The 561689-nt window shown below is 34.1% G+C and overlaps 1 protein-coding gene across 4 annotated transcripts; it reads left to right on the top strand.

Moving 5' to 3' along the window:
• The first annotated feature begins 94214 nt into the window (after positions 1 to 94214).
• Positions 94215 to 436314, top strand: PRIM2 (DNA primase subunit 2). 4 transcript variants are annotated; one of them, XM_031964687.1, is made up of 14 exons: positions 94215 to 94393; positions 99123 to 99285; positions 101022 to 101125; positions 105669 to 105748; positions 109052 to 109172; positions 151519 to 151614; positions 159045 to 159182; positions 299295 to 299362; positions 327420 to 327492; positions 329795 to 329980; positions 394934 to 395060; positions 400953 to 401035; positions 417284 to 417352; positions 435768 to 436314. In XM_031964687.1, the coding sequence occupies exons 2-14, from the start codon at positions 99132 to 99134 to the stop codon at positions 435993 to 435995; spliced, it is 1527 nt and encodes a 508-aa protein (XP_031820547.1). In that variant the 5' UTR covers positions 94215 to 94393; positions 99123 to 99131; the 3' UTR covers positions 435996 to 436314. The 4 variants fall into 4 exon arrangements, with proteins under 4 accessions (XP_031820547.1, XP_031820548.1, XP_031820549.1 ...); XM_031964688.1 differs by lacking the exon at positions 94215 to 94393 and adding an exon at positions 99534 to 99701 and having other exon boundaries at positions 99211 to 99285; XM_031964689.1 differs by lacking the exon at positions 94215 to 94393 and adding an exon at positions 99510 to 99701 and having other exon boundaries at positions 99218 to 99285.
• Positions 436315 to 561689: the final 125375 nt, after the last annotated feature.

The raw sequence follows: 561689 nt of genomic DNA, 5'->3' as shown, positions 1-561689 counted from the left end.
ACAGAGCGGAGCTCTGACCAGCAACATCCAAGGAAGAAAAGAAGAAAGTGGAAACTATGGCTGTGTCTACGTGCAATGGGGTGGGAGATAGGAGAAGCCATAACAAAACAAACTAGACATACAGCTTTGTTGCCAGGATACTTGGGGCTAAAGTGTGGTTTTGTTGTAATACAATATTTCACCTCTGTTCTTTCTTAGTTGCTATTACATTCTACTTGTATACAGGTCTTATTCCCTAGGTAAGAAAGTAAAATATTTGAAGGAAGAAATTGTTTTTATATCTGCATCCCTCACATTAATAGCATGCGTTTCAAATAGTGTTTTTTTTAGTTTTATATCTATTTTTTAGTTTTTACTGGTTAGAGTTCCTTTTGTGGGGATATATACAAAAGATAAATTGCGTCCAGTGCAAAGTTAAGATAAAGGGTAGATCTATCCCTAGAGGATGCTACATTAATGGATGGTTTTTGAGTAGGTTTTACTAGAAGGTTAGCAATGTTTAACCCCGTTTATGTTGGTTCCTGGACACAAAGGATATTTGCTTTAAGGAGAAAAAACCCTCCCTTTTCGCCCTCCCTCCATTTTTTTTCCTTTTTCTCTATGGTGACGTTAATCGTTTTACTCTTAATTAAGACCGGCTCTTTGTTTGCCTCACTTCGGTTTCCCTGCTGAAAAGCTTTTGGTGTACTCTGTTAAAACCAAGCATCTACAAAGAAAATGGGTTATCTGAATCCTATTTACACTGCAACTAAAATCTCCAAAAGAATTTCAATCAGCTCTCTTGGAAGAATGTTGTGTCTAATCATGAAATATTAAAAAATACTTGTGGAAAAATGTATGGGGAAAGGCTAATTTGAGATAATTATTCAACGCTGCTACACTGCTCTCTAGGCTAGCCCGGCAGAGATTTCTGTTTGACTTTTTTAAATTTAATTTTAATTGTATATTTTTCTGATTATACGAAAAGATGATTTTCAACATTCATTTTTGTAAAGTTTGGGGTTCTAAATTTTTTTCTCTCTTATCTCTCCCCTCCCCAAGAGAGCACGCAATGGTGTATAGGTTATACACAATCATTTTTAATATATTTCCATATAAGTCATGTTGGGAAAGAAAAATCAGAACTAAAGGGGAAAATCACAAGAAAAAAAAAACAACAGAAAACAAAAATGTATGCTTCCATCTGGATTCAGTCTTCATAATTCTCTCTGGATATGGATGACATTTTCCTTCCCAAGTCTAATGTAATTGTTTTGGATCATTGTATTGCTGAGAACTAAGTTTATTTATCATAGTTGATCTACATTAGAATCTAAGTGAAAGACAATTCACTCTGTCAATGTAGTTTTGGAGAACCCAAGGTTCCCTATGCTCAAATGAAGGTTTCAAGTAGGATTTTAATGGTGGAAGAATCAGCCTTGAGGAAATACAAATCATATTTTTTTAAATGAATTTTTTATTCATTTCTTTCATATGTCAACAGAATCTTTCCTAATTTATTGACCCCTTTTCTTTCCCAAAGTCATGCCATATAACAATATTTTTTAAAAAGAAAAGAAGATGGAGCACTACTTCATTGTTGGTGGAATCCTGTCATTTTGTAGAACAATGTTGTCTACTTGGTTTATTTCCAAAGATAATTAGGGGAAAAGGAGAAAAACACATATTTTCTAAGATATTTATAGTGGTTTCCTTTGTGGTGGTAAATTGGAAATTTCAGAACTAGCTAGAAATGGCTGAACCAGTTATGGGATACCATTGTGATGGAATACTATTGATGAGATTGAGGGTCAACACTCCAAATGATGAGATTGGTGTTGGCAGCAAATGATGAAATTTGGGAGAGCAATTGACTCCAAATGTTGGGGTTTGGTCATGTGATAAATTCATAATGACATTCTCTTTGGCAAAAGGAGTTTATTTATGAGAAAAGGTTACGGACAAAATGAAGAGGTAAAAGAAACACCTGGAGTGCCAAATATGAAATAAAGCATATAGTGAACAAGAAAGAGGTTTTAATAATTAACAATGGAAAATATAAGTTCCCCAGTCGAACTTACAGTTAACCAGAAGAAAAGGAATAAATCATGAGGCATGGGAGAAGGGAGGGAAAGACATACACCAGAAGATAGAATCTGGTGGTGAATTAACCCAAAAGGGATTCAGCAAAGATGTCATAGGTCATGGACAGATTTACAGGGGAAATTTAACCTCTGGGATTTGATATAACTTAAATTTCTGATTAGATCCAAGACCTCCATAGGGGGTGGAGCTATAAGGCTGAGCTGTTCCCCATCTGTGCCTTCCCTGCTTGCCTCAGCAGTAATATTATCAGTTCTTCAGGCTTCCTCTGCCAAGCCTACCTAGTTACTCAGACCTCATCACTACTGAGCTAGAGAAATGATGAGCTTAATGATCTTAGAAAATCATGGGAAGACTTGCATGGAATAATAAAAGAATGAAAATAAAAGAGCAGAACTAGGATAATATTGTATATAGTAACAGCAACTTTATTTTAAGAACGACATTGAGTAATCAAATCATTTTGACTATTATAAATATCCAGATTAACTATTAAGAGTATATGAAGAAAGATGCTATCTGAATCCAGAGAAAGAACTGATGAATAGAAAAAAGTATGTGTGTCTTCATATATCTGTATATCTATTTGCATCTAATGGTATCCATCTCTAAAGTGGGGAGGAAAAAATATATATATATTCAAAAAGAATAGCAAATTGTACATGATAAAATTTGCAGTTTCATGAGTAATCATACATTTTAAAAATTATACTGTTAAATGCCTTTTATTTCATAAATTATTTCAAGATGTGACACCTTCTAATCATGTACAAGGGACTCAATTTCGCTGCCTCATCTTCCTCATGGGTAAAATAAAAATAAGTTTTGTCTTTACTTTTGGATTGAAAGAAGAGGCTGAACCATTTTGGAGAGTAGTTTGGAACTATGCTCAAAAAGTTATCAAACTGTGCATACCCTTTGATCCAGCAGTGTTACTACTGGGATTATATCCCAAAAAGATTATAAAGAAGGGAAAGGGACCTGTATGTGCACGAATGTTTGTGGCAGCCCTTTTTGTAGTGGCTAAAAACTGGAAACTGAATGGATGTCCATCAGTTGGAGAATGGTTGAATAAATTGTGGTATATGAAAATTATGGAATATTACTGTTCTGTAAGAAATGACCAACAGGATAATTTCAGAAAGGCCTGGAGAGACTTACATGAACTGATGCTGAGTGAAATGAGCAGGACCAGGAGATCATTATATACTTCAACAACAATACTATATGATGACCAGTTCTGATGGATCAGGCCATCCTCAGCAATGAGATCAACCAAATCATTTCTAATGGAGCAGTAATGAACTGAACTAGCTATACCCAGAAAAAGAACTCTGGGAGATGACTAAAAACCATTACATTGAATTCCCAATCCCTATATTTATGCACACCTGCATTTCTGATTTCCTTCACAAGCTAATTGTACAATATTTCAGAGTCTGATTCTTTTTCTACAGCAAAATAACGTTTTGGTCGGGTATACTTATTGTGTATCTAATTTATATTTTAATATATTTAACATCTACTGGTCATCCTGCCATCTAGGGGAGGGGGTGGGGGGGGGGGTAAGAGGTGAAAAATTGGAACAAGAGGTTTGGCAATTGTTAATGCTGTAAAGTTACCCATGTTTATATCCTGTAAATAAAAGGCTATTAAATAAAAAAAAAGAAATAAAAAAATAAAAAGAAAGAAGAGGCTGATATAACTCAGAGATCGTTTCCTATCATCCTAAAGGGTTGTAGAAAAAGAGAGAAGTCCTCTAGAACTCAGAAGGAGAAACTGAAGGGACATATGTAGCTGCTATGAAAGTTGCAAAAGGGTTGCAGAAAGTGTCAGATTCCAAATCTAAAATACTAATGAGATTGTCAAAGTAGATACTGTCTCACTAGATCTCACTACCCTTCACCCCTTTGCATACAGAACGTTGACCCAACAGAATTGTTGGGGAAACTCTTGGGGATTTCTCATTTTTTTTTCCTCCCCTTTTTCTCCCTCTCCCCCTTTCTAAAGAGTGTGAGAGCCTGAGATCTTTCCCCTAAACTTACAGAAAATCTGCTTTTTAAAAGCATTGCTCAGCAGTGTGTCATTGTTCGAGATTAGCAAAGAGAAGCAATTGGAGAACAGTGGAGAAGAAAGAGAAATTTAAAATTGTAGCATTTTGCCCAAACCTTATCTCTAGCTAGGGGCTTAGAACTTTGAAAGTGAATTATTTATTCATTTTTACAATCTCTTAGGGCAGAGAGAATATTTCAAATGAATCAAAAAAATAAATTTTATGTGATTCAAAAATGAGAGCTTCTAAAAACAAAAGTTTTTAAGTGAAAATATTTTGTCTAAATGAGAGAAACCAGTCACCAGAGAGAGAAAGTTTATGCTCACATATTTGTCATTTTTAAAAGATGCAATAAGCAGACTGGGGGACCAAATAGCTTATATTATCCGGTTTTTACAACAAAGCCTTTTACTTAAGTTGCTTTTAGGATAAGATTTAACTAGAAGTAATATTTTAATATTTTGAACTAGGGTTTTGGGGACAACATCATAGCAAAATAATTTTAACTCAAACATACCTTCAGGTGAATGAAACTATAGAATAATCAACTGTTCTTCCAAATTAAAAATTTCTAAATATATGCTTTAAAGATAGGATAAGCATAATTTCAAAATGCTTAAAAATTATCTTGTTAAGACTTGTTAAATCTAAACTGGTAGTTTGAATTATTATGAATACTTCATATTTTTATGTGCATGAAATACTTTCTCGTCTTATACATAGATATATGATATATTGCTATTAAAAATATTCAATTGCTTTTAGTTTTCTGTGTATTTTCTACTTTGCAGCATAACCTTCAATATGATTTCCCCTTTTTAAAATTATGAACATTATTACTGGAAAAGAATATTTTTAAAGTTCTTTGGAAATGAATTGTCACTAAAAATAAAATTTCACCTAATTAATTCATAGAAAAACATTGATGGCCATGTGGTATAGCTATAAGGAATTGGATTTCAAGTCAGGAAGTCCTTAATTTGGATCCTACTTCAAACACTTAAAAATTATGATGATGTACCTATCACTTAACCTGATTGGACCCCAATTTCCTCATCTATAAAATATGGGAGGTAGTCTTAATAATCTCTAAGGTCCCTTTCAGCTCTGAATTTATGATTCTATGTTCTAAATTAGGCTGAGATTATTTTTTAACTTTCAAACTGAAACATGTGTAACCTAAATCCCAAAGTCCATTGGTGTGAGATTCTTTTTTTCATTGGCAGAGATCAGTGTCCTGTGACTGCTTGAGGGGAGGAGCAGAATTAGAGCAAGAGAGAGGAGAGCTCTAGGCTCTTATTCTCTACAAGTCTTCCTTATGTTCCAGGGTCTCATCCAGGGTTTATGACTTTAAGAAAGAAAATGCCAACCCCATTTAAGGATGCTAAAGGAAAAGAGAGGCGTTAGCAGTCTTCATAACGTCTCTGTCCCTAACTTGCTACACTAGAGACTTGTGGAACTTTCCCTTGACCTAGTTACCTTGTTTTCAGGGGAAGAATAACTAAGTCATTCACAATTCTTCATCTAACAATTGATGTTGTTGCGTGCAAAGTTCTCCTGGTTCTGTTCACTCCACTTTGCATCAGTTCATGTAACTCTTTCCAGGTTTTTCTGAAATCATCTTGCTTGCCATTTCTTGTAGCATAATAGTATTTCATTATAATCACATTGTACATGTCCATTAGACTGTGTGCTCCCTGAAATCAAAGACTTCTTTTGATCTTCTTTATATCCTCAATGTTTAGAACAATACCTGGCATGTAGTAAGTGGTTAATAAATGCTAGTTGACTTTGGTAAGTGCTGTATGTTGTAGGCATAGTCACAGAATCAAGAACATCCTTCCTAAAAATGTGGAATCCAGATCTGGATACAATACTACATATGTGGTCTGAGAGTACAGCAGAACTAGACTTTCCCTATAAATCCAGAAAGCTACCTTACTTCTAATACAACTTAAATCTGCTTTCATTTTTTTGGGAGCTATATATCAATCTCACTGTTGACTTCTAACAAGTTTGTGGTCCACTGAAAATTTGAGATATTTTTCAAACAAAAGGTTGCTATCTATTGCTAAACAAGATATATTTTCTTGGATTTCTGGATAATATCCTAATATCAGCTTGTATAATGGGCTTCCAGTCAGCCCCAAAGTATAATTTCATTGAGCACATAAAAATTTTTAAAGCAATTATCTCTACACCCTCCATTTTACATATTTTGTCTAATTGCAGAAATCTAATCTCAAGAATCTAATGATTTATTATTTTATAGCTATTTGGTTGTTCATCCTAATAAGTCTTTTTTCAATCAATGGTGTAATTTTGTTCTAATGAACCAATCTATAAAACATTTTATAAACAGACTAATTTATTTTTCTAACTCCCCCCCCCCCATATTTTTTCAGTTCAGGCCATAAATCTCCATTTTTGAAAAGGGAAGAATTAGATACTGAAATGCAAAAAACTCCCATTAAGTTTTGTTTCCTTTTAAAAACTATTTTCTGTTAATAGTCATTAGCCAATTTTCTTTTGATAATGAACTATTATACAATGTATTTGGTAATATCATGAATTACTAGCAGCTTTGAACAATTTGGAAAATGGAGGACTGATTTTCTGTCCTTTAGTTTCTTGTTTCTTCATTTAATTTGTATTTGTACATGGAATCACAAACGTTTATTTCCCACTAAAACTAGCCCTATCCATGTTTCATTTCATTTCAGTTCATTATTGCCTTTTGGAGCTTTTGAGTCCTTCAGTTTCTTTCACTACAGTTTCTATTATTATTTCTAGGAATTTGCCTTATTATACACTTCATTCTTAATCTTTGAAATGCATGAGGAATCCTGAGATTTGTAACTAATTTGTAACTAAAAGAGCAAGGTATAAATTTCTTTCTCTTGACTTTTAACCTATAAGGTTCAACCAGAAAGCAAGAAACATTTTTCTTTAATGCTATTGAAGTCTGTAATTCCCTATTCAAAATGTTACCCAGTTTATTTCGGATTGGCTTCAGGCTCACAGATCCCACATATGGTGGCCAGTTGAATCGCTTATTGGCTATATAGTAAAGTGACCTTTGTTACTTTTTAGGTGACTAAGATGGGAAATCAATTATACTTGCTCCTATAAAGATAAATTCTCTGTTTTAATACACTTTCTGATGAAAAGCTAGAAAGGAAGGTATGGCATTTCTAAAGGAAATATGTTGCTTAATAAATTGGAAATATATGCTTCTTTTATTTTCATTCCCTGTGACTGGCCTGCCTTGGGAGTAATTAGATCCAGACTTCTAAGTAGAGCCTCACCTGAATGGCTTCAAACTTTAGCCGTGTGTCTCCCCTGTTATACAACCCCCATTATGGATGTGGGATGATTACCTGGAAAAATTTTAGGACCTTGGGACAGCTGTGGCTTAGGCACATCCTGATCTAAATAAAAATTGATACATTGGGAATGGAGGGATGAGGCATAGAGTTTGCTGCTATGGATGGACAGAGGGTGATGAACACTTTTCTGGAAAGAGCTTTGGATGTCTCTTTTGTAACATGAGGTTGATATGAAAGCAATTGCTAGATTAAGGGAGAGCTAGTTAAATTGTAGGACGACAAAGGGTGGGAAAGCAATCTATGAAAATCTAGAGTCCATCCAGCAAAATTGGTCAAATTTTGGTGATTTCATTAGGTAGGGCAAATCCAAAGGATTCTAGGAACAGTATGGAATAAATCATTGTCACTCATTTTTTCATGATCTAAGGGAGAAACCCAGACACTTATTGGACTTTTCAAGTTTTAGAGAACCCACATTCCCCATCTAGATATCCTGGTGACCTCCATTTTATGAGTCCCTTGCACATAGGTATCTTTCATGTGAGATTCAGAACAGGCTACAACCTTGGAAGATCTAAAGCAGAAGTCCTTTCTCCTCAGGTCCTATATTTGCTTAGAGCCCCTTTTAGGGAGATTTCTGTCCATAAAGATCAGATTCAGTGCCTTTGGCAGGCACCAAGGGCTGACCAGAAAGAATAAGTAATTGTTAAGCTTCTCAAACTGCATATTCCTCATAGAGACCATTTGCTTTATCATTTTTGAAAAGCTTACCTATTACTGGTATGAAGTTGGTATTGGAGAGAAGTAAAAGAGTTATTCAATTACCTTTTCTCAAGAGTTGTCTTTTATGATTTAGGTGATACAGGATGGTCTTTCTAACAAGTTAGGAAGGTCTGAGAAGATACAGAGTTCATCAGAAATTTCTAGGTTCTCCAGTTCACCTTCCCAAATAGAAAATCACTGAATAAACATACAGCAGCAAAAATAAAGGAGTAAAACAGTTGTCCTCTTAGGATGACTTGAAAGGAATCTAGGGGGAAAAAACAAAAAAAACAGGATCTCTAGGGACTAAAGTTTGACCTGAGTGAGGTTGACTCCTTCAGATTGACTCTATTGAATTAACAAACAGTAGGCTGGGAGGATAGCTCTGTTGGAAAGCAACCAGACCTTAAGAAACTTCATCTCAACTTTAACCTCACTCATAACCTCAAGAAATTAAATCTTACAGTCTCAGGCATGTTATCTTCACAAACTTTTACCTCAAATTTTCAAACCAACAGCAAATGACTGAGTGGAGGAAGATTGAAGGTCACAGGAGGCTTTTTAAATGGATATGGTACATTCATAAGTAAGCATAACTAGTTCTTTTGATGTTAATGCCATTCATAATTTAAGGCTTATAATTAAAGCCCTTAAAACCCTGCCTTTTCTGCTAGTCCAATAGGCCTCCACTTTGAAGAATATCATTTATTCTAGTTTACGAATAGCTCCATCTGCTATGAGAGAGACCTAGGCAGCTGAGTTTCATTGGTTAATCTAGTTATAAGAGAGAGCATAGGCAATAGGAATTCTGGCAAGTTCTCTCATAAATTGTGCTCCAGACTGTATGACCTGTATGACTTAACATGTAAAAATCTTCAGAGAAAGGATAGAGAAGATCTTAATCGTTATTTATTCTTGGGCCATGGCCACAGGGGTCAAGAGTATCTAGGAACACACTTGTGTGAGAGCATACCAGGTTATGCAAGCAGAACAGACCTGGACAATCAAAGACTCTGTTCTGAGATTTAATTAAACAAGATTGGAACCATAAGAACAGTAGACTGGGGAGTGGATCCTTTGACATTCACTATATTTGGGGTTGGTAATACCATTTTGTTTTGAGTGGGACCCTATTATATAACTTTAAGTATGATACAGCTATTCCTACCCAGTTCGGTTTCTTGGGCCTGATGGAACTCCAGGTGACATGTGCCATCAATCTGGTCCTAACGAGAAAACTTATCCATCTCTGTGTTGTGGTTAAGCAGTTCTGTTTGTGGGAAGGAAATAAATACTTGTTTCATACCTGATCCGTATTTTAACCTTTCTACTCTCCTCTATAAGGAGTCTATAGAGAAGAGCCATTACTTAAGCCTTAGGTAATATTTTTCTTGAGGTGATGGATAGAGGAAAGTAAGAAGCCAGAAAGTGAGGACAAAGGAGTTTGACCTAAGTGGCTAGGTTCTCTGAGGTCTGGTCTAAGATGATGTATGTGGCTGAGAGGGGCTCCATAGTAGAGAAGAGAGTAAATACAGTACCTGGGATTCCTAGGTTCATTCATTGTTATAAATAAAATTATATTTCATGTTTTTGAGCACATAATGAAAACTCAATTAAATACTTATTAAACACCTATTATGTGTAAGGCATTAAGCTCACCACTGGACATATTAAAACAAAAACAAAGCAATCTCAGACCTTAAGGAGCTTAAATCATATGAAGGGAAAATAACATGCACATAGACAAGTAATTGCAAAATAACTTCAAAGTAATACAAAATAATTTTAGGAGGGAGAGAGTGCCAGAAACTGGGTGTGAAGAGGAGAGTTCAAGAAAGGTCTCATGTAAGTAGATTTTGAGCTGCGCTTTGAAAGAAGCTAGGCATCCTGGGAGGGAGAGGCAAGAAGGGAGTGCATTCCAGATATGGGACAGTCACTTATGCAAAGGCGTGGAGCAAGAAATGGAATGCTTAATTCATTAAGGAATAGTTATCAGGCCAAAGTGTGTGAAAAGGAAAAATATGAAATGAGATAGGAAAGGGAAAGGGAGGACTGGATTGTTAAGGGCTTCAAAATAATAGGCTGAAGATTTAGAATTTTATGTTATAAGTAAAAGTAAAACATAAAAGACTTTTGTCTTTTTGACAAATAAGGTAACATGGTCAGATCCATAGTTCAGGAATGTCAGTTTAGCTTTGCTGTGGAAGGGGAATTGAAGAAGAGTGAGAGTGGAGGCAGGCACCTGAATTAGAAGGCTATTGTGATGATGACAGCTTGAACTAAGACTGTGTTAGTGGAAAGAAAGTAATCAAGTATTTTATTTGCCTTTTTGGAGAGAACATGTGAGTCATTCTTCCATAGCTGCAATTTCTTTATTCTAGTTTCATTTTTAGGTAGAAAGTTAATATTGATATAGTTATATTCCTCAGGTATCAGTTCAGTAGTGATTGCTGGACCAATTTCATTTTTTCTCTGTTTAGTGAGTTGCTATAAAAATCATCAAATCCAGTGGTTTTCAATTATTGTAAAGAACCCTGAAGAAGATTATTTTTCAAATGAACCTTGTATTACTAGATATTCAAAATAATTTTAGAGAATTTTATTGTGAGCATTCTGCCAAAGTTTTATTTAAATTGAATGTTGTACCACTGTGGTAAAGAAGAGAACTATTGGTCTAGTCTACCCACCTATTTTAAGAATGAGAAAATTGAACCACAGAAAAGTTAACATTGGTTTATTGACACTATACTTAACAGTGTAATTAATACCATGACTATATGCCAGTTTTCCCTTTCAATCCTTGAGAATTTATAATGACCATTTTGGTGATCATATCTTTAATGTCTGTAGGAACCAGTTTCATTTTTTAGATGAGATTCACCTGCAGGAGAGGATTCACTATAACAGAGTAGAAGAAACACTCAACTGAGCTCTCCTCATCTTTCCTCTCCAAAAATCTTTTAAAAAATGCCTCAAATTGTGAATTTTGGAATGGCAGAGCCAACTAAAGGTCAGAAAGAACTATTCTTCTAGCCCAAGACAACTTGGCAGGTCCAAAGAGGACTTTGTGACATGGGGTGAAGGCTGGCCCAAAGACCATGGTAGATGTAGCAGTAGCAGCAGTAGCAGCAGCAGCAGTGGCAGCTTTGGAGCTCTCAAAATAGAGATGGTAAGAAATTCTTGTAACTGGTTAGGAAGAGATTACAGGGGACATCGTGACAGCAGTGGACAACATCAGATGATGTTTGGCAACTCCATAGTCCAAGGGTGGAAAAGAGCACATTCCTTCAAGAGGGTGCAGGAGCCCTGGGGAGCAATATTAATTTCAATCCCAAGGGGTCAGAAACATTTCTTGGGTAAGGGCCACATTGCAAAGCAAGAGAGCAGTGACCCTCCTTACCCCAGATCATACCACTTTGGAAGCACCCAAAACTTCCAAACCCCAGAACTAGTTTTGAAAGCAGCAGTGTAAAAAAGTCTGAAACTTGAGTCTACCTCTCTCTCCTCCCGACCCTCAACCCCTGCAATGCTAGGAACTGAATCCCATTTTAAAGTTCAAAATCAAGCAATAGGTTGGGGAAATCAGCAAACAATAAAAAGAACCTGACCATATAGACTTACCATTTTGAAAGGGAAGATCAAAACACAAACTCAAAGATAAAAAAAGCCTCAAAAAAAGTGAACTGGACACAAGCACAATAAAAATTCCTGAAAGGGCTAAAAATGATTTTCAAAATCAGAGTGGTAGAGGTAAAAAATTAAAGAGTTTAAAGGAAAATGTGAAAAGACAACAGCTTGGTAAAAGAGGCACAGTAAAATACTGAAGACAATAACTTTTTTTTCCCATTTTACCAATTCTGCTTTCAAAAGAGTTAGTGAAGAAAATCATTTCTTAAAAATTAGGATTAAGCAAGTGAAAGTTAAGGGCTCCTTGAGATACCAAGAAACAGTCAAAATCAAAAGAATGGGGAAATGGAGGAAAATATGTAATATCTCATTGGGGAAAAACTACTGGAAAATAGATTGAGAAAAGATAATTTAAGAATTATTATTGAGGGGCAGCAAGGTGGTACAGTGGATAAGAGCACCAGCCCTAAAGTCTGAAGGACCTGAGTTCAAATTGGTCTCAGACACTTAACATACTTCCTAGCTGTGTAACCCTAGGCAAGTCACTTAACCTTAATTGCCTCAGGAGAAAAAAGAATTATTGGGCTACCTAAAATACATGGTAAATAAAAAAGCCTAGATATTATAGTTCAAGAAATTACAGAAGAAAACTGCTCTAATATCCTAGAACTAGAAGGGAAAATTGAAATTGAAAGAATCCACCATCCACAACCTGAAAGAGATCTCGAAATGAAAAGTCTCAAGAATATCATTGCCTAATTCTAGGGCTCTCAAGTCGAAGATAAAATATTTTAAGTAGCCAGAAAGAAACCATTCACATATTGTGAAGCTTCAATTAGGATCACTTAAGATTTATTAGCTACCACTTTAAAGAAGCAACAAGTTTGGAATATGATATTCTGGAAGGTAAAGGAGGTAGGATTACAACCAAAAATTACAAGAGAATATAGTCAATAAAATCACACTAGTGGAGGACCTCATTTTTTCCCTTTTAGAGTTAGATAAATCTAATCATAAAATAAGATGCAGCCAAAGGAGTACTTTGGGAGAATTTTCATATCTGTAAATATTTACATCAATAAAAAAGAGAAAGAAGAAATCAGAGTTGGGCATGCTACTAAAAAAAAAAAAAAAAAAACTAGAAAAAGAACAAATTTTAAATCCCAATTAAATGCCAAAATGAAAATCCTGAAAATCAAAGGAGATATTAATAAAATTAAAAGTTAAGAAAACCAATAATAAAACTAAAAGCTGGGTTTTTTGAAAAAAATAATTAAGATATATTCATTAGCTAATGTGATTTTTTTTTTTTTAAAGAAGAAAACCAAATTACCAGACTCAAAAATGAAAAAGGTGAATGAACCATCAAAGGAGATGACATTAAAGCAATTATAGGGATGATTTTTGCCAAATTATATGCCAGTAAAACCAACAATCTAAATGAAATTGAATATTTACGAAAATATAAATTACCTCAATTAACAGAAGAGGAAATGGAATACTTAAATAACCCTATCTTAGAGAAAGAAATTGTATAGGCCATAAATGAACTTCCCAAGGAAAAATATCCTCAGGACCTAATATTTACAAGTGAATTTCACCAAACATTTAAGGAAAAATTAATCCCCAAACTATATAAACTATTTGGGAAAAAAAAAAAGTCTTACCAAATTCCTTTCATGACACAAATATTGTGATATATAAGCCAGAAAAAGAAAATGAATATCCTTAACGAATTTCCTTAATGAATTTAATTTCCTTAACGAATATCGATACAAAAATTTTAAATACTTAAAAAAAGGTTATCACCAAGATTAAATTTTATATATATATATATTATGATCAATGGGATTTAGACCAGAAATTCAGGGCCAGATCAGTATGAGGAAAACTACAAGCATAACTGACCTATCAATAACAAAAAAAAAAAAAAAAAAAAAAAAACCAAAAATCATGTGATCATATCAACTATGGACTACATAAAACTGGGGCCCTAATTAACACTGAGGAGATCATATTAGAATAGACTTAAGTTTAAAGCCTTAGAAAAAAACCACCTCAATCCTTCAAACATATCATTAGAACTTAGACAAGGAGATGTAGTCTAGATCAGGGATTCATCTGTGAAAATGGGTTTTGGGATAAGAGCTATAAGCTACTCAGCATTTGCATAGTTGTCCTCTAATTCTTCTTCATGATTATGAAAAGAGCCCTCAATTTTGGTAAGGGAGCACAGATTCTGGAAGGTTCTGCCATGCTAGAAAGGATTTATTTATGCTTCTGGTATAGATTGTCTGCCTTTTTTTTTTTTTTTTTTTTAACTATAGCTTTTTATTTACAAGATATATGCATGGGTAATTTTTCAGCATTGACAATTGCAAAACCATTTGTTTCACTTTTCTCCCTCCTTCCCCCCACCTTCTCCCCCAGATGGCAGGTTGACCAATACATGTTAAAAATGTTAAAGTATATGTTAAAATCTATATATGTATACATGTCTAAACAATTATTTTGCTGCACAAGAAGAATCAGATTTTGAAATAGTGAACAATTAACCTGTGAAGGAAACAAAAAATGCAGGCGGACAAAAATGAAGGGATGGGGAATTCTATGTAGTGTGGTTCATAGTCATCTCCCAGAGTTCTTTCCCTAGGTGTAGCTGGTTCAGTTCATTACTTTGGTTTATCTCATTGTTGAAGAGAGCCATGTCCATCAGAATTGATTATCATATAGTGTTGTTGTTGAAGTATATAATGATCTCCTGGTCCTGCTCATCTCATTCAGCATCAGTTCATATAGACTATCTGCTTTTTGAGGACAAGGTCTGTTAAGTATGAAAAGGATCAAGATCAATGATGTGGCAACCTAGAAAAAAAAAAGGAAAAATATAAAATTCCCTTCATTCTGTGCAATCCCTTTCTACTTCTGCAATACAAAAACAGAGCAAGAGAAAATGTTCACACAAAGCTAGTTTTTATACTATCAACTTTAACTATTAATTCCATAAATGTAAGATTAAAATCCAAAGTTCATGAATATTACTGAAGGAATTGAATTGTATAAATCCTGACTTTTTCAGTGGAAAACAAAAGCAGACAGGAAGGCAGTTGAATTAAATGAAAGAGTGGCTCCATGGTGAAATAACTCAAGTAATTGACCTTTTTTATCATTCACCCACGGACCAACAGTAAAAGTCATTTTATGGAACATTTGGTTATTGAATATTGCAATACTTGAGATAGGTATTAAAAAAACTATGAAACTGTTGACATAGATATCCCATTGTTAGTTATATATTCTAGGGAGGTAAAAATAGAAAGTACTATATACTTAAAATACTCCTGTCAACACTTTTTGTAGAAGCAAAGACTCATCCGTTCAATGAAGATTGGCTAAAAAAATGGAATAATATTTCTTATCCTAAGAGATGACATTTAGAGACAGCTAAATGGTATAATGGATACAGCCTTGAAGTCAGGAGAACTTGAATTCAAAACCAACCTCAAACACAACATTTACTGTGTTACCCTGGGCAAGTCACTTATCCCAGTTTCATTGCTTCACCAAAAAAGAAATGACAAATATAATTCAGAGGTATATAGAAAAACATATGAATTGATAGAATAAGAAGAACCATAAAATATTATATACAATGAATACAGCAATATAAATGGGGGAAAATTTTTATTTTATTTTATTTTATTTTTTAAATAACTTTTTATTGACAGAACCCATGCCAGGGTAATTTTTTACAACATTATCCCTTGCACTCACTTCTGTTCCGATTTTTCTCCTCCCTCCCTCCACCCTCTCCCCCAGATGGCAAGCAGTCCTATACATGTTAAATAGGTTACAGTAGATCTTGGATACAATATATATGTACAGAACCGAACAGTTCTCTTGTTGCTCAGAGAGAATTGGATTTAGAAGACATAAATAACCTGGGAAGAACAAAAAGCAAGCAGTCTACATTCATTTCCTAGTGTTCTTTCTTTGGGTGTAGCTGTTTCTGTCCATCCTTGATCAATTGAAACTAAGTTAGATCTTCTCTTTGTTGAAGAAATCCACTTCCATCAGAATACATCCTCATACAGTATCGTTATTGAGGTATATAATGATCTCCTGGTTCTGCTCATTTCACTCAGCATCAGTTCATGTAGGTCTCGCCAGTCCTCTCTGTATGCATCCTGCTGGTCATTTCTTACAGAACAATAATATTCTATAACATTCATATACCACAATTTACCCAACCATCCTCCAATTGATGGGCATCCATTCATTTTCCAGCTTCTGGCCACTACAAACAGGGCTGCCACAAACATTTTGGCACATACAGGTCCCTTTCCCTTCTTTAGTATCTCTTTGGGGTATAAGTCCAGTAGAAACACTGCTGGATCAAAGGGTATGCACAGTTTGATAACTATTTGGGCATAGTTCCAAATTGCTCTCCAGAATGGCTGGATGTGTTCACAATTCCACCAACAATGTATCAGTGTCCCTGTTTTCCCACATCCCCTCCAACATTCTGCATTATCTTTCCCTGTCATCCTAGCCAATCTGACAGGTGTGTAGTGGTATCTCAGAGTTGTCTTAATTTGCATTTCTCTGATCAATAGTGATTTGGAACACTCTTTCATATGAGTGGTAATAGTTTCAATTTCATCATCTGAAAATTGTCTGTTCATATCCTTTGACCATTTATCAATTGGAGAATGGCTTGATTTCTTATAAATTAGAGTCAATTCTCTATATATTTTGGAAATGAGTCCTTTATCAGAACCTTTGACTGTAAAAATGTTTTCCCAGTTTATTGTTTCCCTTCTAATCTTGCCTGCATTAGTTTTGTTTGTACAAAAACTTTTCAATTTGATATAATCAAAATTTTCTATTTTCTAATCTCTAGTTCTTCTTTGGTCATAAATTCCTTCCTCTTCCACAGGTCCGAGAGGTAAACTATCCTATGCTCTTCCAATTTATTTATAATCTCATTCTTTATGCCTAGACCATGAACTCATTTTGACCTTCTCTTGGTGTACAGTGTTAAGTGTCGGTCAATGCCTAGTTTCTGCCATACTAATCTCCAATTTTCCCAGTAATTTTTGTCAAATAATGCATTCTTATCCCAAAAACTGGGGTTTTTGGGTTTGTCAAATACTAGATAATTAAAGTTATTGGCTGTTTTGTCCTTTGAACCTAACCTATTCCATTGATCAACTAGTCTATTTCTTAGCCAATACCAGATGGTTTTAGTAACCGTTGCTTTATAATATAATTTTAGAACTGGTACAGCGAGGTCACCTTCATTTGATTTTTTTTTTTCATTAATTCCCTTGAAATTCTTGACCTTTTGTTTTTCCATATGAACTTTGTTGTTATTTTTTCTAGGTCATCAAAATAGTTTTTGGGAAATGGGGGAAAATTTTTTAAACAAAAACACTATTACTGAACATTAATTATAACATATATAAAATATAATTCTCTGGCCCCAGAGAAGCACTGAGAAAATTCACTTCTCACCCTTTGTTGCCCTTTCATTGCAGAAATGAGAGACTACAAGAGTACCATACAGGCTTTGATTCATTCTACTGATTTTTCTCCTTTTTTTCCCTTTGATACATGGGTTAGCTCATTAGATAAGAAATGGGGAGGGAAAGGTTCAGAAATTAAGTGATAAAAATGATTCAAAAACTTTTAGAAGAAAAATGTTTATGAAGCAACATCTGCTGCAAGGGAATGAAAAAAACAAGTTTTTTTTTGTAACATTGTGTTCTGGTAAGATTTCAGAAAAGCTGAATGGTCAAGAGGGATAAAAATGACAGAGAGATTGAAATGTAAATGCCTCAGAGGCAGAGGTACTGAGGTATGAATTTCAGGACTGAAGTGATTTTGCAGCATGAAGAGGTTCCCTGGCCACGATGGAGAAAGGCAGAGGAGTACAATTGGATGGAAATTTTAAAATAAGAATAAAAAAAGGAACCAGAGTAAAAAATATGATCAAAGAAATGCTTAATTAAAAAAAAAAAAGATAGGTAGATCACATGGTGAGATTAAGGGATAACAGATAGATAGTTGATATTCTCTAGTAGTAATCTCACAATGTCAAGAGAAAACAAGGAAGACTATATATATGGTATATACCAGTATATAGAATGGACCTTCTATGGGGAATTGATGAGAAGATATGAACAAAAGTTACAAAGAATGAGCAAACACCAATAATTTGTTAATCTGATTCACTGGAGGAAGTATTCATGCTAAAGAGAAAGATCATGGATTTGTTAGAATATTTGTATTGTCTTCAAGCTATTTGAACTAGAATATCAGAAGTTTGTAGAGTAGGGAGCGCCTGGCCAGAGAAGACAGAAGAATTTGAGAATCACTGGCATAGTGCTTTCTTTTGAAAGTTGGTATAAAAAAAAGTAAGATAAAATAAATGTTATATTAATTCTAATCTCTTAAAATCTTGGAGAGATCAGATCTGATAGAGGATAACTAGTGATAAAAGAAAACATTAAAACAATTGAAGAGAATGTTATATCTATTTAAAAATAGACAGTACAAAAATCTCAGTAAACTATGTTAAAAATAAACAGTCTAAAACCCAAGGGAAAAGAAATTATGGCTTTTTGTTCTTTTTATTTTATAATGTGAAATATTATCTGCTAATTAACACTATTATAAATAGTTGTATCATTATTCAAGCTTCTATTTTCAGATGGAGACATTTAAATAACTGTATTCTCTGATTCAGAACTGATTAGATTAGGATTCCTCTCAAAGAAAAAAAAAAAAAAGGATACTTGACAGCCTTATCCTAATAATAGGAGGATTATATTTACAAGGAAACTTTTCTGACATTCCCTACTACATAACCCAACTGCTACTTTCAAAAATTAGCTATTCTTCTTTGGGCCTTGTCCTACCCTGTGTTAATACTTCTTATGTATTTATGTTTAATTTTGTGTCAGAGTTATCTATGCATATATTTAATTTGGTACTACTTGGTGTTAAGCATTGTAAAGACAAGATTTCTCTCTCTCTGTCTCTCTCTGTCTCTGTCTCTCTCTGTCTCTCTCTCTCTTTCTCTCTCTCTCTCTCTCACACACACACACACACACACACACACACACACACACACACACTCTTTCTTCCCTCCTGTGTTCTATCCACTTGGTGTTGAAGAAAAGCTGAGTTCGTGTCCCACCTTTGCTGGTTGCCCATGATTGCATGATCTTTTTGTTTATCAATTCTCTTTTATAAAATGGATATACTAACACTTGTAGTATCAACTTCAAAAGGATGTTCTGAGACTTAGATTATATATCATTTGTTAAACATTAAAGTATTATACTGGATGTCCTAGTTCTTAGTACTTTTAGTTCTTAGTAGTTTAAATAGCTTAAACTTTAATGATTTAAAACAGCACTAATACTTTGGGGACATATTTGTATAACACAACTTTATTATGATGATAATGACATTCTCCTCCTCATTATTATTGTTATGTGCCCAAGAGTTCAGAACAGGTTATACACAGAATAGATACCTTATAAATATGTCTTGAATTTTTAAAATTATATTTTCAGTTGCTCCTATTTTAGAATTCAATTTTATAGGGAATTGATTAGTAAAAATCGTTTATGTGTCACATTATGTTAAGAATTATTATTGCTCTGATTGAGTCATTAAATCAGTTTCTAAGTTTTTAATAATGACATTTAAAATTCAGGTGTGAAGAAAATGATCATATTTTTCAAGATAACTTTCCATTGTTTCTTAAAAAAAAAAACCTACCACCTGTTAATTTTGTAGGACTTTAATTTCACCTGTGGTAGAGTATTGTTTTCAGTGAAAATATGTAAATTCTTCCAAGGCTAGAAAAATTCCAGCTTGAAAAATGCTTTTTAACTTTACAAGTACAGTGAAAAATTGAGAATATTCTGCTTTCTTTATTCAACACATAATATCTTTCTGGATTGTTGCATGAAAATACATTTGATGCATAGGTTGGGCTTCATGAATAGGAGCAATTTATTGCTAGAAGGGGAAGATGGATTAATGGGAACAGGAAGAGGAATTTGTTGTAATGACTTTCCATACTAATAGAATCATAAATGTTAGGATAGGAAGAAACTTTGGTGATTGTCAAGCCTAACTCCTTACAGATCCAGAAAGAGGAAATGATTTGCCAAATCAATCAATCAACAAATATTTATTAATTCCCTACTAAGTGTCAGGCATTATGCTAGATGGTACTTGGGATACAGAGACAAACAAAACAATGCTTCCCTGCTTTTGAAGATCTCGCATTCTACTTTGCATGTGATAGAACCAGACCTTGAATGTCATCATGCTCTAAGTTATTTGTTAGTCACATAAATACTGATAAATTATAGCTCAAATTATTTTGTTTTATCCATCATAATAAATTACTTAATTTTAAAAACTGAACCTAGTAGTAGGCTCTCATTCTTGCTTCCCTTTATTTTGGTACCCTGTTTTTTTTTCTTACAGGACTATAGCCATGAAATACTCCCTCCATCCCCGAGAATGGATCCCTGTTACTGAATCATAATCAACAGCACTGATTGTCTTTCTGTCTCTTCTTTTGCCTCCTAGGATGCAAAGCTAATTAATTGGATCTCTGCTTGTTGCCCTGTTCTTTGACACCACTCACTTGTCCATACTTCATTTCTATCTCCTATTTCTGGGTGCTACCTCTATTATCTACCTCATATCTGCAAAAAGGAAGAGGAAGGAAAAGGGAAATAGCTATTCTCTGGTAAATTTCCTGGTACTAATAGAAGAGAGAGAAGACAGCAAACAGCAAAAAATAAAGGTATGGAGCGGATATGAAAAGGAATGTTTGTGTACATATTTACACATTGATTATACTATGAGCTCACATTGAATTTGTATGGTATATGTTACATATGCCTGCCCTTTCTGCCTTTTTGATTTACCTATAGAATGTATTATGTTTTTAACTTCCTTTTCTTTCTCCATGGTATCAGGTAGACTCCATTGCACTTGGTGGGTACTCAGAAAATGATGTCAACTAATGATGTCATTATTAATAATGATACCAAAATTAACAATTTTTTAGAAGCCCAAAGAACAATTACCAATTTTTAAGACAAGGAATAATTTTTAGAAAAGGATGGCTTATAACATTTAAGCATATTGTAGCCATATATTAGCCTTATTACACTCATTTAAATGATGTACATGGTTTTAAAAATGCATAATAAATGATATAATTAAGGTTTTTAAAAAATCCAATAATTTGCCATCTCATTAATATAATTGTTCCTTCCACAATTTAAATTACAGACCTTTCCATTTTAAATGATTTTGTTTTTCAATGCCCCTCCACAAATCCTCTATATAGTGTTTATACTAATGCTCTGGTAATTTAACTAGGCATATTAATATTTCATAGAATCTATCTGTCCCTCTCTTATCCTCAATGTCAGTTTATTGTTGGACTGCTTCCTTTTTTGGTCATACATATTCTTTGCTTTCATTCATATTTCTTTTAAGTCATAAGTAATATTTTATTTAAATAACAGCATGGTATTTTATACACCATTATAGTACATATGTAGTACTCCCTTTGAGCTAATCCTTGACCTAAACTTGCACTTGTGGTTTGGGTGTATATAATGGAGACTGCTACTTTAAACTCTAGAGGTAATCTTGTAGTTGCCAATTCCTTTTACTGTAACCCATGAGTATATTTTTCTTTAACAACTGACTAGTACATTTAATTAGCTTTTATTAAAGCATTTATTAAAATGCTATAATAACAAAGTTGGAACAAAACATATCTCCCCATTGTGGAATATACTCTCACAAATGTGCATAGTATCCATTGGAAGAGTGCATTCAAAGTACTTTGAACTGAAACATACATGTAGCATGCTCAGTTGGCAAACAGTAACTCACCATTCCTGGTACAGCATTGCCCAGAAGTCCTTTATCTTTTATAGAATTCTCCTCACATTATCTCTATGAGATGTTCTCAGCTGGAGTCCCAGCTTTCTTAAGTATGTATTTGATAAATTATTCACTATGGAGGAATCAATCTCCTTGAAGCTGCCTCCTTTTTTGGGTGACTGTATTTTTATAACCATTCTGAATGCAACTGTATATCTGTGCTCCTAGATGTCTATATTGTATTCTACTAGTCCTATAGCATTAGTGATAAGGTGCATAGTGAGGGAGTGGAAGGAAAGATATCTCTTTTGTCACTTGTCTCCAAGGAGGGGGAGGTCCTTTTTCAGAGTCTGGTTCTTCCTTTACTTTTGGCTTCTTATTTCAACCTACAATTGATGAAATTCATCCCATTATTTAAAGCTTTCAAAGGTATGGTTAACTTGTTTGCTCAATCATACTACTTTCTTGTTGACCTAAAGAGGTTTTGCCCCTCATAAGGAGGCACAGAGACTAGACATATCTTGTTTTCAGTTAAAACTTTATCAAATGGGATTATGTTGAATCCCTTAATACTAATTTTATACTGTAATTACATTCTGGGCTTTCTGAAATGGAAATTAATTGAATTGGAATGGGAAACACATAGATAATAAAAAGACAATAAAACTGAAACTCTAAAAATTCATTTCTCAAAATATTTTAAGCACCTGCATATCAGTAGGTTATTTTTAGATTCCCCTACTTTAGATAAATAAGCTTAAAAAATTCCTAAGTTAATTTTCTCATCTTCATTATTTATTCCTTTGTCATTTCCTATTTCATCTTATTTACATATATTATCATAAACAAAGTCAGAACAAGAAACCGGTCTCCATTCAGTTTGTGAATTCTATCTGTCATTCTTTCTTATTCTAATCAACAGATTAAAAATGATTATATGGCAGTAGTTATGCTTTAGCCACCATTTGTTGCTCCAGGGTAAACGAGACATTATTCAGCAGCAAATTTCAGGTAGATTTATTTTGAGTGAAGGGAAGAGTTCTATTTTATATAGAACTAGTTATAGATAAAGCTACAAAAAATCCTCAAAACAACTAGAAAATATTTTATCTTTCTGCAGTCATAAGGGTTATCATGGGTTTATCCATCTTAATTGAATTTAATAATCCTTGTGAGAACTGGACTTATATACAGTTCTGTGAGGCAAGACAATATAAAACATAATGAAAACATAAAATATTTTCATACTGTCAGTTACCGTAAAATTGAAAGAATTAGATACTATCATTTCTAAACCTGAGTTTTCTACAACTAATACTTCTTTTAACATTTCCCTTAATAACAAATCATTTACTTAATTTGCAGATGGAAAAAACTATCGTTTCTATGGCTTAACTCATTTAAAGATACATAAAATAAGCTTTAATTTAACTATCTTATACTTTCGTTTTAACCACACCTATATGTCAATTTCATAATATTGATATTTTTGTAGCTATATAATTCTTTCCCTCTTTCCCCTCTCTATTAGTTAAGCAGAGAGTTCCCTCTTTTCTCTCTCCTTTTCAGTTAGTACTATTCAATTTTAAAATTTCAATTCTGAACTCCCTTTCAGAGGAGATTCATTCCTTTCCTTTGCTATTGATCCTCCTTTTCCATTTACTCTAAGCAGTCATTCTTTGATTCGCTTATTTTGAACCTCTATTCTCTGCATTCCTCACAGAATCAAAACTTCAAAGATGTCCTTTCTGTATCCTCCCCTCTAAACAGTTTCTATCACTGCATTGTACCCCTTGTCTTCCCCCCACCCCCCTTTTCCATTTTATCTCTCTCCTAGAAATTTGCTAAGTGATAAGAAGGACTGCCTAGTTGTGTGATCCTGGGCAAGTCACTTGACCCCAACTGCCTCAAGCCCCCCCCCCCCAAATATATATAAAGTATCTTAATAAACATATAAATACTCAAATATATAGAGAACTGAATTGAATTTATAAAAACAAGTGTCCTTCCCCATTTGGTCTGACCAATAGCCAGAAGATATAAGCAGAAAATTTTCAGACAAGTAATCAAAGCTTTCTGCAGCCATATGAAAAAATACTTTAAATCATTTGTTGATTAGAGAAATGCAAATTAAAACAACTGTAAGGAACACCTCCCTCCCCATCTATGAGATTAGCTAATGTGACTGAAAGAGAAAATATCAAATCTTAGAGGGGATGTGGAAAAAATAAGATAATAATGCATTGTTGATGGAGTTGTGAACTAACTAAAGCATTCTGAAGAGCAATTTGGAACTATGCCCAAAGGGCACTACAACCATACATACCTTTTAATCCAACATTGCCAGTACTAAGTCTGTAATTCAATAGATTAAAAAAACCCCAAAAGGAAGAGGTACCTATATGTACAAAAATATTTATAGCAGCTCTTTTAGTAGTGGCAAAGAATTGGAAATAAAGGGGATGACCATCAGTTGAGAAATGGCTTGTGAAATTATGGCTTATGATTGTGGTAGAATACTATTATGCTATAAAAAATGATGAGCAGGGTATTCTCAGAAAAATCTGAAAAGACATATTATATGAACTGATGCAAGGTAAAGTGAACAGACCCGGAACATTGTACACCATAATAGCAATATTGTATAATAATCAGTTGTGAATGACTTAGCTATTCTTAGCAACAAAATGATATAAAATAATTCTGAAGTACTTATAATGAATAATTCCATCTTCAGTGAAAAAACTATGGAGTCTGATTGCAGATCAAAGCATAACTTTTTTTTAAACTTTATTTTTCTTGTTTTGTTTTGATTTTGGTCTGTTTTGTATTTTTCTATGTACATAGATGTGTTTTGTGCCTTGTGAAAAATAGTTGCCATATGCTGAAATTATAAGTATATTTTTTATATGTTAAATTAAAAAAAAAACATCAAATGAAATGGGGATTCTTCTTTACATAGTAGAATAGAATAAGAGTATTGTACATGAATCTACACACTTCTGTTATATATAGCACATTTTCTTTTTAAGTATATAATAAATTCAAACTGTAACTTTCAAAGTTGACAAGCTTGTCTGTATTTTGTGGTTTTTTCCCTTCTCTTTCTTGTATTAAAAAAGATGCCTCAACACTTAAACATTTCCTGGACAAGTCACTTAACCTCAATTGCTTCAGCCAAAAAAAAAAAAAAAAAAAAAAAGATGCCTCAATGATCCACAGGGATAAGTTGCCAAAATAAAATTTTATAAATTTTATTTTGGCAACTTATCCTTGTCTCCCATTTCATCTTGAAAGGGGGAAAAAAAGAAAAAAAAAATGAAGCCCTTGTAACCAATATATATAGTGACAAAACAAATTCCCCCTAGTGGCTGAATTATTGTAAATATTAATAATGCCCTGCTGAAGAAGAACATATATTTTAATATAATATTATTTTATTTCCTACTGTTTTGATTCCTTCTATTAAGAAAATGGACATAAAATAACAAATTAAAAATATTATTGGTACAGAATTCATATAAAAGGCTAATTTTCCCTTTTGAATCATGTATAAGATTTTTATATGGAATGGTTAAATTTATGAAACTAGTATATTTATATTTTACAATGATTTCAGTCAAAAGGTAAAAGATTGGGAAAGGAACTATGAAGAACAGCTTTTTGAATTGACAGTTATTGCTATGTGAAGTTGGGCAAATTACTGAATCTTTCTGAGCCTCATTTTTTTAATCTATAAAATGATAATAGCTGTAGTGTTTATCTCAGAGAATTGAATGAGATAATAAATTAGCATCTATTATATCAATTGAGATAGCATATGTACAATGCTTTGCAAATCATAAAGCACTATATAAATGCTAGTTATTATTATTATTATTATTATTCGGTTATTATTATCTCAATTATTTTTTACAAAGAAAGTAAACATTAAAAGATTAAGTGATTTACATAAATTCACATAGTTCATACAGACTGAGTTTAATTTCCAAAACAGGAGGCTGGAGGATTACAGTGAATGGAAGAAACCCATAAGAATAGAGTCAGGAGCATAAAAGTTTATTATGAGAAGGAGACAAAGGCAACCAAAATGTAAAGGCTTCTTACTATATTTATTTTTTGCTATGTTGGGGAAGATATTTTAAGAGAATATTAGAGGAGGGACACAATCGCCATTAAAGGACAATAGAACAATGATTATTGGCAAGAAAGACAGAAATATTTAACTTTTTTACTACTGATTTCTCATATCCAGGAGGATGAAATTACCCTAAATGGCAACTAAAACAATGGTGAGGAGTTTTGACCACCTTAAACAATTACGACTGGTCATAAGAACTGCTCAAAAGCTTTTTTATGAAGGTTTAGAAGGGGAATTGAACAAGAAGAATAATTTTGTTATTATCATATTAAATTTAATCTATACCTTAATTTATAACCCCCAAGTTCTTTTCTCTTTTTTCATATTTATTTATTTAGACCTAAATACAAAATAAGAAAAAAACAAAATAGAAAAAGAAAAGGAAAATAAAAAAACAAAACAAAACATTCTCATGTGGCAGCAGAACATTAGGGAGGATTCAAAATATGTAATAATAAATTTCCATTTCAAGAAAGCCACATATAATAATAGAAGAGATTATATATTCATGACTATCTTTTCTTTGCTTCCTTTTAGATTATTCTTTTGTTCTCTGCTACGCACTTTTTACTTTATTGTTTTTCCCTCCTTTTACTCTCTTCCACTTCTCCCAAGCAGGCTACAGTTAAGTACAGATACACACACACACATATACACACATATATACACACACTTACATGTATATATATTATACACATATATATGATATTCACACCCATATACATACATATATCTATACATACATATATACATATATCTATATACTTACATGCATATATGCATACATATACACATACACACAATATATAGATATACTTTTACACATATGTAGACATACATCTAAAACAATATTAATTTTTTTTTTGGCAAGTCAGTTGGGGTTAAGTGACTTGCCCAGGGTCACACAGCTTGTAAATGTTAACTCAGGTCCTCTTGACTACAGAACCATCTAGCTGCCCACAAGTTCTTATGTGTATAGTGAACTATTGGCATTTAGCTTACCAAGTTCTTAATTTTAAATTTGTTTAATGCAGACAGACCAGAACAGCAGATGATGGATCCATCATGGTCTAGTCTGGGAGAAAGTTAAATATTTGTGGTGATAGGATTTCCTGAGGGCAATGTTCATTGTTTCCATTAGATTTCTTATAAAACACAAGATTAGTCAAAGAAAAAGAAAGAAAGTTTAGCTATAATTAAGTCAAGTTATCAGGTTTTAGTGTTGTGCCAGGAAATACAAAGACAGAAATAGTATCCAGTGTCAAGGAGTTCATTCTAATGATGTAGACAATACAAACAAGGTATATTTAAGATTAATTTAAGATAATCATAAAGAGGATGCATGATTATTAAAAGACTTCTTGCAGAATGTGAGCTTTTAGATAAAATTTGAAGCCAATAAGGCCAGGAGATGAGGATGGAGATAATTCCAGGCATGAAGGACAGTCAATGAAAATGCAGTCAGGACATAGAATGTCTCTCAATAAAGGAAAAGCAAGAAGACAGTGTCACTGGATTTCAGCATGTGAAAGGGAATAAAGTGTAAGAAGACTGGAAGGATAGAAAAAATTTGCATTATAAAGGGCTTTAAAAGCCAAAGAGAGGATTGTATATTTGATCCAGGAGGTAATAGCTCCCTATTCAACTAGTGGAGGTTTTTAAATAGGAGAGTGACACAGATCAGACCAATGCTTTAGAGAGATCAATTTGATAGTTGGGTGGAGAATGGATTAGAGTGGGCTTTAGTCTGCAGGCAAGGAGCCAGAAGACTGTTTTAATAGTCTGGGCTTGAGGTGATAATGACTTACATAGTGATAGGCAGATGAGAATGGTGGTGGCTGTGGTGTAAGAGTAGAGAAGGGGACAAGAGATACTAAGACATCTGATAGGACTTGGCAACTGATTAGATGGGAAAGGGTAGTGAGAGTGAGGAGGTAAGAATGACCCTTGGGATATGAGTCTGGGTGACTAGATGGTAGAGCTCTCAGAATTCTTTATAATTTCCTCTCATAACCTTTATCTCCAAGGCAATGTTCATGAGGGAAAAATCTATATATGTTGAATATGTCATAGTATATCCTAGATACAATAAATGTGTGCAGAACCAACCAGTTTTCTTGTTGCACAGGGAGAATTGGATTCAGAAGGTAAAAATAATCCGGGAAGAAAAACAAAAATGCAAACAGTTTACATTCACTTCCCAGTGTTCTTTCTTTGGGTGTAGCTGCTTCTGTCCATCATTGATCAATTGAAACTGAATTAGGTCTCTTTGTCAAAGAAATCCACTTCCATCATATTACATCCTCATACAGTATCGTTGTTGAAGTATATAATGATCTCCTGGTCCTGCTCATTTCACTCAGCATCAGTTCGTGTAAGTCTCTCCAGGCCTTTCTGAAATCATCCTGCTGGTCATTTCTTACAGAACAATAATATTCCATAACATTCATATACCACAATTTACCCAACCATTCTCCAATTGATGGGCATCCATTCATTTTCCAGTTTCTAGCCACTACAAACAGGGCCGCCACAAACATTTTGGCACATACAGGTCCCTTTCCCTTCTTTAGTATCTCCTTGGGGTATAAGCCAAGTAGTAGCATTGCTGGGTCAAAGGGTATGCACAGTTTGATAACTTTTGGGGTATAATTCCAGATTGCTCTCCAGAATGGTTGGATTCGTTCACAACTCCACCAACAATGCATCAGTGTCCTAGTTTTCCCGCATCCCCTCCAACAATCATCATTATTTTTTCCTGTCATCTTAGCCAATCTGACAGGTATGTAGTGGTATCTCAGAATTGTCTTAATTTGCATTTCTCTGATCAATAGTGATTTGGAACACTCTTTCATATGTGGTAATAGTTTCAATTTCATCATCTGAGAATTGTCTGTTCATATCCTTTGACCATTTGTCAATTGGAGAATGGCTTGGTTTCTTATAAATTAGAGTCAGTTCTCTATATATTTTGGAAATGAGGCCTTTATCAGAACCTTTAACTGTGAAGATGTTTTCCCAGTTTGTTGCTTCCCTTCTAATCTTGTTTGTATTAGTTTTGTTTGTACAAAAGCTTTTTAATTTGATGTAATAAAAATTTTCTATTTTGTGATCAATAATGATTTCTAGTTCATCTTTGGTCACAAATTTCTTCCTCCTCCACAAGTCTGAGACATAAACTATCCTATGTTCCTCTAATTTATTTATAATCTCATTCTTTATGCCTAAAATCATAGACCCATTTTGATCTTATCTTGGTATACGGTGTTAAGTGTGGGTCCATCTAGCTGTCCTTTATAGAAGATATAGAAAGTTTTAACTTTCTTTTTTTCAGATTTTGGTTGCTAATCCTTAGGTTTCCTGGTGGTTTCCTGCTCTGAGGATTCATCATGTTCATACTCTTCTCAGTGTTTTTACCTGATGGGCTTTCATTCAGTCAATCCAATTATTCCTGAGCTCAAGCAATCCAACCAACCAACCCACCTCAGTTTCCCAAATATGAGGGATATGGACATGTATCATTATATCCTTTTAGATTCACAGTTTTATAAAGAACCTTCTTTTTGTGTTCTGCTGTACATGAGCAATAGTCTTTTTTTTTTTTTTTTTTTTTTTTTTGATATTTAAGTTCAGAATTGGAAAAACATAGGCATTTACCCAATGGACAAAGTGAAAATAATTATATAGCATTCCACTCAAGAATCTGAGGCATATTCTCCCTCCAATATCCATATTACTCTTGGGTGAGAATGGACACAAACATAAATTACCATGGTAGTGAGTAACATAGAGTGAAAACACACTGCCAGGGCAACTCACAGATCTGGAACTGCACATTTTGATGTCCTTTCTCTTTTGTAGTGACGGTTGTTAAAAAATTGTCTGAGGAACATGGCATCTGTGCTAATTATGGTTCTATGCTCAGGATGCTTTAAGCTCTTTTTTCAAAGTTCCTCCTCTGCTCCTCTGCTGTTGGGTCAGATAGTTTCTCTTGCATCCTCATCTCTTCACTTTCAGGGCTCTTTAATAAAGGTCTATAGTTCTCAGTTGGGTTTTGTATTCTCCTTTCTTGGTTGGGCATTGAGTGATTTCCATTTTCCCAGGCAGCATATGTTGATGCAGATAAATATGAACTCTCTTCCACATAGAGCTGAAGGCTTTTCTTAGACCAACCCTTCCTGATTACTGAAATATACTGAGGGTATATAACAAATCCTTCTCTTTTCCACCTAAGATATAACCAGGTTAAATTGATAATTTGTGAAATTATAAAAGGGGAGCAGGTACATTTTATTCTTTAGATACTGGCTGGGAAAGCCCTCCAATTGCAGTGAACAATGGAGCTTTCATCACACTTTAATAGCCATAGAGACTGTGAGGGACAAACAGAACAGCAAGTACAGAGACAAAACACAATGTGGGGGCTGAGGATAAGATGGTAAAGGAAAGTAAGCAGCATGATGAAGAGAATGGGGAGGGAGAGAGGCAGAGAATATCACTGACATAACCATGGATTAGAGTTGGGACGACTAGGTAGCATAGACCTGATGAAGAATACTGGAAGGGCAGAATTTTGAGGGTCTCATTTTTATAGGGTTTGGGAGAGAGACAGACTAACTCTTATCTGTGCTATCTTGCAGTTAGTATATTCAAATCATTTCCAACTTGTCAGTAAAAATGTAACGTCCATATCATCTTAAAATTATTAGCATCATGGTTTTTACTATGGAGGTCTAGAATTTGTCTAGAAGCCCAGATGGGTTCTGCTCATTCAGCATAAATGAGGACAATAATAGTATTTACCTCACAGGGTTGTTCCAAGTATCAAATAAAATATACTGGCTTCTGGCTACTTGTAAACTTATTTTACTATACTGACTAGAAATGGGGGTTAGGATGATCAGAGGGACCAGAACAAGACAGAACTTTAACACATAGGTAATGGACATTTGTCTCATAATCACAAAACATTTTGTGTGTTCAGAGTTCACCAGTTATTAACTTCAAAGTTCTCTAGTTAGTCATTTGTAGATGAGCATCTGGGAAATAAGGCACTAAGGCAGACTTTGCCTTGTGGACAGCCTTCTTCGTGTTTTTCCTTCACAAGTTTCATATTTATTTTTGTCTTTACCCCTCTGCAATCATTAAAACTGTCAATGTCAAAAAGAGTCACACTCTTATGTAAAGTCCAAAGAGGTGATTCATGTCTTTTTTCCATTCCCTAATATCTAACTGTAAATGATCTCTAAATGGATAGTTGTGCTGTAAACTTTACTACAATTCCTCAAAATAAAATTTTATAGAAAAAAAGATGGATAAGATGGTCTTAAGAATTAATTTAACTAAGCAAAAAAATTATTTCAATAAGAAAGAAAAGTTGTGCATGTCAGGCAACTTTGATCTAATTGTTTCCATAGGTTCACTTATAGGCTATATGTCAATGATTCTCAAAATTATACTGTAATTAGTGGATAAGGTGGAGAGAGTGCTACATTTGTGGTCAGAAAGACTTGAGTTTATATCTTATCTCAATCATTTATTAGTAGTACCACTCTGGAAAAGTCACTTGACACCTCTCAGCCTTAATTTTCTCATCTGTAATAGGAGATGAAAGCACCTACCATAAAGTTATAAGGATCAAATAAAGTAACATGGGTAAAAGATTTTGTAAATTTTAATGCATAATACAAATGCTATTATTATTATTATTTTTATCAGGTCTCTCATGATCCTGACCTATAATAAAAACAAAATGATCTTAATACATAGAAGCAATGGAAGAGCTATACTTGGTTTTGGTCAGACCATTGTTTTCTGTTAATGGTCTCAACTAATTTTGAGAAGAACATTGATAAGCTGGAGTATATCTAAGAGGGCAGTGATGATAGTGAGGGAATTGGATGCAATTGCCATATGAAAACAGGTAGACAGCACAGAGTAAGTTAGTAAGAAGGGGAGACATGATGACAAGACTGTCCTGTGGAAGAAGGATTTTTTTTTTAAAAAGAGCTACTGTTTTAGTTCAGTCCCAAAGTTCAAGAAAAGGAACAAAGAGTAAAAGTGAGAGTTAGATTTTGGCTCAATATAAAAAATAACATCTTAATAACAAACTGTCTAAAAGTTGACTAAATGGCCTTATGTAACTGGAAATCTTCAAGCAGAGTCTGGATGTCTGCTTTTTGTGATATAATAAAGGAGATTTCCTGTTCAGGACTGTATTGTATCAGTAGATCATCTCTAATTTTACTTTTAATTTCAGGATAATTGTGTGTTTCGTGGGATTCCTGACTTGATATTGTTATTTATTATTCAGTCGTGAATGACTCTTTGTGACCATATTTGAGGTTTTCTTGGCAAAGATACTGAAGTGATTTGCCACTTCCTTCTCCATTTCCTAGCACATTTTACAGATGAAGGAAATAAAGCAAACAGGGTTAATGACTTGTCCATGATTATACACCTAGCAAGTACCTGAGGCTGAATTGGAACTCAGATCTTTCTGACTCCAGGTTCAGTACTCTGTACACTGCACCACTTAGAAATCCCTTGATTGGATGATGCCTTTGTAATATTCTATTTGCATTGTAATCTCCCCTTTATCCCACTAATCTAGATCCTATGAATTGTTAACCATTTCTCTAGTGGTATCTTTATTGTACTCCAACTCATTAATAAATTATTTTCTTTTATGTTCCAGCTGGATTAAGGCTAGGGCCATTTCATTTACTCATGGTGACAAGTTTTTTTTTTTTTTTTTTGTTTTTTTCCCTAAATAAAAGAGTTGCAGATTCTGAAAAACCTTTTTTTAAAAAATTTCATTAATATTCTCATGTTGTACAGATGACCTGATCAACATCAAGAAGAACTTGCCAATGGATTGCAAAATCTGGAAGGTTCTACAAAAACCAGAAAAAAACATCAGAAAGAGAGGTAATGTGGTACAGAAAGACCCCTGCATTTGTCATTAGAGCACCTAGATTTACATTCTGGCTTTACTTACCACAAGTAAAATCCCAAGTGTATAATTTTTTTAAGTCTTAGTTTCCTTAACTAAAAAAACAAAACAAAAAACAAAAACAAAGCAATTGGACCAGATGCCTTCCACTATTGCTTTTTTGTTCTAAATTGCGAATCTGAGAGCATGGGCTTGCAATTATCTTCTGAGGATAACGAAATTGTTGATTATTTGTACACATAGTTCATTTAAAAACATCATACATTAAAGTAAATGAATAGTTAGAAAAAGATTCCATGTCTTGTTTAGAATATTTAGAATATTGATAGAAGATATCAGAATTTCCTACTTTTGATGTTTTATTTAATTTACACAACATAGAATACCAGTATTTTCTACAGGAACTCATTCTTCAGAATATCAGATACTGTAGCTAACTCAGACTAGGAATGATTATTTGTGGTTCCACAATACTAACAAAATAATGATTGATTCCTCTTTTATGATCCAGACCTGGGAACAGCTGAATTTGCCTCATGTTTCCCCAAGAATTTTGTTCTCTATTCCACTATTACCTCTGTAAGTATTAATCTTTTAAATCAACTGAACAAGCACCCACATTTCCAAGAATACAGGTTGGTTTAGTATTAGAGAAACTACAAATTTAATTAATTATATTCATAACAAATATAACAAAAAATCATATTACTAGGTACCTAAAAAGCTTTCAACAAAATGTAATACCCATTTTTATTAAAATATAACAAAGAGCATATATAGAAAACGAAGACCATTATCCATGTATAATACTTTTAAATTAGACTCCTTTCCAATAAGATCAGTGGTAAAACAAGAATGCTCATTATTACCACTTTTATTTGATGTACTAGAATGATGATGGCTCCAAGAATAGGACATGAAAAAGAAATCAAGTGGAAAAAAACATAAGTAAATAAAAAACAAAATTAGTTTTTTAAGATGATGTAATAGTACATTTAAAGAAACAAGAAGTGTCAATTCAAAATTAATTAAAACAATAACTTCAGCAAAGGTGCAGAATCTTAGATAAATCTATACAAATTATCCACATTTCTGTATTAATACTAATAAAACCCAAAAAGAAAAATTAGAAAGAGAAATTTTATTTAAAATAACTAGAGACTTGAGCTTCTACCTATCAAGATAATTCATAAGAACTATATAATTATCACTAATTATATTATAATTATTATATTATGGTTGATTATATTAATTGTAATTATTACTATTTTATTATAGTTATTTATTATTAATTATGACCATAAAACTCTGTTATAGACAGTAAAGATATATCTAAATAATTGAAGAAATATTAATTACTCATGGGTAGACCGAATCAATATAATAAAAATGACAATGCTACCTAAATTGATTTACTTATTCAGTGCTATTCCAAAGAAACTACCAAAAAATTACAGAAATATAAAAAATAATAATGAAATTCACATGGAGACATAAAAGATCAATAATCTCAAGAGGAATAATGAAAAAAAAGTGGGAAAGTTGGAGAGTTAGCAATACCATCTTAAACTATATTTACAAAGTAGTAATTCTCCTAAAAAAAATTGGTACCAACTAAAAATAGATCTGAACAGATTAGGTATATAACCTACAGATATAAACTAATCTAGTAGTCTAGTATTCAGTAAACAAAGATAACTACTGTTGGAATAAGGACTCACTATTTGATAAAAACTGCTGGAAATAGCATAAAGCAATATGGAAGAAATTAGAATTGGATCAATGTCTCATAGCTTGTACCAAGATGAACACCAAATAGATATTTGGCCTAGTTATATAAAATTATATCATAAACAATTACAGAAGTGAGAAATTACCTCTCAGACTTACTGAAAAAGGAAGATTTCATGACCAAAGGGATAAAGAGAATAACAAAATATAAAATGCATAGTTTTTTTATTACATAATATTAAAAAATTTTTGCACAATCATGTACTATTGCCAAGATTAAGAGGAAATATTGGGGAATATATTTTCAGCAAATTTCTCTAATAAAGATCTTATTTTATATTGTTGAATATGTGTAGAACCATTTCAAAATTATAATAGCCATTCCCCAATTGATAAATTGTTTAAGAATGTTAATAAGCATTTCTCAAAGAAAGAAATCTAAGTTATATAGAGCTATCTGAAAAGATCACTACTAATTAGAGAAATATAAATTAAAGAAATTCTAAGGTTCCACTTCATTCACATCCATCATATTGTCAAAGATGACCAGAAACAATGGCAAATATTGGAGGTGCTTTAGGGAAACAGACATATTAATGCAATGTTGGTAGAGTTGTGAATGGATTGAATTATCCTATAAAGCAATTCAAAATTATTCATCAAAATAATGTAAATATTTCCTTCTTTTTTTTTTTGTTCTTTTCTTCCTGCCCCCTCCCCCTTTACTTCCTTTCTTTCTCTTTTCTTTTTCTCCCTTTCTTTTTTAATGGGTGGGGCAGATAATTGGGACAAAAAAAAATGCTACAGAACTGAAAAATGTGAAAAAGGATAAGTTCATCAATGATAAAAATAAAACTGAAAAAAAAAAGTAGAAGCTCTTTTTTTTTCCAAGAACTCTTTTCTAAGATTTGTCACTATTTGCTCAAGGATTCATACTCCAATATTTAGGAAATGGACTCAATAAAAGAATAACATTTCCTTTAAATTAATTTTTGGTTTGGTCTGACATATACTTGCTTTCTTCCTTCTGCTCTAAGTTCTCTTGCTTTTGTGTAAATGAATGCCTACATTGTGAAAGCAGGGGTTACCTCCTCCCCTCACATGGTGAATATTCTTTTTTTTTTTAATTTAATTTTTTTTTTATTTTAAACATACTTTTAAAATTGTGAGTTCCAAATCCTTTCCCTCTCTCTCTCTCTTCCCTTACCCACTGAGAAGGCAAGCAATATGATATTAATTATACATGTGAAATCATGCAAAACATTTCCATATTAGGCATTCATTTTAAAAGCAAGAAAAATAAAGAAAGTGAGATATTTATACTTTTCTCAGAGATCATCAGTTCTCTCTCTGGAGGTGGAGAGCATTTTTTCATCATGAGTTCTCTTCAGAATTGTCTTGGATTGTTGTATTGATCAAAGTAGCCAAGTCTTTCACAGATGATCATCATTACAACATTGTTACTGTGCACAATTATTTTCTGGTTCTTCTCAGTTCAATTAAAATCAGTTGATTTAAGTCTCACCATGTTTTTCTTAAACTATCATCCTTGTCATTTCTTATAAGACAGTAGTATTCTATCATAGGCATATTATAGAAGTTGTTTAGTCATGCTCCAATTGAGCATTCCCTCAATTTCCAATTCCAAAAAAAGCTGCTATAAATATTTTTTGGTACATACAGATCCGTTTTCTTTTTCTTTGATCTCTTTGAGATACAGATCTAGTAATGATATTGCTGAATCAAAGGATATGTTTGCATAGTTTTATAGTTCTGTGGGTGTAGTTTCAAATTGCTTTCCAGAAGGGTTGGACTTGTTCACTAATCTACTAGTAGTTCATTCATTAGTATATCTATTTTCCCCTCATTCCCTCCAGCATTTGTCATTTCTGATAATTGTATAGTAGTACCTCAGAGTTATTTTAATTTGAATTTCTCTAATCAGTACTAAGTAGTTTAGAGCATTTTTTTTATATCATTTGATTTCTTCTGAAAACTGTCTATATACTTTGATCATTTAACAATTGTGGAAGGGCTCTTATTTTTATAATTTGATTCAGTTCTATGATCAATATATCTTTGAGAAATGAAGGCTTTATCTTTTTTTTTTTTAATAGCCTTTTATTTACAGGTTATATGTATGGGTAACTTTACAGCATTAACGATTGCCAAACCTCTTGTTTCAATTTTTCACCTCTTCATTCCCCCCCCTTCACCTTTCACCCCCCCACCCCTCCCCCAGATGGCAGGATGACCAGTAGATGTTAAATTATATTTAAATATAAATTAGATACACAATAAGTATACATGACCAAACCGTTATTTTGCTGTACAAAAAGACTCAGACTCTGAAATATTGTACAATTAGCTTGTGAAGGAAATCAAAAATGCAGGTGGGCATAAATATGGGGACTGGGAATTCAGTGTAATGGTTTTTAGTCATCTCCCAGAGTTCTTTCTCTGGGCGTAGCTGGTTCAGTTCATTACTGCTCCATTGGAAATGATTTGGTTGATCTCATTGCTGAGGATGGCCAGGTCCATCAGAACTAGTCATCATATAGTATTGTTGTTGAAGTATATAATGATCTCCTGGTCCTGCTCGAAATGAAGCCTTTATCAAAGAAACTTATTTAAAAATTTTTTTATATCACTTAACTGTTTATGCTGTTGTTGTTTAGTTGTGTTCCACTCTTCACAACCCCACAGACCATAGAATGCCAGGCTCTGTCCTCCATTATCAACCAAAGTCTGTTTAAGTTCATGTTCATTGTTTCAATTTATTTATTTATTTATCTATCTCTGCCATCCCCTTTTCTTTTTGCCTTCAATATTTCTCATCAGGATCTTTTCCCACTGAATACCGTCTTCTCATTATATGGCCAAAGTATTTAAATTTTGGCTTCAGTATTTGACCTTCTAATGAATCACATTTATTTTATTTAATTAATGAATTAATTTTTTTAAGTATTGGATTGATTTATTTCTTTCCTGTTCTTTACACTCTCAAAAGTCTAATTCAATAAACAATTAGAAAGTATCAATTCTGTGCACAATTATTTTCTGGTTCTTCTCAGTTCAATTAAAATCAATTGATTTAAGTCTCATTAGTCCAACTCTCACAGCCATACATTGCTATGGAAAAACCATACCTTTGACTACATGGACCTTTGTTGGCAAAATGATGTTTCTGTTTTTTTGGTATATTGTCTAGATTTTCCATGATTTTCCTTTCAAGGAGTAAGCATCTTTTAATCTTCTGGTTGCAGTGATCTCTGAGTCCAAGAATATAAAATCTGACACGGTTTCCATTTTTCTCTCGTTGTTTTCTGGAAAGTAATAGGATCAGTTTCCAAGATCTTAGTTTTTTTGATGTTAAGCTTCTTGCCAGCTTTTGCAGTCTCCTCTTTCACTCTCATCAAGAAGCTTCTTAATTCCTCTTTTTGCCATCAGAATGTGTATCATCTATATATCTGAGATTGTTGATATTTCTCCATGCAACCTTAATTCTGACTTTTGGTTCATTCAGCCAACTATTTCACATGATGTACTCCACATAGAAGAAATAATTAGGGAAACTAGATTGTCTTTAGTACCTTTTAGCAAAATATAGTTTCCATGATTATTTCTTTTAATTAGGCCTATTTTTGCTTTGTTTAAAATCATGGTTACTACCTACCCTTTTTTAAATTTTTATTTTTTTACTTCAGCTAAGCCTGTTAAATTCTGCCCCAGACCTTTTTAAAAATTCATTTTAAGCCCTAATTTTAACTCACTATATATCTTTTTGTTTTAAGTGTGTTTCTTATAAAAAGCTTGTTAGAGTTTGGTTTCTAATCCACTTAGCTATCTGCTTTCATTTTATATGTGAACTCATCCCATCCACATTCACAGTTACGTGAATACTGTGAAATACTGTATATTTTCCTACATCCCAATATTTTCTCTTTCTTCCTTTCTCTCCCTTTTTCTCCTATCCCTCCTCAAAAATCTATCTTTATTATTACCCCTATCTCTTAATCTTCCCTTTCCTTTTTCATACTTCCCCCTTTTCTCTTGTCCCCATTTCCTCCTATTTCCCTATTGGCAAAGTTATATTTCCATATACAAATGAGTATGTAAATATATTCTTCTCTCTTTAAATCAATTTAGATGAGAGTTAAGTTCTAGCATTGTTCCCCTACCATTTTCCCTTTTATCCTGAAAAGCTCTTCCTTAGATGCCTCTTTTGTATGAGAAAATTTTCCCATTCTGCCTCTCCCTTGACCCTTCTTCCCATCCTTCTTTCTCACCCCTTCATTTATTTTGAGAATTATTCAAAAATAATCATCTCTGACCTATGTTCTCTTTCTATATAAACTCCTTTTAGCTGCTCCAATAATAATAAAGTTTTTAGAAGTTACATATCTCATTTCTCATATAGAAATATAAAGTTTAACTGAGTCCCTTGTTTACTTTTTTATGCTTCTCTTGAGTCTTACATTTGAATATAAAATTTTCTACCTAGTTCTGATTTTTTTTCATCAGAAATGTTTGAAAGTCTTCTATTTCATTAAATATACATTTCTCCCCATGAAGGATTACACTGTTTTGTTGAGTTGGTGATTTTTGGTAGTGACCCTAATAATCCTTCTGGAATATCACATTCCAAGTTCCTCACACCTGCAAGCCTTCGGAAGATGCTAAATCTTGGGTAATCCTGACTATGGTTCCGTAATATTTGAAATGTTGTTTTCTGGCTGCTTGAAATATTTTCTCTTTGACCAAAGCTGTCAAGCTTTGGTATTTGACTATAATATTCGTGGGAGTTTTAATTTGGGGATCTTTTTCAGGAGGTGATTGGTAGATTTCATTTCTATTTTAACCTCGGGATCTAAAATATAGGGGAAAATTTCCTTATTAAAAAAATGATGTCTATGCTCTTTTTGCATCATAACTTTCAGGTAGTAAGATAATTCTTAAATTATTCCTCCCCAATCTATTTTCAGGTTAGTTGTTTTCCTAATGAGATTTTTCTTCTAATTTTTTCATTCTTTTGACTTTGTTTTATTGTTTCTAGACTTAGGGAGTCATTAGTTTCACTTGCCCAATGCTAATTTTTAAGGAATTATTTTCTTCAGTGAATTTGTATACCTACTTTCCTATTTAACCTATTCTGTCTTTTATTCTGTCACAATTCTTCTGTGAATTTTTGTAACTCTTTTTCCATTTAACTTATATTACTTTTTCATTCTTTCTTTTTATTTATTTCTTTATTTTAAGCTTAAATACAAAATAGGAAAATAAAATAAAAATATTGCCATGTGCAAGTTTATATTACTTTTTAATTAATACATTACTTATATTATATTACTTTAAAAGAACTTATATGTTCTTTTCTTCAGTGAATTTTTGAGTCTCTTTTTTAGTTCATATTCTTTACCAAAGCTTTTTGCAATCTCTCCCAAACTCCCTCTCAATCCCATCTTCTCCTCAAAGAAAAAAAATTACATAGTTTGGAAAAAAACGATATTTGTTAGTCATGAAAGTAACACTTTAGGTGAAGAGCCATCACTAGCATAATCTTCCAGTTATATGGCAAAAATGTAGACACCCTTCAATAGGGCCCAGAACTCAACCTGCTGGACAGATAAAGAGGATGCTATTTTAATTTCTCTGTAGTATAGGTTTTCAACTAATACTAGCACCAAGCTAATGTCCTATCACAAAAGCTAAAAAATTCATGACATACTGCTCTGCCACTTATGCATGTGATTTTTTTACAAGAAAATTTGGAAGTAATGAATATTGCCTAGACTTGATTGAGCTAATCATGAGTCATCAGGTATGGGCCCTTTACTTTTGGGCCCAGCTATCCACAACATATAGGCAGGAATGATTCCTCTATTAGGGAGTGAAGCAGTGTTTGAGAGATTGTACCATCTGTGCTCATAAATTCATATCCCTTTCCCCTCCCCTGGTGAGATATAGATACATAGGAGTATTTGAACCCTTCTGCACTGTGATGGAAATTTAATGGCTTCATCTCAAGTGTGATATTAGCCTGCAAGTTTGTGTAATACTGCACCTGAGTGAAGGATCCAGTGGGAAACCATCAGGATTATCCCAACCACTTCTAATCCCTTAGTACTAATGGGCAATCGAAGGGAAGGGCTTTATGACTGAGCTCCTGGCTTCACAAGGATATGAATAGGTATACAGTGATGGTTTACAACCCTCAAAAAAATGACTCATTTCATCTTCTGCACTTGCTCTCCTATGGTACCTGAGGCTGCTTAGTTACCCTCAGTGAAATCTGCTTGCATTGCTACCTTACATAGGGGGATACACCCCAATTTGTATGATAGTTTTTGTCTACTTTGTTTATTGTACAAGAGGTGAAGATTCATCTCTTCACTGTTTATCACTTTCAAATTCTTATACTGCAAAAGCCAAATAACACAACAGTATCTCTGCTATTGTACCTCCTATCACTAGAATGACCAACTGGCCCTTCTGTTCCTTACAGAATTTTCCCATAACAATGCAATCCACTCTTCTATATTAAACACTCTCATCTATGAGACAATGAATTTCATTTTTTTTTCTGTGCTCATTTCTTTTTTTTTTTTCCAAGCACACATTTTAATGTTCATTTTGAAACACAGAAATTTCCATCACAACAAAGGTAGGAAATAGGGTGAAATAAATGTAGAAATTGCTTTCTGTGCTCATTTCTTTTCACAACAGTATCAGTGATATGGATGATTGCCTGAAGAAAGTGGATGTAGATCAGGACTTATGAGATACATTTCATGCAGCCAAAAAGCCCTATAGGAAATGGATATTTAATTATTAAACTCTAGAGAAAGTTTTGAAAGTGGAAGATAAAGATAAGCTGAGGATAAGTATGCTTAGGGTTGATCAAATTTTCAAGAAACTAACAGATTGAGCAATAAAGCCCTTTCTCTTTGTTTTGGTTGTTTGTCAAGAACCTACTGACAACTGATTGTTTATCCCTTTATTCCCCTCTACAATCTGTGTACATTTGCCTGTGTTCTACTAGTCTCTACTATGCTTTACACATCCTGATCCTTTTTTTCACTGTCCGAATCCATTCCTTTCATCAGTACTGCTTTAAAGGTAGAGGGAACTCCTAAAAAAAAGAAACTCTCAGTTCCCATAGGATCGTCTCCTAGCATTCTACCAGTCACAGGTCTTGGAAAATATCTCTGAGTGAAACACTGCTGCCCTGTGAACTCCATAGAGATTGATAAGGACAAGAATCAGCATAGAAACTCAATGCAATTGAGAATATGGGCAGATTTGAGCCCTATAATTTCTCTGAAAGCTAAGGAAGCCCCAAAGATGTGACAGTGATGGGAGTTTGTGTAATTTAAGGAACAAGACAACCCAATATATAGCAAACTTTATGACTTACATGCACCATTCTAGTCACTGAGCAAATCAAATTATCTTTATATACTTTTTTGCTTAGCTTGGTCTCTGTCTCTCAGTATTTAACTTTATAATTTAAATATCTGGACATCAACTCTTATCAGCTTTCTCTTAAACTTTGTGGTTCTAAACTTGACTCTGAACTTGTTATACCTACTGTTTTCTGCTTCTGATCCTTTTTAATTAATTGCCAGATTTATTAGGACTCTGGCCAATCATGCTTTGTGTCTTACCCTAACTTTTTCCAGATGTAATGAAACCATGTATATTTTTCATGTATCTTGTTTTTTCCAAAGTGGATGATTAGGCCAATCCTTTTAAAATGACTATGTATTTCATTAACAAGTGTTCTGGGGCTTGAGGCAATTAGTTTGATGTTTCTCTGAAGAGGAACATTTAGAGAAATGTGCTATCATTAAAGACTCTTCTTATGCTTTGATTCTTCTGTTTGGAGGATCACCCACTAAAAGAACAAGGGTCCTTGTTTCATTTTTGTCTTTGTATTCTCAGTGCCCAGTAGACAATCTAACCAGATTATCCTCTATCATATTGATCATTTCCTGTGATGTTTATGATTCCCTCTTTTATTTTGTGCTTGATAATGTTATTCCATGGATTATTCAACAAAATTTTCTCTTGACCTATAATCTTTTATAATTTTAATGTTTGCATGAGGATAGCCTTTGAAGCTGTATTTTTGTTATGCTAAATAAACATTTTCTTGAAATCAATCAACTATAAGAAAAATGGACTCATTTGCTGAAATTATTTGCTATTTATCCGGATAGCTTGTTTTGTAAGTATTTGTATGTTTTCTCTCTCATTAGATGGTAAGTTCCTTGAAGGCAGGGACTGTATTTTGCCTCTTTTTGTATTCTCATTGCTTAGTATCATGTCTGGCACATAGTAGATATTTAATAAATTAATTGATTGAAGTCACATCCCTGCTCTGCTTCTCAGTTTCCTACTCTGTAAAATGAAGAGAGATGAAGAAAGGGAAAGTTTAGATTAGATAATTTTTGAGGAGCTTTCTAGTCCTCTTGTTCTATAATTCTGATCCTATGAATTTACTCATTCAATTACCTGTTTATTTTTACATTTATTCTGTTTATACTTTTATATATGTGCGTGTAATTTTCCTGATAATATGTAAACTTCCTGAGAGCAAAGATTGTCTCATTTTCAGTCTTTATAATCATAATGCATTTCAGTGTTTGGCACATAGTAGAAACTTAATAAAATGCTTGTTATTTGATTATTATTCAGATGCTTAATTATGCTTAGAAAACATTGCAAACTTAGAGGAAACATTAGCAAGAATCCATTTATCCATATTTTTTAGCTAGGCCCACATCATATACCACATTCAGATTCATACTACAAAGTCGCCTAACTCAATGTTTATTTTTCATTGTCATAGTGAAAAAAAAAACCAACCCAATTGATATCATCCCCCAATTCTTCTTTCTATACCAAATTGGCTGATCAGAAATATGGTCAGTTTTTTTTCTCCTTTATTGCTATTCCATTAAAATTTGATACAGTATTTATACTGTTAGAAATATATGGAGATATTTTTACTACTGAGGATTGTATTGTTGTTGCTGCTGCTGTTACTGTTCATTTTTTGCTCTTGAAAAGGACTGTTGACATCATGAGGATGATATCTTGACTTGCATGTGAATTAGATCTGGATGGGGCAGTCTCCCTCTCTCCTCCTCCGGTGATAAGACAAAGGTCAAGATGACTGGCAATAGATCAGGATACATAGATCTGAATCTATACACTTGACATTAAAATATTTTTGCTAGTGAATTCTAATGTGGAATAACAAACAAAAATGGGTTAGATGATTTAAAACTAAAGCCATTATATTATGAGGTACAATAAAAAGATGTATTTTAAGGTTCTAATATCAATATTTTAATTGCTTTGTTAAAACCCAAGTTGTTATATCCTTAAAAACATAGCATTATAACTCATTTAATGCATATAACAATTTGGGATCCATTTGGAACAAAACCTTTGTGCTAGCTACTGTGGAATATTGAATGATAAAATATGGCCCTCTGTTTTATAGGACTTATGGTTTGGTAGTTGAGATATGGCATCTAATTCAATCTTTTTTAAAGGGCCTATGCTATAAGTACAATGCTAGGTATTATGAGCAAAAGGCAATGAAAGTTACAGATAGAACCTATATAGCAGTCAAAGATATAATTGATCAGAGGAAGATTTTGGAGTTTCTATAACCATAGAGACTATAGAAATTTTGTGAACAACTGAAAACATAATTTGTTTTTGTGATCAAAGATAGACCAAATATCAGGTAGTTAGGATTTATATCACAACATATAAGTAATTTTAAGTTCTCATGTAAATTTTACAATTCTTTATTTTCTTGTTCATATCCAGTATTGATTAGAAATTAACCTGTTATGTGTAGTTATTTTGTGAATTATTTTCAAGCACTAGAGATTCTCTTTGTCTTTAAAAAATAAAATAATATTGATTTTCTTTGGGAAATATAATTAGTGTCTTCTATAGACAATGTGATACAAGCTAATTGTACAATAATTCAGAGTCTGATTCTTTTTGTACAGCAAAATAATGTTTTGGTCATGTATACTTATTGTGTACCCTAAGTTATATTTTAATATATTTAATATCTACTGGTCATCCTGCCATCTAGGGGAGGGGGTGGGGGTGGGGTAAGAGGTGAAAAATTGGAACAAGAGGTTTGGCAATTGTTAATGCTGTAAAGTTACCCATGTATATATCCTGTAAATAAAAGGCTATTAAATTAAAAAAAAAAAATAGAAAAAAAAAAAAGACAATGTGATAGTCACTACATCAGAAGAAAAAAAATCTATTAATCATAGTTGAAACTTTTCTCCTAATTTAGTATAAACAATTCAAAAGTTCTTTTTGTATGACATCTTCGGGTGTTTTTTTTTTTTTTTTTTTTAATTCTCAAAGGAAGATTAGTAATATGTCATGTGCCTGTTTATTCAGTGAGTCGTAATCCAATCTTGAGGTAGAAACAATTCAGTATAAAATCCTCTAAATGATAATTAAGCAACAGTATAAATTTGCCTATTATTGTGTGTAACAATGTATCTTATATAACTGTAAGAAAACATTTCAGATTTTCTTATTTTTTTTTATATAGGGTGAATTATCATGGAAAAGAATAATTTATTAGAAACCTGTTTGGAACTCTTGTACCATCTTCACAGAAGGGAAATATTTCCTCAATATTGGATGGTTTATTTGAATGTGAGTGTGTGTTTGTGTGTGTGTATGTGTTTCTTTTTCTTTTCTTGCTACAAGGGAGGTAAAGAAATAGGGAGAGAGTTACTTGGAAATTGCGCTATAACAAAGATATTAATAAACATTTTAAAAAGGAAAAGATGATTACTTTTCTTAGATTCTCACTTAGTACAATGTCTTCCATATAGTAGATATTTAAGGAATACTTCTTGAGTTGCATTAGATTATCTATAGAGCCTGCTAGGACAGGACTTGTCACTTATAGTAAGTTGAAATGAGTGGGGTAAAGGTCCCATTCCTAAATTGCCTCCTACATTTTGTCTGAAATTCTTCATGTTTTTCAGGGATATCACCAACAGAATGAATACCAGATCAAGCCTCTGAACAGATTTTGGAGTGACAAAACCCACCAATATTTGAAGTGTAACATTTCCAGCAAAAGATATTTTTGGAAGGACTTCAGGAAAGGTCTATCTCACTTGGGCAGGGCGGTACATGGCCCAGCACAGGTGTAGGGCCAAAGTGGAGAGACCCCATGTGGGAAGTCTAATGGGAGTCTCTTAACCAAAATACAGCAGCATTTACTACTCTGTCCTAGTTCAGAAGCCAGTGGAACAGCAAACCACCCATGAGACCTCCAAAAAAACTACCGAAGGCAAATAATAAACTCTTGAAACCCAGTGTAACAAGTGGGACTTGGCCACATACACCCAGTATAAGAAGGAAGCCAGTAGCACTGGCCTCCGTGCAGCGTAAAATCTCTGTCTGTCTTCTTGTAGAAGAGGCTCTGCCCTAGGAGCTTTGCCCTAGAAGCAAACCTCAACCTTTAAAAATGACCAAAAAAGCAAAAATAACTCTGACCATAGCTAGCTATTAGCCAGAAGAACAGCCCTCAAATCCTGAAGACACTAAAGGCAAAATGCCTCCAGATGAAGCCTCAAAAGTATAATATGAGTTGGTCTCAACTCAAAAGATTCTCTTGGAAAAAATTCAAAAAGGATCTTAAAAGAAAGTTAGAAGAAAAATGGGGAAAGAAGAGCTTTGGAAAAGGAAAGAGAAATTATCTGAAGAAAACAAATTCTTAAAAAATACAATTGATAAAATGGGAAAAAATATGCTGAAAAAAACTACTTCTTAAAAAAATAGATTTGGCAAAATGGAAAAACAAAACAGCTCCTTGAAAAACAGAATTGGTGAAAGAGAAAAAGAGAACAACTCCCTACAAAACAGAATTGTTGAAATGGAAAAAAAAAATCCAGTAAACAGAATTTGATTCCAAACTTCTTTTAAAGTGTGCAAGTACCTCCAAAGAGAGATAACTGCATCATCATTTAGCAATCATATCTTAATGTAAATTAATTTCATCAGATTTTCTCCTCTCCCAATACTCCCAATAGATTGAAAGTATTATTTAAGGTAAGAGAAAACAAGAGAAGCTTTAGGGAGCACAGGTGTGGTGAGGATCTGGATGCAATTTTCTTAATTTTTTTTAATAGCTTTTCATTTATAAATATATGCATAGGTAATTTTTCAGCACTGACAGTTGCTAATCCTTTTGTTCCAACTTTTTCCCTCCTTCCCTGTACCCCTTCCCCCAGATGGCAGGTTGACCAATACATGTTAAATATGTTAAAAGTATAAGTTAAATACAATATATGTATACATGTCCAAACAGCTATTTTGCCGTATAAAAAGTCGGACTTTGAAGTACTGTACAATTAGCCTGTGAAGGAAATAAAAAATGCAGGTAGACAAAAATAGAGGGATTGGGAATTCTATATAGTGGTTCACACTTATTTCCCAGAGTTCTTTTGCTGGGTGTAGCTGGTTCTATTCATTATTGAACAAATGGAACTGATTTGGTTCATCTCATTGTTGAAAAGAGCCACGTCCATCAGAATTGATCATCATATAGTATTGTTGAAGTATATAATGATCTCTTGGTCCTGCTCATTTCACTCAGCATCAGTTCATGTAAGTTTCTCCAGGCCTCTCTAAAATCCCTCTGCTGGTCATTTCTTAAAGAACAATAATACTCCATAACATTCATATACCATAACTTATTCAGACATTCTCCAATTGATGAGATCCACTCAGTTTCCAGTTTCTGGCCATCACAAAGAGGGCTGCCTCAAACATTCTTGCACATACAAGTCCCTTTCCCTTCTTTAAGATCTCTTTGGGATATAAGCCCAGTAGTAACACTGTTGGATCAAAGGATTTTCTCCTGCAAAGGAACACTAAAAATTTTGTGATTTCATTATTTGGAAATCAATTTGGAGTTTCTGGTTACTGTAGAAATTAATTTTCTCATCTTTCATTGAGTTGTTGCTAATTTTTTTCTAGTACCACATGAAAGGATTTCATGTACAAACTTGAGGCTGTAATATAATCTTGTGTGGGAGGATTGTAGGACCTTGAAATGAACCCTTCTTCAGAGGGCGAAATGGAAGAGTCAACTGAGATAACTAGAAGATGTAAACTATCTAGTTTAAAAAATAATATTCAGAAAGAGGATACAAGGCTATTTGTGAATGAAGATTGCTTGATCAATGTATTTTCCACAGATTGAAATATTTTATGGCTTATACAGGGGTGAATAGATCATACTGTGATAATGAGGAGAAATAGAATGTGTACAAAAATGAGCAAATATTGTCCCAGATGTTTAACATCATATAAATAGCATATAAATGAACAAAGCCAGTGAGCCATATATGCTTATGCAAAGTGGAATAAAATGCATTAGCTCTGATTTCTTATTTTCACTTGATCATAAAAGAATGAAACAAGAAGACAAATAATGTATTATGATGCACAGATAGAAAATGGAGGTATTACAATAATATATTTCAATATCTTTTTTCCCCTCAACCCATGATTTGAGGGGCTAACATTAATACCTCTTATTTAAAAAAAATTAGTTGTCAAAGAAGAAAGGACCCCACCATAAAACTTACTATGGAAACTGGGAAGACCAGGGTTCATCTTCAGAGGAAGACAATGAAGTAAAAAAAAGCTTCTACCCCAAAGAGTAACGTGCATTGACTCCCTGTCCAGAAAGAATTTATAAAAGAACTAAAAAAAAAGAACTTAAAAATTAAATAGGAAACATTGAGGAAAAACTTGGAAAAAAATCCAAGAAAACCAAAAAGATTATGAAAAAAAAAGTTAACCAATTTAAAAAGAAGATAAAGTCTCAAAGATGAAAATAATTCTTTGAAATTAGAATTGGGCAAAGGGAAGCCAGTGACTATGAGAGACCAAAAAATAACAAAATAGAAAATATAAGAATAATTGGACTTCCTGAAAATTGTGACCAAAAAAAAAAAAAAAAAAAGAATCTTTACACAATAATGCAAGAAATAGTAATAAAAAAAAAAATTGTCCTGAAGTGATAGAACACAAGGGGAAGTAGAAATAGAAAAAAAAAAAAATCCACCGATCACTACTTCCGTGAGAAAGTTTGTGGAAAATACATAGGAATAGTATTGCCAAATTTTGAAACCCTCAGATCAAAGAGAAAATTTTGCAAGAAACAGGAATAAATAATTCAAATATGCTAGAATTATAATATCATACCCAGCAAAATTATCTATAATATTGAATGAGAAAAAATGGACTTTTAATGAACTTGTAGATTTTCTGGACTTTCTATCAACCAAATTCAAAATTAACAGAAAATTTAACATATTAAGAGCCAATATCAAAGATTGTTTTCAAGGAACTCAACATGGACAAATTGTTATTTGTTTGTTTTTTTAACATGGGAAAGGTATACCATATATTTAAGATTAACATCAATAATAGGGTAGCTGTTAGGATTTCTAGTAAAGAATCTCAGTGAGTCTTGGGGATGTCTTTATGTAAATTTGTTTGCTGAGAATGAATGTAATTGCAATTACCTGATAGAATCCCAGGAAACACATAAGAAGGGTTGGCCATCCTTCTGGTATCTTAATTAGTAAGTATTCATTATTGCAGACCTGTTTTTATCCCAGAAACTTGGCCAGTAAACATAAGCAAAATGAACAAATATTCTCCTTGGTGGACCTTTTGTGATGGAGCATCCTGTACCTTAAGGGGACTGCTCTGTTTCAAGAGTCACATATCAAATGAAGATACTTAATATACTTTCTTATTTGTTTTTAGCCTTTAAAAACTCCTTAGTGGAAAGGGATTTAGAACCTCTTCTCAGAAAAGGACACTTTGACACAAAAATCCCACCCATGTTCCCTGATCTGTAATTGGGGTTCTCCATTTAGGAAAATTCGGGTGTTGGTGCTTCCTCAGAGTTGTGATGATGTATATTATATGTTGTTTGTTTGTTTGTTCTTTATATTTTCTTCATTGTAATAGTGATGACATGTTTGTTAATTGTACATTACTTTTATGCCATAAATTTCCTTTTTATATCTTGTTTGAATCAAGGTTCTGAGCAGTAATAAACTTTTATATTTTCTCTTTTTAAGCTTATGTCTTGAATGTGAAATTCTCCAAACCTAGATTAATTCTACAGTAGCTCAAAAGAAAGATTGGGGCAAACTGTTTGCATTTTTATTTTTCTTCCTGGGTTATTTCTACCTTCTGAATCCAATTCTCCCTGCGCAACAAGAGAACTGTTCAGTTCTGCACACATATATTGTATCTAGGATATACTGCGACATAGTTAACATATATAGGACAGCTTGCCATCTAGGGGTGGGGGTGGAGGGAGAGAGGGGAAAAATTGGAACAGAAGTGAGTGCATGGGATAATGTAAAAAATTACCCTGGCATGGGTTCTGTCAATAAAAAGTTATTATAATAATAATAAAAAAGAAAGATTGGGGCAGATTTAAGGTAAAAATAGTAATTATACTATATAAATGAAGTGCAGGGGAAGAATAGTTACAGAGGCATTAGAGGGGGAATGAGAGGTTATTATTCTGAAAATTTACATTGGGAATGGGTTAAATAGGCAACACTATATATGTACCATGAAACAAAGGGTGAGGGAAGAAGACAAGAGAGAGATCCATGGGTGGTGGGAGGTGAAGTAATAGCAAGGCAAGTTAAGGAACAGAGTTAAAGATTCTGTGTGTGTGTATGTGGGAGAATGTGTATGTATATATGTGTATTTCTATATCTATATATCTACATTAAACATATCTTTTCTTAACTATAGCCTGCTTGGGAGTGGAGGTATCTTGTATTTCTTTTCTGTTTTTTTAAAATAAAACATTTAAAATTTTTTAAAAAATTAAAAAATAGAAAAGCTCGCAAATGGTAGCCTTTTTAGTGTTGGGTTGGGAGGGAAGGAAGGAGACAGTTTGGAACTTAAAATGTAACCAAAGGGGCAGCTAGGAAGAAAAAAAAAGAATAAGTACACTAGTTATACTATTAGTAAAAATAAAAAATGACAGAGTGATTAAGTATATTATTCTCCAAAAATAAAACACTAGATGTGTTGTAGAAACATCAAAATTTACAACTTGGAGCTATATCATTTCTATTACATTTGTATTTCAATATATTTCTATTATAATTCTTCTGTAATCTGTAATGTTAGGGGGTTTCTTGAAGCATTGAGTGGTTTAAGTGACAATGCATCAGTGAAATAACTTGAACCTAGATTTTTTCTTCTTCCCATGCTGACCTTTTATCTAACTCACCAGGCTTTCCCTCAGACTACACAGTAAAGAAACTTAAACCAATCAACTGGTCAGCTCTCTCACTGGTTACATACATAATACATTCTAAATAATGAGTATTGTGCTCTATCAAAAGGCTACTCTTTCAAGCCTAGATGTTAACACTCTCTTGATGAGGGCAATTTAATTCTGCTTCCCTGTAACCAGATGTATACCATTTCTCCACAAAAATCATTTACTCTTTCCTCTTGAGCCTCTCTAAGAGCCCAGCCTTGGCACAGGGAAAAACAGCAGATTGGGAAGCAGTGGAATAAGACTGGGCCAGGAGAGAACTGGTCTTGTTCCGTTTGCTGGGCTCCAGCTGTATCTCATTAACAACCTAGGAAACTCAGAATACAAAGTCTAGAGTAGACTAACATTTTCTTCCAGCAAGTGGAGAAACTTTCTCTTGGTTTCTTGGAAAAAAGGAAATAATTTTATTTCCTTTGTCTTTGTATGTGTCTTGAAGGTATATTTCTGGTAATAAGAATAAAAAGTTAATTCCTTCAAGCACTACATAACAAGATATTTTCTCCGAGAGCTAGTAAACTTTTAATATATATGTATGCAGAACAGATGTCTCCTAAAGAATATTTAATTAGCAGGTAAGTAAGCCAATAAAAGGAATCTTAGGAAGAAAGCAGTTAAAATTTATTTGCAAGAAAATAGTGTTAAAGTGAATGACTTGGGTATGGTAGCTAAGCAACCACCAAGAATTGTAGAAATATTTTGAAGCACTGCAGGAAAAGAATCTTGCAGGAATTGAGCAACACATTAAAAAAAATTCTCTTTGATTTTAATTACAGAATTCAATTTTTAGTTACATTCTAGAAAATATGAATTGCATTTCTCATTTAACTAGATAAGTAAGTACAAGTGCTTGCTTTAAGTTAAAAGTTCTATTACTATTTTGCAAGGGTCAATTTATTGTAGTTTCATCTATACAAATCAAAACATACATTTAAATCAAGAAAGAAAAAGTAAGCAAAATTATGAGAGCATTTGATTGGCACCTGTGGTGAATTGATTAAGTACTCACATTAGGAATATGAAATATGTTGATATGTAGGCATTGCAATATCAACAATGCATATCAAAAAATAATGCTCATTGGGTATTTAAAGCTGTTCATGTTTGGAAAGCTCACCTTTCCAGACTTATTTCACATTACTCCTCTCATGCACTCTAATTCTTAACAAAATGGCCTATTGGCTGTTTTCTAAACTTATTATTGCATTTCCCACCTCAGTACTTTTGTACAGACTGCTCATCATACCTATAATGCAGTCCTTTTTCATCTCTTCCTCTTACAATCTTTAACTTCTTTGAAAACTTCAACTCAGAAAGTACTATCTCCTACATGAAGCTTTCTCTGTTTTGGTTACTTGTTGTTTCTGACAGGTGAAATTATCTTTAACTTATTGATTTGTATAAATATTGCATTGCTATTAGAATGTAAACTCCTTGAGGGCAGGAAATGCTTTTAATTTTATCTAGTTCAGTGTGGATTATATTTGGTAGATGTTTAATAAATGTGTTTTGGACTAAGGAAGTAATGAATCTCCCAGGAAGGTTTGTTTGAATTATTTTAAGCAAACAAACAAATATAATTTATCAACCCTTTGTTTGGGAGGATCCTCATCAGGAACCTTGACTATGGTGAATTAGGCATGTAATTTTAGGTAGCAACTGAGAGCCAGGAAAGACATTAAGTGTAACACTTGCTCTAGGGTAGGTTTTCTTAACCTGGGAGCAGTAAACTTTCTTTTAAAAATGTATTGATAACTGTATTTCATTATAATATATTTCTTTTGTAATTCTAAGTATTTTATGCATTTCAAAACATTATTGGGAGGAGCTCATAGGCTTCACCAGACTGAAAAGGATCTGCAACCCAAAAAAAGATTAAGAATCCCTGTCTTAGACTTTTTTGGTCAGTGAATGAATTAGGGAGAGATTTCTAGAGAATAGAGAATAAGGAAGATTGAATGGGAAGTTAGTTTCTCAAATTAATGATTTGATTATGGAAATCTATTAGGAAATGTCCAATATTAATGTGGAGAGTGGATTTGAAAGAAAACTGATGTATAGGTTTAAATATAAGGGCCTTTGAAACTTGCACATTTACCTCGTTTTGTCTGTCATTGTACTTTTTAATGTTTTATTTTTAGTTCTTTGTAGTAGCCCTTCATAAATTACCAAGAATATACTATCAGGGATAAAGAGAAAGAGGAAATCTCACAGAAGGAAATCTGTGTTTTAGGAAATAAAGGGGCAGTGGTGACAACATGAATCCATTAGAAAACTTGTGCTTGATGATACAAAAGAGTTATAGCTCCATGATGAAGGGAAATAATTTTGGCTCTTCTCTTCCTTTGGCCTTGAATTGTAAAATTATAATTTCATAGATAAAATATCCAGATAAATGAATGGATTTTTCACTTTTGATTTTGATGTTTTAGTACCTTTAAGACATAAATTCGATGACTTTGAAGGTCACTGAACTATTTTTTGTCTTTAATTTCACCACCTTTTCAATCCAGATTTCAGCATCTTTGACCTTCTTTTGGGTCATACTATTACAACTCTCATCTCTTTATGTACTCAGTGCCCTTCTGTTCTCTTTACTTAGCTATAAAATATTTTCCTCTAATCTGAAGCATATTCTTTCACAAATAAACATACCTTTCATTAGAAAAATAGACATATGAAAAGAACATAAAAAGAAGATTTTTACCCATTTATGAAGAGAGTATGGGCAAGGAGAACATGAAAATAAGGTACATATGGGGCCAATGCACACATGTGGAAGAGTAGCTCATGGTTTTAACAATGTGGGACCATTAATGGCTTCTGATACTATGATCATGCTGCTTCTGTTGGGTCTGCTCTCTTTTAGTCTTTTATAGTGTATAATCTCTGCCCCAATGTGATGTCCTTGGTATATAGGCAAAGCAAGTAATCTCTGGCAGATGCTATTTTCTTTTAGCCTCAGTCCATAAATATTTATTATAGGGAAAAAGAAAAGAACAAGTACTTATTAAGAGACTACTTTGTGCCAGGCATTGTGTTAAGTGCTTTACAAATATTATTTCATTTCATTCTTATAACAGCTCTGGGAATAGATGCTTTTATTACCTTCACTTTATAGTTAAAGAAACTGAGGCAGACAGTCATTAAATGAATTTCCCAAGGTCACAAGTAATAACAAATTACTGGATTGAATTCAGTTCTTTCTGATCCAATGCTCTATCCATTGTGTCACTTAGTCACTTGTGTAAAGGCTTACATAATAAATTTGGAATCTCTCAAGAATTCTATAAAGCATATTGAGGAATTAAAATGTTTGAAAGTAGGTAGATTTTTTTTTGTATCCCCAGTTCTTAGCATAATGCCCCGTTCATTGTAAGTGCCTAATAAATATTTATTGATTAATTGACCAAAAACAAAAAAGCAGTTCTGTGACTTTGTTGGTGTTGAGTGTAAGATCCATATTATGTATCACTTGTGTGAATTGCTCAGGTTGTAATGAACTTGAAGGTGGGGTGGGAAGGGTTAATTTTCATGACTGCTTTATACCACCCAAATTATTGGAGTTCTAAAACTATAAGTTTTAGGGTAATCTTTTGAGGAAGATTGAAATTATTATGAAATCAATGACTAAGTTATGATTGAGACTCCTCTAGACAAAAAATTTTAGACTATTTTGAATACTAGCTATCTCTGAAAAGGCACAAATTAGAAATGAGTACTTCTGAGAAAGCATAAATGGAAATGTATAATTATTGTAGGCCAGATGGAACATTCCCTAAGAGCCTGATGGGTGGGAGGAAGTATCTCACAGGCTAGGATGAGTGTATGGAAACTGAGGTTCAGATAAATGAAATGATTTGTCTAAGACCACACAACCAGTAAGTGGCAGAGCCAGAATTTAAAATGAGGTACTGACAATAAGTGTATGCTCATTATATCACACCGTAATTCTCACCTTTGGAAAATATGGAGGCTGGGGGTGGGTGGATGGGGGCTTGCCATCAAATAGAAGTCCTGGTTGTGTTTACTTGGTAGGGGAGCCTAATGGAAAACATGTTATAGCAAGATAATCAGAGCTGTAATTATTCAGGAAGAAGGCTGGAGTTTGAAAAGTACCCATCAATTTAGAAAAGTGGAGCTCTAGGATGAACCAGGAAAACAAGGTCAAAATGAGAAGTTAGATGGACCATAGAATTTTAGAGAAGATTGGGATAAAGTAAGGAGGGGGTTTTATACATCTCCCCTTTGTTTAGGTCAGTTTTTTATCTTCAATTCTGTCTCTCTGTGTCTTTCTGTCTCTCTTCTCTCTCCTTCCCTCTTCCCTTTCCCTGTTTGTTTTAAATTTCTCCTAAATTTGAATACTGTATCTATTTAGCAACTAAAATCTTATATGTAAGAAACATAGCATTTGTTTCTTTATGTGTTCTCTCCCCTTACCTTTAACTTACTCATTTCCCTTCCTTATTTAGGTCAAATCCATTGTACATATTGATTCTGGCATGTGATGTTTGATGTTAAAAAATTATCTAGTCATATCTGTGTTAAATCCTGATCAAAGATCTCTCTTTTATTGTTGTTGTTTGTTTTTGCTGAGGCAATTCGGGTTAATTGACTTTCCCAAAATCACACAGCTAGGAAGTATTAAGTGTCTAAGCCCAGATCAGGTCCTTCTGATTTCAGGACTGGTGCTCTATTCACTGCACCAACTAGCTGCTCCCAAAAATCTCTTGACAAAAATCTGCCCTGCCAGATAGAGTAAGTAATAATATCATGTTTTAATGTCTTGTGTTTTTGGCAAAACTTTGCCCAAACTGTTTTTCAGATGCTTTAAAATCTGCCTGCCAAATGATTATACCCACTTGATAACTCTAACTTTAGCTCACTGAACTTGTTATGGTTATATTTTTTATTTGTATTATGCCAGAAATGCTTTTAAATTCAATAACAACAGGAAAAGTTGTTTTCATCTACGTGGTGGAATATAGATTTTCTATGGCCCTCTGTTTCATGTATGCTTAAAATCCTGCAGTCCTACTGCAGAACCATAAGCACTATATTATAGTTAAGATTTTAGTGAAGCTTAAATTCTAAGCCACATGTCCCTAGAGAACAGTAGTTTAGATTCACTGGACTTGCAACATGTAATCTGTGGCTGGAAATTTCCTGCTGTAAGATTCCAGCGTATGTGCAGTGTCATCAAGTAGTAGTATCTCATCTGGGAATTATGAGTGAATTTTCTGATGCAAATGTGGGAAAGATCTTAACTAGTAGTTTTGGCATTTTGTTTTTTGTCAGTTTTTGAAAGGGAGAAAAAAATAGGCAAAACTTACTGCCAAAATGATGTTGATAAAATTTCAAATGAGTGAAAATTAGCTGCATATCCCGTGGAATCAAGTGAGTATGAGTGGGGATAATAAAGGCTGTATTTAGGCACTGAGTAACATCTTTCGGGGTTTTATTAAAGACTATGGAAAAAAGTAAGAAGGAAAGAAAAATTATGGGACATAGTTGCATTTGCATTTGTATACTGCTTCCTTTGTTTCCTCTTTCATTTCATGCCCCTGAATGTTCAGGGAATGTTTTGTTCTTGTTTTTGTTTAAAGACGATACTTAACAAAATGAGATAATAGATGGTTTATATCCATGGACCATTTGGGTGATTAAGGTTATTTTACTGTCATAAGGTTATACATAACCTTATCATAAGTACATGAGGTTACACTTTTCACCACTAGGACTTCCATGATGATAATGTTCTGTTAGGGAATTAGCCAGTACTTTGGAACCTATACCTCTGGCATCACTGTCACCAGCTTTTTAATCAGGTTGCCTCACTGGATTTTTATATCCATGAATATTCATAAACATACCTGTGTTTGCTGGATGTATGGTTACCATAACCACCAGTTCCAAAACTGGCATCCTCCTTCTCAGTAGGACCTGCACTTAGGTTAAGCTCTTCCTAGGACTGAAAATATCACCTAATGCTAGCATCCACTGTATCACAGGGTACAGTGATTCTCCACAAGTCCTTGATTATGGGATAACATTTTACCATCATTCTCTGTTAGAAGACACCCTCATACCCATTATAGATTCTTAAAATAGGTAAAACAGGCATGCGACAACTCATCATAGTGTCCTTAGTATGGATTGTTCCCTATATGTTACTACATTTTCCCAATCCCAAGAGTATATTCTTTGTGGCACATGCCATGAAAAATCATAGTGCTCAAATAAAGTGTGCATTTTCACATTAAGACTAGTAAGTCCAGATCTGGCAGCCTGACTATGTAAAATTCTTTTTTTTTTTTTTATTTAATAGCCTTTTATTTACAGGATATATACATGGGTAACTTTACAGCATTAACAATTGCCAAACCTCTTGTTCCAATTTTTCACCTCTTTACCCCCCCCACCCCCTCCCCTAAATGGCAGGATGACCAGTAGATGTTAAATATATTAAAATATAACTTAGATACACAATAAGTATACATGACCAAAACATTATTTTGCTGTACAAAAAGAATCAGACTCTGAATTATTGTACAATTAGCTTGTGAAGGAAATCAAAGATGCAGGTGTGCATAAATATAGGGATTGGGAATTCAATGTAATGGTTTTTAGTCATCTCCCAGAGTTCTTTTTCTGGGTATAGCTAGTTCAGTTCATTACTGCTCCATTAGAAATGATTTGGTTGATCTCGTTGCTGAGAATGGCCTGATCCATCAGAACTGGTCATCATCTAGTATTGTTGTTGAAGTATATAATGATCTCTTGGTCCTGCTCATTTCACTCAGCATCAGTTCGTGTAAGTCTCTCCAGGCCTTTCTGAAATCATCCTGTTGGTCATTTCTTACAGAACAGTAATATTCTGACTATGTAAAATTCTTAACCATATTGCTAGTGCTCATATATGTTCAATCAATGATGAGTCACAGAGGTGATATTCCTATTATCGTGACCAAAAGTGCCCTATGTGAGGATAATATTTGTATGAAGTCGTTGCTCAACAACATTTGGTATTAGGTCTTGCTGAATACACAATAACTTAGTTTGACATATCTTTTCTCTGAAAGAAAATGCTAGCAGACACAAAAGAACATGAGATATTGCTTGCACCTGTGTATGATCAGACAGATTACACATAGGTCTAAAACCTCTAATTTCTGAATTCAGGTAGCATTAACTGTTTAAGATTGATCCTGATTTCACAGATTAAAGATATGAATATATCAGCTTGATTTATTGCCTTTAATGTAGCCAGTGTTTTGGAGAACTATAGTTGATTGTCTATTTGATTGATATCATTAAGAATTTTTTTCAAGTGTTTCCCAAGCTTATAGTTTTGTGGTTTTTCCAAAAAGAAAGCCACCTGCATTTTTGTGATTAGTTGCCATTACTGGGACTCTTGTGACCCCACACACTGCAAATACATGAAACTAAGAGGAGCATTATTTGTTATGCCCTCCATAGTAAATAGATCTATATTAACAGTTCTTAATATCACTGAAAATACACTTCTTCAAGTGTCAGCAAGACTTTTAAACACTAAATGGTTGTCTATAGGGCATATACTATAATATCTTGGCAAAGTGTGGAAACTGATGCTTGCTCAACATAGACTTTTTTACTGAGGGGAATACACATTTCTCATTTTAGATTGATTCCATACTACCAGCGGCTTGTTATGTAATTCCCAAATATATTCAGAGACTGTCAGCTCTCCAGGCACAGAGCCTTCTTTACTATTATCCCCTCTAAGCCCAGAGGAGTTGTTTAGTTGCACAAGAGTAGAAATAGAACAAAGAATAAGTGAATGAAAAAAAGGAATAAATGAATGCTGATTCATTCATTCCTGTTGTTCCACATACCCTTTGGGCAGATAGCACAAAGATTATACCTTGTTCAGATCAATTGTTAGAGTTATACAGAACTAGTTTAAAGCACTGAGAGTAGTCCCTCAGTTCAGGAAGATTTAAAAGAACTGTTGCAAAGTGAAGTGAGTAGAACCAGGAGAATACTTTATACAATGACAACTACATTAAAAAGGAAAAAAAAAACAATAAAAATTTGAAAGACTTAAAAACTAATCAATCCAATGATTAATCATGATTCCAGAATATCAGTGATGAAGAAAGTTGCCCCTTGTCTTTATAAAGAAGTGGTAGACTTATAAAGAATGAGACATGCATTTTTCAACATGACCAAATGTGGGTATTTGCTTTGCTTTATTATGTATATTTGTTACAATTTGCAAAACAGATATGTTTTTGGAGTTTGTGAGTTAATTAAAATTTTATAAATTGAATGTTTTAAATGTATTATATGGCAGACAAGCTCTTTCACTGCTCTTAGGTCCATTGTTTTTCCCAAACTTGTAAGATTAATCTAGTTTTGAAATTTGCATTTCAACAGATATAGTTTTAAAGAGGATGGCTACAAGTTTATTATTTCTTAGAATCTTGTTTTAAATAAGACATAAAGAAAAAAGAAACTCATAGTACAAAATTAACAATTAACAAACACAGTGGCCACTATAACAAAAAACATACATGTGTCATCACCACTCCAAGGAAGCACCAATATCTGAATTCCTTGGCTGGGAGGACTCATGGTCACAGATATTCAGAATCTTGACTGGGAGCCATTGGGAGGCAAGCTACAAAATTTCCTAGCCCAAATCATCTAAATCCCTTTTCACTAAGGAGTTATTATAGCCTGAGAATAAAAGGCGACACTATGTTAAGTATTCTCATTTGATATATGATTCTTGAGATGTAGCAGCCTTCCAGGTAAAGGATGATTTATTACAAGAGGCCCACCAAGGAGAATATTTGTTCATTCCTTTAGGGGGATTATGTTTACTCAAGAAACTAGCCAGGTTTCCAGGGTAAACATAGGCCTGCAATAAAGGAAACTCATTGATTAATGAACAAGAAAAGGCACAATGGCCTTCCTTTCTTTATGCTTTCCTGGCTTTCCATCATATAACTATAAGCACATTTTCATATTCTTAGCAAAAAAATAGTTACCCAAAAGACATGGGTGGGACTTATGTAAGATTCCTTACTCACTATAATTCCTTATAAAGCTGAATGATGCCCAGACGGATAGATCCTAGCTACAAAGAGTAGGTGGCACAGTGGATAGAGTGCCAGACTTTTCTTCCTAAATTCAAATCTGGCTTGAGATCCTTACTGAACTGTGAGACCCTGGGCATAATACCTGGGTATTATATATTAAATATTTTATAGGAACTTGCAAATCCTGTAGAAATACAATTTTTAGATTAGGAAGAGACCACCAAGTTATTCCTTTCATAAAGAAAGATAATTTTGCAATATGGATGTCACCTATTAATCCTTGTTTTCTATGCTTTGGCTATACATATTGAATTGTTTTGTTTAAACCTCTATATTGAACACTTACTATGTACTAAACATCAGGCTTTACTTTGGTTATGAAATTATTCCATTATATTTAGTCATCTATAAAATTTTTCTTATATACTTTTTTGTGCATATATGTGTTCTTGTAGATTTCCCTTATATCATTTCAACATTTATATGAATTATAGCAGACTTAGTCATTTTATAGACAAGATTTGTGAAGAAGATTTGGTTAAGTGACTTTTGGAGATGTGATATATGCTTAAAACATTTTATGTTGTTCACCTTTTTAATATCAACTTCATGTGCAATCTGTACAAAACATACCAAAATAACTTTATGTTTGTCCTAATCACAATTTGTACACTTAAAGCTATTTTGCAAGTTGTACAATATTACAGGTAGAGATCTCTGTTGCCAATAAATTTCATCTTCTATTTTTTAAAAAAGCCTTTATATCACTAGTAGGAGCATGGTAGAAAATTGTTTTATTTCATAGTCATTTGATTAATCATTTTTATTGTCCATCATTTTATAGATGGTACACTAATGAACTCGGAGATTAAATGACTTTTAAGTCACATAATGAGTGAGAGGAAGAACTAAATTTGAAACATTTTCCTCCCACTCCCATTTTTTGTTCAATACATCAAACCATATTGTCTGCTCATTTGTTATTTCCATCTGTTTTCAGTTCTTTGCTTGTTTTTTTTCTTTGGTAGAATATGGATTAAGTGGCTCGGTTGGACAAACAACTCAAATTATTAGTTATTGCCTGCCTCAGATGGTTAAATACTTATTTTTGGGGATCCTTAGCACTGGATCCCCCTCTTACAAGAACAACAATCTTGTCTCCATTTTTATGATTTCTTTTCTCATCTTCACATTTTTCAGCATCCTGATTATGTCCTTAGTGATAGTTGCTATGAAGGTATTTTAGTATTTTCAGAAGTGCTGGGGTGGTATGATGCCTGGAGTCCTCCTTAGCACAAATTTATAGTGTTGGCTCTGCTAATCAGGCTGCACTACCTCAGCAGCCTCTGTAGATTTCTTTTTTGTGTTTGTCTTCTTGCCTAGTAACCAAGTGTCATTTGGAGAGTGATATGCCTTTATTTTGATTCACCAATTTATCATACTGACTGCCTTTTAATTAGTTTTTATGGATTTTCTATTCAGCAGTAAACTGTTGCCTCTTAAGCACTCAATTCATATTTTATAGAGAAAATTAGCAAAGCTATATTTTTGACACCAAGTAAACAAATTCACTGGCTTAAAAAAAAAGATGAGATCTTTACCTGCAGTAATGTACAACTTGTAAATAGATTAAAAAAAATGGTCATGGCTATACAATTTGCTTCCAGATACTCACAAATTATTTTTATAATTTTTGTGCAGGTTTATAGTTCATTTCGCTTCTGATCTTACATGGAAAATTTGGACTCTGTAAAGCATGAAAAGCATATTGAGGAATTAAGATGTAAGAATTAATTTCTCTCATTGTTTAGCTCCATAACATAAATGCCATATTTTCTTAAGCTTTATTCATTGGTAAATGTTTATTTGGTTTTTTTGGTTGGTCTAAAGCAAGGATATTTTGAAGCATGTTGTCGCAGAGATAATAAAATCATAAGATTTAGTGCTGGGAAGGATCTTAGAAATAATCTAGTCTATATTCTATTTTACAGATGAGGAAACTGAAGGCATGAGAAGATGATAAGTAACAGAGCTAAAATTTGAACCCAGGTTTTCAGATTGCCAATCCAGTGGGAAGAAAGGGGCTTCTATGATATTGTTCGGGTCAAATTCAGACACCAAAGTTGGAGGCAAATTAGAATTATTATGAGATTCCATAAATGGAATCTTTTAGTGTGCGCATGCACAGAAGTCTACATGGGACTACAATTATGGGATCAAGGAGATGAACTTTTATACACAGGGGTAAAAAAAAGTGAGGGCCTTTTTATGTGACTCCAGGCCATCTCACAGTTATCAGGCACACAATGAAAACATTCTACAATTTGGGAAGAATTTGTGACATATTTTAATAAGAACTTTGGCTGTTGCAACATCTGTGGGACCATAAGAAGGAGCAAGACCCTGGGGTAGATAAGGATTAGGGACAAGATAGAGGAACTTTACAAAAATGGAGTCACTTTGGTTACTTTGCTAAATACAATTATTTTCCCTTTTGAAATTTAAACAAAAATTCTCACTAATCTATGTGGGAAGGTTTCAACTTAAGCAATCAGCTACACAAGGGGCAAGATGTATACAACAAACAAAAAGTCCCAAAAGAACAAAAGTGATATAGAGAGCAAGAAGATGTTTTGCCCATCCTAACTTCCCAAATCAAAAAGGTCAAACATCTCCAACTGGTTCTTTTCAAGAAGGTCTGCTGGTTGGAAGAGACGTGTTGATTAATAATCTTTGAATTGTCTGGGATTTATGTGTGGCTGTTTTCGGCCTATGACAATGCAACAATCCTCCCCCTATCCCTTTTTCCAATCTGGAAGGTAGTCTGTTGATTCTAGAGGATGACCTGTTAAAGCTGCAAAAACTCCATATTGGTGGCATTGAGTCTTGCATCTACAGACAAATCTTGAATCTACAGAACAAATGTTCCAAATTGTCTGTGTAATTTGAGAAGTTTTATAGTCCCTTACATGGGAACCCAAATTGTCCAGAAACACTATGTTCAGAAACATCTACCATTTGGGTCTCCCATAAGGGACTTGCAGGTCAATTGTGGGAGGACCTGGAATGGGGGAACTAGGAGACCCACTAATAAGAGCCCTACCATCCTGTTGGTAACCATTTATAGGCTGATAAATCACAGGTTCACCAGGAGTCAAATATGGGCTATCTCCTTGTTCTGTCTGGGCCCTAGACAAAAAAAATAATAGACCCCATATATGGGGTAGTTGACAAAGCTCCTGGGAAAGGGAATGGTAGTTTGAATCAAGAATAAGATAATATGAACAGATGCTCTTCCTTGTGAACTGAGTAAACTTAACATTTCTTTTTGTATAATTTGTGAAGTAGACCCTATAAGACTATCTACCTGCCTAAGAAGTTGGGATTGCTTTTTGCTGAGATGTCCCTTGATAGAATCATTAGTGAGGAATGTATAATTGACCTCAAGCAGTTGGCTTACAGCAGGGTTTGGGAATGACCTACCTCCATTTAGGAAGAAGAAGCAATAGTGTGACAAAGTCCAAGGCATGGGCTTCTTTGGCACTTCATGTTGGGCACCAAAATATAATGTTCTGGCTAGTTTTCTGGAGGGCCTTGGGATGAGCAGAATTATCACCATGAGAATAGTCAGGAATAATGCCCAAAATCTTTATTATCTCCTTCAGTCTCCCAGTCTGTGCCAGAAATCTCAGTCAGCCAGTCAGCCAGTCAGCAATCTGCACATCTCAGTCTCTCATATCATCCAGTCATCCAGTCATCCAGTCATCCAGTCATCCAGTCATCCAGTCATCCAGTCATCCAGTCATCCAGTCAGCCAGTCAGCCAGTCTGCACATCTCAGTCTCTGACTTGGGTCTAACTCTGATCTCTTAAATACTCTTACAATTACATCAATTCATCATACTGAGTATAAGCCAATCATTATATCACTAGGGAACCATTATCTCATCAATTCCACTGAGTTAATATCTTGTTGTAAGATTACATCAATCATACTGAATCTTAAGTATACCTTTTCAGAGTCCTGCCCTCTATAGGCTTCCAAGGTAAACCTGTTGAATAGGATCTAGGCACCTTTATTTCTCTGGACAAATTACATTTGAAAGACTCATAGGGTTAAGCAGGTAGAGAGGCTCCTAACTCCTTGGCCCCTATTTTCTAAAGAAGAAACTATGGCTGGTAAGATTTAGAGCAGTAAGAGGAAGTAAAAACAAAATGTGAAGACATGTTACCCTTTAGACAAAGAATAAAAAGGGGAGGGGAAGAAGTGTTAGTTATGTCCCCCTGTGGATATTTCTGGCAGCTTGGAGATGTTCACATTTCCAGTCGGGTTTGGGGCTCCTTTTGAATGCATAACATGGATCCAGGAAAATTTCTCTGTGACCAGAAGGGAAGTGTTGGTAATCAGTAACATATGAAATGGCCCTTCTCAGCTTGGGGACGGATTATCTTTTCTCCTGAAAATCTTGACATATACTTAATCACCAAGAGACAAAGGATAGACATTGGATTTAGAGAAGTCTCTTTTTTTTACTTTCAAGGCACCCTTCTGATTCTCTAGTGGACTCTAGAAGACCCCAGATGAACTTCTCATGCACTAAGGAGACCTCTTCTGTGTCTGGGAGTGTGAGAGAAGTGACAGTGGCATTTTTCTATCCAGCATTAGCCCAAAACATGTGTAAGTAGTTTTGCTGTGGGGAGTGCTTGTAAGTTTTGTCACTACCAGTGGCAGGGTCTTAATCTAGTTGAAAGAAGTTGAACTAACAATCTCCAAGATTTTCTTAAGGGTGGGATTCATTCTTTGTATCTCATCAGAAAATTGAGGATGTTAAGATGTACATTAATGGATCTGGAACTCTAAAGCATCTGTCAGTTGTTTCACTACTTGAACAGTGAGGGTGCACCTTTGGTTAGATTCCAAATGGTTAGAAATTCCAAAGTGATACCAAGTGGTTTAGGAGTATCTTGACTACTATGGAGGTAACTGCTTGGGCAGAGGGGAAGAACTCTGGTCATGACCTCATGCAAACACAAGGCAGTATTGCTTACTTCAATTGTTAATAGATCTGCCAACCCAGGGAGCAAGGGTTGGAATGTTTCCCCGGTACTTACCTTTGGGGGCTTTTCATATTGTTTGCAGTTTAGTTGATATGACTTTATCAATTTCAATAGCCTATTAATTTGGGTATAAACAGTTTGCTTTTGCTATCTCTCCATAGGCCTTCTGTGTCTGCTGTGTTTTCCCCTCCCCTCTTTGTTTCCAAGTTCCCTCCTCCAGAGGAACAATAGGATAGAGATCAATGAGGGAGCCTGGAAATAATTGTACCATTTTGGTCGAAGAACATGCTGTTTAAAGCTGAGGAGAGTGGTGGAGACAGTACTTCGTTCACCTTAGCATTCCCCTGGGAGACCCTTTTGGACAAACTGGTATGGGTCTTGCAATAAATGATGGAGATCTTAGCTGGACGGTGTATTGCCTCTGATAGGGTGGATACGAGTTCCACATGGGCCATAAGAGAGCAGGAAAAATAGAGCTCTGTTTTTCCAAATGTGGCTTATAGCATGGCAAATACCAACAATATACTTGCTATCAGCACAGATATTTACAGTGAAGTCTGCTGCCATTTCAGCAGCTTGAGTGAGGATGACAAGTTCAGCCTCTTGAGATGATGAGGGGTAAACTGTTCCAATGTCAATAACTTCCAAATCATTAACTACAGCTTAGGGAGCAACAAGATCAGTATCTTTCCTTTGACATGAACCACATGGATTGCCATTTCAGGGTTCTTTAGAGGGATGTCTTATTGGTCAGGCCTGTGTCTAGTGTCTTAAATCAATAACTTCATTCTGTTCCTGTGGGGAAAGGGTATTGTTCATTCACATCCAACTCTGAATAACGTTTTCTTGGCAAAGATATTGGTGATTTGTCATTTCCTTCTCCAATGAGTTAAGTGACTTGTGGGGGGCCGGGGGAGGAGGGGAAGGGAGGGGTGTTACATAATTAGTGAGTATTTGAGGTCAGATTTGAACTAAAGTCTTTGAAATCCAGGCCCAGCATGCTATATTCCCTGAGTCATCACTGCCTCAGGAGAAGGGTAGCAGGGTTCAAAACAGTACAATTCTTAATTTTCAGGATTAATCTAGTGAGGCCAGATTGCTCATAAATAGTTTGTTTTCTCACAGACATATGTGGGTATTGTGAATTTATAATATTCTATCCACTGCATAGGGAACCTTTTTGACAGTCTCATGTCCCCTTGTGAAGTCTTAAGCCTTTTCAGTCAATAGAGCAATGGCTGCAACTGCTCTTAAACCGCCAAGCAACACAGAGACTACAAAATTCAACTAAAAGGGATAATAAGCTACTGATCGGTAGTCTTCTCCCAATTTTTGAATAAGGATCCCATTAACTGTGCTAGTGATTTCTTAGCAGAATAGATAGAAAGATTTGCCATAATTGGGTCTGGTGAACACAGGGGAAGAAACAATTATTTTAGGTACTTAAAGTTGTTCATACTTTTCTGAGTCCACTGGAGCTTCATTATGAAACATAAAAGTTGAGCTCCTTGGCCAGATCAGAAAAAGAGTGTACCCATTGCCTATAGTACTCAAAAAGTCCTAGTGCCTGTCATAAAGCTTTCTTGGATTTGGGCCTGGAGAGTTTCCTTATAGTTTCAATGCTTTGGAGAATTAGTTGTTTGTTTTTTTCCTGTGGTAGAAAACACATGACAGGACTTCTTGTTGACATAATGGAATTTTTGTTCTTGAAGTATTATGACATTCTTTTGCAAAGAAGATCATAAAGCAAGTGAATCCTGGAGGTTGTATTCTTTAGTTTCTGAAGTGACAGGTAATGTCATCAATGTGTTGCACAACAGTGGAACCATAGACTAGGGTAAATAGATCTAGGTTTTAACAATCTGAGAAAAAATTGTCAGGGAATCTTGGAATCCTTGTGGAATTCTGGTTGATGAGTATTAAGTAAATAATATTCCACCATAAGTAAAGACAAAAATAAACAAAGATTTCTTAGCTAAGGGGATGGAAAAGAATGTTGAACATAAATCAACAACAGTAAACTAATGAAAATTATCAGAATAGCTACTATAGTGAAAGGGTTGGAGACAATGGCTGTTAAGGGAATAACAAAGTTATTAATTGCACATAGGTTTTGCAAATTCTGTACAGAACTAAAAGGCTGACTCTTTTTTTGTCATTCTTTTTTCTTTAATAGCAGGATAGGACTATTGCTGGGTGAGAGCTCTTTCTTAATAATGCCTTGGTTTTCTAGATCTTGAATAACCACCTTCATTTGATCTTTGGAGAGGGTGTATTGTTTTACATTTGGTCAATTGTCATATCCTTATACTTAATTATTATGGGTCCAACTGCCAATCCACCTTTATCATTTGCATTAAGAACTCATAATTCCTGAGAGACTGCCGGTAGCTCGAGGGGGGGAAGAGGGGGGCATTAAAGGATCCTACTTCCCAATCATCAATCAAGGCAAAAAAGCCACTCATTTGGTCTGTCTATACCCATCTTTCTTACAGAATATAGTAACCCTTAGTTTGCACAGCTAGTCATGTCCTAACATGTTTATTGATCCTGGTTCCAAGACTCTTGATTCCCATCAATTAGAGTTATACTAATTTGAGAATTGAGCTGCTCCTCCTCACCAGCCAAGTTACTATAATCTGGCTAGACTCTCTTTTGCATTCATTTTTTTCAGCAATCTGTCCTTTTACAGTAATGGCACAGTTCTGGTTTACTTCCTCCTCCACTAAAGATGAGCTTTAGGTTGGATGCCTAGATTAGGGCTTGATAGGCTTATAATTGGGCTACCTTTAAGGAATTCTTAGTCTTCTTTTTGTTTTCCTTGTCCTTTTTCATGTTCTCCAAAATTACCTGGCTGCAGCTGTAGTCTGGCTTAAACCTAAATCCTGCCACCCTTACCCTGGATCTTGTCTAACAAAACTGAAGAGACAAGGCTAGTCATGAGTAGCAATGATGTGCATTGGGTACAAGCCACTGTATTGCTTTATTGTTGTTGGCTCTTTGTTTTCAAAGATTGACTCAAATAGTAGGGTCAATTCAGTAGGATTCTTACCCTAGGGTGCACATTTTCATTTTCTCAATACATTCTTGGGGAGGGCTTCTAGAATGGTATTCAATTGTCCTTAAAGGTAGATTGTAAGAACCACTGTTGCCTGGGATGTCATAGGTGATGGTGAATAGCATCTTTCCTTGGGCCAAGAGGCTCCATGATATACAGGGTCCAAGAAATCATTTCCTTTTGCTTGGTCCAGTAATATTTCTAGTCAGTTGGTGAGAGGATACTTTAGAGGAGTCAGTGCACATCAGCATGTATTGAATTTTACAGTGGTTAAAGCTTCCTCAAAATTCCCCCTTATTGAGGGGGAAAGAGATTTGAGATTGATCAAATCATCAGATGAGAAAGGGATGTGGATGTGCACTACTCTTTCAGAGGAGGGAGGATATACGTGTACAGGAAAATTTCTCCCTGGCTTACCCAAACCCTGAAGGTACAGGGGTAAGATGGCCAGGTAGTTGGGAAGGAAGAAGCAAGTATATATATAAAGAATAGTAACTTCTTATTTGTTACTATTCTTAAGTAATACCTTAGTTCATGTATTAGTCAAAGACAGTCTCAGTTACCTTCCAAACATTTTTCTTCTTTTTTGTGGTCTCAGATACTCATCTAGTTGATGTAGGTTATTTTTGGCCTTCCTTGCTCTATCTGACCATTCAGAATTCTGAGAACTAAGATCTGCTGAATCTTCAAAGAACCCTGGGAGATTTTCCTTTTCCCAGCAGTTTTACCCACACTTATTTACTCTTGGGGGAAGGATATCAATCATCTGTGGGGTCACAGTCATGTAAAAAGTCAGATTCTCCTTGATTCCTGAGATTCCTATTTTAGGTTAAAGGAATAAGAGGGGATTGAGAAAAAGAGAGGAAGAGGAACAAAAGGGTATGCAGGAAGAAGGTATATAGGGTAAAGTGGCTCTAAATCTTTTACTTTGTCTTTCAGCTTCCTAATTTTCTCTAAATGATTAACCATGGAATTCTCAACTGCATGGAACTAATTGATTTTCTCCTGTTTCTATGTCTGATCCACAGCAGTATTTCGTCTACCCCAACTGGAGGCCATTTTACAAGAAACCCGGCAAGTAAGCTAATTTGGATGCAGGAATAAACCATGCTCATTTTATTGCATATTTGGGGAGGCATAAGTAAAGCCATTCCAAACATAACAGGGGCTTATGAAGCTTTTAAATGACACACCAGCTGGAAACATATTAAGTTTAGCTATTGACTAGTGACATTTTCTTGTTTGCCTCCTCATTAATGCCTATAGTCATTCAAAAGAAATCAGCCTAGCAATCCACATAAATAATGAAGACTGCATTTTACACAGTTTTAATATGTTTTGGGGGCAACTAGGTGACTCAAAGAATAGAACATTTGGCCTGGAGTCAGAAAAACTTGAGTTCAAATATGGCCTCAGACTACCTATATGATCTGGGGCAAATCACTTAACCCTAATTGCCTTAGTTTTCTCATCAGTGAAGTGAGCTGGAGAAGAAAATGACAAATCTCTCCAGTATCTTTGCTAAGGATCCCCTTCCCCCCCTCAAAAAAAAAGAGGTTATGAGAATCAGACAGGATTGAAATGACTAAATAACAGCAATATGTTATCAGGGAAATAGTTCATTGAATTAATATATCAGCATACATCTCTTGGAAAATCACATCGTATGGCAAATGAATTGGAAGTACACTACATCACTTTGAGAAACTGTTGTTTTTCAATGATCCCAAGATGATCCAAGGATCATCACAGAAAACTATCTTTGTAACATCAGTATTCTTTCCTTCATGTTATATGGCTATAAGTAGTGTAACATTGTACTTACAAATGAATCAAAATTGCAGTTATATCTCTGATCTATCCCAGAATCAAAGAATCAGTTTGAATTAATGTCTGTGCAAAACAGGCTGGGAAAAAATGACTCAATAGAATCTTCAGGATTAACATGCTACTACTGCTTCTTTTCTACCCAATTTAAGACATAAGGCTATCCCACGTATCTAATTGCTCTCTTGGGCAATCTGATCCTACTAATAATGAGAAGTCAGAATGCCTTGAATCTTTTTTCAAGATAATTAATTAATGTGATGCTCATTCAAAGCAGCTACCACCTATTTGCCATAGAATAAATATTGTTTGGTTTATACAATATATTACTTTCTAGCTTTAATTTAATTTAACATTTAATATTAATGTTAATTTAACATTTCTTATTTTAATTAAGAACAGAAATTCAACCATGGAAATTCAACTGGCTCCAGCTCAAGAATACATGTTTTATCACAACCTAGGGGAATTCTTTGAAGAGGATTAGTAAGATTAGATATATATTTTAGGATAAATACTATCAATTCATTATTCATATTAGAGCTGCTAAAAGAATCAGTGACATTGCATAAACAATGAAATTAAAAATGAATAAATCTTAATTTAGAAACTACTTTTATGATAACAATATATATGTCTGTTGTTGATTTTTTAAATTTTCAAACATATTCAGTTTGCTCAGTTGGAATGAACTTTGTGTGTTGTACACAATTAAATCCCAGACACTGACTCATTCTCCAATTACCACTACATGTTTTTTTTTCCCCAATAGATTTTCTTTTGCCAGTAAATTTAGTTATCCTTTTATATGTTGTCATGCTATGGTCAACTTATAAGTAGCATGGAAACCAACTTCTTGCCCATACCCACAAAGAGAGGCAGGAAATTTGATTTTTTTTTAAAAGAAATTGTAACAACGATTTTAACTTTGACTTAGGGCTACTCTTACTAAATGAGGTCAAATGAAAAACACAGAAACAAAATTAGTCTGCAATTTTTATGTGTTTGTATAGAATACTGCAATATCTAGGTATTATTATAAATTTCAAATTGTTATATTGTAATTATATAGATGAATTCAGACAACAGGCCTTAATTTAATTTATCAATTTTATAATATAACCAGCATCTTAGAAAGTTTATTATTAATGTAAGAAATGTTTTCCTTTGTTCAGATCTTTGGGATAAATTTTATCCTGGTAATTAGCAAAGAAGCTCTGTAGGCTTATGAAGCTAAGAAAGATCATAATTTTTAAAACTGCTTAGCCATTAAGTTTGGCTATAAGAAGACAATACTCTTAAGACACTTTCCTTCATCATCTCAGCAGCTGACATACAGTTTTCTTTTCCCTCCTAACTTCTGCTATCACCTTAAGTGACTCCAGTCTTCACTTTGGCCTCTCCGGTCATCCTCAAGTCATTTGACTTCCATCTTTACTTTACCCATTCTTACCTTAGATGTCACTATTAAAACAAGCTTGTCTCAGGCAAAGTATAATTAATCATGGGCCTCAGGAGGACCTGAGATCAAATTTGGCCTCAGATACTTGTCACTTAATGCCTGTGTAACCCTTGGCAATTCACTTAACTCTGATTGCCTTGCAAAAACAAACAGAAACCAAATCTAATCTCCAAGATCATGAACTCTAAAATTCTAACCACAAAATTCTGCTCTTCCAACTTTCCTATTCACTATTCTTGAACATGTTTGACCTCATTATAATCTCCTGTCCCTTGATCGCCACCAATTTTCCTAGTCTATCACTATGTAACCTGTTCCTCAGAAGTATATCTTTGGTTTTTGCAGGACAGGTTCAATCTTGAAGGCTTATCATTAGCTAAGGCTTTCATCTCAGGAAATGATAAGACAGGTGAATGTAGCTTGTTTCTATGCTATTTGGACTTCAGTCTATTGAAAGCACTCTAAGAAAAAGGCATTTAAATGTGGGATAAATTTATTAAAAAGCATGTTATGTAGAAAAACATTATTTATTAATATTGTTTTAATCTAGATTAATATGGCTAGAAAGTTGCTTAACTTCAAAATCACGGACCCTATCAATCTTATAGATCCTCCAGGAAAGCCAAAGTGGTAGTTTTGGATTCTTCCAGGTTTTGGGTTCACTCTCAAAAACTTGTGTTCTGGGTTCCCCAATAGCTTGTGTTTTGACTTTGCCTCAGTTTTATTGAATGTTTATACTTATTTGCTTATACACACACATATAAAATGCTTGTATATGTGCATACATATATACATGTATGTATGTGTATTTATACATACATATATATGAAGCAAACTGCCTGTGTATAGCAGTTCATATGTTACCACTCTTGTTTGAACTCTATAATAAAAATTCCACAGGAACTCAGAAAGGGAGCCACACCCTTTTCTGGCTTTCTTCTGCTGAACTAACTTAATAAAATTCTTACTAAAATCCTTTTTAGGTTTTGAGATTTATTTCCAGCTGACAATTTTAGTATCAGAAGTAGGATCCCTGTTGACTGAAAGTTTCCAAAGAAAAGCTGAGTAAATCTTCATGGTCTCTGCACCAATGGAATCAAATCAGGCATGGCAAGAAACTTGTAAGTCTCCTGAAGTGCAGTTCAAATACAGTAAGTCTTGAATTAGGACTGAGAACTTCGAGTATCCACAAAGTAAAGGGGCTATGTTTAGCCTGAGTCCAGGGAAGGACTCAGATGAGGTTAAAAGTAGTCAGGCTATCCTGATCCTCCAAGAAGTAGCTCTCTGTTTGATCACCCAAGGACTCTGGGACAAGATTACAATTAGCTATAATTTGGTTAAAATTTTGCCAAGCCTTTGGCAGAAGTTTCTCTTCCTTCTTTATGTCATTTCCCCCCCTCTTTGAAGAAATACATTTCTTCATCTCTTGATTCTTTCATCTCTTGAGTGACACTTTGTGTGAGACTGGCTGGTAGCTGTCCTGATAGCCTGGTGAACATGATACTGTAATTCAGAACTTGAAAGCAAAGGACACCAGTTAAATCTTGTGATCTGCCAAGGTAGAGCCACTTAATCAAATATTTGTGGGGAAATCACTTTAACCTCTGTTTTCCTCAGTTTCTGCACCTGTAATATGGGGATAATAAAAGAACATACCTTCCAGAGTTGTAGTAAGAATCAAATGATATTAAAATTATAAAATATTAAGCATAGTGCTTGGCACATAGTAAGTACTTTGAAAATTTTAGGTGTTATAATAATAATTATGATCATACAATATATTCTATATTGAGTTTTGAACCAAATTGATAGATGAATGAGGTGATTTTCTATGTAAGAGGACTTGGAAATTTCAACTTAATTGCTATTATTTGGCTGGCAAACAATTTTCTTATATTTTTTATTAAAGCTTTTTAATTCATGCTTGGATAATTTTTCAACATCAACTCTTGCAAACCTTGTGTTCCAATCCCCCTCCCCCCTTTTTTCCTCTCTCTCCTTAGATAGCAAGTAATTCAATATATGTTAAACATGATAAAAAAAGTTAAATCCAATATATGCATACATATTTACACAATTATCTTGCTGTACAAAAAAAAATCAAAAAGGAAAAAAAAATGAGAAAGATAATTAAATGCAAGTAAAGAACAACAAAAAGAGAATGCTATGTTGTGATCCATACTTAGTTTCCACAGTCCTCTCTTTGAATGTAAATGGCTCTCTTCATCACAAGATCATTGGAAATGGTCTGAATCATCTCATTGTTGAGAAGTACATCCATCAGAATTGATGATCATATAATGTTGCTGTTGTCACGTACAATCTCCTGGTTCTGCTCATTTCACTTAGCATTAGTTCATGTAAATCTCTCCAGGCCTCTCTCTAATCATCCTGCTGATAATTTCTTATAGAAGAATACTATTCCATAACATTCATATACCATAACTTATTCAGTTATTCTCCAACTGATGGGCATCTACTCAGTTTCCAGTTTCTTGCTACTAGAAAAAGGGCTGCCACAAACATTTTTGCACATGTGGATCCCTTTCCCTCCTTTAGTATCTCTTTGGGATATGAGCCCAGTAGAAACACTGCTGGATTAAAGGGTATGCACAGTTCGATAAGCCCTTTGGGCATAGTTCCAAATTGCTCTTCAGAATGGTTGGATCAGTTCACAACTCCACCAACAATGTATTGGTGTCCCAGTTTTCTCACATCCCCTCCAACATTTGTCATTGTCTTTTCTTGTCATTTTAGCCAATCTGAGAGGTGTGTAGTGGTATCTCAGAGTTGTCTTTTGTTATAGTTTAAAAATCCATAACACTTTTTATTATTGTTAGGCTTTTAATTTTTTTTATATTGTGACTTTTGAGAATTTATTGTATAAGATATGCTATTAATTTGAAAAATGATATCCAGAGGTAACACAACTATATTATTATAAGATCAGAATTGTTGTTATTATATTATTAGGTTTTTAAAAATCTGAATAGTTAGATTATGAATTGAGTTGTTAATGTGGTCAAATGTTTAAAAACTATTAAGTATTCAGTTGAATATATTTTTCTTTAAGATGGATAATAATAATAATTTACTATTTGGGAAAATAATATCACAGATCTCAAATTGGTTTTGTGAGATTCTTTGGGACTTTCTATTTGGTAAGATCATAAGATCTTATCAACTTTGTGAGGGAAACTGCTGACAATGACATTATAAAGCAACGAAGTAGTTTTGTGAGAAACTAGGGTCACTCACAGATGAAGCAAGAGGGTGTGCAGGGTTATTTTATAGTGATTGTTATCTGGTAAATTGTTTGGTAATTGCTTATGATATTTATAAAATTGTACCTAGCATAATATGTTTTGAACTTTGAGCCAAATAGTAAATAGACTTTACTTTTAAAGATCTCATTTTTTCCTTAAGAGATTAATAGACAATATGGATATCTTTTAGTCTAGAAGGTTTACCTCAATAATCCAAAATTTTTCTCTGTTGTTACATGAACTATCATGTATTCACTTCATATATAAAATTCCAGAATATGATTATTCTTAATTCTTACTGATTGATCTCTGTTCCAGGAAGGATTTAAATGAGAAAAGATGAATGATATAAAACCTTATATGTACTTATTGTGAATTGTTGAACAACATTGAAACAACATGAGAAAAAAATAACTTAGTCGTATATGGTATAGAGAATAGACTACCAGACTTGGCGTCAGGAAGACCTGAGTCTATCTACTCTTAGATACTTACTAGCAATGTGATCCTGGGCAAGTCACTTAACCTTGTTTTCTTCAAGATTCTCACCTGTAAAATGAGCTAAAGAGGGAAATGGCAAATCAGTTCAGTATATTTGCCAAGAAAATCCCAAAATAGGGTCATGAAGAATTATGCATGATTAAAACTACTGAATAATAACAAAAAACTCCCTAAGTATTGAAGAACAAAATTTGTTATTTGAGGTAAACTCTCTTGTGAATGCAATTTGATTTCATTCTGAATTTTGATTTCAGATATGGTTATCCAAATTTCTTTAGAGTCAATAATCTACCATTCAAGGGAAATGTATATTTAAAAGGAATGTGGTCTGAGAATTGCTACAGGTATGTTTGTGCCTAGGAAATTTCAAGGAACAACTTTGTTTAGGTGAAGGTAAAATTCTCTTGATTCAGTTTTCACATTGTGCTTTTTTCCTTTTTAAACAGGAAATTTCCCACTTGGGAGAAAATTTCTAAGCCTGTGAATAATGTAGAACTTTGCCGAATGATTGGCTGTTCCAGAATAAAGGTTAATTAAGACTCTTATTTGGAATTAAACAGAACTAAGGAAGCCTTACGCTGTTCAGATTAATCTGTACTCTTGAAGGGACAATATTACTCTAACCATATTCTTCCTTTTTTCTTTCATAGCAAATTTTTATAACCAACCAGGACTGGTGAATTGTAAAAGGTTTTTTGTTTTGTTTTGTTTTGATGAAACTTGTTGAAATATGCAAACATCTCTGAGTGGCTGTAATAGATTGCAAATTTGAAAAATCTTGCTGTTTTTAATCTGAATGTGTGCTCTCCTTATCCTGTGCAACTAGGTAAATAAGTTCTTAGGCTTGCCATTCATTACCTTGTTAACGGTCATACACTTATATGTTGCATCTAATCTGGAAAATATGACCTCTTTTCAAGATGCTAAGATCAACATGAATGTGTGCATGGTATGTGCATAATATATGCATGCATATACACAGGTACACATACACACATACCTACACATACATATATACACATATGCACACACATTTACATATACATACAATACACAAACACACATATACATGTGTATACATATATTTGAATATATACACACATGTACATACATATTTACACAAGCCCATATATACACATGTACACACATATATATTTACATGTGTGTGTGTGTGTGTGGGTGTGTACACACTGGGGATAGAGTACTGAGTCTGGAGTCAGAAAAACCTGAGTTCAAATCTAGATTTGGACAATTATTAACTGTGTAATGCTGGGCAAGTCACTTAATTTCTATTTCCTCAGTCTACTGGAGAAGGAAGTGGCAAACTACTCAGTATCTTTGTCAAGAAAATCTCATAGACATTATGATCCATGGGGTCAAAGAATCAGACATGACTGAATGACTGAACCATAATATATGGTGTGTATGTATATGTTCTCAAAAATGGGACTAGCAATATTGACATAAAAAATGTATATAAAAATAAAATTTTAAATCCTTTTTAAAGTTTTTGTTGGATAATATTAAGAGACAAAAGAGCTTATTTTACGAGTGAGGACCTCATGGACCGTTTTTAAGATTCCTCCTTCATCCTGTAGATTATATTGTCCATACCAGGTACACAATTCAAATAAATATAAAAAGAGCAATGAGCATGTAAAAACTGAAATCTTCTTTATTTTCAGGGGGATTATATCTATATCTATATTTATACATCTATAACATGTATGTATTATATACATTTGATATAGATGCACATACATATATCTATATCTGTATACATATATATACACACATTATATGTATCTATCTATATATACATATATATGAGGTTTGAGCTGCTTTTCACTACATAAATTAGTTTATTGGAAAATCAAATTTAAGAGACTGTGTTAGGCCATACTAAACTGAGTTAAGTCCTTATTCCTAGCATATTTTTAGCAGCATTGACTAGAGAAACTCAACAAGTAACTTGGGTCCCAGGAAGTAGATCTACTAGAAAGAACACCACTCTAGAGCTGCTCTGAGAATAATGTTTTTTCCAAGAATTCCACGGGAAAATGTTACCAGACATCAGAGGGCTATATGGGACAGCTAAGGTTTGAGATGAAATATGCAGATTGAATGGATATTTGGGGTGGGTTACCAGAAACAAAAACACATTATATTATTTAATGTTGATGATCATTGTTATATTAGTCTTATTTTTGTGTTTTTTGGTGTTTATGTTTGCCTGTCAGAGGGACCCAAATTTTATTTATTATTTGGAGATCAAGGCCATTACTCCATTAACTTTTGGTTGACTAAACCCTATTCAGATTTTGGGGTTTGTTCTTCACTAACAAGAGCACAAAGGATTGGGGGGGATGGTAATACTCTTGACAGTAATAAAGAAATTTGAAAGTCTTTCAGTTCATTAAATATCCATTTTTTTTTCATTAAGAATTATTCTCTGTAAACTGTTTGCATTTCTGTTTTTCTTCCCAGGTTATGTTTTACCTTCTGAATCCAATTCTTCCTGTGCAACAAGAGAACTGTTCAGTTCTGCACACATATATTGTATCTAGGCTATTCAGTGACATATTCAACATGTATAGGACTGCTTGTCATCTGGCGGAGGGGGTGAAGGGAGGGAGGGGAAAAGTCGGAACAGAAGTAAGTGCAAGGGATAATGTTGTAAAAAACATTTGGTATTGGTTAAGAAATAGAAAAGTTGATCAGGGGAATAGGTTAGATTCACAGAACAAAATAGCCAATGACTATAACAATCTAGTATTTGACAAACCCAAAGGCCCCAGCTTTTGGGATAAGAATTCACTATTTGACAAAAGCTGCTGGGAAAATTGGAAACTAGTATGGCAGAAAGGTTTAACCCACACCTAATACCATATACCAAGATAAGCTTGAAGATAAGGTTGAAATGGATTGATAATCTAGACATAAAGAGTGACATTATAAGCAAATTAGAAGAATATAAGATTTCAGATTTGTGGAGAAGGAGGAAATTTGTGCCCAAAGAAGAACTGGACAGTATTATTGAACACGAAATAGATAATTTTGATTATATTAAGTTAAAAAGTTTTCATACAAACAAAACTAATGCAGACAAGATTAGAAGGGAAACAATAAACTAGGAAAACATTTTTACATCCAAAATCTGATAAAGGCCTCATTTCTAAAATATATAGAGAATTGACTCAAATTTATAATAGTTCAAGCCATTCTCCAAATGATAAATGGTCAAAGCATATGAACAGACAATTTTCAGATGATGAAATTATTTCTACTCATATGAAAAAGGTGTTCCAAATCACTATTGATCAGAGAAATGCAAATTAAGGCAACTCTGAGATACCACTACACACCTGTCAGATTGGCTAAATGACAGGAAAAGATAATGACAAATGTTGGAGGGGATGTGGGAAAACTGGAACACTGATACCTTGTTGATGGAACTGCGAATGGATCCAACTATTCTGGAGAGCAGTTTGGAATTATCTCAAAATGTTATCAAACCGTGCATACCCTTTGATACAGCAGTGTTACTATTGGGTCTATATCCCAAAGAGATCTTAAAGGAGAGAAAGGGGCCCACATGTACAAAAATGTTTATAGCCCTCTTTGTAGTGTCAAGAAACTGGGAACTGAGTGGATGCCCATCAATTGGAGAATGGTTGAATAAATTGTGGTATATGAATGTTACAGAATATTATTGTTCTGTAAGAAACACCCAGCATGATGATTTCAGAGGCCTGGAGAGACTTACATGAATTGATGCTATAGTGATACAAGGAGATCACTATACATGGCAACAGCAAGACTACATGAAGATCAATTCTGATGGACGTGGCTCTCTTCAACATTGAGATGATCCAGGCCAGTTCCAATGATCTTGGGAGGAAGAAAGCCATCTACATGCAGAAAGAAGGCCATGGGAACTGTATGAACATAGCATTCTCACTTTCTGTTATTATTTGCTTGCATTTTGTTTTCTTTTTCAGGTTTTCCTTTTCTTCTTTCTTGATCTGATTTTTCTTGTACAACAAGATAACTGTATAAATATGTATACATATTTAACATGTATTAGACTACCTGCCAGCTAGGGGAGGGGTTGGGGGGAAGGAGGGGAAAATTTGGAACAAAAGGTTATGCAAGGGTCAATGCTGGAAAAATTACCCATGCATATGCATTGTAAATAAAAAGCTTTAATAATAAATAAAAAAGAATTATTCTCATCTTTGCTGAATAAATTATTCTTGGTCACAACCCCACAAACCCATAAGATCTTTTGCTCTTTGAAATACAATATTCTAAGCCATGATCTTTTAGTGTAGAAACTGTTAGGTTTTGTGAAATCCTGATTGTATCTCAGCAATATTTAAATTGTTTTTTTCTTCTTGTTGTTTGCAATATTTTCTTCTTAATCTGGGATCTTTGAAATTTGGTTATGACATATTCTTCTGAAATACCTTTCACATGATGAACAGTAGGTTTTTTTTTTCTATTTTCATTTTATCCTCTTGTTCTAGAACTTCAAGGCAATTTTCTTTTCTTTCTTTCTTTTTTTTCTTTTTTTTCTTTTTGCTGTGGCAATTGGAGTCAAGTGACTTGCCTAGGGTCACGTAGCTAGGAAGTATTAAGTGTCTAAGGCCACATTTGAATTCCTGACTTCAGGGTTGGTGCTCTATCCACAAGGCAATTTTCCTTCATAATTTCTTGTAATATTGTATCCAGATTCTTTTTCTGATTATAACTTTCAAGTAGTCCAACAATTCTTATATTGTCTCTCCTTGCTCTGTTTCCAAGAAATTTGCTTTTCTAATGAGATCTTTTAGCTTCTCTTATTTTTTTTCTAGTTTTATTATTTCTTGGTATCTAATGACATCATTCAATTCCTCTTGCCCAATTATAGTTTTTCAAGGAATAGTTTTCTTCCTTAAGATCTTGTACTTCCAGGCAGCTAGGTGGCATGGGGGATATCACTGGCAGGATACAGTGCCAGGCCCAGAATTAGGAAAACCTGACTTCAAATTTGGCCTCAGATACTCACCTCTGTTTCTACCTGCTAAGAACAGGAGGACTAGAAACTCTCCCAAATAAGAACAGGTTGATAATTCTTTTAATCCATAGTTAAATATTATGAACTACCAGGCCTAGCTAAGGGTAGCTGACAAAAATCAGTGAAAATGCCCCAGGATAGAATTATTCTTTTAATTGCCTTGGTCTGGTGTCTTTTCAAAGTCTGTGGTCTCCGGCAATTTTTTGGCAGAATTAAAAAATTCTTTGTAACTTAAAGTTGGAGAATAGAGTTTTGATGCTCAGCACTTTGACAAAAAAAAAAAAAAAACCCACAGTAATAACAGTAACAAACACCTCACTGGAACTATGTGTTGGCAGGGGATATAGTCCATCTTGTTTCCAAGTTTCTATCCAATTGGCCTGCAACTGAAGTTGATGAAAAACAATTAGAGAATAATTTCAGATTATTACTCCCAACTCTCTTTATTCACATTGCTGGTTAATTATGTATATTTTACCTAGGACAAATAACTAACTCCTTGCTTTGGTGTGTTCTGGCCAATACAAAATACTTACCTTACTATTATTATTGGGAAAATCTAAAACATGAAAATAGTAATTTGTAAGAGGTAAATTAAGAGGTGAATAAGTGTTTACTAAGTACCTAATGTGCTGGCCACATTAGGAAGCTGCTTCCTACATATTTAGGGAGATCAATATTGAATGACTCAATTTTTCTTGCATTCCAGACTATTAGTTGAGTGGTCAAGAGGGCAAAGACAGTTGGAGAGAATAATTGTATCAGGAGAAAGTTCTAGGACCATGTATTTAAATTTCTAAGATTACTGTGATTGCAGTAAGGGATTTCGGTGAGAAACCTTTCTTTGTTTTCTTAAGTCCTCTTATAACCCAAAATGCTGATGGCTTATTGACCTGGCTGAAGAGAGAGAAGCACTTATGATACAGGCATACTTTGTTTTATTACACTTTACAGATATTATAGTGTTTTTGTTTTTGAATTTTTTAAAAGGTAAGTGACAACTCTACATCGCGACAATCTATCGATATTAATTTTCCAACAGGATGAGCTCACATTGTATGTTTGTGTCACATCTTGGTAATTCTCACAATATTGCAAACTTTTTCATTATTGTTTTATGTGATGATGATCTTTGAGTCTAGAGTGTCTATTAGGTTTCCTACTAAGCCACTGATGTTCTTTGGCTTATTAAAAAATGCTCTGAACCCTGGGGGTTAATGGCTATCCCAGGATTAATGTTGAGGCCTCCAATTAAAAGACCTTTTTAATTAAAAGCAGCCACTGCTCCAAGGTAGGACAGCTAACCTAGCAAAGTGCACAGGTGCTGTGAGGCAGGATCTGGAGGATGGACGTGGTCCTGCCTGTCAGGGCTGCAGCGCAAGATAAGAACGCAGTTAAGCTTTTCCAATCTCTTAATTGTCTGTCTAAAAGTTTGTGCTCTTAAAAAAAAATACTTTGGAAGTCTGAGAAAGAGAGTTGGATCTCACCATAAAATCACTAAGCTGGTTTAGGTAGAGGAGAAATCTCAACACAGGTCCTGAGCACCACACCCCATCCCCATTCTATGGGGGAGGGGTAGGAAAGACCAGAGTGCCAGATCGAGAGTTTAGGAGAAGCCCCACCCTTCTTACCTGCACCCAGGTGTTTGGCTGGTGGAGCAAGGGGGAGCTTGACCAAGCCCCAAATTCCTGCCGGAGGGCAGAACATTGGGGAAGGGGGAGCAGCTCGACCCTGTACCAAGCAGCCACCAGATATTGGGCTGTTGTGCTGGAAAGGCAGTCCCTCCAGTATTTCTCCTGCTCGAACTCAGGACAGGGACTGGGGAGTCTCCTTGGACAGTTTCCATGACACCTAGAGCATGAACCTCTAGGGTTCCCGGCCTAAGTCTGGGAGGGATTTGCATTAAAAGAGGCAGCTACGCTCTGAGCGTTTTTTTCCCAGGAGGCAGAAGTTGCCCTGAGGAGAAGAAAAAGAGCTGGGAGTCCCAGGTTTTAGTTCAGGTGAGAGAGAGTTAAAGAGATAAAGTCCTGTCATTAAGGACTCCAATAGCTATTTGTTACAGTGGAATGGGAGAAACATGAGGGCTCAAAATTGGTTCTTCCAGTTTCCCCGGATTATTGGCCTTGGGCGATCCCCAGAGTAGCCAGGTTTCTCCTTAGACTGTGAGGGGTTCGGCTTTGAATAAGGCCTGAAAGCAGAGGATTTAATTCAGGTGAGAGAAAAAGGGACTTTAGGAGTGCTTTTAGATGGAAAGGTCTCTAGAGGGGATGGGTGGAGGGTGTCTGATTCCCTTTCAGCAAATCTATTCAGCATCTTAAGCTTTCAAGTTTTGGGGTTTTTCTTAAGCTGAATTTCTCTGCTCAAGGAAGGATTTTTTTTTTTTTTTTTTTTTTTTTAGAAGCAGGGGTGTTCTGTCTCATTTTTTTCTAGGAAAAAGCTTTAGTATCCTCCAATTCTTCGCAACTCATCTGTCTCTAGATATCTCTAGACATAGAAACAAAAGGAGGCCTTTTGTCAAAGAATGCAGGAATTCCAATTGGAGCATCCCCTGAGAATTCTGCTGGAGCCTGAGGCTCCAACGACCCAAACCTAACTCGGGGTGCTTCAGTGTCCACTATGGAGAATAAGCAACAACAAGAAAGGCTTTTTTTTTTTTTTTTTTTTTTTTTTTACATTGACCAGATTTCGGGGTTCTCGGAGGTCAGGAAACCAAAAATGATGATGTTTGAATCCCCTCGATTCCCAGTGATAATGAAGTTAGTGGCACCAAGAGAGTTATTAAAATCCTCTTTAATCAACCGCTGGCTTAAAAGTGAAAGAATTCACTTATTCCCAAATTATTAGTTGCAAAATAAAGTTTATTGTTGGATACAAATTAGTTTGCTAAGAGACTGACTTCTATAGTGGCAGAGATGTATTAGGAAATGGGAATTTACACTGAGAATGCTCAGTGGGCAAAAAGAGTCCTAGCAAGTTGCTTGGGACTTTTGCAAGTTGAATTTAAGGAAACTTACTATATATGGTATCTTAGTGGGAGCTAGGAAAGTCTGAGTGATCAGATCAGGATTTCTCAATTGAATGAGAATTCAGAATTTCTATGGGTATTGATTTGCCCCTGAATAATGTTACTTTTCTCACCTGGGAGGATGGGCCCTGTCTTTAGATTCCTTGGAGCCTGGGAGATCCTGATCTCTGACATCAGAAAAGGGGACACAATCTGAGTGATAATCTTAAAGGGAACACAGCTTCAGTAAAGGGAACAGTTTCCCTCCTGCTTCACTGGGAAATAAAAAAATTCATGTGATTCCCTTCCTTACAATATTTTCTTTATTACAGTGGTATGGAGCCAAAACCACACTATCTCTAATGAGGTGTAAGAATGAGCTCGGAGAGAGAGAGACCCAGGTCCAGGGTTTCCGGAATCCAGGTTGTCAGGGAACCAAATGATGAGGTTTGGCTCAGGGCAGAGTTGTGGGAACACTTTCTGGTCTGTGCACGTCCTTCGTAAAAGAATTTATGAACCCAAATAGTTAGACTGGCAAAAAGAAACTTATTGGCACTAAGAAGTCAGCTTTTGCTAAGAGGCTGACTTCCTCAATGGCAAGGTCCTTACAGAAAAGTAAAGGTCTGGCAGAGGAGTCCTGGCAGAAAGATAAACAAGGAGTGTAGAGAAATCCTGTCAGAGAGATAAACAGGGGTGTGTTAACACTGAGAAGAGGGGGGTCTCTTCTCAGAGGGCAGGGTCCTGGAAGATAGTTATGCCAAGGAGAGAAAGGAGTTCCTTGGGCCTCTGCAAAGTCCTATTAGGGAAATGGAGGCTGACATTGAGAGAATACCTTCTCAGCGAGTAGGGTCCTAGAAACAGAGCAAGCTGCTTTGGACCTTCTACAAAGAAATGAGTTTAAAATTGCCGTTTTTATAAGGAAATCTTGAAACTGAAAGTTTCAACTGAATGAGATTCCCTCAATGCTATCACATCATTGATGAAAAATCAGGCCTAGATGAGACTACTACTGGGAATGGTCTTGAGCCAATTTTCAGCTCAGTAGGGATCTACAGAAATCTAGATTTCTAGCTAAATGAGACTACTTAAGTTTGAGCTAAGTAGAGATTGGTCCTGGACTCAACTAGTCCCACCAAGATAACAAAATGGAATGAAAACCACTTTATCTTGATTCCCTGGGGCAGGTTTCTCCCAGAGGAGAATTTCAAGGAGAGTTTCTCAAGCATTCCCCCCAAAGTCAGAGGACAGCTTCAGGGTTCCTCTCATCATCTCCACAATATCTGTAGGATGGCTTTACTTTAGGAAAAGAAAAAGAAAACTTTCGAAAGGAAAAAAAGGAAACACCAGAAATGAAGAATACTTGGCACCTGAAAATTTTTAAATTAAATTTTATTTTTTCCAATTACATATAAAGACAGTTTTTAAACATTCATTTTTAAATAAGATTTTACATACCAGATTTTTCTTTCTCCTTCTCTCTCAAGTTCTTTCCAAGTTGGCAACCAATGTGATATAGGTTATAACATGTCAGCACCTAAAATTTTAAAAATCTTTCATTAAGGTTCTAGTCTAATGCCATATATATTGTGGTATAACAATGACTTTGGATTCCTTTTCTAGTAGGTTCTTTTCTGCTTTCCCACTCTAGGTCAACATTCACTTGTAGACTCTCAAGAGAAAGATGTTAATTCTTTTGTGTAAAGATCATTCTGTTCTATCTTAGAATAGTTCACCACTCCATCTAGGCTAGTCACTACTCTAGAATTCCTGAGAACTAAAAAAAAAAAAAAAAATCAGTGATGAGACCCTTTCTGGAATATTTGGAGATCTCTCTTTGGTGCTACTTCCCCATCTGGGGTATTATGATCCCCCCATTAGCCATTTGGGATCTGTCATACTTTCTACTTTCCCCACTAGCTTGAGGCTATAGGATCTTGCAGTATACAGATAATTCGATAAAGAACCAACTAGAGAAACCTGACAAACTCTGACAGACCTGAGAAATGTCAGCTCATCTCCAATATTCTAGAGACCTCTGCTGGCCACAAAGAGTATTCTTCCATAAAACTTAGTTTACATACATTCTGTACCTGCAGCTTGTTACTTTTCTCCTCAGATATGGAGGTTAAGTTTACCAAAAAACACTCACTTATAGAAATCAATTACCAGAAATGAATTAATTAACCCATATTCATTAAATATCTGCTGTATCCCAATCACTATCCTAGGCACTAGACGTATATATAAAAGGAGTGAAACACACAGAAATAATATGGATAGGAGAATTTTACTAAATTCCTTTTTGATAATGTCCTGTGGATCCCCTAAATAATTCCAATTCATTTTTATAAAAGGCATATACACTAAATTATATTACATATGTCCTCTAGATCAAAACTTCTTGGTCTAACATTTAAACAATTTGAATCCAAACTGATTTATTACTCCTTTTCAAGAACCAAAATAACACTAATAATTGTGCCCAGAAGTGGAAACTCAATTTCTTTTAAAAAATATATTTTTAAATACATTGCTTTATGAATCATGCTGGAAGAGAAAAATCAGATTAAAAGAGAAAACCATGTAAGAGATTAAAAAAAAAACAGAAAAAAGAAATGAACATAGCATGTGTTGATTTACATTCATTCTTTTTCTGATTGCAAATGGCATTTTCTGATCAAAGTCTATTGGGATTGTTTTGGGTCACTGTACCACTGAGAAGAACCAATTATTTTGTAGTTGCTTATCACACATTCTTGCTGTTATTGTGTCAAATGTATTCCTGATTCTGCTTGTTTGCTCACTATCATGGAAATCTTTCCAGGTCTTTAAAAAATCATCTTCTTCATAACTTTTTATAGAACAATAATATTCTATTACCTTCATGTACCACAACTTATTCAGCCATTCCCCAGTTGATGAGCATCTACCCATTTTCCAGTTCTTTGCTACCACAGAAAGCTGCTACAAACATTTTTTTTTCCCTTTTTTCCTCCTTTATAATTTCCTTGGGATACAGACCCAATAGTGGCATTGCTGGGTCAAAAGGTATACAGTTTTATAGCCCTTTGGGCATAATTTCAAATTGCTCTTTAGAATGGTTGGATCATTTCACAAATCCACCAATAAAGCATTAGTGTTCCAGTCGAAACTCCATTTCTTGCATTGATTTCCATGCTTTTATGTAGACTGTCCTTCATGCCTGGAATTCAATGTCTCTTTAGTTCGATTTCTTCAAAATTTAGCCCAATTAGTACCTCTTATGAAGCCTTTTTGATTCATGATTTTGATTCTATTTTTAGAACCCTTTTTCTTTACATGATCATATATTTACTTGTCTGCTTGTGTTCATGTTCTATTCCACCTCCTTCAGGTTATGAACTATTAATTTTTGCCATTTTATATTTTCAATACTTGTCACAGAGTCTTGAACTAGTTATTACAATATTTTTGTTGTTTTGTTGAATTGTCTGACTCGTGGCCGCATTTGATGTTTTCTTGGATAAAATGCTGCAGTGATTTGCCATTCCTAGCATTTATTAAACATGTGTACTTGGCACTGTAATAAATACTGAAGAATACAAACACTTTAAAACAAGATAATCACTCTCCAGGAGCTTACTTTGTAACATGTGAAGAAAATACATATTGAGAATGGTGATTAGGAAAGAGCATTTTGGTCTGGGAAATCACAGCGGATTGTAAATGGAACCACTAGATAGATGATTGACAGTTGACTGTCCTGGCAGGGTAATGTTGATTTGATTATTATTCTCATAGCTAGACATAGAGATAGATAAGAGAAGTGGAGAGTGGGGAAAAGGCATGTACTCTATTGTTCAGTATGAAGATGGTTGGAAGGGTTTGGATTTTTTTGATATGGAGAAAACTCACCAGAACTGTTTACAAAGCTAGTATTTTTAGTAAATGATCAGCAGAACTAATTTCAGAAAGGCCTGGAGAGACTTACAAGAACTGGTACTAAGTGAAGTGAATAGAAGTAAGAGAGTATTGTACACAGCAACAAAAAGATTATGTGATGATCAATTCTGATGGATTTAGCTCTTTTCAACAATGAGGTGATTCAGGGAAATTCCAATAGTCTTGTGATGGAGAAAACCATCTGCATCCAGAAAGAGGACTATGGGGACTGAATGTAGATTATAGCATGGTATTTTTTACCTTTGTTTTTGTTGTTTGTTTGCTTGTTTTTTTTCTTTCTCACTTTTTCCCTTTTTCATCTGATTTTTCTTGTGCAGCATTATAAATGTGGAAATATGTTTAGAAGAATTGCACATTTAACCTAAAAAAAGTGTCTTTGGTAAGATTTGAACCTCAGTCCTTGATCCATGCTCGACACTTTACACGTTCTATATTTTCTCTATGGTAGTGTGATTAATTTTCTATAGTAAGTGATTAATAAATGCTTGTTAAATTAAATTGGGTTCCTGCTAAAAATCTGTACAAATTAGATAGTAAGTAAATGTTGACATCAAACATCTCTATAGCCCCATCTGCTTTCTAAAAGCTTTTATGATTTCTGTCCAGTGTAGTCAGATCTTCAATTATCTAGCACAAATGGGCAGAAGAGGCTGGTCTGACAAGCAATACTGTGCAGTTTTTGAGGACTCTAGCTATTAGGCTTGCAGAATGAAAAGCAGTGAAACCATGATCTAAAAGCAGGTTGTTTTTGTTTGGTTGTGTGGAGTTCCTATCCCCTAGAGAGTGATTTGTGTCATTGGTCATAGGGCAATTAACAGAGCTCAAGGGGAAGGAACCTCCTGGGGTTGGAGGAAGGGCCAGGTAAAAGCTATAATCTAAATGGGTAAATAAGTGCTGTTGAGGATTCACAGGGGATTATGTACAAGAGGTAGGAAAAAAGATCAGATGATTTAGAGCTGAAAGAGACCTTAGAGGCTATCTAGGTACAATACTTTAATTTTTTATATATAAAGAACTGAGTTTCCCAGTAGTTAAGTCATTTGTCCAAGATTATACAAATAGGAGGTGACAGGGCTGGGATTCAAACCTAAGTCTTCTGAATCTAGACCCAGAATTCTTTTAGCTATATATAATTTGAAAGCCGAAGAAATAAGAGCAGAGTTAAGGAGAACAAATTATAAAGGGAAATAGCAGACTTTTGGGGGATAGTGACTCATTTCAAGCAAGTTCTCCCCCCAGTACATCAATTTTTAGTGCAGGAGGCATAACTCTTAGAATAGCCAGTCTTATTTGTCTCCTGTCAAAATTAGTTTATTTGCTTTAATTTAATATTAGAGGAAAGATAGTGGCCTTTAATCAAGGCTTTGAGCCTGTCCTGTTTTCTGAGTCAACCAGCAGCCAACTCACAACCTAATGTGAGAATCTATTTCTTGTTAATCCACCTGATCTATTCACACTTTGCAAATGTTATCTTATTAAATGCTCACAACATTAGGATAGGTGCTGATAATATTGTTGTTTTACAGTTGAAGAAACCAAAGAGTCTTAAATGTCAAGCTGTTGGGTTTATTAAATTTTTCCTACCCTACTCCTATCTTTCTTTTTTTTTTTATATAGGTTTTTATTGATAAAACATATACATGGATGATTTTTCAACATTGACCCTTGCAAAAACTTCTGTTCCAACTTTTCCCCTCCTTCCCTCCATCCCCTCCCCTAGATAGCAGGTAGTGCCATATATATTAAGTATGTTAAAGTATATATTAAATAGAATATACGTATACATATTTATACAGTTGTCTTGCTACACAAGAAAAATCGGATTTAGAAAGAAGGTAACAATACCCTGGGAAGAAAAACAAAAATGCAAGCAAACAATAACAGAAAGAATGTAAATGCTATGTTGTGATCCACACTTATTTCCCAATGTTCTTTTGCTGGGTGTAGCTGTTCTTAGCTATTATTTTAAAAAAAGAAATAAATAAGAAATAAGAAAATGAAAACAGGCTAGAGCCAGAGTGTAAAAAAGAAAAAAAAGAAATTAGAAGTAGAATGAATTAAAAAAAAAAAAACTCTCAAAAGACTTACATGAATTGATACATAATGAAACAAACATATCCAGGAGAATGTTGTACATAATAACAGCGACATTGTTCAATGACTTAGCTGTTCTTAGCAATACAATGGTCCAAAACAATCTCAAAATACTAATGATGAGGGGTACTAATCAGTTCCAGAGAAAGAACTGATATTGATTGAATACAGACCAAAATATTTATTTTCCATTTTTTTCATTTCCTCCCCACCTTTTATTCTAGGATTTTTGTACTAAATGACTAATACAGAAATGTTTTACATGATTAGACGTGTATAACCTATATCTGATTCTTTATCATCTCAGGTAGGGAAGAGGGGAATGGAATGAGGGAGGAATAGAATTTGGAATTCAAAACTTTAAATATAAATGTTAAAAAAAAATGTTCCCTATATAAATGGGAACCTAAGGGTAAAACTCTTTTTCTTGGACATCTCATTATATATTAATTTTCATCTCTATGCTAGTGATTCTCAAATCTATTTATTTATATCTAATCTTAGTCCTGAACTCCTTAGTCCAGTAGGCAGTTGCACTGCCTACTAGACATCTCAAACTAGATGTCCCATAGACATCTTAAATTCAATATGTCCTAAAGTGAACTCATCTTTCAAACTCTAAACCTACCCCTTATCCTCCCTCTTACTATCTAGGGCACCACCATCCTCCAAATTACTTAGGCTCGAAACCTAGGTGTCTCCTCATTTTCTCTCTTGGCTCTCCATTTCCATTTTGTTGTCAGGTTTTATCAATTCTATTTTTGTAATACCTCTTTTATATGCCCCAATCTTTCCACTGACATTACCATTGCCCTGGCAGAGGACCTCATCACCTCTTAGCTGGACTATTGCAATAGCTTTCTGATTAGTCTCCTTTCTTTAAGTTTCTCTTTACTCTATTCTATTCTTTATTCAGCTACCAAAGTGATTTTTTTAAAGCACAAATCTAATCATGTTATCCTTCATTCAATAAATCCCAATAGTTTATCATCTCCTGGATTAAATATAAAATTCTCTATTTGACTTTTAATGATCTTCATAATCCAGTCCTTCTTACCTTTCTAGTTTTATATTCTACTCTCCTCCACATTACATAGTCTATTGGTCTTGCTATTTCTCTCATGAGACACTATCTCTTGAGTCACTGAATTTTCATTGACTATCCTCCATGTCTAAAATGTTCTCTCTCCTCACTTCTGCTTCTAAACTTCCCTAACTTTTTTCAAATCTCTGCTAAAATACCATGGTCCTTTCCTGGTCTACCTTTAATGGTCATGCCTTTCCTCTCAAATTGCTTCCTGTTTACACTGTATACACTTTGTGTGTGTATATATATATAGTCTTTCACATGTCTCCTCCTCTTTCCCCTGGAGGAAGGATCATATTTTTTGGCCTATCTTTGAATATTTAGTGCTTAACTTGGTGTCTGACTTAAAGTAAGTCCTTAATAAATGCTAGTTGACAGACTAGTAAGGACTTGAGGAAGGGCAGCTAGGTGGTGCAATAGATAGAGCACTAGACTTGGGATCAGGAAGACATCTTCATGAATTCAATCTAGCCTCAGACACAGTGTAATGCCAGAGAAACTGAGGCAGGAGAGAAATTAGAGAGTTTTCAATATTTTATTAATTGGAGAGTATAATTGACTGGACAGGACTCTCGTCTCAAATTATCCAGTCAGACAGAGATAAAAATATAGTGGGACCAAGGAATCCATGTTGGTCCCAGGGCTGGAGGAGACTGTCATCTCAAAGAATCCAGCGTCCAGCATCTAGCATCCAGCCTCCAGCAGTGAATGGGGGAACCCCAACTTCTTAAATACCTTTTTTCTAAACAAAGGAAGGGGTAAGAAGTGCAGGAAAACTTCTGTCAGGATGGAGGGAGGCCATAAATCCTAAAAACCCAGAGACAGGATGTCTGAATACACAGGAATAAAGATATCAGTGAGGTATCTTGGAATGTTTTAGAGGGATAGTGTAAATTCTTAAGGACAAAAAGAGTCAGGATGTCTACTCTCTTGTTTATCTTGCTTGCGTTAACAATTTACAACCCTAGAGCAAATAGTCCTCAGTCTTAATGGACCAGAGGGGGAGTTTTACAGCTTAGGGGATTGAGACAGAACAGTTAAGAAAACTGAGACAAGGGAACCTATTGCAGGGAAACTGAGTCAGGACAGTTAAAGAGAACTGTGGCTTAACAACAGTAACTGTGTGATCCTGGACAAGTGTCTCTCTCTTTGCATATCTATGATCAAAAGTGATTTAGAGAACCTTTTCATATGACTAGAAATGGTTTCAATATTGAAGATGAAGTTTTTTTAATGAAAATCTTTGCAGATTATTTTCTACTCAGCATCATGTAGGGATATTCATATTTTATCCCTTACACTTTTTCTTGGTGATCCCTTAAGCTTCCATAGTTTTATAATCACAATTTCTATGAAAATGACTCATAGATCAATAACATATCTGTTCCCTTCTCTGAGCTTTAGTTCCACAATATCAGATCGTAAATTCCTTCCCTGATTCCTCTTAGGTACTTTATACAATGAATTCAATCCTCTTATTTTACACACAAGGAAACTGAGGTACAGAAAGATTAAAATGATTTACCCAGTATTACATAGTAAGTGTCTGAGACAGGATTTGAACCCAGATCTTCCTGACACCTTTGCCTTGCTAGCTCCCCAATTCCTTGTTTGCTAAAACCTTCTATTGATCACTTAATTGTTCTGTGGAATCTGTTCCTTAACCTCTCACATTCTGAAAACCTCTTGGTTAGTGGTACCCCCTATCCGACACTACTTCAAAGTTCTGTAGAAACCCAGTTTTTCATTATTTAAGAAAGACAGAGGAGGGAGAGAGGAAAGGAGGAGAAGAAGTGGGGGGGGGGAGAGAGGGAGACAGGAAGAGAGAGAGAGAAAGAGAGAGAAAGAGACAGAGACAGAGAGACAGAAGGAGGGGAGGGGAGGGAGGGAAAGAGGGGGAAGGAGGGAAGGAGGGGGAGAGAAAGAGAGAAAGAGAGGGGGGAAGGAGGGAGGGAGAGAGAGAGAGAGAAGAAGAAGAAGAAGAAGAAGAAGAAGAAGAAGAAGAAGAAGAAGAAGAAGAAGAAGAAGAAAAGAAGAGGAAAAGAAGAAGAAAAGAAGAAAAGAAGGAGAAAAGAAGGAGAAAAGAAGAAAAGAAGAAAAGAAGAAAAGAAGAAGAAAAGAAGAGAAGAAGAAGAAGAAAAGAAGAGAAGAAGAAGAGAAGAAGAAGAGAAGAGAAGAAGAAGAAGAGAAGAAGAGAAGAAGAAAAGAAGAAGAGAAGAGAAGAAGAGAAGAAGAAGAGAAGAGAAGAAGAGAAGAAGAAGAAAAGAAGAAGAGAAGAAGAAGAAAAGAAGAAGAGAAGAAGAAGAGAAGAAGAAGAAGAGAAGAGAAGAAGAGAAGAAGAAGGAGGAGGAGGAGGAGAGGAAGAGGAAGAGGAAGAGGAAGAAGAGGAAGAGGAAGAGGAAGGAGAAGGAGAAGGAGAAGGAGAAGGAGAAGGAGAAGGAGAAGGAGAAGAAGGAGAAGGAGAAGGAGAAGGAGAAGGAGAAGAAGGAGAAGGAGAAGGAGAAGGAGGAGACAAAGAATCTTCTTTTGGGTTGGACATATTCATGCCCACCTTGTGTGAATTTCTGGCCAGGTCCCCAACTCTTACCCCTGCAGGGCTCCATTAATGCTGGGATTGCAATCAACACTGAACACCGCGCTATTTCTTAGCCCTAGTTGCACATCCCAGTTTCCATTACAAAGAACTCCCAATTCCCGATTAACCAGTGTTTATTAAGTCCCTACTACCAGCCAGGCACTGTGCTAAGCACTTAGTAAGACAACAGCTGTCTCTGCTCTCAGAGAGTTCACAGTCTAAAGGGAAAGATAGCATGCAAACAACCGTGTGCAAATAAGATTTATTTAGGATAAACTACGGATAATATTAGAGGGTAGGGACTAGCATGAGGGCGGACCACCCTCTTTAATGCTATCACTTTCTGCCTAAGCATATTCCCAGCTTATTCTGTGACATGTCTTATTTATAAAAAGCTTCTTGCTAAAAATAGGATTTTAGAGGAGACCTGAACCGGCACAAAATAGAAACAAAACCCCCAACCAACAACAACGTGTTCCTCCTTGCCAAGAGCTTACATTATGACAGGGAGATATGCCATAATAAATCAAAACACGTTAGATAGAAGCAGAATAAATCAATTGGAGTAGTTGAGCCCGGCTTTTCTGGAGGAAAAATTGGAGTAGTTGAGCCCGGCTTTTCTGGAGCTGGGTCTGAGCGACCTTGAACTTCAGGGGCGGGACGGGGCCAGCGCGCGGAGGAGCGCCGGGGGGCGGGGTCTCAGCCGGCGCGGAGGAGCGCGGGGGGCGGGGTCTCAGCCGGCGGGGAGGAGCGCCGGGGGGCGGGGTCTCAGCCGGCGCGGAGGAGCGCGGGGGGGCAGGGTCTCAGCCGGCGGGGAGGAGCGCGGGGGGGCGGGGTCTCAGTCGGTGGGGAGGAGCGCAGGGGGGGCGGGGTCTCAGCCGGCGCGGAGGAGCGCCGGGGGGCGGGGTCTCAGCCGGCGCGGAGGAGCGCGGGGCGGGTCCCAGCCGGCGGGGAGGGAGCGCCTGGGGGCGGGTCCATCCGGGCGGAGGAGCGCGGGGCGGGTCTCAGCCGGCGCGGAGGAGCGCGGGGGGGCAGGGTCTCAGCCGGCGGGGAGGAGCGCGGGGGGGCGGGGTCTCAGTCGGTGGGGAGGAGCGCAGGGGGGGCGGGGTCTCAGCCGGCGCGGAGGAGCGCCGGGGGGCGGGGTCTCAGCCGGCGCGGAGGAACCCCGGGGGCGGGGTTACGTCCGGCGCGAGTTATGACGACTTCCGCTTCCATCCGAAATCTCCCGCCTTACAGCAGGACTGACTCCTAGCCGTAGAGGGAAGAGATCCCGGCACTTTTAGGAGACTTGTGCGGGCGACAACTTCTGGTGCGGATCTGCGGACCCGTCTCCGCTTTCCAGCCTGTAAGTAGGACTTGTAGAGTCCCGGAGTTTGTGCCGGGTCCCTTTTTTCTCCTTGCGGTGACTTGAGCCGAAAAGCCGGGCTGGTACGGGGTGGTGGGGGGGAGACGTATCCGGGGGTGAGGTGTGGGGGAGGAGAGAGCGCTTGTTGTGCCCAGGGGTCTGGTGCGCGGTGAGGGGCATAATTAGTTTCCCAAAGGGAAGTTTGGGAAGATCGACGCCTGAAAGTTAGGCACTTGCCTTCCTCCGCCCCCTCTCCCTCCCGCTTCCCCTTTGGGGATGATTGGGAATAGGAGGGCTTCTGTCCGAGTAGGGGAAGGGCCTGAAAACGGATGAATTCGCGCCTAAAGCCGCGACATGCACAGTATTGCAGTGTTGGATCACAGGCTGAAAGTGCTTAATATGGCTTGAGACCATGCTCTCTCTGAAGGCCCCTTTTCTACACTTAGGCGCTGTGCGACTCTAAGCAAGGCACCACCTTTCCTAAATCACAATTTCCTTACGGAGCTAACAACAGCGGTATTATGACTATAATAAGAAATGATTGTATTTCTTTCTTGTTCGTTTCAGTCATGTCCGATTTTCTTGGCAGAGATAATGTAATGGCTTGCCATTTCCTCCCTCAGATCATTTTACAGATGAGGAAACTGAGGCAAACAGGGTTAAGTGACTTGCCTGGAGTCCCACAGCTACTAAGTGTCTAAGGCCACATTTGAACTCGAAAAGATTGGCCCGACACTCGCTATTCACTGGGCCGTTGCAGTGCGGACGTAGTGAGAAGTGATAGTGAGTGTTTATCACTTTATATACTGTTGTAGTATGAACATAGAAATAATTGTGTCTATCGATTTGTATTCTGTGTTTCATAATGTGAGAAATACTGAAAAATCGGGTTTCCCCAGAGTATTGCAAGCTTTGAGGTCATGTGGGATAATGGGTACCACTGACCAAGAGGTTTTCAAAATGTGAGAGGTTAAGGAAGGCTCCACATAAAAATTATATATATATATATATATATGGCTTCTTAATAGAAGCCTTGAGCAAACAAGGAATTGGGCAGCTAGGAAAAGTACAATCAAAAAGAGTTTTATGGTTTTGAGAAAACCACCGATTTAAGGTAATAGCTATTCAACCCAAACTAGTTGGGATTAATGACATGATTTAACCAAATCACTATTGCCCCTGCTTAATAGGCATATTGAATATTAAACAACACACCCTGTAGGAGGAGTTTCTGCCATTTTTGAACATGGGATGTATGATGAGGAAGGGGGAACATGTTTATACATATTTAGGGGGAAACATATAGTTGGCATATCAGAAAGATTGTAACCCTGAAGGGAATGGGCCAATGCAACTCTGATGGGAGGGACTGTGCCAAATAAGCAACTATAAAACTTCTCTCAATTCTCTGTTTGGCTGTTCCCTCTGTTTTTGACCAGAAATGGTAAGATTCTTCTTAATAAAATTTCCTGGATGTCTGATTTTCAGTGTCAAAAGTATATTTCTAACAATAATGTTCTTCTGCGATCTGTTTTATCATTGAATTTTACATATGTCATGTTTAATTGTTTAGAGTTTGCATTGCCCTTTTAAACATCCCCAGGTAACTGATTGCTTATCCCTATAAAATGTAAAATATAAAATGATTAAAACAACCTGTGTCTGTCCACTTAAACATTAGCAGAATAAATTAAAAATATCTATGACCGTGACCAAGCCATTTAACTTTTCAGTGGCCAGCCAGTCAGTGTAGGTGGACCATGATTTCCACTCCCATAGTTCTCCACATTAAGGAAAGCACAGGTCTGGATAAAAAGAAGAAAAAGAAGGAAAAAAATCACCTGTTTCATAAGTTATTGTAAGGTTATATGTAAAGCAATTTGTAAGACCTAAACGATGGTATAAATATTAAATATTAATACTTGGCACAGATTTTTTTTATATAAAATTGACTGGCCACTGCCGTCATCTTTTTTTCTCCTATCCCTGATAATTAACCCATTTTTATGTAGTTCAAGCTTATAGGACATTTTCCTTTCAACAACCTGTTAGGTAGCTACTATTACTACTACAAATAATAGCCAGCATTTATATAGGGCCCATTATATGCTAGGTGCTATACTAAGTAACTTACAGTTATTATTTCATTTAATCCCCATAACTACTCAGGGAAGTAGGTACAATTATTATCATTTTATATTTGAGGAAACTGAGGCAGAAAGATATTAAATGACTTGTCCAGGGTCACATAGTATCTGAAACTAGATTGGAATTCATTCCACGTGAGATGAAGAGGGCCTGAACTAAGATGGCAGATTCTGTGAGTAGTCAGAAGGGGATGGATAAGAAATATGATGTAGATTGATAAATGGCCAAAGGATATGAACAGACAATTTTCAGATGATGAAATTGAAGCTATTTCCACTCATATGAAAGAGTGTTCCCAATCACTATTGATCAGAAAAATGCAAATTAAGACAACTCTGAGATGCCACTACACACCTATCAGATTGGCTAAGATGATAGGAAAAAATAATGATTGTTGGCGGGGATGTGGGAAAACTGGGACACTGATGCATTGTTGGTGGAATTGTGAACAAATCCAACCATTCTGGAGAGCAATCTGGAATTATGTTCAAAAAGTTGTCAAACTGTGCATACTCTTTGATCCAGCAGCGTTACTACTGGGCTTATATCCCAAAGAAATACTAAAGAAGGGAAAGGGACCAGTATGTGCCAAAATGTTTGTGGCAACCCTTTTTGTAATGGCTAGAAACTGGAAAATGAATGGATGTCCATCAATTGGAGAATGGTTAGGTAAATTGTGGTATATGAATGTTGTGGAATATTATTATTCTGTAAGAAATGATCAGCAGGATGAATGCAGAGAGGCTTGGAGAGACTTACATGAACTGATGCTGAGTGAAATGAGAAGAACCAGGAGATCATTATATACTTCAACAATAATACTGTATGAGGATGTATTCTGATGGAAGTGGATTTCTTTGACAAAGAGAAGATCTAACTCAGTTCCAATTGATCAATGATGGACAGAAGCAGCTACACCCAGGGAAGGAACACTGGGAAATGAATTTATTACTTGCATTTTTGTTTTTCTTCCCAGGTTATTTTTACCTTCTGAATCCAATTCTTCCTGTGCAACAAGAGAATTGTTCGGTTCTGCACACATGTATTGTATCTAGGATATACGATAACATATTTAACATATATAAGACTGCTTGGCATCTAGGGGAGGGGGTGGAGGGAGGGAGGGGAAAAGTCGGAACAGAAGTGAGTGCAAGGGATAATGTTGTAAAAAATTACCCAGGCATATCTTCTGTCAATAAAAAGTTATAATAAAAAAAAAGTTTTCAAAAAAATATGGTATAGAGATGGCAACTGTCAATCATAGTATCATGAAACTTATGTGAAAACTGGGTTTAGCTGCACAAGCATTGTGTACCACAAGTAAGTTCAAGTAACTTTATCACTTAAGGCCTCAGTTTACTCTACAGTGATAGTAATTACTGGGGCAGGTAGGTGACACAATGGATAAAGTACTGGACTGGGAGTCAGGAAAACCCAAATTCAAATTTGCTCTTGACACTTTCTAGCTTTGTAACCCTGAACAAGTCACTTAATTTCTATATCCTTAATCCATTGGAGAGAAAATGGCAAACCACTCTAGTATCTTTGCCTAAAAAACCCCAAGTGGGGGATATGACTAAAAAGACTGAACAATAACATTGTAGACTCTGGCCCTAGAGTCAGCAAGAGCCGAGTTTAGACACTTAACTAGCTGTATGATGCTATTGGGTCACTTAACCCATCTGCCTCATTTTCCTCAACTCTGAAAGCTCTGTTAACCTTAACTGTTGGAGGAAAAAAATGGCAAAATACTCCAGTATCTTTGCCAAGAAAATCCCATGGACGTCACAAAGAGTAGATGAGACTGAGCAACAACAATATTTCAAAAAATATATATATACATCAAGATTCTTAGGATTTATGAATTTATTTTAAAAATACTTTGATAATTGAATTTCAATGTAATTGGTTTTCTTTGTAATCCAATTTTATTTTAAGAAAGAGGTCATTAGACTTCACTAGATTGCCAAAGAGGTTTATGTCACCAAAAGGGTTAAAAGTCTCTGATAAAATATCCTTGATAATTTAGAACATTCTCAATCTCTTCCTCACTATAAAGAATCAAAATTTGTGAGTTCTGGCTTTTGGGATCATATGTTTTACTTAGCTAGCAACTCCTATATATACTATTGATTTTAGTGTTATAGTTATTAGAGCCTCACCTTGAATCTGGAGGCTCTATAGATTGTCAGATGTTAGCTGTATTTAGAGCTATGTATTAGCAAGAAGCTTTGCATGATTTTTTTTTTTTTTTAAAAGACTGGATCTGTGTTTTTAATAGCAAAAGGAACTCCCAGTGAGGTGATTCCCTCTAGTTGTGCAGGTCAGCACCTGCCCTGCAATTTATCATCTTTGAAACTTGCTGCTACTCTGAGATATGAACTTACTTGCTTGAAGTCACACCACCAGAATATGTCTGAGGTAGAATTTGAAAATCTACCCCCAGTTTGAGACTAGTATTGTATTGCCTCTTAATATATATGTTAGTAAAATTTAGGAACTCCTTCAAGTGGACAAAGTTAAAAGCTATCTCTCTGTTTTCAACTAATCTTTTTTTTTTGTTGTTTGTTTGTTTCTTAAGGAAACAAAAATGCAGTTTTCTGGACTAAAGAGAAAGAAACTGAGTCTGATAGGAGATCACAGGGGTGCTTCCTATCCCCATAGTCTTCAGTTCTACTTGCAGCCTCCTTCTGAAAACATATCTTTGGCAGAGTTTGAAAATCTGGCTGTTGAAAGGCTTAAATGTGAGTGATATTTTACATTTGAACTGTTAGACTTGGAATGTTTAAGATAATTTTGGATCATTCATTTCTTTGCAATATAATTATATGATAATCCTGAATTGTAATTTAGCACAGGTATTGACTTGAAATAGGCTTTGAAATGGTTAGTACTGTTGAGAAGGATAAATGTCTTTCTTTCTTTTTGAATTTTAAGTAATATTTTCTTTTTTTTAATCACTTTGGAGACACAGTGCCAAATTGTATTCTAGAATGGGCAGATGAACTACTTCATTTTCCTGGCATAAACTAGACAAATCAGAAGAAAACAGAATTTCCCATAGTTACATGAAGTGATATCATTGGGATGAAGAAACACAGATACCAAGTCATCAAAATGATCATCATGAGGAGACTGCAACATCAGTGGCTGTTTGAAAGTAACTTATCCTGGAAAGACTTACATGAATTGATAAGAACAACATTATACACAGTAACAGCAATATCATAGTGATCAGTTGTGAATTACTAAGCTATCTGCAGCAATAGAATGATCCAAGTTACTGTGTATAATTCCCCCCCCCCCCCAATTGCATATAAAAGCAAATATTTCGTGTTTGTTTTTTTATTTTTGAATTACAAATTCTGTTTCTTCTCTCTCTCCTCCTGAAACTATAAGCACTTTGATATAGCTTATTCATGTGCAAGCACACAACACAAATTCCAATATTAATCATATTGTGAAAAACAAACATAATTCAACTATCTGTCCTGCCCTCCAACAAACCACTAAAAAATAAAATTAAAAAAAAAATTGCTTCGATCTGCATTTAGACTGTCAGTTCTCTGGAGGTGGATAGCATCTGTGTTGTATGCTCTCTGATCTAGAGTAATATTACTAGGTCTATACCTCCAAACAAATCAAAGAAAGAAAGAACAACATGTATATAATATGTACAAAGATTATTTTTATATGTGCAAAATATAGGTACAAATATATGTACAGATTAATTAGATAAGTACAAAAATTATTTATAATAGCTCTTTCTGGTGTGACAAAGAACTGGAAACTTAGGGGAATAGCTAAACAATTAGATGATAGCTGAATAAATTATGGTTTGTGAATATGATGATGAAGAGTATAGTTTCAGAGAAACTTATATGACGAGTGAAGTGAACAGAACCAGAAGAACAATTTATACAATAACAATATACAATGTTATTGTATAACTTTAGTTTGTAAGTTTAGTTAGTTTCTAACACCAGACTACTTTGATCAATTCAATAACCAATCAAAATTGTAGAGGATTCATGTTTTCTACCTCCTGACTGAGAAATGATGGACTCAAGGTGCAGGTTAAGAAATTTTTTGGATCTTGCCAATACAGAAAATTATTTTTGCTTGACTGTGCATATTTGTTAAAAGAGTTTTATTTGTCTTTTTTTTTTTCAATGTGGAGGTGAAAGGAAAGAAGGTGGATTTCCTTAATTGGAGAAAAAATATTGTACTGTCATGTCTGAACTCTAAACACTAAATATAGGACATGAAATGGATAGAGAGGTAAAGTGAATTTAACAGAATTTGAGGAGGCAGATGACCTGAAATCTGATCTGCTGCTTTTCCTATTAAATATATGTTATTAGGTCTAATGGGGCAAAGTAAAACAATTAAAGGATTTTTTTCTCCTCTTAATGTAGATTTTGAAAGCCCAAATTACTTGGTTAATTTCTCTTTAAATTTTTTTCTGTGATTTTTATAGTGCTCAAAATAGTTGAAAATCTTGGTGTGAGCTATGTGAAAGGTTCTGAACAATACCAGAGTAAGCTGGAGAATGAGATTCGAAAACTCAAATTTTCCTACAGAGTAAGTTCAAACAAAAATCTTTTCATTTGTGTAAGTTATGTAACAGAATTTTTCCCCATCCTAAAAACCTTCAGTAGAACTTACCATTTCCTTAAACTGATGTCTTATGTGTCTTTTATCTTTGTCTGCCAAACTCTGAGGGGAGGAAAACTAGTTATACTCATAACCTTCTCTTTCTCTCCTTTTGTTCACTTCTCAATCCTTTGCAGACTGACTTCCTATTCAACTTGTCACTCATGAACCTGATCTTCCCAACTCATCTGAATTATGAATTCTAGTGGTTTTTTCTCAGTTTGCATCCTTTTTTGGCTTAAGTATTTGACGCTATTGATCATTTTTCCTTCTTAGATACTTTTTGGGTTTTCCTTTTGTTACTCTAACCTAATAGACCTTCTGTCTGTTTGTCCTCCTGTTCATCATCATCTTTGCAATCTCATCATCTCTATCATGTCCCTTATGTGTACATGTTCCTCAAGGCTCTGTTCTAGTCTCTCTTGCTTCTATAGATACAGCCTATCTTGGTGACTTCCTCAGCTCCCATGGTTTAAACATCAACTCTTCAAGGATGACTCCCCTGATTCTCCACTGAACTTCAGTCCAGTATCACCAAAAGTCTAGTGAACATTTCATATTGAATGCTCTGGAAATAGCTTAAATTCAGCATATCAACTAGTTGGCAGATGTTACTATTTATACTTAAACACTATTTCTTGAATCTGACCCCTTCTTTTTATTTATACAACTTCTATAATTTTAGCACTTAATATTCCCACCAAAATTATTGCAGCAACTTCCTAATTGTTTTTTGTGCTTCAGTTCTCTCCTTGCAAACTAGGACTTAGTGATTTTCCTTAAGTGTAGATCTGATCATGTTACTTTCTTACTCGATAAAGTCCACTGGTTTCCTGCTACTTCAAGGATAAAATAAAAATTCTGTTTAGATTTTTAAGCCCCTTTCAGTTTGGTCTCATCTTTTTTTTTTTTTTTTTTTTTTTTTTTTTTTTTTTTACAACTTCATTGGATCCTATTCTTCCACCCATAGTCTTGTGATTCACAAGTGTTCTTTTTTCTGGTTTTCACATACAACATTTTTTTCTCTTCTATAATCTTAGTTCTGGTCCTCTCATTGTAAAATGGACTTCCTTACTACTTCTGCTTCATAGAATCCCTCTTTTTCTTTGAGATGCATCTTAAAGACTTTTACTATATGAACTTTTCTCTGTCCCTCCATAGCGGCTAGTGTTACTTGCAAACTACCCTTTTATTTTTTTATATTTCTATCCTTACTGGTACCTAGTGAAAAGCTTGGCACTATAAATGCAAGCTGACTGATACTGTATATACATGATAAACATAAAGAAAAATACAAAATAATTAAGTAAAAGGTAGTTTATAAATAAGCATATAGTGTGGGTATAGAATATATTAGCATAAAAATATATATAAACTTAGATATGTATTTTTCTCCTCCATTAGAACATAGAATTTTTTTTTTTTAAATATCCCTCTCCCATCTAATGCTTAATGAAAAGTTTGGTACTTATAAATGCATGTGGATTGATATGGCAGATTGATAAAAATGTATACTTGTATATATTTGTCACAAGAATTTTGTCTTTCTTTTTCAATGGGGAGGTGAAAGGACAGAAGATTTTCCTAAATTAGAAAAAAAATGGTAGTGTCATGTCTGAACTCTACATACTATAAATATAGGACATGAAATGAATAGAGAAGTAAAGTGAATTTAACTATTAATTTGAGGAGCAGATGAATTCAAATCTGGATCACTGAATAGCCATTTGTAACAAACATCATTAATTGTTTATATTGGCTGTTAAGGTTATTATGATATAATTATTTTAGCACAACTTTTTTTTTTTTTTTCCAGTTTTCTTCTTAACTTCTTTTCTTGAGGATTCCTTTTGGAAAATTTTATATTTTTCTTTTGGCTAAGATTATGAGAAAGACTGGATTGGATGCATTTGCTAAACTCTTCCATTCATGTCCATAAACCTGGGTATTAATTTTAATCCTATCCTCCCATATCCAATTAGTAGTCAAATCCTATTAATTCTCCCTCTTTGCTGTCTTTTGCTTCTGTTTCTTTCTCCTCATCTTAATACCCTTATTCATTATCTGGTCTTGTAATAACCTCCTAATGTTTTTTCTGCATCTGCTTTCTTCTTTCCCAACTCTCACAAGTAATTTTTTACTTAGACCAGCTAAATCTTCCATAAGCACAGATCTGTTTATCTCTTTTTTGAAAATTTTTCAGTAACTCCCCATTTGCCCTTAAATAATACTTCTCAGCCTTGCATTCAAAACCTTCCACCATCTGACAACACTATTCTTCTACCCTCCATGTGTTCTTTGCTCTTGCCAACTGCCTCGTTCATCATCTTGTACATTTTATGCCTTTCAATTGCTCCTTTTCCCTAGACCTGAGGTACAGTTTTTCCCAACCAAAAAATCAGTGTTGATCTCTTTATTCACACCCTTACATGTTTTTCATGTTACAATTTTTTTTTTAATGGATCAGAAGTCCATGAGTGCAGAGACTTTATCTTATGCAGTTTTTGTATTTATCTTATGCAGTCTTTGTATCTCTCTTAGCAACCAGCTTATGTCTCTGTAGGTTGTGGTTATTGCTGTTTTTGTTTTTGAGTTGTTTCAGTCATGTCTAATTCTTTGTGACCCCTTTAAGGGCTTTCTTGGCAAAGATGCTAGAATGCTTCATCATTTCTTTCTCTAGATCATTTTATATATTAAGAACCAGAGCACTTGACCAGGGTCACACAGCTAGTAAGTGTCCGAGTCCAGATTTGAACTCGGGAAGACTCATCTTCCTGACTCCAGGCCTAGAACTCTATCCAATGTGCCATCTCAATGCCCCATGTAGGTTGTAGGTACTTAATAAATATATAAAGTTGTTAAAATTTAACTTTTCCCTTACAATAATAATACAATACAATACAATACAACAATAATACAATAATACAACAATAATAAAATAATTTTTTACAGTGATATTTTATGCTCAGTTTAATTCCAATCATTTGTTTAATTTTATCTTTGTAAGGAGATGTAACGGGGAAGGAATCACATCCTGTAATTCCATTGCTATAGATAACTTCCAGTGAGGAAATATGCTTTTCCAAATTCGTTTGCCAATTTTCTATAACTTAAAAAGCTTTAGAGAACTTCTTGAGGGCACTATGGGGTTAAATTACAGTATTATCCAGCTGATATATTCCAGAGATGGCAATTGGTAGTAGATTGAAGAAACTAAGACCCAGAGAGGTTTTGATTTTCTCAAGATTAGTAAGCATCAGAGTTGAGATTTTAATCCAAGTTCTTTAACTGAAGAGAGTTATTTGTCCCACACTGGCCTTGGCTTGCTTTATTTATTGGTAAAGACAACATTCCTTGGCCCTCTGGCAAACTGATAGACTTTTCTGTTTTAGTTATATTTCCTTGGAATGCTTCCATGTTTCTATGTTTTTCATGTAATAGCAAGTTTCTTTAACTCAGATTAGGTTTTTCCAGGTTACTCCGGCTCACTCCAGGTATGTGATAGGAACATAGATTTAGACTTGGAAAGATTCCTCTAATTTAGCTCCTTTGTTTTATATATGAAAAAACTGAGAACCAGGAAAACTGTCACACAAGTAATAAGTAGCAGAGCCTACATTCAGATCTGGGTCCTCAGACTCCATGCTTTAGAAACAGTTACCAGTGTTGTAGTAGTAGAGCATGGGACCCAGAGTCAGAAATAGATAAATGTTAACTCTGTGACTGTGGGGCATCACTCAGTATCTATCCAATTTAGTTTCCTTAATTGCAAAATGGGGTTAATAATTGTTTATAACTGAGGATTTCTGTGAGGATAAAATGAGATAATATTTGTAAATCACTTAGCACAGTGCCTGACACATAGTAGGTATAGAAGTAAAGTGGAATAAAGGAGGTGATATTTCTAAAGAGCTTAGGATAGTGTTAAGAACTTTTGGGTGGCTAAGAGTTGCAGTGGATAAAGTTTTGGAACTGATGTGAGGAAGTCTTGGTTACAAATCCAACCTCAGGCATTTACTAGCTATGTGATCCTGGCCAAATCACTTAACCCTATTTGCCTCAGTTTCCTTATCTGTAAAGTAAACTGGAGAAGGAAATAGCAAACCACTCCAGTATCTTTGCCAAGAAAAAACCCCAGATGCAGTCACGAAGAGTGACTGAAAAACAACACAAATAATACTTGTTTCCTTTCCTCCCTTCCTTCTTAAACCTAGCATCCTTTCCACTTTACTGCCTTTCTTCTTCTTTCATCTTATGTCTTTGAGGAGGGGAGGAGCAATTAAGTTGCTCTGTGGTTTGCTGTCATGTGAGAATAAATATAATTTCTAATTAACATTCATTAAATATTTTTTCAGTTGGAATGTGTGAATTTTGTGGACTTTAAAGTTTGAATATCTTCTCTTGCCTCAGTATTTTCTTATTCTTTTAATTTTTTTCCTGTTTAATTTAAATCTTTGTTATTACTTTCTAGGAAAGTTCAGAAGACGAATTTGAAGCACGAAGGAAGGATCACATATCTCATTTCATCTTGCGTCTTGCTTATTGCCAGTCGTAAGTATGCACTGATTATATTTCTGGTTTATGGATTTCTGTGTAGTTCATATTGAAATCTTGGGGTATGGATTGCTGTATTGAAAGTTGAAATGTTACACTGTGCGTGGCATTTCCTAGAACAGGGTAAAACAGTATATAGGGCTATTATATGACACAAACTAAACATGGGTCAACTTCAGTAGTCCCTGCTGTCTGTCAGGACCATTGCTGGCTATGAGAATCCATTGCCAACTTGTGCTTCCCTCTCTACAAGAGAGAGTTGGCAGCCAATATGTGATTAGCTCCTTTCTTCCACCTCTGTTCCATGGTTTTCACTCTACATTCCAGTATTCTTAAAGGAAAAGGGTTGGAATGATGGCATATTGCTTTTGAAAGGTGCTGTTCTTTTTAAGATATAGTTTTGCATTATAGCAATTTTCTAAGTAACATACAATTAATGGTTCAGAATTTTTCATTCTTGGCTTGGATTCTTAGCCTTAATTTTTGAGTTTATTCTCTTTGAGTTCTGGAATATCAAAAGCATAGAATTTGAGTAGAAAGGGACCTGAGAACATCTTTTATTTATTTATTTATTTATTTTTTTAAATAGCTAAGGAAATTGAGATCCATAAAAATTAAATGGTTAGTCCAAGGTTACAGAACTATAGATTTAGAGTTGGAAAGGACCTCGATGATAATTTTGGTCAAATCTTTCTTTTTACAAATAAAGAAACCCACCCGAGGTCTAGGAAAATTATGTGATTTGCTTAAAGTGATAAAAATAATAAGCATCAAGGTGAAATTTTAACATAGATCCTCTGATTACAAAGCTACTGTTCTTTCCACTATAGGTACAGGAACAGTGCTCCTGTTCTTTGAGTAGCCTCTCCTGGTGATTTGCTTACCCATTTTTTTAAACAACAAAATCATCCTAATGTCATGGATTCATAATTGTTTATTATTAATGAATTTCTGAAACAGAATTTTTTTTGGTATCTTCCTGAAACAAGAAGTATGGCATATTTGAGGGATTTAATTTAAGGTAGTACCAGAATAGAGGAAAAATGAATGTGGGTCATAGACAGTTTGAAGTAGGTGAGATTCAGATGAGAATTAGGAAGGCGGGAAAAGGAGGGTGAAATATAATGCTAGCACAGACATTTACTAAACACTTGCTGGTTGAGAATTTAGCTCACTGAATTGTGATGTAATAAAGTGGATGACACTGATTTTATTTGACTAATTGAATTTATATTTTCATTTTCTGTGGAGTCTGTTCTTGGATTATGTTGTTTATGGGTAGAATAAAATTAAAAACTGGAAAGGGAAATTAAAATGCAGGACAGTTTTGAGAATGTTTTTCTCCAGAAAAAAACCTGGCATACTTAAGAAAAATACCAAGGAACACCTTATCACTCAAATGTGGTGTAAATCTTTTCTTAATTTTAAGGGAGATGTGTCAGTGTTTAATCTTTTTTTATGATAGTGTTCAGACAGGCCCAAGTATGTCTATAATAAAGTAAAAAAAGTAAAACTCTTACTTTTTTATTAGTTCAATAGTGACACCTAGAGGAGGAAAAAATTAGCATTGTCTTTTATATATTTTTTTCAGTATTAATGTTGTTCCCTTACATGTTTATGCTACTTTTGATTTGTAGATTGGTTTGATTCGTAGATTGGATTTGAAAGATACTCTATAACACCTTTTCATAAACTGAATCATATTTTTTTTAGGTAGCTAAATATTTAAAGTAACTAATGAATTATTTTAATAAACAGAGCAATTCTTTTGTTGTACAAATAATTACACAATTTATCTGCTTTGTGAATTAATTTTTTAAAATAAGTACATTAGCTTTTTTTTAAAGTGAGGCACACCTTACATAATATTATAACTTTATAAGTTAATAGTATAGGCTAAACTTTTTATTTACAAGTATCTGAAGAAAACATAACATTTTCATGTTAATTATAATATGCCTTATACTAAATATTTGGGAATGAAGTCCAGTTGTTTAATTATAACATAATTTAGTTCACCAATCTTATCTTTTATTTAGTAATTAACAAAACCAAAATAAAAGAGAATTCTTATAGTGTTAGAAATTTTTGTCATATTAAAAACAACAAATCTGTGGAAATATTAAAATTTTTTTTTTTTTGTAACTAAGTTTAAAATAGTTTTTTCTAGGAATTTCTTATCTTTCCCATTGTGCCTCATTTTAGTTAAGTCAAATCAACTAGCATTATTTATTGCCTGTTATGTGTCAGGCACTATCATAAGTGCTTTTTAAGAATGGCAAAAAATAGAGGGGCAGCTAGATGTCACAATGGATAAACCAGCCCTGAAGTCATGAAAACCAGAGTTCAAATCTGGCTTCAGATACTTAATACTTCCTAGCTATGTGACCTTGGGCAAGTCACTTAACCCCAAATGTCTTGGGGGTGGTGGTAAGAATGGCAAAAAATAGTCCCTTTTTTCTAGGAATTTATAGTCTAAAGAGTGAGACAACATGCAAACGACTATGTACAAATATGGTATCTATAGGGTAAATTGGTCATAGTCTCAGAAGGAATGGACTCAGATTAAGAATAAGCTTCTTGCTCTGACTTTAGCTGAAACTTGAGGGAAGCCAAAGGGTTGGTGAGTATTTCTCATGGAGTGGGGATTAGGGACAACTAAAGAATTCAATTGGAATTAAGAGATAAATGTCTTGTTTGAGGAACAGCAAAGAGATTAATATCACAGGATAGCAGAATATGTGGAAGAGAGTAAAGGTAGGTAGGAATCAGGTTATGATAGACTTTAAAAGCCATTATTCTAGAAATAACTGGAAGTTACTGGTATTTATTAAAGGGTGGGGGAAGGCAGGGATGATATGGTTAGACCTGAATTTTAGGAAGATCAGTTTGACAGCTGATTGGAGGATGTAAGAAATAGGGGAAAATTCCAAGATACTTTATTAGGCAAGGAAACCATCCATCAGGCTATTTCAGTAGTCCAGATGATGAGAGCAGGCTCAGAATTAGGGTTTAAAGTAGTTTTGTTTTTTTCCAGGAATGCTTTATTTTCTTAATTTAGAAAAATCAGTTATTTATACTTAGAAGAATCTCAGAATCTTCTTTTTTGAAAAATTTTAATTTTAATATTTGGTAAGGTTATTGTCATTATTTTTAAAAGAATCCATCTAATTTTTACTGGCTGTTTCCTGTGTTGTATCCTGTGTTGTATTTGGTTAATCTTCTTAAATATTTTTTCATGAAAATCATCGAGAATTGTGGTCTTTGGCTATGTAACATACTTCTCCTTCTCTGTCTCAGGGAGGATCTCAGGCGCTGGCTCATTCAACAAGAAATGGACCTGTTTCGATTTCGATTCAGCATTCTGCCTCCTGACAAGGTCCAGGGTTTCTTAAAGGATAGCCATCTGCAATTTGAAACTGTAAGAGTATTTTAATAGTTTTATTTTCTTAGTATCTACATTTGGTTGCTTTTTAAATTTATGCTATTTGCTTCATCTTTCAGTACATCAGGGAGCTTCTATTTTCTCAGTGTGGACATATTTTCTAAAGACTCAAATCATAACACCCCATTAAGTCAGTCATCATGAATTCTTGAGCTGAAAAAAAAAAATTAATTACTTGGTTACTATTCTCCATTCAGGTTATTTCTAGGCTCACCCTCAAAAATCTATCTAGCTATGACCTAGTGGCACAATACAAAGAGTGTTGTTGAGCCCATAGACAGGAAGACTCATCTTTCTGAATTAAAATCTGTCCTCAGACACTAACTGTGTCACCTTGAGTGAGTCACTTAACTATATTTGCCTCAGTTTCCTGATCTATAAAAGCTGGACAAGAAAATGGTAAACCAATTCATTATCTTTGCTAAGAAAATCCCAAATGGTGTCACGAAGAATCAGACATGTTTGAAATGATCAAACAATAACAAATGACCTAAGAGATCTAAGATGGCTTTGAGACCTCAAGATACTGAGTCTTGGAATTGAGGTCTTTAATGAAGAGGATTTTGTAATTCAGAGAGGCATCAGCAAGGGTATCTTACTCAGCAAAATTAAGTGTAATTCTGAATGGAAAAAAAAAAGGATACTTAACAAATTGAAATACTTTTAAGTATTTGTGACAAAAACAGCAGAATTTAAGGGAGAATTTGAGAAAGAAATATGAGGAAAACATTAAAGGTGAAATAAAGATTCAGTAAGGTCAAATTGTTTGCTTATATTTTGAAAATGTTATCAGAAATCTTTATGACTGTCACCATTACTTGAGTAATTTGAAAGAAAGTTTGGGCTGAACTCTGTATAATGGGGGATTCTAAAAAAAAACTATGGAGAGATAAAAAGGAGAAAGTAATTTGTTATAATGAGAATATAAAAGGAAGAGGAAGCAGTTCATCAAAATTAAATAACTTATGAACTTATTCTGACAGTACATATAATGTTTTGTGTGTGTGTGTGTGTGTGTGTGTGTGTATGTGTGTGATCCAGGAGCACACAGATAGTGGCATGTGTTGAGGGGAGATTTGAAAGATTTGAAATCAGTTTCTCCTGACTTCAGGGCTGGTGCTCTATCCACTGTGTCATCTAGCTGTCCCTTGTACACATAATGTTTCACTTCCATCGTTGGCTACCTTGGAAGGGAGGAAGTGTATTTTTTTCCCTCCTTTTTGGGGGCCAGTTTTTAAGCTTTTGACCTAATTCCCCTAGTTCTAAGTTTTAACTGTGTTTCTCACTATACTGTTCCTCTCATTTTTTTTACTTAGCTTTTCAAAAATTGTTTTTGTTTAAATTCTCCAATCTGTGGCAGAATTTCATTTGGTAGTTCTCCCTGTGACCCAATTATTAGAACTAATGTTCTGTTGAGTCTTATTCTTGATCCTAACTGCTTTAGTATAATTATCATTTGTCAAAATTTCATCTCCTGACATGATTGATTGTATCTGTATACAGCATTAGTTGAATCTGAACTTGATAAATCTTAATCTGAAACATAAAGCAATTGCATTTTTTGTGAGTTGGTTACAACTGCCTAGATTTTAATTTCTGAAATTGCCAAGAAAGATTAGAAATGGAATAGAGACCATCTTATTTGTATTCATTCCCAGTAAGGGCCATTTTGAATCTTTGTGTTTATTTTGTTGACTTACTTTTGTTACTATACAGGGTATATGACCAGGGCTATAGATGGTAATAATGCTTATTTATTTAGATTAGGAAAAGGTCAAGATGTTGATGCTTGTCAGCTTGAAGTTCAAAGAACTTCCAAGCTCTTCTAATTCAACATCATAGACAATTGCCTTGAGGCCTTGTAGAATTTCGTTCCAAGAACAGTAGGGAAAAATACTGTAGTCCTTAAAATTTTTTTTCTTAGGGTATTCATTGTTTTTGTACAAAATAATTTTTATTTCAATTTAGAAATACCTATATTTCAAATCTTATTAGAGATACATGTACTATTTCTCAAAATGTTCTTACATGTGAGCAAATAACAAAAAAAAAAAGGTAGCTAATGTTAATTGTGTAAGGGCTTTATTTAAAGATATGCTGCTTTCTCATTTTTGCAATTTGGCCTACACTTTAACATATGCATATCAATCTGTTTATCTATCTATCTATATATGTATTTATTTGTCCAGATCTGTGATTTTTATTAATGTGGAAAACTTATGCAGAGGAAATTTCTTACATTAATTTGGATGAGAAATTATTTAAAAATTTTTCATTTACTCTTGTTTTCGTTAATTGCTAATTAAAATATAGCAGTTCTTTCAAGTGTTTAAAAATGTGATTCTCAGAAGGAATTGATAACACTTTGCTAAAATGCCAAAGAGGTTCAATGATACAAAAAAGGGTAGGAATCTGTAATCTAAGGAATCACTTGATCACTTAATCAACAAATATTTATTAGATTTTTACTACATAACATGCACTCTGCTAAGGGATTGAGAATTAAAAAAAAAAATCCCAACAAACACAATCTCTGCCCCAAGGAATTCATATTCTAATAGACAACCTGAAGACAATTATGTTTCAAAGCAAGAAGTGAACATGGTAGCAACGTTGAAATGTAGGTTGGGGAAATATTTTAGAAGTATCATGTATTTCAGTATACTTCAAAATTGTATTGTGTAGGTGATCTATATTCCCTGTGAGCTATAGCCTCATGTAAGGTGGGACCCATGTTGTGTCCTTTGCATCTCCTGTGATATACATTTTATCAATATATATTGAATCAATGACTGAATCAGATTTCTTCTGTAAAGGAAAAAGATAAAGGAGGAGGTCAAAAAGATAGTAGTTGGTTTGACAATATGCCTGCTTTATAAATTGAGTCTTATTTTGAGAAAGAATTTTGTGATTTACCATGACTAGCAAATGTAAATGTGTAAAGAGAATAGAGCTCTGGACCTAGAGTCAGGATGACCTGAGTTCACATTTGGCTTCAGGCACTTATAAGTTGTGGCACTTAATCTCTGCTTCAGTTTCCTCAAATGTAAAATGGGAGTAGTCATAGCACCTATCTCCCAGGTTGTAGAGGATCAAATAAAATAATAATTGTAAAGAACTTAGTATAGTGCCTGGCACTATGTAAGTGCCATCTAAATATTAGCTGTTATTATTAAATATAGTAAAAATGAAGAATTAATTTTTAGAGATATCAGAGGAATGGATTGCCTTGGAAAGTTGTGGATTCTCTCTTATTAGAGGCCTTTTAATATTTAATCTAATTTTAACTGGATATCTTCAAGCAAAGGAGGTACTTGTCAGAAGATCTGTAGAAATCATTCTTGTTTAGGTGTGCTTCAGACTAAGTGGTCTTCCAGATCCTTTCCAACTTTGTGATTTTGTAGTACCTCAGACTTAAATTGTTCTTGAATATTACAAAGAATTTTCACAGGGCATTGTGTCATCCATGATGACAATAGTGATGATTCTTTTATTTTACAAATGAGGACACTGAGACTCAGGTGAACTAACAGGTCACGTAGTGATGAAATGTCTGATTCAGGATTTGGACACAGGTCTTTTGTTTCATTTTAGCATTCTTTCTATGCTACCGCATCACCTTGTAGGGAATCTTATGTGCATTTGTGGGAAATTTCATGGTAGAGGAACACACTTTATTGCTCATTATCAAGAGGCAGTGGTTTGAACTCTTGAGGGAAACAATATCTTTAAAAACAGGGGAAGAGGAATGCATGAGCTGAAATGGAGGTTTTAGTGTACTTACCCAGGTGTGGGATCTGAGGTCTGGAAGATGAGTTCAAATCTAGTCTCAGACATTTCCTAACTGATTCTGTGTAAGGTGTTTAACCTCTATTTGTGTCGTTTTCCTTAACTATGAAGTGAATATCATAAAAGCACCTGTCTCACTAAGATTGTTGTGAGCATCAAATGAGATAATACTTTTAAAACGTTCAACACAGTGCCTGGCACATGGTAGATACTATATAAATATTTAATTCCTTTCCTTTATTCCTTGTTAGCATTGGTCCCATTTTAAATTTGAAGTGGTAGGGATTAACCTTGGTCTTCCTTTTTGGAATAAGCTCTTTATAGTAATGCCTCTGTATTTGTTTGATACTAAACGATATTAAAGGATGCATTACTTCCACTCAATAAATAATTAATGAGTATTTATAAAGCAGTTGTGCTGAACAAATATGTTTCAGTAAAAGCTTGACCAGTGGCCCTGTTTGAGGAAATGGAAAAATAGATTAATTTGGGGCTATTCCTTTATGACTATAGTTGCAAAAATACAACATGATAAATGGTTTTCAGTGGCAATATTTTAAAAATCCTCAGGGTGGGACTGTTTAATATGAGAGGAGACTTTGCAAAGCCATTTCTTTACAGATATATACTCTGAGTTTATCTGATTTGTGAAGTTTTAAGCTTTATGGCCTGTGAAGATTCTGATTGTCGTATAAAATCTTTCTGAATGACTTTTGAAGTTTATCACATTTCACTGAGCATTTTGTTGTGATTATGTAACAGAATTAGTTATTAATGTCTAGTGACCTGGATTTGAATCCTACCTGTGATATCTAGAGCTTTTATAATCTTGAGCAAATCATTTAATGCCTCTGGGTCTTAATTTCCTTATCTACAAATAATGGTAATAATAATAATAATACACTTACATTCATGTGACATTTTAAAGTTTGCAAAGTGCTTTACAAATACCTCATTTTATCCTAACAAGTCAGGGAGTTAGGTGCTATTATTAGCTTCATTTAACATTTAAACACAGAGTTATATATGACTTGTCCAGGGTCACAGAGCAAGTAAGTGTCTGAGACCTTATATTTGGATTCAGGTCTTATTGACTATAGGTCTAAAACTTTATCCCATGTCACCTAACTACCTTTGCACAGAAGGAGTTGGATTAAATGAACTGAGATAATTTTCAGCTCTAAATCAATGAAGCTAATGTCTACGATTGGCAATGCTGTGGTCTGTATCTTAAGTCTGAGAGAATATGCATAGTTTAGAGGTAAAAAAGGAGGTATGAGAGAAGGAAGAGAGCTAACGAAAAGGGAGAAAAAGAAGAAAAAGAAGGTGTGTATATAAGAATAAGATCTCTGAGATTTCAAGCAGGAATTCAGTTGATGGAAGTCTACTTTAGAAGAGAAAGACTTGACTGTAACTCTTTATCCCCCTTTGGGCTCAGTTTCCTCCTTTATAGAAATTTATGATCTCTCACATGCCTTCCAGTTTTGAAATTTGTGACATCTAAGGCTTTGATATGGCTTCAAAAAAGTGGTAATCAGCTCTTTCATGCATAGTCTGATTATTTGGCTGGTAATAATTTAGAGATTTCTTCCCTCCACAGCAGAATATCTTGGCTTAATGGAATCAGAATGATGACCAGAGACTGTGAGACATAATGACTTTGCAAGAATGTACCAGTTTGGGTACAGTCAGTAAGTGAGCTGAATCCATCATTCACTTAACTCAATTGAAGTAATTGTTGGAAAGATAATAGCAATAGTTATCACTTACATTGCACTTTACAGTTAGTGAAATGTGTTAGAAATATTAGCTCATTTGGTCCTCATTGCTATTCTGGGAGGGAGGTACTCTCTTATCCTTAATTTGCAGATGAGGAAACTGAGGAGGTCAGAGATTAAATGACTTGTCCAGGATCACACAGCTAGGAACTGTCTGAATTCAGGCCCAATCTGATTCTTAAGTCCATTACCCCATTGACCTGCTATTTAGAATCAGGCTATTATAGCTGTCCTTTAGAGAATAGCATCTCTAGACATGTGTTAAGGTAAAATTAGGCTGATTAAAGATTTTTCATACTTGCTTATGATTTGAGGAAGCAGGATGAAGAAAAATCCTGATAGAAGACATAACCTGATAAAGAGTTGAAATCTCTTCTTCTGAAAGAAACAAATACTAAAATTGATTTTAAGAACTATAAGCCACAAAGTATGTTACTAAATCCACATGTAAAATTTCCCCAACATGAATGTAATTAGGCCTTAAATAGCACTTAAGCAAAATGAAATAAATGCTGACATTTAGGATGACAGGGCCTATCAAAAAAGACTGTGTAAACACAGGTGTGTATTATTGAGTTTTACATTGATTTAGAAGATTAAGCATTAACAATAAACTTACCAAGATGATTTGCTACAGGTGAATGAATTGCTTGACAGTTCTTGACAGAAAGGGAAATTAAAATGCTTTTAGAGACTTTTCCTGAAAGTACTATTCTAAATTGTTTTGGGGATCTTTTAACATAGGGATTCTGTGAATGAAACTTAGAATTATAAGGGACCTTATAGATACTTTGAGGGGCTTAGAGTGCATAAAGTGATGAATATGGAGTCAGGAAGACCTGCATAGAAATCTTATCTCAAACATGTATTAGCTGAAGTCATTGGACTTCTGAGTTTCAGTTTCCTCATTGGTAAAATTAGAGGCTTGCACTAGATAATCTCTGAGGTATCCTGCAATTTGAAATTCATTATCTTATGATTAAGATGATCAAGTTTTTCATGTCCTTGTGTGATACAAATGGCCACATGGTGACTGGATCACTTTTCGTGTTCAGTTGCCTTCTCTGAGGCTCTTTTCCAGTCTAAATATCCACTTGGTCTTTGAACTGCTTCTCATATATTTGTTTTCCATGATCCCATCACCATACTGATGTTCTTTTAAAATGTATTTCCCCAAAATGAATGCTATCAGGATGATATCATAACCTAGTACAATCTTCCCTTTTATCACTAATATTTTCTTCTGAATTGGAATTGAGAAGAGCTCAGAAACTCATGTCATTTAAACTGTAAAAGGCTCAGAATTTGGTCTGACTTGTCATCACAGCTTGTTCCCCTTTATAGGAGATGCCAGGTCACATCTACTCTCTTGAACATCGTCATTCTTACTCCCAGGCCCAGGGTATATAGCTCAAATTCTTCCACTCACACACCTTGAAACTCTCACATTAAGTTGTGGTCTATAATACTCTTTATTCTTCAAACTGATTGCAATTGACCACTAGTGCACATCTCTCCAAAATCAGTAGTTTTTGTATTCCATGCATCTAGTGATATATTGAAGGATCAGAGTTCCTTGGATAACTTCTGGGTTAGGGCTTCTTAAACTTTCCATTCATGACCTTTTTTTTGCCCAAGAAACTTTTGTATGATCCCATTTTAAATTTGAGTAGAGATGTTTTTTGGGGAGTGGGATAGGGAGGATTTAAAAAAAATATTTTCAGTAGCATTTTTTTCCATAATATATGTTAAGAAAGATAGTTTTCAAAATTCATTTTTGTAAGATAGTGTTCCAATTTTTTCTCCCTCCCCCAAACAGCAAGCAATCTGATGTGGGTTAAATATATGCAATTCTTTTAAACATATTTCTATATTTGTCATGTCATGAAAGAAATATCAGATTAAAGGGGAAAAAATCATGAGAAAGAAAAAAAAATACACAAAAAAAGGTGAAAATATTATGCTTTGATCCATTTTCAGTCTCCATAGTTCTCTCTTTGGATGCGGATGATATTCCCCCCCTCTCCCGCCCAGGTATATTGGAATTGCCTTGGATCACCACATTGCTGAGAAGAGCCAAGTCCATCACAGTTTATCATCACACAGTCTTTTTGTTACCGTATACAATGTTCTCTTGGTCCTATTCACTTCACTCAGCATCAGTTCATGTATGTCTTTCCAGGTTTTACTTGCTCATCATTTCTTATAGAACAGTACTATTCTGTTACGTTCATGTACCATAACTTATTCAACCATTCCCCAAATGATGGACATCCACTAAATTTTTATTTTCTTGCCACTACAAAATGGATTGCTACAAAAATTTTTGCACATGTGGGTCCTTTTCCCTCTTTTATGATCTCTCTGGGATACATACCTAAGGTGTTTCTTTCAGCATTCGGATATGCCCAATGCAAAGCATTTTGTTTGTTTAGGATCAAGGCTGCATTGACATTGTGCGATATATTCCTTACTGCTAAATGCTGCCAGAAACACCAGATTCATTATACACTTGATTTTTAAATCAATTTTTATTTATTGTGTTGTAAAACCTTTTACTGTTGTTATTTTTTTTGTTCAGTTATATGATGATCCTATATGGAATCATGACTCACAATTTAAGAAGCTTTGTTCTAGGTTACTTCTTTGTGGTCAAATTGACCAGGTTCAGATCTAAAGTGACTTTCTAAAGCTCTTAAATAGCTTGGGGGGATAGTTGGCACCTCCTTCCTCTTGTAGAGTCTAATGTGCTATTACTTATTTTTTTTCCTTATGGTAGGAGAGAGAAGCAAATCTGATTCATGGTTTTTGGAGGCAGAGCTGTCTAGTTCTTCCTGGATTGCTTTGGAGTCCTGATAATTTTCTTGATTGTGTTACTGCCCACCACTTTGCTGAATATTTTTCCTTTTGCTTTTTTTCCTTTGCCTTTTTTTCCTCCTTGGCTAGATCAAGGGAAGGGACAATGGTCAAATCTCTGAACCTTATGGAGGTGGTATTATTACTTGCATTGATGAGGCAAATACCCTGGAGTCTCTTGTTGAAAACATGACCCTAGTCAGACTCAATTCCTTCACCTTAATGCTTTTGTGTGATCCCTAGTGACTTGTTCCCTCTTCCTTATCATCTATCCAGAGTTTCCCTTTTCCTTCCTGAGAACTAGGCCAGATTATTTGATATTTCCTACTGATAACAACCCTTGCTAGCATAGGTAATCCTGTATATGATCATATTATGTACATGTTCTCTCCCTCCCACAGAATGAAAATTCTTTCAGAACAGGGACTGTTGTGTTTAGTCATGTTAAATTTATTTTCCACTATTGCTGATTTAAAATACTATTGGTTGTTTAGATAATTACTAGATTTTTCAGGATAAGGTAAAAGCAATTAAAAGTGAATTCATCTACTATTGGCATTAGACAAATGTTTTTTCTGAAATAGTTAATAATATAATAATAAAAAATATCATGTAATGCTTTAAGAGTTGTAAAGTACTTTAAAAACATTATATTATTTGATCTTTACAACATCCTGAGAGGATGGGTGTTGTTATTATCTCCATATTAAAAATGAGGTGAGATAGAAGTTAAATGACTTATCCAGGGTATCTGACACAGAATTTGAATTTAGGTCTTTCTGACTCCAGGTATAACTCTTTATTCCATTTGTCACTTTTTTGGTAAGCAGGCAAATCCTGTGTTTCAGGACATATCTCTTCTCTGGTTTTTAAAGATATTGTTTATACCACCACTGCTCATATTAACTCAATCCAAGCTCATTGTTTTCATAAAACATGATATCCTAATAATATCTTCCTTTCCTTGAAAAATATAATCCTCTTAAATTAGGTCACATACTCCCAGAACACACAAGAGCTTTGAGGAAAGCAGATGAAGGAAACAACTTAAGCAGCATAATAAAGATGTTATTGTGTAGTTCTTTTCTTAAAGGAGTTCATAGAACTTCTTATACTCCCATATCAATGCAGAATCTGAGACAGTGGAAAGAGCCCCAGCTCTGGAGTCAGAGGATCTGTGTTCATATTCTGCTTCTGACAATTACCAAGTTGTTACATTAAACCTCTGTTTGCTCTTCTGTAAAATGAGGAAATTGAATTAGATAACTTTTGATGTCTCTTCTAGCTCTAGGGCTATCATCCTATGATCCATGAAAAATAGGGCAAAACCGTTTTCTCAGATGGGGAGATTTGAGACAACCTTTCTGGTTGAGTAAATTGAATCCTTTGAAAGAGAATGTATGGGTTCTCATTATAATACAATGGAGATCTTTTGACGAGATTTTGTCAACATGGCAGCCAAACCTGATTGGTAAGCTACTTTGGTGGGTCAGGACCCCTTGGGGATCCTGCTACTGATTTTCTAATAGTAATTATCTTATGAATTATTGCCTGTTAATGTACATACATTAAAAAAATTAACTATGTATATCAGAAATTAATTGTATGTATATCTGCATATACACATGCATATATGCGTACACAAATATATGTATGTGTATGCATGTGCAAATACACACACACACACACACACACACCACCCCTTCCCCATCACTACATTGGACCATCTTGTGGATCAGGGCCCTGAACTGAATTGAAGAGCTGGAAGTGACTGTAGAGATCACCTGAGTTCATCTATACATTCCTAGACAATATCTGTACAAGTCCAGACCCTGTTAAAAAACTCCTTTCTGTAGTTACATTCCTAAGCCCATCCCTATTCTACTTTTCCTCTGTTCTTGTTTTGCCTAAATCCAGATTGGGTCTGTTTTTCTAAGCCACCAAACTTAAATCAACCCCTATTTTCATTTTTTTTCTTCCCCAGAACATTATTGCACATTTTTATGTTTTGGAGAGGATATATTTAATGTCATTTTGATGATCTATGATCTCATTAATGCAGGTATATTGCACTAGTGATGTGGATTGTAATCCATTTCTTCAATTCTTATCCATATCTTATCCATGAATCCTCTCTAATGTCCAGTCAGTAGATTTGAAAGCTTCCTAATCCAAGAAGCTGTGTTGTCAAAGACTGCTGGAGACTTATAAGCTCTTGAAAGTTCTGTTAGGTATAATATGGTTTGTATAGCATATACATATTCTGATATATATATATATATATATATATATCAGAATATGTCTACTTCTTCCAGAAGAGGAGAAAAAGGAAGAGAACATACATTTATTAGCAACTATTATGTGCCAGGCATCTGCTAAACTCTCTACAAATAGTACTGTCTCATATGATCTATACAACAACCCTTGAAGATAGATGCTGTTATTGTCATCATCCCTGTTTTACAGATGAGGAAATTGAGGTTGACAGGGATAGGGTCACACATCAAATAAGTGTTTGAGTTTGGGTTTGAACTTTGGTCTTCTAGACTCAAGGCCTGCTGTTTATCAACTGAAATCACCAATTATATTAGACTAGCCACAGTGAGTGCTAGGAGGCTTATGAACTATAAAGAGGCTGTTTGGTGTTGTCTCTCTGCTTATAGCAACTCTTGGAATACAGAAAGAAATGAATTTGATGTTTTTAATCATTTAATATTTAATATCATTAATCCATCTTATTGGAAACTACAGTTTATTTCTGTGCCTCCTATGTTGTTATTATTGCTTGTCAATAGAATTCTGGAAAAGTGTGTCATTGAAACATATCTTATTTATTAATAGTGATTTAAAATATTTAATTTTGAAAATGCACCTGGTGTGGGGTTATTAGATGCATGGAAACTGAAATAAACATATACTTAAGTGTTTTTGTTTGTTTTTTTTAACATTTAAAATAAATTGCTATTGGTAATTTTAGGTATGTTAATTTTTTTTTTTAAATGAAGCTGTAACTTCCCTTTTCTCTTTGCTAATTTTCCATGCACAGAACTGTGATCCTTTCACCTTTTTTAGGCAGAAGAGAGACTATTTATTTGTAAATTTGGATTGTACAAGGTCACATAGTTTATATGTAAATAGCAGAATTCTTACTAAAACTCGGGTCTCTTTCACTTGGCATATAAATATTACATTTTTCCATCTTTACAATGAACTTGAACTTCTTAGCTAATATGTGTTCTTGACATAGATTTTCAAATTCGGTATATTGTTTTGTTGTACTGTGTTTTTATTTGGGGATACATAAAGGTCCATGATTCTCTCCCTTTCAGTTTCCTCTTACAATAAAGGAGGATAGAGAGAAACAAAGGAAGGGAACAAGAATTTACTAAGCTTTCTTTGTTTTATTAGAACCGTGCTAAAATCATTATCTCATTTGATCAGGGAAGCCTTGTACTTCTTAGCTGGAATTGCTGTGATAGGATCATCGTATTCTGGAAGTATACAGTAGGAGGCGCTAAAGCTCTATAATATAATGTCTTTATGTTGTATAGAAAAATGTGGAATAAATTGGTATTCATGCTTTTCAGGATGTGTGTGTGTCTGTCTCTATGTGTGTATTTTGTTCGCTTCTGTTTTAAAAGCAGAATGATGTTTTAGAGGGGTTTTTTAAGCCACATGAATAAGTCCAAATGTTGATCACACACACTTTGTATTTTTGTTTATCATGGAATAAATATAGTTGTTTCAAATAGGGCCGCAAATTCCTTGTGTATTTAATAGACACTCTGTAAAGTCAAAAACACTTGGGGAAAATGTTGAATTTTTTGCAGTCAACCAACTAGTATTTGCTGAACGCTTGCTATATACAACACTACAAGTAATCTTAAAACCAATGAATGCTATTTGACTCAATATTAAGAGCACTTTTAGATTTTTGTTCCTTGATTGCTAAGGCATGAGAGAAGTTGTTTTGATGATTTGAACTTGCTGTCAAATTTGTATGAAAATGACAATTGGAAACTTTGGTTTGGGGTTGGTTCCCATAATTATGAGGAAAATGTACTGCTTGCCATTTTCTTCATTTGTTTGCAAAAGTTACCAGGATGTCCAGGTGAGTCAGGTACTGTTTAAGAATACATTTGGATTCTTGTTAGTAATCTCTTTTAAAAAGAGGTTGTTCATTCAATATCATACAAACACAATAATATTTCACACCACAGGATAAATTTATTCATTTGACTTTCAGTTTTCAAGAGGGTACTTATAATCATGAGAAAAGTGTAATCTAGAATTTCATTGCCTTTTTTCTTTATATGATCATTGATTTTGGGAGAGAAGAGGACTAAGTATACCCTCCTTCTTTCTTTCCAGAAGTTGGCTTGGCATGCTTTGTGTAATGAAATATTATATATATACACCATTAGCCACAATTCATGAGTTGGTTAGTTTTCACTGCTTCTTTTTCTGATTGTTGCAAGAGATAGTTCTCTGAGTTAGATAGGATATTAGAAATGAAGGTGACATAATAAAAAAATTATAAAGAAAAAGAATGCTCATAATTTTGAAAAGGGCCTTGAAGAGCTCAGAAACTATGGTCATTTGTATTACCAATCATGTGATTTTCCCAGTTTCTCAACTTCCTAACACTGATTAGTTGATCTTTTATGATCAAATCTAAAGTATGCTCATGTTACTTTTGTAATAGGACCTTTTTATTTTTATTTTTTTAAAAATAGGGATTTTGAATAGATTACAAATAAAAAAGCAGCAAATATGTCTCTTAACCATTGTGTTATGGAATATCTAGCCCCTCCCTATAAATTAAAAACTAAGTAAACATCTTAGAGAACCTGCAACCCATGCCATAGGTGCATTAAATTTCCAAAGGAGCAGTTTTAGCAGGGGATTATGCCAGTTTGCAGCATAAATTCATAAAGGAGGCATGTTACAGATTATTGTATGAGTTGGTCTTTTAAAGGAAAATTATAATCTCGGGGATTAACATCATAACTTGGTTTTCTGATTGGATATAGTAACTATGGAGTTATGATAGTTTTGTTAATTGGATATAGTAACTATGGAGTTATGATGGTTTTGTTAATACTAGGAATTTGGCTAAGAATTCAACCAGAGGTGAGATTGTAATAATAAATAAATAGCTAATCATATCTGTGCTCCCCTCTCATTGCTTCAGAGAGTAGCTTGGACATTAAAATTCAGATTTTTTCCTGATGATACTCCCTGCTACCAAAGACCTGGGGTCTTATTCAGCTTCTGTCAGTAGATGCTATATAAATACTTATTCCTTTCTCTTCCCCTCTTTTCTGCAATGCAGCTGAAAGGATACTGGCTCTGGAGCCAAAAGACTTAGCTTGAATCTTGCCTCTGATAGTTACTATCATTGTGATCTTGGGGCAAGTTACTCAACCTTCTTGAGCCTTAGTTAACCTATTTGTAAAATGAGGAGTTTGGACAAGATACTCTTCCTGGCTCTTCCAGTTTTAGACTTATGAATTATGTGTAATCAAAATGTTTCTAGTAGTGATAACTATAAGGAACGTATATATTTTGGGGTTTACCTGTTAGATTTTTTTCTTAATGATCACTCTAACTCTCATTGATTGGCCAATAATAGGTTCCAGGTCAACCCCTAATCAGTCATTGTTTGGACCCTGATTGACTCAGAATGAATGTAAATAGGAGTTCCTTCTTTTGGCCAGAAATCCTGAGGATCTTCACCTCCCAAATTGGATTTTTTTTTTTTTTTTTGATTAGGTAAATGAGACCATTCTTTATCTCTTCTTACCTACCCTTAATCAGTGAATAGGTATTGCCTCAGTCCTGAGACTTGTTTAATACCCTAGCTTAAAACCTTTTAGAACTTCTTGTCACTGGACCCAGATGACTCTGGAAGAGAAGGTGAGGTTGGTGATGAGTGTGTGTGTTTGTGTGTGTGTATGAGAGAGAGAAGTCTCATTTATTTTCTGGGATCAATAATAAATCTTCATAGTTTGGTTTCTTTTTAGTGACCTTTTCATTTTTTTGAGATAAAATGTTCTCTTTTATAAAATTAGGAGACAGGATTAATGGCCTCTAAGGTCCCTTCCAGTTCTAGCTCTAAAATCTTTTAATATTGCTGAAATCATGTATCTTAATTCTGTTTATTTTACTCAGCATCAATTCATATACATTTTTCTATGGTTTTTTCTGAATTCCTCATATTTGTCATTTCTTGCTACATAAGAATATTCCATTTTATTTATACAATATAATTTGTATCGTCATTCCCCCATCAATGGGCATCCATTTTGTTCTAAGTTGTTTGTTGCTATTTTTTAGTTGTTTGTCCTTCATTTTCTAAAAGGACCATGACATCAAAGAGGTAATTATTATATACAAGTGAGTTGGATTTAGTGAGGACGGGTTGTGCAAAGAGAAAAATATTAACTACTTTATCAGATATAGTCACTATTTGTTTTTTTTTTTTTTCCCTGAACTGTCTTTCTTTGTTACAAGGGAAGTTCAGTTTGTAGTTGAAATTGTGGAGATACAACCAGTAATAAATGATTTTAAAAAAACAAAAGATGTCAATGAAAATGATATATTATTGCAACTCACTGTATTCCTCCCTTCAAATATAAGCACAATTTGCCTAAATTATGCAGAATTTTAATTAAATATTTTAATTTTCTAACAATCTCAGTTTGATTAGAAGCAAATGTTGATTAGCTACAGAAGTCTAAATGTAACTTTTAAAGATGACTTTTATTTTTAAAAACTCAACCTGTCAGGCTAATTAAGAGATAAATTTAACACATACATATCAGGAGTTGTTTGTATGTCACATCTGATACAATAAAAAATTGTATAATTTATAAATACTACTCACCAAGGAAACCAATTTTGTACATAGGATGGGATGACTCATTTCATTGTTAAGGAGACTTTAAGGTGAATGAACCGTGTCAAAATCATTAATTAACATAGCTGTAGCTTTCAGGTTCTTTTGGATTTTTATTTTCCTTTCCCTGTTCTTCTGCTTGCCAGAAAGGGACCTACATAATTTTATACATATGTACTAATACCAAAACATACAAGCAGATGGATGTTTTAGTCCTGGCTTGATACAGTTGAACTATGACTGCTCACCAACTCTTGGGGAAACCAATGTATATATAACAGGAAATGGCTGTTCTGTCAGGTTCAAGGTCAGTGACAAGAGAGCCAGATAATGGAGGGATAATTGGAATTAGAATAGAAGATTAGAGATCTGAATGAGAAGAACCAAACAGATCAATCTAATTGGCTTCTCTGTTTCTTTGATTCTCTCCTGCTTTTTGTCTATTTTCTAGATATTATGGGTAAAATTAAAGCAAGAGACCAGCATTAGCTCAAAAAGAGCTTGAAATCTATATGAAGGACGGACTGAACAAACTTACATACATTTGGTATGTAAGATTGGGTAAGCTTGGGGAAGATATCAGATACTAAAACCAAAGTGAGTTTGATTTTAAGAATATGTATTCCCCTTTTTGCTTTTAGCCCAAGTTCTGGCACACAGCAATTTTTAATAAATGCTTACACATTAGAGTAATGTTATCACAATAATGTGCCATGCCTGGAGTCAGGAAGACTCATCTTCAGGAATTCAAATCTGGTCTCAGACATTTAGTAAATATGTGACCCTGGGCATGTTACTTGATCCTGTTTGTCTTAGTTTCCTCATTTGTAAAATGGGGTGGAGAAGGAAATGGTTAACTCTTCCAATATCTTTGCCAAGAAAACCCCAAATGGAATTACGAAGAGTTGAGCATGGGTTGAAAACAACTGAACAACAATGATAAAAGCTTATTGGATGAATAATTCATAGAGTCAGTCCAGAGTTTGTGAGAACAAATTATCCAAATGAAACCAATCTAGTTTTTTACCTTCTGAATGAGGTTGAGAAAGATAATAAGCCTAGAGAGAAAAATTTTTGTTGATAAAATTTTGAAAACCCTAATTTTCATTAACAGAATCCCAACCTTGGATAACCAAAACTTTTTCAAGTTTATTACTGAAAAGACAAAAATAAATGCTTGCTAACTAGAAAACATCTCTTTTTCTTAAAAATCTTCTTGTAATTATTAGATGGTTACTTCCTATATATAGTTACTTTATATTTCTAAAAAAATCTTACTTTAATTCTTCATTGTGACTTAGAGGTGACATTGAGATCTTGAAGGCTATGCTGATGGGATTTATACTTTAGCAGGTTCTACTATGCTAGAATGCTCCTGGAGTATGCTCCTGGAAAAAAAACAAACAAACCTAGCTTGCTTTTTGGGAACCACATATAATTGAATGTGGATAAGGAAGAAAGAGTAGGAAGAAAAGAGAATAAGCATTTATTAAGCACCTATGATGTGTCAGGCAGTGTGCTAAGTACAAATATTATCTCATCATCAGAAGTCTGGTTTTTTGGGTAATGAATTCTTTGGCCATGACAACCCATGAAACAAGAAAAGAATCAGGTAGGTATCTGACATGATTAACCCTGAATAACATTATATAAATTGATTATTTTGGGCAGGAAAAAGACTAGTTACTGATGTGGGAGTACTGAGTCACATGTTTCTGTATAGTCAGACAAAGATCAAATTTGTATAAAGCTAGAAATGATAAAGAGAGAAATATGTCATATATTTGAAATGAATCAATCCTGATATGTTCAAACAAATTACTCTTAATAGGTAATAGAAAGAAAAATAGAATACCAATAGCAATTATAATTTCAAATCTAAGTTTAATAATATCTATTAAAATCAGTTTCTATAAAAGCAGAATAAAAGAATCTTAAAAACCAACTCACTCAGTAATCCAACACTTGACTTTTGACTTGCTTGCCAAATGGGGACAAATGGTAGCAAAAGGCAAAAAAAAAACATTTTGGAATATGAGCTTGTTGGTAAAATCTTGTCAGTAGAGATGATGGAAGTTTGTGAGTATCATTCCTTAATAAAACATAGAAAAGCAGTGAAGGGTAAAACCAGTTTAAGGGAAGCTCAATAAGACATCTAAATAAGCAAGCATCCTATAAACATTTAAGGATGAAAATGAAGACAACAAACAGAAGATCTGCAAAGATTGTTATAGTTAACTTTTTAGACTTGAATATCAGTTTTGAATATACCTATAGAGGAGGCACAAATGCTTATAATAAGAGAAAGACAGGAAAAACAGCTAGATAAGACCAAGCATATATTAGAGATTCATATTATTGGCAGTAAAATTGAGAGAGCAGTGAGGGATGAACAACATCTTTTTTTTTTTTTTTTTTTTTTTTTTTTTTTTTTTTGTTAGAAGAGAGTGGAAAAAGGCCTACGTGTGGTAGATGGGCTTTCTCTGACAAACTTGTGGTAGTAATATGAAAAAGAAGTTCAAGTGGGATCATCTGAATTGATGATGTCACTGATCCATTTAAGTATAGTAATGTCAGCCAGACAAGATATTTTAGAAAGATTTCAGTAACTAACAATATTCTTTTATTATTAGATTGATAAGCATGGATCATAGTCCCCATCATCCTTTTTTTACTTGAATAAGAATAATAGTTAATAATAATAGGTAATATTTGCACTTACTCTGTGCCAGATACTGTGCTAAGTAATTTATAATGTTTATCTCATCTGATTTTCCTAACAATCTTGGAAGGTAGGTACTATTATTAGCTCTATTTTACCCATGAGGAAACTGAGACAAAGTACAGTTAAGTGACTTGTCGTAGTGTTTGAGACTTTATTCAACTTTCCTTGACAATCCTAGACTCCTTTTTTGTTGTTGTTGAGGCAATTGGGGTTAAGTGCCTTGCCCAAAGTCACACAGCTAGGACTTGTTAAGTATCTGAAATAGGATTTGAATTCAGATTCTCTGACGACAGGGCTGGTACTTAATCCACTGTGCCACCTAACTACTCTTATCCTTGACTCTTTACTCAGTCCATGTGCCACCTTGCTTCCCATTTGGAGTAGAGAGAGGGGAGTAAAAATGTGTGAAAGTATTAGACTTTGGGAAGACAAATTCAAGATGAAGAGAAAGACTATAAAACCTTTAAAATCAGTGTTGCAAAATGCATTCAAATTCTAGTTCCCAGGAAAAAATAGGAGAAAATTCTAGCAAGCTGCAAAGTATGAGTGTAATTCCTTGCTTTGTTTATTGTGACATCATCAAGATGGAGTTAATTCTGGGGAATGCCTCAGAAAATAATTTTCTATTCTGCTAGCAGTCATATAGGGATATAGACTGTATCTGTGATTTCATTGAGTTAGGGAACTCCTGAATAAGAAAATTCCTCTCAATAATGGTCACTATTTTATTTGCAACTTCCAGTCTTAGAGATTTGCCTAGAACAAATAGATTGAATGATTTACTTGGCATATGGCCAGTGGTGGAATTTGAACTCAGACTTCTTGACTTCTAGACTAGATCACTATCTTCTGTGACAGCCCATCTTTGTAACAGTCATCTGTATGTTCTCTAGAAACTACTGGTTGTCTTGAAATTTGTTTCAAGGATATGAGGTAACAGCAGTATCTAGCAATTTGTTACTGGGTTTCTGCTAGCAGCCAGATCATCATCCCTGACAAGATGAATATCTCAAACAGTATTAGGAGTTGTATTACTAGCAAACAGGTCCCAGAAACACAGGTTTTAAGGCAATATTCCTAATTGTGCTCACTATGAAGCTAACGTTATTTTGCTTCATAAAATCTATTGGATAGCCTTTGTTCATTTCTACCCCAGTCCCACATTCTCAGTGTCACTTTAGCAACTATTGAAATATTGTTAAAAACATAGAATTCTCTAGATTAGCACGATTTAGTGCACTTTTCAGGTAGTATTCCTTATAAAGCTAGGACACATTTATAAAATCATTAAATTCTTTAATAACTGGCATCTCTGAAAGACATCTTGGAATGAGAAATATTTTTCTTCATCACTTAAACACAGCTGTCATCTGAACCCTCTGGAATTTGCATAACGGTATTTTTTGTCAGCTTTATCTAATCTTGAGGCTTTGATATGGATTTAACAGTTTTACAGTGATCGGTGTAGTTGTAACTGTAATTGGACATTCCTTGAAGAGAGAATATAAAAAAATCATGTTTTATTTAGGAATAGAGAATAATCAAAAATAATTCCATGTCTTTGTTGGCAATGTAGTGAAAATCCAGTTGCAATCTAGTAACCAAAATAGTATATGTAAAATGAAGATTTCCAGAACTGAGAATAGATGCTTTTGTAGTCAGAAAGCATTTTTTTGCCTTTTTAGAGTTTAGTTTGAAGAAGTATATTTGACTTTATTTTGTTCTTTTTAATTTAGAGTTGTTTTTATAAAACAATTTTATCAGCATGTTCTGTATTGTGGCATAAGATTGTTATTGGTATTATGGTTTATATATATGTATTATAATTATATATTATCACATAATATATAATTCCTATATTCTGAGAGGAAAGAAGACAAAATAAGAAAGGATCTAGATAACTAAATAGAGATAAGAAAGCTATGGCTAAGTATATGTTAGCTGTTAAAAACTAGATTGGTGAAGCTGCAAAAAATAAATTAGGTCAGAATATTTAAGGCTTTTTCTTGTCTTAGAGAAATGCTTTCCAGATTTCCCAGATTTGATCTTGACATCTAAACAATGCTCTTTTTTCTTCTAGACTCTGGGGAGTTAGTTGGAAAGTCAGGCAGGTGGTTCTGTGATGCTGGGGGATAGAACAAGCTGCCATCACACTTTTCAGAATCTTCAGGGATTTGAATAGACCTAATTGAAGAGTCTACTTAGAAATCTTGTTGCTATCTCTTGGTTCTTTTTAGGTGTTAAAGATAGATTGTTGTTGTTGTTGTTTATCCTTCCTTCTGGAAGAGGACTGTGATGTCAGGAAGGTGATGCCATGACATGCAAGAGAATTGGATTAAAGTGAGGGAGGGCTGTGCAAGGTTACCTCCCTCACTTTTCCCTTCAGAGGTCCAGTGGCCAGATAGAGATCTTGAACTTATTCTGGCCGATCTTACTATTCCTTATAGAATGATGGCAGATTTTGTTTTTATTTTTTATATCAAGTACATGTTGCTTTTTCTACTTTTCTCCACCTTATGGCAGTTGGGTAATGACAGAAAGAAAAGTTGTTTGTATTCATTTGAATGGTACTAAGGAATAAGAAAATCTTTTTTAAGTACTAGAAAAAAGGATAGTTAGGGTTTGTTAAAAGCTTGTTGTTTATCTAGGTAACTAATTTTTATGGGAGCTGCTGTTAGAACATTTTGTTTACCATATTGAAAAAGAGTTAGCTATTTGTTAACATGTATATTACCATTTGATTTGCTACTCAGCCTTCTGATTGCCTGAAGCTGTGTTAGACTTATATGCTAATAGCCTTAATCGTGACAAAATAAAAACAAAAAACAAAGCAGTAAACATAGTTTGTTGAATAAATTTGTATCTGTGGACTAGTTTCTAAAAAGAGATAGTGGTTAAATACTCATTTCCCGAGGGAGGCCAAGAAGGAATATTGCTGGCCTATAAAATTGAGAAAATGTTTGTTATCTAATCCCATGGATGGACATATATGAGAAGGGAGTGATTCAGAGAGAACAGATGTTAAGAGCAAGAATGAGATTATTGGAGTTGGGATGTTTAGGATTTTAAGCTAAAAGTCACTGTAAAGATTTTCATGGAGAATAATGGGGCTAATCTAGAATCATTGAATAAGTACTTCCCAGTCTTGCATTTTGTGGTACTCTAGTGCCTGTCCGAATTTAACATGAGGATGGGGGGAGTGATGTCATCATGAATAATTGACACATTAAAGGGCTAGAGAGAATGAATTATATATACATTGAACTCTTCAGCAACTTTAGGTGTATGTGGCAAACTTCTGAGGTTGCTTATACCTTAGAATTCTCTGTATCTAGGCTCGGATTTGAAAAAATGAGAGAGCATTCAATAAATGAGGCAAGAAAGTTAGAGCTATAGTTCCCAAGAAGGCCTGGCTTTCTATCAATAATAGAATTTTTTTAATGTTCCAAATATTTCTTGAATATATATTAACTGATAGACTTTCCATAGATATGTGCTCTCTCTCTGTCTCTGCTTCTGTCTCTCTGTACGTGTGTTTATAGTTATACATTGGGTAGTTGATAGATTAGATTTTAATAACAGTCCTTCCTTACTCTAAAGCTGATACTTTTTCTATTGATAGTATCCTAGGTAGAAATGTTAAAAATTGATGGTGGTGGTGATGGGAGAGCTGTAGAAAAGGGGAAAGCTGGCCTTTAAAAATCATTTTCTAAAGCAGATCATATAAAAAACACAGCTGACTAAGAAGTGTAGATAATACAACATGCTACTGTGAGGAATGTAGAAGACCCTTACCCAAAATGACTACTCAGAGATCATTCAGTAAAAAGCAAAAAAGTTGTTTATTGAAAACCTCTGGAGGATGAGTCGTCCCATCATGAGATAAGAAAGAGAAAGCTCCTGGTAGGAGGGCTAAAGAAGTAGTAGATAACATAGCTTTTATACAAGAGATTACATCACAAGTAAGAGAGCATTGAGAAGGGGGGAGGGAGGCATCTAATTGGTTGTTGCTATTCGGAGAGATTGGAATGGAAGGTTTCTGTTACAAAGGATTACATCATAAATTGGGGAGCATTGAGAAAGGTGCCCTCTCCCCTAATTGAATGTTAAACAATTGGTGCCAAAGGCAGATTACAACAGAATGTTTTGTTTCCTGATTCCGAGGGGAATCATCAATCAGACCTTCAAACTTCAGATTACTGAGCTGACATCATTTAAACTAATAGTCTAAATATTGAGAACATTGAACAAGGATAAATGTCATTATTTCTGGTTAAGTAAATATATCTAAAGTTTTAAGTAAATATTGGCTTGCACACACTGTACTTATGTAGGTCACAGAGAATAGAAATAATAAAAAATACAGAAAAAGAATTTAAACATCCCTGTAAGTTCTTCACCTTATCTCCCCATTCCCCACACTACTGCACTGTTGAAGTCATTTTCCTTTGATTACAAGGCTAGCACTAAGTATTTGTGAACCTTAGGCAAGGGATGGAGATAAAAGGTGGCCCTGTGATTTTATTGATACAGGAATTCCTCTAGATGAAGAAATTTAAACTACTGGTCAGCATTGAAGTATTTTTTTTTTTTTTTTGGCCCCTTTTCAAAAATTAAAAAAAATAAATAGTATTTTTTTCCAATTACATGCAAAAATAATTTTCAGCATTCACTTTTATAAGATTTTGAATTCCATATTTTTTCCTTCTTTCCCTTCCTCCCCTCCTTTCTCAAGATGGCAAGCATTTTGATATAGCTTATATATGTATAATTATATTAAACATATTTTCATGTTATGTTGTGAAAGAAAATCAGAACAAAAAGGAAAACCCACACAAGAAAGAAAAAACAAGACAAAAATTGAAAATAGTCTGCTTAAATCTGTATTCAGACTCTATAGTTCTTTCTCTGGATTTAGGTAGCATTTTCCATCATGGATCTTTTGGAATTGGCTTTTATCATTGCATTGTCTGAGGAGAGCTAAGTCTATTAAAGTTGATCAGCATTAAAGTCTTAAATAGTTTCCTGGAGCATTGAGCTGGTAAGTGAATTGCCTAGTGTCACTTAGCCAGTAGGTATCAGAGATGGAACTTGAATTATAGCCAAGGTATGTGAAAATCTTCCCCCAAATCCCTAGTGGATTCAGTTCTTTGTTATATATAGTTATCAACCAGAGGCTCAAAGTTTTCACTGTAATTAATGTTTGCTTTCAATTTAGTCAATCAATCAGTAAACATTTATTAAGCACCTATTATGGGCCAGACGTTATTAGGTGCTAGAGAAACCAAAAGTGACAAAAGACAGTCCCTGCCCTTGAGGAGTTCATACTTTAGCTGGGGAAATAAGATTTAACGTCCATAAAACTATGAGAGAACAGTATAACACAATACTAAGATGTGCGATACAGATTAGAACTTCTCTTGGAAGTAAGAGATAAAGGGTAACAACTATAGTTAGGATTTTAATACAAGAAATTCCTAGCTGAAGGAACTTCCTCTGCTGCCTGATACCTCTTCAACATATACTTTTCAGACAGACAGTTGCGCAGAGCCTTGAGGTAAAATGACTTGCCTCATGTAGCCATTTAAAGGGCACAGATGGAACTCGAACCTGACTTTGAAGTTGGTTTTCTAGCCACTATGCACACTGTCTATACTGGAAGGAAGGAAGGGAATGAGTACTGATTAGTGCCTACTATGGACCAGGTGCTTTGCTAAGCACTTCACAGATATCTTACTTGTTCCTCCGTATATCTCTAGGATGTACGTGCTATTATTATTGGTAAGGAAACTGAGGCAAATACAGGTTAAGTAATTTGCCTGGGGTGGATTTGAATTTAGGATTTTGTGACTTCAACCCAGGGCTCCATCCACTCTGCCATTTAGCTCCCTTTATTGGAGGTAAGGAAAGAAAAATTGAGATAAATCAGAGTAGTTGAAAGAGCTTTATTGAGGTCATGGTACTTGAGCTCCTCCTTGAAGGATGGGTGAGATTTCTAAGCATTTAGAACAGATCATGGGCATTCCAGTTGGGGAATACAACTCCTATCACAGATGATCACTTAGTGAAATTTCCTGAGAAAACAGTAAATTTGGGCACATCTATGACAATATAATTATATCAGGCAAATGATTGATGCTTCCTGGTAATAAATACATTATGAGAGGAGGTAAAATGTATTTGGTGTGTGTGTGTGTGTGAGGGAGAGGGAGAGGGAGAGGGAGAGGGAAAGGGAGAAGGAAAGGGAGAGGGAGAGGGAGAGGGAGAGAGAGAGCGCTAGCGCGCGAGCACGCGTACATTTCCCTAGACAGGACCATTGCCAATAGAGTCTTATATGCAACTGACTTTTGTTGCCCCAAATTGATTTCAAAGTACATGAAGCAAGTAGACAGTAGATAGCTCCAGGCTGATTTGTGGGTTCATAGAATTTAAATCTGGAAGATTCCTTAAATAACAGATAAACCAATTCATTCATTTATATATGGAAGAGGAAACTGAGACTTGCCCAAGTTCCTCCAGATCCAAAACTAGTCCATTTTGCATCTATTTCAAAACCTCTTTAGGGATGAAAATTTACTCTATCTTCCTTTTATAGTCTGTGAGAAAGGATTTTTAGCAAATTAATTTTCTTTCTCTGGCATATTTCTTTCCCCTCCCTTGATTTCATTCTCAATGTGTTATAATGAGCATGACAACACCATTGATCCCTGTAGGTTCCTCAGTGGCCTTTGGACTTCTCTGAGAGCTAAGTCAAGACAGTTTTTGATTATATATTTTAAATGCTCTTGGTAACTGTCCTGGGCTGGAACCTGTAAAATCACCATGAGATTGGGTTTGGCTGTTTGTTTCAAAGGTATGAAAATGGTCAGTGTGCTATGTAGTTGAGAACTCAGAAAAAAAAAATAAAGCAGGACAATTTTCTGCTGTGCTATTATTGTAAAAATGGGGGAGGGAAATTGCCTGCTTTTGTTTTTTCAGAACAACATTTGCCAGTTGGAGCCTTGCAGATGATTGTATTTTGGAGGCCTTTAATTGAGCACCAAAAGGTTATTGCAGAAGATAACATAAGGGAGAGACCATAAAGAAGAAAATTTGAAACTCAGTAATAGAAAGCCATGTGAAGACATAGGCATCGTGCCAATTAACTGGGTGCTTAAAATAAATAGTTTGGAATTAAAGAAGCAGTTGTCATTTTCTTAGTCTTATCTACTCCATTTCTTAAGGAGACTAGGGAGAAAAAAAGTAATAAACCCTAAGTTATTTTAGGTTTGGCCATAAGGTATAGTTCTCATTCCTTTCAATTGTGCATTGAAATGTTTGTTGAGTATTTTCATTTAATTTCTTATAACAAGGGCAGAAGAATTATTAAACTTTATATTCTATTTTAGTGACTAAAGTAATGCAATATATTTGGAGGAAAATTGATTACCAGTGTGAAAACATGGAAAGAACAAACATTTCTTTTCATTAATTCAATATAAATTTGAAAACCCCTTGTATGGTAGATTTTGGAAGGAGGACATAAACAGGCAATAGAATAATATGATTCAAAACTTTAACATTCTTTGTAGTTGGGAAGACAAGATGAATAGATGTGAAATTTAAGATATAACACAAGTAGAATATGTGATAAAATGCCAAATTAGGATAAAGATAGTAAGTGCTGATAAGCATTTACCTTTTCCTTAATTGTCCAAACATTTTGGGAATTGTGAAATTGAAGCTCTTTTGAGCAAGTGAAAGTTCATTCATTGCATGATTTTCATACCATCATATATTTCTTTAGTGAGAATGACTTGGTTAACAAAGATAGGGAAAAAATAATGAGGCCTTGTGTTTTGGGGATGGGTTCAATGTAAGGATGCAAACCAGGAAGCCATCTTTGGGAGACAATTCTTTTGGCTTACGGACTTAGACTTAATATGACCTCACTTTACAGTTTCTTCCCTTGGTTGATGAAAGTGCCTTAAATCAATATGGAAATTAATGTTTGAAAGGCTTCCATCATTAGAAATCTATCAGAGTTGACTAACACAGATATGAGACAGAAGAAATACTTTTCATAATTGGTAAATAGTCTATTATCAAGTCATAGCTGCATTTTCATATGTTAGGTCTATGTTCAACAATGAGGCAGATTTTAAATCGGCTCAAAAAGCCTGGAAAATTTGTTTGATTTCTCATGCAGCTCCAAGACATCTGATCCTGAATTAGGAGGTCTGGTATGGCTAATTTTTAGGTTATTCCTGAAATAGGGCTGTCTTAGAAGGTTTATTATAATTTGGGATTTGAGATGTGACTCAGCTTGGGACTCTCTTCTAGTATCTATGGAGAGACTTTTTTTTAAGAGTACTTTTTTTTGTTAATGACATTATAACTTTTGTATAAACAGATTTCCATTTTGGTGAAGGTTAGTACAGTAGGTATTTATTTTTACTTGTAAATAGGCTGAGACATGTGAGAGTACTTTGGTACATAGCCACTAATTTATCATTTATGTCTTTATGATCATGTCAGTGTCTCATGTTTCCCTTATAATTTTTTGTATGAAAATTTGCTTTCATCTTTAATAAATGGTAAAATTATATTTATACCAAATTATGTTTTATTAAAGCTTTTTATTTTCAAAACATATGAATAGATAATTTTCAATATTCACCCTTGCAAAACCTTGTGTTTCAAATTTTTTTACCCTCTCTCCTAGACAACAAACAATCCAATATATGTTGAAAATGTGCAGTTCTAAGTTGGGGTATATAAATGTTATGGAATATTATTGTTTTGTAAGAAATGACCAGCAGGATGATTTCAGAAAGGCCTGGAGATACTGACATGCACTGGTGCTGAATAAAATGAACAAGACTTGGAGATCATTATATACTTCAACAACAAAATTCTGATGGACGTGGCTCTCTTCAACAATGAGATGAACCAAATCAGTTCCATTTGTTCAGTAATGAAGAGAACCAGCTACATCCAGCAAAAGAACTCTGGGAAATGAGTATGAACCACAACATAGCACTCTATTTAGCTCCATATAATGCCCTTTTAGCTCTATATCTATAATCCTGTGAATGGTGATTTTCCCCATATTTGGTCCTTGGCTTTATTGTCAGATTGGCTCATACTGACATAAATTTTTCATAAACTCTAAATTTATTTTATAATTTTTGAAAAAGCTGAGTAGGTCAGTTCCCAGAATGCCATACATTATCATTTCTATATCCTTTTGACAATGAAAAGAGACATATAAGACTAAAGGAAATACTGCTTTACACAGTGTATGTAATTTAATAAGTATATGAAGCTTTTTTTGCAATGGCATAAACTATAGGGAACCTTTCCTAATCCCACTGCCCAACAGAGAGCATCTGTTGTAAAAAAAAAAAAATCTTAAATTATTTTGTAATTATTTATATATCTCTGAACATATCATATTCTTGGCCATAGAATATACTAAACTTGAAGGCAGAGATCATTTCTTGTCTTTAAAAAATAGCAAACATTTAATAAGGGCCTAGTATGCACTGTGTTAAATGCTTTACAAATATCTCATTTGATCCTCAAAATAATCGTGAGAGATTATTAGAATCCTAGTGTTAACTCAATGGAATTGATACAATGCTTATTGATTCACACCTTAGAGCAAATCCTTAAAAAGTGATGTCAGTTGCCTAATTTAGCATGGTACTTAGCAAATTCTCTAACTCACTAATGTATTTAAGTACTCATTGAAGTTCACAAATATGGGAGATTCACAAAGTTAACTGTGTAACTTTATGAATTCACATCTCCCTTAATCCCTTACTTGGAGGAAGAGGAGTCAACCTTTGGGAGATCATATATAAAGAAGCTCTTAGCTTCAGGTTAGTTGGGAACATTGCCAAGAGTTGGAGAGGAGTACTCTGGGAGAAGCCCACAAACCCTCTCTTGGAGGCAAGTCAGATTCATTCCATCTTCCACCTTGGTGCTGGCTGGAGATATCTGGAAGAAGAGAAGCTGAAGCTGGCAGAGGCAAAAGATTAGCAGCAAGAGCTCTTGGAACCAAGCAGAGAGATAGGTTTCTAAGAAAACTAACTGGGCTATTTTGGAGGAAGCAATAAAAGATCTGAACTTTTAACACCTGGCTGCATATGGGTGATTATTACTTTTAACTGAAACTAAGGCTGCCTCCAGAAAACCTCCCCAAGAAACCTGCTCTCAGAGAGAACCATTATATTTTAAAGAAGAGAACACCACATTTGGAGATAGGTGCTGTTATTGTTTCCATTTTACAGATGAGGAAACTGCAACAGAATTTAAGCATTTCATCTAGCTACGTAGCTTGTAACTATCTGAAATCACATTTGAACCCAGATCTTTCTGACTCTAAATCTGAGGCTTTGTCTACCCCAAAACTTAGCTGCTCCAAGTCTTCCCAGTGACATTTTTTAAAAATAGCTTTTCATTTACAAGATATATGCATGGGTAATTTTTCAGCATTGACAATTGCAAAACCTTTTGTTCCAATTTTTCCCCTCCCTCAATCCCTTCCCCCAGATGGCAAGTAGACCAATACTTGTTAAATATGTTAAAGTATATGTTAAATACAATATATGTATATATGTCTATACCCTTATTTTGCTGCACAAAAGAATCGAACTTTGAAATAGTATATAATTAACCTGTGAAATAAAAAATGCAGGCAGACAAAGATAGATAATCGGGAATTATATGTTGTGGTTCATACTCGTTTCCCAGAGTTCTTTCGCTGGGTGTAGCTGGTTCAATTCATTACTGCTCTATTGGAACTGATTTGGTTCATCTCATTGTTGAAGATGGCCAGGTCCATCAGAATTGATCATCATATAGTGTTGTTGTTGAAGTATATAATGATCTCCTGGTCCTGCTCATTTCACTCAGCATCAGTTCATGTAAGTCTCTTCAGGCCTTTCTGAAATCATCCTGTTGGTCATTTCTTACAGAACAATAATATTCCATAATGTTCATATACCACAATTTATTCAGCCATTCTCCAATTGATGGGCATCCACTCAGTTTCCAGTTTCTGGCCACTACAAAGAGGGCTGCCCCAGTGACATTTTTGTTAAACTGAATATACTTGCCCTGCTTTATTCCTGTATATGAGACACATCATATGGTGCAATGGATAGAGAGCATTTCTGACAGTCAGGAAGTCCTGCCTCTAATACATAACTGGCTTTGTAAGCCACTTAACCACCTAGTTGCCCCAGGTAACTCTTATGCTGTAAGTTGCAGAGTAGATAAAGAACTTGTATTTGTAGTAGTTTCTTCCTTCATAGAGTCCTATTCATTGACATCAAAAAACCAAATTCCATCATCTTCTCTCCATAAACCCTCCATTTTGGTCACTTTTGTTTATTTTTATCCAAGAAAATATCTCCATCTTAGCCTGATGTTAGGAATAAACTCCTAGAATACTATTCTCTGCCTATAAAAATGCCATTTACTTTTTACACTTCAGTTTTAAGTCTCAACAAATAGCAAATTTTCAGAGAATGTGAAACTGGCTGATATAGTGAACATGTGTCATGGAAGATTTAGGAACTAAAAAGTTTTCAATAGGCTTGCAATATGGGCTGAATCAAGTAAGATAGAATTTAAATTAAGAATGTTGAATTCTGTATTTAGGTTCAGGTGTTCAACTATTCAAGTACAGGTTGGGAGAATCACACTAATCAGTAGCTTATTTTTGGAGGGGGGGGAGATCTTGAAATTTTAGTAGCTCTCAAGCTCATTTGAGTCAAAGGTATGATTGGCTAATTGCCTCCTCTTCTCCCCAACAAATTGTGTCCTTCGGCATTCATAGAGGACTAATTTTTGTGTCCTATGGCTTGCTCAGACTACATCTAACATTTGGGTTCCATGATTTTAAAATAATGTTAACAAATTAGATTGTCTTTAGAGGAGGCCGAGTAGAATGATAAAAGCACTCAGATTATACCTTTCCATGTGTATATCTGCTGAAGGAATCAGGGATGTTTATTGTGGAGAAGTGAAGACTTTGGGAGAGCAGGCTATGTTAAGAGATGTCTTCAAGGATTTGAAAGAAATATTAGATTTTCTTAAGCTAGTCCCAGCAATGGATGGGAATTGGAATAGATGGAGTACAGTAGATGCTTAATAAACGTTCATTGCTTTGAATCATTTTGAAATTATAAGAATGGATAGACCACTTAATTTTTGAAGAAGATGTTTGCTCTTCTTTGGGAAGGCAGGACTCAAAGATGGGAAATGTGCAAACTTATTGGTGTACAGAGTATCTATCTGTGCTGGTTTTATAGAAACAATAAAAAGAATGGCAGTAAAATAACCAGACTATTGCTTTTTTTACATTGATTAGTCTTGTATAATTACTGAGGCATTAACCTGCTAATGAGACTGTCAGGAAATCAGATTAGTTTTCATTTTCCATCTTTTCTTTTAAATTTTGGGTGATTATAAATAGCTAAGAATTCGTAAGAGAAATTGCATACAATATTGCTGGTTTAGTTAACACTCATCTACACAGTGGCAATTACACCTTCCTTTTCTACTTTTTTGTTCATTTATTCCTAGGGATTTATAAATTATGGGCAATTTGAAGGTGATTTTCTTTGGTTTCTTTCCTCCCCTCCTTTCCTGTTGTGTGGCTATCTTCTTGTCTTGTTCATATTTAATAGAAAAACATGCTATAATAATGCAGAATGGAAATAGTAAAAATGCTTATAGCTTATATTCTCAACCATAATGAGAATGTATTTTTTTTTTAAATTGAATTTGTGAACATTGTGCATTCAGGAAACATCATTATTACTTTTTTGTATAACACAAGTCTAGTTGAAGTGATTTTCCAAATAAATGACTGAAGTTTGCAAAATATGTATTTTTATTATAGAAAATGATACTGCCAGATGTTTTCTTCATCTCACTTGTGATTTGATACCTTACAAAGAATATTTGATTATCTCTCTCTACAAATTTCCATTTCCCTGAATTTGAAAAATCAGTTCAAATTTAATAATATATTTTAACTCCTGGTTTGAACTTTTGCTGGTACAAACTATTTTACTTTTCTTTACACTTTTCTCTACTAGTATAGCTTGGTTTTTGTAATGGGCTGAGGCTTGAGTTGATGCACTGAGGTCCCAAGCACTTGAGGCTAAATACTAATTGGGCTATACTCTTAATATACATGATTGGATAAAGAATGGCCCCCGCCCACTCTGTGCAAGTCCTGATGTGTTGTATAGGAAGTGACGATATTGGTGGGTGGAGGCAGAGAGACAGGAAGAGAAGCTGGGAGAGATTGGGCCTGGGTTCTATACTCCTAGCTGCTGGTCGTGTGGCTGCTAGACAGCTAGCTTCTTGACTCAGCTACACACATTGCTATTGCCCATTCTCTTCCACCTCCGATCTTTCTTCACTGAGAATAAAGACTGACGATTTTCCCCTAACCTGAATTCCTGACTCCGGCTGATTTTAAAATACGCGGTCTTCACAGGTTTTATCTCAGCAAAAATTGCTGCCTAAACATGTCTATATTTTCCCAACCATTCTGGAGAGCAATTTGGAACTATGCCCAAAGGGCTATCAAACTGTGCATACCCTTTGATCCAGCATTGTCTACTGGGCCTGTATCTCACAGAGGTCATAAAAAAGGGTAAAGAACCCACATGTGCAAAAATGTAGCAACTCTTTTTGTAGTGGCAAGGGAACTGGAAAGAACATTATACACAACAACAATAAATTATGTGATGATCAACAGTGATGGACTTTGCTCTTTTCAACAATAAGGTGATTCAGGACAATTACAATAGTCTTGTGATGGAGAAAGTCATCACATTCAAAGAAAGGACTATGGAAACTGAATGTGAATCACAACACAGAATTTTAACCTTTGTTGTTGTTTTCTTGCTTGCCTTTTTCTTTCTAATTTTTTCTCTTTTGATCTGATTTTTCTTGTGCAGCATGATAAATGTGGAAATATGTTTAGAAGAATTGCAAAATAAAAACAATAAATCTATATTTTGTCAAACAGATAAATCAGAGGATGATTCCTTATATGACATAGAACTACACCCTGACCAGAGCAATTCCTTTAAATGCTCTTCCCAATCTTTTTGTTAAGGGGAGTTGTGAGGTGAAATGAATATTTATGAGATATTAAGGTGATTGAGTTTAGAAGCCAGAATAACTTTAATCATAAGTTTATTGATTTAGTATTGTAAGGGAATGTTAGAGAACATCTTTTCCAACTTATTCATTTTAGAGATAATGGAACTGAGTCCCAGAGAGATTAAATGATTTCACCCAAGGTGTCAAGATCAAGATTTGAATCCTTATCTTTTGACTTGAAATACATTCCTAGATGGTAGATGCCACTGCCAGTTAAAAATCAGTTTAGAGATGAAAAGGTTATCTTTGAAACTTTACTGCTTCAATAAGAATAATAAGATTCATTGTACAAGCGTTGCCTTGTGATTGTAGAGGAAGGACACTAGGCTTAGGTTTGGTTGGGATCTGGATTTGAATTATGTATCTTATGCAAATTCAATTCAACATTTTTATTTTTTTAAAGCAAGGCAGTTTTGGTTAAGTGATTTGCCCAGGTCATATAGCTAGCAAGTGTTAAGTGTCTGAAGTCAGATTTGGACTCCAGGGCCATGCACTTTTCTTTTCATGCACTATATAGTTGTTTCTCCTCCCCTCCAAAAAATTCTTATATACCTATTATGTGTGAGATAATATTCAAGGCCTAGGGCATACAAAGATAGTATTTTACTGATTGTTTGACTATGGGAAAGTCACTTAACTTTTTTGTCTTATTTTTCTCATTTCCTCATTTTCCTGTAGGTTTTGGTAGATTGAAGCTATACCAAGATTTTTGGGATGCCTTGTATACTACAATGTGTGATCTACCTGTGTTTTTTTTTTTTTTTTTTTAAATAAATATGCTTATAATATATATATCTATATTTATGAATAGATAAAACTATCTATACATATATATATATATTTCTGTCTACACATAAAGAAGTTACATTGCTATTTTGAATGTTGTTTTTTTATGCACATGAATAATCTCTAAGAATCAAGTGTATTTTATCTTTCCTGGAATAAGTAAAACTTTGTACAAACCTGCAAACTAACAAAAATTGGTTTAGTTTGTGGGAGGTATTTCACATAATTGCTCGGGAAAAAAATCTGAGCAACAGCAGATACTTGAAAAGGATACCAGGTGCTGGAATAATTCTGGTACATCTGCCCCTGCTTACCTGAATGAAATTGACTTCTAGAAGAGCAAGAAACCTTTTTGTCTTGTCTGTGTCTTTAGTGATGAGTTTTTATCAGGAATGCTAGGAGGCAGACTCATTTGGGGAATCTTGGAAAATGAAATGTGCTCCTGTTTTCCCCAGGCTCTTTGAGAGCAAAAAGGGCAGAATACAGTGTCTGAGAATCTTATGTTTTAGAGATTTAAAAATAGTAAGAAAATAATAATAGAAAATCATAAATGTTCTTTAATTCAAAAAACATTAGGAGACATTTGTATGCAGAGCACTATGTTAGGCCTTTCAAAATTAAAGATGGATCCCAGAATTTATAGTGTGAAAGGATCTCAGAGGCCATTTTGTCTAATTGGTAGTTGGCTGAGACACTGTACTACATTTCCCAACAAGTGGCCTCTGATCAAAGACTTTCAGTGGGAGAGAACTCATTACTTAACAGTCAGCCCAATCTACTTTTAAACAACTCTAATTGGGAAGTTTCTTTTTATATTACACCTACACCTGCAACTTGGCAACTTCCACACATTACTTCTAGTTCTTCTCTCTAAGACAAAAATGTCTATGAGCAAGTCTATGGTGGAAGGAGGGTGCTCTTATGGCAGCTCTTTATTTTCAGGAAAGTTTTGTTTTTCTGGCTATACCATTACTTTCCTATCCCATTGGCCGTCTATTTACCTTTCTGTTATTCACTTTGTAATTTGACAGAGTACAAGCTCACAAATTATTAGGAGCAGCTTAGCACAGGGTCTGATATGTAGCAATCACTTAATAAATATTTAAGAACTGGCTGGCTGACAAGAACATGCACCCAATTAAGTGGGATAAGATAGTATGAGACAAGTTCAAAGGAAAGTTTCAATAGTCAACAATCAATAATCAGCAAAGGTTTATTAAGAACCTACTGTTTTCCAGGCACAATGCTAAGCACTGTGGATACTGGGGCTACTGTCTTCAAGGAACCATAATCTCTTTTGGGAGAAAACAGTACATAAAAAGAAGCTGAAAAGTAGGGAAGAGAGTTGCAGGGAGAGGGAGGAAAGAGAGACTGTGCAAGGCCATGAAGTCCTGCAACCAGTAGGAAATGAAGAAGTGTCTGTCCTGGGCCTACTCCTCAAATAGAGCATCTTGGAGGAGCTTTTCAATATCTCCCTTCCTCCTTCTCTAATAAGAGGGGGAGAAGAGCCCAAGGGATAAAGCTTACTGAAGAGGTATCGAGAAGAAATTCCCTGAAAAATTTGAGGAAGTAAAGATCATTTTACAGGGATCATAAGTTGTTCCTTGAAAAAATTTTGAGTGGATTATTTGGGGGGTGGGATAAGGAGAGGAGGGCAGTTGAAGCATAGAAAAAGGCAGGATGAAAACAGTTTAGATTTTTTTAGAACATAGTATTTGTGAAGGGGAAGAGTATGACATAGAATTAGAAAGGATTGTGATGGCCTTAAATAATAAAATTATGAGTTTATACTTTTGTATAAACTTCTTGAGTGTTGAAAAGAAGGAATAGATTTGAGAAGTATAGTAATAATAGAATTAATTTACGACTGAGCCAGTGAGTTGAATGTTGGGGAGAAAGGAGAAGTCAAATATGACCTTGAGGTTATGCATAACAACATGACTGTGAGGATACTGAGATTTTCCACAGAAATAAAGATGTTAGAAGGGGCTTTAATACCTTGAATTAAAAGAGTTGGGAAAATATCCAAATGGAAATAACTAGCAGGCAACTGGAAAAATAGGATTGGAACTCTGGGGAGAGGATTAAAAGTATAGATAAAGATTTTATAGTTCATTGCATTGAAGGTGATGATTGAAGTCCTGACAGTTACCAAGGGAGAGAACGTATAGAAGACCAAGGTTAGAGGGAAACTCCTATTCAAGGAGGAGGAGAATGTGAAGCCTGCAAAAAGATAGAGAAGGAACCATAATAAAGATATGGGAGGCAAATACTAGTTTCTATTTACATAGTATTTCACTTAATTTTATTTTTTGAAGTAATTTTTCATTGATGCTTTGTGTTTCTTGTATCATTATAATATTTCATCTATTCGTTCCCTTCCTCTAGAGCCATCCCATATAACAAATAGTGAATTTAAAAAAAAATATTCTAATAGTATATTATTTTTTCAATTATATGTAAAGATGATTTTAAACATTATTTCTGTAAGATTTTGAGTTCCTTTTTTTTATTTTTGCTCCTCTTCTTTTCCTTCTCCCCTCTCTAAGCTAGCAAACAATTTGATATAGGTTATACATATAAATTCACTTTAACATATATCTTGGGAAAGAAAAATCAGAACAAAAGGGTTGTTGAGAAAGAAAAAAAAACAAATTGGAAATAGTTTATTTCAATCTGCATTTAGTCTCCATTGCTTACATCTTCTCATACTGGGGGAGGGGTTAAGGCGTTAAGGGGAAAGATGGGAGGGGAAGAAATAGCATGATTGGGGTAGACATCTACTTAAGTCACTGATAGGTTTTAAGGCTCATTGCTTATCCTCCACCTGGTTTAGCCTGTCTGCCAAAACAGTTTTACTGGATTATGGATGCTTTGCATGCTTCAGCTTCTCGGAGCCACAGGTGAGAGTTGGGTGACAAATGGACATTAAAGGTGAATGAATAGCCTAGAAAAGAGCTTGGAAAGCTTTCACACCTGAAGTGCTTGTTTTCTCTGAACATCAATCTCATACTATCTAGACATGGAATGGCTGGTTACAGCAAATGGAGAAATTTTGAATGCTGTGGAAAAATTCCTTTACCTTGCCATTATAATTTTCAGGGATGTCCATATAGATAATGAGGTTGACTCACATTTTACTAGAGCTAGTTCAGCGTTTGGGAGGTTTCAACTGAAAGTGTAGTACAGAATAGCTATTAGGTTGCATACAAGATTGAAGGTCCAGTGTACCAGTGTAATATCAGAAAATGGAACTGCTTCTATCAGAATTGTATTAAGACCTGAGTTCAAAGGCCTCAGACACTTAACACTTCCTGTGTGATCCTGGGCAAGTCACTTAACCCCAATTGCCTCAGCAAAAAACAAACAAACAAACAAAAAGAATTGTCTTAGGAAGAGTCTGAAGTTCACCTGAATCATTCTGAAGATAAGATACTAAGATCCTTGCTTGAGCTAAACTGCCAATCATTTCAAATTCTGCTGCCTAGAGCACAACTCTGATGGGAGGGCTACATTGTCTGAATGCCAAACATAATGTTTACCTAAAAAACTATTCTATGGAGAACTCACACAAGACAATCACTACCAATGAGGTCAGAACAAGTAGAATAAAGACACTTTCTAGGTTTCTCTGAAGAACTTTAGTATTGATTGTGAGACAGGGGAGACACTGGCACAGAACTGCCCAGCATGCCATACCCACATGAAAGAAGGTTCTGAGTTCTATGAGCAAAGAAGAATGTCAGCAGCTCAAAGGAAATGTGAGATGTGCATATCTAGAGACATCTTGATACCAAATGTTTAAATGAACTGTTTGTGCCCAACCTGTAGTAAAAAAATCCTAAGTCTTCAGGATACTGGTGAAATAGATTCTTGCTGAAAGTACCATTTATTTGCACATTTCCTGTGCAGATGAGCTGTATATAACATAGTTGCCTTGGATAAATAAATACTTATTAGTTGGAAAAAAAAAAAAAAAACTTTACTCACTACTCAATTCTTAATCCTTTGCAATTTCACTTCTATTATCTCTACTATACCAAAAACACCTCTCTCTCCAAGGTCACTTAATACTCACAGTTATTATCATTAAATCCAGTGCTTTCTTCTTTCTGCATCCTCCTTGCCCTATCTACAAAATTTAACACTGACTGCCTCCTTTTCAACACCCTCCCTTAATATCTCTGATATTATTCTTTCATATTCTATTCCTACCTTCTCTATCTCCTCTGCAGACTCCTAATTCGTCTCCTAGATCTAAAACAAGTATATCCATAAGAGATGTAATTCTCTGTAATTCCTGTTGGTGAAGAATACATTTTTGTGGTTTTGATAATTACTTTTAGCCAATAGCAGTGTGGCCAATTTTCCTCCCCACTTCCTTCTTGACCTTCTTCTCTCTTGGCATCTAGGTCATCACACAGAATAGCATAGGAGATAGAGTAAAACCCAAATTCAAATTCTGTCTTAGACATTTTGCATGCCTATACAAATCACTTAGCCTTTCTCAGCCTTGGTTTCCTCATCTGTATAATGGGGAACAACTATCTTCAAGATTGCTGTGAGATGAAATGAAGTAACATGTAGATCACTTTGCAAACCTTAAAAGTGTTATATAATTCCCAATAGAGACATGATCAAAGGTATAAACAGTTCTCAAAAGAAGAATTGAAAAGTATTCACAACTACATTTAAAAAAATGCTCTAAATCTCTAAGAGAAATACAAATTAAAACAACGCTGAGATTTCATTTAACACCTAGCAAATTGGTAAAAAATTACCCCCCAGATGGCAATAATATTGAAAGAGTTGTGGGAAGACTGGCACACTAATGCTTTGCTGGTGAAGTTGTAAAAGGGTACAAACATTTTAGAAAGCAATTTAAAATTATGCAAATTTAATGACTAAAATGTCCATATTTTTTTAAGCAGAGATTCTACAACTGAACATATACTCCAAGGAAGCCATCAATAAGAAAAGGATTCTCACATATTCCAAAATATTTATGGCAGCTATTTTTGTCACAATTAAGAATTGGAAACAAAATAGTTTTATAATAGTTATTTCTGGATGTCTCACTTAGTTAGTCCTCTTCTCTCCACCTAGTAAGCCCTCCATTGTAGCAAAGAAAGTTAAGTCAAACCAACTAAAGATGGTGTCTGACGTATTTGCAATGTTATGCATTCATTAGTTTATTGCCTTTTCAAGGAAAGGAGGGAAGTCAGTTAGTCCTTAAGCATTTATTTAGCAACTACCATTTGCCCAGCCTTGTATTAAGTGCTAGAGATAGAAGAAAAGCTAAAATCAGAGTGTACTCTCAAAAAGAGTAGTGTAAAAATGTTCAACCAAGATATATATACAGGTTAAATTGAGGGTAACTTAGATAGAAGAGGATTGGAAAGATTTCCTAAAGGTCTTACTTTAAAGGTGAAAGTGAAGGGAGCCAAGGAATATATTTCCTCATCTTCCATTTTAGTTTTGTTTTAATATTTTTCTGTTTACATAATTGGTAATCATTGTGTATATCATTTTCCTGGTTTTGTATACTTCATTTTGTATCAATTCATACAAATTCAAGGAAAGGATTTTTGTGGAATACTTTGGGATCTGAGCCCCTTTGTATACTGGGAGTATAGGTAAAGAGCAAAAGACACTGGATTATAGCCTGAGAGAATATTCCACTTGAATCAGTTTTGAGAAATGGATAGATAAACTTTTTACTCACAGAAAATCCCAGAACACTTTCTGTTAAGTTCTAAGAGTAAAAATTGATGTGAACTTTAGAAATGATATACATGGCTTTGATTATGCTCAATTACTTTGGGCATTTGAGCATAGAAGCACCCTGTGCTGAGACTTTCATCCACCTATTTTTCTCCTCTAGGCAAGATTTGAACCAAATAGATGGTTTTACATTGTCCTGGTTTTCAAGATACACTTTTAAGTAAATTTCACTGTATTCCTTGTTATCCTATTCTAGTTTTATGTAAGATTTATGAGAGCTGTCTTATTGCATTCTGACATTTTGTAAGAGATGCAGACAAAAAAACATATTTGGAAAATAGTGTTTCTTGCAAGTTAACAGTATTTGAGAGTATAACAATTTACTTTAGGCTGCAGATTCACCTTCCAAAAGTTTATCTGGTAAAGCTTTTATTGCTTACAAACACCTATGATTTTGTAGTGTAATCATAAGATGAAGTTTAATAGTTTTGAGCCTGTGAGATACAGGAAAATCTGGGTTCAAATTCAGCCCTAACTCATCTTGGTTCTACTATTCTGGGCAAGTTACTTTATCTGTCAGTGCCTTTAGACTAATCTTTATATATTCAAGTTGCAGAATATTTGCTGAAATTATTGTTACTTATTTTCTCTTGCTGGCCTTTTTCTTTCCAGGTAAGAATTGACTCCCTTTTTGTAAATAAACAAGTCTTGAGATAATAACAATTTTACCAGACCAATATACTATGGAATGTTGCAGCTCCTTATGCTTTCCTTCTTGTCCTTCCTTAAAATACACAGCTAGATCCAATAAGATCCTACCATAAGAATTTCTCATGCCTGTATATGTTATTGTGCGGAGCAAAAGTTAGTTTTTCATTGACTTTATGTTTCTAAGCACTAGAATCACAAAGAAAAAAAGAAACAATGTTTTTCCTCAAAAGCTAACATTCCTTCTAGAGGAGGAATGACATCATGTATGTGTATAAATAAATAGAACATATATACACAATAGATATAAATTTTTTTTTTTTGGAGGGAATGAAAGGCACTCACTAGTGGAGAGATTGGAAGTGGCTTTCTATAGAAGGTGACAATTGAGTTATGCTTCTCTATAAAATAAGTGGAGTGTTTTCTAGGCATGAGGGATAGTCTATGCAAAGTCACAGATAGGTGAAATAATAACAATAGTAGTTAGCATTTATATAATGTTTTGAGTTTTGCAAAATGCTTAACAAATATGTTATCCTTACAAAACCAAGAAAAGTAGGTGCATTAATTCCCCACATTTTATAGATAAGGAAACTGAGGTTTGATTTGCTCAGGATCACATAGCTAGTAAGTATCAGAAGCTGAATTTGAATAAAGTTTTCTTGACTCCTGGTCTGTTGCCCTGTTGTATATGAGTAACAACAAGCGGACCCAGTTTGGGACTCAAAGCTATGTGAATAGAAGTAATATATAATTAGCCTTGAAACTAGGTATAATGATAACTTGGTACCTAAATTTTTTGCTTGTATTATTTTAAGATTTCCTTTCATATAATGGTTAAGTATCTGATAAAAGAAAAAAAATGAATATAGCAATATTATATGTGAATTTATAACTTGGGTATAAGAGATGATCAAAAATATTAAATCTTTAGAGGTATTCATGTCACATAAGACTTATCAACATAGATATAGGATGTCATTTGGAACAGTTTACTGTTTTATGTGTTCATAGCATTTTCACATTTGGAAGCTCTTCCACTCCTTATTCCTTTTAAAATTTATTTGGTTCTTTCTTCTTTTAGCTTTTCCTGGAATTGCTATTTTCATACCTGCATTAGAATGTTCATGTTTTGAAATTTTCTGTGGAATCCATTTTTGTTGTTCTCTCCCTTGCCCCTGCCCCATTTTGCATATATTGTACACTGCATTATCTAGGTGGATAGTATATTAATCTGCTTGTTGGAATCTTTATATTTGAGCAGATTTGGGCCCGAACTATGGAGATAACAAAAGCTCCAGAATTATAGCAGTAGAATTTTTTCCTCTTTGGAGGAAAGGTGTGTGTGTGTGTGTGTGTGTGTGTGTGTGTGTGTGTGTGTGTGTGTGTATTACAAGTAGAATCATTTTTTAAAGCTGGAAGGGATGTGGAGAAGAAAAATCTTAGGGGGAGCATGAGGGCTGTTCTCAAAGCTTTGAAGGACTGTCACATGGAAGAGAGATTAAACTTGTTTTGTTTGGTCTCAGAAGACAAGACCAACATTGGGTCAGCATTGCAGAAAGGTAAATTTACGCTTGATGAAAGGTGAAAAATCTTAGCCTAAAGTGGAATGTTGTGATTGCTTTCTCTTTGAGAGGAAGAATTCAAACAAAGGCAAGCTGACCATTTGCCAGATACATTGTCAAAGGCAATCTTGTTGAGATATTGGCTTGAATGATATTTGGAGGACTTCGTAGCTTAGAAGTTCTATTACTTTGGTGATCTCCTAGTTCGTACTCTACAGCTTATAGATTAGATAGCTGAGGTAAAAAGAATGGAAATGATTTGCTTATATCACTTTAGCCAGAGTTAATGGCCGAGTTAGAACCTGAATCTGCTCTCTAGACTCTCAGTTTGAAAATATGTAAGCCAGCAAAGTTCTAAGATAGCAGATTTATTGTTCTGAGAAAAAAGAATATATTTTAAGAGTGCAAAGCTTTTAAAAAAATGTGAATACGAAATTTAGCAATATTTACAATGTTTGGTATTAATAATACATAGATATATATAGATGTATGCATCTTTAGATGGAGAAAATAACAATTGTATGAATATAATAACACATAGATGTAATAGGTAATAACTTATATTGTTATTGTATTTTTTCTGTCTTTTCTTCTCTATCTCCCTATTCCTTTGCTAGTCCTTATCTCTGCCTCTGTCTCTGGCCTTCTTTCTTTCCCTGTTTTCTGTTTCCCTTTCTGCCTCTCCTTTCCTCCCTCTGTTTCTCTATTTTTGCTATCTGTTTCTCCCCACCCTTCCACCCCCAATCTCTGTTTCTCTGTCTCTGTCTGTCTTTCTGTCTGTCTGTCTCCTCTCTCCCCCCATCTCTGTTTCTCTGTCTCTGGCTATCTGTCTGTTTCTTCCTCCCTCTCTCTATTTTTCTGTGTTTGTGTCTTCCTTGTTCCTTCTCTGTTTCTCTGTCTCTTTCCCTCCCTTCCTCTTTCTTTTTTTTCCTCTTTCTCTCATTTGCTACTTTTCTTACTCTTTTTACCTTTTTTTCATTTATCCTTACAGTATTCTTGTGGGGGTATGCAAAGCATTTTGTACTATTTTCATCTTTCTGATGGGTAAATGAGGACTGGAAGAAGTTGTAGAGTGGGCATTTGATGACATTGATGATGTTATGATGTAACTAGATGTTTAGTATGAACATCTTTTGAAAAATAGTTTTAGTAATACTATGTAGTGGACAAGTTTGGGGAATTTTTTAGCTCTACAGCATAAATACAGCTCACCAAAAAATAATGAGCTTTTTAAAAATTAATTTTATTAATTAATTAAATACAAAAAGTCTTTTGTATTTTTAAACATTGCACTATGTATGTTTTCTTTCAGATTAGTAAAGAAGAAAAGGAACTCCATTTTCAGAATATTATTGATTCCTCAATACCTTTAAGTGGAAACAAATATGAATTAGAGGCAGTTTATAAGGTGAGAAAATTGTTGCATTGTTTTCCTAGGATTTTTGTGACTCTGTTATAATGACTTATAGATATAGGTTAGAATAGTTGTGAAATTTATGATTTTTCCTTTAGTGTTTTTGGATGTCTCACACCTTAATTGGAACAACATTCTAATTTGATTGTGGCTTTAATATTTGCTACTGTATCTCATTTTGTTTTTCTGCATATTTGGTTTTGTGTAATTCTTTAATAATTGGGGGGGGGGGGACAGAGACAGAGCTTATTCAAAGGAGAAAGTATGAATTTTAGAATCTAGGAAATAAGTACTTTTTTACTACTTATATGCATGTACAAAACCCAGAATCCAGCTAACTGAATGTTGCTGGGAGAATTAACCAAGAGCACTTGAGGAATACAGAAGAGTGATGTGTAACTAGTATGTCTATTGTTGGAAGTTTGTTTTTTCTCTTAAGTTATTGAAGCATAGTCTTCCTAGTCTTTTTAAAAATAATATTACTTTATTTAGCAAATTCATTTTTCATAGCAACAATAAAGATATCTTAAAAAAAAAACTAAATAAAAATATAGGAGGATCAAGGCAACTTGGTAGTAAAGTAAAGATAAAAGATAAAGAACTGGAGTCAGGAAGACCTGAGTTTAAATCTGGTCTCAGACATTTGCCAGCTGTTTGACTTAAGACACTTAACCTCTGTCTGCTTTGTTTTTCTTATGTGTAAAATGAGGATAATTATAGTGCCTACCTCTTTGGATTGTTGTGAAGATCAAATAAAGTAATATATATAAAGCACTTTGCAAACCTTAAAGTGCTGTATAAATGTTTGCTGTGGTTTTTTTCTCTGTTGTCCCTTAGGGAACCTTAGAAACACAGGCTCAGATATAAATCATATTAGCCTATTCTTGTTGCAGTTCTCAAAATAGCCTGGCACCCATAGCAGTTTGACCAGTTCAGGTCAGTTCTCCACTTCTTTTTTCTGTTATCCAGAGAGATACAGCCAAGTCAGGCCAATAAACATTTATGAAGTGTTTCTCGTGTCCAGGTACTATATCTCATAGACGAGTAAAACTCTTAGTCCAGGTCCCCACTTTTCCTTCACTTTCCTTTTTTCCTTTCCTCTTTCCCTTTTCCCTTTTCTCCCTTCTCCTTTCCCTTCTCCCCTCTTCCCTCCCTTCTATTTCTTTTCCTTCCCCATTTTTCCCCTTCCTTCCTCTCCTTTCATGTGGCCTTTCCTGAGAATCATCAGAGGAAACCGAAATTAAGGACACATCATACAAAATTGGATCCTGTAACAGTTGGGAGCAGTGGACAGATTTTTAGGGTCTTTCTCTGTCCCTCACAGGGATGTTTATCCCAGATCCAAATGAAAGCATACCATGTAAAGCAGGGGTGGAGAAAAGAATAAGGCCCTCTAACTCATTTGCTAAGGCAACTGCAGGTGATCAGTAGCTGAATACTAGATATAAGAACTTCCAATTATTTGAGTTTACTGTAAGGTTACAATTTTGTACAAATGATTTTATAAATATCCAAGTGGCCCTTGGGCAGAAAAAATGTTCCCTACCCTTGATGTAAATGAGGAATAATAATCATTCCATGCACCTCCAGATTATTTTTATCCTCAAAAACTAGATGTTGTATCAGTCTAAAGGGTGCTCAGCAATAGTCAAAAGTGTATATGAATTAGAAAGGCCTCTAGGTGATGCAGTGGATTGAAAACTGGGTCTGGAATCAGGAAGACTTATCTTCCTGAGTTCAAATCTGACCTCAAATATCCACCAGGTATGTGACCTTGGTAAGTCACCCAATGCTGTTTGCCTTAGTTTCCTCATCTGTAAAATGAGCTGGCAAATCACTTTACCATTTTTGCCATAAAAACCCTAAATGGGGTCACGAAGAGTTGGACACACAACTAAAATGATTGGGAAAAAAATGAATTAGGAAGAGTCTTTGAATTTATTTCTCTTTCCTATTTAATGATTTTTCTTCCCTAGAACTTAATGATTTAGCATATTTTCATGTTCACACTTAGTTCAATTTTTATTATGTCTATTGTCCTTGATGCACTTCTTCACTTGACATTTATATTTAAAAAATGAGTTCTTATAGGAGGCTTTGGCTAAAATCCACTGAACAGACCTTTGAATACTTGAAGATACTTTTCATGAATGCTCATATGATTTCCTTAAGCTTTTCTCTTTTCTTTTCTTTTTTTTTTACTTTGTATTTAAATATATCTAGTTTTACCATTCAATTCTGGGATATTCTGTTTTTTAACTTAATATTTTATATTTTACCCCATTATATGTAAAAACGATTTTTAACATTCATTTAAAACTTTTTTTTTAGTTTCAAATTGTCTTTACTTTCTACCCTTTGCCCCTCATTGAGAAGGCAAGTAACTGATATAGGTTATATATTTGCAGTTATAGCATGTTGATCATGTGGTAAAAGAAGACAGACAAAAAAACTGACAAGAAAAATAAAGAAAGAGTATGCTTCAATCTGAAGTTAGATTCCATCAGTTCTTTCTTTGATAGCATTTTTATTATAAATCCTTTAGAATTGTCTTGTACCATTGTATTACTGAGAATAACTAATTTATTCACAATTGATCATCATAAAATATTACTGCCACTATATACAATGTTCTCCTGGTTCTATTCATTTCACTTTGTATCAGTTCATATAAGTCTTTCCAGGTTTTTCAGAGACCATGTGTTCTTCATTTCTTATAGCACAATAGTATTCTATCATAATCATATCCAATAACTTGTCGAGATATTTCCCAATTGATGGATGTCTCCTCAGTTTCTAATTCTTTGCCACTGCTAAAAGAGCTGCTATAAATATTTTTGTATATATAGGATTCTCTTTTTTCTTTCTTTCTTTTTTTTTTAAATCTGTTTTGGATACAGGATCTAATAATAATATTGTTGGGTCAAAGAGTATGCATGGTTTTATAGGTCTTTGAACATAGTTCCAAATTGATTTCCAGAATGTTTGAAACAATTCACAAATTTCACCACCAATGCATTAATGTCTTATTTGCTCACAGTCTTCCAACATTTGTCATTTTCTTTTTTTTGGTCATATTAGCCAATCTTATAGATGTGGTGACATCGCTCAGAGTTGCTTTAATTTGCATTTCTCCAATCAGTAGTGATTTAGAGCATTTTTTCCCATGTGATTGTAGATAATTTTGATTATCTCACAGAAAAAACTTTTTGTATCATTTACCATTTATTTCGAGGAATGGCTCTAATTTCTATAAATTCAGTTCAGTTTTTTATATATTTGAGAACTGAAATTTTTATGAGAGAAACTTGTAAATTTTTTTCAGTTATGAATACTATGTCTCTTTCTCTATTCTATTTTCATCCTCTTTATTCTACTTTTTCTCCTTTCATTCTAAAAAGTATTTTGCTTCTCTTCCAGTTCATCTTTTTTATCCCACCTCTTATCTCATTTTCCTCCTACTTTCCTGTATGGTAAAATAGATTTCTATGCTCAACTGGGTGTATGTATATATTATTTCTTTTTTGAGCCAATTCTGATGAGAATTAAGTTTCATGCACTTTCCTCATTTTCCCCTGAACTATAAAAACTTTTATGTTAGACAGTTTATCCCAATCTACTTTTCCCATTCCTCTTTTCCTAATACATTTCTTTTTCTCACCCTGTAATTTAAAAAAATATATAATCCTCCTCATATTCAACTCTGTTCTCTCTCTATAGTACTTCTTTTTGCCCTAATAATGAGAAAGTTTTTTGGAATTACAAATATCATTTTCCCATGTAAGAATGTAAATAGCCTAACTTTAATATCTTATGATTTCTCTTTCCTTTTTACTTTTTTATACTTCTCTTGTCTTGTATTTGAAAGCCAAGTTTTCTATTGAGTTCTGTTTTCTTCATCCAGAATGCTCCTCTATTTTATTAGATGTCTATTTCCCTCCCTGGAGGATTATCTGTTTTGCTGCATAGGTGATTTTTGGTCCTAGATCTTTTGCCCTTTGAAATATCATATTCTAAGTTCTTTTATCTTTTAATGTAGAAACTATTAAGTCTTGTCTTCCCTTGACTGGCTCCATGATATTTGAATTATTTTGTTTGCAGTATTTTCTCCTTTAGTTGAAAGTTGGAATTTAGATATAGTATTCTTAGGAGATAGCATTTTGTCATCTCTTTCAGAGGGTGATTGATGATTCTTTTAATTTCTATTTTACCTTTTGGTTCTAGAATGTTAGGAAAGTTTTCCTTGATAATTTCTTGAAGGATGATGTCTTTTGTGAATTTTTTTTGTTTTTTTGCCTTTTCTCTGACATCTTGGCTCTACCTCATTCAATGTGAGTAGTGGGGTGGGGAGGGTACCTGCTTTTACTTAAAACACAAATAATATATCTTTTCATTATGATCAGGTTTACCCTGGCTCCTACCCACAATCAGAAACTCAATTGAAGTGGTGAAAGGTTCACAGCATCATCCACCCAATTTCTAGGTATCTGAACTGGGACTTGGAATTTATGTCTTTATCTAGTATTTTTTCCATTCTACATTACTGGAGAAAAAATAAGGTGTTTTTTTTTGTTTGTTTGTTTTTTTGTTTTTGTTTTTGTTTTTGTTTTTGGATGACTATAAGGATGTTGTTGTTAAGTCATTTTTTATATTCATATCTGACTCTCTGTGATCCCATTTTGGGTTTTTTCTTGACAGAGATACTGGAGTATTTTGCCATTTTCTTCTCCAGCTCATTTTACAGATGTACTCTGTATATATATATAGATACAGTCACTCAGCTAGTAAGTATCTGAGGCTAGATTTGAACTCTTTAAGATTAGTCTTTCTGGTTCCAAGCCCAAGACTCTGTCCACTGTATTACCTTGCTGCCCTACTATTAGGTGTAAATCTAGTTAAATTATGTTAGAGAATTCTCTGGTTTTATAGTACTATTCCATTTTTGGAAGGTCATTTTTGAACGTATAAGCAAACAGCTTATACTTTGAACAAAAAATATTCTTCCCTACAGCCTTCAGGAGACTTAAGTAAATAATTAAACTTAGCTTAGACAAAGCAGACTTCTGCATTTTTCATACTTTTTTTTGGATTAAAATGTCAGTTCACATATATTGACTTTTAATTCAAGTCTTTGTATTATATATGCATCTGTAAAAATCATTGATGTGATTTAGCTCTGTATTTTTTGAAATACCTTTTTACAGGGTACTCCAGACAAACTAAGAAATGAAATATGGCCCCAATGTGCCAACTATTTTAAGTAAAGCAATTTTTTTTTTGATGGGAGAGGGGAAAAGAAGAGAAAGAAGTTAGGTCTCCAGAGCAGAAATCAAAGCACTTTGCTAATATTATTCTTATTTGAAAGATTTTAAAACCTCTAAGTTAGAAAGTAGTTCTCAGATCTTTTAAGTGAAGTTTGTCAGAGTTTGTCATTTATAAATGTTTTAACTTATCTAAATCTTAGAAAGTCTGATATTTGTATCATTTTAGGGTTCAGTAGAGAAAGAAGGTGGGGTCCTCTTTCTATTTAATTTTTTGAAGGAGAAAAATTCCTTTACTCTGGAAAATCTTACATCTTGTTTTATTCACCTGGGTCATTTTGTGTTGTACTTTCTCTGATGATAGTCACATCTGCTTATCCAAAAAGGTTTAGAATCAGTCGCTGTAATAGTAATAACATAATAAATAAGTCTCAAAGTATCTCTCTTCCTAATGTTATGTTTTTGCAGTCTACCATATCAAGAAAACCCTAGATGGGGTTACAAAGAGTCAGACATGACTGAGCAGCAACAAAACTTTTATGGGCAGCTAGATGGCAGTGGGCCTGGAGACAGCAAGACTTGAGTTCACATGTGGTTTCAGATACTAGTTGTGTGACCTTAGGCAAATCGTTTATCTTGTTTGCCTCGGTTTACTCATCTGTAAAATAACTGGAGAAGGAAATGGCAAGCCATTCAAGAAATACTGACCAGTATCACAAAAGAATTGGATAAGACTGAAGCAATCAGATGAAAACAGTTACATAATAATAAAAAGAGGTTAAAAAATATTTAATAGTAAAAATGAACACTAAAATTATTGTTTCATTATTGACATTTTCTAGCACTGGGATAAACTATTTAAATTTTTACAGTGAACAAAGATACAGAGAGATGTGGAGGCTACTTATATATTATTTCAATAGTTTTTAGTAGTACATATTTGTATTCTTTAGTAGATCATATTTTATTTACTTGATGCTATATAAAATACAAAGTAGCTGGTAGTGATAATTTGGAAATCTAAAGAATTGTGGGTTGGTAGAAATTTAAATTTTTAGCTTGGTAAAGTAATGTGATAGAAAAAGCTTAGGCATAAAGTCAAGTCCTGACTCTACCACTTAGTTGTGTGATGTTCAGCAAGCTGCTTCAACTCACTCTAAGCTTATCTTCATCATCTGTAAAATGGGAATTTGTGATATCTTTGAAAAGAGGTTGTAGGAAGAGGAGGTGAAATAAATGTCTGTGAAAGTGATGAAAAAGTCAAGTTTTATAAATATAAAGCATTATGGTGATAATTAGAATTAGAATTATTTTTGTTAGTGAGAAGCCAGGTTGCTAGTATGGCATAGGTATAGAGTCGTTCATGATGTAGAAAGTATTATTACCTCCAATACAGAGAGAGTGTATAATTAAAGGCAAGTAAGTCACTTTACCTTTAAGTATCCAGGTAATTCTATGATTATCAGTTGGAAATGAGTGGAGATTCTGAATCTATAGAGGGAGAATCCTGATCATTAATGAAATTACAAGTCATTGATAAAATCACAGGTTGAGGACTTTTTCTTTATCTCTTCCAATAAATAATTACCATAGTTATATGGAACAAAAGTAAGGTCTTTGCTATATTCCTCCTATCTCCACATATGTATGATTACTTGTGAACCTGGAGCAGCTAGATGATATAGTAGGTAGAATTTTGGGACTGGAATGACAAAAACTGGTGTTAAAATCTGGTCTTACACATTTACTTAGCTGTGCCATTCTGGGCAAATCATACTTTGTGTGCCTCAGTTTACTCATTTATAAAAAAGGTATTATAATAATGCTTACCTCCCAAAGTTGTAAAGATCAAATGAGATGATAAGTGTAAGAACTTAGGATAGTGCCTGGAACATAGTAAGCACTATATAAATGTTAGCTATTTTATTTAATGTAGTCAAGTGATTTCATATGATTTATTTGTATTACTTCTCCCCCATACAATCCATTTTTCCCATTTTATGCAGTATGCATTTATCCTTTTTCTATTCTTTTGGGTTTGTTGTGATGGATGTTATTTCTTAAAGGAAGCACTGTCTAAATGTGAGTTTTATTTAGATTTAGCACATATGAAAACCGAATTTGTTACACAATAACTTATTTTCCTTGGCTTTCTACTTCCAGGTTCCTTTTGCTGATGCTCTGGATTTGTTCCGAGGAAGGAAAGTTTATTTGGAGCATGGCTTTGCGTTTGTGCCACATCAGGATATTGTGTCAATCATCTTGAATGACTTTAGAGCCAAACTGTCCAAGGCTTTGGCAGTAAGTACATCACTTGATTTTTTTTTTTTTCAGAGCTAACCTTATCTCATCCGTTTTTTGACTCCTGACTCTTTTTTATTCTTTAATTTAACAACACAGACCATATTGCAGTTTTATCATTTAAGAAAACTTAGCTGATGATGACTAACCTATGTTGATGATGCTTAAAAAGAATGAACAAATAAGTTGAGCAACCTCATACTAAGGTGTGAGGTAAATGCAAAAAGCTCAGCAGCATATTTTATCCTCTGCAGGAAAATTAAAGGCTGCTATTTATTTTAAAGATTTTTATAGTTTTTCTAGTAAGAAATGAAGTTCATTGAATTTGTAGCCTGGTGGGTTCCTAATGCCTAATTTTTTTTTTTTTAAAGCTGTGAATATGAACAGGGAAAAAACACCAAACATTGAAAGAAGTCCTTTTTTATATCAGTTGAAATTTCATTAATTTCAAAATCCTTTTGTTTTTTTCAAACTGATTTTGTAAATTAATTCACAGAATTAAAAGATATGTATGTATCTTTCTGTACTTTGGGTAGTATAGCATTAAAAAAAATCTCAGATTTCAAACTAAATCTAATGGTGAGCGGGACAGATTAACTTAATGAGGGAGAAAAGAGAAAATGCCCTGTAGTAAATGAATCCACTAAGGGCTTGCAATTCTGGCAATACCTGTATGCTCAGGTATATCTTAATAATTTTTTTAAATGGTTTTTTTGGTCTCATTTTAAAAGACAAATTTAGTTAAATTTTAATTTCTGTAGTTTGATAAATGAAAATAATGTCCTTCATTATTGAAAATTCAATAAATGTTTTCCTTAAACTAAAGAAAATTCCCTATGCATAAGTTAAATGAAACAATTAGGGTCTGGCTGTTTTGTTAGTTCTAACTAATAGGAAATTGTCTGTGTGTGTGTGTGTGTGTGTATGGAGGGGTGGGGCTCTTACCCCTGATTTGTGGAACTCAGTGATTCAAATTTTTTTATTACTGATATTTTGAGAACAAGGCATATATTCTCAGTTGCTTCTGGCTGAAATATGACTGATATATTGTCATTCTTCTTCACATATAAAGAAGCAAAACCAGAAACAAGTGTAAAGTTCAGATAACCTGGTTCTCCTGCCTGGTCTTGAGTATTTCAGTTATTAAAGCTTTCATCCCAAGCAGAGATCTCTGTTCTTCTGTGTTTAAACCACTTTACTACCCAGAGATGTTAACCAGTCAGTGAATGTAGATGTGCTCATTGGGTACTTAGGTGTACAGAACAAAACTTAGACTTGATCCTTTTTCTCAAGTAGTTTTCATTCCAAACTGAAGAAGCATTTGAAAGTACAAAGGGCTAATGAGTGATGGAGCTTGTAAGAATTACTTCTGTGACTTGATTTTGCTTTGAATCTCAACTATTTAGCCATAGTACTTGGTACATTGTAAGTGCTTAATAAATGCTTCCTCCCTTCTCTTTCTTACTTTTTCCTTCCTCTGTATTTTTTTTTAATATTTTCTTCTTATTAACCTGAAGAAGTTCTATATACATTTTGATGTATCTTAAAATCTTTTACACTGAGTGTTTTACCTTAATGTTTGGTAGGACACTGTTAGGATCTTGTTCTCCCAGTTTGGAGCTGAAATCAGAGAGAGAGTTCCATCTGTTTAAAAGTAAAAAGGAATATATTTTGGTGCCATTGCAAATACCAGAAAGAAAATTGGAAGTAGCTACATTAAGAAAATATGATGAGTAAGATTTTGAAAGTTTCAAAATAAAATAATTACTGAAGGCATAGTTCTTTAAGTGGTGGTTATTTAAAAATATATACAGTTGCATGATGACCTTGTCTTTTATTATGTAGGTTAATTGCAGGTACTATATCCAGGTAGTTGCAGGTACTTATTATAGAGAACATTAGAGTGGTCCTATTTTTAAAAAATCAAATTCTTATTTATTTTGGAAGAGGTATGTACTATTTTATTTTATTTTTCTTTTTTATCCCAAACGAAACATTTTTAAGTTATCCCCCCCCCAAAAAAAAAAAACTGAAACATTAAAAAGCATTTGTTTCTTGACTGTTCAGTATTATACAGATTTCTGATTAAGTTGCAACATAGTTTGTAGTACTCAGAACATTGAGTGTTTTTTTTTTTTCCATTTTCATTCGAATTTTAAGTTGCTTTATTAGCACTTGCTGATTACATTTACACAGGTTTCACTTTGCAGTTTTCATTTCAACCCAAATCCTGGCAAAAGTAATCAGAATTGGCTGTGAAAAATGATTCAGTCCTCCTGAGTATTTTTTGAGCTAACTACTTTTGATTTTGTAACTTCTCATCTAGTCCATATCACAAATAAATTAAGAATAAATTAACTCCTTTTTTTTATAAAACTTGTGTTGTACAGATTAACTTGGAAATAATTTTATCTAGTTCTTTCTTTAAAAATGAAGCTTTTTTTTCCCATATGCATAGTATTTTATTATATTATCTTAAAGTAGAAGTTATGTTTTATTTTTTTCATGTGAAAACTTGAGAAACTAAATGTGCGTGTAGATAAATGTCAGAACATTTGATTTTCAATTGGAAATGGTCTCAGCCTTTGAAAAGAGTATGTCTAGATTTTCAAGTTGATAATATTAAATCATTGAAAATTTGACAGTGATCTTAAAATTCACCTTAGGGTCAAATTTCTAACTTCTTTTTTCTTCCTACAAAATTATAACTTTGTTCTCGGTACTTCACTAAAGAGCAATTTAAAGGTTTTCAGAGATTGCCCATTGGATCTTGATTGCTATGAACAGAAAATTTTGTTGTCATAGTATTTATAAGATAGTAATAGAGGATGTAGGCAGGACAAAATGATGCTGAAGATTCAGATCCAAAAAGTTAATTAGATAATGCCAAAAATATATATAGCTATCCTTAGTGTGCTTGATGATTTTTAGACTATTTAAGCTATATTCCTAACCTTATTAGAACAATTGCTATTATTTTTCACTGCGTGTCTTTTCACCACATGTTTTTTGGAGTTATTATTAGAGAGTAGAATAATGGACCAGGTCGAACATTGGGCCAACTCTAGTATGGATTTTTTTCTTTTTACATATTGAGCAAATTAATTTGGATAAATTTATTACTAAGCCCTAGAAGATCTTAAATTTAATGAGACAACTTTGAACCATTTAGAATGACTCTTGATTAATAGACTCATATTTATTGTTTGTAGAGGAAATTTCCTTGGCATGGTTGCTGCATTGTAACGTAAACTGTAGGATTATATAATTTTGTTAAACAAAGTACTGTTTGTAAATGATATAAAATGCTATTGGGATATAGAATTGGATTATTTTTGTATCTCAAAGTTTTTTGCGTGATGAGGTAGGAAGAGGCAGGAATTGAAAGGGGAAAAAAACCTTCTCATTGGCATATATTTGCATAGACGTAATACTTTTATGATTGATATTTTGACAGTTTGTTATATTTGTTTTTATATTTGATAGTAACTGGTGGAGGGGGAATCAAATTCCCACAAAAAAAAAAAATCCAGCTATTTTATTTTATCACTATTAGTATGTTTTCTTATGGTCATCTTTTTTTATTTAGTAAAATTTGTAAAAATTGTAAAATCTGTAAAATATATAGAATGATCATATACTAAGTATAAGAAAAGTTACTCTTTGGAAATTCAGGATGAACTTGGAAAAATGAAATATTCGAAAAACCTTAAGGTGTTTTTGTAAAAACTTTAATTAGATTGAAAATGGAAGAAAATTAAATAGAATATTTGCTTGCAAGCACGACACTCGACCTGTTTTAGTACTTGGATGATCTGTGATTTCATATTTATTTTTGTATATTTTGTGATAAAATATTTGTGTACTTGTTTCATCCTTAGATACAAAATAAGTTTTCACAGGGCAGGCATGACTTTATTTTCCCTTTTATATCCCCACCATAATTTTTGACACATATTTGAGTCTAAATAAATGTTATTTAATTGCCTTAATATGGGTGTTCATTTAAATCAATCCATGCTTTCTCATACTGTGAGATTTCTTGCCATTGTTCCTCTATCAGTTTCTCCAGAGAACCACTTACTCAACCCATTTGAAAACTTTCTCTAGCTCTTTTGTAGTTTTATGGATACCAGTGTAACACTTTTTATTGGCTATCTACCCATTTTCATTCACTCTTAACATATAATTACCACCTTGCCCTGACGTTTTTTTCAGTTCAATTTTTTTCTTAATAATTTTTCTCCCTGTAAGAGACAAACATCTTTTTTTTAAATTAAAGCTGTTTCTTTTCTTTCTTTCTTTTTTTTTTTTTAAGATTATTTGGCAGCTTTATTTATTTATTTTTTAATTTAATAGCCTTTTATTTACAGGATATATACATGGGTAACTTTACAGCATTAACAATTGCCAAACCTCTTGTTCCAATTTTTCACCTCTTACCCCCCCCCTCCCTAGATGGCAGGATGACCAGTAGATGTTAAATATATTAAAATATAAATTAGATACACAATAAGTATACATGACAAAACATTATTTTGCTGTACAAAAGAATCAGACTCTGAAATATTGTACAATTAGCTTGTGAAGGAAATCAAAAATGCAGGTGTGCATAAATATAGGGATTGGGAATTCAATGTAATGGTTTTTAGTCATCTCCCAGAGTTCTTTTTCTGGGCATAGCTAGTTCAGTTCATTACTGCTCCATTAGAAATGATTTGGTTGATCTCGTTGCTGAGGATGGCCTGGTCATCATCAGAACTGGTCATCATATAGTATTGTTGTTGAAGTATATAATGATCTCCTGGTCCTGCTCATTTCACTCAGCATCAGTTCGTGTAAGTCTCTCCAGGCCTTTCTGAAATTATCCTGTTGGTCATTTCTTACAGAACAGTAATATTCCATAATATTCATATACCACAATTTATTCAGCCATTCTCCAACTGATGGACATCCATTCAGTTTCAGTTTTAGCCACTACAAAAGGGTTGCCACAAACATTCGTGCACATACAGGTCCCTTTCCCTTCTTTATAATCTCTTTGGGATATAATCCCAGTAGTAACACTGCTGGATCAAAGGGTATGCACAGTTTGATAACTTTTTGAGCATAGTTCCAAACTACTCTCCAAAATGGTTGGATTCGTTCACAACTCCACCAACAATGCATCAATGTCCCAGTTTTCCGCATCCCTCCAACAATCATCATTATTTTTCCTGTCATCTTAGCCAATCTGACAGGTCTGTAGTGGTATCTTAGAGTTGTCTTAATTTGCATTTCTCTGATTAATAATGACTTGGAGCATCTTTTCATATGACTAGAAATAGTTTCAATTTCTTCATCTAAGAATTGTCTGTTCATATCCTTTGACCATTTTTCAATTGGAGAATGGCTAAAGCTGTTTATTTTCAAAACATATGCATAATTTTTAACATTCATCTTGAAAAACTATGTGTTCCAGATTTTCTTCTTCTTCCCCTCCAGATGGCAAGTAATCCATATATATTAACCATGTGCATTTATTTTGTACATATTTCCACAATTATTCTAGTACACAAGAAAAATCAGATCAAAAATCAAAAAATGAGAAAGCAAATAAAATGCAAGCAAACAGCAATAAAAAAAGGTGGAAATACTATATTTTGATCCACACTCAGTTCCCACAACTTCTCTCTCAGTGCAGATGGCTCTCTTCGTCACCAGACCTGCTGAATCATGTCATTGCTAAAAAGAGTCATGTACATCAGAATTGATCATCTTATAATCTTGTTATTGCTCTGTACAATGATCTCCTGGTTCTGCTCATTTCACTTGGTATGAGTTCATGTAAGTCTCTCCAGGCCTTTCTGAAATCATCCTGCTGATCATTTCTTATAGAACAATAATATTCCATAACATTCATATACTATAATTTATTTATCCATTCTCCTATTGAGGGACACCTGCTCAGTTTCCAGTTTCTTGCCATTACGTAAAAGGGCTGCCACAACCGTTTTTTGCACACATTGATCATTTCTCCTTTTTTATGATCTCTTTGGGATACAGGTCTAATAGAGATACTGCTGGGTCAAAGGGTATGCAGTTTTACAGCCCTTTAGACATAGTTCCAAATTGCTCTCCAGAATGGTTGGCTCAGTTCACAATTCTATCAACATTGTATTAATGAAGAGACAGACATCTTACCAAAAGCTCTGCAGACTTGCCAATGAAGCCAGGAAAAGATTTTCATTCATGATCTTGCAAGAACAGGTGTCCAAAAAAAATAGGCACACCCTTAAGGCACCAAAGCCTAAATTTTTGTACCCTTTCTCAAAGCAAGTCCCTTCCCTGATACCCCATTGGCTGGGTGTTATGGAGGTTACAGCCTATCTGGAGTGCCTGATTCCCCCAAAGGAGGCCCCATCCCTAAGTACTTAACCTGTTGGCTGTCACCTTCTTTGGTCACAGTTCCTTGTAAGTGACTGTATTGGCATCCCTCTCCTGATTCCCCATGGCTGGGTACTACAGAGCTAACTGGAGCATCTGATTCCCTTATGTGAGTCCCTACCCCTAATCATGGCTCCCATTGGCATTCACTTTATTTGGTCATGTTCATGCAAAACCAGTTGCATGTTCTTTATCATACAGGTGTTCACAAGTGTGTTGTTACTTAGGTACGCCCCACTGTGATGCAGAAACAAGATCTTTAACCCATTTTCTAGACCCCTCATCTTATTTTTGCCATTTACAAACTTGCAGCCTCTGATCGCAGGGGTACGTCATCTTACTTCTTAAGCCTTTAATATGTTCATATGTAAAATGAGGTTATATTAGATCATAAGAGGAAGCACAGATTTTAAAGCAGAAAGAACCCTCAGACCTTCTAATCCAACCCTCTCATTTTACAAAACCATTTAAGTACTAAGTGCCAAAATAGGATCTGACACTAGCTCCTCAGACTCCAGAGCCTTTTCCATTTATTATGTTTCCATTATGTTATGTATAAATGTAGATGTATTATATAACATAATACACTGTAAAATGTTATGTAGGTAGCATAGCCAGTATTCAAACAGAGGTGTTTCGACTCTTTGGGTCTGTTTTCTTCTTATCCTAGCACACTGCCCCCTCTTTGCTTTTAGTTGTAGTGGTAAGAGAGAGGCGGGGTTAAGTGGCCTGCCCAAAATCACATAGCTAGGAAGTGTTAAGTGTCTGAGACTGGATTTGAATTCAGGTCTTCCTTACTCCAGTACTGGTTCTCTATACAGTGCACCATGTAGCTGCTCCATAAGAATTGTTTTTTTTTTTTTTTTTTTTAATTTTTAATTTTTTGTATTGTTTTTATTTTCTATCTGTTTAAAAAAAAAAAAAAGAAAAACAGAAAAGTGAAAAAAAAAATAGAACAAAGCATCATAATGTGCCCAGTAGAACATCAGGGAAGATTCAAAAAATATAACAAGTTTTCAATTCAAGAAAGGATACATAATTATAGAAGAAATTATATTCATAAGAGTCTATCTTTACTTTCTTGTAGGTTATTCTTTTGTTCTCTGCTGTGTACTTTTAAATTTTTTTTTTTTTCTCCCTTTCATTTTCTCCTTTCCCCACGCAGGCTATAATTAAGCACAGATATATCTAATACACATACACCCACATACCTATCCACAGACGCACATATGTGTATATGTACACATATATAAGGAGACCAGTATGCATAGATATCTACATATACTTAGGTACACACACACACACACACACACACACACACAATCTCTGCTAACTTTTCTATTTTAATTCTGCTCCTTAACTTGACTTTTTATTACTTAACTTTCCCCTACTCTTGAATCCCTCTTTTGTCGTCTTCCACCTTTTGCTTCCCCTTTTACTTATCCTTCCCCACTCATAACCTTCATGGTATGTATGTTGTGTTGCCTATTTAAACCTATTTTTGATGTAAGTATATTTTCAGAACTAAGAACTTTTGTGGGAGCAAAGAATTGGAAAATGAGTAGTACCCGTCAATTGAGGAATGGCTGAAAAGGTTATGGTATATGAAGATAATGGAATATTATTGTTCTATAAAAAATAATTTTAGAAAGGTTTGGAAAGATTTATATGAACTGATGTGGAGTGAAACAAGCAGAACAAGGAATATATTGTATAAAATAATAGCAAGAATGTGCTAGAATATTTTCCAAGGTGTTGTCCCAAGGTTTCTGTGATTACTAAAATAATTTTTCAGAATTAGATTTTTTATATGAAATTAAAAGTAATGATAGCTGGAGATATTTTTTTCTTTTTGGTTAGAATAAAGCATTGAAGATGTACTTTGGACAAATAGGCAGCCTGAATAAGTACATAGATGATCATTGTCATTATTAATTTAAAAAATGTTTTTATTTAACAAAAATCTACCTTGTCTTTATCCCACTTTTTTCCTCTTCCCTGCTATTGCAAGAAGAAAGACAATACCCTTATAACAAATATGCATGGTCAAGTGAAACTAATTTTTACATTCTCTTTGTCCATCAATTGTGTCTTAGTCTGTATTCTTCTATGTCAAAAGATAAGCAACATGTTTTGTAAAGGGCTGAAATTCTTAAAAGGTGTGCTTGAATCAGACAACTGAGCACTTAAGGCTAATTACTTATTGGACAATGATTCTATTAGCATATGTTTGGAAAAATGGCTCTTCTCACTGTTCCACTCTGGTTCAATCTTTGATAATCCTAGGAAGGATTAGAGAGTGAAAGCCAGACTCACTTTTCAGTAGGATGCAGAGAAGAAAGGTTGGTGGTGAGCCTATGGTATTTTGTCTGTCTCCTTCACTTCTCCCCCTAAAGACGAAGGACTTTTACTTATCCTGACTCCTGCTGTTCTTGAGCCCTCCAGGGAGTTAGCCTGGACTTTACAATGTTTCATCATGGGACCCTCTGGAATTGTGATTGGTTTTTGAATTAACCATGATTATTAAGTCTTTCAGTTATTTTTAAAAAATTATCTTTGTTCTGCATCAGTTCTTGCATATGTTCCCAGTTTCTCCAAAAGTGCCCCTTTCATAATTTCTTATGATACAATAATATGCCATTAATTTATATAATTTTTTCATCTAGTTTCCAATTGATGGACCCTCCTTTGATTCCACTTTTTTGACATGCCAAAAAACTGTGGTAAATATTTTTGTACATAGATCATTGGGAATTTAAACCTAGTTTGAAAAAAATATTGAAAAATAACAAAAAGCATAAGAGAAGGAAATTGATTTTTAAAATAGTTAAATGGTTTGATTGACCAGTTCCCAAAACACTACCTGTTTTTTTGAGGGAGACTAATTTACTTTTTACCAAATTTAAGGTTTTGAAAAGTCCCCATCAAGTCATTTTGAAGGCAATTGAAATATAACTTAATCAGTAGAAGGTGTATTAAGTATCTTATAATGTGACTCTATCCCAAGTCTTTTCAGCCTTTTGAGAACTCTGATTTTGTCATCTCACGAGTAGATTAGTTTTGCATTCTATCTATGAGGTCTTTCATGAGAAGAGACTGAAGTAAAAAACCATGTTCAAAGAGAGCCTTTTAAGATGTTTGTAGATTTCCCATTTAGATAAAAAGAAGAGGATGAGAAGTTTCCAAGGAGATAATTGACAGATGAATAAGCTACTGTTTTTCAAAATCATAGTAGAAAGAAAGGATTTTTCTTTTCACAAAGGATTTCCTTTTTCTCTTTTTAAGAATAGCAGTCAAGTCTGTGGTTGAACAAGTGTTTGTTGCTTTGGATAAAAATATGCCATGTAGGCACTTGATCAAGTTATCTCATTTCCAAAGAGCACTGAATCCCCTTTTTAAAAAATCCCTTATCCTCTTCAGAAGCTGTGTATAGTGTAGTTTTATAAGCCATGGTAAAAGAAAAATGGATGCTTTTGAATTGTTACTAAGAATTATGTATAAATGTTTTGTCTGGTCTCACTAGTCACTTTCTTGGGGCTGAAATGGATTTTCTCAGGAGTGTAGCTCTACAAAAGATTAATTTATTCAGGGTTATTGGAAAATGGGTTGATATGGGTAAGGCAGTGCAACCTATGCCAATAGGCAATAAAATTGGTAAATTATTATGAATTTTTCAAGTGTCATATGAACTAATCCAATAACACCTTACAAATGTTTAACAAACCAAACTGTTAAATTGCTTACATATACTTGGTAACTATTTGAACTAATTCTTTTTTTTTTCATATTGTTATGTTCTAGGAAGACAAAATATTATAACTGAAAGGCTAGAACATGAATAAAGACTGTATTTACTTTTTGAAAACATTGTAAGAGAATATTAATTTAGTTAGAATTAATTTAGAATTTATGATACTTCAAATGAGGATGGATCAAGATTGATCTTTGCATTCCTTATTAGAGAAATTTTTTTTTTTTTCTGAGACAATTGAGGTTAAGTGATTTGCCCAGGGTCACACAGATAGGAACTATTAAGTGTCTGAGGCCAGATTTAAACTTAGGCCCTCCTGACGTCAGGGCTGGTGTAGAAAAAAAATATTTATTTTTATATATATATATACACACACACTCCATCCCCATCCACACACATCATATAAATTATGTTATTTAACATTGTGATTTATATAGTGCTGTAAGATTTGCATAGAACTCTATATATTATCCTATTTGCTCTTACTTGCAACTTTCACTAACATGTGCTATTATAACAAACTAAACAGAAGCTTAAGAGAGGTTAAGTGACTTGCCAAAGGTCACACAGTTAGTAAATGTCTGAGGTAGAATTTGAATTCATGTTTTCTTGACTTCCAGAGCTATTTCCATTGTAGCACTATATAAAGTGAATAGAATGAAATGATTACTTGCTCAAGGAAGCCTACTCTTTTGAAAACCCTAGGAAGAATTCATTTATAATAGATTCAGAAAATTAATGCACTAATTGTTACCTGTTCATTAAAAATTTTTTTACTAGGCATTACTTTTGTTTTTATTGGCCATGAACCATTATTTCATCAGTCTAAGGAACTCCTAGAAGTCCAAAATCCCTCTACTAATGCAGATTTCTAGTCTTTGTAATTTGTATTCTTGGAGGGATGATTGATATCCTGAAAGGGCTCATTGACATATAGCTAATAAGTATCAGAGATTTTCCTGACTTTTTTGTGTGTGTTTTTTCATTATGCTAAAACTTTTGTATTTTTCATTATACTAATATATATTTTTTTCATTATACTATATATATAGTATATATATATATATATATATACTATATATATAGCATAATACCATGCTAATGTGAAATAGCCCTTGTGTAAAAGATATCCATTTGATTTCTGATGTCATATTTTTGGATCAGATAAGCCCTACTTCAAATAGCTGGGAAAATTTTGCTATTCATGGACCTCTGTTTCCCATTGGGAAAGAGTTTACTCCCCTTTTGTACACACACAGGTTTTGAGGTGATGACATATTTTATTAACCTTATAATCATAACATATATTACCTCAAACCTTCTTTCTTGTCTCTCCTTAAAATATATAGCTAACTCTAACAAAATCCTTATTAGTAAAGTTCCATAGTCTGATTGTATCATTCTCTTCTTCAAGAAGTTTCTGTGGTTCTCCATTGCCTTTAGGATAAAATGGCTCTTCATTTTGTCATTTAAACTTTTCAAAGTCTCATTCCAGCCTATCTTTCCAGGATAATCATGCATTTATCATTTCAGCAAAGTAGCATACTTATAGTTTCCCCGTATACAAAACTATATCTCTTACTTCTTTACCTTTGTACAGACTGTCCCCTATGCCTAAGATGCTTTCTTTTCTGACCTCTTCTTTTTGGAATTTTTTAGCTTCTTTTGAAGATTAGCGCAAGTGCTGCCTTCTTCAAAAGATCTTCCTCATACCTCCAGTCATTATTATCTCCCCCTCTCAAAAATCACTGTGTGATTCTTTTCTATCTTAAAATTGAATTTTTCTATTTATATTGTAATTGCATATACTTCCAGGAGAATAGAAGGCCCTTAAGGAAAAGGACTATCTCATTTTTGTATCTGTATTTCTAACTCCTAGAAGATTGATTGGTGAATAGTTTCTTGCACATAGCAGACACTTAAAAATGTGTGTCGATTGATTGACTGAAATAGGGGAATGAGAGAAAAAGTAAAATGAAGCCCTTATGAATTACTGGGTTTGAAGCACAAACTACTAGAATGACCCAAGCTTCTAAGGATCCTTCTTGCTTACTTTCCTACACAACTTCCCTTCCTGAAGAAGGGTGGAAGAACCACTAAATCACATGAAATTATGATAGACGTCATATTCTATCTTTTCCATCATGTTTTTTTCTTCCATTTTGTTGCCTACTGGAAGTTGGAGTGCCTTCACTGGTATCTCTAAAGTTATTCCTGCCATTGCTCTTCATTTCTTTGATTCTTCCTAAAGTGTCTTGTTATCTTCCCTCTGCTGTGCCTCTTTGCTTTGCTGCAATCAGTATTGATTAATTGTGGCAGAATGATAAATTGAGGCATGGTATCCACCTGAGCAGAGGGAACACAGCCATAGTTCTAGAACAAAATCTGGAGATATTTATTGAGCAAGTATGGCACACATGCAGGGGAGCAGTTGACCTAGGTCCTACTTCTCTCCTGGAGTTCTCTGTGACCATCCTTCTACTAATGTCAACTACCTGTCAACTACCACCTTATTGCTGGAAAATCCATTGCCCTGAGTTATCATCTGTGGTTGTTGTCATGGCAGCCAAGACTCTGCCACTGAAGGAATTGCTTCAGGTTTTTTCCTGATTTTTTTTTTTTTTTTTGGATGGATGCTGGATGTTGGGAGATGTTATTGACTTGAAGTTTTAGGGGCATATCTCTTGTCTTGTAGACTGGGGATACAAAGCCAAAAATTAAACAATTCTTGACCTACAGTAAACTTATGGGTATGCATAATATTTATGAAATAGATCCAAGTTGTTTTTTTGTTTGTTTGTTTTGTTTTTTTGAGAGGGACAGCTAAGTGGTGCAGTGCTGGGCCTGGATTTCGAAAGTCTCATTTTCCTGAGTTTAAATTTGGCCTTAGAAACTTACTAACTGACCCTTGGCAAGTCACTTCACTCTGTTTGCCTGTTTCTTTATCTGTAAAATGAGGTGGAGAAAGAAATAGGCAAATCATACCAGTATGTTTGCCAAGAGAACTTTTATATGGGTTTATGACGAGCCAGACATGACTTAAAAATGCCTGAGAAATAGTAACAATTTATAAATGGAGTGTTGTATTTGAGGAAGACCAAAACAGGCTAGTTCTATTAAATTGTAGACTATGAGAAGAGGAGTAATAGGTAATCAAGCAGAAAAGGCTTGTTTGTTCTTTCATTTTACAGATGAGGTTGCAAGAGGTTAAATCATTTGCTTAAAATCACAAAGAGGCAATAAATGATAGAGCTAGGATTTGAATCTAGGCACTTTGATTCCAAATCCAGGACTCTTTGCAGTGCCAGTAAGTGTAGGAATATTTGCAGACATTATTGGCGTCATGAGCATTTATATACTATTTTAAAGTTTGCAAAGTGTTTTGCAAATATCTCTTTTGATTCTCACAATAATCTTGGAAGGTAGGTGCTACTATTAGTCCCATTTTATAGAAAAGAAAACTGAAACATTTGCCTCGTATGTTCTAGAATTATTTTTGAATTTTTGGATCAGTCTCTTATTTTGAGTTTTCTACTTTTTCTGTGTTCTATTGCATCTCTTTCTGATTTCCAAGTGCTAGTACCTCTCCCTCCATAACTGCCTTGTGTTTATTCTGTATATATATATTTATATTTATTATTTATATAATTTTATATAATATATATTTTATACAATAAAATAAATAAATGTAAATTTATTATTTATATAATATTTATAATATATTTATATTGTTTCCTCCATTCATTTCAGTGTTTATTTCATTTTTTTCTGTTTTTCTTTTTGCATATTTAGTGCCTAGCACAGTATTTAACATGGAATACATGCATAACAAAAGCTTGTTTTTTGATCCTTCTATATTGCATTTGAGTATTTGTTTTCCTAAACAATTCCATCATTACTAAGCGATTTAAGAAGATATCTTCTCTTTCTTGCTTTCATTCATTTTATATGGATAATCTAGATTCTACTTAACAATAGCTTTTGTATTTCGAAATTTGTAAGCCAGGTAAATATAAATTTAATCAAATCATTTATCATCTATTTCTTATCTTTGAAAGCCTCACCATTATTTGTAGTTTGATGGTGATACTCTTAAAATACTTTCTGAGACACATTCCTCATTAAAAGAATTTTGCTTCATAATTGACTTTGCTGAATTTTTCATTCAGTAAAGGCATCCACAATTGTAGGTTTCAGGGTGATTTCAGATCTCTTGCTTCTATATCACATGATTTTGTAATTAACTTCTTTATGTGGTTTATTATTTTTTGGTCTTTTCTTTGATTAATCAAGTTGTTGGCTGTAATTTCCTGGTTGAGTGAAGGTTGTGGCTACTTTTCAAAGCCATTGCATTATTGGAAAGCAAAAGCTAGTGAGCCTAGCCAGTTATCAACATGGGGGGGAAGTCTATGCATTTTTTAAAATTTTTTTTAACTATTTCAGTTTAATTGATTTCCTTTGTGATTCTGTGCATTTTATTTTATGCATTTTAAAGCATTATTCTGAGGGGACCATAGGTTTCACCAGACAACAAAGGGGTCCATGATATGTCCATGCATACAAATATCACACACATACATGTATGTGAGACGATATGGTAGGATTCTATTTTTTAAGGATCTCTAATTTTTATTGGTGTAGTTGTGTATTTCACTGTGGTAGGTAGACAGAATTAGTTGCTATGGCCAAAAAAGTGATTACTTTGCAAACACCCAGGTGCAAAGTAATCACTTTTTTGGACCAAAGAAATAAAAATCCCTTAGTGGGAATGTGTTGGAACTCTTTCCAGCTAGGTAGAATGTGTCTCTTTGAGGTCTTTGAGAATCTAGAGTCTAGAGAATCTAAAGTCTACTTTAATAAGGCATTTAAAAAAGATGCTATTTTCCCAAGAGAATGGCAGTCAGATAAAATATGGTAGCCCCTACATCTATACTTAATTTCAGCCATGCTTCATTCATCTTCCTCTCTATATTTATTTTTTTCACTGTTTTGGATATAAGGTCCTTGAGGGCAGGTACTATCTTTGCTTTTTTGTTTGAATTTCCAGTGCTTTATGTGGTTCTTGGCATATGGTAAAATGCTTAATACTTATTCATTCATTCATTCATTCATTCATCTCTTTCTCTGTATTTAGTGCACCACAGAAAAACTTTATGGTTTTACACTGTGGGAAGAGTTATTTTTTGCATCAACTACTAGGCACTAATATGTCTCATTTTTATACTTAGCAGATAGTACTTATGTAATTGTCAGGTTGTTTGTACTAATATTTTGGTGGTCTGTTGACTGAGTAAAATTATAAAGTGCTTCAAAACAGGATCTTGATTTTCTTCTTCAAAGTATTTGGTACAGCTTTGTTTATAACTTGTTTAATGTTGACTGGCTATATGTGAATGCAGTTGATTTTTCTTTTTTGTCAGTATAAGCAGGAACTATGTACTCACCATTTTTCACACATAGCAGCAAGATTTTTTTTACTGATTCATCTTTTTGAAGCTTTTCTATGTTTTCTAGGTTCTCAGCAATTGTTAGCTGAGAATTTGTCATTAAATTTCAGAGCTGATATATACAAATGACCATAGTGCCAACTAATAATGTACAGCAAATACATACAGTCAGTGCAAGCTGTAAGCTGAGTGTTTGACTAAGGTAGGAAAGGTCACAACTACCTGGAGAGTTCATGTTAGAAAGTCTTGTTGGAAGAGGTAGCATTTGGGTTGGCTCTAAGATAGGAATTCATCAGAGGACAGTTGGCATTCCAAGTATGGGGAGATGTGAGCACTACTGCATGGTATTGGGAAAGTGGGAAGTATGTGTGGGGACAAGCATGGATGGAGATCTATGAAGGATTCAGTTTGGTCATGTGGAGAGAAGTTATTTGAGATCAAGTTGGAAAAGCAGTACAAATAGGGGAGGGCTGCAAATTTAAACACGAAATTTCAATTTGAGAATACTGATCTGGTCCTGTCTTCTTATGTGGAAAATTGGGAGACTGAGGCATATAGAGGTTACTTGTGATAAAGGCAGATTTTGAAATTTAGTCTCCTAAATCTCATTTCACCTCTTCAAGAAAAACATATACTGAAAGAGGCCTACTTGCCTTTTCTTTCTAGTATACTGAGGAAATGAAATGAAGTTTTAAATTCTTTAGTCTAGTCTGATGCTTTTAGAATAAGGTGGTATTGGGCAGGGTAGAGGGCATGAAGTATGGTAGTATATTTGGGACTTTTGCCCATATATTGAAACCTAACTAATATTCTAAAACGTTGCAAATGACAGTAGCCTTGGAATTTTTCTAAAGAATCTGTTTGCCAGATAATTGGCATTAGTGGAAAAAGTATCATGGGGAGGGAAATTGGGAGACTAAATCTAGTTTTGGTTGTGTCTCTAATGGGCTATGTGACTTAAGGAGAGGGATTCAATTTCTCTCAGCCTCAATTTCCTCAGCTATAAAGGGAGGAAGTTGAATCCGATGACATCTGAGGTTCTTTGACACTTTTGATTTCCAGACTGCTCAAAATTAAATGGAAGTTGCTTGTACTGGTCTAATTTTTCTTCTCATGACAGTTCTTTTTAAAAATATCTGGGTAAGAAGGTAGTTTTAGAACCTGTCCCCAAACTAATGAAGCAGTATTCTTGAAACTGATTCTAAATTCCATTGTTCTTGAGAATGGCAACTTCATCCTTCATAAAGTGAAATCTCCAGAGTAATCTTCAGGTTAACCTCTTCTGTGACCATCAGTCCTAGGTAGCAATATTTATGTTCACCCTTCCTAGGGAAATTAAGTAATTCCCCCCCTCAGAGGAGAAATGATCTCTATGTCATCTGGACTATTTAGCAATTATAATTACACTTTTATAATCATAAATCTAGATTGAATGAACAAGAGTTGTTTATTATTATTTAACCAAATTACTTAGCAAAGTTGCTTTTTCCCCCACTGAAGAGCATTGCTTTCATAGACACATGATTGCACTGAAACACAGATTTTATCCATATTACCTACTTGTGATGAGAAAATATCAGTAGATTCTAGTTGCTAGGAAACAGCAGAGTACTGAAATAGCTTTTTTTGTACTTGTAAATTCAGTTCTATGACAGTTCCACTCTCATAGAGCAAAAATTTATTCAGTCACTACAAAGAAAGATGCATCACCTTTTCAGTTTCCAATTTAAAAATTTTATGCAGGGGTCCTGAGAATACAAGAAATGTTACAGGATGATTAAGTGTTGAAAGTGTAATTTTTAACAGTGACTGGACATTTGTAAGAGATTGTATGGTTTTTGTATGTGTAGATGAGAATTTCAGACTTCTTAAAGTCAGCTCTTTCACAGTTTAATGAGAAAGAGAAAAGCAGAGTTGAATCAAAATTAAATACAGTAAAACTTGGTCTCATTGCCATTGTGTTAGTTGTGTCTCATATGAAATCAAGCAGTTCCAGTTTAGGAACATAATAATTATCAAGAAAAACATAAACATTACAAAAATATATCATAATGAATTACCCTGTCTAGACATTGGAGAATAGAATTAGAGGATGATTTTTGGGTGAATATGCATTTTGTAGGTGAGTTAAATTGGTCCTGTTCGTGTTAAGACAATTTTTCAAAAATCACATGAGAAAGAAGGGAAACTGGCTTCAAACAAGTTCTTGGTTTAAATGTCTCATTTGCTATGTGGCTGAGAATTGAATATATTAAGATTTGCATACAGTTTACTTTAGAAGTTCTTTGAATGCATAGGTATGTTACCACAGTCTTTGAAGTTTAGAAATAAGTTACCAGAATTGACTTTCTTGTCTTGACTTTCATGTCTTTATGAGAAACTTCACTGCTCATTGTAGCAAATGTGGTGATGTGATTTTGTAGACAAGTAACATGATGAGTACTAGTATAAGAAAGTGAATTAAGGGTACAATAAATTGACAAGCTTGAGAGCATTTTATTGTGATTTCATGGAGGGTGAAGGAAAAGTCATGACTTGTAGTTCCCCAAGGTATTTTAAATTGTTGAAGGTATAAATGACTTTTTCCAAACACTGCTGTCTTATAAATGGAGGAAATTGTACTTAGTATTAACTCTCTTAGAAGGTGAATCTCTTGTGAGGAAAAGCCTCTGATATATGGAACTATATTTATTTCACCAGCCACGTGGTGGGGCCCTTTTTTCATGACTCCTGATAATGAGCCACAGGTATGATTTTTATTGTTCTGTCACAACCTTGGTATTTTATTGGTGTTTTTGTGAGAGATTGCATTTCATGCCTCCCCAAGATAAAGTGTTTGACTTGGTATGAAGTTATAATTCATACAACAGCCATTGTTAAAAGAGGATAATTCATGAGTAATGTGTTCTCTATGAGTGATGTCTCTTATAGGACTGGTCAACCATTTGAGGTTCTTGCTAACCCTGATTTTTTATTTCCCAACACTGCTTTTCATGTGACTAATCTTATATTTTGGGGTCCATTATCTTATTTAGGAAGAAAATTATGATTGAATGCCAACATTGTAAATGTTTGTTTATTTTGGAATAGAACATTCTTAATTTTTAAAAGTAGTTTGAATGATAGGATCAGATTTTCTATTATAAGCTACTCATTTGGTTCCCTGGATCTCAGCTTCCTTATCTCCTAAATGAAGACACTGATCCATTGTTCCTCCCTCTCTCCCTCCCTTCCTGCCTCTCTTTTTCCCTCCCTCTTTCCTTCCTTCCCTCCCTCCCTCTCTTCTTCTCTCCCTTCTTCCTTCTCTCCTTCCCTCCTTTCCTCCTTTCTTCCTCCCCTCCCCCCCATTACTAAGTTGAGCGCAGAATGATAAAGTCCTATGGAAGGAGTCTTCCCACCTCTGTTCTAATTTCAAGAGAGCAATCCGATAAAATGACACATTTCTGTCTTAGCAAAGTATAGAATGCTACCTGTCTATAGAATCTACTATAGTCCTTAGATAAGCCAGTAGTCAACAAGCTTTTTAAAAGTGGCCTTTGGTATTGTTATCAGTTGCACAATTTAAGACCTGATATCTTTCAAGGAGAAAGAGAAAATAGGAAAGAATAAGCATTTTATATGTTACCTACTATATGCTATGCACTTTCCAAATGCCTTGCAAATATTATTTCATCTGCTTCTCAGATAATCTTGTGAGGTATGAATTGTTCTTATCTTCCTTTTATATTTGAGGAAACTGTGACAGAGAGTTAAGTGACTTTCCCATGGTCACACAGCACATGTCTGAGGATGGATTTGAACTCAGGTTTTTTGACTCAAGGCCCAGCACTCTATCTATTGTGCCACCATTATGAATGTATTTATGAAGAATGAGAAACATGATTTTATTGGAATGTGCCACTAAGAGACAAGGATATACTTTGTTAGAGCAAGTACAATGTTAAAAGAAATGAAATATTTAAAATGAATGTTTTTACACTGAAGGTTAGCTGCAATGTGGTAAGAATAAGAGCTGGTGGCTCTTTAAAGGTTCTGAGAAAGATTCCATGACAATTTGGCGATATTGATTCTATTTCTATTAATGGGATCAAGTTGCTTTGGTTTACTCTTGATTTGTAAATGAAGAGAGAACAATATAGGAAGTATTTTGTTAACTGAAGAAGTGTACCCAGTTTATACCTTGTTCCCATATCTCTGATTTTGATAGCCAGATGACATTTTTTTTTTTCTTTGATAGGATTGGGCTTTTTATTTGACAAAGTCTTCTTAGGATCAGAAAAGAATCATAAAGTTTATCCTTAACATTTGATTGAATTGTTATTGATGAGAATGTTCCTTTAAATGATAGAGATCACAACCCATTCACACCTTTTCATTCTGTATTTTTTTTTGTTTGTGTGTTCCCATAACTCCTCCAAGGAGGAATGATGGACTGCAGATCTTCTGTACTTCTTTTAATGTTGCATTGTAACACTGGGGCAGTGATAGACCTGCTCCTACATTTCCTGAATCTTTGATGCCATTTCTTACATGCATTTCATCATTGGTTAAATGTTTATAACCTATTTACACCCACCATGTTTTTCCATTGCTGTTTGCGATCCTTGCGATTTTGGAAATTATGATATATTATGATGTATAGACATATGGCATCCTTGGAAGAATAGGGGTACTAAAAAAGATGGAGTTCTGTGTTAGGGAGCTGCTTGAAATCATTGAAAATGTTGTAATGTTTTCAATGCAATTCATCCCTTTATTTTTTATTCCCGTTGCTCATCTAAAATATCTGTCCAAGATAGAAATATTAGTCAACCTATATTTAGCTTCATTTTGATAAAGTGCTTTGTAAACCTGAAAAGAATATATAATTGTGATTTTTAAATTATTAGAGAGGTGAAGGATAATAGTATTTACTAAAAGTCAGTTGCCTTATTTACAAAATAAAATTAATTTAAAAATTTGATTTGTGTCAAATTATTTGAACTTTATGTAAATCATTCATTTATATTAGAGGAAAGATTATCTTTCTCTTCCTTTTACTCTTTATCCAATCCTTAAATTCCCTCCTTTCTCCCGCCTTAAAAAAAACAAAAAACCAACTCGCTATAATAATACTTTTGATAAGTTTTAAAAAAAATTTAGTTGCTATAAATTTTTCCTTTTCCTCTTTCAGTTCTTTCCTTACATGATTCACTCTCACATGTATCTGCATAGGTCTTTCTCTCTGTTAAATTTTACTGTCATCATATTTGGCATCTTAGATTATTTTTCTTGGAAACTCTGTCAGTACCTCATATTTTTCCATGTTTTGTGAAGCACTTTTTAACATTTATTGCACACAGTAATTTTCTTCAGAGCTGCCAGGTAACAACCTTCCGGCTATAAATATTTACATATTTGTGATGAGGTTAAATTCCTGTTAGAAGAATGATTTAAATTCATTGTGTTCTAATAGATTAGCTAAGCTCTACATGGCTGCACACATCCTAGATTTCTTTTACTCCCCCCCTTAAAGCCCAATGTGCTGTCAGGTTGAAAGGAAAGAGTTTACTGATATGGAATAGCTTTTGTTTCTAGTTTAGTGGATTTATCAGTGTTACTCATTAGTGTTTAGTTGGTTAATCTGAAAATTAGCATTCCTTCTGAACTTCCTGTTGTCCCCACTAGCTGTTTGGCAATACTATCCCCTTGTTTTGTTCTTTTCTTTTCTTTTTTGGCCTAGGTGTTTTTTCTTCCCAACTTATATGATGGGGTTTTTTTTTTTTTTTTTAAGTCTTGAACCTATCCTAAATCTTTTATATATTCTCCATGGTTTCTTATGCAATACATTAGGTATCCAGTGGTGCAATAGATGGAGAACTGGGCTAGAACTGAGTTCAGATCTGTTCTAATATACTGTGTGACACTGGGCAAATCATTTAATCTGGTTTGCCTCAATTTCTTCATCTGACCTTTTGTGCTGGAGGAGGAAATAGAAAACCACTCTAGTATCTTTGCTAAGAGAACTCCAAATGAAGTCATGAAGAGTTGGATGTGACTGAAATGACTGAACACCACATGTGACATTTCTTCTTTATAATCTTCCCTAAGCCTTTGCCTCCAGCTCTATACTTTTGCCTCTTATGCCTCACCCCTCTCCCTTAGCACCTTCCTCAATCCCCATACCAGTTTAAGGGATATCTCCTTCCTTAGATTTTCTTATATTACTTTAGTAGACCTACCTCTTTTGTTCTTTTTTCATTCTACCTCTAATCATCCTTACTTTTATTATTTTTAGTTTGTAATCTTTGGGAAGGTAAGATTTGGGCCATTTTTAATTTTTTTTTTTAGATGTGATTTGCACATAGGAGAGGGCATATGATTTAGGTATTAGTAGATGGATTACTGAATTAGGAATCATAAAAACCTGGATCCAAGGTCCTGTCTCTGATAGCTTACAAACTGTAAGATCTTGGATAAATCATTTAACTTCTCTTTATTTCCCTGTGATAGCAATGGTAGAAATGCTAATGGACATTTATATGATAAAACATTTGCCAAGTACTTTACATATATTCCTTTAAGCCTTCTCATTACCTTAACTACACTTTTGAATTGGCCTGTATAAAGTGGGGATAATAATGGCACTCAACATCAAAAGTTTATTGCTAGAATTCCTCTTCTTCCTCCCTTCTACTACCTAGTCGACTGGGCATCTTTCAAGATTTAGCTCAAATCCTCCCTTTTGCAGGAGCCCCTGTTCTATATTTTTTGGGCAGTATGTTCTATTCACACTATCTTGCATGTACATAGTTATTAGCATATTGTCTTTCCCATTAGAATATAAATTTCTTGAGGGCTGGGAACATTATTTTCCCCTTTGTTTGTATCCTCACCTCACAGCATAGTACCTGTCATAAAATAAGCACTTAATAATACTTGTTGATTAGCTGACTGGCTGAATAATTGCTGATACATAATTGCTCATTAATTTGTTAAAAAGTTACAAAATTATTTTCTGAACTTGAACCTTTTGAGATCAGTCTCTAATATTTTTGTGTGGTGATTGTACATATTGAAAAACTTGAACAATGTTGTGTTTAGTTCTCAGACTTACACTGTGCTCAACAGATATAGATGTATAACTTTTTTTTTAATTTACCATGAAATATATTTTAAACTTGATGTTTCTGTTTTGATAACCTCTTCTCTTTCTCAATGTCCTTTTCTCCTTTTTTTCTATTTAGATACTCACGGTTGGTGGGTATTACCTCCAGACTTTGTGAAAATTGAGAATGCTGCTAATGATGGGCTATTAAGTTTAATATGCAGGCTCACTGCCATAAGTTGCTCAAGCATTGTTTTTCCAGATTCCCCTGGTTATTTCAAAGTCCAAATTGCTGCCACGTGTCATACTTTTGTATTTGACATGACTGTGCATTAAAGTCCTAAATTTGTCACTGCCATAGTATGTGAGCCTTTTGAGAGCAGAAACTATATTCTGTATGGTGTTCAGAACAAGCATGATAAATACTAAAGACAAAATAAAGAGCTAACCTTCCTTGACTATCTTGGCAAACCGGTTGTTAACTATTTCCTTTACTTTTTGTAATTTGTAGCAATTCACTAATGCTTTGTAATATTAAATTAATAATGATTTCTTTAAGATTTTCTTACTGGTAAGTTTATTGTTAATTGCTAACTAGATAAAGGAGCCAGAAGTTTTTTAGAAGGAAGTACCTGTATCTCAAAGATCTTTTTATGCTTCTGTGAAATTAAATGAGTTTGATTATGCATTTTGCATTCTTATAGAAGTAAGCAGCTTCAGCAACAATAAAAATGGACATTTATATAATGATTTAAAATTTGCCCAGTATATCCTTTGAGCCTTCCAACATGATTTGTTCCTTTGTGTTTTCCTGAGGATGTCACTGTCAAGTGAAAGGCAGAGGAAAAGAAGATGGGAGGGTAAGGTTATAGAGGTGACAAGAGAAGAGTAGTAGGAAGAATGAAGAGGGGAAAAATAACAAGAGATCTATAGTGGGAATTTGTAGACCATACCCTGATTCACTGATATTGTTGTGGTAGGTTTCCTTTCTTCAGTCAATCAAAAGTGTCATTAAGAATCTAGCTAATGTTTTTAAGTTGGTGATTTCCATTGAGGAAGAGGAGTGGGAAGAGGCATTATGTATTTTATTTAATATATCATTTAATACACTGTGGGTCCTGACTCATTCAGATATTTGAAACTTAAGAGATATAGGAGTTTATAACTTTGTGTCAAGAGAAAAGGAAATAAAATAAAGACTATCTGCTTCCTTTGCCTCTGTACACCCAGCACCCAGAGTACACACTCTGCCCTCCATCAGCAAAACCATTATAAATGAGAACAGAGAATGAAAGTAAAATCTGGATCAGGAGAGATAAATTGGGAGTTCCGCTCCCATTTTCCAAACCTGATCTAATAGCTAAATAATAATTTTTAAAATCTACATTTTTGAACCAATCCACATCCATTCCCCTCAGATGTTTTTTCTCAGACAAATAAGTTTGTCTGTTTGAATAACTGCCTGGCTGTCAAATTCTTTTGTTTTAATGAGACAGCACATCTTCTCTATGGAAAACTTGGGAAAATATTTTGCCTTACAGTCTTAGTGCTCATTAAGCATTATTGTGTAAGGCATAAGCAAGTGTTAGGAAATTTAAATATGTTTGCAACATCTGGGCTTTTATTGTGTATTTAAAGGAGTTTTCTTTTTGCCAGTCTTACAATGATTATTGTTGACAGTTTGACCCTACTTTACATTTTTTGCAAGCTCTTCAGTGATAGCTGTTTGGGTTATACATTTCTTTTTCTGTGTTATAGCATTTCTTTCCATTCCTTTAGAAACAATATTTTACTCTGTTAGCACCTGAGAAATTGGTCCATGGAGGGAGTTAGAATTTCTAGCATCCAAGGGTTTTGGTTTTTTTTTCCTCTGGTTGAAGTCTGTCTCCTCACATTTGATGTTCTGATGAACTCAAAATGGAATCAGATGTTTTCCCCAAGTGTTAAGCTCAAATGATAGTATAGATTGAATAAATTAAAAGATGCCAGTTTTAATTCATGAAAAGTATGGTGTTTGTAAGAAAGGGTCCAGGCTTGTGGTGATCATAGAATAGATCTGGCATTGAATTGTGAGCTCAGGCATTTAGTGTCATTTAAACAGACTCTCTTGTTTTTTTCACCTTTTAATCAAATGGAAGAGACTTTTATTTCTCTGTACAGTTTTTAAAAAATGAATTGCTCTGAGTTTTTGGTTTGTGCTTTGTACTTTGCCAGGCTGTGCTTATATGTGTAATTGGGCAAATCATTTTCCTTCTCTTAGGTTCAGTTTTCTCATTTAGAGGAGAGGGGATGGGGAGAAAAGAGGAAGGATGGAATTTAGATTAAATTGATCATAAAGTTATCTGTAAAGCTGGATGTTATCTTTGAGGGTTATTTTGCCTCTCTCATTTTAGTGATGAGGAAACCTAGAGAAGGTAAATAATTTACCCAGTCATAGTTTAAGTGTCCTTATCATCTCAATTTATGGTCAGTGTTTTTTTCCACTTCTTTGCTGTCTCTTAGGTCTTTTCCAGTTTGATATCCTATTATTCTAGTTATAAACATTATAGAATTTTGACATGGGAGAGTTCTTCAAGTTAGCCTTTTAAAAACTTAAAGGTTTTCTTTCCTTCTTTAAAAAACATACACACCACATACATACACACACACACACATACAGATTGTAAGAAAAGAAATTTCCTTGGTATAATGTTGATCATTGCTGTGGGCAATTGTTAGCCAAAATTGTGGTGTTTGAAATCATTGCTGCTATACCTTCAGTTCTTAATAGAAATTCCTGGAAGTTTCTGTATAGTACATGAATTGAAAGAGAAAATGATATTTCATTTTCTGGGAAAGTCACTCACCATTCCTTTCAAATTTATTTATCTATTTAATATTTTTGTTTTTCCTCCATTACATTTGGAACAATTTTTTTTACAATTGTTTTTAAAATTTTGAGTCCCAGATTCTCTTCCTTATCTCCACCCTCACCCCTAAAACAACGAATTATTATGTGAACTTATTACATTTCCATAAAAGTTGGAAGTCGCCATTGTCAAAACATAATCTTACATTATTAATTGACACATCAAGTTATAATGGAAGTCTTTGACTGTGAGGTAGGAACATCTAGGTCCTCAAACTGGTTGAACTGTTAACTTCTTTTGTGATTTCATCTATGTGAGCTTCAGCTTTTTAAGTACAGTTCTACCTGAACTTAGGACTTAAAAGGGACTTTCCACTTCTAACATTAGCACAAGCTCTTGGCTCAGTCTCAGCTAGCAGATTGGATCTCCAGAAATTAACTACTTTTCCCCATAAGATTTTAGGGGTAGCTTTTTAACTCTGGGCAAGACTGTAAGAAAGGACTCTGGCTTGTGGTCATGGGAATAGATCTTGCATTGCATTCTCAGACACTTAAGGTTATTTAAACATAAAGAGTCTTATTTAAAAGTAGGAATGTTTTCTACACCACAGCTTATGAGGCCCCACGGTACACTCCCTTATTGATTTTCAGCAATAACAATTAGCTAGTCAGTTGATTATCAGTTGACTTGAGTTTTTAGAAAATTATATTTACAAAGATGATATAGTAAAGATGATATAGTAAGAACAGTTTGTACAAAATTCTCTGCTCCCCCTCCCCAATTGAGGATATATTACTCTCCAAGTACATATATAGTTCCAGGGGAAGCAGACTCGGTTTTTAGGTGTCATGTAGCAAGAGGTAACTCACAACTTCTGGTTCCTGGAAGTCTTTTATATCTCCTCTGTGAGATCCTTGTGAAAGCATGGTTATGGATTTATTCTAGATTTTTTATACTCCTGAAGCTTCCCCTCTTTAAGGTATCTAGTTTGGCCTCAATATTTCTGTTTCTGATGTAGATACTGTTGTGTGATGCTACTGTTCCAAGAATACTCTTATAACTCTAGATGGGAAATTAAAAATCTTCTCATTTTCAAAGTTCATAACTTGTTCCTCTGGTTAATGGAATGGGTATGAGAAAGGTTCATTTGTCTTCTCGTTTTTCCTTTCCTACTCACCCCTACTTCCCCCTAAATTAGTTTTCTTTCAGGGATTTGGCTGGCACTGAGCTGCCTGGCTAACAAGAAGACACTTCATCTCTGAGCTCCAGGCATTTTCTCTGGCTCTTTTCTAGCTATACTAAGAATTTTCTCCCTATTCATCTCTACCTCCTGGTTTTCTTCAAGTCCCAACTAAAATTTTTTCTACAGGAAACCTTTTCTAGCCCCTCTTAAATCTAGTGCTTTCCCTCCATTAATTATTTCTTGTTCATTCTGTATATAGTTTGTTTGATCATATTTATTTGCTGATTGTTTATCCCATTGGATCGTGAGCAGGAACTGTCTTTTGCCTCTTTTTGTATTCCCATTGCTTAGCACAGTTCCTGGCACATAGTAGATGCTTAAAAAGTTGCTTATTGACTGACTTATTGGCTTACCACTAGAATGCTCGATTCTGAATTAGTTTACTGTTTTTATTCAGGTTCTATGGGCAGAACAGGACCATCTTTTTTTTTTTTTTTGAACCAATCTCAATACATTTCCTATGTCCTAGTTAGCTTTGCTTGATTGATTCAATGGATGTTTGAACCATGTTCACACAAATTCTTTCCTATTAAAGGTATCCAAGTACAGAGAGGTAGATCACTATCTGGGTTGTCTACCAGAGCATGATCTTCACTTGCACTCTGTCATCTCTGAGTAAAAGGTATTCATTCTGGGAACATGTAGATCAGGAATTCTTACTTTATATGTGTCATGGCCCTCTTTAACAGTCTGATAAAGCCAATAGACCCCTTTGATCAAAAATGTTTAAGAAATAAACAATTGAAGGAGAGAGCAAAAAATAAATAATATTGTTTCCCTGTTCATTTTAAATCATTTCTTATGAATCCTCTAAAATCTATCCATGGGCTTCTAGGGTCCGTGGATTCCAGTCTTAGGACTCCAAGAGTAGATTTCATTATTTGAAACTTTTATTCATGTAGCTAAGTATTCCTTTTACCTTTTAAATCAAGACTTGAATATATGATTTATTGGATTAAGATAAGATCTCATAATTTTTGCTCTTGTTTTCATTTTTTGATGTTTGTTTTTTAATATTCTGTATTTGCAGATTTTAAAAAAATGCCTTCCACTTCAAATTCTGTTTGTTTACTGAAAAATGCACTTAAGCAATATCTTTGACCCATCATACATAGATTGATTTGGTGGGTCCTAGTTATTCCTTTACATTTTCTATATTTGCTGAATTTCTCAGTCTGATTCAGATGAGACCTTTGCATAAGTCTAGTATAGTTTAGTTGAACCCAGAAAGGGACCTGACAGATAAATTAGGCTAATTTCTTCACTTTAAGGCCAGGTGGTGCATTAAATAGAGCTCTGTACTTGAGGTCAGGAAGACTTGGGTTTGATTTGATTTCAGACACTTACATAAGTGATTATGACCCTGGGGAAATCACTTAATCTGTGTACCTCAGTAGACATCTGTAAAATGGGAATAATGATTGCCTCTACTTTCTAGTATTATTGTAAAAATCAAATGAAATAATATGTGTAAAGAGCTTTGCAAACCTTAAATCACTATACACATGCTAGGTATTATTATTGTTATTAATTATTGTTGTGATTTTACTAGTGAGGAAATTGAGTCTATAAAGATGAAATTAATTATTCAGTGTTACTGGGCTGAGCTATAGCATACCTCAAGTTAACCAGTTCAACTTGTCCTGACTCCCAGTCCGATCTTTCTGTTGTGGTGCACTTTTAGCCTGTTACTCAGGGGTCTCTAGATTTGATTTGGTCACATTTCAGAAAGGGAGACTTAGTCTGCAGTGCTGAAATCCTGACCCTAAAGCCTTTTTGATGCCTAAATAGCATAGAAAGTTTTTAATGGTTACTTCTTCCTAATATCTAAGTTTAAAATTGTAATGCATTAAATTTTTATCCTTCTATATTTGTCTCTGATATTGACACATATATGTGTGTATTTATATCATGTGTGTGTATGTATGGACACATAAATTTATATATGTATATGTACATATATATAACAGAGGTAGCTAGAAAGCTCAGTGGATAGAATGCTGGACTTAGAGTTAGGAAGACTTGAATTCAAATATGGCCTTAGACACTGTGTGACTCTGGGCAAGTCACTTAATATCTGTTTGTTTTGATCCACTGGAGAAGGAAATGGTAAGCCATTCCAGTATCTTGCCAGGAAAATCCTATGGACATCATGGTCATGGGGTCAGAAAGAGCAAAACATCAATAACAGCAATATATACACACACACACTACATATATACACTTTTAGGCAATGAAGAGAAGGAGATGGGCTGGTCATGAAATAAGTGTGAAGAATGATAGATATAAAGTAAAAATGTCACTCAGGGCTCCATGGAATGTTAAAAAGACTCTTAAATGATCATTGACTTAGAGGCCTTCTAGAACAATATCTTTGTTTTTACAAATGAAGAACTGGGGCCAATAAGAATGAAATGACTTGTCCAAGGAGGAAGCTCTCTAACATATTTAGTGAATAGATCCTTTATGGAGGATTATGGTAAGACAGACAAAAATTACATCAGATGTGAATACAGGGCTAAATTAATATTTATATAAAGTCCAGATACTCATTGTTCTGTTGAAGATAAGGTTATAGATCAAATGAAAACCATTGTGAAATTTAAAGGCATTTAAAGAAATAGTGAGAGGAAAATGTCCTCATTATTTGAGTTGATTTGATATTTGATTTGAATATTCCTGGCTCTAGAAAGGTTATTTTTGTGTGTTCTAGGCTCTGACATTAGAATAAATTGATTACCTGCTTTGAATAAGTTATCTTAAGGTTTAATTATTTTCCTTTAGCTGCTAACATGTATAATGTATATATTTGTTATACATATGTTAGATGTGTGTGTGTGTGAGATTCTTTCATACCTATAGCCCACATATAAAGTATAAAAGAAATTTATCAAAATTTGTATGTCTATTTTTTCTCTTCTGTGAAAAAAATGAGGGTACCAGATCACTGTTTTCTTTTAAAATTTCTTTTAATTTTTATTCATCATTTTTGCATATGAAATAGTTTTGAGGCCTTTAGGTTTTTTTTCTTACATAGATCCTGTTTTTAGATTCCTTCATTCAGATTAGTTACTCATACCAGAATTATTTCCAAGATCTCTATGTCTTACCTTCTGAATTATACATATTGTTATATGACCAAAATTTTAGTCAGTGTATTTGGAAATATATTTGAAAAAAATAATTTGTTTGGCCACTTCATAGTTTGTCAGCCTCTTCAACTTCAATGACTTAGTTACACATATGAATAGTCATACTTCAAACTTCACTATTACCACAGAAGCTGTCTTCTTCTAAGATCTTGGACTTTATTCTCCAGTTCTATTTTTTTCTTACTTCATCCTTCCCATTCTCTTGCTCACATTGAATGTGCTTTTGATTTTCATTGTGATGGAATTCTTGAATAGCTCTTTTATTATTCCCATCTTTGTGCTGTTAGATTTTTATTGGCCTTCACTATCCTGGAAAACCCAATTCTCTTTACTTTTATCCCTTCTCTATCTGTTCATCCTTTCCTATAGATAATACACCTCTCTGTTTTTCCATTTAAGCTCCTTCACTGCTGTTCCTGATTAACAATTATGTGAAAGTAATTTCTTCCCTGTAAGATTATCTTCAGTTTATCCTGTATATATCTTGTACTTAGTTAATTGAATTTTTTTCATTTTTATTTCATTTTTTCATTAGGCTTCAATTAGACTTTGAAATTCTTGAAAGAAAAAGAAAATTTTATGCCTTTCTTTGTTCCCTAGCACTTAGCACAGTGCTTGGCACATAATAGGTATTTTTTAAAAAAAGCTTTTTATTTTCAAAATACATGCATAGATAGTTTTCAGCATTCACGCTTGGAAAACCTTGTATTCCAATTTTTTTCCTCCCTTCCCCTCACTCTCTCCCCTAGAAGGCAAGCGATATGTTAAACACGTGCAATTCTCCTATATATATTTCCATACTTAAGCTATCCAAGAAAAATCAGATCAGAAAAGAAAAAATGAGAAAGAAAACAAAAAGCAAAACAAGAAGAAAAAAGTGAAAATACTATGTTGTGATCCACACTTAGTCCCCACAATCCTCCTCTGTGTGTAGATGGCTCTTTCCATCACAAGACTATGGGAACTGACTTCAATCACCTCGCTGTTGAAAAAAGTCAAGTCCATCAGAGTTGATCATCATATAATTTTGTTGCTGCTGTGTACAATGTTCTTTTGGTTCTACTCGCTTTACTTAGTATCAGTTCATGTAAGTTTCTCAGTTCTCTCTGAAATCATCCTGCTGATCATTTCTAATGATCAATAATAATATTCCGTTACAGTTATATACCGTAACTTATTCAGCCATCCTCTAACTGAGACAGCCATTCAATTTCCAGTTCTTTGCCACTATAAAAAGGGCTGCTAAACATTTGGCATATGTGGATCCTTTTTTCTTTTTTATGATCTCTTTGGGATTCAAGCCCTGTAGAGACACTATTGATCAAAGGGTATGCACAGTTTGATAGCCCTTTGGGCATAGTTCTGTATTGCTTTTTGGAATGGTTGAATCAGTTTACAACTCCAACAATTTATTAGTGTCCTAGTTTTCCTATGTCCCCTAAAACATTTGTCTTTATCTTCTCCTGTTATCTTGGCCAATCTGAGGGGTGTATAATGGTAACTCAGAGTTGTCTTAATTTGCATTTCTTTGATCAGTAATGATCATAATAGGGTTTAATAAAGAATTGTTGACTTGATTTAGAAATTATAGTCTGTTACTCTAGTTTGGGCCAACATGCTTCTTTCTGATTTCCCCTTTTCCCCCAGTGATGTTTCAAAGATTTGTTCTCTCTTCAAATCCGCAATCCAGGCCTCCTGGAGTCAAAATGACCAAAGATGTCATTTTGTGACATTTGTGACAAGAAGATGTTGCTTCTTCACAAAGATGAAAGCTATATCCATCTTGTTTTGCCTCATATTCCTTCTTGAATATGAATTCTGGAATTCTTCAGTACTTTTACTTGACCTCTGCTCTTTCCCTTCTTTCTCACTTTGCCCTCCTCTTTGTTGTAATATTCTCCTTTTTTCAAGAATCATATCAAATGCTGTCTCCTCCCTGACATAGTTATTGTCAATGATAATTTTTTCCTACATTGGAATTGAAAAGGCACTTAATTTTGACTTTTATTATGCCATTCATTTGTAAACTTATCATGTCTTATATTTTATTATCTTTTTTTAGGGGGAGGGGAGGTTATGCTGTCTGTGTATTGGTTTGTATTCATTATGAGAGGGTACTGTGTCTCATTTAACCTTTCTATCTCCTTTAGTGCCTCCACAGTACTCTGCACATAATAGCTTTTTAAAGTACTTTTGCTGAAGTTGATTTATCTGTGGGAGTAATTCGTGAAGGTCTTAGGAAATCTGGCAAGAAGACCTATTCAGAGAGAGTCAGAATGACGGGGTAGACATAGGATTTGTGATTTGTCAAGTTTGCAAGAGCATGGTATGGAGGAGAAAATGTAGGGACTCTTTAAGTAAGAAAATATAAGGGAATCTTTAAGATTCTCCCAAAGGGAATTCCAAGAGCTAGGACCAGGAAGGAAGTCAGTAAAAGCATAGTTTTGGCTTTTTCCGACTTTGAGACAGAATTCCCATGTAAAGCTGGGGCAGGGGTGGGGGAGAGGGGGGAGGAGGAGAGAAGCAGGCTTAATAGCTTGTTCCCCCTTTGCCAAAGTTGATTCTTGCTTATATTGACATTGGCTGTCATTCATGATGTCTGATGACATTAATCATGTTGGAGTACTAATTGCTTAGTTATCAGCTGGTGAGAGGTGAGAAGAAACAGGCTCCAGAAATAGAGTTTGGCACTTAATAATTGGCATTCTGAGCCTGGTTATGCTATATTAAGCTGTGGAAGATTCTTTTTGCAGCATTTCTTTATTTTGTAGTGTTTCTTTGTATTTTGAAGGATGTGTGTAATGATAATCATAATAGTATATATTTGTGTAGTATTTTACAGTTAACAAACCTCTTTTATACCCATTGTTTCATTTATTTCCTTCATTCAATATATGTTGATTTAATGCCTTCCTTGTGTAAGGATTATAAATTATTCTCTTTATAATCTTTGTGAGTTAGAGGAAGAAAAGGAGAGGTTAGGGAATAAGCATTTATTAAGTGTTTACTGTGTGCCTTGGCACTATGCTAAGCACTTTATAAATATTATCTCATTCGATCCCCCCAAAACTCTGTGAGGTAGGTTCTATTTTTGTTCCTGTTTTATAGATGAGGAAACTGAAGTACACAGCATTTAAATGACTTGCCCAGTGTCACACAAGTAATAAGTGTCTGAAGGTGGATTTAAACTCAGATCTTTCTGACTTCGAGCCCTGTGCCTTAGCTACAGATAAGGAAAACAAGTCTCAGAGGAACTGATTTGTTCAAGGTCATATGACTAGTAAATATGTAGGTCAGGTCTTATATTTAGAAACTGAATCCTAATCTGGTGCTCTTTGTATTATCTCATCCTGATAAACATCCTCCCCTCTGTTTTTATAATATGACTTATTTGATAATGAAATAATTTAGAATAATTTCTCCCAGGTATCTTCCAGTAGCCAAGGTCAGTGTATTGACTACCAAAATAGATAACTTTGTTTAAAGTGAAGAATAAATAGTGAGACAGAGGAGTAAAACTGTTTTTAAAAAGTAACTAAATTAATTTATAGGTTTTCCTATTTAATTGAGAGGGAGTGTGTTACAAAGGAAAGAAGGGTACTGAGTTTGGAGTCAGAGAGCCTGGATTCAGATCTTGCCTCTGTCACTTCCTGTCTGTATGACCTTTGGCAAATCATCAAACAAATATGGGCCTCTATTATCTTGTAAAATGAAGATTTGGACTGAATGACTTCTAAGGTCTCTTAGCTCCAGATCTATGATCCTATGAACCTTTAAATATTTCAGTAGTTGTGATTCTACTTCTTTTAATTTTCTTTAGGGAATTTTGTTTTTTGAATTCATTTACAATAAACATTTACTATAAACAAATGAAGCTGCTCCGTACTGGCTGCGGGGAATATTGATGCTGAGCCAGCTCTCAGCTCCTAGATATAGGAGAACTCTATTTACATTGTGACCTCTTATAGTAAATTTAAACTGCAGGTGCTGAAGCCAAATAAAGGATGGAAAAAAAAGTGTTATAGTTTTCAGGTGGTTATTAAGGATGCTCCTATTTCCATTCAGTTTCAGGCAGTGAGGCAAAAGACTTTATGCTGTGGCATTAATGTCCCAAAATGATGATTAATGAAGGACTTGTCACTTGAAATTCATTTCAGGTTTTACATTCTCACTGTTATCCTAGAATAATTCAGTGTAACATAAATGGATGATTTTTATAATATGCATATACAAGGTTAGTAAGACAATAACTTGGCAGTACAGTCTACAGTGTGTTAAAAATTACTTTGTCCTTTGCTCATTTCATGTTGAAATTTTTGTGAATGTATCAGAAAACTTATTCTCATTCTTTCACTTAAAATGCCTATGCATTTTTCTTTATAATTGGTTATATTTATTTTATGTGGGGGAATTACATATTTAGTGACATATTTTGCTCTTTATGACTTTTGAAGAATTATTTTTCCATCACAATTCAACTAAGTTTTATCTAAATTGCATTTTAATGCAGGGAACTGAGAGGAGATATGGTACATACCACTCCCTGTAAGATTGCTTGTTTTAGATCAAACCGAAAAATGCTGAATGTTATGTGTAATGATTTAAGCTGAGACAGTGATTGTCAACAGTTTAGGACTTCCACAACTGAGAAAAGAATCCCAATAGAGACACCCCAGGACTTAAGGCAGGGGCAGTTCTTAAACAGGATGTGAAATGAATGATATCTCCTCAGAGAAAGCCCCAACCACCAATCAGCAACTGTCAACAAAATCTTGCTATCACTGATCTGAGAGCAGATAGACTGATTGAGAGGAGATAGGGTTCTTAAATTAATAGTTGTCCCTGCAGGGAACAGTTAGTATATAGAGAAGTCTGTAATTCCTACCTCAGAGATTTCTGTGATGCTGGTGATCTGATTGTTGCTTCTAATACCACCCTAATTTCAGCTTTTGTTGTTTTGTCATTTTTTAGTTGTGTCTGACTCTTTGTGACCTCATTTTTTTTTTTTTTTTTTTTTTTTTTTTGCAGAGATAATTTTCTTACATTTGTGGAACTGGTCAACTAGGGTTAAGTGACCTATTCAGTCACTTAGTAAGAGTCTGAATTCAGATCTGAACGCAGGAAGATGAGTTTTCTGACTCCAGGTCAGATATTTAAGCCACTGGGCCACCTTGCTGCTCTAAGGAAAATAGAATTGTAGATCTAATGCTGAGAAGCTATCTAAGCTAATCTTCTAATTTTATAAATAAAGAAGCTGGAACCTAGGTTACATTTATGTGGACAAGGTTACTTAGATAGTAAACATCATAGGTGGGATTGGAACCCAGGTCCTCTGATTTTAGTGTGCAGTGTTCTTTATACTATACCAAAAGGATTTGTAGAGATTCTGTATGATTTAATAGCTAGGCTACTGATAAAAGGAACTTGGGTCTTGTGTAGTCTTCCTGGGATCTCTTTTTATCCTTGTTTAGGTTTGTGTGTCTCCCTCTGTATCAAGTCTTCTTGTTGCTAGGACATTTGGATCTTCAGAATTTGTTGATATTAGAAGTATTTGGGAGACATCTTTAAGTTGCTTAGGTTTTGAGATTAGGTACTAGTGATGAAAAGTTTACAGTAGACTAGAGTATTTGGCACTAGTCTATTATCAAGGAAAAACACTTGGGGAAGAGAACAATACACATCTGCTTACTGTGGAATAGGAGTCCCAGCAAAATCAAGTAAGACAGATTTATTGGATTAAATAGTAGTAAGGACAGACAGTTCTGGGGGACATATGGCTAAAAGCAAGAACAAAGGACTTGATAAGAATCATAGATAGGTAATCTGAAGTTAGCTTTGTTAAATCTTCAAGATGAATTTTGAGATAAGGAGAAGAACTTTCTGTGAATTTTTATGTAACTGAAATTCTATGAATGCTTGATTGACTTTATAATGAGCAACATTTTCTTTACTTCAAGGATATGTGATTTTGGTAAGGACTCTTCCTTCTTTATTTTCCTCCCTCTTCTCTCCTCCTCCCTGTCTCCCCCCAATCACTAGATTTCCTTAAACTAGGCCTCAGGTGATAGAAATATAGACCACTGCTTGAAACTTGAGATTGTACTAAAAATCTTTCCAAGTTATTAGGATCATCTAGAGCTTTCATTTTGTTGAGATTCTCCTTTTTCCCCCATCCTTCTCTTACCCATTTCTTTCTCAAAAATTATCATTGATATCTTGTTTTTACTTTGCCTAAATTTTCTGTTCCTTCTCTTTCACTCATTCCTTGTAACAAATACTTTTTTGGGGAAAAAAAAAGGTTAAACCAATCAATATATGCAAAAATCTATTGTTGCATGCAGTGTTTCATACCTGTAGATCATGAATCAAGCATTCGTGGTTATTACTTAGTTTTCTTTGACTAGACTTTCAACTTTGCTTAACTTCCTATTATAGTAATTTTTTTTTTTTTTTTTTGTTTTTTGCTGTTTACACTGGTTTTTTTTTCTAGGTATACTGTTAAGGGTAAAAGATTGGGGATAAAACAAAGTTCTTTAAGCAGTGAGGTAATCTTTTTATTTCATAACATTGTATATTTCCTGTTGTAGTTTTAATTCATTTCAGTATTATTTATAAGTACCTACCATGTGCAAAGACAGGAAAAAACAGTCCCTGCTCTTAAGGAACTTACATTCTGTTTTTAGAAATAAATTTTATTGATTTCTTTTGCTTTTATGCCTTAGGTAGTCCTTCCTTTCCACTCCTTGAATCTTCCTTTACAACAAAGAAAAATATTTAAGCAAAAACAATATGAATAATAAGTAATAACCATCTTTCACAGTATTATCATATTGTACATGCATATCCTCTTTAGTGAAAGGGGAAAACTCTTATAAATTTTTCTGAGAATAAGGTTTGTTATTACATTTAATCAGAGTTTGCTTTTTCTTTTACTTTTTCAGTTTATATTATTAAAGTTACTATGCATATTCTCACTTCCCATTATATCAGTTTATAAAATGTTCTTAAATTTCTCGGAAACTGTATTTTCATCATTTCATATGTGTTCCATTGCATTCATATGTCTTTATTTGTTCTGCCATTCACCAAATCATAAGTATCGCTTTGGTCTTCCCCTCACCCATTTTTGCTTGTAACTAGAAGTGCTGCTGTGAAGATTTTGGTATATATATTTTCAGTATGTCTCTTGTCTCTGTTTCTTTCTCTCTTTTCTCTCTGTCTCTGTCTCTCTCTCTTTCCCTTCTCTCTCCCTCCTTTTCTTTTCTTTCCTTCTACCCAACCATTTCTACCTCCCTTTGTCTCTAATTCCCTTTCATTTTCTTTGGGTCTATGGCTCTTTATAGGATTGCTGAGTCAAAGGGGTAATGTAATGTGTGTACAGAAACACATATAAGTAAATATAAGATAATTTGAGAAATTAGATAATTAGCAACAATAGATATTGTCTCTTGTGTAAAAAATACCAAATAGGCCTGTATAGCTGGATATAGAATACATTGAAGGAATCAAGTATAAGGATTCCAAGAGGCAGAAATGAGGAGGGAGGGAGGAAGTGGGGAAAGTCTGTGAAAAAGACACAGTAAGTGAGATGAAATGCTGTTTAGGAAATAGTAAGTAATTGGAATGTAAGGGAAATAATAGGAGCATAATCAATTTGGAGGAAACCAAAAAAAAAAAATTACTGTAAGTAATGTGAGCTCAAGCAAAGTTGAAAATCTAGTCAAAGAAAATTAATCAGATTTTAATATCCTAGTGATAATGTAAAATTGACTTTAAAGATGTACAGGTGCTTACATCCAAATAATAGATTAACACATTCATCAGACATTTATTGTTTATTGTGTGTAATTGAAATAAATGCAATTTAAGTGATTACAAAATTATTAGGAAATAAAAAACCAAGAAAAGAATTTTGTGAAATATCTTCATTACATAAGTAGTCTAAAATTTTACAAAACTCTCATGTGGAGAAGTTTAAATTACCATTAAATGTAAGAAATGCTATTTTTATTCAAGTCTGCAATTTAAGAGAAAATTTAGATTTGTAGAATAAATACATTAAAGTGAAATTGAGTTGATTAATTCAAATACCATAAATAAAATACAAAAGTAGGGAAGGGATGCATTCCAGACTTAAATTTGAATGGCTATAGATAGAAATGCTTATCATTATCACCTATGTTGGTGTTTTAGCACTTTTTACTGCTATATCTTGGTTAAAGTTAGTCTGGTAACCTAATTTGATATAACTCAAGTTTGAATTTAAAATAAATCCATGAAAGGAGCTTTGAGACTTCATTTATCTAAAGCAAGTTAATTGTGAATTTTTAAAAGTAGACTGCCATTAAAGTAAAATAAAATTTAAAAAAAAAGTATTGGAAAACATTGATTTAGATTGTAAAACCAAATACATGCAGCATATGAGCAGTTTTCCATATATTTTACAAATAGCCATACTTAGCAATAATATTAAGCTTCTTTTTTTATGATAAGCAAGGTTTACAATACATACTTTAAAATATATTTTATAGTTAGGGGACTGCTCTGTAATCCTTTATTTGTATTTTAATTTCTTTTTCTCAAAAAGACTTAAGTTTTGTCTGTTTACTATCAATAGTATAATCTATATATAGTTTTTCCTTTTTTTTTTTTTTAAGCTCACATTAAATCAGTCACTTAAATATAGATAAGACATTTTCTGTATTAATCAAAGATGGAAGCTTTCTTGGAACATGAGAAACATTTGGTCAACAGAAGCTTAACAACCCCTTTAAAGACTAGATAAATCATTTTCAGAAGCCAGCAAATGTTATTAATCTGAGTAATGATGAGTGTCATTTCAAGAAGACATCCTGAAGTACTTGAGCTGGCCAGAATTCTCAGAGATACACTAGTCAGCAGGAGTACATCATTTTGCCAGTTGATCTCTTTTTTTTAGAAAAGTCAGTGTCCTGCAAAGTTTTGCAAAATGGAATGGAAATTCAGAATGGCATGCCTTTTGAGTAAAATATAAATCTGGTTTGTGCCAGAAAAGTATCTCCAAGTTGTCTTCACTGTCATATACAAGGAAGTATAAAGTGAGCTCTAAAGCTTTACAGCATAGCTATCTAGATTGCTGAATTTCATTTTCATATAAGAAATGTAATTTAAAGATGGATGAAGGATCCACACATTTCTAAAATAAAATTCATCTTAAAATCCAAGGTCAAACCTCATATTGAGGATCCTTATTACAGATGTACAATTTCCCCATATTTTGGAAATGGTGATTTTTTTTCAAGTTTTTTTCTCTTATTGCTCGAAATAATAAATAAACTGAAGAATTGTATCTTCATGTTCCTTTAATGTATTCCTAATGTCATTTTGTTGATTTAAGAACTTAAGGATATAGCATCATTTCAGGTGATAATGGCTAATAATGTGATTGTATTTGGTATGTTAATTCTAAAAAGTTAACCCATTTGGAAAATATGTTAATTTTTTTAAAGCTGAATTTATGTTTAAATTCTTCCTTGCTTCCTTCCTCCTTTGCTTTCTTCCTCCCTCCCTCCTTCTTTCCTTCTGATATAAGTTTAGCTTTTCTTCCCCCTTCCCCCCATCTGAAAATTAGACAAAATTCTAAGACCTCAGCAAGTCAGGATTATTATGAAACAAATAGCATCATATTTTTCATACTTACTGTGTTCTTCAAAGTGAGATCGATAAGGAAAAATTTTCATTTTAACAAAGGTATTTAAAAACATGAAAAAGTTGCATATTAGATTGAGACTTAAGGAACCATAGAGGACACCTTAATGAATAATAATTACTAACATTTGTATGACTCTTTAAGGTTTACAAAGCCCTTGGTGCATTTGACTTTACCTAGTCTGCCTAATTTTTCCGAATTATTACTCTCATTGCTATCATTTTTGTGGATTTCTGAAAACTTTAGGTTTGTATAGATTGAGACATGTTTGCTAAGTTTTATGGTATTACTTTATTAATTGATTGATTATGGTTTTATTTGGATCAGATTCTTTCATATGTTTTAGAAAATGAAAAATCTGAAACAGAGGAGAAACAAAGGACAGAACTTTATTGTTTTTGTCCTACCCATCCTCTATGTTATCAAAATCATATTAGTATTTTTATAATTATTTTAATACATTATTTGAATTGCAATCTTTTTGGAGGATTGGGTGATAGCCTGAGCCCTTTTCTCTTTTCTCCCTTTTGGACAAGGAGAGCTATAAGTTCTTTTTTGTCTAATCTTAATTGCAATGAATGGATGCTACTGCTGGAGTCCATTCCCCTCCCTGTCTGCTTATTAGCAATTTTTGATAGCTTAGAAGCATCTGTCTCAAAGATCCCTTCCTTTTCTCTTTCCTGCTCATTTTCCTCAAAGAAAATATCTCTCATTGTTTCCCAACTCATCCAGGTTGTTGTTGTAATTTAATCATTTTGCAGTTGTGCATTGCTCTTCGTGACTCCATGTGGAGTTTTCTTGAAAATCATTTCCTTCTCTAGCTCATTTTGCAGAACAGAAAACTGAGGCAATCATAATTAAATAACTTACCAAGGGTCACATAGCTAGTGTCTGAGGCTGGATTTTAACTCTGAAAGATGATTTTTCCTGACTCTAAGCTTGGCATTCTATCCACTCTGCCACCTAGCTGCCTGTATTCATCCAGGTATTCTTCTTTAATTTTCATAGCCATAGGAAAAATGAGTCCATATTACTTTGTGCTCTAAGTACCCTGAAAAGTGGCTATACTTCTATAGGATTATAGAATTAAATTTTAAAGAGAGCATAGAGAAGATCTAATCTGATTCCCTCATTTTGCAGATCAGAAAAATGAAGTTCAGGAATATGAGAGATTTGGGTTTAATTTATGACTTCCCATAGGAAGTGACACATGTGCTGAAATGTTGAAGGATGCTGAATATTCCAAGAGGCAGTGGTAGGGAAGAAACCCTTCCCCAGTGTGAAAGTAAAGCCACAGAGGCATAAGATGAAATGACTAGTTAAGACAATAGCAAATAGGCTGATTGGCTGGAATCTACAATATATGAAGGGGAATAATGTGAAATGTCTGGAAAGGTAAGTGTCAGATTATATAGGATTTTAAGTAAAAATTTCTCTCCACAAAACTTTTATTGGTATCTATAAAATAATCACTTTCATTTCCCAGTATATTCCTTCCCCTTCCTTCCCTTTCTTGACCCTCCATATATCTTTTATAGTGAAGACTAAAAAAGAAAGAAAGAATTAAAAAAAAAACAAACAACCTAATTAACACTTTGGAAAAATCTAGTCTTCCACATCTATAGATAATCAGGAGGATGTGCAGCCTCATATCTCTAGGCCCATTTTTGGTTATTATAAACTCTGAAGGATTTTAAATGCCAAGTCCAAGAGTTTGCATTTTCTCCTACAGGCAATTTCTTGGGCAGGAGAGTTACATTTCTTAGATGAGATTCTTTATGTGGTTTCTCCTGAATCATTCCTCTTTTGTTATGTGTTGGAGTCTGCTTTGGGTAGTTTGCAACTTTACTTCTTCAGAGATGAATATTCCATCACTTGCAGCTATCTAGCATCACTGGATGAATATGGTTGTTATAAAGTTGGGCCTTGGTTTCAGTAAAAATTGTGAAGACATTAAAAGAACTTTGCAATTTTGCAAAATCAGGTCTGCTTTCTTCTTTATGTTTAATATGGACTTAGCTTATTTTCTCTTTTCCCCTGGGCCTTTACCTTTCTTGTTTTGAGTAAGAACCTGGAAAAAAATCAGAGCTTTTAGTTAATAGTCTTACTATCTGAGCACTTTGTTTTTCATACCATGTTTCCAAATGTTCATTTTTTAAAGTAAAAATAGCGAACTAATGAAAAGTAAGGTTTCTATTATACATATATATATGTGTGTGTGTACATATGTATATATACATATATGTGATATGATCAGTGTCACAACCTAAGATATTTTAATATATCATTTTTATACAATTTGTAAATCATATTATACTGTTACATTACATTGTTATATTCTTGTATATTGAATTATGTTATGGTGGTATATTACATATATATATATATTAGTTAGATAATATGTCATATTTTGTATTTAATATTACATATTAAGCTACTTCCAGCATGACTTCCTAATGTATATTCTTGGATTTCCTGTTTTTATTTTCTTGAATGCTGTTTCTATTCCTTTATAAGCACATTTAGAACTGACCAAAAAAAGAGTGTCCACATTGGGTTTTTTTTTTTTTTTTTTTTGGTGAAAAAAAGTTTTGTCATAAAAATGTTTGTTTTTCTGATAATTTGTTTTATAATTTCATAACAATCTACTTTTAAAAAATTATTAATGAATTTGCATTTCAAATCAGTGCTCCTTTCAGCCTCATATCTTTCTTTGGCATTAGAGATTAAACATTTTCTGATTGAGGTAGTTTCTAGGTTTTTTTCCCCCCTCCCTAGGGAAATTGATTTATGTTTTAAGAAATGTTTAAAATATGTCCTGATTTCTGTTTGCCTATCCATTTCCTTTTTTTTTTTTTTTTTTTGATGGGAAGAACAGCAGCTGTTCAAATATGTAAGATTATAATTTTTAAAATTGTGTATCACTGGACAGTTTGCAAGTAATATAAATTAAAATACAAGGGTTGGGTGGCAAGAATGTACACGGTGTCATGTGAGGTCAGATGGAGGAGAAACTTCATCAGGTAACCATACTCTTGGGGGCAGTAGTCTAATCTTTAAAGTAGTTTAAAGGTTCATCTTAAAGTAGGATTTAGATATTGATAGTAGGCATAAGTTAAAAGCGTAGGTATAGTCATAGGTAAAAAAAGAAAATTTATATTTTGTCCTGGCTCTTGAACCAAAGTAGTTAATTAGATTTTTTTTTTTTTAAATTTCCCTCTTATGGGAGAAACATCCAAACTAAAGAATAGAACTTAATTAAAAAACAAACAAGCAAACTTAAATAGGGTAAATTTCTCAGTTCTGAGAACTTCAAGAACATCCCAATTCTGGTTCTGCATTTCTACCATCTTGTCCTTTTGCCTTGGTGACTTTCTGTCTAAGGAAAACTTCTCAGACATTTTAAAAAAGTGGAATTTTAAATATGCTTTCTTAACCACAAATCTCCTGTTTACCCCTTTTGTTACCTTGTAACAGTCAAGTTTCCTTGTTTGTAAAATGAGGGGGGTTGAATTGAATTTTCCTTCTAGCTCTAGATCCTCTGATCCCTTGAAGTTTTTCCAGGGGTAGATCATTTATCCCAATGTTTGTGTTTTACTGCAAGTCTTAAATTTTTAAAAATCTGCCCTCAAGTCTGTTCCATGTCTGACTAGAAAGAAGCTCAATGATGAACAGTTAAAAAAGGATAATTTAGGAAAGAGTAATATTAGGTCTGAAGCATTTTTTTTTAAATGGGGAACAAAATAGTCCCTGAGATGTTCAGCTATGGAATTTTGGAACCTGTCTTCTGTAAATGGGGAGAATTCAGAAGAGGGAAATGGAAAGGAATAAGCATTTATTAAGAACCTAATATGTTCTAAGTTCTGTGCCAATTACTTTGTAAATTATTATCTCATTTGATTCTCACAGCAACCCTGCAAGGTGGGCACTACTATTATCCCCATTTTACAGTTGAGAAAACTGAGGTGGAAAAGATTAAATTACTTGCTCAGGGTAGTGTCTGAGACACAATTTGAACTCGGGTCTCTTGACTCCAAGTCTAGGATTCCATCTACTTTGCCACCTACTTTCTTTTAGTTCAGTTCAGTTTAGCAGACATTTATTAAGTGCCTGCTATATATAAAGTACTGTGTAAAGTTCTGGGTAAGATACAAATTTAAATTAAGATTAGGGAGTTTGTAGTCAGGTAATGGGAAAAAGAGAATAAGCTAAATATGAGACAATACTGTTAAATGATAGATTTAGAAAGTGAATTGATTCTCCAATGTTTCTTCATTTAGCAGTACAATAATAATTGATATCCAGTGGTCATAAGGTTAGAGTTGAAAGGGATTTTAGACATTATCATCTCCAGTTCTGCAGTGCTAAACATAAAGTAAGTGCTTAATAATGTTTGTTGACTGACTAGCTGATTATGTTTACAGATTTAGAAACTGAGACATAGGTTAAATGGATTTTCCAATGTCAACCAGGTATTTAGAATTAGAGTTAACATTTGAACCCAGGTTCTAATGACTACAGTCTGTAGTGACCAAAGAATAACATAAGAGAAGTATTGAATTATATTCAATTTAGTTTTAATGCTTATTGCATCCTGTCCTTGAAAACTCTCTATGAATGACATTTACTACAAACCTTTCTCAGAACTATATTTTATCAACTACGTCATCTCATTTACCATAAGATTGGATAATGGGGTATTTATATATGTGTTGTCTATGCTGTGATTGTTAAATATTTTCATTCATGCTATATAGTATCTGTATTAGAAGGATGATAACTCATGGGGGCTTAACCAAGATCACATACTGAGTTAATGGAATAATGAGATTGAGGAGGTAAAACTCCTAATTTCTTGGCAATTTGTATACAAAATCATGCTGCTTTTCTTGAAACAAGTACAATTTAAGTTTGAGACTTATTCTTAGGAATGAAACTTCTAAGATTAACTCTAAATTTCAAGCTGTTTCAAATTAATTTAAATTTGTTTGGGTAAACTCAGATACTTATTGCTTCCTAAGGAATCTTTAAAAATCGTATGGCTATATCTAGACAGGAGAAAAAATAAATTAAAACCCAATTTTAAAAAGTATTGGGAATATAGCTTAATTTAAGACTTTATATTTTAATCCCTAAGAAATTCATTTATGTGCCTATTTTTTAAATTGATCTTTTCATATCCTCTAAGAGAATGTTAATCATCTCTATTATATATTTAATTTGATCTGACAGACTTTTTTAAGAGTCTAGATACAACGCCAGAAATGAAATAATTGGCTTCCCTCAGGGACTTTACATTCTTGTGGTTTGGGGGTAGGAAGGAGATATAACAAATATACAGAGTGAAAATAAAGTCATTTCACAAGTGAAGGAATTGCCAGTAACTGGGAAGGTCAGGAAAAGCCTTGTATAGAAGCTAGTATGTAAGCAGTGATTTGAAGGAAGTTAGTAATTTCTAAGAGATAGAAGTGAGGAGAGAGGACATTTCAGAGATTGGGAAGCCACTCGTGCAAAACCCTGGTGACTAAAGATAGACTGTGTCCAATTTAGCTGGAATGCAGAGTGTGAGAAAGAGGAGCATTGTAAAATGAAACTGAAAATATAGTTGGGATCCAGATTGTTCTGGATCTTAATTGATAGGCTAAAGATTCTGTATTTTCCTCCAAACACTATAGAAAACCTTTGAAAATTTTTTGGGACAGGCAAGGGATATGTGTGATGTGACCAGATTTGTGTTTTAGAAACTTTAATTTAGCAGGTGTAAGGATAGTTGATTGGGGAAGGGAGAGACCTGAAACAGGGAAACCAATCAGAAAGTAATTGAAACAGTCTAGGTCAGATGTCATAAGGGGATGTATATGTGGCATCCATTCTTTCATATAAGATATTTGATGTCTATACAGCATTGTAAACTTTTTTATATACGTTCTCATAAAAGAGATATTATGGGTGTTGAGTAAGAGGAAAGGACAAGACTTAAAAATGGATAGGGAGAGTAAGGAATAGTCAAGATTGTGAACCTAAGTGACTAGAAGGATGATGATATTATCAATAGAAAAAAAGGAATATACAGAAGAGGGCTAGGTTTGAGGGAAAATATAATGGTTTTTACCATGAAGTTTTAAGATGCATATGGGGCATTCAGGTAGAGGTTTAAAAGAGATTGGGACTTGATATATGCATACAAAAAAATGAAACAGTCATTACTCTTAAGAAAAGTTACATTCTACTGAGCAACTACAAAGCACATGTGTGTGTGTGTTTGTGTGTGTAAAATAAGTAGAAAATAAATTTCAAGGTAGTTAATAATAATAACTAACATTTATATAGTGCTTTATGATTTGCAAAGTCCTTTATTCATATTTTTTTTCCTGAAAACTTTATCACTTTTTTTTTTTTTTTTTGCAAACAATCTTGGGAGGTAGATGTTATTATTATTATTCCCATTTTTCAGGTCAGAAAATTTAAGCAGACAGAGGATAAGAGATTAGATTGTGATCGTTGAGCTGGTAAATTCACATTAGAGTTGATGAACTTAGGTTTTCTTCATTTCAAATTTAGAGCTCTAACCATCTAGCTATGCAAAGTACATTAGTATTTGGGAATATTAGGAAGGTTTTGTGTAGAAGAAGGAGCCTGAGCTGAGACTTAAAGAGAGTCAGAGGTTTAGTGAGATAGAACGGGGAAGAGATTAGCTCCCAGTTATGGGGGTTTGAGCGTGGGATGCAGTGCAAAGGCATTGGAAAAGTTTGAGGTTCAGTTCTTTGACAGTCTGATGAAGACATAGTGGCCTAAGAAAGCATACAAAAAGTTAAGAACTCTTGGAGTAGAAAATGGGCGTTGGATATAAGAGAAGTAGAGGTAGAAAAGGATGATTTTGTAACTGATTTGCTGTATAGGGGAAAGGAAACTGAGATGTCAAGGAAATCAAAGAGCTGCTTGAGGAATGTATGTTCCCTAAGTAAGGCGACTTTTCACTTTGTATCCCTAGAATCCCTGACCTTTGTTGCAATACCATGTACAAGGTGAGATAACAAGTCAATTATTATGTATGTACAAGATAACATACAAAGTATAGATGGAAGATAATGTGGGAGGGGAAGATATCTATGGTATGGGGAGAACAAGAAGGGACTAGAAAAGGCTTCTTATAGAAAGTGGGTACTGAGTTGTGTTTTGAAGTCAAGGAAAGTGAGAAAGCCAAGGAAACTGAGAGGTTGAGATGAGGCCTACAGGTCCAGGTAGAGGGGACCTTTAGGAGTTGAGAAATCGAGTAGGATTGGCAAGTAGGCCAGTGTGCATAGAGAATACTATGGAGGGGAGCAAAAATATAAGAGAACTAGCAAGGTTGAAAGGTGTAGGGTTATGAAGAGCTTTAAATGCCACCAAGACTTTATATTTGATACTATACATAATAAAAATTGGAACTTATTGAACAAGGGATTAGGATGATATGACCAGTCCTATGCTTTAGAAAATTTACTTTGGCAACTGAGTGGAGAACAGATCAGAGAGTGGGAAGACTCAGGATGCAGGAAAACCAATTAGAAAGCCATTGCAGTACCAGAAACAGGGTATTGTTGCCTGTTAGGGAAATAGTGTAGGATAGAGTGTTGGACCCAAAGTCAGGAAGAACTGAGTTTAAATCTGGCTTCAGACACTTATTAGCTGTCCTGGACAAGTGAATTAATCCTGTTTGCCTCAATTCCTTATTTATAAAATGAGCTAGAGAAGGAAATGGCAAACTACTCCAGCATCTTTTTTCTCATTCATTAAATTATTTGTTTGCTTGTTTATTTATTCGTTTTAATACACATTACTTTATGAATCATGTTGGAAGAGAAAAATCAGAACAAAAGGGAAAAACCATGGGAGAGAAAAAAATAAACGCAGAAAAAAAGTGACTATAGCATGAGTTCATTTACATCCATTCTCCATAGTTCTTTTTCTGGATGCAAATGGCATTTTCTGTCCAAAGTCTATGGGGATTGCTTTGATCACTGAACCATGGAGAAGAACCAAGTCTTTCATGGTTGATCATTGCATATTTTTGCTGTTATTGTTTACAATGTATTCCTGGGTCTGCTTGTTTTGTTCAGCATCAGTTAGTTCATGTAAATCTTTCCAGACCTTTCTAAAATCAGCTTGTTCATCATTTTTTATAGAATAATAGCATTCCATTACTTTATCTTATTCAGCTTATCAGCCATTCCCCAACTGATGGGCATCTGCTCATTTTCCAATTCTTTGCTACCACAAGAAGAGCTGCTACAAACATTTTTGCACATGTGGGTCCTTTTCCCTCTTTTATAATTTCCTTGGGACACAGACCCAGTAATGGCACTGCTGGATCAAAGAGTTTGCACAATTTTTATAGCCTTTTGGGCAAAATTCCAAATTGCTCTCCAGAATGGTTGGATCATCTCACAATTCCACCAACAATGCATTAGTGTCCCAGTTTTCCCACCTCCCCTCTGTTTGGGACAAAAAGACCTACCCAAATTGACTACTACAGAGATCACTCATAGAAAGCAGAATCATTTATTAAAATCTCGAGAAGCAGACCCCATCCTGATCTATGAGCAAAATTTCACAGCAGGATAGGGCCGGAACCTTGAAAATGCTTACAGCTTTTATACATTTCAGACAAAGAACTTCCAAAATCCCGCCCTCTCTATGTTGTGATTGGTCACATAAGTCTATTGTTCCCCTCGTTGGTCAGCGGAATGTAGTAGAAGACAAGATGATATACAGCTTCTTGGCCACATAATCCCTTCATTGGACAATGGACTGTAGTCCAGGCCTTATCTAAAATCATGTGACTCCGGAGAAACCAAAACTGAGGCCTATAGGCTTGATCTACTTTAGAATCTATAAGTTCTTCACCTTTTCCCACACACTTCCAACAAACGGCATTATCTTTTCTTGTCATCTTAGCCAGTCTGAGAAGTTTGAGACCATTCTTGTATCTTTCCCAAGAAAAACCCAAATGGGCAGGAGATCATTATATACGGCAACAACAAGATTAAATAATGATCGTTTCTGATGGATATGGCTCTTTTCAACAATGAGATGATTCAGACCAGTTCCAATTGTTCAGTGATGAAGAAAGCCATATATATACAGAGAGAGGACTGTGGGAACTGAGTGTGGAACACAACATAGCATTTTCATATTTTCTGTTGATGTTTGCTTGCTTTTTGTTTTCCTTCTCAGGTTTCTTTTTTTTCCCCCTAGATCCGATTTTTCTTGTGCAGCAAGATAACTGTATAAATATATATATATATATATATATATATATACACACACACATATATTAGATTTAACATATATTTTAACATATTTAACATGTATTGGACTACCTGTCATCTAAGAGAGGGGGGGGGGGAAGGAGGGGAAAAGTTGGAACAGAAGGTTTTGCAAGGCATGCATACCCATGCAGAAGGAAAGAAAAGAAAGAAAGAAAGAAATTGGAGATGAATAAAATTTCTATGGCTAGGAAATAGGGAAGGAACCCAAATCCTTTCACATACTTCTTAATACTTAATAACACAGCCAGGCATCTCACTTCCTTTATGTCTTCTAAGGAATGAATAACATTCCTTTGTTTTAGTTACTGCTGGACTTTAGTAATTACTAGATTATTAGTAATTAACTGAATTAAATGCTTTAGCATGTGATAAAGAAAATGTGAGGGGTGAGTGTATATATCTGTTATGTATATGCTCATGTGTGATAAAACCTAGATTTTGACAAGTCAATATTTTTAATAATGATACTCTCATATAAAAATTGTAGTTTATTAGAATTATAGCCCAATTCTAGCTTTTCCTTATAAAGTAATAATTTATCTAAATTCCTCCCTTTCCCCCTCTATTCCTGTCTAAAACATACATTTACATATTATAGGATTTTAAATTTAAGAACTGAAAGAGATCTTAGCTTATCTAGTCCAATCTGACCCTCATAGAAGGTGTGATTTACTCATTCTCTCATACTCACAGTTATTTATTTATTTATTTATTTATTTATTTATTTATTTATTTATTTATTTTATTTAATAGCCTTTAATTTACAGGATATATACATGGGTAACTTTACAGCATTAACAATTGCCAAACCTCTTGTTCCAATTTTTCACCTCTTACCCCCCACCCTCCCTAAATGGCAGGATGACCAGTAGATGTTAAATATATTAAAATATAACTTAGATACACAATAAGTATACATGACCAAAACATTATTTTGCTGTACAAAAAGAATCAGACTCTGAATTATTGTACAATTAGCTTGTGAAGGAAATCAAAGATGCAGGTGTGCATAAATATAGGGACTGGGAATTCAATGTAATGGTTTTAGTCATCTCCCAGAGTTCTTTTTCTGGGTATAGTTAGTTCAGTTCATTACTGCTCCATTAGAAATGATTTGGTTGATCTTGTTGCTGAGGATGGCCTGATCCATCAGGACTAGTCATCATCTAGTATTGTTGTTGAAGTATATAATGATCTCCTGGTCCTGCTCATTTCACTCAGCATCAGTTGTGGAAGTCTCTCCAGGCCGTTCTGAAATCATCCTGTTGGTCAGTTCTTACAGAACAGTAATATTCCATAATTTTCATATACCACAATTTATTCAGCCATTCTCCAACTGATGGACATCCATTCAGTTTCCAGTTTCTAGCCACTACAAAAAGGGCTGCCACAAACATTCGTGCACATACAGGTCCCTTTCCCTTCTTTATAATCTCTTTGGGATATAATCCCAGTAGTAACACTGCTGGATCAAAGGGTATGCACAGTTTGATAACTTTTTGAGCATAGTTCCAAACTACTCTCCAAAATGGTTGGATTCGTTCACAACTCCACCAACAATGAATCAATGTCCCAGTTTTCCCACATCCCCTCCAACAATCATCATTATTTTTTCCTGTCATCTTAGATACTCACAGTTATTTAATGTAAATAGGAGAGTCAAGATTTGAATACAGAATATTTTAACTCTGAATCTAGTATTCTTTCTGTTATACCAATAGTTTAAATTTAGTAAGTTAAAGTTCCCTACAGCCAGATGCACTTTGTTATATTGCTTCTTCTTGACCTTTTGGCTAAGATCAAGTATTTATCTATGCTTAGTATAAGTTTTAAAGTAACACTGTTACTTGTGTAGAAAATCAGATTCTGTTTAAGACATAGCTATATTTTAGCATGAGTGAAACAGTTTTTTTAGTTGTTTCTAGCACTGTGGGTTTGAGGGAATTGCTTGGTGTCAATTTTTTTTTCTTTCTCAATGTAGTCAATTCCTATAGTTTTTGTAAAAATCAGTATTACTATAATGGAGACTTTTTGGATTTCCCCCATGAAAATAACAGAAAAGAAAATAGTTAGTTTCTTGAGTTCAGGACAATATAATAGAAATAAAGGGGGAAAACACCTTTACATTTTCATGAGTATTTTCCTTTTTTTTCCCCCTTTGCTTAAAGCCTGATAAACATGTTGTGGAAAGTAGGCAGAACTGTCGGTTTTAGGAATAATCTTTTAAAAGGACTCACAAACCTAACATCCCCCCTTCCAATTTCTAATTAACAGGGAGACCAAAAAGCTAAATATATAATAAGAGTGCAGGAAGTCCAAGGTCTGTTCCCCTTGTTATAAACTTGCATTATAATGAAGGATAAAAGTAATAGATGATTATAAGATAGATGCTTACTTAATTTATAATTAGAAAATCTATTGCCTTAATTACAGTTAATCAGTAAGTAAAAGTATATTTATATTTTTATAAAAGTTTAAATTTTAAAACTTTAGCATTTTATGTCACAGAACAAAACTTAGTAAAGTCCATTTTTAAAGGAATAAAGCTTTTGTTAAATATGTCATTTCCTTTTGGTAAGAGGACTAAACATTGATTATTTCTTTTTATTATGATTTAGAGTCAAATCCTTTCATTTGCTGAGAAGGATAGTAATAAAAGACAACATAGATTGAGACAAGAAAGGACTAACAATGTACCAGTATGACAGCTGAAAGATCTGGTTGTCAGAATGGACCACAAGCTGAATCAGTCAGCTATAAAAATGCTATTAAAACACCATTTTATTTGAAGCATGACCTATGTGTGATGCTAGCAGGAAAAGAGTATAAAAGAGCCATAAAGTTGATTAAATACTATAACAGATTCCTAAGACAGGTTTTAGACTCTCAGTTCCTGGATATCTTTAAGAACAGAAGAGATAACCATTTGTCTTAAAAGGCTTAGGAAATGACCTGCCAGCAAGCTGGGGCTAGGCCATCTTAACAGTTCTTTCTGGTATTATGACTGAATAGTTCTTTCCAGTATCTAAAGTTACATTTTTCCCACAATAATTTTTCTCTCCAATTTTTGAAGGGCTACTTAGTGACACTTAATTCTTTATAACAATGAATATAGAAATTCCATAGGGAATTTAAATAATTATAGTTTATATTTCTGTTGTAGTTAATATACAAAATATATTCCTTTTAGTGAATAGGTAGAAATGTTAACATTTACAATGCAGATTTTTTTTCTTATTTTTATAATATAGATATTCTTAAACCTATATTAGATAGAGATTTAATCTTTTCTAGAACTCTTTTCTTTCTGAAATATTGACAAATAGCATAATTGACTAGCTTAAATTTTATCTCCTTTTGGGCCCTCTGCCCAATGGGGAAGAACAATCTAATCTAGCAAGTTTTAGTAGATCCCTGCTAGGTAATGAGCATATAAAGACACCCTCTTCCTCCAATCCAAAAATCAAAAACCTTAGTGCCTTCTTTCAAGGAGCTTACAAACTAATATAGGATTAGTGAGTTAGGGCATCCTTCTCAACCACTTGTTGAGGATTCATTAACCACAATCAAAGTGAATTTTGTTCTCACTTGACCTGAATCCAAGAGCTCCAGTCTTCTTCTTAGGAAGAAAATGTTTCCCTGGAAACATTCCCTACAAGTTCTGTGGAGTATAACCAAAGTCTTTCTAAGAAATCACTCAATCCAGGCCTTATTGATTATAAATCAATAATTTTTTCAAAAAGAGTGAAGGCCCTCCTGTAGGAGGATCTAGAGTAGGTTAAAAAAAAAAAAAAAAAAAAAAAAAAGACAGATGCTAGACAGAGAAGATCATAGACTTTAGTGGTCAAAAGATGACTGAATTGAGACATGAATTGAACCTGAAACAGATTTTGAGTCAATTTATGTAAGGATACCTAATGATACCTTCCCCAAAGTGGAATGTTATTTACCTTTATATAAGGTACTCAATTTCTCATTGTTAGAAAGTTTCAAGCATAAATAGGACTCTCATTTGGGCATATTGTAGAGTGAATTTATTATATGACTTGACAGTCATACAACATGATGATGACTATTCTATGATTTTCTCTGTTTACTTTTTTTGGGGGGAGGGGGGACGTTATTTTATTCTTTTCTATTGTGTTTTTACTTTTTTTCCTTTGCATTAGAATAGAACTGCTTATATCATATGCTGCTGGTTCTCCTAATTTTGCCAAAAGGGAGTATGGTCTGTATACTAAATTTTCAGAGCTTCAAAGACAGCTTTATTTCAATTGGAAGCAAATATGAATGTGCTCCAGAAGGATGTGAACAGAGCTCACATTTATTAGTGCTTATTGTACTAATTCACATTGGGAGCCTGTCTTGATTGGCAACTTGTCTCACCTATTAAGAACAGTAGATGGTCATTAATCACAGAGAGGACAAAGATTCAATTTCGCATGTTTGTCTTTGAAAAATGTGAATTTTGACAGTTGGGATTCACATAATTTATAAGCTAAAATAACTTAGGTCCCAATTGTAGTATTGACCACTGGGGAGTGTTGCTGAGTGAAATATAGACTGACTTGGTTTAGATTGGATGCTGTATACACAACCCTTAGGGTCTTTGAGTTGTGAGGGACCAAACTGATTGTATTAAGCTTAAATATTGATATACAAAGGACCTATAATGAAATATGCTTCTGCTTTGTGCTTTCAGCTTGTACGTTTAATCCTTTTTGTTGTTGGATTAAACAGAATAACTTTAACTTTGCCTGCCTACATCTGAGTGATATATAGAACAGGAAAATAGATGATCGTGTTGAGAAATATATTTTCCCAAGGGATTTTTTTTTTAATTGCATAAAGTCCCATGTCTTTTGTTGAAATGAATGTGGTTTTCAGAATTATGAAGCTCCTTTTTGGACAACCTCTATTAGGTTGAATGAATTTGGAAGCTGAAGCAAAAGGTTGAATATTTTAAGATTCTTTATATCTTTGTTGCTATTGCTGTGGAAAGTTTATACCTTTATGAAATATTTCTTTGTTAAAAATTCTGTTTGTTTTCAGAGAACTTAGAATTTGCCAGAGATTTGTTTTCATTGCTCTCTTCCTTTTGCTTGAGTTCTCTCTCTTGCTTTGTCTAGTTCTGTTGATTGCTTTTTTCCTGATTGGTTCTAATCTTGAAGTCTCTTTGTAGCCTTTTTCTCCTTTTCTTCTTCATTGTTTTTTTTTTTTTTTTTTATTGATAATTCATTTATTTCTTTGTGGGAGTGAGAAGATGCCAGGGTGGGACTTCTTTTAAAAACCCAGTATTGGAAGTTATATGGAAGTTCCCAGTATGGGAAACCCATATGGAATTATATGAATATAATGGAATATTATTGTTCCATAAGAAATGATGAACAGGCTGATTTTAGAAAAGACTGGAAAGACTTTCATGAACTGATGGTAAGTGAAGTGAGCAGAACCAGAAGAACGTTGTATATAGTAACAGCAAGATTTTATAATAAATCAGCTGTAATGAACTTTTCTCTTCAATGTGGTGATTCAAGACAATTCCAGTAGACTTGGGTTGGAAAATGCCATCTGCATCCAGAGAGTGAACTATGGACACTAAATGCGGATCAAAATATAGTATTTTCACCTTTGTTTGCTTTTTCTTTCTTGTGTTTTTTTTCTTTTGGTGTGATTTTTTTTTCTTATATCATTTGACAAATATGGAAATGTGTTTAAAAGAATTGCAAGTGTTTAACCTTTTTCAGATTGTTTGCTGTCTTGAAGAGAGAAGAATTAAGGGAAAGAGGGAGAAAAATTTGAAACACACAGTCTTGAAAAGTGAATGTTGGAAACTATGTTTACATGTATTTCAAAAAATAAAATAACATTGAGAGAAAAAAGTATTTAAATTAAATAGAATTTATTTCTATTTCTATTTATCTATATCTATATCTATTTCTATTTATTTTTTGGGGGGGCAGCTAGGTGGCACAGTGGATAAAACACCAGCCCTGAAGTCAGGAGGACTGGAGTTCAAATGTGGTCTCAGACACTTAATGCTTTCTAGCTTTCTGACCCTAAGCAAGTCACTCAACCCCAATTGCCTCAGGAAAAAAAAAAGTCGTATAAACATTTTTAACTATGAGACCTTTAGAAATGATTTGTAACTGCCTTCCTATGGACCAGATCACTGTTTGCAGTGATGGACTAAGTTTTCCACAAGAAATTTCCTATACTGATGAAATTAGGGATCTGGAAGGAAAAGATCAGAAAAAAAGAACCCCATCCTAAAATAACCCTTAATAATATTTTCTTTTGAATGACTAATTTGTAGTGATTCTAGCATTAACAAGACTTTCTTTGTACAACATTTAAAAAAATGCCGTCAAACATTCTTCCATCTGTTTGCAACTTTGCAAGATTTTAAGTGGATTATCTACTTAAAGTAATCTATTTAAAATCTATTACTTTTTTTTCTTAAACAGATGGTATGCTTTTGAAAAATAGAAAAGACAGCAATCTTCTCTTTGGACTGTATAGTGATTGTATTTTTGTGGCCAAAGTTTTCCCTGTGGAAATGAACAGCTTCTGCTTTAAAGTGAAAATGCTTCAAAGGAATCTATTTACTTGTGGCACTGTTCAAATAGCTTTGACTTAAGGAAAGAATAAAGAAAAGTAAAGGGAAAGATAGTGCACTACTAAAATAACAGGGAAAATATTCTTCATTGTTGCTACTCCATTAAAATGGTGAAATTGCTTATAAAATCTGGCCATAGGTTCTCCATTATCTTATCCTTGTTTACACACACACACACACACACACACACACAGGTATGTGTATATTTGTACATATAAACAACACACATATATACATATATGCACAGTCTTTGCATTTTACATTGTGTGCATATATTCATTCTACAAAGCATATCAATCCCCTCAAACTCTCTAGTTATCACTTAATGTTTCTTTACATTAGTACCTTGTTATTCTTTTATAATATCTTGGTGTATTCTAGCTGGTTGGTAGAGGATTTCTATCATGTTCAGCAGACTCATCTCCCTGAGAATAATCTTAATTGTGCTGGTGATTTTGACACCTCTCTCACATGGCTGTGCTACTTGAGTACTTTCCTACGCTGAGCCTAATGCCTTTGTTAGCAATGAATAATCACTGCTCAGAGAAGGAAGCTCACTTTTCAGCAATCCCCTCACATTATCCACAGTACAATTTTTTTTTCTGTACAATGGTCCCTGGCACAATGCACTAGCTACATCAACAAAAAAGTAATGGAAATAGGGAACATATTTAGATAAAGTTATATGTGATTTTTAGCCTAATAATGAAGTTTGGTTAGATTCTGATTTTTGAACAACTGCTATAGAGTCTGTTGATTGTATTTTTGTGGTCCATATAACTATATTGTTTCTCAGGAAATGACTGACCTTAATATGCTTTTCTGAATGCAAGAAAATCACTCTAAGTCTCCATGAATTTCTTAGGGAGATATGACCTCCCTTAAATTAAATCATTTTTTGTTTTCTAATGGAGTTCAGGGAAGTCTTATATAGTTTTATATAGTTATTGATTTATTTCTAGTAAGGAAGTATTTTTATCTCTACAACACAAATTCCAATCAAGCTGGGTGAAAAAGGGACAGCACTGTGATGGGGAAAAAGTAAATGGGATGCTGCATTACTGAATGCAGAGATAGTGTGAAAGCTTTGGAAAGAAAAACAGTTCCTCTGAGAGAGGTTCTAGACTCGTTTAGGGGCTGACTAGAGATGTATAGAGCAAGCTGGCTTCTTAACACCTTTGTCTTTCAAAGTTTGTCTGTCTTTTCACATGTGTGTAGCACCAAGTCTAACCCTCATGCACTCAAGCAGGGCTTTAGCTATATTTCTTCCCATCAATATGTAGTCATACAGCCTATAGCACTGGGCTGCCTGTCATCAACTTAGCATGGTTGGGAGTTTGGTTATATTTCTTTCTGGAGAACATATGCTCTCTGGTTTTGAACTTAATCCTAACCTTTAGATGTTGTGATACATCCTGATACAACTTAAGTTGGTTATTTTGTTTGGATTTTGACCAAATAAATTTATTATTTGACCCAGTTCTAGTTTATTGACTTTAGACCAATAAAGTGTTTTACTCCCTTTGTAATTTTCTGGAAAATAATAACAACAACAACAACAACAATAATAATAATAATAATAGAAGATATTATTTACATAAGGTTTCATAATTTGAACAGTGGTTTACATATTATTTCATTTAATTCCCACATACAATATATAGTAACTTGAATGATCTATATGCATTAACCATTAATAATTGCATTTTACAGATGAGAAAATGAAACTCAAAGAAGTTAATTGACTTATTCCTTGTCACATGACTTATAATTAGCAGAGCTGGGATTCAAACTTATCTAGCAAATTTTGCCTCATATACTCTTACTTTTATGAGAGGAAATGCAGGATAGATCCATACAAACTTTTGTAATTCTGGGTTGTAATTTTATATATTTGAGAATTTCTGAATTATTTTAAACTAGCATTTTATTTTGTATGTATTGGAATATGATGGTTGGTTCTTCAAATTCTATTCAGAATGTTAACAGTCTTGTTAGAATCTGATCAAAACTCAAGTCATATTCTTTCAGTTGTCTTTTAACAATAGAACTTCAAGTGATCAGATCTTATTTTGACTTTTAGAGAGCATTGTTGTTGTTCCGTTATTTCAGTAATGTCTGACTCTCTCTAATTCCATTTTTTCCCCCTTGGCAAAGATATTTAAATGATTTGCCATTTTCTTCTCCAGCTCATTTTACAAATGAGGAAACTGAGGCAAACAGGGGTAAGTGATTTGCTCTATACAGCTAGAAAGTGTCTGAGGTCAAGTTTGAACTCAAGAAGATTAATCTTCCTGATTTTGGGCCTGGCACACTATCCATTATGTTATCTAGCATATCCCCTTCAAATTTTACAGCCAGGAACCCTCCTTTTCTTTGCAGAAGATATTCCATTTATCATTTCAGTGCATTTTAAAAACCTTTTTTATTTTGAAAACATATGCATGGATAATTTTTCAACATTGATCCTTGCATAGCTTTGTGTTTCAGATTTTCACCTCCTTCCCTCTACCTCTTCCCCTAGATGGCAAGCAATCTGATATATTTTATACATATTAAAATATATGTTAAATCCCTTGTGTGTAAACATATTTATACAATTCTCTTGTTGCACAAGAAAATCTCTGCTTCCTGGCTTTCTTTCCTTAAGTATCAGCTGCAATTTCACATGTCCTATATCCCCTTTATGCTGTTGGTTTCCCTCTAAGATTATCTCCAATTTATCTGTATATAGCTTGTTTGTAAATAGTCATTTGCATGTTGTCTCCCTCATTAGATTGTGAGCTCCTTGAGGGTAGTGTTAGTTTTTGTCTTTCTTTGTATCCCCAGTGCTTTAGCACAGTACCTGATACATAGCAGGTGCTTAGTAATGCATTTTGTCTTGTCTTGAGTTCAGCCTGAACAATCTTATTTATTATACAATAGAGTTAGTCAGTAATATTACACCCACTGCCATCAAGGAGCTCACAGTCTTAATAAAAGATAACATAGTAAAAGAATCTGAAAAGGGTGGAGGGAGGGAAAAGTCTATTGTGAGGTATGGGATGATGAAATAACTGCCATGGGTGTTCTTAAATAGAAAATCTGCTTGGAGCTTTCCTCTCCTTTAATGAGAAATCTAGAAGGAAATCTTTTCTTAAAAGGGGGATTTAGGAAGAGATCTCCAGATATCCACCTTTTTTTTTTTTTTTGGATATCCATCATTCTTTTTTTTTTTTTTTTTTTTTTTTTAAATAGTAACTTTTTATTGACAGAATCCATGCCAGGGTAATTTTTTTTTACAACATTATCCCTTGCACTCACTTCTGTTCCGATTTTTCCCTCCCACCCTCCACCCCCTCCCCTAGATGGCAAGCAGTCCTATATATGTTGAATATGTCCTAGTATATCCTAGATACAATGTATGTGTGCAGATCCAAACAGTTTTCTTGTTGCACAGGGAGAATTGGATTCAGAAGGTTGAAATAACCTGGGAAGAAAAACAAAAATGCAAACAGTTTACATTCATTTCCCAGTGTTTTTTTTCTTTGGGTGTAGCTGCTTCTGTCCATCATTGATCAATTGAAACTGAATTAGGTCTCTTTGTCAAAGAAATCCACTTCCATCAGATTACATCTTCATACAGTATCGTTGTTGACGTATATAATGATTTCTTGGTTCTGCTCATTTCACTTAGCATCAGTTCATTGTAATTCTCTCCAAGCTTCTCTGTATTCATCTTGCTGGGTCATTTTCTTACAGAACAATAATATTCCATAACATTCATATCCACAATTTACCCAACCATTCTCCAATTGATGGGCATCCACTCAGTTTCAGCTTCTACTACCAAACAGGGCTGCCACAAACATTTTGGCACATACATGGTCCCTTTCCCTTCTTTAGATATCTCCTTGGGGTATAAAGCCCAGTAGAAACACTGCTGGATCAAAGGGTATGCACAGTTTGATAACTTTGTGAGCATAATTCCAGATTGCTCTCCAGAATGGTTGGATTTTCACAGTCCACTAACAATATATCAGTGTCCCAGTTATTTCCCATATCCTCAACACTCATCATTATTTTTCCTGTCATCTTAGCCACACACAGGTGTGTAGTATATCTCAGAGTTGTCTTAATTTGTCATTTCTCTGATTAATAATGATTTGGAACACTCTTTCATATGAGTGGTAATGATTTCAATTTCATCATCTGAAATTGTTCATATCAGCTTGACCATTTATCAGTTGGAGAATGGTTTGGTTTCTTAAAATTAAGTCAACTCTATATATTTTGGAAATGAGGCCTTTCAGAACCTTCAACTGTGAAGATGTTTTCCAGTGTTGTTCCTTCTAATCTTGTCTTCATTAGTTTTGTTTACAAAGCTTTTAATTTGATGTAATCAAATTTTCTATTGTGATCAATAATGGTCTCTGTTGCTTTAGTCTAAATTTCTCCTCTTCCACAAGTCTGAGATAACTATCCTATGTTTCTCCAATTTGTTTATAATCTCGTTCTTTATGTCTAAATCATGGACCCATTTTGATCTTATCTTGTATACGTGTTAAGTGTGGGTCCATGCTAATTTCTCCATACTAATTTCCAGTTATCCCACGTTTTGTCAAATAATTGAATTCTTATCCCAAAAGTGAGGGATCTTTGGGTTTGTCAAACACTAAATTGCTATAGTTGACTATTTGTCTTGAGAATCTAACTGTTCCACTGATCAACATCTATTTCTTGCAATACCAAATGGTTTGGTGACTGCTACTTATAATATAGTTTTTGATCAGGTACAGTAGGTACCTTCATTTGATTTTTTTTTTCATTAATTCTTTGAAATTCTTGACCTTTTATTTTCCATTATGAATTTTGTTGCTTTATTTTCTAGATCATTAAAATATTTTCTTGAGTCTAGTTGTATAGCACTAAATAAATAGATTGTTTGGTATTGTCATCTTTATTATTTTGCTCATCCATCAGGAGCCTTGAGATAAATTTCCAATTGTTTAATCTGACTTTATTTATTGAATAGTTTTTTGTCAATTTAGCTCATATAATTCCTGACTTGTTCCGTTTGGTAGGCATCCAGATTTCCCAAATATTTCTTATGCTGTCACGGTTATTCTGAATAGAATTTCTTTGTATCCTTAAGCTGTTGGATCTTTGTTGGTATGTCAAAACTAAATGCTGAGTGATTTTGTTGGATCTTACTTTCTATCAACCTGCAACTTTGTTAAATACAATGGATTATGTTTCTATAATATTTTTAGTAGATCTACTAGGGTTCTCTAATTTGATATTTTTCACTATATCTTTGCAAGAGTGATAGTCTTGGTTTTCCTATTGCCTATTCTGATTCCTTTAATCTCTTTCTAGCTCTTAAATTTTTCTGAGCTGTGTGGTTTACATACAATATGAATAATAATGAGTTGACAGGGATGCACTTTCACTCAGATCTTACTGCGGAAAGATTGATATTTTCCCCATTGCATATGATGCTTATGATGGAATTTTTAATTATATATTCCTGACTATCTTTGAAGAATCAAAATTTATCCATTTTGATGATCCTATATCTCTCATTAGTTTTGTTTGTTATATGAATGGATGGTTGGATGTTTATTTAAATGCTTTTCTGCATCTATTGAGTATGATCATTTATGGTTTTGTTAGTTCTGCTTATTGATATAGTCAATTATTGCTAATGAGTTTTCCCTCATTATTGAACCAGCCCTTCATTCCTGGTTATAAATCCTATAATAATGGTACAGTGGCAACTTTATCCTTAGGAAATTGATTTTTCCTGCTAATCTTTTGTTAAATATTTTTATTTTAAGAAATCTTTACTATATTCATTTTTAGAGATTGGATTATAATTTTTCTTTCTCTGTTATTCAGCCTACCTGGTTTAGGTATGTACCATGTCTTGTAATAGTAATAGGTTTGTAGATATTACTTCAGTCCCTGATTCTGTTCAAATCAGTTGTATATAGCTATCTAGGAGTTTTAATTGTTCTTTAAATGTTTGTAGATTTACATGATATATCCAGTCTGGTCCTGGGGATTTTTTTTCTTAGGTCGAGTTTGGTTAATACATGTTCTGTTAGTTTTTCTAGATGGGACTGTTTAGACTATTTCTTCAATCTCTTTAATCTGGGTAATGTCTATAATGTTTTGAGTATTCTTCCATTATCATTTAAGTTGTCTGAGGATTTATTGCCATAAAGTTGGTAAATTCTAATTATTTCAATTTCTTCATTAGATGGACGTTTAGGTTCTCCTTTTCATTTTTAATGTAACAATTTTGAGTTTTCCTTTCTTTTCCTATTTTTGCATAATTAGCAAGATTCTACTAATGGGTCTATGTTCTCATTTTGTTGGTTTTCATAGAACCAACTCTTAGTTTGTTAATTAATTCAATAGTTTTTTTACTTTCAATTTTATTGATCTCTCCTTTTATTTTTAGAATTTCAAGTTTAGTGTTTGACTGGGGGTTTTTAATTTGTTCCTTTTCTAGCATTTAGTTGCAAACCCAATTCATTGACCTTCTCTTTCTCTACTTTATGCAAGTAAGCCTCTAGAGATATGAAATTTCCCCTTATTACCGCTTTGGCTGCATCCCACACATTTTGATATGATGTCTCATTATTGTCATTTTCTTTGGTGAAGTTATTAATTATGTCTATGATTTGCTGTTTCACCCAATCATTCTTTAGTATGAGATTATTTAGTTTTCAATTATTTTTTGGTCTACTTTCCCCTGGCTTTTTGTTGAGTGTAATTTTTATTGCATCGTGGTCTGAAAAGGATGCATTCACTATTTCTGCCTTACTGCATTTGAGTTTGAGGTTTTATGTCCTAATATATGGTCTATTTTTGCATAGGTTCCATGAACTGCTGAAAAGAAAGTGTACTCCTTTCTGTCTCCATTTCCTTTTCTCCAGAGGTCTATCATATCTAACTTTTCTAGTATTCTATTTACCTCTTTGACTTCTTTCTTATTTATTTTGAGTTTGATTTATCTAATTCTGAGAGTGCAAGGTTGAGATCTCCCAACTATTATAGTTTTGCTATCTATTTCTTCTTGCAGCTCTCTTAATTTTCTTTAAAATTTAGATGCTACACCACTTGGTGCATATATGTTTAATATTGATATTGCTTCATTATTTATGCTACCCTTTAGCAAGATATAGTGCCTTCATATCTTTTTAATTAGATCAATTTTTGTTTTGCTTGATCTGAGATCAGGATGGCTACCCCTGCTTTTGACTTCACCTGAAGCATAGTAGATTTTGCTCCATCCTTTTACCTTTATTCTGCATGTATCTCCTGCTTCAGGTGTGTTTCCTGTAAACAAATATTGTGGGATTCTGGCTTTAATCCATTCTATAATGCTTCCTCTTTATGGGGAGTTTACCCGTTCACATTTATGGTTAAAATTACCCATTCTGTATTACTTGCCATCTTGTTAACCCCTATTTATGCTTTTCTCCCTTCTTTCTCCCTTACCCCCTTCCCAGTATTAAACTTGTGAGCACCACTTGCTTCTCACAGCCCTCCCTTTTTAGTACCCCTCCTCCCCACCTTAGAGTTCCTCCCCCTGTCTTACTCCTTTCCCTCTCAGTTTCTGTATTCCCTTCTGCTTAGCTTATTCCTTCCCTTTCACTTTTCCCTTCTCACTTTTCAATGAGATGGGAGAAGTTTCACCATATATTGAATATGTCTAACATTTTTTCTCTTAAAGTCAATTCTTATAGCAGTAAAATACCCCCTATATTCACCCCCCTCCATTCTTTCTCTCAGATATAATAGGTTTCCTTTGCCTCTTTGTAAGTTATAGTACCCCAGATATCCACCTTCTAACCTTTCCAGTCAGAGGGCTAGAGGGGGCCATGGGCAAGTGGTTACAGATGTGAGTTTTAGAGTTGATGTTTACAGAAAGAGGTTCAAGAGAGCAACCAGGTGGGAAAAGGGAACCATAAGAATTACAGATTATTTGATTTACGAGTCTTTTCTTCTCTTCTTTTCTTTTATTGATAAGTAATTGAGTATGTTCAAAGATGACTGATTTACTCTGAAGTCACTAATTATACAAATATCTCTGAGCTCTGTTTCAGGAGATAATATGAATGTTAGTATTGACAGTGTCTTGAATAGTCCCCTAATATGAAATCGTATTTCATTATCCAAGAAATTCTTTGACTTCTGACTGGTTCTACTAATATAATTTTTACTCTAACTTTATTTGCTTTCCAAACTAAATAGCTTCCTAGAAGCATTTTTTATTTTCCTCTGTGAAGTTCACTAGGCCTCATTTCACCTCCCCCTCCCCCCATTCCTACAGTGAAATCTTTTTTTTTCTTTACTTCCTTGTAAATTGTTCTTTTGTTCTCTGCTGCACACTTTTTTTTTTTTTTTTTTAATAGCTTTTTATTTACAAGATATATGAATGGGTAATTTTTCAGCATTGACCCTTGCAAAATCTTCTGTTCCAACTTTTCCCCTCCTTCCCTCTACCCCCTCCCCTAGATGGCAGGTAGACCAATACATGTTAAATATGTTAAAGTATATGTTAAATACAATATATGTATACATATCCATACAGTTATTTTGCTGCACAAGAAAAATCTGACTTAGAAATAAGGTAAAATTAACCTGACTTAGAAATAAGGTAAAATTAAGGAAATCAAAAATGCAAGCAGACAGAAACAGAGGGAGTGGAAATGCATATTGTGGTTTACACTCATTTCCTAGAGTTCTTTGGCTGGCTGTAGCTGGTTCTCTAAATTATTGAACAAATGGACCTGATTTAGTTCATCTCATTGCTGAAGAGAGCCACGTCCCCATCAGAATTGATCATCATATAGTATTGTTGTTGAAGTGTATAATGATTTCTCCTGGTCCTGCTCATTTCACTCGGCATCAGTTCATGTAGGTCTCTCCAGGCCTCTCTGAAATCATCCTGCTGGTCATTTTTTACAGAACAATAATATTCCATAATATTCGTATACCACAACTTATTCAGCCATTCTCCAATTGATGGGCATCCATTCATTTTCTAGCCACTACAAAGAGGGCTGCCACAAACATTCTTGCACATACAGATCCCTTTCCCTTCTTTAAGATCTCTTTGGGATATAAGCCCACTAGTAACACTGCTGGATCAAAGGGTATCCACAGTTTGATAACTTTTTAAGCATAGTTCCACACTGTTCTCCAGAATGGCTGGATGCATTCACAATTCCACCAACAATTTATCATTGTCCTAGTTTTCCCACATCCCTTCCAACATTCAGCATTATCTTTTCCTGTCATCCTAGCCAATCTGAGAGGTGTACTACAGTGAAATCTTAAAATAAGCTCTTTCCATTGCCATATAAAAAACAAAATTCCATTAATATCTTGGTATATGATAAATAGAATTAAAATCAGGCTATTACTTTCTTTTTCTTCACAGCAAGAAATTCTTTGTTTAGTATAGTGTATAAAGATGTCTGTCTCAGATTAAGTATTTCTTGGAGGGATTTTAGGATTAGAATATTTTACACACACACACACACACACACACACACACACATACACACATGCAAACACACTCTTTCAAATTTGGTCCTTATGACAAATCTTATGAGGTAGGAACTATATTATCCTAATTTAAAAGATTTAAAAATTGAGATAGAGAAGTTAAGTGACTAATGTACTTATTTAGTGACATTCAACTGGTACATATCTGAGGCAGGGTTTCAACTCTGGTTTTCCTGATTTCCTCTTCGGGGAAAGAAGAAGGGAAATAGTATTTATAAATGCCTACTATGTCCTAGGTACTGTGCTAAGTGCTTTACAGATATTATCTCATTCAATTGTCACAAAAACTCTGTGAGTTATAGGTATTACCCCTATTCCGCTGTCGAGAAAACTGAAGCAAATAGAATGACTTGTTCAGAGTCATGCAGCTACTGTCTAAAGCTTATTTGAACTCAGCTCTATTCCAGACCCAGTGCTTACCAGTACTTCACCTTGAAGACTGTGCTGATAATGACTGGAGCCTGTGGCTTCCTTCCAGAGTTGCTTCTCAAAAGAAAATAATTGCTTGTACACCGATTTCCTGGCAACATTTATAGTTCATGGTAGACAAATGCTGATGGTTGTATTCAGTTAAGAGTCAATACTCTAATGCTAATGATAATGTGGTAGCTTCCATAGTTGTGTACAGTATATGCATATGTATGTGTGTATCTATGTTTTATATTCTTATGCTCCTTTTATATCCAAGCAGAATATGAGAAGCAATGTACCTAACAATTGCCAGTACTAAATTGCTTGCTTCCTTCTTTTAGGACTTAACCTCCAGAACCTTTTTTTTTCCTCTTAAATTGGACTAACTGAAGTTGGAGGGGCAGTTAGCCAAAGTATGTTGCCATTAAATCTAATAAGTGACAGAAAGAAAGTGAACTGAAATATTTATAAACACATATATTTTACTGAATTTTGATTCACCCCCCCAAAAAATATTGAATTAAGTAATTGATGATATTAATCAATGACTGTCTAAAATAGACCTCTAAGCAAGAAGGCAGACATTTCTTTTTTTTTAAAAAAAAAGTTGCGCAATATTTATATCTGTGGAAAAACAGTTGGGGATGGCAGTTCTTGTCAAAAGGAGGAAAATTGGGCAAAAAATAATAAAGAGAGTTGAATTGGGCAGGGAAATTTAAACCTTGACAATACCATAGTAACTCGGGCCTTTAGTAGTAACATGCTTCAAAAAAAAAAAATCTAATAGAAATTTCATAGCTTGGCAAAAACACTACAGTCTTCATTTTTCTTCAGGTTTGTGAAGTGTAGGTTTTCCTCAAAGGAGTAGCAGCGGTAGAAGATGAAGCTTAAAAAGCTTAGTCGTCCTTGAATTATTCGTGCTTCAATACTTGTTTGTTCCAACCTTGAATGGAATGGACTCTACCTAGAACCTTGTTCTTTCCAAATCTTGATGCTGACATGTACTGGGTTTTGCTTAAACTTAGATAGTAAAAATTGATGGAGTATGAAACATGGGAATTTAGCATTGACTTTTAAATTGAGCATGTAAAATCACTTTGCTACTTTAAAGCTCATAATGTAATTGCAAAACATATTGTCTACCAGTTCATTTGAGAATCAGAAAGAGAGAAAGCCCTTCCATCAAAGACCACCTAGAATTTTACCAGCACTACACTAAATAGACCTGGTAACTATAGCATTTTGCAGAGAGAGTGTATGGTAGAAGGTACAGAACACTGAGGATGTGAGTTCAAATTCCATTTCTGGTATTTTATTACAAGTCATTTCACCTACTTCAAGTTCACCTCCCCAATCTGTAAAATGCATGAATTGTATTAAATAATTTCTTAGATAGATTCCTTCCTATTCTAGGTCTGTACTATCATCCTGGTATAAGACTTAGTCTTTCCCATTGGGGAGATAATAATCTAGAGGGAGAGAGGATAAAAAGTTAATTTGAAAAGACAACTCATTCTACCTTTTATTGTTATTCAGATGTCATAGGACAGTATTTGCCAATCTTTACAATACCTTTTTTATGAAAGAAGAAAAAATATCAGGCTCCAAATGTGATAACATTTATATCCATTGATGGAGAAAATATATAATGACATAAAGCTATTATAAGTTTAGTTACTCTTTTAAATAAATTTGTATTTTAATAATCACAACAGTATTGATATAACATTTGAAAAAACATGTGGAATATATTATTTTAGGAATACAGAATGTATAGTGACATTATATTGATAGTTATGGATATTTTGTAGGAGATAAATATAGATAAAAATAGCAATGCTCTTTGGTGTGGATGCTTATAACTTGTTGAATCCTTTGTCACAGTTTCCAGGTTCTTTGCTACAGGTTGGGAATCAGCTACACAGACTATAAATCCTGTCAGAAAAAAATAAAACACAAGCAGTTGTTTTCTCTTGGGAGGCAGATTTAGAAGGGAATCCTTAGTCCAGTAGACATAGGCTGATGGGTGTGTAATGCAGCATTGTCAAAATCAAATAGAAATAAGGGCCACTAATCTGTACATAAGGATCCCTGAGGGTTATATATTGATGTAGGGATTTTAAAATTTTTATTTAAAATTTATTATTTTTTTCACTTAGCAAATATTTATTTCCCTTCCATTCCCCTTTTCCAACTGAACAAAAAAGAAAAAAATAAAGTCCTATCAATAAATATATATACTCAAGGAAAATAATTTCCCTTATTGGCCAGGCCCAAAAATGTAAGTTTTATTCTGCTCTTTGAATTTATCACTTCGCTGTCAGGACATGGATAGTATGCTTCATCTTTATTTCTCTGGATTTGTGTATTGGTATTGATTTAGTTTTAAAATGTAATGTTTTCTTTTTATTATTATTTTTATTTATTTTGTCAAATATTTTTCCATTGCATTTTAATATTCTTAGGAGCGTGTTTGAGACCTCTGATCTCTGATGTGGTTTTGGATTTGGAATTAGCAAGCCTCAGATATTTACCAGTTTTGAGTAAACCAATAAACTTCTTTCATTCTCAATTACTTTATTTTTTAAATGGCACAATAAATATCTATCTCAAATTCATTGTGAGGCTCAAAAGAGAAAATATTCTAGATAAGCACTTTGCAAATCTTAAAGCACTATATGAGTTTTAGTTATTTTTATTATCATTGTTAGTCATACTTTTCTATGTGATAATTCCTGAAAATTAAGTAGAACTTGTTTTAGAAATGAACTTTATAAAGTAAAGGTAGATGCTTTATTAAGACAACTGACAAGTATTAAGTTAATCAAGTGTAGTTTTTCTCTGGGTCAGAATGATTCACATGAGAGTTATTTTATTTTACATTTGGTTATCAATTATATCCCTGTCCTCTGTGGGAATGGCAGAATTGTAAAACTTCTCTTTTTGAGTTCCTAACTGCATGTTTATTTCATAAACTTTTTAATTTTTGGTAGATGAGTTTACATTTTGATTGACACATTTGTCAAAGTTATGAGAAACAAAATCAAAAATTAATATTTTACAATTTTAATTGCATTTAGAGGGCTTCTCTGCATGTTATACATTCTAGCAATTAAATATTTATAATTTCATCTCCCTTGCTGCATCGTGGAAATGAAATATACTTCAGGGTACTACCCTTTGTCAGTATTAGGTCTAATTTTATTTTGTTATGATTTTTTAAGAGATGGTTGTGTCATATCTTTATAGCACTAAGGTGAGGTACTTTATCTGTTATAAATATGATTTTTCTAAGTTCTAGCTACAACCAGTGTATTACCATTTATAATCTTACCATTTATAATGGTTTAAGTCACAGAACAATAGCCTAATGGGATTAGTAGAGGTAGGTTTCCCCAGTGGGAATTCTCTATTCTGATGAAAACACAGGTCCAGACCAGAAAATATAGTTGGAATTTTTATATAGACTTCTTGCAGATAAATGCCTCTAGTAAGTGGAGTTACTGTGGTAGATGCTTTGATGGAAGGTACCATCTAAAATGTAGTATCTCTGCTGGTACTTAGTAGCCTGAATGGAAGGCCGCCTATTGGGCTTGAAGCCAGGAAGTACTAGGTTCAGGTGCATTCTCTGACACATAACTTGCTGTATAACCCTTGGCAAGTCATTGGACTTCTCAGTGCTCAAGACTGTTCTCAGTTGTAGAGAGCTTGCTGATCTACATAAGGAGAGGGAATTTTCTCACCCAGGAGTTCCCTATATCAGTGAAATCATTATCCTAGTCTCTATCACTATCTCCATGGGGGAGGCAAAACACTGATGGGGACACCAGTACTGTTAATAAAATGATAGAACTGAAGAGTCAGATGGGAATTTATAAATCACCCTCATTTTATAATGGGGGAAGTAAGTTCAGAGAAATTAAGTCCCTTGACTAAAATTATATAGCTACTTAGTTGAAAGTGAGAGCTAGGCTTCCTAAATCTTTGTTATCCAGAATCACAGATCTAGAGCTTCAATGGCTTTTGGAGGCAGAATAGTCTAACTCTGTCATGTAGAGGTGAGGAAACTGAGACCCAGAAAGGTTAAGTGATTTGCCCCAGTTTATATAGGTAGGAAATGTCAAAGAAAGAACTCAAAATTAGGGCCCCTGATTTCAGAGCTAATGTTCTTCCCACCAGGACATTTTTTTTTTTTTCATATTTACTTGTCTGTGTACATATTCTTTCCTCCAAGCAGACCATATTTGTTCCAGGTATATCTAACATAGTATACAACATGTAGATGGTATTTAATAAATACAGCTAGGTGGTACTATTGGATAGAGTACTAGACCTAGAGTCGGGAATCTTTCTGAGTTCAGCTCTAGCCTCAGACCCTTATTAGCTGTGTGAACCTTAAGCAACTCATTTAACCCCTGTGCCTCAGTTTCCTCATCTGTAAAATGACCTGGAGAAGGAAATGGCAAAACCACAAATGAAAAATTATTGAATGGAATTAAGTTGTTTGAATTCTCTATATCTGTCGTATTAGAATGTAAGTGCCCTGAGGGCATGGCCATTGGTGTTGCTTTTCTTTTTCTTTTCTTTTCTTTTTTTTTTTAAACACCTGTATTTGTGTTCCTGGATTTAACAGATTAGTCCTAAAAATCCCCTATACCTTTTAAATTGCTTAATATATTTTGTTTATTGACTGCATCCTAACAACCTTAGCTATAGAGTTATTTATGAGAAGCGTTTTAAAATATAATTGTTAACATATGTGCCATTTATATTTGAAATGCTCAGTAGAGTTGTAAAGTGTTTAGATTTTTGGGAGGAAGATGCTATCCAAAGACAAAATGACCCAGGAATTGTAAGCATAAGAAGAATTAAATTTATTTAATGTTAGCATTGTCAAAACATAAGCACAAAGAAACTTTTTAGAAAAGATAATTTCCTACAAATGGAATATAGAAACCAAAAAATGAAATAGTCTATTCTTGAGCTATGTTTAATGCACAAGTCTTGGTGACTTGCTTTCTACACGGGGCTCTGGACTATGGCTAATTATGCACAGCCTGGGCTCTGGAAATAATTGTCAGTTCTAAACTACTTTTTCTGAAAAAGAAGGCACCATTCAGTTTACTAATGGCTCTACTTTCCATTCTTGTGACTTTTCAGTCCAAAATATTTGGTCACTATTTGTTTACATATGTCATCTTCCCTTATTACAATATAAGCTCCTTTCTAGAATGTAAGCTTCTTGAAGGCGAATACTGTCTTTTTTTCTGTATTTGTTCCTCCAGTGCTTAATACAGTTCCGGGTGCATAGTAAATGTACTTAATAAATGCTTTTTCATTTGTCAATTTATGTAACTATTTGGGGGTAATTTTATTGATAGATTATGGCAAATTTTGCATGTAAGGTTATAATGAACTTTGTATTTAAGGTATCTTTAATTTAATCCCTTGTCTATATGCTGTACTCTAGAGTTGATCTCAATTTGTTGTTAAAAATTTGGCAGATACATGTTGGTCACTTATATGTTATTTTAAGTCTTAACAAGAGATAGCTGGGATACTGAGAGGTTGAATAACTTGTCAGGAATCACATAGGTAAGGTGTGTCAAAGCCAGGATTTAGACCCAGACCTTTTTGATTCCTTGAAAAAAAAATGATATGTTTGAGATAATAATATAATAATAATATTTTTTTACTGAGATGAAATTACAAGACTAGACAGACCCTCTCTCACCAAGCAAATGAAATTAGTAACTGAAAAATAAGATAGGATTTGTAGAATACAAGCAGTTTGTGGAGTCATAAAAGTCAGATTAAGTTATCTCAGTTTTCTTGAAGAGTAAAATTTAGCATTTCAACAGGTATGATTTTCAGATGTATCAAACATTCCCTTTCTAGAATTTTCTTGGCCTCTGTTTTTGCTCATAAGGTACACCTGGAGTGCTCTCTTTCACCTCTGCTTCCTTTAAGATTAAACTTTAAAACTGTCTTCTACAAAAAATTTTTCTTGCTTGCTCCCAGTTAGAGTTTACCTGGGCATTCTCTCCTTGCATAACTTTATATTTAATTATTTGTGTGTATATGTTCTCACTTTCACTCTTCCATAACACATAAGTTTCTTTAAGGCCCTGAATATTCTTAGCGATATTTTTCAATTTGTATTCCCTGCCTAGTTCAGTGATTGAAACAATATTAGGCACTTAATAAACACTTAAAAAAAAAAAATCTAAGTTGAGAAGACAAGCAGAGAAAAGGCAAAAAAAAAAAAAGTGTACCTCTACATTTCTCTTATAACTAAAATGATCTAAGTTTTAAAAATATTTATGTGTTTTGTGTTAAAATGGTGACACATGCTTTGTTGAAAAATGTTTTGAATTTACTTTTAACCAAGTTTTGCTTTTTTGGGAATTGGTTGTACTTTGGAATATGGCAAAGATCTTCGAATATTCCATTCACCTGTTGAAGAGGTTCTAAATTCAGTTCCCAATGATTCTAGAAGAATATGCTTTACTTAGCTTTGGAAAATAATCATGTTGTCATTTCATCTCCTGATGTAACCTGAAAAAAGTTAATTATACTTCTTTAAGGCAAAGTGTCATGATCCCATATGGGTTATGTAATTGAATATTGGGGTCACAAAATTATGATTTATTGTCAGTAAATGTTTGATTTGTATACCTGTTGTACATATCTGTATACTTGAGATAGCATAATTATTTCTTGGGTTAAAAAGGGTTGTGAATAGGAAAAGTTTTAGAAGACCTGCTTTAAGCTATATAGTGTATACTTTATAAAAATGGAACTTTTATCTCAGTGAGGAATAATAGGGGTAAATTTGCATCAAGCAAAAATACACCTTCTTCAGAAGAATTGGATTAAGTTAAATTTCTCTGACTAGTGATTTAAATTGAAGTAGATTAGGTTTTAATCAAAATCCCTTTACTATACAGTGAGGTCCATGGCGGGAAAGGACAGTACAATTTAATGTTTGTTTCTTACTTATCACTCACTTGTAATAGGGTACTCTCTATGTAATAGGAACTTAATAGTTGTTTATGGAGTGAGTGAGTAAAAGTATATTAAATGAAATCAACCCTCAAGATCATATTTTTTTTTTTTTTTAAATACTTTCACCATTTCATGAAACCACATAGGAAAATTGCACAAGGTAAGTAGATAGAATGTTAGACCTGGAAGCTTGGGTTATAATCCCTTCCCTACCATTTACTGCCTCTGTAACCATGAGCAATTTATAATATCTCTCAGCTTCAGAGTCAATACAAGGAAGAGATTGGACCTGATATCTAAAATTCCTTCTAGCTAGCTTGCAGCTGAAACCATTTCATATGTGTCATCTCCTCCATTATTATGTGGGCTCTTTGAGACCAAGGACTCTGAATTTTTTTTCTATCCCCACACCTTAGCATAGTGCTTTGTACACAGTAAATGCTTAATAAATACTTCATTCATTCATTCATTTATTCATTCTTAATTCAAACTCCGAGTCATCTGTTTTTTTTTTTTTTAATAGATTTTTGGGTCATGATTGAATTTAAGATAGCTGTGATTCAGAGCAGTGGTGGAAAGTATGAAGATATCTATCTTTTGTTTAACAAAAAAGATAACTCTTGTTGATAAGCAATCAAGTTAGGATTTTCTTATAGGTTGTTTTCTAAGCCACCTTTAAATCAAACTGAAGTTTATGTTTTAATTTTGATCAACAGGGATTGACTTGGTAATTCCAATAAACACTAATGGGTGCTTTATATGCAAATTTCCATGCAACAGGATGACAATTTACCCCTAGGTATTGAATTTCTTGTGTTCTATAATTATGATCAAATAATTTCTTGTGAAATTAGAAACCAGTTGCCAGAATGCATGAAGGGCCATGAAGCTGTTCACTTTGGGCAATTAAAATGACTTTTATTCATTGTCCTTATGTCTCTGATTCAACTAGGAAAAATTAAATCTTCTCATTGCAAAAAAGAATAAAATGACAAGATGTGTCAGTCTTGGTTGATAAATTATTTTATGCAAATAAAGATCCACTCACTTTTTCTGGGGAGTAGAGGAGGGTGTAGAGGTGGTTTAGTGAGAACATTTTTTAAACCAAAATCAGTCCAAGCCATCCCAAGCTTTGAATTCATTGTGTTTAAGAATAGGAATTTTTAATTCTGAAATATGATTTTCTTGTGCTATTAATAGCCTTCCTTGTTTATGAGTAAATAAATCACTAGGGCTGCTATTATTTCTAAGTGTTTTTCAAAAAAGCATTTAAGAGCCTGTAATCACTAAGCAAAGGAATACTATAGATTAAATGTGTTGTAAACCACACATGGAGGCAAATGTCTTTTTATTATGTGAAACTTTAATGGAAAGAAAATGTTAATTTAGGATAATGAAATAAACCTCCAAGTATGATGGGTGAATAGACCATTAGGTTAATTAAAATGAGGATATGTATCACTGCTGTAGTGGAACTATCTTTGTGGAGGAGACAGATTCATTTAGGTATTGAATGGGATAATTCAGAATGTGTCACTCACTCCCAAACCAGATTTACTCTGGGAAGGGACAAGATAAATAGCAAAGACAACTCAAGTTTCTTTTCTTTTACTTTGACCTACCAAGTTACCTGCCATGTAAAGGGGAGCATGTATCCAGGTATATTTGAATCAAATAAAATATCAATTTTGTTACTGTACTATTCTCTAGAATGAAAATGAAATTGAAACAGTACCCTGTAAAATAAATAGTTCTCCCCTAGCATCCTTCTTTCCCTCTCCTACCCTATCAGTATCTACATTTATTTAACACTGAAAACCAACAAGTAGAAACACTGAAGCTGACCTCTTCATTTGATTTTTAATGTCTTAACTTTTGAAAAATTAATAGAACACAGAATTGCATGACTTAATACACAGGTGGATGGGTTGTGCAAGTACTTAGCAACCTGTTTGAACCACTTTGCTGCAGTTTGTCATGCACCTTGCAATAGTTTTTGGAATAATGGAGGACTTAAAGTTTCATTAAGTGAGTCAATTGTTAAGCCTTTGCTAAGTGATCAATGTATGTCAAGAACTGTATAAAATGAGTTTATAATGTGTCAATTTGTGTTTATTTCTGTAAATAAAAAGGAAAAGGAATGAAAATAGTTTCCTCAAAGAGAGTATAACACTGTAATACCTATAGCTGTTAATTGTATTTGAAAATCCTTTGGGGTTTGGGCCTGTATTTTGTGACCTTTCATGCTCAATGCAGTGATCCTCATGGAATACTACTCAAAAACTTGATTTGACAGACTGTGTGTGTGTGTGTGTGTGTTTATTTGCTTTAAGAATGAAAGCCTCTTTGACTGTGCAAATCCTCTTTTTTATCCTCCCTTTCTAAATGTTGGCCAATTGAGTAAAAAAAGTGGTTTCTTCCAGGTTTTCTTGGGAACAAGTTTCTAGATTCAAAATACCACCAAACCAAACCAGTGACCACTAACAATTTTGTTTGGTTCCTGAAGTGAGAATGTGTATACCAGATGATTTACAATTCCACTTCACCTCTTAATGCTTCCTTACATCCTCCACGAATTAATCAGGTGCTTGTTGAACACCTGTTAGAAACTTGGCACTCTAGTCATATGTTATTCTGTGCTTGTAGCTTTCTCTGGGAGGTTATCTATAATGAGCATATCCTTTTGTTTGTAGTTTCAGAATGCTTCATAAAACAAGAAATAGAACTTAGGATGGGGAACCTGGTGCTTCTCCTGTTTCCTTCTCTGTGTTTCTTATGATTAATTCAATTCCATTCTAATTAGTATTCTAATCAGCCAGTCAACAAGCATTTATTAAGAATTTATTACGTCCTAGCTATTGTGCTAAGCTGGCTAAGAGAAAAGCACAAATATACACCTTTACTGCCCTCAGAAGGATCTCACATCTTACTGAAGAGAAAGAACCAGGTTATAGGGAGCTTTAAAAGCCAAACAGAGAATTTTATATTTGATCCTGGAGGCTGGCATGAGCTGGTGAAGGCTTGCTTTGAAGTGATGGCAGTGTCAGAAGCCAGAAGGGAGCTTAAGCTAGAGATGTTATAAGGTGAAAATGACAACTGATGGACTGTAGGGGTGAGGTGAGAGAGGGAGGAGTTGAGGATAAGAAGAATAGTGGTACTTTCTACAGTAATAGAAAGTTCAGAAAAGGGGAAGGTTTTAGAGGAAAGATAATGAGTTTATATAACAGGTTACATGACTTGCCAATTTATGTACTATATGAGATATATTAGGTAAAGCTATGCATGTATTAGATAATTAGCAATTTAATATTAATGTATTTAGTAATTTTTACTTAATATGTGTATTATTATATGATAGGGGACTATAAATGCATTATATACATAAATGTTTATTTATTTATTTAAATTTGTTTATGCACGTTTATGCACATTATGCATGTTTATGCACAATATGTAAATTACATGTTTATATGATAGGGAAATATATATGAATGCCCTATGTATAACTAAGGTATCTTCCTCCTTTATGAAACCCTAGACACAATAAGGAAATTGTTTATAATAGTGTTAAGTTTGGAATGCAATTGATCAAAAAAGTAAGATGTGAAGGCTAAGTTTATACAATTTGGATGTCATTATTAGTGATATTTAAAAATAATTTAAAAAAATGTTTTCTGAATGTCATCCTTTTCTTGATTCTTTGAGCTTAGATGACTATTCTTCAGTGGTGTTTTAGTTATACATTTGGTAATAATGGTATAAGGCAATAAGTAAGTCATTACTGCTGTTGCCCATCATGGTCTTTGAATGACAAGAAAAGTAGAGTTTTCAGTGGGCTGCCAGATCTACAAATTTAAAAAAAACCCAGAAAAGTTTTTCCATGTCATTTTTCAGTTCTCTCCTTCACCTTTTGCAAAAGTAGCAAGTCCTCCTGAACATATATTGCTTTCTGAAAGGTAGGAATCCAGCTTAGTGTCTGTTTACTTTGCCTATGCCAAATAATAATTGAATTCTTTTTGATGAAAGAAGTTAATTGAGATCAAATGGGATATTAGATGTAAAGTGCTTTTCAAGCCTTGAAAGTGCTATGAATATATATTAATAGTGTTGTTGTTCTGAGTTCAAATTCTGCCTCTGCCACAAATTGACTATTTTGCTTAGGCAAGTTACTTGTTTCTTTAAATTGCCTACACTGTACTGTATGAGGATGTATTCTGATGGAAGTGGATTTCTTCAACAAAGACAAGATCTAACTTAGTTTCAGTTGATCAAGGATGGACAGAAGCAGCTACACCTAAAGAAAGAACACTAGGAAATGAATGTAAACTGCTTGCATTTTTGTTCTTCCCAGGTTATTTATATCTTCTAAATCCAATTCTCCCTGAGCAACAAGAAAACTGTTTGGATCTGCACATATATATTATATTCAAGATCTACTGTAATCTATTTAACATGTACAGAACTGCTTGCCATCTTGGGGAGAGGGTGGAGGGAGGGAGGGGAAAAATCGGAACAGAAGTGAGTGCAAGGGATAATGTAAAAAATTACCCTGGCATGGATTCTGTCAATAAAAAGTTATTTTAAAAAATAAAAGCAAAAAATAAAATAAAATAAATTGCCTATACTGATTTTATAAGTTGCATAGTGTCTTCCAATCTGAAAAGGTAAGAAATTTTCACAAATAAATTCCTTCATTAAAATAACAGCTCTCTCTCTATCATTCTTTCAGAAACGTGCATGCGCACACACATACATACATGCATGAATATAACATACATACATATAGACACAGACATTCATGCACACATACATTATTATTAGTGGCACTTGTCTTATCCATTCTCATGCTCTCTTTGGAGTAAAAAGCAATCTTTTAAAATTCTTGTTTGATTTTTCCACTACTTATAGTCTCACAGACAATACCTAACTCCTGCAGTCCATTAGGAGGTTATTATTGTACAATGCTATTTAAGTTTTGAGTTTTCTCCAGGAGATTAAATATGCCATCTGTTAAAATTGCCATCTGTTGGAATTCCAGTCCCTGCCCTGCTTAAAAAAGAACATGTATCTTTTATGTGTCTGCAGATTTAGGTATTTTGTTAAACATTCTATGGCTCTATCTAATGTACTTAACCTGATGTTTAAATTTTTCCTTATTTTATTTTGAGATTCCTTTCCTATTTTAGCTCTTGAAATCTCTCATCACATTGATTTATGGAGAATTTCTTTCTTATTTTTGGGGGGTAGGTGGGGTATCACCTTTCTTCTCTCTGCCTTATTTCTTTGAAGTCTTTGGAATTTCCTACAGAATGATCAAGGAAACCTCGATAATTCAATTCAATAAGTATTTATTAAGTGCCTACTGCCTGCCATTAACCTGTGTGCTGGGAATACAAAAACAAATCAAGCTTTTCCCTCAAGAATTTTACATTTTGATCAAATTTTTCTGGACAACGAACAGTTTCTGAAGCTCAGCAACAACTTTTGAATATTTTTCAAGTGATGCTTCAGCTTAACTCAGTGGCTCATAATATTGAACGATGGATTCTCTAGTCAGCATTTTTATTGATTGACATAGATAAGAAAAATGTATGACTTGGAAGGTAGAAAAGAGTCCAGGAAGCGGTCTTTCTTCTCATCTGCTGCCTTTTGAAAATCTGTATTAAGAGATTCTGTCATCTATTAAAGAAAGAGAAAGAAAATTAGTCTGAGTTTACTTTAATAATGGAGAGTGAGAAGACAAGGAGAATGGAAGAAGTACTAGGTAATGCAGCAATTTAAATTGATATATGAAGGAGTGTGGATCTTGAGCAGAACATTATAGAAAAATCTTTATAAGTAAGTGGTTTTGCTGACATAGGAGAAAGATGAGCAGTGCTACTGATTGTCTTGTTGTTTAGCTGTCAGAAAAGATTGTGTGGCTTCCTACATCTGCCCTGGCATGCAACTTCACCTGTTCCATCTTCCTGAGATGGATAAACCTGGTAGTTCAGGACTGTCAAGGGCATTACAATTAGTACTTAATCATTCTCACTCTGACAAGTTCTGGCAATAGGAGCTCCTGGCAGATGTGGAAGTGAATTTTCCTTTGTTTGTGCTCCCAAATGCCTAAGCTAGGGCAGCAACGCTTTCAGGATATATGCCAGGTAGATTGCACAAGTATGAAACATTGTACGTAAGCATTTAGAAGCTTGGAAATAGGGGAAATCTTCCTGTGTCACCAGATCCTGATTTGCTTTTCCAATTTCTTATTTGTTTAGTTGGACTTGCCTCACATGGCTTTTGAATGAAGGCAGACACAATAGTAGAGCGACGGATGAATGCTTTCACACAAAACCTGGAGAAAAATTTACGTGCAAAATATACATAAGGATAAGTATCAGACCTATTGTTTCACTAGTGCAAATGAAGGAAATTGTGATGCAGAAATTCTCTCTCCCAATGTAGGTTAGCACCTTTTTTGTAACTTATAATCTTACAGAGAAATACCTAGAGTGCTGAGAAGTTGTCAAGCAAACAAGCATTTATTAAACTCTTATAATGTTCTAGGCTATGTAGAGTTTCAGGGGATACCCCTCCACCTTAAAAAAAAAGTAAGGACAGTCCTTGCTCTCATGAAAACTCCCATTGAATTACCTTATACAAAATCATATAATCAGTAAAGATGGGACTTGAATATAAGTCTTCCAAGACCAATTATTTCTCTACTATACCAGGTTAGTAAGTTGCTGCTTCATCCAAATTTTGATGTGTTTCTGATTTCCTTGAGGTGGATATTCTTTTTTGGTAGTACAGATCACAACCTAGCCATAACTTCTTATTCTATCATACTTGTCCAAGTCTTCCTTTGAGTCCTTCATAGGATGGCAAGGTCTCTTGAACAGGTTGAAGCCTGTACTTAATAAATTTTTATTGCTTTGAACTTACTGTCATTCTGTTTCTCCTTCTGACTTACCAATGCTAAACCTCTCCCTTGCCCTTATTGGGGTTTCTAACTCCTAAGTACTTTCTCAGATTATTCCCTGACTTTCTCTTTTATCCATTTCAGTCTAGTTATTAACAATTTTAGTGTTACAGGATCATCTACTCTTGAATCCCTTGGCTCCTTGTAATACTTTTCTTCACTTATTTTCCTTAGGTTTGTCTACTTTGTCTTAGTCTCCTTTGGTGATTTACTCATAATACCCTTTTGGGTACTCTCCAAGCTTTTGACTAGGGCCCTTTTTTTCTGTTCTTTGTACTTTCTCTCTTGGTGATTTCATTTATATCTTTGGGTTTAATTGTTATCTTTAAGCAGATGACTTCTAGACCTATATATCCAGGGCTGCTCTCTCTGCTGAGATTCAATCATATATTGCCCATTGGAAATTTCAAACTGAATCTCCCAGAGAATCTTCAGTTTAACATGTTCAAAACAGAAACTTCTTATCTTTTCCTTCAAACCTACCCTTCTTTTAAAATTCCCTATACCCTTCTTCTATTCTGTCAGGTTCATAGCTTCAGAATAATCTTGAATTCCTAAATCTCTCTCACCACACATATTCAATCAGTTATTGGATCTTTCTGTTTAAACTTCCATAATCTCATTCATAATTGAATTCTCTCTACTCATAGAGCCAACTGCCACATTAATGAGTTCAAACCTTTATCAAGCAAACATCATCGCTTCATAATTGCTTTCTTTGTTACAAGATCCTTCCTACTCCAATCCACGTATCTACTGAAGTTATTTTGCTAAAGCACAGACTGTCATTTACATACTCTTTGAACTCCAGTGGCTCCCTACTGCCTTCAGGAGCAGATATAAACTCCTTTGTTTAACTTTTAAGATTCTTGACAGCTTTGCCTCAACCTTTGATCTTTTGCCCTGGACTAGATCCCCTGCTTCATGGAATCTCTCTCTCTCTCTCTCTCTCTCTCTCTCTAAGATATAGCTCAAACCATACCTTTTTTAATTTTAGGAATTTTATTTTATTTTAGTCTTGATTTTTTTTTACGTTAAACATGTTAAAGTATATCTTAAATACAATATTTGTGTACATATTTGTACAGTTTTCTTGTTGCACAAGAAAAATCAGATTCAGAAAGGTAAAAACAACCTGGGAAGAAAAACAAAAATGCAAGTAGTCCACATTCATTTCCCAATGTTCCTTCTCTGCATGTAACTGGTTCTGTTCATCATTGATCATTTTGAACTGAATTAGATCTTCTCATTGCAGAAGATATCCACTTCCATCAGAATTGATCCTCATATAGTATTGTTGTTGAAGTGTATAATGATCTCTTGGTTCTGCTCATTTCACTTAGTATCAGTTCATGTAACTCTCCAAGCTTCTCTGAAATCATCCTGCTGGTCATTTCTTACAGAACAATAATATTCCATAATATTCATATACCACAATTTACCCAACCATTCTCCAATTGATGAGTATCCATTCAATTTCCAGTTTCTTGCCATTGCAGAAAGGGCTGCCACAAACATTTTTACACATACAGGTCCCTTTGCCTTCTTTAATATCTCTTTGGGATATAAGCCCAGTAGTAACACTGAATTGCTCATTATCTTAGCCAATCTGAGAGGTGTGTAGTGGTATCTCCGAGTTGTCTTAATTTGAATTTCTCTGATCAATGGTGATTTGGAACACCCTTTCATATGAGTAGAAATAGTTTTAATGTCATCATCTGAAAATTGTTTGTTCATATCCTTTGACCATTTGTCAATTGGAGAATAAGCCATACCTTTTATATGTAAGTTTTCTTGGTCCTTCCTATTGCTAATGCTTTTCTTCCCTACTTACTTTGTCTCTAACACAGTGTTTATTACATATTTATTATTCATTTGTTTTATATATGTGTGTGTGTATTTATATATGTATATGTATTTATATGGTATATACAAGCATTTCTGTAGAAAAAATGTAAACTCTTTGAGTAGGGATGATTTCAACCTTGTATTTGTATTTCTAGCATTTAGCTAGAAATTTAGAAATTTAGCTAGTGCCTGACATATAAGTACTTAATAAAAGCTTTTGATTGATTGAATTTAATATTGCCCACTGTCCTTGATTGAAGTGAGTTGAATAATTCTAGGTTAATACATAACTAGAATGGTAGCAATCATAATATATTTATGCTGGGAAATACTTTGAAAAATAACTACAGATAGAACAGAAAATATATTTTTTTAGAGGTCATTATTAATAAAATAGAGTAGCATAGATTCTTACTTTAAAACCTTAGAAAAAGGTTTTAAAAAGAAAAAAAAAGGAAGCTGATCTAGAGGATTAAAGTCTTAAGAGAGTGGCCTAACTTGACAACCAGCTTGAATCATAAAAGTTCCATGAAAATTTGGAAAACTATGTTCAAGGATAAGAGGAGTTGAAATTATGAATTGAAATAAATACCCCTTGCTTTAAAGAAATAGAGGAAATCAAGAATGAAGAGTTCACACAGGGATTGAATAGCTTATTTGCTAGTTAGTTTAGTTATGTCCTTTGAAAAATGTCTATATCATTATTCTAAAAGGTGGTATGCATATACCTAACATGTTGTGTTTTTATTTTAAGGATATTCTCAATATTCTGTATAGCAAAATCCAAAGGCATTCAAAGGAAAATACATGGTGTTGTAAAAAAGTGAGATGGAGTTTTGGATACCTTAATGATAGTATTCCTTGTTAATTATTAGAACCTAAGTTTTTAGTTTTGTTTGATTCTGGTATTGCTTATCTAAGGAAATCTTATTTGTGTACCATATAATTATCAAATGACCTGAAGAGACATGAATGCCACTAATATTTTTTGTTTCCTCTTTTCCATAGAGTCATAAGATCCTAATTCTGGAGTTGGAAGGGATAATTCCACGTATATCAGATAGTAAATGAAAAAGCCATCATTTGAATAAATATAAGTCCTCTGACTTCAATCCTGGGTTCTTTCCAGTAATGTTCAGTCCCTGGATCATCATTTCCTCCCTGTGTTTCAACCTTGCTCTATCCTCAAGGACAGGAGACCTGTTTTAGAGAAAAGGATGAGATCAGACCCAACTATGTGTATTGAAAGAATGGAGACTTTCCCAAATCTGACACATAGATACTGAAGTCCCAGCCCTGTGTAGCTCTCTCTGTGGTCTCTCTCTTTCTATCTCTATTCCTGTCTTTTCTGTCCAAGCCCATCCTATATTGTTTAATTCTGTTCTGGCCCTTCCTTTTCTCTCCTTTCCCTTTCTCTCTTTTACTTTCATCTCCCCCTCTTCACTTTTCCACCTGTCACTTCCTATCTGTATATTGTTTGGTATATTCCTTAATCTTTTTGAGCTTGTTCCCTCATTTGTAAAATGAAAGGATTGAGATGAGATGGCCTCTGTGGTTTTAAATGCGTGATCCTGTGATTCCAGGAAGAAATATCTGAGTTAAAATCTGGGTTTAATTCTTCTGGACTCCAAGTCCAGTGCTTTAATCATTGTACCAGGCTGCCTCCACTTCTAAAAACGGAGTGCACAAAGTGATTCTGATGTGCCCAAGGATTCTGCTGAATTGTATCAGGGAATAGTTGACTGCTTTATATTAATTCATTGATTGATTGAAAGGCATTTTGAAATTACCCTTTCTCTCCCTACTCTCCTCTTCTGCAGTATGTGGCTCATCATGACTGTGTTTGTATGTGTGCTATTTTAGAGCAGAATTGCATTTCAGCAATGGGAATTCCTTACATTGTGGCTGTTGGGAGGATTAATGTAACAGGATTTGTTAAGTGTTTTGTGCTCCTTGGGAAATGGTGCTACATAAATAAAATGTGTTTTAAACCAGCCTTACTTATGGGCTGGCAAGATTTGTAGCCTTCCAAGGTCATCATTCAGCCCTTTCCTCACATCACTGTGATGAGAAACCTGATTGTACTGTTATCACTCTCTAGAATAAATACAAGAGGCATCCTACTTTCAGATTTTGATGAGCTGTTTTGAATATTTGGCATTTATCACTGTTCTCACTGTGGATCAATATTTTGAGGAAGGGGAAGACAGATTAAGAGGCCATTGATGCTGTATATGAAGTCCCTCCTGTCACTATCAGGATACATATACTGGGTTGAGTCTTTGTTGAAGATGGTTATTATAGAAGGTGGCCATTTTAATAGAAGCTACAAGAAGTTAGGGAAATTAGGATGGGCAAACTTTCTTGGATGCAGTCTGAAGTGGGGAAATATACTAAAAGGGGGAGCTTTGAGACAGATATTGGCTGCTGTCAGAAGCTGTTAGCACATGGTACAGCATATGGTATAGTGGGTAGAGCACTGGCCCTGAAGTCAGGAGGACCCGAGTTTAAATCTGACCTCAGAGACTTACATGAACTGATACTGAGTGAAATGAGCAGAACCAGGAGATCATTATATACCTCAACAACGATACTGTATGAGGATGTATTCTGATGGAAGTGGATTTCTTTGACAAAGAGAAGATCTAACTCAGTTTCAATTGATCAATGATAGACAGAAGCAGCTACACCCAAAGAAAGAACACTGGGAAATGAATGTAAACTGTTTGTATTTTTGTTTCTGAATCCAATTCTCCCTGTACATTAAGAGAACTGTTCAGTTCTGCACACATATATTGTATCTAGGATATACTGTAACCTATTTAACATTTATAGGACTGCTTGCCATCTGGGGGAGGGGGTGGAGAGAGGGAGGGGAAAAGTCGGAACAGAAGTGAGTGCAAGGGATAATGTTATAAAAAATTACCCTGGCATGGGTTCTGTCAATAAAAAGTTATTTAAAAAAAAAAAATCTGACCTCAGAAGCTTAACACTTACTAGTTGTGTGACCCTGGGCATTTAACCATACTTGGCTCTCAAAAAAAAAAAAAAAAGGTACAGAGGCACTTTCAGAAGCTTATATAACATAGGGGAAAATATCAATTTAGTTCATCCAGATTGTTGATAAAGTGGGCAATGTTTCTTCACTTGGATTTTCTCATGTGGTACAATTAATTGCCTTTAGGAAGTCTCCCAACCTTGTAGCACAGCACCCCTTTTCCCATGAAATATCTTCTACTCAAAAACTGGACTGTTAGAGAGGCTGGTTGCTTTCTTTCAGGTTAACTGGTGATCTCTTTGGACTGTCCTCTGCCCTTTTCCTAGACCCTCAGCTGAATTTGCCTTAGATGTTTCTGAATAATTACAATTTCGCCTCCTTTACATAATTTTTATTTATCAGTTTAATTGTATCAGAAAAAGAAATTCATCATTATATATATCTATATAATTATTTATATTATATATTGTTATATATAAATGTTAACCAATTGGTTTGTACTCAGTGTAGAGCATATAAGCTAGGAACCTCAGCCAGGATTCATTGGGAGAGAAGGCAAAGGACTGGCATCAGGAGCTTAAGCTCTCAGAACCAAGAGAAGAAATTCACTTTGATCTTCAATCTTTCTGATGGCTGGGTTGGACTACTGCACTTTCCCCCCCTAAGACCAAGGTCAGACTGAAAGGCTCTCCAGAAAGCTGCCCAGCCTCAGGAAGAAGATAATAAAGGATATAGAATATAAGAAGGCTAACCGGGCTCCAGGAAAGGAGACAAGACTTTGAAAGAGATAATAAAGGATTTGGACTTTAACACCTGGCTGCACTTGTGGTGATTAAAGAACTGAAACAAAGGCTTCCTCCAGAGACCCCAAGAAAACGTCAACAGAGAACATTACATTTTAAAGAGAACATTACATCTTGGTGTAATACTTTGCACATGTGCTAAATGAGCCTCCTTCCCTCCCTTCTCCCTCTTCTCCCCTCATTTTTCATCTCTTCCCATTTCCAATCAGGTCTTTCCCTTTATCTCTTTCATCCATCAGAGAATTAGAGCTAGGAGGGGACTCAGGCCATCCAATCCAACCTCAGTAGTTTTCAAATGTGTAAACAAGCCCAGGGAAGTTGTGACTAGTTCAAGGTCTCACAGATGGTAAGCGTCAAAAGCAGGATGGAGACTTAGGTGTTTTGACTTCCAGAGCTGGTGTATTTTTGCCTGCTTATGCCCTAGTTTTCTTGTCCGTAAAATGAAGGGATTGAATTAGATGACCTCTAAGGTGTCTTCTACCTCTAAGCCCTATGATCTTATTCATGGTCCCTTGGTTATATGGTTGTTTAAAGAATTAAAAATGTTAGATGAAATACTGCTGCTCACTCGTTGTTGAAATGATAATCGCCACAAGTTAGACTACACTGCTTGTAGTTAAACAGTAGCCTCATTATCATTACCATTTCACTTATCTTGCCATAAGTTTGTTGCTGATAATAGGTACTTTGTGTTAATGTTATTTTTCCCTTTTATGAAGAGCCAATTTAGCTCACTTCTCATCTAGAATGAAGGGCCATCCAGAGCCCGAGCTTCCCTCTGGAACCCTATTTATGTTGCTGAGGAGGAATGCCTTCTGGCACATTAGCTGTTCAGTCTGTGAACAGTCTGTGAAAGCAAATACTTTCCAATGGGAAAATGTCATGCAAGGTGAACTATTGGTATTTTCACAGCAGGCAAATTCTTTCCACCCTCAGTATAAAAACACTATTGAATCACATTTATGGATTTGTCACCATTACAGTGAGAACAGATAGTGACATTTAAAGCTTGGAAAAGCCAACCCCTGGTATTGACTGTTAATGTGGAAAACTCAAGGAGGTGCAGGTTGAACAGTGTGACCTTAGTGATGCAAATTCTCTAATCAGAGTGTTCAGCTCCATCAAATTTTTGACTTATTGATTTCTTGAGAATCAAGTCATTTAGTATTCAATATTTGGTTAATGGGAGGAGTTCCTGGGTTTCAAAGAAAAAACAAAAGCAAATGTGCTTTGAAACTGAGTTGTATTTATTAGAATGATATATATTTTTAACATATTTTCCACAAAAATCCAGGTATATGCATATTACATATTTGTAGGCATATATACTTTTCTCTGTATGTGTGTACACACACACACACACACACAAACACATATATCTGTATTATCTATCTATCTTTATATAGAGATAGGTATATTTAATAGGCAAGTTACTGGCAATAAATATCTTTTGCTTTTCGACAATTTTCATTTCTTGATATATTCCTCCTCCTTATAGTAAGATATCCCGTGTGTGTGTGTGTGTGTGTGTGTGTGTGTGTGTGTGTGTTTTAGCATAGGAAAAGGAGAGGGGGAAAAAATCAGAAAAACTGACCAACACCTAATTTGTGTTGTGTGTATTTTGATTATGTATATAATATTCCTCATCAAATAGTACCCACCTCTCCAAAGAAATAGTCACTAAGCATGTTTTTTAAGCATCTGCTAATGAATTAGGCACTGTGAACAGTGCTAGAGATACATAGAAAGGTAAAAACAGTACCTGCTTTCCAGAAGCTTTTATATATATATAAAACATCCCTTTATAGACAAAGAAACTTGAGTTTCATTCTGACTATTAAAGTATTTTTTCTCAACTTTTCCCCAGAATCAAACTTTTTGATTATTCATTATTTTTATTATCATTTTTGTTGTTGTCCTTTTCGTTTATATTATTATAGTTGTGTATATTATTTTCTGGATTCCACTTAATTTTCTATGCATCAGTTCATATAAATCTTTCTTTTTCTCTTATGGCATAATAATGTTCCAGTATATTCATATGCCACAATTTGTTTAGCTATTCCTCAGTGGATGGTTATCTACTTCTAGTTCTTTGCTACCAAAAATAGTGCTGCTAAGAATATTTTGGTTTATATGGGACTTTTCTTTGTATCTTTGATCTTTTTGGAGTATATTTCTAAGAATGGTAACTTTGGGTCTGAGAGTGTCAATATTTTATTCATGTTTTCTAAAATATAACTCCAAATTGCTTTCTAGAATTCTTGGACCTACTCATAGCATCACCAATAGCATGCCAGAATCTTTTCAAAGTCCTTCCAAACATATCTTTTGTCAATTTGCAGAGTATGAGGTGAAACTTTGGAATTGTTTGTTTTCATTCTACTTATTAAGTTTAAAGCAATATTACATGTAAAATTTCATTTGTTCTTATTTGATCACCCTGCATATTATTGAACAATCATACCACATATATATCCTTAAATAATTGGCATTTTCTTTATCAAAAATTCATTTTGCATTTCTATCCCTATAAAAATTTTGTTTGAATCTTCTCATAAGGAAGTATACATATATGGAATATTTTACCTGCACATTTTCAGAGCATTCAGAGTCTAGAAACAGAGCAGGTAGACTTAACTGTGACCCCTTAAAAGTGCCCTTCAATTTTAACTTGGCAACTTGACCTTAAAAAACAGATAATCTTTTGGACAAATAGTTTTCAAAATCTCCTGCTTTCTAAAACAATATTGTTGGTAGGTTTTTTGTGTATTTGAGTACTGTGGCATTTCATCAGACCTGTTTTCTAGTTTCCCTTAATCTCTTCAATCGCCCTCTATAAATATTTGAAAACAATTTTATCTTTTCACTCTGGGTAACCTTCTTGTCCTTGCTGTATTCTTCATCTTCTCCTTCTTCTTGTTATCTCTTGTGCAGCCAGGCCTTCACTTGAATTTGGTCTCCCATTAGTTTCCAGAAACTGATAGTGTGTTCTTTACTTTGTATGTAAAGCCAAGGACTGATTGTTATTTTTTTCAGTCTCTTAGAATTTTCAGTGACTGGGAACTTTCATGTAATTCCTTGTAAATGTGAAAGGCAGTTTGAAGTAACCACCATGGGGGGAGTGTTAGTAGTGCTTATCTTCATGTTTTGAAATTTTATATTTTCCAAGCAAGAGGTTATCTAGAGAGCTGAAAGAAGAATGGATGTATTTCAGGATAACTGGCAAAAGTTTGGATTTATAAGAAGTTCTAAAATTTAAATATCACTCAAAATTTGTTAAGACTAGACTATACTTATTTTACACATATCTTTACCATTAGCCAATATTTAGGATAGAATTTTATTTTATTAAGACACAATTTGATTTCAGTCATGAGAGAGAGGGGGCGAAGGGAGGGAGGGAGGAAGAGAGGAAAGAAGGGAAGAAGAGAGAGTGTGCTTGTTCAAGGTAGTACAGCTAGTAATTAATCTGAAGCAGGATTGGAAGCCAGATCTTCTTGATTCCCATCTATCAGCATTTCTGCTTTGCTACTTTTGCTGTCTGTGGCAAAGTTGTAGCTTAGCCATGTGGCCAGGGTGACTTAACCTCTCAAACCTCATTCTAAACCTCCCCTCTCCCTTCACCCTCAGGTATGGCTTAAAAAATAGGGATATTTTGGCTCAGTGCCATTACCTTTGGATTCAGGAGGATCTGTAAATACAATTTTGTGTGTGTGTGTGTGTGTGTGTGTGTGTGTGTGTGTGTATGCATGTGCATGTGTGTAAGGGGGGGGAGAGAAAGACGGGGAAGAGGGAGGAGAGAAGGAGGGAGGGAAAAAACAGAGAGAAAGATATGGAGAAAGACAAAAAGACAGAGACAGACAGGGAAAGAGAGTCACAGAAAGAGAATATATGAAGTAATTTCAAGGGAAGTACTAACAACCAGGGGGGTTTAAGGAAAGGCCTTGTAATGTAACATTAAATAGAGTAATGATGGTATTTAATGAAGATATTGATTTCATGTACATTGAAGCAATCATGTTAATTTGCCAAATGAATTTGAATTTACAGTAGAGCTGTAGCAGTACAAAGTACTTAAGGGGATGTCACCTTTCTGAATTACTGTTACATTTAAATTATAGAATATAGTTAAAGAAATGATTTTTCTTGCCAGGGCAGTGCATACCTCATTTAGAATTGTCCACACCACTTGCTTACACATTATACTTCTATCCCATATATTTAATTACAGAACCAGACTCTTTAGCATACTTAACATCATTCAAACTTCTTTTCTCATAACAATCTTAGGAGATTGTAGGAACATAGATTTAAAACTGGAAGTGACCTGAGAGGCCATAATATCCAGTCCTCTTAATACCCTCATTTTGCAGATGATCTAACTGAAGCACAGAAGTTAAGTGACTTTGTCGAAGATCACATAACTAGTAGATATCTGAGGCTAAATTCAAATCTTCTTGACTCCAGATTTAACTTTATTAACACTTATTCATTGTGCCATCCAGCTGTCCCAAACCCCCCACATGTACACACACAACACACGTACTGCATTTACTTTTTTGCGTGCATTTTATATTTTATCACCAGGAAATATAAATTCCTCCAGGGCATCTTGTTTCTTATCTTTGTATCCCCCACCCCTGTGCCAGGAACATAGTGGGAACTTCATTAAATGCTTATTGAATTAAAAATTAGAAAGGCATTCTTCTTTAACTTGACCTTCCAATTTGTAGGTAATTTTGCCTCTATTAAATTAAATTAAATTTCTTTATTAGAAAACATGAAAGTTAAAATTCAGTTTCAGGCTAGATGGGATCTTTAGAGATCTAGAAGCAACTGGTGTCATGAATAGTACACAGGAGGCAAAGTCATGAAGACTTGGATTCAAATTTTGCTTGAAACCTTTTTTTTTTTTCTTTTGTGATCCTGGATAAGTCACTTTGTTTTTCTGGTCCTCAGTTTCCTCATATATAAAAATGAGAAGGTTGAGCCTCTAAGCTCCTTTTTACCTCTGAATCTATGATTCAATGTCTTTGAAAGGAAACTGAGGCTTAGTAAATAACAAGAACTGGAATTTGGGATTTGGTCCTCTGCCTCTAGTTTGTTTGTTTTTTAAACTAGAAACAGTATATATCACTATCTCCTCCCTTAAACTTGTTGGAAAATCAGAAGTTAGAAAAAAATTTTAAGTCAGTTAACATATCCTCTGGAAAGTATGCTTATTTTTAAACAAAATTAACCTTGATTGCATTTTAGGAACTGGAATTGGGTTTGGCTCAGTGCAAGCACAGTTTACATTCCTAAGGTTTCAGTGATCTGGCCACCTGTGAATGGGATAAGAAGCCAAACCTATGATTGGCTGCTGTTTCATTGGGCTGGGGGCTATTCCAAGATTGATGGGAATAACCTGTTTATTGACTGAGAGGGTCAGGGAGTTATGGTCCGTTTTACCAGATAGGGAATGAGGAAATTTTCTCCTGAGGCATAGTGGAGAGATAATCAAATTAGAAGGATTCCTTTTTGGTGGCTAGTCAGTTAGCCAGTCAGCAAGCAATTTATCAAGTGTTTACCATGTGCCAGACACTGTGTTAAGTTTTGGGGATACAACAAAAAAGCCAAAATGAGTAAAATGCAAAAAATGCATTCCGTTTCTCAAGTATCTCACATTCTTATAAAGGAGACAAATAATAGACAAGTAATTATGTGCATGCAAAATGTATATACTATAAGTGTGAGGTAATTTCGGAGGGAAAGCACTAGCAGCCAAATGACCCTGGAAAAGCCTCCTGTAGAAGGTAGTATTTGAGTTGAATCTTGAAAGCAGCCAGGCAAGGTAGTCAACAAAGGGGAGGATGTTCTTACATTTCAATGTTCTTACATTGAAAGCCAACTAGTGGAAAAGCATTATTATCTTAGTTAGACAACACTACAAGTAAGTATAAATTGCAAGGTGTTTAAAATGACCCATGTGAGTGATAATCAGTGGCCTAGCATTTTAAAATATTTAATATGTGCCACTGGGAATATAAATGTAAGTAGAAAGATAGTTTGTCCTCAAGGAACTTAGATTCTTACCAGGGAAGACAACACGTAGAAAACAAATAAATAAAAGCTGGAAAAAGATATTTCCTCTATGCTGAGGAAGTCCAAAAGCTCTCTTGGGGGAAAGGGTGAATTTTATACTCCTTAGGAAGTAGATGAAAAGAGACATGGATATTTTTTCCTTCTGTTTATAATTTTCACTTTATTGTATATGTGTATATAGTTTGTATATAGTTGTTTGTATGATGACTCCCCCATCATGTTTCTTGAGACTCCTTGAATTCCCTGAAAGTAGGAACTATCTTGTGCTTTTCTTTGTATCTCTAGTACTTAGAACTGTGATTGGTACAAATGGTCACTTAATAAATGTTTATTAACTAACTGACTTTCCCCCACATATTTGTTCCTACAAGGTGAAATAGCATACCTAAGCCTGTGATTCTGGGCTTCAGTAGTGATATATTTTCTTATCTGGCTTTGTAAAAGATACTTTGAAAAAATGGAGTACATAAGACAGTGGGGCAGGATGGGTTAAAGAAGAAGGTTGGGAAGTTTGAGCCTGTAGAAACCTCAATCTTAGCAAAGAAGCAAAATTTAAGATACGAGCATGGGACTGTCATATAAATTAGTCACGAAAATTAATGCAAAATTTTGGCCTTTCAAGCCAGTGGAGTTTTCCATCATTTATATTTGTAGATATTATCACAATGCATTAAACTTCCAATGCAATTTCTAATATATAGAAGACAATAGACTTAATCATCCACACTGGAAAGACAAAATGGATCAAACCCTTCATATATCACTGATTTACATGTAGCATGCATCAGGAATAGTGAGGCCACCAAATTAGTCTTGCACAATGATAGTCTTGTACAGGTATGTGAGACAACAGATAGTTCCAGTTGGGAAATGGGTTAGGGTTTTCAGTTATACTAAACTACTTGTCTTACTGCAAGGCTTTTCCACAACATCAATGTTCTGCTAGTGTGTATGATTGTGCAAAATAGAATATGATTTTGGAAGAAGCAAAAAATCAGTATTGTGTACAGAATGCGTTTTAGGTTTCTTTTTTTCCCCCTATAGGAAGGAGTGCTAGAAAGAAGAGAATTCAGAGCTGAAAATAAAACTGAATTCAAAAAAGCTATATTAAAACTGACTTGTATATTAGAAATGGCATAAAAATGAATCATTATTAAATACACTTGTCATTGGAAAATAAAAGTGTTTCTATGGTGAAATAGAAGACAATAGATGGTCCAAATAGATGATATATTGGCATCATATAAATATTAAAGAAACTAGATCTTCAATGCATTGTATATTTCTTTAATGAAGACTTTATAATAGATATAGATGAGAATCATACTGGATGGGAAGTTATGGAGAGATTTCCGCTTCCTGGACGAAGAGTGACCCAATTGCTGAGATCAGAATTAAGCCATCTAAGCAACAGGCTTTAAATCCTGCAGTTATTTCTTTAGCCACTAGATAGCACTCCTGCACTGCCCATTACATGACATATTTTTAAAGCTTGTCAGAAATCGACAACTTAGCAAGTGTTCGGAAAAACAAAATATAGGCCTTTAAAAAGGCAACATTGGATAAGCACAACACTGAAATTGGAAACAGCAAAAGAAGAGCTTTTTTTATAGTCTTATTTTTATCATCCCCTCTTTTGTGGGGTACAGACATTGTGAAACTAAGCAGCAGATTTAAAATATACTTGGAAATGGAAATGTACCTTCAGCACAATGGTCATTGTACACTGCTTTTATTTTCAGACTTCTTAACTTTTTTTGATTTGCTGGATTCAAGTTTTTAACAGCTGAGATCAAAGGAGCTTAAATTTAGAGCTGGAAAGAACACCTGAAATCATCTAGTTTAACTCTTTTATTTTATAGATGAAGAAATTGAGTCTTAGAATGATGATTCTATGACTATGACCAGTTACAGTGGCAATAACTAGACAAGCTGCAATCCAACTTAAATTCAAGCTTTCTGACTTCAAGTCCAGTGTACTTTCTACCTTGCCATTTCATATTTCTTGTGCAAATTATGGCCCTCCTAGGCTATGAATGAGCTTGTTTTGGAAAATGGTTTGGAATTATGTATGAAAAGTGATAAAAATTTTTATTCTCTTTGACTTAGTGATTCTATTAATGAACATGTGCCCAAAGGTAATTATTGACTATAAGAAATGACCTATCTTTGTAAAAATATTCATAGCATTATTATTTGCAAAAGCAGAAAATCAGAAACAGATGATGTGCTCAGTAATTAAGAAATGGCTGAATAAGTTGTGATATGTAAATGCAATAGAATATGACTGTGTCATGAGGAATAATGATTATGAAGAAGTTAGAGAAAAATGGGATTACTTATTTGAAGTAATACAGTTGCATAAAGCAGAACCAAAGGTATTCACTATTATTACAACTCTGCAAGTGAAGACATCTTTAAATGAGAGCAAAATACAATAAAAATATTTGAGTAAACTTAATACCAGCTTATAAAACATTCAGTCTTATATAACAAATGAGAAATTACTAGACAGTACAGTTGCATGAACGGTCAGTTGTAGTCACTCTTTTGTGCTATTTTATTTATCTGGTTTTAGGAATTATACATTATGGGGGCTTTATTAGATGTATTCTAGGGGTTTGTATGATGCCCTAAAACAAAACTTAATAATTTAAAAAAGTTTTGTCCTAACGTGCATAACATTTCCCCTTATCTGCTTTCCATCTTTTCATTCTCATACATATTCATTCAAATATTCACTGTTCATTAATTTTCTAATAGTCAAGGGAAAACTGTTAGCATACAGCTACCTATAGGAAAGAATCTTAACATAAGTCAAGTCATATAATTTTTGTTTCAAGTTGACAGCATGATTCAGTTTCTCTTTCAGAATTTTGATTTTAATGTAGAATCATAGAATCAGAATTAGAAGGTCCATTTTATAGGTAAGGAGAATTAAACCTGGAGAAAGTAATATAAGTCCTGTCTGCCATGGTAAAACCAACATCTCAACTGAACATTTTTTACTTCAAAATTATTTCTCTCCTTTTATCTAGATTAGTCCTTTCTACTTAATTCCTGTACTTATCATGTTCCATTTAGTGGTATTGTTATTTGTATATATTTTATATCCTTTTTATTAGGTTGCAATTTCTATAAGGGAAAGTGCTATCATATTTATGGTAGTTGACCTAGGGTCTCTTTGTGATCTAATTCTGAGGCTAGAAGAGCTGCTTAGTTCAGTCTTTACCTGTTTTTTCACTTTTGCATTTTGTTCTTTCTTTTCACTGCTTTTAATTCCATCTGGTCTGGCTGCATGTATAATTCTTAACAGTATATATTTATGTCTCTGCCTATGTCATCAGCAAATAATGATATAGACAACAGCAACAACACATAGATTTACCATCTTAAGGTTTACCAGTCCCTTTCAGTACTTTGGAATCCTGTAACACTTGAACTGATTACAGTCTATATGCCTTATGTAAGGGTCCAAAGTTCCTATAGCATTTTTCTTCAGTGACAAAGGAGTTCTAGTCAGGAGGATGCAGAAATCCTTTTAATTGGCTCTTTCCCTGTACCACTTTTCACCATCTTCAAACGTGATTACTTAATGCCAGAGCCTTCTCTCTGAGTTATCTCCAATTTATCTTGTATGTATATTTTACTCCTACATAGTTGCTTGTGTGTTGTCTGTCTCATTAAAATGAATTCTTCAGGGTCAGAGACCATTTTTTCCCTTTCCTTGTCTCCCTAATACTTAGCACAGGGTTTGACATGTAATAAATATTTTAATTATTGACTTGTTGACTCTAAGGGACAGATCATCTACCACTATGTCCAATGAAGACCTTTCGAATTGGAAGAGATCTTACAGTTAAAATTCTAGTCCAACTCTTTTCTGAGGTTTAGGGTGGTGAAGTATCATTCTTCAAGTTACAAAGGTACTACATAGAGTGTAGCAAGTACTCCTATCAGGATTCAATTCTCTGGACTTACTATGTCATATTCTTGTCATTGTATTTTTATACACACAGTGTATTGCACAAAATAGATACTTAAATAAAATTATTTTTGAATTAAAGGAAATGAATATTGTAGGAAGGAAAAGGATGGATGCATAGGCAGAGTGGGTAGCAATGTCAAGAAAGGAATTTTGAGAGTAGGGAAGCTCTAAGCATGTTTGTAGGCCGAGGGGAATTTTGGCAAAGAAATTAGAATTAGAGCCCACACAGTATCAGTATTTTTAAATTTGGAAACGAACACTAGGAATAAAGCCTTGATTAAAATCATATAACATAGTGAGGAAAATAGAGCTTTTACTAAATTTATGTGTTTCAATTTTTTAAGAGACTAATTTAAGCTAATAGTTGCTAAACTATAGTGCCAGGCTATAAGTGAATTTGTTTTTGTGGATATAAGAAATTCTTGTGGATTTCAAATGCAGTTAGTAAGGCAAAGTGGCAATAAATAATTTTAGCCAAATGATAATGAAATACAATAAATACATCAGCTCCACAAATAATCTTAATTTACTAAAATTTCCATGGGTGTGAGAATATATATATATGTGCCCTCAGTGTTAGTAGGTTTGGGATGATGAATGCCCTTCTTACTTTATCATCCACTTATCTTCTCCTTTATTTAAAAATGTACTTATACTTATCTAAACTTGCTGTTAGGTAGGAAAAGAAATTAGATTGAATACTTCTTACAGAGCATGTAAATTCATACTGCCACAGACCTTGAGTCTGTTTAGTTATGTAACTGGACTTACACTAAGTAATATTTTTTATTATGTATTTCTGTCCCTTAACAGTTCCCTTGCTCATTAGAAAAATAATGAGCACCAAGTGTTTGTATATATTATATACTAGTAGTCTTACGTATATAGTAGATGCTTAGGAAATTTTTTTGGAATCAAATTTAAACTTGAAAGTTCTGTGTCTTGTTAGGAGGTATTTAGAAGTTAGATTGTCTAGTAAAGATGAATTATTAGGAAAGAAGTATGCAGAGTTAGCTGAAGTAGAAACACATGGAAATTGGAAGTGAGGATAGGACTGAATAAAAATCAGAAATGAACAGAGATGGAAATGAGAGGAAACCTTTTCTGAAATCCCCAGTTGATAGTATCTCTCTCTTCTTGAAATTATCTTGTATATATGAAATTATTCATATTATTTGTATAATATGTATAAGTGTATAGATGCACATATGTACAAATATATGTGTATACATACATATTTCTCACTATAGGGTATTTTTTTTCTTTTTGTCCTTAGTGCATTACACAAAGTAGATATTTAAGAAATGCTTGTTAATTAATTGATTGATAACAAATATAGCAACCTAGTCTTTGACAAACCCAAAGATCCCAGCTTTTGGGATAAGAACTTACTGTTTGATAAAAATTGCTGGGAAAATTGGAAACTAATATGGCAGAAACTAGGCATTGATCCATACTTAACGCCGTACACCAAGATAAGGTCAAAATGGGTTCATGACCTAGGCATAAAGAACGAAATTATTAATAAATTAGAGGATCATAGGATAGTTTACCTCTGACCTGTGAAGGGAAGGTCTTTATGACCAAAGAGAACTAGAGATCATTACTGATCACAAAATAGAAAAATTTTGATTATACCAAACTGAAAAGTTTTGTACAAACAAAACTAATGCAGACAAGATTAGAAGGGAAGCAATAAAACTGGGAAAATATTTTTACAGTCAAGTTGTTCTGATAAAGGCCTCATTTCCAAAATATATAGAGAATTAACTCTAATTTATAAAAAATCAAGCTTCATTCTCCAATTGAAAATGGTCAAAGTGATATGAACAGACAATTCTCAGATGAAGAAATTGAAACTATTTCTAGTCATATGAAAAGATGCTCCAAGTCATTATTAATCAGAGAAATGCAAATTAAGACAACTCTAAGATACCCTACACACCTGTCAGATTGGCTAAGATGACAGGAAAAAATAATGATGATTGTTGAGGGGATGCGGAAAACTGGGACATTGATGCATTGTTGGTGGAGTTAGTAACTAATCCAACCATTTTGAGAGTAGTTTGAACTATGCTCAAAAAGTTATCAAACTGTGCATACCCTTTGATCCAGCAGTGTTACTACTGGATTATATCCCAAAGAGATTATAAAGAAGGGAAAGGGACCTGTATGTGCATAATGTTTGTAGGCAGCCCTTTTGTAGTGGCTAAAACTGAAACTGAATGGATGTCCATCAGTTGGAGAATGGTTGAATAAATTGTGTATATGAAAATTATGGAATATTACTATTCTGTAAGAAATGACCAACAGGATAATTTCAGAAAGGCCTGGAGAGACTTAATGAACTGATGCTGAGTGAAATGAGCAGGACCAGAGATCATTATATACTTCAACAACAATACTATATGATGACCAGTTCTGATGGATCAGGCCATCCCTCAGCAAATCGAGATCAACCAAATCATTTCTAATGGAGCAGTAATGAACTGAACTAGCTATGCCCAGAAAAAGAACTCTGGGAGATGACTAAAAACCATTACATTGAATTCCCAATCCCTATATTTATGCACACCTGCATTTTTGATTTCCTTCACAAGCTAATTATACAATATTTCAGAGTCTGATTCTTTTTCTACAGCAAAATAAGCTTTTGGTCATGGTATACTTATTGTGTATCTAATTTATATTTTAATATATTTAACATCTACTGGTCATCCTGCCATCTAGGGAGGGGTGGGGGGTAAGAGGTGAAAAATTGGAACAAGAGGTTTGGCAATTGTTAATGCTGTAAAGTTACCCATGTATATATCCTGTAAATAAAAGGCTATTAAATAAAAAAAAAAATTAATTGATTGATAAGCTGGGATATAAAGTAGGAACCTGGATAAGTGAGAGAAATGGATGAAGACCGGATGAGAAATTGTTGCAGGAATGGGAAGGTAGTAAGAAATTTGGAGAGGGAGGAGAGGGAGAAAGAGTTGGGAAGGAAGGATAGAGAGGAGGAGGAGGGAGGGAGGAAAGGAAGGAGAGAAGAAAGAAGGGAAGAGAGGGAAGGGAGAGAGACAGAGACATGTATACTGAAAAGAGGGAGAATGGGGGATGGAGTAGGGATGGAAATAGAAAGGAAAGATTAGTTGTTTTTTCATGTAACCCTAAATTTGGATAAATGCTTGTTCTGAGTGATTAAAGTAGAAATTTTAGTAGTAGTCTAGAGTCAGTGTTGCCTAATATTCCACATTTACCAAGGGAGAATGGAAGAAAAGTGACGGGGTAAAAAGAAAAAAAGAAATGGGTCATCACACCAATTTGTTTTCTTTTGAGGAGAATATAAATCAAATGTCTGTTTTTTGATGAGGGAGGAATTGGTGACCAATATTCTTATAAAGTTGGAAAATTGAGTACTTAAGATCCTGAAATAAAAATTAAGATACCAAAACTAACCCTTTGCCAAACAAGCATATACAAGAACACTTTCCTGAGGTTGTTGTTTTAATCACTACTAGTATTGTATGAGTGTGTGTGTGTGTGTGTGTGTGTGTGTACATGTACATGTCTTGTTTATTTTCTACATACATAAACAAATGAATATCTCTTCTATTTACAGCATCTTTATTTCCTTCCTTGTCCATATCATATTTTATTGGAAGTAGTGAAAGAGTGTCATATGGACTAGTTTTACTGTGGTGGAGGCAGTGATTTTGGTGGACTTTGCTGTAAGGTGGAGAGGAGTGAGCAGAGACCTGGATACCTGAATAGGGTGGAAAGAAGTCCCACTGAGAGACAAACTGGACACTGAAAAGAGAGTCTGGGGACAGGGTGGAGTAAGGACAGAAACTTCCTAATTTTGTCATCTTTCATCATGTTAGTGATTAGCTCTAAAGGATTACTGTGTTGTAGGTACAGAAGGAAAAAAAAGAATCCAAGAGGGTACAAATGGTCCACTCCTCAAGTAGGTAACTGTTAAATCACCTTGAGGTTCGTAGCAATGTATTCTAGGTGCTTAAAATGAATTTAATTCTTCAAATGGCTATTCCAAATTATGGTTGTGCTAATAATAGCTTTCATTTATATAATGCTTACAGTGTGCCAGCACAGTGCTAACCACTTTACAGATATTTCATTTTGATTTTCATGACAATCCTTGGAGGTAGGTGCTGTTATCATCTCACATTTTACAGTTGAGGAAATGAGACACAGGATACATGACCTATTTAAAGTCACTTAGCTAGTAAGTTTTTGAGAATGGATTTGTTAAATCCAGGTCTTCCTTATTCCACATCCAGTATTATATTCATTGTGTTACTTGGATATCTCATTTTTATACCAAAGGAATAAGGCAATTAAGTGTTCTTTCTGTCCAGGGAAAAACCAAAGAAATCAAATAAGTAGTGAAATTTTGTAAGACTGAATAATTAGTGAAGTAATCATATAATTACTATGAAGATGGATGCAGAACACTAGCCTTACAGTCTTATTCAATTGGAAATTAAAAGGTGTAGCATTTAAATTCTTCCCCTCCCCCTCATGAAAGCACAATTTTTATCTTTTGTTTTGTAGAACTATAGGCAGTTAGAGTGTAAGTATGTGCAATTATCTACATTCCTTCTCACCTCTTCAGGATCAAATTGGTTTTCTCTAAGAAAGGCAATTATAGGCAGGAGGCCACTTTTTGTTGAATTACTGTGTGTTCCATGCAGTGCACCCCACAAACCAAAAATCAGAGATGTACCACTATGATTTATAATACCCATTAATTACAGTTTTGTGTTAAAGGCTTTTAGTTTTCTGCTTCAGTGAGCCTAAATTTTCCCCTGGAAAAAGAATTGTTCACATTAGGTCTTCTGCTAAATGTGAATGTTGTTTTGTTGAGAATCCTCAAAAGTACTTGGTGCAGGAACCACTTTTACATCTCTTCAGTTTGTATAGTAATGAAAACTGGTTAACATTTTAGTGCCTTGGGGGATATGGTGGTACTAAAAAATGGTCTTCTTCCATCTTGAGTCTGTTAAAATATCTCTGGGAATTGATTCCATTCTGGAAGCAGCATTAGATATTTTTGTACTGATGCAAGGCTCTAGCTTAGGTGCTACAAGTATAGATCAAAAACAATAGTTATCTGGAGCTAGATGCTTGTAGTCTAATAAATGGGAGGGTAGGAAAAAATAAGGTATATACTCAAGTTCATTTATTGATACTAGGTGATTAGGGCAAAGGAGAAATTTAGAATATTTTCTAAATGAACTCTGAGGATAAGAATCAATTGGATTGGGGTGGAGATCAAGGAAGGCTTTATGGAGGAGATGGCACATGAATTGAACCTTGAAAAATTTCAGTAAGTCTGTACAGAGTGTATTTCCTATATGGGAGATATATTTGGAAATGCACATGGGCAAAAAGAGCAGAATGAGATTAGAGAAGAGCTAGCAGCCAATTTGGCTGCAATATAGTGAACCTAAAGTTCAAATATAGTGAACTATAGGAAAGTAAGACTGGAAAGGTAGGATAAGAACCAGACTGTGAAGGGTCCTAAGTACTAGGTTGAGGAGTTTGTATTTGTTTCTATGAGTATTAGGAAACTACTGAATGTTTTTGAGTAGAGTAGTGGTTGATCAGATTTGTGTAATACGATGATTTTTTTTTTAAATTTTGAAATGAAGAGATTAAAAATAGTTGTGTCTACTTTTTACAATATTCCAAGCCAAAGTACTTGAAAGTCGTAGTTTGGGGAGTGCAATGGGAGTAAAAAGGAGAGAATAGATTTGAGAGAGATTTCCAAGATGCAATTGGCAGGACTTGACAGTTGGATAAAGAGGATAAGCATAAAGAGGACAAAAATGGCACCAAAGTTTCAGTTCAGGTGATCGGGAGAGTGGTAGTAACATTAGAAATAACAAATAATAAAAGTTGGCCAAAAAGGACAGATTTAGGAGAAAAATAATGAACTTAATTTTAGATGTATTGAAATAGAGATACCAACAGGATAGCCACGTGGAAATATATTCTTGTTTAGGTGGTAACTGGATAATTAAATGTATAACTATAACCTATCTTCTGGATCCATAAAATGTTCTTTCAACTATATTTTAGATGTAGTTGTTATCATTTATGATGTTACTAGGGTTTATGTACTTGTTTTCACTTTGTAGGTTTGGGATTCAAGACTAACCCCGTTTTCATTTTTAATGAAAGTTATTATCATATATGTACATTATCATTATTTACATATATGTGTATAAAAAACACATACATACATATATAATACTATACTTAGAGTTCTTTTTTAAAATAGTATTTTATTTTTCCAAATATAGGTAAAGAATAGTTTTCACCATTCATTTTTGTAAAATTTGTGTTATAAATTTTTCTCCTTCCTGTACCTCCTTCCTTCTCAAGATAGCAGGCAATCTGATATAGATTAAATATTTGCAATCCTTTTAAATATTTCCATATTTTCCATATTATACAAAAAAAATCAGACCAAAGGGGGGGGGGAACTGAGAGAAAATAAACCACAAAAAAGGTGAAAATAAGGTGAAAATACTATGTTTTGATCCATATTTAATCTCTATAGTTTTCTGGATGTGATTGACGTTTTCTTATACTTACAGTTCTAATAGCAAGCAAGGCATATTGTAGTTCTGGTTATGGGCAACTAAGTAAGTCCAGTATGAAATCTAATGACTAATGTCTTTTCCACCAATATTTCCTATGTTAAGATATTCTGATTTCTTTGATATGATATGGAAACTTTTTTGTGGATACAGATTGCAATCTCCACTTGAGTGTGGCCAAAAGAATTAATTAGCAATTCATGGCCAATTACCTGGGGATTTCTCTTTCAGTATTTGGCTAACCTGGCCCGGAGATAAGATTCACAATTGGTCACTGGACCCTGAAACCTTTTTCTGCTTACTTAGGACCTATTATGACAAGATATTTTTTTGAGAACTGTGGGTAAGCGCCTTGACTGGTGCAGTATATTAGTAAAAATTCTAGAACATTGCAAATTTCTAGTAAAATAGCTTAAATTGTTACCTGATAATTGAATATAAACAGATATTTGGGCAATGGAGCAAAGATTTGTTAAAGCATAGTCACTAAGGTTGTTGAATTAAATTATTGATCTATTTTTTGAGTCTGTTCAACATATCTTTCTTTGGTTGACATTGATTTCACATTTAGAAATGAATTTACCTTGAATACTTTGCTGATCTGTCTGATTTTTGAAAAAGTCACTTAAACTCTAAAAATGTTAGTTTCTTCATCTACAAAACAAGAGGAATTGTACTACATGACCTCTGCGGTCTCTTCTAGCTCCTAAGTTTATAGTAGTTGGACTCTGTGCTGGCCTAAAGAATAGGCATTAGGTAGCCCATTGGGTAGAGAGTTAGTTGACCTGGAAGCTGGGGAAGTATGGAGTGGGGGTGGGGGGTAGGGAGGTTAGAGAGAGAGAAAAACAGAGAAAGGGGGGGGGGAGGGAGAATTTTCTGATTTATAGCTAATTAAAAAAAAACTATTTTATACACATTTCCTCTTAGTGATAAGGCTTTGTATCTCCTTAACTAACATTTACCAATTTAATTTTTTTCAGAATAAAAATTTTATTCATTAAAATATAAGTAAAAGCATGGTGTTATGTCTTCTTCCCTTCTCCCTCTCTCTTTCCCTTCCCCCCCCCCCCCTCTTTCTCTCTCTCTCTTTCCTAAATTGAATATGATAAAATCAACAATCTCATTAGAACTTCATATGTAATAATTTATGGGAACAAATTGAATAGAATTTTTTTCAAAAAATTTTTCAAATTTTTTCAAAATTTTTTTCATGTCATACTGATGTTAGGTTGTGGTATTACATTTTAGACACAAAATTATATTCTTTACATTTGAAAATTACCCTATTTAATCCAACTGGAATTAAAGTTAAAATCCTTTTAATTTTGTTTGTTACTTCTGAAAATCTTGATAAACTTAATTGATACCATTTTCAGCCATTTGAGTGAATCACAGATTCATGAGAAAATTATCTTGGGATATTTTTGGAATACCAATCAGCAATTCCAATTTGATTTCTTTCCATAGTTAATTTTATTTCCATATTGTTCCATATAGAAGTATTCATTGTCATGTCTGTTGTATTTGCAATGTGACTCCATACCAGAATAGTTTTTTGTGGAAAGTATGAGGATCATCCTTCTTTGCTCAGAATTTCTTATGGTATCAGTGTATAATAGAATTCTTTGTTATTTGTAATAAGCTGTAAAAAGCTTGGCAAGAATTTTTTTTAAATTAATTTTCATAGTAGTTGAGATTTGAAACATTGTAAAAGGTTAAACCAGAGTTTTTGAAGATGAAATTGATCAGCACTAAAATGTCAACTGTCTAAAGAATATATCCTTCCCAGCATGCAAACAGTATCTCTTATTTTGGGTTCCCTTGCTGCATAACATTTGCATTGTGACATTTTCTTTCACTGTTAACTGGGTAGTTGGTGTTTTTAGATCAGTCATCATTCACCAAGTACTATAGAGTACACAGCAGTTCAGGATAATTTTTTTTTTCCAGTTAGAGGTGAGTCCTAATATATTTTTTTAACCAAAAATATGTTTAACAAAAGAGCAAGACTAATTTCAATATAGGTATTGCTCCATACAAATATTACTAAATAACTATTATTTGCAAGTAATATGAGAATTATAAATGAGTGTGGAAATTCCCTGTGTTTAACCTAAAGTTAAATCCCCATTATGAAATCATTTGTATAAAAATTCAGAGCTGTGGCTTGATTATTTTGCTATCTATTACCTATAACAGTAATGGTTTTTGAATATTTGGGAGCGATAGTAACTTGTAACCATTAATAGCTCACAAAAGGAATTATTTTACAACTTGATGCTCCTTGAGAAGAACAAAATAATGCTACAGAGGACTAGTTCCTTAGAGACTGCTGTCCTGTCAAGAATCCTGTTATTGTAGAGCTTTGATTAGGACATTAGGACGGTTACTTCTTCGGGGAGGAGGGCTAGATTAATGATTTTTTATAATGTATTGGGTTTAGGAGAGTCATCTTGGATAGATCCTTGGACTCTTAAAACTATCACTTAATAGATTTTATCTAAAGGAGAGGAAAAGAGGTTGAAAATGTAGCTCATATTTAAAAGAAGGTTTTCTATAATACTAGACATATTTTTGGTACCAACATCATGATGGTATTTAATAAATATTTGCAGATCAAATGGAAAGCTAAGTAAAGGATTGGTAACCTTTTTTTTTTTTTTTTTTTTGCAGTTATACAAGAACATTTCTTTACACAGTTTTTTCACCTTAATGGTGCTGGTTTAAAATGAAAAATTTTGGATGACTCCTGATTGTGTGTGTGTGTGTATGTTTGTTTTTGTTTTACTTTTCGTCTTTGCTTTAAGCTTCAGGGTTCAAACATAATAAAAACTTTCAGTAGAATATTTAAAATTCATATCAATTCCTAAAAGAAATGCTAGCCAAATAAGTATTATCTCTTATATACCTGGGGGGAGATGGGAGCTTCCACTTAAGTCTCCTTCCAATGCCTCAACCAGGGATGGAGGAAAGGTGACCTTCAGTTCTCATAGATTATACCAAACACCCTCTTGAGGCTTCACTTGTAAAATGTGATTAGACTAGATAACCTCTGAGGTCCCTTCCTGTTCTAAATCTATAATTCTATGATCCTTTGATCCTTTTTTGGCATGGAGGAGTTAAAATCTTGGAGAGAGTATTGACACCATCAAATAATAGATCTTTGAATAAGTGTGAACTGTCTTTTATTTCAAAGAGTACATCTGCACACCACAGACGTACTATCATTTGTGTAGTTTGCTTTCAAAGCAATTTTCAAATTCATTATAGTTTACATTGAAAATGTGCCACTCAGCATACTAACTTGTATTTAAATTTTTTATGCTGACAATGTTGCTGTTTGGGTTAGGTCTTAATTCTAGGGGCCCTTGTGTAGAATTGGGCTAACCTGATGCGTATCTAAGATATTGAGAGAGAACTAGAAATTTATTGATGACCACTTACGGTAATAGCTAACAAAAGCCCTTGTTTTCCTTCTTGTCACCCTCTGAAGTGTATAGTACAAGTATTCCCATTTTTATAGATGAGGAAGTTGAATTTCAGTGAAGTTAAGTGATTTGTTCACTGAAATAGAGATAGTAAGGTCACATTTATATAAAAATAATAGTGGATTTATGACACTTTGAACATTACAAAATGCTTTGTATTCACTATCTTATTTGATCCTTGCAGTAGTTCTATGAGGTAGATAGTAAAAATATTATCCCTCTTACTCAGATAAGGAAACAGATTTGGAAAGGTTGATCTGGACACCTTAAGTGGTAATGCAGGGACCTAAATCTGGATTTTCTGATTCCAAGATTGAGATACTCTGTACTATACTATAGCACCTCTGATAATGCATTTAATCTTCATTTATAACTTTTTTATTAGGTAATATAAATAATATTGATTTTTAATGTTGGTTTTATGCAATGTTTCTTTATACATATTGGTAATGTAAAGAAAAATTTGGACAATTTAAAATTTGAACTTCCCCTTTGCACTAATTTTTGTCAGATCTATTTAAATAAATTAAAATCTGAGAAAAACTAAACTTGTGATATATTGTGAAGACCGGGTATTTTAAAATCAGCCGGAGTCAGGAATTCAGGTTAGGGGAAAATCGTCAATCTTTATTCTCAGTGAAGAAAGATCGGAGGTGGAAGGGAATCGGCGATAGCAATGTGTGCAGCTGAGTTAAGCTAGCTAGACCAACAGCCACAGGACCAGCAGCTACAAGCATGGAACCCAAGCCAATCTCTCCTAGCTTCTCTTCCTGGCTCTCTCTGCCTCCACCCACCAAAATCGTCATTTCCTATAGAACACATCAGGACTTTCACAGAGAGTGGGCGGGGGCCATTCTTTATCCAATCATGTATATTAATAGAGTATAGTCCAATTACTATTTAGCCTCATGTGCTTGGGACCTCAGTGCATCAAGTCAGGCCTCAGCCCATTACAATACATAAAGCCATAAAGGAGTATATTCTTTTTGGATATTAAGATGAATGAAAAATCAATTGATTCTTTTAAAATTAAGGTAGATTTGTCATGAAAAATGGTGCTAGTTTTCATTCTTATTGATTTAAAAGTACAGCATTGTATTCTAAATGCATTTGTTATTTCTCACTAATAGTATTTATTTTCTTCATATTGCTTGTATCACAAATATTATTTTGACCTTGCCTGAGCTTTATAGATTTAAAAGCCTGAGTACATTAGAAAATTAGATTCAAATTCTTAACTTGGATGATTGCACAATATGGTTACAAACACAAAAGTTTACAGATTTAATATGTGAGAACTGTTTACATAGAAATTGAAAAGGGAAATATAGAAGTGGAAGGGAATATGCATATATCCATGCTTACTTTGCCCCATCATTCAGGCCATTTCAACAAACATATATCAACTAGCTAATATGAAGAAAATTAGGACAGCTAGTTTGCACCATTACTAGAACACTGGGTTTGAAATCAGGAAGAATTATCTACATGAGTTCAAATCCTACTTAGACATTTACTAACTGTGTAATTCTGGTAAGTCACTTTGTAATGCTGGAGAAACTGAGGCAAGATAGAGATTAGAGAGTTTTTAATATTTTATTTGGATTTCTGAGAGGAAGAGAGAGCCTGGAGGCAGAGCAGAATCCATTCTTCCTCCAGGGCTGAATTAGATTTTTGTCTCAAAGAATCCAACATTGAATGTGAGATCCAGAGATGCTAGTGATAAGGGAGAACAAAGACAGGGGGAGGGAGAGTGAGCCCTGGACATTCTGATAAGTTGGGAAGGTCTGGAGCCATGATGTCTAAAATAGATCTCTTTATCTGAGATTAAACATTTACAGTTTATAACACTAGAGTAGCCAGCCCTAAGTTATATCAGTTCTAATGGTAGGAGTAGGGGTGGGAGGTGTTGCAACCAGAGATATTGAGGCAGAACAATGTAGGGAAACCGAGGCAGAACAATAAAAGGAAACTGTGGCACAACAACTTATTTTTTGCCTTGGTTTCTCATCTGCAAAATGAGCTGGAGAAGGAAATGGCAAAACTCTCTAGTATCTTTACCAAGAAAACTGTAATATGGAGTCATGAAGAATATCTGACTGAAATGTCTGAACAACAAATGCACAAGGATCCTGGAGATACAGATGCACATGGGAAATGGACATAGACCATGTCATATCATTGAGGACAGAGTCTTTGTCCTCAAGGGGTTCAGATACTTTTGGATTCTTTATTTAAATTTTTATTCATTCATTATGTTCTTGTCTGCTTTGGGAAAGGAATACTTGTGTAGAGTCATCAAAGCAAGATCTCCATACATTTCCCCCTCACCTCACCCCTACCTCCACCTCTTTTGATGCTAAAATACTATTTTATTTTTCTTTTAGCAGTGAGAAGTATCTTTAACATTTCTCAGCTCCTACATGCCACACCTTCTGATGGTTCTTTCGTTTATTTTTTATGTTCCAAAGTTAATGATTTTCTTTCTTCATGTGGGATCTATAGAATATGGAAATTATTCAGATGAAAGCAGGACAGAAATTAAGGGTTAAAGAGAACTTTTAAGTAAGAACTAGAGAAAGTGATTTTGAAACAATTTGATTTTGGGAAGAGTTAAGAGATGACCTCTCACTGACCTTCAAGCTGTTCAAAGTGCCACATACATAGATCAGTGGTTCTTAACTTTTTTTGAGTTATGGGCCCTCTTTGGCAGCCTAGTAGAGCTTATGGATCCTTTCTTTGAATAATATTTTTAAATGTACAAAATACAAAACAAAGGATTACAAAAGATCTAATGTCATGCAAATATAGTTTTCAAATGAGTTTTGAGAGGTAAATGAGGGAGGAAATGAAGATTGAATGAGTGAAAGTGAATACTGCTTTTTAAAGGAATTTAGTAGGAAAGGGAGGAGGGATATAGGATAATAACTTCAAGGTATAGTAAGGTTTAGTGATTATTTTTTTTAAAGTATGGAGACCTGGGTGGCTTAGTGGATAGAGTGCTGGGCCTGGAGACAGGATTACCTGAGTTCAAATATCACTCCAGACTCTTACTAACTCTGTTACACTGGCTGAGTCACTTAACTTCTGTTTGCCTCAGTTTCTTACTCTGTAAAATGATGATAATAATTATACTAAACCTGTTACACCTCCTCTCCTTCCATTGCTGGTTGTTTTGAGGATCAAATGGAATAATAATTATAAAGCACCTAGCACAATACCTGGCACATAACATAATAAGCCCTGTATAAATGTTAGCTGCTATCATCATCACTGTAGCTGGAGCAGCAGCAGCATCAATAGTAGTAGTAGGCAGCAAGAAAAGAACTAATGTATGAGAGAGATTGACATTCTTAATGTCAAATAATTAATGTGGCAACAATCTGCTGAAAATGACAGGAGAGGATGGAATCAAGAACAAATCAATGAATTGTGCATATAATTAAAAATAACTTGAGCAAGTCAAATCCCCCAATAAATATCAAAAGTAAAAATTCTGAAAAGTAAATGAAATGAATAAAATTAAAAACAAAAAGGCCATTAAGTTGATAAATAAAACTAGGAGTTATTTGAGTTGGAGGAAAAAGATATCACAAGTTTGAGAAAATAAAGAAACCATGAAAAATTATCAGAAATAATTAAAAGCTAAGAAAATTGATTACTTAGAGGAATTAGATAAATGCTTTACAAAAAAAAAAAATAAATAAAAACCTGAGAAGTAGGCTATTTAAATAGCCTAACATCAGAAAAAAAAAACTGAATATGTTGCCATAAATTAATTCCCAGTTGTAAAAAAAAGTGCTAGGACTAAATTTTAGAAGTGAATTCTTTTAAATATTCATGCAACAATTAATTATCATACTAGCACTCTTTCCATTTCTTTCTGTAATATAGCTATGGCCTTGACATGTAACTCAAAAAAAAAAAAAAAAAAGAAAACAACAGATTATTGTTGCTAATGAACATTGACCCCAAAATTTAAAATGAGATTTTAGAAAGCAAACTACAAGAACATATTAGAAAGATTACAGTGGTATATAAATATTGTGGAATGTTTATTGTTCTATAAGAAATGATCAGCAGGATGATTTCAGAAAGGGCTGGAGAGACTTATATAAACTGATGCTAAGTGAAGAGAGTAGAACCAAGAGAACATTGTAAATGGCAACAAGAAGATTATGTGATGATCAATTCTGATGTTCTTGTTGGTTTTTTTTTTTCTTGAGGCAATTGGGGTTAAGTGACATGCTTAGGGTCACACAGCTAGGAAGTGTTGTTGTGACTTTTTTCAACAATGAAGTAATTCAGGCAACTTCCAATGGACTTGTGATGGAGAGAACCATCTGCACTCAGAGAGAGGAGTGTGGGAATTGAGTGTAGATCACAAAATAGAATTTTCACTCTTTTTGTTGTTGTTTGCTTTTTGTTTTCTTTCTCATTTTTTTCCTTTTTTCATCTGGTTTTTCTCATGCAGCATAATAATTGTGGAAATATGTATGGAAACATTGCACATGTTTCACATATATTGGATTACTTGCTAACAGAGGAGAAAAAAATTGGAAGACAAGGTTTTGCAATGGTGCATGTTGAAAACTATTTTTGCATGTATTTTGAAAATTAAAAAGGTAAAGTAAAATAAATAAAAGGTTACATAGGTTGAGTTTCCACCAAGAAGCAAGGTTGGTTCAACATAAGGAAAAGCATAAATATAATCCACTATATTAACAATATAAATAAAAACACATATCAGTAGATATTGAAAAAGCTTCTAACAAAATCTCATATTTTTATTACAAGCCAGAAACAAATCAGAAAGGGAACTGAATGGTGCAGTGGATAGGACTCCAACCCCAGAATCGAGAGACTCTGTCTTCATGTCTGGTCTCAGATGTTTACTATGTGTAGGACTCTGGGCAAGTCACTAAAACTCTGTTTGCCTCAGTTTCCTCATTTGTTTTAGATATATGGAGATGGCTAATAGGCAGTTAATTATGAAACTGAAATTCAGAAGAGTGATTACAGCTGGTTTTATAGGGATAAGTGTTATCTGCATAGAGCTAATAATGTTACCAAGAGGGCACAATAAGGAGGATACCCATATTTAATGGGTAGGAAATAAATGATCATAAATCCGAAGATCTGACTGGAGAAGCTAAATGCCTGAGGTCTTCAGATGATAAGCATCAGAAGAACAATTTGAATCTAGGTCCTTTGACTTCAGAGCTAATACTCTTTCTACTATAGTTACCATACTGGCAGAAGATACTGAGCAAGAGAAACAGGAGAATGCATTGCCATAGATGCCTAGGATGAGAGGCTTTTCAGGAGAATGGGATGGCCATCATCCCAGTGAGTGCAGAGAGGTCAGGGAAAACAGAGAAAAGACTATTGGCATTTAGAACATTGGTAACCTTGAAAAGAGGAGTTTCTTTGGAGGACTTGACTCAGGATGAGGGTAATAGGACTTGAGAGAGAGAGAGCTATAAGGATGTAGGAAGATACCAAAGACAAAACTGAATGTCTTTGAGCTTCAAAAAAATAAAGGAAATTCTTTCCCTTCTTCTTTCCGGAGTCATCTGGACCCTATTTTCCTAGGAAAGCATAGTGGATAGAGAAGTGGCCTTGGAGTCAGAAGGATGTGGGCTGGAATCCCAACTCAGACACTAATAAGAATTATAGATTTAGAGTTGAGGGGGGTTGAGAAGTCATCCCGTCCAACTCAATGGGGAAACAGGCCCAGAAATTTTTAAATTGCTTATCTAAAGTGACCCAGCTTCTCTGACTTCAAATGTAGTGCCTGACTAGCTATGTTATCTTGAAGAAGTCATTTAAACTCTTCAAGCCTCAGTTTGCTCATTTGTAAAATGGAGATAATAAGAGCACCTATTTCACAGAATTGTTGTGAGGATGAAATGAGATAACATATATAAAGTACTTTATCAGCCTTAAAGCACTACATAAATATAAGTTGTTATTGTTTTTACTCCTATTGTTATTTCTCATTTTCATCTTTATATTCCTTAGAATTAAGATAGAAATGATACTGGGACATGTCAATACTGTTGTTCTTTTATGTTAAACATTTGTCAGAATATTGTATAAATGGATACAATAAGAACTTAATTGGAGTCATAGAAGAAACTCACCTTTGTATTGTATTTTAAGGCTTGTATAGCATAACCAATGGTCACAGATAATTAGACATTATAGAATGCTAGAAAGAACTTTAGATTCAGAATAGAGCTTATCACTTGTGGCCTGGAAACATACTTTAGCTTATCTGAGCCTCAGTTTCTTTATTATTTGCACAAATCATGGGAAATTCCTCTAAATTATCCAGATTGCCATAATTGACTGCAAGGAGAATTGTCTCCTTTTACATGTTATTAAAGAATGAGCTTATTTTATTAGTCATACAAATTCCCTTATCCAGAGTCTGTTTATTTATATGTTGATTTATTTATATCAGTTTTTGAAGTGAAGAAATGAAAAGCTAATGGCACTGTGGCATATCTTAATGATGCCATATAGAATATAAAGAAGCATTTAAATTGTGAACTCAGATAATTTAAATAAAAATTATGCCTTTAACCACTTCTAGTTTTATTTATAAGGCTTTTGAATAAGTGCTTATTGCTAAGGGTAGATGTTTATCATGTTCATTTTTGTGGCTTTTATTTTGATAGAAAAGCAGCATAGCTTAATGGCTAGTGAGTCTGGCCTCTGTGTCTTCAAGAAAGTCTGGGGCAAACCACTTAACTTCTTAGTATTTTAGGTAAGTCTCTAAGTCTATAAATTGCTGAGAAGTTTCCAGCCTACATTGGCAGAGTAAGTTTCCTCAATTGCCAGTTCTCTATATCAATGAAATTACAGGCCCAGCCCTAATTCCTTTAACTTGATATTCTGATTTTTGCAGGTACTGTCACATCTGAAAAGCAATTTTAAAGATCATCAGTCAAGTTCTAACTATTCCCCTAGACACTACTACAAAGAAATGTCTTCTAATAAGCTTGTTTAGTATTAAATTTTAATTGGAACAAGCATTTGGCTGATGGTAGTCTTGGTATGCCTGATGGTTTTGAATCAATGTCTTCAAGTATGCTGTCTTTTTATCAAATGAATTATGTATGTATGATTAATAAAGCTGGACGGAAAGGCCAGAAAATTAGTGAAACATGGATACCTACTTACTGCCTATTTTTAACTGCATCTTCTACTCTTTTATTAGTTGTTATATAATTTTAAGAGTTTTGTGATTCATTCTTTGCATGTTTGATATCGTTTTATTTATTTAACTTGTGTGAGAGATATCATGTTCTAATTGACAAAAAGCTCAACTTGAAACTAAAAAATCTTGCTGATATCGTGCAGCCCTTAGGAATGATGTAATAATAACCACCAATATACCTGACCTGTACCTGTAGTACAGATCCTAGTTTATTCTGACTTATGAATGATATATTTCTTTCTTTAGGCTGTCTTCCCTTAGTTTACCTTGTATGTCCAGAAGATTACTGGCAGTGAGAACAGATTGCTTGGAGCTAAAGAGCATCAATAATGAGATACCTAAAGTTAATGTAGGTGCATTTACCAAATTGGATGGCTGCCATCCTAGTGATATTTTAGGCCGAAAAATACAGCTCTGGAAGGTCACCTCTGCCTAGGGAAGAACTATGTGTAGGGCACCTATACACAAAATAAGAACTTGACTACTATTCATCTCCAGCTCTAAGCCATAAAATTAGTATAATAAGTAAAACAAAGCACCTGGTTTCTCTCACTTTTTCCTATAAAAATACCTGCTTGCCCACTTCTTATTTGCTGTTTTACTCTTTTGGAATTTAGTCTGCTTTGTCATTCCAATTACAATAAACTTTGCTTTTTGACTTAAAAGCAAATTCCTTTGAGATACTTGCAGCATCAGTCTAGAATCATTTTGGGGTCTCTTTGTACTCCAGCATATTTGGAGTATCTTTTATCCCATCATCATTGCTGATAGCCACTGGACATAAGACCTTAGATAGTTCACTTAACCTCTTAATGCTATAGGCAGCTCTCAAGACTATAAGCTGCAGTTTCCAACTTGCATTGGCAGAGGGGTTTTCTCACTCAGGGGTTCTCTATAACAATTAAACCTCAGATACAGCCTCATTTCCATTCTATTAGTGATTTGTAGTTGAACATAATTATTGAATATAGGACAAGTTCTTTATTTAGAAAGAGATGCATAAATTTAGAGAATTCACCCCAAATGTTCACATGGACTATTTGTACCTGGCCTGTGATAGAGCCTTCCCATCTTGACCAATGTCTGATAAACCACAGCTGGACATACTGCATCTTGACTCTAAAGTAGTGAATCAACTTGCCAGTGAATTACATATGCCAGATACTAGGCCAGACACTTAAAAACTATCATCTCACTTAAGGACCTTAGGAGTTTATTATTGTTAGCGGTGACAGTTTCCGTATTCCTTAACTAGTCTTTGGCTACTAATGTTAGTCTTTTTTTATTTTTATTTTTCTTAAAGTAATTTCTTTTGTTTTAACATCATTGTTACTTCTGGATATCCACTAAAACTTTTTTTGTAACAAAGACAAGAAAAGTTAAGCAAACTGAACATCAACTCTCTCTGATAACCTTTGTGACATTCTATACTTATAGACACTGCTGTCAGTCTTGGATCAGAGAGGTCTCCAGACTTCATACTTAAGTGCTTTGAAATATGTTCCTCCCATTCTTGAATGTGTGATGGTAGGGATAAGTCTGTATTTATATATAGCCTGGACCAGCTTCCTAAGTGGATAGTGCTCTAATATGCTTCTGTTCTAAAATTATTCTTAACAACATCATTATGTCATATACCTAGTTAAATGGTAGATAGAAGAAAGGATGATGAATCAGAAAAACTGAGCTTAATATCATCCTTGCTACTTAACAACATTGTGATTTTGGTTGTATTATTTAACCTTTCTGAGCCTCAGTTTTTTGGACTTATAAAATGGAGATAATCTGACCTGCCTACCTCAACAGACTATTTTGGTGTTCAGATGTATGTGAAAATATATTTTTTTAAATTTTATGTCATTTTTTTAATGAATGAAAGGGTACAAAAGCATTTAATAATAATAGTGATAGCTAAGATTTATGTAACAGTATGTGTTAGACACTAGTCTAAGTTCTTTACATTTATTGTCTCATAATTTTTGTAACAACTTTTTGAGGTAAGTGCTATTACTTATAGAGATTAAATGCATCTAGTAAAGTGTGGTACTGGATTTGGACTCAGATCTTCCAGATTTCAGGGGTACTACTGTATCTGTTGGGCCATCTAGATGCCCATATTATATAATTACTAGGTTTTAAGTATTGTGCTAAATTCTAGAGATCCAAATATAAAAACCAAGATATCCCCCTGCTCCCAGTGAGCTCACATTCTAATAGGAATACAGTTGCTGTAATGGTAAGAGGTTTATAGTGCAATTGGTTGATATGTTCTTTCCGGGAATTATAATTTTTATTTGATTTGTATTTTCAGAGCTAGAGGTGGGTTGAGTGAGAGAGTTTGGAATGAATGAAATAAATGTGGATGGCATATCAGGAAATTGGCCCAGAAAATATGCTGAGTCTGAGGCTGAATTGGGATAGATACAGGGAATCTTTAATCAGAAGCCAGCGTCTTAAGGAGGGGTAGTCCCATTTCCTATGTATGGTAAAAAAATTTTCACAGAAAGGTTAATTCCTAGATTGTAAAGCCCTTAAGGTCATAATGCTTGCTTATTTACTTATTAATTTATTTTTATTTTGCTTATTGAGAGTGAAGAAAAAAATGCACACACACATACCAAAATTTTATAACTAAAAGGCAGATTATTTCCTTTTTGTTTTGTTTTTTGAATGAGGGTAGGAAGAAACTGGTAATTTCATTGGTTTAGAGAAATTCTGGTGAGATAAACCCTTCTACTCTTATAGGTTTACCAACTGCTCCAAAATTAAATTTGTCTCTTGAAGATGCATGAAGGTTACATGACTTGCCCAGGGACACACAGCTAGTATGTGTAAAGTAGGGTATGAATCTTGGTTTTATTGACCAACAGATAGAGCACCATGCATTATACCGCACTCCCTCATCAGTCAATATAGTCCAGTATAAGTCATTGCAAATGAAATCTTGTTCCCTTCTAATGATGAAAAAATAGAATTTATATTTTATCACCAAAATTTAGGACAAAATATCATGGTCATCCAATTATTACTCTCCTAATTGAAGATATGCCCTTCACTATTCTCAAAGAGAAATTTTTTACTCTTGTTCTTGGATGGTGGATAGACAAATGGGAACTCAGGTGTGTGGCATACATTTTGTAAGCAAGTCTCTCATCAGCCAAACTTATAAAATAAATGGTTTTCTATTTCTAGTAATAGGCATATGACATAAATGATTAACAACAGCACTTCTTTATATTCATAGTTTTTAATTTGTGGAAACAGCATGTTATTACTGCTTGTGAACCAGAGAAAAGTATAACTTCTCTCTGATTCAGACATACCCTAAAGCAAGCAATTACTCAATACCCTGAGAATTGTAGGGAGTCTTGGGTGTAGTACTTAGAGCTACCAATTTGTTGCATAGAAGGGAACTGAGAATTATATGTGCTGCATTGAGTGATACTGGTAGCTACTAAATGTGGGAAATGGAAAGAAGTAATGAGAGTATGCAATGGATAGTTCAGTATATGCATGATGTAGAGGTGATGTTTTGTTTTTTAATTGCCAAAATTTTGTTAAAATGCCCAAACCGAAGGCTTAAAAAACCCCAATAGAACTATAGAAGGCTTTTAGAGTTTTTGTTTTTAGAGGAAAAGCTAAAAATATCCAATTCTTATCTTCTATTCCCTGTCAGAGGTCATATTTCTTAAGACTCAAATACATAAATTTGCATGAGTCTTGTGAATATAGTAGGCTAATTCATTTTAAAATCAGGAGCTAAGTGAAGAAAGCTTTATAATATATGGTACAAAATTTTTGGTCAGATCAAGCTTGGATGTGCATTGTGAGAGCCCAATAGTCTGCTTTGGGCATTTGGATTATTTAAGTTCTGTGGAGAAACTTGCTTTATTATGAAATGGAAAAATGAACATCAAATATATATCTTGAAAGCAAAGAAAATTGGTGTTCAAATACCATGCACACATTTAGGCAATGATATGGTATTAGCAAATTGCTTTAAAAAAAAATACAGTTATTACCTTAAGGCAGCTTTATTACTTCCTTTTAATGATTTAGTGTGGATTTATAATTATTGCGGTAATAGACTTTACAATTATGACAGCTTTGTTTTAATTGCTATTGTACCAGTATTGAAATATTTTGGTAGTGTTACCTTCAGTTTATGCTGATGCAATTTCCATGTTATTAAAAATGAACAAATCGCATGTGGTGTCAATTATGTATGATGGTGGAGTGGAAATAGAACTTAATCATTTTACTCGCTGTTCAGTGCTCTTTTTGGTAGACTGAACAGATAATATAATGTAATATGCCTGTGTATGTGTTGGTTGCACAATATATTACATAAATGATTTTTAGTCAGAGAAAGCAAATGTTAACAAAGGCATGCAAGATATACTTACCTGAAAACTGTTTACAATTTCTGGAATCCAATGAAATTAGCAGTTTGACCTTTCTGAGATCAGTTGTCCAAGATAATATCAATCATGTACATTTGGAGCTTAGTAAGATCTTTTGGAAATTTGATTACCGTGTTATTTTTTTCCCCTTTTCTTTTCCTCAAGCTATGTAATAAAACATGAAGATGTCAGTTGTAATGGATAGCCATTGCTCAGGCTTGTCCTTTGCTTGTCTGGTTATCCATCAAACAAGATCTTTTTGATTGTACCAGAAAATATGAAATAGTGTCATTGAAAAGCAATCAATCAAGTGTATGTCAAGGTCTTTTAAAAGTTTCAGCTGCTGATATCAAAGCATGTATGACTATACAAAGGCAAACTTGAATACCCCAGAGTATATTTCCTTGTCTTTTTATCTCATAGCCTGGTATTGAATGGCTTTGAACTTAACAATGAGTAGGTCCACAATGTAGTGTATATGGTTATAGTATTCAAATGATAGAAGACTTTCAGGAAGGACCTAGTCATGTCCCAGGCCAACCATAAAAAGGAACTTTATAATTCAAACAATTGAAATAGTGATAGTGGAACAGGTATAGAAGAGTGGGAGAATGTATTATTGAAACAGCTGTTTTTATTCCTAAATCCTTTTAAGATCTACTTAATCAGCCAATATCCTAACTTCTTATAATGTTATTTTTTAAAACTTATTTTAATAGAATTTATTTTGTTTCTGGAGCTTAAAAAAAGAAAAAAAGATGAAAATTGAAGGATAATCAAGAAAAAATTAAGAAATCATACATAAAAATGGGATTAATATGGTATAAGCAAAGTGAAGTGATATAGGTCCAAGTCCCAGCTGTGCCAGCAGCTAGCTTTGGTCCTTGACTTATCATTGTACTTGTATTGAAACTAAGTTCTTAATCTACAAAATGAGAGAGTTAAACCATATGTTCTCTGCTAGCAGCTCTGATTCTGGAAGAAACAGTTTTATGAGTAGAAATAATTTGTATACTGGTAATTTATGTTTATGGTTGTCCATTGGCAATAGGACCTGAAAACTTTATTAATTGTAAATATGTGGGAGATGTTTGCTTTCTGTGTTATTGTTCTCAAACAAGTGGTTAGTATTGGTCATGTTTGTGCCTCCTCTTTTTAGATGACTAGGACTTTTATTAGTATATAGTATTTTATGTGATATGTAAGTACAAACAGTTATCCTGATCACAGATTTGTTTTTGGTGTTAAATTTGATCAGAAGAACATCATCCAAGTGAGAAGTCCTAGATTTTAGGGTATGACCCATGGCATATACATATAATTATACATATTCGTCATTAATAAATGTTGGAATCTTTACAAAGTGTTAAGACATTGGAGTTGATAGAGACAATAGTTATCTGGTTTGGCATGGTTCAGTGTGATTGATTTGATCTTAGAAAGAGATATTTTGGGCCAGAACTTGAAACAAGGTACTAAGTGGAACTGATAGAACAATGCTTGTGTTCATACCTTTAGAGAGCTCATAAATATCTAAGTACTCAATGGAGTTCACACGTTTGGGAGAATTCAGGGCTGGCTTAGTCTGAATTCACACCTCCCTTGAAGTTCTTAGGACCAGAGAGCACTCTGGGAGATAACCCATAATCCCTGCCTCGAGAAGGAGGAGTTAACCTTTGGGAGATGATATATATGGAGGAAGCTCTTAGAGCTAGAGGGAATTTCTCCGGAACATCGACGGGGGTCGGAGATAGGGCTTGTAGGCTTCCTTCCAGAGTGTCCTATCTTTGAGGCACAAGAGATTCATCGTATCTTCTATCTTGGTGCTGGCTGGAGGCTGAAGAAAGCAGAGGCAGAAGCCAAGGACAAAGCTGCAAGATCTCTTAGAGTTCAAGCAGAGAGTTAGGTCTCAACTAACCGGGCTATTTTGGAAGGAGAAATAAACGTTTGCATTTTTAGCAGCTGGCTATGATTTTGGAGTAATTATTTATTTCAACTGAGACTAAGGCTGCCTCCAGAAAACCTTCACAAATAAATGTTTTGTTTTGTTGTGCAGTTGTTTTTCAGTCATGCCTGACTCTTTTTGACCTCATTTGGTGTTTTCTTGGCAAAGGTACTGGAGTGGCTTTCCATTTTTTTTTTTTTTCTCTTGCTCATATTTACAGATCAGAAACAGAATTAAATGACTTACCCAAGGTCACATAGCTAGTGTTTGAGGCTGAATTGGAACTCATGAAGATATCTTATTGTTTCCAAGCCCTGTGTTCTATCCACTGTACCACCTAACTGCTCTAATAAATATATTCATATTAATACAAGTAAGAAATTTTTAAGGAAGAGAGATAAGGAAAGATTAAAAAGGAAGAAGAATTTGATATACAGATAAAAGAAAGACATAATCTGCTAAGACAAAAAAAAATTGGGTTGACAGATGTGGTGGAATAGAAAGGTAGATAAGCATAGTAATTGTTGGACTAAAGTGAATAAAATTATAATAACTAGGTTAGAAAAGGAGTATGTGGATAACCTGGTACCTGAAAGATGTTAGTCTTGATCTAAAATTCTAATTTAAAGTGGTATATGTACTATGCTTATGAAATCAGTTCTTTTATTTGAGAATATATTATACAATCAGAAAGAAAGACATCTACTTTTATTAAACAAGTTAAATTTAAATCTCAGCTAGTGACAGCTGTGTTCATAGGCTAGCTGGTACAATGGATAGTGACTGCACACTGTAACTGAAGTCAGAAAGACTTATATTCAAATCTTATCCTAAACACTTATTGCCTTGTGTTGCCATGGACAAATCGTATAACCACTTTTGGCCACAGTTTCCTTATTTAAAAAAGAGGGATAATAAAGGCACCTGTCTCCTGGAATAGGAGAATAAAGTTTGTTGTGAGAATATGATGAGATTATATTGGCAGCTAGGTGGTATAGTAGTTAGAGTGCCTGACTCCAGTCAAGAGGACCTGAGTTCATATTCACAGTAGACAGTTACTAGCTATGTAACTGTAGGGCAAGGTGCTTAACCCTCATCTGTCAAATGAACTAGAGAATGAAATGGCAAACTAGTCCAGTGTCTTTGTCAAGAAACCCCAAGTGGCATCATAGAGAGTCAGACAGAACTAATTGTCTCAAGAAGACAAAAATATGACTTTGTAATGTTAAAAGAGGTATGTAAAGGCTAGCTATTATCATTTCTAATTGAGTAGATGATTTGAAATAAAAACTGCCCCATCTTTTATTGTTTATTAGTGGGGATAAATTTTGGCAATTTGTTTCTTGATCTTGATAATTATTTATTTATTAGGCGTTTCTGTGGATTTATAAACAAAAAAGTCAGCTAGTGGCTTAAATTTGTACGTGTTTTGCTTAAGTCCAACTTTGTGAAATTGGAAAAATAATTAAAATCTCCAATATCTAAGTGGGCTATCATCAAAAATATTTCAAAATAAGTTCCACTAGTTTTATCCAGATATTGATAAGGTTAGATAGGACAGATGAGTTTTGCTTTTTATATTTAGGAAGAATTTAAACCCAAATATTGGGGTTGAAATCAGAAACACTTGGATTTTAAATATTTTCTCTGACATTCACTGTGTGACAACAACCCATTTTAACTGCTTTTAGCCTCAGTCTATTCACTCTTTAAAACTCTAGCTTATGCATGGATTTAATTTGTGTCATAGAGATGGAAGAATTGGTTCTGAAGTATTCATTTGAAATATCTTTTTAAAAGTTGCAAAAAACAAAGCAAAACAAAAACAAAAAAAAAGAGCTTGCAATCTAATAGAAGAGACAATATAGATAATTATATACAGACAAAATACATAAGGATAAATAAGAATTAATTCAGAGAGAAGATGCCAGGAAAGGCTTATAGAATGCAAAAGTTTGGTTGATATTTGAATGAGGGCAAGGAAAACAGGAGGTGGAAGAGGGAGAGCATTCCAGGCATGGAGAACATGTGAAAATATTTAGAATTAGCAGATGTACCTGAAGGTAAAATAAAGTTGACCAATGTTAATTGCAGTATTTATGCTGGATTGCAAATTATGTGGAGACTGGAAAGGGAGGAAAGACACCAGATTCTGAAGGGCCTTAAGAGCAAACTTAGCAATTTATTTTTAATCCTGCAGGTGACAGACAACATTGAAGTTATTGAGACTGACACAGTCAGACACATGCTTTTGGAAGCTTACTTTGACAGTTGAGTGGATGAAGGACTGGAGTGAGGAAAGACTTTAAGTCAGGGAGATGCCCCAGCAGACTATTGCAATAGTTGAAGAATAAGATAATAAAATCCTGCACCAGTATGGTGACAGAGTGAGTGGATAGGAGATATAACTGAGAGATATTTTGAAGATACAAATGACAGTTCTTGGCAACAGATTGGATGTGGTGGTTCAGAGAGATTGAGTTGTAGAGGATGACACCTAAGTTTCAAGCCTGAGTTATTGGTGAGCACTGTGCTAAGTGCTTTACAAACATCTCATTCAATCTTCACAGCAACCCTTAAAAATAAGTGCTATTCATGATAATTATAGAAATATGTATAGAAGAATTGCACATGTTTAACATGTATTACTTGCCATCTAAAGGAAGGGGGGGAAGGAGGGGAAATTTGGAACACAAGGTTTTGAAAGGGTCAAAAAATTATCTGTGCATATGTTTTGAAAATAAAAAGCTTATTAATAAAATAGAAAAATAAAAAACTTAAGTGCTGTTATTATTCTCTTTTTACAGTTGAGCAAACTGAGGCAGACAGAGCTTAATGGATTTGTTCAGGGTTACATCTCTAGTCAGATTTTAAAAGAGAATACTTTTTGGGTCCAAATTGAGATTGGTTAACTGTACGAATATCAGTAAAGAGGACAATGCACTTCTTTAATGATGCCTGGATTTGTTGTATTAATAGAAATTACTTTCATTTCTTGTTTTTCTTAAATGTAAATGTGAACAGAAAAGGTATATAAATAAATATTCATGAGAATGTAGTTAAAAACCAAACAATCAATTTAAAAAGCTTATTTTGGGAGGTACTGAAAAAAGAAATTAAATAAAAGAAAATTATAAAATAGCCTAACTTTTCTAAGGGGAAAAAGGGCTTTTGCTATTTGTGAATAGAATGGGGTATCATAAGCCTCAGCTAAACAGTGAATGCAAAAATAGTACTGTGTAATGGAGAAGTAAACTGTGAGTCAGATGTGGAGATATAAGGTGCTAATTCACACTTAACTAAAAAACATTTCCTATATCCACAAAAGTAGTCTTCCATTGAGGAAAGAATCATAGTACTGTGAGGCAGCAAGGAGAAAAATAGCTGAACAAAGTGAATGAATGCCTCTCAAAAGAATCTACTTATTAGAGGTGTGCTGCGCACTAGTTGGATGGAGTAGGATATAGAGTACTGACCCTGAGGACAGGAAGATGTGAATTCAAATCCTGTCTTTGGCACTTAATGGCTTTGTGAATCTGACAAGTCACTTGTACCCTCTAAGCCTGTTCTCATTTATAAAATAGGAATAATAATAATAGTACATCCTACATACCAGTTGTGGTGAGGATCAAATGAAGTGACAAATATAAAGTGATTTGCAGACTTTAAAAAATGCTATAGAACAATCCTGATATTGTAGATTTGAATTAATGGTTTGAGAATTTAGTAGTGAATGGAAATCCTTATAGTCCTGGTTAATTGATTAATCATTTTCTCTTAGTCTTCAAGTATTACTCTTCCCTCCTCCACCCCCAAAGAATTGTGTGGGGAGGAGACTGTCACCTCTGCCCTCCAATTCTATTTAGTTTCACCCAAGAAGGATTTATTGAGCATCTGATCTGCTATACAAAACATACTACAAGTGTTAGGTGCTGGGGATAGTGATTTTAAAGAAAAGAGTCTTTGTCTCCAAGAAGTTTAAATTCTTTTGGAACAAACAACATATATACAGATAAGGAAATGTATGTATGAAGTTTGGCAGTTCGGTGGCTCAGTCTATAGAGCACTAGATAGACTCATTTTTCCCAAGCTCAAATCTGACCTCAGACACTTGCCAGCTCTGTGACCCTGGACAAGTTATTTAGTCCCATTTACCTTAATTGTCTCTTCTGTAAAATCATCTTGAGAAGGAAATAGCAAACCACTCCAGGATCTCTGCCAAGAAAACCTAAAAAGAGGTCATGAAAGTCAGACACAACTGAAAACAACTAAACATTAACAATAAAATAAGTATTTAAAGTGCTTCATTACTTGGGGTGAAAGGTACTGATAATTAGGGGAAATCAGTGGTAGCTAGGAGTCAGGAAAAGAAACTTGGAGTTTTAAGAGGAAAGCACAATTGATACAATGACAACAAAAACCTAAAGACAAACACTATTAAAAGCTATAAGAATTATGAGCAACCATTCATAATTCCATAGGACTGATGATGCAGAGAGAAGATGGATTTGGGGTATACAGTGAGACATATATACATATACACATATGCACATCTCTATATACAACCATAGGGGAGTTTGTTTTGGTGTCTATGTATAATTTTAACAAGAAATTTTTTTTTTAATGAGGTAGAAAGTTGAGAGAGAAAAATCAATTTCTATTCATTTTAAGAAGTAATAGAGGTGAAATATTAAGTGATGTGATCACTGTATTATTATTTTTACTTAACTGTTTTACCTTGTTATGATATGTCTCATGAAGGAGTAATATGTAGATGTATGTAATGTAAAAACAAAACATGAATAAAACTGAAAGTGATCAAAAAATGAGCTGGGAACAGGAGATAGAATGCTGGACGTAGAGTCAGAAACAACTGAGTTCAAATTTGACCTTATATATTTAATAGCTAGAATCCTCAGGTAACTTCTGCTTGCCTCAGTTTTCTCATCTGTAAAATAGGTATAATGATATACCCATCTTCTAGGGTGCTATGAGGATAAAGTTTGTGAAGTACTTTGTGAACCTTAAAACACTATATAGATGTTATATTGATCCTGCTGCAGCATGGAGAACAGCTTGTGAAAAGGCATAGTGATGGGTAACAAAAGGAAGTGGTCGTTCAATGTGCTACTTTTCAGTTTGATAAAAACTTCTCATACGGAAAAGGAAATGTATTTTTTGTACATAAAATTTTTTCATATGCTTTCATATGTTTCTTCATATTCTTCTGTCATCCTAACTAATTAATTAATTGGTTAGGCTGATTTCAATTTAAATTGAATTGCAATATCTTCGACAACTTATTTCGGAATATTTAGTGAAAACCTTATTTTGTTTCAGATTAATAGCAGCATTGCATGGAAGTGATGAATATCTTGGAGAACAAGTTAGGTTTATCTTGGATTTTTTCCCAAGATTGCAAGTTTGCATCTTTAGGACATTTTTTTTTCTTTTTTTAAAGCAGATAAGATGACTGTTCATATGTCTGATATTTATTATATGAAATAGATGCAGCAAAAAGTTAGAAGGAATCATGGACAATACTAATCTTAGAGGAGATAAGCAGCAGGGATATAGAAGACCAAGATCCTGTCTGGGGACAGCCTTTTACACATTTACTAGAAGGCTACAGATACAGTTGACAACTCTGGTGCATATAGAGAATTTATGTGTATATTTAGAAAGCTTTATGAGAAATTTCCACATGATGGCATTCTGTTTAAGCATCATGCTACAGATGTAAAGAGCAGCAGAGTACTGGAAAACCTAGATAAGTACATTTGATTCAGGAAATTTATAAATCAGTAAATATTTATTAAGGGATATGTGATTTAAAAAGTCTTTGGAGACAACTTTAGATAAGGAATTTTTAAACTTTTATATGTACTTCATAAAGTTATATTTAGAACAATTCAAAATGATTTTCAGTGATAACTAAAGCTTTCTGTTTCTTTCTTGTAGTGAGAAGGTGACCCTGGCGTTCAGATTGCTAGGAAAGTACAATCTCTTACCATTTCTAGATTGCTATTCCTCAGTTGCAGAATTTGTGTTAGATTGTACGTCTGTTGTTGCAGGACTAATCTATCATTGTTCAGTTCACCTGGGAATGATGAGCCTTTTGGCTGTAGTAATTATTAAAGACCATTTGCTGAGTTATATTGGAATTGCAATCTGAGTAGATGGATGATGGTACCACATGGTTGGAATTAGCAATTTTTGAAGTATATAGACTTTTTTTTTTTTTTTTTAGAGGAGGTTCTAGGTCTGTGATTTAGCCTAGGATCATAGATATAAGTTGGAAGGAAATTTAAATTGAGGCAAAAGAGGTTGTGTGACTTGCATACTGCCATACTGTCATAATGAGTTTCTAAAATAGGATTTTAATCTAGGTTCTCCTGACTTGAAGTCATTTCATTGTTTAAGGAATTCCTATTAAGGAAACATGGGGTTATTGATGCAAATTGACAATTGTTCTGCCTCTTGTCTTTATTGGTTCTAAGAAATCTCAACTGAAAGATAGATTGTGATAAATTGTTCCCTAAACTGTCTTAATTGTGATTCTTGTTTTTGGGAACCCACTATATGAGAAAAATGAGATGTATTTAGCTAATCTAACCAAAGAGAAAAAATTGAAAATAAAATATTACAGTAACATACCTGTCTTTAGTGGCAACTAAGCAGTGCAATGGATAGAGGGCTGGGCCTGAAAGTGGAAAACATCTACTGGAGTTGAAATCTGACCTTAGGTACTTATAGCTGTGTGACCTTGTACAGACCACTTAACCATGTTTGTCCCAGTTTCTTTCTTTGTTAAATGAGTTTTAGAAGGAAATGGTAAGTCACTGCACTATCTTTGCCAGGAGAACCCTAACTGGGATGAAAAATCTGACCTAATTAAACAACAGCTTGTCTGTGGAGAACTTATCGGATTGTTTGTATTTACAGTGTGAAAATTATTCTTTTCCTGAGGAGAGCAAGACTGAATATCAGACTGGGACAAGAAGAGAAAATGAATAGAAGATAATATGAATTACTAGCATTGATGGAAAATAATTAATAGCATCTTGAAAGAGAGTTCTACTCTGATTGCCATAGAAATTGCCCTCCTTTGATCTGTTTATGTACAAGACTAAATGAAGATACCATTGGTGATTTAGTCACTTACTCTGTAAGAAGCCAAAAAGATGGGAGTGAGCACATTGACAGTTAAATAGCCAAGCACCTGGTATTCCACTGACTAGACTTTTTTTTGAGAAACCTATTTAAGGCACTCTACTAGAGTAACCCATGAATTTGGAGCTGAAGTCTGAGAAATTGGTTACTAAGGATAAAAGTATGGGATGGATGTTGGTCTGCCTGTGAATGTTTTCAGGTTTGTTCTGTCAGTCCTTTACATCATCCAGACCCCTGAACTGGAAATATCTTGTTGACTCTGAACTGTTTAATATTCTGTGTAAATTAAACTACCTGAACATGTTTAGAGCTCAAATGGAAGCAATGCTTTTTGCTTGTCAAGGTCGAGGTGGGTTTTTATATCTAACTATCTTCTATCTTGTTCACTCTTGGCTGATAGCGCAGTCTCCGTGTAGTTGGCATTGTGCAGATGAAGCCACTTGTGTAACGAATATCAAATGAGAGTGGTCTTTGGTAACAGTAAAGTGTACAAACAGAAGGTATTAATATTACCGATAACATATCTCACCAAGCCTGTGGAAGTTAGAAACGTGGGCCAGAGGAGCAAATTTGTTTTCAGAAGCCAGAGGGATATAATACTGAGTCTCACAGTTCAGATTTGTAATTGGAATCAGTTACTATTAGAAGAAAATGGAGTTTGGAAAGACATAGTTTTCAGTTGTTAAAATCAATGAAATTAAAACAGCAGCTGCTTGTAAAAGTTAATTTTATTTGACATCTGCCTTGGGTCTAGTGATATAAGCTCTGATTCTGGCAAGCAGACTTTGTTCATTAAAAACTGTATCCTTCATTACTGTGAGATCTGTTGATATGAAATAATTTGTAGATGGAGCAGAAGTTGATGCTATTAAATTATTTGGTTTACATAAACATAAGCTGTCCATTGAAACAAATATATTTGGAACTTTGTGACTGAGATTACAAATAAGCTTTTGAGGGTTTTAGGTAATTTGTTTCATTTGTTTTAGACATCAGTGATGAATTGCAAAGTATCCCTGAAAGTTTTCATAATGATTGATTGCAATCAGACCATCATCATCATCACCATCTGCAAAATTGTATTAAACTTGTATTTCATTGGTATTGGGAATGCCTAATGTGGAAACTCCCTCCTCTAATATAGAGTGCCATTTGTTAGGTAATTTATAATTTTAGAGAGTATTTTTGGGCACTTTCTCAAGGTCACTTAGTATGTATCAGAGGATGAACTTGAACTCAGGTTTTCCTGGTTTCAAGGTAGCTGGCGGATAGATTTCTCGTCTGGAGTCAGGATTTCTCGTCTGTAGTCAGGAAGACCTGACTCTTCTCAGATATATACTGACTGTGTGACCTCTGGCAATTTAATCTCTTTTTGCCTCAGTTTCTAGTAAAATGGGGATAGTAATAGTGCCTACATTTTCAGGGTTGTTGTGAAGATTAAATGAGATTATATTGATAAAAATTGTATAGTACAGAGCTTGGAATATAATTGGTGCTATATAAATTCTTATTTTGTGCTCTCAAGGTGCTACTCTTTATCTACTTACTCTATAGTAGAGATGCCAAGCTTGTGCTGGCAGGCTCAGTTGGTCCATAAGACTCCTAAGTGTAACTGAATTAGATTAAAATATAATTAGGAAATGTTTAACAAAATAAATACAAATACTGTACAACACAGACAGTGTTGACTTGTGATTTTCTAAGTCAGTATACCACCCATAGGAATCCCTTTGTATTGGAGTTTGATACTGCACTGCTTCTTTTCTCTAATCATTACAAAAATATAAATATGCATTTCCCTCAGAGAAATGGGAGAAAGTACAGTTAATCAGATTAAATGGGAATTATTAGATCTTGGGATCTTAGATTTAGAGCTGGAAGGGACTTGGAAGCCATTTATTCCAACCATCCCTCATTTTAGAGATGATTATACTGAGGTCCAGAGAGGTTCTGTGATATGCCTCAATTCACCCAGGTGGTAACTGCTAGATAACCAGTTGCTCTGGTCTCCAATCAGGGTTCTTTACATTTTACCAGAGGATTTTTAGTTTTAGAATGTTGATACATGTGGGAAAAGGTTAGCATTTTGCTGACTGCCCATCTTGGACTTTTTCAAGGTATGATTTCAATATTAGTTTAGATTGTCATTAATTTAGTTCCTCCTGAATTTTGCAGAGAGGCTGGAGTGAGCAAGAGGGGGTAAAAGTACCAAAGAATAAAAATTGAGCAATATTTTCCAAGTAAACATTGTTTTGCTGTCATTTTTATGTGTTTTAATTTAGCCAGTGTTGGGTGAGCAGTTCAGAGTGAAGGGATTTATTATTTGAAAGTGAAGCCAGGCTTCCGGTTTTTCATTTTCAACTGATTGAGGCCCTTTTGTTTTCAAAATTTCTATTGACTCCAGAGAACCATTTACCATATTTTCTCATGTATTCTCCCCCTTTTTGTAGGGTTGTGTCTGTCTCTCTTTTTTTGGGAAAAAGTCATTAAAAATATTTTCTTTCCCCTATGCACTTCAGTGCTTTTGGGGGATGTTGCTTCAGCTATAAAATAGCAGCAGGCTAGCAGCACCTTTTCCCTCTGGTTTTGAAAAACACTTATTCAGCCTCTCTGCTGGTGGCAAAGTGGTTTCTTTCCTAACAATTTTCACTTCAAGGGAGATTCATTTAACTTGAGAAGAAAAAAAGGGTTAAATTAGAGGTTCATCTGATTGCTTTATTACTTTAAAGATCTAACACCTTGCAGCTGACATTTTTTTGCTATGCCCTGACTTGATAATGCTAGGACCTTGTCAGACATATCTAAGTAATATAGCAACAGAATCTTAGAATTGGAAAGGAACATAGAGGATATCTGTTCATTCTATAACTGAACAGGAATCCCATTTTCAGATGTCTTTAAAAAGTTGTCCTCCACTGTCTATAAAGACTTCTAGTAATGGAAGATCAATCACCTGCCAGTTGGGTCAACAATATTTATTAAGGGCCCATTATGTGCAGAGCACTGTGATGACGTTCTTTGCCCTGAACCAGCAAGAATATAGAATAAATATATCATGGGGAAAATAAAGAATTAATGGAGACATGAAAGTAGGCCCTCCAGACTGGGTACTTTCTTTTACATGCTGTGTTCAGTAGCCTCATAGAGTGGTTTCATTTCATGAACTGTTTAAATAAGAGACTTTGGAATAGTTCTAATTGTTAGGTAATGTGTTTTGTTATATTAATTATAAATCTTTGTCACAACAAGTTTTACCCACTCTGGTAGTTCTGCCCTCAGAGGCCAACAAAATTCAACAAATCATCATTCTTCTATAAGTTTTTCAAGATATCTGAAAATAGTGCATGGTCTTTGGCATTATTTTAGGTTAAAGCATTCCCAGTTCCCTCAACCACTGTTATGTAGCTGACATCTTTCTTTTTCATACTCCTCTAAATGTCAGTGTTCTTTCTAAATATGTAATGAAATGGAACATAGGTCAGGGCCGCAGGATTATTTATGCAAGTCAGCAGGTATTTATTAAGCACCTACTATGTGGAAGGAAGGAAGGGAACAAAAATTTATTATGTGCTGGGAAGTACTGAGAACTTTATACTTATGCTCTCATTTTATCATTATAATAACTTTGAGAGATAAGTGCTATTTTTAGCTCTACATCACCTTTATTTTACAGTTGAGGAAACTTAGGCACAGAGATTAAGTGACTTGCTTAGAGTCAGCTAGTGTCTGAGAGTTCAGAACTGTACTGGGACACAAGGAGGCAAAATAAAATGAAACAAAAAACTTCACAGGTCTTGCTTTCACAGTCAAATGGGAGCTGGTACATGTAAAAGAACTGTACATTTTCTTTGTTGTGAGCATTTTGTTCTGTGAATGTAACCTAATTCATGCTAACTTTTTTAGGCTACTGTCACCCTCCTCCTCTTCCTTTCTCTTTTTAAACATAAAATATTAACTTGTATTGACAAGTTTATTCAAGGAAATGTATAAAAAAAAGAAATATAAAAGTAGGCATGTAAAATTAAACAAGGAAATTTAGAAGACTGTAAATGTTTGCATGTGCTTTTAAGTTCTGATATTCAGCTATTATTATCCACCCCAGATACACATATATTAACTTTAACATAATAGTTACTTCTTTGCTCCTGTTTTGTTTTAACCTTTTTTTTTTTTTAAAAAACCATTACCAACCTTTTCCATTGATATGGCATAGATCTTTTGGTTATTATTTTTAATAACATAATTGTGTTCAGTTTCTACATTGTTTTTATGGTCTTCCTTTCTTTATGCTACATGCATGCAGCATGCAAATCTTCCCATATTTTGTTTGGGACACCTTGCGTAATAGAAGCTGGGTGGCATAGTGGAGAGACCACTGGTCCAGGCATCTAACTTAGTAATTGTCTGGTCCTGGGCAAGTCCTTTAGTTTCTCAGCCTCAGTTTCATATCTTAAAAATCATAATATTTAAAATTATAATATTATGTATTAGAAATAAATAATTTCACACTACTTATGGTAAGTTGTGAAGAAGGTGTTATGCAAACCCCAAGGTGTTACATAAGTCAGAACAATTATTGTTAAATTGTAGGACTTAATTACTTGAACACATAATTAAATGCTGTATGTAAGGGAAAATGTTGGGTTTTATATTATAAAAGATACATAAAAGAATAAGACTTCCTTCTTTCCAAGAATTCACAGTATACAAGCAGAGGTGGTAGCCGCACATATCTATGCTTTATATGAGGTTATATAATAAAGAAATGGTCATTTTGGGGGGAGAATAACTTCTTAAAATAGTATAGCTGCTTTCAAAATGGTAGTAGCACATTTTGTTCTTTATTTATAATTAATGCAAATTTTTAGACTTTGTTAACACTGTCATTTAAATATAATCAATTTTATAGCCCTCGTTTTTTTATACTGTTAAATTTTAAGTTCATAATTAAAGAAATCACCTAATTTGGGCAGACTTCTGTTTATGAATGATTTCATAATATGACATTTTAAAATCCTCAGTATTGTCTGATATAGCCAAATTGATATTTACAGATCCATATAGTTTTTAACTATATATATATATTTTTTCTAGACTTTGTACTCTTTATATAATTTATATCATGCCTCTTGTAAGACAGTTAAGTGGTGCAAGAGAGAAACCTGGAGTTGGAGTCAGGAAAGCCTGAGTTCAAATATGGTCTCAACAATATATTGGCAATGTGATAAAGTCAGTTTTCCTCTTTCAACCTTATTTTTCTTGTAATAATAGAAGAGTAATAATAACAATAATAAGTATCAAATAGACTTATTTTGAGAATCAAATGAGATCACTTATAAAATGTTTTGCAGACCTTAAATTGCTATATAAATTGTAAACTATTATTATTTTATTACATAACGCACTAGTTTTTGTCTTCTACTGTACTCCTCCTTGATGGATTGAAATGAGTGATTAGATCTTTGCAATCATTCCAGGGATCCAGAGTTTTTTCGTTTGTTTGGTTGGTTTTTTTTTCCTTTTCTTTTTTGTTTAATTCTTATTGGTATTTCAAGTTCTCCTGAAGCTTCCCCTTGCTTCCCCTAATAATTTTAGTCTCCTTTTTTTTTTTTAATTTAACTACCAAAAGAATAGCATTGTTATTTTCCTCTTTATCTTTTTAAAAAATTACAAACTTATTCATCAGTAAACATGAATATTTTAGTATACAACAAAAGAGGATTGTAGTTGAAATTGTGAACTTTTGCTTTTTTTTTTTTTTAAATAGCTTTTTATTTACAAGTTATATGCATGGGTAATTTTACAGCATTGACAATTGCCAACCTTTTTTTCCAATTTTTCCCCCTCCTTCCCTCCACTCCCTCCCTTAGATGACAGAATGACCAATATGTGTTAAATATATTAAAGTATAAATTAAATACAAAATAAGTTTACATGTCCAAGCCGTTGTTTTGCTGTTTTTTTGTCACTACAAAGAGGGCTGCCACAAACAATCTTGCACATACAGGTCTCTTTCCCTTCTTTAAGATCTCTTTGGGATATAAGCCCAGTAGTAACACTGCTGAATCAAAGGGTATGCACAGTTTGATAACTTTTTGAGCATATGAACTTTTGCTTTTTAAAAAAGCTTATGTTAAATGCAATAGGGTACTATCAAAGTCATGCAGTTTGTTTTCTTTTGAACTTTTTTGTTTCCTTCTGTGTATTTTTAAAGTTTTATTGTTATTCTTTTTTATACATTTCCTTCACTGCTTACTATTTAAAAGGCATGTCTTGGAGAATATTATATAAAAATACCACACTAATTTGAAATCTCCTGTAAAAGAAAAATGAAAACTGAATTTGTAACAGGTGAAATCCTTACTTATCTAGAAAGAGAGAATAAAAATGTTTTATGGCTAGGACCTTGCCAACAGAGTTTCATCTTTGTCTGCAATTTATGCAGCTAAGTGGCATGGTGTTTAGAGAGCTGGACTTGTAGTCAGAAGAACCTGTCAGAATTGTGCCTCTGAGAATTCCTAGCTGTGTGACTTTGTGTAAACCACTGAATCTTTTTACCTTGTTTACTTATTTGTAAAATAGAGATGAAAGGACTTACCATAAAGAATTATCATGAGGTACAAATGAGGTTATATAATATTGCAAAGAGATTAGTAAATCATAAAGTATAATACAAATAATTAGTAATGATGATGGTGATGGTGAAGAAGAAAATGATGATAAACATGATAATCTTTAAAAATTTTCTTCTCTAAATAGCTATGGTAGCCATACTTTATTCCCTGATCTTAATTTTAGCAGTTAACTTTTTTTTTTTTGGTAGTATCTCTGACTGGTTTCTACATGGGAAGGTGAGGAAGGAAGGTTGCATTATAAAATTTAAACTAAACAAACTATATTATCAATTAAAAACCATGTAATAATTTGGTGAGTTTTTTGGTGAACTTTTTACTAGGTTTGCTGCCATAATAGTATTGCTATTGCATTCATGATTTACTCTCATGGATATGGCCTGTTGCTGTCCCTTACCCAATATAGATGTTACAAAAATATAATAAAACTTTCCACCAAAGAAAATCCAAGTAATCAATCAATCTGCTACCACCAAAAATAACTTTCATTTAAATTTTAGTCCATTGGACTGCCCTTTGTCTTTCTTCATATACATAATAAATTCTTAATAAATGTTTACTAAATAACTGATTTCAAAATAATAAATCTTAATTGTCTACTATATGTTAGGAGATCTCAAACTAAGCACTAGAGACATAGAAATACTATAGTTCTTTGTCTTCAAGGAACTAATAATTTAATGAGGAGAACAAAATTTGAATGGAAAAAATTTATTAACTATAGTCAAACTGAGATATGAAGATGAAATATTGGAATTATATACTTCTTAAGAGAGAATTCAGTTTAATCCAACTCTGAAGACATTGTTTTTACTGTATATGAAGATGCAGAGTATTGGGCACCGAACATACCCCCTCACTCCTCACCTCCTCCCCCCCTCCCCCCCAGATCAATCCTTGTCCTCAAGAAGCTTATTTATATTCTATAGCTTAAAGGGATGTAGGTATTTATTTATATTTTAAGAATCAATCTCAATCTCTCTCTCTCTCTCTCTCTCTCTCTCTCTCTCTCTCTGTCAGTGTACTGATACTGATTTCACACATATTCAGTATATTGGGAAGCCACCTGACCTTTTGACAATAATAAGAAATAAACAGTAAATCATGTCAAGTTTTATTTCCATTAAAAAAAAAAAACAAAATCCTAGAGGGAAAAAAAAACCCTGCAACATTGCACAAAACTATTTCAGCTTCAGAGATATAAGTTGTGACAGGTCTTTTGTATTCTCATCATTCTTGACTGATTAATTTTTCAAGGGCATTTCCTTAACTCTCAAATGCAGTATTAAATTAAAAAAAATTTAAACAAAACAGATATGTAGTTATATTGTAGAAGGATTTTTAGGTTGAAAAATATTGTTAGCATGCAGAAGAATGAATAAATGTAAAGCTAATGAGTTTTGTTGTACATTAATTTAGATTTAGTTTTTAGAGTAGACAAGTTAGAATGCTTCATACTAAAATATAGATTTTGACTAGTTTCATTTGTTCTTGAGAGTAAAATTGAAAATTCATATCTCTAAGGGTAACTCATATACGTTGATGAGAAAATACATGTAAATAACTTTGCATACCTTAAAATGTAATGCTGGAGAAACTGAGGCAAGATAGAGATTAGAGAGTTTTTAATATTTTATTTAGATTTCTGAGAGGGATAGATAGTTGGAGGCAGAGCAGAATCCATTCTGCCTCCAGGGCTGAATTAGACTTTCATCTCAAAGAATCCAGCATCCCATGTGTGATTCCAACTATTTTTTGTATATATGGCTCCAAGATCAAGAGAGAAATACTAGTAAATGTGGGAATTTCCAGAAATGGACCATCAATCTGATTCTGACAGGATGGGGGTGAGAACCATAAATTCTTGAGGACTTAGGAGTCAGGAAGTCTGAACTCACCCTTATCTTGAGATTATACAGTTTATGATTCTTTTGGAACCAGAGTGACCAGATCTCCACAGCCCTAATTGTCTCAGTCCTAATGGTCAGAAAAGGGGGATGGTGGGGGACTGAGACAGAACAATTCAAGAAACTGAGGCAGAGCAATTTAGGGAAACTGAAGCAGAACAATTTTGGAAAACTGAGGCAGGACAATAAAAGGGAACTTTTATTGTCAACAATAGTGCTATGCAAACATTCATTGTTATTATTATTTCTTGAGAAAAGCTCAGGGTTTGAAGTCAAGTATTTGAGTTCAAATTCAGACTCTGTCACTGCACTTTCCTTTGTAACCTTTGTAACTCAGAAAAGTCATTTAACCTCTCTAGGTCTTGTTTCCCCATTTGTACTATGAGAGTTGAACTTTGAGGTCTCTTCCACTTCTAAATCTGTGATCCTATGATTTTTTTTTTTTTAACTTTTTATGGTGATAGAATTAAGTAACCTGTGAAATTATGTTGACAAGTTTTGAAATAAAGTTTATAATCTAGCTACTTGCTCTATGTAGACAGCTGGTACTCCCATTTTAAATAACTTTGAATAAGGTTTCTATTGCTGAATGGTGGGGTAGAAAGAGTGCTGAATTAGAAACTAGATGCTGTGTTGGCCACATACTGAGCAAGTCATTTAATCTCTGTCATCCTTAGTTTCCTATTCTGTTATGTGCAAATAAAAATATTTGTAGTACTTTCCTCATAGAGTGATTGTAAAGGGTGTATAAGGTGTATAATGGATGCAAAACACTTTGCAAATCTTAAAGCACTACACAAATGCTACTTTTGTTATCATCGTTATTATTTATTGTTATTGTTATTGTTCTGGTATACTTACCAGATCTCCACTCTGGGGATGGTTTCATACCCTGTGCCTTCTTTGAAATTCCTATTGAGCTCATACAGTATGTATAATACTGTATGTTCATTGGTGAATCTTTATTTCTTCATTTATAGTAATAACTTTTTATTTTTCAAAATACATGCAAAGATAGTTTTCAACATTCATCCTTGCCAAAACCTTGTGTTCCAAATTTTTCTCCCTTCTTCCCCTACCTTCCTTATACAGCAAGTAATGCAACATAGGTTAAACATATGAAATTCTTCTAAAAATATTTCCACATTTATCATGCTGCACAAGAAAAATCAGATCAAAAGGGAAAACAAGAGAAAGAAAAACACAAGCAAGCAAGCAACAACAAAGGTGAAAATACCATTTTGTGATCCACATTCAGTCCCCATAGTCCTCTCCGGATTTAGATGGCTCTCTCCAAGTCTATTGAAATTTGCCTGAATCATCTCATTGTTGAAAAAAGCCAAGTCCATCACAGTTGGTCATCACATAATCTTGTTGCTGTATACTCTCAATTCTACTCAATTCATGTAGCATCAGTCCATCTCTCTCTAGGCCTTTCTGAAATCAGCCTGCTGATTGTTTTTTTTGTTTTTTTTTTTTTTTAGAAAAATAATATTCCATTACATTTACATATCATAACTTGGTCTAGCCATTCCTCCATTGAAGGGCATCCACTCATTTTCCTTGCCCCTACAAAAAAAGCTCCTATAAACATTTTTTGCACTTATGGATCGTTTTCCCTTTTTTTATGATGTCTTTGGGATACAGACTTGTAGAGACTCTGCTAGATCAAAAGCAAGGCAAAATTTGATAGCCCTTAGGGGTATAGTTCTAAATTGCTCTTCAGAATGGTTGGATCAGTCACAACTCTATCAACAATGTATTGTTTTGCCACATCTCCTCCAACATTTATCATTATCTTTTCCTGTCATCTCAGCCAGTCTGAGAGGTGTGAAATGATAGTTGGTGAATATTTAGCAAGATTTTCCACGAAAAAAAGAATGAGTGCATACATATTTTAAATCTGCACTATTATTACTTTTTTTAAGTCCAGACAACTAACAGAATAGCAAAGTCAGGCCAGATTTCTAATAGTTGTTGATTTCTGAAGTATGAATACTTATACTGAAAATTTAACAATGGTACCTACAAGTTTGTTAGAGGTGACTCTAGGATATCCCTGTTTGAAAGGAAAGAATTTTTTAAAATTTAAAGATCTAAACAAATCTAAGTTGTTATAATAATAGTGAGTACCAATTAACAAGCTTTTTAAAGTGCCTATTATGTGCCAACGACTGTGCTAAGTGCTAGGGATATAAAGATAATGAATGAAACATTATCTACTTACAGTGAGTTTAATTTCCAAAGGGGAAAACAAGGACAGAAATAAGTATGTAAAAATTAGATATAAAGAGAATAAACAGTTTTATTTCATCGACCCCAAGGTGATTGGTTTAGGAATCTTATTATATAGCTTAGTTTTACTATTTCAAGGACTCTTTCCTCCTTTTGCAAAATGATAGATTTGGATTAGAACAGAGGTTTGTCATGGATCTTTGGCAGTCTGATGAAGTTTGTGAGTTCCTTCTCAGAACAGTATTTTTCAAGGCATAAAATAAAAGGCATAGAATTCCAAAGGAAGTGATTTATATTGAAATATAATTATCAAAAATTTTAGGAAAGTTCACAGAACCTAGAACTCTCTAACTCTAAGATCTTTAAAGGCCTTATTAGATCTGAATCCAAGTCCCAAAGAGTTTACTGTGTACCTCTCAATGTTGTTTTCATTCTAAGCTTTAAGTCTTATCATACTGAGGTCCTAGAAAGGACTCGGGTACTCCTAGGAAGACTGTTGCTCTATTCTTTGTTAGCATCAATTCTGGTCAATTTTCTGCTGTTTTTTGCTGTTACAATTCTTACAAAGTGCTAATAAGTCATTGGAATTAATAGAGACAATAATTATCTAATTTAGCATGGTACTTAACAGTTCTCTAGTTTACTAATATATTTAGTACTTATTAGAGTTTTACAAGATTCACACCTTTAAGAGAGCATATATAAGGAGAAGCCCACTAAAGGATAAGCCCACTCTTGTAGGCGGAGAGAGATTCATTCCATCTTCCACCTTTGTGCTGGAGGCTGAAGCCGGCAAAGGCAAAGGATTAGTGGCAGGAGCTCTTGGAATCAAGGAGAGAGACAGGTCTCTAAGAAAGCTAACCGGGCCCAAGGAAGGAGACTGGACTTTAACTCCTGGCTGCATTTAGGGTTATCACTTTGAACTAAAATGAAGGCTGCCTCCAAAAGCCCCCAAGAAACCTGCTCCCAGAGAATATTATATTTTAGAGAAGAACAGTTACACTTTTCAACATTTCCTACTCTTTTGGGCATCATCTTCTCCTATTTGATATACTCCATCAACTTTTGAGGATAGACCCACAGTTGACCCTCATAATGAGAGCCTTTTGTATCTTGGCCAGTGATCACAGCTGTTTTGTCATAGACTTTTAGTCCTGAGGTTCCTGTTTAAGGATATCTCTTGGTTCTTCCATTTTGCCCACACCAGTTCACTGACTTCTCTCTGGGTTTGCCTTCAGCCAGTGTCACCATCGCTGAGCCTTGCTTCTTCCCTGCCTCTGTAATTTTCTCTGAATCAACACAGAGACTTGCTTAGGAATAGTGTTTTGTTTCCCTTTTTGACATATCCTTACTAGGGAATCTTTCCTTTAGAGCTGGCTTCCATCTTACCACTGATTGGACTTGACTTCTGATCTTGAATTAGACAAACCTGTATTTCTGCCAAATTTGTTTTGCCTTTGAAGTTCAAGTATCTTTTCCCAAAAAACCCATACCCTGGTGCTCTAGAGGTGCCAGACTGCCCCAGATGATATTTGGTTCACTGCTATGAGCAATCATTTAAAACTATGCACAGGAAACAAAAAGCTTGGAACAGCCAATTTCTAGAATGTTGTTATGGGCCATTACAGGACCATAGATTTAGATCTAGAAGAGATCACAGAGGTCAATCAGTTCAACTCCTTCAATTTTCAGACCCAGAGCAGATAAGTGACTTACTCACAGTCAATCAGAGACAAAATGGAAGGACCAGGATATCAACCCACTCCTTCTTAACTTCAAATTCAACATTCTTTTCACCACACTATGTGGTTTTTCACAGTGAATCTGATTATTTTTCAAGTGGGCAAAAAAAAAAGAAAAGGTATCTCATTTCCTTTTGGTAGTTTGGGAAATAAAGCTCCACATTTCATTTGGGAGGTCTTGAGTGAAAAGGATGGACAGAGAGACTTTGGGACAATCAAAGGATGAAGAAGATTGGGTATTACTGTTATGTCACTTAAATATGATTAGTAGTCTAACATTTTGAATAAATTTGACCAGGTTATGTTAAATACTTTTTATAAGTTTAATAGATTCTTATGAATAGTTGTCAAAATCAAAGGCTATTTTTTTTTCCTTTTTCCCCTTTATATGGAAACTATTTTGATTTAATTTTATTTTTGATTTAAGTTAAAAAATATAAAAATTTCTTAACATTGGTCTAGATTTCGCTGGTGTATATTTAATAATCATAAATTTTACTAAAACTTAATATTCATAAAATTCAATCTGCCATTTAATGCCTTTCAGAGACAAACTCCATCTTATTATTTCAGATTTGTCTACTTACTTCCTTTCACATATTGTGTTCCTGTCAAACTGACCTCCTTACTGTTCCTTGAACTCTGTGTTCTTTCACACATTCTTCTTCCAAGTACAGGCAGGCTGTTCTCCACTTTGGAGTGCTTTCTCACCTTTGCCTCTTAGAATCTTTATCTACTTTCAATTCTTGTTTTAGGTGTTACTTCTTAAATGATCCTCATCCTCCTCATTTTCATTTTTCATTCTTTCTCCAACTTTATAGGATCCAGATAGGAAAGGAGTAAACCTGTGATAATTAAAGTTGGTAGGTCTTGATGAACCAAGGGATTCCTGGTTTTAAGGCTAGATCTCTATTCCTCATGCATTTGATGCCTCTCATTTTGAATTCATGTTGTGCTGTGAATTCAAATATTATATTTAATTGTCCTTTTTATATATTTTTCATCCTGGTAGAATGTAAACTACTTGAGGCTAAGAATTGATTTTGGATTGATTTATCTTTATATCACTAATACCTCGTTACCAGATATTGAAAATTTTAGGTATTTAATGTCTTTTAAAAAATTTAACTGAATTGAGCTAACCAGTCAGAAATTTGCCTATTCTTTATCAAGTTAGAAACCAAATTCTTCCTATTTGTGAATTTCTGAAAAACTAGGAATGATATTTATAGTTAGCTTAGTTTATTTATTTAGTTTACTTAGTTTATTTGCTTTTTTTTTTTTTTTTTTTTTTTGGAATTACTGAGAAAACTCAGCAACTGCAGGTCAGTTATTTTCCATCCTATTAACTGAAATATGATTCCCCCTGACAAAGAGAGATGTGTGTGTGTGTATGTGTGTGTGTGTAAACACATTTTTGCATTTAGATATTGAAATGACTTTACTGATTTCATGTATATTTTCTCATATTTCTTTTAAAAATTTTATTTTCTTGTAGTTAACAGCGAGGTCACTGCCATCCGTGCAATCTGATGAACGACTTCAACCTCTTCTTAATCACCTCAGGTAATTAAAAGGTACTTATTGTACTGATAAAAGATTTATTTTTAAGTAGTATTAAAACCTTTTAATTTTGTAAGCAATGAGGAGTCTCAAAAATATAAAGGGAAAAAAAAAGTAATTATTCCATGGTATGTGCCAGACACTCTCCTAAATGCTGGAAATACAAATACAAGCAAAATGACAGTCCCTGCCCTCAAGGAGCTTATATTCTTATGGGGTGAAAATATCATGTGAAAGGAAGATGAAGGAACAAGGGGAATGCCTTAAGACAGAGCAAGGAAGGGAATGAAGCTTCACCAGCCTAGACTTTTCCCTATAATAGAGATAAATGAAGGCAGAGTGGACTCATTAGGCAAAGAAACCAAAGAGGTAAAAAGATGGTGAGAAGACTTCAAAGGCTGAGAATGAGAGAACAATTGTATCCCGATAGTAGCAAAGTCCATTTTATTTTCCTTTGCTGTCACGATTCAATTTTAAGTAATCTTTATGTTTTTAATTCCTCATTCTTTAATGTTGTTACTAATTTCCTAGCATTGTAAAATATTCTTTAAAATTATTAAGGACTACACTATTAGATGATGAATTTAAACTAAAATAGGTAGATAGAATTAGCCAAGACTTGAGAAAGATTTTTTTTTTTATTTTTTTTATTTAATAGCCTTTTATTTACAGGTTATATGCATGGGTAACTTTACAGCATTAACAATTGCCAAACCTCTTGTTCCAATTTTTCACCTCTTACCCCCCACTCCCTCCCCCAGATGGCAGGATGACCAGTGACCAGTAGATGTTAAATACATTAAAATATAAATTAGATACACAATAAGTATACATGACCAAAACGTTATTTTGCTGTACAAAAAGAATCAGACTCTGAAATATTGTACAATTAGCTTGTGAAGGAAATCAAAAATGCAGGTGGGCATAAATATAGGGATTGGGAATTCAATGTAATGGTTTTTAGTCATCTCCCAGAGTTCTTTCTCTGGGCATAGCTGGTTCAGTTCATTACTGCTCCATTGGAAATTATTTGGTTGATTGAGAAAGATTTTGAAGGGAATCACATTTGTCTCAACTTCAGGACTCGGATACATTTTTGATCAGATATGTAGGAATTAATACAGATAAGCTATCTTTTTTTTTTTTTTTTTTTTTAATAATGCTAGTATTTGGGGGGAACAGGATTAATACCCACCTTCATAAACTAAACATTTTTGCTACATATAGCTGTTATGTTTTGGGAGGACTTGATTTGACTTGAAGTATGTCTCAATCCTTCTTAATAAGGAGCAGGGCATATAAGGCATCTACTATATTTTTGTGAAGGTTATGTGATTTGCAAATCATACTGTCACTTTTTTTTTTCTTGCAAAACTAGTGGCTTCATAGCATTATAGTGGTTGTCAGATTTAGGTTGTTAATCCCACAGCATCAAGATCTCATCCAATTTTATGGTCCTAGTATACTGTTAATGCTTAGTTATTGTTAAATCTTGATGGATTTCCCCTTCCCCCACTTGGGCATGGTAATTGTCAGCTGGAATTTAGATTAACTACTGACACTTCTCTTCAGGTCCTTGAAACTTGCACATACTGTACATTTATTTTGGGTTTTCATCCTCTGTGGAGTTCATTTACCATTGGTTGCTAAGCAACCATGGCAAGATGCTACATGTAATATTCACTGACTGAAGTTGCTTTTATTATTATTACTAAACTAAATGTTTTTCCATTTTATTACTATATCTGAAACTTCTCTGGGCAGGGTGGTAGATGAGGTGTGTAGTTTGACATTTACTGTGCTTCAAAGTAACCTTGTGATATGACTTTCCAACTCAGTGTGTCTTTTGGTTGCCCTATATTTAAAAAATAAAAAAATGTCACTTTTTTATTACTACTAGCATTCAGGTCAATTAGACAAAAAACATTGCATTTGACTTTATAGAATCTATTGATAATCACATTAGGGATGTAATTTAAATAAATTATCTTCAAGGAATAGACTTTATAGTAGGATACTGCTGAGATCAGTATTTTGTCCAGGGTTATTTCATAACTCTAATGATCAGAGAGAGAGAGAGAGATGATGATGAATAGCATACTAATTAAACTTGCCAGTGAAACTAATTTGGGCAACATAAATACCAGTGAAAACTGAAGTAATAAAATACATTGTCTAAGTCACTTTTCAATATAAGTTAGATACTTGGGCCTAGAGTACCCTCATTATCTATGATACCAGGTATATTATTTTGCAGACAATAAAGAATGTGAATATTTTTCACATAAGTCTAACCTTCTGGTTTAAATTTAGCCTTGCAAATTGGATTAAGCCCTTATCTTACTACTAGGGAGGGAGTGGCAACATTCAGGAGAAACTGACTTGATTTCTATGGCTTGTAGAATGGAACAACTCAAGTAGATTATTCCCAAATGAGGAGTCATGAAACAGTTACTTTGTGTGCATGAATAGTTTCCATATATTAATTTGGGAAGTTAAATAAGAAAATTTTGCTTTTTTATGTTTTGTGTGTAATTTTTTCCTTTTCTCTGGCCACAAAAAATGAGACAGGAGACAATCATTGTTTTGTGTATATATATATATATATATATATATATATGTAAATATGTCTATATAAAATAATCAGAAATATATGATTAAAGGCTTAATTTAATAATAAAACTTCAGAATTTATGTTTTTTTGGCCAAGATATAAAAAAATATGCATTTTTATTTAAAATTCAACTGCACAGAACTATAAATCAAAATGTAGGGATTATATTTCATCCCCTTTATTTTACTCATGAAACTCAGGACCAAGATCAATCAGGTAGAAAATTGACAAAACCATGATTTTGAATCTAACTTTCCTAGCTTCAAAACTAAAACTCTGTAGCTCTTTGGGTTTCTCATACATTTTGGTCCTCATTTTGTGAATTGTTTATTCTTTGTGGAAAAGAGCCATTTATTTTTGTATTGCTTGATTGGCTATTTTCACTTAGTCACATGCAAGACTGATATAGCAATTCAACATCATTTCCACTGTTTTGGAATCAAAATGAAATAGAACTTAGCAGGCATGTAAATAACAGTGCATACAGGTGTACCTTGTCAGTTTCATTAATTAGATCCACAAAAACACAATGTTAGACAAAATATCCACAAATAACAGCAACAAAAAAACATGGAGCAAAGCAGTTCTACTGGAATAGATCTAAAAGGAGCTAGAGCCATTAGGGGATCTGCCTGTTCTACCACAAGGCAGCCATTTCTTTCAGATGTGATGTTTAGGTGGTAGTGGAGGAGGATCAGGAGGAAGAAGCTAGTTAGCTGTAGCTCAATTATAAGATGCTGGAAAGTAGGGCCAAACTCACAAATTCCCAGATAATTTAGGAACCACAATTGAAAGAGAACTCATCAGGAATTAATGTAATACCCTGCCTCTTTTGTTGGATCTAAATAGTATGATGTGCATAAAATTAAGCATGTTTTCCTAGAAAATTTTGTGTAGCAAATTCTGTGAAACTAGATTTCCTTTGTTGTTTATGTATTGAAGTTTTTACTCAGATTCCTTGGCCTTTTATCTTCACCTGCTTCTTGAACTCTGAATTTTGGCATTCAGCCCTTCCCCGTCTCTCTCCTTCCTTCCTTCCTTCCTTCCTTCCTTCCTTCCTTCCTCCCTCCCTCCCTCCCTCCCTCCCTTCCTCCCTTCCTCCTCTCTTCCTTCCTCCCTCCCTCCTTCCTCCCTTCCTCCCTCTCTTCCTTCCTCCCTCCCTCCCTTCCTTCTTTCCTTCCTTCCTCCCTCCCTCCCTCCCTCCCTCCCTCCCTCCCTTTTTCCTTCCTCCCTCCCTCCCTCCCTCATTTCTTTTTATTTCTGTTCTTAGCTTTCACTCCATATGCTTGCATTGACTTTAGTTTGTCATTACCAGTTCAAGACTTCTGGCTCCTTTCTTAGTGGGATTTTTTGAACTCAGATCTTTTCTCAATTTTTTACATAGGTATTTCAGGCTCTGCTATTCCTATTTCTGGGTCTTTGCACAAGTTTTCCTCCATGCCTGTAAAGAGCTCTCTTTCCTCCTTGTCTCTAATAAAATATATTTGTTTCCTTCAGTAATAGGTACAAGTGCTTCTTCCTACAAAAATAGCTCTCAACTTTTTTGTGCCCTTCGTACACATTGACATTTAGTAACCATTTTTGTATCCCCTTTTAATATGAAAGGAAGAAAATTCTAGAGTTAATCATTGGGCACTTAAAAAGCAAAATTCTTGAATTCATTTCAATAGAATAATATAATTATTTACCAAATATTCTGTCTAGAGCAGTTTCTTGTATTTCCTGGTGATATTATGCCTCAAGTTGAAATCCTACACGAAGCCCGCACTCATCTTTTCCCATTTGCTAATTTTCCCTTCTTTTCCATTATTTTGTGTATATTTTATGTTTATTTATACATATTACAGACCAATGGAATGTAAAAATCTTGAACACCTAGGACCCAGCCCCGTGCCTGGCACATAACAGATATTTAATAAATGCTTGTGGAATTGAATCGAAGTGAATTTTTTCCAGTTTCAGTGTATGGTAGATGTTCCTTATAGGTAGGTCCAAGAAAAACAAAAGTATTGAATAAAAGAAGTAGAGGAAAGTTAGCCTGAAGACATTTCAGTATATGTATTTGGGATATTATGATAGGCTTTGATTGTAATGCTTTAACCCATTTTAGTCAAGATTTAAATTTTGTGGGGTAAAGCTTAAAGGTTATATTGTATTTGTTAGATTTTAATGCATGATGACTTTGATAGCAAATATTTTGTTTGATTTGGTGCTTCTTCTTGGATTTTTATCACTGTGATTGCTTTTGTGAACTTTTTTTTTTTTTTTTCTAATTTAGTGGGTCAGTTGATTGAAATGTAGGGATTGGTACTGGACTTGTGCTTTAATTGGCATAGAGAATTTTTGTGAGAGAAAATTCCTTCCATTAGATGTATAGATATATCCAGGACTTCCTCTGCAATTTGTAATCCTTAAACTTGAGTACTGAGAAGTTAAATTATTTTCTCGGAGTTACACATCCCATTATATATCAGAGGCAGGACTTTAACCCAAGTCATCCTGGATTCAAGGGCAGCTCTATATCCCTTATGCCATGTGGTCTACATAGTTAATATGTATATGTACTATTATTTTCCCTAGGAAAAGCATTGCAAAAAAACAAAAATAAAAGCTTTACTTATTGAGTTTAATTTTCAGAATATCTATAATATTGATACTTAGAATATTTTCATTTTAAAATTAACTGTTATTAAATCTAAATCAGAAAATTATTTGGGTATTCCTTTGCTTGTTGAAATAAGTATGAAAGAATGATGTGATATAGAGAAGTTTGGAGGAGGTGAGAACTCCAATTAGTGGAACCTAAAACCTCATTAATGTGATCTTCATGTTCCTGTTATTTCTCAGGGCCTTTTTCCCCACTTATTTCCATTTATTGGTAGTGCCTTGAATTATTTCTGTTTCTGTTTGTATTTTGAGAAGATTATATCTCCATGGTTATTGTGAAAACTTTTCAAAGCCTATATTACTAAATTAGGAAGAATGTATTCTTTTCCATTAGCAGTTATATACATACATATACATTGAGATACAAATGTACAAGAAATGTACAAAAAAAGAAAAGCTATTTAGGATAGCTTATGTCAGTCACTAGCATTCCCTTTAAGAATCTATTGCTTAGTGACCTTAAGCAAATCATTTAAACCTCTTAGTGATCCTGGCAGTTCTCTAAAATGATAAATTACCAAGTAGTTGCCGATATGCTTTGACAGAGGGAGCATATGTTTTGACAGAGGGAGCTTCCTTATCAGTGACTCTTATCAACTTCCTACCTCCCCAAACACCCACATAAAAACTTGCAAAGCATGGTAATTGGTGCCCTAACATTTTATAATTTAGAAGCATTATGGTAAGAGCATTGTACTAAAAGTCAGAAGATTCGTTTGAAGTAACTTTCTTGGAAAGCCTCAGTTTCCTCATTTATAAAATGGGGATATTACTTGCATTAGTTACCTTATAGTAGTGATGCTGTTTGAGTAGTCTAGATTAGTGTCTATAAGAGAGTTGTTAAGAATCCCCTTTAAATCGGCCACAGGTTTTAGGAGTGAAAGAATTCACTCATTCCTGAATTATTAGTTGCAAAATGAAAGTTTATTGTTAGATAGAAATCATTTTACGAAGATACTGATTTCTATAGTGGCAGAACTACGGACAATGGAGTTTTGCACTGAGAATGCAGTTCTCAGTGAACAGAAGGTCCTGGCATCAAAGGGAGCTACCATGGTCCATCTGCAAAAGACCTTCATTGAAGAAAGACAATATATTGGGAGTCTTGGTAGGGGCTAGGACAGCCCGAGCAGGTCAGACCTGATGGGGGCCTGGGACAGCCCAAGTTGGCTTATCTACTAGCTGGGTTTCAGCTTGAGCTGGAATTTGAACAGAAGATCTTTAAATGAATAGGCTTGGAATTCTTTGGCTCAGGACTGAATCAGCCCCATCTAGATTATAGAATGAAACTGTTTGTTTAGTTTCCCTTGGGCAGGGTCCCTCACTGAGGCAGAATTGAAGGAGATTTTCTCTTTCAAGGAATTTTTGAGTTTCGGGGTCCCTTCTTCAGTACTATAAAAAGGAAAGTATAGTGAATTGTAAAGCACTTTATTTGATAAGAAATATTTTTGTATTATTCTTAAGTAATAAAGCTGGTATTTTGGGGAATATGCCTTTTAAAAGGAAGGAGACAGAATAAACAGACATTTGCAAATCCACAGAGATAATAAAAACAGCACGTCAGTTATAGATGCCTGGTAAGTTCCCAGTTGTTGGGAAGACAGAAAGATTGGCTTAGTTGGGGGAATAATTTAGGAGGAGGAAAGGTTGGAGAAAAAAAAAAAACTTTAGATTTAGTAATTAAAAGTTATTACTAATTTCTGAAAAAGCAATTCACTAAATTGACAGGGTCAAAAGCTAAGTGACAAGGAAATAAGAAATGAATAGTCATAGAATAGATGAGTGTTGGAGTCAGAAGACCTGGATTTTAAACCTGGATCTCCCATTTATTCTGTCTTTGAACAAAATCACTTAACCTCTGCTGCTGCCATTTGTAGAATAAAGGCAGGGTGGTTTCCGAGGTCCCTTCTAGCTCAAAATCTATGAATGCCTGTTAATTAGTGGAAGTACAAAGTATAATCTCTTTTTTTCCTAGAAGCTTAACACTAAATGGGAGGATAGTTAGAAGGCAATACTTGTGGGGATGGCAGAGCAAGTATTCTCAATTTTTTTTTTTTAATAGTTAAGATTGGACTAGAAGCAGATTTTTTTTTTTTTTTTTTTTTTTTTTTTTTTGCTGAGACAATTGGAGTCAAGTGACTTGCCCAGGGTCACACAGCTAGGAAGTATTAAGTGTCTGAGACCAGATTTGAACTCAGGGTTCTCCTGACTTCAGGGCTGGTGCTCTATCTACTGCCCCACCTAGCTGTCCTTAGAAGCATATTTTTCAAAATCAGTTTTGTTCAGTAATCAATCAAACTGGGAATAGTCAATGCTGCATAGATTTGTTTGTTTTAAAAGTGGAGGGGAGGGCAATGGAGGGATGTTTGTTTTTGGTCTTTTTAAATATTTGGTCTTTCTAAATCTATTCAGTCTTTATAGAATACCCATTGAAGCCATATAGAATACCCAATAAAATTAAGAGTTTAAATGTAAAAAGCTATCAGACCTTATTTTGATTATTCTAAACATTTTAAGAGTGTACTTAATGGACATTTAATGAGAACAGGGAAACGTTCACAAATGATTTTCTATAGTAGACAACATTGTTTATTTATTTTTTTATTATAGCTTTTTATTTACAAGATTATATGCATGGGTAATTTTTCAGCATTGACCCTTGCAAAACCTTCTGTTCCAACTTTTCCCCTCTTTCCCCCCACCCACTCCCCTAGATGGCAGGTAGACCAATACATGTTAAATATGTTAAAGTATGTGTTAAATACAATATATGTATACATATCCATACAGTTATTTTGCTGCACAAGAAAAATCGTACTTAGAAATAAGGTAAAATAACCTGAGAAGGAAATCAAAACTGCAAGCGGACAAAAACAGAGGGAGTGGAAATGCTATGTTGTGGTTCACACTCATTTCCCAGAGTTCTTTCACTGGTTGTAGCTGGTTATTAATATATCATTATTAATATATCATTATTGAACAAATGGAACTGATTTGGTTCATCTCATTATCTCATTGTTGAAGAGAGCCATGAGTAGACAACATTGTTACACAGTTGATTGAAAGGTTTTAAGGATCCAAAATCTGTGTTTATTATTTATTTAAATTATAAAGCATTTGAATATAGAACTATGCCTCAAGTATGACTATATTGTGAATACCCTTTGATTTAGTTATGCCACTATTAGGTATATACCCTGAAGAGATCAAAGAAAACCAAAAGATCTATTTGTAAAAACATGTTTTATAGCAACTCTTTTTTATTTATAGCAAAGAACGTAAAACAAAAGGAATGTCCATTAATTGGGTAGTGGTTGAACAAATTATGGTATATGAATGTAATGGAATATTAATGTAAGAAATGATGAAAAGGGCCATTTCAAAGGTACTTGAGAGACATGTATCATTTGATTCAAGGTGAAGTGAGAAGAACCAGTAGAACAATTTACAAAATAAAAACAGCTGTGTAATGGAAAAATGCTGTGGAAAGACTTAAGAACTCTGTTCAATGTAATGACAATTCATAACTCCAGAGGTCTCAATGAGGAATCATGCCCCCTACCTCCTGTAACCGGTAGGATAATCAAAAGATTCAGAATTAGACATAATTTAAGAAAGGCAAATGTGTGGGTTTATTTTGCTTGATCAGTGATATACTTCATTTAATAAGGATTATGCTCGCTTTTTTTTTTTTTTTAATGGAATCTGGAGTTTGTGGGGGAAAAGAGAATCAAGAAAAACATCCCCTTACCTCCCCAAAAGAAAGAAAATTATATCTTGGAAGTATTGTTTTAAGTGCACAAAAGAGAACAGTTCAGAAAGAAATACAAGAATAGCTTTGAAAGTAATTTGTTGAACGTGAATTTTTAAGAAAAAAGCCAATTGTATGTAGTGTAGAGATTTATATTTTGACATATAATGCTCTTTTTCTGTTTTCCTTTGTATTTAGAAATGTTCTTTTTTTTGGAGTTTGGTAAATTAGAGTTTTCTTTTAATGATAAAGAAGAGGAAAAGACCATTTGATTTGATATTCTATCAGTCATTTAGTTCTTACTGATGTTATAGAATAAATGATGTTTTAAGTGTTCAGGATATACAAATCAAGATTAAAAAAAATTAGTCTCTATCCTCAAAGAGGAGGGACAACATGAAATAAAGAAATGAGTCCTAAGCATGTCCATGGCAGATGGAAGGTGAGCACTAGGAAAGAGTTCCTTCAGAAGTTGAGATTTGAGCTAAATCCTGAAGGAAACCTGGGAAACTAAGAACTTTCTCAAAGAGTTTAGTTATAAAAGGCAGAAGTAGAGATATAGGACATTTCTAGTGGGCATGGTAGGAGCAAGTGAGGGTTTTTAAAGAAGAGACATGGATATTTTTGGAGGAAGCAGGGAAGCTATAGATAAGGTGAGATTGAAGGTAATCTGGGAATGATAGTTGTGAAATCTGCTAGAGAAAATGGACATGTATGTGATCAAGGGTGCATATCTTGTCAAGAAGGACTACCCCTTCATCTGAGATCTGAGTCAAGGAGGAGATGCTAGATTCAGTGGTTCTCAAAGTCTGGTCCAGAGCCTACTGAGAGAGAATGAAAGTCATGGTGAGGATGTAGCATAATGTTGACTTTTATAAAGTATAGGAAAAGATGGAATTTTTTTTTTAATATGATCAGATAAAAGAATTTCAGAACTCTTAAATAAGAAAATGGGTGAGTGTAATCCTAAATGCTGACAGGATCAGATGTGTGTGTGATCTTCTTTGTATGTATGAGATAGAATGGAGGAACAGGTTATATGAATTGAGTAGATGTAGAAAATGAGAAGTTTTTAAGTATTTAAAGGAAAATCTGTATATGTCAAAGTTTTCTAATAATAGAGGCGGGAGATGAAGAGGAGAAAGATTGTGAATCAAGCATTGAACTTCTTGAGGGAAAGAGAAGAATATCCTAGTGGAGGAAAGGGATCTATAAATTACAGTGACTGTGATATCTATTGGGTGATAGCATAGACCTCAAAGGAGGAGTGGTTGCTTAGATAAGTGGTAGATGTAGTTTAGAAGTATCTAAGGGGATCAAGAGTGATGAGGGAAATGGTATCATCAGGTGACTTCAATGAAGACCGAAGATAGAAAGAGTGAGAAAGGAAGACTTTAAGATTAAGGGAAGTTTTAAAATTATATAATAGGTAAGCCAGAGGGAACAATGAAAGATATAGTCAGATCTGGAGTGAGGATATCATGAGGAGAGTTGAGGGGTTTGAAGGAACAGTGAATTGGGGAGGGGATACAGGATTTCTACATTGGTAGCTGGAAATTTAGAGTCACTGCAATGATACACATTTAAGAGGATGGAATCATGCTTACCACAGAAGAATGAGTCCAGGTAATATATTATTGATTGGAGAAAATTCTGTTAAGGGAGATGTAATTGCAATATTCAAGGTCCTCTCTTGGGATTAACTTCATGACAAATGGTGACCTTGTGTCATATGAGACCCTCAGCTGTCTACCCTACAGTAGACAGGAGCAGAGGGAAAATGGGATCCAGGCCAGGAGATAAGGTTGCTTTACCGGTTTTAAGGCTCAGAAGGTAGAAAAGGTCTTTCTGGGAGAGGTCCCAGCTGCTAGAGATAATTTTGAGGAAGAGTCTGAAGGGAAAGAAAATATAAGCCTATTCTTCCATAATTAATATTTGGATGAATATATGAATATTATATAAGATTAAGTGGCAGAATGGTAGAGAGAACTTTCTTTAATGACTCATTTATCTTCAGTATCAAATGAGGCATGTAATAGGAAGAGCTAGAAAGGTATGTATGTTCACTTTTGTTTTGGAGGATGTTCTGCAAAGGCTTTAAAGTGGGAAAAAAATTTGCCATAGATGATGAAGTCCTCCACTTGCTTCCATTTGCAGAAGACAGTGGGGCAGCTTGGTGGAATAGAGTGGACCTGGACCAGGAATCAGGAAGACCTGAGTTCATATATCATCTCAGATACTTACTTACTATGTCACCTTGGATAAATCACTTAAACTCTGCTTGTTCCAGTTTCCTTATCTGTAAAATAGTCATCATAATAGAACTTTGTCTCCCAAGGTAGTTGTGAAGTAATATTTGTAAAGCCTTTTGCAAATTTTAAAACTTTATACAAATGCTAGTGATGATCTTGATGGAAATGACTAAATGGACTTTGATTGCAACAAACCCAATACCATAACAACTTTCCAAATGAGATTCACAGCCACACAAGCTAAGAAATATCTATTAAAAATGCCTGCTACATGCAAGATGCTATATTGGGACTAGGCATATGTGGTACAAAGGCAAAAATGAAACACTGGTTTCCTTCAAGCTTATATTCAGGAAAAACCAGGTAAGTGAAGACTTCATGTTCATTGTACAGCATGCAGTTGGACTTTGTCTGTAAGATCTTTAAAAGGGCTGTTAAAAATTCTCCAGTTTAATGCTTTCATTTTTTTTTTTTTTTTAATATATCAGGAAATTGAATCCCAGAGATGTGACTTTGCCATTGTCATGTATAGGGAGTTGAGATTTGAACTTTACTTCTCTGACTCAAAATCTAGTACTCCATTTCGCTGTATCATGCTTCCAATCATGGGTTGGCACTGTATGGAAACTCTGGCTGGTTCCAGAGTTGTCAGAAGGGGAAGAATATCCTGCATTTTAATTGTTATCTAACAGATTAATCAAAAGGACGGTAAGACAAATTAAGAGAGATAAGAGCTAGTCTGTCTTCATAAGAATTTCTTTACATTTTCTGTGTCCTGCATTTCCCCTCTTTCCCCCCCAAGTGTATTTTTGGATCTCATTGGAAATCATTATCATTTTGAGAGTGTCACCTGGAGACCAGAGAATGCGGGGGAATAGTTGGTGATAGGTTCAGTATACCAGTTTGATGTTGGCGCTTGCTCAAGGCCAAGTGCTCAGCTCTTTGTCAATCATTCTGGAGCTTGCCTGTGTTTTTTCCTGTATTAATCTGTTCAATGCCAGATGATTTTCTTCCTATACTAAATTTTTCTTCCCTCACTATTAGGCTTCCTTACTATGATACTTTCCTTTTAGAGTGTCTATTACTCATAGTAATAATGTATCTAGTATTAGTTTGTTTTTCTCAAATATAAAATATACAATCAAGAAATGTAGAAAGTACACCGTGATAATAGGCATATTTATTAGAGGTTGTATGTAACCATGAAAATTATACTTGAATAGAATGGTTAAGTATAGATATTTTAGAAGAAAAGATGAAAATGCTTCTAACTTTGTTAAAATTCATTGTATTTCAGAAGTTCTTAACCTGGGTTCCATGAACTTGTTTTAAAAAATATTTTGACAATTATATTTTGATGTAATTGATTTTCTTTATAACTCTGAATTTTTTTTTAATTTATAAATACTATTTTGAGAAGACATTTCACTGGACTTCCAGTGGGGCTTCCTGCCACACACACAAAAAAAGTTAAGAACCCTTGGATTAATAGATTATTTGAGGATCACAATAAAAAGAAAAATGTTAATTGCTTAGAGATGAGTGACTACCCCTAAAATAATTAGAAATAGCAAACATACAAAATACATTTTGTGGTTGCTACTCAGCCATACAGTCATGTGTAGTCACTCCTTTTTTGAAGTTTTCTTGGTAAAGATGCAAGAGTGGTTTATTTCCTTCACCAGCCAGAATATATTACTTGAAATAAAAATGCATGAAACTGGTAGACGGCCCAAAGTCTCCTGATTTTATTGGTTACATGCACCTTGGGGTTTATACAATTCTTGCCCAATTATGTGCCTAATTCATATTGTTATACTGTACTATATCTGATGGTAGTCTATGGTGGTGTTGTGTTTTTCTAAATTAATACACTTTACAATTTCTGAAAAAAGAATTTCTATTTGATTGAAAACACAGAACCATTGATTGAGTTCTCATTGGAATCACGGCAGGGAAAATCATTGGGGCTAACGCAGGTTGGGTGCCATTTACTAGGGATTTAGCAGCAAAAAGAAACTTATTTCAATTATAGTAGTGACAGCTGTAGAGTGCATTTTTGTGTGATATCTTTCACAGCAGTAAATGATTTATTGTAATGCCAGTTTCCGTGATTTCCAGAACACCCAACAAATCCTAACTGCAAGAATTGGGCTTTCAAAAAGTCTGCATGGCACAAAAAATTTATGTGCACACATATACATAGCGAGACTAAAAAAATGCATTAGATAAAATTGTAAAACTAGTGCATACATGCATGTGTGGGTACATGTATGTGAGTGTGCAAAAGAAAAGAATTGGTATGCATTGATGTATTTTTTACTCCTAAAGTGTCTAAAATTGTGATTGTGGCCAAAGATGTATGATTAATGTACAGAAACATTTGTTTCCTTTTCCTAGCAATTGTTTTTCCATTAGTGCTACTCTTTCACCCGGCAGTATTTGATGAGGTTATAGAGGAATATATATTATGTATTTTATAGGATGGGAAAGGAAATTGCAGTTCATTTGGAAAGTTATATCAGTCTACTTTTTAAGTAGTGCAAAGAATCTCTTCTCTCCCCCTCCCCCAGGCAACGGGGTTAAGTGACTTACCCAGGATCACACAGCTGGGATGTGTTAAGTGTCTGAGATCAGATTTGAACTCTGGTCCTCCTGAGTTCAGGACTGGTGCTCTATCCACTATACCAACTAGCTGCCCCTAGTTTCTTAATTCTGGTTCTCTTATCTTCTCTCCTCCCGCCCTCTTCCCAATTTGTTGTTGATACTTTCGTTCTTCCTTTACTTTCTCTGTATTCATGTCAATTTAAAAAATATGGGTGGGTCTGAGCTTTCCAGGAGAAAAAGTTGAATAAATTGTGTAAAGTTTTTCAAGCATAAAGATCCTGAGGAAAGGATTCTGGGGAAAAAATTGTAATCTTCCAATAATGGTATTCCTTCCAATAATGTGGTCCCCATTGCATTTGCTTTTCATAAAAATATGCAAGAGCTAAAGATTAATGAGGGCATCGTGGTGGCTCAGTGGATAGAATGCCTGTCCAGCAGTCAGGAAAACTCTTATTCCCAAGCTCAAATCTGCTCTCAGACCTTTACAAGCTGTGTGATCCTGGATAAGTAACTTAACCCTGTTTACTTCAGTTTGCTCATTTGTAAAATGAGCTGGAGAAGGAAATGGTAACTCATTCCAGTGTCTTTGCCAACAAAACCCCTAATATAGTCATAGAGAGTTGAACAGGGCTGAAAAAAAAGACTGAACAACAAGAAGTGAGATTTGCAAAACACAGGTTTGCAAAATATTTGGCATACATTATGTCTTTTCTCTAAAACATTTTCTAAGTCTCAGCTTTTAAGGCTTATTTATTTATTTATCTCAGCCAATTAGAGCTCCATGGAACTTTATTCATAGAATAGTCCTGGAAGTTTTAAGTTCTTCACTTCAGGGCAAAAAATTTTAGCAAGGGCCCCTAACTATGCTGTGTTAATAGAAGACTGAATACTTCTGAATACTACTTCAGTAGTAGCCTTCTTCTTTAGAAGACCTCTATCATGTTTTGTTTTATCAATATTTATCATTAAGCCTGGGAAAGAATTTAGCTTTATCTGCTTTCTGGTCATCTTCATGTCACCTGCAGTCTTGGGCTCATCACTTAGCTTTTACCCTGGGGCTCTGTGCTCCTTTTGGTGCATTTGTTCATAATATCTAGCAGGACCCAGTCTCACTGACTGTACTGTTCTTTCCCCATCTTCATGACATTCTGACATGTGAGTTCTTCAATCCCTTTTTACTACCTCTAGCTTAGGAATCTTTTACAAAATCAATACTATCATACCTGAAATGGTGTCTATCAATCAAATGCCCAATGATTCCTCTCAACTAATATACTACTTTATAAAGGATTTTATCACTCATTAGCCCTTACTGTCTTATATGTATTGTTTGTTAGAATGAAAACTTCTTAAGTTCAAAGAGTATTTTGCTTTTGTGTTTATATATATCTTGCTTATTTAGCATAATATCTGGCAAGTAATAAATACTTAAATGCTTTGATTTATTCTTTTATCCATTCATTTCTCCTTGAAAGCAGAAAGAATGAAAGGTCATTGGATTATCTCTTATCTATTATTATTTCTATTTTACATCTGAGGAAACTTGAAGTAAACAGAATTTAAATGACTTGCTCAAGTTGAATAGCTAGTAAGTATTTGAAGTCAAATTTGAACTCAGGTCTTCCTGATTGACACTAGGTCCAGGATTCTATCCTTGTGCCATCAACTGCATTTCACTTGTTTTCATATCAGAAAGAGGAAGCTCTTTATTTTGTTCTTTGTGTTTCGATTCATTTACCTTTTTATCTTTTTCTCAAAAACTAATTTGATTTAATTAGATTTTAAAGTAGGATGATCTTGAATTAGGTATAAGTGTTTTTGTTGTTTTGTTTTGTTGATATTTTAACAAACTTTCCTTTTTCACCTATTCTTTTTTTTTAATAATTGAAATTTTGTTAGCATGACAACTTTGTATTAACTGAAAATTTAAATTCTTAGGAAAAATTCCCTTTTGAACTAACCACATTTTACTCCTTACTATATAATAAACAACATAAAATTTAAAAAATGGACTTCTAATATAAGCCCTGTACCTCAGATAGACTTTGTCCAGAAGCAGTGAGTTCTCATTGACAGTCATAGGGATAGGATACTTAGAATTAGAAGGAAATTCAGAGATTACATAGTTTAGTTTCCTCATTTTACCAGCAAGGAAACTGAAACTCAGAGAAGTAAAATGACTTTTTGAAGTGCACTGGCAGTAAGTAGAATAGTTAGAATTTGAATTCATATCTACAGATTTCCTCTCCAGTGGCCTTTCCTTTAGACCCATGAGCTAGATAACCCCTTCTCAGAATTTTTACAGAAAATGTTTATGATTCCTTTTGATAATAAAATTTCATATACTCCTGTTTGGGTTTGTTGTTGTGTTTTTTTTTTTTTTTTTTTTCTTTTTTCATCTTAACAAACTTTAATTCAAATCCACTTCTCCATTTTCATCTCTTCCTTTCAGAAATGTTGCCTAATGTTGCTGTTTAGGTTATATATCTATTTAGACATTGTGATTTAGATGTGCTCTCACTTTAACCTGTTCATTCTCTTGGCCTTAGCAATTTCTTCTTTTTTGTCTTTCAGTTTTAAGGCCTCTAGTCTCTAATTACTTACTCTCTTTTATCCACCACTCCCCCTACCAGTTAAGTTTTATTTTCACATCTGAATAATTTCCAACTATTTGCTTTTTGCCTCCCTCTTGTATTTCCTCCAATTGAGAAAGCAAGAAAAATACAATCTCTGTTACAAACATGTTTAGTCATGCAAAACAAACTTCCACATTGGCCATGTCCAAAAAATGTTTCATTTTATGCTATGAGGCTTATCTATTTCAGGAAGTGGGTAATTTGAGTATTATTTAATTGTGGTAAGTCATTGTATTGATCAGTTTTAGAGTTGTTTATCTTTAAAATACTATTGTTTTATGAATTGTTTTCCTGGTTCTGCTCAATTCACTTTGAATCAGTTCATGAAAATCTTCTCAGGTTTCTCTTATAGCATTCCTATCATAATTTTTTTTGTAGAACAAAAGTATTCTATCACATTCATACATTTGTTCAGCCATTCCTTAGTTGATGGGCATTCCTTCAGTTTTGCCACTGAAAAAAAGAACTGATATAAATAGTATGGTTTGTAAAGTAATAGTATTGTTGGATCAGTGAATATGCTAATGCTATAATTGCAAATTCCTTTCCAGAATGGCTAGACCAATTCACAGCTTCACCAACAGTGCATTAATAAAATTTTTTCCCATAGGTCTTCCAGTATTTGTCATTTTTCTTTTTTGATGACCATGACAATCTGATAGGTGTGATGTGATGTGATTCCTCAGTGTTGTTTTAATTTGCATTTCTCAAGCATTAGCCATTTTAACTTTTCCCCCCATTTTTCTTCTCTTTTTCCTTATAAAGTATAACTAAAAAATTTTTTTAAAATTCTATTTTCTGTAAACTCTGACATTTTAGAAGTATTGAACAGACTCTTGTAATGGGCTGAGGTTTGAGCTTCTTTTGTAAGCTGGCGTGGTGAATTTAAAGCACTGTCTCCCCTTAAAATGTCATATAACGGTTGTAACTGATAGGTAGTCAAACCTAACACTGGTCGCATCCATTGGATATCTCCTATCAATTTCTGAAAATCATTCAATGTGTTTAGCTTTTCTGTTCTTAAGGAGAGTTTTTGAACTGTAAGCACCTTAGGGTATACTTCATATCCTAAATATTGAGAAGGAGCATGTCTTTGAATTTTTTTTCTGGTGCTATGTATAATTTGTAATTCCTTAGTGTTTCTATGGTCTTTTGTAGACATGCCTCTAACATTTGTTCCTCAGGTGCACATCCCAAAATGTCATCCATGTAATGTAATAGCATAACTTTTGGGAATGCTTTTCTTAAAAACCCTCAGGAATCATTGGATTCTCTGAGCCATAGGACTTGAAAACTCTCAGGAATCATTGGATTCTCTGAGACATAGGACTTGAAAACCCTCAGGAATCATTGGATTCTCTGAGACATAGGACTTGAAAACTCTCAGGAATCATTGGATTCTCTGAGAAATGATAAGACTGTTACAACACTTCAAAATCTGCTGGAATCATTGGATTCCCTAACACATAAAAAGACTTTTTCAGGACTTCAAAAACTCAGGGGGATCATTGGATTCCCTGACATGTGAAACAATGGACAATAGATTGGTTTTGGACTATCTCTTGGCTGCTGAAGAAGGTGTATGTGTGACTGTTGTTTACATACCCACCTTCTAGGACTTCTGGTGATCTTTTCCAACACCATATTGATTTATATTGTTTGCTATTCTGCTACTTGTGTGTACAATTCATGTTTGTTACACCACATCGAGCCTGCACTGACTGAGGGGAGGGTCATCCCTAATAGCCTCTGCGTTATTGCTATGTGCTTGTGTAATACCTCCCATGCTGATGGGTTTGTGCATAATAAGACCCTTCAGCCCAGAAACCCGCTAGCAACCCCCATTTCCCTTTGGTGCTTTTCATCTCCCTTCCTGAGATGTCAGGTAGGGCGTGATCATCTCCTTTTTAGTGCTTTCACCGCCTTTTCTGAGAAGTCAGGGAGGCTGTGATCACCTCCTTTTCGGTGCTTTCACCTCCTTCCCTGAGAAGTTAGGGAGGCTGTGATCACCTCCCCTTGGGGGCTCTGACCTCCCTGAGGAGTCAGGGATGGCATGACCACTGGTGTTCTAAAATAAATGAAAGCGGGAAATGTAATGGGCTGAGGTTTGAGCTGATGCACTGAGGTCCCAAGTACATAAGGCTAGATAGTAATTGGGCTATACTCTATTAATATACATGATTGGATAAAGAATGGTCCCTGCCCACTCTCCCTGCAAGTCCTGATGTGTTGTATAGGAAATGACGATTTTGGTGGGTGGAGGCAGAGAGAGAGGAGGAAGACAAGCGGGGAGAGATTGAGCCTGGGTTCGAGACTCCGAGCTGCTGGTTGTGTGGCTGCTGGTCGAGCTAGCTTCTTGACTCAGCTGCACACATTGCTATCGCCGATTCTCTTCCACCTCCGATCCTTCTTCACTGAGAATAAAGACTGACGATTTTCCCCTAACCTGAATTCCTGTCTCGTGCTGATCTTAAAATACACGATCTTCACAGACTCTGAAGCTACTTTTCCAACTCTCACTTTAATTGGCAGGTTGGAATTGTTATATCTCCCCTCATGATTCTTGGGAGTCCATAGGAGTTGGGGGACATGTTCTTTGTATTGTAACTCATGAGCTCATAACAGTATTCTTTCTCTTTTGATTATCATTTGATGTCAATTGCCTGAATAGATTTAATTAACTTTTGGAAAGGGTTGTTTAGTAAGGTGATTATAGTAAAAACAACTGATAAAAAACACTTTTCCCTCAAAGTCTCTAGTAAACTCTGTCTTTATAAGCATGTGGCTTTCAGGAGAAAATGATGAGCTTAGAGAGCACATATTACAAAGGAATAGTGAAAACTATTGAAATCCTTTTTATGCTTTCATGAAGTTCTCCTTAAGAACAGTATGTATAGTTTCTTCCTTGGATCTTTGTGGAGTCTTGAAGCCATTTTTTCATTAGTGTGTTTTATTTATTTGTTCTCAATTCCTAAGGCAGATGCTTTTGCTAGTTATTACTCTTCTGGGGATGTTGTTAAGATACTGAAAAGAAGTCCACATCCTCCAACCTTGCAAAGTTCACTAGCCATTGAGATGGGGAGAAGATTGAGGCTAACCTACCTACTTACTCACAAGCAATTTCTTCTCAGGAGTTTAAATGGAACAATTTGTCTCTGTTTCTGCACACCTTAATGCTTTTTATGTTTAGTTCTTCCAGTCAGTCCTGTACATCAGATGTATCAAGCTTTTATTCAGCAAAACTTCCAAGTGCAGAACCACATTAAATTTAAAGTGATTAGCAAATGTTTAACAAAATAAAGAAGATACAATACAACATAATGTTAATTCATTATTTTTTTTAAGTCAATATGTCCCTTTAGGGATCTATTTCTATATACTACCCTCCCCAGTTTCTGTGGCACATTCTCCCACTAATTCATAGAGATTCCAGGGGAAAGTGGATTCAAGCTTGGAGAGCTTTACTGTATTTATCTTTCATCATGTCATTTTTCTCAGTTGGCATTTCTTTTTTCTTTTACTTCATTGTCCACCATTTAAAATCACACATTTTTTCTATTTAATCAGAAGTGAGCGTTTCCCATCTCCCACCCTTAACCCCACTAACAAACTAGAGGACTAAAGTCCTCTTCCTCTAGTGACATTCATTCATGTTTTAATTTTTACTATTCCTTAAACAAACACTTATTAAGTATTACTATGTGTTATGCTGTGGGGAGATAGAACTATAAATAAGACAATTTCCTTACCCACAAGGAACGTAGGGTATAATGTTATTTGTGTGCACGTCTTAACAGCTTTTCTGTTTCTAAGTTCCTTGAGAAAACAGGTCATGACTCGATCTCTTAGAGTGTCTTGCACTTAGAAGCTCACATTGCTTGATTATCAAAAAGGAACTGACAAAAATATCTTTGTTTTGTTTACTAGAATTTTATATAACTTAGATGAGCAAAAACCCATTATTATTATTATGGGTCATCTATTGAGACATGGAAATATTCTTGTTGTAATGCTATTCCTTAGAATAGGATTCTTCCTGCATTTTATGCATTTATGTAGCACTGTCTGGCTAGTGAATATGTTTATTTGTTTATGCAGCACAGTAATTGTTTCATTTCTGCAAGAAATACGCTGTATCATTTTACAGCTCAGTATCTTTTGCTAGTACTATAATGTAATTGAATGCTCACTGAACCACAGCTCTATTATTTTCAGTATCTTTTTTTTTTTTGGTGGCTTCTGCAAATGATCCAAGTTTTTATTCTTTCATTGCTTTTCATCTGAGAATCCCTGAAGGGGGAAAAAATTAGTTAAGGTTGGAGATATTTCAGATTAGTAACTATCAATACCCATTTTTGTGGATTAAAAAACTGAGGCAGTATAAGATATGACCTTCATAGCTATGGTAAGATATTGGATAAATGAAAGTTGACTCCAAAATTTTGGTTTTCAAATTCTTCTTGTCAGGAAACTGAGTGTGCGAGTTTTCCAGTACTGGCTTACTTTATGGTGACACTTCAATCCTGTAGTTTTTCTTTCTATTAAAAATTGTCATCTTGCTATATTTTAAGCAATGGCAATGGTGGCAAATCCAACTTTACATTGTAGTAGTGAATGGGATATGATGGACCCCATGTATTCACATTGAGTTACATCCCTCACTTAAATAAGAGCTCTTTTTTTTTCTGGCATAAAAGCAACTCAAGTGAGAATGAATAGTCTTTCCCCCTAAGTTATAATTGACAGGTGTTTTTTAATTGGACTTGTTTGAGTTAATAGGTACATCATGAAATAATTAAGAATTGTATTTTCTACAGAAAAGGATCTTTGATAATATGCTTCCTTAAAACTAACATGAGCAGGTTTGTCAGTGATAACCAAAAATTTGCATACTTTCATTCATAGAGTAGATCTATAATTTTAATGTGAAGATATTTTAATAAGAACATATTTTGACAGCTTATTAGCCAAGGAACTACATTCATTTGTAGGCAGTGTGGTATAAAGCAGACACCAAGGATTGCTAGAAGAGTGTATCTGTTTTTCTAGATAATGGTTATGAATTTATTTTAGCAATTTTCCTTGACACTCTACCAGGTAAAAACCAAATGTCCAATTCCATTGGCTAATGTGGACTTATTTTGAATCTTGATATCCTTTTGTGATGGTCTGGTTTGTCCTTTTCCTCGGCATATCTTCATTTCCTGCCATTTGAACATTCCAGAGTAAAGAGAAAATAGACCTTATTTTTACTGGTTAGATATGGGTAATCATGGAATATTAGCGTGAGGATGGAGCTTAGGGTTTTGGATTTTTTAGCCCATTTTCCATTTTATAGATGAAGACATTTTTGCTCTTGGGGATTAAATAAGTTGTCCAAGGTCAGCTTCTTAGTGCCTGAAGTTAGGATTTGTACTCGGGTCTCCTGCCTCCCAGCCTTGTGGTTTGTGTGTTTTGAATATTGTAAACATTTGATAGCTTTCAGTTAAATTATCCTGATTGATTCATGGATTTTGTTTGTGAATTCAAACCTTGTTTTACTACACAGGTTTCCTCCTGTAAAAAATGTGTTTAGTAATAAAATACAATTTGCGGACTTGGAGGGAGTTCCAGAGATTATGAGCTTATAGGATTTAGAACTTTGAGATCTTCTAGTCTAATACCTTCATTTTACAAATAAGTAAACCTAAAGTGAAAGAGTGAACTGTTCCAAGATAATACAGTTAGGAGCACAGGCAGAGTTCAGACGTATCTTCTAGGAGGACATTCTTGGGTTGCAGTGTTAGGTAGAGTCTTGTAAAGTCTTACACTTGGGCTCAAAAAAATTATACAATCATGTGTGGTTAGATTGTAGTTTGAATGAAAAGATGAGGTGGGATAGCAAAGGCCATTATGATCCAACAATGTCACACTGCAGCCAGAGAAGCTACTGTGATCTTAAATTGTATGAAGAGAAGTGTTGAGTTCAAAACTAGGATGGCGATAGTCCAACATCATTCAATGGGAACTTGTGATCTTACTAAAAAATGAGAACCCACCAGAACTCTTAGAAATCATTTTTTTTCTTTTTTCTTTTTCTTGGCAATTGTTCTTAGATATATAATTTAACTGTCTAAACTCCATTTTCTGTTTTTGAGTTAAAATGTAGATAGCATTTCTTTACATTTTTCTTAATAAAATAAATGAAGAATTTTAAACCTTTTTTTGTTATGTTTATAATTTAAAAATTTAAATGGTACTCATTCCTATTTTTTTCATTGCCTTTCTCTGTAATTCTGTTCTACTAAATTTTTTTTTTTTTTAATGTGAATTTCTAAAGAGAAACTAAAAAGCATGCAACTTTTTCTAAGGGCAGTAGGAATATTATGTAACTTATTTTTTGTCCAGTTACAGTCAAACCTTTTTAAAAATTGATACATTACTGATTTGAGGTCATGTTGTTTTTTTCTTACCATATACCTATGCTTCACATGTCAATTTCCTGTCATGTAGCACATTTAGGAAAGTTGTTTCTCACCATCTTCCTAAAGCCAAGTGTTATTATTTCCTTAAGGTAATTTTTTTTCCCCTCCCAAGTTATTTTATTTTCCTTGACATGCATGTAAGATGTAATGCATTAAAAGTTTTGGGAGAAGGTATGGCTTTGTAACCTTGGCAAATAATTTTCCTTTTCTACTCAGTTTATTTGTAAGATGAAGATATTTGGTTCTCCTTTAAGTCAATTGTAATAACAATATATAGATAATATAATACTAATTTCTAGTTATCTGTCTCATTTTCTATCTTTGGAGATTATTTGTGAAGAATCTAGTGTTGTTCCATGCTGTTTACGAAGAGCACAATCCATAAGAGTTGTTGATTTGATTCATCAGTGCCACAGGAATAGATCAAGGACCTTGATTTAGTTGTGTTAATTATCTACCATTTTTGATGATTCTTGCTAATAAATGGAATTATAATTGAGACACTAAGGTAAATGATACTTTGAAATATTAGACAAAAGGTGCAATATATATTCTAAAGAACAGAGGTCTTGTAGATTCTGTACATTTTCCTTAATAAAGAGTTTTAACTTTTTTGTGTGTTTAATCATTTTATGTTTGAGTTACTTTTGAAATATGGTCTTTGATTAGTGTCATGACCTGAAAGTGAGGTTGGTAGGAATAGGTTAATCCGTTAGTCAGTAGGTATTTATTAAGCATTTACTATATATCAGGCATTGTACTAAGCCTGGGGGGAATACAAAGAAATAAACTGCTATCAAGGAGCATAGTCTAGTGGAATATTTAGTATTTATAAAAGTAATCTGAAAAGAGAAGGCATTGAGCTGACTCTTGAAGGAAGACTGGGAAACTAAGAGTAAAACATGAATAGCATTCTAGGCCTAAAGGACACAGTGCAAAGATACAAAGCTGGGAGATGAGAGTGCTAGTGTGTCATGTGTGAGGAAATGTAGGCAGGTCACTGTCACTGGATCATAGTGTCCCAGAGGAACAGCTGGATGGCACAGTGGTTAGAGTTCCAGGCCTGGAATCAAAAATACTCATTTTCTTGAGTTCAAATCTGACTTTAGATACTAGTTGTGTGAACCCTGCTCACTTAACCTCATTTAAGGAAATACAAATTTCTTCATTTGTAGAAATGATCTGGAGAAGGAAATGGCAAATCAATCCAATATCTTTGTCAAGAAAACCTCAGAAAGAGTTATGAAGAGTTGGAAACAGCTGAAACAACTAAAGAACAACATCAAGTCCAAAAACAGTGCTTTAGATCAGAATTCACAATAGCATCTAATGGTGCATTTATATTCCATCTTATCAACATTCAAATAAGGATTTCATTGATGCTTTAATTCTGTTAAGTTTTTCATTATACCAATTCTGCCTCCTCATGCATTGACATATCGGTCTGACTTACTTTCCAATCTTCTACTTCCTTAATTTTATCATCTAGTATTATTTTCCTTCTAACCCAGGATGAATAGATGTGAACATGCATGGAAGGGAGTGGAGGATTTACATCTTTATTTCAATATATATTTTTTCTTTTGTAGTCCTATAGCTTACATTTTATGTATTTGAATATGAATCATAATAATCCCAAAGGTCCCATGACATTAAAAACATAAGGACCCCTATTCTACTCCCACACTTATATTCACATCTCAATTAGTCTCCTTGACTTGCAGTATTCTGGCCTTAAAAATCTGAAAATCTAACATTTGATTTCTATGTTCCTTGTATATGCTTACACTTAAGCATACACACTCTTCCACATACTTTATGAGCCAGTGACATTGACCTTCTTGGTGTTCCTAGCATTGGACCCTCAAACTCATGACTGCATTTTTACTTTACCTTACTTTACCTCCATGTCTGAAACTCCTCCCTTCCCATCCCTGTCTCTTGGCTTCTGTGGTTTCCTTCAAGCCTCAGCTAAAATGCTGCAATAATAAGCCTTTCTCACAACTCTTTAATCTTTCTGAGATTATTTCCAATATATTATGCATTTTACTTTTTTTGCATGTTTTCTAGTGTTTACATTGTGAACTCGTTAAGGGTAAGGATTGGTTTTTGTCATTCTTTGTGTCCCCAGCACTTAGCACAGTGCTCAGCACACAGTAGATAATTTAATAAATACTTGTGGATTTGGCTTGACTGGACTGCTAAGTTTTACTGAAGAAAATCCCATAAATATAATAGCTAGTCCTTCTTTGCTTATAAAATTTCACAGTTGAAGGAACCTTAGAAGTATTTTATCTATTCTTTCTACTTGAGACATAGATCTCTTCCCTAGAATTTGTGACAAATGGCTCATTAGCTTTTACTTTAAATACCGTCAGTAATAAGGAGTTCATTACCTCTGGTGGCAGACTGTCCCATTTTCAGAAAACTTTTATTTTTAAAGAATTGCTTCCTTACATTTATGGTACAGATTTCTCTTTCTTTTCCTCCCTCCCTCCCTTCTTCCCTCTCTCTCTTCTTTCTCCTTTCTCTCCTTTTCTCTTACTCTCTTCTCTTCCCTCCATCCTTTCTTCCCCTTTCTCTCTTCCTCTTTGTTCCCTCCCTCCTTCCCTCCCTTTTTCCCTTTCTCTTTCTCCCTCCCACATTGGTCCTGGTTCCCAACTCTGTAGCCAACCAGAATACAAAAGCCTTTGAAATATTTGAAGACCACCAAATAACTCCCAAAGTTGTCTTTTCCCAGGCTGAACATTTCCTTCAGACAGTGTTCACACAATATAGTTTTGAATTCTCATGGTGCTAATGGTGAAATTCCTTGACTTTGTAAGGGTTATTTTATGGTATAGTGTAGTAAATATAGAGCTGGCCTCCAAGCCAGAGCTGAGAAGCTAAGTCCTAACTCTGACACATGCTGATAATGTGACTTTGGGCAAGTCACCGTCTCAGGGAATGAATTTTGGGTGTGGGGTTGGGTGCTGGAGTGGAAAGGGTACATATATCTAACACTATGTGCTAGAAACTATGATAAAACCTGGGAATACAAATGATAAAAAACAGCTCCTTCTCTCAAGGATCTTATATTTTAATAAGATAAAACATACATAAGAATTTAGAAATGGGTATTTTGGATTTGGAAGTCACAGGGTTGGGGAGTAGAGGTCATAGGGTAATTGATTGACATGTTTTTTCAGTTACTATTTCCAGAGCTAGAGGTAGAAGAAGATAAGGAGGTGGGGTGAATAAGAGAGGGAATGATATAAAAATAATCAGTCTAGCTTGAAATATTTTTGGAGAACTCTCACTAATTTGATAATGCCCACCTGGGCCTTCAGGTAGGTATCAGATTGATGACTATAAGACCATATGCAGAGAAGATGCCCTGCTGAATGGAATTTCATTATCTAGGACTCCCCTGCAGTAATGAAATCATAAATCCAGGCCCTATACTTCTAAAAATATGTCATCTCGAAGGGAACACTGCTCCATTCTTTATTGTTTAGTATACTTCTGTTAATACAGTCAAAGATTACAATAGTTTTTTGGACAGGTGTTGCATGCCACTTGACTGCAAATCCTCTAGGGTTGTTTTATATCTTTTTATAGATCTCCTGCTACCTGATCTTTCCAGTTGATTCTTTTGAATAAGACTTTATATTCATCCCTATTAAATGTCATCTTCTTATATACAGCCTATCATTCCTATAGGATGGATAATCACCTTTTTTGAGCAAGCATGATATATTTTTGTTCTTATTTTCAACATTGTGGAAAGAGTCCTTTTATAAAAAAGCTTTTCAGTAAAAATTATGGGTTTGAGTCTTAATACCTCTACTCATTGAATGAATAACCTTACATAAACTACTTATTCTCTCTAAACCTCAATTTTCTAAATTAATTGAGGATAGGCAGTTACCAAGTACTATATCAGTTTTAATGTGGTAGTACCAGATACTTGACTGTGATTCCTTCTGATCTTCCCTTTTCTCTTTCCTTTTTAATTTTTTAATCTTTCATCTATTAATTCATTTTTCTTATTTTTTAGCTTACTTATCACTGTCTTCCCTATTTTCCCCCTCTTCTGCCCTAGAACATCATCATTTCTACCAGGCTCTTATAAATAAATTAGTGGTGTTGTTCAATTGTTTTCAGTTGTGTCTGACTTTTTATGATCCTATTTGGCATTTTCTTGGCAAAGATTCTGGAGTGGTTTTCCATTTCTTTTGCCAGCTCATTTTACAGATGAGGAAACTGAGTTAATTGACTTGCAAGAAGCTCACACAGCTATTAAGTGTCTCACTACATATTTGGACTCAGAAAAATGAGTTTTCCTCTTTTTAGGCCTGATTCAGTATTCATCACATTACCTAGTTGCCCTTAAACAGATAAATGAGTACAGTGAGGCAAAATAAACTCACACCTAAGATTTCTTTGAAAATATATGAAAATTTATGGCTCATTCTGTATCTACTATCTATAGTAGATACTTTTTTATCAAAAGGTAGGAAGTACTTTTCATCATTGGTCAATGATGGAGTCAAGAATGATCATTGCATTCATTGGAGTGCGTAAGCTTTCCCAAAGTTTTTGCTTTTTATAGTGTAGCACTCAAAATGTGAATTGTTCTCTTGATTTTACTCACTTCACTCTGCATCAGTTCATATAAATTTTTTTTAGGTTTTTCTCAAACAAACAATTTTGAAATTTATTATGATACAGTTTGTTCCACCATTTCTCCAAATGATGGGTATCTTTGTTTCTGGTGATTTTCAATAAGAAAAAGTCCTACTATGAGCATTTTTGTACATTTGGATCCTTCACCTCTTAAATCTCTTTGAGGTATAAGCTTTATTATGATAATACTGGGCTAAAGGGCATATACTATTTAAGAAATTTATAAATTGGTTACCATTATTAATGCTGAGGTTTCTATGTGAAATACCATATAATTTTGAATTTACATTTCCAGAATTTTCTGTTTTTACTTGAAGATATTTACATAGTTTAGATAAAAATCTCAATATTTTCATGTGTGTGTGTGTGTGTGTGTGTGTGTGTTTTTATTTTTATCCTAGTCATTCCTACGTTGGTCAAGATTACAATGCACAAGCAAATATGGGGAAAATTTCACTGGATCAACTTGATTCTGTGAGTACCATATCCTTTAGAATCTGAGTCATTTTTCATGCAAATCAGTCAGTCAATAAACATTTGCTAAATGTCTACTATGTGCTAGACATTGTGCTCAGTTCTAGAAATATAGAAAATAGGCAATTCTTTAACAAAAGGATTAGTTTTTGTAAGAATATATTTAGAGTAATTCATCAGAAAGAAAGGCTTTTCCAAAAGTATTCAAGATGATTAAATTTCTTATACCTGGTGTTTTATTTTTTTCTTATTGTGTGGGAAAAATTTAATTATATGAGGAATACATAAAGATAGTCTTAAAGTGAGGAAGACTATTGTTCAAGACCCAGTCTTGACATACCTCTTTGTGCCCCTGTGCAAAAGTTCCTTCACCTCCAAGTACTTTAGTAAGACTATATACATTGCCAACAATTGTTGATCTGCATTTGTAGTGGGAGTTTCCTTGTACTCTCTTGTACTAATAAATAAATAAATATTTTATTTATTTATAAATAAAATAAATAAACAAATAAAAACAAACAAATAAATAGATATAAAGAATAAAATAGAAAAGAGCAATTTAATTGATATTCTTCAAATAAAATTTCCTTAAGATATGGTAGGTAAATGCTATTTGAATTTAATCACAGATTTTATATATATGGATAAAAAGAAATAATAGACATATAGCATTGGAATGCTACTATAGTAGAATGCATGTTAGTCAAACTACTATAGTTTTATAAACACATAGACTATTTCTTAGAATTATAGAGCTAAAAGACTTGAGAAACTCAGCCCACCTCATGTCTAAGGAAGCAAGGTTTTCTGGTAGAATGAATGAGTACAGTACGAATCTTCATAGATAGGTGCTCTTTCTAGGCAGAAATCCATTCATACACCTTGAATTACCCCTTTATTCTTATCCTATGCTTAACCCCCTAAAAAGAAAGGGGGAAAAAAAATAGAAAGAAATCTCAGGAATAAAATAATTAATTAATTAAACAAATATCCAGGGACATATTAATTAAAAATATACTGAGTTTTAAGTGATAGGGAAGTTAAACTGAATCATAATGAAGTGAGCCACATAAGAAAAAATTAGGAATACTTATAAAAATGAACCTGGGTTCACTTCCAACCTATTCCCCTCAAATACTGTAATGAAATGTTTACTTATAAGATTCCTGGAAATAGAAATAGGATTGATTATCAATCTCAAACAAGTTCCAACTTGTCCATCCTTTAATCTCCCGAAACAACTATTTCATCAGTCTCACACATTTCTGAGGTCTTTTCCTGTTGTATCTCACTGATTGAAAGACCTGGGGCTTCATCTCTAATTCTTTTTAGAAAGGAAAAGATAGCCCTTTAAAGTAAAGAAATTGAGCTAAGTATTAATTTTATTGACAGATGCTCTTTTTATATGCTTTATGCTCAAACAAGGAGGCACTTTTTTTTTATTTGTAGGCAGAATCCCATCCTAATCTTACTTTTTTTGTTTAATTCTGTATTCTCCATTAAAAAGGAATAGATTTGACTGATGAAACTAGGGCAGTGTGACTTACAGTGATAGTGTTTTAGAAAATTCAGTGGTCTTTTTGGCTCCAGTTGTGAGATTGGCTTACATTGTTATGTTGGTTGTCTTTGTGTTTTCATTTTCATTTTCTCCAGCTGTTTTTTTTTTTTTTTCCATTTTTTCTTTATTTTTTTTTATTAAAACTTTTTATTTATAAAACATATGCATGGGTAATTTTTCAATATTGACCTTTGCAAAACCTTGTGTTCTAAATTTTTCCCTCCTTCCTTCCATCCCCTCCCCTAACTGGCAGGTAATCCAATACATGTTAAATATGTTAAAATATATGTTAAATCCATATATGTAATACATATTTATTTATACATCTTGCTTATACAAGCTTGTCTTTCTATACAAGAAAAATTAGATCAAGAAGGAAAAAACAACCTGAGAAAGAAAACAAAATGTAAGCAAAAACAACAGAAAGAGTGACAATCAGTTCCCACAGTCCTCTCTTTGGATGTAGATGGCTCTCTTCATCATAATATTATTGGAATTGATCTGAATCATCTTATTGTTGGAAAGAGTCACATCCATCTATCTAGCTGTTTTTGTTTAGTTTTAAGTGTATGGCTATGATTAGAAGTCATTTAGAAAATACATGTTTATCTGTAATCATAGTGATCTCCAGTGTATTTCTTTCGTTTTTAGTTTTTCCAAATAGAATGGATTTATAATTTTTGTAGATAAAGATTAAGTCAAATAGTTAAATTGCTTCATAGCCACAAATAATTTTCCTTACAGCTTGCAGTGAAATCATTTCCACTTTGTATGCGTCAGTTGCATAAAGCTTTGCGAGAACATCATCATCTTCGGCATGGTGGCCGAATGCAATACGGTCTTTTCCTGAAGGGCATTGGCTTAACACTTGAGCAAGCTTTGCAGTTCTGGAAGCTAGAATTTATCAAAGGGAAAGTGGATACAGACAAGGTAAATTTTTTTTTTAATTAGAAATTTATTTATCCTGTTACATTTTAACTAATCTGGTCTATATTTTTTCATTTATTCTGAAAACACAGAATGGCATTTTCTACATTTCTGAAATTGACTCTCCTTACCCTATGAACTTACTTTATATTTTGTACCTGCTTATATGAATACATGTTTTTCCTAATGGAATGTAAGCACCTGGAGAACAGAGATTGTTTTATTCTTGTGTTGTGTTCCCCAAACTTTGTGTAGTGTCTGGACCATAGTAATAAATGCTTGTTAATTGATTGACAGACTGATAATCCTGGTTCAAAGAAATTCCTTAATAATTAACATTGGTATAGCACCTTAAAATTTGAAAAGTACTTTATATTAACTTATTTGAATATTATAAAAATCCTGAAAGATAGATATTATTATTATGTTCATCTATAAAATGGAACTGAAAAAAGATTTAGTGACTTATCTCTTGTCACACAGCTAATACAAGAGGCCAGATTTTAATTCCATTCTTTTTAACTTCCAAATCTAGCACTCTAATCATTATGCCATGCAGGAGAGGCAACATGGGTAGTGGATAGGAGTCAAGAAACCTTGGGTTTTAACTTTGGCTTTCAGCATTTACTGGCTTTGTAATTCTTGGCAAGTTATTCCATAGAATTAGCTTTAGTTTCTATATCTGTAAAATGGGGGAAATAATGCCTACATTATCTCTCTAATAGAGTCACTGTGATAATGTATCAGATGCTCATGAAATATGAGATAATTAAAATGAGATAAATGAGTAAAAACACATTAAACCTAGTAGGTAAATATTGATTATAATAATAATAATTATTATGTAGCTCTATATACTTCATGCTAACAGCATATATAAATGCAACACATTTGCAAAAAATTACAGACTTCCATGTATTTGCAGGTAATGGAAACAAAAATAGGGTAATGAAGAGTGAAAAGTACTGTGCAAAATAGCGCTGTCTCTCCCTTCATACAACCTATTTGATGTTGATTGCATTGAATTCAGTAGTTGACTTTGGGGAGTTGTATTTTCTTCTGAGCAGTCTAGATAAATGAGATATATTCTGAAGGAAACAAGAATAGAAGGAGATGAGACATCTAGCAACTAAGATATGGAATAAAAGTTCAATGGTTCTTCTCCATCCCCTAATATATTATAGAAATTCTCTTTTAACTTGGAGCCAAGCAGTTTCAATATAGATTGCCCTAAATTTTACAAACTTGAAAAACTCCTCATATGTATTCATTCTCCTCTTTCCTCTCAATCACTCCAAAATACAGAAAATTAAAAATATATATTTTTTTTTTTCCTAGGGAAAGCTAATTTATAGAACATGGGATATTTACCAAGTAAATCATACAGCCAAGGCTTTATTATGTCTCCAGCTGTGTGCCCAATTGAAAAAGACCAGATCCTTTTATAGTGTAAAAAGCCATAGATTTTTTCCAGGTGTGTTTTGAAGTCAGATTACATTGAAGATGTCTGTAGAATCATTGCAAATTAGAATGGTTCATGTAATAGGGATTTGCTTTAAAACAATTTGGGACACTACTTCTTAGATTCCTGGGGGCATATATATAAAATCTAAAGCATTTATGTGTGTAGGGTCCAAAGCAGGAGAAAGCACCTATTTGTTAAAAATAGTCACAGCTTGTCAGATTGTGGCTACTGTCTGAAACAGACATTTGCTGGCAAGACTGAGGATGCTGTCATGCATTGAGTTTTGAAATTTTCCTTTTAAAATATGCAAATGTAAGAAACTTTTTCACTGGTGAACAAAAATATCATATTTGATTTTTTTCATTTGTGATGTGAAAGTAATTTTCTTTTGAAGTTATTTTAAAATGGAAATCAATGACTTCTTCGTTTTCTAAATAAATATATAAGAGGCTCGTATTTTCATTAGTCTGTTATTGATTACAGTAAGTATATTATTTTGGTTACAGGCATTAGGAATTACATGGTACAAGGGAATTTTATAGCTAGTTATTTTTGTTTTGTGTTGGAATTTTTTTTTTTTTGGTCTGGTTCAGATCTGTGATAATTTATCCAAATCAGCAACTCCCCTTCAATGATACCTATCAACAATGTTTCTATCACTTCATTCATTTATTCCAAAAAGAAATTTTTAAATGCTTGCCCTGTATCTAGTACTCTTCTAGGTTGTGGAGACACGAAGAGAAAAATGGCAGTATCTCTATCATCAAGGAAATTAGTCACATTCTTAGAGAGTTGCCAAGAGGATGGAGAATTTAGGGCTTTGCCCATGGTCAGTCAGCTACTGTGTGGAGCATAGAATATTGATCTTGTCAGAAAAACCCATGTTCAAATCCTAGCTCAGACACTTACTAGCTCTTTGGCCTTGGTCCATGACCCTTAAGTTCTTTCAGCCTCATCTGTAATATGGCAATAATAGTAACACCTGTCTATAGAATTTGAGAATCAAAAGAAACAATGCAAGTAAAGTATTTGGCAAACCTTAATTATCCATATATAAATGATTTGTCATCATATTGGTGAAGATGGTGATGATTAGGATGTATTGGGACAAGATTTGAGTCCATATCCACTCTTTGTCTGACCTCATGCAACTTTTTCATCTTCTTGGTAACCTGTTATGCTCACCTTTGGGATGGGAAGGTGTAAATATTTACGTGATTGAACACATATCTTGCTTTCTCAGCTATTTCTTTTTTTTTAGTGAACGGATCCAACCATTCTGGAGAACAATTTTGAACTATGTTCAAAAAGTTATCAAACTGTGCAGACATTTGTTGAAGATAAATATTAATGAATTTTGGACGTAGTTTAGTTAAATAATATATATTATTTTATTAAATGAAGGCATTTCTACTGACATCACTGCCAGTTTTTGACATAGCTGTTTTTTAAATAAACTTAACCATTGGTGTTCAAAGGCATATATAGATTTTGTTACTTAATTCTATACTGATAAAATAGCATCAAGCTGTCATTTATAGAGGACTAGAAATGATTGTCTGTTTTATAAATTTTCCTTCAGCAACTCCAGGAAGCCAGTAGGATACCCTCCTTCCTACCCAAATTGGATCTTTCTTTCCTTCTCTCATTTTAGATAAACCTGTCTTTTCTCCTTCCCTTCCTCCAACACATTTGCTTGAAAATTTGTGCCACATTTACAAAATTAGACAATGAGACAAAGTATTGTTGTAATTATAATCATGTACTTCTCCATAGCTATCATTTAGGTGTTTACAGAATTTGCGGGGCATTAGCAAATTGATGCAGTTAGAATGGTTCAGAGGAAAAAAGTACTGGTTTTAAATATCAGCTCTAACACTTAATAGGTATGTGACTATTGATAAGTGACTTGATTGCATTTGACTTCAGTGTCTTTTGTAAAAAGAATATTATTTTGCTCCCCAAACCCTATCTTTCTCACTTCTTCCATTATTGTAGAGGGCAACACCATTCTCCTAGTCCTTCAGGTCCATAACCAATGAGTCATTTTGGAATCATTACTGTTTCTTAATTTTCCACATTCAGTCTGTTGTCAAGGCCTATTCATTTCTCCTTTGACACACCTATTGAAGAAGTCTACTTTTCTCCTCTGATGTTACCATAATTCTCTCTTTTTTCTAAAACAATGTATTAGTGTCCCAGTTTTCCCATATCCCCTCCAACATCTTAGCCCTTTCCTGTCATCTTAGCCAGTCTGAGAGGTGTGTAGTGGTATCTCGGAGTTGTTTTAATTTGCATTTCTCTGATCAATAGTGATTTAGAGCACCTTCTCATGTGATAGTTTTAATTTCTTCATCTGAAAATTGTTCATATGCTTTCACCATTTATCAATTGGAGAATGACTTGGATTATTATAAATTTGAGTCATTTCTCTATATGTTTTAGAAATGAGGCCTTTATCAGAACCTTTAAATGTAAAAATGATTTCCTAATTTATTGCTTCCCTTCTAATCTTGTCTGCATTAGTTTTATTTTTACAAAAACTTTTTAACTTAATGTAATCAAAATTATCTATCTGGTGTTCAATTATGATTTCCTGTTCTTCTTTGGAGACAAATTTCTTCCTTCTGCACAGATCTGAGAGGTAAACTATCCTATGTTCCTCTAGTTTGTTTATAATACTATTCTTTATGTTTAAATTATGAACCCATTTAGATCTTATCATGGCATGTGATGTTAGATGTGGGTTGAGCCCTAATTTCTTTCATATTTGTTTCCAGTTTTCCCAGAAGTTTTTGTCAAATAGTGAATTTTTATCCCAAAAGTTGTGGTCTTTGGATTTGTAAAACACTAGATTACTATAGTCATTGACTATTTTGTCCTGTGATCCTAACCTGTTCCAATGATCAACCACTCTTATTTCTTAGCCAGTACCAAATGGTTTTGATAATCGGTGCTTTATGATATAATTTTAGGTCTGGCGTGGCTAGGCCACCTTCATAGGCATTTTTTTTCCCATTAATTCCCTTGAAATTCTTGATCTTTTGTTCTTCCAGATGAATTTGTTATTATTTTTTTCTAGGTCTGTAAAATAATTTCTTGGGAGTTTGATTGGTATCGCACTAAATAGATTAATTTAGGTAGTATTGTCATTTTCATTATATTCGCTCAGTCTACCCATGAAGCTTAATATTTTTTCCAACTGATTAGGTCTGACTTTATTTGTGTGAAAAGTGTTTTGTAGTTGTATTTGTATAATTCCTGACTTTTCTTTGGCAGATAGATTCCCAAATATTTTATACTATAGACAGTTATTTTGAATGGAATTTCTTTTTATATCTCTTGGTACTGGACTTTGTTGCTAATATGTAAAAATGCTGATGATTTATGTAGATTTATTTTGTGTCCTGCAACTTCGCTAAAGTTGTGAGTTGTTTCTAGTAGTTTTTTAGCTGATTCTCTAGGGTTTTCTAAGTATACCATCATATCATCTGCAAAGAGTGATAATTTGGTTTCCTCATTAGCTTCTCTAATTCCTTTAATCTCTTTTTCTTCTCTTGTTGCCAAAGCTAGCATTTCTAATATAATATTGACTAGTAATGATGATAGTGGGCAGCCTTGTTTCACTCCCGATCTTATTGGGAATGGTTGTAGTTTGTCCCCATTACATATGATGCTTGGTGATGGTTTTAAATAGATGCTACTGATCATTTTAAGGAAAAATCCATTTATTCCTATTCTCTAGTATTTTAAAAAGGAATGGATGTTGGATTTTATCAAATTATTTTTCTGCATCTATTGAGATAATCATATTTTTTTTGTAGGTTTGGTTATTGATATAGTTGATTATGTTGATAGTTTTCCTGAATACTGAACCAGCCCTTTGTTCCTTGTATAAATCTTACTTGATCATAGTGTATCATCCTGGGGATGACTTTCTGTAATCTCATTGCTAATATTTTATTTAAGATTTTTCTGTTATTATAATTCTCATGCAGGCCTTTAGCACTTCATGCCTGGATTATAGCAACAATCTGCTGGTTGATCTGCCCACCTCAAGTCTTTTTTCCTCACTCCAATCCATCCTCCATTCAGCCTCCAAAGTGATTTTCCTAAAGCATAGGTTTGACTATGTCATCTATCTACCCAAAAAACACCAATGATCTCTAGGATCAAATAAAAGATCCTCTGATGTTCAAAATTCTTCATAACCTAGTACCACCTACCATTTCCAGTCTTCTTATATCTGACCTCCTGAAATGTAGTTTGTCAACTGACACTGCATTTCTTGCTGTTCTACGAAAAGACACTCCATTTTTTGACTAAACAAAATGCTGCTAAAAAAAAAAAATGGTAACTCCACAGAGTTTACCAACAATGTAGTTATCCTTCTCTACAAAGGCAGCATTTAATTCCATCACAAGTAAAGTGTGAGCAAAGCTTAGAGAGATTTAACATTCTTGACTTAGTATGAAGGCAAATGAAATTTAATTTTATACCGATAGTTATTATGGGCCAGAACTCTGAACTTGAAACAAAGGATCCTTACAAGGTACTAACTCAATGGAATTGATAGAGACAATGTTTATTTAACATGGTGCTTAACAGTTTTCTAGTTCAGTACATGTACTTAGTACTTAATATAGTTCCACATGATTCACACCTATGATAAGAGAGCATATAAGCTCAGACAAACTCATCCAGAATCAGAACTAGGGAAGACAGAGAAGTGATGGCAGGTTGTCCTCCACTTCTCCACTGAAACCAAGATCCGGAAGGCTCTCCAGAAAACTACCCAGCCCCAGGAAGGAGATAATAAAGGATCTGGATTATAAGAAAGCTAACTGGGCTCCCGGAAAGGAGACAAGACTTTGAAAGAGACAATAAAGAATTTGAACTTTAACCCCTGGCTGCTCGTGTGGTGATTACGGAACTGAAATGAAGGCTGCTCCCAGAGACCCCAAGAAAACCTCAATAGAGAACAATTCATTTTAGAGAGAATATTTCAGATAGTAATAATTTAGGGCTGCCCTGAAGGCATTTTATGGGCCAACGACCTAGGGTGCATCTTAACTACTCAACAATGAATGGTACCTAGCACTAGTAATGCTTAGTGGTAAGGACATGGTCCTAGAGGGATATGCTGAATACTTCCATAGTATTCTCAGCAGACTATCATCAGTCAAAGCTGAATTCACTCACCACATATTTCAGGTTAAATTCTATCCTATATAGCTGAACTTCCAACTGGCAAAGAAGTTTTGAATGCCATTAGGCTCCTCTCTTGTGGTAAAGCACCTGGTGTTGATTTAATTCCAGCTTATATTTCCAAGACAGAGGGTTCAACTGTTTATACAAAAGCTGACTGAAATGTTCTGGATTATGCAAATTGAAGATGTTATCCCTCAGGAGTTCAAGGATGCTTTCATTGTCTATTTTTATAAAGGAAATTAGCTTGTAATAATTGTGGGTAGAGAGCAGGAAGGAATATGTGTGCGAAGGGACTCTCAGTTATAGATGATAAGATTTTTGGCGAGAGTCCTTTATAGACTGATGCTTCACCTGGAAGATTGTCATCTACCTGAGAGCCAATGTGGCTTCAGAAAATGCCAAGCAATAGTGGATGTGGTGTTTGCTGCTTGATAACCATATTCAGGATGAACAATAACCACAAATACTTGGGTATTAGGGATAGGGATTGGACCTGTAATTTTTATGGCATACTTTATCTCAGTGAGGAAACTCCTTCTACCAATGCAAGTCAGTACTACAAATTATAGTCTTAGAATTCCTTGAAATATATATCCATGATCATATATGACTACTGTGGATCAGAAGTAGGTCCAGTACTTTTTGGCTATTCCTAGCCTAAATTTTATCACAACATAGGTTCTTTCCCTTACAAGGATAATAATAATTTACAAAAAGGATTTTCTCATACCATCTTTGTTCAAGATTAATGAGGGGCTTTTATCCCCACAACCTTTTGAGAAGCAATGCAAGTGTTTTACAGATGAGGAAACTGAATCTTACAGAGGCTAAGTCTTGCCCAAAGTCATACAAATATAAATGTTTGTTCTGGGAGTTGATCCCATATCTTCTGACTCCAAATGTAATATTTTCATAATTGTCCCTTCCAAATTTATAAGTTCTTACAGTTCTTCCTCAAAGTCTAGTATCCCTCCCTAAAAACAAAAACTAAAACTAAAACCAACAAGAAAAACAACTACATCTTGCCCATCCCTCCCCTCCTCTTTTTCTTCCTCCTCCTCTTTCTTGTCCTTTAACCTTTCGTCTTCCTTGTCTTTCCATCTTCGAAGGGCAAAGTGAAAGAGGAATAATAGGTAGGTCAAGCCAAGCTCTAAATTACTGCTTCAGCTTTCCTTTTCTCTGTCCTCACTTTAACAAGTTTTGTTTTGTTTTCCTAACATATTTCTGGGCTTCCTAATAACTTTGTGTGCTAGTATAGATACTGGTATTTATATACTTATTGTGGGTTTGGAGTTGTTTTCTTTTAAATTAACAAGGGACAATGCATTGGGTTGTAATATTATTCTTTGGCTTTAATCATTTGGTTACTACCATTTTCCCTAGACTACCACTACAAAAGTAAATGATTTTCTCAAATTCCTCACATAATGCAGTCTCTTTCCCTTTCCTGAATGAGCTGCTTTGCTATTATTATTGTTGTAATATCATTTTTCAGTTGTGTCCACCTGTTTGTGACCCCATTTGGGGTTTTCTTGGCCGAGATATTGAAGTGCTTGTCATTTCCTTCTCCAGTTCATTTTACAAATGAAGATACTGAGGCAAACAGGGTTAACTGACTTGCCCAGGATCCCATAGCCAGTAAGTGTCTGAGGTCAAATTTGAATTAAGATATTCCTGATGCTAGCTCCAGTGTGCTGTTCACTGTGCCACTTAGCTACCTGAATGTGTTGTTTAATTTTTTTTCTTCTTTCTCCTTTTTACTTTTTCCTTTGGCCCGTGTTTATTGAATTTTTGCATCCTGTTATTTTTTTTTCCTTCCTGGTTATACTGTTTATGTCATCTTCTGAGAATTATACTAATTTTTTTTCATGAGGAAGGTATATTTTTGGGACCCCAAAATAATGTAAAAATCCTATATTAGATTATCATGTAAAGTATAGTATCACAGGAGCCTGTCATCAGATATCAATTTACTGTGATTACTGTCAAGTTAAGCAAAATTATTATTACAGTCTAAGAAATTACCATTTTCTCTTATAGCTGCTTCTAAATAGTAATGATGTGTTTTTCGCAACTACTTGTTAAGTATTTGACATTAATGATTTTTATCAGCCATTTGATTCATCTGACTAGTACCAAGTAATCACGACAGGCTGTGTAATGGAGTAAAAAGTGGCCATTGCCTATTAGACAGTTCTTCAGAGTGATAGTTGCAGTTTGAGCATTAGAATATTATTTATTAACTTAGAAAGTCACCACATCTTCAGTAACTGAATCATTTTGGAAATAACACACTTTCACCAGGCATCATTAGTTGCACAAAGATTGATTCTCTAGAGAAATAAGCAAATGGATGCCAAGAGGAGCAAGAACATTTTAAAATCTAAGTTTTCCTTACAATGAAACTATAAAATCACTTAGCTCTTTGCTGCAATTTTCAAGATACATATTTGTTGATAATATTTGGTAAATATTTAAAGAGCCAGCATGATAGCATAGTTGCCTTTTGTAGGTTGGAAGATCTGAATTCAGATTTCCTACCTTTCTTAGGGTACCTCTTAACCTTTCATTATCTAAAACTGGAGGTTGAAAAATAGTTCTTAAACTGTATCTTTTCCATCCATTCATGGCAAGAATCTTACTTCTGACAGTTACTTATCTTACTGTTGCTTGTGGATCATATAGCCTTTAATAAATTTAATGTTATTTTTAAAAACCTAAAACTAGTTCTCTTTGAAGATGGATGAAATATAGAATAAGAAATTTCTGAATGACTTAAAGTAGAAACAGAGCAATTTTTGAGTTTAAAGTTGAGGACATTTTGAAAATGTAAATAAGAGTGTAATAATAGCCAATGTGGTGCTTGAAAGTAGAACTTGATGACACATGGAAATTAAAAATTAAAAAAAAAAAAATCTGAGCCCAGAGTAAGATTCCAAATTCTCTGAAATATTCTAGCATATATGCCAGCCATGACATCTTTCATATAATGAAATGTAAAACTTTGTCAAATAAATGAAAAGAAAGTGGCTTTAACATTTGATCAAGACAAAACAGCATATATTCGGATGTTCCTAGACAATGGCATTGTTTCTCTGTACCTTCAAACTTTAATGAAAATTTGTTAGAATTTACTTTTAAAATGCAGGTTATTAACATAACCATATTTCCAAAGTCAAATATAGGTTAAAATAATATTCAAATATGTTAAGCAAGAGTTGTTCTCATCATCATCATTAATTAATGCCTGGCATTTGTAAATTGATTCAAGATGCCAAATATTTAAATAGTTGGGGCTCTGATTAGGAAATTTAAATTAATCAATCAAATATTTTTTGAGTATATACTTTGTACAAGACATTGCACTTGGTGCTATGTCAGGATATTAAAAAGTATAAATATTGCCCTTGCCTTGAGGGCAATTTAATTGGGGAGATGAGGAATATGCAAAAGCACATGAAAAGTTCAATAACAATATGAGACAACAATAAATATATGATCACATGACAGTGCCATGTACTAGTATAATACATGATCAGTCAATAAATGAATATCTCATATGAGTGCTGAGGTTTCAGGGCAGGAAGATATCATTGTGGGCTATAAAGACATTAAAAGTGTCCTAAAAGTCTTTGTCACATGTCCCAGAGTTAGAATAAAATATTATAATTTATTCCATTTGAACACTAAATGTACATTTTTGGAGTTATCATGTATCATCTTCCAGTGATTAAAGGAGGTGATATTTCCCTAGGCAAAATGATAAAATAGTTGTGAGCTTCTCTTTGTCACTCCCTTTTCCTCTTTCCCCCCAGGTACTTAGTGCTTTACTGCTGCTCAGGATTCTTCCTAGATTCTGTAAATTTACCTTACCTATGAATTCCTTGTAAGACTTACTGACTTATAGTGAATTAATTATGTCTTCCATGAATAATTAAACTTTAAAAAAGTATAAAACTCAAAGGAATGAACTTCTAATGGTAAAATTTTAAGTTCCATATTTTATCTTGTTGGATCAAATACAAACTTCCTTGTATGATATAAAGTCCTATATAACTTGACTTCAGCCTGCTATTCCAGGCTTACTTTATATTACTTCCCGATTCATGCACTCAACCATATTGGCCTGCTTGCTATTGCTCACATATGACATACGATCTCTAGTCTTTGCATCTTTGCTCACACTGTCCCCTCATGGCTAGAATGTGCTCCCTTATCACATTTGCCTTTTAAAAGCCTTGCAATATTTAAAGCAGTTCAGATGTTATCTCCTACATCCAGTCTTTCCTGATTTCCCCATGCTCCTAATACCTTTGCCATGAAAGATTCTTGTATTTTGCAATATTTTGTGTATATTGAACCTAGCACAGTATCTTGCATGTACTTCATGTATCTTGACTGATTGACCTTAATCCCTAGGATAGCATGAAATTTAGAGCAGAAGCATCTTTTTGGTTTTCTTTAGATCATAGACATTGGTCTGCCTGGAAACTCTCTACATTAAGGTCTTCTATTTATTATGTAACCAGAAAATTTGTAAGCCACAGAGAAGTATGCATGGTCTATACTGTATAGGACTATTAGGATGTGTGATGACCGCATATTTTAAAATCAGCCAGAGTCAGGTTAAGGGAAAATCTTTGATCTTTATTCTTTGTGGAGGTGAAGGGGGTTGGCAATAGGAATGTGAGCAGGCGCGCAATACAAAACCGGCCAGCAGTCTCTCCGTCCCTCTCTCTCCATCCACCAAAATCGTCCCTACATCATTTCTTATACAATGCATTAGAACTCGCACAAAGAATGGGCGGGGGTCATTCTTTCTCCAAGCATATATTAATAGAGTATGGTCCAGTTGCTATTTAGCCTTTCGTGCTTGGGACCTCAGTGCATCAACTCGAGCTTCAGCCCATTATAAGGATGGTATAAAGCTTTCAGTTCATGCCATGGGAATATCTGTTGAAGGAATTAGGAAGATGTTTAATCAATTAGTGGGTCATGAAGCATTTATTAAACATTAACTATATATCAGGCAATATGCTAAGTACTGAGACTACAAAGAAAGTAAACAACAACTGTAAAAGAAACCCTAATAATATTAAAAAGCATAACAATGCAGTACTTACTAAAATGATGTACATTTTAATAGAGGAGCAATACGTAAATTTCTAGGTTCATAGAAAAAAAGAAAGAAAGAAGAAAATAAAGAAAAGTAGATAGAGAGATGAAATAGGATGACTGGGGGAAGGCACCAAGAAGGGTCTCCTACAGTAAGGCCTCCTTTATATTTGAATTTATGTTTGAGCTGAATCATGAAGGAAGTCAGCAGAATTAAAAGAAGGAGGTGAGGAGCAGAGTATTCCAGGCATGGATGATAGGCAGTAGAAATCTACAAAGTCAAGAGAAGGAGTATTTTGTCTAATGAATTTTAAAAAAGTAAGACTATGGAAATGAATTTTAGAATTTATAGAGTGAAATATGGTTTAAGAAGGCTCGAAATGTTTAGCCTGGAGGAGAAAAGACTTGAGGAAGAGAAGGACATAATAGTCATCTTCAAATTTTTGAGAGGTAGAGAAAGGATTTTAATATTAAAGCTTTTTATTTTCAAAACATAGGCATGCATAATTTTTCAACATTGACCCTTGCAAAACCTTGTGTTCCAATTTTCCTCCTCCTTCCCCCAACTCCCTCCCCTAGATAGCAAGTAATCCAGTATATGTTAAACATGGTAAAAATATATGTTCAATCTGGTATATGCATACATATTGCTGCACAAGAAAAATCAGATCAAAAAGGAAAAAAATGAGAAAGAAAATAAAATGCAAGCAAACAACATAAAAAAAGTGAAAATATGATGTTGTGATCTATCTTCAGTTCCCATAGTCCTCTCTCTGGGTGTAGATGGCTCTCTCCATTACAAGACCATTGGAATTGGTCTGAATTATCTCATTGTTGAAAAGAGCCATATCCATCAGAATTGATCATCGTATAATCTTCTTGTTGCCATGTACAGTTTGATCTGTATTTCAAAGGAATCAAAAGATTCTGTGATTATCAGAGAAATAGTCAAGTTACCCATGAACAAAAGCACTAAGGGGAGAAAAATAGGCATGACATTGATGGTATCTACTTGTTTTTTCCTTGTTCAAACTTTTATATCAGTTGAGAAAATCTATTTCTCTGCTCTTAAAACTGTCCTTCATTAGATTTTTACCTGCTTAATCTCACTGAATAATATATTTGTGTAATCAAAAATAATAAATAATATTACCTTACATTTTAAAAGGTTATTTAATTTCCATAGTACTTTCATACCTATGATCTTGTTTGAGTCTCATAGGTTTATGGCATCCTTCTACTGAGTTTACAAATAAATGACTGAATCTTGGAGAAGTTCTACTTTTTCCCCAAAACCTTAGCACCAATAGTAGAGGAGCCACTAACTGAACTTCTTTACCCTATAACACAAAAATAGTGGTTGTTTAAAAAAAATTGCATTTCTCTGAGGGTAGAGAAATATAGCTCTTTTGGGACACAACTTTCTCAAAGTTCCAGGTGTTAATATGTTTCTGTGGGGAGAAATGTCTAAATGGTGCCAAATTTTAAAGTTTTAATATAATTCAGTAAGCTCTAGGATTCATTTGACTATTGATCATGTTACCCCAAATAATTACTTAGATTAGTGAATGATTCTTTAAGTTATATGGAACTTTTGTTCCTTTGCCATTATTTATTGGGCTCCTGAAGTACACCTATGCTTTATGCAAATAAAATGTATTTAATTAATCACAGTTATGTTGTATGCAATTTTTTTTATCCATTATAATTGTAATTTACATGCCTGCCTAACTGGAAAAAATTCACCCTGTGTGGAAGAGATAAAATTAATCAAACCTCTATTTAAGGAATGGAAAAACACTCCACCAAAATATTCTTGAGCCTGGAACTCAGACATTAAATCACTTCACCCTCCAGCTTCTTTAAGAATTAAATTGAACTGGATAATTCTTCTAATAAATTCAAAGCAATGTGTCCTCTCAGTCAGATTGCTTGCAGCTTTGTTGTTCAGGATGGCTTTGACCTGGCCTTATTGGAAATTAAACACAAAATAGATCATGTCCCCTTTATACAATTGAAATGTCTGTCCCCAATGATAGTGCACTTAAGGTCGACTACATGATGTTATAATTGGGCCAACACACATTTAGCAATGTTAAAAAGCTTATCTTTTGTCCTGCAGAATCCAACTTATTGCCATGACTCAGGATGGGCTTATGCTACTAAAAAAGTTGTCTGCCAAGGAAATACAAATTTGACAGTGGTGATATATACTCACATATATTTGGCACTAGGAAATTTGTTAGACACCAACTTTATATAAATCTGTACTGGTTATTGGCTTGTCCAAAGAATAGGAATTGTCAATATGATCTAGCTCTTATTTTCTCTTCTTTTCAACTCCCATTTCAGTATAATGTGTTATGCTTCATCAGTCAACAAACTAGCAAGGATTGAACTTTTAGTAGGCTCAAGACACCAAACTAGGTACTTTCAGGGATGTAATAGAATATGTTAGCATCTGATCTCAAGGAGATCCCAATGCATTTAGAGTATCTAAACACACACACACACACTCTCCCTCTCTCTCCCTCCGTCCCTCTCTATTTCCCTCCCTCCCTTCCTCTCTTTCTTTCTCTCTCTCTCCCCCTCCCTCCTTCCTTTCCTCTCTTTCTTTCTCTCTCTTCCCCTCCCTCCCTCTCTCTCTCTTTTCATTAGGAACACAACACAAGGCATTAGACAATAAATGGCAAATAAGTGCCTCATGTAACATTCTTAGTGACTAAAGCTATAAATCTGATCAAATGAGATAGCTTGCAAGGTGCTTTGTAAACCTTTAAGCAATTATGCAAGCTAATATTATTATCATCTATGTCTTTCCTGTATTGATGGAGGGAGGGATTGACAATATCCTATAACTGTGATATCACAAAAATAGCAACTCATAACAACAGCAGTAACTTTGCCTCTAGCAGTAAAGTTTAGAGGGAACCTTTGATGATTAAGGGAGATTTCCTAGAGGAAATAGAACAAAAATTCTTAATCTTTTTGTTGTGTCTTGGACCCACTGACAGTCTAGTGACACTTAAGGATCCCTTCTCAGGTGGTATTGTTAAATGCATAAAATGAAATACACAGGATTACAAAGGAAAACAATGTATTGAAATACAGCTGTTAAAATATTTTTGAAAAACTCAAGTTAAGTCCTGTGATAGATATGAATTGGATATTGAAGTAGAAGGAGAATGGAAACAGGTATAAAGGAAGGGCAGAAAGCTTTGAAAGCATGAGTATTCTGGTAAGTATATAATAAGCAGATCTTGAGAAAAAGAATTTAACCACAAAAATCTTTTAAGTTCAAAATGCATCATTACCACCATAGTCTTAGATGATTAGCAAAAATAAATCAAGACCTGATTTGTAGTTTTTGCTTATTTCAGAAGTGCAAATCCTTAACAATGCAATTAGAGTTGGCCTAATCACAGCCCTAATGGCAGGTGAGGAAAATGAGTTAAAGCAAGGCCAGAATTCGGAATATACAAGATGAGGTTGGGACTATAATAAGTGGACCTCTCAGGCTAGAGTTGGGGTCCTTGAAGAAAGAAACAAAAGACACTGGAGAAGTATTTTGGATTTGAATAGTAGAAAACATGATGGTCTACTAAGGAAATTGGATTTTATTCTGTGGGCTACCACTGAACATGCAGAAATAAGATATGAAAAAAGGAATTTTTGGAAGAAAAATTGGGGTGAAATGGGAAGTGGAGTGCTGGAGATGCATACGGCATTTTAGATATTATTTAAACGTACTTATATTCTAATTATATGGTCATAAGAAACTATATTTTCATGGGAGTGGGAATAGAAAGGAAGGATTAGATTTAAAGTAGACTTGATGGGGTTTGCTATTTCATTAAATATGGGAAGTGGGGCCAAGGAGAAGAGATTTTTTTAAAAAGTACTTTCCTGGTCTTTAATGTAACCAGAAGGATGAGGATTGTAGGGAGAGATGGGGAAAGTTATGAGTGTTTAAAAAAAAAAAAAGGAAGAAAAATTAAGAAAAAGTTGTGATTGGAAGCCTGTTTTAAAGAAATTTGAAGGATTTGTTTTGAGAAAACAGCAGGATAGCCAAGAACAAAGGGCCAATATATTGGAATCTGGAAGAGTTGCTAATTCTAGAACTAGAGACTATTTTTTGAAGATCATTAATAGGGAGGTGATAGTTAGACTGAGAGATCAGAGGTTGAAGATTGAACCATGGAAGACTCTTATAGTTGGAGTAGAAAGATGAAGAGGAACCATGGAAACTCTTAGGAAGAAAACCAGTATAATATAGTCAGGAAGGCTTAGAAAAAAATAGCAGGGATGAAGGGATTCAACAATTATGCCAGATGCTTTAGAGTAGTTGAGGAAAAGTATGGAAAAAAGGCTGTTGATTTTGATAATTAGAAGCTACCATGAGAAACAGTTAGTAGAATTGTATAAGAAGAAACCAGATGTCAGGGAAGCAGCAGTGTAAAAAGATTACCAATTTTGAATTCAGGGGATCTGAATGAAGTAGCTAGAAGGTAAAATGAAATCAAGAAGTATCAGAGCAGTCACACAGAACAGGATTTAGAGCTGGAAGAGGTTATAGACACCATTTGCTCCACTACTATTATAGGTGAGGAAACAGACCCACAGAAGGGAAGTGATTCTGTAGAGAGTAAGTTGTAAATTTGGAATTCAGACTTGGGTCTTCTTGATTACAAATCTGGAATTCTTTCTACTATGTCAGTCTATAAGTCAAGATCCTATGTTCCTTCCCCATTATCTTGCCCCTAAAAGAAGGTGTTTCGTAATAGAGAAGAGCAGCTCTTTCGTGACAAATTCTGTCCCATCTTAGTTTTATGTTGCTTGTGAAATTTTTTTTTTCAGATTTTTTTATCTTAAAGGAAATCTTCAAATGAAACTTCTCTTTGAATTCTCACCAAACCTAAAACTCAAATCAAAAGGAAAATTAAGCCTGTACAGTGAATGAAATTGTATATGATCCAATTTTCACTCACTATTCTGTGATTCTTCAGGCATAACGCATTCTTATGTCTTGTTACTTTCTTGATATTAAGTTACTACCTTGGAATCCCTCACTTCTCTCTAATTTTCTTCTCTTTCCACTGTTCCCTCTCCAGACCTTTCTGTCTTGGTATCATATTTGTATTTTCCTTTACTGCCTCTTTCCTACATTTTTAGGGAACAGTGAAGTGTTAGTTTCTATTGTACCCTGAAATATATTAGTGAACAAGTATCAGATAACTGAAATAAAATGAAACATCCCCTAAGCTTTGGTCCAGATTGTTAGAATTGTGTCATTTCTGTAGATTACTCTGTCTTTCAGGTAAAATTAAATATATCTGAACTATAATTTAACAATATACTTCATAATCTTAATATCATTTATAGTGACTAACTGCAGTAAAAGTCGGTAGGAGCCATCTTTTAAATTTATGCAGATTGAACAGATGTATGATTCATCTTACCATTCTAAGGTCAAGGTAATCCAATAGTTTAAAAAAGAATGGGGCAGCTAGGTGGCACAGTAAATAGAGTACCAGCCCTGAAGTCAGGAGGACCTGAGTTCAAATCTGGCCTTAAGACACTTAACATTTCCTAGCTGTGTGACCTTGGGCAAGTCATTTAACCCCAAAAGCCTCAGGGAAAAACACCAACACCCCACCCCGACAAAAAGACTATGATTGTTTGGTTTTATAAAAATTTAAAAGACATGAGTTGTTTTTTAAAGCATAGTGATAACTGAGGATAATTTTTGTTTCTAAACTAATATTTAACTTTGGGGAGGGGGAGAAGATATAAGAACCTTAGGTCTTCCAGTCCAAATCCCTTACTTTATAGAAGAGGAGAAACATGAAGCCCAGAGAATTGTCTAGCCCAGTTTTAAGTTCCTCAGAGTCTCCAAGCCTTGACATTAGACTCCCTTCCTCTAATTCCACTGCTTTCTGCACTGCACCCAGCATATATTTTCATACATTTCATATAATGAAAGGAACCAGTGTGATTTAATAGAAAAAGTACTGAATTTAGAGTCTGAGACTTTGATTTCAAACCCCTGTTCTGTCCCTTATTTCCTGCATTGACATTGGGTAAATTTTCTGTCCTCTCTGGAACTTAGCTTCCTAATCTGAAAAATGAAGGATTTCGACTAGATCCTACAATCTCATGATTCTATGAAAGCTGCTTTAACTGCTTCCTTTTTGAATTATCTAAAGCCACTATTTTGAGCTGATATTTATCAAATTTAATGTAAAGTTAGGTTTTCATTGTACAATCTGATGCACATTAAGACCCCTAATCCCTGTTTAGTTTCTGCCATTGAGTAAACTTTTTTATTGTTGTTTCTGTGAATGGTGTAATTTTTATGTAGAAATGTGGGACCAGTGAAAAGATTTGATAATTTATTTCTTTTATCATTCAGGATTTTAAAATAAACATCTAAATCTCATTTCATTCATGTTTCAAACAGATAAGAAACTTCATTCAGTTGGTTAGGGAGATAAATAGGAATGTTTTAAAATAGGTAGCCTAATCCTTTAATTTTAGTTATATATTTTCCCTGGGTATTAAAAGGACCATCAGCACTTACAAAGTAAGTTTGGGATATATTTTAAATTTATTTGTGATAAAAATTCAGTTGCATTTCCTCATTTCTATTTTTCTAAGTATGTAATAAAAGATGTGCATATGTTAAGAGCTTAATTCTCATCTCCATGCAAACCATGAAAACTGAAAGAACAATCCTTGGTAACACAGAACAAAAATTAATATTTAAACATTTGACTGGAACAGGTTGCCCTTGCTTTCATGATTGTCAAGAGACCAGCCAGTCAAGTTTTTGATTAAATTATGTATTGGGTTAAGCCTATCATTAGAATAAAGCAGGTGTTATTACTTATTTTACCCTCACTATTCACTTTAAAAATTAACTTCAGTAGAACTTATTACTTTTGGTGTTCTACTCCAATTGCTTTTTGATCCTTAAATTATGGAAATAAGATAATGTGAAAGAATTTAATTGTAATCATCCAGTATAAAACTTCATTTTATCATGGCACTATTTTTATTATTTACGGTAATATACTAAAGAACTTTTTCAAATATAGGCAAAATTGTAGACTTTTTCCCCCTCAATGTGGAGGTTTTTTAAAGAAAAATACCTATTAGGAAATACATAGCATTTTCTTGAGGATTTAATAAAATTTTCTTTTTACCACAGTGTTACTGAATTGACTATATTTTGACAGTGAACTACTATCTTAGAACATAGAAATTCTTATGTCCAAAGGGCTGGGCTACAAAACTGTGCATACCCTTTAATCCAGTGGTACCATTACTGAGTCTGTATCCCATGGAAATTCTAAAGGAGGGAAAATGACCTACATGTACAAAAATTTGTCCCTTGATTGCCTCTATTTTCTTCAGCCTCCACCCAGCAGAAAGGTGGAAAATGGAATGAATCTGACTCCACCTCCGAGAGTGGGCTTGTGGGCTTCCTCCCAGAGTGTTCTCTCACTCTGTCAATCTTCTGAAGTGACTTCTAGCTCTAGCTCAACTCTGACTTGTGGCTTCTTCTGAACTAACTAACCTGAAACTAAGAGCTTCTTTATATATGATCTCCCAAAGGTTGACTCCTCCTCTGAGGAAGGGATTAAGGGAGGTGGGAATTCACAAAGTTACAAAGTTAACTTTGTGAATCTCCCATACTTGTGAACTCCAATGAGTACTTAAATACATTACTGAGCTAGAAAATTTGCTAAGTACCATGCTAAATTAGGCAACTGACATCACTTTGTAAGGATTCCAACAGAAAGTAATGTAATATTATTGTTCTATAAAGAATAATAAACAAGCTGATTTTAGAAAGACCTGGAAAGATTTACATGAACTGATGCTAGTGAAATGAGCAGAACCAGGAATACATTGTACTCAGTAATAGCAAGATCTGTGTGATGATTAACTATGAAAGATCTGGTTCTTCTCAGATTTTAGTAATCCAAGGCAATCCCAATGAACTTTGGATAGAAAATATCATTTGCATCTAGTGAGAGAACTATGGAGACTGAGTGCAAATCAACATATGCTGTGTTCACTTTTTTCTCCTTTTCCTTTTTTTTTTTTTTCTTTCTTGTGGCTTTTTTTTGGGGGGGGGTTCTGATTTTTCTCTTCCATCATGATTCATAAAGAAATGTTTATCAAAAACTTAATGTACAGTATAACCAAGAAAAAAAAAAAAAGCAATATTTAAAAAAAAAAAAGAACATAGAAATTCTTTAGTGGGTTGTCTTGGTAGCTTTCAGTGTGTGGTGTGTGTGTGTGTGTGTGTGTGTGTGTGTGTGAGAGAGAGAGAGAGAGAGAGAGAGAGAGAGAGAGAGAAACTACCAAGTAAAGAAGATGACAGGAAAAATATTAGAGCAGGCTAAGTACAGAGAGGGAAAAATATAATTATAAAGTGTTGAAATGCATAAAAACATATGAACCTAACACAATATGATTGATAATGATAACATAATATGGTAATATGGTTAATTATTTTCCAAATAAAATTTCGAGGCCATGCTTTAAGACTATAACAATCAAAAATATCAACATATATATTATATCAGTATAAGACATGAATGTAGATTTTAATGTATATAGATATATAAATTATCTTGATAGTTTTAATTCATGTACATGAATATTTAAACATATCCTATCAAGATTTACAGTTATACTATCTAGAATATATTGTATTGTCCTATAATATCTATATTATTTATATGCATATAACTATTATGCTTTTAAGGTAGAATCTGCGGATTTTCTTTGGAAGGAAAGATTCACATACAAGGTTTACATGTTCATTTGTACTTCAGTATTTCAAAATTTTATTCTTTACAGTATAAATTCTTATTCTTGGCCTGGTCTAAGTATTTTTCTTCTCATTTTTTTTTAGTGCCCTTCTCCAATTTCTTATATAACACTTTGGGGATTTAGATGTTAGGATCTAGTATCGATTTCAGCGTCATCAATTAAAAAAAATAAAAATCTTTAATGATGTCTTTAATTTTTTTTTGCGTTTTTGAGTGGGCTTATCCTTCCATTCTTGAAATTATCTGGCTTAATTGAGTTTTAATGAACTTTCTCCAGACGTCTTTTTCTTCTTCCTCCCTTCTTATTGTTTTAGGAAGTTTTATAATCTTTTACCATCCTCTGTAGGGGAAAGATGAATTTATATTCTAAAAAGATATAATTCTTTGACGTTATAACTATCAGAAAAGTGAAGTATTTGCTGGATAAAATCATTTGTTGGCTCTTTGGGCCTCCTTATTGTGGTGATTACATTTGTTAAACATTTGTACTTAAATGGTAGTATCCATTCACCATTTTTTCAGCCTCAGTAACATATTTGAATAGGTCAACTCTAAGCTGTTGTAATTGCATTTTCTATCATTGTTCCTTCCTGAATCTTAAAAGTTTGGTGTTGATTTTGATGGCTTTCTTAAAAGTTCACAAATAGCTGAGTCAGATGACTTCTACATGAGTAATCCTTCTCAGGCTCTTTAGATATATTTAATTTCTCCTTTCTGTTTCTCTCTCCCTTTCTCCCTCCTTCCTAACCTCCCTCTCTCTCCCTCCCTCCCTCCCTCCCTCCTTCCTTCTCTCTCTTTCTCTCTCTTTCTCTCTTTCTCTCTCTCTCTCATTCAATATTTACAAAGTCTACTACCATCCAAATCTCTTCTTACTAAATCATGTGTGATTTATACAATTGAATATTCTGTGTAGTCTATAAGCCTTTGACTTCTCCAGCTTCTTAATCCTGTATCATATTTTATAATATATTTTCCGCCATCTTCCCTTATGTCTACTTCTGTTGACAAAGTTTTAAGGGTTTTGTAAAATTCTTTATAGAATTTCTCTATTTTATTTTTCTTTGTGATAGATTTTGATAGAGTGGCAGCTAACTTAAGATCCTAAATTTAGGACTTGAAGAGATTTTAAAATGTCTCATTTTATAGATTAGGAATTGTGACCCAATTTCCTTTAAATTTCCATTTAAAAAGTTTAAGCCTTAGGTGAAGGGCAGAGAATATATCCAAAACTTTGTCTTCTGACTAAATTTCCATTGCATCAGCTTCTATGTCTTCCTTTCATTATATTTTTGCTATAATCATTAAAAATGCTGCAAAGTCAAAGAACCCTCTTTGCTCTATTCTTATGTCATATAATTTTATATGTCAGTGGAATTAAGATGTCATCATTGTGGGTATTCCTGTAGTTGTGCTCTAATGAGGATCATTTGAGTGAAATGGGTATATTTTGTTTGGAGAAGATAATATTTAGGGTAGGATATGATAGCTATCTTTAGCTATTCATCTATCACAAAGAAGAAGGATAAGAATTATTTTGCTCTACTTCAGGACGCAGAACAAAGGACAATGAATGTATATAAAAATTTGGTCCAATATAAAGGAAAACTTCTCAATTATTGGAACTGTTGGAAGTTGGAATATATTGTCTTGATTAAGATTCTTATTCCCTTTCTTTCCATCCCCCACAGAAGGCTTTCAAATTTGAATGATTTTGTAGTGGATCTTGTACTTGTTCACATATATGTTGGATTAGCTAACCTTTGGTAGGTAGGTGGCATAGTAGATAGAATGCAGGGCCTGGAATTAGGAAGATCCATCTTTCTTAGTTCACATCTGGGCTCAGACACTTAAAATCACTGTGACCCTGGGAAAGTTACTTAACTGTATTTGCCTTGTTCCTCATCTGTAAAATAAACTGGAGAAGAAAATGTCAAGCCATTCTACTATCTATCTCTTCCAGGAAAACTCTAAATGAAGTGACAAACTGACTGAAGTGACTGAACCTTTGAGAACTCTTACAACTCTGAGGTTTCATGATTCTGTAACGGTGATAAAAAACAGTATGACTATTTTGTTTTTCTGGCAGAAATACTATTAGATAGGAGTCTATGACTAGAGAGAAAAATTTTCTATTTGGGAGAGATACTGATCAATAGGAATCTTTGAGTGGTGAAAATATTGTCTAGTGGAGTTCTATGGGTAGTATTGCTATTAATTATACTTTAGCTGTGTACATTTGTAACTGAATACTTAGCTGTAAGTAGTCTCTTTGTTCTTAGGGAGGTGTGCAAAGGAAATATCTATCCTGTAAAACTTAATGGATTTGAATTGAATTTTCTTCCTGCCCTGCCTGAAATGTCCTTTTTCTCTTTTGAACTTTAAAGTTCAATGGGAATTATTCTCTGTACCATTCATTTAGGAGTGAGCATGCAGTGATATTTCTTCAGTTTTTTTCATGAATGGTTATTTAAACTTTATCATAACTCTTTGTGTGTTTGTCTTGATTCACCAGCAAGACTGCAAGTTTTTAGAAAATCGATAATTTCTTATGTTTCTTTGTATTCCCTGTAGCACTTAGAACAAGGTATTATATTTCAGCAAGTACTCAGTAAATATTTAGGATCATGGATTTAGAGCTGGAAGGGACCTTAAATTCATCTAATCGACATCCTATTTCTCCCTTTCCTCTTATTTTACAAAAGAGAAAACTGAGGTTGGGGTGGGGCAGGAAGGGGAGGAGGATTTATTGTGGAAAGTGATAAAGGACCTATATACAAGTGATGAGGTCTAAATATGGGGTAACTAAATGAAATTAGGGTTTAGTGGCAGGTTTGGGGTACAGGGAGTCAAATAGAGTTCCCCTGCACCCCCTTTGAATTTGGCGCAAGGATACGGAGTTAAATTAAATCTAGTAGTGGCATGAGAGTTCCCAATAAAGGAATTTATTGGCCCGAAAAACTAGATTAATAAAAGAGGTTTATTATGGGGTTTGGAAGTAAGATTAAAGTATAGTTAGGGAAACAGGTAAGGATAAAGAGATGAGAAGGGCACCAGAAACAGGACTCCAGTGGACAGAGGGTCCTGGCATGCCAGGCGTAAGGAATGCAGATTTTTTCCTGGAAGAGTACTGCACGAACAGCTCAAAACCCAGATTGGTTCTGAGTGCCTTGAAAAGGTTGAGGTTCAGTTTGGTTGCCAAATTATCTAGTTTTCCAGGGATGTTTCATCAGGGAACCAAATGATGAGGTTTGATTGTGTGGCAGGAATGGGTGTGTGGTCCTGGTTCTCCAAAACACCAAGGTACGGGGGGCTTGTAGTGAAGGAAATTTGCTTACTCAAAAAGCTGTGATAAAAAGGCTTTTATTGTCAGAATGACACCAAGATAATGCTCTTGTGGTGGGCAAGATAACTTTTCAAGAGAGAAGTGATTTTGTGAAGAAACATTTTCTGAAGACTTATTTTATACAGAAATAGAACAATAGAACAGAATAGACAAGACCACTTAAGTTTTGCATCTGAAGAGGTATATTCTTTAGATAATCTTTCTTTCTGCTTCCAGAAGGTGTGGGACCATTTAGGTTTGTGTATGAAAAGAGTCTTTCTCTAGAATTTCTTCCAGAGAGTGTAAATCCATTTGTTTGTTTACATCACTTTACCAGGCTGTCTGGTTTCGCCCTCATCAGAAACACCAAAAAGATGTTTGCCTGATACATGGTTGTCTAAAATTTTCAAAAATTTAGACAAATTTAGACAAAAAACTATTTGCTTAGTTTCTGGGGGGGAAATTAGAGGAAATAATGATTTATTTGTTTTTGGAATCATTTCCAAACTTGAAATATAAAATAGTGTAGTTTGCTCATTTTTGGATTTGGTTAAAAGCATCTTGGTTACGCAATGAATTGTTGCCTACTTAACTCTATCTTGAACTTCTCCATTACTTGAGTTGTAGAAACTTTTTGTTCTGCAGAAACTGTAGCATTCTGTGACTTGCAACCTTGTAATACTGATAAGGTTTAGATTTAGGGAACCAAAATGAGATTAGAGTTTCTGGTGGTCAGGGAGTTAAATGATAAGGTCTAGTGGCAGGTTCGGGGTTCAGGAAATTAAATGGAGAGGTTTGACTCCCCTGCACCCCCTTGGAATTCGGCACAAGCGTAGGGAGTTTTGGGGACTACCTTCTGGCGATGCAGAGGTTCTCTGGAAAAGAATTTACAGACCTGAAAACCTAGTTTGATAAAAAGGTTTATTGTGGGGATTTGAGGTAAGGTTAGAAATCCTGACAGAGAGGCATAAAGTCTCTGCAAAGAGAGGGTTTTAGTTTGGCTCTTTTATATTGAATATCTTAGTGGGAGCTGGGACAGCTCAAGTTGGCTATGAGCTGGGAGTTGCTCTTGATGGGGCTGGGTACAGCTTGAGTTGAATAGATCTTCATTTGAATAGGGTTGGAATTCAGCTCAGGGCTGAACCAACCTTACCTAGGTAAACCACTTTATCTGATTGCCTGGGGCGATCTCTCACTGAGGCAGGGTTGAAAGAGATTTTCTCTGGCAAGGATTTTTAGTTTCAGGGTCCCCTCTTCAATATCACCAGTAGAATATTGGCATTAAGAAGAAAGCCTATTGGTTCTAGATATTTCAAGTCTAGGCTGTTTTCAAGAGATAATCCAACAAGTTGTCTATCAAACTGCTTGTTATAGATAATTGTCATTTTTCTGTATATAGGAAGCTCTCAATAACTTGGTTGTATTTAATTTTTGCAAATGCTGATACAAATGGTAAATTGAACTTTTACTATTATAGCCACAAATGGTTTGTTTGGTTTTTTTAGCCCTAAGGTGGTTGAAATAACTTTTTTCCAGCAGTTGAGTGGGAAAAGGCTTATTGTCAGAAAGTTGATCATCAGATGCTAATTATTTTGGCTACAACTATTTATGAAAACCATTTATCCCTAAATTTATTCCTGGGAGCAATAAGGGGTTTTACAAGTCATTTATTTTAAATCTCTCATTGTGCATATGAAGAAACTAAGATCCAGAAAGGTTAAGTAACTTGCCTATTGTCACAGATTTATTTAGTGATAAGATGTAGGATTTGAACTCAGGTTCTCAGACTCTAAAGCCAGTTTCCTACCTATTGTATCACTCATTGCTGCTGTGGGACTGCCTGCACTAATGAAGTCATAATTCTCTGAAATATTGAAAAATATAAATACGCAGTGCTATAGAAAGCAAAAGTTATCACAATTAATATTTATAAAGCAAATTAGGAGGAAATGCTTAATTATTGTTAGCCCAAGTCATAATTAAGTGGAATTGTATAGTTAGTGTATATTTAATAGAAAAACTAGGAGGATAGAAAATGTGTTCTTTAACCAAGATCGTGTATAGGCTTAAAAGGTACTTGCTTTAAAATTTCTTTTGGTATTATTTAAAAATTTTTTTTATCTGTAAATTTATACAGAGATTTTTCTGCACTGTGATGAGGATGTTAATCCACCTTAGTATCTCCTGTTCTAAATATTGTTTATGAAATTGATTCTTCTTTAATACTATCAGGAAACTAACATTCTTCCTTCTTGTAAAGAAAAACATCCACAATTGACTAATTCTGTCAAATATAAAATTTGTCCTCCCAAATAAATTATATGTGTATTACTTTCCACTTGAGTCATTTTATAGTGTCCCCTTGGAAAACATATTTGGAAAATATCAGTATCAATGAACCTTATTTTATACATGTTAGCAAAACATAATAAAGAGGAAAAATCAAAATCTTCTTTATAGTAATTAGGAAGAGACTCCAGGTTTTGTTTGTTTTGTTTTGTTTTTGTTGTTGTTGTTTCTTATTTTTGTTTTTTCCTCTTTTAAATTTTCCAATTTAATCTTTGATAATCTTTTTTGCTCTGTATCCTATAGAGTATGATCGTTGTTTTATTCCTCCTTTCTTGTTTCTTGTTTGATGTTCAATTGGTACATCATGAAATGGTAGATCTCACTGCTTATCCTGTGGGTTTTGTTTCATCTCCTATTTCAGTGTTGTACTCACACTATGACTCCTATGTGCTCTATTGCACCAGTGTAACTGTCTGCTCTTTGGTGCAGTTTGAATGGTGCTTTGTTTTGAGACTGATATAATTGATATTAAGTCAATATGCTTTTGCAAATTTTAAGAATCTATGCTTTTATTAATATGAATACTCCCTTCCCTAACACATATTGTAAGTCTTCTATGAAAAGTTTGTAGTTTTTAATAGATATTTGCCATGGTTGATGAATTTATCATTCTTTGGCTAATCTGATGGTGAGATACACTCCCCATAGCTAGTTTCATTCTCAGATGATAGGTGTGGACCCCTAGCCTGGTGTACAGTTTTCAAAATATTTTCATCAAGGAATTAGAGAAAGGATGCTTTCTGTAGAAATGATTTACTTGATTTATGTATCTATTGAAAGAATCTTTTGTGACAAGGTGGCAAATAATTTATTATAATTTTGCGAAGAGATGTCATTTTTATGCTTATCTTTAATTTATTATGCTTTGAGGTCATTTAAAAACTGTAAGACTGATACTATTTCTTTTTTATAATTTATTTTCTGTTTAAATTATATTTCAGAAGTTCATTTTGATAAAAAATTGGTTTGAAACTTTCGATTCTTTCAGAAAGCTGTTTATGATATTTGTCCTTCCTCATATCTACAGCTATGGAAGCTATTAGGCTTAAATTATGTAATTTCATTAATTTCATATAATTTTTATTAAGCTATGATATGTTTTTGGCACGTTAAGTATTTGGGGAGTCAGACAAAAAATTTATTTTTTACTTAAGGAAAACCATATAATCACAAAACTAAAGACAAAAATGAAAAGTAGTTACTAGATATAACTGGAGTGTTAACTGGAAGAATCAGGAAAGACTTTGTGTAGAAGATAATATTTGAGAAGATCTTCCAAAAGATCTATGAGTTCCTTAAAGTTTTGTTTCTCATCAAAGGAGAAATCACTCCTGATTGGAGAAAAGTCAGTCTTAATTTTTATATTGAGTAGATTGTATTTTGTTACTATTTCAAGTATGAACGATTCTTAATAACCTCTTTTAGGATTTTCTTGGCCAAGATACTAGAATGGTTTGCCATTTTCTTTTCTAGGTCATTTTACAGATGAGGAAACCATGACTAACAGGGTTAAGTGACTTGTCCATAATCACACAGCTAGTAAAATGTCTGAGATCACATTTGAATTTGGGAAGAAGAATCTTCTGACTTCAGGACCAGCAATCCATTATACCACCTAGTTGCCTCTAGTTGCATTATACTGTAACCTAATATTTCTGGAAGAATCCTTAGGAACACAGAGATAGGAAAGCTAGAAATAGATAGACCAGTATGAAAGGTAAGAATGTTGCCTGTTTTGGATCTGTCATCCTAATAGAAACCTGAAGCAAAAATATCAGTTCCCTTCAGAAAGTTGAGGACAGTCTTTTAGGGGCATTTGTTGTCCACTCAGTGGACAGTCTTTTAGGGGCATTTGATGTCAACTCAGTCCAAAGTCCCCAGAACACACTGACTGAAACAAAGATTGGGAGTAATCCAAAAAAGAAATTAACAGTATAAGCCTAGGGATAAAACCAGCTTAGATTAAGTAGTGTTCTAAAACACTATTATAAGAATTTATACTAAGAAATTATACTTTTTCTTTCCACAACCAAATCTACTTGCCCAGCTTGAAGTGATCATTTCTTCTTCCAAATTCCTAAATCTCTATCCTGGACATATCTTACCTTAAAATTGTAAGCTCTTAGAAGGGGTGGGGTATATCATACAGTTGTTTTTACATTCCTTATAGTACTCAACATATCAACTATTTAAATAGTTGTTAATTGCTTGTTTCATTGATTATTTAGAAAAATATTTAATTTCACTTATATTTGTTGTCTTTAAAGACTTATTCATTGACATTGCTTCATTCTTCAGTGGTTATATTTAGCTATTTAAATTAGGAAATTTTTTGTGTTTTAAAAAACATAATTGAGTGATCAAATATCTCTTGGTTAACCAACTCTCTGGGAAACTTGACTTGTAAGTCCAATAGATCATAAATAAGGTACTACTGTGAATCTCTTGGCAGCTTGTCTGGATAGCAGGCAGTGAATGTATGAATAAATGAATGGCCTCTTGAGTACTGTTCTTACAGACCTGTACAGTACTGGTCTTACAGACCTCTCTGTAAAGTGATTCAAAATGGACAAACGACTGGCCCCCTCATCCCTGGGTCAAGGGGCCTCAGTCTTATAGGAAAATGTTGCTTAAACTAAATTAAGGAAGTGTTTTTTATGTTCAGACAGAATGCTTTCCTAACAATGTCAGACATCCTGTAAGCTCCCCAGCATCTTCCTTCTCGAGGGAGAAGTCGAGTCACTGTTGTAACCTCAAGACAGAACAAGAATTGCTTATAAGCTTGTCTCTACTTGGGTTTAGGATGGAACTCGATCCAGAGATCCATCCTGGCCAGTGAATAAACTGCTCTCTAAATTGCAAAACACTTGGCTGTCCTGAATTTTATTGCCTGGACTATTTCAGTGACAAATGCAAAAAATGAACATAAATATTATTTTCCTTGATTTAATATGCAACATTCAGAGGAAGGGATGGTCATATTTTAGCGAATTGTTGATAGAGAATTTAGAGGCTGAAATAGGAAGAGAGTATGTAGCAGCAATGAACTGCTAAGTGGAATCAGGAAATCATAGCTTATTAGATTTTTTTTGTTATTGTTTTTTTTAGAATCTTAGAATCATAGTAAGTAGTTATGACTATTTTAGCCCAAAATGTATGTAAAATGTCTTTTATATATTGTCTTTATCAGGTGCTATTAAAGAAAGACTTGTATAATTAATCAGATATACTGGCAAATAAAAAACTTGGTGTACTAAAGGTATTTTCCAATGCTTAATCCCAGCCTAATGATAAAATGAAGGGTTGGGAGAGGAAAAAAAGTCTCAAAAACATATGGCAACTGAATGGGGATTTTGGGGGGTTCTGTCAGGATGGAAAAGCTTTTATCATCATTGTAACAGATTGGGTACCTATAATTGGAAGACCATAGAATCGTAGATTTAGAAATAAAAGAGACCTTAGAAGTCATATATATGTCATTTTTTCAAATGAGGAAATTGAAATCTAGAGAGATTAAGTAGCTTTCCCAAAGTCGTATAGCTTAATGACATGTGGTAGAGACTCTCCAAATCCAGTGCTCTAACCATTGTATAAGGGTACTTCTCAAATTCAAAGCCATTTAATACAAAAAAAAAGTCAGTTTTTTTTTTTTTTTGGAGGGGAGTATCAAAGGTATTAGAGGAGAGAAAAGTTTTCCTAACTTGGCCACTGTTTTTTTTTTTTTTTTTTTTTGGTTTGGTTTGGTTTGGTTTTTTTGAGGGATGGGATGGGAGACAGTTGAGGTTTAAGTGACTTGCCCAGAGTCACACAGCTAGGAAGTGTTGTGTCTGAGGTTGGATTTGAACTCAATCCTCCTGACTTCAGGGCCAGTGCTTTATTACACCATTTAGCTGTCCCTACTTGACCACCGTTACAATTTTAAGTCTAAAATTCAGATTTTGATCTCTAATATAACTATGAATAGACCAAGTATTCTTAACAGTATTGTAGATTTGATGAAACAATTTCCCTGTTCACCTTAAGTATATTACTAGTTTTTGTGGAATTAGATTAAAACAAAAAACAAATACTCTATTAGAAACTGTTTTAAATACAATTTTCTTAAAGAATCTGAATATATGCTGCATTTGGGACTTAGTTCTTCAGAGTCATTATTATAAACAGGAGCAGGCATTATAACTAAGAAAATGCTGGTTTAATGAAGATTTCCCGTTAATATAATGCCAAATAACCTAGATTTTCTTGCATTGGGCTCACTTTTTTCTGTTTTGTTCTAATGGAATGCAAAAATAAGGTACTCTTACAAGTTCCTTACACTGCTGACAAAATATTGCATGAAGTCTTTTGAAATGTAATATCTAGTTATTGATAAGAATGAGTTTTGTTTTTTAAAAATATTGCTTCTCAAAAAGAGATTCATCTATTGAATTTTGCATCCATTTTATTTGACATAGGTATGCTCTTTTCTATTTTAAGTTTATTTCCCAACTTTGTAGATCTGGACCCTTTTCTGGTTTGGTGGCAAAGTAAAAGATACTAATGAGAATGTCTTTGGGACATAATTATGTGGATTTAAAGGAGTGATGTAGTTTTAATTATGCCCTTTAGCTAGTGTACTTGCATATTAAACTCAATCTTGCTTCTGTATATTTCCCTCTGAAACTTTCCTTTTCTCAAGTCTTAAATTACTAATTAGCTCATTGGTGTATCCCAAGGTTATGTGAACTAAGTTGAATGGTGCCAAAGAATATGTTTAAACTATTAATTTAAAATATATACAATTTAATGGTATGGCAAAATTGCCTAAGGGTTTAGTTTGTTCTTTGAAGGAAATATGGGGAAATATACACATTAAAAAAAAAAAAAAGCATACCCTTTGGTTGTAATGTGTTGAAATAAGTATTATATTTTTTCCCTTGAGCTATTGTATTAAACCCAGTGAACTTGAAATAAAATAATAAGATGAAATTATAATTTTCCTTTTTTTCCTCTGATGCTTTTGTTTACTTTTCATTATAGACCTAAGGGAGATATATTTGGGCTTGATATAACAATTAGAAATATCCATAATTGAATTGGAGTGAATGGCTTTGAGGGTACTATTTTTCCCATAATTGGAAGTCTTCAGGTAAAAACTGAATGATCACTTTGATGCAGGTTGTTCTCTATAGTTCTTGAAGTTCCTTCTCACATTAGATTCTGTTTAGGATCTTCAATTTTTGATTTATTAGTTATGATAATTAAGGAAAGACAGAATCTTTTCTATTTTTATTTTCCTTTAAAGGAAAGGGGAATGTTGGGTAAAATTTGTATCTGCAAAAAAAAAGAAGGGAACTCTTCTGAACAACTTTGAGGTTGTCAAGAACTTAGGACATTTAATTTTAAACATGCATGTGTTTAAACATTTGTTACTTCTAGCATTTGTGTTATTTTATTAGTAACCTCATTTTTACCTTGGTTGTTTGGCATCTGCACATTCATGATTATGCAGTGGTAGAGAAAAAAATGAAAGATACAGTGAACTTAATTTTATATTGGCAAAAAAAGAGAAAAGTATTCATAAAAATATTTGTGAATCTCCTTCAGAAAGTACAAAGTATCTTCTCAAGTATAGGTAGGGGAATTGAAAAAAAAATGGAGAAACTGCTAAGTTTGTGGTAAATAAAATGGTATTCTTGTCTCCAGTGCTCCCCTACTGGCCCATGTCACTTCTGCCCTAGGGGAAGGAGGCCCTGCTGAGTTGGAATTCCATGCTTAGAAGGAATCAGCAATTCATCTTGAAGGATGTGCTTTTTACAGAGTTCAAAAGGAGGTTAGACATGGCAGATACTCCCTTTCCCTTTTTTACCTCTAGTTCTTCTGACATCCTTGTTCTTGCCCTTCCTAGCCCCAAACTTTGCTTCTCCTTCCCCTGCATTTATTAGTTATTTCATTTTTACTATTGTGAAAAATAATTCATTTGAGCTTAATCAGTTTAATCGATTTAATAGAATCATATCAAGGTTCTGTATATAAGGCCCCAGAACTGTGAGCTGCAGATTCTAAGTTCACTTGCTTAATTGTAGGAAGTTAACTAAAGGCCCTCCCTCCTTATTATGGTAACCAGGCCCAGCATGGCAGAGACAACTACATGGAAACTCCCCCAAAATATTTTTGTACCTCTAAACCAATCCCTTGTTCAATAGAAGCAGGTGACTATCTTATGACTGCTTAGGTCACGGACTGTGATTGTTTGTCCCATTTCTTCCTGCTCAGCTTAAGGAGAAACCTGTCCATTTTGTGTGGAACTTGTGACCCTGCTGGCATATTGCTATTTTAGCTTATGTGTTACTTGTCAATCACTGGATCATTTTGTATTTGGTATAGCTGTTCTCGAATGATTGGACATCTAGCTTTATAAAAATAAAGCCCTGGAAGGTGGAGGCATCTTAGATCATGAGGAAGATCTGAGGTCCACTTGAATAAAATACCATTGGCTCAGAGATCTGCCTGTCTGTTTTATTATAAATAGTATAATTTTAATCCCCACCCTATATAAGGAAAAGTATACATTATCAGAATTAATATTTTGTTATAAAGAATCACATGTAGAAAAGTATATTTTTAAGCAGTCTCTAGAGAAAGATTACAGTTTTTAATGGTCAAGGGAAATTAATTTTCTATCTGCAATAGATGGAGTGTATCAGCAGTCACCTTGTATACCATTTTCCAAACATTATTCCTGCAATAGTTGAGGATTGACTCACTTGAAGAAAAAGGATCTTAGAAGTTGGATATTCTTTAAAAATGTCAGTTATTGTTGCAGTTTACCATATGTATGCATAATTTAGACCAATTCTCTTTTTTCCTCCCCGTCCCCTCTTTTGAGTGATTTATTCCAGGTAAGTCAGATTGTTTTGTCTGAAAATAGCATTTAATTATGTATGCTTCATATTGCCTAGTTATCTTAATCTTATACCCCTCTCTACCTTTTCTTTACCTACATTTGCTTATGAAAAAGATTGAGCAAATTAATGCATAAGGTATTCCAACTATGAGAATAACTCTTGGTGCTTTTCCAACTACTAATGAGTCAATGGGATACACCTTAGAATAAAGAATGTAAATGAAGCATTAAAAAAAAAAAAGAACTGAGATTCTGCTGAATTTTGTAATTCTTGGTGAAGGAAAGGGATTAACATTTATTAATATCCATTCTGTGTCAAGTAATGTGCTAAACATTTTACAGCTATATCTCATTTGACCCTTGATGTGTTGTTATCCCCACTTTACAGTTGAGGAAACTGAAGTAAGTAGAAGTTAAAGTGATTTGCCCAGAATCATAAAGCTAGTATCTGAATTTGGATTTGAATTCAGGGTTTTCTGATTCCAAGTAAAGCATCATATCCATTGTACTACCCAATTGCCAAGTGTTGTCTATTTGTTTTCCTACACATGAGAAAAATATGTAGAAATGTTAGCTAATAATTAAAAATACATATTTAAGCTAAGTTTTTGTTTTTGATGAGTTTTAGTTTTTTTCTTTTTTAATGTAGGAGTTTGGAGAGAAGAATTGTTTACTTCATTTCTAAAGACTTTCAGTACATATAATGGGGAAAGCTGTCAAACTTCTATTCTGGTAGTCTGGCTAAATTTCCAGCAAGATTTGAAATATTTTATTTCATAATATGTGGAGGTAGGAAAATGTACTTTGCCCTTCTCCCCTGATAGTCTTTTGCCTTTCTAATTGGAACTGAAGATGACAACACCTCACTTAAATTAATCCTATCTCAGTCATGTTAATGAGACTATTTAAAGAATACTTAAAATCCTTCTTTCATGGACATCTTTCCATTCTTGTTTCTTTAAAAGTCTTAATCTTATTTCCACTGGAAACACAATGAAATTTGTTTATGACTTTATTATTTGTACTATTCTTATGTTTCCTGGCATTCTCTCTCTATCTGCTTATGTAAATTTCTGCAGCTAATTTTTTTTAAATTAAAAAATAAATTGTTTTTTATTTTTTTCAAATAAAAGTGTACCTTTTCTCTCTTTTATCACTCCCTGTCCCCAAATGAGAATGCAAAACAAATAAAGGAAAAGAGATACTGGTTACATAAATAGTTAAGCAAAACAAATTCCCACATTGACTAAATTCCCCTAGATTATATCTGTCTGTACTGGGACCTCTATTAGGAAGGGAAGAGTGATGAGAATTGAGGGTAAAAGATCCCCTCTGGTTGATATTGCAGATCCTTTGGGAAATAATTCAGAAACCTGGGGCAAAGGGGGATTTACTTACACTTAAGAAGACAGCTTTCTTAGTGGGCAGGGTCCTGTTTAGGAATTAGCTAAGGTGCATTTACACTGAGAAGAAAATATCTTCATCAGTGTGCAAAATCCTGTTAGGACTTAGCAAAGATTCAGGGTTCAGAGTCGCCTTTTATTACCCTTCTGAGGCTTCATCAATGTTTGCCCAGGCTCCTCCCCCCACAGCTGGGAGCAATTCAAGGGACTAATCTCCAATTCAATAGAGAGTGGTGATTATGCCTCTAGCCAACATAGCCAATTAAATGAGAGTACTTATCATGAATGGGTTTGGCCTCTCCCAGGGTTTGAGACTCAGGAATTCCCCCCATGGGCTACAGTTTCAGGGGCCCCCCAAAGGTTAAAGAGGACATAATTTACATCATTCCCCCTCAAGAAGTCCCCCCAAATTCATTTGGGGTAATGAACAAAAGTCTTATCTTCTGTAGTTGCTTCAAGCTGACAAGGGGCGTATAGCTGGCTCTACTTAATAGGTCCGGACTGAAGAGAGATGAGTGAGTTGTAGGCAGTGGTAGCATCTCATGCTGAATGTCAGAATCAGGTCTTGGGTGATTTCAAGTTGATCAAGTGATTGGAATTTAATGACTCAGAGTCTGGAAGAAGCAACTCTCATGAGTATATTAAAAATACAAGGACTAAATATGAGCAAAAAAAGAAAGAATAAACAAAAGTGTGGTTAATAAGGAGGTTACTAAAGACAGTAACCAATAACCAGAAACCTACCCAGAGGAAGACTGGGGAGGAGGTGGGAAGGGAGTTTGAGATGAGGCTATAAATAGCGTGTTTCATAAAAAAAGCTTCCAGAATTGATTGTGATTATCAGAATTTTTAAACATTTAAAATTGATGCTTTTTATATGTTGTTAATTTTCCCCTACTACTGCCCACTGCACTCTGTATCAATTCATACAAATATTTCCAGGTTTCTCTGAAGTTATGTCCTTTATCATTTCCTACAATAAAATAGTATTGTGTTCATATACCATGACTCATTCTGCCATTTCTCAATGATTAGCATCCCCTTAGTTTTCAGTTCTTTGTGAAAGAAAGGCTATAAATATTTTTGTACATATTGGTCCCTTTTCTCTTAATTTCTTGGAGTTGTAAACTGGATAGTATTGTAGAGGGCTGAAACTCCAAAAAGATGTGCTTGAATCAGACAATTGAGCACTTAAGGCTAATTACCTATTCCATGTATGACAATGACTCTATTAGCATATGTTTGGATAAATGGCTTTTCTCACCTTGGTGCTTCTGAATGTTTGATGTTAAGATAATGATTGACAAGGATTAGAGGGAAGAGGGAGAGGGTCCTGGTGGCAGGACAGGGAGGAGAGAAGTTGGTAACTCCAGACTCTTGAATCTAGGATTCTACTCTTTCACTCTTCCCACTAAAGACTAAGGACTTTAATTTATCCTGACTCTGGCTGACCCTGAGGCCCTCCAGGGAGATAGCCCATACATTACAGTATTGCTACTTAAAGGGTATGCACACTTTAATACTATTTTGGATGTAGTTCCAAATTGCTTTGCAGAACGTTCATAGTTCCAATAATAGCACAATTTTGTACCTGTTTTCCCACAGCACTTCTAGCATTTGTCATTTTACTTTCTTGTCATCTTTGCCTACCTGAGAGGTGCAGGTAATTTAAAAAATTTTTCAGCCTTGTTTTTTTAAAATAGACTTTTTATTTACAAAACATATGCATGGGTAGTTTTTCCACATTGACACTTGCAAAACCTTCTGTTCTAACTTTTCCCCTCTTTCCCCCTCCCCTCCCCTAGGTGGCAGGTAGTCCAATACATGCTAAATATGTTAAACTATATGTTAAATACAAAATATGTATACATATTTATACAGTTATCTTGCTGCTCAAGAAAGAAAGGTAAAAAAATCTGAGAAGGAAAACAAAAGTGCAAGCAAACAGAAAGAGTGGAAATGCTGTGTCATGGTCCACACTCATTTCCCATAGTAATCTCTCTGGGTATAGTTGATTCTCTTCATTACTGATCAATACTGAACAATTGGAATTGCTTTGGATCATCTCATTGTTGAAGAGAGCCACGTCCATCAGAATTGATAGTCTTGTTGTTGCCATGTATAAGGATCTCCTAGTTCTGCTCATTTTGCTTAGCATCAGTTCATGCAAGTCTCTCCAGGCCTCTTTGAAATCATCCTGATGGTCATTTCTTACAGAACAATAATATTCATATACGACAATTTATTCAGCCATTCTCCAATTGATGGGCATCTATTCAATATCCAGTTTCTAGCCACTACAAAAAGGACTGCCACAAACATTTTTGCACATAGGGGTCCCTTTCCCTTCTTTTAAGATCTCTTTGGGGTATAAACCCAGTAGTAACCCTGCTGGATCAAAGGGTTTTTGCAGCCTTATTTTTAAAGATATGTCCTAAGGTATGTTTACAGAGAGTTTTTTATTTGTGGAGTTGTTCCTTCCAGTAGCAATTTTTCCTCTGCTCTTTTGTACAATATTATAAGAGATATTTTTTTAATTGTATTTGTTCTAAGTTGTTAAGTATCTGTTTAGATATAAAAAAGGATGGTTGTGTTAACAACTATCTATCTATATTTGTATATTTAAATAACACCAATTATTTGAAAAGTTAACTGTATTTGGTTACAATAAAGTATATTTGAAGTAGTTTCTTTTTGTCCAATTCTACATTATAATTTTATGAATAATAGTAAATATTGGGACAGCATGAGAGATAACATAGATATTTATACTACATTTCTAATTCACAATCATTAATTTGTTTTGCTTCCAAAAGGATTCTGATAATTTTTCTCATTCTCTTTTCCTCTTCTTCTGGATAGGTCCCTCTCCCTATAATATATTATTATATAACATAAGCCATAAAGTGAAAAAAAGTGAGGTTCTGTATTTAGTGCTGCAGGACTCTCTCACCTGTTATAACTATAATAATATTACTATTTTTAAGAAAGCATTTTTTGAGTTAATACCATGTACCACATCAATGTTATTTTTTATACATCAGAGTTGCACAAGTATAATATTTAGGAATGAATTTAATAAAAGGTACTATTATTGTATGGTATATAATTAAATCTTATGTCTGGACTAGCTCTCTGGAGGACCTTGGGATCAGCCTGCAACTTTTGTCTTAGTGGAGGAGTGAAGGAGGATGGATGGTCAAAGATGAAGTTGGAGTCTGAGAGAGTCCTCTGTGTCTGGCTGAGAATCTTCTGTATCCTCCCAGCCCTTAAATACTTCAGAACCATTACATTACTATAGCAACTGAGCATATGCAACCATTACATCACCATATCACATTAAGTATATGTTTAGTCATCTGTATTTTATATTTCCAAATTGATATCTAGAATAATTGAATCTTCCATCAATGGCATATTTTTTGGCCTGTTTTTCCACAGCTCCTCCAACATCAACTCTGTTCTTTTTTGTCATATTTGCCAATTTGTGTGGTTGTAAAGTGAAAACATAGTTTTAGTCATATTTTTCATTTAAAGAATATTTTAACATAAAGCTAATTATATGTTTAGACTTTATGCATTATATTTATTTTCCCTGTAATTATCTTAACTTGGGAAAATTCTATAACAATTTTCCTGTTTAAAAATAAAGTGAAATGTCGTAACTTGTTCTGTGTGACAGCTAAATTCTAAAATGCCCTGACAGTATTTCATATTCAATAATTCATAGTAGCAACTTATTACTCCATCAAAATGTGGAGCTTTATGACACATAGCACAGAAATATAGAAAAATATAATGTTTCTTATGACAAAATTGAATTGAATTTCTTCATACATATAAAATATCTAAATGACTGTATGACTAAACAGTCTCTTGTGTAGTTCTGTGTGTTGTGCACCATATTTCACATTGTATTATTTAGAAAAAAATGAATTAAGATGAAAAATCTGGGAGCATAAGCAGAAAATTTTTTGCCCTGGTTCAGTTTTGCTTTGTAGAGTTTGTTTAAAAAAAAAATTGGTTTGTTAGAACAATTATATGCAAATTGTAAACAATAAAGTAAACTTTTCTTTCTTTGTTTTGCCATAATCAACTAATTATTTTCATTTTATTTTAATAATTTTTTAACATGTAAAATAAACATTTTTATTCAAACTTTTTTTTTTTTTTTTTTTTTTTTTTGGCTGAGGCAATTTTGGTTAAGTGACTTGCCCAGGGTTACATAACTAGAAAGTGTCACGTGTCTGAGGCCAGATTTGAACTCAGGTCCTTCTGACTAAAGCGCTGATTCTCTCTCTACTGTGCCACCTAGATGCCCCGCCTTATTCAAACTTTTTATTTTCAAAACAAATGCATAATTTTCAATTTCACCCTTGCAAAACCTTACGTTCAATTTTTTTCCTCCTTCCTTTTCCCCCTTTTATTCAAACTTTTTATTTTCAAAACAAATGCATAATTTTCAATTTCACCCTTGCAAAACCTTACGTTCAATTTTTTTTCCTCCCTTCCTTTTCCCCCTTCCTTAGACAACAAGTAATCCAGTATATTATGTTAAATATGTACAGCTCTTTTATACATATTTCCATAATTATCATATTGCAAAAGAAAAATTAAATCAAAAAGGAAAAAAATGAGAAAGAAAACAATTTTATGAGACAGAGAATTCTGTAAATTCCCAACAGATGAAACTACAACATATTACCAAATAGTTGAAGAATTGTGAAAGAAAAATTTGTGATTTGCACAGAAGAAATCATTTTCAGATAGAAAAATGTGAATTCATAGCAGGCAAATGTCACCAAAGACAAAAGAGAATTAACCAAAGGGAATTCAAATACATAGAAGTAAAAGAGATTCTGTAAATGAAGTATAAACAACAATACTAAAAGAAAATGTTTTATACATAAAGAAAACATTGATAGGTTTCCCTGAAGAACAACACAGGTCAAAAAGACAAGAAATAAGGAAAACATACAATAAAAGTGCTGACAAATCTTAACACAGAAAACAGACTTGACAAAAGAATCTGTAGTTTGGCTTAAGGAAGAAAAAACAAATAGACAAAAGAGAAAGAAAATCCTTCATTAAAACCCTAAACTCCAAGATACATAATCATTAAATTTCAACATTCCATTAACAAACAACAATGTTGCAAGCAGCTGGGATAAAGACTTCTGGATATAAAATTAAGGAAATTTAAAATAAGGTGACTATTCACCCACCAAAAACTGCAGGAGCAAATAGAAAAATGTTTCTGAACAGTAGAGGGGCTGAAGATACAATCCAGGCTGCCCTCATCTTTCAAATTTGAACCTAACCATTAACGGAAAAATATTAACATTCATTAAAAAAGAAACATTCAATACATTTTTCAAAAGAAAATCAGACCTAAAGAAATTATTTGCTTTTTAAGTACCTCATAAAATGGATAGAAAAGAAAGATAAACAAATACAACAACCAGAACTAGCAGCAACAACAACAACATAACAATGGAGAGACCACTAGATTTCTTTCTAAATGCACACAAAGAGAGAGGTGACAGCAGAAGTCAAAAAGAAGTGATAGTAAGGAAACATGCCTGAAAACCTCACAATTATCATGTCTACAGGTAAATCTTTGTGCGTGTGTGTGAGTATGTGTGTTTTGGAGACTAAATTATAGAGGGGACATGTTGGTTAGTTTTTGTTCTTTGTTCTCAAAGAGAGACAAAATGACTTCTTTATGTTGAATCAAGTTAATGTGTCAGATTATGACTGATCAGACCAATGTAACTCAAAAAGCTCTACCATAAGTTGGACAAAAATAGTCCCTATGAACATTTGGTGTCATTTCTCTAACTTTGCACATCTTGCGTTTCTCCTGAGTTCATTCAATCTTTCTTTGCTCATAGAGCACAGCACCTTCTCTAATGAGGGCATACCATGCTGGGTGGTTCTGTGCAAATATCTTTTGTCACAATCAATTCTAAAGTTCTTAAGAGAAACCTTTGGGGAAAGTTGGAGAAAAGCATTGATTCAGGGGTGGAAGGGTGTACCACTAATGAATGCTCCCATGAGAGAAGGGAGCTATTCTGTAAGTGGAGACTGGGGCTTTACAATTCTATAGTATGAAGGGATTACTTTTAGAGTAAGTAACATTCACCTTGATTTAGAAGAAGGGAATCAGAGCTCTTTGGGACAACTGATAACCTCCAAAAGTTGGAGAACATGTTGTAGGTAGGAGATTTTGAGGATGAGGAAAAAAATGACTGTGAGGAGGGCAAAAATTAAAAATGAACTTCACAGTCAGGGACATAAGGAAATCCCTAGCATGGGGCAAAATCCTCTACATCTATAAGGATTAGAATTTAAAAGAGAGAGACAGAGCAAAAAATGACTAGAGGTGATAATGAGGGTCAAGATCCAAATAACATAGAAAATATTTATTAAAAGGAATCCAAGAGAGGTACCTTAGAAATCATAATTCCATGAGGAGTACAGAAACTAAAGAAGGACTAAGTATAAAGGCCATGAATCAAAGCTTAAAACCTTGCATAGGCAGAAAGGGAAGATAAATAATGAAAAGAATGAGGAAGGGTAAACATGCCATAGTCTCTCCATTACCTTTGTATCAAATGAATTAAAGTATCTAGAAACTAAATTAAAAATACATAAAACACCTCATCCTTATCATCTTTGCAATTAGTCATTTTCATTTAGTAAATGGTATTTCTGTTAAAGTGGTATTATATGAACCTAGGATTTTTAATTTATTGCTATTCTCAGTTCTTAAATGACCAGATCACTAATGATGTATCCATTTAAAATAGATATCCATAATGGAAGGGTGTCCATTTTTCTTCTTGAATGTTAGAAAATAGCTCAAATAATCATCTTTGCTCTAGTCTTACTACTCTATTAATAGGCATGAAGCAAATGTAATACTGAAAGTTTTCTTTTCTCATGTCAGAAATTAAAAACAAATTCATAAAAACAAATGCATAGTCTGTAGGTGATGACAGTGGGTTTAACAGATGCCTCTCATTAGAGAGGCAATATGGCATGATGGATAGAGTTCTGGCTTCTGTCCAGGTGTAAGTCCTAACTGACATATTTTAACTCTGTGATTCTGGACAAGTCATCTCATCTGTCAATGCCTCCAGGCAACTCTCTAAGGTTGTAAGGTACAGAGTAGTAACTCATCTGGGAACTCGCTACCCCTCTGAAATCACAAGACTGGACTACAAAATTTTCTACTTCTTTCCCTTTGGCCAAAGGGAAAGCTTTTCTTGCATAGACCTGAATATCTGGTTCTTGCAAATGCCATTTATATATATATATATATATATATATATATATATATATATATATATATATTTAGCCTTCTGTTTTTGATAACGTTCTTTGGATCATTTTTTTTTTTTTAAATTTTAGAAAAAGTACTCAGACTTGAATATAGAATTACATATTCATGTATATTAATGAAAATGGAGAACTTTGGTGATATTCAGTAGAACTAGCAAGATGGAACAGATAGAAGACTTATCTTGGAGTCAGGAAGACACTGGCCATGTAACTCTGGGCAAGCCATTATCCTTTCTGGATCTCAGTTTCATTGTTAAAAGAATCAGTTGCTTATAACAGTCCCTTTCAGCTTTAAATTTATGATCTTGTGTTTTGTTTTTTCTTCATTCTATGAAATGTATGTTTACTTAAATGACTCCAATAAGATCATGTTAATACATATGTCACCTTGTATTTGGAACTGTAGAGTCTAATTTTGTTGTCATATACTGCTTTGGGTAGTTGTATGCCTACTCATATGTGAATGTTTTGTTTTTGCAATTAGAGTGTAAGTTTCTTTAGACCAAGGCTCATGTCTTTTCTTTCTTTTATGCCATCCTCTACTCCTACTATAATGCTTTCTTCTCAGTCTCCTTCTACCTTGTTATTCCTAAAGAAGTATAATTAATGGGCAAGACACCAACATTGTAATACTTGGGAGTATGTCTTTAAAACTTTAAAAAAAAAAAAGAAGAAAAGAAAAGGTTATTTTCTTTTTTTTTTTTTTTGTTTAATTCCTTATTGAAGGAAGATTTTAAGATGACTTATTTCAACACTAATTTAATTCAGCATAGCTTAGAGCTGAGCTAAGTATTTTTTCTTAAATTTTTCTTATGAGTGTTAAGGTGACTTGTGGATTTCATCATCTGGATTTAGATGTAAAGAGTTGGTGGCTGTTTTAAGTTGATGAAATAACTTAATTTTGTGGTTCTATAGAATGGTTTTCATGATAGAAGAATGCATAAGCATGCTTTGAATCCTGAGTTTTCCTACCTTTGTATGACATGGTGTACATATTAATATAATTCAGTTCATATTTGTTGAAAGCCCCCAAAGAATTCATTAGTGCACACTGTCCAGAGTGTTGCTGAGTATTTTGAGCCATAAAGAAGATATGCTATTTGCTAGACAGTGTTTGGTTGGCATAGGTATATGCCAATTTGGAGATAATTAGGATCTGAAAAATAGAGGAACACAATGGGGCAAGACAGTTAACTTGGGGAACACTGTCTGTACAATGGTCAATAAAAAGAAGTCTGGACAGTAGGATAAAATATCTGAGAGATGTATTTATAAGCTGTAGGTCCAAATAAGCAAGAGGATGGCATCAAGAATGTCCCATGTAATACAATAGATTTCTGTCCTAGCAAATGAGTTGAACAATTTATCTAATAAATCTTGTAGCAAAGTGTTAGCAAGTAGGTAGTTGGTTAAGAAGATCTGAGCTTATCATTTATCTAGCCACAGGGACTAGAGTTCAATATGACCAAAGGTCTGGTTCTCAGCACATAAAGAGATTCCACACAGAAGAATTAGGCACTTGCAAGAACAACAGAGACCCAGCTACTGGAACTGGATGGGATCATTGAATGATCATCCAAGAGCTGGGAGAGCTGGAACATGATTGGTCCAGATTTTTCATTTGTCAGATTAGGAAACTGAAACCTGGAGAGATTGTCTCGTTTAAGGCCACAGAAACAGTAACTAATAAGCCCAGTAGTTGAATGTAGGTCTGCTAACTTCATATTTATAACTCTTTCCATTGTACCACCTTTGATACTGTTTTGGGGCCTAAGAAAAGGGGAATAATGACAAGATTCAAGCCAACCTCAGTTATTAAAGATAGTATATCAAGTCAGTGTGTCACCAAAAGTTAAGACTAATTTGTGGTTCAACTGGACCTGAGATTGAGATCTTAGAAATCTTTTATGTTTTACCTGCATAAAAGTTAGATTAATGTCTATACCCAAATTGGGATCCTTTGTAGCATTTGGTGGAATGTCAGATCAGGGTGACAAATTGATCATTTTGATATTTATGTATAAATTGAATAAAAAAAATCATATTACAGTATACATTAATAATACATTTATAAGCAACACTATGAAGAAGAAATTAATTGGTCAGAATGAATCATTCACTTTGAAACTCTGAAGGCTAATGAGATGGCCTGATTCTTTATGTATGTTGTATTTCTGTGTTGAGCTCTGTATATAGAAACATTCCTTGTATCATATACATTAGACTCAACGTAGTTAAGTTTTCTAATAGCCAAGTTGCTGTTCTACCTTCAATGATTACTGAAACAAGATAAAGAGTGGAAGAAGTAAATCAGCTAATAAATATTAAATCTACTGTGTGCCAGCCACTATTCTAAGTGCTGGGGATAAAAAAAATAGAAGCAAAAGGTAGTAAGGGAGTTTACAGTATAATAGTGGAGAAAATAAGCAAACAATTATGTACAAATAAGCTATATCCAGGACTAATAAGAAATAACATTGAGATGAGTTGGGAAAAGTTTCCTATGAAAGATGGAATTTTAGTTGGGAGACCAGTTGGCAGAGATGTGGAAGGGGAGAGCATTCTAGGAATGAAGGAGAGCCAGATAAAATGTCCAGAGCTGAGAAGTGGCCTGCCCTGTTTATGAAAAAGCCAGAAAGGAGACCAGGTTTGCTGGATTGAAGAGTATCTGGCAAGGAGGAAGAAAAACTGGAAAGTTAGGAGGAAGCTAGGTTTTGAAGGGCTTTGAATGCTTAACAGCATTTTGCATTTGATTTTAGATCTGATAGGAAGCCCCTGGAGTTTATTGAGTATGAGAGGTGACATGATGGGACCTGCACTTTAAGAAAAAGAGGATTGTTTGGAATAGGGAGACTGGAGGCAGGCAGATCCACCATCAGGCTGTTGCAATGGGCCAGATATCAAATGATTCCCCCACTAGAATGGTGGAATAAGTGTCAGAGGAAAGAATGGGGTATATATAAGAAATGTAAAGGTGAAGTTGACAAATTTGGGCAACAGGTTGGACATGGGGAAAGGGAATGAAATGCAATCTTGGCTGTAAGCCTAAGGGTTTGGTCTCTGTGATGATAAGGGAGGAGGAGGAGGAGGAGGAGGAAGAGGAAGAGGAAAGATTTAGGGGGGAAAAATTATGAGTTTGATTTTGTATGTTGAATTTAAGATGTATGCTGGTCATCTAGTTCAAAATGTCAGAGAAGCAGTTGGAGGTATTAGATTGAGGTCAGCAGAGAGATTGGAGCATGAAGGATAGATTTAAGAAACATTAGCATAGAGATGTAATTAAATCTAATGACATAGTATCGGAAAAAAGTCCTGTTGTTTTGAATGGCTCCCTATTGTTTGTGCTGCAAAGGTCAAGCTCCTCAGGTTGGCCCATCTCAATCTCTCTGCTTTTGACATTGTCAATCACCCTCTTCTTCTCAATAATCATTTCATCTAGATTTTCATGACATGCTCTCTACTGGCTCTTCTGTCTATTGGACTGCTCCTTCTTAGTCTCCCTTGCTGGATATTTGTACGAGTCATGCCTGTTAACCTTGTTTATCCTCAAGGCTCTGCCCTGGGCCCTCTTCTGTCTATATACTATACTTAAGCATTTATAGAACTCACATTTAGCCTTGTGGATATTTTGTGAAAAGTTTTTCAGTATTTGGTTCTACTTCAGTTTCCAAATAGATGATATGCTTTCATGTATTTAAAAGCAAGTAAGGTAATGTATCGGCTTGGGTCTGAAATCATTAACATTCAACAAATTGGTTTTTAAAACTGCACATCAAAATATTATTATTCCTGTAATTTTACCTAGTGATGTTGTGCTTCAAATTACTCGGCTGCTCATTTATATGCTATATGGGGCACTTAGAGGCAGCTTTCAAATTTTAAGGAAAATTAATCTACATATTAAGTGGCTGGTAGACTTGTGATCCTGTAAGCTAAAAGTTGTCACCAATGAAGTGCCACATTTAACTTTTATACAGTGATTCACATCTTCTTTTTGTCATTGCCTTGCATTTCAGTTTTTCAGGAGTCTAAACTAATTTATATTAAGAGTCCTTATTTTACCTAGGAATAACAGTGCTGAGGGAGAAAAGGGAGGAGGGAGGGTGGGATTTAAAAATTTCCCACTAAAACTAAATGTAAGATATGAACTGAAAAAGAAAGTAACTAGTAATATTAAGTCTTGGTAGATGTATGGTAACTTAAAGTATAAGGGGGAGAAAGAAAAGGATGGATTTTCATTAGGAGGAAGTGAGATCTTTCTGTTTGTGACTCATTCAAGTGAGGTCTTTTGAAATAGCTGAACATTTGGAATCTTTAAAGGCTGCATTGGCTAAATGAAAGTTAAATTAGAAGGAAGTCTTCAATTTCTTATGTGTATGTATCTAAACATGTGTGTATATTTATCCACATATACATTTACATGTTAAAGAAATACCTATCATAAGTCTATATCTAAATCTCTTTGTGTGTATATACATATAACATTATATTTTAGTTCAGGGATTCTTAACCTGGGGTCTGTAAACTTTTCTTTAACTTGATAACTCAATTTCAATATAATTTTTCCCTTATAATTTTATACATTTTATTTTTTAATATTTAAAAGGAGCTTTACAAAATTCACCAGACTGTCAAAAGGGTCTATGATACATAAAAAAGTAAATGAAATCCACATCCATTTTTGATGTTATATATACATATACTAAATTACATTTATTTCAATGGCTATTTGTATTATAGAATAAAAATAATTCATATTTATATAGTATTTTGAAATCTGTAGAACACTTTCCCTCAAATCAATGCTATGAGATAAGCTATAAGTGGTTTATATAGTTTATAACAATAAAATAAATATAATAATAAATAGTATATTATTCTAAAATGATCTATGTTTTGTCAAAGAGGAAATTGGGACTCACTATAGTAACATAATATGCTGAAGATCACACAAATGCTTAGTGATAAGAGTTTCTTCTATGGCTTCTGGGTAGTACTGGCCAGTTCTTATGCATTTTCCACTGTTCTTGGCTTATGTCCCTTAATAAAGCAAAGATGCTTTCTTAGAGAATTATGGATAAGAAAAGTGGCAAAAGCACATGTTTTATTCTGTATTTTCTATTCATTTAATTAAATTGTAAATAATGGAAAAGATACAATCAGAGGGAAGGTATAAAACAATAGGTCTAATTTAGTGGTGTTAAAGTCAAATTGGATCTGTGTTTTTTTCTAAGTGTCTCATTTACGGTTGGCTTATTAGAGAGGAGATCAGGAAGAAGGAATTTGAAGTGAAATGAGATATAAAAACAAAGGTCTGTAATTAAAATCTAGATTCTATTATCTTCACTTTTTTTTTTTTTGATTTGCTTTTTCTTTCTCTTGTTTTTCCCATTTGTTCTGATTTTTCTTTCACAACATGACTGATATGGAAACATATTTAAAATGATTGTATGTGTAGAACCTGTATTAGATTGCTTGTGTCTTGAGATGGGGGAGATAAGGGAAAGAGGGAGAAAAAATTTGGAACTCAATCTTATAAAAGTGAATGTGAAAAACTATTTTTACATGTCATTGGAAAAATAAATACTATTGAATTTTAAAACAAAATCTAGCCTCTCATCTCTAGTCTTGATACATTGCTCTTATTTCAACTTTTGATTATCTTTATAAAGACTTTTTAATTGGATATTTGTCTAATGGGGGGAAAAGCATGATTATATCAGGGGTGGCAAGAAGTGAGTTTTAAATACTTGCTCTAGTTAATAGAACACTAAATTAAAAATGTGACTTCTTGCTGTTCTGTAGATCTTGTGTAATTTTGGAAGTCATCCACTTTTTAACTTAGATTTGTCCATGTAAGAACTGACACATCATTTTACATATATACATACGTACATATGTATGTATAAAATCTATGTGCCTTGTTCTATGTTATGTGGTAGCTGATCTATAAGATGATGATACTAAGATATTTTGCTGAGAAATAAGCAGTGGTTATCAGAATAAAATAGGGGTCAGGCTGTTACGGGGTTAAATTTAGTTCAGATTGAATGCTGCAGAATGCAAGGATCTTGGGCATTCTACGAAAGTTTTGTGGAATCATTTTAAACATACTAATATCTGATTAGTAACAAGTCCTAAACTATTCAGAGACATGTTTTCCAATTTGTAGATTATTTAAGCTCCTATTAAGTATTTTCTTTTTCCATACTTTTTTTTGCTTCTTTAACTTTCTTGTAGTGACCTTAGTAGAGTACTTAAGGGATAGCATGCTATCATGACAAGAATTTTGGATTTAGAATCAAGGAAGACCAGATTTAGATCATTCCTCTGCTACTCGCTATGGGGTCTTGGGCAAGACACTTAACCTCTTAATCTCAGTTTCATCATCAGTAAAATGAGGGAGTTGCATTAGATGTTCTTTAGGATCTCTTATAATAGCTTTGAATCTGTGAACTTAGGAATGCTTACTATATACACAACACTATAACTGGAGCTGTGAATTTAAGATCAACTCTGCTATTACAAAATCTGTAGTTAGAAGAATTGAATACGAAGGCCTGGAGCATTCTAGGAACACTTCATAGAATTAATTTCAACCTATCAGTATTGAGTTAATTATAGAATTCTTAAGACTATGTTTTGAGACATGTTTTTCACTTTGTAGATAATCTAAGTCCCTTCTATATTTTCTTTTTTTTTTTTTTTCACATACATTGTTGATTATTGAACTACTCAAAAGCATCCCTAGCAGAACTGACTAACACAACATTAGCAATGATAAAACGTATCATTTAAAGTGGGAATTTGGTTGAGTAAATGGAAAATACTGCATTAAAGAGATTATTGAGGGGCAGCTAAGTGGCACAGTGGATAGGACATCTGCCCTGAAGTCAGGAGGACCTGAGCTCAAATCTGGCCTCAGACACTTAACCTGTACTCTAGTTGTGTGACCCTGGGCAAGTCACTTAACCCTAATTGCCTCAGCAAAAAACAAAACAAAACAAAACAACACCCCCCCCCACCCCACCCCCCAAAGAAAAGAGATTATTGAATTATCTTATATTTTCTCCTTTGTTGGTCGTTGTTATTGTGGGTTCATTGGCACTAAAGATAGTGATCTGAAGTGTTATTTGTCTTGAAATATATGTATCAGCTTATCCTTTGGTCACTAATATTAGTTACTATAAATTATTTGTCATTTTCAATAGGCAAGACCTTTCCAGGACAAAATGTAACTGGTCCTTTTCTTTGTAAGCTGTTCATCAATGTCAGATTTCACTCATTCTTGCAGCTTTGGCTCAAGCTTGTGTTAGCTATGCTCATTCTTCATTCTGAAAGGATGCTGTTTTCATTATTTTGTGGCATCTGTTTTCTGAGATGGTGGCAACTTCACAAATTGGAACCTTATTATACCATGAACATTCAAGATTGTATTTTGAACAATAGGAAAGAGTGATATTTGCTTATAGTGTATTAATAGGATTATTATAAAACAACTGGCAATTGTGTACTTTAATCAAGGGTTTGTATGTCACTCAACAAGCATTTCTTAAGTATCTGTTATGTTCCAAATACTGTGCAAAGTGCTGAGGATACAAAGAAGGACAAAAATAACCAGCTCCTGCCCTCAAGAAGTTCACAGTCTAATGGAGGAAATCATATGCAAGTAGCTGTGTAGAAATATATGCAGGATAAATTGCAGAGAATCAGCAGACGGAGAGTACTAGCATTGAAGAGGTCCAGAATGGCTTCTTATAGGAGACAGACTTTTAGCTAAGGCTTGACGAAAGCCAGGGAATGAAGAGATGAGAAGAAAGAAGCTTCTAGCATGGAATAATGCTGGTGAATATGTCTAGTTTATAGATGTAATGTCTCTCATGCAAGTAGTGAAAGATTAACCAATATATTTGGTGACTGAATTGGGATCCAAAAAAGGTATCGAAGAACTAGAATATTTTGTTGAATCTAATAAGATGAAATTTAAAGGAAAATACAAAGATTTATATATATATATTTAAAACAGCTTCATAAGTACAGGGTAGGGTTGAGATAGTTAGGTAACAGTTAATGTAAAAAAAAGGTCCACAGAGTTTAGTAGAAACTTGGTGGTGTCAGCATTGTATTATGGCAGTTAGAAAAGCTATTGCAATCTTGGGTTGTGTTAAGAAAGGCAAAACTTTCAAAAAGAGAAGAGGTGATAGCCTTGTAATACTCTGCTCTGGCTGGACCACATCTTGAATATATTCAGTTCTGGTGCCACAGTTTAGGAAGGAAATTGATAAGATAAAAGTTGTTCAGTGGAAGGTGATCAAGATAATAAAGAACTTCTCGGTCGTGGTTTATGAGAATGAGTTGAAAAACCTAAGAAATGATTTGTGTAACATGGTAGCTGAATTTGGTAATTTGAAAAGTTGGATTGTGGAAATCAAATTAAAGTTGCTCTTCTTGGTTATCCCTCCCCCCTCCCCCCTTCTCTCTAAATAATATGATAATTTAATTATCTAACATAAAATGTATTATCATCCATGTCACTATTATAAATAATAATACATACTTGAATATTATGAATTTTCAGTGTTATTCATTCTGCAGTATTATTTTATTTTGTATAGTTAGGGATAAATATCTTTGGACTCAAATACTTTTTTCTTTACCACAAAGTTAAATAATCCACATTTTTCCCTTCAGTGAGCAGAATATTCTCTCAGTCTGTTTTCCTGATCTGACTTTCACAATAATACATATACCACAAGTGAAATTTCTCTAAATTGAAGTGCTGAGTTACGACGTGCTGTTATCATGTAATTGGAATAAAATATAAAAAATGAACATGGTAACATGGATTTACTGCAGCTTTTTCCATTGTCAACAAATATTTCCTCAGCACAAAATAAAAGATCATATATATGCCATTTAGAATAGTTTCTGGCATTTGATAATGTCAGAGATGCTTCAGGATGATAATGATGGCTTTGGAAAAAATGGACCATTTTAATGGCTTACCTTGTGGTATTTTCTCTATTAGCATGTTCTCAATGTATGTTTGACATAGCATTTCAGAGAAGTACAATGAACCTACGTTTATTTTGAGTCATCATGAATTTATCTGTACTTTGCAAAAATGAATTAACTTGAAATTGTGAAGTTAATTGTCCCTTTATTGAAAGAACTTACTTCCTCTATTACTGGAAACATGATCAATGATCTAATTCATTTAGAATTGGTTGCAAAAGTCTAGATATGAGAACCATAATTTTTTTGAAGCTTTAGTTCCTATCCTGTATTTGAATTCACAAGGTGAAGCAATTCATCAAGGGTGTGAAATAGTTAATCCTAGGATGTCTGTATCATCAATATCATTAAAAAAGAAAAAAAAATTGAATATTTCTAGGCTGTCAAGCCTATTTAATTACTATTTTGATATTTTTATGGCTGTTGATCTTCTGGCACTTTTGTATGCATTTGTGGTGATTATGTAGGTGAGTGCTATTAATAGTAAAGGAAAGCAAAGCAAAGCACATATCAAAATTTCCTTTTAATATTACTAGCAAAGTAGCAAAGATATCTTGAGATTTGATAGGAAACACTTGTATATATTGAAAATGACCTTGAGTTAATTTCTGATTTTTTCTATTGTATATTTTATTTTTAATTCATGAAATAAAGAAGCATTTCCTTAACAGTACAATAAAGTTGATTACATATGAAACTGCAACTCTCCTATTCACAACTTGCTCTTCTTTTCAAATATACAACAAAATTATTTTGTGATTCTCCCACCACCATCCCTTTTTTCTTCCCTTCCCCTTTTTACTGCCCTAGAGATATGGCCACCATTAGACACAAATAGGGGTACATGTGCCTATATGCAAAATTATTTCATATATCTATTTATCATTTCTTTTTATGGATACAGATAGCATCTTCATATGTTCTTTATTTGAGAATTTATAATAGACCAAATAACTTATTTGCTCAAAGTCATTCTTAAAACAGTATTGACATTCTTGATAGAAAGTATTTTATCCTTAAAAGAGAAAGGGGAAAAAAAGAGAAAAACTCTATGCAGGTTACTGGGTGCCCCATCATACAACAGCTATTTTTTTACACAGTGATTATTCAAACTTGATACATTCACCCTTCAATAGAATTTAATTCATCATGATCTAGGCTCATAAGTCCCTGCAACAAACATTAGATGCTTATTGTATGCCAAATAATATGGAAGGCATTGATGATATGTAGCCCATCAAAGCAATCTCTGCCCTGAAGTAGCTTATGTTCTACAGATTTGGGGTGAGAAAGGGAAATGATGTGTCCATTTTATATAAATACAATATGTGCAAATGAATTTTCAGTGGGAAGATATTAGCAACTAGAGGAATTGGGATACATTTTCTGTAGGAGATACCATTTGAGTTAAGTACTAAGTTAGGGATTCATCAAGGCAGGGGCTTAGAAATAGCATTCTAGAAATGAATGTCATTTATAGGGAACATCAAACCGTCCAGTTTGGCTAGAATATGTAGTATGTGTGAAGAATAATAATTTGCAATAGGCCTGAGAAAGTAGACTAGAATCAGATTGTTAAGGTGTTTAAAAACCAAACAAAAGGGTTCATATTTATTCACACAGCAAGAGAGAGTCACTATAGCCACTTAAGCAGAGGAATGACAGTTGGTTTTACATTTGTATAGAAAAATGAATGAGTAATATGAAGAACTAAAAATTCTTAAAGCCAAACATTAACCTTGTGATTTCATGGTGATCACTGGATCCAAAATGGCAACCTAGTCAGGGAATTTTTTTTTTTTTTAAGCATCTCTAACAAAATCTCAAAACAATTCATCTTTTTATATTTCATATGGACTGCTTTGTTAGGATATAATACAGTATGACATTATAGTGCTCTAAAATTTACATTACATAACAAATTAGATTGAGAAAATATAAAACAAATCATTTATAGATGTAACACACACACACACATACTCACTCTCTCTCTCTCTCTCTCTTTCTCTCTCTCTCTCTCTCTCTCTGTTTTGTTCTAAACAAATTTAAAATAGTTTCTAGATCATAAAAGTAGATTCCATCAAGTTCTATGGACCAAAGTTTTGTTTCCCTAAAAACTTAACATCAAATCAGTAGTAACCAACTCCTTTAAATTGTTAGACATACACATTTGGACTCTATTCTTATCCATTCTCCTGGTGTCTATCCTTGTTTAAGGGAGAGAGAAGAAAAGAAATGATCCAGCACTGAATCTTTCATCTTTAATTATTAGCCCTTGACAGAATGTTATGTATGTGTAGTATTTTCTTTATTTGTGGAAATCTTACTACAGAAAGGTGTGGATGCTAACTTTTATAAAAGAAGTAACAATCCTTACAATAATAGATTTAGTCTTATGTATCTTTTATCTTTGTCATGTCTAGGCTAGCTTTCTGGAGGTCCTCTGGAAGGGCCTTGGTCTCAGCAGGATAGATACCAGGAGAATGGATAAGAATAGAGTCCAAAGTCTTTATTGTCTCTTACCCAGTGTCTGTCATAGTCTGACCCAGCATCAGTCTGACCTAGTCTTCTCCAGCAGTCTGACCATTTCAACCAGTTTCCCTCTCTGTCTGAGTCTGACTTTGTCCCCAGTTTAAGTACCCTCTTACAATTACATGATTATAGTATACTGAGTATGTGTGAACTAGAGAATCATTACATCACCATGCTAAGTACTAAGTATATATGTGAGATGGAGAACAATCATCTCATCAATTCCACTGAGTGTTAACACCTTGTTTCAAGTATACTTTTCCAGAGTTCTAGCCCTCTACATATCTTTGCTTGATTTTTTTTTTTTTTTTTTTTTTTTGTTAGAGAAATGGTCTGAGTCAGTACTGCCAAATTTAAATAGAAACATACCACTGTTGAGATTTGGAAAATTATGCTAAGCCTTTAGACTAGGTCCAGATTACATTTATTATTTAATTAATTTCATATTCTTAAAAATGAGACCACTTCCCAAGGCATTTTGGCTTTTGTGAGTATTTACTTCAGAGAAAGAGCAGGAATCTTCACTGCATATTTGAAATGTCTGTCCTGAAGCTGTTTTATGAATTTGTTAATTGAGCCAGATTAGATATATAATCTATTTAGTGTGAGTAACATTTGGATTTGATTGTAGTTTTCCCAAACCAACCTTTTGGTTAAGTACCCAAATAGTTATCATTACTTTGGGGAAAAAAATCCAAAATTTTGTCCATGTGGTTACTCTTATTGGAAGAGATCACATCCATGCATTGCTATATAGTTCCAAAGAATTTCACCACTCCATATTATAGCTAGGCTTCTGTTAATGATTCTCTGACCATTCCACAAAACTAGGCAGAGAGTCACAGAGATACTGTCTTTAAGCCTGTATGTAAAATCTTATTCTTGAAGCATCCTACTTACATGACTGAGAAGGTTGCATTAATTATATCATGATGAGGAATCTGAATAGGGCCTTAGTTTATGCAATTTACAAATTCTAATAATTTGACTAGAAGTCTTTTAGTGCATTTACAATGTTGAATGGTTGGTTTTCCTTAGGATTAATATACATATTTTGAGTATGTATAGAATCTAAAGCATTATAGTGCTTATAAGAATGAAGACTCACCTTTTTTTTAAAATGATGCCTTAAGATGCAGGAAATGAATTCTTTGAATTTTCATAGCATGATCCTGCCAGACAGATTTTGAGAAAGTAATAAAAAGAATGATTTTTCATTTTTCTATTTGCTATTTCTTTTAAATTGTCCGGACAATACTATTTGTACATTTATGTATGTTTTTTATTCTTGATTTCATCTTCCATGATCTCCTCATTCCCTCCTGTTTTCCTTAAATAGACAGTAAAAGGAATCACCTGGCTTACTCATTACAATGCTGATTTTGAAATCTTAGAGTAAAGAAAGTTAAAGAAAAATGAGATTTTTTAAAAAATGGAGAAAATTGCCAAGTGCTTATCACAAGTTCCTAAATCTAGAAATGGAAGGGACCTTAGAGGCCATCTAATTCATTCATTTTAAAGATAAAAAAATTAAAGTCTTCTTCTCCAAGGTAACATTGGTATAAAGCATCAGAGGCAAAATTTGAAACCAGTTCCTCTCACTCTGGAGCCATTAATTTTTCCCTTGTTGCAGTTTTGCTTAAAATCTAATCATATAATTTTTTTTTCCTTGTAGAACTGCAATAGGATTGTTTTAAATTCAGTTCATGCTATTAATTTAATTTATTAGTTTATAAATTGCCCAAGTATCTAAGTGAACTATTACTATTACCATAACACAGGCAACACAAAATTTACCCAGAAGAGGAAACCCTAAAAGGAGCTTTTATTGTTACTATCCAGTAATTGTTGTGGGGTAAAAAAAGTCAGATAAAGAAACAATAGAAAATAACATGTTTTGAAAAATGACACGTGAATCCTGGCTTACCCAAATTAATACATGTGACAAAACATTTAATAGAAGTCAATCATAGTAAATATCTATTGTTCTTATTTCAAGATGATGTTCTTGTATGTACTTTTCTAAGCTCTATGAATAAGCTGGGGGGAAAAAAACAAAACCACCTTGTCATAAGGTTGGCAGTCCCTGTAACAATGATAATTATGTGGGTGGATGGTCTTTTATCGCATGTTTGCAGTCACCATTTTCCATGGTAGTTGATGTTTGCAGTTTGCCTCCTTTGTTCATGAGAAGTCAAAAGACCTGTTTGTTCAAAGTGAGCCAACTCATCTTAAATTAGAGCATCCCCCACCAGTCCATCTGCTCCTGTTGTCTCTCAGTGATCTTTGTGTTAGGTTGGATCTTTTCCTAAGAGTGAGGAGGGATTTAAACGGCCTACTTTGTAAAGTTTGCTTTTAGTCTTTTAGGCTAGTACAACATAATTCAGTAAATTGCTTCCACTGTGATGAATAGAGGACTGCTGATTTCCCACTTCAGAAATTGATAAATTCTTTTTAGGAATTCCAGGAAATTTTACTTCATTATCATGTCAGTGAATATAGCATTTATGTCTGTGAATAAAGCAAAATTTGCTGAAAGACTAGCCTGTTGCATATAATTTCTGAAATTTCCATTAGTCCCTCCTTCAGGGTAAGGCTTTGAAAATCCAAGTTAAAATGCAAATTTGGTGCCTATTGGCAAACTAGTGGCATGGTGTTGGGATACACACTGACTCAATTCAGTATAATTGGGCAAACATGTAGTAAGTTCTTACTATGTGCATTGATTATATAATGCTAGGTGCTGGAAGTACAAAGATGAACCAGGAAAACGATTCTTATCTTTAGAGAATTTACATTTTAATAAAGTGAAAAAGACAAATAGCTAATATTCAAGTTTTTAATATGAGTAAAGGATAATAGAGGTATAGATGAAATAATATGAGAAGTTAAAAAGAGATCATTTCTAGTTTGGTGGGGGCAGTTACTTTGTGCAGTGAGTAGAGTGCTAGGCTTGGAGTCAAAAAGACCTGTGTTCAAATCTGGCCTCAGACACTTACTCACTGTGTCACCCAGAGCAAATTATTGTTTGCCTCAGTTTCCTCATCTGTAAAATGAGCTGGACAAGAAATTAACAAATAATTCCAATATCTTTTTCAAGAAAACCCCAAATGAGGTCACAAAGAGTCAGATACAACTGCAGTGACTGACCAGTAATGTGAAGTCCAGACTAGCTCCCTGGAGGCCTCAGAATCAGCCAGAGTCAGGATAAGCAAAAGTCCTTGGTTTTTAGGGGGAGAAGTGAAGGGGATGGACAGAATTGCCACCAGCTCTTCACCAACACCTTCTCTTTGTCCTCCTCAAAGTGACTCTGGCTTGTCTCCCTCTATCCCCCTAATCCCTTCTACAATTATCTGTATATACCAAAAGATTGTGCCAGCACGGAATATTGAGAAGGACCATTTTCTAAGCATATGCTAACAGAGTATTGTCCAATAGGTAATTAGCCTTAAGTGCTTGGTTGTCTGATTCCAGTGCCACCTATTTAGAGTTTCAGCCCTTTACACAGTAACAACAGCAAATGTAGTTTGAGAGATTAGGAAAAGCTTTATAAAATAGGTGATACTTGAACTAAGGCATTGGAGGAAAGGGAGGATTTCAAAAGGCAATGAACATTATGGGATGGATACTATAATAGAAATGAGACATAGTTAAGTTGAAGGGTCAAAAGGCATTCTTCACACAAGGTAAAATAAGTAGCATAGAATGACCAGAATGCTAATGTATTTGTACCATTGGAATTAAAAAAGCACTTTACATTATGATCTCATACCAACCTTAGGAAAGCACTAAAAGGATGATTAGCTCCATTTCACAGATTAAGAAAGCAAGATTTAGTGACCTGCTGAAGGTTTTTGAACAGGAAGAGTGACTTAGTCAAATTTGTTTATTAGAATATCAGGATAGATTGGCTGAGTTGGGAGAAGACTTAAGAAATACCACCTAAAAATGAATTAATCCAGTCACTAGATAATGAAGTCCTGAACTATAATATTGGCAATTGGATTGGAAATAAGGAGACAGAGCTGAAAAATACAATTTTTAAGAACTTCATTAGCAGTGGGGAGGACAGGAGAGTGCAGAACATTGAGGGAGGCATCAAATAAAATCCTGAGATTATGTTGGGAGGAGGAGCAACTTTTGGAGAAAGTTGGTGAGTTCAATTTTGGACCTTCTGAAGGTGAGGCGCCAGTCTAGGTGAATACATCTAACAAACAGTTAAGAATTTGGCTGTGGAGATCAGAAGAACAAAGCTGCATGTGCAGGTTTGAGAGTCATCTAAATAGATAATTAATTGAAGCTGGAAGACTAGATGAGATTGCCAACAAGACAGACAAGAAGAAAAAAGCATTTTTTTCCCCTTTCATATGTTAATTCTCATTATTGGGTTGTTCAATTGTTTTCAGTCCTGTTTGACTCTTCATGACCCTATTTGGGGTTTTCTTGGCAAAAATACTGTAGTGGTTTGCCATTTTTTTTCTCCACCTCATTTAAAAAATAAGGAAACTGAGGCAGATTAGAGAAAGTGACTATCCTGGGTTACACAGCTGGTAACTGTCTAAGGTCATGTTTGATCTCAGGAAAATGAATCTTCCTGACTCCAGACCCACTACTGCACTATCTAGCTGCCTTTTTTGTAAATCGACTTATTGGGTAAGTTTTCATGGAGGAAGAAAACACAAGATAATCAAAGTCTTGGTTCTGCCACTGGTAAGACCTGAAATTATTAGATCATTATCTGTAGATTTTAAAATTGGAAATGTGTTTAGATGTCTTTAAGCCTCAAGTTCATTTTATAGAAATTGAAAGTCTAAAATAGAGAATAGTAGATAGAGTGCAAGTTTGGAATGAGGAAGACCTGACATCAGACCTGGATTCAGACCCTTTGAAGATGTCAGAGCAAAAAGTAGTAGAGTTAGGGAAGAATGTTTGGCCTCAAATATGACCCAGAAATTGTCATATTACATATCCATGACTCTTTACTATATGACATCATAATCAAAAAATATTATTTTAAAATATGATTCTTTGTTTCATGGAGAAGTTTATTAATCTAATAGTAAGTATGATATCATTTTTATGATATTCCTTTTAAATATAGCCTATAATGTTATTTAGCAAACAAACTTTATTAGTTACAATTATTAAGAACACATCCCACAAATGCTATGATCAAGTTTTTCCACTTTATTGAGATTTTTAATTTGTATATAATAATAAGAAAGGAAACAAATGTTTATGAAGTATCTACTGTGTATCAGATGTCATACCAAGTACTTTATTATTTCAATTGGTCCTCACAACAGCTGTTCAAAGAATTTGCTATTAGCACCTCCAATTATATATAGTCAAAAAAACTTAGGAATAATGAGGTTTTTTGACATTCCACAATCACACAGCTTGTAAGTGTCTGAAGCCAGTTTTGAACCCAAGTTTTCCTCATTCCTGGCCTAGTACTCTATTAACTGTGTCCTCTGTTTCCTTGGGATTTCAGGCCAAGTGACTGATACAGGGAAACGTCAAAATAATATTTGCCAGAAACTCATCTTAATTATAGTTGTGGATTATCCAGAATAGATTATTCAATTGTTTTGCATATGCAGAGCTTGCTTTCAATTTATCCTTAGCATCTAAAGAAATCTTGGTCCTAAGAAAGAAGTCCTGTATCTGCTTTGTATGTATATTTATCTATATGTGTTATTGTCTCTCATTTTGTAAGGCAGAGAATGTTCAACTTTTGTGCTTGTATCTATCTCCATTGCTTAGCATAATACTAGTTTTTTGTATCTCCATTGCTTAGCATAATACTAGTTTTTTGGACTGGAGAGATAGTTAGCCTTTCTGTTCTAATTAATTTATTATTTTAATGACCTTTCATGTTCTGCTTACCTCTGCTTTGCATATCACATATCATTCAAGTATTTCTTGAAAGTGGAAAGGCATGTCATGTCTCAGGGAAATTTTAAGATAAAGAAATTTTGCTTGGGATGGTGCTTAGAAATCCAGAGAGAGTTGTTAATTCTTGGTCCTAGAAGTGTTCAGGATACAATAGAATAAGTAAAAGGAGCAGATTTCTGTGTGGGATCTTTATAATTAGCATTAGTTGCAGGTAATTCATAGAATATCATATTCAAATATAAATTAAAGAACATATTCAAAAAAATAAATTGTAATATGTTCCAGCATTCCATAATACCAATTTCTTGACATTTTCCCATTAATGTAAATGGCATTGTGGTGATGAGAGTTGTGACTCAATGATTTTATTTCACTTTAAAACTTTCAATTGCTTTTATATACATGATTTCATTTGGTCTTCATGACAACTCTATTTTGTGAAACAAACTAGGCAAGAATTATTATAATTTTTCAAATTAAAAAAATTGAGTAATAAAAAATCATCTAAGATCAAATAAATGATTAAGAAGACTTCAGATCTAGAATCCATTTCCAGTACTCTTTCTTGTATATATCTTTGCATATAATTAAAAGGTGACAATATTCCTATTAATTATACAGTCCTAATTACATATATATATATATATATACTTTTGTAGAAGCAACTTTGCAAATAATTTTACTAGTACTGCCACTGTTTCCTCAAAGTGAAGCATAGTACTTTGGACACAGTGGGTGCTTAGTCAAGCCAATGATCTTTTATTAGGACTTATTATATACCAGTTATTCTGCTAAATACTGGGAATGCATCTGTAAGTCAAAAGAAAGACAGTCCCTACCCTCTAGAGACTTTATATTCTAATAGGAGAAGACAATAATGACTGGGATTTGTTAGAATCCTTACAAAGTGCTAATTTAGCATGGTACTTAGCAAATCCTCTAGCTCACTAATGTATTTAAGTACTCATTGGAGTTCACATGTTTGGGAGATTTCAGGGTTTAGTTTGAGATATCCAAATTCACACCTCCCTTAATCCCTCTCTCAGAGGAGGAGTCTACCTTTTACACCCAGCATAAATAGAGCTTCAGTGAGCCAGTCAGGGCATTTCAGTAGAAGCCCACTCTCTAAGGTGCAGCCAGATTCATTCACTTCATCTCACACCACCATGGTGGGCGGGCTCCGGCACTTCCCCCACTGAAGAAGGCTAGTCTGAAAGGCTCTCCAGAAAGCCGCCCAGCCCCAGGCAAGGAGACAAGAGATTCATTAGATTTTCCACCTTTGTGCTGGCTGGAGGCTGAAGGCCTCCAGAAAACTAGCCCAGTACCAAGTGAAGGAGATAAGATTTTGGAAAAGACAATAAAAGACTGTACTTTAATCCCTGGCTGCATTTGGAGTAATTATTACTTTTAACTGAAACTAAGGCTGCCTCCAGAAAACCTCCCCGAGAAATCTGCTCTCACAGAGAACGATCATATATTATAGAGAAAAAGAGAATGCCACAGGGATTGTTGTACTAAAAAATAAGGTGCTAAATCTAGAGAAGACATGATTGGTGTTAGCATCTTCTTTAAAATGGTGGTTCTGGAAGGAACCAGTCAGTCAGAGAGGGGAGACACCAGAAAGGTAAAGGGTACCCCAATGTGTGAAGACCAGAGAGAGTGAGCTTCCAGGTTGAAGAAGTTTTTGGAGCATTCTAAAGAAAGACCCTAAAAGTCAGGAGTACAGCCAGAAGAGGAACAAAAACATGAACACTTTAATGTAATTTGGTTTAATGTTTTGTTTAGTTCAGTTAATTTGGAAAAGTTGTTATATTGGAATGAATTTTTAGATAAAAAAGTTCATAAGAGATAGAATAATTTCTGTACCAGTATATTTAGTATTTCAAAGGAGTTAATTTCTAATGGAGATGGATATTGGGAGAACTAGTTTTTGATGTAATACATACTTAAGATATGACCATAAATAAATCACTTACACTTTTCAGAACTTCAGGAAACTTATTAAGACTCTTAATTATAGTCAAGCTTGGTTAATAGAGGGCATTTTTACCCAGTATGGGAGAGTCCTCCCATATTTATGAAATCATGGATTAGACAAAAAAATATGATGACACCAGTTTCTTCTGTATTTAAGATATACATTGGTTTACTTTTGATACCCTCAGAAGCTTAGAATATTCTTGTTAGTAAGGTGTAACTTTATAAACTTAATTTGATGAATGAGGAATCTAGGAAATGAGAGGATCAGTGCCTTAGGCAGTATCACACAACACTTGTAGTCTTGACCCATTGTAGGTCTTTCTCATGTCTTAGGTTAATAGTTCTAACAGAATTGGAACTGTATTTTTGGCTTCTTTGTTCTTATCCACCATTTATCAGTTTTTAGTATCAGAATTGAAGTCAGAAGACTTCAAGACTTGGTTTCAAATCCTAGTCCTTTTAATTACTTCCTGAATTGCCTTGGCAAGTCATGTAATAACTTTCCTGGACCTTAGTTTCTCATCTCTATAATGAATTAATTGGATTGGATAACTCAAGAGATTATAGGCCCTCATGTAATGAAACACAAATTCTTACAGGTCTCACCAAAGGCTTCCATTTATTTATTTATCAATTGATCAGTTAATCAATTTATTATTATTAATTTGTGTGTGTGTGTGTGTGGAGGCAATTAGGTTTAAGTGACTTGCCCAGGGTCACACAGCTAAAAAGTGTTAAGTATTTGAGGCTATATTTGAACTCAGGTCCTCCTGACTTCTGGGGGAGTGCTCTATCCACTGCGCCACCTAGCTACCTCCAAAGACTTTTTTTTAAAGAAGATTTTTTTAAATCTTTAAAAATAAGTATTATTCTGGGCTGACACTTTTTTTCTTGTCAATGAGATCCTGTATTTGCTATCTAAGTCAATTTCTAGGTATTTTTTATTTCATTGTGGTGATGACTCTTTACAGCAGCTAAATTCCTATAAGAGATGGTGACAGTTAAAATCAAAATCTTAATTTTTGCCTATTTTCTATTTTGCACATTTACCAGCATATCTGAATAGGACAAGTAATCTAATGACTTGTGGTATCTTCTTCCAATCTTTATTTTTTTAATTTAGTGTTGATTTTGATATTTTCTTCCAATCAATAGCCTGAATGTACATAGATAACTAATTTGGAAATAGCTTTCACATCAATAATTAGTTATTTTCTGTCATGAAATATAGTCAGTTTCAATTTTGTGATGTTATTTGGTGCCTATCATATCCATGATCTTTCAACTCTCTCTTTGAAGAAAATGTTTATTATAAGCAAGTATAAGACTTTTAAGTAGTTTACAAGCTATTAAGCTCTTCAATTTTTTTTTAGCCCTATAAAGCATGTTTTCTAATATTTTCCGTCATCTTCCTATGCTTTTGTTCCCCCCAGGAATCCAGGCCCTTGACTTATTTTATTTATTTATTTATTTTTGAATGATTATAACTTTTTATTGACAGAACCCATGCCTGGGTAATTTTTTACAACATTATCCCTTGCACTCACTTCTGTTCCGACTTTTCCCCTCCCTCCCTCCATCCCCTCCCCCAGATGGCAAGCAGTCCTATACATGTTAAAAAATAAACAGTACTTGCACTCAAGGGGCTTACAATTTAATAACAAATATATACAATGCAAACTATCTGCAAGATAAATAGAGAATAATTGACAAAGTGAAGGCACTAAAATTAAGGTATTTGGGAAGACTTCCAGTGAGTTTTTCATTGGGATTTAAAAAATTCCAGAGAAGTGAGAAGTTGTAATAGAGAAAGGAGAGCATTGCAGAGATGGGGGCCAACCAGATTAAAATTCCCAGATTTGATGTTAAAGTGTTTTGTTCATGGAACAATCGGGAGACAGTGTCACTGGATCCAAGAATACACATTGGGGAATACAATAAAAGAAGACTAGAAAAGCAAGAGTGGGTTAGGTTATGAAGGGCTTTGATAGCCAAACAGAGGATTTTGTATTTTGTCCTGGAAGCGATATGGAACCAGTGGATTTTATTAAGCAGTGGATGACATAATGAAACCTGCACTTTAGGAAAGCCATGTCAGTAGCTGGGTGAAGGAGGATTAGAGCAGGGAGAGACTTGAAGCACATAGTTGCACCAGCAGACTTGAGATGATCCAAATTTGACATGATGAAGACCTGTACTAGGGTGGCTTATGCAAGCAGTGTAGCAGTGGTAAAATTGGCAGACCTTGTCAAAATGTTGGATAGGGGGTGAGTGAAGAGGTAATTATGAGAATCCAGGATGTCCCCTTAGATGTGAGCCAGAGGGACCAGGAGATAGTTTTGTTCTCTATGGTAATAGTGATGGTAAGAAAGAAAGGGAGGGTTTAGGAGGAAAGACAAATGAGCTCAGTTTTAGATATGTTGAATTTAAGATGTCTAGTGGACATATAGTTTGAGATGTGAGAAAGGCAGGATGAGAGGTTTGGGGCAGGATAGGAAGATTTAAGAATTATCAACATAGAGATGGTAATTAAATTCATGGGAAATCCCCAAGGAAAACAATGTAAAGGGAGAAAAGTCCAAGCCACAGTCTACCATAACTACACTGATACAATCGACTATGTCATTTGTTGACGTCAATGAGTAGCCAGGTACCATGCTGGTTGTTGTTAACTGTCATTATCATTTCTAACAGTAATAACCTGCATTTACATAATGCTTTCGAGTTTGCAAAGTTATTTACATACATCATTTCATTTGCTACTCCTAACAACTGTCTGATTTAGATACTATTATTATTATTTACATTTTACAGATAGAGAAACTGAGACTTAGAGAAGTTAGGTGGCTTTTCTAGGTTGCTCAGCTAAAAATTAGTTTCCTGGTTACAGATCTAGTACTTTATCCTTTACATAATATTTCCTCCTTAAAATGATCAATAATACCCAAATGACTTTTAAAATGTAGAGAGACACCACAATCAAGAACATTAGGGCAATCAACATTGCCCTAAACAGAGTTTAAGCTTTACACTAGGTTTCCTATGAGCCTCATCTTTATTTAGAACAATACAAATCCATATCATCTATGTTCTATTCTATTTTTATTTATTTTGTTAAATATTTCCTAATTACATTTTAAGGCAGCACTGAGGAGGATCCAGACTGTTTTGGGTTTGATACCTCGGACATGGAAGATAGCTAGCTAGCTTCAGAATCTCAGTGAGACTGGATTCAAGTCTCACTCAATATATATGACCCTGGGAAAATTAAGTAGCACCTCACTGCTTTTGGCAGCTCTAATGCTCCAAGTGGCTGAGCAAGTGTTCATCTGCAGGACTAAAGGAAATCTTTACCAGGTATTTTCTACACTGATGAAATCATGGGTTTGTTGGAGGAAAATGGCTATGTACTTATCCTTCAGTATTGTTTATTTGCTCTGGATAATTCTCATTTTGCTCATTAACTCATCATTCTAACCGACATTTGCTTCCCTCTTGCTACAGTGACCTATGCAACATTAAGGCTGATATCCCTAGCACAATATATATTTACATTCCACTGTCTTCTTTTGATTTTCTCCACTCAGTTCGACAAAGGCTATGCTTACAACATCCGCCATAGCTATGGTAAGGAAGGCAAAAGGACAGACTATACACCATTCAGCTGCATGAAGATTATACTAACCAATCCACCGAGCCAAGGGGATTATCACGGTGAGTGCTTATACCTGATGTTTTTGTAAGGGACAGGAACTCAAGGGCTCCCCAGGAAACTGGAGACATTTAATGGTTTCCTGCATTACTGGTAAGAACTCGTTTGTAGCTTATGTTGCTCATCATTGTCAAGTGAGGGCTCTGTTACTCTTCTGTTGATTTGCCCTATTAACAAACTAGGTCAGGCATGAGAAAGGCATCCAGCTGTATTTCTGTCTGTGCAGGACTAGGCTTTTTGGTGCGTTCTCTCTCTTCCCATTCACTGTTTTGTCTCTTTCTCTTGGTCTGCTAGGATGTCTCAAAAGACAGAGATTTTCAAAGCTTTGCCTTGAAATACCAGGGAAAAGCATTGCTGTTTAATTTTCAAAAGACATCTCAGGAATAATGTGCACCTTATTCTCATGACTATGATATAATTAATAAGCCATGATTAACTTACATATTTAAATGGCTATTTCTAAATGTTACTCTAAATCACCCCTCAAATTTATTTTTTAAAAGAGAAACTCTCATATACAGATTTTGTGATCTGTGATGTTAACTTATGATGTTTTTTCCTAACCTAAGTTTCAAGTATATTGCATAAAGATGAGTAAAATTACTCTCTACTCTTGGTTAATGAAATATTATTTTCTCCTGAAAAGCAAATGTTTATGCCTTTATGGTCCCTGTGGTTTTATTGTGACCATTTTTGATCAAAATCTTTAAGATATGTTACAAATTTACTCAACATTTGATTAATCAGAGTATAATGTAAACTTTTCTTATAGTCCGTATAGTCTCATATATCTAAACTATAGTCTTATCTAAATTTTCTTGATAGTAATCCTTATGAATATTAATTACATATTCTACAAGTGATGCCCCACAGATGTGATTGTTGACAACTTTTTGCTGCTGTCAAATGTTTCTGCTTTTTGTGGCCTTTTAATTTCTTGTTCCTGTTCTGCTATGGGATAGTGAACCAAATAATGAAGCCAAAATCGGAATAAAGGGTCCCTAAATGAGGCCCTGATGGCTTTTTGGAGTAAAACCCATGTGATCAGTGTAGGCCTTAGGCACATAAATTTTGATTGCCCAAAGGATTTTTTGTTTTACTATCAGTCCTCCTTTGATATTTGTCATTTCTTGATAAATGAAGTCAAAACAGGTATCATATTTCTACTTTTCTGACCTCTAATGTTTTCATCACATCATAAAATAACTGTTAGAAATGGAAGTTACCACACAAGTCATTTACTCTCATCCCTTCTTCTTCCTAGTTTGAATGGAATCTAAAGGCTATTTAGCTGAACTTCCTACTCAAAGCAGGATTCCTCTCTATTTATGGACAATTGTAATTGTTACAAAGTTCTTACCTAATCCAGGCAGAAATCCTTCTCCCTTTAAATTTCCATATATTGCTCTTTTGAACTACATAGGACAAACCTAATTCTCTCACATGAAAACCCTAAGTTCTCCCTAAGTCTTTTTTCTTTTTTCAACTACACATTGACAATTTCTGTAGCTGCTTTTTATTTTATTTTATTATTATCATTTTTTAAATTAAAGCTTTTTATTTATAAAACATTATGCATGGGTAATTTTTCAACATTGACCCTTGCAAAACCTTTTGTTCCAAATTTTCCCCTTCTTCCCCCTACCCTCTGTCCTAGCTGACAGGTAGTCCAATACGTGTTAAATATGTTAAAATACATGTTAAATCCAATATATGTATACGTATTTATGTAGTGATCTTGTGTAGCTGCTTTTTATATGACATAATTTTTAGATCCTTCACCATTCTGGTCTGAACGCTATTCATTTAGATAAAGTCTCTTTTGAAATGTAATACCATGAATTGAACCCAACACATTAGTTGTGGTCTGACTAGTACAGAATATAATGGTCCTATTATCTCTACTAACTTTGACAATATATTTCTATTAATATAGTTAATTGCATTAACTTTATCAGCAATATTGCCACAGTTAACTCTTATTGAACTCATGGTCAAATAAAACCCTCTGTATCTTTTTTCCCATATAAAGTTCTTTGTTTCTCATCCTGTAATTGTGTAGTTGCATTAAACACATACTGCACTACTTTTTATCCCTGTTAAATTTCATCTTGCTTGTTTTGTTTCATAAATCCAGCTTAAAAAGATGTTTTTGAATATAAATTCTTTCATCCAGAATGTAAACTACCTCTTTTATCTTTGTATCACGTGCAAATTTTGACAGGAATGCATTCTATGCCTTTAAGTCGTTTATAAGAAAAAAGATGAATGGAACAGTACCCAGGGCTTTGTATTTATGCCACATGACAGATTCTTTCTTTGCTGTTGTAATTTTCAACAATTTTGGATATAGTTATATCAACTGGCATTTAATTTATCCAACTGTGCTTTCACTCAGTCCACATCTCATCATTTTGCAAGCAGAATAGAATGAGAAACTTTTGAAAATACTTTGGTAAAGTGCTTATCATAGTACCTAGCACATTAAGTAGGTGTTTAATAAATGTTTATTGATTGATTGAAAAGATGGTATAATTAAAGAATTTCTCAGTATATCAGTCTAATACCTCTTAATGAAAAACAAATGAGGTTGGTCTGGCACTGCTTATTTGTAATCTCATGATGCCCTTTAGTAATAATGAAAAGAAAACATGTGGTAAGACAGTAGAATATTTATAGAAAAAAGATGGAATTTTGTAGCAAATTAGCATGAGATCATTGAAAAAGTATTTCATAATTTCCCAAATTCAATCTGGCACACTCTCTTTCTCCTCTTCAGTTCAAAGGAAGATATCCTGCAGAGAGTTCAGATGGAAAATTCATTCCATATAGATGGTGAGATCTTTAGATGCTCCCATTTTTTAAAACATGTACTGCCTAATATTATTTATCTTTATATGTACATATCCCACCTTTCTCCTAGGCTTTAAGCTACCCCCTCAGGGATAAATGTCATGATTCATTATATATCACTTCAATTAGTGCCCATCCGCCTCAACAAATTATGGTTGATAATCAATTTTCTCATCTTAAAAGGAGAGGGTTAAACAAGATGGTCTCCAAAGTCTCTTATAGCTCTCAATCTATGGTCATTGTTTTCTTTTTTAAGAATTCACAGGAAATCACCCCATTTACTTAATAATCCATTATAGCATGTTGACTAATTGAGCTATAGTTTCTAAAATCTCCTCCACTTCTGTGCCTCTTTTGGAAAACCAGAATAGTACCTTTTTTTCCTAGCACTTCCTAGGTTTCCATAGAATCTAAAATCTAAAATTAAATGAGATAATATTTGTAAAGTGCTTAACAGAATGTCTGGCAAAGCAGTAAGCATTATAGAAATTGTTATTTCTTCCCATCTGGCCTTTGTAAAGGATTCCTGTGATTGAAATTTAGAAAGAGATAGAAATTGGTATTATGATCATATCTGTAAAATTTCTCAGTGCCCTTGGATGTAACTTATCTGTGCTTCAATATTTGAAGTCATTGAAAATGATTATAACACTTCTACTCTCTCAAAAATCAGTCTTTGGATCTCTCTTAGTAATGTTTGACCCTTTCCAGTTTAATCGCCATTTATTGTCCACAATGAAGGTGAAGGCAAAAATTAAGTACATCTCCCATTCCCTAGTTTTCTGATGCATCATTTGTACCAAGCAGTGGGTTATCATTTTGTTTTCCATTTTCTGATAATTAAAAACAAATATGCAAGGAAACCCCTCCCAACCCCCCCCCCCGCCCCCCCTTGTTCCTTTTGATGTGTGCAGCATTTTTTAAGAGCCTCTTGCTATTGTCTTGTTAGCCTAGAGAGGCAACAAAGTGTTATGGAAACAAGGTTGGATTTAGATTCAGAGGACATGAATTTAAATTTTAGATCTGCTTGGGACAGGTAGGTGCCACAGGGATGGGCCTGGAGGCAGAAATTTCATCTTTCTGGGTTCAAATCTGGCCTTAGACACTTAATAGCTCTGTGACCCTGGGCAAATCACTTAACCCTGTTTGCTTTAGTTTCCTCTTCTGTAAAATGAGCTATAGAAGAAAATGGTAAAGGACTCTAATATTTCTGCCAAGAAAACCTTAAATAAAGTCAGGAAGATTTATACATGCCTGAAAAATGACAGAACAACAACAATCTGTCACTCATCATCTGTTTTTAACTTGTGGAAATCATCTATCCTTTCCGGGCTTCATTTATAATTAAGATTATTTGGAAAAGCAAGGGATGTCCTTGGCTATTTGATATTTCAATAACCCTACCTTCTCCCCCCCCCCCCTTTTTTTTTTTTTTTTTTTTGCTGAGGCAATTGGGGTTAAGTGACTTGCCCAGGGTCACACAGCTAGGAAGTAAGTATCTGAGATAAGATTTGAATTCAGGTCCTCCTTCAGGGCTAGTGCTCTATCCACTGTGCCACCTAGCTGCCCTTTTCCCCCTCTTACAAGAAAAATATGGAACTACATATCCGATTTAATAATTTTTATTACAACTGATGATTTGGGTTCAATTCAAAATACTAAATTTCAAAAGAAACTTTGCCTAAATGTAACACCTTCAGACCAGAATAATTAAGGGTCTAAAAATCATGTCATATAAAGAGTAGCTGCAAGAATTCTCACACTTAATCCATAAAAGAAAAAACAATGGGAAACTCAGTTGCTATTCTTCAGTCATTTTAGTCATGTCCAACTCTTCATGATCCTGTTTGTTTTTTTTGTTTTGTTTTGTTTTGTTTTTTTGCATGTACTTGACATTTTCTTTTCTAGCTCTTTTTACAAATGAGGAAATTGAGGAAACAGGGTTAAATGACTTGCCCAGCGTCAGAGAACTAGGAAGTGTCTTAGATCAGATTTGAACTCAGGACTTCTTGACTCTAGGCCAGACTCTTTCTACTACAACATCTAGGAATTTAATACCTACTTTCAATCATCTAAAGCTTAGTTCTGTGGGAGAGGAATTAGATTTGTCTTTATGTAGCTCAAAAGAACAACAGTATATATTTTAATTTAATATATTTTCACATTAGTTTTTATATTACAGACTCATTGCCTTCGTTTTTCAGAGGGTAGAATAATTTTAAAAATATTTTACCCACCATTTTAAATTATTTTAAGTTTCCAAACTTCTACTATTGCTTCTGTTACTTTAATTTTATTTTTTCTTAATGCAAGTATATCTAGGAGGCCTCATTTACTTAGTTTTCCTATGAAGTAATATAGAAATAATATGATCCTATGTGTATAAACTTAAAAAAGTTTTTAAAATTTGCTAGTTTACTGAATTTAATATCTATTATTAGTACTAAGGCCAGTAATAATAGTCTTTGTTTATCTTTACATTAGCAATTTCTGATCAACTTTCTGAGTTTTGTTTTGTGATAGCTTTGGATATTTGAAAATAAATGTAATCTTTGCAGAAAAGGTTTGAATATAAATCTATCCCTAGTGAGATAGATAGATGGTATATTTGGGAGTGAGGTGGGGCAGAGTATATATTTGAGCCTAGTTTTTTTTGTTGTTTTTTTTTAATAATTGGTAAAATTTAGGAATTTAGAGTAAGGTTGTAGCTATTTTATGATTATCTTTCTGCTTATTAGCTAAGAACCTAATTAAAACTGTTTTCCTCTCATAAAATGGGAATCTCAGCCTACTTGTGTTGTAATGCTTTATGTAACTCTTGAGTCTGCAAGCGCCCCGATAACCATACAGTTGGAGTCTTTACTTGGGGAAAAATAAATAAATAAAAGAGCAAAGCAGTCACACACATGGGTAATTAACTTTTTTATTAATAAGCTGTTAGACAATTAAGAAGAGCTTAGTCAGTCTCTCGAGTGTATTATTGTTCTAACTCCTGGGTAAATAGCCTCATTTGTGCGCTTGCTGGTGTTTTTGGCTGTCAGGGTGCCCATTCCGCCACAGTGATCCTGAGCTGTTGAAGCAGAGGCTCCAGTCATCCAAGATCTCTCAAACTGGAATAAACCAGGTAGGTCAGATTTTGTTCCAAGGCCTTGTTAATGAGATGTCAGACTCTTCCTTTCAGTTTCATTTAATGTCTTCACAGTAGTTCTCCGTGCATCTTGTCAAGTAGACTGCCAATTTGCCTATCTTTTAGATGAATTAAGCCAAAGCCTCGTTTTTTTTTTGTTTTTTTTTTTTTTTTTTTTTTAAATCTCTTGTTGGAAATTCTGGTTCTTCTGTCTTCTGGATGTCATTTATCCCCCTTTTTGGCTTGGTGATGGAGTAAGCTGGAAATTACATATGCACATGTGCATATAAACCCACATTTGTGGTTATATTTGTTTCTTTATTTTTTCATATTGAGAACTGGTGCCATTTTTAAAAATAATTTTTGAATAGCCTATTAAGGCTTGCTAATGAAGCTGAAAATTAATGACAACGTTTTTCATCTTGGGGAAATTTTTTTTAATGTCATCAGTGTTGCAGAACCCAAGATAATGTGAGCCATGGTGACTATTTTAATAAGCATCACTTGTCACACTGTTTAATCTAAAATTCTGTTAATAGTTCATTAGATCTAATCCTTTGTTACAAACAGTTGCTGGGAAAAGAATGCCTAAAAATGCAAAAGTCGCTGTTATTAATATCTTCTAAAACTTCAAAAAAAATAAAGCTGCTTTGTCAGAAAAATAAGTTTTAATGTATTGATGTAGCAGACTATCTTCTGTACTGCTCTGTTGGTTGGGGTGTCAAGGGAGCTGGATAACATTTCAAGCTAATGTAAAACAAGGTGAATATGAGAGCTAGAGTCCAAAAACCATTATACATCTTTATAAGTTTGGATTTATTTTAGAATTCTAATCACCAAAGGCAACTCTGCCTTTTACAGTGAAAATTCAGATTTAATTTCATTCATGGATGTTAATTTATATTTCTATTTCCAGCTTCTTGTTTGAATGTTGCTTACATTCCTCAGCTAATTGGTGTAGATGCTTAATATCTGTATCAATCACCCTCACTTAAGTGCTTAATGAATACTTGTTAATTAATTTGTAGCTACACAGATAGTAATGACAGAGTTCAGTTACTCCTCTTTCCTTTTTTCACTCTGTCCTTCCAACATTTCTTTAGCTATAAAATGTAAGTTCCTTAAGGATAGGGACTGTTTAATTTTTTTTATTTTGTATCCCCAGAACATAATATTGTACATGTTAGTGGTTTATTCATTTACTGATTGAAATTCCTTATATATTTGAAATGAATTAGCAACTCACTCATTATACTTCTTTTGTTGTGTCTGACTTTTTGTGACCTCATTTGGACTTTTTTTTTTTTTTTTAGCAAAGGCACTGCAATAATCTATCAATTCCTTCTTCAGCTCATTTGACAGATGAGGAAACTGAGGCAAAGAAGATTAAGTGACTTGCCCAGGGTCACACAGTTAGGAAGTATCTGAAACTGGATGTGAACTCATAATGAGAAGTCTTCCAGATTCCAAGTCCAGTGCTCTATTCTTTGTTGTCAAGTTACTGCTCTAACCATACCTCTAGATCTGTGTTTTAATTGTGTTTTTAAAATAAACATGAATGTGTAGTTCATGGGTAATTAGCAGGCAATAATACTTTGCTTTTTTTTGAATACCTTCAGTGAATGGCTCCCTGTAGGGTAAAATGTAGTAGCTGTTATAGTCTGTTTTTAAGAGGAATGTATTGGTGAATGAAGGGTCCATGTAGAAGCTTTTTGACAAGGGTGCATTTAGATCTTTCCATTATGAATGCTTCTAAATATTTTATTGTCCAAAAGTCATTAAAAATTCACTACTGGAATGCTTCCAAGGAAAACTGTAGCCATTTATTGATGTTTTATGGTCTGAACTTCTTGGTGAAGATTTCTTTATTTTAAATAGGCAGAAATACATCAAATAATCAGAATCTTGATATTGGAATCTCTGTCAAGACAGGCGAGGCCACAGTGGAAGTTGGATTTGATCTATGTTGTATCATGCTGGCCAATACCACATTTGCCCCATTTATTTCCACCTTTGCCTCCCTTGATGGTGATGTCAAATCATAACTTTTATCTTTGTTTTAATAATTTATAGAGTGTTACCTTTTGGTAAAAAATTCAAAGGTAATGACACCAGGAAGAGGTTGGGCTTTCTTTCCATTTGTCTACTAAGAAGTCACTCTGATTATTTCCTGGAGCTTGGAGGATTGAGTTTAAGAAAATGTAGTATTTATATTTTATCTTATATTCCAGTATAAGTTTTCGTGATGAGTGTGAACAGGTTGCAACCCTTACAAATAGGAAATAGTAAAAGAAAAGCATATAAAGGATGATATCAAAGAAATGTATAAACAAAAAAGATGTGCAGAGATTATGTGTAGAGAGCATTAAATATCTGGTCAGTATGTTCATAATCTCTCATTTTCAATCGTTGTAGAAGAACTCTATTACGTTAATGAACTTGTGCAAGGACATGGACAAGAGCTGCACAGCATGGGCAGGAATAGGTAAATTATGATCTGTATCATTATCAGAAGGACTACCCTTATCCATTAAATCACAGGCCCATTTTAGTATCTCAAGAATATTGCAGTTTATCTCAACTCCACATTTAGGTTGTAACTTCCATGAAATCAAGAATTCATTTTTTAAAAAAAGCTTTTCTATTCTATTCAGTGGCTAACCAAGTCTATATGTGTGATGAATGCTTAATAATTATTAATTGAATAAATGAATTAGCCATATGTACAGAGGCAGATACGGTTGTATACCACGCTTAAGTTTAAAGGTCTTGGAAAAATTTATAGCTTGAGAAAATGGAGACTTGAGTAAATGATTACTCTGAAATTCTTTTCAATTTTGTTGCCCATCTCTTAAGATTCAGAGATATAGGGATGAGAAAATCAATGGCCAGGCATGATTCCAAGAGGTAATCTGGGATTTCCTTTCCATTTCTTTCTGGGTTACCCTCATTGCTGAAACTTCTGGAGAGCACAGTAAAAAGCTCATGGGATTGGTCTGTGGTCAGCTCGGTGCCTAGAGCTAGGTCATAGAGTATTGTAAAGAGCAAATGTGGATGACAATGCTATGTCCTGTATATTCTAAGAGACACTTCTGAATCAGCCCGATTTCAATCCTGGATCATTGAAGCTGTCTTGTAGGCAATCAATGCCTATTTTATGCCATCCATTGTGCTAGGTCCTGGAAGACATTGAAACATAAATTCCCTGCCTGCAAAGAACTTACATCCTATGTGAAGAAAAATACTTTAGAATTGGAAAGAAAAAATTTGGATCTATAATGGTATTAGATGATTTTGGCCAATAAATGTTTCAATAAACCTAACACCCTTATGCCACAGAATGCTTTTCAGTGTCATCTTATTATAGTTTGATTCATATTTCAGTGGTATTTTTCTATTGAAATAATCTTTTTGGCACATTAACACAGGGATGTTTCTAAAATGCTAATAGAAATATAATTTCTATAATATATTATTTCACACTCTAATACTACAGAGTTCTTTTTCTACAACTCTTAAGAGAGTTGGTACTTTAAGTATTATTATGTCCAGTTTACAAATGTGGAAATTGAATCTCAGAAAGGCTAAGGACCTTGCCTGACTTCACAGAGGTATAAGTGATGGAGCTCGGATTTAAATCTGTGTGTATTTGAACCATATTTATGATAGTGCTCTTTTACAAAGACAATATGAAAGTTTCATTGTGTTTTGTTGTTGATATGCTCAGTGTCACAGAATCTCAAAGACAGACCATCAGTGAACCATCTAGTACAACCAATCCTTAAATTGGAATTCCTTCAGTATTATCCCTGACAAATGATCACTCAGCCCCATCTTGAAGTTATCCAATGATGAAGAACCTATTACCTTTCTGCAGTAGCCCATTCCATTTGTTTATTTTTATATCAAGCCTGAATTTGTCTTTTCTCCCTTGGTCCTGTTTTGCCTTTTCAGATAAGTAGAATAAAACTTTTTTGGGGATAGTGGGGGAAGTCAGGCATTATAAAAGATAGTTTTCTAGATAAGGGAGGAGGAAGAAATAGAGGTACTTTAAAAATAAAATATCAATAGAAATAAGATTATTAAAAAAAGAAAAAAATCCCTCTTTCACATGATAGCCCCTCTCATAAAATTTAAAACTATTATATCTTTCCTGAATTGCTCCTTTCTAGGCTAAAAATCTGTATAGTCCCTTCATTTTTTCCCTCACTGTTCTGCTCCCTCATTTTATTAAGAAGTATATGGGTTGTTTTTTTCTTCATACTTTATTGATAGTACCTTCAGTACCTCTCCTGGTGCATTTTTTTTTTTCTTTTAGCTCTGTCTCCTTCATTCCCAGATTTCTACTACCACCTGTTCCTTTGATATATTTCTTCATGTCTCCTCTCTCATGCATTTTAATTTCAATCTTCCTTGCTTATTTTCTTTAGGACTCAATGCCTTATATACTTAATACATTATTTTTTATTGTTCTCTTTACAATTTTAATTAAAAAATCATTTATTTACTATCTGCTTATGTGTTATATGCATTTAAATTCTAATCAAATCTCATGAGGTATAAACTAAGACAATTTCTCCATTAACATGGAAGAGATGTTTGTGCTAGATGCTAGTGATACAAAGACAGAAATGAAATAGTCTATTTAAAAAGCTTCCATTTTTCTGTTTTAGGGTCCCAGAAAAAAAAAAGTTTCAATGTTCCCAACACCCACACACCATAGAATGCTTTTCAATGTCATCTTACTATGGTTTGATTCATTTTGCAGTGGGATTTTTCTATTGAAATAACAATTATTTTGGCAGTCTTAAAAATTTGATCAGCTAACCATACTTACCAGGTTAGCTACCATATCTACCTGCCTATTTTAGACTTTTTAAAGGTTAGAACTCTTCAGAAGACTTCTTTGTTTGTATTTTAACAAGTTCCCCTTCCCATTTCCTTGAAATATGTGTTTGTGTTTAGGGTAGAAATATTGGTAATTGGAGATATAGATATTAGCAATAAAAGAATCTATAGAAATAATCATTTCAAAATTTGTTGTTTTTGCACTTTAACTGAATGAGATTTTTCTTATGCATTTTTAATTCATCTATATTGTATTTTATCCTTACACTTGTCAAAAGAGCTTATCCATGAAATTTTCACATTGAAATTCCTCAGCTGGCAGTCCTAACAGCTTTGCTGTGTGCCCTGCCATTTTAATAGCTAAGTTGTCTCACTCTGTACCTCCCTGGGTTTGATTAGAATTTAATCACATATAACACATCTAAACCCTGACTGAGTTTGATCAATAAACAACAATAATTGCCATCCACAGACAAGTGCAAGGGGCTGGTTGTGCATTGTAATATATGCTGTAATGAAATTAGCATCTCGTTGTGAGCCGTGCCCTGATTCTAGGCCTTTGGAGTAGCTCAGCATACTTATTTCCTAGGGTAATAGCAAGAGTGCTTGAACTACCGTTATACTTCTAATAAGCTGAAGCCTTAGTAAATAGTGTTATACCTGTAGGACATTTTCAGGTATTCATTTTGTTTTTGTTCAGTGAGGGGGAAATTCTTCATTGATCCTTCAAATAAAAGCCACTTGAAAGGGGGTATATTTAGGTTTAGTCACATGCATAATTTACTGTGGTATTAAATCACAGTAGGGCACCATGGCCAATGATAGATGATTATATTATGTAATTCCACCTCCATATTCAAAATGTGAGTATGTATTCATATTCATCTCAATTGAGATTCAGATGTTCTTATTTCTTATTTAAGCTCTTCCTTCCATTTGGACAAGTTATTTAAACTCTATACCTCAATATTACTAACTCTAAAATGAGACTAAAGATACAACTTAGGACCTTTGGCTGCAGATTAGAAAGATTACAGATGAGGAAGGAAAGGAGTAAGGGGAGTAGATAAGCATGTATTAAGTGCCTACTCTCTGTCAGGTACTGTGTTAAACATTACATACAACAATCTTGTATTATTCACCTGGTACAGTTTAGGAAACTGAGGCAATCAGTAGTTAAGTAGCTTGCTCATTCATAAAATCTTGACAATATCTAAAATTATATAAAAAGAATCTGTGAATTTATGCTTACAGTTATTCCCATTTCTTTTAATCCATGTAATCAATTCTGGAAATATTCTCCATTGTTATTTCTAGCTAACCATTTTCCTTTTGTGATGAAATAATCTCTAGCAGTGGACCAATTTAAAAGCTTTTAAATTAAAAAATTAAAAAGCTTTTAAAATTTGTTTTCACATTTTTCTTGATATTGTTGTGTTTTATTGCAAGTGATACAGCCTCTTTAAAGTAGTTTCAGAAAGACTGGTGAGACAAAGTGTATGTCAAGTTCCGTGTAGCCTGGTACTATCTCTCTTTTGTATTTGTTGTTACAATATCTAGCACATAGTAGGTTTCAATAAATATATTTTTATATTTAGCATATATATTTATATGTAGCACTGTTTTCTAAGAATTTCTTTTCTCTCTTTTTAGATTTTCCCATGAGAAGAAAAGGAATAGAGTATTTTTAAAAAGAACCTTGACTTTTTGGCCCTTTTAATGATTTCTTAAAAAAGTAAAACCAGACCCAATAGATATTTTCAAGAAATTATTACAGTGACATCATAGCCAGAAACTGAAAAATTGCCCACCCTTTGTACTTCTTGGGAGGCTGGTTAAAACACTATTGTTCACTGTCATAAAATCCTGAGGCAGTTATTGTCTGCATTAAATCTGAAACTGGTAAATGCTTTTTAATGATGAAATCTTTCAAAATGGACATTTTGAAAGACTTAAAAGTAACACTATGTCAAGGAGACTTTATGGTAAAGATAAATCTAAGTGACACCTTACCGAATGTTCATATAAATCCCATCTATCCTACATTGCTATGATTTTCTTTGGTAGGTCATCCTTATCAATGGGAAATAGTATTCACTCTTTCCATTACCTCATGACCCAGCACCTGCTTTAAAGCAAACAAAACCCCAGTTCCTGTCTATTTCATTCTAGAGAGCATTTCCTCTGATTCCTAGAAATGGGAATAGTCAATCTGATTGCTGTATTCGATTTCCCTTTAATGTTGTATTTAAAAACGTGTATTGTTCTTGATGAATCTCAAGGAGATATTAAGGAAGAGCTGGAAAGGCAAGTTTTAGAACTAGCCTCAAAAAGCCTGACTTGTTTTTTTGGTTTGGTCACAAAGTCTTTGCCTGTCATTGAACAACTGATTAGAGTTTCTCTGGGACTCTTTTAACTTCTTGGTAAAAATGAAGATAAATAATGATTTGAAGATTAATGAGGCAATGTTGATAAATTAGGTTGGAAGGAAAATAGCTGCATAAATCAAATGATATATGCCATAGCTAGTCCTAAGTATGAATGAGATTTTACTTAAGATTTAAAAAAAAAAAAAAGCTTTAAAATAATTTGACATTTTTCAGTGGAAAAAAGTATGCATTGCCTACAGTTAAAAAAATTTAATTATTCATCCTGCATAACAGCAGGATGAGTGTGAGAGGAAAAATTTGTTATTGTTAGGGATATTGCAGTGGAAGAGTGTGGATCTAATAATTATAAAGGGAGGATGTTATTATAGACTAAACAGTGGTTATGGAAGCAGCTGAATTGGGTTCAAATATCAGTTCTGCTACTGACTACCTGTCAATCCTTGAAGTATTCACTTTTTTTTTTTGTACTTCAGTTTCCTCTTCTGTGAAATTAAAAGCTTAAACAAGATGATTTTCATGATACTATCCAGCTCTACATATATGACATCTAAATCTAGCCTTATTTCAAACAAGGGATGAAAGTGAAGTTTCTTAGACTTCAATTTCAATTTTGCTCTAAGAGTGTACTACTTTTTTAGTATCAATTACATAGACTAGGTCTTCTTAAAACTTTTTCCACTTGAGACCCCTTTTCACCTGAGAAAATTTTATATGATCCTGGGTGTATAGATAGGTAAATAAAATAGATTTGCAAATCAAGCGTGTACTGATAATAAATTATAATTCTGTGACTTGCTACCCCAATTCAGTTATGAGAGGGTCTTAAGCCACAGTTAAAGAAGCTGAGCTATAGACATTAATGGTTAATTAAATGGTTAATCTTTTTTAAGGCTAAAAAGATATAATAATAAGTGCTTATACATCATATAATGATAACTTCAGTGCAAAGGTGGAAATAAGTGAGGATAGTGAAAAATAAGTTTGAAAATATGACTTTGGAATGAGAAATGATAGAGGTCAGAAACGTATAGACTTTATAAAAATCTGATGCCTATAAACATCATGAAACATTCTTCAAGAAATACTCTTATCATGATTATTTTTAATAGGAAATATATGACTTGTGGAAGTGATTTATGAATCAGCAGTCTGTGAGCTGTCAAGACTTGTTAGAACAAAGTTCAAAATTCATACAAAGCTAAGAAAAAATAATAAAAATAAGGATTATTTGATGTGCAATTAAAACAACTACAGTCTGACCTATTTAAATGTGTCTTGGAATAAAAGAATATAGATTAATGAAAAAATGCTGATTGCAATGCTTTTATTTAGATATTTAAACATGCGTATAAATAGCTTATATGGGCAGACCAAAAGAACACCTAGTGAGCAGCCATTTCTTACTAGCCTAGTGAAGAGCTATGACAGCCAAGAGCCATACTGGTTGAGAATACAAACTTATCTGTAAAATATTACATTGGATTTTGTAAGATTATGAATAGTGTTGTCTAATAAAAGAGGGAAAAGCAGTAAAGGATAAAACCAGCTTTAAAAATTCTTGACTAGAAATCCAACTAAGCATAGTCATTCTGAGGGCATTTTAGGATGATACCAAATGAAAAACAGACAAAAAAAAAATAAAAGATCTACAAAGATTTAAAATTTGTTTTTTTATCTCCTTCATATCTCAACATATCCCTTCCTCTCCTACTTAGAGATCTATCCATTAAAATAAATTAAAAAAAAAAAAAAAGATGGAGTAGATTAAGGAGAAAGCAATTTAGCAAAACTAATCAATTTATTTTCAATCATTTTATTTCAACATTATATTCAGTGTTTTATACCCTGTTCCCTTATCTCTGTAAAGAAGAAAGATAAATCTATTCTATCTATTTGGAGCCCCTAAGCTTGATCATTTTAATTACACAGAATTTAGTTTTTATTACTTCTGTTTACTTTATTCTGGTCATTGTTTATATTGTTTTTCTTATCTCCTTCACTTTGTATCAGTTCATAGAAATCTTCTCATGCTTTTTATTATTTATATTTATCATTTTAATAGAACAGTAATATTACATTAAATGCATATATTATAATCTGTTTAGCTATTCCCCAGTAGATGGGCACCTATTTTTTTTTTTCAGTTCTTTGCAATTTTTTTTTCTTTCTAATCCTCCACTCATCTTCAAGGACTGTTGAATTATTGCACTTTTAAATTCCTTGAAAGTGGGAATTCTTGGTCCTTTTTTGTATTCCTGAAGCACAGAAGCTGACACATAGTAAGTGTTTAATAAATTCCTTTTGACTATCTGACTTAACATTACTTTTATTTATGAGTTTTGAGGAAGTAAAAATGGCACTAAGAGTACGTAGAAGTAAAAATCTGCAGGATTAGATTAGAGTCTGATATGAAGAGGAGGCCTACGAAAGAATTGAGGGATCAATTTTTAAAATACTCAAAGAAGGTAAAGATAGCCAAGGAACAGGGAGGGAGGGGGAAGATATTTATACCAAAACTAAAAATAGCCAAGAAAATGATGACTACGGGCCTATGTGCCTACTTTTGCATTTATTTTCAATTTTAAGAATAACCTGTACATATATCAAGTGGGTCCTTGATTTTCCATAGCACACTACATAATTAACATCATACAATTGCCTGAAAAACTTAATGTACATAAGATCCTACACTATTATTGTTAGTTGATTTTTTTTTTTTGGAGTACTTGATTTAGTGGAGTAATTTTTTTTTCTTTCAACAAGATTTCTAGGAATTGTAGTAGTTAATATTTATATAATGTTTATCATGTGCTATGATAAATGCTTTACATTTATCTATGTACTATGCTAAATGCTTTACAGTTATTATTTTATTTGATTCTTAAAACAACCCTGGAAGATAGGTGCTATTATTATCTCCATTTTTATGTTGTGGAAATTAAGACAAGTAGAGGTTGTCATTTGTCTAGGACACACAAATAGTAAATGTTTAATGAACTCATGTGTTTTGGACTGTAGGCCTAGTGATATATCTGTTGTGGCCCTTAGGTGCCCACTATTTATGTTATTTCAGAATAATATAGTATTTCTTGAAAGACAAAGATTTCTTATCTAGTGATTCTCTGATTATAGCTGTGTGGTACAGGGCAAGTCACTGTTTAAAACAGTGTTTTCCTCAGTTTTCTTGTCTGTAAAATGTCTATAAAAATGATATAGCATCTAGTTCTCTAAGATTATTGTAAGGATCAAAGGTTTTGCTAATGACACAAAGGAAATCCAATACAAAATCCAAGTTGGAAAGATTCTTTATGAGTGAAAAGTCTTCCAGTTGTTCCCGTGTACCACTGTTTGCATCAAGTCTTAGAACATTGTAGACTTACTTGAATGAAATTTATATAACTGAAAATGGAGACTGAGTTGGATCCAGTAATTAAAACATTATATATGGGTGCCAAAACTTAAAAAGTGAATATAAATTATATATAAAATATAAATTATAAACATGAAGTAGGACTTGAATGAAGAGCCATTAAACTTGTCCCTTCATGGAAGTGGGAAGTCCACAGGTGTTCTATGTTGCATATGTTTTTGGACTTTTTCAGTGTTATATGGAATGGTAGCCTGGAAAAGGTTGTTGTTCATTCATTTTCAATCATGTCTGACTCTTTATGTCTCTTTTTGGAGTTTTCTTAGCAAAGAAATGGAATGGCTTGCCATTTCCTTTTCTATTCATTTTACAACTGAGGAACTGAGAAAAAAAGGGGTTAAATGGCTTGATCAAGGTCACACAGTAGGTGACTGAGGCCCATTTCAGATTTTCAACAAACAAATTTGAAAAATATATTAGAGTGGTTAGTTATCTTAGGTTTTCACATAATACATGTAAAAAATTGTGTGTTATGTGAAAACCTAAGATAACTAACCATTCTTAATATATTTTTCAAATTTGTTGAAAATCTGAAATCATCAGTTGGATAAGCATTTAATAAGCATTCATCATATGCTAGGCATTGAGTATTCAAAAAAAAAAAAAAAAGGGAAACAGTTCCTGTCCGTATGATTCTTGTATTCTTTTTGTTTCATGTTTTTATTCTCATTGGGGATGACAACAGTTACACAAACAGGTGTTTATAACATGCCTATAGAAGAGATTCAAGGTAACCTTAGAGGGAATGCCCTTGTAGCTGAGGGAAGTGGAGGTTGGATAGAAGTCCTCTTATATTAGATGTCACTTGAGCAGAATCTTGAAGAAAACCAGTGTTTTTAAGAGATCGAATTTGGAAATGGGGGTATTTCAGGCAGGGGGCACACCCTGTACAAAAGCATGGAGGCAGAGGATGAGCATCTTGTCTGAGGAGCAATAAATAGACTAGTATGGCTGGACTATAGAGTCCATTGAGAATGTGTTCATATTTTGTTCTTGAAGAAGATCAATGATACCAGGAAAGTAATTTTTTGACTTGTACATGAATAGAATTTAAGTGAGGCAGGGCTGTTCAAAGTCATCAGCTCTCTCTTTTTCTCTTTTCCTGGTTAATCTGAGTCTAATTGTGACTAGACAGGTAGGAAGGAACTATTCTGTTAAAAGCTTTAAATGCCAAACAAAAGAGTTTATTGTATTTGATCATAAAGGTAATAGAGAAGTATTGGAGTTTATTGAGAGGAGACTTAATATAGGGAAAATCACTTTGGCACCTAGATAGAGAATAGATTAGAATGGAGAGTTATTTGGGTCAAGACTAATTAGAGAGCTACTTTAGTCACCCAAGGGAGAGGTGATAAGACTGAATCAGGGTGATGATTATATGAAAGAAGGTAAAGAGTTTTGTCTAGAGGTATTTTGGAAACAGAAACAACAAATTTGGCACTTGACAAGATATGTGGAGTGAGTGAGGGTAAGGTGTTCTCCCAGAGTCCTCTCTGCCTCTTAACTCTAAAGGAAGAGTTGGGTTAAATTCACCATTTTTCTGAATTGTAAACATTCTAGTTCTATGTTAGGCTAAAAAAGACTAGAAAGGGGGAGGGGTGACTTTTAAACATGAAGACAACAAAAGACAGAATTCATACTGATAAAAATAGGAATTAGTTTAATTCATTGAAAATATGATATGTTCTAAATCAGACAACTGATAAAATGTGTTTCTACCCAATGAAAACAAAAATAATAATGAATTAGAAAAGTTCTTTATGTGCAATTTTTGTTTTTGTTTTAAATATTAAATGCCCAACAACATTAGAAGGCACTTTCCTCTAAATGAAGGTCATTGGCATTTTGCACAGACTGTTTTGCTGAGTGGGTTAGAAACAAGAACAAGCCATAATACATGAAGTTGTTCCAGCCCCTGCATCTCTACCACATTTTCTATCACCTTTGAAATAAAGAAAGGTTAGAAATGAAGTTTAAAAAAAAAAAAAAGACTAGGTTCATATTAGAAAGATTGAGCTTAAAAAAAAATCTATGTTGGCAGCCACTTTAAATTGATACTGAATATGACCTTGAATTAGAAAAAGATTAGCAACTTGTCTCATTATCGGGCACAACATCTCTAGCTGTAAAACATCTTGGCCATTGAAGCCAAAGACCTAATGGCCAGGTGGTTAGGTTCCACTGCCAAACAATCATCTTAACCTCATTAGTAGTCACTAGAGCAAAAGGGGGAGAGGAAGTTGCAGATGGCCAGGAATGAAAAGGAACATTAGGATTTAAGAGGAGGATGCCACTCCAAGTCTAAACTGGTCATTAAGAATATAAATCTATCTGAAGAAACTGACATTTGCCAAAAATGTCTGTGGATATTTTATAAGTGATTAATGGTCATTAGTAACCAAATTAGTAGGTAGTGCTTATGTTGATACTATTGTTAACTTAGTTAGATTATTCTTCTCTCCCTCTTTAGAGACTATTTTAAAATAGTAGCAACTTCCAGGAAAAAAAAAAAAGTAGATTTATAATTTGTCCATTTGTCAAATTTACTATTTGTATGGATCTATAGTTTCTGACAAAGACTGGTCTCTAATTAGAAAAATAAAAAAGAATTTAAGCTTTGTAATCTCTTATTCCCTCTTTAATACTGATCCATCCTATAAAGTCCTCTAATTGACATTTAAAAGCCTCCATTTCTGGCCTTTGCCTTCCTTTCTTGGCTACTTAAGATTTACTCCTTTTCACTTACTCTGTGGTCCACTTACAATTCCCATCTCCTGGAATGCTCACCTGGAAGGCTTCTGAATTTCCCTCACTTGCCTCAAAACAGCTTAAGTTCTGCCTTATGGAGAAGACTTTTCATGATTTTCTCAGGTTTCAACTTAATTGCCCCCAAAATTATCTTGAATTTATTTTGTATATGCTTATAAATGTGCATGTTGTCTTACATGACTAAATTGCAAAATCCTCAAGGACAAGGGACCCTTTTGCTTTGTCCTTGAATCCCTACCACAGAGAACAGAGTAGATGTTTTGTAAATTCTTGTTGATTTGAAATTTTTTTCCCCTCAGTAAATAACCTAGGATTAGAGTGGCAGACTAAGTTTTTATCATCTGAAAACTATCCTAGCTAGGTTTGTAGAGGTTTATCATCAGAAGGTATTAAGAATTTGAGCCCAGAGGTGAACTAATTAGGAAAAGTGGTGGCAAGCATTTCTTCTATAGTCAATCAAAATTAGCAAAATTAATATATAATTTACTGTTTATATTTTTAATAAGCAAACTGCATATCTAAGTTGAATATAATTTACAGTGTATGTTTATAATGGGTTTTGCTTTTACTTCTCAGTGGGAGAGAAGTCATTTTTTTTTGTTGTTGTTGTTTTTTTTGCTAATTAAAAATAAAATTTAATTTCAAAAAGTAGTGTTTTTAAAGTATCCTTTACATGCCAGACACTATGCTATACGCTTAGGAATACAGAGACAAGATGTTAATGATTTATTTTTTCTACTGATAATCATTTATTTTCATTTATTTTTACTATAAAAATTAATGAGAATAGGCAGGTAAATGTTCACATAGGAATAACTATGCATGAATCTTTTGATATTTTGTGTGGGTGTGCAGGCACGCATAATACTTCAAGGCTTTCAGACCCCTTTATATTTGAGTCTTGCAATAATTCTTTTGAGTAGGTATTATAAATATTGTTGTTATCGTTATTTTTCAAAGAAGAAAACAGTTTTAGTAAATTGGCTACAGCTATATAATAGCTAGTAATGGCTGATATTGGATTCAATCCCAAGTCTTATTGAGTCTAAGGCCAATACTATGTCAAGTATACCATGTTACCTCCTTACTTCTTCCTGATCATTAACATTGCTGGTTGGCAAAAAACAAAACAAAACAAAATAAAACTTCATGAACCACATTGCTTCCATTGTACATACCATTAACACTAGATTTGCTCTTACATGTTATCATTTTAAGGAATGCATTCCACTTCTACAATTAAGGTCTTATATCTGTTTATGATTTTAATCTTACTTCACCAATTTATACTTAACATTTTTTTGCTCCTACAGATTTCTACTTGAAAAGTACAGATAAGGATATTCATATTTTGATTCCTACTTGCTAATTTATAAGTACAATTGATACTTCCCAAGAAATATTGACAGGTTCATTTCCATGGTACCATTTCATTTGTGTTTATATTTGCAGGAAGCACAGCACTGATGAGACTATGAGCTCAGAAGTGTCTATACTGCTTAGCAAAAATTTGGCAAGTGTTTTTCTCTTCATTATTATGTAAATATATATTTTTGTTTCTTCTAAATTTTTTGCTACAAGGATTCAAGAGGATAGATCATATGTGCAGATGACGGTGCCCATATTTGGGTTCAGGAGCTTGTTGGCATGGGCCTCCATCTTTTACATATGGGATTTAAATGTCAATGACATAAAACATAGAAATTAAATCTGTAGGACTATAACAGAAAAACAATGCAGTTAAACACATTGTTGGCTGGGTCCTGTGATTTGATCCATTCTGCAAATGTAATTTGTTTGTACATCTGTCAATACCTGTAAGGCTATATCCAATAATGAGCATGGCAGGGATTTAAGAGTGCATTCATTCTACTATTGGACACCAAAGGTCAACTGTTTGAATAGGGGGTAGAAATTAACATTTCCCAAGAATTTATTTTCCTCCTTCCTGAGGTTATCTCTTAATTCCAGCAATTTACCATGTTTGATAAGCAGGCAGAGTATATATTTTGATTATTTGGTAGGGGAAAAGGTGATGTAACTCAAAGAATTTCAGCTAACATTGCACTCTGCTGATAAGAATGGGAGTTTGTGCAGTACTGAAGAGATTACATGAAGCACAATTGGAGAGCAAATTGTATTTACAAAAGATAGGCTGATGTTCCTAATAGGTGTTCAGAATAGACCATTCATGTTCATATTCTGCTGAGCTTTACTAGAAATAATTTCATTTCTAAAAAGGACAAATCTGATTGAAAGTAAAAGCATTCTTCCTCTACCGATACTTGTCTAAAGGGTTTACATTAAATTTCCCTGATGGGTGCACAACAGTACTTTATGCTATATCTGTATAAACTAGTAATGTGAAAAATAAAAATCTAAATACTATATTTGATTACTTCATGCTCAAACCACTCAGATAACTAGATTTGTATCTACAATTATGGAAGAAATGTTGCAATATAATGTTGTGACAAGAACTATCAAAAATACAATACTAGGGTACATTTTCTTGTTGGTTAAGTAAAGTTATTGAAATTCACAGTTGATAGGCCAAAAGATCTCTTTTTATCTCTTGTCATCTGAGAGATCATAATGGTAATAATGGTGACCTAAATAGCCTTTCTACACTGTTTCCATGTTATTAAAATTGTCATTGTATATATATTGCAAAAACTTGTCATGTTATATGGTTTATTGCTTTGAGATAAAGAAGTAAAATAAAGCCACTGATGCTTAGTCACTGTATTTTGAATTAAACTTTTAATTCTTCTTTTTCTCTCCCTTCTTGATCTCTCTGTCTTTCTTAAGATTTTGGATTATATAAAAGGTACTCACTACCAGTTGGCCTGCCAGAAATTCTTTGATCTAACACATAATGTAAGTACACATTTGAATAATATACTCTGATAATCAGGTTATCTTTATAGGTTGTTATAAAGGAGTTCTAAATATCATATCATATTATATTCAGTTATTACATATTGTTATTTTTAAAACTCCTAGAAACTATGGACTTTTGTTAACTGCATCCATCAACAATGGTAATACTGTGTTGATTTTTAAAAGTTAATTAAGCTTCAAGAGGCAGTATGACATGGTGGATAAATAACCTGATTCAGAGTTAGGAAGATATAAGTTTAAGTCCTGCTTCTGACTTTATGACTGTGTGACTTAAGAGTTTATATATAGTTCTTGGTGCCCTGTTTTACTAAGGGTAATAACAAACTGAAGTGTTTTGTTTTGTTTTTTTAGAAGAGGATGAATGAGAATGCTGATGGGTCTGGAAGCCAAGTCTTATAAGGAATAGAGTATAGAAAATAAAGAATTTTTGGTCTGAAAAGAGAAAACTTAATTGGCCACAAGATAACTATCTTTATATATTTGAAAGGTTGTCATTTGGAAGAAATAATAGGCTATATTGCTCCAGAAGGAAGAATTAGATCAGGAGTAAAATTTATGAGAAAAGATTACAACTTAACATACACAAAGAACTTCTTAACAATTATTGCCGTCTAGAAATATCTTACCTCAAAAATATTTCCTGTTTATTGTTCCAAAAAAGAGCAAAGAACAGTCTGACGAGGATAACATAAAGGGGATAGGTGTATTGAATGATCTTTGAGATTCTTTCTAACTGGTATTCTTTGATTTTGTGAACCTTTTTTTTCCCCCAGATGAATTGTAGATAGTGTAGCACTTAGGTTCAGCCACTTAGTCAAATGTAATCTGGTTTATAATACAAGAGATGGAAGAAACCTTATTATGTTCAATATCCCCATTTTATAAATGAAGAAACTGAGATTTAGAGAGATCTAAGTGACTTACTCAAAATTATTCAACCAGTACAGTAGCAATGTACATCCAAAAAAAGGAACTTTTACAATTTATACTTTAGATGTCTTTATAGGCAGTTGTTGGCACAAATGGGAACATAGACCACAAATAGGAACATGGACTATGAGTATCGAGTATAGATACTCATAGGTATCTAAGACCTATACAGCTGCTTAGATATAAATTAGTTTTATAAACTCTTCTGCCTGTGGATCACAAAAAGTCTTATGTAGGGAAGCCATTGTCTATAATGTCTATAATGTTGGGAGAATTTGATTCCCACTTTGTTAAAAAATGCGTGGTTTTCTCTTTTTACCAGAATAGGGGCCACGTAGGACACGTGAGTGCTCTGCCTCCAAAAATGTAAATTTTCATCGCTGAAATCTCACAAGATATCTTGAAGGATATAGGGTAGATTTTTTTCTTTAAAATCATGCCGTAAGCCTTAATCATTTTGGTTCTTGTTGACTGACCAACAATAATTGGTCCTGGGCCAAGCCCCACTTGGTCATTGGGCTCTGATTAACTCAGAGCAAATATAAATAACAATTGTTTCAGCCAGAAACCCTGAGGGTCTTCCCTTCCCAGATTGATATATACATACACACACACATTAATATACATATGCATCTGTTTATTTATTTGACTAGCTAAAAGAGGCATTCTCTGCCTCATTTCTTACCTAACCTTAATTATTAGATAGTGCCTTGGTCAGAATGAGATCTGTAAAAGATGTTAGCTTAAAAAGGCCTTCTCCAGTTGTCCTGTTTTATATCTGGCCACTGGATCCAGGTGGCTCTGCATGAGAAGATGAGGCTGGTGACTTTGTACAACTGTCCCTCATTTAAATACTTGCATGTCATGATATCACCTCCTTGATGTTATGGTGCTCTTTGAGAATGAATGACAGATAAGAAGAAGAACCAGAATAGTAAATTCTTTAAAAAATTTTTATTAAATTAGTTTATTCAAAACTTTAATAGAAAATAGAAAAAATTAAAATAATTAAAAAAAACCCATTGCCACAGCAGATCATGAGAGGATTCAAAATATAAAACATTATATTTCCATTTTAAGAAAGCCTTTATAATAAATGTTCTACAGAGTTAGTTCAGAGCTGTCCATCTTCTCTTTGCTTCCTTGTAGTTTTTCTTTTGTTCTCTGTTGTGCGCTTTTTATTTTATTCTTTTTTTCCCCCTTTTCTCTCCCCTCTCCTCATTCAAGAAGGTTACAGGTAAGTGTGGATATATTTACATACATACATACATACATACATACACATGCTCACACATATCCATACATAAACATAGATATCTACAATCATATACATACATACATCTGTGTAAAATTGTACTATACTTGTTTGTCCTTTCTTTCTCTGAAGATGGATAACATTTCCTTCATAAGTCCAAATCTTTCCATATTTTTCTAAATCCACCAACTCATTTCCTATACCACAGGACTGTTCCAACCTTATACTATCTCATTATTTTACATTGTCTAAAATAATATTGATTAATGTGGCTGACATACAGCTTAGCTTGCCTGTTTTTCTCTTTTGATTAAATCTATTTTAGCATTAATTTTATCTGAGATCAGTGATTACCAACCCTCCTTTTTTTTTTTGACCTAATAAATTTTATTCTTGATTTTTATCATTGTTTGTACATATCTTTTCTTTACTCTCCCTGCTGACTCCTCTGCTTTATTTCTATCTACTACTTTGCCTTATTATTATTTGACCTTAACTCCAAGGATCACTCCCTTATTCTCTCCCCCGACACATTCCCTACCTTTTTATTCTATTCCTATCAATCTGTATATATCCCATCCTATTCCCTCACTTTCTTTATTTCTTTATAAAAATTTAGAAGACCTTTATTTCCTTCTAAATACATGTTATTCTCTCTTTATTCCTGATCTGATGAAAGTAGGGTTCCCTCTAAAAATCCCTTCCTTATCCTCTCCTCTCTCCCTCTCCTTTTATTCTCTTATTTCTTTCTAAATTTAGAAGACTTTTACACATACATATATACACACACACACACACACTGTTCCCTCTTTAACCTATTCCCAATGAGAGTTTGATTCCAGAACTACCAGCCCTCTTCCCTATTTAATTCCTTTGTAACTCATTTTTATAAGATAATTGCTTTTTTTTTAAAAAACCATTTCCTACAAGGTTGTCCTTTTTAGAATCATATATTCAGCTTTACTCCAATCTTTCTTTTGAGCTATCCAGATTCTAATGACAATCATACATATATATATATATATATATATATATATATATATATAGTCTACATTTTTATATATAAAACAAATACTTTTCCCTTATTGAGTTCCTTGAAATTAATTTTTGTTATTTATCTTAGATTTTATATGCCAAATTGTCTATTAAGTCCAGGTCTTTTTGCAACAAAATCCTGCAGAATCATGGCAGTTCAGGATTATGCTTAACTTTGCTGGATGTGATAGTTTTGGCCACAAAATTAGCTCTTTTGCTGGTATGTGCTGGATATGTAGTGTTCAAAGATCTTTGGTCTTGTATGTTGTCACTGATAGGTCTTCTATGATTCTAATTGTGGCTCCAGCATATTTGAATTTTTTTTTTCTTGTTCCTCATAATATTTTCTCCTTGACCTGGAGAAAATATTACGAGGAACAAGAAAAAAAAAAAAAAAACAAACCTTGACCTGGGGGTTTTAGAATTTGGCTATAATGTTCCTATAGGTTTTCATTATTGGATCACTTTCAAGTGGTGATTGGTAGATTTTTTTCCTATTTCTATCTTCCCCTTTTGTTCTAACACTTCAGGACGTTTAAAAAATATTTCTTGCCTTATTGTATCAATATTCTTTTTTTGATCATAGCTTCCTGGTAATCTGATTGTTCTTCTTTTGACTTCTTGATCTGTTCTCCAAATCTGTGTTTTTCTTATGAGATGTCTCACATTCTCTTATTTTTTATTCTTTATATTTTGTTTTGTTATTTTAAATTTTTTATAATTTTGCTGCCTTCCCCTTGTCCATTTCTAGTTTTCAGGAAGTCATTTTTTAAAGATTCTAAATCTCCTTTTCTAGTCAGTTGACTTTCTTTAATAATCTTCTTGGGTTTTTTTTTTTTTTTTTTTAAATTTCTCTCAATCTTTCTTATTTGATTTTTAAAGGTTTTTTTGTTTTTGTTTTGTTGAATTCTTCTTGGGCAGGTAACCATTTGCTGTTACTTTTGGGGGCAGCAGAGGCTTTTTTTTGCTTCAGTATCCTACTCTGCTTTTTTAGTAATGTTCCGTGGTTGAATTCTTTCTCCTTTTAAAATTTATAATAGTTTGTTATTGTGGTTGCATTCTTTCTCCTTTTTAACTTGTTACTGTAATCACCACTAGTCTGGAATGTGAGAGATACTGCTTCTGACTTTAGGTCCTCCTTCAGTTGTCACCTCTGGCCTGGAATTGAAACCAAGAATGCCCACAGACCCACTGCTTCTGCAGTCATTAAGTTCCTTTTCACCCAGGCCTGCATCTCAGCAGCAAAACTGGGCCTGACATCCCTTATCTGCAGAAATTCCCTCAATTTTCCCCACTGTGGGGGAAGATGAGTGTATATGAAAAATTCCTGTGGCTGGGAGCAGGTTACCTCTCAACCCAGTTGCCCCCAAGATTTCCTTTTGTTTCAGCAGAATTAGCCTGAAGATATTTATACTTCACATGGGCCAAACCTGCATCCTGGTATCTTTCATCAGATCTTCTTCAATTGTCTCAGTTGGACCACTGTTCTGCTCCAATTCTTGTTTATTTTTACTGTTCTGTGTTTACCCTGAGGTGATATTTTGTCTTCTTTGTGGGGGAAAATCTGGAGAGCTTAGAATTTTCAGCTCTACTCTTGCTTTTCCAGAATCCTCTCCCCCAGAATAATAGATTCTTACTGAATAAGAATATGAACAGAGAATTAGACTTCTCATACTAGGGAACTTGTACACATGAGCTTCCATGAGCTCCTCCTCTACTCTGCTTCAGCTACACACAAAAATAGCCTGCCTTGATGTTCAAGAATTCTGAAGTCCTCTTATCTAATAATAATCTATTGTTTTTTCACCTTTCCCTCTGCCTTGTCTCATATAAGCCTATTTTTTTATTCACACTGTGATTTCCAGATTTTGAATTGACTCCTCAATTCCCTTCTAGGTCTTCTATCTCTTTCTCCCCATCTTGATTCCTTGGTAAAACAATTTAGTTCTGCATTGTTCTCTTCTCTTGAATCTTAGCCCTCTTATTTTATCTTCCATTAAGCCCAGCAGTCACTCCCATCATTCATCACCTTTGTGCCTAGAAATGTGCTGTTGAGCAGTGTCCTACAAGCCATTTTAATTGGATCTACTACTGTGTGATTCAATGGCTGGGCACTCACTTTTATACCCCTTTTATTAACTCACTATCTCACTTTCTACAGTAGCTCTTCCACACCTTTTCATTCCTCTTCAAACCTTCATTTTGAGTTTTGCCTTGTATTTTACAGAAAAAAACATGAGGCCATTCACCATAAGTTTCCACTTCTTTCTTCTTCCTCATTTCTTAGCACTCAAATGGCTTCCACCTTTTCACCTTTTTCATCTTTGTGGCTTTTCTCCTTACTAAACTAACCCCTCTACTTGTCATGATTCCATTCTATCCTGTCTCTTCAAGCAGGTTGCTTCCTTTCTCATCTCCACTCATTCACTTATTTTCAATCTCTTTTTGCTCCACTGGCTCATTTCTTACTGTGCACAAACATTTCCTATTTCTTCTATCTTAAAAACAAAAACAAGAATATCTTACTTGATCCTTTCATCCCTGCTAACTTTTGCCCTGTATCTCTTTTGCCTTTTGTAGACAAACTCCTTGGAAAGGTCATCTACAGTAGATGCCTCCACTTTCTCTCCTCTTACTCTTAACCCCTTCCAATTTGGTTTATGATCTTATCATTTCACTGAAACTTCTCTCTCTCCTCCCCTCCCCCTTCCCTCCCCCTCTCCTCCCCCCTCTCCTCTCCTCCCCCTTCTCCTCCCCCCTCCCCTCCCCCTCTCCCTTCTCTTCTCTCCTCCCCTCCCCCTTTCCTTTTCTCCCCCTCTCCTCCCCCTCTCCTCCTCTCCCCCTCTCCTCTCCCTTTCCTTTCCTCTCCCTCTCCTCTCCCTCTCCCCTCACCCCCAGTTATTAGTTATATCTTAGTTCCTAACTCCAATGACTTTTTCTCAATCTTCCTTTTCTCTCCTTGATACTCTCTTCTCTCTAGTATTTTCAGGATACCATGCTCTGTTGGTAGTAATTTAATGTAGTTGTACATGTCTAATCATGAAAAACATTTTCATAATAGTCATGTTGTGAAAGAGAACAAACCAAAAAAAAAGAAAAGAAGAGAAAACTCTCAAGATAGTAAGAAAAGTATACTTCAATCTACATTAAGTCATCACTTCTGGATGTGGCTCTTTTCAACAGTGAGATGATTCAGGCCAGTTCCAATGATCCTGTGATGAAGAGAGTCATCCTCACCCAGAGAGAGGACTATGGGAACTGAGTGTGGATCACAACATAGCATTTTCACTCTTTTTGTTGTGGTTCACTTGAATTTTATTTTCTTTCTCTTTCTCACTTTTTTTTTTTTTAACGTTTTGATCTGATTTTTCTTGTGTAGCAAGATAATTGTATAAATATATATGCCTATATTGGATTTAACACATATTTTTACCATGTTTAATATATATTGGATTACATGCCATCATTTCACTTTGCATCAGCTCATGTAAGTCTTTTCCAGGTTTTTCTGAGAGTATCCTGATTATTATTTCTTGTAGCACAATAGTATTCCATTACAAGAACATTCTAGTGTTTATTCAGTTATTCCCCAATTAATGGGCATCTCCTCAATTTCCAATTCTGTGCCTGTAGAAAATAGCTCCTGTAAATATTTTTTGTATATATAGATTCTTTTCCTTTTTTTTTTTTTTTTTCCTTTTTAAAAGGGAATGCAGATCTACTAGTGGTGCTGCTATGTCAAAGGATCTTTGTAAAATATCTTGAAGACACCCTGTTCTCTCCTTTGACATAGCACTATTTTAGTGCAGGCCCTTATCACCTCATGCTTGATTATTGCAACAGCCTGCTGGTGGGTCTGCTTGCCTCAAATCTTTCCCCACTTTGATCCATTCTCTAGTAAGCCACTGTAGAGGGCCACAGATAGTGGGGGAACTCTGGGTGAGATATAAGACCCTTCAGCCCAGAGGGAGCCTGCTAACAATGTCTGGTTTGGCTCCCCATCTCCCCTAAGGGCTCTCACCCTTCCTGAGAAGTCAAGGAAGGCATGATCACTTGTGTTCTACTTGAAGCAAGGAATATTTATAGTAAAGAGAGGTATTTACATATCAGTAGCAAGGTGCTCATAGTTAGCACTTGTACAGTGTGCTGTGGTGATGTAATGGTTCTACAGTTAACACATGCTTAGTGTGCTGTAGTGATATAATCATACTGAGGTATTTAAGGGCTGAGAGGACTTGAAATAAACACTCCATCTTTGACCATCCTCATGAGTCTCCTGCTTCCTTCACTCCTCCACTAAAACCAAGGCTAGTCCCGAGATCTTTCAGAGTCCTAGTCCGAAGTGTGTATTTTGGCAACCCAACTTGGGGGCTCTAGAAAGCATACTAAAGCAATTTCCTTAAAAAACAGGTCTGATCATGTTACCCTTCTATTCAGTAAATTCTAGTAGCTTTTTTGTTGCTTCCTGGAGCAGATCCTTTGGATTTAATGCTCTGTTTGGTGATCAAAAACCTTCAGAATCTATCCTTCTATCTTTTTGGTCATTTTACTTCTTACTCCCCAATGTGTACTTTTCAATCCAGAAACACTGGCATCCTAGTTATTCTATGAACAAGATACTCTTTATTTAGCTCTGGGCATTTTTTTTTCTGGCTATTTCTTATGCCTGGAATTGCTTTCCTTCTTCCACTTAGAATACTGATTTCTCTGGCTTCCTTTAAGTCCATATTAAAATCTCACCTTGTATAGACAGCCATTCATAACCCTTCTTAATTCCAGTGTTTTTCTTCTTTTAATTATTTCCTATTTAATCTGGTGTGTGTGTGTGTGTGTGTGTGTGTGTGTATTTGTTTGCTTATTGTCTTTTCCATTAGACTATTAGCTTCTTGAGGACAAAGTCTTTTTTCTTTTTTTTTTTTTTTTTTTTTTTTTTGCCTCTTTTTGTATCCCTAGAGCTCTTATCACAATGCCTGGTTCAAAGTAGGTTCTTAATAAATATGAATAGATTAAATAGCTTGATGAGTCCTCAGATGCCATTTAATTCAGTCCCTTATTTATAGGGGACTCATCTTATTTATAGATGAGGAAACTGAGGTCTAGAGAGTAAGTTAGGTCACATAGCTCACATTAATAGTAACCAACTGAACTGGATCTGAATCCAAGTAATCTCACTCTAAACCCTTTCTTCTGTAACATGCTGCCTTGGATTATATAGGTTATTTTAAATTGTGATAAATTTAATTTAGATTATTCTTTCAGTAAACCTTTACTTTTAGTCAACCTATTTAAATGAAAGTTAAATTAAAGTTTAGAGTATTGGAAGAGTAGGTGTAGCGTTTTGAGATTTTCAAAATTTGTTTGCAGTTTATATAGATAATCAGACATTTATTAAGTGCCTGTTATGTACCAGACACCATACTAAGTACTGAGGATACCAAGAAAGACAAAAGATTAGTTTCTGTCCTCAAGGATCTCATAGTCTAATGAGCTAGACAATATGCAAACAACTTTGTAAAAACGAACTATGTAGAGTTGAATTTGGAAATAGTCAACAGAGGAAAGGCATTGGAAGATCAGGAAAAACTTCCTGTGGAAGATACTTTTTAATATCTACAAATTTGGTATCAACATTTTCATATAGAAATTAATCAATATTTTCACATAGATATGTTAGAAGGTCCTATAGGAATAGGTGAATTCCCCTCCTCCATCCCAGTTCATTGCTTGCTAAAAATTAATAGAAAAAAAGCAGCAGATGGCAATTAACCCCAGCTGGAATAAAGCTGATTCCAAACATATCCATTTTTTTGAAATGGTCAGTTTTAATTGGAAACTGTGATATGTATTATTTATGCAGTTAAATATCTGAAATTCAGCTGACCACTAAGGGCTGTCCTCTTATCCCACACATTCCAATCATTTGCTTTTTTTGTTTGTTTGTTTCTCAGCTATATTGTTTTTTTCAATGACTTCTCATTTGACCTTTTTGGGTTAAGTTGGCAAATGTATTACATATACCCTCAAGTAATACATACACGGACTCCCCCTCTTCTCTTTTTCCCTCTCACATGCTTTCATCAACAATCTTAAAAAAGAAATACGATTATTGTTTTCTTAATATAGCAATTCACTTCCTGAAGTTATGAAGCCAGAGCCAGTTATTTTTTCATTGATTGGCCAATCTTATTTTGTAAAATTTATGGTTTCTCTTCCATGGTGTTGTCAGAAGACTAATTCAGTGTCCAATACAATGACCATCCAAAAACTTGCTTCTGCTTAAACACTTTTTTTTTATATTCTGGGAAATCATTAAATTACCTAATTAATAAGCTCCCAGATCCCATTATCCACTATTTAGAAATGTTATTATGGCAGCCACCAAACCAAGCAGAGCAAAATTGTCAATCAGTAGCATTTGCATTCTGTGTGACTAAAATAATTTTTGTTTTGTGGCATTTTTCTTATTAATCGTGAATTTGGAACCTTCTTTTCCACTTCTATGAAAACTGCATTTTTGAAATCCCTTATATACATATTCAAAATATGTGATCATAAAGATTGCATTTACCTGTCAAGCTTCCTTTGTGTTTATTACCTTACCATATGGGTCTGCATGCCTGGAGTTACTAGTCGGAGACACTATGGGCAACACTTACTTATAAGTTTCAAAAACACAATGTTGCCTGTAATCAGTATAGAATTTTACATAGAGTTTTATGACTCAGCTGATTAAAAGATATTAACAACATTATGGCTAAATAACACTGGTTAGGGCAGCTTTGTGGGATATGAACATTGTGTTTTCTTCATCCCAGTTATTATCATTAGGGGTGGGTAACAACAGTTCTGGAATAAATGCATATATCAGGATGGAGAAAGGGAACAGGAATTGAGCTTATGATTTTATTGGCATAGGAAACTCCAAGATTAAATGAAAGTCTTCTACCAGTGCATGTGTTCTGCAGTGACACTTTAACTGCAATTTATAAACAGGTGTGCTTGGGGCTGTGGGAGCTTAAATGAGTTGCCCATAGTCATACATTTAGTGTGTGCCAGTGGCAGGCCTTGAATCTAAGTCTTCTTAGCTTCAAGACAAGTTTTTGTCTGCTACACCATGCTGTCTCTTACTAGGTCACCTTTTAATAGTATTCGTATACGTTAATTTATGTATATATGTATGCATTCTACAAATGTTTTATTAAAATCCTTGCTATTCTAAGTAAAACATGAACATGCATATATATGTTTATATGTGTATGTATGTGACATGGTCCAAAATAAGAATTTACATACAAAAGTTCCTCCAGTTTTTCATTATGGCTAATTTTGAACCATCTAGTTTTATATTTAATTTTAGCAAAAATTATGTTTTAAAAATGAAGATTTTTTTTTTAACCTTGAGGCTATATCCTTCATTGGACCCTGTAGATCTCAACATAGAAAAATGCTTTAAAATTCTCTAATCCAACACTCTGAATCTAAAGAAATTAAGGAATATTAGGGTTTTTGACTTCCCAGAGATCATATAGGTAGTAAGTGACCAAACTAGGATTTGATTACAGCAAGATTATTGCATGTGATATTAAAAAATATTGCAAATTTCCAAGTTTTTTTAATCCAATTTTAATTTACTAAAAACATTAAAAAGGTATATGTATAACTCTTCCTTCAAAGATGGATATGAATATTTAAGTTAAAATTTTTCTACATGAAACTATGCATCCATCTGCCCATTACAGATTTTTATATGTATTATTCCTCTTATTGTTTTTCTTAGATTATTATGTGGTATTTTTTTAAAAGATTGACTTTAAACTCTTAATTATTTGTGATTCCTCCCCATTACCAACAACCTCAAGTTTATTTTTTCTGAGTGCTCTGTGATCAAATATCCCTTCAATAGAAGTTTCAAAAATGAACCACAGTTAATTGATACCATTTGCTGCAGCCCTATGATAGTTCCATATGGCTTTTTTTGTAATACCAGCTGCCTCATTATCAGCTGTCATTGCAAAATCTCTTGATTAAAACCCAAAGATCCCATAGGTACAACAGAATTGCTTCCATTGCTTCAAAAACCACATTTGCCATGGCAGAAATATGAGACCTGTGTTTGTGTGAAGGTCATCTTGTGCAAAATATGTTGATCCCAAGCAAACGTTGGCAAGATAATCACTTGGTAGATGAAATAAACTCTCCTGTCGGAAGTCTTATTTGCTTGTGTACTGAGGGAGCAGTATTTTAAACTTTTTTTTTTTCATTTTAGAGTATTTATTACTTGTTTGCTTGCTACAAATAAAATGAAAGCTGAGAGCTGGTGCAAATTGTTATTTTAATTTTAATTCAATATAATTATAGTATAGTTCTTTAGCTTACCAGAACATTGAGGAAATAAATATTCTAGATGGTTGAGTTTTCTGAACAGCTGAGGATTTATCTCTTAAGTATCAACCTTTAAAAAATTATTTTAACCATTTTGAATGGAATCTCCCTAAAATGTATTATATGCTTTCTCACCCTTCCAAAATGATTTAACCTTTTCTCATTGACTCAGAATCATGATTCAGTTCAAAAAAACTTATTAAGCTTTACCATGTGCTTTGGAGAATAGTAAGACAAAAATGAAATAGTCTTTTCCCTGGAGAAGCAGTAGAACATTGTTCAGCGCGTCTTAAACTTTCTTGGTCCCTTAGTAATTTATTCATGGTGTCCCTAGGCCAAAAGAAATTTCTAATGTGTATTTAAGTTGTTAGGTCTAAAAAACCCTCAATAAATATTTATTTATTAATGACTTAATAAACTTTAGAAAAAACTTTTGAAAAGATACAAATTGAAAGAAAAATAATATTTTTATTTCATTTTAAATTAACCACAGTAGTTGTTATTGGAATATATATATATATATATATATATATATATATATATATATATATATGCCTGTTAGACACTACACAACAAACCTTAGAATAGATTGGACACTGCCACCTTCATTTCCATATTGGTTTCACATGGTACTTGCTATTTATCACTATAATTCCTAAAAATCCACCTTCTCAAAGATAGGACATTATTGCAAACAAGAAATTCACTAAGTTATTGGTATAGTTGAAAATTCAAATAAATGAAACATATCTCAAGTGTCACATACAATGACATCAATTAAAGGAATATAGCATAATTCAATGTTGAAACTACCTTGAGCTCATGTGGTATCCAAGAGATATCAAGTATTGGTGGGCTTCCCTTGAAAATTTCATTTATCTAAAATATCCCCCAGAACTTTTGTGAGATCCTTGTGGTAACGTAGGGTTCTACTGCTTTGCATAGTTTGAGAAACATGGACATAATAACTAGAGAGCAGGCTTTGCAACTAGGAAAACTGAGGTTCCTTTCCCTTCTCTGATACAAGCTGACCATGTAATTCTCAGTGTAAGTAATAATCACTTCATCTCTCATCAGTCTAGGCAATTCTCTAAGACTCTACATTACAGACAGTGTACCAACTTATATTGGTATGACTTTCCTTATCTGGAAAGTCTTGATACTGATTCAATCACAGGTTAAGTTCCTATCCATGTTTTTGCCCTTAGAGAATTTAGTGTAGTGGTTTCAAACCTACTCTGAACTGGGTGCCTAAAGTCCATATATAAAGAAAGATCCGTATGGGCTGTCCATTGGCATAGCATGTTTTTAAAAAATAATTTATTTTATTTTTCTTTGTATGTTTTATTGTATTTTTATTTATATTGTTAATTTTTTTCCCAATTACATTTTCAGCTGGTTCAGCCACACTTGGGAGTATCATGGGCCATAAATAGCCTGCAGGGTCCATGTTCGACATTTCCAATCTACATGATAATTCTGAATATTAGTATCTCTCAAGAGTTATTAATGTGTGTAGTGAAGTTAGCTCTGATACTTAATGACCCCAGACTATGGGTGTGTTTAGTTCTATCTGTATTTCTTCCAGAGTTTTTATAACTTATTACTTTTCAATTATTTTCTGTGACTTCTCACTACTCTTAATGTACCTGACTGCAGCATCCTCAATACCTTTTCTAATTAATGTTTCTACTTAGTTGTGGTCACAGAAGCTTCATTACCAAGTTTGTAAAAGTTGTGTGCACCATGAGAGTAAACAAGTGTTGATTAAGGGCCTGTAAAGTAAAATGTTTTACAAGTGCTTTAATACAAAGGATTTTGTGTCATCTATTTTGGATTGTTCTGAGGCCTTTAAAAAAAAAAAAATCTCATTTCCTAGTTCTTAGCTGTGTTATATAGATTAAAGCTTGAAAAAAATTTAAGTGAATTATTTCTGAATTTATCTATTTTATAAATTTACTTTTTGTGTTTTGATTTTCTGTATTTGAGTCACACTTCAAAATGATCTATCTCTTTCTTATCAAATTTATTGTGCTGGTCTCAGCTCTCTTTTCCTTCATCTAGCCAACTTGTACATGCTATTTCCCCATATTTCTCTAACTCCCTGTCTTATTCCACTTCTATTAGATTCCACAAAATTGCTATCATTTTTGAATTGGTTGACTTACTAAGTATCTGTAGCTTTAAAAGGTCTTGAGAATCTCCCCAAAATGATTCCTTTCATAAGAAAATAGCAGATTTTTAAATAATTACATATAATCAATCTAATATCATTTCAACAAATATTATTGGAATGCTTAGTATAGATAAGCCATTAAATTAGGGACTAGGAGTCCAGAAATGAAAAATGAAGACTGTTCCTGCCCTCAGGAAGCCTATATTCAGACTCAGGGAGGGGCAAGATGCAGAAATGTATTTAAGATAGGAGGACCCAGAATGCTATTGGAAAATTTCAGTGGGTAAATAGACTTCTCCTTCCCTGTGATCAAGGAAGACTTTATAGAGCAGGGCATCTGTGATGGTTCCAGTCTCTTCTGATTGGATATAAGTTTCTTGAGAGGGGAAATTATTTATTAGTTTGTCTTTATGCTTCCATGACCCAGTCCCATCACCCCCATAATAAGCACCTGAGAAATCTTGTTGATTTCAGGATTGATTTATTTCTAATGAGATGTAAATAAAGATATCCCCAGATTTTTCATTTACTTGTTTTTGTATAGGGTCTTTTTAAATAAAACTGCTGATACCAGAATAGTAATAAAACACCTATTATTTTTGTGATGTGCCATTGTTCTCCCAGTACTCACACTTATATTAATTAGGCTATTTGATCATCATAGGACTAGTTCTAGTTCATTATTCTTTCTGCATCAGGAAATTCTTCTTTTCAAAATGGAAGACATTAGGGTACGTTCTAGAGTTTAGATTGAATTCTCCACCTGTCAATAATTTAGAAATCATGTCTCTTAGTTATGCAACATTTATTCCATTGCTACTGTATGTCAAGCATTGTGTAAATTGCTCTGGATACAAAGAATCCAATCCTGATATATAGGAACTTATAGTCTAGTGGGAAAATTAGCATGTAAATAACTAGGTATATGCAAAACATAAACAAAATAGTTGGAAGGAAAGAAAGATGCCAGAAGTATTGGGTGGGAATTAGGATCGGGAGGAAAGGTAAAGTCTCTTGCAGAATGTGAGAGGAGTGGAATTTTGAAAGAAGATGACATGAAGGAATAGAAAATTTCAGACTTGAAAAAAGACCAGTCTGTATACATATATTATTAGGCACTTACTTTATCCAAGAACCCGGCCACAGTTCTAGTGGCCAGTTACCCCATTAACACTCCCCACCCTCCAAAAAAGCCATTGTCTCAGCTCTCAAAGAATCTATGTTCTGACATGAAAGACAACATGTAAATATAAATATCTCAGTGTAGTAAAGGTATTTATGAAGGTAATCTGAGCATTAGCAGAGCAGGTAGGTGGGGAATAAAAAGGAAGTCAGGAAGAATCAAGAAAGCCTTCTGCAGAAAGAAGTGAGTCTTTAAAAAAATGGGTTTGAAAAAAATGGAAAAAGAACTTATCTTGTTTGAAAAACTGAAAGTAAGATGGTATAGCTGGATCATGATGTGTGTGGAGAGGTCTGCAGTGTAAGCAGGATGAAAAAGTGTAGGGAACCAGGTTATACGAAACTTTAAATTTCAAATATTTGGCCCTGGAGGTAATGGGGAAACTCTAAAGTCCAATGAGCATGTGGATAACATGGTTAGACCTATGAAATCCCCTTGACAGCTGGTTGGAAGATGATTTAGAGTGGGAGATAATTGAGGCAGGTAGACCAGTTGGAAGACTCTTGCAGTAATCAAAATGAAGAAATGATGAGAGTTTACACCAGAGTTGTGAATGTATGAGCGGAAAGAAGATACATGAGATAAAAATGATAACTGACATTATAAACCTGGATAACTGGGAGCATGACATTGTCTTCAACAGCTTCAACATATGAAGCTGGCTTAGAAAAAAAAAAGTTCTGTTTGGGACATGTTGAGTTTGAGTTGTTTGCATGATATCTAATTCAAGTGTCCAGTAGGGAGTTAGTAATACATAAGTATATAAAAAGTTAAATGAAAAAAGTTGCTGATGCCTCCAGTGTTCATGAATCTTATTATGGATGGGTTATAGAATCCTCAGAGACACCTTTAAAAATTTCTCAGTAAAGTAGCAGATGAAATTCTGCTCTAATAGATCTAAGTAACCACTATTAAGAAGATTCATTCTTTACCGAACTAATCTGCTGTACACAGATACAGGTAGTGAGAAATAACCACACATATCAACAGAAGAATGATTGAATCATTGAGTGCTTAAGTAAGTTGTATCATAAGAGAGGACTTATCTTTATTGATCCATCATAGACCAGATGAAACCCTTATGAATAAATTTTCATATAGAATTAGTTAATTTCAAGAATTTAATATTCTGAAGAGAGTACACAATATGCTAAAAATGTGATAATATGTGATAAAAATTAGTCTTGTTGGACTTAATTAGCTAGAGGAAGGAAGGAATATTTATAATAATAATATTCAAGTACCTGACAAGTTCTTTGGGATTTTATCTTTCTGCTTCAAGGTCTGATTTAGAGAACATGGATTCACTATAACAATTTACTATAACAGTAAGGACTGTTTCTCACATAAAACTAACTCCACAATAGAATTCATCTATAATTTAAAAAGTTCTTCAAATAGCTTATTATAATTGACCTCACTAATAGAAATTTTTTATTTAGAATGGTATAAATAACATTTAAGGATTGTTTTTAATTAATAGCAACAATATCTAGTGTTTATATAGCACCTTAAGGTTTGGAAAGCTCTTTTCAAATGTCATTACATTTTATCCTTATTATAACCATCGGAGGTAGGTGCTCTTATTATTCCATTTTATAGATGAAGAAATTGAGAAAGACTGTAAGTAATGTACCTACCTTGTCATATAACTAGCAAGTGCTTTACAGTTATAATCTTACTGGTCCTCACAACTCTGGGAAAAAGGTGTTATTATTATCCCCATTTTACAATTGAGGAAGTCCTAAGTCATATAACTATTAAGCATTTGAGATAGGTTTTAAACTTAGATCTTCCTGACTCTAGGTTCAACCCTCCATCCATTGTAATATCTGTTTGCCTAAAGTGGTTTTATGTTTGTTTTTTTTTTTTTTTTTTTTTTTTTTTTTGCTGAATCTATTGGGGTTAAGTGACTTGTTCCAGGGTCACACAGCTAGAAAGTGTTAAGTGTCTGAGACCAGATTTGAACTCAAGTCCTCCTGACTTCAGGGCTGGTGCTCTATCCACTGCACCATGGAGCTGCCCCTGCCTAAGTGTTTATATGTTTGTAGCTATTGATTGAATTTTTTAAAATCGGGACAAATATGCTCATTGTTGAATATTCAAAAGCAAGAATACCTGTTCATATTAAACAATCTTGAGAATTGAGATGTAGAGTTTTCTTTGGAGTTTACAATTAAAATGATATATTTCCAAATTCACTGACATTAATCTGACAAAAATTTGTTCTTTTTGAGAAGATTGGCATAAAGAAAACCACATTGACATAATCATCTTGAACCACATTGTGATTTGCAAAAATTATTTAAATAGTGCTACCTAGAGATAGTACAAGACGGTTATGATCAATTGCATGAAGATAGGTTGCTTTATCGGAACTCAGCATCACCTAAAATGAAGTATCATCTGCCAGCCTTATAGATAAGAGTGAGTTGACTGAGCCACAGCAGGTGACCACTGTACTTTCCCTTAATACCACTCTCTAGGATTTGAGTTATCTCCTTAATACCACTTAATAAATCATTATTTGTAAAGATGTATTATTGTCCTTATAAGAAATAAGGAAAATGATTTTTAAAAAATAAGAAAATATTTCTATGAACTGATGTAGGGTGAAGTGAATAGAAACCACAATGTATACTATAGCATCAATATTATAAGGGTTTGGGAATATGATTTGGAAGACTTATATAAACTGATGAATATACTAAATAGAGCTATTTATGCAATAATAACAGTGTAAAGGTATAAAGACAAAACTTTGATCAATACAGTGATTGTTCAAGATTTCAGAGGACTGTTGACGAAACAGGCTGTCAATTACAGAGTGGTGTGATGCGTGTTGGATGCAGAATGAGACATATATGCATGCATATGTGTATGTATATGTGTAGATAGAGATATATACACTATCTACCTATTCACATCTTTATATTTATAAATATTTGTAGATACCCTTTGGGTAAATTTGTTTTGTTTGATTATGCAATAATTTTTTTTTTTTTTTTTTTTTTTTTTTTTTTTTTTTGGTAATGGGATTTGGGTAGACAAAAGGGAAAGGAGATTTCTGTTCTTTTTTTTTTTAATAGAGAAATGAGAGTGTTACAGATGACAAATAGTGGATGAACTTTCTGATGAGTTACTATATTTGTAGTTTTAATTAATTATTTCATTTTGTTATAAAAGATTTGTTATAAATCAAGAATAATCTGTGAAAGCTTATAATTTAAAAAACATAACACATACATAAAACTAGAAGTGTAAAAATGAAAAATAGATAAAAAAGATGGTGGGAAAGTCCTATTCACCCTTACTGAATTTGTCTTGGCAGTTTTGCAATGTGGTTCAAATACTGACTTTAGTGAAAACAAGGATGGTTTTGGAGGCTGTGTTGGTGCTCATGAGTACTATGTCTCTTTGTTTGCCTTTACAGGTTGAAGATGGTATGTTTTCTTTGAATCATCCTAATCAGTACTTTTTTGAGAGCCAGAAACTTCTCAATGGTGGCCGAGAAGTCAGGAAAGAACCTAGCCAGCCAGAAGTTTCTCAGACCAAGCAGAGTGTCCAGAAAACTTCTAATTCAACATCTTCACTCCCATCATCTTTAGATTCTACACTGGAAATGGATATGGAAGGGTTGGAGGGTTACTTCAGTGAATAACCTTTCACTATCTCCCTTCTTTCTCAGCTTTCAGGTCTTCTCTGTTTTAGAAAGTTTCCCCTTTGTAATCTAATTAGTAACAGAAGAGTGTCATTTTCCTGGATGGACATCATTATTCCATCCATATCATAATCTAAAAACAATATCTTTTAATTCTTCTTAGTTTAACCTATTACCTTGCCACTTCTTTTTCTCCATCATCCAAATAAAAAACAAATATTGAAATGGAAATGTGTATGTGTATGAGGGGGAAAAAAGATTCTGAAGGAAATAGATTTCAAAACAACACGTTGGATGTTGCCATATTAAAAACACACAAAAAAGATACGTTCTAGGAATTTCCCAACATGCTACTTGTTGCCAAATGCCAAGAAAAAAGTAGATAGAAATCGTCAGAGAATAGCAGATCAGTCTGCAAAACTATTTATCATCTGGGGACTCCCCTCTCTTTTTGATTTTTTGCATAAAAAGGAGAAATTTCTTGTGAATGAATTGTCATATGTTGTTTTAGTGGCTGTGATTGGCAGCAAAATCTTTCAAGTGCACCATAAATCTGTGACTTACAAATGAATGGATAAAGGAAAACAAAGAAAGACTGTGTATAATCTGGTTTAGTGTTCATTTTCTTTCCAGGGGCTCATTACTTAAAGTAATTAAACTTACCAACTTTAATTTTCAGCTTATTCTTTGATAGGCTCTAAAAATCAAGAGTTGGTAAAGGAGGACATATAAGGGAGACATGTACGAATTAATTTCATCTTCTGTCAGTACTTCAGTGCTTTCTACGTCTATTGACAGTTGAGTAAAATCAAATAAATTTGGTGACTTACATGGTTTTGTTGGTCTCATAAGCCTCTTAGAAAGTAGTATAGTATCATGAAAAGACTATGAGACTTCAGATGCCTATATTTTGATCTAGAAGAGACCTTTGAAGTCCATTTTTGCCCACTGAATCCTCTATTTTATGGATAAGAATTCTGAGCCCCAGAGAAGTGAAATGATTTATGAAATTATATGTAGATCTAGAGTTAGTGAGTCTCAAAGGTCACCTAGTCTAATGATTTAAGAAAATCACTTTCCTATCCAATGAACTTTCAGGATTCAAAGCCTTTCCCTTCCTACTTTTCCATTTTTCCTATGTTTTACTTCTGGCCACATACTCCAATTCAGTGAAAGAGGCCTCCTTTATATTCCATGAACCAAGAGATCTTAAATATATATATATATATATATATATATATATTTCTGTAATTTTTAAAATATACATTTCTGTATTTTCTCTCACTAGATCGTAAGCTCTGTTGGACAGAGAGATACTTTTTGCCCTTTTTTTTTTCCCTATTCTTTAGACCAGGTTGTGCCACTGACTTGTCAACCAATAACCAAAAAAATTAACCTATCTAGGTTACAGTTTCCTTCCTTTCTTGGAGTCAGAAAGACCTGAGTTCTAATACTGCCTCAGACATGTCCTAGCTGTGTGACCCTGGGTTTTTTTTAGCTTCATCCTCCTCATTTGTAAAAAGGTTACTAATAATAGCACCTGTGTCACAGAGTTGTTGTGAGGATCAAATAAGATAACACATAAGGTATTTGGCAAACATTAAAGCCCTATATAAATGCTAACTATGATGATGACAAATTATGTTTTTGTGGAGTAGTTTTCAGTCATGTCTGATTCTACATGTTTGTTTCTTGGAAACATACTGGACTGATTTGCCATTTCCTTTTCAGGTTCATTTTAACACATGAGGAAACTGAGACAGTTAGTTTGAGATCTCATTTGATCTCTGATCTTCCTCACTCTAAGCCCAGTGCTCTATTTACTGCACAACCTAGCTATCCCAAGGACAAATTATGTCATTATACAAATAGTTATTTGTGTAGTAAGAACTTAGGTTCTTAGAATTGTTTTGTTTGTATTTTTCATGAGGCACTCCAGGATTACATTTTAGGAAGTTAAAGAAAACTTTAGATTTGTCAGCAACTATTCATTAAGCAGCTCCCTTGTATCAGGCATTGTGCTATTCATTGGGGATACCAATACAAACATGAGAGTTTTTGCCCTCAAGGAGCTAACATTCTACTAGGGGAATACACTGTTTTCACAATTTCATTATGATAGAAGAAAAGAAATAGTAAAATTCTTTGCCCTAGTTTAGTATGGCATCAATTTTTTTTTCTCACTTGTTTCCTAGCTGGCAGCACTTAACAAAGCTCCCTTTTTCTTCTGCCCCACATTTTAACCTTATATATTTTTTTTCTTCCTTTCAAAATCATACAGTTCTTTTGTGACTTGCCTGTTTTAAAGGTTCTCTTGTTATCAAAAGAAGGGAAAAATTGTAGCCTGGTGTACATTCAACCCTCTTAGTATATTTCATGTCTTAGTAGAATATTGATTTTAAATTGTGAGCCCCCAGAGTCGGGATCATATCTCTTGCATATCTCAGTCCTTCTGTTGGTGTTCATAAATAATGCAAGTCAAAATACATCATCATTAGTACCTTTGCACACTCATTTGTTTTGTAATAAAGTCTGTGATCTCCTGTTATATATAGGAGATTGCCAAAAAGAATCTTAAGAAACATTGATTAGTGGATATAGGGATGGGGAGGGGATTATATTAGAAGACAGAAACTAATGCTGTTCTATTGCTTTATTCAAGCTAGGAAAGGCAATTTATTTTTCATGCTTCAAGGATCTTGACAATTTTGATTCGTTTTCCTAGGGAGCTGACCTGTTTGAATTGGATGGTATAAGAAGAACCCCAAATAAAAATAAAAATTAAAAAAAAGCTGTTTTCTTTCAAACTGTAGCCAAAGAAAAAGAATATAAATCTTCCACATCTTTTAACTTTCTGTGCTTTTGTAACCTCTTCAAGGGAGAAAAGCTGTGTGATGATTGAGAAAAATCGGGCTGGACATTTGAAACTTGTAGAAGCATTGACATTGTTAGTGCAGAAGCTATCATATTGTCTTTCATGTTGTTGCCTAGTCATTTTTCTCCCTTTGCCTTAACAGTTTCAAAAAAAAAGCTTAATTGCAATCTACATAAAAGAACACTGACGAGCTTTTAAGTAAACTTTTAAGACCGCTTACATTATTGTAGAGTTATAAAAAGAAATGGTTAAAGATTTTAAATGAGATGGGGATATGTATCGAGCAAAGGAAAGATCTTTAATTCATATAGAATTTTTAAGAAGCCTGGGGATTTCTTCTCTGTCTAAAAGCATGCGGGGTGTTTTGCTTGTTACAGTCTGCTGTCTTACTGATAGTCAATGACTTTGCAAGCAAACTTCTGTTATTCTTTGCAAAGAAGAAAAGCAAACTTCTGGGATTTCAACTTGAAAGGCGAGATGAGACAACTCTAAAGTTCCAGATTTGGTGAGAGTGTACTGTTTGCAAATTTAATCAAGGTCTTCCACAGGCATCAGCTTGACATTAAATTTAAGTGCCCATTAAAGAAAGAATTTGACAGCAGCTAAGAATGCAAGGCTTAATCTGAGGACATCTTTACAGCTAGGAGGGGAAAAAAGTTGAGAAGCCTCAAACCACTGTAGTAATTAGTTGCCATTTGCCAGCCTTCCATTCTAATGCTGGGGAGGGGAGATGAGGATAGAGGGAGAGAGGGACTAGAATCTAAATGTGGTAGATTGAGGCAGTGTAGTATAGTGGATAGAACAATGGAGTTTATATCCTACCTCAGACTCCTGCTGTGTGATCCTTAGCAAAATCATGTAATCTTTCAATCTGTGAAATGGGAATGTTAATAATGATACCTATTCACGAAGTGGTTGTGAAACTCCATATAGGTAAAGGACTTTGCAAAACAAAACAATTTATAAATGTTAGCTATCATTATTATTGGAATGCTATCCAGAAAGCCCTGTGAGGATAGCAGGTAAATCTCAAATGAAGAGGGGAAGCAATTTTGAACATTTTTAAATGGGGTTGTGGATAAGACTGACCTTACAGTTAGTAAGATCTGAATTCAAATCCCTCTACAGGTACTTAATAGTTAATTAAGCAAGCCATTTAGCCCTTCTGACCCTCAGTTTCTTCATCTGTAAAATGAGAGGGTTGGATTCAAATCACCTATAAGGTCCTTTCTATATCTGTGGCCCTTTAATTCCTCTTAACATAATATTTTGAAGAAACTAGATTTTGGTGGCTTCAAGCTATGGGTATGGGTATGGGTATGTGGCTGGCTCTTTCAAGGTAGACAACATTTAATCATGGAGATAGGATCAGGAAGGACCTCCAGACAGTACTCTGTGTTCGTAAATGTTATTACACTCAGATCATTATGATGACCATTTAACTTCAGAGAACTGATTAGAAAACCTGCACTCCTCCCCACCAAAAAAGGTGGTAGGATACAAGTATTGAATAAAGCATTTGAGATCAGAAATGATGAATGCATCTTTTTGTTTTACTTAATTGTATTTTGTTACATGGAAGAGGGGGGAAATGGGAAATGACAGCAATGTTGTATGTATGTTTTTTAAGTTTCAATAAAAAAATAAATTTTAAAAATGAGACTACTTGTGCACTTACGAAGTTTGTTTATTTGCCCATAAATCAGGCTTCTTCTTTGTGATCCAATTCACTTTTGACAAGTAATCCATGCCTACAATCTAAGGCTTCCCATTGTAATTGGCTTTGTAGGCAATTAGCCTTGTGACCCTATGGAAATCTCTCCCTACTCCATCGGACTCTGACAAAAAGAATTCTATTTCCTCTTATTGGATTGTCTCTCCCTCCCACAAGCTGTTTTTATCCATTCCTCCATAGTATTTTTATTTTTCCTGAGAATGATCACTGCAGAACCTTAGCAAAGGCTAAAGAATATGTAGGGATATAAAACTCCAGTATTTCCCTTGAGTCTACAATTGCAGGATTGTTTTTGAACATTGATGACATGGTAGTGAAACAAGACCTCTAATAAATGCATGACAAATTTTTCGATTCAGCTCAACATTTCTAGGTATTTATTTGCCAATAATAGGACCATGAAGCGTCTTTGGGAAGCTGTTTGCTTTCTGCTTCTGCACTGTAAGCATAAAAAGAAAATAAATTTAACAGATGCTACATTTAATTTAAGACAAAGCACATGTATTAGGCTTTTTCTTTGAGTGTTGTAAGAAAACTAATAGTGTCACAAAAATGTTCCAAGTCTTACCACTTGTTTTAGCTTTTACCACTTGGCTTTAGCTTTTAGCACCATGGCTATGAAGACCATCAAGATTGGAATTGCCAGGATTTTTCTTGGACTTACTAGAGCCAGGAGAGATGTCAAAAATCATCTAATATGGCCCCATCATTATATAGATGAAGAAACTGAGGTTCAGAAATGTCACGACTTTTCCATCATATATATGTTCAAGTTATTAGTTATTAATCCCAATTCCTCTTACCCCCAAGCTCAATGCTGCATTTGGTGTCATATTTTTCTGTTCCATCTTCACTTTTCCTGCAGAGGACTAGAAGTGTGAGAAAGATGATAAAACTAAATTGCCTCAAAAAGAAGTTAAGTCTGTTAATACTTGCAACAAAGGAAGCCTGATGGATGTTCTGCTAGTGGCCCTCTTGAGACTGAGACAGGCACAGTGAAGCCTGATCTGAAGTCAGGAAGACCCAAGTATCCTCAGACACTTAATAGCTGCCTGATCTGGGCAATTTCCATGACCCTGTTTGCCTCAGTTTTCTCATTTGTACAATGAGATGGAGAAGGAATTGTCAAACCACTCCTGGGGCTTTGGCAAGAAGAGTCGGAAATTTTTGAAAAATAACTGCACCTATATGATAACAATGAAAAAAAGTCACTGACCAATCTCTAAAATAAATAAAAGGGCTAGACAGGATGACCTCTTGAGTCTTTTTTGAATCGAAATACTATGATCCTAAAAACTGTGAGGTGAGAATCAAGCAATTGCATCTTATCATGTTTGAGGAAGTTTATAGGCAGTGGAAATACAAATAAGCAAAATAGTCCTTGCCTTTAAGGAATTACCTTTTAATAAAAGACTGGGGGGAAAAAAGCACAACAGAGAAGAGTTGCTCATTATTGTGAGCCAGAACCGGGACTAAGTATCTTCTTTATGTATAAGTTTTAGAACTAGGTTTCAGGAGGAACACATCAATGGGAAAAGAGGTATTCAGGGTTTGAGGGAAGGTCTAGGGTACAGAAGGTAGACTGTGCATGAATACCAGAAAGTCCAGAGTCAGAAAAAGAGCCAGGAGATGAATTATTGCTTGGATAGTCTCTTCCAGATTTTCTCTATTGCCATCACTCAGCAACCTTGCATCCTTTGAGGTTTATTCTATCCAAATTTAGCACTCAATCCAAATGTTGTTCACTGTTATCTACAGATACCTGGGCAGTCTTTATCAATAGACGTAATCTTTGTTTCTCATCTTTTGCTCATTCCTGCCTTCATTATAGGAGATTTCAACAAAAATACTGATATTCTCACAAATACTAAAATTTCTTGAACATCTCATTTCCTCAATGTATTCATCTCCTATGACCTACTACTCCATTCTACTTCAGTTATACATATTGTCACATCCTTGACCTTGCCATCTCCCACAAGAGTTCCCCTTTCATTTTAGAAAAGTCTGAATTTCTTCTAAACATAATCTTTTCATTTCTGCTTATACCTAATTCCTCCCGAACCTATTCTATTTTTTTTTTTTTTGTCTTCACTTTGACTTTCAATTCCTCCATCTCTTAGTAACATCTTAGGTTTATAAGCCTAATTTTTCCTTCCCAATCTTCCCAAGTCCCAATTTAATTCTATTTTATCATTATTTTATTTTATCATTATCATCTATTCTTGAATTCCTTGCCTCCCTGTCTTATTGACATTCACATCTAGCCAAATCCCAAACTGAATTACTCCCACAATTCACTTCCTTTGATACTTTGCCTTTTTACTTCTCTTAGAAACCTAGATTTTCTTTTAAGACAGCCTGAAGTATCACTTTATATCCAAGAGACTTTCCTAGTCCTTCCAGCTGCAAATGCCTTCCCTTTTAAAACTACCCTCTACTCTGTATTTATTTATTTTTTCTGATTTGTATAGTTGTTCCTGTCATCAGAATATGTTTCTTGAAGACAGGGACCATTTTTGGTTTTTCTTTGTGTCCCTAGCATTTAGCACAGTGCCTTGTGCATATGAAGTACTTAATAAATGGTTGCCAATTGATTTATTGTCATAGGAATATGAAAGTACATGTACATGTTACAATATGTGTTAATATGATACATGTTACACAACAGAACATGTATGTGTTTTGTATGTTAACACAGAGACATTACATCGATTTAATTATGTGTGTGGGTGACATGTTGTATATGTTGACCCATATATGTCAACATATGTGCACCACACACATTAACAAATATTGTACATTATTACACATTATGATAGGTGTGCATTTTCATATACCCATGAGTTATCATGGGTTCATGTTAACCAAAAACTGTTTAACAAGCATTTCCTTAGTGCCAAGCAATATCTTAAGAACTAGAACCCAAAGAAAAAATAAAAAGAGTTTTTGCCCTCAAGAAGCGTGTATTCTAATGGTGTATTAATGTGGTAACACCATAAACATATAAAACATGTAACAAGTACCTATTACAACATATATGAATATAAAAGATTAGGTTGCATGTTAGCATTGCTTGTTATATGACATGTATTAGCATTTATAACATATCACATTATATATTATAACATAGAAACTCAATATATCGAGACTGTAGAATGAATAAGGTAAATAGTGAGAGGTTATCAAGTACAGACTAGTTTAAGAAAATAGGATTAACATTACATTTTGTTTCATGGTGTACATATTCCGGAACTAGTCTCTGAACTCTTAAAATTTTTTATAATATTTTATTTTTCCCATTTACTTGTAAAATGATTTTTTATTTGTTTTTAAAACATTGAGTTCTAGATTCTTTCCTTTTCTCCCTTCCCACTCCTATCTCTGCACTGAAAAGACACAAATGAAATTATTTTAAACATTTCTATGAAAGTCATATTGCAAAAACACCACAGATTTCTCCCTGCCAACCCCACAAAAAATAAAACCCTCAAGGAAAATAAAGTTTAAAAAAAGTATGCTTCAATCTGTATTAGGACACAATCAAATCTTTCTCTGGGTATGGATAGCACTTTTCATTATAAGTCCTTCAGAACAGTCTTGGATCATTGTATTGCTGAGAATAGCAAAGTCATTTACATCTGATCATCTCACAGTATTGCTATTACTTTATACACAGTGTATTTCTCTTTGCATGAGCTCATGGAGGACTTCTCAGATTTTTCTGAGAACATCTTGTTCACCATTTCTTATAGAATAATAGTATTCCATCATAATCACTTACCACAATTTATTCAGCCATTCCCCTTCAGTTTGATTCCCTTTGGTTTCCAATTCTTTGCGCTGAGAAAAGAGATGCTATAAATATATTTATATACATTTTTGTATGTGTCCTTTTCCTTTTTAAACTCTTGGGATACATGCCTAGTAGTGATATTGTTGGTCAAAGAGTATGCATGATTTTATAGCCCTTTGGGCATAGATCATCTTTTAATTATTTATTTGTTGGGGAATGGATTTTATTATATATATGCATATATATATATATGCATATATATAAATTTGACTCAGTTCCCTATACATTTTAAAAACGAGGCCTCCATCATTCAAAACTTGCTTCAAAATTCTTTTCAAAATTACTATTGCTAGTTATATTCCCTACCCATTTAGTCTATCTTTTTCTCCTTTCACCCTTTCCCTTTTCAAAAATGTTTTACTTCTGACCACTCCCTCCGCCACTGTTCTCTCTTCTGTCACCCTACCCCCTTTTTCATATCCCGTTCCTTTCTTGCTTTCATTCAGAGTAAGATAAACTTCTATGTCCATATTTGTGTATATTATTTTCATTATTTCCTCTGAGACAATTCTGATGAGAGTAAGGTTCCACTCTCAATAGCTTTTTGTATTTCCTTTTGCATCACTTTCTTTAGTTTTTCCTATATCTCTCTTAGTTGATTTTTAAAATCCCTTTTAAGCTCTTCCATAGTCTGAGACCAATTCTTATTTTTCTTGGAGGCTTTAGATGTAGGAGCTTTGACTTTGTTATCTTCTTCTGAATGTGTATTTTGATCTTCCTTGCCACCATGGTAACTTTCTATGATCAGAATTTTTTTTTTCTGTTGTTTGCTTATTTTCTCAGCCAATTACTCAGCTTTTAACTCTTTGTTAAAGTAGGGTTCTGTTTTTAGGACAGAGGATACAATATCTCAAGCTTCAGGATTTTATGCATCTGTTTTGAGAGATCCTTCTAGGGATCTGTACTGAGTCAGTATTGTTAACTGGATCTGAGTAGGGGCAAAGCAACAGAGTCCTGCCTTAGTGCTAGAAAACAGATTCCTATAATCTCCTTCTGATCTGCTGTTTGGCCACCTTACCTATGGGCTTAGCCCTCCAGAACCTGCTGCTACTGCCGCCACCACTGTGGATTTAGTGGTTCCCTTGTTTGCTGGGGCTCCTCTCACACCCCAGTGTGATCTTTCCTGACAAGCTTCCAAATTGTCCTTGACATCTCTGGGCTGAGAGGTCTGGATTGCTTAGATGCCCCAGGGCCCACTCCTAGTTTACTGGGGCTGGCACTGTGTGGGTGTATCCTGCCCCACACCTGTGCTCCAGTCCCAGCCTGGTGCAACAGACCAGCAAAGCAAACTGGGACAATAAAGCCCAATGAGGGAAAGAGTGGGTAAAAAAAAAAGTGAGAAAGAAACCTGGCTAAGGAGTCAAAGTTGGGATCTGAACCCATACTTTTTGTAAATTCTGTCATGAGTCAGTAGGAATGCTGAGAACAAGATCCCACTATGAGAGTGGGATGGAGGTGCAGGTTGAAAGCTCAAAATACTCAAAAGTACAGCCTCTACCAACAGAGTAGTCACTAGCATGAACTGGAGAAAGGGAATAGAGTTGGACCACTTTTGTACTTGGTGGTACAGTGACTTGGGGTCAGGAAGATTTAAGTTGGAATCCTGTCAGTCTAAAACACTTGTTAGCTGGGGACCCTGGGCAAGAGATTGGGCAAGTCTCTCAACCTCAGTTTCCCCATTTGTGAAACAGGGATAATAACACCTACCTCACAGTGTTGTTGTGAAGATCAAATGTGACAACATATGTAAAGTGCATTGTAAATTTTATAGCCCTATAAAATTCTAATTATTATTTTAAATATTATTATTAATTTCTTCTCTAACTCTAAGATCCCTTGGCAGCATCCAAGTGATTCAACAGAGAGAATTGGAGATGGAATTAGAAAAACCTGAATTCAAATTCTGCCTTACACACTTTGGTGTGTGACTTTGGTTAAGTCACTTAACCTCTCAGCCTTAATTTCCTCATCTGTAAAATTAAGATAATAATAGGTTCCTCTGTCATAAGATTATTTTTGAAGATCAAATGAAATAACATATGCATGGCATTTTGCAAACCTTTGACTTCTGTACAATTCTAGTTATTATTTTCATCATCTTAATATATAAAGAATAATATTTGGTTTATGCTTGACAAACTTCCTTGGGATATTTTGCAAACATAGTATTTACCTCAGCAAAAATAACTTAAATTAATTAATTAAAAATTAATTTTAAAAGGCTTATCAATTGGGGAATGAGTGCACAAACTGGTATAGATTGTGATGAACTATTACTGTCTATAAGAAATAATGAGCTCAATGATTTTGAAAAACATTGAAAGATTTGCATGAAACAATGAAGAGTGAAATAAACAGAAGCAAGAAAACATTGTACATGACAATAGCAATGTTGTTTTAAGAATAACTGAATAAATGTTAATTTGGGTATTAACTATAAAAGACATGTAAAGACATGCATTTAGAGAAAAAAATTGATAAATAGAAGTATGTGTAGAATAATTTTACATTTATATATATATGTGTGTGTGTGTATGTATATGTATATTTGTGTCTAATGGTAACTATTTCTAGGATGGGAGGGGGAATGAGGGAAAGAAAAAAAAAGAAAAAAGCAATTGACACCATAATTTTGTTATATATTTGAAAGGAACAATAAGTTGTGGATAGTAGATTTGCAGTTTTGTGTACTATTTTTATTGTACGGTTTTGGAAATGCTTGTTTTATTTCATAAATTAAAGATAAAATAAAAAAATGAATCTGATTTTGTATTGTCCTCGAGCTTCCCTTTTCCACAATCTTTGCTTTTTTGAGCCAGGAGGAGGGGCTGATGTACTTTCTCTGAGTGCTCAGAAAGGTAAGAGTGGCAAAACTGCTTCTTGTCTACTTATGAGTATTGCCTGTATTGCCTATTAGGGCCCCTCCATCTCTTTTTTATGTGATTTTGCAAGAAATAGAATGAGTTACAGGGACAAAAAGCCAACATGTCACTGCTTACCCCCGAAGCCTTCCATTTAAAAAAGATGAATGTGGTACAAACATTGAGAACACCCTAGGACACAAAGTATGAGAAAACACAGAACACTCCAGGTTTATTTCAGTAACTTGCCAGGGAATTGTTTGGGTAAGATGGAAAAAGAACAAAAAAATTTCCTTCCTCATGTCTGTCCCAAAGCATTGACCCTTTTCCAGAACTATTTTGGTGGTATCTGCCTTTGAATAACAAAATAAAACCCTGAGGTCACTGAGGTTTAAAACAACAGGAATAAATCAACACACTCTTTCCAGTTACGTGAACCCTGATATTAAATTTTGTGAGGGACTGTTGCACATCATTGTTTCCACTCTCATTTTTCTTTCTTTGCTTTGTATGCAGAATTGACATAAATACCAAACCCTTCTAGAATATTTCAGCATCCTAGGCTACTTTAGGGAACTTGCTTAAGTTATTTACCTATAGGCAAATATATGTGGAAATCTGAAGAATGATAGTTTCCCTTTTCTTGCTTTTCCTGTGATAGAAACAGTTGCATCAGATGACCACGGACATAGTATTATTTCAATATGGATGACATTCATACAACAAAGTCATTCATTTGTTTACTCAATTTTTTGAGGGGGAAGTCTGGATCTGTGATTTCACTAATATAGGGTGAGGAAACTTTCTGCATCAGTATAGATAGTTACCTTCTCTGGGAGTTATAGTCTTAATTGTCTGGGACAATGAGATAATAAGTGGCTTGTTAGGCTTGCACAGCTGTACTAGTACTAGTACTTATATTCGATAAAGCACTTTATAAATATTATCTTATTTTATATTTACAAATGTTATCCTTGGACATTAATGCTATCATCATCCTCATTTTACAAAGATCTAGAAGAGACTTTAGCGACTACCCAATTGACCTCCCAATTATATAGGTGAGGAAATGGCACATAGGCAGAGGTTAAGTGACTTATCCAGTCATACAGATAAGAATCTGAAGCAGAATTCAAATTCAGGACTTCATGATTCCAGGTCCACTATTTTATTGATCATACCATCTAATCAACCTGACTCTAAAGTCAGAACTCTATGCAGTATGCCAAATGTCACAACCCTTTCCCCCTCGCTTTTATATTTAATAGAAATATTTCATCCTTAAACTTTTCATATAAGAATTCTAAATTTACCAGAATGTTTTTTTCTGTGTTCCAATAACAAATTCTTTCATAGAATGTGATATTTCCTCTAATTTGGTTTTGAAGGTCATGCATTTTTTTTTTACTAATAAAAGTCTTTTCTCCCCTAAAATTCCACCTGCTACAAGAAGCCTTTCCCAGTCTATTTTGATGTTAACACCATCCCTCTGAATTTTACCAACGATTTATCCTGTGTATATCTCAATACTGAATATAGTTATATATATTGTCTCCCCTATTAGATCATGAGTCCCTGGAGGACTAGGATTGTTTGTGATTTTTTGTATCCCTAGCACATGGTACATCATAAAGTCTTAATAAATGCTTATTAACTTGTTGACTAGTCTACCTAGTTTTCAGTTGCTTTGGTTAATATGTTGATAAGTTCATAAATTTAGAAGCTAGATGTGACCTTAGAATTCATCTGGTCCAACTGTCTCATTTTAGAGATGAAGGAAATGTGACCTAGAGAAATGAAATATCTTCTCCAAGATCAGAGAGATTGTAAGGATCAAAGCCAAGATGTAAAACTCAGTTTTCCTGATTCTAAATGTAGGCCTTTCCATTGAACCATGCTTTTGCTAGATGTAAACTGTAAAACAATTTTACTGTAGTTTCACAGAAACTTAAATGTTATCTAGTCCAATACTTTACCAAATCAAGAGTGTAATCTATATCATCTTTGAAATGTAATAGGCTCTGTTTAAAAACCTCCAGTGATGGGGAGCTCAGGGTAGTCTATTCCATGAATGAATAAATAAGCATTTATAATCCCTGACTGAGTTTAAAATTGAAAAAAAAGAAAAGCCAAGACTATTTCCTCTCAAGGATTTAATAGAGATCTAATTTTGGTTTGAGGAATTATAGTTGTGTGATTATTATACAAGAATAGATTGACACACCCTTTCCTAGAATAATGGTCAAATTGATGGACTATGGTTCCAGAACTTGAAAACAGTATGTGTGAAGTACGGAGTTTGAATGGCTTAACCATAACAAGGCAAATGGAGAGATTACCTGGAAGCAGGGAATAAAATACAGGATTACCCACATGAACTAAGGGATTAAATCCTCTAAGATATGATCTTTGGTCCCTATGAAAAGATGTCTAGGAAATGGGATGTGATAATACAGTTTTGGTTGTGACATACTAATATGAAAATGAAATCTTCCTTGTAATATCCACCTTTGGTCTTAATTCTGTCCCTTGGAAGACATAAAGCAGACCCATTACTCTTTTACATTACGACTCTTCAAATATTGAAAGAAAATTCAAATATTTAAAATACAGGTAAAAAACTGTCTTCTCTGCTTTATTTAAGTGGTATAAGTTCACTTGAGCTTTCTCACCTTCCAATTTGTATTGAAAAAAATTCACCAAGATGTTATGTCTACTTCATGATAGAATGACAGGTTTCCCATTCTACCTCTTTCTTGTTCAGGGAAGGGAGGAAACAGTAGCAGTTCTGTTTTATACCATACTTCAAAACAAAACAAAAGACCTAGATATTTGAATTAAAATACAATTAGGCCTGTGGAGACACATCAGACTCCACAGGCTGAGAACTGCTTAATAAGTCCTTGAAAAAGTCACAATGGAGTCGCTTTATGCTAATGGCCAGCCTGTCAAAGCACACATGTAAATGATTATGAGGCACTTTGCAGAGTCAGTACAATACTGGGGGACTGATGATGAAGCTGACAGAAGAGGTTACGTACCCAAGAATGTTACACGCTGACAGAACCAAGGAAGCTTACAAATTGATAAAGATTTTCATAAAGCTCCCACTATTCAATCATGAGTAAATACTATTAAAATCAGTAGATATTTATGGTGAATGAAGAATAACAGGATATCCAGATGGCTATTGGGGAAAAAAATAGGAGTAGTAGAGAAATGTGGGGGAGACTGATTCTGGTCAATGCTTAAATTTATTCATTCAACAAGTAGTCAGTCTCTAATGTCAAGCATTGTACCATTATGTACTGTTAAAAGAACATGATTTGACCATTCCCCTTAATGAATTTATGATTTAGTTGAACATATCGATATCAATAAACATTTACTAAGTATTTACCAAGTACTACATCACTCAGCTACATGTTGGAGATAAACATATTTAAAAAGTGGAAGTCTCTACATTCAGCAGATAGAATTCTGGTCTAACTGATATTAGAGTCATGCTGCTGAATAAAGCTGGAAAAAAATCATACAACTATTCTGACTGAATCTACTTCAAATTTAAGTTACATAAGCTCATCTGGGCCTTAACAACTGCTAAACAATCCTTCTGTACCTGCTGATGATTTTTACATTTAGTTAGCATTTAATGGTTTATAAAGTCACAATATTTTGTTTGACAGATGCTTATATAAGAGCATAATTTAGCTTTTGAATGAATACTTAATTTTTTCTTGATCTAGTTTCCAGCTGTTTGTGGTCAAACCCAGAAATTTAATTCAATTCAATAAATATTTAACAAGTGTCTACTCTGTGCTAAAGACCGTGATAATCTGCATGTATCACTGGTAGCCTCAATTCTGACTGAACTTAATTTGGCAAATCATCATTAATATTTGCAAATCTCATTAACATTATTCATCATTTTGCTTAATTTTATTTTAATTTTTGGTAAAAATTACAGCTTAGTCCTTAACATTCTTAGCCATCTTTCTTTCTTGATCATAGCTTATATGGTTCAGTGATATCAAATTATACTTACCCTAGTGTATATATAAAATTTACAGACTATTGCTTTTTAAGCATATTTCTGTACAATTTTGGACTCCCAAATCTAAGTATATGTCTCACTATCAAAAATGAATTGTCCCCTAAGAAATGATTTCATTATCATTTGAATCTTCCTCCCCCAACAGCCATTTCTCAATACAGTCTTCTTTGTGTTTTTTAAAAAGCAAACAGCAGTATTTTTCAATCCTAAAATATATATTTTTAGATCTGTTTATTCTATTTACAATATTAAATAATTTAGCATCTACAAATCTGCCTACCTTATAAAAATTTCCCTATACAAAATACATTACTGGAGACCATAATTAATCCCAGAGGATAGACAGTAAAATCCCCCTTTATCTTCTTTATAGATAAGGGAGGGATTATGGGTGCCAAATGTGTACATGCAACATGTCATCATTATAATTTATTGGATTTACTTAACTGTTTTTCTTTATTGTAATGGAGTGCTCTTTAGAATATATGGATAATATAAGGAATTGAATGTGATGTTAAAAAAATACATACAACAAAGTCGTGAACAAAACTAATGGGAATTTTTGTAGCATTTATATATTCTGAAGTATTTTGATATCAATAATCTCCACTGTGTATTCACAGTATATTACTGAATATCCAGTCACTTTATTTTGCCTGTTGAATTTTACTCTGGGCTATATATGGCTCAGATGCTTGTCTTTTTTATTCACTTTCTCCTTTTTCATTTTTATTCCCTTCATTTTCTCTCCCTAGTTATCATGCTTCAAAGGTTATCCTCTTCTTCCTCCCCTCTCCTATGTATTAAAGGGTAGGTCAGATTTATTTATGGGGCTGACTCTTTCAGGTAGTTCTGGTAAAGCTAACATCATTTAGAATGTGCTATATTAATCTATTGAGTTAGTAATCAGGCAAACAGTACCGGAAAAGGTCAAAAAGAGCTCAGTAGAGGGAGAGATGGATAATGACAGACAGACAGAGATACACATAGAGAAACAGAGAGAGAGACAGAAAGAGATAGAGAGAGAAAGAGAGAGGGAAGGAGGAAGGGAGAGAGGGGGAGGGAGGGAGACAGAGACAGAGAGACAGAGAGAGAGGGGGGAGGAGGATGGAGAGAGGGAAGGAAAGAGACAGAAAGAGAGAAAGAGAGTGAGAGCGAGAGCGAGAGAGAGAGAGAGAGAGAAGAAGGGAGGGAGAAAAAGAGACACAGACACAGACATAGGCACAGAGACACAGAGGCACAGAGAAGACACACAGACAGAGACAGAAAGACACACACACACACACACACACACACACAGAGGGAGAGAGAGAGAGAGAGAGAGAGAGAGAGAGAGAGAGAGAGAGAGAGAAAGAGAGAGAGAGATATCTTGATTTTCATTCTAAAAATGAAATTTGCTTTGGTTCTAAGTTCCAGGTAAGAAACCTCAGCTTTATTCCTAAAGTATGGAATTGTCTAATAATAGTTAAGAGCACAGAGCTGAGTTCTGTTTCTGGCTTTGCTTCTCTTATTGACCTTGGGCAGGAAATGGAAAACCTTTCTCTACCTTGTTTTGTCACTGTGAGAAATGAGAATAATAATGCTGCCTACTTTACAAGGATAGCCTTAATTAATTTTATTTTTGGAGAGCATTGTGAAATCCCAAGGCTGGGGGGGGGGATTCAAAGAGAGGGGTGGTCTGGGAAGCCAAGGTGTTACTAACTACTCTGAGTATTTCAAAACTGTCTCTCTCAGGGCATACTATCCTGGTTCCTCCTCACTCCTAGGCTTTTGAATTATTATCACCTGTAAGAGGTAGAATTGAGTGGATATAGTCCTTAAGACAAGTTTTAATCGTAGCCCTAGTCCAAAATTGCTCTGTGACCTTGAGAAATCAATGAGGCTGTTTTAGTTGTGGGTTCCCAAAATGTAAAATGAAAACAATAGTATCTGGCACTTTGATAACAAGAGATGTCCCCAAACAGAGAAATGCTGCATTTGGCTTCAAATCAAGTGAGGGCGTTGCTTGGGTTGGCAGCAGGCATCCATATACACACTTCAGAAACCAAGTAGCAATAGGAACTGGAAATGTGATCACAGTTTCTAAGCAATGTATTGGATTTCCTTTCACAGAGGTTCATGCAGATATGTTCAAGGGGGTTGTGTGGGACCCAGAAGATAATAGTAGGACAGTGTTATTTAGTTCCATGGGGGGGGGGGGGAGAACCACCCTATGAATAATCATTTAAATAGCTAATCTACAAGTTTATGCCTAATTAACTATCTCACTGTGACTAATCAAGCAAAGATTATTCATTAAAGGAATAAAAGAAGTTCAGAATGTAAGGAAGCAGCAGAATTGAAATCATACTCAACTATGATATTTGATGACTGTGTGACCTTGAATAAGTCATTTTTGTCCTCTGTGTCTGTTTCCTACATCTGGAAAACAGAGATAATATGAGGTACATAGATTTAGAATTGGAAAGGATCTTGGGGACTATGTAGTTCAAATTGTTCATTTTACAGAAGAGAAGACCAGAAGTTAACTGATTAGATCCACATAGATGTGGGATTTGTACTCAGGTGTTCCTCACTCCCAAGTTCAGCAAACTATCCACTATGTCAAGCTCTTTCTCTCCTGTTTGTATTATAAATCATGTAGGGTTCCTACACCTGACCTACTAAGATTATGCTGGCAAACTAGAATATGACACATGAGATAGAAGATTATTGTTGTTGTTCAGTTATTTCAATCATGTCCAATTCTTTGTGACTCCATTTGGGGTTTTCTTGGCAAAGATAAGAAAGTGGTTGGCTATTTCTTTCTTCATTTCATTTTATGGATATAGGAACTAAGGCAAATAGGTCCAAGTGACTTGCTCAAGTCAGTAAATATCTGAGATTAGATTTGAACTCCAGGTTCAGTAACCTAGCTATTGTACAACCAGATCTAGAGCTAGAAGGACCACCTCATCTAACTGCTTCATTAAATAATTTGCCCAAGAATATATAAAAAGTAGGTGTCAGCAATGGGCAGAATTTAAATGCCAGTGTAATGCTGGAGAAATAGAGGCAAGATAGAGATTTGAGAGTTGTTAATATTTTATTTGAGAGGGAGAGATTGTGCTGGGGATAAAACAGGATCCATGTTGCCCCCAGGGTTGGATTGGACTCATGTCTCAAAGAATCCAGCATTGAATGGGAGATTCTAGGACTCCAGTGATTAGAGGAACAAAGCAGAGTAGAGTTAGAGCTGATGAGTAGGAACTTCCAGAAACGGACCATAATTCAATTGTGACAGGTTGGGGGGTAAGAAGGGATCATAAATCCTGATAAACTGGGAGGGCTAGGAGCCACTCAGTCTGAAATAGGATATATCTCCCCTATCTGAGATTAACCATTTGCAACTTTATGGCTCTATGGAATGCTAATGATCAGGGCTCCCAGCTCTAATTTATATCAGTTCTAGTGGTCAGGAAGGGGGGTTGCAACCAGGAGGATTGAGGCAGAACAATTCAAGGAACTGAGGAAGAACAATTTAGGGAAACTGAGGCAGAACAATTCAGAGAAATCAAGGTAGAACAATTAAAGGAAACTGAGGCATATTTTATGATTATGGCCAGTGTCCTTTCCCTTATACCATTTATCTCTGAAGGGTGGTCTGGAGCACTCCATTTCAGCCAGAAAATCTTGATGTTCAATCCTGTTGGTAAAAGAGTAATCAAAATCAAGCCTTTGGCCCCAAAATTTAATTTGAAAACTGAATTGAAAATAACCCAGAAGAAGTACAAATATATTCAATGAATTAATTTTATTTCTTCCTTCTGTAGGCATAATGAGAAGATGGGACTCATTGGAAAAGACTGATCTTGGGAAAGATTGAAGGCAAAAGGAGAAAGCATGGCAGAATATGAGAAAGATAGTGTCGTGGAACCAATGAACATGAGCTTGAACAGATTTCAAGATATCAGAGAGGACAGAAGGGTCTGGTGTGTTATTATTTATGAGGTCATAAAGTATTGGGCATAACAATGACTGAACAACAGCAGGCAAGGGGGTCTACTCTGTGATCTCCAAGGATTCTTGCCAATTCTGCACTTCTAGATTATGAGACTGGCTTCAGCTTGGGTTTTTATTTACCTGAGGATTAGCACCAGCAGTCACCATCAATAACTACAAAATAAAGGCTCAGGTGTCCCTTAATTAAGTCATTGCATTTTTAGGGTGGCTGCTGAGCATTCATCTGATTGCTTTGTATGCTTAAGGAGAACTGAAAACATCCTTATTTTGTATTGCTGCCCTGCTACAACAGCTCTGAAAATCCAATCCAATTCAACATTTATTAAATACCTCCTATAATATGAAAGGCACTGGGCACAGGTTGGAAAAATAATTCAGAAATATATCAATTCCTGTCCTTAGGGAATTTATAAAGGGTGGCAAGGAGGGGATAGAACATACAACCCTAGAAGTAAATATAAGGTGATATGATTGGGTGGAGAGAGACAGACAGGGAGAGAAGACAGGAGAGACAGAGAGGCATACCTACAGAGGTACAGAGAGAGAATAGAGACTGAAACAGAAAGGACAAAAACAGAAAGAGAGAGGGAGAGAGCGAGAGCTAGAGAGAGAGAGAGAGAGAGAGAGAGAGAGAGAGAGAGAGAGAGAGAGAGAGAGAGAGAGAGAGAGAGAGAGAGAGAGAGAGAGAGAGAGAAAGAAAGAGAGAGAGAGAGAGAGAGAGAGTTAATTCAAATAATGCAATTAGAACTAGAGGAAAATACAGGATCACTACAATAAAGGATGTAAATGAAAAGAAAAATAAAACAATCAAAATTGAGAAGTACCTCTTTCCTGCTTCCTTTTGGAAAATTGCATACAATGTTAGAATTTTAATATGTTGGTTTTGGTGAACTGCCCCTCCCTAATCCTTCACCTGCATCCCTATCCCTCCACCACCATGCTCAAACACCTCTATTCTTTGTTATAAGGTATGGTTTTCTGGGAGGAGAAAGGATTAAAAGGAACATTCAGAAATGTAAAAGTTGCAAGATACAAAAGATAGAAAAAAATTCTTTTAAAAAATAAGTGGATCATATTATTTCAACTGATTCTCCTATGAAATAAACTAAAAGTCTTTCACCACCCTTGTTGTCTTCCTCTGAACATTCAATTTTTATCAACATCTTATTAACTATGGTGCCTAGAACTGAGCACAGCACTCCAGATGAGTCCTGACAAAGGTGGAGTAGAATGAGAATTAGACCTCTCTATTTTGGGAAGCTATGCTACTCAATAAAGCCAGTGGAGCTATTAATTTTTCTGGCTGCCATATTACACTCACATTAAGTCCACTAAAAAATAGTATTGTCGGAGACAGAATCTGAAGCTGAGTCTTTCTGATGTCAAATCAATTGCCTTGCTTTCCCCATTTGTAAAATGAAAGGGTTGGGCAAGATGACCTCTCAGTCCTTTCTTTCTCTAGATTCCATTTTCCTTTGTGCTATGATCTTTCCTTTTTACCATGTTTTTTTGTTTTTGTTTTTTTTTTGCTGAGGCAATTGGGGTTAAGTGACTTGCCCAGGGTCACATAACTAAGAAGTATTAATCATATTTTAAATGTTCAACATGATATGGGTATGAATATATGAAAGAAAGATTATGTGTGCATGTATCTGCCTAGAGGAAGATATGACTGTGAATTGTAGCCCAGTAATCTTTCATCAATGACATATTCATACTTGTATACCTCCCACTAATTAGCCAGGTCAGTTTTTGCTACTATCAATAAGATTCATAGTAAACGACCCAAACCAGGAACTGTACAAAGTCAGACAGATTCCAAGTTGAAACTAGAGAGCAATTTTATTCTGATAAACACCATTAAAAGGTAATGATAAATCAACTCTTACAGCCTTAGTCAGCAAGTTTTACACTCCAGACGGGGAATCTTAGCTGAACCCCAGATGCAATTTGAAGCAGTTTCTCAAAGTGACTGCTTTGTATTTTTCTCAAGGGTCAGAAAATCAAATTTGTATTCTGTTAGTCAGGTATACTATAAAGAGTGCCCGAGTCAACCAGGTTGTGGAGAAGGCCCATAAGTCTTGGTAACCTGCATTTCAATGCACAGTCATGAGTTACACAGGGCATTAATTCTGATCCACTGCTTGGCCATTTTGAAATAAAATTTGTCAGTGAATACATTATTCCCGGGGACCTCCAAATCCTTTTTTTTAAGTTTGTTGCCAGCCTTGAGGACACCAACCTTCTTTATTAGTGTTCTTTCACTTTCTGCATCCTAAACACATTTAAAAATTTGCAATTGTCTGACATTCTTTTTGCAACCACTATCAGCTTTTTGCTCTTGAGGGGATGGATGTCGCTTTCTGTTCACAAAATAAAAATTATTTTGAAAGGTCAATGTATGCAGCCCATCTCTCTGGTATATTAATACAAAGAACCGTGTCTGCCATGTCTCCACAAGATTCTGGGCTGATGGTTTAGCATATTCACAATAAATGACAATTCTCAATTTGTCTGTTCAAGGCAAGATAGTTTATTTATATTTAGAAGTTGAGGATCAGATAAGAATCTTCCATATATGTTCAGGGCCTCACAACATAATTATCTCTGTGACCATTATAGAAATGAATTTCTGGCTTCCAGAAGTCAATCTTCTCCTGTTAAATAAAGGTTGTCTTTGCTCTGTCACCCTCCTGAGTAAACAGTTTGTATCCCTCTTCCCTTTCAGTATTTTGGATAGGTAGGGTTAGGGTAAGTTACTCTGATTTTTCTCATTTCTTTTAAATTTTTTTAAGGAACATCATAGATTGATTTAGAGCTATCTGGATAGGCTTCTCCCTTTCATATTAATTATCAGGAAACTGAGGTCCTAAGAGGGACTTTCCCAAGATCATCTCTTAGCAGGTAGGATTCAAGCCTCATTCTTCTAAACAGTAGCAGAAGGCTCCAGGATTTGGTGGGGAAAAAAAATCAAGTTGAGAATCAAGAGATGAGTATAAATTCCCTGTCTGGTTCTTATTGTGTATTTTGGCAATCACTTAATCTCTTTGGATTTCAGGTAAATCTTTCAAAGTATAATCATTATACAAGGCACCCCTAAAAATCTCAGTGCAATTTTAAGCCTAAAACTTCACTGAAACTTTCAGAGGCATCTTGTATTTGCAACAGAGAGACCTGATACTTCTGAATAGGATGTCATGCTTTACAAAGCAGCAATTGAATAAAGGAAACTGAGTAACGTAAGCTATCAGACAGATTTGACTCAAAAAGGAAGGAGAGTCAAGTGGCAAATATGAAGGAGAGTCCATGGGAAGCCATTACACTCCATTGATTTTCATGAAAAATTAAGAGAACTAGAGGAGTATGTAGAATGAACATACTAGAGAATCTATAGGAAGACATGGACAAGAAACAGAAAGAATGAAAAGGCATGGATGGACAGGTTGTGATCCATAATCACAGACTCAACAGATATTAAAAGTATTTACTTTGTAGAGATTTTTGGGAGGAAATTACTTTGTAAATTTTAAAGAATAGTATAATTATCAATTATTAATATTATTCCTATTTCTGCCCATGTTTGTTGTGTGACCTTGGAGAAAGAACTCTCTTGTCCTCCATTTCTTCATTTGTAAAAAGAAATTTAAAGAGAAGAACTATACAGTGGAATGAGGACTGGATTCAAAAGTAACCTTTCATGATCTGTATAGCTAGTCACTTAATCTCCTTTTGCCTCAGTTTTTGAAGGAAATTGGATCAGATATTCTCTAAGACCCCCTCCATCTTTAAATCTATAATCTATAAGATTAGAAGACTTTTAATGTCTCTTCCAGTTCTAACAGTATTTTAGTCTTGGGCTATCAGTGTTTCAGATTATTTGTAGGGAAAAATCAAACACAAGAGGATTGCTATTGACAACCAGAGAAGCCAGAAGAGAAAGACAGTTTTGGAGGTGAGAAGAGTCAGAGGTAAACAGAAACTTAGAACAAATAGCAAATGGTGTTTGGGGCTTCCAGGGCATAAGAATAGGATGATCGTCTCCTTCCTTTGTCTAAATTCTACCCATTGTTCAATACTTAGCTCTTGAATGCAAGTCTCAGATTTCTAAAACATGAGTTTGTATCCTGATTCCAACACTTACTAGCTGTGTGACTGTGAGCAAGTCACTTCTCTGACTTTCCTTTTTCTTCATATATAAATGAGGAAAAAAAATACTTTCACTAACAATCTCAGATTATTACTGGGAAGAGTTTTACAAAATACTTTACAAATTATGAGTGTAACCCTCCTGACCTTTGCCACTTATGATCTCTCCATGCCTTATAGTTTTATACTTATTGTTTATACCATTTATGTGGCACTTAATGCATACTGCCTTTTTGTATTCCTAGACTTCTTTCCATCTATTTAATTCATTTTCTCCAATTTTCTGAAAACTCTTTGTGGGTAGAATTATGTTCCAGGGTACATTGAATTGTACAACAAATATAGATTAATTGGTTTGTTACTACACATTTGAATGTCAATTCAGTGGAGTCAGAGTACCTTTGGTTCTCTGTTGTTTCACCCTTCCTTACCATCCTGGTTTCTTCAGCAGAGATGATTCAAACTCTGATAATGTCAATAGAAATTAAGGTAATATGCTAAATTTGCTCTGCCTGTCAGGAAAGTTGGTAAATGATGATGTATTATTACACATCATTGAGAGGGGGTCTTCAGTAACCGGATATGGTTGGTAGATAGGAATTGGAGCATTGATGGAATTGCTCCCTGGGACAAGTAGGGGAGGGCAGTGATAGGAATCACTTTAACCCCTAGTTCTACCCTCTATGGAGGCTATGGGCAGTTCAGAAATCTGAGTTATGTCAAGTCCCTGGGATTAAATTTCCCCTATAAGTCTGTCCATGGCTCTTGCCTTTTTTGCTGAATCCCTTTAGGGGTTATTGCCTTCTGCAGAACTCATGCCCATGGTATTTCTCCTCTCAATCTACTACCATGCTTTATGGTGTCTTCCTCCTTCCTATAACTAACTAACCGTTTGCCAAAGAGAATTGGTAAATTCTTGATGAATTCTTCACATAACCAAACCCCAACATTTGGCGTCTATTATTTCATCATTTGTTGCTAAACCCCCAAAACATCATTTAGAACCAGCAATTGCTCTCGTAGATCACATCATTTGACTTCCTAAATCATTATACCACATAGATATGTTAAAAATTATTGAAAAATTATAAAAAATATATTTTTAAAAAAATCTAATGGCAGATTGTCACAGTGGGGGCTCTCACACAGATAATATTTCTGAATCCTAATTTAGACAATTCATAGCAAGAAATATCAGCAACATAAACAGGAATAATGCATCTGACTTCAGAGCATACACAGTTATTTAGTGATTGCTCCTAGTTCCCTAACCATTTTCTAAAAAAAAACAAAACAAAACTGTTTTTTTGATTGGTTGCCAAGTAGATTTGAGTTATATATAAAAAATACCCATAGAGACAACTTGAGCCCTTTTCCTACCATAGTACCCAGTTAAGAAGACAGCCTGAAATGGAGCTCAAAGCAATATAACCCTACTATTGCTGAGAGAGGGGACACCAATGCCATGAAACCATGATCATGTGAACTTTCTATCCCTGTTGTGTCTATTCTTTCCTGCTTTATGTGAAGGACTGTTAGAGAACACATTAGGTTCTAACCTTGTGAGATTCAGGAGCTGAAGTCCATGCCAGTGTTTGCAAATAACCAAGCCTTGTCAACTGGTATATTCTAGAGAAGCAACCTGGGCTTAGCCAAGAGTCGACTGACACTGAAGCTGAAATGACAGGTCCTATGATGGAGAAACTGAGTCCATTCTTCAACCACGCCACATTTGGAAATGAATATTTTATAGCAGCTGAGAAATATTGCCAGAATATTTGTACTTCTGGTTTTTCCCCTATAGCATCTTTATAATATCCATAAATAAAATCTAATTAATATTACTGGATCAAATTAATATTCCTGGGCCACTAATCACTGGAGGAAATACATGATATAAGGGAGATAATAACTGTAAATGACAATTTCTATTGGAGAGGACACATTGGAATGAGAGCTCAAGCCTATAAGAGTAGAAAACCATTCTCCCTAGAGACCTGAAAGTATATAGTAGCTATACTCTGGGGATCAGAATTCCCAGCATGAATGTATATGGTCACTCCTGAGGATGCACAATAGCAACTCAACATCTTGATTTCAGGATGGAACAGATAGCTGCTTCCTATGTTGACTGAACCATCAAAGTCAAAGATGGCAGCATGTGCAGAGGAAAGAATTTTGCGTTTGAACTCAAAGAGCCCAAATTCAAATCTTGTCTCTTCTTGCTTCTTGTGTGACATTGGGAAAGTAGCTTAATTAACCTCTTTGAGTCTCAGTTTCCTAAGCTGAGGAACTGAGGGACTTGGATCACAGTTTAGGGAGAAATATTGATTCTGGACTCAAGAAACCCTTGAATTCAGATCTCATCTCTCATACTAACTTTCATACTACCATATATGGATTCACTCATTGTTTCTGAACTTAAGTTTCCTCTTTTGTAAAGTAAGGAATCTAGCCTTTTCAGAATGTTTTAGATGTATAAAATAAAATACATAGAATTGCAAAAGAAACCAATTGTATTGAAATGCAATTATCTATCCACCCATCCCTTCATCCATCCATCCATCTATCCATTCATCTAAATATCCATCTATCTCTCTATCCATCTATCTATCGGTCTGTCTGTCTGTCCATCCATTTGTCTACCTCTTACCCTCGTCTCTCTCTCTCTCTTAGTTTGTGGATCCCAGGATTCAAGAACAACTGGACTAGAGGACTCATGAGTCTCTCCTATGATCCTCTAAGATTTAAAAATTTTCCATTCTAAATCTGTGATCTTATGAACTGATCTTATGAAAGCTTATACCATTCCATAGCACAAACTAGGAACATGTACTATACTAATATTAATTAATAATAATAGCTAAAATGTATATTTCACTTATTATATGTTAGGTGCCATGCTAAGCTTTTTACAAATATTTCATTTAATCCTTATGAATGTTATTATTCCCATTTTATAGATGAAGACAATGAGGCAAACAAGGTAAAGTGATCCAAAGTCACATAGCTTTCAAGTACCTAAGAACAGATTCAAATGTAGGACGATTTCAAGTCTGTATCCATTGGGCCAGCCACCTGGCTGTTGCAAAGTAGAATAAGAACTGAGTTTTGAGTTAGAGGGCCTGAGTTTGAATGACTCTTTTGTAGTTTCCAAGTTTTATGTCTTCTTCCAGCCTTGGTTTTCTCAGCTAGAAAAATGGAGAGAATACTTGATTTGATGACCTTTCAGGTTTGTGATAGGAAAAACATTCTGCAAATTGAATAAATGATATATAAATTATTATTATTAATTTTATATTAATGTCATATTAGTTAATATGTAATTTATTATCATTTCAAAAAACCTATCAAGTTCTGTGCTTTTCAAAAGAGAGGAGAGGTGGTAAGAAAACTGTAGTACTAAACTTGGTAAGCAAATGGTTCTCTGGTGGATGTATTATTACTTTTTCTTCAACAAATATGGATATAAAACAGGGAAAACTATAAAAGAAAATTACATAGTACTGGTTTGGGCTTTCAGGCTGTTTTGCTGTGTTCAGCTTCTTTCATTGGGCTTCACCTCCTCTCAGCTGTTCTTTCTAACAGTGATTGGGCTTTTGATTGAATCTCAGTCTTGATTTTTCTGACCCTGGGATTAAAAACAAAACAAAACTTCAACAAAAGATAAAGATGATGTGGAAAAAAAGAAATAAAGAGGACAGCAATTGCTGGCCTGTCTGAAAGCTAAGCATTTTTCGGACTGAAGAATTTTAAAAAATCATCTGCTTATTAATGTAGATGCTGTTGTCCATGAACACATCATCAAAACTGAAGCAGCATCTCTTTAAAAAACATCTCCTACAGCCCAGTGTGAGGCGAATGCTTATAGTCTTTCCTATGGAGTAGTTGAGGCTGGTGGATCTCCCAAATTTAGGAATTTGGAGCCGCAGTAGATTAAACTGACCAAATGTCTGCATTGTCTGGCTAATATTTTGAGCCTCTAGGGAATGGGTAAAAGAGCAGACAAGAAGTTATTTATAGAGAGACAAACTAGCCCAGGTTGGGAATGCACCAGATCACAACTTCAGTGTTTATCAGCAGCAGTGAGGTCAGACTGTGAGTTACTGCTTTGTTTTTCAACCTGGGTAAGTGAGATATCATTCTCAAATAATGATGATAAGACTGATGATAATGAGGAAGATGACCCTAGTGCAAATATCAGCAAAGGATTGTCGTTTTGTTCTTCTTTCAAAGAGGAACATGATCTCGTAGGATGATGTGTTGACTTGCTGTGAATTGGATTTAAGTGGGGTAGAGATGTATAAATTGTCAGCCTCACTTTTTCTTCCAGAGTTATGAAAATTCAATGGCAAGACAAAAGTCAGGATGGCTGATGATGGCTTAGGATGTGGTGGATGAGCTTGGCATCTTTGATGTCTGACCAAACTCTAAACTCTTCACAGCTTGATTTCATGCTTTTAGAATAAATTATTCTCATCCACTCAGTCCACAGGAGAAGCCTTGTAATTAGGCTAGACATTCAGAGTGGGGTCAGGAAATGGAGGAAGATAGTCCAGAATAATGATAGGGGTACCCTCAAATTTTCTGCTTTTGGGTAAAGTTCCATTGCCTAAAGACAGCATAGTGTAATGGGATGTCATTAGAACTTGTGTGGAGTATTTGCTGGAATTAGTACTTCAATCCTATTGTTCTAGCTCCCAAAACAATGCTATTATCTCTTTCCAACATTCTAATTAGGTTTTTATTCCTAAGATTCTTTATAATTTCTACATTCTAAAACTTGGAATTTGATCTAAAGACTAGACTAAAACAACTTTTATATACATCTGAAAACAAAAAGTTTTAGGTTTATTTTAAAAGTTTTAAAATGACCTTTTTTTCTATTCTATCTGACAAAAAATAAAGTGTGCTTATTAATATAAATGCTATTGTTCGTGATATATCATCATAACTGAAGAAACATCTATTTGAAGGCTATGTGTTTAAAAAATAATGCCATCCTTCATCCCAACAAATTGGTGAATGCCTGAAATCCTTTCTAACCGGGAAGATGCCTAACTTTGGTTAAGGTAAAGTCTGAAGTTGTTCTTCAGTGGGACAAAAATGATGTATGTTAGAAATAATCAATGTTGGAGTAATCTTGAGCAGACAGGCACATTTATGGATTGTTGTTGAAACTGTGAATGAATCCAAACAATTTGGAAAAGAATTTGAAGTTACATGAAAAAAATCACTAAGTAGATTGTAACTTTGGGAATTTCCCAAGAAGATCAAAGGCAAAAAGAATAAATCCATCCATATCAAAATATTCATAGCAGTACTTTTATTTTTATGGTTGTAAAACAAACAATACCCAGTGGTGTACAAATAAAACATAGTGGTATCCAGTGGCTTCCTTGACTCAGCTCTTTCCCCAGTTCAAATCATCATTCATTCAGCAGTCAAAGTGATTTTTCTGAAGTGTAGATCTGTCCGTGCAATCACTTCTTCCTATTCACAATCCCCAACATCATCATTGCTGAACTCCAGGGGTGTTCTCTTACCTTCGTGAGGAAATAAAAATTCCTCTGGCATTTAAAGTTCTTCATTAGGTAGTGCTTTCCCATCTTCTGAGGGTTCTTACTGTAATGATGGACTTGTGAGCATATGTAACATGCTCAGCTGGTACAGTCCCTCAATAACAGTGGCTTTCTTCCAGAAAAGCATGATTCTCTCTAATAGAAGGGCCCTGCTGTTTTGACTTATGCTCTCTCTACTGGTTTAAAAATTACTTTACTTGGCAAATCATCTGGATTGTGTTTTGAACACAATAGCCGTGTTCCAGTGTAGTTTTCTGGGGTCTTGGGAGAGACATAAGCATCCTTCTTTCACTTACTTCTGTAGTACAGCAAAGAGCCTCAAAATAATCTATGTAACATAATCTTATTCAGTCCCACAGGTTCAAGTGAGAATTATAATTGTCCCTATATTTAGTCACGCAGGTTCAACTAAGAACTAAGCTTATAAAAATTATTATCTGCTTAATACTTAATAAATGCTGTTTTGGACCTCAAAATGCTCTTCCCTATCCCAAAGGCAATAAAGAAAAGAGATAACAAAGAAAAATACTTTCCTGTTTCAAAAAGTAAGGTCCTCACAGAGTCCCAGAATATGGAGAAATCCCCTGAAAGAGAATTAGAATCTTGGGTTAACTGAAAGTCACCCTTTTTGGGGTAAGAAACCAAATTAATCTGGCTTAGTGTTTTTCAAACTGGATCTGGATGAAGATGACAGGATGGGGTGCAAAACCAAGGTACTTTGCTCTCTCCCAATTTTGCTAAGAAGTCTTCTGCTCTGGAACTATATGCACAGAGTAGATTTAATGAATGAGAAATTTTTAAAAAGAAAAGAAAAATTTCCTATCTCAGAATGAAAGCTGAGTCCCTATAGTTATTCTAGAGCCTGAGTGGCACTCTCCTATGGATATGAGAAAATCCTGACCAGTTGGAAGCCATTACCATACTTTCCAATGAGAAATAAAATTGTGCTAGGTGAAAATACTTCCATAATTCCCTTCAATCATATGACCATCCTACTGGTATCTGGATAAAATTTTCTGCTGTTCCTTTTTACTTAGGTAAATCAAAATTTCTATAGGGTTACCTGTACCTAAGGTGAAATCCTTTGAAGTTGTACTGGAATTACAAATTGAACCAATAAGACTATGAATAGACTCAAATGGTGACAAAACAAAACAAGTTCCAATAGGTCCAGAACAAAATTGGTTTGCTAGTTAAGAGATTAAGCTAACAGACCCCTTATCCTATGAAACCTACAGTCTTTAAGGATTTCATGATGAAACAAGCAATCTGGGACTATGTAGGTTAAATGCAAAATTAAAAATATCATCATTTAGCAGCTAGGCACTGACATTATAGCAATATAAAGTCTATAATTCTCATAATTGGCCTCAATATTATTATTATTATTGCAGGATTAATAAATACACCAAGTATTAATACCCAAGATTTAACAAATGAAATCAAAAGTCTACAAAAATCACCCCAAATTATTTGACCTGATATTTAAGAGAAACACACACTGGAAAAATTAGTTATACAATTGTAACTTTAAAATGTCCCAATATTTGTTTGGTGGATTTCCAAAACTAAAGTATTCAATAATTACAATAATTGGATAATACAATTTCAATTATAAAATGTCCCAATATTTGTTCACTGGATTTTCAAACTAAAGTATTCAATAATGACAAAAATAATTCAATAATTCAATAATTTCCAAAACTAAAGTATTCAATAATTCAATAAGGAGAATCTTTCCAAAGGTTCTTTGTAAACCTGGAAGTATTATATAAATGCTAAATACATATAGATATATAGCTATGTAGAATGTGAAATAAGCTGTGAAAAGCTGATGACAACCCTCTTTTAAAGGTTTTTAAATGCCATGCTCAGAAATACGTATTTCATTTTATTTTTGATGGTATTTTATTTTTTCCCAATTATGAATCAAGAAAATTTTTAACATTTATTTTTTTACAAGCTTTTGAGTGCCAAATTTTTCTTCCTCTGTTCTTCCAAAAATGGTAGGCAATTTGATATGTTATACATGTGCTATCAGGTAAAACATATTTACATATTCATCAGAGTTGTTAAAGAAGAAACATATCAAAAGGAAAAAAATCATGAAAAGATTTTTAAGTGAAAAAAAATGTTTTGATCAGTATTCAGAGTCCATCAGTTCTTTATCTGAATGTGTATAATATTTTCATTCATGGGGTCCTTTGTATTTATCTTGGATCATTGTATTGCCAAGAAGAACTGAGTCATGGCTAGTTGTTCACCACACAATGTTGCTAGTACTGTGTGCAATGTTTAACTAGTTCTGCACAATTTTCTTTGCATCAATTCATACAATCTTTCCAAATTTTTCTGAAATTTTTGTTCATCATTTCTTATTGAACAATTCATATACCACAACTTATTTGATCATTCCTCAATTGATGGGCATCCCCTCAATGCCCAATATTTTGCTATTTGCTATAAATATTTTTGCACATACACACATACACTTTAAGCTTCTCTTTGGGATAGAGACTTTGTAGTGGTATCAAATACCACTTTATAGTGGTATTGTTGTATCAAAGGATATACAGTTTGGTAGCCCTTTGGGTATAGCTCAAAACTGCTTTCCATAACAGTTGGATTAATTCATAACTCCACCAACAATGCCTTTAGTGACTCAATTTTCCCGCATCTTCTTCCTTATTTATCATCTTCCTTTGCTGTCAAATCAGCCAATCTGGTAGGTGTGAGGTGATACTTCAGAATTGTTTTAATGTACATTTCTCTAATCATGATTTAGAATACGTCTTCATATACCTATAGATTAGCTTTGATTTCTTTAACTGAAAACTGTCTGTTTATATCCTTTGATCATTTATCAATTAGGGAATAGGTTGCATTCTCATACACTTTACTCATTACCCTACATTTTTCAGAAATGAGGTTTTTATCAAACACATTTGATATAAAAAATTGTTTCTTAGCTTTCTGTTTTCCTTTCATTCTTGGATCTATTGGTTTTGTTTGTACAAAAGCTTTTTATTTTAATATAACTAAAACGTTTTTTTTTTTTTTTTTTAACATTTTAATAGTCTCTTTCTGTTGTTTGATCATGAATTTTTCCCTTCCCCACAGGGGACAGGTACACCATTTCTTCTTCTAATTTGCTTATGGTGTCACCTTTTATATATAAATCATACCCCCTTTTTAACCCTCTCTTGGTATATGCTATGAAATGTTATGGTATATGGTAATGAAATGTCTATACTTGGTGATCAATTGTCTTCCAGTTTTCCAGCAGTTTGTATTAAGTAGTGAGTTCTTCTTCCAAAGGCTGGGGTCTTTGCATATATCAAACACTAGTTTAACATTGACTACTGTGTTTTGTATACATAATCTACTCCACTGATCCACCATTCTATTTCCTAGTCAGTACTATGTAATTTTGATGATTATTGCTTTATAATATAATTTGAGATATAGTGTTGCTAGGCCACCTTCCTTTTTTTTTTTTTTTTTCATTAATTCTCTTGGTATTCTTGACCTTTTATTCTTCCAGATGAATTTTGTTATTATTTCTTTTAGGTCTATAAAATATATTTTTGGTAGTTTGATTGGTATAGAACTGAATAAGTAAATTAGTTTAGGAAGGATTGTCATTTATATTATATATATATATATATATATATATATATATATATATATTATATTATCTCAGCCCACCCAAGAGCAAAGTGGAATTGGTTTTGGTTATTTCCTTGATTTGTCTTGGCAGATAGACTCCCAAATGTTTTATATTGTTCACAGTGAATGAATGCCTCTTTCTATCTCTTGTTGCTGGGCTTGTGTGAAATGCTGATGATTTTTGTGAATTTATCTTATATTTTACAACATTGTAATGTTGTTAATGATTTCAAGTAGATTTTAGTTGATTCTGTAAGATTTTTTAAATATACCATCATATCTTTGGTAAAGAGTAATAATTTTGTTTTCCTCCTTGCCTATTTTAATTCCTTCAATTTCTTTTTTTCTCTTATTGCTACAATTAACATTTCTAGTGCAATATTGAATTATAGTGGTAATAATGGGCATCCTTGCTTTATCCCTGATCTTCTTGGGAAGGCTTCTAGATTTTCATGATTAGAGATAATGCTTGCTGGTGGTTTTAGATAGATAGATGTTTTTTTTTTTTAATTTGTTATTGATATAATCAATTATGTTGATAGTTTTTTTTCCCAGTTTTGACCCTATCCTCTGTTGTGGTATAAATTCCACCTGGTTATAGTATGCAATCATTGTGATGTTTTGCTGTAATTTCCTTGCTAGTATTTTTTTTCAAAATTTTTGCATAAATATTCATAGAGAAGTTGGTCTATAATTGTCTTTGTCTGTTTTTAGCTCATTATTGGTGGTGATCTCTCCTTTTTTCATTTTTGATACTGGCCATTTGCTTTTCTTCTTTCTTTTTTTTTAAATCAAATTAACTGATGTCTTATCAATCTTATTGGCTTTTTCAAAAAACCAGCTTTTATATTTATTTATTAGCTTGGTATTTTTTATTTTCTCTCTGTTGATATTCAAGGTTTCCAATTTGTTGCTCAATTAGGGACTTTTAATTTGTTCTTTTTAGTTGAATGCTCAATTCATTGATTTGCTCTTTCTCTTGGCAGATATAAACATTTAGAGAAATAAAATTCTCCTAAGTCCTGCTTTGGTTGCATCCCATATATTTTGATGTGTTTTCTTTCTGTTGTCATTCCCTTTAATAAAATTATTGATTGTTTTTATGATTTGTTCTTTGACCCACTTATTCTTTAAGATTAGTTTATTTAATTTCTAAACGATTTTAATCTATCTTTCCACTGCCCTTTATTGAACACAATTTTTATTGTATTATTTTCTGAAGAGGATTCAATTAATATTTCTGTTTTCCTACATTCAATTTTGAGGATTTTATGCCCTAACACATGGTCAGTTTTTGAGAAATTGGTAGAAAAAAAGTATATTCCTTTCTGTTTCCATTCAATTCTCTTCAATGAGCTGTCATATTTTTGTTTGTTTATTTTTTGGTTGGATTTATCAGGTTCTGAGAAGGGACAGTTGAGCTCTCTCACCAGTACACTTTTGCTATTTATTTCTTCCTGTAATTCAATTAACTTCTTTTTCTTCTTTTTTTTTTTCCTGAAGCAATTGGAGTTAAGTGACTTACTCAGGGTCACACAGCTAGGAAGGTTAAGTGTCTGAGACCAGATTTGAACTCAGGTCCTTCTGACTTCAGGGCTGGTGCTCTATCCATTACATCACCTAGCCGCTTCTCAGTTAACTTCTTTAAGAATTTAGATGCTATACAACTTGGTACATGTACTATTTAGTGTTGATATTCTTCATTGTCTATGATCCTTTTAGCAAGATGTAGTTTTCTTTTAATTAGATATATTTTTACTTTTACTTTGTCTGATAGCAGGATTGCTACCCCTAAGTTTTTTGTTTCAGTTGACACATAATATATATATATTTTTTAAATAACTTTTTATTGACAGAACCTATGCCAGGGTAGTTTTTTACAACATTATCCCTTGCACTCACTTCTGTTCCGATTTTTCCCTTCCCTCCCTCCGCTCTCTCCCCAAAGATGGCAAGCAGTCCTATACATGTTAAATAGATTGCAGTGGATCTTGGATATAATATATGTGTGCAGAACCAAACAGTTTTCTTGTTGCTCAAGGAGAATTGGATTTAGAAGGTATAAATAACCTGGGAAGAAGAACAAAAATGCAAGCAGTTTACATTCATTTCCTAGTGTTCTTTCTTTGGGTGTAGCTGCTTCTTTCCATCCTTGATCAATTGAAACTAAGTTAGATCTTGTCTTTGTTGAAGAAATCCACTTCCATCAGAATACATCCTCATACAGTATCGTTGTTGAGGTATATAATGATTTCCTGGTTCTGCTCATTTCACTCAGCATCAGTTCATGTAAGTCTCGCCAATCCTCTCTGTATTCGTCCTGCTGGTCATTTCTTACAGAACAATAATATTCCATAACATTCATATACCACAATTTACTCAACCATTCTCCAATTGATGGGCATCCATTCATTTTCCAGCTTCTGGCCACTACAAACAGGGCTGCCACAAACATTTTGGCACATACAGGTCCCTTTCCCTTTTTTAGTATCTCTTTGGGGTATAAGCCCAGTAAAGACACTGCTGGATCAAAGGGTATGCACAGTTTGATAACTTTTTGGGCATAGTTCCAAATTGCTCTCCAGAATGGCTGGATGTATTCACAATTCCACCAACAATGTATCAGTGTCCCTGTTTTCCCACATCCCCTCCAACATTCTGCATTATCTTTCCCTGTCATTCTGGCCAATCTGACAGGTGTATAGTGGTATCTCAGAGTTGTCTTAATTTGCATTTCTCTGATCAATAGTGATTTGGAACACTCTTTCATATGAGTAGTAATAGTTTTAATTTCATCATCTGAAAATTGTCTGTTCATATCCTTTGACCATTTATCAATTGGAGAATGGCTTGATTTCTTATAAATTAGAGTCAATTCTCTATATATTTTGGAAATGAGTCCTTTATCAGAACCTTTGACTGTAAAAATGTTTTCCCAGTTTATTGTTTCCCTTCTAATCTTGCCTGCATTAGTTTTGTTTGTACAAAAACTTTTCAATTTGATATAGTCAAAATTTTCAATTTTGTAGTCAATAGTGATCTCTAGTTCTTCTTTGGTCATAAATTCCTTCCTCTTCCACAGGTCTGAGAGGTAAACTATCCTATGCTCTTCCAATTTATTTATGATCTCATTCTTTATGCCTAGATCATGAACCCATTTTGACCTTATCTTGGTGTACGGTGTTAAGTGTGGGTCAATGCCTAGTTTCTGCCATACTAATTTCCAATTTTCCCAGCAATTTTTGTCAAATAATGCATTCTTATCCCCAAAACTGGGGTCTTTGGGTTTGTCAAACACTAGATAATTAAAGTTATTGGCTGTTTTGTCCTTTGAACCTAACCTATTCCATTGATCAACTAGTCTATTTCTTAGCCAATACCAGATAGTTTTAGTAACCGCTGCCTTATAATATAATTTTAGATCTGGTACAGCTAGGCCACCTTCATTTGATTTTTTTCATTAATTCCCTTGAAATTCTTGACCTTTTGTTTTTCCATATGAACTTTGTTGTTATTTTTTCTAGGTCATCAAAATAGTTTTTGGGAAGTCTGATTGGTATAGCGCTAAATAAATAGATTAGTTTAGGTAGTATTGTCATCTTTATTATATTTGCTCGCCCAATCCAAGAGCATTTAATATTTGACACATAATATATTCTGCTCCCATCCCTTATTTTTATTTTGGGCATGTCTATCTGTATGTTGTGCTTCTTGTAAACTACATATTGTCTCTAGTTTTTGATTTATTTTGCTATCTGCTTCTCTTTTATGGGAGAGTTTATCCCATTTACATTCACTGTTCTGATTATTAAGTGTTTTCCCTTCCATCCTATTTTCCCTCTCTCCTGTTTTGCCTTTTTCTCCTTTAACCCTTTCCCTCTTGGTCAGTGTTTTGCCTATCATTTCCCCTGATCTGCCCTCTCTTCTGTTATACCTCATCCCTTTTATTTAATCTCCTCCCATCTACTTTTCTGTCAGATAAGATATAAGATATAATATTTACTTTTTGGGCCAATACTAATGAGAGTGAAGTTCAAATTATGCGTATTGCCCACTCTCCCATCTTACCCTCCTCTGCAATTGGTCTTTTATACCTATTCATTCTATCTTTTCCTTCCTTCTACGCCCAATGTATTACTATTTTTATGTCATTCCCTCAAATTCCCCTCATATACATACCCTCTGTCTATGTATATTCTTTCTAGCTGTATTGTCTTGATATTGGAAGTCAAATTCTGGTATTTTCCTTATGAAATCTTGAAATCCTTCTATTTAACTGAATGACTATTTCCCCCTTGATGTATTATACTCAAATTTGCTGGGTAAGTGATCGCTAGTCATAGTTCTAGCTTTTTTGCCTTTCAGGATATGATGTTCCATAACTGTTGCTAAGTCCAGTATAATTCTGACTGTGCCTCCCCAATATTTTAATTGTTTCTTTCTGGCACTTGCAATATTTTTTTTCCTTGACCTGATATCTCTGAAATTTGATTATATTGTTCCTTTGAATTTTTATTTTGGGATCTCTTTCCTGAACTAATGGTTGGATTTTTTTCTGAATTATTGACTCTTTCCCCATTCCCATTCATTTCCCCAATTTTTCCTCTACCTCTTTAATTTGATTTATTAAACTCCTTTTTTAGCTCTTCCATGAATTCTTTCTGAACTTGAGACTACTTTCCTTTTATGGTTTTGCCAATAAGTGTCTTGACATTGTGTTTTCTCCTGAGTTATTGTCTCAATCTTCCCTGTCACCATAACTTTCTATGGTCAGAATTCTTTTTTTGTTTTGTTTTGTTTTGCTTTTTTTGTACATCTTTTTTGACCTTTTTCTTATTCTTAAAATATGGGCTCTGCTCTTAAGTTAGAAGAAACACTGTCTCAGGCTTCTTGTGTCAGGGACTGCAGGCACTGACTGTTTACTTAGTGCTATACTAATGTTGACTTGAGGCCCATGAGGGTTCCTCATGTATGGTGATAAGCTGAGGGGATAAGGTGGAAGATTTCTGGTTCTGCTAGAAGTCTTTGGAGTCTGGAAACTTATCTGGAGCTGAGCAGGGATCCTAGTGATATCTGGCACCTTCTGGGGCTTGGGAGGTACCTATATATTTCCCTCGGGTAACTGAAGCATGTGGTAGTTTGGCCACTGGCAGCTGCCTGGTTGCCCAGAGATGTACTGCAACCCCTCTAGGTATGGCTGTTGAAAATTTTCTATTTGCCCAGACCTATGCAGAAGCACAGGGCTTCTCAGATCTAGAGCTTGCCTATTCCCCTGGCTATGCTGAGGCATGAGGGGGATCCTGGTGTTGGCACTGGGACTCAGGTTCCCTCACTGATTTGCTGAGCTAGGGCTTTCTGTTGGCTTTATGTCCTGGATTGTGTTTTCCTCCTACCTGAATAAAAGAGACCTTTCCTGCTGATCTTCCAAGTTTCTTGGACTCAATGATTGTTTTATCCCATCTTTTTGCTGGCTGCTGGTCTAGGGTTTGTTTTGAGGAACTATTTTATAATTGTTTAGAGATGAATAGTTACTGTGTTTTACTGCTTACTCTGTTACTGTGTTTTACTGTGTTTTTACTGTGATTTACTGTTTACTCTGCATCTTGGCTCCCAGAAATCCAGGGATATGTATTTTAAACTAGAGGCAATAAGTATTTTCTGAAAGGTTTTGAGAAGGGGGTGATGTGGTAAGAATTGTGCATGAGGAAAACTATTCTTGTAGTTCTGTGGAGAGCGAATAGATTAGAAGTAGGTAGATCAATTAGGATCTGTTGCAATAATCAGTGTATTAGATGATGAGACTCTGATCTAGGAAAAAGGCCGTGTGAGTGGAGAGAAGGGCATAGAAGTAAAAGATGCTGTGGAAATAAAATTTTGACCACTTATGACAATTGATTAGATATGGGAATAATTTGAGGGAGATGAAAGAGTCAAAATGGATGCTATAGTTTCAAAACTGGATTTTAGGTATGACAGTAGATAGTTGAGCTGTTTAATTATAGGACCAAAATTTCTAATGGAATAGTTACATGGATTACTTGCTCTCTAGGGGAAAGGATGAGAGGAAAGGAGAGAGAAAATTTTGAAACTTAAGATTTTGCAGGGATGGATCTTGAAAACTATCTTTACATATATTTTGAAAATAAAAAGCTATTATTTAATTTTAAAAAAAAAGTAATAGTAATAGACACCAGGGCAGTAGGTATGGGAGAAGTGGTTTCTAAATTCAGTCACTGAACAGAGTGTAATGGGCTGAGGTTTGAGTTGATGCACTGAGGTCCCAAGTATGTGACGCTAAATAGTAATTGGGCTATACTCTATTAATATACATGATTGGATAAAGAATGGTCCGTACCCACTCTCCATGCAAGTCCTGATATGTTGTATAGGAAATGACGATTTTGGTGGGTGGAGGCAGAGAGGGAGACAGGAAGAGAAGCTGGGAGAGATTGGACCTGGGTTTGAGACTCCGAGCTGCTGGTTGTGTGGCTGCTGGTCAAGCTAGCTTCTTGACTCAGCTGCACATATTGCTATCGCCGATTCTCTTCCACCTCCTATCCTTCTTCACTGAGAATAAAGACTGACGATTTTCCCCTAACCTGAATTCCTGTCTCCTGCTGATTTAAAAATACACGATCTTCACATTTGGTGCCCAAAGGTGGGAACCAAGGACTGAAGAAGTCTCCGGGGACCAGGAACTTGGGTGAGTATTGTTAATAGACAAATAAGGAACTTATTTTCTTAAAAACTAAACCAGTAATCTTTTTTTTTTGGCGAAAATGGGACAAATGCTAGCTAAAGACTCTCCATCCCCGCCCCCAACCCCACCCAAGAGTGGTGCTATAGAAAGCATGCATAAGCTGATAGAAATACATGGGTTACTTATAACTTGGGAACAGATAGCAACATTTGTGGGTATATTAAACTGCATCTCCCCTTGGTTCGTAGAGGAGGAGCAGATCTCTCGAGATAACTGGTCCCAGGTTGGACAAGAGATGTCCATGCATTTCAGAGAATGTGGTCCTCACTCAATTTCCATCGAGGCATTTTATTTATACAATATATATTCCCCCCGGAAAATGAGAGAAGGGGGAAAAAAAAAAGGGTTGCATTGGACTTACCCCTTTTTTAAAATTTAGTTAATTTAAAAAAAGAAAAACCCAAAGAAATATTAAAGTTTAAAAAAGGCCTGACATTTATGGGCCCAAAGTTAGTTGATGCTATTCCCAATTTGGCCTTTTAAAGTTTGCTTTTATTAAATCTATGAAGGGATGCCTAAACCTGCAAAATTAATGTGGTTTTGAAATAGGATTTTTAAAGCCCAAAAAAAGAAAAACTAAGGTGGACCCTTTGAACTCAAGGTTTTTTGCGGCAAGCCTTAATTTACAGTAAGGCTATGGCAAATTCTCAATTTTTTCCGGGGTTGTACAATTTTAAAAAAATGAACCTTCCTTCAAAGGGGATCCCTTTGTGCGGGGGGAGGACTGCTATCCGAACAAGGGAAAATAAAAGTTTTTAAAAAACTTTAAAAAAAACATAATTTTAAGAAAAGGATTTACTAGGACTCACGGGCCCCAAGGAGTTTTAAAAAAGCCCAAAGGGGAAAATCCCTTTTTAAACTTGACAGATTCCCAAATGGGGTAAAGGGTCCCTTCCGGAAGGGACCAGGAAGAATGTTTCGTTGGAAAGGGGGTCCATCAAATTTTTAAGAAGGTAAAACAATGGGAAAAAATACCCCATTAAAATCAAAACTTCCTTTTAAAAGAAGAGGGTTCAAAACAAATAGGGCCCAAAAGGGAGGCAAAAAATTGGGCAATTAAAGCAATGGGGACCAAAATTGAGGTGCCCCCCAAAAGGGAAAACCCCAAACCAAAAGGGTGGGAAAATTCACAATCAATCGGGAAGAATGAGGAAGGGGGGCAATTAAGGAAAAATTTTGCAGCAAACAACTAGAACCCCTGGAGAGGTAAATACCCCGTTGGACCCTTCCTCCAGGGCCCTACTTCCATTTCCTCAAGGCCAAAAACAGTGCCTACTAATTAAACTAAGGGGAAACCCCAGAAATACAGGCAAAATGTATTACAAAGGGTGTGCATCGGTTTTATCTTAAAATAAACCCTGGAATACCCGTTCTGATTAGATCAAAAACAGAAATGGCAAAGTTAATGAAATTTATTAAAATTTATTAGCCTTCCAAAGGGGTTTTTAACGGGAAGGGGGTTATTAAGGGCCTTCCCTTTCTGGCAAAAATTAAACGCACCCACAGCTTGGGAAACAAAAGTAAATTAGGCCTTAGAAGGCTTTTCAAAACAGGTTTTACCCTTTTATTTAAAAACCCCCACAATCTTGGGGCCAGGTTTTCCAGCTTAGGGTTAAAAAAGACTTTGGAACGGCTGCTTTGAAGGCCACCCCCTGTTCCTCAATGGAAAATGAAACAGGTGGGATCATTTAAAAAAAAAAACAGGGCCTTATTAGATTAGACAGGAGACTTGAAAGGTCCCTTTAAGCCAAAACCCCAGGGTTGGGAAAAAAACGGAAAAGGAGGAGTTTGAAAAAAAGGGGAAAAAAGGGAAAAAAAAGGGGCTTTCCTTCTCTTGCCAGAAGGGCCCTCTTTGGGCAAAATTTAATTTTTTATTCATTCCCCGTGAGGGAAAAAATTTGCCCGTCAGCCCCAGTGAGCCAAAAAATTGAAGGCGGAAGGGAAAAAAACGCCCAATTTCAAATGTTTTGCCCTCTTGTCCAGAAAAAAGACCCCAAAAGTTTGAAAAAAAGGGCAGGGATTGGCACCGAGGAAAAAAGAGGGATTTCGCCTGAAAATAAGGAATTAAAATTTCGGCAGAAAAATTTAAAAAGTTTTTAAAAGGTTAAAAAACCCAAAGGTGCACGCAAAACTCCTAAAACGAAAACTAAAACATTGAATGATTTTGAAATTTAAGGAACCAATGGTGCGAAGGTTTAAAGGTTTGAAACCCCTAATTACAATTATAAGCAAAAAACAAAATTCCCTCCAAAAAAAAAGCCAAGAGGCTTTGAGGAAAGTTGAACTGGCTTTTTGGGAAAAGCACCCCAAAACCCTGAGAATCTTTTCCAAAAGAGGCACCCCACAGGTCCTTCATCAAAACAGGTGATAGAGTTGAACCTCCCGCACAACCAGAAAAAAGCCTTACCCCTACCCAGTGCTTTTTAGAATTTTATTAAAGGCCATAAGTGAGAAACAATTATCTGGGACAAGACCTGACAAGAATAATTTTTTTATACCAATACACAAATTAATTGTGTTTGGAGACATCCCAGAGTGGCAAATTTTATTAGCCATGGCTCCAAATTTTTTACATGGGCCCCATTAAAGATAATAACTATTACATAATTCCATGGATTCTTGAAGAAAAAGTTTCTAAAGTTCCCTTAAAGGGACCAACTATCTTCCGGATGTATCCAAACAAAATTTGTGCTGTGTACCTCATGATCTAACCATAAAGAAGTGAACCCTTTCATCCACCGCAGAATGAATTTCCAATCATTCTAGCTCTTACCCAAATCCAGGAGACATAAATATAATATCTGATTGGCCTATTCGTAGGTGGGAAAAGAACGCCAAATAAAATTTTGCAGCCTTAATATAATCAGCCTTAAGAAACTTCAAGAGCAAGTGAAAACATCCAGGTAAGATCTATATATTATGTCCATTCTCATAGTGGACTTCCAGGTCCCATATTTGATGGCAATTCAAAAGGCAGATAGCCTCTAACATTTGGTCAATTTTTTTCCAAAGAAGCCGGGCATCTATTCTAAATCAAGGTCTAAGCTTTTTAAATTTGGAATAACAAGAGAGGAAGCTAGACATAGTCCTGTAAGGGTTTGCCTTCCTTTCCACGCCCTACACCCTCCAGGGAAGAACCCCTGGGTTTGAGACCCAATAAATTGCAAATGGATTGACCCTTAAAACTTTTGATTCTGTCTTTCATCCATGTTGTGGTAGACACCTTTTGGATTACTTTTGCAATCCAGCAGCAAAAAGAAGCCCATGGTCACTAATTTCTACAAATTTCCAGGGGGCCAAAGCAAAAAAAACAATGGTCCTTTATATTAAAACATTTTGACACTTTTGTGCACATTAAATTTTAACACCAGGCATACCTTTTAATCCTCAAGGACAGGCAATAGTGGAAGGAGAAACAGAGATATTAAGACGCTGCCCCAAAACAAAAAAGGGGGGACCACAGGAACCCAGAGAACCTAAATCTAGCTCTTTATACTATTAACTTTGATTTTGAAAAGATGCACTGGTGGGGCAGGTTTTTATAACCCACCAGAAGGTCATGTTCAGGGAGCAGCTCCACTATCTTTAGATAATCGCCAGGTGATTGGAGAGACCCAGAAAGGGTGGAATGGAAAGGACCAGATAGGCTAACTGCTTTGGGGAGAGGGTTTGCTTGTATCTCTACAGGTGGAGAAGGAATCAGATGGGTGCCAACGAGCCATATTTGCAGACAGGTTTTATAACCCACCGGAAGGTCAGTGTCCAAAGAGCAGCCCACCCTTCTTTAGATAATCGAGGTGATGGGAACCCGAAAGTGGGAATGGAAAGGACCAGATAGGCAATTCTTTTGGGGAGAGGGTTTCTTTATCTCTACAGGTAGAAGGAATCAGATTGGGGCCAACGACCATATTCCTTGTCTATGAGAGAGAGAGAGACCCGAAAAAAGGAAAGACCCAAGAAATATCGGGTGGTTCTGTTGTGATTGTGTCGCCATTGAAAAGTGGCAGATGGTTTGACTATGGACATCAAAGATTGTCGGACTTGTTCAGGAATCATTGGATTCTCTGAGCCAAGGATTGAAAACCCTAGGAACTTGATTCTCTGAGACATGGAGAAAACCTCAGGAATCATTGGATTCTCTAAAATGAAAGACTTTAAGATTCAAAACTTTAACATTGGATTTAAACATAAAAAGACTTTTGGGACTTCAAAACTAGGGGATCATTGGATTCCTGACATTGAAACAATGGACAATAGATTGGTTTTGATATCTTTGGTGCTGAAGAAGGGTATTGGACGTTGTTTAATACCTCCTTCTAGGACTTCTGGTGATCTTTTCCAACACCATGTTGATTTATATTGTTTGCTATTCCGCTACTTGCAAATTATTTTTTAACCACATTGAACCTGATATGAGGGAGGGTCATCCTAATAGCCTCTGGTTATTGTATGTGCTTTGTAAACCTCCCATGCTGATGGGTTTGTGCATAATAAGACCTTTCAGCCCAGAAACCCCGCTAGCAACCCCCATTTCCCTTTTGGTGTTTTCATCTCCTTCCTGAGATGTCAAGGGCGGATATCTCCTTTGTGTTTTCACCGCCTTTTCAGAAGTCAGGGAGGCTGTGATCACCTCCTTTCGGTGTTTACCTCCTTCTCTGAGAAGTTAGAAGGTGATCACCTCCCTTGGGGCTCTGACCTCCTGAGGAGTCAGGGATGGCATGACCATGTGTTCAAAATAAAAGAAAGTGAGAATGGGCTGAGGTTTGATTGATGCACGGGTCCCAAGTATGTGAGGCTAAATAGTAATTGGGGATACTTCATTAATATACATGATTGGATAAAGAATGGTCCGAATTTACTTCCATGCAAGTTCTATGTGTTGTATGGAAATGACGGGATTTTGGTGGTGGAGCAAGAGGGAGAAGGAAGAGAAGCTGGGAGAGATTGGACCGGGTTAGGACTGAAGTGTTTTTGTGTGGCTGCTTCAGTAGCTTTTGACCAGCTGCACAATTTAACCTGATTTCTCTTCCATCCCATCCTTTTCACTGAGAATAAAGACTGACGATTTTCCCTAACCTGAATTCCTGTCTCCTGCTGATTTAAAAATACACGATCTTCACAACAGAGGATTTTGAGGGCTGAGAGAAACTAAAATGTCTAAGACTGATGTAGCTCCTGTGGAATTTCTTTGAAAGAATCTTCTGACGTGAATTTTTGAGTCACAGACTTCCCATAAGGAGACAAATGACAGTGGAATGGATGATTTTCTTATCCTAAATCAGGTAGAGGTTTGGGACAGATACTTCAATCTTGCTAGCAGGAGAAAGTAAATTGGAATAAAAAATTTGATTTTTTGCTGGGGGACACTTTCCTTATATTTTGTGCTTTCTGAATGTTGACCCCCTTGCAAGATCTCTTTTTATGTCCATTCTTGCTTTTTTTGGAATGCAGAATCATATTTTACCTTTGTGTGTGTGGGAATTCGATTGCTACTTTTCTTAAAATGCTATTAAATGGCTTTGCCTTGACCTAGATGTATCACCTGGTAGCTGACTAGTAAAAGTATAGACATAGTCAGGTCATCTAAACTATAGTATTGTGTGTATATAGACCTATAAAGTACCTTGAATGTGGGTGGTAGCTTTTGGGAAGGGCCAACCCATGTATGAGGGTGCCACCAGGTGCCATAAATATAAATGAAAACAACACTAAAAGGCAGGCAAATTTTGATTAATTTTGATGATGAATCTCCATCTGGAAGAACAGATGTTGAAACATATTTCTCTTATCTCCGCAGAGAATTGGGGGTTTAAGGAGGTAGAATGTGATCTATGTCATCAAATGTGGTCTCTATATCAGTTGCTTTTGTTTATTTGTTTTCATTGTTACCAAGGTGAGTTCATCGTGTGTGTGTGTGTGTGTGTGTGTGTGTGTGTGTGTGTATGAGAGAGAGAGAGAGAGAGAGAGAGAGAGAGAGATTGTTTTTGCAAATGGCTTCATATAAAAACTACAGGCATCAATATAAAAAAGAGAAAAGAAAAAAAAGCTGGTTTTATTTCTAATGTTGTGTATTATTGGTAATAGATTTATATTAAGGTCATCCATATCTACTTAGCCATTTTAAAAAGGAAAAAAATGTTGGATCTCCTACAATGAGATTTGTTTTTGCTATGTGGTTATTGACATAATAGTCACATTTAAAAAAAGATAGTTCTATATATTTTTTTTTGTTTCTGTCATGGTTGATTTAACACACATTTTCAGAGATGTGATTGAAATCAAAGACTATCTTTAATATTTTCCTTATTCTTTTGACTACTTTTTGAATAGTTTGAAGGAAAGCTTATATTTAATAGAAAAGTGAAAGCAAATCCCTTGTAGAATAGAAACTAAGGTTGATGTTACTTCTCTTCCCTGGGAGTTGAGCTTGAAAAAGAAATGTTATTTTAACACCTGACTTCATGTAACCCAGCAAAAAGGTATAACTTAACAAGAAGAAATATATCTCTTCTTTTCTACATTATTGTACCACAGAGTGTGTAGCTGGTATATTCGAATAGTACTAAGGAGACCAAAATTTCAGGTTTGATACACCAAAGACTAATTAGCTTCTGAATATTTCACAAATCTCTGCTTCCAGATAAGTGCATGCTGCTGATTATATGAAGCAATGGCTGAAAGAAATTCATGTCCAATTATCATGAGTTAGGAACTGCTTATTTGTTTCCCTAAGACAGCACAAAAATATTTATTGGTTATCTAACATAAATATTTTCCTTCAGTTTAATCCCTTTAATGGCTTCTACCTGAGCCCTTTCCTGTTAAATTAGCTGTTAGTGAACTCTGTCCCCAAACTACTATGTATTCATTGGATTTATTTTACAAGAATTAGCATGGTATGGAGTAGAAAACTAGCCTTGAAACCACAAAGACCTGGATTCAGGTTTAGCCTCTGATACATATTGGCTATGTGAACTTGGGCAAATCATTTATATAGCCTTTCAGTTATATAGGTACCTCTCTATTTGTAATTATAATATATATAATAAGAACTCTAAAATAAAAAATATTACATGTATATTAACTTTTTAAATACACATTTGTTTATGAATTGCGTTGGGAGAGAAAAATCAGAACAACAGGGAAAAACCACGACAGGAAAAAAAAATCCCCAAAATTGGAAAAACATGAACATAGTATGTATTGATTTACATTCAATTTCCACAGTTCTCTTTCTGGATGCAGATGGCATTTTCTATCCAAAGTTTATTGGGATTGCTTTGGTTCACTGAAATGCTGAGAAGAACCATGTCTTTCATAGTTGATCATGGCACAATCTTGCCGTTACAGTATACAATGTGTTCCTGGTTGTGCTTGGTTTATTCAGCATCAGTTTCTGTAAATCTTTCCAAGCTTTCCTAAAATCAGCTTCTCATTTTTAATAGAACAATAATATTCCATTGCTTTCTCTATGACCATAAATTGACCTGCATTAGTAGAGGAAATTTCCTCATTCAGGAATTTCCTATAACAAGGAAATCACAGGACAAGTCCCTATTTCTCTATGTATAGCTCCCTGAATTGTATAAACAAAACATTTACATAATGCAAAAGTTAATAGTCCCTGCTCACAAATATTTATCATTCTAATCCCTTCCCATTTAGAGTATATTACTGCTTGAGAGCACAGAGCATTTCAAATTGGTCTTTGGATCCTTAGCACTTAGCACAGTGCTTGGCCCTTAGTAGGTACTCAACAAATACTTGTTAATAATTCTATGTCTTCCATGAATTCTCTATATTTTGAATGTTTCTCATTCCATGTAACTTAGATATTATGAATATTTTGTATGATGACTATTAAAAAGAGAGGATAGGGTATTGAAACTAAACTTATAATTTCGTTATTATAGGGAATTCCCAAATAAAGAAATTCTCTGTATAATACAGATCAACACTTTTCAGAAGGTCTTTGAGAGCTTTCTAAAGAAGGTTTCAAGTGACTTGTCCATTGGTCAAACACTCAGTATGTGTCAGGGGTGGGACTGAAACCCAAGTTTTTCTGGCTACTAGGATGCCTCTCTATCCACTGTTATATATACATATGGTTTTTTTTCTTAAATTTTATTATGGATCAATGTTATATCTAAGCAATTATATCAACAGTTCTGTTTGATAATTTTCTGGTCCTCATATGTTTAATTGATGAAATTTTATGAATATTTTAAGGTATGTATTTATAGTTTAGAGATATCAAGTGTTAATTTATGAAAGTTGGTAAGCTTCTGATAATACAATTCTGGCCACTTGGTTCTGTTTTGCTAGTTATTCGGTGGGTGCTAAATTTTTATAATTTGAAATGCTATGTTGAATAATTTCTACTGGTTCCTTGCAAGATATACTCCTATTAAGAAGTTTAAACTACTTAAGGATAACCTTTTTGTAATTTCTGTACAATTACCTGGTCTTGGATTTCTATTATAGATATTCCTGTGAATAAATCTACATAACAACAATTCAGTATTATTATTACATTGCTAGAACTTTCCCTTTGGAATTGCTTTCAATTTATACTCTGTCTATTTTGTACATATGTAGTTACTTGCAAATAGAGAAGTAAGTCTATGGCTAATCTCAGCTAGGAGTTGTGGAGAAGATGCTGTCAATAGTCAATAGGTAGATGGGACTGAAAGCCAAGACAATGGCCTTGACAATAGTCCCAGTCAGCACCCCCACAATCCAGCTACCCCATCATCTCCTAACTCACAAACTCTTGGTAAACTATCCTGTTAGACTGTGAACTCTTTAAGAGCAGGTGCTACATACACACACACACACACACATGATAATATATAATATTATATGATATATAACATTATACATATATATATATATATATATATGTATACATATGAAGGGGGAGAGAACAAAGACAGACACACAGAGAGAGACAGAGACAGATACAGAGAACTTTTTTTTGAATCCTTAATACTGAAGACAATATTTGGCATATAGGAAATGCTTTTGACTTGCTTTATTTTGCCTATTCCTTAGATTATGAAATCTTTCTCCAACAATGCAAATAGCAGCTCTTTAAGTTCTCTAGATCTTCTCATCTTTTTCAGTTCTTCACAATGATTTTTCACAAATTATGTCCAAAGCATATATCCTACATGGATGTATCCAATAATCAATAATAGATCTAAACCTCTCTCCCTTTGGGTCTTCCTCTTTTCTTCCCTCCCTCCCTCTCTCCTTGCTTCCTTCCTCCCTCCCTCTCTCCTTCCTTCCTTCCTTCCTTCCTTTCTTTCTTCCTTCCTTCTTTTCTCCTTTCTTCCTTCCCTCTTTTTCTCCCTCCCTTTTTCCCTCCCTTTCTTCCTTCCTTCCCTGCAAAATTTTATGGGTAGAGCATTGGACCTTGAGTTAAGAAGTCCTAAATTCAGATCTAGATTAATAAATTCACTAACCATGGGACCTTGGGCAAGTCACTTAATTTCTGTTTGCTTCAGTTTCTTCAACTGTAAAATAATAAAAAAAAATAATAATAGCTACTTCTCAGGTTTATTGTGAGCATAAAAATGATATAATACTTGTTTAGTGCTTAGCATACTGCTGGCACATAGTGGACATTACATAAATGAGAGGCATTATTATTATTATATCAGTGTGGCTCTCATACTATCCATTTTTTATCTTTTTCTCTCACAACATAACTAGCCTACTTCTTATAGGTCATAAGGTCACAAATAGCCTTGATTATATATTTATACTATTTTTCATGTATAATCCATAAATGAAAGTATGCTGTGGCCTACTTAAACATACCATGTGACTCAACATTGCCCTTTGGATGACCATGCTTTTTTACTTTTTTGAGATAATAGTCTAATATAATTAGTGGTCATATAGCATCAGTGGGGGAATATTAGTGCTAAAAAATGAGCTTTTATGGCAGCAAACAGCTTGGTCTAATTGAAAATTCATCCCAGTTCAATTATTAAATTAGAAAAAAAAATCCATTACAGTTTTTCTAATATAATATAGGATTGTTGGATCTTAGATTTAGGACTGGAAAGAATCTTGAAGGTCTTTAAGTCCATCCCCCTTGTTTTGTAATTGAAGAAACTGAGACTCTGAGAAATTATATGACTTAATCAAAGCCACAGAGGTGAAATATTGTTACTCAGTGAATTATAGTACCTTCCAATTATTTCCAGGATCAACTATAAAGCTCTGTTTGGCTTTTAAAGTCTTGCCCAACCTGACCCCCTTTCTACCTTTTCAGTTTTCTTACACTTTACTCTCCTTCCCCTGATCTACACTGCAGTGACAATTGTCTTCTTGCTGTTTTTTATATAAAACATTCTATTTTCTTTTCTTTTCTTTTCTTTTTTTTTTACCATTTAATAGCATTTCCTCTCTCTAGTCTATGTAATGATAATGTTCAACATTCACTTTTGTAAGATTTTGAGTGCCAATTTTTTTTCCTCCCTCTTTCCTTCCTCTCTCCCCTTCCCAAGATGGAAAGCAATCTGATATAACTTATACATATTCAATCATTTAAAATCTATTTCCACATTAGTCATGTTCTGAAAGAAGAATCAGCACAAAAGAGAAAAACTACGAGAATGGAAAAACAAAACAAAAAATGAAAATAGTATGCTTCAATCTGCATTCAGACTCCATACTTCTTTCTTTGGATATGGATAGCATTTTCCATCATGAGTCTTTTAAAACTCTCTTGGATCATTTTTTTTTCTGAGAAAAGTTAAGTCTATCATAGATGATCATCACACAATGTTTCTGTTATTGTGTACAATGTTCATCAGGTTCTGCTCACTTGAGGATTTTCTGAAGTAGAGCTGCTCATCATTTCTTATAGCACAATAGTATTCCATTACCTTTATATAACACAACTTTTTCAGCCATACCCCAATTGATAGACATCCCTTTAATTTCCTATTTGCCACAACAAAAAGAACTAATTCTATACAAAGACATTCCATATTATGATTATGTGCATTTATACTCATTATTCCCCATGCTGGGAAAATTTTCCTCATGTCTATTTCCTGGCTTCCTTTGTTTCTTTCAAGACTTAGCTCAAATCCTACCTTTTGAAGGAAGCCTTTTCAATTCTTTCTTCTCCTCTGTTCCCTACTGCTAATGTCTTTCCCCTGGGATTACCTCTCACTTACACTATCTATTTTGTAGGCATGTAATTGTGTGTGGTCTCCTGTATTAGAATCTGAGCTCTTTGAGGGCATGTTTTTGCCTTTCTTTTATATCCCCAACAATTAGCACAGAACTTGAAAAATAGTAGGTGCTTGTTAAATGTTTATTGTGTTGCTGTTGATGGTGATGAAGTATTAGAGCAAGGCATCACACCCATGTCCTTTGATTCCAAGTCTTTTTCAAGTGAGCTACTCTAGTGTCTATTAGACTTGATGTGACTATTTATTATGAAGCATCACAATGCAGTAGTTGTATGTGAGAAAGATTCATCTGATGAAATTAGGCAGAATGCAGAGAGTAGGGAGGGGTGGAGAATCATGCAAAGCTGTTAAAAGAATATAAGTTTGAGAAGCTAAGGGTCTGGTTTAGAGTTCCAGAAATGAGAATAAAGAGTGTGAGTGAGAGATATGTCAGGTTTACATGTGAGATGAATAAATAAGTGTTTGTGCTTACTGTCACTGATAAAGCAATGATACCATGGGGGGAAAACTAAGGGTGAAGGAAGTAGAGAGAAAATGATGGCAAGGCATTTTGGACAAATTGAGTTCAAGATGAAGTCAGTATCTATATGAAAGTATTATGTGGGTAACTGGAAATAAAATCTTGCTTCCCTCTTTTAATTCAGAAGGGTATGCCTAAAGGCATGAAATATTATATATATTTGCTAAATTGCTTTTTTCTTTTTCTCTAAAATTTTTTTCATCTTTGTTAGTAGGGTTAGCTTATTTGGTAGGGATATGAAAAGTGAATGTAATATGAAACAAAATACACCCTGCTTCCCAAGAAAAAAAGATTAAATTAAAATTTTTAGGAGAGGGAATGTGACATGATGGATAGAGTTGCAGGAGGAACAGAGTTCAACTCTCTAACATATTTAATATGTGACTGGGAAAATCACGTAATCTCTCAGTGCTCCTGACAATTCTTTAAAACTATAATTTATAGAGCAGGTACTGATCTGTCTTTAGTAGAGGGAGTACCTTAATTGGGGCTCCATACATGGTTGAAATCACAGCTCTGGTAAGAAAGAATATTTTTATATTTTAAAAATACTGGTGCAAAGGAGATATAAAAAATAAATATATAAATTTAGGAGACATCAATGTAGAAGGGAGAGCTGGAGTAGGGTGATATAGAAGTTCACCAATGGAATGAATGATGAGAAGCAAAATATAAGGGCTGAAAAATGAAACAATGATTTTAAATGATCTTATAAGTGTAATGTGCTATGTATTTGCTAAATATAGAGTTCTGAGAACTGTTTTGACATGTTTACTTTAAAGAGGAAAAAAGCAATAATTTGGTGGGAAAAAAATGATAGATGATAATAATAGCGCTTGTTTACATGGGCTTTAAGGTTTGCAAAATGCCTTCCATACATTGTCTCAGTTGATCCTCAAAACAATCCTGTGATTGGATGATAATAGATGCTATTATTATCTCTCTTTTACAGATCAGAATAGCTAGATGAGAGGAGGGAGTGTTAGTACAGGGATCCTGGCTTACTTACTATGCCAGCAATTGCTAGACTTAGATAAAGAAAAATTCTTTCAATGATGATTTTTAGTACCATGAATACCTATCTCTATTAATGCTGTAAGAAATCAGATCTTCCACAAGTCAAAATGACACTTTGTGAAAATTACAACAGTCCATTTGTCTCTTTAAAAAATCATAGTTACTTGGCATTTAAAAAATGAACTAGGATTTCTGAAATGATTATATGATCATGAAAAGCATGTAATGATGAACTGAGAGCTTATATTGCAGTGCTTTTCCCTTTTCCTTCACCTCCCAATTACAGACTCTTGTGTCTTCTTCTCCACCCCATTCTCTCACATAATGATGCAGTTGTTATGAACTTCTTAGAAAATTCTATAAATCAGTTACATGCTAAGAGCCTGTGAGTGTTAGTATGATGTAGCCAGACCATTAGATGATGTTTCTCAACAGCATTCTTCTGTCTCCTTTGGTTCTCGGAGTTGTTTGCCAATTCTTTATAGTAACCAGTAAATAAGGCTATCACTCATGTTGCATCCTGTTCTCCTCAGAGTAGACAATAGGATTAATGATTTTGGAAATTGAAAAGAGAACAATCACCAAAATGACTTTTATTACAAGAGGAATTTTAAAGGGAATATTTGAGTAATTAAAAAAAAGATTAGAAATAGAACTTTTATATACTGTCCAATGTCCAACTTTACATAGAAGTATTATCTTTTAAATTAAATTTAAAAAATGAATATAGTCATAGATCTATCATAAGATAGAGTTATCGTTCTTCCTAAAAGATAGCCCTATTCAAACACATGTGTGTAGGGTGACCTCATTCCTGATTCACTGAGAGATTCTATGATAGAGAAGCAGATAGGAGAGAGGGATAGAGAGAGAAAAGGGATGTCATGGACTTGAAATAGAAACCAAAAGGGTTCTGCAGTTGCAGGGATATGGGGAAGAGATAACACTATAATATCTTCTCAGCAATCTTAGAGATTTCTATGAGCAGATTTATAGGACAAGACTGCTCTCTCCCTCACTGAGCTGAGCTTTCATTTAACTCCCTAGTTGCAGGACCCTCTTAGTTATATATTCTATTGCTTAAATAAATCTATTTGTTTCTCTGTCTATCTGTCTGTCTATCTATCTATCTTCTTGCTTGCTTTGGTAAATATATTTGCTTGTTTTATTTATTGAATGTATGATGATGAGAGAGAGAGACAAACTGACCAAGATCCAGGTAATTGTTATCCTTTAAGGTCTCAGGCAGAACTATTTCTTCCTGGAACAATCAAAGAAAGTGACTTTTCTAGACTGATAAATCGGATGCATAACAAGTAGAGGTAATTCCAATTCTATATATTCCTTGAAGAAGGGAGTGATTATTGAGCCATGACTATGTTTCTAACTTCCACCAAAGATGGTTTTATCTAGGGCAGTCCAGATAAATCCTAGTTAAATGCAGATTTCCTGGTCCTGTGTTACATAGTTTCTGTTACTCTGAAGAAATTATTTCTAACTTTTCAACTGTATTCCCTTGTGGTCACTGTTGCACAAATAAGCTTGAAGTCTTTTTACTTTTTACTTATGGAGTTTCGACTTCAGACTCCTAGAAAATGCTACTATGGTAATTCCTTATGTTGGGAGGTTTCCAAGATCATGTTGATTAAAAACAAGTTCTAGAAGACTCTGAGTTTCAAAACCTTTTTGATTATGGGTCCATTGAGAAACTGTGTTATATTGAAGAATGAAATGAGCTAAGTTCAGAAATGTTCAATATCTGTTTAACCATCAGATGATGAATATTTTTGCCCATATAATCTCTTGAAAATCAGTTATATGATTAAGTTGTAGAGTGGACATGATTTGTGTTGGTAGAGGAACCATCTACACTTATGTATCAGAGATTTGTGTTTTGCAGTTTTTGACTCACTGGGAGTTCAAGTGGCTAAGAAGCAAATCATGACTTTATCATTGCTTTTGTATCTCTGAAAAAGTAGAAACTTGGAAGCTTTATAGAACTAAGTTGTTCAAGTAGAATGCAAACTCTATGAGAGCAGTTATAGACTAATTTGTTTTCTTTTTATCCTTTTGTCTGGCATTGTGCCTGGAAATAATTTATTAATTATTCTTAAATGTTTTCTCTTTGATCTGTTTTTCCAGTGCAGGAATTTTTGATATGAGATACATACCTTGCATTTTATTATTTTTTCCAGTCTATGAACTTTCAAAAATATTTTTACTTGTTTCATGGGGTCATTAGTTTCTAATTTAGCCCATTCTAATGTTCAGGAATTTGGTTGCTAAGGCAAGATTTTGTTCCTTTTGTGTCAAGATATTAATTCCTCTACCAATTCTATCTTTTATAGCTCCCATTTTCTTTCAGTTTTTATTTCTAGTGCTCTGATTTCAATGATAAAAAAGCATTTTAAACCTTAAAAAATAAATTTATTGCACTATCTCTTTCAGGAATTCTAATTAAATTTTTTCCCGAGTTGTATTTTTCTTTTAGGACTTGCTTGTAGATGTTTTGCCTTAATTCTATAATTCTAGGATTATGTTTTAAGTGTCTCTGTCAAGAGAAAAGCTTCTTATTCTGGGATTTTTTTGTTTACTCATTTCAGCCTATTCTATTTTTTGACTTCACACTTTATTAGGACCAGGTTCTGGATCCTTCTGAAAGAAAAAGCTGAGCTAGTCCTATTGCTGCTTTGTCAGGTTATTGAGTACTATAGTATTCCAGGATCTCAGAGACAGTTCCAGATGGTGATCTATAAACTTTCTTTTTTATTTTTTATTAAAGATTTTTATTTTCAAAACATATGCATAGATACTTTTCAACATTCACTCTTGCAAAACCTTGTGTTCCAAACTTTTTTCTCCCTCCTTTCCCCTCCACCCCCTCCCAGATAGCAAGTAATCCAATATATGTTAAACATGTGTTATTCTTCTAAGCATATATCTATAATTATCATGCTGTACAAGAGAAATCAAATCAAAAAGGGAAAAAATGAGAAAGAAAACAAAATGCAAGCAAACAATAACAAAAAATGAAAATCCTAGGCTGTGATCTACATTCAGTCTCCACAGTTCTCTCTCTGGGGGTAGATAACTCTCTTCATCCCAAGACCTTTGGGACTGGCCTGAATCACCTCACTGTTGAAAAGAGCCATGCCTATTGGAATTGATCATTGTATAATTTTCCTGTTGCTGTATCTACAAACTTTCAATGGTCCCAATGTGATCTGATCCAAGGAAAAGGTTGCTCGCTGCCTCCCTAGTCGGAACACTGCAAGTTTCTGTTTTGTTTTAAGTCTTATTAACAGGCCTCTGAGCTCATCTCATTTGGACTTTCAGCTAACTGCTGGATTCAGACACCATCAGTTATCTGGAATACTTTGGTAGCTTACAATAACAGCTGTAGACTCCTTTTTGTTTGGTATTTCCTGCACTTGTTATTCTGCTGAAAGATTCAGATTGAGCTAGATGGTGGAAACTCAGTTCCATGCTGTTTTAATCATCTGTCCCAGCTTCCTCTTTGCATCAGTGGGAAAACCAAAACCCAGGAAGTAAAGACTGTTATGTATTCTAGCCCTGTCATTTTATATATGGGGGAAAGGGCCAAAGAGGGATAGTGACACACTCCTCAACCTGGAACCTTACACTTAGAAACAGGTCCCCTTCTTGGTGTGCCCTGGGTTTGTGACTGAAAACTGAGTAGGGAATGGTAGAGTTACCAGCTCACTTGTTTCTGCATTCTGTACAGATTTGTGCCTCTCCATAATAGATCTTGCTTTAGTAAGCATAATATTCTAGGATTGCAATGCTCCCCACAATATACTCCTGGCAATTACTACTTTCCAGTGTCTGCAGATATCTGTCTGCCTTCCTATGCTGATGTGAACTAGAAAAATGAACCACTGTGATTATTTCTTGGTTTTCTCAATCAGGATTTGTTCTGGTGCATTATGAAGATCGGTTTGGAGGATTTTTTTTTGGTAGGGGAACTTGCTATTCCTCCATCAACTTGGTTCTATCACATTACTTTTAAATACCAAAGCTTGTTCTGATTTTTCTCCAGTTTTGGGAAGATATTAAATTTTCAGCTTTTTGTGATTACAATTTTTTTTTGTATTTTTTGATCTTTTATTTCTCATTCTAAGTAGAAACTATCAAGGTTTTTCTAGAGAAGGCCAAGCCTCACTCATCAAGAAAGAACTAGAGTTTCAGGAAGAGATTAAAAAGGAATTGTAGTTATAGATTGTAGAAAGGGGAGTTGGCAGTGGAATATATTAAAATTAAGTGACAAATAAGCTACTCAAACACAAAAAATTAAAATGATCATTGGAAGTGTTTTATATGACAATATTAGGTTTTAAAATACTGCTAAAATTTTGTGATATCATGAAACTCTTCTTAATCCATTTTTTTCAAGAGAATTGTGATTTTTTGATCAATATATTTGTTTATGTGCAATGGATTTATTTTAGCTCTACAATTTTAAGATAAAAGCATACCAATTTCACTTCTATTTTATTTATTGTTCCCCTTTCCCAAGGCTGACTGGTTTGTTTTTTAGCAACAATAATAAAAACAACTTTTATTTGGTCAAGGAAGTTGGAGATGCATGGGTAAATCTATTTTTATAAATTAAAAACAAAAAACACTTGATGATGTTAACAATAATCAGTTGCTCTAAGTCTTCAGAGGGTTCCACCAAAAAAAAAAAATGATTCTTGTTTCATCCTGTCAGTAGCAGCAGCCATTTAAGAGCTGCTTAACTTAACTAAGAGCAATTTAACTTGCATAATTATTTCTTCCCCTTTCCTTTCCCCATGATGAGTGATAAAATATTTGCTAAAAGGATGGAAAATTATATGAACATTATGTTTTTTCAATACTCTGATGTAGAATTTTGGAATTCAGATTGTGATATATATGTCTGATGAAGCACAGTGTCTGTGAATGGGAATTTTTATAACCTCTGTTTCAAGAAATCACATTAAATTTACTGACTTTCAGATAGGAGAAGAGCATAGAATTGAGAATCAAGTAATTTGGTTATTAAATATGGTTCTGTTATTAACACGCTGCATGACCTTGGACAAGTTGTTTTGCTTTTTTGAGCTTTGGTTTCTTTATCTAGAAAATAATGATGCTGTTCTGAATGTTCTTTATAATCCATTTTGACACTAAAATTCTTTTATTTAAACAATTCTTTGTAACCGGTCCTTCCCATAGCACAATAATGAAATTAGAATTCTTCTCTAGTACACTATATACATATCAGCACCATGGATAGGGTTAGCAGAACAATAATGAGCATCAGCATTGTAACATGACAAAGTGCTGAGCTACCAATGCTAAACTACGTTTCAGGATCATGGAGATAGGATTGGTAAATAGTGGAGGAATTTTAGAAAGGAGGAAAAGCAGAGCATATTGCTAGTAATTCATAGATTTAACTCTTTTGTGGAGTATTTTAAGAAAATTTGGTTGCTTATGAAGAGTCCCAGGTCCTGGTAAGCCTCTGTGGTTTGGGAAGAATGTCTTTAATTTTTTGTGTTGCCCAGTATCCCTGTGATAAGAGCATTTCCTTGTCCTTTCCATAGTGCTTCTGCCCTCACTTGTAGAAAGTTTGCCAGGGCAGTCATGTTTTATATCTGTATTTACCCTCTCCATAGGCATCTAAGATTCTGGGCCTAGACTTGTGTCACAGAGAAGGCCTAGTTAAGACTGAAGTAGACTTGAAGTTTAAGATTAGAAAGAAATGAGTCATTCATAGGCCATATAACAGTTCATAAGAAGGAGGTCCTTATCAGTAGCAGAGGAAGAATATTCAACAGAAACAACATTGATTCAGCTGAGCACAGCTTCTCTATGTCAGTGCTAATCACAAAGCTGGCCTGCCAGTTAGAAGCCTCAGGGAGAAACCTGAGCTCTTCACACCCGGTTTCTTTTGTATTCAAGAGACTAAGAAGCTATACCAATGGCCAGAGCCTTTGTCCCCAGTGCCAATTAAATCTTGAGGACAGTTGCTATGTGATGTTAAGGAAAAGTACTATTCTAGCTTATGTAGCAGGGGACCCTGTTAGATATTCGAGTGACCACAACTTGTTAGCTTTCCATTGTCTGGAAGCTCAGTCTTCAGTTCCATGTAACTCTGCAATGATAAAGCATTTTCAAGACAGAGTAGGCTCTATCTTTGACATAGAAGCTATGTGAGGATCTATTCTATCTCAGAATATTTTGAGATTCTTTCCAATTCTAAAATATTCTGTGCTGTCTTTTATTGTTTAATGCTAATATAGAAAAGACCTTACATGTAATGAGGCCCATGTTTTGTGGGGACCTGTACCCCCCACAACACAGGGCATTTTTGTGGGGCTCAAAGGGAGGAGAACAGACATCCTTAATCTCTTCTTCCTCTACTCTTCTCCAAAGATGACTTTAATTCCTGTCAGGAAGGGAAGCAGAATTTGGGGCTAGAGGCACTGTGGTCTTCTCAGAGAGAGGGGGGTACCAGAATTATATCTATTTGCTTTCATAAATATTTTTATTATAGTGTTATACCTGAATTGTCATGCTCTGAATTATTAAAATTATTATGCTACACCCTGAATAAAATTATTATGGTTAACCCCCCCTCCCCTTGCCATTAGGACTGAGAGAATTAAAACCTTGAAGCTCTGGTCACTTTACATTCCCTCATATCATAAAACTCCAGGTGGCTTATCTCTCTTTTATTATTGTTATTATTATAGCTTTTTATTTACTAGATATATGCATAGGTAATTTTTCAGCAAATCCTTTTGTTCCAACTTTTTCCCTCCTTCCCCTTATCCCTTCCCCCAGATGGTAGGTTGATCAACACATGTTAAATATGTTAAAGTATAAATTAAACACAATATATTTAAATATGTTAAAGTATAAGTTAAATACAATGTATGTATGCATGTCCAAACAGTTATTTTGCTGTACAAAAAGAACCGAACGTTGAAATACTGTACAATTAGCCTGTGAAAGAAATAAAAAATGCAGGTGGACAAAAATGAGGGATTGGGAATTCTATGTAATAGTTCATAGTCATCTCCCAGAGTTCTTTCCCTGAGTGTGGCTGGTTCAGTTCCTTACTGCTCTATTGGAACTGATTTGGTTCCTCTCATTGTTGAAGATGGGTAGATCCATCAGAATTGATGGATCATCATATAGTATTGTTGTTGAAGTATATAATAATCTTCTGGTCCTGCTCATTCCACTTAGCATCAGTTCATGTAAGTCTCTCCAGGCCTTTCTGAAATCATCCTGTTGGTCATTTTTTACAGAACAATAATATTCCATAATATTAATATACCCCAATTTATTCAGCTATTCTCCAATTGATGGGCATCCACTCACTTTCCAGTTTCTGGCCACTACAAAGAGACCTGTCACAAACATTCCTGCACATACAGGTCCCTTTCTCTTCTTTAAAATTTCTTTGGGATATAAATCCATTAATAACATTGCTGGGTCAAAGGATATGCACAGTTTGATAGCTTTTTGAGCATAGTTCCAAACTGCTCTCCAGAATGGCTGGATGTATCCACAATTCCACCAACAATGTATCAGTGTCCCAGTTTTCCCGCATCCCCTCCAACATTCATCATTATTTTTTCCTGTCATCTTAGCCAATCTGACAGGTATGTAGTGGCATCTCAGAGTTGTCTTAATTTGCATTTCTCTGATTAATAATGACTTGGAGAATCTTTTCTTATACCTAGAAATAGTTTCAATTTCTTCATCTGAGAATTGTCTGTTCATATCCTTTGACCATTTATCAATTGGAGAATGGCTTGATTTCTTATAAATTAAAGTCAATTCTCTATATATTTTGGAAATAAGGCCTTTATCATAACCTTTAACTGTAAAAATGTTTTCCCAGTTTATTGCTTCCCTTCTAATCTTGTCTGCATTAGTTTTGTTTATACAAAAGCTTTTCAATTTGATATAATCAAAATTTTCTATTTTGTAGTCAATAATGATCTCTAGTTCTTCTTTGGTCATAAATTCCTTCCTCTTCCACAGGTCTGAGAGGTAAACTATACTATGCTCTTCCAATTTATTTATAATCTCATTCTTTATGCCTAGGTCATGAACCCATTTTGACCTTATCTTGGTGTACGGTGTTAAGTGTGGGTCAATGCCTAGTTTCTGCCATACTAATTTCCAATTTTCCCAGCAATTTTTGTCAAAGTGAGTTCTTATCCCAAAAGCTGGAGTCTTTGAATTTGTCAAACATTAGATAATTAAAGTTATTGGCTGTTTTGTCCTTTGAACCTAACCTATTCCACTTATCAACTAGTCTATTTCTTAGCCAATACCAAATGATTTTGGTAACCGCTGCTTTACAATATAATTTTAGATCTGGTACAGCTAGTCAGGTGGCTTATCTCAAATCCTTGCTGGGATAATTCCCTCTCTGAGTATTGCCCCTCTCCTTGCTGTCTCCTACCCTGGACCTTCTTATCTTGTCTGCTCACCCAATGTCCTCACTCCCCTTACCCTTATTCTGTCAGGACTAAGTTATGAGCCTTTCCTGGAATTATGGCTTGTCTGTTCACCTATTATTCTTGTCCTCCTGTCTTTGTTTCCCTATAGCCAAAACTCTGCATTAGTTGCTGGCTGCTTAATGCTTTGGACAAGAGTCCTATTCAGCCAGCTAGTATTGACTAGTCTAAATTTTCCACAATTAAAATATTAAAAACCAATTTTTGTTTTGCCTCAGTTTCTCCAGTATTACAGTAGGAGATGTGATCATGTTTAAACTAACTTCTCATCACTTTTATTATTGAGGGGAAGGAAGACTCCATACTCTTTATCCAACTCTTGATCCCTTTCTCACCAAATACTATTATACACTTAGAGAATAGCAAAGAAATTCATTTATCCAAATGCAGAAAATAGAAATTGGAAAAGACATTCTCTAATTCCAAAATCAAGAAAGATTGTCTTAGACCTTACCCAATGGAAATTCCCCCAAAGTCTTTAATATACCAAACTAAGGATGGGAGCATGATAATGCTTGCTTGATCCTCATATGTTTTCTCACAATCTTTTCTGTTAACAGCCTGAAGTGGCATTCGCTTCTTCCATCTTTCTTTCCTTTTAAAGTTAGAAGAATCTGAAATTACTGACCGATCCAAAGTAATCTGATTCTTGAAGAAAACTCCAAGGAAACTCAAAGACAACTTAAATAAAGCAGAAGAGAGTGAATCTCTCTTGCTCTGCCAACTCTGCCCTGTTATTCCTCCACTAATAAGACCTTGGAATTGGGATTACCCTTGGATTATTTCCAATAACAATTTAGGGAGTGACCTGGCATTTTTGGCTTTAATAACCTGTTGTTTCTGCCAGGAATAGTCATAAATTTATACACTTTTGAGAAGGTTACCATATTTTGGGAAATTTCTTCAGTTTCATATCCCAAAATTCTAAGGAAACTTGCTACAGTCATCCCAGAAATCATCCTTATTTTAGGGAATAGTTCTCTTAAGAATTCACTGTAGTTGCTGATATTAAGTCCTGCAATTGGCAGTCATAGCATATTTGTTAGATGCAGTCCTGGTGTTAGTTAATGGTGGTATGGTGAGAGTAGCAGGTAATTGGTATAATTATATATTTCCTCCTTGTCCTATAGTAGCGAGTATGATAGTCTACCAGTCAAGAAACATTTCTCAAGCTTTTAAAATGTTATAGCCAATGTGCTAAGCAGTGGGCTTTCAAAGAAAAGCCACAACATGGTCCCTATCCTCAAGGAGCTCAGAGAAACAACATGCAAAAAGCTGTATATTTATGTTCATATTATAAATGGAAGGTGAAAATGAGAGTGACATTTCATTAACATTAACATTTCAGCAGACCTAGAAAGACCTTCTACAGAAGGTGGGTTTGGAAGTGAAATATGAAGGAAGATAAGGGAGCCAATATGGAAAGGTAAGGTAGGGAGAAGGTTTCAAGAATGGGGGACAGCCTGCTCAAAAGCATAGGGAAAGATTATGGTGTAAGGAAAAGTTAAGTAAGCCAGTGTAGCTTTGATTGTAGAATAAGTGACAATGAGTAAAAAACAAGAAGATTAGAAAAGTAAGAAGGGACAAAGTTATAAAAGGCTTTAAAAGCCAAAAAAGAATTTCTATTTTGCCCTGGAAGCTATTGGAACCATTGAAATTTATTGAGAGTATAGTGACATGATCAGATCTACATTTTAAGAAAATCATTTTGCCAACTGAATGGAGGATGGATCAGAATGGAGAGAGTCTTGAGGAAGGAAGAATAATCAATAGGATATATGTAATAGGCCAGGTGTGAGGTGATGAAGAGCTGCCCCAAGGTGTTGGTTGTGTGAATGGGAAAATAGGAATGTATGAGAGATATGATGGGGGAAAACAGCAAGATTTGGCAACAAATTGGACATGTGGTTTGAGAGAGAAGGAATAGTCAAGGATATTATAGAGGTTGTGAGCCTGGGTGATTAGGAAAATGATAGTGGTTTTGACAGCAATAAGAAGGTTGGGAAAAGGAAAAAAAAGCTTGAGGGGGATAAAAGTTTGAATATGTTGAATTTGAGAGGTCATATGTTTTCCTTTGATCTTATAAAATATCAGTTTATCTCTTTGCCAAAAGAGGCAGAGCTAGGCATCAGGGGAAACCCTGACATTAGCAAAAGTTGGACATTTTTAAGAGCATGAAGCAAGAAAAAAGAAATTGATGTAAGTAATGTGAAATGGTTTCTCTCAAAGTCATTAAGTTTGATAGGTTTTTCTAAGGCATTAGCCTCTGATGGATCTTCAAGAGATGGTTTCAGAATGCATAGCTCTTATAAGAGGAAGGAACATGGATCAGTGGGCTAAGAAATCAACTAGAATTTAGAGGCCTTCCAGTTGTGATTCCATTTCTTCACTAACTCTGAGTCACCCTGATAAAATCATTTAGACAGTTATTATTTCAGCATTGCAATCTGTAAAATGGGAATAATAACCTATTTATTTATTTATTTACCTTTACAAATATTTTAAAATAGATATTTATTCATAATCTAAGATATCTTTACCATCATAAAAATTTGTACTTTTCCCCCAACTAGCATAGCCTGAATCATAATATTCCATAATGCAGTGAAACTAAAAATAACTGAAAGCCTATAAGAGAAAAAATCCCATCACATATTATCCTTTTGTAGGATTTTTATCACCTAGATTTTAAAATAGTTATCTGTTTTTTTCTATGAAATGGATATGGAAATATATCTACATTTCTATATCTACATTTCTATGTATGTATGAAAGCTACACACATACATATACATATTTACATACATATACACATACACACACATATATAGTTATATATGATATCATGGATACATATGATCTTTCTATCTATCTACTTATCTATCATCACTCTTCCAATGTCAGAATATGATAAGACAGTTTAACATGTAGTTGTGGACATATATATATTCCTATATATATATAGGAGTGAGACACCCTGAGTCAGGCTGCTACATCTCCCACCAGCATTCTAAGGTACTCTCATTTATGGTGGTATGTCTTCCTGAAGATTGCTCCTTGCTTCTTGGGGTACTGATGCTATGCTGGTTACAGAACCTGGTCTGGATTCCAACTAATTCCTGAGATTCTCTCCCCTAATCTCTGAAATCCCCAAGGTCAGAAACTCCATTTCCTTCATGTAGAATGGCATCCTAGCTTACTTTCTGGGAGGGAGAGAAGGTTTTTTCCCTTGTAGCACAATTTCTCATTGACACTGTGAGTGAATGAAACAGAAAGATGTCAAAGAGTGTAATATAAAGTGACTAAGACCTTTTAAAATGCTCTATAGACAATGAATCTTTCATCATCCAAGTATTTAGCCAACTGGAACTGGTTTTAAAATGTCTGAACAAGTTAAGTAGTCTCTCTAAGATATTTCCCTTCCACATCATCACAATTCTTTTGGAAGAAAGATTTGTAGTGTACTCCACTTGGTGATCATGTACCAGCAAAGCAAGAATGGGATCTATGTATATTTTAAAAGCCCATCATGTACATAAATATATATTTGTTGTTCAGCCATTTCATGACTCCATTTGAGGTCTTGGCAAAGATAATGAAATGGTTGGTCATTTTCCTCTTCAGCTCATTTTATAGATGAGCAAACTGAGGCAAATAGGGGTAAATGACTTGCAGTGTAGGAGGCTAGATTTGAACTCAAGAAGAGCCTTTCTGACTTCAGGGTTGGTACTCTATACACTATGTCACCTAGCTGTCCTATAAGTATGTGTACGTATGTATGTACATACATTTATATATACATATATATGTATAATAACATACTTTGGTAGCATCAAATATATCTCCATTTGGACTATACCTATATTTTCATTGGTATAGAGAGAACGTCCTTTACAAAAGCAGGTTGGCACTGGGTCAGCAATTTATAGCTTTAAGAAGTTTTCTAGGACAAAGTGAATGATTAAATACTTTTTCGACGCAATGTAGCCAGTATGTATCGGACTCATATTATCGTTTTTTAAATGTAATCCTCTGATTGCCACTATGGTATGAAAGAGGACAAGATCTTTTGTCAGTTACTGTATCAATGAGTCATGGGTAAAAAGGATATAAAAAGCAAGAGCTAATTTTCAATGGCATATGCTAAGATTAATAGATGAACACAGATTTGTTATCTTCCCAGGAACATATCAAAGTTCGTCGGTACACCTGGGCTTAAAATTGACTTCCAGTATTTCAAATATTTAGCCATCTAAACCATCCTGTAATGTCATTTATTGAACTCTTATAGCTCTTTGCCAAATGCTATAAGGAATTCAAAGATGTTCAATGCCTTCACAGAGCTTATAGTTTATATAGCAGGAGAGAAGACATGTACACACTTTATGGTTCTAATATAAAGTAAAATGTGAAAAATGCCATGAAGTACAAAGAAAATACTAAACCAATTTGTAACTTATCCTTGGTGTGCTTTTCTGAACAATTAATGTCGTTATGGAGATAGAGATTAGTTGTATATACAATAATTGTGTGGCAGGGATGGGAAAGATCTCCTGGTTTAATTCTGGTCCTCTGTCTCTGAAAAGAGGACTTGATTCTAAGAAATAAATTATAATACCAATACCTTCACTCCCAACTTCCACTCTAGAAATCTTGCTACCTGAAAGTAATCTAGGAGCAGAGAGGATATATAGAGACTGAGGGTGTGGACTGAGATAAAGTTAGAATGGTATACTTTAAAATTTAATTTATCTTGGTTTGCATATGTGTGTACATGTGCACGTATGTATTTTTTGCAACATGCTTAATATGAAAATATATTTTTATTATTTTATATGTATAGTCTATATAATAATACTTGCCTTCTCAATGAGAAGAGTATGGATAGTATATATAGAGAAAATTTAGAACTCAAAATTTTAAAAAATGAATGTTAAAAAAAATTTTATGTGAACGTGGGGAATATTTAATAAACTATAAAGATATATTTTTAAAAGATACACTGCTACACAAATGACTATGTTAGGGAAAAAATGACAAAGGACTTGAACCTCTTCTTGAAGAGGGCATTCATGGCATTCATTAGCACTTAAAGTCATGGAATTCATAGCATTTATTTGGTCTCAATGTTAAAGAAAAAACTTAGGGCAATTATGTTTTTAGAAGCCAACATGGAAAGAAGGGAAATCAAGAGAAAAAGAAAGAAAACAGAAGAGAAATTTTGAGGAGGAGGTAAGAATGAGAAATTGTTCTTTGTTGGTACATAGCTAATTTCAAAGTACAGCCGAAGCAATTGGCCAGAATTTCTGGAACTTTGTTGGAAAAGCAAGAGTTCAGCTTTTACTCTTGGCCTTGTAGGCAAATTTGTTTTTACTGATAGAAAATTGGCAAGCTTTGAAAGGGTGGTCACTCAAGTCAGCAGTACTCTGAGCAATGCAAAGGAGAGAACTTACAACATGGATCCCAGGTCAAGGCACAACCCACTTAGCACATTTGAATGTTAGTGCTTGACAAGTAAAGAGCTGGCACTGCAAGCAGAACTTATTTTAAAAATCTTGTATGTTTACAACTCTGCTGAAAGCTGTCCTGTAATCTGTCAAAACATTTGTATGTGGAAAAATGTCACTTGATAGAATGTATAGGACTGTAATAAAAGGTAGTAAATTTGTCCCTTTTAAAAAAATACTATTATGTCACAGCCTACATTCTATGGTCACATGATTCCAATGACCCAGAAAAGGGAAAAAAAAATTACTTGCTTAAACATCAGTTTGAAAGGAAGTTCATCAGGCTATATCTTTTCTGTGTTAAATGTAGGAATGTATGATATCCCATAGCCTTTTATTCACAATATGGGATGTTTGTTAATATAAAGCTTTCTGTGCATATATAAGGGCATCTAAAATGGCACAGTGGATAGAGTGCTGGGCTTGGAGTCAAGAGGACCTGTGCTAAAATATGGCTTCACTCGTTTACTAGTTTTGTGATGCTGGGGAAATCACTTAACCCTGTTTGACTCAGTTTCCTTAACTGTATAATGAACTGAAGAAGGAAATGGGAAACTACTCCAGTATCTTTCTCAAGAAAATTCCAAATGGAGTCATGACACAACTGAAATGACTCAACAACAAAAATACATACCTAAAATTTGAAGATCCCCCTCATTTATGTGTTTTATGTTTTATATTTTAATATATAACATTTATATTTTCCCTTCTAGTCATGTGGCATGTTTTTATGCATTCATATTATACATGTATATATGTTAAATTGATAACTTTTCCCCCTTAAATCCTTAGTTGGGTTTTTAAGACAGCAGACACATTGATTGAAGGACAATTTTGAGATTATCCAGACTATTTTTCTCTTACAGTGTCATCACATTATACACAGTAGCATCTGGAATGCAATTTATTATGCAAAAAGTTAAATAAAGTAATCAATTGATATGCAACAAAAATCACAACATTTGTAATCTAATACTGCCAGATTGAGATTGTGTTATTTTTATGCACATGAATGGATTTATATGTTCAAACAATAAGCATTTAATTTGAGAATGTAGTGTGATCCACCCCTTCTCTGGTGGGCTTCTGTATTCCTTGTGAGTGAAAGTATATTTCTAGGTATTTGGTATTTTGTTTTTACTAGGATAGAAGAATTGATTCACCTGGCAGAACATGTGTTTACCATACTAAGAAAGGGTTACCATAGTCTGATTACTGCCCTTTGTTCAGGAATTCCCTTTATGGCTTTAAGCAAGTTAATTATACTTTTTGCCTCTATTTCTCTATCTACTTATCTCATGGAAATGTCACAATAATTATTAATGTATTAATAAGTTGAAGTGCAGAGGAAATGAAAACTGCCACATGTTATTTATAATCTAAACAGAATAACTTTACTCATTAATTTATGTATGCCTTTATTAGCTCTCTCATTACCAACAATACCCTGGTCCCCATGTCCAGCTAAAACCTTATTTCCTGATTACTTCCTGCAATGCCAGAATCACAAAATTTAAGAGATAAACCCTTGAAAGCCATTTAGTCCAAACTATACTTGACCAAAAATTCCTTTTATAATATCTCAAAAAGTGTACAGCCAGCCTTTATATAGAACCTGGCAGCCCCCATCCTCCACTCCCTTTCATTTGCTTTCCATTGAGGGATAATCCTTTACCTCTCAAGATAGTTTATTCCACTTTTAGTTAATGTTAGAGCTAACTGATTTTTAATTTCTATTATGTGCATATTTGTTAGACATAAAGATTCCCTAAATCTCTTTCAAAATTAGAAATTTATCTCTTGAGACAGGTATATTATCCACCTAACAACTCACAATAATTCTTATTTTTTTTTATTCTCTTGGCTTCCTTATAAACTAATTCAATATTAATCTTGCTAACACTTGTTGAGCATTTCCTACTATGCTTATCCATATGAGTATAATGATGGCACTGTGGAAAGAGAGCTGGGTTTGAAGTCAGTAAGTCTTATTCCAGAGTTTGTATTTGGACGCAGGCACTTACTATGTGCTCCTGTTTGCCTCAGTTCTTTCATCTGTAAAATGAACTGGGGAAGGAAATGAAAAACCATTTCAGTGTCTTTGCCAAGAAAACCCTGAATGGGGTCATGAAGAATTGGAAAAGATTGAAAATTATTGAGCAACAAGAAAGAATATATAATATAATCTCTGATATAATAAGCTTAAGATACACAAGCCAGAGAACCAACTTCAGTGATACAATCTGAATTGTGCTGACTTATTTTTCTTTTCTAATTTGCTTTTTAAATATTTTATTAATAGCCTTTCTTTATTTCATTTTCATTTAAAATATATCCTTTAATTATCCTCTACAAAAAAAGCCATTTCTTTTTTTTTTTTAATTTAATAGCCTTTTATTTACAGGTTATATGCATGGATAACTTTACAGCGTTAACAATTGCCAAACCTCTTGTTCCAATTTTTCACCTCTTACCCCCCACCCCCTCTCCTAGATGGCAGGATGACCAGTAGATGTTAAATACATTAAAATATAAATTAGATACACAATAAGTATACATGACCAAAACATTATTTTGCTGTATAAAAAGAATCAGACTCTGAAATATTGTATAATTAGCTTGTGAAGGAAATAAAAAATGCAGGTGGACATAAATATAGGGATTGGGAATTCAATGTAATGGTTTTTAGTCATCTCCCAAAGTTCTTTCTCTGGGCATAGTTGGTTCAGTTCATTAGTGCTCCATTGGAAATGATTTGGTTGATCTCGTTGCTGAGGATGGCCAGGTCCATCAGAACTGGTCATTATATAGTATTGTTGTTGAAGTATATAATGATCTCTTGGTCCTGCTCATTTCACTCAGCATCAGTTCGTGTAAGTCTCTCCAGGCAAAAAGCCATTTCTTAACATCAAAGAATAAACAGCTCAGCAAAACCAACCAACCTATCAATCATGCTGATAACATATATACAATATTCCATACCTATAGCCTCTCATCTCTGCAAAGAAGAGAGATAAATTTTCTAAACTCCTCTCTAGGACCAGTTGAGTATTTTTTGTTATTGTTGTTATTTCCATTTTTATTTTTTCCTAGTCATTATATTTACTATTTTCTTGCTCTGCTTACTTAAACTGTTTATTAGTTTAAATAAGATTTGCCATGCATGTTTGAAACTTTCATATTCATAATTTCTTGAAAGATAGTAATATTTCATTATATTCTTGTACCACAATTTGGTCATTCTCCAATCAATCTATTTTGTTTCTAGTTCTTTGCCACTAAAAGGGTTTCTATGAATATTTTGATTCTAGGAGCTTTCTTTCCTATTTAGCATTCTTGAAATAAATGCTTGTTTTTCAAAGGATCTCAGAAGATATCCTTTTTAAAGTAACTTCTTAAAAAAGGATAATTCCAAATTACTTTCCAGAATGGTTGGAGGAATTCACAATTTTACATATAGTATATTAGTGTGTCTGTCTTTTTTCATTCTTTTCTTTTGCCATTTTCTTGGATGTAAAGTGAAATCTCAAAGTTATTTCAATTTTCATTTTTCTAAATTTCTAAATGCTAGTGATGGAGCAATCTTTTACATGATTGGAATAGGATGTAATTTCTATTTTGAATATTGTTTGTTTATATTCCTTGATCATTTATTTATTTGGGGAAACTTTTGGTATTAGATTTTTGTTTAAACTATATATCTTTTCAGAACCTTATCTGTGTTATTAGATGCAAGAATTTTCTTTTTTTCTCCCCATTTAATGATTTTAATTTTCATTCTACTTGTATTGAAATTTTTTGAAATTCTTTTCAATTCCAAGCAATTGAAATGGTTCCTAATCATCTTATTACTTTTTTTTGGTGAAGGTTTTTTCTTTATCCACAGCTCTGAAAGCTAGGGATGGTATTCTTTTAATTTTAAAAAATCGTTTGATTTTTAATATTCAGTGTGCATATCTATTTTGACATTCTTATGCCATGTAGAGTAAAATGTTGACATATACATAATTCTGGTTTATTCCAAACTGCTTTTAAATTTTCCTAGCATTTATTATATTAAATAAGCCCCTCTCCCCCACCCAGGTTATTTATGGTTTTTGATTTATTCAACATTAGATTATTTAGGTTTTTGAGTTCAATTATTATTTATCTTTCTGCATCTAGTCTAGTCCTCTGATCTGTTTTTCCACTTTTTAATCAGCATATAATTATTACTAGTTTGCAAGTTGTCTGAAGATATTATTTCCCTTTAATTCTCTTTAGAAAATATTTCCCTTGAAATTTTTAACATGCTGTTTCTCTGAACGATTTCCCTCTATAACTTTACAAAGAACCACTTGGTAAATTGATTGGTAAAATTAAAAAAACATAAATTGTTTCAGGTAACATTGTCACTTTTGTTATATACCTGTAGCCCAACCTTGAATAATGCATATTTCTTCAATAATTTGTCTTTATTTTAAAAGTATTTTGTAATTGCATTCATTTAAGTCAAGTATTCCTTAGTAGGCTGACTCACAGATATTTTATACATTACATAGTCTTTTTTGGATGGATATCCATTTTTAGTATTTCCTCTTGGATATTACTATTGCCATATACAAATGTGGTCAATTTTTCTGACTTTGTTCTGTAGCTTGTTACTTTACTGAAACTACTAAGTCTTTTACCCGGTTAGAATTTTCTAACTAAACCACTATGTTAGCAATTTGGAACAATTTTGTCTCCTCTTTGTTAATGCACCTTTTTTTGATGGTTCCATGGTCACCTCTTGTTCTGAAATTTCTAAAAATATAGTCATTAACGTTTCAGTGAAGGACGAGAGAGACTGGGAGTAGGTTATATTGAATGTGCAAGTATCTTCCATTAGCCCGTGGGTTCAGATCAAATTATTGTCTTTGTTAATCAAGATGTTGTGGTAGGAGTTTCTTGTCATTGCCAGTGGTAAAGTAGAACTAAGCTAAGTTGACTACTTATAAGTAGTTGTAGGATATTTCTGAAGAAATCAAAGGTTGAGTGATTTTATAGACATCTTACATTATTAAAATTATATTACATAATTATCTAGCAGTGATGAAATTAACAAAACCAAATCTTATATGTCCAAATACAATTTCCTTCAAACATTTACCAAACACATGCATACCTTTATATAGTATTTTTACATGATTTTATATGGTGAATGGGAAAAGGTGTGAAACTTCCAGTTATCAGAAAGCTGAGTTCAAATCCTACTTTTGACATGAATTGTGTTTGTGAATCTCAATTTCCACTGGTATTATAATAATATTTGCAATGCCTAGATCACAGGGTTGGTGGGGGGGATATGTATAAACTCTGAACACTCTATCAATGTTAATTATTATTTTTATTTCATAAGTTTATAGAATCTTCCAGTTTATATGGGTTCTTAAAGAGTGAATTTTCCTCTTTTTTATAGATAGGAAAAATGAAATTCAGAAAGATTAAGTGATTTGCCCAAGATTACACAAATAGTAATAATTGAGTTGGGATTTGAATCTGGCTTCAAAGATTTTATATTAGTTTTATATATTCTGCACCCTTAAAAATATGTTTTTCTACATGAAAGATTTGTCTGATTTTTACCTTTTCCTTAAGTAATTTTTAATTCTGAACACCAGTTTTAGTATGTCTGGCTCATCTTTTCTTTTTAGCCACAATCAATATATGTCCATAGTGTTCTGACAGATTCCCTGGTTTATTTCTTTCCTAGTTTCTTCTATTTTTTTTTTTTCCATTCTGTCTCACTGTCTTCACTGATCTTTCTCTAAAATTTCTTTGTTTCTTTCCTTTCTGTTCTTTATCAGCCACATTCCTTGGACTGTTCCTTGATGGCAGCTGCTAATAATGAAATAGCTGCAGCTAAAGGTTATCCTTGCCCTAGGGGCTGCCCTAGTTTATGACAGGGAGTCAGCCTTGGGGAAAAATAAAGGAAGTTTATCAGCCTTACCAGAGGAACTGGTCTAGAGAGGAACTGTTATGGGAAGGAGAAGATAGTTGCTGTATTGAGGCTCAAGGCTGTGTCTAGAGCATCAAGCAATGATGAAGTTATAGCAGAGATCAATAACATTTAAGAAATCAAAGAAAATGGCCTGAAGACAAAGAATGCCATCCAGACCATGGAATTTATAAGAAAAGTCTAGACTGGCAATTGTTATTGGGCTTGTCTGTAGCTCTTAAATTCAGGAATATTTATCTTCATGAGTGCAAATCCAACTTCCAACATTTAATAGCTATGTCATCCTTGGAAAATCATTTAGCACTATTTGCCTCAGTTTCTCATCTATAAAATGAGCTGAAGAAAGAAATGGGAAACTACTGTAGTATCTTTGCCAAGAAAACTCCTGAATGGAATCTTAGAGAGTTAGAAATTATTAAAATACCTGAACAACAACAATTCTCAGCCCTACTTTATTTACTTCAATTTTTCAAGCAATCAGAAATTCTCATTGTGTGGTAGGACAATTGGCACTCTGACAGGACCTGTTAAGAGTCTTATCAAAAGAGTACCTTGGACTTAATGGGTAGAGTCATGATCTTTATATTATTGTATCTGACTTCCTCTAGAGCCCAGCTTCTAAACTGTGGTTTGTATCTCCATATGGGATCTTGTAACTGAAGGTGGGTTTGTGAAATTGTAATTTTTTATTATTATTAAATATTTGATTTTTACAGGTATTTTATATACAGGAACACATAAAAATTTCTCTGGAGAAAAGAGTTTGTGGGTAGAAAAAGTTTAAGAAGTTCTACTCTATTGTATGATCAGGGACTCTGGCTATAGGGGTATTATACTTTCTTCATCAACATGGTTAGGAAGAAGAGAGGATATATAGTAAATATTTTTTTCCTCTCTAATATTCCTAGCACTCTTCCCATAATCTAGCATAGAATAATTTTGATGCTAGTAAAAGAAGCTATGAATTGTCATTTTAGTGTATACATTATTGTATTAAATTATTTATATATTTATAATTAATTTCAATTCTTGAAGCATTAGAATTCTTACTTAATGTTAGGTGAAACTTGAGATTTATAAGGGACCTTGAGCTCTCCTGGGGAATTTCATTTACTCTCATTGTTTCTGTAATTAACATTTCTGGGGAACTATTAAAACATTTTCAATTAAGTTCTCCAAGCAAGGAACCCTTACTTAGGGAGAGGTGACAGAGACCTGTCTCCAGGGAGCTGAAATTTTAAGAGTTTTGACAGTACTTGTAGTCAGAAATAGCTAAAAACAACTTAGTTTAGTACCTAGTTAAAAAATAATTACTTAAAATAGTAAGCTATCACATGGCATCTTCTTTCCACAGTGATTTCACTCTACATAAAATTTTTCCTGGCTAGAAAGTTGGACTTAGAGCCCAAACAACCTGACAGCCCCAGATCCTTTTTATCTTTATAACTTTGAGGAAATCTCTTAATCTCTCTGGGACTTGGTTTCCACATCTGCAAAATGAGGAACATGACTTTAGCCTCTAAGTCTCTATCAACTTGGAATCTATGACACTGTGATCTTCATGTTATCTTGCAATCTTGCTCTTCTCTTCCTTTTCTCTCTCCAAGAATTTCTGCTCCCTCAAAAACTTAATTTGTGTTAAAAACTTAATTTAGGCACACATTTTGTGTATTTTGTATCTTGTACTGTTTCCTCACAGCGTTGAAGCATATCTATCGAAAACAGAATTATCTTAGGTTTTCTGCCCTTATTAAGGAAGGCTTCAGTCTCTTTAAATCTGAATAAACAAAATCATTGATTGATGAAATATATTCAAACATTTTTCATTTTCTCCCCTCTTCCTTTCTGTAAGTCTATAAGAAGCATTCTGTTGAAAGACTGCTTCTGGGATGGTTTTTATGGATATTTATTACTGCACTGTTTCTAAATATAGGGCTACTGGTACTCATTATACAGTTTTTTAATCACAAAAGAATAGTTAGGTAGAGTGATACTCCCTAAAAATATTGATAGCAAGTAGATGTAGTTTTTTATTAACCAAAATTCTTTTGGGATGCTTCTTTTAAAAAAAATATTTCACTCCAAGATATGGTCTTGACATATGATATCTTTGCCAAGCTCCAAATCCAGCTGGACAGATCTGGAACTGAGACATTATATTTTATGTTTTTGTTTTTTATTTATAATGGCAGAGGTAAGTCATTTTTTTTATTCTCTGTCCATATATTTTTTCTCTTCTTGACCCCATTCTGAGATAATATCTCTATCTGAGTCTCTCAATAAAAGCAGTGATAGCTACCTTAGTAATGTACAGCTAGATGTAGACAGATTCCCTGAGGTTGTTTCCCCAGAAAAACTCCCATTACGTGGCTTAATCATACCCATGCCTTCGGCCTTAGCACTGTCTCTCGAGGCACATGTGAGGAGAGAACATCTGGGAAGTTTGCCACATTACTGTTTTTTAAATGGCAGAGCCAGCAATTCTATCCAAGGCTGGTTTTTTCATTGTGTCACAATCTTGTAGCTGGAAAAATGGTAAGCAATGATGGTCAGGTAGAGCAACAGACAAAAACCAAATTTGCTTTCTGTACACCTGGGTCTTATTTTCTTATCATGCAAGCCCTAGAGAACATGTGATTTTGCTTATTTGTCCACTTAATTCAGAGGCAGCTTTTTGGTCACATTAATTTATTAACTCTGTTGGAAGCAAAAATCATTCTGGATGCAGTAGATGTTGACATCTTTTCCCTCCTCTATTTCCCATTGAACATCTCAGCAGTTGAGGGTCCACATGCCCAAGAATCACAGGATAAGGATTGGAGCTGAAAGAAATAACCTAGTTCTAACCTCTTATTTTACAGATAAGATACCTGAGGCTTAAAAAGCTTAAGTATCTTACAGAAGTTCATACAGGTAATAAGTAACAGATTTTGAATTGGAGCCTCCGTGTACAAATATGGTTTCTGATTTATGCTATTGAGTTGTCCCTTGTGAAAGGATGTTCTGTTTGGCTCTGTTACAGTGGAGTTGTGATACATTGCTAGAGCTCCCAATCAGGGGCCACCTAAGGATGTCTCCATCTGGCTGAAATTAAATCAATTCGACAAACCTTTACTAAGCACCTACTGTAGGCTAAGTATTATGCACAAATATTTATTTGTGCTAGTCTTTTGTCACCAAAGAAAAATATATTTAAACATTTTCTTGCTGTAGGCACCAGTTTAACAAAATCCTGAGAATGTCTTTGTTAGAAGGTAGACAACCCAAAGAGAAGGTTATCGTTTGTTTGCTTTTTTAAATTTTTAAATAGTACTTTATTTTCACCCCAAATATATGTCAAGAAAATTTTAGCATTAATTTATACAAGATTTTGAGTTTCAAATTTTTCTCTCTCCTACCTTTCTTTCTGTCTCCTCTTCCAAAAATAGTAGGCAATTTGAAATAAATAAATCATACATGTTATATCATGTAAAACATATTTCCATATTAGTCATTTTTGTGAAAGAAGAAACAGACTAAAAAGAAAAAATTTTGAAAAAGAACAAAGTAAGTGAAAAAAAAGTTTTGATCTGCATCTAGAGTCCATCCATTCTTTATCTGGATGTGGATAGCATTTTCCTTGGTGAATCCTTTGTACTTGATCCTTGGGTAGCTGAGAAGAGCTGAGTCAGTCATAGTTGATCATCAAACACTATTGCTTATACTGTGAGCAATGGTTCTGCTCAGTGTACTTTGCATCAGTTTATACAAATCTTTCTAGGTTTTTCTGAAATATCTGGTCATCATTTTTTATTGCACAATAGCATTCCTTTATATTAATACATCACAGTTTATTCAGCCATTTCCCAATTGATTGGCATCCCCTCAATTTCCAATATTTTGCCACCATGAAAAGGGCTGATAATCAATATTTTTGCTCATGTATGCCCTTCCCCCCCTTTTAATTATCCATTTAGGATCTGGATTTAGTAATAGTATCATTGGATCAAAGGGTAGTCACAGTTTAGTTGCCCTTTGGGCATAGTTTTAATAAGTTATTGCAACATTTCAGGTTAGTGGTTATATAAATGGCGAGAAAGAGATAGATGCCAAACATGTTATGGAGATAAAAATTGTATGAATTGGCAACTGATAGATATTGGGAGTAAAGGATAAAAAGGCAATATTGATTTCTAAATTGTAAACTTCAGTGGCTACAAAGATGATGGTTCTCTTGACAAAAATAGGAAAGTTTGAAAGAAAGGGGAATTAATTATTATATATATTATATATATATATATGTATTATGGTATAGATGACATGGATGATGAATAATGTCTCAATATATATTATATATCCCCCTTCAGGGGAAGGATAATCTAAATAGATGCAACTCAGGAGCCTAGGAAGAATATATTATCTCTTATTCATCTGCATAGGAATTATTAAATGGAAGCTGATGAGGTCACTAGAGAATATACACAAAAAGAAAAATCCCATCTTTTACAGGAAAACTTTCCCAATCCTCAATTCATTGTTACTTATTTCCTATTTTTCTTCTATCTAGCTTTGTACATATTTGTTTGCTTATTGTCTCCATTAGTGCATTGTAAGCTCCTTGAGAAGGGACTGACTTTTTCTTCTTTTTGTATCTCCAGGGCTGAGCACAGTGTTGGGAACATAGTAGGTGCTAAATAAATATTTATCATATTCATCTGCTTTGGATGCTTATGCTAAATCTGAATTGGATTTTGAGACAAAAGTTTTAGATGACATAAAATGCTCATGCTATTGATATCCTCCTAACAGCAAAGGGATATTAGATGTACTGCCTCCAGAGGAGGTTAGAAGCTCCTTCTTTTCTCCATTCCATGCTAACTCCAGAGAGTTGTATGTGCCTTCATTAGCTGGCTGCTCACAGGGATGATGCTATTGTGGTATGCCCCAGTGACTTTGATGCTAGATTATGTCTAATATATAAACAATAATTTCACTGAATTATTTCTTAGTTTCTTTTTCTTGTGGTTACAGATGCAAACAGGATGTATAGAATTATTCTATTGTGGTATAGATGACATAGATGATGTCTAATACCCCAGTGCCCCTCTCTCCCTTCTTCCCACCATAAAATCAGGAAAAAGTGCCTGCAGCAAGGTGGTATAATGTTTTTCATTTAAAAAAATTAAACTTTATATCCCTCATATGTGTTTTTTCCTCCTTTTTTCCTTGCATTGCCATTCTTTATGTAGCAGGTAACTATCATTGACGTTTGGGGAATAGATTTGCCAATTGTTGCATTTAGTGAATGAATTCAGCTGCTTCTACATGAAAGTTTCTTGAATTTTGATAAATATTTTATGGCCCAATTTCTTATGATCCAACTAAATATTATTGGGAAAGGAAGAAACAGGGGGATGACAGTGGGCTGCAGGATGAATGCACTTCTGGGAGTTGAAGAAATCTCACTATAGTTTTTGATAATAATTTGGTTTGGTGTGAATTTTAGGTTTTTGCTTGAATGGGTGTGGAGAAGATGAACATTCATTCTTCATTCAGGCAGCCATTTTGGCCAGAAATCTAAAAAAATATTTTGAGAGAAGATGTATTGGAGATTCATAGAACAATTTTCTCATGTTTCACATAATATAATCACATATAATATAATTCACATTCATATAATCATATTCAATACATATGAAAATATTTATTTTTGCTTGGTGTTTGTTTAGTTCAGAATAAAAATGAAATAAATTTTAAAAATTAAATTCCTCAGATGAACATTTTAAAAATAACTATTAAATGTTAGATACTTGGAAGACAAAGAAAAATCAATTCTCCTGAGGAGATACACAATGTTGATAAACATATGCATAAAATTGTGAGGAAAGAAATAACTAGCAAGTAGGTAGAGCTGACAAAGTGATATATATATCTCAAAGGACATAATTATTATCTTTTATCTGTCCTAAATTTTTCAAAGTTGGGAAGAATCTAAATGATAACTTTTCTTTTCCTAGGCAAAAATAGAACATTTTGAGGTTATTTTGAGAAGTATTTTAGACTGAAATGTGTGATTCAGACTTTAATCTTCATGAATATAGAGGCCAACAGTCCTCCTGTGCTTTGTACAATACATTGTTCTGCACACAATAAGAATTTAATCGCACAGATCAAATAATTGTTGACCTGATTTTTTTTGCTTTATTGATACTTTAGAAATACAACCATTTTATTATCATTTCTTATCACCATCCCCAATAGAATCCTTTTATTTAGCAAAGAATAACGGTTAAATAAATCAAACTGACATGCTGAGCATATGTGACAATATATATTTCATTCCATACCTGTAAGCTACCACCTCTCTGCTGAGAGAAAAGAGGTATTTTTTTTCTCATTGGTCTTCTGAAATCAATATTAATCATTGAACTGATCTGTGTTGAATTGGATTTTAAATATCACTTTAAGGTTTTTTCATTTTAATAATAGGTGGGGTGGAAGGCAACTTGCATAGAAGTGCTAAACAAATAAGTATCTGGGAACAAACTGGTTGTCCCTAAAGGGAAAGGAACAATAAATTTTTTATTCAATGGAATATTTAGCCTTATTCTCCTATCTGTCTGACTGTTCTTCATTGAATTATTATGCATGATCTCAAGGCTAAACTCTAAAGTTTAATTCAGGGATCTCATTTCTTTCTCTCTACTTTCTCACAAAGGGAGTTCATGAGTTTTCACTGGTCCAATCATCTCTGAACAGATGATTCCCAGATGTATAGATCCATCCCTTATCTCTTGAGTTCTAGTTCCACATAGACATCTCAAACTTAACATGTTTAAATCAGAACTCATTTTCTTCCCCTTCTCATCCAAAGTTCACCCCCCTTTAACTTCCTTATTTATATACAGGCCCTATATTGCTTTTAGTTTCCCAGGTTCATGACCTTGAAGGCATCATCAACTCTTCACTGGCCTATATCCCACATAGCCAACCAGTTACAAATCTTATTGATTCTAATTCCCAAATATCTTTCTTATTTAATTCCTTCCTAAGGTTATAATTCTAGTTAAGCATATTTAACATGTATTGGTCAACCTGCCATTTGGGGGAGGGGGTAGAGGGAAGGAGGGGAAATATTGGAACAAAAGATTTGGCAATTGTCAATGCTGTAAAATTACGCATGCATATATCTTGTAAATAAAAAGGTATAATAAATTAAAAAATAATTCTAGTTAAGGCTCTCATCTCCTCTCAATCAGAATATTACAATAGCTGAAACATATCTCAGTTTCCCTACCTTGTCTTTTGCCTCTCTAATCTAATCTCCACATAGCTGCCATTGTGTTATTTCTAACTCATAGATCTGACCATATTATTTCCCTGCTCAGTAAACTCCAGTTTTGATCCTTCAAGGATCAAATCCAAACTTTTATGTTTGACATTTACAGTTATTCATGACCTGGTTCCAATCCTACCTTTTCAGGCTTATTAGTTACATATTACCCTGTACAACATACTCTGTCATCCAACTATAATAGCTTACTGTCTTTTCCCCCTGGTATGAATTTTCATTTTTCATCTCTGTTCCTTTACAAAGGCCGTTATTCCTTATTCTAAAATATATTCCCCTCTCATTACTTCCTCTTGGAACCTTATTCATTCAAGGTTCAATTCATCTGTCACTTCTTACATGAGGTCTTTCCTGTTGCTGATGCTATTCATTTCTCTCCTCATTTGCTTAGTATTTATTTCCTATATACTGTATTAGATTAGAACTCACCTGTTCCTTTCTTCTCCTTATGAAATATAAGCTCCTTGAAGGCAGGTACAATTTAATTTTTATTATGTATTCCTAGAACCTATCATCACAAATTTTAGCATCTAATAGGTCCTTAATAAATTGTGGTTGATTTGGTTGAGTAACAAAGTGACAAAATTTTGGGCATGTGTACTATGATTATGGAAAGCCTACCAAAGTTTAATTAGTGTCACTAAGAAAATGGCTATCTACTTGGAAAGAGCAGTGAGTGAAGTCAGAAAATCTGAATTCGAATCTTGCCATTGACACTACCTATATGACTTTGGGGCTTGACCTGTCTAGTAGCTCTCAATGTTTTTTGTTTGTTTGTTTGTTTTTTTGTTCTTTTCCCCCTCTAAAATTAATGTTTTTAACTAGATGGCTTCTACGCTGTATTCTACCTCTAGACCTATGATCCTAAGAACCTTCCATAGAAAGACTTCCTCAATAAGTTTCCCAAAGTATAAAACAGGTGGAGTTAGGGTAGATTCATTTTAGTTCAACAAACTTTATTAAGCATAATATGGGAAAACAGAGATGGGTTGTGACAGATTCATTGTATAAAATACCCACATAGCTGAGACAACAGATGTTCTAGGATAGATATGTATAAAATGGTGAGATATGCAAAAACAGATATTCCCCAAGTCCTGCTCTGAAGGAATTTTCAATATAATTGGAAGGACAGAGTTAAACATGGTTATGATGCTAGGGAGAAATGATAAGTAGAAATCAAGCTATAGGCATGGTGTTTTGAAGAACTTTTCCTTTTTGATCTGATTTTTTTTTTTTGTAGCATGATAATTGTAGAAATATGTATAGAAGAATTGAACATGTTTAACATATATCAGATTACTTGCTGAGATGTAGGGGAAAGGGAGGGGGAGATTTGGAACAAAAAGTTTTACAAGGGTATATGTTGAAGATTATGCATATATTTTGAAAATAAAAAGTCCCCAAAGTAAAATAAAAATAATTGATTTTTGTAGTTGAATAAAAGTATTAGAATGTAAATTCATCTTCTGTAGACTCATTGAAAGCATCATTAGCAGGCAAGTAGAATAACAACAATGATATATAAACTGATCTTTTTTTCACATGATTTTGACTTCTGTTAGGTCTATATTTTGAAAATTTTCACTCTATGTAGCTTGGAGATTATGAGTAATTGAGAAAGTTGCAGCTTTAAAAATGTTGTTCTTAAATTTTTATAGAGCAATATTATTACCAGGTAATTGTGAGCAATTGTTTTGTCCATGATGATGTTCAGTTTGATTGAATTTGTAAGGATAGTTTGTATTTGTGTTTCAGATTGAAGGAAAAGAATGCCCTAAGAAGTGGCTGTGAGCTAGGCATGAAGAATAGTCAGTACAAAGGCAGAGATGGGAGATGGAATACTTAAATATAAGACATGTGGATGAAGAAATGGCAGTGTTGGTAAGCATCTTGATATAAAGTCATTGCTTTCTTCTTGATGTCTTCATGCTTTATTTGTCTTGCTTTGAGCAGACCAAGATATTTTTAAGTAATGGTATAATCTCCAAATTAAAATACAAAGTTTTTCTCTGTTTGATTTGAGATAAATCAAAAATATTCCTATTGAATCCAAATGAGATTTTTATATAATTGGAGAAGGTGATGGAGATCATGTTGAATGTTTTTCAGCTAAACTACATAACTTGATGTCATTCATATACATCAAGTGGTTAATAATAATAATTTGGTGGGATTCCATTTTTAAAATGAAAATCACACGCAGTCCTATTTAGAAAAGCTGATAATGGTTATGAAGCTAGGAAAACAATCATGATGGGCTTAAACTGTCCCCATAAAAGATGCCACTTAAAAAAAGTTTTTGACATTATTTTGTTAGTAATGTTTTGAATAATTTTCCATATGAACTCACTCTACTGTTCTTGTATTTGAATCTATTTCTATGTTTAAAGTTATATTAAATAAGTCATGAGTATAGTAGTAAATCATTGGCTTTTATGATAATCAGTAATGGCAGCATAAATAATATGGTGCTTTTGGGCAGTGCAATAACCATCTAATCAATAATAAGATATTCTTTACCCCCTGGGGACAGTTTGGTACAACTTTTTTTGTTCCTTATTTGATATATTCATTTCTTGTGCTTATAAATTTTTTAGTCATTTAAGTCATAAATTATTTGTATATATAGATGTAGTGTATTTGTATTTGGAGAATTTGTTAGTTTTCTTTCAGTATATATATATATATATATATATATATATATATATATATATATACGCACACACACATATTAGTGACAACTTCTTTTAAGAAAGGAAGGTTCAAGTCTGTATCTGAGAGGAAATGTTTGCTAGTAATTCATCTACTACTATGAAGTATTTGAACTAGTAATTGTGAATCTTATTTGGCCCCACTGCCTTCTATTTTTTTCAGAGAAGCTAGAATTTTATTCACTTACCTTATATAACTTTCTACTCACTATATTTACAGTATGCAAGCTTTCTGCCTCTCACTTAGTCCAAGTTGAATTTTTATTATGTTGGATTTCTTACAATCACATGAATAGTCTGAGTATCACAGATTTAAAGCTGGAAGAGGCCATCAATTTAAAACTCTTTATGTTTGCAGATGAAGGAACTAAGACTGGATTATGAAGTGAGTTTCCTAAAAGCAGCTAATTAGCAATTTTGAGGCAAACATTCAAACTCGGATCCTCCTGATCCCAAGATTAGTGTTCTAACCACTGCATCACCTGGATGCATGATGATACTTGCATTACAAAAAGAGTCACAATACCATGGATCTCAATGTTATTTGAGATGCATTAAGAACCAATCAAGGTAATTCAATACTCTGTAAAATAAAAGTGTAGGTAAGTTGTTGTTCCCATTTTATAGATGGGTATATCTCTGTGTCCATTCCATGATATAATGTTTAACATAGAGGCAGCTAGGGAAAGTGTATTGTGCCTATTTGTTCTTCTCCTGGGTATCTTTTCTTGTGGTAACATATACCTTTCCTAGTTTGAGGAAGAAGAGGAAATTTTTTTCCCAATAAGAGCTGAATCTGTGATGATATAGTTTTAAAGATCCAGACCCAGCTATATAATAAGTGGTTCATAAATGCTTATTTATTGATTGAGATCTGATATAGCAATAGTGTGAGATTTTCCTTGTCTGAGCATTGGGATCCCTAGCAGCTCTCCTCTCTGGGTATGTCAGTGTATTCTGTTGGTGTCCCAACTTTCCGTAGAGAGTAATGAGGATGGCAATTCCTGTATGTACATCCCTGAGGCATTCTGTGTGCCTGTGGCTGGGTTGTCAAGTTGCCCTGATGTCTGGGTACGTATTTTACCACCAAGGGCTTGGTCTGTGATGATTGTTTTTGCCTCAGGATCCAGAAAAGCTGCATAATAAGATGGTGCCTTCTGAGATTACGATCTTTCCTGAAAAACATATATAACAGGATTTAGATCTATATCTTAGGATGCTAGTAATTTTTTTTTAATCCATATACAAAGAGCTTGAGATAATGACTAGGAGTTCTAACAATGGCCACATTTAATATGGATTATGTTTTGACCAAAGGTGATAGAAATGAGAATTTAGAATGGATAGCCATGGAAATCTCCAAAATATCAGTTATGGAAAATATCTGATTGAGGGACTTAACAACAACAGCAACAGAGTGACAACAATTGCAGTAACAACAATAGCAAACCACTATGAAGTCTGACAGGGCTGAAAGTGGTATATGAAGAACATGTGGCCACCATTACTGGGATTTTCATAGTTGCTTTTGGATATTATTCTCAGCTCCACCTTTGACTTGCTGTGCTGACTGGGGCAAGGTATTATTCCTTAGCACACATCTGCTCAGCCATCTGTACTCTTCAGTGCTGTCAACCATTCCTATTTCAGAGGGAACCTGTGAGATTTTTAGATTTAGAAAATGAACACCTTGTAAAAGGAACTCTAAGAATGTGGTAGTAAAGAAATTTTAACAACTTTAGTTTATGATAAATTTCTGTACACATGGAATGGGGGCTATAATTTTAAAGGGGAGTGCTAGCTCATTTTATGCCTATTGAATTATTTGACTCCAAGTCCCTCCAGATATATGCATATTACCCACTAAAATATTCTCAGATTTTCAGATTAAATGAAATGAGAACTTTCTCTAGGATAAAATATATTACCTCAGCCCATGCTAACAAGCTCTTCAGGCTGCCCCTTGGCGCTGGCCAGTGACTCAAAGAAGCAGATGATATGAGAAAAGGTAGAAGGCTCTCAAGGCTATTGTGAACTTGTTAATATATTCAATTCTCTCACTGCCTTGTGTCTGCCCAGTTTATTATAATGTGAACCAGTGATTTTTTATTGGTATGAGAAGCTCCCATTATATCAACTCCCTACCCTAATGCAGATACCCAACTTATCTGTATCTTGAGTTCCTTAGGAGCACTGCTCATTTTAACTCATTTTACAGATAAGGAAATTGAGACAGAGTTAAGTGACTTGCCCAGGATCACATAGATGGTGTGAGTTTGTAAATCATTATAATCCGATTTAGTCTCTCTGTTGAGATGTTTTTTTACTAGGGTGTGGCTGCTACTCATGCTATAGCTTCTTGAAACCATAGGTAAAAGCTGGGGAGGAGCGGGGCAGATGGATAATAAAAGGAGATAAAGTCATAAAAAATGTTCATAAGTCCTCCTTGAATGCCCTTACTTCCTATAGGAAGCCTTTCCTTATCTTCACCAATTTTCAATACCATTTCCTTTCCCCCCAAATTACTTTGAATTTTTGTCTATATTGAATATTTTCTTATATATGGACATGTTATATCCCTCCCGCCCTCCTTTCCCCAACCATTTATTACATGAAATAATGGTGGATAGATCATTATACAATGACCAACTGAATTGTAGATTGTGGATCCATAGGATAACAAATGATTGATCAGGGAGTTCAGCATGATATAGGATAAACCAGATTATCATTCTTTATATACAGTGGATCACGTACTACATTGTTAATGATGGACACAGAATAATGATGTTTACAATCAATTAATAAACATTTATCAAGCTGGTACTATGTACTAGACATTACATTAAGTACTGGGGATTAAAAAAAAAGCAAAAAAGCAGTCCCTGCCCTCAAAAAAAGCTCACAATTTAATAGGATAAAAATAAGAAGCAAAAAATAAATTCAAAGTAAGCTATATACAGGAGATGCTAGGAAAAAAGAGAGGGACACTAGAATTGAGGAGTTGGGAAAGCATCCTATAAAAAGTGGGATTTTAGCTGTGACTTAAAGGAATACAGGGAATTCAGTAGGCAAAGGTGAGGAGGGAGAGCATTCCAGAGATATAGAACAAGTAGAGAAAAATTCCCGAGTCCAGATAACTATTTAACAACTGAAAGTTAAAGTGGGGTAATGGAGAAAATACTGGCCTCTGTATTAGGAAAATCTGGGTTCAGTTTCTGCCTCTGAGATTGATTTGTGACTATGGGCAAATCTTTTAACCCTTTAGAGCCCTCCAGGTACTGGTTTAAGGCCATGAGTTCAGACCAAGTGCCACTCTGTGTTGACATAAGTTCCTCAACAGGAATTCCCTTCATGGATGAAATCACAAATATACTTTATTTTTTTAAATAACTTTTTATTGACAGAACCCATGCCAGGGTAATTTTTTACAACATTATCCCTTGCACTCACTTCTGTTCCGATTTTTCCCCTCCCTCCCTCCACCCCCTCCCCCAGGGCAAGCAGTTCTATACATGTTAAATAGGTTACAGTAGATCTTAGATACAATATATGTGTGCAGAACCAAACAGTTCTCTTGTTGCACAGGAAGAATTGGATTTAAAAGGTATAAATAACCCAGGAAGAAGAACAAAAGTGCAAGCAGTTTACATTCATTTCCTAGTGTTCTTTCTTTGGGTGTAGCTGCTTCTGTCCATCCTTGATCAATTGAAACTGAGCTAGATCTTCTCTTTGTCGAAGGAATCCACTTCCATCAGAATACATCCTCATACAGTAACAGATATACTTTAAAAATACATCCAAAACATTTTGAAATATCGTGGGGAAATTCAGTTTGTGGTCTTCTCTCTAGGAGAAAGCTGGATCTTGTAAAATGATCACTAGATTGGGTCTTAAATTTTCATTAGCTAACTTTAGGCTAGTCACTTGTTAAGCTGTTCAACATCTCTGTCTGCAAAAAAGGTTTAAGAATAAATCTTTGTATTTATTTTGCAAATGTTTCATGTGTAAAAATACTTTTCTATGGGAAAAGATGATATGGTGATGTTGATGATGATGGTAATAATAATAGAATAATAATTGTTATTACTTTTATCTTGCTGCTGGAATCTCCACTTTATTAATGGGAGGCAGAGAGCTTTGAAGGAGAAAGGGGAGAGGTCAACCTTGCATTCTCTCAGGCATGAAGGGATAAGGAAACGAATCCTGTCTGATAGAAAGTCTTGTGTCTACTTTACCCTGAGAATCATTTGCTCCCTGTAGGAATCATTCTTCTGGCTCTTATAGGAATTGAGAAGTCTTTTTCTCCACTTGGGTCTGCCCTTCACCCAGAAGGTCATAGTCCTTCTGAAGCTAAGTGGTGCACTAAACCATTGCCTGCTGCTATTCAAGAGAGCTTTCTCTCGCCTATGTAGGGAAGTTAGGCAGTTCTACATTTTATTTATTTATAATTTTTCAATCATTCAGTTGGTTACAGAAGGAATTCTTGCTTTTTCTTTTCATCTTAGTATATGTTCCTTGAAGGAAGGGGTTATTTCCTTTTGGACTACCACCTAGTTGCCCTCTGCTTCTTGATTAATTAAAGGCAAATTATACATGATTAATAAGTAATACCTCCATTAATGGAAAGACCTGTTCCAAACATATACATGATTGTCAGAAACGTGTTATTATAATGGGCAGAAGCTTGAGTTGATGCACTGAGGTCCCAAGCACGTGAGGCTAAATAGTAATTGGACCATACTCTATTAATATAAGCTTGGAGAAAGAATGGCCCCTGCCCACTCTTTGTGCAAGTCCTGATGTGCTGTATAGGAAATGACATAGGGTCGACTTTGGTGGGTGGAAGCAGAGAGGCAGGAAGAGAGGTGGAGAGGGATGGCTGGTGGACTCCTGTTGTGGCTGCTCACATTGCTATTGCCATCCCCCTTCATCTCCACAAAGAATAAAGATCAAAGATTTTCCCTTAACCTGAATTCCTGACTCTGGTTGATTTTAAAATACGTGGTCACCACATGTTATTAGATATGGAAATAACTTAGAAAGTAATGGTAGTCCAACATAGATTGCAGGACCTGGAATCAAGAGGATCTGAGTTCAAATATGGCTTTACATACTTAGATACATGATCCTGGGCAAATCATTTAACTTCTGCTTAATTTTCCTTATTTGTAACATGGGAATAATAGTGGGGTTTATCTTCCAGAGTTATTGTGGGGATAAAATAAGGTAAAGTATTCATTAAAGCACTATATGAATGCTAGCTATTCTTGGATATAGAATTCTTTCATGGGTAGAACTTTTTTTTTTTTCCCTGAGGCAATTGGGGTTAAGTGACTTGCCAGGATCACACAGTTAGTAATGTTAAGAGTCTGAGATTAGATTTGAACTCAGGTCTTCCTGACTTCAGGGCTGGTTCACTATCCATTGAGCCACCTAGTTGCCCCTTATGGGTAAAGCATTCCTTCCCTCTTTTCCAGACTAGGCTGAATGCTGCTTCCTGACCCACTTGGAGCAGAGTAGAATCTTATGTGTATGGGCTTGGCCTTGTACTTGATGACATGTCATAAAATAGTATTAGAGGTACCTATTTCACTCCAGTTGACTTAAGTTATTTGAGCCTAGGAAATTCTCCCCTCTCATCAACTGTGTCCAGGCTTTGGTCTTGAGAAGTCTGACACATAGTTATCTATATCTTTTTTTTTTTTTAATTTAATAGCCTTTTATTTACAGGATATATGCATGGGTAACTTTACAGCATTAACAATTGCCAAACCACATAGTTATCTATATCTAAGACACTATTGGCATGTCTCCAGTACAGAGAGGCTGAAACTTGAGTTAGTCTCTCTCTAGACTAGGCCAATTTTAATAACATCACTATTATTAGCAATAATGATAATGATTAACAGAATGATTGGATATATATGGAATTTTTTGATGTTATGTAGAACAATGCTTAACAGTAGGTATTTAACAGATGCTTGTATTATTTTCTTTTAACTTCATATAATTCAATAAGGTAGATGTGTTTTACATATAAACAATGGATATAAGACAAGTCAAGAAACTTTATCAAGAATCCTAAAGAACTAACTAAAAAACTAGTTGAAACAATGAACAACTTTAACAAAGTTGTAATATATAAAACAAACCCACATAAATCATTAGTGTTTCTAAATATTTCCTACAAAATCAAGCAAGAAGAGATAGAAAGAGAAATTACTTTTGAAATAACTACAGTTGTCATAAAATACTTAAAAATCTATCTGTCAAGACAAACCCAGGAACTATATGATCAAAATTGGAAAACAATTTTCATGCAAAGACAGATCTAAACAACTGGAGCAATATTAATTGCTCATGAATAAATTCAGCTAATATAATGAAAGGACAATGTTAAATAAAATAATTTATTTGTTCAATGCCATATCAAATTATCAAAAATGATTCTTTGCAAATAGTAATAGTTTTGCTTCCTCAATGCCTATTCTAACTCCTCTCATTTCTTTTTCTTCTTTTATTGCTTAAACATTCCTATTATTATACTGTATAATAGTAATGATAATGGACATCCTTGTTTCACCCCTGATCTTATTGGGAATACTTCTAGCTTATCCTCAGTAACTATAATGCTTGCTGACATTTTTAGATAAATGCTGCTCATTATTTTAAGGAAGACTTCATTTGTTCCTATCCTCTTTAGTGTTTTTAATAGAAATGGATGTTGCATTTTGTCAAAAGATTTTTCTGTATCTATTGAAAACATCAGATGATTTCTTTTAGTTTTGTTATTATTGATATGGTCCATTATAGTGACAATTTTGGTACTATTGAACCAGCCTGCATTCCCAATATAATTTATTATCCTGGTGATAAATTGATGTAATTTATTTGCTAATATTATATTTATAATTTTTGCATTAAAATTTATTAGGGAAATTGGTTTATAATTTCCTTTGTTTTGTTTCCTTCTAGTTTAGGTATCAGTATCATTCATATTTGTGTCATAAAAAGAACATGGCAGAATTCCTTCTTTGCCTATTTCACCAAATAGTTTGTATAATATTGCAATTAATTGTTCTTTAAATATTTAAATATTTGCTTGTAAATTTATGTGGCCCTGGAACTTTTTTTCCTTTAGGAGTTTGTTGATAGCTTTTTTTTTTTTGATAGTTTTTCCCCCCTTAAATGGGGTTATTTAAATATTTATTTCCTTTTCTGTTAATTTGGCCAGCTTGTTTCTGGTAAATATTTATCTATTTCACTTAGATTGCCAGATCTATTGACATACAGTTGGGCAAAATTATTCCTAATTATTACTTTAATTTTCTCTTCATTGGTGGAAGAGTATCTCAATTTTGATACTAGTAATTTGGTTTTTCTTCTTTCTTTTTTTGTTTACTCAAAAGAAAAAGAAGGGAAAAGGGGATGTGAAAAAATAAGGACATTAATGCATTGTTGGTGGAGTTGTGAACTGCTCTAATCCATCATGGAGAACGATTTAGAAGTATGATCAAAGTTATCAAACAGTGCATACTCTTTGACCCTGCCATATCATTGCTAGGTCTGTATCCTATTTGCACAAAAAATATTTATAGTGGCTCTTTTTGTTGTGTAAGGAATTAGAAACTGATGGGATGTCCATCAATAGGGAAATCTTTGAACAAGTTAGAGTATGTTGATGTGATGGAATATTATTGTGCTGTAAGAAATGCTGAACAAAATAGTTTCAGAAAAACTGGGAGGATATATAAACTGATACAAAGTAAACAGAATGAGAACAAATACATAGAAACAGCAATATTGTATAATGATCATCTGTAAATTAGCTATTATGATCAATACAATGTTTCAAAGATAATTATGATGAGAAATGTTATCTACCCTTAGAGAAGGAACTGATAGTCTGATTGTAGATTATAGCTTGTTTTTTCCCTTTATTTTTCTTGTTTTGCAATATAACTAGATAACATGAAAATATGTTTTGTATGATTTTACAACTGATATCACATTTTTTATTTTCTAATGGGTGGGAAGAAGAAAGAATTCAGAGCTCAAAAATATAAAAAAAGGAAAAAAAGAATGTTAAAAATAAATAAAATTTTAAAAGAAAAGAAACTTGATTAATGTTACAGAGGAAATGTTGCCTGAACTCAGAGTATTCATTTATTAAAAAGAATACAGTGTTGCTCTGATTTAAGAAAACCTCACCAAAGAAAACCCAAAATATAAATTGGATGATTTACTCTCCAGGGAAAAAAAAAGATTTATTTATTTAATCCTACCAAAAGGAATACTGTCATTATAAGTATATACATTGTCTAATTATTTCTTGTGAGACAGCTAGATGAGTCATTGTGTGCAGTGCTAGACCTGGAATCAGAAAGACCTGAATTCAACAATCTGACCTAGCTAGCTGTGTGACCCTGGACAAGTCTGTTTACCTTAAATAACTGAAAAAGGAAAGGGCAAATCACTCCTTTATTTTTCCAAAGAAAACCCCATGGACAGTATGGTCCAGGGGATCATTAAGAGTTGGAAACAATTCAACAATTGAACAATTTTTCTCAGGGTTTTGACTAGAATGGATGTTTGTCTTCAGTAGAATCCTTGTCCAAATACAAAGTTCATTGGGATATAGAGCACAGCCTCTCTGAAAACTTGTGCTTTCAGTGTTAATTTTATTTTTGGACTATTTCCTAATCACTAAAATCTACCTATTCTAAAAGTTGTTTAAGGTTTTCATTTCACTCGACCTTATATATACATTCTTTCATCACTGGACATCTTATTTCATGAAGGATATTGATAAACTTGACAGTATCCAAAGGAGGACAGCTGAATTGATAAAGAATCTTGAGATCCTAACATAAACAGACCTTTTAGAAGAACTGAGGGTGTTTAAGAGAACTTTAGAGAAGAGAAGAATTAGGATCTTAATAGCAATCTTCAGGCATTTGAAGGACTGATATGTTGAAGAAGTATTAGATATATTTTTCTTAACCTCAGAAAGAAAAACTAGGAACAATGGGAGTTGCAAAAGAGGCAAATTTAAGTTTAATGTAACACAACACTTCATAGAAACAAAAGCTATCTTTGTTCTTTCTAACTCTGAGATTCTATCATTCTGTGAAATTCCTAGGAATGTTTTAGTGCACAAAATGAGGTACAATTCTGGTCACTAAGCAAGTGAATCAGAATCCTAATGTAAATTTCCATGTTCTGCTCACTCTAACAATACTTACTCAGAACCTTCCTTATTTTGAATTCCCAAAAATATCAGGTAATAATATACACAGCTAGGTGGTACAGTATGATAGAGTCTGGAGTCAGGAATACTAGAGTTTCATTTGAGACTTAGATTTTTACTAGCTATGTGACCTTAACTAATCAATTAACCTCTGTTTGCCTCAGTTTTTTCAACTGTAAAATAAGTATAATAAGAGTATCTAGATCACAGGATTTTTGTAAGGCTTACATGAGACTGTATTTGTAAAGTTCTTAGCACAGAGTCTGATGTACTATAAAAATGCTTATTCCTTCTCCCTCCTTCTCCTGGTTGAATAGTATCTTATGGCTGTGCTTGGACAAAACATAGAAGCATGAATGAATGAATGAAAAAATATTTATTAAATATTGAGTATATATGTGAATGCTTGTTAGGTGAACAATTATGATTTCCTAATCAAGTCTCCCAAAATGCAACAACATATAATGATCTACATTGTGTATCATGTTACCTTCTCTGCAACACTTGATTGTTTCATGCTTAGCTTTTGAGATCAATCTTCTAAATGATGATCAAAGAAATGTCACTACTGCAATATTGTGAGTCACTGGAACAGGTTACTAAGGGAACTGGAACAGGTTACCAAGGGAACTTGTTGAGTCTTTCTTCCCTGGAGAGTTTCAACACCAGCTAGACTACAATCTGCCTGGGATCGTTTTTAGATGCTGTTGTGCTTGGAGGAAAAGATGACTAAATGACCTCTGGCAGTCCCTGACAGTGCTGGGATGCCATAATTAGATTATGGAATATTTTATTATATGATATTTAATTCAACAACCACTTGAGTATCCATGGGGTACACAGCTGTCTATGAAGCTTCTGAATTCATTTTAAAATCAATAGTATTGCCAATTGTCTAACATTTTCCCTGCTGGGTTCAGTTTGAAAGCTTCTGTAATAAACTGGGAGAAACATGGGTTTTAACTGGTTAGGACAGAGGCAACAGCTGGGTGATTTTGTTTTTATTTACTGTCTTCAATGGAATTGCCCAGAATTAAATAATAAACATGATTTTTAGATGAAAGCATCCATAATACACAATGATGCTTACACAAGGTCATTTGTTAATTTTGTAGTTAGAACAAAAGGAACACATTGTAAAGCAGACAAACAAAGCCCAGGTCAGATTATATTCAAGTGATTCTAGCATGTCTTGTAACCCCAAAGACATACAAATCACAGAAAACATATGATAAACAGAAACTATATAAATAAATGAACAATGCTAAGGATGATCATTTATAATACAGTTGTCTTAACAGTGACCTCAAGCATCTCTACATTACACTGCCCTTTACTTCTCTGCCCTTTCTCTATCCCCATATCTGTACCATCATGGTAATTCAATGTATTGCTCTTATACCATATTTATGTCATTTACATTATTGCATTGATTATGTGCTTGATTCTGTGAATACATAAAAGAAGACATTGTATGAAATCTGTCTTCAAATTCTTGAAGGGCTTTGCAGAGGGTGACCCCAGAGAGCAGAACCAGGAGCAAGAGGTGGATAGGAATTGCAGAGATCAATTTAAGCTTGATGTTAGGGAAAGCCATCTTATAATTGATGCTCTCTGAGAGCTAAATAAAAAAGTAGTAGGTTCCCCTTTTTTTTTGGGAACTCTCCAAGGAGAGGTTGGATGGTCACTCAGGTATGTTTTGGCAGGGAATTCTTTTGTCTATAAGTGGACTAGATAGTCACTGAGATCCCTTCTAATTCTTAAGTCCTGTGATTCATGACCACCTCAATCTTGAGTTATAATATTGATATCAGACTTGGCTGGGATGTTTTTCCTATCCATTTTTCTTTTGCCTGTTGAATTCTTATCCATACTTTAAACTCAACTCAAAAGCTACTTTGTTCAAAAAGTCTCCCTTAATTCATCTAGTCAGTCAAAGAACATTTATTCAGTGCCTACTATGTTTTAGGCACTGTGGAAAGCATGTTTATATAGCTCTTTAAGGTTTGTAAAACACTTAGCATTGTGCTTGTCAAATGGTAGGTGTTATGTAAATGTTATTGTTACTATTACTAGTATTAATATTACTAGAAATAAAGGAGTATGAGAAATTTTATGGAAGTTAGGATTTTAGTTGGGACCTGAAAGAAGCCAGGAAAACTAGGAATTTCATATGAGGGGAAAGGGAATTCCAATTGGTAATGATCTCTCCCTTCATAGCATTTTGTTTTGTAACTCCATAATGCATTTAACAGCTAATGCTATGTTGTCTGTGTTTTTGTTTTGTCCTCCTTTTAGTCTGGAAACTTTTATAGATGAGGACATGGATCATGTCTTACAGAAATTCTTTATGTTCCCCTGGGTTTAGCCCAGTGTTCTACATTTGATAAATATTTGTTGAATTCATGAATAAATTGTCAAGAGCATAAAATAATTAATGCAAAATAGGAATGCAGCAATCTCAAGTGACCTGATGAAGGTTGTACACTTAGTAAATCCTTGTCCTACCATTTACTACTTACATGATCCTTGGTAAATCATTTTATCTTTGTTGTCCTGTTTCCTCATCTGTAAAGTGAGAATATGTTGGTCTAAATGGCCTCTATGGTTCCTTCCAGCTGTGATCCTATGATTCTAAGTGCTAAAATTGGAAGGTAGTTTGGTCTGTTGAATAGAGTGTTTGTGGGAATTGAGTGAACCACATTGACTCTATCTTGTGACTCATTTCTGGATCTAGCTCACTTTTCTTTCTTCTCAATTATAGATCTACCCCAATTCAGTCTTGTGAGAAAGTTTTATTCAATTATGGGGATTGTGAGAAAATTTTATTGCCTTATTTGAACATTGTTTCCCTTCATGGCTAGGAAGTTGAAACAGTTTTATCTCTTGCTTGGAGATGTTTAACCAAAGACCTAGATTATGCTGAACAGAAACCCCAGTCAAATCTGAAGACTGCAAGTAGCTTTCTCATAATTATACATCTCAATCATATATCCAATCTGAAACTTGGCTTCATACTGGTCCATCAGTTACTATTGCCTTGTACTATTGATTAAATATAAACACTTGAAAGAGGTAGAGGAGGGAAAGAACTTTTTTTTTTCTAATTTGAGGGAATTGAACCTATTTTCTCTCTCATTCTTACCTTGGAAAGTCCATAACCCAATAGAAATCATATTTATTTAATCTTGTATCCTGGTTTAGTCTGCTAACTGTTTTCTTTTAATGCATAAAAATCTGTCTTCCCTATATTTGGAGGCTAGTGCCAAACTGAGGAACTTCTGAGCATATATGTATTCCATATTTTAATATTTTATTATGCTGGAGTACATATATGCTCAGAAACTCAAATCTTTGTTTCTTTAATTATTTCAGATTTCACTTGTCACATATTGAACTTGGAATCAGGAAGAAATGAGTTCAAATCTTACCCCAGACATTTATTCCTATGTGTCCCAGAGCAAGTAAGTTTTCACCCTTATTTTCCACATTTGTAAAATGAGATCTTTTACTCCACTGAAGGAGTTTATAATCTAGTGGAGGAAATAAAACATTTGAACATAAAACTGTATATGGATAATTATACTATAGACTATTGATTAGTGCAAATGAATTTCTAACAAATTCAAATATTAGTGTGGGAGGGTTTAGTTTGATAAGTGTATCTAGACGATGTGATTTTTGTAGTTAGTCTTGATAAAGATGGATTGGGTAAGAATTTTTTCAGTTGTGTCTGACTCTTCATGATTCCATTTGGAGTTTTCTTGGCAAAGATATTGAAGTGGTTTGCCATTTTCTTTCCTGGCTCATTTTATGGATGAGGAAATTGAGGCAAATAGGGTTAAGTGATTTATCCAGAGTCACACAGCAAGATTTGAACCCTGGAAGATCAGTCTTCTTGGTGTAAAGCCTAGCATTTTATCCATTCAGACACTTTAAATACCAGAATAGAAATTGGTAAATGTTTACTGTTTCAAGTGGGACATTTGGCACTTAAAAGGTACAGGAGAAAGAATTAACAAAACATACAAAAAATGAGAATGATTAAAATATAGGTTCATTTGATAGAGAAGAATAATAGAACAATAAAATGATTTGGAGAGGTTTGGGATATTTAGAGTTGATACCAACTTAAAACAATTGAATACCTGACTGAGGAGCAGAAAATTGAAATAAGACCAGAGGCAACACTGTAGGTTGTTTTGCTTGGAAATGACATAATGAAAAGTGGTTGAGAAACATTAATCTGTCAGAGGTAGCTAGGATAGATTGGATTAAGGAGGGCTGGAAACAAAAATATATAAAACTGTTTTCTCCAAGGTTGCCAATGATTTAATCACCAAAAAATAGTGACCTATCCTTAGTTCTCATGTTCCTTCCCTTTCTATAGCATCTGACACTTCTGTCAGTCCTTTCTTCTTCATGTTTTTTCACATTTGGCTTCTATGACATTATAATTTTGTCATTGTCCTTATACCTCTCAGTCTATTCTTTTGTGTTCTTCAGTACCTCTGCTAGTGGAGCTATCTTTTGCCCTAGTGTATTCTCTAACTTATAGAAAGTAGCTATATCTCTCTTAGGCACTGTAAAAATCAGAAGAAACCTGAGATTTCTATTCCTGACCTAATCAATAATTGTGGAACTATTATCAAGGTCTAGCTTTAGAACGATTAGGTGTCTGATTTCTCTTATATAAGTCAGCTGTTTCTTGCGTATATAGAAGCTCCCTGAGGAGCAGAGTCATTATGTTCCCTCTCAAAAAGATACACACTGCTATAGAATTTGAGGTTCTATTTCTGCCCCATGCAGCAGAAGAACCAGCCATTGTGACCATCTGCAGATAGAGTAGCAATGTAGTGTAATGGAAAGGGCTCCATGAAATCAAGCTGTGTGGACTTGGTTTTTATGAAATTAGGGCATATTTGGATTTGATTTTCACTCTTACATTTACTAATTTTGTGATTATGGACGAGTAATCCATTTAACTTCTCTCTGAAGAGAAGGAATACTAATACCTGAAGCACTTATTTCATAGGATTGCTATGGAGGGACAAATGAAATAATTCATATAAAATGCTTATCAAATCTTCAAGTGCTAACTAAACATGAATTATTATTATAGAGTCACTGATAACTCACCTTAACCCCTGATGTTTTCCTTCCTTCTTAGCAATAAGTAAAGATCTCCATTTTTTCCAACAGACTGCTCTCTAATTGTTCAGGGATTGATAAAACACTCCAGTTGTTCTCAAATATACTTTCATTAAATACTAATAGTAAAATCAGGAGGGTGTTCCGTAACAAGTACTACTAGCCACTAGAGCTGTGCTGAAATAACTGGAATGTGTGATTGTTTCTGTGGGAAATCTGTATAAAATTATAGAGAAAAAGAGAGATACTTCAGGACTAAAGATGAGCAATTGTTGACTTGGTTTTCAAAAAAGAAACAAAAAGAGCATCATTTTTAAATATATGACCTTGACATTCATTCCTTGTAAAATTTAAGGTCCTGTTACTAAAGAAATAGTTTTGAACATCATAATAAGGAAATAGCAACCACTGTGGGTTCAGCAACAACAGGTCAAATTAGATTAGCTTCATTTTCTTTTTATGCCAGTGTAATTAGGCTTTCTCTAAAGTCTTTTTTTGATAATTCATTGTAGGGTCATAATCCTGAATCTTGGAAGCAAAAACTCTACTAGCTTCTATCATGCTAGAAAGGCTCCAAGTAAAATTCTGAAAGTAGACCTGTAGAGGTTTATGAGCTATAATAAAGAAATCAGCATGTAATGAATGATGAAGATGAATTGCATAAATGAAATAGCATGAAAATATCAGAGATGTATAACTGGAAGAAGAGATGAAGGAAAACAGACGGACAGTTGAAATGCTGCTTTGGTACCTCTGTGACATTTAGAGATTTAGAGAAAGGTCTTTAGCACATTATGTGTATCCTCTATGGAGGATTAACAGTAATACATGGACAAGAGTCAAACAGGATGGAGGATCTGCTTCCAGTTATACCATCAACAAGGCAGAGATATAATAAAGACTAGTTTGTCATGTTTGGATCACACAAAGGTCAACAAGCCCTGAAAAACAGTTTTTTAAAAAATTTACATAATAGATTTTTGGTTACATAGACAGAAAGGGAAAGCAAAGCAGAAGGAGAAAGTAATGATTTAAATATCGAATGTTATAATGATTTATAAATCTAAAAACAATTGAAAGAAATTCTTTTTCGGGTAAAACATGATACTAGCCAATACATAATGGAGCTGTAGTTGATATCCCAAGTTGGAATTTGTAAACGAACCAGTTAACACCAAGGCTATCATTTGATAGCTCAGTTTGATACTTATTCATATTAAATAAATGGCAGTTAAGAAAGTTAAGCTAGAAATTTTCTTATATTAATTAGGGGCTAAGTTCAATTTTATCTATGCTACTAAAAGGGTATAAATGTTTTCTCAGCCCTCTACATCTTGTTGACCTGAGTATAAAAGTCAGATTATTATATCTTAGTTAATGGTCTTTCTGGTGAATAAAATTAAGCTACCTCTTCCCAGTGTTCAAGATTTTCCCTTAAAATATCAACACCTTACCTTTTATCTAAACAAAATTACTTTCTGTCCCAAAGCATTTATTATACTTTGATGTTTCCTTGCCTTCATTTATATTGTTCACATACTTGGAATGCTTTCCCTATCTTTTTTTTTTTTTTTAACTTGTTGAATTCTTGTCCATCATTGGGATGAAGTAATGGAAAGAATTCTGAATTTGGAATCAGACATGAGTTTGAATTTTTGATCTATTTCATTTTTATTAGACAAGTCTCAACCTTTCTGGGCCTTACTTTTTTTGGGATGGGATGGGATGGGATGATTGGAATAGATAGTCTCTAAAATCCTTTCTAACATCTATGATTTAAAGGTTAACTTAAATTCAGGAAGCCTTCCTCTATCCTTACTAGTTGATTATGAGCTAGGGAGGCCTTGGAGTAGGGAAGAACTGAGTTTTAAATCTATCTCATATACTTACCAGCTATGTGACCCCAGGATCTAATCTCTTAAAAATTTTCAACCTCAATTTCTTTATCTATAAAATGGGGGTAATAATTGTACCTATAGCAGTAGGATGTTATGAGAATCAAATGAGATAATCTATGCCAAGTGCTTACAAACCTTACAATTACATGTAAGGGCTTATAATTATTATTGTTATCGTTACTATTATTTACCTTCATAATCTAGATAGCATTCTATTTTGTAATTTTCCTTATTTAATATTATGTATCATAACCAGGGTATTCTAGAGATAGCTGAACCAGCTCAGCAAGTCAGTTGTTAAATTTGTAGTGTGAGTATTTATACCTTAGAAAAATACTAAAAATAGACACTTGATTTGTTTTGTTGATTAAGATTTTAGAAAATGTTATAGAAAATATTAATGCTATAGAGAAAGCTTAAAAGTGAACAAATTTTTATTTTTTTTGGAGAACCAGTTATTAGATATTAGATCTAACTCACCAATTAGTGAAAATTCTGGCTGTAAGATTTACCAATACATACTTGATCACAACTATCCATGTAGCTGGTTCTTTCAGAGTTGAGGTCATGTCAATGCAGTTTTATATATATCTTCCTGACTCTCTCCAATAGCATAACACAATGCTTTGCACAAAACTTAATAAATTTTTGTCACACTGTGTTTTCTGCTACCCAACTCACAACAAAGTTTTAGAACCATATTTTCATTCCAAAAAATTCTGCAGTAAGATCATATGTCTAATTAATATCAGAAACTGGACTAGGATCCAGATTTCTTTACTTCATTATATCTTTCAATCTGTTGTTTTACAGAGACTGAATCTAGGTTCTTCCTAGTCCAGTGGATTTATCTAAGAGGTAAGGTTTGTGAGGATATAGAGTGTTAGGAATAGATTATTTCCAGAAATGGGGTTCAGATGAATACCTCTTTGAATTTCTTTATAATAAAGATTCAAATACTAGATATTCAAATGACTAGAAAATAATTCCTTTCCCCTACATACAGTTTTTCTAAATAATAATAATAACAATAACAAAATGAAACATGTATTTAAAGTATTTCTCCAAGGTTAAATGCCTTTTTAAAAAGCATTTTTTTTGCTTTCTATTTACAGAAATAGCAGGAGAGAACAAATGGATTGGAAACAGTGAAATGAATTGCTTCAGCTTCAATGGATTAGAAGGCTGGAAGAAATTCATTAATATTTCCTTTACCCAGTAAAAAGCTTGTGTCTGTATTCATTTGAAAACTTAAGGGGAGAGAACAAAGTTTAGTTTAAGGCAGATTGATTTTTCCTTAATAATGCAAGAGAACTATGGGCAGCTTGCTGTCTGCAAAGTTCTCCAGTGATGATGAAAGGAAAAATGACAAAAGCACAAAGTTACAACACATTCATGATTCACAAATGCAAATCCAATTCAAACATATTAGAGTATGAAAATATCCACTATATTTTTTTGATATAAAAAGTCAGTTTGGGAATTTGGCCTTTAATGCAGTTTCTGGTCTGGTTAAGAGGTTCTATTTTTTATCTAATTTTCCAACCTGTATTGTTAGGTAAGAAAAATAGAAAAAAGATTTTATATATACAAATTCTGTGCAAAAACAGAAGGTTTTTTACTGTCATATTTGTATTGTGAATTTTAAGAGACAACCTTAGAGTGCTCATTGATTTTAATTTTCTCTAAGCTGTTATTTTTTGAAGGGTGTTGGTATGCTATGGGTTCTGGGTCTTTGGACAAATTACTTAAACTTTTGGAATTTTGATTTTCTCATTAGTAAAAGGAAGGGGATAGATTAGATGCCAGAGAGTTATTGATTTATAGGTGAGGCAGACCTTAGAGGAAATTTAGTACTATTTACTTTTTTTTTTAGACGGGAAAACTAAGTGACTTGCCCAAAGTCATATAGGCAGCAGATGGAATAACAGGGATTAAAATCCAGGTCCCAAAAGTATTGTTTTTTCAATGTACTGTGTCCAAGACCCCTTCCAATTCTAAGAGCCAACGATTTTTTAAATTTTATTTTTATTGATACATTTTGTTTTTCACATGCTACTCAATAGAACCTCAAAGAAATCCTCTTCCAAATACCTATCCCTGCCTCCTCCAACATAATAGAGTAATTATGATTATTAATTACATAGGCATTTAAAATTTCATTATCAAAAAAAGGAGAAAATTACATTAAATAGACTTAAGGGCAAATACTTAACAATTTTAAAAAGTAATTACTGAACATAGGTCATACATATTATAATACATATCAAATATGAGAGATAAAAGAGAAGATTAATGTTTTAATTTCATGGGATGATACTACCAATGGTTAATTTGATTAATTTAGGGTTCTAAAAACATTTTGTTCCTTTTTTTATACTATTGTCACCTCAAAGTGACTCAATGATTACTGCCCCCCCACTATAGAATTATCTATTTTAACAAAGTAGAGTTTCAAAACAAATCAAACACATTAACTATGTCTAACTGTATATGTTTCATTCTACTCCACTTTATTTCACCACCTTTTTCTAAGAGGAAGAAGACATGCTTCATCATCAGTCCTCTGAAGTTATGTTTGGTCACTGCATTGATCAGAGTTCTGGTCTTTTGCATGTAGTCATTGTATATATATATATATATATATATATATATATATATATATATATACAGTTTTCAGTTTAATTCACTTCAATTTATAGTTGGTTCATATGTATCTTTTAAAGCTTCTTAAAATTTTGCTACAATACAATAATTAATTGACCTTGAATAGGAGTATTTTGTATAAATTGGTTTCCTTTTCCCCAATCTCCAGCTTTTCTTCTTTCTCTACCTACATGACTTTGTTTATTCAGACACTTTTAAATTCTAACATATTAATATCATTTTGTCCTCTTTCAGAAGAGCAAAGGACAATAACAAAATCAATCAATGTAATCAATTTGTCTATTTTATCTTTTACAATCATATCTATCTATTGTTTATTAAAAATTCTCCCCTTAACCATATTATTTAAGGTGTCTTTTCTTCCTTCTTTAAAATTTTGAAATATTATAGTATTTTATCTTTTGGTTATGGAATCAATTTTATTCTGGCATATACTGTAAGATTTTGATTGTGTAGTGTGCTATAAGAAAAGAAGAATATGAACCATTGGCATGGCAAAACATGTGAAATGATTCAGAATGAAGTAAGCAGAACCAGATAAAACACTATGCACAAAGGCTCTAACAATGTAATGGAAAGAACAGAAAGCTAAATAAAAGCTGTGTCCCAGATATTTTTCTCCTCTCATTTTATATTGTTTCACTTAGTAATTTCATCAGATACTATGGATTCAATGATCATCTCTTTGTGATGATTCTTACATCTATTTATCCAGTCCTAACGTCTCTCCCGATCTCCAGCCTACTGTCTATTGGGCAGGCAGTCTATTGGATATTCTATAGATATCTTAAAATCAACATATCCAAACTTGAAATATTTATCTTCCCCATCAAACATTCTTCTTTGCTTAACATTTCTGTTACTGTAGAGGGTACCATCATGCTCCCAGACATCTAGACTTGCAACTTATATGTTTTCCTGTATCCATTGCTCTCTTACTCATCATATACAATCATTGCTGAGACCAGTCAATTACATTTTTGTAATATTTTTTTCTCCCTCTTTCTCCTTTGACACTGCTATCACTTTGGTGTATCTCTAATTATCTCATAACTAGACCCCTGTAGTAATTTTCTATTTGGCAGAAAAAGTGTCTTATCCTTTTCCTGAAGCTTCCACATGATTTCCAGAATCCAGGAAATACAATTAGCATCTTCTACTGGGAAAGGTGAGGGAGAGGAAGCAATCCTGCTATACATGGGTTCTCTCTTTTACCTGATGTTTATAAAACTTAATCTTAGTTTCTTCCCTCAGCAATGTGTCTAATTTATTCTTTGAATACCTCCTTTTTACATAGTATTTGCAAGTATTTTCTTCAGTCATATTGTAAGCTCTTTGAGGGTACTTTGAGATGTTATGGCAATACAGTTATTTGAGGGACAGAGTCAAGCTGTAAAACATTCAGGATACTGAAATAATCCTCTGAAATAATAATTGGCTTAGAAAGACAACATAGTTTCTAAAATTGCATGACTACTCTTAATATTACATATTATATATGCCACAGGATATGGAATTGTCAAGCAAGATATCTACGCAAAACAACCCTTTACAGGGGCCTTCCTTAAGAAAAATTGCTAAGGAAGTGAAGTTTCTCTTTGCCATGCTCTCTCCCCTCATCTTTTATTGCCAGTCTGGTGTTCAACTTTCCCTAGGCTTTACGTATCCCAAAACTTCTGGCCTTTGCTTTCAGCTACTTGTCCCAGTTGGAAACAATCTAATAAAGTCATCACTAAGGTGTAGCCAATTAGAACTCCTTATTTGCATTTTAATAGGGGATTCAAAGATTAAAAATCCATCATAACCCAAAAAATGCATCTTTAATGGAAGAACTTCAGGAACGATAGTAGCTGATTGAGGTACAATTTAGGAATGTAATAACCTTCCTGATGCTCCTCAAATTTTAACATCTAGGTTATAAGTGATCTTCTAAGCCTTGTCTGTCCTTCAGATTGATATCAATAGTCTGATTCTCCATCAAATAGCAATAAAGTACTTTAAAATATTAAACAATGTTTTGGTCCTATTTTTAAATTTTATTATATGTCATTCACCTTCCAAAGACTTTTCCTGCTCCTCACAATAGACTACTATCTTCTAACAAAGAAGTACAGTTAATAAACAACCCCCAAATAATGGTCTTATATTACAATGTATGCTTCTTTTTGTAGTTATAATCTGCTAACTTTTGTGGGTTTTTTGCATTGTTTTTGAATTTAAATTTTATTCTATATTTAAAAATAGATAAAATGAACATTCCCATGTGCATTGTAGGACAGAAAGAATGTGCATGAAATTGATAATTGTTATTACAAAAAGTGTGTTTTTTTTTTTTTTTTTGAAAGAAAGAGCATATGCTAAATTCAACATGTAAGTTTCAAAAGTATTTTTCTTTGTTTCTGGCCTTTGTTCTTTTTTTGGGGAGGGGTAAAGAAACTAATTTTTAGCCTTCTCTTCTTCCCTTTCATTGAGAAATAGAAAGGTCAAAACAAAACCTTAAAAAAACCCAACTATTCATAGTCAGGCAAAACAGATTCCCATTTCAACCATATCCAAAAATTTATGTCTTAGTCTGCATCTTGGGTCCATTATCTCTTAGTCAGAAAATAGGTAGCATGCATGCTTCATCATAATTTTCTGAATTCATCCACCACTTCTTTGTCAAGAAAAGGTATGCATATTACTCCTTTGCAGTCAATATCCATCTTTTCTTGATCTGAGTTCTGATATCTTTAAAATTGCTGCCATTAGACTATAATCTTCTTGAGGGCAGGTACTGTCTTTTTACCTCTTTTCATGTTTTCATCACTTATTGTAGTGTCTAGCATGTAGCATAAAAAAAGATTTTAAAAATTGAATTAAAATAAAATATTAGAAGTCAAGTCTTCTTGAGCTTATATTTATAAAGCATTTTGCAGTTTTACAAGTTCTTTCATATGCATTATCATATGAGGTAGCATTGTACCATGGAAAGAGGACTTGATTTAGAATTACTTATTTACCTGTGAGACTTTTTAACATCACTAAACATTTGGGAGGCCCCAGTTTCATCATTTGTAAAATGAATAGGTTGACCTAGATGGCTAAAAAGATCCAATGATAATTTTTAATTCCCTTGTGGAATTCTTTTGAACTTTCAGTAAGTGTTTTATAAGTTCTTTTGGATGTAAAAAAGTAACCTATAGAATTGGAAAGTAGGCACTTTATTTTTTCCTCTCAAGGCTTAGCTCAGGCTTTTTCACATATTAGACGAAACAGGATCTTGACTGATACTTCCCATTTCAAAAAGTGGGTCAAGGTTTTTTGACATTGCTCTGAGAAGAAGAGGAATCAGGCTGTCATGGAAAAAAAAAATTGAAGTGTCAGTCTTTTCTTTTTTACATGGGAAAAAAATACAGTAAGATTCCTTTTATTATTTGCAGATCTGAAGGAACACAGAGAGTCCAGAAGAAAACTCTGTTTTAGATATTTCTAGTGTCACCAGCCCTTTTGGGAGAAACAGATTTCTGAACTCAGATCTTGACTGGTGTGTGAAGAGGGTGACATGTCACCTCAATTTTTCACAAGGTTGCTTTTATAGCTTGGCAGCTTATGGAGTAGAATACAAAGTAAGGCCAGAATCTCCTAGAACAAGAATCCTTAAAATGTCATTGTAATGAAAAAAAGGGAATATCTATTTGCAGTTGAAAAGAAGGTCCCTGAAAATATAGACCAATATTAATAATGCCAATAACAGCATCAATTAATATTACTATAGGTTAATCGCAAACATTGACAAGCTGGGGATTTCAGAATTATTTCTAATAAAGAGGAATATAAAAGATGGTTTATTAAGTTATAGAAATAGGACAATTACTAGACTGTAAACTATTTGAAGGAAGAGCCCTATTTTTTATCTGTCATCGCACATAATATAATGGTTTATGTATTTGGGGTCATACTATCAGTATAGGAAATTCACAATAAAGAACTCTGCTGGAAATTGCAGTGAGAAAGCTAACAGAAACAAAGCATACCTGTTGTTACTGAATCACTTCTTAAAGGGTATGATTAGTTTCCTACAAAGTCCGCTGCTCTCAGTTTTACATTGATGATAAGATAATGGCATTAAGTGCTTAAATATCATATTTATGTTATCTTGTCATTTTCTGAATTGAAAGTCCTTGAGGTAAGTGACCACATCTTTGTGTCTATAACATATAACATATGGATATAAAAAAGTTTCTTATGTTTCTTATACCCAAATTTTATTTTATGATTCATTCTAAAAGAAGACTTTGAATTGAAAGATATTTCTTGGACTTTCCACAGATGGGTAGCTAAGAAGATTAAGTTCCTAAAGTAGTAAAAATATCTCCTTCGGGGCAGCTAGGTGGTGCAATGGATAGAGCATCAGCCCTGAAGTCAAAAAGACCTGAGTTCAAATATGATCTGAGACACTTAACACTTCCTAACTATGTGACCTTGGGCAAGTCACTTAACCCCAATTGCCTCAGCATAAAAAACAGACAAAACAAACAAAAACAATTGCCCTAAATATAAAAATTGCTTATTATAGTATTGTATAAGGTGATTAAAAATCACATTATCTACCTTACAATTTTATTTTAAAAGAATATTTAGAGACTTGATCTCTTTTTTATTAAAGCTTTTTATTTTCAAAACATATGCATGGATAATTTTTCAACATTAACCCTTGCAAAACCTTGTGTTCCAAATTTCCCCCTACTTCCCCTCACTCTCTCCCCTCGATAGCAAGTAATCCAATATATGTTAAACATGTGCAATTCTTCTATACATATTTCTGTAATTATCGTGCTACACAAGAAAAATCATTGATCTCTGTTTTCTGGGATAAAAGTACAGGAATTACATGCTCAGTTCCACAATAACCAGCAAGGGAACTTGACATGCCCTTTTTCTTACCTGAGCCAATTCAATGCTCTGTAATAATCTAGTGGCCCCTTATTTCTAAGAACTCCCTATATTTGTGCCAGATTTAATGCAGACACTTGATTAATTTAGTCCTCTGCAATTCAAAATTCCAAAGTCAAGAGATTCAAGAACCTTAGCTTCCCTGATATTTGCTATTTTAAGTGCTTTCTGGTATGTCCAACACAATCTTGTAATTTTATAAGGATGACCGATAGTACTTATTAAATATCAATAAAATAATAAATATTATATAATGTCTCATTTTGAAACATAAGTTATCATAGGCTTAACCTTTTTGTTTTCAATATTTTCATAATATTCTTCTTAGAATCTTATAGAATAATAGGACTAAAAGGGATCCTAGAGAACATTATATAACACAAATTACTCATTTTTTAGATGAGGAAACTGAGGTCCAGTGAAAATGACTTGAAATTTCGAGTCATACAAATGATTAATGGGATAGTCAAGAATATAACAGAGGTTTCCTAATTCCCAGCTGAATTATCAATGAATATGAAAAGTAGGAGAAATTAATTGCTCAGTAGCAGACATTCAGCATGTAATATTTGTACTTCTGCCACAGTTGAATGATGATTATCTGTGTTTGAAGTCTAAGCTGATCTCCCTCCTATAGTAGAAAGCAAAGTGCTTTTTAAAAAACACATTTTTACACTTAGTGAAGTGTCTCTTAAGGAAACAGAAATTAATAGAAAAACCCCACAAAACCAGAGAATCTGAGATGAAGGAAGACAATACTCTTGTCAGGACATTGAAGAGTAAGAGTCTTACACTAAAGAGAAGAAAGTGGAAAAAGTGCTTTGGAACACTTAGACCAGAGGTTGAAGGAATCCGCAATTGGAGGAATCTGCAAATTTGTTTAAAAATATTTTCATAAATGTATTCAATACAAATAGTTTTCCTTGCTAAAGCTAAATATTTTATTTTATGAATTTAAGGTAAGATAGTTCTTACCCAACTTATTTGAGGTTTTTTCTTAAGCGGAGGGAATTGGATGCTTTGAGGAAAAACAAGTAAAACAACATATTTATCCTTCAATTAATAATACGGTAAAGTCACAGAAGGTATCAAATGATACACCATTCATTAAGGGTCAAATGATGATTTAAGGAGTAGTAACTGATGATTTTGGACTTAGGAAGCTGAAGCTGTTGTTTGCTGACTTTATGACAATAGTTGTCATCAGTTGTCTTCCTGAGGCATTCATCCAAGACATAATAGACAACATCGCAAGATTTATCAGAATAACTACTCACTTCTAACATATCATATGGGAATAAAGAGTCCTGAAAGATGAAAAAACATTGTCAATGTTTATGAAGTTTTGGGTGATACACTGAAATCTTTAGGTCATGGAAAAGAAACACTTATAAGTAGAGAAACAGGAGCAACTATAACTTTCTATTCATATTTCTTTTTGCTACAGATAAAAATGGGGTTAAGGAGTTAGGGCTCATATGAAATGGCAGAAGTGGCCAGTTGCTATTTTATTATGTTCCAATACTAAGGTATGATTGAAAAGGAAAACTCAGTAAAGAATAGAAATGGGGGAGAGAAGAAAGAATGACTATTTTCATAAATATGATACAAGCCATAGCACTGTTCCTTAGAGTTAGGAGGTAGAATTGGCTTATAAATTGAGAGAGGGATTGAATGACCTAGGCAAGTCTTTAGGGTTAAAAAAGGGCAGATTTATGTCATATAAATGTTCTGGGAAGCCTTCCTTTATTTCTCTTAAAAAAAAAAACCCTTAATAGTATTTTATTTTTTTCCAATTACATGTAAAGAAAGTTTTCAACACTTATTTTTCTAAGATTCTGAGTTCCTAATTTTTCTCTCTCCTTCCTTTCCCTTCTCCTTACCCAAAACAACAAATAATCTGATGTAAGTTAAACATGTGTAATCATTATAGACATATTGCCATATTAGTTATAAAAGAAAAATCAGAATAAAAGGAAAAATCATGAGACAGAAAAGCAAACAAAACAAAACAAAAAAAGTAAAACTAATATGCTTTGAACCTCATTTAGTTCTTCTTCTAGATGCAGATGCTATTTAACATCCCAAGCCTATTGGAATTGTCTTGGATCACTGTATTGCTGAGAAAAGTTATAATCTTTTTTTCACTTTTCTTTCTTTTATTTTTATTTTGAAAGCTTTTTATTTTCAAAACATGTGCATAGTTAATTTTCAATATTCATCCTTTGCAAAACCTTTTATTCCCATTTTTTTCTCCCTTCCTACTCCCCACCCCCTCTCCTAGATGGCAAGTAATCCAATATAAACTAAATATGTACAATTCTTCTATCCATATTTCCATAATTATCATGCTGCACAAGAAAAATCAGACCAAGAAGGAAAAATGAGAAAGAAAAAAAAATGCAAGCAAAAAAAACAAAAAAGTGAAAATACTTTGTTGTGATCCACATTCAGTCCCCACAGTGCTCTTTCTGGGTGCAGATTCATCACAAGACCATTGGAACTGGCCTGAATTACCTCACTGCTGAAAAGAGCCATGTCCATCAGAATTGATCATTGTATAATCTTCTATTGCTATTCTCTTGGCTCTACTCACTTCATTTAGATTAGTTCATGTAAGTTTCTCTAGTGCTCTCTGAAATTATGCTGCTGATCATTTCTTATAGAACAATAATATTCCATAACATTCATATGCCATAACTTATTCAGCCATTCTCCAACCGATGGGCATCCACTCAGTTTCCAGTTTCTTGCCACTACAAAAAGAGTTGCTACAAACATTCTTACACATGTGGGTCCTTTTCCTTTTTTTTTTTTTTTTTTTTTTAATGATCTCTTTGGGATACAGGCCCAGTAGAGACACTTCTGGATCAAAGGATGTGCACAGTTTGATAGCTTTTTGGTTATAGTTCCATATTGCCCTCCAGAATGATTGGATCAGTTTACAACTCCACCAACAATATATTAGTATCCCAGTTTTCCCACATCCCTCCCAACATTCATCATTATCTTTTCCTGTCATCTTAGCCAATCTGAGAAGTGTGTAGTAGTATCTCAGAGTTGTCTCTGATCAATAGTGATTTAGAGCATTTTTTTCATATGACTAGAAATGGTTTAAATTTCTTCTTCTGAAAATTGTCTGTTCATATCCTTTGATCATTTATCAATTAAAGAATGGCTTGTATTCTTATAAATTTAAGTCAGTTCTCTATATATTTTAGAAATGCGGCCTTTATCAGAACCCTTGCATGTGAAGAATTTTTCCCAGTTTATTGCTTCCCTTTCAATCTTGTCTGCATTGATTTTGTTTGTATAAAACTATTTTAACTTAATATAATCAAAATTATTCATTCTGCATTCTATAATGTACTCTAGTTCTTCTTTTGCCAAAAATTCCTTCCTTTTCCACAAATTTGAGAGGTAGACTATCCTTTATTCTTCTAATTTGCTTATAGTATCATTCTTTATGTATTAATCATGAACTTATTTCAAACTCATCTTGGTATAGAATGTTAAGTATGGGTCAATGCCTAGTTTCTGTCAAAATAATTTCCAGCTTTCTCAGAAATTTTTGTCAAACATTGAGTTCTTATCCCAGAAGCTGGGGTCTTTGTATTTATCAAACACTATCTTACTATAGTCATTGACTGTTGTGTCTTGTGGATGCTAATCTATCCCACTGATCAATTGCTCTATTTTTCATCAATACCAAATGTTTGGTTTTTGTTGTTGTTGTTGTTATTGTTGAGGCAATTAAGTGACTTGCCCAGGGTCACACAGCTAGGCAGTGTTAAGTGTCTGAGGCCAGATTTTAACTCAGGTCCTTCTGACTTCAGGACTGGTGCTCTAACTACTACATCACTTAGCTGCCCCTACCAAATGATTTTGATGACTGCTGCTTTATAATATAGTTTTTTTTTATTTAATAGCCTTTTATTTACAGGATATATACATGGGTAACTTTACAGCATTAACAATTGCCAAACCTCTTGTTCCAATTTTTCACCTCTTACCCCCCACCCTCCCTAAATGGCAGGATGACCAGTAGATGTTAAATATATTAAAATATAACTTAGATACATAATAAGTATACATGACAAAACATTATTTTGCTGTACAAAAGAATCAGACTCTGAATTATTGTACAATTAAGCTTATGAAGGAAATCAAAAATGCAGGTATGCATAAATATAGGGATTAGAATTCAATGTAATGGTTTTAGTCATCTCCCAGAGTTCTTTTCTGGGTATAGCTAGTTCAGTTCATTACTGCTCCATTAGAAATGATTTGGTTGATCTGTTGCTGAGGATGGCCTGATCCATCAGAACTGGTCATCATCTAGTATTATTGTTGAAGTATATAATGATCTCCTGGTCCTGCTCATTTCACTCAGCATCAGTTCGTGTAAAGTCTCTCAGGCCTTTCTGAAATCATCCTGTTGGTCATTTCTTACAGAACAGTAATATTCCATAATTTTCATATACCACAATTTATTCAGCCATTCTCAACTGATGGACATCCATTCAGTTTCAGTTTCTAGCCACTACAAAAGGGCTGCCACAAACATTCGTGCACATACAGGTCCCTTTCCCTTCTTTATAATCTCTTTGGGATATAATCCCAGTAGTAACACTGCTGGATCAAAGGGTATGCACAGTTTGATAACTTTTTGAGCATAGTTCAAACTACTCTCCAAAATGGTTGGATTCGTTCACAACTCCACCAACAATGAATCAATGTCCCAGTTTTCCCATCCCTCAACAATCATCATTATTTTTCCTGTCATCTTAGCCAATCTGACAGGTGTGTAGTGGTATCTTAGAGTTGTCTTAATTTGAATTTCTCTGATTAATAATGACTTGGAGCATCTTTTCATATGACTAGAAATAGTTTCAATTTCTTCATCTGAGAATTGTCTGTTCATATCCTTTGACCATTTTTCAATTGGAGAATGGCTTGATTTTTTAATATAGTTTTAAGTCTGATACAGCTAAGTCATCTTCATTTACATTTTTTTCATTAATTCCCTTGTTATTCTTGACCTTTTGTTCTTCCAGATGAATTGTGGTATGACTTTTTCCAGCTCTATAAAATAAGTTTTTGGCAATTTGATTGATTAGGCACTGAATAAGTAGATTGATTTAGTTAGAACTATCATTTTAATTATATTAGATGACCCTACCAATGAGCAATTGATATTTTTCCAATTATTTAGGTCTGACTTTATTTGTGTGAAAAGTGTTTTGTTCATATACATCCTGGGTTCCTCTTGGCAGTTAAACTACCAAATATTTTATATTGCTTACAGTTATTTTAACTCTTGCTGCTGAGCTTTATTGATAATGTATAGAAATGTTGCTGATTTATGTGGGTTTATTTTATATGCTTTAATTTTACTTAAGTTGTTAATTATTTCAAGTTCATTTTCTAGAATTCACTAAGTGTACCATTGTATCATCTACAAAGAGTAATAGTTTTGTTTTTATCACTGACTAATCTAATTGTTTCAATTTTTTCTTCTCTTATTGATTAAGCTAACTTTTCTAGTATAATACTGCACAGCAGTGGTGATAATGGGCATCCTTGTTTCACTCCTGATCTTATTGGGAATTCTTCTAACTTATCCCCACTACATATAATCCTTTCTGGTGGTATTACATATATGCTACTTATCATTTTAAGGAAAACTTCATTTGTTTCTATGCTGGCTAGTATTTTTAATAGGAATGAGTGTTATATTTTGTCAAAAAACTTTTTCTGCAAAACTAGGCATTGATCCATACTTAACGCCGTACACCAAGATAAGGTCAAAATGGGTTCATGACCTAGGCATAAAGAATGAAATTATTAATAAATTAGAGGAACATAGGATAGTTTACCTCTCAGACCTGTGGAAGGGAAGGTCTTTATGACAAAACAGAACTAGAGATCATTACTGATCACAAAATAGAAAATTTCGATTATACCAAACTGAAAAGTTTTGTACAAACAAAACTAATGCAGACAAGATTAGAAGGGAAGCAATAAACTGGGGAAATATTTTTACAGTCAAAGGTTCTGATAAAGGCCTCATTTCCAAAATATATAGAGAATTAACTCTAATTTATAAAAATCAAGCCATTCTCCAATTGAAAATGGTCAAAGGATATGAACAGACAATTCTCAGATGAAGAAATTGAAACTATTTCTAGTCATATGAAAAGATGCTCCAAGTCATTATTAATCAGAGAAATTCAAATTAAGACAACTCTAAGATACCACTACACACCTGTCAGATTGGCTAAGATGACAGGAAAAATAATGATGATTGTTGGAGGGGATGTGGGAAAACTGGGACATTGATTCATTGTTGGTGGAGTTGTGAACTAATCCAACCATTTTGGAGAGTAGTTTGGAACTATGCTCAAAAGTTATCAAACTGTGCATACCCTTTGATCCAGCAGTGTTACTACTGGGATTATATCCCAAAGAGATTATAAAGAAGGAAAGGGACCTGTATGTGCACGAATGTTTGTGGCAGCCCTTTTGTAGTGGCTAGAAACTGAAACTGAATGGATGTCCATCAGTTGGAGAATGGCTGAATAAATTGTGGTATATGAAAATTATGGAATATTACTGTTCTGTAAGAAATGACCAACAGGATGATTTCAGAAAGGCCTGGAGAGACTTACAGGAACTGAAGCTGAGTGAAATGAGCAGGACCAGGGGATCATTATATACGTCAACAACAATACTAGATGATGACCAGTTCTGATGGATCAGGCCATCCTCAGCAACGAGATCAACCAAATCATTTCTAATGGAGCAGTAATGAACTGAGCTAGCTATGCCCAGAAAAATAACTCTGGGAGATGACTAAAAACCATTATATTAAATTCCCAATCCCTATATTTATGCACACATGCATTTTTGATTTCCTTCACAAGCTAATTGTACAATAATTCAGAGTCTGATTCTTTTTGTACAGCAAAATAATGTTTTGGTCATGTATACTTATTGTGTATCTAAGTTATATTTTAATATATTTAACATCTACTGGTCATCCTGCCATCTAGGGGAGGGGGTGGGGGGGGTAAGAGGTGAAAAATTGGAACAAGAGGTTTGGCAATTGTTAATGCTGTAAAGTTACCCATGTATAAATCCTGTAAATAAAAGGCTATTAAATTAAAAACAAACAAACAAACAAACAAAAAAAAAAACAACTTTTTCTGCATCTCTTGAATTAATCAGATGATTTCTACTAGTTTTATTTATTTGTTTATTTATTTTTCTTGCTATGGTCCATTATACCAATAGTTTTCCTAATATTGAACTAGCCCTGTGTTCCTGGTTTAAAATCTCATCTGGTCATAGTGTATCATCCTGGTGATAAATTGCTATAATTTATTTGTTAATATTCTATTTAAGATTTTCCCATCAATATTCATTAGGGTAATTGGTGCATAATTTTCTTTCTCTATTTTGCTTCTTCTTGGTTATCAGTAGCATATCTGTCTCAGAAAAGGAATTTGGTAGGACTCTACTTATTTTTCCGAATAATTTATATTGTATTTAATTATTCTTAAAATATTTAGTATAATTCATTTGTTAATTCACCTGCCCCTGAACTTTTTTCTTAGAGAGTTCATTGATGGCTTGTTCAATTTCTTTTTCTAGAATAGTTATTTAAGTATTTTTATTTCCTATTCTGTTAAACTAGTCAATTTATATTTTTGTAAATTATCATCCACTTCAATTAGATTGTCAAATTTATTGACATACACTTGATTGGAAGAACTTCTAATTGTTGCTTTAATTTCCCCTTTGTTGATGGTGAAGTTTCCCTTTTTATTTTTGATACCTATGATTTTTTTTTCTTTTTTCTATTATTCCAATCAAATTAACCATATATTTAACTATTTTATTGTTTTTTCATAAAACCAATTATTAGTTTTATTTATTAGTTTAATAGTTTCCTTACTTTCAATTTTATTCATCTCCTGTTTTTATTTTAAGAATTTCTATTTTGGTATTAAATCAAATGGATTTTTAATTTGTTCTTCTTTCTAGCTTTTTTAGTTGCATGACCAATTCAGTGATTTTCTCTTATGCTATTTTATCCATCTAATAATTTAGAGATATAAAATTTCCCCTAATAATTGCTTTGACTGTATCCTCTAAATTTTGGTATCATATCTCATTATTGTCATTCTCTTGGATGAAATTATTGTTTCTATGGTTGATTCATTCATTCTCTTGAATTAGATTATTTAGTTTTCAATTAAATTTGGGCCTATTTTCCCCATGCCCTTTTATTATATGTAGTTTTTATTGCATCATGAGAAGGATGCATTTAATATTTGTGCTATCTATTTCTTCTTGTAACTTATTTAACTTCTCCTCTAGGAAATTTGGATGCCATTCCACTTTGTGTATATATATTTTGTAGTGATATTACTTCAGTGCTTATGGTAACTTTTAGCAAAATGTAGTTTCTTTCCTTATCTCTTTTAATTAGCTCTATTTTTGCTTTTGCTTTTTCTGAGATCAGGATTGCTACATCTGCTTTTTTTTTTTAAACTTCAGCTAAAGATTTTGCTCCAGTCTTTTATCTTTATTCTGTATCTATTTCAAATGTGTTTCTTGTAAATAACATATATGATTCTGCTTTCTGCTTTCATTGCTGGTGACTTGCCAACTGTATTGAGTTGACCTGGTCTAGTTCAGCCTGTTGTGCAGGGGTTCTAGGACTTGCATATGAAATAAGTCATGCTCCTCTTTTACTCAAGTGAGACAGACCTTTCCTGAAATCTTTCTTAATTTTCTTAAACTGGAAAATTGTTTCACCCTGTCTCTATGCAGGTTCTGTAATTCCATAAACTATTAAAGACTTGATTTAGCATTGTTTCTAAGGGAAACTGTAGAGACCTCAGGCAATTTTCTGGTTTGTCTCCTTGTCTTTGTCCCAAGTCTTCCTTTCTAATGATATAATTTGTGTGTTAACTTGTATGCTAACCTGTGGAAAGATAAAATGGCAAATGGAGGAGAATTGTGGTATGTTTACAAAGGACACCAGCTAAAGAACTTTTTTTCCCCTTGTCAAGCTGATTTGACTTGAAGTAGTATCTAGGGAAACCAAGCCTGGGGAAAATAGAAAAAAAAATGTTCCTTCAGCTGGTTACTCACCCCAGCTAGTTATTTGATTGCTTTCTATTTTAATTAATTATATTTACTCCATTTCATTTTGCTAAAGGATTACAAGTGCTACGTTTTTGAATATGGTGGGCTCCAAATTTGTTGCTCTGAAATGGAGTTCCAGTTACCCTGTCCTAACTGCAGCCCTCTGTCTCTCTCATTGGTATCACGTGTGCTTTGCCTGTTGTTTGGTTGTTTGTTGTTTGTCATTCTTTAAGAGGACCAATGACATCAGGAAGGTGATATCTTGACTTGCAAGTGAATTGGATTTAAATGAGGTAGGACTATGCAAAATCATCTGCCTCACTATCTTCTCCAGAATCATCTGAGGCCATTGGCAAGATATAAGTCAATATGACTGGAGGTGACATGCTTTGTCTGTAAGGATACCTTCTTGACATCAGGGGATCAATTTGCAAGGAAGGGAGGATTATGTGGTAAGGACAATTCAAATGAAGCCCAATCTGAATATCCAACAAAGCATTTCTGCTGAGACTGTGCACCTTACCCTAGGATGATAGTTCCTTGGACCCTTGGCAATTTGCCAAGACCCTTTCATGGACCTTACAAAGTAAAAACATTTTTCATAAAAATACTAAGATTATTTTGATTTCTAATGATTTAAATATCAATAAATGTGAGCCGTATAAAATGAAAGCTCTTTTGGAAAAATCTTCAATAATTTATATGAAAAACTGTCATAGGTATATGTTTAATACTCCTGTATGTAAAGAGACAGCAGTCAGCCACAATGAATACTTTTTTCCTTTAGGTCACTGATTTCTTGAAGTGGCTTAGGCTATATTACAGGTTAATGATTTTTTTTTTTTTTTTACTTCAATCATTTTGCAGAACTCTGGGCTCTTAAATACTGTTGATAGGAGCCAAGCTAGATTACTTAGGCTTAGTGTCACCAAGTAGACTTGCTTATTATTTTTCATTTTTTGCATTTGGACTTGAGCCCCTACATGTGTCAAAACCTAGGTGTGGAAAGGACTATTGCCCTGCATATGGCATAAGGATGTATTTGTGTAGCTCAAAGCGAGGCAGTCTAGATGCTCTAGCCTTTTCTTCTCTCATCCTTCTCTATGGGAGACTTTAATTCCTGCAGAGCAGGAATCAATCTCCTTTCCTCAGAGAGGGGTTACTGTACTCAAACTATATCTATCTGCTCCCTTAAATATGATTAATTTAGGGAATGAGGTTTCATGTTTAAGCTAACTTCAGTCCTCTATTCATTATTGGCAGGAAGAAGGATCCAGACTTTATATCTAAGGCTTGACTTTTTTCTCACCAAATAACAGTTCTATAATGAGCTCATATAATGAATAGCAAAGAAATCCATTTATCTAAATCATAGCTAAATAGGAGTCAGAAAAAGTATACATAGAATAAAATATACCAGAAAACAGAGTGAGAAGAAATTATCCAATTGGGAATGAGCTAATTCAACTCAAATAAAAGAGAAAATCCTAGATCTCACTTGAGGGGAAACCCTGCAAAATCTTTAGTGTAACAAGGTGGGGGTAGGAACATAATGGAGACTTCCAACTGCTTTGATATCTTCCTGCCATCTTTTCCTTCAGTAACTTTAAGTGGGGGTTGCCTCTTAAATTTTCCTCTCAGAATTGGAAATCAGATGTTCCAAAAGAGACTGCTAGACCAGAAGAATTTGAAACCTAAAAAGAAATAAAAGAGACTTCCCTTTCTTCCTAACTCTACCCCATCCTCTCCATTGAGGAAAGAGCCTCTTTCCAATGGAATTTGGGATTGGGGTCACAAAGGCAAGAAACAAGAGGAGTCAACCAGGGAGACAGAGTAAATTGAGAAGCATAGATGGCAAGACCATTGTTGCTCAGAAGCTGGGAAAGGTAATTGTAATCGTCTCTACACAGCAATGTTTGATAAAGTTTGCTTTTTATGTATCTATTTCCTTCTATATATAATAAGTCATTTGGTTACAACATAGCAAATACTATGAGTACTGTGAGAAGTGAGCTAAAAAGAACAATCCTGTAAGGAAATGGGGTGATGGTGATGCTCTTTAGCAGTTAGAAATGATAAATTGAGTATTTTAATATTAGGACTAATATTCCTTTTCATCTCAGACTAGATTAAAACAACCAATCAGGGGATTAAAATAAAAGCCATTTCTGACTCCCACAGACTTTGAGCGCTGCCTGGGGAGTAACTTAAATATAACATCATCCCAAGCATTCACCAGTTGTCTTTGTCTTTTGTTTTGCCACTGGACTTTGGTGACTTTGGAGAAGAGAGTAAAACTGATGATAACTTTGTACAACTCTGCCTTACTTAAATCCAATTCATATACAAGTCATCCTGTGATTTTACTAGTCCTTTTTGAAAATGAAGGATGTTAATATACAACACCAACAACAACAATTTTGCTAAGGCAAAAACAAACCAAGTGTTTGTTTCATACCTTTTTCACTTTTCTCTTAGGAAATGCTCATTTGACTGAGATGGATTTCTTTGTCTTGAGGAAAGCATGTTATACTTAATATATATTTATTCCTTAGATTTATTGAGAATTTTTCTATCAGATAGCTCAAAGTGCTGCTTTAGGTTTCCATTGGCTCTTATATGGATTTTAAAATGGAAAAGTCACTTGCCAGTCAAAGCATGATGCAGGAATACCTAGGGGGGATCTAGGGATAATTATTTTTCTGTTCTCTGCTTATTTTACCATTCTTTCCCAATTTGATGTTATTTCTTCAAAAGAGCTAGAGAAAATTCGACATACTTTTCATTCCCCTGAGTAATAGAAGACAGGCAGAACCAGAGAATGCATATCTTTTTATCTTTTTTTAAAATTCCATCAAACTTGTTCATGTTTTCACCTAATATTACAGCAATAAATCCATGGAAGAGTAAAGAGTGAGATTGATGTGTAAAGCCAATCCTTAATCTCCTTTTTTGTGGAACTTAATGCAACGTGGTCCATAGGGAATTTTAGCTTTTGGAGTTCATTTCTATGATTATGGAGAAAATGGTCACTTTTTAGTGTATTTGGTTCAGTTGGGGATTGGTCAAATTAGCTATATTAGCTCTCAGATGTGATCCCAAGCTAAAAAGCAAATAAATGAATGTAAGGCATAAAATGGAACAAAATGAGAATGTTTCCCCAGACTGAGCTGAGTAAGGTCTCTCATTCTATTCATTTGTATGTTAAAGTCAGTATTGCTCTGTGAGAGCCTCACTTTTCACTAATGGACAAAGTTGCCAACCCATTCTTCTGTAACTACCCATCTTTCAGCCTTATTCTTCTAACTGTGTTAGATACCAGGTATGTTGTTCCTTCTAAGCTGACAATCCCTGGATTGGGTCCCTGGAACTTTTCAGCTCCAAAAGAGATGAGAGAGTAAACAGAGGTGTTAAATAAAGATCATACAGAAGACTTACAGAGCATGCGTAACATCTTGAAACATTTTGAGTAGTTAATTCATTTCTTAGGTAAATTTTTAAAAATCTCCTTTATCTATCTTGAATTCTTTTTACTTTGGCCAGAGAATCAACATTTACAATTTTTATAGCAACAATAACCACTTAAATAATATAATGATAGTTTAAAATTTCCAGTAGAAATGATCTACTATTCTTAAAATAAAAGTCCTCAAAGCACAGTCGGTTAAATGAATATAAAAGTGAATTAAAGAAATAAAAGTAAAACCAAACATAGTACAAGAAAATTTTAAAAGAATTTTAAAGTTTGAAAGGGATTCAGAGAGGAGATTCTCTGTATCTCCCAAACATTTAAATAAAAGTTAGATTTGGCAAAACACTGTATTTATAATTTTTTTCCCCTGAGATTGGGTTTTCATTTGTTACTTAATCTGGAAATACAGTAGTGGCTCCACATCCCCATCTCACTGCTGATTGATATTGAAACTCTGACCTGCTCTTTTTCTGACCTAAGCTGGTTTGTCCTTGGATTAGTTCCCCACTTCTCAAAGGCCATCATATTGGAATAGGGTATAGTGGAGAAACCCTGTTGGCTTTAGCCCTATTGTAGATTAGAATTACCAATGCAAGCTATCTACTAGCCTTAGTCCTGCACTTATAAAATAAAGTCATTTTTTTTTGTTACAGAAAATACATAAAAATGCTCAGTCATGAACAAAAATGCTTATATCTTGTCTCTAATAATTGATCTTTTTTTCTCACAGATACATGGGATTTTACAAATAAGGAAAGGACAATGGAATGATACATTGTGGGTAGGAGTGACCTTCAACACAGTACAGATGCAAAGGTGTGTAGAAGAATCATAAAAGAAATCATTAGAGAGATATATAACCAGGAAAAAATTGGGCCAATCATGCTGCATTGGTATTCATAAAATGTCTCTAGGTCTAATCTCTAGCCCATTTGATTGACCACTCATACAAGATTTATGGGATGACACAAACAATAGTAACACAGGATGGGCAGTCATGAATGAGTTCAGTTCTATATCATTAGAGGGAATAACAATATTGAGACCAACACTTCAAATGAAGTCTAGAAATTTATGTTAGACTCTTAATATTTGCTCATTGAATTAGAGGGAAAAAGAAATGTGAAAGTCTTTTATGGATGAGTACACACACACACACACACACACACCCCTTCTCTACCTGTGTCTCTAGATAATGAATACTCCTTCCACTACCCACAATAGCTGTGAAAATGATTTGAAAGAAAGTGAGAACCTAGGGTAAACATACATTTTATAGGCTGGAAAGATAACTATAAAGATGCTGGATTTTTCAGATGTATTTTACAGTTTATAGCAATATGCAGTAACTAAATCCATTCTGGCAGACATCTTTCTAAGTTCATCATATTGACATAAACCCAAACTGTGACTCTACAAACTTGGGGCCATTAAGAGTGTCACTATGAACTATAAATGTCAAATGATGACTAAATGTATCCTTTTGATGCAGAATGATTTTTAGAGATTAGTCACTGAAACTGAGGGACACAAAAATTCCTATATTAGGCAACAAATGTGCTCATCACAGGGACTCAGAATATTTCATTATTGCTTTCCTCCCCATCCTAGACAAGTTGATTATAAATCTGTTTTTTTTCCTTGTAAAAATTAAAAAAAAGGGATTTTGAAATTAATAGGTAGAACAGTTTGAACATGATCACCATTATGCCTTCTTTTAGAATTGTGGTTAATGATTGTATCCTTATTGGTGAGGGGATCAATGAGGAACAAGAATTTAGCTTGCAATCATAGGTCCAGAGTTTAAATCCTGGTTCGGCTGTTTTCTATGAGTGTGACCTTGGGCAAGTAACAATCTCTCTCTGCCTCAGTTTTCTCATATGTAAAATGAGAGAGTTGAAAAACTAAAATATTTTTCAGATTTAAACCTATGGTTACTAATTGTTAGCTGTCATGGCATTCCCCCTCCCCCCCACGTTGTAATCCTTTATTGAAGGAAACGTTTAAGGACTAATAATTGATATTACAGCACATTAAAGTTTGCAAAGTACCTTATATACATTATCTCATGGAATTCTCACAAAAGAATAGTGAGGTTTGGACAGTAGGTATGATATCTATTTTATAAATCGTGAACCAAGGCTCAGAGAGATTTAGTGATTTGCCCATCATCATAATAAATGTCAAAGTCAGTATTTGCATTGAGGTCTTCCTGATGCCAGGAGTAACATTCTTAACAACTACACACAAAATCACATTCCTCTGAAGAGGGGAGGAATAATTCCTAATGATTTGCAAAATGAGGGCAAATAAGTGGGGAGCCAGTATTTTCTATATCAAAATCAGATGCTGAACTTTGACTCTTTTTTTTCTGATCCATAAAAAGATACAGAAAAGAACAGATAAAGAAAGATTCTCAGACCTTGTAGGAACAGAAATCTCCAAGTGCACAGTCCTGAGAGGGCATCCTAACTGTGGAGTCAGAGTTCTCACTGAGCAATAGCAGGCTGAGAAAATTGGGAGTGGACAAAAAGGATAAGTGGAATGAACACTACTTCTGGATAAATGCTCAACACTCATAATTTCAGACTGGGTATAGAATGCTAAGAATAAAGACTCACAGATAAGCCAGTGTGACTGGATTGCAGAGATTTTAGGAGGAAAGTAATGTGTAAGAAGTCTGGAAAAGAAATGTAACATTGTTATAGTAATTTGCTCATTAAGTGGAGAAAATAAAAAAAGTTGCCCTAAAGGTGCACATGGTTCTTTCTCTTTTTAGTTAGGGAGGTTTTTTAGACAGTTATAAGTTCAGGGACAATTGCTTCAAGCCCCTAGTTAGGAAAATCCCATTAAATTTAGGTCAATGTTGGGCTTTCTGCCTAACTTTCAGTTAACTCCTGGTGTTTGTGGTTGAGGAAAAAAATATTTTTATTGGAAATGTTTGGGTAATAAAACTGCAGAATATGTTATAATGTCTGCGAATAAAAGGCATTAGAAGAGAAAGTTGTACAAAGACCTGATATTTTCTTGAGACTTTCTTCAGTCAGGGTCTTCTGCTTTGACATACTTGTTGAGCTGAGGTCTCTCCTCTACATGGAGATAGGTTAATTATTTCATTATCCTACCCTAATAGATAGGATTGTCCTAACTGTTAGACATGGTGCTACATGTTAGAAAGGTGTTATAGGAATAGAAAGGACTCAGGAGAGTTTGAAATAAGTTTATTTATGGGTCTTGAAAGAAATAGGACATCAGCCCAAAGGCAATCCCTGGGTGAAGCTGCCCTTACACAGTCTTTTATTTTCTGTCTCAGAGGGCAAGTTCTCTCCCTCATCATCCCAAAGACTGGGGATGATGAAGGGTACAAACTTCCTGGTCCACCTATTGTATGTTCCTCCTTGACATGTTCCCCACTCCCTTTTCATATAATCCATATTCAAAGAACGGCAAAAACCCTCCTCCTTTTGGGAGAACTTAATATTAAGTAACTCATTAAGCATGCATACTCACTGCTTGCAATTACTTTTCACCTACTTCTTATTCTGGCTGGCTTTATCAGTTTATTGGCTCAATATCTTGTTTGGTACAATTAACTAAGTCAATTAACATGGCCTTTTTCTATGTCCTTGTCCCCATATGGTTGCTTACATTTCAGCAGAAAGGAAAGTAGAAGACAAAGGGAAAAGGCTACAATACAAAGCAAAGTCAGAAACAAGATAGGGGAACTATGAACAAAATGGAGTTCTTTTAGTTTTCTTGGTCTACCCACATTAACAAAGTAGATAGGATAATCAGGAAGGCCCACCAGTATAACAGGAAGGCTGTGAAGAGATTTAGGGGCAGCTAGGTAGTACAGGGGATAGAATGCTAGGCTTGGAGTCAGGAAGCATCATATTCCTAAATTCAAATCTGATCTCAGACACATAGTAGCTGTGTGACCCTGGGCAAGTCACTTAACTCTCTTTGCCTCAAAACCTTATCTGTTAAATGAGGTAGAGAAGAAAACAACTTTCTTTCCCAAGAAAATCCCAAATGGGGTCATGAAGAGTCAAACCCAACTGAACAACAAGATATCTATATCATCTATCTATCTACCTACCTACCTACCTACCTATCTATCCATCTATCTTCTACATATTTATTTCCAAGTGTGGGCTAGGTAGAGTAGGTAGAACTACAAGTTCTCCAAGAAAAAGAAAGAAATATATGCATAGAATACTTTTAAATTAAATCTGCCTTATTAACAGTTTCATCATCACTTTCTTAAAGACAGTTAATCAAGCCCTGATTTGTCGTTTGTCTCTGATATGCATAAAAGCCCATTTCCTTACTTTCATTATCTTAACTCCAAAAGGACTGCCTATGTGCCCGCATATTCTTGAAGATGACTATTTGTTGAATTTCCTAATAAATGTTGAGGTGTAAATGCTCAAGACTACAAATTTAACAATTGGTTTTCATGAGCCCTTTTGAACTAGTTCCAGTATATATATATCCTTTCAAGTTATATCTTTGTATTATTTCTCCAAGAAAATGTAAATTCTATGAGGACAGGAATTGTTTTATTTTTGTCATTGTGTCTCCAGCTCCTAGAACAATATTTGGCAAGTATTAGGAATTAACATTTTTTTTGTTGATTGATTGTTGTTTTATATTATTAAGAACATGGAAAACCATATTTCATGGCTTTAACTGCCCATCTTTCTCTCCTTTTGTCATTATTTAGAAACAATCAAGATTTAAAAAAAAATAAGCTTTTTAATAAAGGAGTTCATGAAACTGGGAAGAATTTCTCAGCTCTCAGAGTTGCTATTTTTTTCTCAGGCTTTTGCACATTTCATGTTTTCCTTTGGGCTGCAAAACCATTTTGCAATTGTAAAAAGAGCTGAGGAGCTCTGGTCTTGCATCAGAATGATTTCTGATGCATCCCATTTGCATGTTGCAAGTTCTTTCTCTAGAAACAAAAAGCCATTAGTTGGGGTTAAAAAAAAAAAAAAAGAGTTACCACATCAATTCTGTATCAGTAAAGAATTTTCAGCTGGAGGAAAAAGCAAAGACAAGCTTGCAGGATCCTTCTGATAAGAAACTAAAAAAAGATCAGATTTTATAATGGAATTCCAAGTTTGTCAGCACCTTGGGAGCAGCTTTCTTTTTTTCTCTTTAACTTCTCTTCTGTGTTCTGTGGTCCTTCATTAAGATGTTTCCACTCTCCTAAAAAATCAAAGCAGAAATATAGACTCTTAGGGCCCACCAATAAACCACCTGTTCTACAAATCCCCCAAGATGTCTCTATGTTAAGAGGAGGAAAAAAGGGCCAGACCGAAAGATGTTAGGCACTGAGTTTGTCAAAGGAGGCTACTAATTCAGTGGAATGTTTACTTCTAAAAACACATTTCTGTTTAAAATGACTTGAGATGCAAATGAGCTCTTAGGGAAAAGAGATGAATAATGTGCTATAAAACAACAAATAGAGCATAGGTAACCTACAAGTTTGTAAAAAGAAACAGTTTATCCTTTCTTTTGTTATGCCACAGTCTCTTTGAACTGTTCTACCTCAGTTTCCCTGTACTAGTTTCCCTGCACTAGTCCTGACTGAGTTTCCCTAAATTGTTCTATCTCAGTTTCCTTAACAGTTCTGCCTAATCCCCTTAGTTGTAAAACCCCCGCTCTGGTCCATTAAGACTGAAGACCATTTGCTCTGAGGTTATAAATTGTCAATGCCAGACTCAAGATGAGGGGGAGATCAGATTTCCTGACTCCTAACTCCTTCTGCCCTCAAGAATTTATGGCACTACCCGCCTCTAAAACATTCCAAAAGATAAGACTTACCTCGGGATACCTCATTGACACTTTTACTTCTGTTTATTCAGACATCCTGACTCTGGCTTTTAATAAGAATTTATAGCCTCCCCCCATCCTGACAGAACCAATTGGGTCTGTAAAGAAATTTCCTGCTTCTTTCCCCTTCTTTGTCTGAAAAGGGTATATAAAGATTTGGGATTCTCCCATTCATCACTGGATACTTTGAGTCAAGAGTCCTATCCAGTCAATTATACTCTCCAATTAATAAATATTAAAAACTCTCTAATCTCTATCTTGCCTCAGTTTCTCTGGCATTACACTTTCCTCTTGCAAAGAAAAAAGAAAGGAAATAAGATTAGAAACAGGTGGCATAATGGATAGAATGTTAGGTTTAGGTCAGATAGATTTGAATTAGTCTTAGATAGTGAATAGCCATGCAACTCTGGGCAAATCACTTTATTCATGATGGATTTGTAAAATGTGGATAAGAATTGTGTTGGGATTTGGGAGTGTTAGAAAAATACTCCTGACACTGAAAATCAGATATTGAGGAAAATTTATTAAAGAAGAATCTTAAGGAATGTCTTAACATATCTGGCCAGAAGTGGGCTCCATTCCTCTTCCAGAAAAGGGAGTTTCAAGCACAGAAATGGGAGAAGCTTTATACTTGCTTGTTTGGCACAGTCCCTTCCTTCAGAGAATAGATTGGTCCATTTCTTTGATATTTTAACTTTCTGATTTCATATATATATATATATATATATATATATATATATATATAAACATGTTCCCTCTCCCTCATCATACATCCTATGTTCAAAAATGGTGGAAAACTCCTCCTAAGGGGTGTGTTATTTAATATTAAATTAGCTAAATGCACTAGTGATTTTATCAAGTCAGATCATTGACCCCAACTAGTTTGGGCTGGATTGGCTATTATCTTAAATTTGTGCTTTTCTCAAAACCACAAGACTCTTTCTGATTGGCTGAATCAACCTGTATCTT

Source organism: Sarcophilus harrisii, chromosome 4, assembly GCF_902635505.1.
Source record: "Sarcophilus harrisii chromosome 4, mSarHar1.11, whole genome shotgun sequence".
Lineage (NCBI taxonomy): Eukaryota > Metazoa > Chordata > Mammalia > Dasyuromorphia > Dasyuridae > Sarcophilus > Sarcophilus harrisii.
The sequence above is the reverse complement of the archived record's forward strand: the minus strand, read 5'-3'. Positions and strand labels throughout refer to the sequence as shown.

Bases quoted from the DNA above. Each gene is read 5' to 3' on its own strand.
- PRIM2 (XM_031964687.1), top strand. From the start codon at position 99,132: ATGCAGTTTTCTGGACTAAAGAGAAAGAAACTGAGTCTGATAGGAGAT. The intron at 151,615-159,044 runs GTGAGAAAATTG...TTCTACTTCCAG, and splicing joins AATTAGAGGCAGTTTATAAG to GTTCCTTTTGCTGATGCTCT. The intron at 159,183-299,294 runs GTAAGTACATCA...ATTTTCTTGTAG, and splicing joins AACTGTCCAAGGCTTTGGCA to TTAACAGCGAGGTCACTGCC.